Source organism: Calonectris borealis, chromosome 2, assembly GCF_964195595.1.
Source record: "Calonectris borealis chromosome 2, bCalBor7.hap1.2, whole genome shotgun sequence".
NCBI lineage: Eukaryota > Metazoa > Chordata > Aves > Procellariiformes > Procellariidae > Calonectris > Calonectris borealis.
The window spans coordinates 145183652-145760367 of NC_134313.1; the positions used below are offsets into that span (position 1 = coordinate 145183652).

The 576716-nt window shown below is 38.8% G+C and overlaps 9 protein-coding genes and 3 long non-coding RNA genes across 46 annotated transcripts; 7 read left to right on the forward strand and 5 right to left on the reverse strand.

Moving 5' to 3' along the window:
• The first annotated feature begins 6233 nt into the window (after window positions 1-6233).
• On the forward strand, window positions 6234-33235 carry FAM133B (family with sequence similarity 133 member B). Its single transcript, XM_075143763.1, has 18 exons — window positions 6234-6415; window positions 10319-10416; window positions 11107-11185; window positions 13440-13514; window positions 13685-13717; window positions 14127-14195; window positions 14797-14892; window positions 16144-16191; window positions 18016-18111; window positions 18910-18958; window positions 22576-22625; window positions 23164-23326; window positions 23717-23872; window positions 25355-25459; window positions 26988-27139; window positions 29331-29435; window positions 31495-31564; window positions 33150-33235. The coding sequence occupies exons 1-17, from the start codon at window positions 6392-6394 to the stop codon at window positions 31543-31545; spliced, it is 1449 nt and encodes a 482-aa protein (XP_074999864.1). The 5' UTR covers window positions 6234-6391; the 3' UTR covers window positions 31546-31564; window positions 33150-33235.
• RBM48 (RNA binding motif protein 48) lies at window positions 31837-37060 on the reverse strand. 2 transcript variants are annotated; one of them, XM_075143764.1, is made up of 5 exons: window positions 36911-37060; window positions 34838-35028; window positions 34561-34706; window positions 33082-33611; window positions 31837-32019 (listed from the first exon to the last, which is right to left on the reverse strand). In XM_075143764.1, exons 1-5 carry the CDS (start codon window positions 37028-37030, stop codon window positions 31933-31935), a joined length of 1074 nt encoding a protein of 357 aa, XP_074999865.1. In that variant the 5' UTR covers window positions 37031-37060; the 3' UTR covers window positions 31837-31932. The 2 variants fall into 2 exon arrangements, with proteins under 2 accessions (XP_074999865.1, XP_074999867.1); XM_075143766.1 differs by lacking the exon at window positions 36911-37060 and adding an exon at window positions 36474-36744.
• Window positions 37061-37265: 205 nt separating this feature from the next.
• On the forward strand, window positions 37266-65379 carry PEX1 (peroxisomal biogenesis factor 1). 6 transcript variants are annotated; one of them, XM_075143772.1, is made up of 24 exons: window positions 37266-37515; window positions 39865-40008; window positions 41912-41995; window positions 42232-42346; window positions 42435-43207; window positions 44660-44779; window positions 46913-47036; window positions 47320-47429; window positions 48788-48888; window positions 50561-50693; window positions 51447-51543; window positions 52566-52736; window positions 54140-54294; window positions 55555-55744; window positions 55943-56109; window positions 56955-57089; window positions 57676-57740; window positions 58544-58686; window positions 58763-58866; window positions 60023-60199; window positions 61772-62002; window positions 63485-63685; window positions 64036-64166; window positions 65086-65379. In XM_075143772.1, exons 1-24 carry the CDS (start codon window positions 37387-37389, stop codon window positions 65168-65170), a joined length of 3885 nt encoding a protein of 1294 aa, XP_074999873.1. In that variant the 5' UTR covers window positions 37266-37386; the 3' UTR covers window positions 65171-65379. The 6 variants fall into 6 exon arrangements, with proteins under 6 accessions (XP_074999873.1, XP_074999868.1, XP_074999871.1 ...); XM_075143767.1 differs by having other exon boundaries at window positions 37298-37515; window positions 54242-54294; XM_075143769.1 differs by lacking the exon at window positions 37266-37515 and adding an exon at window positions 37936-38021.
• Window positions 65380-70937: 5558 nt separating this feature from the next.
• Window positions 70938-86393, forward strand: LOC142079489 (1-aminocyclopropane-1-carboxylate synthase-like protein 1). The gene is made up of 14 exons (XM_075143773.1): window positions 70938-71099; window positions 71295-71354; window positions 72797-72867; window positions 73664-73733; window positions 74059-74125; window positions 75654-75751; window positions 77488-77565; window positions 80222-80322; window positions 82036-82122; window positions 83337-83382; window positions 83978-84119; window positions 84212-84354; window positions 84515-84668; window positions 85368-86393. The coding sequence occupies exons 1-14, from the start codon at window positions 70938-70940 to the stop codon at window positions 85535-85537; spliced, it is 1449 nt and encodes a 482-aa protein (XP_074999874.1). The 3' UTR covers window positions 85538-86393.
• A 2790-nt stretch (window positions 86394-89183) lies between these two features.
• Window positions 89184-90571, forward strand: LOC142079490 (uncharacterized). Its single transcript, XR_012672691.1, has 2 exons — window positions 89184-89802; window positions 89946-90571. It is a non-coding gene; the product is annotated as an uncharacterized LOC142079490 (long non-coding RNA).
• A 6700-nt stretch (window positions 90572-97271) lies between these two features.
• Window positions 97272-102155, reverse strand: GATAD1 (GATA zinc finger domain containing 1). The gene is made up of 5 exons (XM_075143775.1): window positions 101825-102155; window positions 101544-101669; window positions 100848-100907; window positions 99172-99355; window positions 97272-98420 (listed from the first exon to the last, which is right to left on the reverse strand). The coding sequence occupies exons 1-5, from the start codon at window positions 102020-102022 to the stop codon at window positions 98230-98232; spliced, it is 759 nt and encodes a 252-aa protein (XP_074999876.1). The 5' UTR covers window positions 102023-102155; the 3' UTR covers window positions 97272-98229.
• Window positions 102156-110153: 7998 nt separating this feature from the next.
• Window positions 110154-204588, reverse strand: ANKIB1 (ankyrin repeat and IBR domain containing 1). 7 transcript variants are annotated; one of them, XM_075143778.1, is made up of 20 exons: window positions 204077-204588; window positions 172713-172981; window positions 155050-155350; window positions 148330-148512; window positions 140745-140862; window positions 137231-137439; window positions 135114-135202; window positions 133256-133400; window positions 131800-131966; window positions 127294-127382; window positions 126154-126284; window positions 122455-122589; window positions 121231-121317; window positions 121071-121137; window positions 120552-120697; window positions 119698-119876; window positions 119091-119142; window positions 115733-115826; window positions 113709-113842; window positions 110154-113358 (listed from the first exon to the last, which is right to left on the reverse strand). In XM_075143778.1, the coding sequence occupies exons 2-20, from the start codon at window positions 172898-172900 to the stop codon at window positions 112606-112608; spliced, it is 3267 nt and encodes a 1088-aa protein (XP_074999879.1). In that variant the 5' UTR covers window positions 172901-172981; window positions 204077-204588; the 3' UTR covers window positions 110154-112605. The 7 variants fall into 7 exon arrangements, with proteins under 7 accessions (XP_074999879.1, XP_074999877.1, XP_074999883.1 ...); XM_075143776.1 differs by having other exon boundaries at window positions 115733-115844; XM_075143782.1 differs by having other exon boundaries at window positions 113799-113842; window positions 204077-204587.
• On the forward strand, window positions 204588-228997 carry KRIT1 (KRIT1 ankyrin repeat containing). 6 transcript variants are annotated; one of them, XM_075143784.1, is made up of 18 exons: window positions 204588-204694; window positions 205838-205909; window positions 206848-206969; window positions 207400-207559; window positions 208933-209025; window positions 209904-210051; window positions 211619-211862; window positions 212158-212273; window positions 212701-212844; window positions 213937-214093; window positions 214378-214485; window positions 216161-216317; window positions 218663-218814; window positions 219470-219636; window positions 224143-224230; window positions 225937-226143; window positions 226453-226569; window positions 227291-228997. In XM_075143784.1, the coding sequence occupies exons 3-18, from the start codon at window positions 206868-206870 to the stop codon at window positions 227357-227359; spliced, it is 2229 nt and encodes a 742-aa protein (XP_074999885.1). In that variant the 5' UTR covers window positions 204588-204694; window positions 205838-205909; window positions 206848-206867; the 3' UTR covers window positions 227360-228997. The 6 variants fall into 6 exon arrangements, with proteins under 6 accessions (XP_074999885.1, XP_074999890.1, XP_074999888.1 ...); XM_075143789.1 differs by having other exon boundaries at window positions 227669-228997; XM_075143787.1 differs by having other exon boundaries at window positions 209922-210051.
• A 708-nt stretch (window positions 228998-229705) lies between these two features.
• On the reverse strand, window positions 229706-233266 carry LOC142079496 (uncharacterized). 3 transcript variants are annotated; one of them, XR_012672694.1, is made up of 3 exons: window positions 232823-233266; window positions 231108-231256; window positions 229706-229977 (listed from the first exon to the last, which is right to left on the reverse strand). It is a non-coding gene; the product is annotated as an uncharacterized LOC142079496 (long non-coding RNA). The 3 variants fall into 3 exon arrangements; XR_012672693.1 differs by having other exon boundaries at window positions 232809-233238; XR_012672692.1 differs by having other exon boundaries at window positions 232359-233238.
• A 223-nt stretch (window positions 233267-233489) lies between these two features.
• Window positions 233490-246484, forward strand: CYP51A1 (cytochrome P450 family 51 subfamily A member 1). The gene is made up of 10 exons (XM_075143806.1): window positions 233490-233703; window positions 234508-234606; window positions 235612-235788; window positions 240465-240591; window positions 241773-241947; window positions 242125-242244; window positions 242693-242888; window positions 243525-243620; window positions 244462-244630; window positions 245311-246484. The coding sequence occupies exons 1-10, from the start codon at window positions 233551-233553 to the stop codon at window positions 245487-245489; spliced, it is 1491 nt and encodes a 496-aa protein (XP_074999907.1). The 5' UTR covers window positions 233490-233550; the 3' UTR covers window positions 245490-246484.
• A 321-nt stretch (window positions 246485-246805) lies between these two features.
• AKAP9 (A-kinase anchoring protein 9) lies at window positions 246806-367525 on the reverse strand. Of its 16 annotated transcripts, none has more exons than XR_012672696.1 (51): window positions 367274-367516; window positions 340714-340968; window positions 332175-332219; window positions 324536-324589; window positions 323963-324133; window positions 321260-321415; window positions 320597-320794; window positions 317379-319826; window positions 315558-315771; window positions 314696-314775; window positions 312925-313063; window positions 312373-312494; window positions 310387-310492; window positions 308882-309080; window positions 306695-306791; window positions 305742-305834; window positions 303756-304127; window positions 302558-302782; window positions 300298-300438; window positions 299658-299761; window positions 298701-298906; window positions 290968-291179; window positions 285514-285676; window positions 279939-280151; window positions 278698-278736; window positions 277266-277498; window positions 275727-275846; window positions 272516-272692; window positions 272302-272406; window positions 271730-271882; window positions 271286-271465; window positions 266834-267922; window positions 265594-265740; window positions 264713-265213; window positions 264216-264279; window positions 263394-263512; window positions 262366-262557; window positions 261266-261454; window positions 260461-260605; window positions 259495-259714; window positions 258343-258493; window positions 256765-258223; window positions 254897-255102; window positions 253879-253987; window positions 252815-253000; window positions 252056-252256; window positions 251426-251658; window positions 250327-250412; window positions 249469-249544; window positions 248061-248200; window positions 246806-247373 (listed from the first exon to the last, which is right to left on the reverse strand). XR_012672696.1 is itself a non-coding variant. In XM_075143797.1 (51 exons), the coding sequence occupies exons 1-51, from the start codon at window positions 367319-367321 to the stop codon at window positions 247330-247332; spliced, it is 11811 nt and encodes a 3936-aa protein (XP_074999898.1). In that variant the 5' UTR covers window positions 367322-367516; the 3' UTR covers window positions 246806-247329. The 16 variants fall into 16 exon arrangements, 14 of the variants coding, with proteins under 14 accessions (XP_074999898.1, XP_074999892.1, XP_074999895.1 ...); XM_075143797.1 differs by having other exon boundaries at window positions 256765-257433; window positions 312373-312470; XM_075143791.1 differs by having other exon boundaries at window positions 249424-249544; window positions 256765-257433; window positions 312373-312470.
• Window positions 367526-375204: 7679 nt separating this feature from the next.
• Window positions 375205-377749, forward strand: LOC142078326 (uncharacterized). Its single transcript, XR_012672177.1, has 3 exons — window positions 375205-375243; window positions 375652-375758; window positions 377716-377749. It is a non-coding gene; the product is annotated as an uncharacterized LOC142078326 (long non-coding RNA).
• The last annotated feature ends 198967 nt before the right edge of the window (window positions 377750-576716 follow it).

A 576716-nucleotide genomic window follows, 5' to 3' on the forward strand; every position in this document is an offset into this window, starting at 1 on the left:
GCAACTAGAGTAGTATGTGTGTTCGGATGTAGTATTTTTTATGCTTTAGGGTATTTTTGTTTGTTTTAATATGTAAAGGAATAAGCAGATTACTTTGAAATGCTATTGTAGAGCTAATTTTACACATAGTGGGGGAATGTTGTCTGAAAAATTAAAATTAGAAAACATTACATAGGCTGCCTTTGGCTTTATTTTGTGTGTAGCAGGCCCAGCAGGTATCTGCCGATTCCAGATGCCTAAGCCAGGGGCCAAGTTTGTGTGACATCTTGTAACTGAAGAAAGTTTTTTGCAGTGATAAAGCTGCCCGTATGGGCTTTAAGTAAGATTGTTGGCTAAACAAAAGCATAAAGGCAGCAAATTTAGGTATTTTTTATGCGTGGACAATTGCATGAAATAGGATTGGGGTTTCAAAGTATTTTAAATCATTTAGCATAATTTACTCTTGTTGTAACTCCACTGACTGAAGTTAAATTAAACCAAGAATTTGACCTTGTAAGTCTACAAATTTCAGTGTCGGGCAGCTCAGGTCTATATAAAGATACTTAAGCTTAGTAAATCAGCAAGAATACTATATAAATGGTAACGTGTGATAAAAATCTTAACTCTAGTAACATTACTTCTCTCAAAATTTCTATTCATTACTTTTTTATACAGAAGTTCAGAAGTGCACTTCTTAGTGGCATTGGGATATGTGGAGAAAAGCATGACGCTGGTACAGAAATGTACCAGAAATAACATTCAGTTCTTACTGCTTCCGACACTCCATGTGTGCCTAGCTTACATGTTACAAATCCCACTGAAGTTAACTGAAGACATGTATAAAGTAAAGCCTGTTTGTGACCCTCACGGGATACTGGTTTCAGAATCTGCAAGATAAGTTATGTTCTCAAAAGGCATTATTAAAACTTGCGTTTTCAGGTTTACAGAATAGTACAAACAGTGAGGACAGCTTCTGAGACACATCCAGAGTAACTTTATTAACCGATATTACATCAGACCAACATCCATTAGCAAATCAAAATCTGTCTCAGTACCTTTATTTCTCAGTATGCTTTTACAAAAAATAACATAAAAAACATCCAGACAGTTAAAACAGCCTCTAATGCCGTTTGGCTTAATTTTTCTCTTTTTTTTTTTCCCTTTTTTGTAATAAAACATCATTTGCTCTGGAGGTGTCTAGGATTTGATAATTCAAGGAAAACATGCAAAGCAGTTTCGAATATTTTTTTTATTCACCTTAGGGAATATACTCAGCTGGTGAAAATCAGCATAGTCCTGTTGATTTCTACAGCATTATATCAGCTTACACCAGCGAAACAGCTGGCATGTTGAGTTTTAGCATTTCAAGTCACTTTACCTACATATGCAGTAGGATTTTATTTTGCAAGGCGGAAAGTTACCTATGGTGCAAACTGTACTACCTAGACTACCATTGATACCTATTCACAGGACATGATTTCACTGTATCACTTCATACTTGAAATTCATGATGTTCTTTTAATCAGGGTACAAACATGAAAAGGTGCGTGTGTTACTGTTTCTTTTAAAGGTGCATCATTTTTTTTTATTCTGTGTGCTTAATAATTACTATTCAGTGTTCCTTACATTCTTTGGGTTCAGCATTAAAATCATCTATGTGTGAAACACAGTATCACCTACAGAGGTACAGACAAATGTAACAGTGATTTCTTGAATTGATACTCAAATATACTGGTTTACCTTTTAGTCATCAATATGACATCAAGGGGCTTCAACATGCAAACTGTGGTATATAAAAGTATTGCACCGTTGCTGTACATGAAATCTTGCAGCCTCTCTCCTCTTCTTGCACAGCTGCTGATTACCATATACGCATTGGAAAAAAGTATGTTTCTGCTGTACAGAATGGCTGGGAAATAACACAGAAACTCTGGAAACTCTAGAGCTCCCTTTGCAAGCTTCCAAACAAAGCCCTTTGATCTAACTGCATGCCTGCTCTGTGTCCCAAATTTCGCCCTATGGGGGTTTCTGCTTTAAGAACAGGGCTACTTTACGTTGACTGCATTGAAGTTCATCGGAGCATACTCTTTCAAGCATGCACCTTACCATATAACATATTCTTTAGCTTTTACAAGTTTGTAAAGATGGTTGACTGCAAAAATAATCATGTGTCAATACAGCGAAATTAAATTAAGGCACACAGAAGCTTATCAATATTGTATTATATCAGAATTACAGTCCTTTGGAACTGAACGTTTTGCTGCTGGCAGTGCAAGAAAAGCAAAGTTGTGTATTTATTGTTGGGTGCTGAGGGTTCAGTATGAAAATCCATGTAATAAAAATTTTCACGGTGTCAAGTTCCTTTTAGTTGTTCCCAAATTATTGGAAAGTAAAAAGACAAAAAATTAGTTTTGTATTTAAAACTGCTTTCCTGAGGTTTACTTCACCTTTCTAGCTATATTTTTCTTTTATCTAAAAATGTAAAATGAATACAAATGCAGTAAGTATTGTATATTAAATACAGAAAATTAGCAACATTGTTTCCTAGTTTTTATGCTTGCAAGTGTTTTTCCCAATACCCTGGGTTTTCTAGAAAATCAACAAACATACACACAACCACACACAGAAACGTAAGCGCATGCACGCCCTGTCAAGCACCTTACCACATACCTTTAGTTTTATAAAAATGTAACCTCATTTTTCCTGATTTCTCATTTCTGAACTACTTTATTGCTCACCTTGGATGAATTCCGTTTAAAAAAATTAAAATTTGAGTGATCGCTTTTTCTTTCAAAGGCATAAAATGGTTGCAATTGCTACGAACGCTATATGGTTCAGCATTAGTTTGTCTTTACTGAAATCTTTGTTTTGGTTTAGGCAAGTTGTGCTGTAATTCAGCTATAATGGCTCTCAGTCATTCATGAAACGCAGTATTTTCCCCAAATGTTACTTGATCCAAATGTTGCGCTAACATGTGTGGTATTTGTGTATTCCTAAAAATTCTGCTGCTTTCATCTTCCACCTTTTAAGAATCTGAGCACATTTTATTGATTGACTTCTTTTTTCTTGATCGGCTATAGATATGACTATACCATTTCCGGGTATATAGAAATGGTAAAGTGCGTGTTTTGAGTCAAACACAAAATGACACAACATCAAACTCTAAAACCAGATGCATATTTTTTGCCTTCGCTCCTAACCAACCAAAAAATCCTCATCAAAACAACTCAAATAAAGCTTCAGCTTATTGTAAAGATCATTAAGTGCTCTTTAAAGCAGGAGAGAAGTAGTTTCTACTAACGAGGCCTCCAATGAGCCACCAGACATAGGAATCTAAAAACTATTAGCTCAAGCATCCAAACAGATTTCTGGTTGAAAGCTCTAGACAGAAATGACTGCAAAGCTAACCAGACCCCAAAGCCACGAAGGATTTTGTAACTTAAACCCAAAACTTTGTACTGCCCCTAGAAAATATAAGGACCCATGAAAGTCCTTTACAAAACATAGTTATATAGACAGCAGATCTGATGCAGCATTAAATAAAAACAGTGGCTACCTTTACATTATGTGACATTCCAAATTAGTCTTTAAGCACATTAGAAGATTACGAACAGTAGTCCAGCCAGGGACAGACACAGAATCAATTGCAGTGAGGCTGAGCAGAACCATCAGCGTCGTAAATACCCGTATTAGCCATAGCTAATGCATTGTGAAAAAGGGAAAAAATCATGGAAGTATTTAACAGATTAAATAAGAGCTACCATACAGATCTGGATACTATCTGGTGTTTCATCTCTGATAGTGCTCAGGGCAAGATACCACAGAAGAAAATCTAACAGTTTGGGGACAATTATGGAACAAATTCTTCATATGGGAATTTTCTTCCTAGCCCCCATCTGTGAGAAGGTGACTTACGCCCCACGTGAAGTTCATAAAACCCAATTACAGAAGAGAAAATTAAAAACAAAATCCATTAAGCAAAAATACTAAGGACCTTGTAGAAATAGGCCCAAATGTTACTCTTTTCATTATTCACATAAATGTTCTCATCCTCTTCGCCTCAAAATTATCTGATGACACTAGATGTCACATGCTTATTAACACCATAGAAACAAATTTTCATTTTAAAAGACTTAAAGGCGTTGTCTTTGTCTATCATTTGCCTGCCATTTACTGATACATGGAAAGCAAGATTTACAGTCTCTGTATCATTCCTTGTTTTACACCCATCAGTTGTGTTGCCTTTTTTTTTTCCCCTTCGATAAACAAGGTCATCTTTCAGTCTCCTGTCACTCAGAAGTCCTTTCTCTAAGTATTTTCATCCATTTTTAGACATCAGATTTAGCTATCTGAATTGTCTGGCTGGACTCCCAAGCCTCCTTCGCAGCCAGGGAAGAAAAGCTAATGGGAGTTTAATTAAAATCCTCCGGCGTGCCCAGCGGCGGGCTCCCTCCTCCCCACTGCCTGCTCAGGGAGGGAAGGCCTCCCCACCCCCATTCCTGCAACGGCGAGTCTTCCTATTTCCAGGCAGCAGACACCAGCTCAAAGCCACTGGAGCCTCACGGCGCAAAGCGTTGGATGAATAAACTCTCCTGGTTCAAATTTGGTCAAAACATTTCTGAAAAGCAAGCCTGTCCTGGCAGACTTGACGCAGCTTGGGTATTGCCTACACTGCTGCAGCTGAGCTGGAGCCCATGGAGACCTGCAGTCCTACCACCGTGTCAGCGCAGGGACGGACGGACAGACAGCCGTGCTCCCACATCTGGGGGTACCACCGAGGGCTGCGGCAGCGCTGGGGTCAGCCTGCACAGGCGCAGCGCGGTGGCGTTAGTCACCTAAAACTGGATTGCGTGGGTGTACTCCAAAATGGCCCAAACCTGAAAATGTGTTCAGGGTGAGGACATCACCGTGCTTCACAAAAGGGGTATGGTAACATATCTAGCAATACTCCTAACCTTATTTTGTATATATTCTAATGCAGTTTGTTTCTTCTGTCTTCAATGTACTTCTCCAGCATCACAGGCAGCTCAGTGAGAACTTCAGCCTGATGCGTTTCCAAAATAGCCATCCCTGGTTTAGAACATACCATTTTCTGAGGAATTAGTTATCCCTTCCCTTATGCACTATCTTGCAATTTTCAACAACAAATTTTACTTGCAGTTGAGCAAATTTTACTTGCCATTCTGGTGCAGTCATCTTGTTTGTTTTCTTCTAGTTCCTCACAGCCTGCTCTTGGTTTTACTAGGCAGCTTGGTATCACAAATTCCCATGGACTCACCAATTTTTCCAGCTATTGCTAAATATGATGAACACAGCGATGCTATTTCAGAACCAAAACTCATTTGTGCTTTGTATGCTTAAAGTATTAATATGTAATTACTTCATTTTTACAAAGCTAAAAACTAACGTGGAGTAATTTTTAATGGTAACATTAAGGACGTCTGAAATTCTGAGTTAGTAGATCCTGGTAATTCCCAAGCTTCTTTTAGCTTTTGCATTAACCTAATGCAGTATTAACCTGGTCAATAGTACATCGTTCTTTATTTTGCAGCACAGATAACTAACGAGTGATGAATACACACTTTTTTTTCCTTCTTTTTTCAAATAGAACCCCATTTCATTGAATTCTATGCCAGGACAGCCTGCTACTTCATAATAACTTAGTCTATGCATCTACTGAAGGAAAAAGGAAAAGGAAACACCGCAGTTCCGCCTGTAACCGACCACTAGATAGATCAAGAGGAGAAAAAACCTCACAATGAAATTCTGTCCTCCCCCGGGATGTCCGCTCCAGAGGCGCGCCCCAGGACGCAAGTGCACCCCCACATTTCATTTCCCCCCGCAGCCGCCCCCCGCTCCCCCTCACGAAGGCCGGCCCAGGGTTTTCTCCCTGCCGGCAGGCCGGGGCGTTGCGGCCGGCGGACGCCTGCCCGCCGCGCCGCTGGCCCCTCACCGCCGCCGTCACAACGACGCTCGCCCTCCCGGGGCCGCCGCCGGCTCCCCGCCGCTGCCGCCACCCCACCCACGCCCCGCGTTAAACCGCCCCCGCTTTCACCGTCCCTTCCCGCCCTTCCTCTCCCCACCGCTCCGCCCACCGCCTCTGCTCGCCCCCGCTGGCTGCGAGGCCTCGCCCGTCCGCCCAGGGGCCGGGGGAGCGGAGCGGACCGGAGCTGAGGCGGGGCGCTAACGGCCGCCGCCCGCCGGCGGCGAGGGGCCGCTCCGGCCGTGGTGGCGCCGCGGCCCCGGCAGGCGGCGCTGCGTGGCCGCCGCCATCGCCGCTCCCCGCAGCTCGGCGGCTGCTCGGGGCCGAGCAGGGCCGGGGCGCCTGCGGCGCGGCTTCCCGGGCGCGGGGAAAGGGCCCTGGGCTGGGCCGAGGCGACGGCGGGCGGCGGCGCAGGGTCTCGGCGGCACCATGGGGAAGCGGGACAACCGGGTGGTGAGTAACGCGGGCAGCCCGGCGGGGAGGCGGCGGCGGGGGGCCAGGCCGGCGCGGCGGACGTCGCTGAGATCCTCCACACCCGCGGCGGCGGCACCTTCGGGCGGGCCCCGGTGGGGAAGCTGAGGGGAGCTGGGCGCCGCCTCAGCCCGGGCAGCCGCACTGCTGCGGCGGCCTAGGCGGGCCTGTCCGCGGCCGCCCGGGGCGGGGGGTGGAAGGGGGCCGCCGCCCCACAGCGAGGGAGAAGAGGGCCGCCGGGCCTGCGCCTCGGCGGGCGGGAGGCACTCGAGCTGTTTAGGCGGTGTCGGGACTGGGGGGCCGGCCGACCTCGGGGCCCCGTGCCGCCAGATAACAAAGGCGGGCCGTGCGCTGCGGACCCCCCGGCGGGGGTGGGCGCCCCGGGGGAGCGGGGCCGGGCCTGCCGGAGGTCCTGTGTGGGGCGTCCCTCAACGTGGGCGTCCCTCAGCGTGGGCAGGCACGTGTGATTACCTTGTCAAACCCGGCAGCAGTCGTGACTGATGCCTGCTTTGTGATCTGCTAAGTGAGGATGATTAAGAAGCTGGCCTGGTCCTTACAAAAATAAAACGTTCCCGGTGGGAGTGGCAGCATTTGCTGAAGTCGCCCTGATCGTCACTAAGCCCTGTCCCCTTAAACTCGGCGTTCAGCTCTACCTGAGCGATTTGAAATTTAGCTTTATGCAGCGCTCTGCTAACCTCGGGAGCCAGTGGTCAGAGGCCAAAAATGCGCTTCTACACACCCGATTGCAGAGCCTCGTTTTATATTGTTACCACGTTTATCTCTCCTCGTATTTTTCTTTAAACTTTTTTGTACCAGTTAGCCATTCACCTTATGCTCATGTTTCATTAGGCATTGTAAATTTACAATTAATGGGTTTCATGATTAAAAACAAGTCATAATACTTTTTTTTCCCTTTTCTTTGTCTCTTTCTACCATGTCCTGTGAGTTCATATTCAGATCCATTCAGGGAAATGTCTTTGCTTACCTTGGTGGAATAATATGTGATAGACATGATGGACATATACATTATACAAATGGATAGCTAAGTGCCTTTGATTACTTTATTGAGGCATCAAAATGATCGAGTCTACTGAGAAAGAGTTGACAGGGTTAGACAGCAAGACCCAGCCTATGCTTGAAATGTATTGCCCTCTTGTAATGTTTTTGGGTGTGTTTGGGTGTCTATTTATTTATTCTTAATTTTCTTTTAATAGGACAGTTGAGATGCACCTACCAATGCTAGCAAATCTTTATATTCCTATATAAAGGTTCATTATGCCATGATGGCTGCTAGCACAGACAAGTTATAACATAGGACCCTTTGCTTCTCTTCTGTGATCGTAGAGCTTTCTACCTGTTACTCCTTTTCCATGTCCCTTCTGAAATACACCATCGTTTTGACTATTTGGAGATGGAAAATAAATTCGTTTTTTTCACACCTGCAGGATACTTGCAAGGCAGTAACAGTTTGTATTGCTTGCCCAGAGAACCCCAGCTGACTGAAGGTGCCTTATGCTTTTGATGAGCATGAAAGCTATATAACAAATACCTTTTAATAACTGCTTGAGCAAACTGCCAAAAGAAGAAAATGAATGTGCAGACAAGCACTTCCTTTACTGAGCGTGCGTTTCTGTGCTCTCTCTGGCTAGTGACATGCAGTTTGGCAAAATAGTGTAAATACTTCTAAGAAATGTTTATTGGCGAAGTAATTCTTCATAAATAAACCTGTTTTTGAAATTATAAGAACATGTTTTAAGACGTAAATTTCGTGGAATATAGAGCAGTATTCAGTTGTTATGTGCTTGCTGCCAGAAAGTTAAAGAAAGTCGCTTTCCAAGGAGGGAGCTTCCTAGCTAGTTGTCTGGGGTCGGTTTGAGTAAGTAGAAAACAAACATTTGACAGTTGTAGCCTCTTCTGCAGGTAGAGAGAGAGAGTTTTGTTGGGGCGCAATAGGGTGTTCATTTCAGGTTAGCTCTGGTAAGAAAGTAGCTAATTTTTATTTAAGAGCTGCAAGAAACCTTGGTTTTAGGAGTATTATAATTATGTAAGAAGCTAGAGCTTTCAGATACAAATTCTTGAATGGTAACCAAAAAGAGTTGACTCACTTTGCTCACTGGAGTAAGCCAAGTCATGAATTACATTTCTGTTGTCTTCTCTAGTGGATCTAGTACATTGAAATAACCTTTGTTTAATGAAAACCGTGTTCAAATACTGCTTTCCTGCATTGCTAAAGGAGCTGCTTTTCCTTTCAAAGCTGAATTCAAATGCAAAATTTTTACTCATTTGTAGATTTGTAATATAATAAAATGCTAGAGTTAATAATGTGGATACGTATCTTTAAGTGCTGTAACTACTTGAGCGCATACATCCACCCGGCTACAAAAGAAGATGCCAAGCTGAGATTAAACTAGTTTAAATTGGCATACCTTAGCGTTTACTTGCCCATGTTTGTTAGCCTTTTTGTGTGAATTAAAGCAACAGAGCAAAGCCCCAAGAAATGGCAGCAAATATCACTCTTAGGGTTGCAAAGTCAACTTGAATCAAAAACTGGTCCACTGGAAAGAGTCCTCTGATTGCTTCGGTGTGGTCCACCTGATGGACCGTGAGCCAAATTCAGTGTGGGGAGTGCTTCCCTCTGGCCCGCTGCCCCTTTCCAGGCAGAGCCCAGAGTCCCTCTTCCAGGACTAAGTATAGCCCTAAGAGCTGAAGGCCACCAGCCTGCTTGCAGTCCAGTCCAGAAACCCAGCGTTGCTGTGGCCACTGCTTCTGTGGTGGGGGGAACAGGAGGGGCCGCAGCAGCTGCTGCTTTTGACAGCTTTCGCAAATGGTTGCTTACTGTGCATGGTGGCTTCTGAATGCTTACTTTGTGGCCTGACAAAAAGCAGTGTCGGACATGTAAGAGCTACACATACGGTCAAATCTTTACTTTAAATCTATAAAATGTTGTACCCTCAAAAAAGTTATCTCGGATTGGGCAGCCAAAGCTAGTCATTGTTTTGACTATTGAATTTTTTTTCTCAACTCCAGACAGTAAGAACAGTGTGTGTTACATTTTGCATAAGTAAATTGTGACGTGTTGGGATGACATAGTGATAAAAGCCCATGAGGTAAGGGGGTACATGTACCTCCCTTTCGCATGTGCAAAGTATTACTAGCATTAAAAAAAACTGAAGATTTTTTTGCTAGATTAGAGTTTTTCCATTAAATGCTGAGGTGGATTATGGATTCCAAGTTTTACATTCATCTTTTATAACCTATTACATTTTTAGAGTGAATATGAAGAGGTTGCATGGGTTTGAAAGATGGAATACCTCATAACATTGGGTTTTGGGGAGTTTTGTATTTTTTTTCCTCCTTAAAATAGCCTTAACTCACAGAATTTTCATAGATGTGTAATTGTAGCAGAGCACCACCACTTGCTTGTTTTGGTTTTGTTACAGCGAGAAACTTTATGCAGAATTTGTTGAATCTACTATCATCAATTTTGAGCAGAACTTTAAAGGCATAAGATCAGTGAACCAGAGAGCAAGAGCTGAAATTTAATTACATTTTCCATATCCCAAGGAAGAATATTTCAGCAATCGTGATACTGTACTCAGTTTGCAAAATCATTGCTCGGGAAGGGGAATTATTGTAAGGAACACGGTCTCTTTGTGGATGAGTTCTTTCTGCCACAGTGTAACTCAAACTGAAAGCACTTACCTGAGTCTTTCTGCCAGACGGAATCAACTTGGTTTAGTTAAATATTTTATGTTTTTAGAAACAAGTCAGAATTATTTTTCAGTGACTGAGGAAAAAGTTTCTGTGAAGAACAAAAAGGACAGATTTTGGTATCATAGCACAGCTGATGAATTTTACATTTCTTTTTGTTGTTTGATATTCAAGGCTTATATGAATCCCATAGCTATGGCCAGAGCACGAGGTCCTGCCCAAAATTCGGGACCAACAATACAAGACTACTTGAACAGGCCAAGACCAACATGGTAAGTAGCAATACTTGTCTGCCCTTCTGAATAAAGTATTTCTTGTCTTTTACTGAGATGACACGGTTACCTACCTCCTCCCCAGAATACACATTAACAAATTTTGAAAGATTCCTTGTCTCTGGCCAAGCTGTTCTTTTCTAAATATGTATTCAATCTCCTCTTTTAAAAACAACATTATTTCATTTTGCATATTTCTCATTTGTCTTTAAATATTTTGCCAGCGGTTTCTCAGAAGAGGAAAATGTTGGTCATTTTACCTCTTTCACAAATCCTAATACCTAAAGCCTGCAGATATATTTAGTTTTTAAATAAAGTCATCTCTAGAAAAACATTTTGCTGGTATATTCTTAGAACACAGTTTACCCTACCCAACAAAATCATCACTTTGAGATATTATCAACAACTTACTTTATGTTCAGTCCATTTTGCCCTGCTCATAAGACATTAGAGAACAATTTACCTAATTTCAAAGTTAGCTTTAGATCTTTCGGAGGGGTTTAGCGACTGTACTTAAGTTATTAGGGTTAGGTTACCATATGCATAACATCTAAGATGCTTTCATTTGTCTTTCTGTTGGAAGTTCAGCCAAAGCTAAACTTCAAAAAACCTACAAAAAGTTAGACGCTGAAGAAGGTACTTTTAATTGTGAAAATAAAGTAATTGTGATCTATCATCCTTTTTATGTAGGGAAGAAGTGAAAGAGCAACTAGAAAAGAAAAAGAAAGGATCCAGGGCTTTGGCTGAGTTTGAAGAAAAGATGAATGAGGTTGGTAATGTTATTAATATGTTAATACTTGATTCTTCTTATCTTATATGCTACTTTTCCTCCATTATTGTTAGCAGCACCAAGTACCCATAATATTTCACTTCACTCAAGCTTTTAATGAGTAAATATTTTGTTTTGTTTGTATCGGATGTTAAGGTTATCCCTTAACCAATGAAGATCTACTCTCAATTCAGAGAAACGCTGTATAAAAAGTTTTCAAAATTGCTGCTGAATAAAACTTGAACTTTTCATAAATGTAAATATAGTTACACAAATGCATATGTTTATATTAATAAATGAAACTCGTGCATTTTCCAGTATGATAAACTAATATCTGTTGTGGTAATCTTCACTTGTTTAAGGTCACACAATCCAAATATATTGGAAAGAGGCGTATTACTGGAAACAGATGTCTTTGACAGGGAATGTACATGTAATACTGATAAGGGAGAAGGCACAAAGAATGGCCTTTGATATAGAGACAGGACTATAAAGCACTTCTTTCACTCTCATCCTAAATGGATTACATTCCGTGCTGGTTCTCTACCATAAATGCAGCTGTTCTGATGCTTGTGTTCAGTACCTACTGGAAATCAGCACGGTGTAAGAAAGTTTCACATATAACTCCTGTTGTATACATAGGAAGAAATTAGTATGCGATGAATGTAACTGTTCCTTCTTGGGTTCTGGTATCTTGGCATAAGCTTCAAGCAGTAGTCTTCATCACTGTGTGCAAGTTTCTGGTTGAAGTAGATTGTGCTCCTCCTCTGTTATTGGAAGGGCATAGTACCTCTGCTCTTGCTATGCCTTTTTGCCTAAGAAGTTATACCAGTATTTGGAGGGTCATGGGGTGCTATTCTGTGCTCTGTGAGTTTTGGCTTAGTGAGTTAGGTTTAGTATTTTATCATGTTCCTTTCCTGTTTGTATCTTTGCTTTATTGTGAAATAATTGAAACTGGCATGGATAGAAGATAACAGCCTTTCAGTATGGCAGAAGGGTAGGAAGGGATGCAGGGTATCGTGAAGTGGCCATGAGTTCTTCCTAAAGCTCCTAAGAACAAATCTCTGAACGGTTGAAAAGATTGTAAGTCTCTGAATGAGGTGCTCTCTCTCCTATATTACTGACAGATGTTGCGCTTTTTTGTTTAAAACATAACACTAGCACAGTTTCAAAATAATTCAAAGAGAACGCCTGCCTAGTAAAGCACAGGCTGTTAAAGACCCCTCAGGTAGCTCCGGGTAGCTGCTATATCAAAGTGCACAACCCCCTGCAATACTGTGTAGATGTTACCTTGGACCATGGAGACACATTACACACAGCACTGTATCCTGGCTAATCTGCCATGTCTCTCAGCAGCGTTTTTCAGCTCATTCGCAGTATGCTGACTTGGGGATCTGTGTATCATTGCATTGCACAGGTATAATCTTACTTAATTCCTGATATTTCTGTCCCTTCAGCACAATATGTGGATTATCGTTGCTTTGCCAATACAATACCAATACAACTTCATCGTGAGGAAAGGGGGGATCAGAATAATAATAATAAAGACGGGAGCACTTGACGTGTCTGACACAGGATGCAGGAGTAGGGCAGATTGAAGATAGCAGCCTTTCAGTCTGATGGGAGCGGGTTGGATGTTTCGGAGCTCTTGAAGGGGGGATTTTAGGTAGAGCTAGAGACCTTGTGAGGGATTGAAAAGGAGGAATGAGAGGAGACTTTTATCCTTGCAGCGTGCTTGGCCTAACAAAAATAAGAGTGTTTCTATGAAGATGTGTATAATAATTTAATATTCTAATCCTTATTGACACTGACAAGGCCCAGACGCTAGAGACACCCATACATTGACGAAGGGCCGGGAGAATTTGTCTTGAAATTTTGCTTCAGGTGACTTTAAAACTAAGACAAAATAGCAATTTTTCTGGTAGGGTGCCCTGGCTGTCTAAAGTGCTCTAGCAAGAACACTGTGATACAAAAGCAAAAATATCATAATTGATGACCTTCAAGATAAATGACAATCTCTTAAATCTAAATAGCTTGAACATCAAGGTGTGAACTAACATGGCATTTCGATGAATATTAATCTGTAAAATCAAATGCATTATAGCTTTGGTTAACATTATACGTTGCTTATTTTCTGTGGGTTTTGTGAAAACGGTAATGTCAGGTAGAGGACAGGATTTTGAAAAAGGTCTCTTAAAAAAAGCTGTTTGGAAATGACGCTCATGTCACTGTTTCTGTTTGGTTTTGTTTTCAGAATTGGAGGAAAGAACTGGAAAAACACAGGGAGAAATTACTGGGTGGAAACGAGAGTTCCTCCAAAAAGAAAGAGGTAAGTTATTTTCAATTTCATACAGTCTGTGTTTGGAGCTGGATTTATCGATGCTGCCAGTACAGAATGTCATAAATAAATTTTAAAAGCCAGCATCACTGTACATAAACCTAAATGCACGACAAAAGAACGTGATGCCAAAGTAACATTTGTTTTATTCTATTTTTAAGAAAAAGAAAAAAGAAAAGAAGAAATCTAATAGGGTGAGCAAAATTTTCAGTTTTCTGAGCTTTTTTGCTTTGGTGTTGTTCCTATTTGCCATTTAAATTCTCTTGGAAAGAGAGCGTATAGCTGTAATTTTGATTTTAGCTGTTAAATTAACTGATTTTTATTTGAGGGGGTGGCGTACATTCTGTACAAGGAGAATTTTACTTCTGTTTAAAGGGAGGAAAAGCATTAAATAGATATTATTAAATGAATAATGTTAGAAGTGACTTTTTACAGTTTTATTTAAGAAAATTTATGTAAGACCAGCTTCTTGGAAGTAAAATACCATTGATAATACTTTGCAAATGAAGACATTTTAAAGAGAGTGTTTGGATGGACTTTTGACTACTTGCCAGACAAAATGCTGCATCTCACAAGCTTCACTTTTTGTTGTGTTTGGTCAAGTTGTCTTCATCTTCCTCTTCTTCATCAAGCTCTGATTCTTCCAGCAGTTCTTCTGATTCAGAAGATGAGGTAAGAACTAACTTAGTAGAATCTAACACGTTTTGTTCATGGGGCTTATTTAACACAGATTTTGGTAAAATATTTTAGAATATTGTTTGAGGGCTTGGTTTGCATAAAACTATTTAATTTTTATGCATTTGGTACATATAATAAAGTTGTGAATTTTAGATATATATCTGTTCAAGAATTTCTTTATGAACACTATAAATTTTGGGTGGCTGGCTTGTAAACTGGATCCATTTCTGTTTCAACATTGAATTGTATGCTTTTTCAATAGAATCCCCCATCTAATCATAAAAATGCAAACACACCATTTTTACTTTTTAGCAAAAATCTTTATTACAGATAATCAGATTCTACAGCACACATCTAAATAATAAACAGAATCTAGAGAACCTGGATTTTTCACCAGTTTACATTTTTTCAATGCAGAAGAGTTATGAAGGTCCTCCGCTAAAAGAATCAATTGTAGTGTACTTTATTCCTCAAGAGAACATGATAACATGTAGGAATTTGGTGTTCCCTATTTACATTTAATGCAAGTCTTTAATTCTAATGAGAATAAATTCAGGGTTGTGTTTTTCTTTTTTCCTACAATATTTGTGGATAGGATAAAAAGCAAGGGAAGAAAAGAAGGAAAAAGAAGTATCGCTCCTCACGGAAATCTTCAGCAAGCTCAACTTCTGAATCTGAGTCAGACAGCAAGGTAAATATGCAGATGTGTTACCCTCGGCAAGTTTCCTTGATGTGTGTTATAAAGACAGAAACATTTCTAACTTTCGCATATCAGTATTTTTTTATCTTCCAACTTTAAAGCCATGCATTCTTATTGTAGCTGAGCTGCGCTTATATCTTCCAGATGCAATCAGGAATCTACCTCCACTGACCACAATGCCTGCAGAAATAATTTGATATTTAGAAAATGAACATGCTTTATTCCAGCAATTTTTAGCTATTTTTCTGAATTCAGATATACGCAGCTTTTGTGCTGCTCAAATGTTTAGTTTTAATACTACATTAACACTTAAAAAAATAAAATGTTTTGTGAAATTCTTGTGAATATGCTATTTAATTAAACACCAATCTGTGAAAACATAGATATTGCAGGATATCAGTGGCCAGAATATTGCCTTTCTAAATATCTGTGGACTCCAACAGTTTCCTGTTGGAGAACTGAGCCTTTCCCAAATGCATATTAAATTGAGGGTATCTTTTTTCCTTTTCTGAAAGTAGGGCAATGTACATACACGGGCTTACTGAATGAACAAAAAAGTGGGGAAGATACATGAGGCAATTTGTTCTGTTATGTTAGCATTTTTCTGTGTTACAGTGGATAGTAACTGTATACTTCTTGCCTATATATTAATAATACAGCGAGTTGTTAAGATTCTGTGTGTAGACTTCATCACAGGCTTTTACTGGAATACCTAATTCAGTGTAGTATAAATTGTGATGAGTCACTGTTTGCATACACCTATGAATTTGTGCTAATGGGAGTTTGAAAACTTTTGCTACATAAAGAGACACAGAGATACCCTTACTGCTGAGATTGGAAGGCAGAAAACTTCATGGAAATACCTGCTTAACCCTTGCCTGATCAGTGGAGATGGGCATGGATAGAGAATAAAGACTCCAGGCTGTTATATGTTAGATATATGTTATATGTGGTTACAGTAGTGATAGCTGGTATCCTTTCCAGAGGCTCTCTACGTGTGCTGTAGGTTACTCTGTAACCTCATTCCATACAGACTTTTTCACACTGCTGGTTAAGGAAATTAGCAGCTGCATCAAAATTATGGCTTTTTCGTATTTTTCCTGTTAACTGCAAGGTAGAAAGAACAACTTTGAAGAATGACCTTCAATAGACAGGAAAAGACAATGGGTCAGACTGCTTTTGGGATTTCTACCTTTTTCCTGAAATAATTTTGTCATGGTTCATGTTTTTCTTTCTATTTAGGACAGCACAAAAAAGAAAAGGTCAAAGGAAGATCATGAAAAAGAGAAGGTATTTTTGCTCTTGAAATACTTACATCAGAATTGTATTTTACATCCATAATGGAGCACTCTCTCTCTTTTTCTCTCCCCCCCCCACCCCCCCCTCCCCCCTTTAATTCAAATATGGAATGCCTCAATTTACACCTATGGAAATTTTCTGTCCAAAACTACACAGTCAGAAGGTATTCAGTACCCCCAATTTGAGGTAGACTTTTAGTTGGGTTCAGCTCCTGTTTTAACAATTGTCATTAGTGGTGGAAACTGCTGGATCTGTTTTTGTTATGAAGGTAAATGAAAAAAGTATCGAATCTGCTGTAGTAGATCAGTTGCATTCTAGTATTTTGGGTTTTATCTTGAGCAGTCACATTGAGCTAAAAATATGTGTGATGATATTTCAGTGGCATGTCTGGTACAATACTGGCTTGTTGCTGTAAATTAAGGAACATAAAACAGAGGATATATTTCTCTAAATGTAGTCATAATTATAGATATTGTACTTATGATGGCTTTGAAAAATTCCACAGAAAATTGTATTAGCTTAAGAAAAATTACCTTATTCTATCTTTTCTCTGAGCGTGAAAACCTTCTCTCCTTCCCATCTCACCATTTTGTACACGCATCTGAGGACTTCCTTCCTTCCGTTATGTTTAATGCAAATAATCTTGTTGACTTAAATTTTGGTTATTTCTACATACGTGTGAACTAACAGTGCTCTCAGAGTCCGCCCTAGTCTTTCTCTCCAGTTACCTTTGTTACCAGATCGGCCTCTACTACTCCAGTCAACAGTACTGACTTTGATGTACAAATTCTCTATTGCATAAGGCAAATGTGTTGATTTTTTTTTCCTTACTCCTGCTTCCATTTCACAGAGTTTCCATTTCCCACCAACTCCTTTTAACTTTGAGTAGCTTTTCTTCAAAGCCCAAGTGTCTACCATAGCCCCTTATTCTTGGTTAAGCTGCAATGCTACTTTCACACATCTTCTGAAAGCAAAGGGCATTTGGGGACTAGAGGTCTTCCCCGTCTGAAGGCACCCTGTCTCTCAAATGGGCTGTGTCACGTGTACTTTTCATGAGTACTTTTGGGAAAGGATTGAGGTACCTGTAATAGACTAAATAGCATGGCTGAGATGTGTGATCCCACCTTGCAAAAAGATAATTAGCAAGAATTTTTTCAGTTTCTGGCCTTAGAAATTGAATGGAAGTAGCTTCAGTCTTAGGAACACCTTGCCTGGTCCAGAGCAAAGGAGGGGCAGGGGGGAAAGTAGCTCATCAGAGCAATCTCACGCAGCATCAAAATTTTAAAAATTAAAAAAAAAAAAAAAGGTTGTCCCTTAAATATACTGAGATTCAGCTGGCAAGGACAGCTTGTCCTGGTTGGACGCAAATATAGAGGAGCTTTTTCTTTTTTCTTTTAGCTTTTTAATTTCATCAACAAAGCAAGAGTCTGAAGCTGCAGCGTTTGTATGCGCATGTTGAGACATCTTCATTTAGTCAGTAGTATTTAAAAGTGGTGAAACATTTTATTTTCAGATGCTTACTCCTCCATGTGTTGTTATTTAAAATAAGAGACTATACTGAGGTATTATTCCTCTCACTTTTAGAAGGCTGCTGTATCTTGGTAACAAGAGAAAGGAATATACACAAAAAGATTATTTCCACTAAAAGCATTTTAACAGTAGGGTGATTTCTGGATGATGTGTAATTAGTTTGATGTCAACAATATTTAAAAATATTTCACAACTTAGAAATAATATTTCAATCTAAGTTTTAAGCAGCAGTTTTATAAAATTGGAAAGGCCTGACTTTACTCACAAATATATTGCTTTGTGTAGGAAGGCAAAAATCACCACAGGAAAAGGAAGAAAGCCGATCGTGGTGATGGACCTTTGTCATCAGAATCCTTATCAGAATCAGATCAGACAGAGGAGGTCAGTGTGAAACCTCAATTTCAGATGTTATAATGCTCTTAGCTTACTGATTCGCGTGAGTGAATGAACGAACTAGCTTAGATTTAATATATTTTTGAAACTGTTCTGCTCTGTACAGTTGAATTTAAGAGTGCAGCACATTCAAAGTTGTTTGTATTTTTCTCTTTAATAAAAACTTTTAGTAAGAATTATTTAGTACAGCTGCTATCACCTACAAGTCATTTTGAATTTATTTTCTTGAAGATTTTCAACTTTTTATGGATATTTTTGAGCTCAATGAAATGAGGCTACGTGATTGGCGTGGTGTCCTTCACAAGATTTCTCTCTGATGTTTGTGAACAGATTGGCAGATTTCAAGATGGCTAAAATTTTTTGGCTCCCTTTTCCAGTGAATTAAAAAATTTTGGACGTAATAATCTTACTGTCACCCTTGTGTGTATCTACTTTGAGGGTTTGTATTCTTGTAGGATTACAAAATTTGGGAAGGCTCCAGTGTGTTGCATTTTTTCATTAAGAATTTTTGCCACATTATTAGCTTAGTAATTTTACCTTTATCTCTCTGCTGTTTCTTGTTCTGCTATGTACTAAAAGCAGAGTGTGTTCCCAAATCGGATGTTATAGGATAATGCGTATTCTAGACTACAACACAGTGTTTCTCCATGGATTATTGTTCAGTATGTTCTACCACTGTTGTGCCATCATTCATTTACATGCAACAAAAGCTCAAAATTTTATTTAAAACAGCATTTCCAAAGCTGCTCTGCCGTTCATTTGATTTAGGTTTGTTTTTTTTTTTAGGTGCAAGCAAAAAAGAAGAAAAACAACGAGGAAAAAGAGAAAACAGCAAGTATCCTTTTTACTCATACTGTAGTTTTAGGATATAAATACTCTGTATTTGGTTAATTTCCAATTTCACATTTTTCAGTAATACAAATGTTTTATAGCAAAAGTCTACTGTCACATGAATCTAAATTAACAATTTCTCTATTTAGCTGCTGAAGTCAGTTTTTCAATTATTGAATTAAAGGAAAAATTTGTCACTATAGATATTTGTCACTATATAGATACATATGATTTGAGATTTACGAGTTTAACACTTATTGTAGCATATATTTTACTCTGTATCAACCTACTAGAACCACTAAAGTATTGGGTAGGGTAGCAGTTTGCCACACAGACATCAGTGCTGTTCCTTTGTTAGTGTTATGTATAATTCTTCCTTGGTAAGCCCCCTCTAGCAGACCATGAAAAGGGTGTTAGGACATAATCGCTGCAACATCTATACTAATACAAGTCTTCCCCCAACCACATAAAAAGCTGTCAGCAACCTGTTGCTTTTCTCAATTTTGTTGATTTGTTTCTGTTGGTAAAAGTAAGAGGAAGGTTCAGCAGTGATTTATATAGAACTCGGATTCATCACATGTAGCTGAGGCTCCTCAGTTAGGAGTATAGTGATTTGGAGATCCGAAATGGCCACTCAAGGTGTCTCTGTATCTTTCTCTCTCTCCTGTCAGCAACCGTGTTCCTAATTAGACATCTCAGTTGTCTAGATGAGTTAGGGCGAAGGGAGGCTTACATTAGTCACCTCAAAATGCAAGCGTAGGAGTATCAGTGATACTCAATACACATTTTCCATGGAACTTGTTTGTTTTTTCATAATCATATAAGCTGTTTGCTGTAAAATTTCTAGTGACTGATTGTGGTTTTATCTTAGAAGAATTGTGTATATATGTATAAAACAAAGCTTTTATACCAAGATTGTTTTGTTTACATAATGCCACACCTATTCAAGAATTCCAGTTGAAATTCTGCTTGCAAAAAGACAAGATTGTATCTCTTAGCTTCTGTGTTACAGTGATCAGGATAATAACTTCAGGACTGAATCCAGTAGGGTTAATTGAGTGTATTCATATTTACAATTGAGATCATTATTGTTTTATTTTAAATGAAGTGCAAGTGCTGGAGGTTCTAGCTAAGTGTAGTTTAACTATTTAGTTTTGCGCAGTAAATATAAGCACTTACTTTAAAATAGGTAAACATCCTAGTTATTCCCACACATACAGGATGTCACTGCTTGTCAAACCACTTCGTTATTACTTTCTCAGAAACCTATAAAGCACTGAAAATCATTTAAAAGGTTAGGAAATGTAATAGTGACAGTGATGAGAGGTGTGAAATAGCCAGGCCATGATGGAGATAAATTGAAGGCTGTGCATAATAGTGCAAATTACTGGGTAAAATATGAATTTTCTTTTTGTGATTTTTCAATAGGCTTTTATAGAAATCTTTTTTGAAATGTCTTTGTAAAGATATCCTTTCCGTGCTCTCATTTTGCGTTAGCAGAATTTAATAGACGGCAATTTTATTATACAATAACTTCCATTTAATTTTACTGTTTTTTTAGGATAAAACAAAAAAGAGAAAGAAGCACAAGAAACATGGTAAAAAGAAGAAAAAGAAGATTGCTGGTTCAAATTCAGATTCGGAATAATATTTAAAATAAACAAGACTATCAACAGAAGTGCAATGACTAAAGGAAACTTAAACTGTGAAATGACAGCAAACTTTACCAAACTGCATGAGTTTTCCTGTGTTTTAGAAATATTCCTAATCTTTCAGTAGCCAGCCAGATGCAGCTGTGCTGGGAAAGGCCATTGTTACTGCCTGCTGCTTAATACATGAGGTACAACTTTTCTAAAATTCGAGTAAGCGGTGTTCTATATTTGAAACAATATGAGATGGTAGTCCAGCTGAGGTGTAAAATATTGGAAAATAAGAGTTAAACTTTTTAGGTAGTAAAAGTAGTCTTTTGAAGCATTAGTCACAGTCTTTATTTGTAAATCAGGACAAATAAAATCCAAAGTTCATCCTGCAGGCTAATATTATACATGAACTATTACAAGCTGGTGTCTGCTAATGGCATTTACAAAATGGGAAATTAATGATAACATTTAAAATGCTGCCTTTGTAGAAATGTTTATCATCTGCCCCATTACTGTCTTCATGCTTATGAGAAAGGGAGTGCTACCATTTTGGCTAACTGAATAGGGTGCCTTTGCCTTTGATTCTTGCAAGTCTCTGCGATTTTTAATCCATGCAGCATCTCTGATTCTAGGGAAGCCAGAACTATTGTCAGCAGACTTTTTCTGAATAAGCAGTTCTGGGCTTCTAAGCATGTGCTTCTGCATTAAGCAAGAGCAATGACATTTTGCAGTATAACTGACATTCAAAACCTGAAGATTTTACCTCTGCTTCTTTGAAATAGCGATAGATCTTTGCTAGTAAATATGCGTATTTCATTTAATGTAATTTTGGTTTAGTTGAACACTTCTTGCAAACACTGGTAGCTTTCTTTGCATTATATTTAGAATTGTTTTGCATGATTTGTGCCACTTTTAAATTAATGAAATGCAGGTAATCGTTTGTTGTAACCAATTCTATGAATTACGTTCCACATGCAGAGTTTCATGTATGTATTTAGTTACTCTTATAGTTAAGTTCATTGCTGTGTTTAAGTGCACACTTGCTGAAGATATTTAGCATGTAAAAAGCAGGGTTTTGATACCTTAACAGCTTCATATTGAAGCTGATTTTACTCTTAAGCAAGTTCAGTGGCAGACCTGTTACGTGATGTGTCTTGTTAGATAAAAAAACTACTGCCAGAATCTCATTAAAGATACTGTTTAAACAGTTTGTATTTATATTTTTGTACTTGAGGGCTACAGAATGTTGACCTAAATCATAAAGCAGTTTTACTTTAAATTAGTTGCTTTAGAAATTGAAAAAAGCTTTTATAAACTAAATGTGCACGCAAGAAAACACAAGCAACCATTTGATTTTAGTTTTTACATGAAATTCTCGTTATATTTTCCATTGAAGTACCCATTGCTGGGCCTCCTGTTAGCTTTTAAAAACTGCCCGTCCATCCTGAGGGTCAACTGTAGATTGTACTCTTGATCCACCCCTTTTCTCATTGCACGGGTGCTAACTTAGGACTTACCTCTATTGCATACAGATGTTTCAAATATTGTATTGCCAAGAATTTCAAGACCTTTTAAGACCTTGATTATTAGTCTGCAAACCATAACTAAAAACTGGGGGAGAAAGATGGTTTCATATTGCCGTTGTACAGAGAAATTGACTTCGAGTTAAGTTCTTGGGAAAATACCACCACTGAGTTGCAGTAATGTCCCTCTAGACCATAGTAAGAATATTTTCATCAAATATTTTATACTGTTGGGCTTGATGTTGCCGATTCTAGACACTGTTTTGTCAGTGAGGTTAAAATAAAGGCAAGATGCAGTGAACAGTAGGGGTTTGGTTTGGGGTTTGTCTTTGGTTTTGTTGGGGATGTCTCCTCTTTAAGTTGTGTTGCAGTTTTGGTAAAAGATCTTGCAGTGAACCACAGCATAAACCCTCTGTCCTGTGTGATACCTTATTTGACTTTTACACAACTACCTGCAGCAGAAATAAAAATGAAAATGAGAGCCCCAGTCTTCCAAATACATAAGCCGGTATGTCATTTTAATTGTCTGACTGTCACTGTTTGTTCTGGTCAGCTGTGTGCTTCAGATGCTGCTGTCATGCTTTGGAAGTGGTGCAGCTGCTCAGGGGGCTTTGCCAGTTCACAACAAGGCTGCTTTAATACTGACAGTGTTTCCAATACATTGACAAATACGTTGCGACTCCTCTTGCATCCTCTTTTTTCCTGAAAGAAGAGTAAAGCCTGGTCACAACCCGTCAGCTTTCCCGATTTGTACACGCTGGGTACGTGAGGAGGTGCGGTGGGTTTCAGGTGGCACCAGGCACCCACAGCCGTGTTCCACGTTTGGGCAGTGGGACAAAGCAGAAAATGAGCAATGCGGGAACAGAAGTCTTTTAATAGCCTTCTGTCTTCTGACAGCAGATGAACAAGCAGTACTGTATGTAGTATTTCATTTTTAGCTCTTCTTTCCAGAAACGTTTTTAGAAGTTCGACATTCAGTTATTTTCTTTTATACAAGTGCTATTTTTTTTAATGTATTGATAAACATTTCTCTTCGTTATGCCCAGATACATATATGCATGTCACCAAGCGGCACCGCGGCCGCCCCATCCCCCCGCCCCGCTCGGCCGCGTTGCCAGGCAGCGGCGGCGGGGAGCGGCGAGGCCGCCGCCATGAGCAGGAAGAGGCTGCAGCAGCTGGTGGACTCGCTGGGCCGATCCGCCAAGCACTGTGAGTCGCGGGGCCGGTCCGCCAAGCGCTGTGAGTGAGGCTGGGGGCGGCAGGCGCCCCCGCCCGGCACGGCACAGGGCCGCCTCAGCGGGGCGGTGGGCTGCGGGAGCCGTGCCGCCTCCGCCGCCGCCTGAGGGGCGTTCGCTGGTCCCGGCGGCCTCCCGTTGTCCCCTGTGCTCATTCTGTGGCCTTGCTCGCCACCCCCATCCCCCACGGTGGGGCACTTCCCGCCGCCCCTTAGGAAGAGCGGGTGCGGGGCGGAGGGCTGTGGGGCAGTCGGTTTAATGGCTGACACCTGAGGTGTCCGGGCCCTGTAGCTTCCCCGTGCCTGCCGTGTGTTTTTACCAAGTTAAGTTATAAAATATGTTTGCTTGTGTTTCAACTGGGCAGTTAATAAAAGCGAAGTGGAATGTCTGATCAAGCTCTTCGACACGCTGGTGGCCGAGTCCAGCAACCGCTTTGCTGCGGTCGGCTTTGACCGTAACATGTTCAGAGACGCTCTGCACAGCGCATTTGGCATGACCGATGACATGATCATGGACAGAGGTGAGACTGACAGGTCTAAAAAACATGTAGGATTTTAGTTTTACGTTGTCGACCCGATTCCTAGGCAAAATAGTGCCATCTCATCCCTGCAAGGACAGCAGAGGAAGAGTTATGCTCAGGAGCTGCTGAGTAAAGGGTATCTTTTTTTTCTTTATGCGGAATAGTTTTCCCTTGGTTCAGGATGGCTCACGCTCCTGTACGAGGGGGACCAGCCAGAGGCAGGTGTAGTGCTGTCCTGTGGCCGTTTCTATCCCAGTCACTGTAGTGTCGTGACAGAAGAGGGCAGCATGGTGTCACTTTCCCCTCCGGTGGTTCCACCGGGAGCTGCAGTCACTGCTGCCGGTGGACGGCTCTGTCTCGGGCTTGGAGGTCCCAGAAATGGGAGGTACCCATTCTCTTGGAGTGGGTAACTTCTGGAGTCGAGGTGCTGTGAAGAGCACTGAAGGGACTGGGCAGACAATCAGGGAGATGAGAGTAATGAGCCAAATAACCCCTTGCAAATATAGTGATTTCACAGAGAAACACGAGAGCCATGTTTGCAGTTACTGTGAAAGTCACGTGAATGATCTCTGGTCTACAGGTGTCTAGAGGAGGATGTGGAGGAGGCATGAGTGCCATTCCTTTCAGAAGGCCGCCAAGAGCCACCCCTTGGTTCAACTTTCTCCCACTTTCTAGCAGGAGGGGTATTTAAATGCCATTTTATGCAACAAGTCAACTGTGTCTTGGAAAATGCCTTACATGGACACATTCTTAAAAATTATTTTAATGCTTACATACAAGGGGGCAGATTTCAGTTGCAAAAGCAAAGCTATTGTTTTCCCATTCCAAAATGCTTGGCTGTGCGTGTAGAGGGGTTTCTGTAGCCAACTTACTAATTAACATTCTAAAATATAAGTTAGTGATAGACGTTAGTTGATGCTTTGAATTATATCTTGGATTTGAAGTACTATGTTACAGGCTGTATGAATAGTGAAGCTGCAAGACTGAAAGTTTCTTATTTCAGGGAAGGGAGAAGAAAAAAGATCTTGGTACATGAAAGACAGGAGAAGGTTATTTTTCTTTGTATGTTTAAAATATTTATGTACTGTTTCTAGGATTACTTTCTCCAAGGTTTTCTGACACAAAACCTAGTAACGAAAATCCTCTTCCATATGCAAATATGCCTTAGTGTAAGGGATATTGGTTTATTTGGTTTATGTCTGCATGGAAGCGTACTTCCTGTAGTTGTTTAAATCGGGAAAGCAACAGATGAAACAAAACGTCTTATCCCAGCAGGATTCTGGAGTGGAAGGTCAGTAGACTGAGGGGCGAAATCCCCTTCATTGTTATGAGTTAGAAAGGTCCAAGAAGGGTAATCATACCTTGATGAAAGCAGAGAACCATCTTTAGTAAAAATATGTTATATTTTTATTGAATTTAAGAAAATATTCATTTGTGTTTCCCTATTACATAAATTTAAAATGTATCTAATACGCTTCTCAGTGTTCCGCACTTTTGATAGAGACAACGATAGCTGCATCAGTGTGGTGGAATGGGTGGAAGGCTTATCAGTATTTCTTCGGGGGACATTGGAAGAAAGGATTAAATGTAAGGTTTATCTGCATGCCACTATTTAGTAGCAATCATGGAATTTATGACTATTAAATTGCACATTGCATTTGTTATAATTTAGTAGTTACTTCTATAAAGTATTTGGTAATTGAAGAGTTTTCTTCTGTGTAGTTTAATGCAATGAAACTGAATACAGAATGGCTTCTCTGAGACAGAGATTGTTCTGTATAAGCTGCTGGTATCATAGCTGCCACCTTATTTTGTTGCTGACAAAGAAAAACCAGCTTTTGAACTGAAGCTTGTTCTACGGTATACAGGTTTTTTGACAGAATATATGTTTTTGTATTCACACACAAAATTAGAAAGAAGCAGATGTAGCTCAAGGGTGATTTTGGCTGAATAACACAGTCTCAAACCAACCTAGACCTGTGCCAACATTCATTTACTGGCACAGCGGGGACGCAGCAGCAGTTGCATTAATTCTAGCAGTTCTTCAGCCTGGAAGCATAGATGGAAAAACTGAGTCTATTTGTAAGATGGTCATGAGAACCTCTGCAGTAATGATGGAGAAAGATAGGAGAGAAAAAATAGCAAGAACTCCAGAATTTTAAGAAGCAGGAAAAAAAAAGGGGGGGAGGGAAGTATAACAGAGAAAGGGGAGTGACAATATGTTGTTTTCATAGTTCCCAGTTTGCAGCATCAGCCATCCTTAATGCCCTATATAAATTCATCATAAAGCATTGCACTGGAAGGTGGCCTGGGATATAATTCAGTACGTCAGTACAACCACAAGCAGTAAAACATGCAGCCCTGCTGTAAGCACTATAGAGTATACTAGTGTGTAGGGATATACAGTGTTGTCTGTCATAAATGTATGCCAGTACAATTTTTCACTGTAGGCTTAGTCTTCGGCGGAAGAAAACCTCTTGTGTTCCAAAACAGAGAAAGTTTTGTTTGTTTGTTTAAATAAATTTTGTGAAGGAGAGTAAAGTTTATTATGGTCATTGATTTCTGATTCCAGGGAAGTAGAAACAATTAGAAGATAAATTAGGCAAATACTCATACCTAAAATACTCTGTTACAGAGATTTTCTCTTTGCATTAAGGGATACTTCTGTTGTCTTTTCCATGCTAGTATAGCTCATTCTTCTTTTTACTCTGCTTTTCTAATTCAGCTTCTGAAATAACTAAGATGTGTTCTGTAGGTGCAAAGCCCTTCTGATATTGACAGCTGGTCCCTGCCATGGGAAATTTGGCTTCTAAACCAGAACCTCGTTTATATTCTAAATAGACAATTTTAGAGATGTTAAGATCTGTAAGTTACTACGGTTTCTGTGAACTGAAGATTATTCATTTGAGGAGAAATAGATTTTAACTATGAAGGGTAAATAGACAATAATTGACTAGTATATGTATCGAAATGTGATACATATATTTCATATATAAATATTATGTATGGTAAGTGTGGCTCAATAGATACGCTGTACAATATACAACTCACATTTTCTGTCTATGGTGTGTGATATAGCTTGTATGAACTTGAAATTCATTTCTCTTTCAAAAAGACTGTTTTGAGGTTTACGACCTGAATGGTGATGGATACATTTCAAGAGAGGAAATGTTTCAAATGCTGAAAAACAGCCTTCTCAAACAACCATCAGAAGAAGATCCTGATGAAGGAATTAAGGACTTGGTAGACATAGCACTGAAGAAAATGGCAAGTACTTACTTGCTGTGATACTTGAGTGTCTTCCAAACATTCATTAGCTGAACCTTAGAACATTCCTATGAGATAATAGGAATACTGTGTCTGATTTATGGTGGGATTCTGAGCCACAGAGTTAGTTATGTACTTGAGATAAACAAGTCTCCTAAGGAAAGCCAGAAATATAATCCAGATCTAATGAGTCCCAGTCCAGTATCCTCACATGAAACTGTTAATTTATTATGTGACTGTATTATAAACTTTATGTATCAACTAGCACGTGTATGTGTGCATACACACATGTGCATGCCCAGTCAAAACAAAAGCCCAGTCAAAAGTGGAAAATTCAAAAGCATAAGCTGCGTTTATTCCAGTGTTAGGCATCTGCTGTAGCTTTATTATTAAGTACATTTGTATTTAACTAATTGATCATGAAACGTCTTCATCCAATTTATATATTCTATAGAATAGTATCTTCGAGGTTACTCATGTAAAACTTGTCATACCATGATTAATCTAGGCTATCCAAATCAGCCAGGGACTGTGTTTCAACATTTTCATCAAATCAAGAAAAATAACCTCCCCTCCTATGGTGGTGTTCAAAAATCTCACTTAAAACCAGGTCTTGAATCCCAACTCCTTTTATTTAACCCCATCTTTCCTATTTCTCAAACCCACCCCTTTTGTAGAACCTCAGCTGAAAGGTCCATCTTACCCTTAGTTCTTGACAGTGCCAAGTCTACTCTCACACGGAAAGCAAACTATGAATCAGCAATTTGTTCACCTTTCGAGCATCTACATGCTCAGCTTCCCTGCAGGTTGCATCCAAAATGAACACCCTCATGTTCTGGGCAGTTGATAAGTGGGCTATGCTAGTCCAAGCACGAGCGCTATGCTCTGGACATAATGAATCTTCATATATGTAAGAACGTACTATAAACTAATCATGTACATAATCCTGTTTCAGCTTTTCCACAAGAACTTAATAAAGCTCTGATATGTGTTTGAAGAATGTCCAGATCTGCTTTGTCTGCTGGGCAGTTGTCTAAGTAGGATATTGCCGCCCATCTCAAATAACTGAACAACTAATTATTAGATACCCAAAAATGCATTTGTGGAGTTCGTCACTCAAAGAATTAAAAACTACTCTTTGAGCAATTGCCTGTAGGTACAACTGCATTGTGACTAAGCATACGTCCAGTCCCATGATAACCGTTTTCATACTTAAAAGCATTTGTCATGAACATGCTCATGCCCTGCTCTCCCGTGTGCTGAGGAGGGTAAAAGGTAGAGGGTGCCCGGCCACTTGTTTCTCTTAAGCATCCAGTGGCAGGTTTTCCTGTTCAGGAATCTCTCTCTCTACATAGCTCCTTGCCCCTGCTTTTCTGGCCATTAGAACCTGTGCTCCCTGCATGTTCACCAGCTATGATGGTTCCATGGCTTGGTCTTCAAAAACTTTGATTTGGCCCTGTGGCTTGAACGCTAGTCATATCCACCCATCAATCTTCACTTGAAGCGTTTATTTTTTATGGTTTAAAGAAGTACTTATGCTCACCATAGCGTCTGCTGGTATTTTAAGCTGCCACGTCAGTGAAACAGGAGGTTTTCAAATTGCAGAAATACTAAAAACACAAGGATGCTTCTTCCACCCCCAGAGGAATATTCTGCTATGCTGAGATTCTGCAGTATGAAAGAAGTGGGCTGGCATCAGCATGCTCCACAGTATGCTTCTGGGTGCCATACGTGAAAAAGACAGGGCAGAAGTATGCCTACTATAGAAAACCACTAGGGTAAAGTATTTCCAGCCTCATGAATAGGGTGTAGCTACACTCATGATGTAAATACAGAATATATCCTAACATTTTATCCTACTTTGAAGTCTCCTACTTTTAATTTATCTCAGTGTAGCTGTACTTGAGATTTGTCCATGCAATTCTCAGCTCAGTCTCTTCCCATGTTAAAGTTTTGCCTTCTCTGGAATTCTGTTAACAAAGCCATATGAGATAGTTGAGCTTGCTCCACCTTTTATGCCTTAGGTAGAGGCAAATGAAACAGATCTTGTCTGAGCAGAGACTGATGGCCCAAAGCAAATGACTTTTGTATACACTCAAAGTAGAATCCCTGTGAATAAAATGTCTGTTAAACAAAAAGACAGTTACTACAAGTCATCATCCTTTGCTGAAGAGTTCCCTTCCTTTTGTAGGACTATGATCATGATGGCAAGCTTTCTTTTATGGACTTTGAAAAAGCAGTGAGAGATGAAAATCTTCTCTTGGAAGCCTTTGGACCATGTTTGCCAGACATAAAGGTACATCAACCTTGAGTTTAAAAAAAATGTGCAAATACTTCCTGTATTATTGTTAAGGAGTTGTACGTATTATGGTATTAACTGTCATTACATGGGGCCTGCTGAAGTCAACTGATAAATGCTTCAGTTGTGAAATATGCATGTGCTAAGTTCGTATCTACCTTTCACAGCACCGATGTTTCCTTATACAGTCAAACACTGGTACCAGAGAATATAGGAATATAGGAACACACTGTTAATGTTTGTCTGACCTGGGGCAGCAATATAACGAACGGTCCTCAATGAGCGCCCTCTCAGACTAAGAAAATGAGACTGTTCTCTTGAATTGTTTATACGAAAGCTCTCCAGGAATACAACTTTTATTTTTCTTTCTTCAGTGCCACTGGCAACACCGCCACCACCTCACTTATAGCCTCTTTTGGGAGAGGCTGGTAACTTTCTGCAAAAAAAAATACCTTGAGAGGGTTCTTCATCTCAGAGTGTGGCACTGCTGTTTTTTAATTACATCTAACTGGACTTATTTATTAGCAATACATCTAATTCAATGGTTTTTTTTTTTTTGGAAGATGTTAATTTAGAACATGCTCATTTCCTCAGTGTTAAGTTCAACTGTGGAGAGTGTTTCTGCTCTATAATAAAGAGTAATTTTTTTCCTAACCCAATAATCATTATTCTATTTGAACTGCATGTCATTTTTAAATACTGAAAGTTGTGCCTTCATAGAGATGGAAAAACAAAATTCTGAAATACATGCAGTGATTCCTAGAAACAGAAAAGTTGTGTAAGACTGCTGGAAACAGGGCAAGTTTTCATTTGCTGGAAACCTACACTTCCTGCCAGCTCACCTACCTGGTAAGCTGGAGGACAGGAAGAAAGAGTCTTGTAGCCATGACTGCAGGCTCTATTACATCATGTCAGCTGCAAAGCAACTGTTTCCAAAATGCCAGACTTCTCCTGGCAGACCATCACAAGACTTTCAAGGGTTTGGGAAAACCCAGGTAAGTACCCTGTTTTTTACACCAGTGAAAAGGTTTTAAAAAGTTTCTGAACAAAACTATGTTCACTAATCAGCATAGAAAAATGACTTGCTTTCTGTCAGTGTTGGTAATAAAGCAGGTACACAATTCAGGCTAATCATGGCAAGAAGTGGAAAACTCTACTTCTTGCTTACAGTATTTCTGCTCTCTGTTCTGTACCCTACTCAACTGTTGCCTTTTTACTAGGTCTCTAGTTTCACAGTTAAAAGAGAACTCTATTTACATTTCAAGCCCTAAAAGCAATAAATTAATTTTGGCTATGAGCTTTACATGAAGAAAACCCGTAATTTACTAGATTTCCCAGTAGGATTATGTTGGAGAATTTTAATTGTACCCCTTGACACAAATTAAACACTCATTTGTACTTAAATATATTTTTAAAAAATGTAATGAACAACTTACCGGACAGAGTCCTAGCACCATAAGCGGTTCTACAAGGAGTCCGCAAAGATGCGCCACAAGCCGATTCCTTATGTACGCTTGCACCAGCACCAATCCTGTGAGCATCAGCATGGAGCACCTTTGCCCAGCATTGGGATCATCCCCCCAGCGCCAGTTCTGCTGCCCAAAGGTGGTCCCTGGGCGCTCCCTCTCCAGGATTGTTACCGCACAATGCTGCGGATACTTCTTACCTCATTACCAAGGGAAATTTCACTCCTTTACATTGTCATCTCAGTCTCTTGTCAGTCTGACATTCTTGCTTCCAGCCAGTTTAGCTCTGCCGTTCTGCAGCTACACCTTCTTGCCCTCCATGCCAGATCATTCCTTGGTCACACATTACCCCTGCCGAGCAGTTTGAATTTCCCCTTCAGTTATAACTTTGAATGTTCTGACTGGTCTCTTGGTGATGACATCATTAATGCTATGGAATTTACCTTTTCTAAGCTAAAAAGCAAGAAGTAGCCTAAGTGTAAGGACTGTCACTGCTTACACATTTCAGTTTAGCATCTTTTCTGATTAAATTTAAATCCTTTAGTTAATTGAAAATGAACCTTTTTTTTTTTTTTTTTTTTTTAAAACAGAGCAGTATGGCATTTGAACAGAAAACTTTCCCGGAAACTCGTAAACTGTAACTCCAAGCAGAATACTGTTGTAAGGGGTTTTTTCTTCACTGTTCTTCATGGTATAGTAAAAATAGGAGCAACTTGAAATTATTACTAAGTTTCAGTATTCCTTTACTGTAAAAGCTACTGAATAAATAGAATTTACTTCTATTACTCTACCTAAATACAATTCTTCAATGAGTTATGAAATATGTTACAGTATGAGGTACACAGGACAAGATTGCAACAATAATATATTATACTCGTTTGTTCATTCCAAGAAACGATACAATTTTTCTAAGCAAGGGAATTGCTTGGAAATACAGTATAAAATAGTTTTATTTTTAACGTAAAAAAATAAGTATTTTAAACTATATCCTTTTAAAAATGACTGTTGGAAGATGCTGCCAGCAGTATCTATATTCTTCTTCTCTGCTTTACAAGTGGTTTGGCTGAGCTACTCCCTGGCTTTTCCACAGATGTTCTTGAAACAGAATCTGCTACCTAAATTGGAAAAAAAAAAATTCTTAGTAAACTGTAACCACTCCATTTTTATGCTAGTTTTAGAATAAGGCCATGTCTCCAACGTTTGAGTATTGGGAGGGATGTATTACTATAATCACACTTGTATTGAATTTTCCTGCAGAAAAAGGGAAAAAAATTACACCACAGGCAGCATTAAACACAAGAGAGGTGAAACTTAGAAAATAGAAGTGTTAGCAGTACCATTTTTGTATTTTAACCACACAAACTGATTTCAGATACTCAGTGATAAAGTGTTACGTATCTTATCACCCTTCTCCCTACCAGAGGTGTTTTCAAAGTAAGGTTTAAGTAAGCTTTTGAAAAAGCTTTCAAAGTATGCTTTTTAAACTCAGGTATTTCAGGAGGAAGAGGGAAGGGAAAGGAAAAACCTGTTTTTTGACACATAGTTTAGAAATGTATTTAATATAAGGGGTGCTTATTTATCGATTTGACTGGAAATAAGCTCTTTCAAATCAGTCTAGTCAGTCATAGCCAAGGGAGCTTTTTCATATCTTAATTTAAATGGAAAGTTTATCAGGAGTGTTTGACCTGCTAATTGATTAATACACTCCATAAAAGGTTATATAGTTTAGGACATGCTTCTCAGCATGGTTCTGTACATCTTTTAATGCTATAAGTACTGTTGGAGCAAAATTGCATTGAACTCCAACTTCATTATTTTTCACTCCCTTTCAATCAGAAACCAGAGACAAGTACCACACTGGAGTCAGCAGGACTACCTCCAAAGTTATCATGCCTCCCCACATGGAAAAAAAGTGTAGTTTACTAAAAATCATTTAGGATCATGCACTGACACTTATACTTTCTAAGTGTAGTATAAGAGGTATGGAGTAGAATGGCCTGCAATATTCTGCATTATGAAAGAATTAAGTAGTAAGAACGCTAGCTTTAAGTGGCAAATAAACTGATAATACTGAAAAATGTTGAATTAATTTATCTTAGGGTCTCTATTTTTATGGATAACAAGCACTTAATATATATGTTTGAAAATGAAAATATCAGAACTTTCAGAATCCATACCTCTTTCAGTTTATTTCTAATTAATGTAGCTGAAGTATTCAATGAATCATCATCCATATCCACTTTAGGTATTTCTGGTAGCTGTGGACCAATAACGACTTCAGTATTGTCCGCACTTGCTCCAACAAGGGAAAATTTGTTACCTTCTTCTCTCTTCCTCTTACGTTCTTGCAGGTGAGTTGTACGAGGCATAAACCTATCAATTCCATTATCTATCGGAACTGTTCTTTGCTGCATTGAAGGAGTTGGTGGAGTATGTCCTCCCAGCTGTACGTTTAGAGTTAGGGATGTGCTTTGACTGAAGTACCCAGAAGTTTCAGCACAATTGTTATCATACTGGGGCAATGTCAACAGATTCTGATTATGATTCCCAGATGGATATCCTGTGTTTTGGGATACCCTGTGAGAACTTGTAAAGCAGGATGGATCCCAGTTACCAGCTGTACATGGCCCTGGTGTACTCCACGGACAGTCAGAGTTCTTTGAGACCGTCTTCTCAGGCCGCTCTACTTTCTTTGACACAAAACAATCTTTAAAACAACAGAAGAAGTAGCTTCACTATTTCATGTCATTATTAGTTCTAACACATAAGACAAAAAACATTTAATACAGTTACAGAAGCAATACCAGTGATACTTTATTCCCAGCCGCCTTTCTGTGATTCTTTTTTCCTAAGTGGCACCTTTCAAACTAAAGTTTTTCAGCCTACTTTCTCTCCGCTGGTTTGTGAGGAATGCCTGAGCAAAAGTATTTCAGCCGTTTTGAGAACGTGAGGAAAATATTTCTAATGTTGCAAACCAATGATTTTTACCTCCTGTTATGATTTCAGGAAGGCCAGGCTGTCTTGCAACATTGAAAAAAGCAGGTGTTTTGATGTTAAAAATCAGTGATTTTACTCCCTTTAAATATCCTCATGCAATGAATAATGATATCAAAGTACATAAGCACAAGAAAGGAGAAGCCTATGCTTGGCCATTTGCTTATTTCTCAGCTTGCCCAGCCTTCAGTGCTGCCTGGGAACTCTGCAGTACAGTAGCTTTTGTAAACCCAGTCCATTCTTAGCATTCCTCCAGTGCCGATATGCATGCTGGAGAAACTTTCTGTTGAAGGTTTTGGTGTAGTCACCTTCCTTACAAACTGTCCCTTTGGGCATGCCTGAACAAACTGGAACAAGCGTGAAAAGATGATCTCAAATTTCCTGCCAGTGGTTGAAATTTCTGATAACGTTTTGAAAAGAAAACAAAAAGAGAAGGAAATAGTTCATTATTAAAACGTAAGCATTTCTTTATTTTAGTCTTAACCAAAAGCAAAATGTTGCTTTGAAAAAGATACAGCGCTCTAAATATTGAAAGATGTCTCCATGCTGCTGCAAGCGTACTTAAAATGCATCTTTAAAACAGCCAGATACCAAGCATTTTCTTTAATGGGCACTTTAAACAAAACCCCACCCACCACTGAAGTGAGATGTTTATTACAAACCTCTTTGATTTGTTGCTTTTGCTACGTACTTTCTTCTATCCTGCAACTTCTCCCTAGTTTCTTGGACCGTTTCAAATTCTGGAGCATAGCACACGTGCAGCAAACTACCAAAGAAGCTTCGTTCGTCCATTTTTTTCTTGGCCACCCTGAAGGGAATTAAATTGTATTGGCAAAACTGAGGATTTTACTTCAACTTTCTAGAATCTTAACAGATTGTAAACAAAAAAAGGTGTAAAAGATTAAGACAGCAAGAGGCAGATACTGCCCTGTCCAATACCTTGCACATTGCAGATTTTGGAATTTTATAAGATAAACTTCAGTAAATTGCTCTGCTGGATATTCATCTAGAGCATGATACTCTTCAATGGCACCATATAATGCAAATTGTTCAACTAATTCCTTCATAACACCTAATGCAGGAACTCCTTGGATTAGTAAATAACGAGATTCCAAGTTGATAGTATAAACCTGAAAAAGAAAAAAAAGAATACTCTAAAATGTTCACATTCTTGCTTTACTGCAGAAGTAAGGAATTTTCCCTGTGTTTTCTGTTGTTCCTCAAATCCCCTCAGGATGCTGAAAATCCCTCTGTACTCTGTCTTGATTTTGGACTCTTGCAGGAGCAGTAAGTGCACAGTTATCTGAGACCTCTTCATCACTGAGCGGGAACTGAACTCAAGCTTCTTACTCAAAGTAGAACACAAATTAGAGTTGGCTCTTCTGCAGCAGGTCAGAGTACTGCCATTTGCTGAGTGAGCCTCTGGCCAATTTCCTTGCAAGACTGACTAGTAACCAGTTAATATGAAGCACTGTCAAAATAAAGGAAAAACCACTGTAAAACCTGTCTTGTTCACAGGCAGAGGCTACGCAGGTAAAATGCAGGGAGGAAAAAAAAAAGTACCACAATTCCTTGGGGCAGATCATGTGCGTGCAAAGCTGCCTCTTCACTACAGTGATGAAACAGCATATGTTTTTAAGACAGACAGATACAAGTACAATGCTGAGAGAAGCAAGGTCTTCCCCCAGGAGATTAAAAAAACAAAACAAACTACTCTTTTCTGCTTTGTGTAATGACTGTCGCACAACACAGGCTCTAAGGAAAGTTCTGTGACAGCTCAAAACGACAGGTAGCTAGACCATAAGATCAAAGGGAATTCATTCTGACTTGTTAAAAAAAACATTTAGATTGCATGAGCTACACATCCTTCTCAAAAAACAGCAAATGCAGGACAGAGCGAACCACTCAGGAAAGCAGCTCTCAAGCTGCCATCATAAAAGATACTCTCTGTAAATAGGTCACAAACTGTTCTTGTGATAGCAGCTTACTCCTACCTGCTCTCTTTCTCAAGTCAGCCTAGAAGGCGCCTTTACAGCACACTGTACCTTCAGTGCACACAAAAAGCAAATCCAGTGTTTCTGCTGCTGTAACGAAAGGTTCCTGCTACGCAGCAGGCAAGGCCCACGACGTGTGGCCTTCCCCTCACCTCCCCAGGGGCTGCTGGACACCAGAGCGCGAGTACAAAAGCAGCCTGGTGCACGCCAGTCCTGCCGAGCTCAGTGGCACTGTGCACCGGGCCGCGTGTTGGCTGGTTTTACAATGAGGGTGGTGAGACCCTGGCACAGGTTGCCCAGGGAGGTGGCAGATGCCCCATCCCTGGAAACATTCAAGGTCAGGTTGGACGGGGCTCTGAGCAACCTGATCTAGTGGAAGATGTCCCTGCCCACGGCAGGGGGGTTGGACTAGATGACCTTTAAAGGTCCCTTCCAACCCAAACTATTCTGCGATTCCATGATTCTAATAACGGCACCATGCAGCTCCGCACGTTTCCTTGCGCTGCTCTTAACCTTTGGTTTGGCATTTCGCACAGAACTAGCCTACCTGTGCTACAGGCATTTCCGAGCGATTAACTTACAAAGCGCAACGTGGGAGTTGCCAGATTTACCAGACCCAACTCCAGCTATTCCTCCAGCTGCTGCCGCCTGCCCGAGCCCACGCCCCGACGCACCTCAGCAGCAAGGAGAGAAAAGGAACCGGAAAACACCCAGAGCGGGGACACGCGCTAACAGAGACCGGGCGGCGCCGCAGCTGCAGCTGGAGGAATGCAGGGAGCTCGGCTGCTGAGCTCCCCGCCCCCGACAAGCCGCGGCCAACAACCGCGGCCGCGGGCCGGGCAGCTGCAGCGCCGCCCACCAGCGCTGAGGACGAGGGGCTCCGGGACCGGGGCCGCCCCGCTCGGGTCCCGCACCAGCAGACCCGCGCGGCGGCCCCGCCCGCAGCGCCCGGCCGCCCTGCCACCGGGGGCGGCCCGAGCACGGGCCCCGGCGCGCGGAAGGCCCAGGCCGGCCCCACCTTCACGGCGCGCGGCCTCCGCCCCTCCCGGTACTTGGCGCGCGACTCGCAGACCCCCAGCTGCACGTGGTGCTTGCAAGCGTCGCCCAGCCCGGTGCTGCTGCTGTGGCCGGCCGCCATCTTCCCATCGCGCCCCGCGTAGGCAGCTCTAGCCGCCTGCCGAGAGAACAGCCAATCAGGCAACGAGCAGAACTCTCATTGGCTTCCACTGAGGCGGAAATCGACGGTGTCGATAAGCCAGACAGAGAGAGCAGAAGCCCTCGATAGATAAGCCAATCAGAGGCAGGGAATGGGTACATGCCGCGCCCGCATTGGCCGGCAGTGGGTCATACCATTGTCTCGGGGGCGGCAGGGGGGGAGAAGGGGGAATTTCGGGAAGGCCTGGCCCGCTCGCCCGCCTCCGGGTAGGCAGCTCCCTGCTCGGGCGGAGCGGGCGCGCAGTGGCGCCGGGCTGCGGGGCCCGGCCGGCCGCCGGCATGTGGGGCAGCGGCAATCCCGGCGGAGGGGGAGCTGGAGCCGCCGCCGTGACGGTCGTCCTGAGCGGGACCCGGGACTGCTTCCTCCACTTGCCTCCCGTGCTGGCCTCCCACCTCCGCCTGCAGCAGGTACCGGGTCGGCTCCGCTCGGGGCCTGGGCGGAGGGACGCCTCAGTCAGAGAGGATTATGGGAGAGCACCGTCTTCCCCCCCCCCCGGCATCCCGTTGCTATGGTGACACGAAGAGCCCTCCTCCCTCCCTTCACGCGTCAGCCCTCCCCGCCACCAGCCGCGGTGTCGCTATGGTGACAGGGCGCGCGAGCCTCCCCCTGCAGTTGGGGGACCCCCCCCCCGGAGACGCTGCTGCTTTGTGGCCATAGCAACGGGGAGCCCCGCCCCGCGGCGCCCCCCAGCGGGAGCCCCGGCGCGGCGCCGCCGGCGCTGGCGGCCGGGCCCCGGCGGGGCGGCCCGTGCTGCCCTCCGCGCTTCTTGCACCATGCGGAAAAGCTTGCATTGCTCTCCCAGCGCAGTCCTGCGGTGTTGGCGTCTGCGTCTCTCTCAGCAGCACGTGTTTTATAGCAGTTTTCACAGTAACTCACCAGCATTAACCGAATAACGTGTAAATTAATCTCTAAGGTAGGAGGTGAGATGGTAAATCCAAGCCGAATCGTAATTCTTGGTGACGTAAATCTGTCACTATATATTCCTGTATAGAAAGGGACTCCTGCCATGCAAAATCCTCTGAAGTACATGGGTCGGGTGCAGGAAGCGCGCCTTAAGGAGCGTAAATAACATGTCACGCATGAAAACGAGCAAAGCCTGCGTCCGTCCCTTCTGCGATGAACACAAGAAGGAAGGATCTGCTAGCAGGACAGCCGGGATGAAGAATGGCAAGAATGAGCGGGTGAAGAGGAGGGGGCGGGAGCGAAGCTCGGGAGCGGAGATGGCGGCCGCAGGCCTGGCAAAGCCCCGCTCGGCCAGGCTGGCCTCGCCCAGCCTGTGTAACCTGCTGATTTCCCAAGGCCAAAAAGGACAGTTCACAAAAGCAAAATCATCTAGACTTGTGAAAATATGCTCTTTTTTCTTCGGGGTAGTAGAAGGAGGTTGGTGGGGTTGCAGGAAATCCGGTATAAATGTTAGCTTCATTTCTGCACGGTTTCTGGATGTTTTACAAACTTGCTGGCAGGAGAGAGGGAGGAGTGTAATTGCCTTGAAGTCTTGTAGCGTCATTCTGTACATCGTTGGTTATGGTGGGCTTTGCTTTTACTTAATGTGATGAAATATATGATCTTCGAAATCTTGATAGAAATAGCATATTAAATGCAAGCTCTTGAATAAAAATGTTAAAAAGGGGATAAATAAATATGTTAATAGATTATACTGAGTAAATCATATAAAAACTTAAATGGAATCAAAAGCTAAATCTAATTGCAGAAGGTATTAGATAAGTAGATGATAAAATGGTCTATGAAACTCAATGTTATGTGAAGATTAAGACACTCGGGGAGAGGCTTTATCTGTGTGAATACGAGGAAGAGCTGTAAATTAAATATTACGTTTGGTAAAAGGATCTTGGAACCATTGTAGATATTCTCTGAAAATGCTTTCAAAGTTTAATAAAAAGTCAAATAATATTTGAAATTATTAGGATACAGTTGAGAACAAAACAGAAAACATCACTATGTAAATCTGTGGTATAGCCACAGTGTACATTGTCTTGGTCACTTGATTTTCATAACAATAGTCATTTTGGAAAAAAAAAATACAGAAAATATCAGTTGAGTGATACAATGTAGGATACAGTCTCCTTATATGGAACTTGACTGAACATACTAAGATTCTTCAGTTTGGAATCAGAATAGCTGAGCAATTCTGAAACAGATTGATAAAATCATTTTGGTCTGAGTTTGTGTGACTTGTGACTTAGTTTACACATTCCCCAGCTCATGAAAGCACTCTTGGAGTCCATGCGAATGTTAAAATGCATGTGAAGTTTAAGCATATGCTTATGTTTTTTCCTCATTTGGGAAAAAGAAATGTGTAATTATACTTTTCTGTAAGATATTTGTTTGATAGACTATAATGCAGAAGGGAAGAGGAATTCTTTTCCTTACTTAAAAATAGTCCATAAAAATTAAAAGGTGTTTAAAAATTGGAAGCATGCACTGCTATGTTGAGAGTTGTGCAGATAGGTAATGTGGAGAAGAATTCTAAGGAAGATCTTGGTTATTAAGAAGTTGGCCAGTCTGCCAGAATTAAAAAAAAAATCTTGTCATTGCTGATAGAAACACCCTTTACTAACATGTTGTAAACGCTGCAAGTTATAGTTAGGGAATATTAATTAAAATAGGGCATGTAAAATCCAGAAAATATTTTTAATTCCTTTGATCTCTTTAATCAAACACGGTTTAGGTTGACTAATAGTCATCTTATTTAGCTTTATTGATGTTAATTTATTTTATTTCTTTGAAACTCATAGGGCCAAGCTGTGAAAGTATCCTGTGGTCATCAGCCTGTATTTTTGAGCTGGATGGAAATCAGGCATCGAGGTCGCCAAGGTGAAAATATTGCAGAGATTAACAGACAGTTAGCAGAAAAACTTGGCATTACAGATGGAGAACAGGTTTGAAATGCAATCTTTTTTCCTTATTTAAATAAAGAGTATATTGCAAGATACCTGAAAAGGTAATAATTTACAAGTTAGCTATGACTTCTTGTTTCATCTATTTAGACAGTTACTTCATTTATATCTGCTCCTAAGAAAAGTTAACCGTAATGAAACATCTCAAACATGAAAAGATTTGCTCATTAAATCATTAACAATTGACTAAATAATTTTAGGATAGGCTTGTGAGTAGGTTTTTGCAGGGCTGGAGCCCTGCACTATCTGCAGTGCCGTTAATTTTAGGAAAATACACTTTTAAGCAATTGAAGAATTTGGGAATTACCTTATGAGAATATTTTGCCTGGAGTTCCTGTTATTTTAAATTAATTATTGACTTACTGCATATTTCTTCTTGTTGGACTTATTTGGGGTTTAAATTTTCATCCTTCTTTTTCGCCCTTCACCATATGTCCCCGTGTGTCCTCTCTCTTTGAACATGTATTTAAATTGCCTCTTACTCTTGGACACTGTCTTAAACTTCTTGTAAACAATTCTTTCATTGAACAGAAGTTGAAGAGATGCCTAAGAGGCAGGCAGAGCTTTGTGACATGGGACTATGAAAATCTCAACATGCAAGGGTTTTTTTTATATTAATAGGTAGAGATTTAAATGAACAAGAATAGAAAAGTATTACTCTGCACAGTGTTACTGTGTACTATATTCATATATGCCTATTCTCTCATATGGAAAATTTTATTCAGCATAACAGAAGACATCAAAGAATGTGGCTCAAAGCAGTGTATTATCTTGCCTTGTTTACTTTTCTAGCGTACTCTCTCTAGAAGTGATGTATCTATTTGCAGAACTTTACAATTTACTAGTTCAGTGGCAAGGTAACTACCCTTTCTTGTTCTAGCAATTAATAGCCTTCAACAGAAAAACAATTGACAAGGAAAACCTGAGAAAACCTCACCCAACTGTTGCCTGAAAATAATCATCCGTACAATCGAATGAATAAATGAATAATTAGGTAGTTTTGCCATTGTTTTGGATTCAGAAATTGCATGTTTGCTGTGTTTCATAATAATATGCTCTTCTATTTACCATGTTGGAGAAAAGATATTCCTCTAAACTTTTGCTCCAAACTGAGGACCTAGAGGAATTTAAAATCAATTGTTACTTTTATAAAAGCTGACCTGAAATAAATCTCTCTCAAAGGACAGGTAACTAGTTTTATATCAAGAGAAATTGAATTAAGTTTATTTAAAAATGTATGACATGATATTGTTTGCAAATTGTTACTTCCTGTCCAATGGAACCTTTGGTAAAAATTAACTTTTGAAGTATATGTTTAATGCTTTCTGAAAAGCCTAGGCCACAATAGCTTTTATCATTCTTCCTGATACACAGGACCTCAACACTGTTCTGTGGAAGTGGGGCTGCTTCCTGTGAAACCATTCATAATATAGCTGATTTTGCTTTTGTATTGTACTTTTTCCTCATTTCTTCATCTGTTTCCGCCTTATCTAAATTTGTGCACAACGTGGTGAATTTTTCAGCATTCTAGAGTCCAGGACATTTAAAAATAAAAATTGAAAAATGAAAGACAGCTATGTGATCAATATGCATTAAAAATTGTTTGTTATCAGCTGATCAAGTTCTTGATGCTTTTCACATTCCCTTCCATTCACAGTGTGTTGAAGTCCTTAGGCATGCCCAATGCAATCTATTTCCAATATGTTGAACATCCATCTTCTGCTTATGAATTACCTAGTGTCATTAAGAAGATATATGTTCAAAGTAGTGAAAACGTATCACGAAGGAGATGTCAGTTTTCTAGTTGAATTAAAGATGGAGCTTTTCTGTGTTTAAAAATAAGAAGTTAAATATTTTGAAATGGTGTTTCTTCTACTTTGGCCAGGTATTTCTTGAACCCTGTTCCCATGTCTCCTCCTGTCAGCAAGTAGAAGTGGAACCACTCTCAACAGATGATTGGGAAATTCTGGTAATAAAACCTTTTCCCCTGTTCACATCCTTTTCTTACAGATGACGGAGATTTTGACACAAGCAGTTTTTTGCACAATGCCCCATTCTTTTTAGCCCCTAAGGAAATACTACATGTGGTGGGGTTTAATTGTATTTTATATTTCAATGGTGTATTAGAAAGAGACGTAGAGTTTTTGTCTTCAAACAAATGTTGAAAATGTATGCAGTATTTAATTTATAACCACATTTCCCCAGGAACTGCACGCTGCTTCTCTTGAAAAACATCTTCTTGACCAAATTCGAATAGTATTTCCAAAAGCCATCTTTCCTGTATGGGTTGAACAGCACACTCACGTTTACATCAGAATCGGTAAGCAACAGCGAAGGCTCTTGTGGCACCTTGAGTAAGTTGTTTGCAAGAGTGGATGCATTCATTGACCTGCTTTGTTCATACTCAGGTACACTTATGCCAGCAGCCCCCTATGGGAGATTAGAGCCGTGCACGGAGCTCCTGGTACTTCCCAAAACACGCGAACTTGAGGAAAATATCACCAGCACGCCTTCCACAGAAAGTGATATCTTGCTTAAAAGTTTTGTGAAAAATAACACGGAGCAAGAAGAAACAGTAAAGGATCCTTTTGCCAAACAACCTTACTTAAAGCCAGGAGTCCCTGAACAGAGTAAGGCTGATGCAAACTTGACATTTGGCTCAAATGTTCTCCCAAATATATGGAATTTCATAGGGAGCATTTTCTCTCATACACCTGAGCAGAAACAAAAGACTTTGTGTGATAAAGATGAAATGAGCACCTTCAAAGACAAGCTGCTGAACTTAATTCACATGGATTCCATTTTTAGAGTATGTCAGTCCCAGCCTCCCAGCGTACAGAATGCATCCGCCACTCATGCATTTCTGAAATGCAATGCTATCCATGTTTTTCCGTGGAATTTAGAATTTATTGATTTGGATCCAAATCCTGTAGTATCTTATGGGAAAATAAATGAGCTGCTTTCCCCAAGACAGCGTCATCAAGAAGCAAAGCAAAATCTGCCATTTGAAAAGCAAAAGCATTTGACTAGTACACAAGACAAAAATCATTCTAATTCTAATAGCAGTCAAGCATCCAGTGAGGGATCTGTTGTTCAAATCGTTTGGAATGGATTTGAAGACCTAAAGAGTGTCATAGAGTATGGCCACAGTGGGGAAGCCCTACATGTTGGAAGAGTTTGGGTCAGTTTAAGCACACTATCTTTTGGACTTTTTATTGGATAATATTTTCTATTGGATAATTGTGGAACTGGCTAATTAATAAGCAGTTTTGGGATATAGACTTTGTGTTAAGCTCTCAAGTAGAGTATACTAGAAACAAATAATATTTACTAGAGCTGTGCTTTGCTCAGCACATTCTGGACTACGTTACTTACCAGCATCCTCCAAGATGTATAGTGTACTCTGGGTTTCTCATCCTTAGCATTTTTGCACCAAATGGGGAAAATTCTTCAGTGTTTCTGGAGGGAATGCATGCTTTCTTCAAAATCTGTTGGTAGCCACTGTATTCAGGAGAATGTGAAAGTATCTATTTACATACATTCAGTACTGCATAATGAGATTCTTCTCATCAGTTATCACTTTAAAATGTGCTTTGGACTCTAGTTGTCATCAAACTGTAAAGTAATGGGATCACATATCCTAGTGCTACATGATGTTTGCAAGTGCTTTTATATACTCTTTAAAATAAATCTTAAAAGAAATAATATCAAATAATTAGCTTTTATATAATTTAAACTATTTTAGTTTTTATATATACTATTTTGCAAGGTGCCACAAGTCCCGATGTGCAGACACTGACATTTCAGCTTGTTCTGATAGAACTACAGCTTGCTTATGTTCTTTCTTTCCTGGAAGCACATATGAGATCAACAAAAATAGATAAAATGCACTCCAAATCACCATTTGACTATTTTGACATAATATACTTCTCACCATTCACTTTTTTTTTTGTTGAGAATGAGAGCAAGAGTCTGCAGTGGTCTTTACCACTAAATCTTTGAGAGACGTAACAATTTTCCAAATACCAGCAATCATAAAGTCTGTCAGACTTAATAAACATTTATGAGATGTTTTCAATTTGGATATATGTTTAAAATAACACAGAATATTTGAAAAGTAGTTTCCTTTTTAAAAGGGTAAACTGACTAGTACAATTTAGGGAAATAGGATTTTCTCTCTCTGCAGATGTGCTTATTTCTGATCTGTATGATGGCCTATTTATATTTATCTGCCCATGTAAAATTAATTTTAATCAGCAAATGAGAGTTGTTGTTTTTCTTCTATACTAAAAGCATTCTTACAATGTTCTAAGAATTCCTCCTAATTCTTCTTTTTCAACCTTTTGGGTTTTATTTAAAGGAATTAGTAGATGGTCAGCCATAGTAAGCACTTTCACAAATAGGATAAAAGGCAATTAGAAGTGTGCATGAGAGAACAAGATTTGGATACCACCACCCATTTTATGGTTTCTTTCTTAATTCTCTTGCAGATTACAACCAATAAACAGATCGATGATGAAATGTAGAGGTTCTGTAGTGATGAAGAAACTGATGTTGTACTATATATGCAATGTTATAACTGTTTTACTTTCTGATATTTCCTTTTTCTTTGCTTTTATTTTAAATATTTCAGATTCCAGATGGTCTGAGAAAAAAACTATGTATCGAAATACATTCAACAGTCCGAATTAAGTCAGTTGAATCTATTCCTAAAATTCCTGTATCTCTTAGACTGCAACCCAAACAGAACTTAGTGAGTTGATATTCTTGGTCACATCTTTGTTCGTATATTGGGAAACTGATAATGTTGCTCTGGTCAGGGTTGGGGTTTTTTCAATGTTTGTTTGTTTTCATTTGTTAGATGATAGTTTGGAAGTTGTCTATCATGTATGATATCATTCCAAAGGAATTTCTTTTTTGAATAATTCCTTGCTTTTTCTTTTTACTATGCAAGTCATTTAAATTAAGAAGATGCTGTGATCCACTTAAACAAGGCTTGTCTGGTAATAGTATTTTGTATTTTGATCAATGATACTGTAAACATCAAGCCATTGAATTTTGTTTTGCACTTGGTAAATATTTCAAATAGTTTGGCACGTTATCTGTAACAATTTCCTATTTAAAGGAACTGGCAGAGGTCACAGAGAGTAGAGGAAATAGAACTTCTGAATTTTAACTCCTAGTTTCCTGAAGCTATTAGAGGAATGCTGTATAGTACCTTTTAAATGAAAGAGTGTTCCATTATTCTCAAATTATGAAATTTTCTGATGTCTTTCTTATTAAAAATGATGTTGACATCATGAAGGAGAAATGGCATTGGTAAGGAAAACATGCATTTTCTGTTTAATTAGGTATCAAACATAAACAATTGCTATCAAAGTAGCAACAATAATCAATAATAATTTTGTATCAGACCCTCATCTGCAGTACATTAATACTGGTTCCAGCCTAGCAAATTTTAAGTCTATACATTTAGTCCTATAAAAACAAAAACAAAAAAGAAAAAGAATCATAGAGTTAAAGAGGAAATATCCATTTTAAGTCTTCTGGGAGAAGACGTGCTTATACTCCTCAAACATTGCAGTGCCCAGTGGATTTCCTGAGAAAGACAATTGCAGTAAAATTATTATAATTTTTTTATGTGCCGTTTAGGTTTTTACTTCCTTTTAATGCTGATATTTTTTCCCCTCATGCTAAAGATTTAATGTTCTAGACTTATATCATTGAATCCCTCTGTTTTTCTGTAAGTGAGACATATCCAGTCTTCTGAGTGAGCATCTGTGACAGTAAGAACATACTCTGTACCAGTTCTTACAGTCTGTCAGATACAGCTCTGGAATGACGTATTTCTTCATAATGTATCATATGCTTGTTTCTGTGCAACACTGGACTGATTATTTCCCATGTTAGCTGCCCCTCAAAACTTTAAAAACAGCACTTCACATCATAGCAGGCCTTATGCGTGGCTTGTTCTTTATTCCCAATATTCTATTTTGGTTTCTTACCTACAGAGGAACGGTTGAACTGCAGTATTTTTTTTTTTTCTATTCGAGTTAAAAGAGTATTCTGTCAGTAATTTGCTGAAATCATAGAAAGTAGTTATGTGTGCTTTTATGTTTTAAATGCAGATTTCTCCCTTTCTTTCTAATTCATTTGAAGTTTTTTTAGTTCTTGGAACAAACCAGACAAACACAGGAAGAAATATGACAGTAACTTTCATTTTCCTTTCTGAATACTGCTTCCACGATCTCAGTTGATTCCCCCTTTTTTAGACAGGAATTATGCTTCTGTGATTAGGAACTCAGCCAAAATATATGTGATCTAGACTCAATTTCTTTTCCTATTCCATTTATCTAGGTGATCTGAGATAAGTTGTTTGATCTCTTTGCCTGCCTGTTGAAGTTTGTTGTGGGTGCCCCTGATCTAGATGAGCCCAGGCTTCTTTGTATAGGAAGCAGGGCATACAGGGAAGAGAGGGGTGTAATGAGCACCCGAAATAAGTCACTGATCAATGCTGGTTCATATCTTGGGTGCTCTTTCGAACCCACGAGCTGAGCAGTGCTCTTGGATCTGGCAATACAGATAAGTAAAAGAATAAAAGCTTTTCCTTGCCCTCACATCAGTGTTCCAAAGATAAAATCTTTAGAGCTGGTGGAAGATTGAACTGTTGCCGTAGCAAAGACTAGACAGGTGCTTTCCATAGAGCAGTTGATAGAAATGGTGTTTGTTGGCAAAATGTTATTTTCTATATAAATAAAACTGTTACATCGTCTTCCATCTCTCTGCTACCGTAAGAGAAACAAATGCCTCATGCATAGGAGGAAAACAATTTTACTTACTAACACCCTGTTTTGTTTAATTTCCCTCTTTCTTTTTTCCTATTTAGCATAAAGATATACATGAAGATGATGTTAAATCTGCTTTCAGTTCTTGGCTGCAGGATTCTGCTACTGATGATCTCCCATGGATAATGGCAAGCACAGACTGTATACATCTGTCTGTTAAAGAAGGTAAGGAATATACTGTCCTGTGCTGTAGCTGTCTTAACTGTCCATTATGGAATTTACTTAGGCAATATGCCATTTAATCTCTGTATACACCATTTAACGTAACAGATATCTCTTTACACTGAAACGGTAAGCATGAATTATGCTTTAATAATGATTAACTTTTTTATTCTTTCATTTTGGGTTATATTGTAGTAATTCAGAATACACTAATCTGTTTCATCTTGTGAGGAATAAAAACTGAATTTATTTGGAATTTTAATAATTGTTCCTTGGGTTTTTACAGGAATGGAAGAGTTTTTCCTTAGTGTAGTGAATCCTACGCACATTGAAGAAAATAAGTCTGAGAATATTTTTATACTGAGTCCCTGTTTGCTGCAAAAGACTAATATACAAGTAAATATCACATAGTATCAGGTATCAAGTAATTTAAATTGTTATATTTGGTTAAAAATATATTACATTTTATATATAATGTATTTTGGTTTCCCTTTTTAAATAAATAATGTCAGTCTGTTCATTAAATTAAATATCTGCATTCTTTATATGTTATTTTATAGCCTCAGCATTGGTGAGATTCCAGGCATTCCACACTAGTTACTGAATTTCATAATCTATATTAAATTCTCAGAAAAATCAATTAGAGCAGAGGAAAGTCAGTACTGTCCAAGTTTGAGCATACTATCCTTATACTTAGTTGTTCCTTCCCTTAAGACCTAAACCACTGTAAAACTACTTCACAGTGTATCTGGCAGGAACGGTAGCTTGTTCTGACAAAGATGAGGCATATTCCCCATTCAAACCTACCAAGTCACACTGCCTTCTCGTTTATATGGTTTCTGTGCTTCAGTCTTTCCTTTTTCAGGAGAATAAATATTTCTATTTAATATTAGGATTACTGTTTCCATTAATAATTCTGGTTGAACCAGTGCCCGTGACTTCAGGTTTATGGTTATAGGAGTGGGATAACATTTTTCCATTTTGAAACTGATACAGTTAAATTTTAGCAGAAAATTAAAGTGTCCTGTTTTGGCTTTTAGAATAGATCTTTTTCTGTAAAATTTAGGATTCCTGTTAAAAAAAAAAGTAAAACAAGAGCTTTATTTCTATTGGTAGTAGAGAAGTCCAAGAAGACTTCTATAAATTGTGCTACTGACTGGTTCTAAGATGAAAGGGCGAAATGCATTTCTTAATAGCAGTGTCAGCGTCTCCTACTAGCCTGTTCTTACCTGTGAACCTCTCTGTTAGCCCTGTTTGCCTGCTCAGCTTTCCCTACTAGCTCCCTGGTGAACTGGACTGAAAAATTCATGCGGGTGAAAAAAGCCAGGCGTTTTGTCAGGTTACTTTTCACCCAGATCAGACTCCGGATCTGATTCATTATCTTGCCTCTCAAGTGCTTGTGCAGCACAACAGCGGAGGGCACAGGAGAAGAAAAAATTAGTTACAGGCAGGGAAAGAGATGATGGACTGCATAGTCTGTTGTAAACAGCACTTGGCCTAACATCTAATCACCGGTTGTTACATCATTGTAAACACTGGATTGTATTTTGGAAATAGTTGTGGAAATAGTTGTGGAAATAGTTGTGGAAATCGATGCCACTTCACCAATGCATCTTTCTTTCAAGCGCAATGAGCTTCGACAAAGCATACATGCATCATTTTCTTTACACAATTCCAAAAATCGCCAGCCACTTCTATACCCTTCTTCTGTAGTTATATTTAATGTAAAGTACTAACTATTTCCTTTGTTATAGGTTCTTTTACATCCTGTAACTAGAAAAGCTGATGGTGACAGCCAGCCACCTATGCGTGATACAGACAGGAACCTTCCTTACCACACACTAAACGATTTAGGGTGAGACATTTTCGTAGTAGAAATACGGGAGGGAACGGGAATTAAAAAAAAAAGAATATTGGTGGAAATGCAGATTTTTTGAAAACTAAGCCAGATCTAAAAAAAAACGTGGATCTTTTGGCTTGTGTCAGGTTCAGACCTTATTCTAGTGTACGTAGATGGTTAATTTTGTCCTCTGAATAGTCTTACTGAAGTGAGCAGAAGACTTCACATGACTAAAGGTACTCATGTACTGAATAATTCACCATGTCTGACAATAGGATGGGAGGTCTCAGAACTGCGTAAGTTTCAGAAGAAATACTGATAGTTCAGTGACTCTTGCTGTGCTTCTAAGTGGTATGAAACAGACCTCTATGTAGCAGTAAGGGATACTGGGGTTGTTGGAGGGTGTTTTTAGCTGGGGTTTCCAAATGAAGCAATACTTATGATATGTTGCGGTCTGTCTGTCAATCCTCTTCCCACAGTAATTTAAACCTGTTTACTTGTTTAACTAAATTTAATAGTATGGGTCTCAAAGAAACTTAGTTCATAGTTTTATCAGAATTGTCATCTGGAGAGAGAGGAGAGAAATTCAGAATTGAATTCCTCCACCTGTAAAAAGTGCAATGTAAGCTCAACAGCTACTTGGTTAACCTGTGAGGTGGCTGGTGGCAGTGGTATAGTCTGGAACTAGCCATAAGAATGCTGGCTTTTCCCCAGCCAATGACTAAGTATAAGGGAAGACAGTGGTACTGTGCAGCAAACTTGAGGTAGGGATGCAGCAGAGGGGATACGAGAGACTGGAAGCATTGTGGTAGTATGCTATCGGTGCTGTGAAAGGCAACTGAGTATATTATGCTGAAGAGGGAACAGGAACTGATCTAGGGGTAGTGTGGTAGGGATGGGATGTGGTTAGAGTAGAGTAGAATAGAGTAGAATAGAATATTTCAGTTGGAAGGGACCAACAATGATCGTCTAGTCCAACTGCCTGACCACTTCAGAGCTGACCAAAAGTTAAAGCACGTTATTGAGGGCATTGTACAAATGCCTCTTAAACACTGACAGGCTTGGGGCATCGACCGCCTCTCTAGGAAGCCTGTTCCAAGGGTAGGGGTATTAGAAACCAGGATTCATTTGTTCATTCCATTTCTACAACACTTTTTGTTTAAGGTTGAAATACAAAACTGATAGCTGTTTGTGGACCTGAAAGGAGCACTGTTGTGTCAAAAGTCGCAGAGATTTAGGACCAGTGAAGGATAAGGATGCCTTCAAATGCACTATGTGCTGCTTTTCTGAAAAGGCAGAGAAATTTTCTGACCCGAGCACGTTCCATGTTTTACCAATTTGTTATATTCCTTACTAGGTTGTTATTCAGACACTCAAATAGATGAAGCCCCAAAATACAGTTAGCGCTCATCTTCTGAGACCTACCTCGTGCTAGGGTGGTGTAGAATGACTAGATAACCCTTCCGTTGTGGGGGTGTTCTGCAATGTCTGTCTGTGTCCCCTGTGTCACCACTGCAAAATAAAGGTGCTGTCTCTTCAAATTGAATTGTCTTTAGCTTTTTCTTGAAAAGGTGAAGTACGTCGAAATGTGTCAGCATTGAAACTTCACCCTACTGCAAGCTATTACTATTTATATCGTGTGTACTGATGCTGCCCTAGGCCATTTAATGTTTTATTTGCTCTGCAGAGGAGTGGACAAATTAGGAACATCTTCCTTTGAACACATAAGCCACAGTCTTCTGGGGCGTCCTTTATCTCAAAAGCTGGCTACTATTGCTGTAGGACTGCGAAGTGGAGGGGTGCTTCTCACAGGAGGAAAGGTACACACTTTACTACTCTCTACTTGCAAACCCTCCTAGATTGTTTTCTGTCGTTACAAAACTGTTTTCATTAGTTTTCTTTGATACCATGTGAATTCCAAAGAATTAAAGAGCAAGCTGAAAAAAGAGCAGCTAACTGAACAGAGTTAATTCAGTGAAACATCATATTATATATATACGTATACACACTATATGCACACTTCATCAATATATATTCGTATTTCATGTGTGTATATATATATAAAATATATATATAATGTAAATTTTAAAGATTGCTACCAATGCAATTTCAACTTGTTCCCTTAAGGGATGAATCTGCTTTGTGTTTATAGTATAATAAACACGTGTTGTCTCTGAAATATTTGAATGAAAATAAGAATACAGTATTTTCTCCTGTGTTATAACATAAAATGGCAGTGGAGTTGATACTCTTATTTTCCTGTTGCCTATTATGGTGATCCATTTAATACCCTATTCCACTGAAACTAACAGATATTTTAACACTGAACTCAGTGGAATCAGAACGCTATTTGTAGTGGATGTATCCACTCTGAATTTCTTTATACTTGTTTCACTCTAGGGCTTTGGTCTCTACCAAGTGATATAAAGACAGAACACATATATACTTTTGGTGAGGAATAAAATCAGTGTGTGTAGAGCTTTCCCAGCTTGTTAACTGGTGTATACTGTGCAAAAACTCCACAGAAACAGAAGGAAATAGTTCTGTCAATTTCTTCACATTTATTTTTGTAGGGAAGTGGAAAGTCAACATTAGCAAAGGCCATCTGCAAAGAAGCGTTTGATAGACTGGATGCTCATGTAGAAGTAATTGATTGTAAAGCTTTAAGAGGTACAATAATTTTTTTTTAAATCTCAAATGTTTGCTGTATGATGAAGAAACACCATTATGAAGTTATTATATTTAGTCTGAATAATTTTTCTAGTATTATTACTGCTTTTTCAAGGATATTTGATGCCCCACAATGAGCATCTTTAACAGTCTGATGAAAATACAGCTGCCGTAAGCTTATTTCTAATTGTTACAAAATAGGAAGAAGTTGCAAGTTGAACTGTGTGATTTTTCAGCTGCGCTAACTAGAACAAATGTTATGTTAATAAATCATGCATTAAAGGATACTTGTATTACTCAGTGAAAGGATGACACAGGCACCAAAGAAGGATCAAACAACCAGCTGAAACCTGATTTATGATGGCATATTTACCAACCTAGTGTATGCTGGCAATAGTCATCTAACACTCATGATCATAGATGATGATGATGAGATGAATCCTTAGGTTTTGTGAGTTCAAAATAAGTATTTTGCGCCAAAGATGGAAGAGGACAAAAAAGGCTTTTTTACTCTTTCATTCACTGGCTTTCCCAAAGATTCTTGGTGTTACAGAGGCAGAGAATACTCAACTGTTTTCTTACAGAGCCCTTCTATTGCATGGCTATACTCTTTTTGCTTAAGTCCCTACTAAGCTCCTTGCTCCAGAGAAAAAGGGAAAGATTGATAAAGAGCTAGGTCCTTCACTCTGAAAAATTCTTCCAATTTTTGCAGAACTCTTTGTAGCTAATTTAGAGTGCTGCTGATACTGCTCTGTTTTTAACTGTCTAGAAATTAGACCTGTAGGCTTCTGTAGTGGTTAGTGAAAGATGATTAATTTCATTTTAGGACAAGTGGATACTTCTAGTACTTTTTTGATAGAAGATGTGGACATTTTTCTTTACTGACTGTTGACTCTGGATTTATAGGAGTAAAGTTAAGCTACATGAACCAAAACATTGTAGTATTGCATCAGCAAGATGTAATCCATCTGATGATTTTTTTCCTGATATGTTTTGTCATTAAAATTGTATTTCTGTTTTAGGAAAAAGATTAGTAAATATAAGGAAAAATGTGGAAGAAGCTTTTTTAGAGGCAGCATGGAGACAACCATCCATTCTTTTGATGGATGATCTTGATCACATTGTTGGAGTACCTTCTACACCAGAGCATGAGAACAGCCCTGAAACCGTTCAAAGCGATAGACTTGCTTATGGTAATACTGGAAAAAAATATAATGCAACTTAGAATTTCTTGCACCTGAATTGTACTGTCCTACCTGGACAATTCTGTCTGTATCATTATTGCCTCTGGACCATGTGGTATTCCATGGCAGGGATTCACAAATTATGGTATGTAGACCATTTGTAGACCATTTGTGGACCACTAGCTGAATCAAAATAGTCCACTCTGGAGCTTGGAGTAGTCATTGCCAATGATACGTACACCACCGCTGCTGATGGCAATGCCTCTTGTCAGTACCACTGCCAGCGGCAGAGGCTTCTCAGTTCCTTTTTATGTTGTTCCTGCACTCAAATATGTTGCAATTCCTTACAAATTACAGATTAATCTTTAACTGATAATTATTGAAGATCAATATTATAATTTACATACATTAAAATTGATCCTGTTTTCCATAATTATTATTTATAATTACAGAGATATATAAATGTTATGCTTATTGATGTTTAGAACCAACTTCTTTTAGCTGAATACTAACGTCATCATCCTACTTAGTATGCTTTGTAGGACTTTTATTTTATTTTACAATGTAACAATCCACAGATGTTAAAAATAAGATTATCAATTGTAGTTTGACATCCTGTATACGGTTCCTTTTTATTCCCTAAAATCTAGGCAGTGATAAGTTGCAAAATAAAATTAAATTATCAAGATTAATATCTTTATTTTTTTAGCTGTATTCAACCCTGTTCATGTAAAATTCAAGCCATAGCAAAAAATATCTTCCATTTCTTAGCTCAATTTGAGGGAGTTAGCATAATTTTTTATTATTTTTGAAGTTCAGAAAATCTTACCATCATTCTTTTTTAAAAATATGCACTTAAGTTTCTTGCAGAATTGTTTGTTTCTTACTAGTTTATTTACAGGTATAATGCATACAACAGAGGTTTAGAGTTTTAAAGATTATTCCTTGAAGATCTGCCCTGCATCCATAATTTCTTTGACTTTCATATATTATTTTTTCCTAGCTTGCTTATTTTCTAGGCTTAGCATCTGTTTTTATTCTTATAATTTTCCCTTTTTTGTTCGCATGGAGGGAATAATATTTCTAGAACAGGGATCATAGCGCACAAAAAAAAAATCACATTTAATATCCTGTGGTAGACATCATCAGTGATGTTACATATTTAGCTTTTAAAGAGCACTTCTGATGGCATTTTATTAATGGAATGTACTGTCCTAGAAGAAAAAACTATACATCTTTTATTTTTTTAATTTTAAAAAAAGCCTGTAAATATGGGAATAAAACAAATATATAATAAGATGTTACATTTTGTGTGCCCTAATGCTGCTCTCCAGTACAGTAGAAATGTCTATTATGAAGTGCAGAATCTTTTGTTATTTTGCAATTCATGGAGCAATGTCTTATGTGTTTAGTTTTGAAAGATCTGATAAAAGAAGTTATTTCCATGGGGAGTTTGATTGCATTAATTGCCACAAGTCAGTCTGAACATTCCCTACATCCTTCCCTGGTTTCAGCTCAAGGAACTCACATGTTTCAGTGCTTCAAATGTATCCAATCTCCAGATCAGGTAAATTCAGGTATTTATTAATGTGGTTAAAACATTGTTTGCCTTCCCTGCAGTGTCAAATACAGTACTGGAACAGCTGCAAAAACAGTAGGTTACACCTGAAGATGAGAAAAAAAATCTGTTCTTTCATGATACTTAAATACCTCAGAACTGACATCTGTCATTATAAAGTTTTTCAAAAATAAAAGTAATCCAGTGAAAACTCCCAGTTGGTCCCACTCTCCTTATCTTCAGTGGCAAGAGAAGGATGTATTCAGAGGACATTTCAGTTCAACGTAAAACAAGTCAGGTTGTCTAACATAGGTGAAATATGCATGTTTCCTTGTTACCTGTAAGGGGATTCTAGAGGAGCAGCTTTAAAAAACCATGTAAGTCACTACACTTAGATAAATGACATTAAACCTAGATGTGTGTTTTCACTGCTCAGAGGAATAAATATGTCCCTAGAACGTGTATTTTAAAAATGTTACTAAAACTAAATGTTAATTTTATGGGAAGGTTTTGGTTTGGTTTTCTATATTAATTATATCCCTCTACTTTTGAATATAGTCCATTTTGAAAAGTAAAAAGGACAGAGGGAAGAATAACCAGTATAACTTCATTGCAGGAGAAAGCAGCACTTTGTACCTGTGCCTGCGCTAATGGCATGACAGAGACTTGGCAACTCATTTGTATTTAACACAAGTTGTTCCTGCCTGGTTGTCTTCTGTCACAGGCTAGCAATTAAAGGCCACTGAGGCGGGGATTCTGCGTTAGATACAATGCAGCTTTCTCCCACTGCCTTTATCATTTTTAATACTAGTACATGAAGGATGAGACATCACTGGAAAAGTCAGGATCTCAAGAGATATACCGAATTATCTGATGTATTTTTATCTAATGCAATATATTTCATCTCAAATATATTCTACTCATATCATCAAAATGAAAGGTGTTCCTTTTCCTGTGAAACAGAAAGAATGGGTGTAAAACAGTAGAATCGGGGGGATGGAGGGTGGTTTCATTGTTATTGTTGGATTTGAGATAGCTGTGGTGAGGTAAACATTTAAAGTTGTAAAACTGGTGAATTTATTGAAATTCACCTGAAGAACTAACTTTTGTTTATATTCATGTCTGCTCAGATTTTGTTATTCAAAGATTTGGTGACATGTAAATATTTAAGGAAATTTTAGTAAGTTGTATGTATTTACTTTTTGAATTTCTGAAATCCATATAAATAGTAAACTTAATATACACTTGCTACACAATTCTATTTTTCAGAAGCAAAGATGTGAAATGCTGTATTCCACAATAAAAAAGAAACTGAATTCTGATATAAAGAAGTTCTCTGATCTTGACCTCCAAAGTATTGCAAAGGAAACGGAAGGTTTTGTTGCTAGAGATTTTACTATGCTGGTTGATCGTGCCATTCATGCCTGTATTTCCAACCAGAACGCATTTCAAAATGGTGGTATGTTAACAACAAAATCTCTTATTTCACAGTCTTACTTCTGTAATCCAGAACCTGTGGAGTTATACAGAAATAAAAAGCCAGTTTTTATGTTTCATGTTTAAAATTTATTTAATTGTTACATAATGTGAGGAATTTGTTACTGGTAGGCTGTGTGTTCTTTTTTTTGTTCAGGATTTATTTTTTTCTTTTAAGCAGAACTGAATCTGTCAACTATGGATTTTCAGAAAGCTCTAAAAGATTTTACTCCATTAGCTCTGAGAAACGTTAACCTTCATAAACCTAAGGATATTGGCTGGGACAGGATTGGTGGCTTAAAAGATGTGAAGCAAATACTCATGGATACCATCATGTTACCTGCAAAGGTACCCAGTTCTTTTAAATTAGTTACCTGAATTTTGTACATAGTGTTAGTAGGGGAAGAATGATTTTTAAGGTGTGACACGGTATTTGACAGAAAGATGACAGGTATGATTTTAAGCTACTTTTGTAGCTTCCCAGTCTTCAACTGTCTTCAGCTACTGGAAAACTCTTTCTCCTTCCTCTTCCCTCTTCCAAATATAAAAGGCAATGGCTTATGCTTTTCTACAGATCAAGTGTTGCTCTAGAATATTGCAGTATTGCTGACATCATCTTTGCTGCACTCTCTGTTGCAGGGTTTGTGATTAGGCTCTGTAAAGGTAACATTTCCAGCTGTCTTCTGCAGTGCTTTTGCTAGAGGAGTACTCTCTTTTGGATGAATGCCAATCCATCAATTCCCCTTTATTTTACTTTGGCGTTTCTGCCTTGCTTAAAACTTCCAGCATTGAGATGACCCATCTATTTCAGTCTTCAGAGGAATGACTGAACAGTTTTCTGTATAATGGACAGAATCTTTTACTGTATACTTACATAATTTAATCATATCAGTCAATGATTAAAATAGGAATTTAGAAGTACCAATATGTACATTATAAAGCTTTAGTGCATCCCTATTCTGTCCTGTCTCCTCTTGGTAGAAAATGCCACTTGTTTGTATTTTAAGTACCTATGAAGCCTAGGAACCCACGTCAGCCCCAAGTAAACAAGATGAGCTCTTGTGATAATAATGTGGATAAAAGAAATTAGACACATTCTGTTTAGATAAAAATCAACACTAGTCAGTGATGTTACAGTACACTGCAGAATAATTACATATTTTAGAATATGTCTTGTTGAAACTCTTTTCCAGTATCCAGAATTATTTGCAAACCTGCCCATACGACAGAGATCAGGAGTCTTGCTGTATGGAGCACCTGGAACAGGAAAAACACTGTTAGCAGGAGTAGTTGCTCGAGAGAGTGGAATGAATTTCATCAGCATCAAGGTAGCAAGATTTTGAAGATTAATTGATTCATTTTATTAACTGAATGAAATAGCTTAACATAATACCTGTGAGTATGTGCTTGTGAGGGCAAAATACCAAAGAAAGAAACTCGCATTTAAAATTTAGTATGTCTCTGGATATCCCACCATCTGACTTCTGGAACTGCTCAGTTTTATTATTGACATTTTTTTGTATTATTATTCATTAGGCAGAATTATAAAATTTAATTAGATGTTCTTAGTTTCCCATTTTTTATAAAAAGATCCTGGATTTTGGTTCCCCTGGACAATGAAGAACAACAATGCATTTTAAATGTATTTTCAAAATACAGTGTGAGCCATTGCCTTGTGATAGTGTAACATGTGTTCTGTTATAGTATAAAAATGGAAATTATTATTTTAAAATAAGTTGGAATGCTTAAAAGGTTATTTTGGCTTACCTAGACCCCTCGGCTCTTCTGTTCAGAGATGCCACTTCTTTGGTTACAAGAAAATTCACTCTAGTATATGAAATCTATGCTGATGTTGAATTACACATTAAAACTAAGAAACATACCATGAATGTTCTTTTCTGATTTTTTTTTTAGGGACCAGAGCTGCTCAGCAAATACATTGGGGCAAGTGAGCAAGCAGTTCGAGATATCTTTAACAGGTCGGCTTTGTAAAGATTTGTGATGTTAAAATGAATTTTATTGGTTGAAGCTCCAAGAAATAATTTTGTTGTCGTAGGAGAGTCATGGCATCAGATCACAAAAGCATCTGAAATAATGAGTTGTGACGAACCAGAAGTTCAGATCTTGGCAAGTTCAACTTGACCATCATTATTTAAGATCAGGAGTGCACTTTTGAAGCTGAACTCCCAGTTCTCCCCATTTACAGTGCGTTGGTTCACATCACAGAACTGTCTTGGAAAACACATACTGAATTCCTTTCAGATGATTCCAGGAGACAGTCGAGTGTGCTCCAACTAGCAGTGAACACTCAGTACATAGAATCATACTAGACTTGGGACTGAGGTCCTCGATGCCAGTTGTTTTGTTTTCACAAATCTGCCCTTACTCACCCTCAGTGCTCACTAATGTAAACATATCCTACATAGCCTTTGCTTCTCGTGTAGTTTACAGTGTAGGCAGTCTTTGTGTTAGATGTACATAAGCCAAGACCTCATCTGCAGTGACTGGATTTTACAGCTTTAATGTATATTAACACAACAGTTGAGTACTTCAGAAATTACAAAGTGAGTGCAAGGTATGTCATAAAAATGAGCAGTGATTCCATTGCACTCTAATTCTTCAGAACCTCTTAATTTCTACAGAAAACAGATTTTCTGTTCTCTCGTTAAAGATAACTGTTCTCTGAAGCAAAAAGCAATTACCTTTAATATTGCTAAGCAGTTTTACCTGTGACCCAAACTTAAACAGAATTTAAGTATTGCCTTTTTTTTTTTCCTTTTAGAGCTCAGGCAGCTAAGCCTTGTATCGTTTTTTTTGATGAGTTTGATTCTATTGCTCCTCGCCGAGGTCATGACAACACAGGAGTTACAGACCGAGTGGTTAACCAACTGTTGACTCAGTTAGATGGTGTGGAAGGTTTACAAGGTAATAATTAATCTGTGTGCTCCTTTTATGCAAAAGTTTAGCAGGTGTTAATGATATTTTTCTGCACTTTTCTAAGGGGTTTATGTGCTAGCTGCTACTAGTCGCCCAGATTTGATTGACCCTGCGTTGTTAAGACCAGGTCGACTGGATAAGTGCTTGTACTGCCCACCTCCTGATCAGGTGAGGAAACAAAATATTTTACATGAGAGGCAAGAAAAAAAATCAAACTAATGGGTTTTATTCTCCTTTTCTGTATATTTAGTGGCGTTTCAAACCTGAACAAAGTGGACTTGATTGCCCAGCTCCAGTTATACAACAGTATAAATTCACTGATTTTAGTGTCTATGTGTTCGCATAAAACTGGGTAAAGACAAGGCTGTTTACCACTGTCTTCAGGATCAAACCATGTTCCTGTTTATATAGCTGATTTAAAAAAAAAAATTAAAAAAGGAAGTTAGTCTGCAGAAAGAAATTGGATGCAGGGTAGTGTTTATCATGTTCTGTGTCTTTCTCTGAATTGAGTCTAGTGGATCTGCCGTTTGCTTGAAGTGATAGTCATTCTTAAAGCAACTCTTGAATTATCTGAAGTTTTCAGAGCAGTTTTATTCCAAACTCTTCTTTACCCACATTTAATTTGGAATATTCAAGCTCTTTTTAAGTCAGATGTGTCACTAGTTAGGAAAGGAATGATTCCCATTGATTTTAGTGGGGTTTGGATCAGGCCTTTGAGGCTGTACAATGTGTGTCTTTGATTCCCCATTTTATGAGAAAAAATTAGTGCTGTTCATTTTCAGATTAGTTGGCAGATTTAACAAATACCACATCATTTCATTCTGAAACACACATGAAGAAGATGATCCTATGCCTTAAGAACACAGATATACTCTCTTTTCCTGTTTTTTTTTTTTTTGTAAACTTCTGATTTAGAATATGATCACTCAGGTAAACAGAAGTTTTTCACTTTTGTCATATTTCTCTTTGCAAAAGGACATATGAGTAGCAGAATTCACCTTCATATTTTTATATATTTCATATATAAAAATCACAGATATTAACTGGATATTTAGAGAAATATATTACTCTGTATACTGCATTTGGTACAGTTTCTCTTAGACTCTTCAAGAAAATGTAACAAAAACTATGCCTATATTTTAAAGATTGATGGCTGTACAGTATGTCCTATAGGTACTATTATTAGGGTAGTATCTTCTTTAAAAAAGATCCTTCCTCCCTCAGATAGGAAGTTGCTTGTGACAGGGCCAAAGCACTATCCAGCAAACAGGACAAGGAAAATAACAGGTTGCTTTACTAACATTTTTTTTCTCCCTTTTTACAGAATTCACGCTATGAAATCTTAAAAGCTCTCAGTCATTCTTTGTCCTTGGCAAACGATGTGGACTTTCAGGATTTGGCAGCAAAAACAGAACGGTTCACAGGGGCTGACCTAAAAGCTTTATTGTACAATGCCCAATTAGAGGCAATCCATACTAATTTAGGTTCAGGTTTAACACAGGTAAATAAAATTCATATAAAAGAAGTGTCTTCTCTTTTTATTTTGATGTTGATATGTTTGAAAGAGTTAATTTTATCCGTGTTTTTTTAGCAAAATGATGTCTAATAAGATTTACTTTTCCTGTATTTGTATACAGAGGATTAAAATCTTGGTATGTTGCAGAAAAATGCAAGAATGATGTAACAAATTAGTTTAAATACTTCTTAAACACACGTTTTTTTCATTTTATGATAGGTGTTTAATGTTAAATAGATTTACGTAAGCCAAATCTGTTTATCATTGTTACGAGGAATGACTGACAGACCAATAGGAAGGATCCCACTCAGAGTTTCTTAGGAGCAGCTAGCAGATTCAGTTTTGAGGTGGCACATTTTGGACAATGGAGGAAGGAAGGAATTGGTGGGTTTTGTGGAATTGTTCCAACACATTGAGTTTGATCTGAGGTCAGGAGAGAAGTGGTGAGAGGATGGTGATATCTGAAGTGGCCTGCTCTGGCTCATCTTCCAGGCACCCGCTAGAACTTGATGCTTCCAAGGTACAGGATCCCACCCTTGGTTTATACCCTTTATGTGACTGACAGGTCCTTTTCTCTTTTAGCCTCTGTTCAGCCACATCTCCTCATTTTTAATGCCTGTCTTCTGGTTCTAGCTGGAAAGCGGCAGGCATGGCTTCCACTACTTGGAGGTCAAGGGAAGGGGTTGGGTCAGGGGTGCAAAAGCAAGGAGACCTCTTGGGTTCTTTTTGTCCCAGCTGTTACCAAGGGATGGGGCTCTGAGGATGCAACTGTTAGTACTGGGAGGGATCTCCAGCATATCTTCCCTAACAATCCCTTCACTTGTAGCATCAGTAATTAAGTCGTTGTAAGGAGACCTGATGATTATCTGTGCTTAGAGAAGGCCATTGTCTAAAGCAGTGGTCTCCGGAGTAGTGTGCACCCACCCCAGGGGGTGCACAAGACAATCCATTGAGGTGCAGGAAGAAAATATTAGAACTTCAATAGTACATATATACAAATAAATAAATATGCATGTATTTGGTGGAGCGTGCTCACAATTTTTTTACTGATAGGGGTGTACAATCAGAAAGGTTTGCAGACACCAGTCTAAAGCAACAACTGTGATTTCTACATCAGCACTTAAAATGTGTTGACTATGTCTAAAGATGAGTACAGTAATTGGGCACTGTAAAAGTAGACTCGCCACAATCTCCTAGAGCACTTTACACTGCCTGGAGGGAATGGTTGAGACAGAAGTGATACAGCTCTAAAACAGAAAATGTACATGAAGTTTCCCAACACTTGCTGTTATTCAGTGAGTGAGACAGCTCAAAGCAAACAAATAAAATCTTAAGATTATCTCCTCAAATTATTTTTCTAGCATGAAGACAGAAAGTTCTGCTTAAAGGCACTGGATTTTCTTAGCAAAATATTTGGAAATATACTCCCAAAGACAGATTACTAGAATCAAATGTAAATCGATACTTTCATTTGCACTATATATGAATTTTTGTAATGTATTTCAGACTGCAATTAGTTATGAGTTAACACTTCTAATGTTCTGTTCTTTGTCACAGGATTTTGGGTCTAGTTCTGACAGTGACTTCAGTCTCTCTTCCATGGTTTTTCTAAACCACAGCAGTGGCTCAGATGATTCGGCAATAGATGGAGAAGGAGGGCTAGAGCAATCTCTTATTTCTTTAGACATGTCTGACTTGCTTCCTGAAGATCCAAGGTCCAACATGTATCGTCTTTATTTTGGAAGCTCTTATGAATCAGAGCTGGGAAATGGAACTCCTTCAGAACTGGTAAATTACTCACTCAATATTTTGAATTTTCTAAATATTAGCAGCTGTGAAGCAGAAAAACTGAACTAGGCAAATGGTATGGTTTTATAAATACAGTAATGTCTGCTTTGTCCTTCAAACTGTCTTCAGCCTATACCTTGTAGTCCACGATGGGGAAGAAGATGGAAGGATGTGATTTGACAAAATACAATACAGACTTCTCTGTGACTTTGCAGGACTTTAAAATCAAAACCCCAAAATACTGCTTAATACCTTATAATCAAGCAAACTGCATTCATACTAGATCTTACTGTCTGGCATAATGGCTTGTTGCCTTCCAAAGTTTAATGCTAAAACAGTTTTTGACTTTTTGGTAGTTTTGTGGGGTTTTTTATCTTGGTTTTATTACTAAATAATGACCATCCAGCTTTCAAGAATTAAGTCATAATCTTAAGAATCCACAAACATTTTTCAGTTTCCAGTAGAGTGTGCATTAATGGAATAATCTGACCATGGGATTGTGTAAACAACAGAAGTAAACCCTAGCTTCCATCGTTACTCTTAAGAAGCAGAATTTCTGTTGTTGTAGTATTGCATTGCACAGAAAGCAGCACGTTCTCTGGCTAGCTTGCAGACAGGGATGTGCTGGTTGGCTACCCAGCATCTGCATAGTGATCAGCTGGCCAGCTCGTCTCGCTTGGCTGCCAGGTAAGCAAAACGGAATATGCTGCCTCTGAGCTCTTTATGGTGAACAGATGACTTCAGAGTTTGCATGTGATCCATGGGACATTCATTTTCACAATCTGTTGTAGAATTGTTATTACAGGTTAGTTATCATCAAAGTTGTTAGACTCTTGTTTTCAAAACTGTCTTGCATTGATTCTTAAAGCCAAAAATAACTTATCTTGACATTGGGGAACTAATTAATGACTGCCAAGGTGCTTTTGTATGTTTTATCTTGCATTATAGATGATAGTGTTCCATTAATGTACCTTTAGAGACTTCAACTCTCCTCTAACTATGAAAGTATTTCAGCAAGGCTACGAGGACTTTGATCTCTTAAAGTTGTTGAACTTGAAAGTTCACACTTATCAAGTGCACAGAGAATTTGGAGGTGATGAATGTTTAAATTATGAGTCACTCCAAAGCTAACTACATAAACTTGCCCAGATTTCAGAACCGCTGATTTTCATATGTAAATAAAACAATGGACTTAGTAGACCTTTATTCTTTTTGAGATAGGCCATTGCAAAAATATTTAGACCTTTTCTAAAGTTGAAACACTTCATTTTCAAATTTGTACCTTTCCCCAAACACCATGGCAAATTAACCTAAACTTTCTGTTCAAAAAGTTATGTATGTGACACATTTTTAAGAGAAAGTACTCTTTTTGCCAGTGCGGGCAAGCTTATACTGAATTAAATTTGTAGGCTAAATCTTAATGGTGGAGTTGCCCTTTTGGATCCATAATGAGTTAATGTATTTCTCCTGTGGTCAATTTAGAGCTCTTTGTGTTTGTCTGGACCAAACTCCATAACTCACGATTTTACCAGCGTGACTCAGAGAGACACAGCATCATCACAACCTTCAATGCTTGGAACAGCTTCTCAAGAAGACTCCCTGGAAAATAACCAGGAGCACCAAATAGAGCACCTGCGGACAGAAATCAATGCTATCAAAGCCACTTATAGAAGCAAGAATGGAGTATGGCAGTTTTTTCAATGATTTAGTCTTAACACTTTTCTATTGTTTTCCCATACTTCTTGATATTTCAATAACTAATTTCTGCAATTATATTAAATATAATGTAACAAAAATAGAAAAGATAAATGATACCTAGTTTGAGGAGAGAGAAGCCAGATGTTAACATTCATATAACTAAGTAGTTATTTCTGTGTTATTAATATGGAGGGGGGCGGGGGAGTTGTGATTGTATTTATAACACATTTGTCTGTACATGTAATGAGGAAGTTCCAGAGTTACTGATATTCATGGCACTATGTCTTTGTTTCTGTGGTAATTTTTCATTGTCTGTTCATGGCTCTGTTTTCAAGGAGGACAGCACCCTTAATCAGTCAGTGCTTGCCAAGAACACTTTAATTATTACCCAGTCCCATCTGATGACTGCTCTTGAGGGTATAAGACCATCTATTAGCCAAGATGACTGGAAGAATTTTACTGAACTGTAAGTATTAAATTTTTTTTTGTAATTATGTATTCAGTGGAGATTCGGTCTTTTCACATTTCTTATTCATCAGAAACACAATAGTTATTTAATGTGGGGAATGGCAGAGTTGAATAGCTTCTGACAGCAATTTTTTTCAGAAATACTAAATTACATATAAAATATTTTACCAGTGCATTGTCTTTTATTGTTTAATGTGGGACCTAGATATTTTAATCACAGACCAGAAAACCCTTGTATTATGTTCAAAGCTATACCAGTGAAAAGAGGCGTCGATTCTCTGAGTCTTAGAACTAGGTCCTTCCTGCTCCCACTGAGTAGTAGCCCCTCATATTTTCAAATTGCTGGGGTTTGACTCTCCGTAGTGGTCTTTGTAGCTGCTGTGTTTGGGAAAAGGCAGTAATCTGCAGAAAAGGAGAATGTGTCTCCTTAGACTTGGAAAAGACTGGAGTGAAAAAGCTGGAAAACTGCCAGCGGGATGTTCTGTGATCTCACCAGTGGGTTCTTCTGATATGAAGATTGTTAGGAGTTGTTTTCCTCAGCTGACACATAGATAAGCATGTCTTACCGCAGGGGAAGAGAGAAGGAAGGGACAGGAAAGGAGGAGAACGAGAGATGCTTCCCAGGAGTCTATACTACCCTGTCCACTCCTGTTCCTTGTCCCACCTTCCCCCCCCAGCCCCAAAAAGTAAAAATAAAAAATAAAAAAAAGAGGAAGCAGGGCAGGAGCTCTCTGAGTTAGGTTTGTGGATGAAAACTCCTGCAGGTCTGAGGAGACATGCACTCTTTATTTCCATAAAAATACACTGTCGTAACAGTAAATATCTGTCATTCTGTGTTGCATTAATGTGTATCTGAAGAGGCATATGCAAACAAAGGCATTTCATAAGAATTTGCTAATATCTTTTTCTGTTTCCAGGTATGATAATTTTCAGAATCCCAAGAAGAGGAAAGGACAAGTTGGCTCAACATTCAGACCAGGACAAAAAATGACTCTAGCGTAGTAACTTGTTTTTGCTTGTAGTTGTTAAACTGTAACTGGAAATGACAAATGTGATTAAATCAGATTATTTATATTCATATGGATTTATTAATGCAGCAGTTGAAATAAGTTTCTTTTAAACTTACATGCTGTAAAATTATGTCACATTTTATTTTGAAGAAAATTGTCCTCTTTCAGATTGATATTAAATTTTTGAGAGAACATTGGTTACATTCTGTCCAGTTGTTTATCACATAAAATTTTGAATTTTGCTTTTTATCAATATAGTTGCCAAAACCTGACAATGATTTCCTATCCCTGTTTATTTCCTCACAACAAATAGATTCTGTTTGAATAAACTTAATATCTAATGGTGGAAGTGTGTTTAAAAAATTCTATAAAGCCATTCTCTAATGGCCTTTGGAGAGGTGTTAGAGAAGGGTGGTACTTTATATGTTTATTGGTAGGCAACTAGTCTAATACTTCCAAAACAACTATAGCAAAAAAAAAATAATAATTACGACAAACCAAGATAATTGTATCTTCGTTTCTGCCACTGTTTATTATTCAGAAGAATATCAAGTTACATTTCACAACAACACTATCTTCTTATCCCCATCTTTTCTTCTTGGAGACTGTTCAAAGACATCTCTGATGTTTGGAAGCTTTCTAACATCACATCCTGAAATTATTCACAACTACTGTCTTACATGAAGATTGTTAAAGAGTTGTCTTCTTCGGCTGATACATAGATAAGCAGGTCTTAACAGAAGGGGAAAGAAGGAAGGGGCAGGAAAGGAAGAAAACTAGAGATGTTTCCCATAAGTCTATACCACCCTTTCACAACATTTTGCCAATACTGGGGGGTTTTGCTTGGTTGGTTTTTCACTAATCCTCCTTCCCTACTATTTACCTTCCTGAGGTAATTAGAAAACATTGATTTTTTTTTTTTTTTTTTGGTGGTCTTTCATAGCCGTTATGTGCCTTTTCACACCTGTATTGCTTTGGGCCATTGGGCATTATTACCCTTTCTGTGATCAGATAGTATGTCCAGGCTTCCCTTGATCACTTCTTCAGGTACATGAGTAGCAGCAGCCTTCCTCAAGCCGCTCCTAAATGTCTGATTATATGGTCCTACATGGTCCTATATGGTCCTGATTATATGAACTACATGTTCCAGTTTGTTATTTCATTCCTTGAAATGTATCATCCTATGTCAGTAATTAGAAGAACGCATCGTGTTCATGACCATATGATTATATTGTTTACTGCTGTCTATTTGTAGTTCCTATTCCCAGTGCCAGCAAATAACCCAAAGAATGTATGATTTGTATGTTTATTCTTGCAGCCTGGTACGGATGAAGCCTGTATACACTACAACCCTTGATACACTACAAGTCTTAGCTCGTAGCAGTTAATACCCCTGATTTTCTCATTTATGCTGAGCTGTTGCTTTTTACTCATGCTTAACTCTTGCTTCAGTAGGTTTTGAAACTGAAAATCCGTATTGCATTACTACAGACCTCTACCGTCGACAATATCATTATGTCACTAACATCATTCTTATTTTTTAAAAGTAGATATATGTTTGTTTAGCATTTGAGCCATATCCTAGCTTACCTCTAACCTTGAGGTCATCTTTCTTATGTAATAGTGTTGTTTCTTTCCTTGTTCACCTTGTTTTAAATGGCTGCAGAGGTGGATATGAATAGAGGTTGAACAGATAAGCAATTTGCTGCAAAGGAGCAAGTCATTCCCTGTCAGATGCTCCATGGTAACTCACATTTACACTGTGGTAAATGTAAGGTAGTTTGAAGAAATTTATCTTTTAACAGAAGAGGGGCAAAACCCATGAATATTGTTAATGAAGTGCAGCAGCCGGCAAGCCTAACTAGTTACTCTGCTTTTGTTTATGTGTCAAAACTCAAAAATGTTTTCATGTTTTTTTTTAATTTCCTTTTCCAGGTCCAGTAATTCATTTTGGGCATTTCTAGCCTTCAGGATGTAGTTTATTTGTTTATCAGTTTCTTGTCATCTTCTTTCTGATGATTATTCATCCAGTGACATTTCGAGCTCATTGAAAATACTTTTTTCTCTTCCTTGAGCTTCAAATTCCAAATAGTTTTCATCTCTAACCTAAGGAAATGTTGTATTATCTTCTATTCAAATACTTGCATTTGAAACTTCAGCCCAGTTAATTTCATTGATTAGTTCCTACAGTTTCTCAGATAGCTCTAGGAGCTTCTCACTTATTCTTCCACCTACTGACTTAATGATTTTTCAGTCAAAGGTTCTTTTCTACAACTAGAACTTCTACAAGAAGGTGGTCTTCTAGCTCTTTCCTTGCCAAAATTGTTTAAAGTACATTGCGGTTTATTACATCTTTTCTGTTTGGTAAAGAAATCTTCAACTATTACAAAAGCATCCAGATTAGCCCAAATTGGTAGTAGCATCTGTTCTTTAACTTCTGTCTAGATAATGGATGTACCAGATTCATTAAAAATGGAAATGATTTAACCTTCCTAGTAATGATAATCTCATAATGCACTGATACTTAAATCTGAAAGGACCAGTCAGAAGCCAATCGTAATTAAAACAAAGACAGTACAATAATCTGTGGAATTATCTTCACACTTGAAATAATTTAATTGGAATGCTATACTTCAATGCTAAGTATTATATTGTAAAGTTACAAAAGGAAAGCATGCTCACATTAGGCTGTATGTCGAGGTCCTATCAGTCCTCAACCAAAATTAGATACTATACTGTTGTGGAAAATGTTCTTAAAAACCGGGAAGCCTGGTTTCCAAATCTGTGCTCTTCCTTTCTACATGCAAGGAATTTCACCGGTGTGCTGAACTAACTCGGGGGTGTGCGTGTGTATGGATATACACACGCACACCCCTACATAGATAACCTTGACTGTTGCCGTGGGTAATATCATTTGATCCAAGAAAGTAGGTCACTATTAATAACTAGTTGCTGTTAGGTGATCTTCAGTTACATTCTGAATTATATTAACATCTCAAGTAGAGTATCTAAATGAAGCCTGGCTAAGATCTGTTATACAGGCACAGAACTCCAGTGTTCAGGGAGCATAAAGCCTATAGCTAAATGGGGCATAATCCCTTCTATACAAGTGTTGTGCAAGAAACGTCAGCTGGCCTGTGGCGGCTCTTTCACAAGGCCCGGTATTAAGAAGTTCGCCAAGAGTGAAAAGGGAGCAATAACAAAGTTTGTTTCACGTTCTACAGGGCAGCGGGGATTTGGCTGCAACGGCTCACGAAGATACCAAGGCAGCCAAACGGCGGATGTCGTGCTTGAGCCTTTTGAGCTCTGTTTTTCAGTCTCCTCCATCAAGCCAAGAACCAAGTAAACTCTGGGTGAACCAGCAACCTAGAAATTCTGTGCCTCCCTACTTGCCCACCTGTCATTCCTACCTCCCTTAAGTGATGCTGATGTCAGTTTTTCTGGGTATATATTACAGCCCCTATAAAAGGTTGATAACCCGGGGTAGCTTTTTCCTTTCACTCCTGGTGTCACCAACATTGCCAGCTATCACTGACCTTTTCTCAATTGCCAACCAGTCTTTCCCTGTAGTCGAGGGACTTCTGAAGAAACAAGTGTTAAATATAGATGTAAACGCTTACCCTGATTCTAACATGCAAGGGATTATTTCACTTTGTTAATAGGAACTCAGTTTCCACTACTATCCCATAATTTTTCTTAAAAAAATGTTTAGGCAGCTTTTACTCTAAAGATGATTTATGTTTGAAGCTATCTTCTTACAGCTGTGTAGCTGATAAATTTTTCAAATACTGCCTGAGAAACATGTACCTGTTTTGAAGCGATTCACAATTCTGGATTGAGTCTGTTGATGACTAGAAAAAGTTTCTGGAAAAAAATGAGATAGTGGGTCAATTCTGCTAAATGCTGATTTAATATCAGTGCAATTAACTCTACTGAAAGGCTCATATGTATGAATGTTGAGGGAATTTGGTAATTCCTAATAATCAAAACCTGCCAGACTTGCTTTTCCAAGAACTGGGGACATTGAATACCATGCATTGTGTTAGGTCCTTTCACTGGTAACGGTATTCTGCCATAAATCACATTTGTTTTCTGTTTGGGAAACAGAATTTCTGTTATACAGTAAAAAATTCACAAGGTATTTATTGTATAACTTCTACGTCTTAAGGAATCAAACTTTGTTCCGTTTCCAAAGAGAAAAAATAGAAAAGATTTCCTAACCCATTTGAAATTAAATTAAAAGAAAAGCAATGTCTGCTGAGGCTTAGATTACATTAGCCTTATGTTTCATAATAGACGTCACCAGCTAGAACTCTGCTTGACAGTATTTTAAGCATGAGAGTTAGCAGCCTGGTTAAAACACACAAAATTTATGATTTACATTAATTTTGAAAAGTACTTTGGCTTTTAGTTCACCCAAACAAGTCTAAATTTTGTGTGGACCAATCTACATTTAATGTCATACAGGGAGTTTCTCCTCCCCCTCTTCTGGCATCAAGGAAGCAAAGTAAATTTCTCCAGCACAAAAGCAAGCAAATCTTTTAAAATATAATTTCAAAACAAAAGCATTGTATGAATTTAATTTTTTCACAGGATATTTTACTCAAATTAACTGGTGCGTCTGTTTGTGTGTGTGTGTATATACATATATATAAAAAAAATTGAAACAATATATAGTTGGCTTTTTTAATATTATTAATCTAATTTATCATTTTACTTGTTGCCTAATTTATTTCATACCTCCTATTTATTATGAAAATAGTAAATTAGATACATGCTATTTTATTGCATGAGGATCTGTTTGTTTATTATTTAATACCTCCTAAGCTGATACAGTAGGGTGGGAGTGAAGCCTACTTACCAGGGAGTTAAGATAGCAATCATAAAATCGTAAGCAATGCAGTAATTTGGAAGCAACCAGAAGGAGAACGGAATTTCTTGCATGAGTTAGGCTGGTATTTGTAGCATTAACCCTGTGGAATGAAGCTGGGAGACCAGACTACAATTTGTCAATGTCAATTGACAGGTAAGGATTCACTTCACTCTCTCACAGGCATCATTTGGGAATAACCCATTTACAGCTGCTGCTTGAGAGCCTCGGCCAGGGGAGCTAAGGTGGTTTGGCAAGAGGTCTTCCAAATCGGCACTCCTTCGATACATGTCATACCGGGGTCCGTGGAGTCTCTGTTGCACTTAACACGCCCTCTCTTAACAGTGGGCCATCTGTTAGCATGACCTTGGCATCAGATGTAAGCATGGGTTAAGTGAAATATTTTGCATTGGAAGCACAAGGGAGATGGCAACTTGGTCACGATGATAACGTGTTTGACGTCAGTGCAAGCTGTTGTAATACACAAAAAGTTTAGCATTTATTAACTAATACCCAATTTTGCCTCAGGTACAAATTTTGAGGCATTAGTTCTATAATCGGTTTTAGTTCTTTAGGAAGTCATATACCTGATTATTTCTCTCTCTGATTAGAATATGCACAATAGGATTGGAATGGTACAAATCTTGCTTTGAGGCTCGATTGCTTTAGTTTTCCCATTTCTAAAAGAGGCCAAACGGTAACAATCTGTCATAGGTACACTGAAATGACAATCCGTTGACTAAGGTTTAGTGTGCTGTTCCAGTAATGCAGCAGGGAGATCTTGGATAAGAGCCCGGGTGCCCGGCAGACGCGGGTCCCCTTCCCCGCCCTTCGCCGCGGGGTCGCCGGGGGCCGGCTGGAGCCCTGCGGAGGCCGGGGCGGGCGGAGGATGAGCGGCGGCGGCGCCCGGCCTGCCGGGGCTGCCGCGGGGCCCCCGGCCCCGGCCCTGTCGGCCCGCGGCGCCCGCATCGCCGGCGGCGCCCCGGGGCTGCTGGAGGCGGCCTTCGCCCTCTACGTCGCCGACCCTTTCGATCGGGAGCTCAATCCGCAGGTGCGGGGAGCGGCCGGGCCCGGGGCCCCGTCCCGGAGAGGCGCCGGCCGCCCGGTTCGTCCGGGCGGCGGGTGCGCGGCGGTGGGCTCGCAGAGCCCCGCTGGGTACTGCCAGCGCAGCCGGGCAGGACGAGAAGCCGGCGGGTGCGTCCCTCCTCCTGCAGTGCTGTCGTTTAACAGCTGCCGTCTCTTCCAGGGCATCCTGAATTTGGGCACAAGTGAGAACAAGCTTTGCTTTGACTTACTGGAGGAGAGAGTAAGTGTTGCTGTCTTCTCCCTCACTGGGATTTAACCGCCAGCGCGTCTTTGACAATTCTGAAGTGTCCGGTTAACAACCAGGCAAAGTGACGCAGAGGGTGGGATACTGAGGGTGCTGTGACTAACAGCTTTCACAAGGAAGCATACTTCGTATGTTTATATGTACTGCGCTAATTGCGCACTAGGAAACAATTTGCCAAGTAATATTTACACTGAAAACTCGCCTCTGGTTGAAAAACCAGAACAGTTTTGGTTTTGTTTGAACTTCATTCATGTTTGATTGAGCATGTTCTCCGAACAGGACTGATACAAGAGTCTATTCTTGTTTTAGCGGAAAATATTGCTTTGGAATGGTAGCTTTCAGGAAGAAGTGTATTTTCGGAGGGGAAAATCATGGCCTGACAAGATGCTCACTTGTGTGATGGCAGAGCCAAAACTTTGACTGAAAATGCTCCATACATGAAATTCAGCAAAAATGAGCAAATTAAAGCTACATCCTAATCGTTACACTGCTGTGCACTGCAGTAAGAGCCGGTCTCGGAAACCCAGCTATGGGGAAATTGCACATTCTTTAAAGGCGATATTTTCCCCAGAGTTGTTAATTCTAGTTCATCTGCTGGAAAGTGTGGTGCTCTGCCTTATGTGTTAGCGAAACGAAGATCTAGTTGCCAGGCCAGCTTCTGCAGCTTGCCAATTAATTACCTCTTCTTCTCCTTCCTACTTCTGTGAGGTAATGAATTTGCACTCGTGCAACTGCTAGTGCATTTGCAATGCTTGTGACGGAGGGTCGGGCATAAATTCAGTGTGCAGATTGGTTAGCTGATGAGTTGGCAGTGCTGGCAGTTGGGGAGAATATTTTTTCTTAGGAATAAACCAAAATCGATGCCACAATGAATATAGGAATGAGACAGTTTTCGGGGGGGGGGCACCCGCTTTGAGAGCAATAAAGCCACTGCTGATAATACAGCTGTTTTTCTTCTGTGACAGATAGGGTTGCTGTCACTTTTCTTCTGTTGGTTGAGAAACTGATCGAAGTTGACATGTGAATTAAAAGCTGATATCATAAATACTGCAAGCATTGTTTGAGCTTTGATATATCTCAGAAGTGGCTGCATAATCTCTCAGGTACAGCTGGGATGCTTTTCTTGTTGTTCAGGACTTATTTTAATATATGACAGAATAATCCAATAAATAATTCTTTCATTATTTTCTTCCTTTGTTTTGATGATGTTTTAATGTTGTTTTCTAATATCTTAAAACTAAAAAAGAGAAGTGCAAAATATAAACATAATTGTAACTCATGAATTTTTATATTCTTCATTTCCTTAGTGTTACTGAATAATGTTGCTTTTAAAAAATAATCAAGTTTTACTCTGGTATAGCAGAACAGAAACTCCCAAGAACGCTGTGTTCTACAGTCTCTCTCTTTCATGTCACTAGCTCACAAGACCTGACATGAATTATCTGGAGCCTCACCTTTTCCAGTATTCTGATACACAAGGTACTAGGAGGTAAGAAGTTCATTTTCCCATTTATCCCATTGCTTGTTGTCAGTGCTAGTCATGGCTCCTGTGAAGCTGGGTGCGGTTTCATTCCTCTGGTCAGCCCCAAGGATAGGTGTCTTACTGTTACCTGCACGCTGGATTTTCTGGATTTGTGTTCTCGTTTTCTCCCCACCCTCAGTGTGCCACAAAGACCCAGGATGCCAAAGGGCGAAGATCTGGGGGCTTGTTGGCAGGCAAGAGAGCATGTATTGATGTGGTGAATCGTATTGATGTGGTGAATCGCTCCTGGAATGATTCATTCTAGTCTCACTGGGGGATAAACTGAAACTCTGGGGGCTGTGAAGAGTAGAAGTGAAATACTGGCTCCCTGAAGTTCGATAGGAACTCCACCATTGCCTTCACTCGGGCTGAAAGCCTGCCTTGATTTAAAGAATTGTCACTGACTCAGGCTTCACTGTTTCTGGTACCCAAATTATTGTCCTTTCTCCAAAAATCGATCCCACTCGGGCTCAAAGATTCTTTATTTCCTCCTTTTTCTAGTGTACAGCGGTAATAGTTGAGTCACAGTCACTGTTATTCAAGGTAACAGATGGCTTCTGTGTGCTTCTGTCTCACAAAATGTAGCACACTGGATATCTGAGGAAATTACATTATTTAATCAAAATCTTCAAGGCTTTCGTGACTGAATGAATTATGCGTTTGTTCTGGGTTTGATAAGCCTCATTCTTCTGTGTGTATTTGGTGCTTTTTTTTTCTCTGAGAAATACGTGATTGCATATTTGACTTTAATTCTGTATTTTAGCTTCAGAGAAGAAATTGCCAAATTTCTAACTGACTATGCCAGAGCCGCAAAAGCACTGAATCCGGAACATGTAAGACAAGTGCTTTATCTTTGCATCTTTATTTTTCTTTAACTGATAAAGATGAATAAATCTGAACACAAATGTCAGCAAGATGCTACAGGAGGGATATATGCAAGATTTGCAGAAGTCTTAGTAGTGTTACTTTTCCATTTGAAAAAGTGGGCAAGGTATAACGCTCAAGGACTAGTGTTATAGTGTCGTAGTGTGGCTTTTTCACTCTGTTTTTTGGAATTTAAACTAGTGCTGACATTTATGAATTTATGAATTCAAACAAGTGCTGATATTTCTGCCAAATATTTCATTGCTAAATGAAAGTTTGTACTACTTCTTTCAGATAACTGTTATGAATGGCTGTTGTGCTGTTTTTGCTGCTCTGTCAACTGTATTATGTGATGCTGGTGGTGAGTAAAAACTTGATTATTTTACTTAAAAACATTTGTTAGCAACGAATATAATCGTATTGTGACTTCTGACAGCCTGCTGTTACTCTGACTGCCTGAATGAAGCAAGGCATGGTATTTCTTTGTCACTGGCAGAGTGTCTTTGAAATAATGCCTCTATTTCTAGAATGGTGGAAGATGTTTGAGGTATCAGCAGGCCCAGTCACTTTCTGGAATGCAATCAATAGTTTTTAAGAGCATTGTAGGAAGAGGAGAAGGATATCAAGAAAATGCAATATATTTAGAAAAGTTACGAGAAAAAGAGGTGGGAGCCATGGTGGAAGCTGGAGGGAGTAGTTACACAGGGAGGGAGGCGTACTGGGTTGAAAATTTGGGTAACTGGGTAAGGAAAACATGTAGAAGGAATTTGGGACAGGGGAGAGGAGCTGCAGCAAAAGAGGGATTCCCGGTCAAATAAAGGTGGTGGTGAGGAGGAAGCAGAGGTGGGAATGCAAAGCAGAAGGAGTGAAGTCCCGGGAAACAATCTGCTCACAGCAGAAGTAGACAGTAGGAGGAAAAAGAGAGCTCAGCAAGGGAGAAGGTTTCCTTTCTGGTTTGGAATGAGAAAAGCAGCGTAGGCGTGCAGTACAGCAGAGACTGGGGAGATCCACAAAGACCTGCCAGGGAGGGAAGGTGAGCAGGATGACTTATGTGGCCTCCAGTGCAGGAGGCTGCGCCACCCCTGTAGCACCCTGTTACTGGCACCAAAAGCCCTTGGGAGGAGGGTGGAGTGATGCAGAGTAACCTGGTGCAATGACTTCAGGATATTGGTGGCAAAAGCGCTGTGAAACCAATTAGTTTTTTTAGCTTTAAATGTTAATGTTTACTGGAGGCCACTCGTATCCGTGTCTATTTTGATATGTTCAGATTTCATTGTATTTGCACAGTTTTAAGAGGAACTCTGAGTGCTGACAGGCTCCTTTTTACCCCTTTGTTAACGTAGGAAGCCCACTCCGTCCCCTCTGGAAGCCTGTCACGCAGGGCTTTTGCAGCATCTCCAGGAGAACACCTGGGGCTACTTCACAGGAAAAACACGAGGAGAGAAACAAGTTCCCCAGTGCAGTAGGCTCCCTGGCTGCAAGATAGCACCTTGGCAACCAGAAAGTAGTTGAGGTGTGCAGCAATTCCTATGAAAAATTGATAGTACAGAGCATTAGCAAAATATTGAGAGCAAGGTCATTATTTGTCATTACTATTTAAATAAATAAATAAATAAAACAAGTAGTTGATCAGGTCCATTCCCTTTTACTGAAAATACATACAACTGTCGAATCTGCTATTGCAAATGCTAAGGAAGAATATTGGGAAAGAATTCAGATTGATTGAAGTATGCTAAATTTTCAGTTTCGTTTAAATATTGGTTTAGGCCACAGTGAAGGCTTTGAGATTAAACCAGATGTCAAATTCTTAGATTGCCAGTTTAGTCGATTAGAGTATAATGAAATAATTGCTCATGAGAAATGTTCATTTCATTTTTTAATGCTTTTAGATGGATATCTTATCCCAGCTCCATACTACGGTGGTATAAATTCGAAAACATGGCTATATGGCGGAATACAGCCTGTTCATGTGCCCTTGTTCAGTGAGGTAAAGCTTTAGCTATTCACGTACATTAACAGACATTTCACAGGGAACAATCAAAAAAACCTGAAAATGCAAACCGAGTCCAAGTGAAGAGACGGGAGCAGTCTAGCACTTTTAGAGACAGCCTGTCTTTTTCTCAGACTGCAGCATGACAGGAGGCCGGTGTCATCAGATGTGTAGGGTTACGTTCAGTCTGTGCAGATGCTGTTCTGCACTGACATGCTGAATTATAATTTGTCAGCTCTAAGTCTGTCACTCCTACTACAAGTAAATCTGGTTTGCAAATTTTTCCCCTTAAGCACTGAAAGATGTATCATCTACCACATAAGTTTTGTAACATTGGTTCCCCCTGTCAAAGCTCAGTGACCTGTGAGGCAAGTCAAAGAGGGGGGTAGCATCTTTTGTAAGACCAAGTGATACAGTCAGAGGGGAAAAAAAAGTGATCTTTCAAGTACACAAGTTCTTCTGTAAGTTGCTGATAGTGTAGTCATGGATAAGGGCAACATTTAAAAACAAAATAATTGAGTTATAGAATCATAGAATCATACAGGTTGGAAAAGACCTCTAAGATCATCGTGTCCAACCGTCAACCCAACACCACCATGCCCACTAAACCATGTCCCTAAGGGCCTCATCTACACGTCTTTTAAATACCTCCAGGGATGGGGACTCCACCACTTCCCTGGGCAGCCTGTTCCAAGGCCTGACCACTCTTTCAGTAAAGAAATTTCTCCTAATGTCCAATCTAAACCTCCCTTGGCGCAACTTGAGGCCATTTCCTCTTGTCCTATCAGTGGTTACTTGGGAGAAGAGACCAACCCCCACCTCGCTACAACCTCCTTTCAGGTAGTTGTAGAGCGCGATGAGGTCTCCCCTCAGCCTCCTCTTCTCCAGGCTAAACAACCCCAGTTCCCTCAGCCGCTCCTCATAAGACTTGTGCTCCAGGCCCTTCACCAGCTTTGTTGCCCTTCTCTGGACACGCTCCAACACCTCCATGTCCTTCTCGTAGTGAGGGGCCCAAAACTGAACACAGTATTCGAGGTGCGGCCTCACCGAGTACAGGGGCATGATCGCTTCCCTACTCCTGCTGACCACACTATTTCTAATACAGGCCAGGATGCCATTGGCCTTCTTGGCCACCTGAGCACACTGCCGGCTCATGTTCAGCCGGCTGTCAATCAGCACCCCCAGGTCCTTTTCCTCTGGGCAGCTTTCCAGCCACTCTTCCCCAAGCCTGTAGCGTTGCCTGGGGTTGTTGTGGCCGAAGTGCAGGACCCGGCACTTGGCCTTGTTGAACCTCATACAGTTGGCCTCGGCCCATCGATCCAGCCTGTCCAGGTCCCTCTGCAGAGCCTTCCTACCCTCCAGCAGATCAACACTCCCGCCCAGCTTGGTGTTGTCTGCAAACTTACTGAGGGAGCACTCGATCCCCTCGTCCAGATCGTTGATAAAGACATTGAACAGGACCGGCCCCAGTACTGAGCCCTGGGGAACACCGCTCGTGACCGGCCGCCAACTGGATTTAACTCCGTTGACCACAACTCTCTGGGCTCGGCCGTCCAGCCAGTTTTTTACCCAGTTATGTAGAAAAGAGTGATCCTAGTTTCATATTCCTTTATTTTATAAAAGCTGGTAGCAATTGTATTTTCACTAGATGGGAGTGTTTCTTCACTATCTTCTTTTTAAATTTTTTAATATTTTTAATATTTTTTATTCTTGTTGATTTTTTTGTTCTGTAGGTGACTGATGAAGAAAGTCACCCTTTCCAGTTAACAGTTGAAAAATTAGAAGATGCATTACAGAGAGCTAAAAAGCAGGTATCAATAACATTGATCTCCGATTTTCATGTTTTCCTAGTTATTTTGTAAGCAGCGTATGTTCTCAGCATTGACGCATTTGTACAGTTTCATCTGTGCAGATTTTCAGTCTTGTGACTGAGGTGGGTCCAGCTCTAGCAACAGGACTCAAATCGATTTTATAATCTGGGCACTGTAACAAAATGCAGAGAAACTCCCTGACTCTATTTTATGAAGAACAGACCTTAACTTGTGTTTCAAGACCAAGTTTCTTTCTCTGTAGATTTTAACGGAATTCAAAGTGGTGTAAACAAGCTATTGTTCTGACCCTCAGAAGAGAGCCTAACAACCCAGTTAATTAAAGAAACATGTCTAATGTGATTTTGAAGAGGGTTCTTCTGAGTTCCAGCTAACAAGGAATTGCTAGCAAACAAAAAATTACAAATGTAATTTTTCCAGAGTTTAGGAAACTTCATTAGTTCAAAATCCTTAGCGTGTACAGAGATTTTATTCTGATTGGGATTGCATAAATGAGGATGTTATTGCGTGTCACATACTATTTTTTTTTCACATTCCTCTCTGTCTTTGGAACTGCTTGTCTTCCCTGTGGAAATATTTGGTTTTGTGAGTGTCCATAAAATAGTGCTCACCAGTATTTCAGGCTAAAATGTTTCCTATTCTTATTATCTTGATATTCATAGTCCACTCACTTAACGGAAAATTATAAATGCACTTAACCTTAACTGTTTGTGCTCATCCTTGAAAAGATCCAGTGGAGGAAGCACAGGCTGAATAGGAAAACATTTTACCAAAGATGTGGTGGTGATAGTAGTGATTAAGTGAGATAAACTTCTTGTGTCCTCTTCCAGGATAGATAATGAGGTTTAACAATAGATAAAGCATATAGTTGCAAGGAAGGTCACTTATAAAGGTCAGTTATAAGTAAGATCTCATATAAAAAGTGGGTATCTTGGATACACACAAATGTGTGCGAACTTTTTTTTATAGATATGTTGGTGCTCTCCTAGTTAGCTAATTGCTTGATCAGCATGGTGCCTATGTTTAGACACCATCTGTATGTCTGTGTCATCTGTCTGTGCCTTTGCCAGCCTACGTGGCCCCAAGCATTCAGACATTTATCATTGATCCTAGCAGAGGGAGGCAGCCAGCATCCCTGCTGTGTTACTGTGGCTGTCAGGACATGACCCGGCTGGACAAGGTGCTGGATCACAGACCAGATTAACTCTTTAGAGATTAACTCTTCTAGAGCTGCAGCTGTTCTCACGAATAATATTATAAACATCGGCTTTGGATACATGTAATACCATAAATAGCTGGAGGAACTAGACCTGAACAGCAGTTGAGAAACTGCCGGCCCGCAGCAGCTGTTCCTATGAACAATAAAGCCTCACTCAGCATCTTCTGCTTAATACACGTCAGATGTCAAATACACTAAATACGCTATTGTGCAAGGAGTACTTGTGGAACAGCTGTTTGCGCTTAGTATTTGCATCTTATCTTGTTTTCAGGTAATTTCTTCCTGTAGCTGGAATCAAAGGCAGTACACTGAAAGTTCATTTCTTGTGACATTCTTGCTCACAGTACCCATTGATGTTCAAACAAATGGCACGTGGCAGGGAAAGCAAATATCAGGGCTTCCTCATCATTGAACTTTATTTCCTGGAGTTCCTTGGGAATTGGTCTTTGCAAACAGTCTCCTTTGGAGGAGGCTGGGGTGGAGTGAGAATTTGCAGTGGGTGAGGTTTTCTGAAAATTAAAGATGCGGAAACAAAAAATAATAATTTAATTTCAATTTTATCCCAAACATGAAGTAATAAAGCAACTCCTCATGCTGGTATGTTTAAAGTCTTGAAAGTTTCTGCTGTAGTCATTGCATTGTTTCATTTTGTACAAGAATGTATTTGCTGCATATAGCTTATGTTAATGTACATTAAGAATTTTTTTAGCAAATAGAAAATAGATTATTTTCTGAAAAATACCTGTAGAATTAAAAAGACTGGTTATGTTTGTACTTGTAATCTAATTTTTGATCATGTGGGACTCTTCTTATTACACAGTAGAATACTTAGCTTCTGTGGAGAGAGAATTTCCGTAACAGAAATTCTGCACTGTGGATAAATATAATTAAAAAGTTTGCCCAAGACCTCTGCGCATCTCATAGAACACCAAGTAATTCAATTTTCAGTCTTCTGCAGATTCTGTTACTTGTTTAAAGAAACAAGCAGCATTGAAAAATTAATTACTTGGCAGGTTATTAGATGTCAAAGTCCAATTTTTGTTCAGCTTTCCCATGTTTATCAACAGTAACTTTGCTCAGTCCTGGGAAATTATTTTGGAAGTATACCTGCAGAACCAGTATTAATCCCTACAACACCATAATCTTGCCTGTTGATATCAATGGGTGTTTCAAATGAGTGCTAACCTGATTTTCATTTACTGATAAACTATTTAGTATGTTTTTTGGGGTGGTATTGGATAAATTATGAAACAAGGTTGGTAGCTGGATCCTTAGTCTGTATAGTAATTATAGTATGTAACTAAATAATTTTCAAAAGCTGCTTTTCACTGAAGGGTTCACAAACTTCCTAGCTGCATCCTCGCTAGTCATTGGTTTGACATTGTCTGTGTCTCCAACTATCAGTTTTTCTTTTTCCAGGGCATCCGAGTCAGAGCATTAATCCTCATCAACCCCCACAATCCATTAGGGGACATTTACCCAGCACAGTTACTGAAAGAATGTCTAGAGTTTGCGCACAGGTTTGAGCCCTAGTGCTATTTGTTCGGTATCTCATTTTCTGTTAATGCAATACAGCAGTGATGAAGATTCACCTTTGGTTATTGCCTGATCTTTGCTTGTGCATGTTCAGAGGAGGTGGTGGACAGGGTCCTGATCATGTCCTATCCTATTTACTTGGCCTTTCTGGGAACACTAGAACAAATTGCTTAAACTGGGTTCCAACAATGTCTTTCTAATGAAATACTCGTGGGATTTTTTTTGTTTTATGTGTGGTTTAAACTTACAGAGCTTTTTATTTGCCTAACAATGTTTCTTTATTAAACTGCTTTGATGCATAGCTCAGAAAAATGACAACAGGTGATTATCAGTCTTTAGCAGTAGTAATAAACATGGCCATCACCGTCATTTGAAACATTATCAAAATAAAAAAATCTTAACATTTGATATTGGGGGGAAGTCATTGAATTGGCAAGGAGTAAGTCAACGGTTTGAAGTTTTGTAGCATCTTTTATACCTACTTAGCTCGAGATGTCCAAGCAGTTCACTTTCCGTCAAAGGAAGATACTTCTGAAATATCTCATCCCCATTCCACTTCTTTTATCCTTAACAAGCTCAGAGTTCATGTTCTAAGCTCTAACAGTCCCCTGAATCCCTTGAGTACTGATGGAGAAAAAACACTTCCTTTTAAAAAGCATCTATATTTTTTTAGGAAAATATATATTCCTTTGTTATTTCAGTAAGCTTCTGCCAAAGAATGACTGCAAAATCCTGTACACACTTTGAAAGCTAACAATACTTAGTTTCTGACGAACTTAGAGGAGGCTGGTATTAATTGTTCACTAATTACCAAAGGTTACTGGGGATAACACAACATTTCTGCATTTTTGGCATGATTTTCTTTTCGTGGAGGTTGGTAGAATTCAATGCGCTGCTTCCAGTTACCAAGTTTTTAAAAAGGCAAATGTATCTTTTCTCAGCACCCCCCATGGATTTCAGGATGCAACTAACTTAAGCTGGTACTAAAATAATGTTAGAGGATAAGGATTAGAAACAATAGTTTTATTTTTAATGTAAAAACTATTCTGAAACCAAACTTCCTTTTAAAAAAAATTACAGAATTCAATGATCAAATTAAATGAGTTTTACTTAGAAGAGGATACCTGCACTACTTGAGTGTTTAAAACCATTCTGCAATTTTTTCAGTATTTATAAATAATGTGCATGGCTTGTTGATATCAAGTATGATAACATGGCTTACTGTTTACTGTCGCTTTCATAGCGAGAGTGTATTAGAGAGTTGTCTTAAGTGCATGACGAGTCTTTTTTAAAGTCTGACATCTGCGTTTGACCTCAAGTCTCACTGGAGAAATCTTTCAGGGTAAAAAAATTCATAATATATCATTGTGTTCATTTTAAATTTTAAGTAAGAGTTGGGTGGGACTGTACATATTCCAGAGAACCATTGGACGGAGCATGCGGTTGGAGTTTGTTTCAGATATATGGAATGTTATTACTGCTGCAAAATATAGAATATGTATAAACAGAAGTTGGTGATGCACAAGTGCTCACAGTATGCCTTGTGACCTCTTTGTGTAAACTTTGTAGGGGGAGTATAATAGCAAATAGGCATGCTTATGGATATTTTGCTATGGCAGTAGTTGAGATTATACATACATATATGCAAAGAAATTTCTTTTAAATATGTTAATATGCTTGTATTTTTCTATATGTAGACATGAATTACATGTAATAATGGATGAAATATACATGCTGTCTGTTTATGATGATACCACCTTCACCAGCGTTCTTAGCTTAGATTGGTAAGTGTGATTTCTTAGCGGGGATCAGAAGATATTTAATCCTAAATAGAACCCATGCCATTTTTTTCAAACTTCTGGTTAGCTAGTGTAACTGGTATAGTTTGAATGAACTCATATCCAAGTCTTTGCAACTGTGAGACTAGTTAATACAAGAGATCTTCTTCATAGACAGCTTTAAATGGCAGATCTCTTGCTTCCAGCTGATGTGTATGATACAGTAGTAACAACAAAAATTGACAGAGCCCTTCGTCATTTTGCACTGCTTTTCTTCGTTGTTCCCTGTTACACAGCCTGAGCGTAAGGTTCTCACTGTAATGGTAATGAAGTTGCTTAAGGTTGTGCAAGTTCCCTGCTGTAATGAGTCTCCTTCCTGACTAGTATGCTGTTGGGCTCTTCGTTTGCTAACAGGTGATGAAAAGAATAAATATTTCAAGAATATTTAAACCTATTGGTATCTGACTCATAAAACTTCTTTCCCCAAAAGTATGCGATTGTCTTTGTATAAATTTCATACCGATGGGAAATTTCCAAGTCCATCCAAGTACAACCAAGATCAGTGAGTGACTGGGTATTGCGTCACCCATACAAGATCATGAATCGCAAATGAAGCCTAAAAAAATACTTTTGTTATTGTGAAAGTTCACCCAGCTCCGTTAGGCTGAAGAAGGAAATTTCCAGCCTTGGCCCTACTTACACGATGTTACACAAAGGAGAAAAAAACATCGTCTGCAATGGTACACTGAGGTGTATTTTGTTTAGTTGCACCTCACAGTGTAGGTGCATGCTCTAAAATGTTCACTTCTCCCTTCCCCTAGCCTGAGGTGCAGCACAGTTGAGCAAATAATTCTTCTCCATCAAGTACAAGAGCAGTTGTCCATCACTTATGGAAATACTGCTTTTGTTTTAATATGGGCATGATCACTAACTATGCAGTGGGAATCTGGGATTTTAACTGGACCGTTACATCTTAGTGCAGATCCTTTCTCGTTTTTTTTTTTTTGTGTGAATCAGTGCCTTGGCACACACTTGGGAGGTCAGTGTCATAGGATAATGTTTTGTTAAAAGATCTCTGAAAAAATGTCATGTCACTTTAAAGGATTATATACCAATTTTACTAAAAAATTACTACAATATTACAAATTTAAACATTTTTGTAACCTGCATGACTTGTTCTTCTATAGCAACAGTTCTTGTCTTCCTCTTTTCTCATTCAGTTTACCAGATCCAGAACGGACACATTTTATGTGGGGTTTTAGCAAGGTAGGTCAAAATACTATGTTTGTGTGTTAATTTCAGATATTTCTCCACAAAAATTAGTTGGGCTAATTTTTGGGCTAAAATTCTGACGTAATTTGTGTTATAGGTGCCAAACTGAGTTTCTCTTTGTTTATTAATTTGTTCTCTTCTTTGGTAGTGTAAAATTTGTTAAAGTTCAGAGTTTAGTTTGGGATCTACTTAACAGCAACAGTTAACACATACGCATTAAAGGCATTGAAACATATAGGCACGTTTCAGATCTGTAGCATTTTGACTTTTCTTCTCTTGGAGGGAACAGTAAACTGATGACTGCTTGGAAACAATAGTGGGGTATAATGGAAACAGCCCAAGGGTATGAGCCAAGCACGTTTTCAGTTGTTGGCCTGTAAAGCAACCCTGTTAAAGCCACTGACCTCCCTGCCACAGGGTTGTTTCGAAGTTGCTGGCTGGTTTTTATCATGCTCGGGACTCCATGTGGCAACGTTGAGAATTTACTCCAGAAGGTTTTTTTCCTGTGCATCACAATGACTCGGTGGCTTGACAATGCACAAACATAAAGTAAAAATTGCACGTCTCTCTCTTCTTTTTGTCCTCCAAGGATTTTGGTATGAGTGGTATCAGAGTTGCAGTATTGTACACCAGAAATCATGAAATTCAGAAAGCTGTGAATCAACTGGCTGTCTTCCATAGCTGTCCTGGACCTGTTCAGCATGTTCTCAGTCAGTTCCTTAAGGACAGAGGTTAGCCACACTAGAAATGTTTCCATTTACTTGCTTTATTTTTCCATTGCAGGTAGAAATAAAACAGAATTATATTTTTCTTGCTTTGATAGATTGGTTGGATAATGTGTTTTTTCCCACCAACAAAAAGCGACTTAAAGAAGCACAGAATATTCTTGTGGATGGGCTTGCAGATGTTGGAATACCCGTGCTCAGAAGTTCAGGAGGACTCTATGTGTGGGCAGACTTCAGAAAAGTATGTAAGAAGTTTGAAAAGTGGTGGGAATGTAAAAGTTGGAAATGTAAAAATTACTTGTGCATGTCATTATATACTTCAGTTTCAGGTCCTGGAAAATCGTTTCAATGAATTTATGCACTTGTTCAACCTTTAATAAAGAATTATTTTCTTCTTTTAGTTCTTAAGATCACAGACATTTGAAGCCGAACTTGAATTATGGCAGAAGCTCCTTGATAAAAAACTCCTGATTAGTCCTGGAAAAGCTTTTTATTGTTATGAGCCTGGATGGTTTAGACTGGTTTTCTCCGATTCTGTAGATAAGATTTACTTGTGTAAGTGGGGTTTACTTCTAATATGGCATATAGTAGCACACAAGTTTTAAGAAACATTATAAATGAGTTCAAACCTAATTATTCTCTTTCAGCTTGTGAGGGGCATTTTTAGAGTTTGTATGAACTGAGAAATATTAGATTGGCCCAGAGCATTGGTTACAAACCACTGACGTTGAATTATGTTAAACCTCTAAAGCTTTCAGAATTTAATTTTAAAATTTATTTTTACTCTATCAGAAGTAAGGAACCAAATTTTATGTGAAAGGATTTTTACTCCTTCAAATTATGCTTTGTAACATGCGGGAATTCCCCATCATCCCTCATTTTTATGTGGCGCATGTTGGATATGAAAAATGTATCCATCTCTTGCGCTGTAAAATACTTAACCTTGAATGAATGCTTTATATCATTGGCAAAGGGGACATTTGTGAAGTAACGGGAGCATATAGAGTCAGAGAAAAATGTAGATTGAAAGGGGACTCTTGGGTCAGCTAGTACAACTGCCTGCTCGAGGCAGGGCCCGTCTCCAAGTCAGAGAGCGGGTTGCTCAGGGCCTTGTTCAGTCAAGTTTTGAGACTGCCTAAAGATGGAGATTACACAGCCTCCCTGAGGAACCTGTTTCAGTGTTTAATCACTCTCACGGTGAATTTTTTTTCCATACATCCAGTCAATATTTCCCTCTGTATTTCCTTTCTACAGGTATTCAGAGACTTGAGCAAATGTTGCACAGTTACGCTGCTGAACCAGTCACAAACAGCACATCTTCCACTGCAGATGCTTTATGCAATCCAGAAAAAGATTCTTCAGGCAAACCTTCAAACACACCAGGAGAAGATGTCTCCCAGCTGAAAAATATACTTGTTTATTAAAATCATATATGCATTTAATGATCTGGTATAATTTAGCATGCTTATGTTTACTAAAGGTGTGCATGACTTCAGTATTTTTGTCTGTAACCTTGCATAATACTTACTTCGCTGGCATTAATAATCTTGCAAGTGGACTTGCTAAAGTTGAATTTTAAGGAAAATGGACCTCCTGGATATTGTGAAATTAGCCCCTGTTAAGCACAGCACTTGGGTTTACTCCATTTCAAGTGTGCTGTGTGTCAGTAAAATCAGTGAGTCTTAATATATACTTGCACAGTTGTTGAATTATGAAATTTTGAAAACACTGGTAAAATGTTTGTGCGTATTACTATATCTTATGGACTGTATATTTTAATCAGAATACTGAAAGTAGTGAATCATGTGATATTCAAATTTTTCTAACCTTTTTGTAGCTGGCAAAAGGTTTCTGTATATTCATGAGATATCTCTAAACATATACATGTCTCAAACATTTTATACACCTTCTGGTATATGCATGCTAAGTGAGTACTTTCTGAGAAAGCATTTAGGTTTTTGGCTTCGAGGCTCCCTTTCAGATTGTTTCTGTGTGCCTGTATTCATTGAATAGTGTTTTCATACATTAACTATAAAAAAACCTTGAAGGTCTGTAATGTATTTGACAGAGTTGTATGGGGACTTTTTTGCTTTGTTTTTGATTTGTTGGGGTTTTTATTTAAGTATTTGCAGACTTAATTCACCATTTGCTCCATTATTTAGGTTTGGTGAGAGAAAACTAGAATTGCAGAATTAACAGACTGCTGCTGTAGAGGCTCAGTAGGAGGATTGCCTTCCTATGGATCCCTAATAAACTTGGAATTTGTGCTCCTGATAGTAACATGGCGTTTGACCTGTTTTTTGTGGCATTTAAACTTGGCAACCTTACATTGTTCAGGCTGATCGGATAAAGATAAATAATCTGCCATACAGCAATTTTTAAAGCTCATAGAATCACAGAATAGTTGAGGCTGGAAGGCACCTCTGGAGATCGTACAGTCCAATGCCCCTGCGTGCAGCAGGGTCAGCCAGAGCAGGTTGACCAGGACCAGGTCTGGTTGGGTTTTGAGTATCTCCAAGGATGGAGACGCCACAGCCTCTGTCAGCAGTTTGTTCCAGAGTTCGATCACTCTTTTTTACTAAAAAGTTTTTTCTTATGTTTAAAGAGAATTTCCTTTTCTCATTTTGTGCCCATTGCCTCTTGTCCTGTCACTGGATACCCAGAAGAGCCTGGCTCCATCTTCCTTACACCCTCTTGTCCAGTATTTATACACATTAGTAAGATCCCCCCTGAGCCTTCTCTGTGCCAGGCTGAACAGTCCCAGCTCTCGCCCTCTCCTTGTATTTCAGGTGCTCCAGTTCCTTAATCATTGTTGAGGCCCTTCGCTGGACTTGTTCCATGTCTGTCTTGTACTGGAGAGCCCAGAACACTGGGCCCCAGCGCTCCGGGTGTGTCACGCCATTGCTGTGTAGAGATTAACGTACTCATCTGATCTTGACAGGGAGTGAAGAGTGGAACAGCACCAACAGCAAAAAAAGCTAATGAGTAAGTTTTTCAGGCCTGTAAAAACAAAGATCGGTAATAAAACGCTACAGAAGACCTTCACAAAACTTGCTGACTGCACTTGGCAGATGAAATTTACTGTAGGCAGAAGGAAAGGAAAAGCAATATGGTAGGGTCTAATGATCATTACTCTTCAGTAATGATCCCCCCGTGAAACACCAGCTTGTTGTTAAGAGGAATTTGAATGTTAGAAATTATTAGAGAAGAAATAGAAAACACTTCAGAAAGTATTCTGTCATTACAAAAAAATGCGCGGTGTTCCTGCATGTGTGCTGTTGAAGGTTACGTGCAGTCAAAGGTTACTTGCATCAAAAAGGATACAGCAGAACTGGGAAAGTCAGTTCAGTCTACTGAGGAGTCCTAAATACGCACCTCTGAAAGGTAAGAGTGTGTCAGGAAGTAATACGGTGATTGCGCGGGTCTTAATACCCTTCCCCGAGGCACTAGAAGCTGGGATTTGGCCGTTATTGGAGCTGGGCTACTACGCAGAGTTCAGGTTTGCCCCAGTACATCTGTTCTTAGGTTAATCTGAAACTCTGCTTCTGAGCGTTGGGGAAAGAGAGAATGTAGAGATTTGTAACAGAAAAGTGAGGGCAGTGGATGCGGACGGCAGTGTGTGTGCCAGCACCAGCGGAAAGAGCAGAACACGGGTGAAAGGATGGTCTGTATTGATAATGATGGACGCTGCTCCCAGTCAGTCAGACCAAGGAGCGGGGCAAGCCCAGAGGGTCGGCGCGCTCACAGACGGCTCCTCAACAGAGGGCCCTGCGCTCTGCAAGAGGAGGATGGCAACAAGCCAGCATATCACACGTGCCGTTCCTTTATGGTATTAATGTGAGTGTGTAAAACCAACTTGTTAAGAGATTTGTTGAATAGATTTTTCCCCAGATCTCGCACTGGGTTTTGTTACACTAATTTTCTACAACAAACATTGTTACTTGTTTCTACCTTGAAGTACTACAATGAGTTGGTCAAAAGTATTGTTGGTCACTAAAAGCTGAGGTGAACTTGTCAGTTCCTTTTCTGATGGTCTCAACTTATTCAGGGTGAGCGGTAGGTCATTACAAACAGGTTAAGCTTGACTTGAAAGCCTACAGAGGAAGTATATTGCAAAATACATTTGTGTCATTATCCCACAGTACTTGTTTCTGTTTATAGCCTTATATAGATGCATTAAGTCTCAAGATACCATTTCCACTTACCTCACCAAGGGAGCAATTAAGCCACAGTCTGGCTCTGCAATCTCTGCAGGTATGAAGCAGTTGCTTTTGGTTTTGTTTCGGCCAACAATAAATGCAGCATCTACTTCCATTCCCTCCAAAGTTTGTGATCAGCTTCTCATGAAGAAGAAAGGGGGACAAATCTTTTATCTTGCCTAGCAGCGGTCTGTTACTACGCACTTTAGAAACAAGGATTTAAGAGAGAAACAGAAGTTGTTAGGATCAGCACCATGAAAAACTATTGATCCTCCCGACACAAAATGCACACCGCATGACGGTCCCACTCGTGATTGTATGCAAAAGATGAACATAGGTAAGTTTTTCAGTAAGCTTTACTACCTGATATTTGCTTATAACCTTTGATGATGTTCTGTTGAATGTGTATTTAATTTTTAAACACTTATGCCATGACTACTTTGTGCAGTCAGACTTTACAGCTAGCTTGTGCATCCAGCACTGAACTGATAGGTGCACAGAGACCACCCAGATCTCACAGATAAAGGCCTTGTTTCTTGAGAAGTATTGATGAAGCTTTCCCTTGGCCATTCATTATGCTGTCTTCAGTCGATTCTCGTTTTGAAGTTAATAGTCACTAATTGTTTTGTGACATTTTGGAAGGTGAGAAATACGTGGAAAAAACAACCCGGCACATAACGGCGATGAGTCAGACAGACGATGAGTCAGCAAGATCCTGGCGGAAGAAGCACCTCACCAAAAGACCAAAGAGGGAAGATCTCCTGACATTCCACCTCCCTATGCAGGATGAAAAAAAACCCCGTTCCTCTGTAAACAAGCAAAACGACATTTTCACTCTGCCATGTCCTGACTCCTTGAGGAGAGAGGTAACTGGAAAATTCTGTATGTGGATTCCTGTAATTTGGGAAATAGACTCTCGAGAAAGGCATGCTGATTAACAGGACAGGGTGTCTTTGCTTTAATTCTTAATGGCCTACTGAAATCTAGGTTTGGGAGAGAAGAGGTTCCCAAACTCTGCTTACGTATTTCAGATTCATTGCCACAAGCAGCCTTACAGTGTGATTTTATCCGAATTTGTTCTTATCAGAAAGAAAGGGATCATTGACTGTACAGGATACTACCTACATTCAAAAGGATTATCAGAGTTTGACCTTCTGAAGACAAAAATAAACATTCCTACTGATGTCCCCTAGAGAAAGATTTGTGTTAAGAAAAAAAATTGTGTGTGTTTTGAACTTGGATCAGTTAACAGAGCTGGTTTACAGCAAGGCACATTGCATTGACAAAGGCAGAGAGACGATGATCTTCAGGAAAGAGCTGGACACAAGGACCATGAACACAGAATGTGTAGGAGAGCAGCAGGAACTTCTGAAAGTAGCTTTGTCCCTAAAGAAAAACCAAACTGCTTCCTGAGAAAAGAGGAACACTCCTGCTATGTTCGCCCTAAATAAAAGAGTCAGAAGATTTTGAAGGAGCCCAGATTGCCATATGTAAGCACAAAGATCCTGGGTTTACTGTTCTGAGTCAGCTAGAGGGGCAATGCCCAGCACAGTATAATCTTGATGTTTTCAGGTAAAAACCAACCTTTCTATCCACAGCTAGATTCCAATTATACTTCTATTTCATTAAACAGACATCGAAGTACTTCAGCGTTTCATCAACATGAGTGACCCACCTGGCGATGTTGTCCGTGAAGAAGTTGTTATAGTCACTGCAGAGACTGAAGTTATCAAAAAAGAAGCCACCAGAGAAAAATAACCTCACTGAAGCTGTAAGCCAAATGCAAGAATAAAGGAGTCAGTCAGCAAGCAGATGTTCCCCAAGAGCCAGCATTAGAACTGCCACCTAGAAGGGCTGAACCAAGAAATTCACGTGATTGTGTGGGTGAGAGAGAGAATCGCCAAATGCAAAATTCTGTTGTCAACAATTGCAAGACTCTGTGGCGGGGACCATACAAAAATAGCTATTAACAACTATTAACTATTGTAAAAATATTTCTGCTTGGGACATCACGTTCATCTTTCATCATTTTGGAAAGATGTACTCTGTTAGCTAAGACGTACCAATTCTATCTGTGTGGTAATAGATTTAAACTATAATTTATTTGTCTGATATTTCTAATTCAATAACTGTAAAGAGCAGTTGAAACGACAGTACTACATCTATTAATATTTTTGTTCTCGGTTCTGTAAGACCATTAAGGCCTTTGTTAATCATAATCACCAACCACAATAAATGTCATCTTTGCTTCTTGTATAATATTCATTGTAAAGTTGAAGACTGCATTACCTGAAGTTGAAGGCTGCACTACCTCAAAGCAAGGCTAGGACTGGATACCTACAGCTAAGTCTAAACTGTAGGGGCCAGCTCCTGGTTTTTGTGTTCATCCAGACTTTGCCAGGATGAATGAGATTGTCACGTGGCACGGCAAAGTAGCTCAGGCACAGCAGCAAGAGGGGAACCCTAGCCACATTTTAGAAGAAGCCCAAGCAGCCACACACTTATTTATCAGTTGTGTTTGCGTAATAGTCATGTTTTCCCACAGGAGGGTAGCATTCCCCTCTCAACAAAGCCATTGCCCAAATGCAAACCATTCTCCTTGTATTGTTTTGGCACAGGAAAATTCAAGTGGTTGTAAGGGCCACTTCTCCCACAAATTTCCCATCCCTACCCACCTTTACTTGAGCCTGATTCCGAGGGGGTTTTATTATGAATTGTGATCCATTTGGTGTAATCGATTTCCCATATCTCTCTGTGTATTACCCAACCCCATATGCACTAACCCCCAATCCTGTTTGTTAAAGTTGCGCATTGGTCCATGTCTCGTTTCCCACCCCCTTTACTCAAAACTGGCAAATCCCCTTTCAACATCCTTCCCAGAAAGCACTCTGTTTACCCCTAAAAGCTCATCGGGATTTTATCTTGCATGACAAGTTGTGACCCTATATTCCTAGTGGCCACAGATACAGAGTGATGTCTCATATAATATGCAAAAGATGTTCATTAAGGTCTAATTGTACTGTTATACATGCAACATCCCATGTTATATTATCTAGGGTCATAAGATAGACTGCATGAATTCTTTCGTGACTTTAATTGATTCAGTTCCCAGAGTTGCCACCAACATGTCCATGGATTTGTCCATACTTGTTCAGAGGCTAATCCCCCTTTTTTTAACAGCCCCATCTCCACTTGGAGGTGATTTGCATGTGCAGATGCATCTGCTATTTCTTTTATGTTCCACACCCCAAAAACTGTATTCCTGGCATCCCATAAAGAGCCAAAAAAGTCCCATTTTGTCATTTAACCTCTTTGGCATCATTAATTCCCTTGTGGTGAATAATTCTGGCCATGTCCACCATGCTCTATACTGAAAAGGCAGTGACTTGCATACTCCAAGGCTATTTCTTATATCATGTAGACTCCACTGATGGTGTTTCCAAATTCTTCTGACTCCCTTATAGGTGTAATAATTTTATTCCAAATGTTGGCATCCTCCTCTCCCCACTGCCAGTTTCCTGTACTTTGCAGCAAATTTTGCAGGGGATTTGCTATAGCACTGTAATCTGGTGTAAATTCCTTACAAAAACCTACAAACTCTAAAAACTTTCCTATCAATAGCACGGGTTAAACGCGTGAATAATTTCCTCTGCAGAGGTAATTCCCCACCCAGTAGGAACTAGCTTGGTACCTAGATATTCCGTCTCTGTGTAACAGATTGTGCTTTGGTGCTTTTACCCACTGACAATTAGTTAATTTAATAAATTTGTCTTCATCCTCAAGTGTGAGTTGGTCAAATTCTTGCCACCCATATCCCTCAGCCCCTCCCACCCCTGAAAATTTTATTTGATTCTTTTTTCAATGTGGTCGTTCACCAGTTAAGGTAAGCAATGATCCAGTATCACATTCAGAAACGTGCCCTGGATCTCCATCCGTCCCGTAGCGGGGTTGATTTTGATATTAACGCTCAACCAAACGCCTGTGGTGGGCCTCCCTAATGAAGGGATAGTTGAGTCATTGCTGCTACTTCCCTAGACCTTGGTGGTCCAGCTGAGAAAGCCAGGTGCTGGCACATTTAAAGCAGATGGAAATTTCTCTAGATGGAAAATTGTTAAATTCCCACCCACTTTGGGTATTTCCAACCATCCTTGCCTAATTGCGACCTGTATTTAATAGACTGAGTTTGTTCCCCATGACAGTGCATCAAAAGTGATGTACGGAGCTCGGCTGCCTCCTCCAGCCACTCTGGCCCAGGACCTCTCTGGGCCGGCACCTGGAGCCCAGCCCAGGGTCCCGGGGCCTCTGCCCAGGCTGAGGGACACAGCAGTCGCTATCCCGTTTGCAGGTTCAACCTGCAGGTTCAGTAGCAAAGCTGAGCATGCATCACAGAGACACACGGACACGGACAGCCCCACAGACGTACAGACAGAGGACGCTGTCACAACCGGTCACATGCACTGCCACAGGCAAAGTGCTGCCTTCAGCAGCACCTAGATGCAGGACTCACATGAAACAAACATGGACAGCCACGTCCCTTCCTCCTCTGGGGCTGGCAGAGGCAGGAGGTCACTCGTGCAGGCAGACACGACGCTCTCCAGGTTCACAAGCACACGCACATTCGCGCATCCCTCGAGTACCGGCATGGCCCCTCTGCCCGCCCAGCACCCCTGCCCGGATCCTGGCCCAGCGTGGTGCTCGCTAGCAAAACACACGGCACTCGCACACTCATCCCTCGTGCTCCCCGTACCTACACGAGCCTCAGGGCGTACCAGCATGGACCCCCCACCCAACTGACACCCTGTCCCGGACATGAGGCCCCCCGACTCGCTGGCTGCTCCAGCTTTAGGTTTGCCAATGAATGCACACGCACACCCCACGCACACCAGAGCTGGGGAAGACACAGACACATGTCCCCCCCCGCAGCCGACACCAGGCACATGGGCCACGACCCGCAGTCCCATCCAGCCGCTGGTGCCGTTCCCCCCCGGTGTTCGTTTTGGGAACAAACACCATTCCCGCCCCAGCGGCGGGAGCTAAAGACCCCCACTGGCTCCATCAGCTGGCACCACAGGCCGGGGCGCCCACACCCCCAGCCTGACTCCGGGAGCTGTCACCAAATTCCACTCACGCACACACAGGTCTCACCAGTAGCTGGCACATACTCCGTGCAGTAGTTTTAAAAAAACAATGTCTGCATTATTTCTGTCATGGAAACTTTTTCCTGTTCTGCAAGGCAAAGGTTCTTGGCTAATATTGATTTCCTACGACGACAAAAAGGATATTTTCTTCCTGCTGGCAGACGGAACTCCAAAGTACGCATCAGGGCACACTCTGCATGTTCTATTCATTACTCAGTTTATTATATATGCTCTGTGTATTTTAGCTCTTAGCTACATGTTCCATCTGTAGAACTAAAATTGCTTAACGGAAACGTCTGTCGGCTGGTCACAAAGCTCTGAAGCTTAACAGAAGGCCATGAAATCAGTAGTAGTGTATCCACTCACAGTCCAATGATGCAAGAATGAAACCTACCTCAATTTTGGCATGGGGGATACCAAACAAGGAAAGAGAGAATAAGGGGTGAGCTCAGCTCCTTCAGCTGCAGGGCAGCAAAGCCTGTCCCGACGGGATCCTGTGATATCCCTTCTGCTCTTGAGTCCACTTTGTGGTCTTCCTTTCGCCCTTCATTTTCATAATATGAGAAATTTTCAGAGAGAGACATTACTCTTGGAGGTCCCATTCTTTCAGCTATGTCCATAAGAAGCCGTCTGGAGAGTCAGTCATTCTTCTCATGTTACTGGTTGATGCTCTGGACATGAAAAAACAGGACAGTGCAATTGTTCAAATCCTATAAATAAAGTTACAATGCTTTAATAACAGACATTGCCTGCGGATCCACTCTCTTTAGGGACCTTGCCATCAGAATCCTTGCCCATTTGGATTATTTTTTAGCACTTCCCAGTATAATCAAAAACAAACAAAAAACTACTTAGTGTTTACTAAGGAAGGTTTTTCCCTTAGTAGGAGTTCTCTAAAAAAAGATTATTTTTTGTCTTTTTAGACTGTAGTTGGAAGTATAATACTTGGAATTATTTTAGATTAAATCTTTTAAGCATTTTTCTTGCACTGGCTTACACTCTGCTTGAGCATTTTGAACTAACAGGTTGCCTCTTACGCCTTAGTTCCCACGATACAATGACTGTAATGCAAGTTGGAGGAGTAACTGCATTTGCAACCTCGTTGCTGTTTTTATTTGCTCTGAAGAGAAAAGTAAGTACTATTAATGGATTATGTAACAACAAATAATCTAATCACTATTTTAATGACAGCTTTTTATCTGTTTTATCGAGTCACTCAATTTCTACTAGTTCTGTTTGCATCTCCAAAACTAGCAATGCTCACAGTAAACAAAATAAAATAAAATTGAGCAGTCTGTGCTGGAAACTGTTAAACTACCAGGACTGATCCTGTGCTCCCAGAAATCTCCTGTCCACAGGTTTGCTGTACTACTGGCAAGAGAAGTCAAAACATGTAAGTGGAATGTATTGTATTTCAAAACGGGTTTTTCTCATGAACACATTACCATTTATCTGTTCCTTTCTTAGGGCCTCTCTTGGAAACACTGATGAGTATCAATAGGAAGGCAGCAGCAGCTGGAAGTCAGTTTAAGAAGTTAACAAAAACAGAATTAGAAATCAATGAAGGTGTGTTTTACGGAATTATTCAGCTTATTAACAGACCAGAAAAAGAAGCAAAAGCTTAAGTCAGCTGCAGTAGTTTCAGGATTACCTTTATGCATGTCACTGATGTTAGTTTATTAGTCACCATCCCTAACAACTGTTTTTGGGGGTTCAAAATGTGTTGGCCAACTGCAGCTAAAGTCTCACTGTACTTGGTGTCTTCAGGAAACCCTGACAAGCATGACTATATCAAACACCTCAAGCATTCTGCTGATTATCAGGGCGATTGTCTGTATCCTTATAAATTCATACCTAAGTGGTTTACTTGATGTGCAGTTATTAGCTATACTGACATGAGCTAGCCCGTACTGTGCAGTGCCTGTAATCATTCTGTCAGGGGTAGTACCAGTAGCTTCATATCACACTGCAGCCAACAAATTAAAAACGTTTAAATGCAAAGCTCCTTTTCTGTATTAGGGAATCTAGCAAAAATTTTTGGAAGACAAGTTTTATGTTTAATTAGATGACAAGTAGATATTTTTTTCTGTGTGATTTTTTCCTATTTCATTCCCTAATGAATGGCAAGACCAGACAGCTAAAAAGGTATTTAAAGTTCCTGTGGGTTGTCTCATAAGAAAAAACTTACGAGTCTTGCATCTTCCCAACCCAAATAATTATCTGTCAGAGTTAGGTAAGTAACAGAACTGAAGCAGATTCACATTTATTTTAGATTACCTACTACCTCATTTGATAGTTTTGTTTTTATTGTGCAGTTCTTCTTGCTTTTTTTTTTTAATCTAATCAGAATACACTTTTCTTAAATTTAGTGATGCTGGTGATTCAAATGCAGCGAGGGATGACATTTTTATTTGATTCTGGCTTCCATTTCACAGTGTCAATGCTCACAGTTCTTTGCTTTTTCTTACGCAAGTTACAGGTTACATATCCTCTACCTGGAGCGCCGCTCTTTGCTACTGTAAGTAGAACACTTCTACGGCATACTATTTTTCATAAGAGTTATCTTGCTCCAAACTCTTTTCTTTTGCTTAATCTTTCAAACTACGTGACTAGTGCAAGGCTGCAGTCAGTCCCCTCTCTCAGTATGATCTGCTATTCGACAGGAGGGTGCCGAGACCTGCGTATCAGCAGGCCATTCTGTGAAACAAACTTCAAATCATAAACCATGCATTGATATATTGTCCCTTTTATATTACAATTTATTGACAAATAAGGCAAATGGCAAGTGAGTACTTTTCATTTGGTGTAAATTGTAGAAACTCAAAAAAGCAAAACTGAATGTAAGCATTGTTTTCTTCCCTCTTCCTACAAGGATTTGACAAGGAAAGCAGCTGAGCTTGAAAGTCAGCCCGCAGAAGAGCAAAGCTCCTGGATTGTGCTGAGGCAGCACAGGGACTTTACAGTGATCCCAAGTGAAAACCTTGTGGGCTGCAGAGAAAGGAGGGAAAACATTTGAGCGGAGGGAGTCACTCTGGTTTCTGTAAATATCTTTTAAGAGTCACTTTTACTTTCTTATGGTAGTTAATTTAATAAAGATAAATCAGCAAAAAAAGAAATCTAGAGGAAGTGAAATGAGAGAAAGGAGAGGAAGGTCAGGAGCGAGGTCACCTTGGGATTAATTACTGCAACACACTGAACATGGGCACACATCTCACGTATGTAGCAACTGAAATTACTTACGATTTAACTCTGTGTTAGCAGTGCACCGCTAATTTCTGTCCATTTTGAGCTATTGACAGTATCCCTTAAATTTAGCACCTACTCCCTCAAGGTTGACTATTCTTCCTTGTATTTGAAGAGGGCAGAACTGAGGCTGCAGACTGAAACAAATGTATCTGGTTCCTGCTGTCACGGGTCCCACCGCATTAAAAGTTGTGAATACCTGAGACTTTCAAAATATATTTCGTCTTAAATCAAAGCTTTTCATGAAGTTAAAACATAAGCCTAGCGCAACTTTTATAGACTTTCATACAATATACTAAAGTTGATTTGGGGCTTCTGGGTGCTATGGTCACATATGTCCAAATAAAAAAAAAAGCTGAAAAGATCTGTAAGTGTAAATTTAAAGCCACTTACAGCTCTTATCCTTCATAGGCAGCAGGAACCACTAACCCCAGGGAATTCAGGGCATACAAGCACATCTCATGGTGTTTAGAGCTGACTGGCTTGTAAAAAGTTTGGTGCAGAAAACTTTAACATTGGTATTTAGTATGTGGCATTTTTCCCGTTCTATTTAAATATTTTCATTGGTGTACTGAGACTGTCAATATATAAAATTAGTCTTTATTTCCCTTAGCAAATGTTTTTTTCATTTTAATTGCTTGAGGATTTCTTTCTTACCATCATTAATTGCAAAGACTGAAAAAACAATTTAAAATCAATTTTAAGAGACCAAGCTAACACACACACAAATAATAACAATGTGAAACTCAAATCATAACGTCAGTGTTGGCTCGCTCAGGAAACAAAGAGAAGTTTCTGCCATGAGGATGCCAGGATGGCGAAGCCAAATAACGTTAATTTTAAACCTGCATCCAGCTTTCCAAGAAATTTATCCCCTTACATAAGCAAAATTTAGCAGGAAACTACATACATAGGCCCACGTTTTAGATTCAGCTGAACAAAATTCCCTTAAAATGTGACTGTTAAATAGAATACCGGTTTGCGGATGATAGGTTTTAGTCTGAAGAAGAGAAATCTAAGTAGATCACTCCTCTCCACTGTAACAGAAAACTGTTAACTGACTGCATCACTGACCAAGTTTAGTGTTTATTTGAAGCTAGTCTTAAATTATTTACTTATTTAAATAAAGAAGTAAATAAAAACTGCAGTCACAGTTAACTAAATTAAACAAGTATATAAAGTGCTGGATGATTAAGAGTGTGTCTTTTAACTCCTTTTCTGGAAAATAATTTCAAAAATAAGAACACTAAAGGCAACTTTCAGAAGTCAATTATTTGCTCACCAAAGTCGAAGACGACATGAAACCTGTGGTTTTGTCCCAAAATGAGCAATAATGTCTGAAGAACAGAGCATAGAAATGACGCATCAAATGGAAAGAAAACTTCCACTTTAAAGAGTTGATATAATTTAAAATAAATAAATACCATAATCCATAAAGTAAAATGACCATTTTATAATTTTTTTAAATTTCTTGTATGGGGTTCACAGACCTGAAATACACCCAAAATAACTCGTCCAAAGTATTCCTTTAAAAAATTATAAATTATTGGTAACAGTTTCTTTAATGGAGATTGCAGGAGTAGGTCCCACATGAGTCCATATATAGCCCTTCTCTGGTCTTGTAGGAACAGTGGGGAAGGGAGATGATCGAGATTTGAAATATTCTGAAGGTGCATGACAAACAAATTCTAAATATTCCATTTTCCTTGGAAGATCTTCTTCTGGTCCTAGAAAAAAAATAAATAATCTTCAAAGACAAAATCTAAAGGTATAAAATCGGAGTATGCAGGACTTAAAAATATGCAACAACAGCCAACATCCCTTAGAGAATGTGCCTTTTCAATCAATGACTTTCCTGGCAAAGTAGCCTCAAATGCTAGGCAAGAAAGCTCTACCTTTATTTTTGCTGGGCTGATCTTTTTTTTTTCCCCCTTCCATGCGAAACATTCAGTTATTTGAGTGAAGTACTTTAGTTAATGTATTTTAAATAGATACTATTTGTGGCCTACCTATCAAAAGGACTTTTCTGAATTATTAATGATTTTATAATCAGTAGCAGAACATTCTCTATGCCAGTGCTTGCATGCTATGTATTTTAAGCACCCAAGATGAAGATCAGCTAATTCAGGTCATTTTAAAAGAAACAGCTTGGACTGGTATATTAGGTTTATACTGTAATAACTTTGATTCTATCTACGGAGTAATAATTTGATGTTTAAAGTTGCAAGACTATAATTGGGCCCTTTAGCACAAATACTCAGATAATTACACTCACTGCAGTAGTGCTAATCATATTATATACATAGGATAAATAAAAAAGGTTATTGAAGTAAACGAGATGCTTACAGGATTAGGGTCTAAAATGTGGAAATTGCATAAATGATCGTGACAAGCTCAAAAGTTCATTTAAAAAAATACAACTCTGCATTAGTCTAGGCACATATAAGTAATTGTATAAAACGAAGGCTTAGAGATTACCTATGATATAGGATGCTGGGTCAAAACAATCTTTGGGGCTGGCTTGCGTAGGAATGAGCCAGGTTAGTGCAGCACTCTTTTCACAGTATTGGTCCTGAATAAACCCACGGATCTGAGCGTAGTATGTTTTTCCATCCTGCTCATCCACCACTGAAACAACATCTCCAATTTGATAGTATACACCCTAGAAGACATACAAATGATAATTAAATCAAACAATCTGATTTTAGAAGCTTCACTCTGTGATTCTGATTCATCAGTATCTTAAATTATCTCAAATTACCCCAACCTTGAAAGACAGCCTTAATTCAGCCACATGCAAAAGAACGGCGGCTAAGATAGAGTGCTGTCTCACCTAAGCAGTCATCAGCGCTGCTTGTGCACAGTCACCCAGTGTCTAGGAGTCTGAGGCTACACCTCCTGTCTGCAAGAGTGGAGATGGTCTCATTCTGTCAGAAGTAGGAGAATGCAACACCACCTTCTAGAAAAAGTAACTGTAGTAATTTCCCTGTGTGTGCAGGGAAAGCAGCTTTCTGTGTACGAAGAAGTTCACTCATCTGAACGCAAAGGAGTCCCAAAACACAGATCCACCTCCTTCCATGGTGCTCTGTAACGTGTGAGGCTGTGCAGCAAAGGCAACTCACTTCATGTTATAACAGCGCCGCGCAGCACAATGCAGTGCCTGCACTATCAACATCAGAGTTTGCCAAGCATCATCCCGGAGGGTTTTGTTTTTAAAACAGATTTAAAAGACCTCAAAAACCCCAAACAATCCTTTTCTCAACAACACAGCGAAGTATCAAAATAGAAACATTTTGCATAAAGAGATCAGGTTAAGTAAAACTTTTGACATAGATCTTAGGAATTTCTGAAAAAAAACAAACAAAAAACAAAACACACAAGAAAAGACATTAATTCTCTTCCAAACTAGTCAACAGCAAACAGAGATTCATCTGGGATGCAAGACATGAAGCATCAGGTCTCTAAAGAGCATATGGAAGCTCAGTCTACCATTTCTCCTCTCGCTATGTAGTCTCCCAGTGGCTATTCTGACCTTTTCTTTGGGGGAAAAGACATTTCAAACAGTTTGTTTGTACTACCAGGAAACAAAAGCAGATTTCAGAACTTCAAACACTAACACCTTGGCGAGGTGGTAAAAATGCTCTCAAGCATTGCTTCCATTGCAATAGTCAACAACTTCCTTGTTCCCGGGGTGTTCCAAGACTGTTTGCGCCCAGCTCTGAACCTGGACCCAGTTCAGATGTTAAGGCAGTGCAACCCATCCCCTCTGCAGGCCATATTCTCTGTGCCTTCTATCTTAGGGTAGAAAACATCACACAAATTTAAATAATCAGCTATAGTCACTTTTGCTTGACCTCTGCACGGTGAAAATTAAAAGTTTAAAAACCTCAATTGCAATAATTACTAAGGAAACCAGATGCATCTTTTTCTTGGAAGAAAAAACCGGGACAATGACAAGTATGTAAACTACTGTGGTAAACTACCTTGCAAGACTTAACAGCAATGACATGAGGCAAAATCTTACACAACTGCTAGGCAAGGAAGAACAGTTTCTGTGAATATATCCCCAGTGCTTTCACGGTCTGTGGTAATTTTTGAGATTGGAAATAGAAACAGCAAGATCTTTTTTGCAAACAAATTTGCATAAACCATACCTTATAAAAGATTGATTCTGCTGTAATTATAGTGGATACAGACTCAGGAGCCTTGATGGGCTAAGAAAAGAAGACAGAAATGGAAAATCAAAAGCGTTAAAACAAACCAACCACGTAATATAATTCAAGGCTGTTTTTTTTTCCTTTTAAACAACATACTGATACATTATCTTCTTAGAAAATTAGTGAACACAAGAAACCGGGTGCAAACTTTTCAAACATTTCTACTTTAAAATTGAAAACAATACAGCTAACATTTTCATTCTCAGGATTTTAAGTGAAGAAGTGAGTACTAAATTCGCATGACTGGTTTCTATTTACACAAAATTCCTTCTCTCAGGAAACAAGCCTGAAGGACTGGATGCTGCGCGGACCGGCGAATCACGCAGGCAGGCGTGCCCGTGCTACTGCGGAACAAACCGGCTCTGACATCGATTACAACCACTTCCCATCCCGGTTTCAGTCTGATTTTGCGACAGGAGCTGCAAAACTCCACACCGGGGTCCTGCGCACCGGCAAGGTGAACCGGGCGGGGGCCGGGCCGGCCGGGGCCGGCGGGCCCGCCGCGGGGAGGCGTTTCTTCAGGGGACGAGACAGGGCTCCAGGTCTGCCTCGCCCCGGGCAGCCCGAGCCTGCGGGGCCCGGCCCGCGCCCGCCGCTTCCCACCCAGCCGCAAAAAGCCACACACCACCTTACGTTTTTTAACTTAAAGATGTGCCTCCTCCCCTTGCCCTTCGTGGAAACCTTCTTCTCCGCGGCGGGCGCTGACTTGTACTTGGTGTTCCTCAGCCGCGCAGACCGCCGGTGGATCTCCTGCTTACTCTGGGCGGGGAAATTACCGAGTAAATACACGGAAGGGCGCTGCCCCAGGCGCGAGGGGTACGGCCGGCCCGTCCCTGCCCGCCCCGCCGAGACCCGGCCTGGGCGAGGCGGCGGGGCCGGGCGCGGAGCGGGGGGCTCGGCCCCGGCGGGCTCACCTGCTTCCCGCCGCCGCCGCCGCCTCCGCCGTTGCTGTGCTGGGCGGCGGCCGAAGTGGTGGCGAAAGCGGCGGGCCCGGGCGGCGCGGAGCGGGCCGTGCAGTTGTTACACAGGATCTCGCCCTGGCCCCCCTTCTTCCACATGGAGGAGGACGTGCTGCGGCACACGCTGCAGGTGGGCTTCAGCCCCAGCGGCATCCTGCGGCCGGCGGAGGGGCCCGCGGCCCCTGGCAGGGAGACGGGGGGGAGCGCGGCGCCAACACCGGCCAAGGCGCCGGCCCCTTCCCGCCGGCGGCGGATGTCGCTGCGGCGAGGCGAGGCGAGGCGCGCCGGGAGGAGCGGGGCGGCCCGCCCTCCCCTCTGCTGGCTGCGGGGCCGCCCGCCGCCGGGGGGCGGCCGCAGCCCGCCTCGCCTCGCCTCGCCTCGTCTCAGCGCCCGCCGTGCCCAGCCCCGCGGGGCACCGCCTCCCGCCGGCGGCCGGGCCCGCCGCGCTTGGGCCCCGGCAGAGGCGGGCGGCTGCGGCCCGGCCCCACCCGGCCCTGCCGGCGGGGTTGGGGCCTCGGCTTGCAGGGTAAGTTTCGGGGGCTGCGCGGAGCTCCATGGGTCCGTGTCCTGGCAGCGTAAAGGCTGTTTCCCTCAGAAATGGCAGACGGCGAGTGTGGGCTCTCGGTCCCCGAAGGGAAAGAGTCCCTGTCCCAAGCAGGGCACATCTCTTGCCTCAGCAAAAGCCGTGACAGAGAGCAGTGTCTTTGCCATCCCGGCGAGAGCCAGGGGCAGTCAAGGGGGAGACCCGATGGGCGTAGCAAAGCACAGAAGCTGCCTCCGGTACCTGCTCCATTCCCATTTGCAGGGGGGCACTGGACTCCATCATCCGAAGATGTACAGCTCTCATCCTTCCCACTCACCAGAAAATCAGATGGACTCAAATAGTCGTTCTGGTTCAGGAGAATAGTGACTGTGACTCTTACCCTCAACATACGCCAGCTTTGGTCTTCATTAAGCCAACAGCCCCTTTTGCGTGGACCCTCAGTCACATATCAAATAATTTAAAAGACTAGGGAATGAAAGCATGCCTTTGTGAAGCTCTGCCAGCTAAATGTGGGAGCCATGGATCTAACAGTGGTTCCTCACCCTGATGCAACTTACATGGCCCCAAGCATCCCTTATAGATATTTCTCTAGTCTGATGTTAAGAAAGAAATGCCCACTCACACACAAAGATTTACAGCCTTTAGTTTCCATACTTAGCCGTCATCCTTCATCCTTAGGTTTTATTTAAACCTTTGGTGCAAATTAAGTTGATTTCTTTTTGTCTTGTTCTCAGTGGACACAAAGAACAAATCATTTTCTTCAATAAGATTTTTTACATAGAGGAAAATGATCCTGCTAAAATCAAATTATTACGTTATGTAAAATTGAGGCTATTTAATTCAATGGTATTATGGTAACAACTGCAAAATTAATAGGCATAACTTGCAGGGATCTGTTTACAGATGCTCCACTCGTATGCAGCGTGCAGTGGCTGGAGGGCACAGTTCCCAGTTGTTACTGTCCCTGTGGCTTGCCTGGGTTGGTACTGACTCATGGGCAGCTACCCTTAACCTCTTGCACTCCTCTCTTTCACACCAGCTTTGACTTTCTTGTCTCAGGTGCCAAATTTATTTCCGTGTTTTGATTTAAATCCTTTTTTACCTTCATCTCCTTTCAAACTGTTCATAGTTCTTGTATTGTTATTTTTTTTCTCTGCTTCTTTAATCCATCCCTCTGTAGTTTTATGTGATTATCTGGCAGATCAGTGATCTCACAGAGACCTTTAAACTCTTCCCACTGCTTTTTTTGCAGCTTCTGCCTGCTTTCCTTCCCAACCACCCTCAGAAGTTCTCCACTGCTGGGGCCCCCTCAGCGCTGTCACGTTGGCATAGCATCATTGATCTGCATAGAGATGGGGTAGAAATGAGTAATGGTGCCCATTTCTGCCAGGTAAGTACCTAATACTTTGTGAAGGCTTTTATTCTGTGAATTTGATAAGATACAGTGTTAATGGATGACAAGTATATTTGGAAATAGTTGGGTTTTTTCCAACTCCAGTTTTATTGTAGCCTTTTTACCATCTTCCCCACTCCCAGCTTCTTCCCTTTTGTTCTTTCCAAAACAATGCTGCAGAGTCTTTTCCTCTTCTGCCACAAATGTAGGATGTGTCTGTTTTACATATATCTGTATATTCTAATTAAGTATGCTACTGTATATTGTTCTGATAACTTACCCACTGTAATTTTTTCTTCTGCCTTTAAATAATAACTTGAACAAAAAAAAATGCTCAAGCTTTATGAAGCCTGATTTGAGGTGATAATTTCAGCTATTTCAGTGGGTTTTAGCCAACCATATTTATGTAATACTGGCAGAAAAGAGTTTCAATTCAGTATTTCTTGACAAAGTGTGGCTTCGTTAATGACTGTCATTTCAACGGAACCTTGGTAAATGACACCTTGGGATTACAGTGCACTTAATATGATTATTCTGTTGGGCTTGGGAAAGGCCATTAGAGTTACCATGATGGAGAGACAGGGATTGCTGTCAGTGCTGTTTGATCACTCCCTACCTAGCCTGAAAGGTAACAGAAAGGGCAGTGGTTAGGATATTTTGTCAAAAATTGAAAACAGCGTGTCTTTTAGCTTAGTTATGCCCAATAAAATTAGCATGAATTAAATTTTTTTGTTACTTGATACTTAGCTCTTTATGTAGGCAATAGCTGAAATATTCTGATTTGAGAGTTGCTGAATACCCAGGAGTTATGGGTAGCAGGGGACGAGAGCTCAGGACTTCTTAAAAGTACCCCTCTCTAGGTTCCTCTCTAGAGGATCCCAAGTTTGACAATGATGATCCTAAATTTGGAGCATATTCTACAGTTTCCTGATTCTCCTTAATAAAACTAGACTCTCTTTGAAGCTGAAGGGGATTGAAAGGCAACTGTTAGACTGTGGCCTGATTGGAATTGGAAATGCCTGATTGAGCTGAGGGATTTTGCACACTGTAAGCTCAGCTAAAGTTGGGGAGTAAATCTATTTTCTTCCAATTAATGCATATTCCCACTTTATTTTATTTTTGCCTCAGTAAAAGAAAGGGGCGCTCTTGGCTAAGATCTTTGGAGTCATCAGAACACACCCCTGCCCTGAGGGACTTCAAATGTAAATAGACAGGATGGAGAAGTGGAGAAAAAAAAAGGCTGGCTCCACCTGGGGAGCGGGAATGTGAATGTTAGTGACACACTGGCTGTCAATGCAGAATCGTTTCTTCTTGGAAGCTTTCAGGGAGGGTGTTGGTTATTTATTGGAAGTGGTGCACTCTCTGCATCTCCTGCTTAAGTAGCTGAATTGTTCTGCAGTGGATTTAACGGCATTGCTTCCTCTTAGCTTCCTACTGCTATCCTATAGTCTGCTGGCTCACATGTGAAGAATCCTTTATTCTAATTTTCTGTGTCACTGTTCCACAGTCAGCTGCAGAGGATGCACCTGGAGTGCTTCTCCAGAAATATTTGCGTTGTAAATGCATGTAATTTGGCATGAATCTGACTGACTGGTGCACTTTGCATTTCCACATGGTCCTGTACTAATGTGCTGTACTTATTAGGTCTCTTGTGAGAAAAGCAGGTTTTATTCTCTTAATTCCCACAGCTAAAAATGATGCTATTCTTGAAATGTATTGCACAATCATTACTTGCATAAGTAGCATGCATCTATCTTTGCAACTTCAGGGTCTTAATTACTCATTTATGTGTGGGGTAGAGCCAAGAACTAATCCCAGAGTTTGTGAGGTCTTTGGGTTTTGGTCCCATGGTACGTGGCGAGAGCAAGCAATGGCAGAGATAACATATCATGACCACAAGTACTTCATTCTTTTAAAGCATGTTAAAGCTGTCTCTCAAACTACTTCATTTGTACTCTAAAATGCTTCTGTGATACAAGAACAGCAAAAATACACTTTTAACAAAAATTAGTATTTCTGCACTCATCATGTTTTGTCAGTTCAGGCTCTCAGGACTTATTTTTGTAACAGTTGACAGTTTTTCGCTAATGTATCTTCTTGCAAATAGGGATCCAGTACTACAGGCTTTCTGCTTAACAGGTTATCTTTACAGGTTACTGTTTATGCTTCATTTGAGACAGTTCTTAAGGATCTAATGCTTGGAGCAGTTTTAAGATAAGTCTTTGAACAGAATTTGAATTAGTGGTCCCAACTAAACTGCATGCCACTAAAAATACTTTAGGCTTGGTTTTTAGCCTTTATGATGCTGATGCAATATGATGCTCCTTGGGCGCAACCTCACTTGTGACTTCAGGGTTCTCTCTCTTTGCACTAGTGACAAAAGTAGGTACTGCTGTTAACTGTGACTAAGGAAATTCATTTCTTTATGTATGTTTTTTGTTATAGAATGTTTTCATGTCTCCATTATAAGCCAGTATGACAGATGCAAGTCAACACTGACTGCTAAAGGCACACATGCACATTCCCACTGTGCATGTAAATTAACTTGTTAATCCCATAGACTTTTTCTTTATTTATTTAGTAGAAATATATAAAGGAGATCTGCCAGTTGTATAAGATTTCATACTAAGTGAAAACCAACCTCAGTTATTTACCATTGCCAGTTTATCACTGTTCTACACTTTGGATTTGAAAAACATGACAGAGGTTTGTCCTTTTCAGTCAGCTGCACTTAACAGGTTGCTTGGGATTGTCATTGTAGTATTTTTTTTATGAACTTTTCCTCTGGGGTAGGCAGCTCCCTGCCCCCCTGCTTCTGATGCAGCCTCAGCTGCATTTTTTAAAGCGGTGTTCAAGTCCTTCCGTAGCTGTAGTTCTATATGTTGCACGGGGAGTCCCTGTTTCTGAGGAACTGTGTAGTTAGAGCCTTCCCAGACGCCTGAAAGGTGGCAGGCTCATGGTATAATTTTGTGACTTTTTGTCTCTTCATACACTTGTCAAAGGACCTGCTGTAGTAGGCAATAAACCAAACCTGAGTTTCATTCGTTACCTCCAGTGGGACTTCACTGAAGTACTGAAATGTTCCTGGTTCTGCTCTTAGCACATGTGGCCTTTGGCATTCTTTGTGACATCCTGCAATGGCAAGTATACTTGTGAGCACATGAGACAATTGTGTCTTCATTTTCCATGAAGCTTTGCAGTACGTTGATCTATTATTTGTTGGATTCTGCAACCAGTTCAAATTTGCCTAGGATATTTTTCCATGGTTTAGTCTGGGAATTTTTCCTACAGTCCCTGTTTCATTCCTTGTCTGGCTCTGTTAGTGAACTTCAACCTTTCTCTACTTTGTTATTACAATGGAATGTAGAACTACACTCATCCTTATCTGAGTTGACTGAAGTTTCTTTAAAGATGAAACCGGACTGCTGTGTTGTGTTGATACAGCAGAAGCCCTGTACTCAAGCAAAACTTAGAAGGGCTGACAGGCATGAAAATAGCAATGTAATAGGAAATTGAAAGAGGATGTATTTTCTTTCCATAAAAAATTGCTATTATGTTTCAGTGTAAAGATTTCCAATGTGAGGCTATAGAGCAGAGTAAGATCATTTATGAAAAATGTTTCGTCCTTTGGTTTTTTAACAGTAGCTACAGACAGGCTATGTCCTATTGGAACAGTAGTCTTTAGTATAGCATTTTGATAGTCTATTCAAAGTGCATCTCTGGTGTTATCTCACCCACTTACCTAGTCTAAATCTCTAACACTATTTTGGAGAAGACCTGGTGCAGGAAGTGCAAAAATACATCGAGACTGGCTGTGTACCAAGGAGAAGTTACTTCATCTAAGTATCTTACATATCGCCTTGTATAATGAACATTATATACACCAAAAAGGTCTACATCCTGATATTTCTTTCTGTGCCATGTATATTGTGCTCACTTTGTACAAATAGAGTAAATGTGGTTTTTACTTAGACCACCAAAGAGTCTACCAAGTTCTTCTGCCTTCCAGGACAGAATTAATCTCAAATCATAGAGAATGGAGTTGGATGGCTAAATTATAGCCAAGCAGAATTTGGACTGCTGTGCTCAATAACACCGTCTGTATATGCTGCAAAAAACAGAACTGGAATTTTAAGTGGGTGCCTGCTGCTGAATTATACGTAAAGACATCATGGTCAGAAGGAGGGCCTCAAACTCCAGATGCCTGAACAGAAAATAAAGACAACCGATTTCAGAATAAGATTTTTTTTTTTTTTAAATTGCAGAATGTAAAGGTTTCTGCTATAACATGTATAAATTCTAGTACTCTTTGCAATTGCATCAGTGAATCTTGGCTGGCTAATGAATATGACATTGCTGTTTGTTTGCATCCCTAAAGGTGATGATGTTGGCTACATGGACTGCCATGCTAAAAAATGTGGACAGCAAGACTGACTGTGGCATTTGCAGAGTGAAAATGCTAGTGTCTGAGTAAGACCTTTTTTTCAAATAGATTATTATAAATAAAATTGATCTGATAATTAGAGCAGAAGGTGCAGTGGCCAAAGTAGAACTGATGAGTAATTTGAATAATTATGTTCACTGTTGCTCATAGAAAAACACCTGGGTTCATAAACTGATAAATACTCCTTAAAACCACTTATGTAAAGGTAAATCATTCTTACGTAGTGAACAGTTCTTATGTAAAAACCCCAAGACAAAATCCCCCATCTTTTTTCTTGTGGTGGATATGACACTTACGCTTGGATGAAAACAGCATTATAATCTGAATCCTGAAGATTATATATTTGCAGTACTGAAATCTATCTGGATATAGTAAATATTTTCTTGTATTCCATTTATCTGGATATTCATGCAAATGACCTAAAAAGAAAAAATATATGCAAAACACCTTCTCAAGTTCATATTTCACTGTAGAAAGGATTTCTGTAAAGATCAAGACCTGCATAATTTTAAAATAACACCATCCTGTTAGCAATTCCTTTAACATTTTGTTGGTGAGATGTAACCTTAAGTATCTATGAAGAGTTGAGGAAAAAAGGCTTTGCAGTTAAGTTAGGAAACACTTTTTCTTTATTCCACTCTATTTTTAGTAATTTTTAATGAAATACTTAAATTGTTTTATGCGGTTATATATTTGGAGAATAGTATAAATTCTATACTTCCCTATTTTTGAAGTGGAATGAAAGCATATCATTGCAGAAAGTCAAGCCTTCATTCCTTTGCCCTCATACAAAGACTGACAGCAAACACAGCTTTATGCAGTATTTACAGAGGATCCATTTCCTCCTTTTGATGCACATCTTGTGCTCTACTCTTCAGTTCAAAGGACGAGATGGTAAAAATGACACTCAGTTTTGCATCATCACTGGCTTCTCTACATCTTTCAAGTTTCTGTAGATCTGTCTGATCTACAGAAGAGTAATAAGGACAATAATCAGTATATTGTCTAATTCTGAGTAGATTCTCTAGACAATTTTTAGTAAAAAAACTAGCTATGATTATATCCATGTTTGGCTTCATTCTTACCAGCCTCTATGAGTATTACAGTGGGATGCCTTGTGTGTGCTGGGAGAGGGGAAGAGGAGATGGTAATAGTGAAATTGGCCTTGATAAACAGATCTCTGAAACTGGGCTGTGGGGGTGTCTGATTTTGAAGCATATTGTTGTGATTTTACACTTCAGAAAGTATGTTTTAAATTTGTGTATCTATTAGTATGTTCTAGCTGCCATAAACCAAAAAAATCTCTCTTGTGATACTCATGATCTTTGTAAAACTCAGTACTTGCTGATTGCAGCATGTGCAGTGACACCACAGCAGCAGATGATGGAAAGTGCCTTGCAGTAACTAATCCAACTTTGTACATTAGATTTTCAAAGCTCTCTAGCATCTTGGCATGCTTGTTGGAGGAAGCTAATTAAATTACTGTAACAATGAACAGAATAGTTCAGTGCCTGTTAATGTAACAGAGGCAGTCTGGAACTTCCTGCTAACAATGGAGACTGGATATTAAGTGGCACTTAAGTAACACTAATTAACAGGATCTTCCTCAAAAATTAGTCCCCCCCACTCTCTTTAGCACCACTCTTTGTAATGACAAGGCATTACTCTCTACAAAAAACAAGTGCACAATACGGCTGTAGCAATTAAGACAAAATTGTCTATTTTAGATTTTGTTTTCAAAGCTTAATGAATGTAGGCATCTTATATTTACAAATCAAAACATTCAATTCACCATATGGTCCCCAGCTAATCTGGCACAGGACTGAACATATCCTAAAAATGTCTGTCATCAGTCTTAAGAATCTGCTATTGTAAGTCTAAGATGTAATGAGACAGAACGGAATTAGTTTAAGTAATAAATGTTTAATCAAAGAATTTTACATATTATTAACAGCATTCATTTGGCCAAACATCTACATGGTTGTAGTATTCTACTTGTATATAAAGTGGGAATGTATCAAGTATAGACTATGAAAGTGCAAATAACAATTCAAGGTTAGAGTAATTTTTTTACATTATAAAATTAACAGGTTTACAAAATAGTCTTGCCAAACTTTATTTTTGAATTGTAAAGTCAATGACTATGGTGTTAAAATAAGTACCAAGAAAATACAAATTTAATAGGCTAATTTCATGCTCGTAAGAGTAACACAGAAACAATGGATATACTGCACAACCTAACCAAATTACAAAAAACCAGAACCCACAAACTTCACTATCTTCACAGAGAGCACTCTTACATACCTTACTGTAACTTTGCAAGACATCTCAATGCAATACACAATCTTTTTCTGAGAATCTTTCTATTCAGAAATGACAATTCAAGGAACCTATGTGAGTTGAACAACTTTCAGACCAATTCATGATGATAGTTCCTGAAGAACTGTTTTAGTTAAAGGATTTTATACCATAGAACAATTTAAAATAGGTATTTTTCAAAGATGTCCAAAGGTTCATTATTATGTCAGGAGCAGGGCAGCTAGAGGAAAAGTTGGAAAATTATTTGAGACTATTCTATTCCATTCTCTCTAAAGATGCTTGCAAAATGAACTAGGTTTTTAGGGGGTAAGGGTAAAATATTCTTACTTCATTTTTTACTAATGTGAACCTTGTGACTGCAAGGTTCAAAGGCTGGATTTGCATGAATTAGTTACCAAAACACTCACTTGAACTCACAGTAATCGATACATAAACTTTGCTATCATGACACTTGCCTATACACACTCAGTAGTAATAAACTTTTATATCATATCAACAAATCTCTGGTAACAGTTAAGCAAAACTTAAAATGGAGTGTATGTAATTTGCTCATGTTATGACAAGTTTTGATTATATGTAATTAAAACAGCCATTTCAACAACTTACTCTAGTTGTAATTACATACTGTACCATTGTATCTCACTAACTGTAGATTGATGTTTTTAAGCAAATCTAAAACCAGTATATTTTTTTTCACGGTACAACAACTAGGAAAAGGGTTTTTGTGGTTTTTTTTTTGTTTTTTAGGGTTTTTTTTCACACTAAACAGTAATCACACAGCAAATGAATATTGTGCAATTGAACAAATACCTAGCAGTGTTTTGTTTATGCAAAAACACTGACTGAACATTTAGTTATTTACTGTAAAGGCAAGGCCATGGGTGGTTTTATGGAGGTCTTTGCAATTAATAGCATAGTTACTCCAGAACAGACATGGAATTTGAATTACTTGTTTAACTGTGGCAACTATCCAGTTGGGTTAGGCAAAGGCACCATAACATGTTGAGCAGAATGTGTTATCTGAACTTTAATTGTGGGACTGGCTAATATATGAAAATTCTGTATTCCTATATTTTTATAAAATGTTATCATTAAAAGTAATTGCACTATTAGTGCATAGAATGTTTTGTAGAATTATGAAAACAAAGAACTATGATTGCACTTCCATTAAAGTGTCTCTTAAAATACAGCATAGCTGTGGCTAACTCACTGTATTTTAATATTTAAAATAACTGTTTAACAGCAGCATTAGGTTTTATTAACTTAAGATACAGGCTACATTTAATTAAATGCAGTCACCATGGCAACACATGCCAGTTAAATTTAGAGAAGCAATGCTACCCAGTGGTTTCTTTCACTGCTAAGAAGTCTGGGATTAGTTTGATAGAGTAACACTGCAGTGTTTTTTTAGGCTACTGCCAGCTAACTATTCACAGTTTGGCACATTTGGACTGTAAATAGACATGAAAAAATCTTTGATTTTAGTGGGAAAGAATATCCCCTAAAACTTGTTCCTGGAGCAGTACTAAAGAGAAGCATTAAACACCTCTGTTCACACTGCTAACAAAAATGAAAAACGAGTAAGGAAAAGTTATGGAAAACAAAAACAATATGCAAATGAATTGCTAAATGTTATTTTGGTGAAAGAATGAGTTCTAAAAAATGGAATAAACTATTTCTTACGAAAACCAACCAAAATAATCAGCGTAAGCCTTTAATCCGTACTTTCAAGTTAAGGATCATCAACCTAAGGCTAAACAGATGCTGCATTGTATTAGGAATGTGGAATACAACCTACTTATTCCTTTTTCTTGAGAGCAAGAAGGCAAGTACTACCTAATTGAATGCAAAGGATATTCCTTGAAAGGTTCACATTATTATAAAGAACTACAATTCAAGAGAACTCCTAAATATCTGTTGTTACGTCAGTGGTTACAACTGAGCTGTAATGATGTGGATCAAAGCCTCCATAATGCTTACTCCACATACTGTACCATCTGTCACCGCCATTCATTTACTCCAGATTTAGTTTTTATTCATACCAGGTGCACATGTTCAATCCATTCACTTGAGGTTTGAGGAGTCTGACTTGAAGTATCTCCTGAAGCATCCAGGGTTCTTGTTACCTCCCTGTTACTATCACCACTTTGTGACACCATTTCACCTGGAATAATGTTTTCTGCAGAAGTGCTTTCCTCTGTTTGTGTTCCTCTGCCTTCGTTTTTGAGTGCATCCTCAAATAGTGCATGCTCTTCCTGAGGCTCCAGCCCTGTGTCTATAAGATTTGGTTGTCCTGCTGACCCATCTTCAGTACTGGGTTGCTGAGAATCCTCATCCGTTTCTGTACTTGTTGAGGGGATCAAAGCAATACTCTGTGGGTTCATGTCATGAAACCAGGCCATAATATTTCCAAGTAGATTTTCATTAGTATTGGGATCTTGACTGCTGGAATCAGCATCACTAGATGTTGAGTATAAGCCACTTCTTGTATCACTGCAGGGGTGTGAATGAAGATGATCAGCTGAAAAAGGATCATTGCCTGCACCTAGTCTCATCAGACTGTCACCAAGTTCTAACAGCTCAGAGCTGCTCAAAGCGCCTCTTGGGTTGTCTATACTTATGGGAGCAGAGTCCAATCTTGTAGGCAAAGAGGTACCTATTGCTCCTAAAGATGCCTCATTATTTAGAAAGTCTCTAGTTTCTTCATCTATGGCCAAGCCAGATTCTTGTAATGATAACTGAATAGCTAGCAGGATGTTTGGGTCATCTTCATCCAAAGAACTCAGAGCCTGTGGAAATACATAAGGTTGCTTTCAGAATAAAACTTTCATCTTGTTACATATTTTGGATTAAATGTAATTTGGGCTCAAATCTGAAATTCATTCATTATTCCTACATGTCATTTATCAGAATCAATTTTTACTGACACAGTCGACAACAGAATTTAAAAGGTGACTATTGTTACATTAGTGATAGTTTAGCAATTCTTACCAGTGTGAATGTATAATTTGTTGTCCTAGATTCTCCCTTTCTCATTGAAGAATTAAGAAAATTTGCAGAGAGACAAAATGACACAGAAAAGCAGAGCAGAGGACGGCAAGCAAAGCAGAGAGAATGGAAAAGAGATTAGGGGAGATACCTGAAGAGAATCCTGGTTTTCAGAGTGACTGACAGGGGTATAGTCATGAAGCGAAGAGCTGTGCAGAATACCCATAGAAGCTGAACTCACCATGGAGGTGCCATGTCTTCTACTACTGCCACCTTCCTGAGTGTCTGTTTGGGCAATTGAAACAAAAATGGTTGAAGAACCAGTGAGGAAGCCTTCTCCACTATTAGTTACTGACAGAATCTCTTCCTTCCTTTTGGATTCCAGCTGTGTAATTTTACTCCTTTATTCACTCTGAATGAAATAATCCAAAACACTCCTTCCACACCAACTCTTACACAGCGGCAAAACACGAGTCCACTGTTTTAGGAGTGCCTGGTTCATTTGTGCCTGTCTGCTCCCAATTCCCTTCTTCTTCTCTTTGAAAGGATGGGGTATGCCATCAGGAGCATGAGCCTGTTGGCAGGAGGGGCAAAGTGCTTCTAAGGCACATACGTGATTTATGGAAAGTCCTGAAAAATACTGCACATGGACACAATACAGGATGCATTTACAGGTGGATTACAACCAAAGTTTGCCATAATTTTTACCGTAACATTGCAGCACAATTAAGAGCAGAGTCGTCAGTGTATACCTCAGCAATCACTGACATTGCTGTTTTCTTAAAACAACCAACAAAAAAAAAGAAGTAAAATGCTGTTTCCAGAAAAATCGCTCTGTAATAAAAATAAATGTAACTCTCTTGACTTTGGAAAATGGAATTTTCCACTTCAAAACTCAAAATGAAATAAGGTGAGACAAACTAATTCTCTCTTGCATGTTTTAACAGTATGCACTGGTCATCACTACAATATCCAGGTGTTCAGTCAAATTCTAGCCCTCAAACTAACAAAGATGGTTTTGCATTTTGCTTGTAACAGGGAAGGACCAAAGCTCACCAAAGTTTTTTTTACTGTTTCTAAAATAAAGAATGCATTTGTTTATTTCTCCCCAGTAAAGGATTTCTCCTTTTGTTTTTAAAGGACAAGCAATATAGGACTTAAGTTCATGAGACACAGAGATGAGAGTCTGTGTAGCATGGCTTAGAGACCAAGCACACAACTGGCAGCTCTGAAGAAACAGCATCACAGTATGATTTGGATTCGAGCTATTTTTGTACCTTTGCAAAAGCTCCTGGCAGAATGAAGACAGCCCAGACAGCCAAGTTACAGTGACCTTAAGCGACTGCGCTACCAGCTGTAGCACTGCTTAGAAGAGCAGCAGACTGGAAGTCGTAGCACGTGCCAACTTGTTTCCTGGCTGTCTTTGCCAATACAGGAGTTTCTGAGCAGGGTTTTGGAATACAGCCTTATGACTATCTTCCAGCAGCCTGTAGCAGGGGAACCCTCTTCTACACTCTTTATGCAGAACTGGTCCTTTTAATTGGCATAAAAGAGCTGATATATAGATAAGACTGTTATATGAAGTATGTGCTCTTCAAAATTTCTTCAGAAAAGCAGACCTGCTCTAAATAGCTGAGGAGTCATTAGTGGGAAGATCAATGCATTTCTCTTTAGAAAGAGGAGCAGCCACAATGAAGTCAGCAATACTTCATAGAATCATCATAGAATACCAGGTTGGAGGGGACCTCAAGGATCATCTGATCCAACCTTGGCAAAAGCATGGTCTAAACAAGATTTTTCTCTTATGTCCAATCAGAATGTCCCCAGGAGTAACTTGTACCTGTTACCCCTCGTCTTTTCCATGTGACTCCTTGTAAAAAGGGAGTCTCCATCTTCTTTGTAGCCACCCTTTAAATACTAGAACATGGTGATAAGGTCTCCCCTAAGCCTTCTTTTCTCCAGGCTGAACAAACCAAGTTCTCTCAGCCTTGAGAAAAGAAGGCTTAGGGGAGATCACATACAAAAATAAGCCTTTCTGTTGTATCCTGCAAAATACAGCAATGTATGTGAAACTTCTTTAAAGTGCATCCACTGAAGAACAAACACTGGTCACTACTAGCAATTTCTGAAGTAGGAAGAGACTACTTCAAAAAACAGCCCCAGGCAGGAACATACCTAATGTACTCTCACTGGGGTCATCAGGATCCGGAGTATTACTCAGCAGACTGTGCATGTCTCCACGTCGACGCTGTCTATGCCTCCTCCGATACTGAAATTCAGCATATTCCTGCATAAACCAAAGGTTACAAAATACAGGGCAGCATGCAGTAATATTTTTCTGATGTAACAAGCATCACATTTTTATAAAAAATGTGTGATTTTATAGGTTTATTATAAAATCACCTGTTTTCAGAAAAATAAATTGCAAGTTATCATGCAATGCTTAAAATAAATAATTAAAAAAAAAATCCAAGGTAATCCTAAATCTATAAAATAATGAATTAGCAAAGAAAAATACTTGACGTATTACCGACATTTTAATACTTGCAATCTCCCTTTTTAAAGAATTCCAAATATACATTTTTTGTTTAAAAGCTTTGATGCCAAACTTTATATACACACATATTGACACACTTTAAAATAAATATACACCTAGTGATTTTACAATATAAAAACAATTAATCTGAATTAGACCAACAGATTATCTCAGGGTCCCTGTTGCCAGCAATGGCCAGTAGAAAATAACCTTTGGAAGACTATAAAAAGCTGGCAGACGTACACCGTCTGTTATACTTTTCCCAGCCTCCAGGAGACTATGGCTCAGGAACTTCTTAAGCCACAGCTGATACTCTTCTACTGAACAGTCTTTGATGGATTTTTATTCCATGAATTACAAATCTCCTCTATTTTTGCCTAACTTGAGCTGCTGATGAGCCACACCATATCGATTTGAACTCCTGCAGCCTGTAATTTCTCATGTTATGTGTATTTACCAAAGACAGTCTACATAACATTTATGGAAAAGGCTCACTTTTGGCCACATCAAGCTAACATCCCAAGGGTTAATTATCTTAATACTTGGAAATAAATATTTTGATTTCCATACCTTTCCTAATATTAAGAGACTAATTTTACGCTTGAAGGCAAATTTCCAGATATGCTTTCTGGTTAGTACAGCTGGCACTGAACCTGGCTGTGTAGGTAAGATCTCTTGTAAGATGTCTTGTTAATCTCAGTTATTCATTTACTCAAGGCAATAAAAATATACACACAAGTACTAGCTCTTCTCTTCGGAAAAGAATATTGATATTTTCTTCCCTAAGCCCCAGGTTGGGAAATCTGTAATCCAAAGGCTTCATTTGGCCAAATGACTTGGGAAAGAAAACACTACCATTAGCTTTCCTTTCTTACATTAAGTCTTCATCCTAGAATATCTCAACATCTAAAGTATCTAAAATTTAAATCCAGAAGTGTCATTTCTCTTACACAATGACCTTATTAATTTTGATGGTATTATGATGATATGTTGTCTTTCCATGAAGTGTTTCAGACGAAGTTCTTATGCATAATGACATATACAAGCCAAAAAGATTAGTCACAAAATGATCAGTGTGGGCAGATTTTTATTTACGTAAGAAGATCCATGAAAATTGTAAGAACATAAAAATAACTGTACTGGACCAGAAAAAAGGTCCATTTAGCCCAATATTCTGTCTTCAACAGTGGTTAGTAGTAGATGCTTGTTAGCCTATGGAACAGCATAAAAACCAGGGCAAACATGAAGTGATTCTTCTCTAAAATATTCTTCCAGCTCCTAGGGAGCTCAGGGATTTTCTAAATGGAAGGTGGCACCCCAAACAACAGAAAATCAAATCTTCATATGAAACAATATAACTGAATTATTTTAAAAATATAAAATTATATAACTATGAATTGGATAAGGAATAAAGAGAAGTGACCACTGAATATGATTTATGAGTCATATCAGTCATATCAATCATCTGAGTCATATCTCTTATCAGATGTTTGCAATAAAATCATAGATTTTACCGATAGCCATTTAACTTTCGGTTGCTTTCTAACCTTTAGAAAGATATCTTGATTACTACTGATAAGATTTTATTTCTGATTACTTGGAACAATTTTATACATGTGAACAAAAGGAGTTTTAATTTTATTGGGTTTCACATCATGGTTTCACACAATGGTCTACCACAAGCAGTGTTCCTTGCTAAAACCAGTAAGATTTTGTTTTCTGTAATAATCTGGTATACACAGGCATTCTATTACTTGTCAGTAAAAGTACAGCTCTATGTCAAAAATTTTGTAGTGAAATCCACTAAAATAAACAACGATGACCATTATTAATTCTACAAAATTCTTTTAGCATAGGTGGTTGCAAGTATCCTTGATAGCTACGTAGCAAAGAAACCAACTTGCATCATACAGTGCCACATTTAGGCAAATCACAAATAATAAGCAATCATCTAAGCACGACTGCAATGGCACCTACTGCTAAACAGCTTATCAACATATTTCTTATCAGCTTTTTCTCATAACCAGTTCCATTGATGATACAGTAACATCACAATGAGTTTGATATATCAAATGTGGAATTATTTCAAAAGAAAGGACTAGAGGAACTAGACAGGAGAAGCAAGCTGATCTTTTGTAGAGAAGCAAGCTATTTTCTCACCAGCGTGATGCTCACCAACAACAATAGCAAAGGAAATATATAGAAAAAGTACATGGAGTTTTCCAGGATGCTTTAAAATGACTAGCTAGAAAGAAAACAGCACCGAGGAAATGTTGAAATGAAGTTTCCTTCCTAACTGAATGCTTTAATCTAATGTTCTCAAAATATTAAATAAAAATTAAGATGATAAAGGAAAGCTGTACAGGAAGCTTCTTATATTTTAGTGCAGAGTCTAGAAAATTATTTACCCTTTCCCATATATAGACACTGGAATATTCACTTTAAAAATTATAATTTTCATTCTTGGTTAAGTTGCAGAAGTTCATCTCATTTGAGTATGCAATTTCCATCCTGCTTCAATGCATAAAAATAAAAAGAAACATTTCAAAAGGCTAACAATATTTAGGTGTATGCCTGTATGTTTTTGTTGGATTGTTACAGAAGGATGGAAATTTCTTGGAGTTTTTGTCAAATTCTGCTGAACTGATGTTGCATTCAAAAGTAATCCACACAATTTCATATATTTATTACTTGAAGGTTCCCCAGCATGTAGACACCAGTTTATATATAATTTTAAAACTGGTTATGTTCTTGGAAAATGATGAATACAACATAGCTTGTTTAATCCCACCTTAAATAGCTATAGCCATGTTAGAGGCATTGCACAATTAGCTATGCATATATTTCCTTCTATTGTGAAATAAATAAAATGGTAGGCTTAAACCAACTTGAAATGCTTTGAATCAAAATAAGGAAGCTCTTCATGCAGATTGCAATCATACCTGTGTTTCTAGAATATGCAGAACTAAGTTAAAAAAATAAAAAGAAATAGTTTACCTCGGGGGATGCAAATCCTAAATATTCCCAATCCCATGTTCCACCAGCAAAGCTATAAGATGAAGAAATACACCATAAAGTTTAGAAGTAGAACAAGTACGAATAATCTCCAGAGCTTCAAAACCTATCAACATCTAAAAAGTAGTGCAGTTGTATCTCTGTAAACTTAACAAGTCTTCTGCTTTAATTCTTACCTCAAAATTCATTTCGAGAACCATACAATTAAATTGTTGACTATTCCAGAACTGCTTGCTTTATTTTTAGCAAATACTTATAGATTTTTGGAGTGTACCAGGTATTTAGTGACAATCTTGAAGGAAAAAAGTGAAATGGAAGCCACGACATCTAATCATTAATATATCACAAATGGGGAAGCAATTTAGGCTGCAACACACAGAGCTGTGATTCTCAAATGCATTTTTCCTCAGCGAAAAGCTGTAATTCCACAAGGATCAGATGTCCAAGAAAACGTCACTATCTGGTGATTTACAACCACCATGTTTATGAGCTCCATTTTACCTCTTTGTCAAAGAATGACAGTGGATTCACCCACTTCGGCAGCTGTCAATGAACTTTTTGGACTTGCGCGGTATTTTATTTGGATTACCTGCGCCTGGGCGCTTCTGGCGAGTCTGCAGGGGCAACACCACGGGCCACAGAGGCCAGGAACTCTTGCCGTTTCTGCTGCACAAGACAAGCTGCGCGGATGATTTTATGGCGAGGAGTCCGAAGGTAAGGCCTGTTCACTTTCTGTGCAAGGTCTTCAGTGACCATTTCTAGGTCTGTCTGCAATAGTTAATAAATACAGAATAAAATAATTTTACAATGAAATGAAAATTGGGCAAAGCTCTACACCGTAAATACTGAGCAGAATGATATCCACTTTCCTGGAAATACCATTTGAAATACCGAAATACCCCCAAATGTCTGCCCTTCTAGCCTACCATTTTACTGACTTAAGTGCTGTCCTCCAGCTTGGAGCAGGGCTTCCCTGCACTCGCACATATTGAACATCTCCAGGGGCCCGAAAGGGAAGGAAAGGAGGCAGCAGCCCCTGCCACTGATGCCACCGCCACCCAGGTACTCCCCCCAGTTTTGCCCCCACCCACTTGCCAGACACATCAGTAGGAAAAGATAGGAAAGAGACACTAGAGAAGGAGATGAAGACTGAAGCTAAAATGTTATCCTCAGAAAGCAGATTAACCGTAAATAATTTTCTTTCTTTCCCCTTCCACCTGTCCTACTCCCTTTCTTTTTTCAGCATTGTTCTTCATTCATTCTAAAATTGAACGAAAAGCTACTGTGTCACAGAGTAATAAAAATGCACTAATTTTCCAAACTTGCCTACAAATACAAAATGGGTATATCAGTTTTACACTACAAAAATGGCAGAAAGACACTGATAACTAATATTACAAAAAAAAAGGAACATTAGAAAAGCAAAATATATGCATGTACTACCTGCATAAGTTCAAATATTTCTTTCTTTGTGCTTTTAGGCTCCAAAAAGAATCCATATGGGTAAGAACACTTAAGAATGCGGCGAGTTTTTAGAAGCTCTTGCACTGCATCTTCAATGAACGTGGTATCAGGACAGCCTCCCTCAGCTGTAAGATGAAACAAGCATTGTGCAAATATTTTCCTGCTGATGTCAGCATTTCTTTTAGCGTAACAGTTTTCCTCCAAAATAAAATTTATGTGCATGTCAGTTAAATATTTTGCAAGCAAACAGCAGCAGTTTCTAAGAAGCAAGCACAGAATATTAGCTTCTCCCTTACTAACACTACTTTCTCCTTGAGTCTTTGGAATAGATAAGATTTACTGTACATTTAGCTTTCATCCACTGCTTATGAATTCTAGTACTGGAGGGATCACATCACACAGCAGACTGATGTGAGCTCTATCCAAAAAAAAAAGGCTTAGCCATAACAGAGTTGATTTGATTTCAAATCAGATTCATAGATCACAGCAAATACTTACTTCCACTGAGAGCTCTACTCAACTGCTCCATCTTTTCTTTGGCTGTTTTTAGAAGGCGCTGTTCTAACTAGAAAAAGAAAATAAATAAAATACAGTAAGATAATTATTTTTGGATTAATAAAATAGAAACAAAAATCAGTAAAAGTGGCTTGACCCACACCTGGTAGCTAAGTTCATGGTTCTTAAATCTTGTGTAATAATGCATAAACCTATCAAGCTCTTGAAATCTTCTGTGCTTCTTTTCAGCCTGGAAAATAATGGGGAAACAAAAGAAACCAAGATAAATCTTATGATTTAATTTAGCAATCACCATTAGATATAATTACATAACCCAACTGTTTCTATTCCCACTATACATAAAGTATTGTACACAATGCTGATGAGTGCCATGTAAGTAAAGAGACTGTCCTGGTTTTGGCTGGGATGGAGTTGATTTTCTTCCTATTAACTGGTATAGTGCTGTGTTTTGGATGTAGTGTGGGAATAGTGTTGATGACACGCTGATGTTTTGGTTGTTGCTAGGTAACGTTTAAGCTAATCAAGGACTTTTCATCTTCCCATGCCCTGCCAGATGTGCAGGGGGCTGGGAGGGAGCATGGCCAGGACGGCTGGCCCAGCTGGCCAATGGGCTATTCCATACCATATGACGTCATGCTCAGCATATAAGGCTGGGCGAAGAAGAAGGAGGGGGGGACGTTCGGCGTGATGGCGTTTGTCTTCCCAAATAACCGTTACGCATGATGGAGCCCTACTTTCCTGGAGATGGCTGAACACCTGCCTGCCGATGGGAGGTAGTGAATGAATTCCTTGTTTTGCTTTGCTTGCGTGCGCGGCTTTTGCTTTCCCTATTAAACTGTCTTTATCTCAACCCATGAGTTTTCTCACTTTTTCCCTTCTGATTCTCTCCCCCATCCCACCGTGGGGAGTGAGCGAGCGGCTGTGTGGTGCTCAGTTGCCAGCTGGGGTTAAAACACGACAGAGACAAACGTAATTTTTGAAATTCAGAAGTCTGCAAATACCATAGTTGATACACTGTGTGTGCATGCTATTTAAGCAGACTTTCCAGATGCCAAAATTAAGGCATGTCTTCTGTAGTGCACAGCAGCTAATTACAGTACCAGCACGCCCTTTTCACAAAAGGAAACCATGGCACAGAGAAGTAAAATGACTTGAGTAAAGTCACCAGTGGTTGTTACCAAAGCCAAAAGCAGAACCAAATCTTATGTTTCTACCCACAAATGAGCAGTGCTTTCTTTCTGTCTCTGATATATTTAAGGTTGTATTTTTCCATTTATAACTCAGGTTTGGAAGAATTCTGATGAAGCTTATCCTAAATAGAAAATTGCAGCCTTAGCGCTATCTTTCAAACACACACAGTCGTTACCTCTACTGTCATCTCCTTGGACTGTTCCTCTACGTGTTGAATAACCTCATAGCGAGTGCATCTATAGTAGCCTCCAGTGGAAGAGCTGTGCTTCTTCCATTCTTCTAAGCATATCCAGCAAAAGTCATATTTGCACTTCAGAAAAGAAAGGAACAAGGGGGAAAAAAAAAGTTGATACATTGTAGATTTGCAGTTATGCATCATCATTCCCCCATGAACAACTGAATTAACATCATTCTGAGTGTGCTTACGGTCAAAAAAATTTTTGAGGAGCCTCCTTCCTATTTTACCTACTACAGAAGATCTGGGTTATCAAACCATGTCAGTCATAATTTTTGTTCCTTGGATCACAAGATGGTGTTGGATCTACAAGTTAAGTTTTAAGTGGATAAAATAAATCAAATTATAAATACAGCTGATCAGGGCTATTTTTTTGTTACTGTTTTAAAAAAAGACAGTCCCATTTTTTAAGCAACACATTGGAGATGTGAGAGATTAGAAGATGGATATAGTGGAGTGGTCATGGAGGGAGATAATTTGGGAGAGGTGAGATTATTGCAGTAGGAGCATATGCATATAAATTAATAGGAAGTCAAGCTTTATTCTTTTGCTTGTGAAACAACCTGTTTCATACCGCTTTTTGAATATTTTGTAATGATTTTTTTCTTATAATGAATATGAGTGGTTTTTGTTCCTTGTGATACTTCAAGGTGAACCTTTTCTGCATTGACTGAGTAGAGAGCTTTTAAAATAGGTAACACCTTACAAGGAGATCTGACTTATCCAGGCTTCTCAGCATCAGAGAAGATCAAACTGTATTAAATATTCTCAACTCAGCACTGAGTTCTCAGCTAGTTTATTTCAAAATAACTGGAAGCTATTTATGGATGGATGGGCAAAAGTCTTTACAACTTGGTGAATCCTGTTTATTTTAGCTGTTTTACAGATGACCAAAGAAAAATCCTGAAAAAACAAAGCAAACATTTACATTAATTAATATGAAGCCATTAATATTATTATTGGAATTTGATAAATTTAGTCGCATTTTTTCTCTATTTGATAAGTTTAAGCTTCAAGGAATACCTAGTCCATACCGGATGTGTTTATCGTTAGTTGTTTTACACAACCTAGTCCATACCAGATGTGTTTATTGGTAGTTGTTTTATACAATCAATTAGATATATTACAGGAAAAAATGAAATCTAATTCTTGCATTGTACTTTTGCTAATTTCATCTCACCAGTAGTGCTGATTTTCTTCTAAAAAGCAATGCAGACTAGGGTATTTCTTCTTGTTATTGTGCTGCACTTTCTTTGTTCTTAAACATTTTTTTGAAGCTGCTTGCTTATACAAAATGGTAAGATGAGTGCTGAGAATGAAGTATGAGAATAATTTTGTATAAAAGTGTTCAGTGTGTATCACTGCATGATTTGCCTATCATTCAAAACCACTCATATTCATTATAAGAAAAAAATCATGACAAAATATTCAAAAAATGGTATGAAACAGGTTGTTTCACAAGCAACAGAATAAAGCTTGACTTCCTATTAATTTATATACATATGCTCCTACTGCAATAATCTCACCTCTCCCAAATTATCTCCCTCCATGACCACTCCACTATATCTATCTTCTAATCCCTCACATCTCCAAAAGCCTCCTCAAAAACCCAAGATTCACCCAGTGTTCCCAGACCCTCTTCCAATACCTCAGACTCATTAAACATTCAAAACCACATCATCTGTTTCTACACATCTTCCAAAACCCTGAGCTCTGTTTTATGTGCCTTCATGATCACCTGGCCATGCAGCAGCACCGCCTAGGCTTAACAAATCACATCTGTTGCCTGGCCACTGTCTGAGCCAAGCAGAAGAGGTAACTGCTAAGCAGGTAACTGCTGAGTAGGTATTTCAGCCTCTCTCTTGGTAGCAGTACAAATTAAGTCTCTGCACCATAGAGCTACCAAGCTTCATGAAACTTGCAGTAATTTAATATCTGTGAACCCCCTCCTGTTCCTTCGTATGTGGTTCAAAGTACCCAGAAGGTTAAAAAACTACTACAGGTAGGGGAGTGAGAGAGCAGGACTGCCTAAGCCTTGTCTCCTTAGAAACTGCGCTCATAAAACAGTAAGACACCTGCTTAAGTACAGAAATGTGATTTTATGAGTAAAGAGTATCCTCCTCTACACCAAGGCACATGCTAGCTGCTAAGAGGCAAACCTAGCTCATCGTGTGGTAGGCTTGAGCAGACCTTACTGCAGCAAAGGCAGAAGCTCTGTCACAGTGGAGGAAGAGACAAGCGAGGTGACCACTATACCTTGTGTCTGAGCCCTGCAATGAGCTTGAAGACACCCTTCCTTTCCTTCCTCACTAGGCTAAGGGGAGGCAGCTTCTCTTTGCAGAGATTTCTCCATCACAAAAGGAATCTGGCTGTTTTAAGGACAGTTTAAGCTGTTTATAAGGCATAGCATCAAAGAAGAAAAGAGAACTGTGGTTGTCAGCCAGTGCCTCAGAATGGTAGTGAATTAAATTATTACATTCAACAGTGTTTAACGGCCAAAGTCTTCTCCAGCCTGAAGCCATACTTTTGTTTGACTGAGATGAGCTCAGTGGCAAAAGCTGCAACAAACATACCTTTTACAGTTTTTAGCACTATGGAATGTATGAGCTCTTTTAAAAATCATTTAAGAAAAAAAAAATCAAAACAGGAAATTTGGCATAAACCAAAGTGGAGGAGAATCTGTTCTCTGCTGCCACAGACAAAACCGAAGAAATGACACCAAAAAAGCCCCTACCTTCAATTCATAACACAGAAAGAGAAAGAATATGTGATGATAATATAAAGAAAATGGGATCTGCATAGCAATGGAGAGAGACTAACATATTTCCAGAAAAATAAAGAGAATTACTTTCTAAATCTTTTAGCTTTTATTGGAGGCCAACTATGTCAAGTGTGTGCTACTTTCTTATTTTTAATGATGGTCCTCAAAGAGGTATTAGCTGTAGTTACTTAAGAAAATTCCGACATAAAGAAACAGTATTCTAAATATGCTGCTTTTAACTAATTTGAGAGAAAAAGCATTCTCAAATGATACTGAACTCATGGCAACAAATATTTTTTCTATTTCGGTAGCATAGTGCAAACTCATGACTAAATTTTTGGCTGCTGTCACCAGGAAGTTTCTTTTGGAATTACTCTTTGCTGTCTTTTCATTCCTAGTGATTAATTCCTGTTTACAGTTTTCCATTTAAAACGTCTCTGTTTTATTGCTATGTTAGAGAAATAATGCAAAAGAAAAATGCAGTAAGGCAAAACCTTCATTAGAGCTTAGCATTCCTTAAAATGTTTCATCTTCTGCCAACTAAAAATGTTCTTTCTCTTCTACGTTACTAATGATGATTAAACTATCAATTTTTTCTGTTTCCTTAAGTTTTATACAGTATTGCCAGTAATTCTTAGGTGTTTATGAAATTTTGATCATTACATCACCTCCCAGCCAAACAGATTTCACTAAATACGAAACATTTTCTAAATACATGTAACCCACCATTTTCAATCATCTAATTCTTGCAACAGGTTCCACTAGATCTCAGGCATCACATTCAAAGGTTTTGGAAGTCTGTGCTCCTAAAACGTATACATGACATACACAGCCTCAATTATGGTTTCACAAGAAATTATATGAAGGGTCTTTCTTACCTTTGCACATTGCATGTGGTTGCAGCCCTCATTCTTCTGAATTGGAGATTTGCAGTTGGCGCATGGTTTGGAGTTCGTTAGTAACCACAGGCAGTTGGCAGCATCTTCATATGCCTCACTCACTCCCACAACTTTTTGAGGGTGACAGGAGGATATGGAGCATGCAAAAACAGAGAAATTAAAATTGTACTTGTGTAATCTTTTGTGAAAATCAGATTAGGAAATACGTACGTTTACCTCTTTCTTGACAGAATATTGTAATTCTTCACTATATATTTCTCACATATATAAATATATACATTTTCTAATTTATACATATATATAATATTATGACACGTATTATTTCTACATATTTCCACACATATATTTCTATACAAATTTATATATGACATTTATAATATATAAATGAGCAAATACATTTATGAGAAAAATTGGCATAGTTTGACAGTGTGTGGTGTATTTTGCCTCTTTATAAAATTTTCTATGCTTTCCAGAATACTTATAACACATTATTGAACGGCTCTGAACTGTGGTAACCAAGTTAAGTTAGTATTTATTCAAATTACTGTTAATCTTTAATTTTTTTGTTTCTGTTGACCAAGAAAATGTCTGTCCTGTGTAAACCCAACCTTTATTAGTTTTTTCAGTAATTATCATTAAGCCATTCCCCACAATTCCCTTGCAATTCACCCTCAACCTTACTATTATTATCACCTGTTGGCTTGAATTAGCTACTAAGCACACAGACAACCGCATGGAACACAACTCAAACAGAAGTGCATGCTGGGCTACAAGATTTAAAATTGCCCAGGACAAACAAAGTTATATTCAGGAATAAATCAATTAATTAATGAAACAAAGCTGTAAGAGGAAGGGAAAAGAGTTTTGTACACCCTGACTGAACCGCACACAGATTTATAGGGAGGAGTGGTTTAAGGAGAACAGTCTACCACTAGTGCTGCCTAATATGCAGTTCAAGTGTGAAGCAGCCCCTCATTCAAGGGTTTAATTTTCTTCCTCTTTGACCTTATTTTTCAACCGATGTGGAGTTTTTACTTAATGCAACTAAAAAATCCCTCTAAAACCAAAAGATAACAACAACAGCAAAAAAAATTAATCCCCCTCAGGCATGACTCTTACGTTCTTCCGGTTTCATTTCAGATATTTTCTGTAGCCAGTCCTTCCAGGTTTGGCAGTCACAAGGTTCATGTGCTTCACCAAGACATTCCCTGAAAATGAAGGTGTATACACAATAACTTATCATTCAGAGATTTAGAATTAAAGTTAAAATTGGTTCAAGCTAAAAAACATGGAAACTTATCAAGACATGCTCAAACTTTAATTAAGTCAGGAAGATAAAAGGCCATCCAATTAACATTATTTTAAAATACTCTCAGACTACTTGCTCACAAGCATAGATGATTAAGATTATTAAGATTAATAAAGAATTTAAATGAGACAGGAAAGGAAAAGAGCTTTTTAGAATTACAATCTGAAATAAATCACCAAGTTTGCAGTTTGTTTGAGTTATGCCTGGGTACTACTTTAGTGCCACAAAAAATGCTAGTATAGTTTCTGTGATAAAGGTAAACCAGAATGAAGAGATTATCCAAAACTAGGTAGTTTGCTATTGCTGAAATGCATTTTACGTAGAATTACTTGCACCTATTCAGTTGTAATAATTAATCTTTAACTAGATTCAAGCTTTCAATCTAGAACAAGATCCAAGCCCTTCAACACCAGCATTAAGTATTTATGGATGTTTACTCTTTCCACCAGAGTCTCTTAAATGGGGCTTTAACTTAGTTACACGGACACAGTGGAGAAATGAGTCCCTTGAGCTTCTCTTGAAGTTACTACTAGCTTTGAGGATGGCAATCACTACATAGTGGCAGATATATGGCTTCCAGATGGTGCTTGGGTATAGATGTGTCAATACGGACTCTGGATTTGTAATGACTCCTTTTTTTACTGGAAAGGCAGCAAATAGCCTCAGACATCTGCCACATCAAACAAAACAATTCAGAGGGAGTATATTTCAGATGGGCACCAGCTGCATCAGATCATACGCGAGTTTTCTGCAGATCCAATGGTGAACTGCTTTCTGCAGTGCAGATTCAGAAGCTAAATCAATACTCTTCTGATCGCTCTTGTCCACATCTTAAGCAGGAACGCAGGAAGAAAGAAAGGTTACGGCAACAATTTTTCCACATTAAAAAAAAAAACCCCAAAGGAAATTGCTCAATAGACTCAGAGAATTTTCTTGCTTTTATGAGCAGAAAGGCTATAGATCCAAAAAAAGCAAGTGATTATCTAGGGGTTGGTTGGGGTTTTCTAATACATAAATACTGAAGAATCTCTTACTAAGTTTTTAACTTTTTTCCCACTAGCTAGTCTGCTATTAAACAAGCTTAAATTCACTACACAAGTACCTCTGGTTTGGAGATACTTAACATCTGTAGCTGGGAAAGATTGTACTGGAATGAATAACTAGTCTGTAATAAGGCAATCTCAGCCCTGGTTGAAAACTGACACCTTTCACTTCTGTGGGACAGTAGTACACTTAAATCATTGACTTCAAGAAAGCCAAGACCTCTCACACTGTATTTGTTCCCAGAAAGGACTGAAATTAGCAAAAATTAACTTTAACAAACTCAGTTTTAAGTTAAAAGCTGATCAGCCAATCTATTACTGGGGGGGGGAAGGTTGTGTCTTTGATGTTCTGAAATGTGTAAATTTGTGGATTTTTAATGAAGTGCAATCATATATATACCATGTATCCGTATCTAGATCTATATCTATACAATAATCACAACAGAGTGTTAAAGAACAACTTCTCATGGAAGAATTTCTTTCCTCAGCCCACCCCAAAACAAGGATTTTTATACTGGGATGCCACTTTACTGGAGTAAGAGCGTTGAGCCTATCGCTCATAAAACTTTTTATGAAACAAAGTTGTATTTTGGATAGACTCTCTGACAGCACTGAATGAAGGAAACTAATGCCAAACGGTGGTGACAGTTAACAGTGTTGGCCTCCCCAGACTGCCCTCCTCAATAGTCAGCAGGATCATTTATTTGAAGGTGCAGTAAACGCTCAATAAAATTGTAGCATGTTTCAACAAGTTAAAATTCATGGAAGGGCTAAAAGCATCGTCCAAGAAGAATGCAGTTCTGGATTTTCTTTCCCCTCATGATAATATTTGTATCATATAATAAATTTTGAATCAAAACAGCAGAACACTGTTGCAACTCATAATTGGCTTCCCAAGTATACCTGAAGAGATGTCTCTCCCACAGAATGAGACTCTGCCCCTTGTCTCCATCTAGGATGAAAGGAGCGAGGACTTACGGTGCAAAACTAAGTGTGCACTGCCTGCTATGACTATTTTCCAGAAGTGTCTGCTCGCTACAATTCCTTGTGCTTCTGAAACAGCATGAAGGGGTTCTAATATGTTGAATGTATCTGATAATACACAGATGTAAGATCTGTGCACAGTTTTCATTTGTACTACATTTAAGTACCTCAGAATGCTTTTTCTGAAAGGGAGTAGAATTTTGTGTTTGTCACAACAGATTACATTTTGTTGAAGGCACTGTTAGTTGGTAGGTAATGAAAAATGAGAAATTCTAAGGAACTCTGTATTTAAGAGGAACATTCCTACTTCCACATTAAAAAAAAAACCCAAAAGGAAATCGCTCAATAGACTCAGAGAATTTTCTTGCTTTTATGAGCAGAAAGGCTATAGATCCAAAAAAAGCAAGTGATTATCTAGGGGTTGGTTGGGGTTTTCTAATACATAAATTCTGAAGAATCTCTTACTAAATGCAGTATCAATTGTTATTACAATGTCTAAGCTGTAGATTACCTGGGTAAAACTTGCAGAACTGACATACGTATGAATCTGTGGGATGTGTTGATTGAACTTTAAAGATATAAAGCAAGCTCCCTTTAAGCATACAATAATAATGAAAACCCTCTGAATGGAGAATACACTTTCTTTTTCTCCAAAGGAAGTCATTCATGCACAGAGTTTTTGTAATCTAAGACTAATATGGCTGTCCTCAACAAATGGTTCTGATTTATAGTACTGCAGGATGCTTTGGTTGCTAGCAGAACTTTCTTGCCATTGCTGAAACTCTTCATTCACTTCTGTGGGGATGAAAAAAAAGGCCTTGGAAAGGCCTTCTTGGACATTTTGCTGCTAGAATGAGGTCTTTTTCAAGACCTTAACCGTATTTGCTTGTATCTCAAAGCATTAACATAAAAAGAACATTCAGAAATATTATCAGAAAACATAAAAAAGACATTTCTCATAAAAATTAGGCACTCAGAGGACATTTTCACACTCAGAAGACATTCTCGGGAGCTCATACATTCAGCCCATGTAAAGGAAGCAGAAGCTGCCAATGTCTGAAGGACCATGTCAATGTTACACTAAAGTGGTCTCAAGCTCTGTCCTTCAGGTTAATGGAAAAATTGATTCTCTGTCTGTAATCAGAAGCAAGGATGAGAGGATGGTACCTTCTTGTGGAATAGCACTAAGGTTTGTTATATGTTCACCGGTAAAAAACATTTTCTGGTTTGTTTCCACAGGATTTGTTTCTTTCAGAGTTCTCCATCCATTGTGAACAACCTCTTCCCAAGAAGTTCTGTTTTCTGGCATTTGTGGTTGTTTCATTATGTCTACATTCCTCTTATTCCTTCTTCCTTTCCATTCATACGGGGAAAGAACTAAAATCAGAAGCATCTTTCATTAAGAGTCTTAGGATATTTGGAATCAAGCAGATTATTCAGGATCTCTTCTTCTTGTATCATGGTTTCAATTGAAAAATGAAAAGAAGGATTACTCAGCTTGTCTGAATGTGTATACTTTGGTTGTCCCTTTTTGATTTTCCAACAGCAAAAAGGATGTCCCACTACAATAGTCATAAATTGTCAGTCTGATAATCTAAAGGAGCTAGGATAGGGCTTTGCTCTGCACTTCAGAAAAATATCCCACCACTTTTTTGCTTTTGTTGATACTGTTGTTGACATTTCCTTGGAAGTGCTGAAGATAGGCACTATCTTATGGCTTTTTACTCCTTCTTGAGCTTGTATTCATCTTAAGACTCAGTAAAGGATAACATAAGGAAAAAGTGCTGATCCTAAAGTGAAACAATGATTGGAGTGATCCTGCAAACCAAATACTATGTGTGAAGCAAAAGGTCCTTCATAGTCCTGTTTAAACTCCAGCTTCTTTGATGTGATTCTAAAATTCAGAAAGAGCTAAAAATTGCTGATTTTCTATGCTACAATTCAGAATGTGCCATGTTTCAATTATACTACAACTATCCAGAGCAGACACAAAAATCCCTCCGCCAATATTCCAATTCTCCTTAGAACAGAACATCACAACGCTCCATACTGCTGTTTTGCATCTAACAGAGCCAATAATGAGTAAAACAGTATTATAAACCTTTGCTGTGCCCCAAAATACTAAAGTATTTGTGCATGTGATATTCTTTAGTGCATGGATATAGGGGTAGTACAACCCATACAAATTTTTGTTGCACGCTTGGTGCTAAGTAGGACTTTTTAATTAATTTAATTAAGGAATAGCAGTGACTGTGAGTTTATGTAGATGTAGATAAATGTAGTACTAACCAGCAGAAAAGATGTCCTTTTCCACAATCTACAGCAGGGGCTTTTAGCATAGGGAAGCTAAGTGTATCTGATCCTGTTGAATTTGATCCTTGTCTTGTTAGCCTTACTGCTCTTTCACAGCCCGGTATAGGACACCATTTAATAGCAGGATTATTTTCAACAAAGGCCTGGGGAAAAAAAAGGAAAAAAAGAAAATATTTTACCACATAAAATCAGATTTCATCACTGATATAAAACAATCTGTATTCATAATCTTCCTTTGAAGGAACAAAGTCAAAAAGCCTAAGGACAATCTTGTAGCTACTTTGATAGGCTGTTTGAAATAGTTATAAAAAGCGAATAATTTAATCTCCACCTTAAAAATGGTTGGGTTTTTTTTTTTAAATAGCAACACAGTACTCCAGACTTACGCTAAGATGCAAATGATTGTAGTTGAAAAGAATTAAAACCTTATTGATTAAAACAAAAATCCCACAATATATCCCACCCGCAGAAATCAGAACTAGAGTAACGCAGAATTTCCCTCAAATCTTTTTTGGTTAATGTAGCAGGTGTTCTTTTGTAAAACTTGGATCTAATAAATGAGCAGGAAAAGGAACTTTCACTACTTTGCTTCAAACCTATGCTGATCACCAACCAATTGAAATATGACGATGTAAAAGATTAATCAGATCTGGTCATTTAATTTGCATCTTACTGTGTAAGACACTGTTACTGTATATTAAAAGAGACTTGTCACACAGAGAAAGTATTGTGTTGTAAACGAAAAAATATTTCTCTGCTTTCTTTTGCCCTGCCACCACTGATAAAGTAGCACATTATCTCAAAGACTAGTTCATTACTACACCAGTATAAAAGAAAAAAGGTGAATTAAAAGATTGCTTTTAAAAACAAGTTGCAATGACGGAAATAAACACAAAAAATATCAAACAGGAAAACCAAATCAAGGTTTTCCTACTTCTCTTCCTATATATAGCAATCATATCAAGTATTGGATGGAAAAAAATTTAAGTATTTCACTTGTACTAATAAATTTTTAAAACGGAAACAGGTACTATTTCTGAATGTAAACAGTCTCTTGGTAATAAAAATAATCCAAAAACTCTTAAAAATTTTAGATTGCCAGCACAAACAAGTCTGGCTGATTAAAAGCTTCATATCACCTGTTATGAACATTAATTTGATCAAATCATGTTATTAACACTGCATTAGGTTACACATCATGGAAGGACTGCATTTGTGCTTAAGGAATAAATATAATGTTCTTTCTTTTTTGTCAGTGGTATATCAAACATTGATATTATGGCATATAAGACAGCCAATAATTCAGTGTACATACTAATTTATTAATTTCTACTTGGAAAGTTACAGATGCAGCATTTCACATAGAAGTTGTAAGTTATTTTTTATAATCTGAAATACAGTTCAAGAGTACAGGAACAGTTTGATAATTTACCTTAATGTCAAATTGAAGGTATCTTTTGTCCATCTCCTTGGAAACCACACTTTCTATGATGTCTACAGGCACAAGCTGGAAACAATCATATGCTGGGCAAAAAATGTTGTGAGCTTCACCCTCCTGAATTTTCAGATTCAAAAATCTGCCAGAATTTTGTCAGTCAGTATTTGTGAATAAAAAGTAAAAATTAAAAGGCTGCTGAATATTTTATACTAGGTTCATATATACTCACATTAATCAATTTTTAAACAAAGAATAAGAAGTATTCCCTTCTGCTCAAAAGGGCTACAGATTTGATGAACAGCATAATTAAAAAAAAATAAAAGAACACTGTCACATTTCAAAAGTAAGCACCATCGGCTACGCTTAGCCCTATGTGTTTGTGGTTTCCATCCTCGCCACTTATCAGAGACAGCTATGCAATGTTTAATTAAACTGAGCATTACTTCTAACTTCAATCAGAAATGGAACATGTAAGTGTAATTAATTTAGGAAATAATTAATTTGATATGCAATTAATTTTTACAACTGTGCTAGTCTGCTCTTGGAAACAAATTGCTAAATGGAGACTTTTATAGTCCTTAAGCTCAGAACTAGACAGAACGAGCTCAGAAATCTGCTGAAAGCTGGACTTTAACTCACAGTGCGCACGGTTGCTTAGTTTAAAAGCTGTTACTTATTTATTAATCTGATATCAAGGATGATACTCATCTCAATCATCAAAAGGACAAGCAGCTATTCTAAGTTAGTTAAGGTAGAGAGACTTGCCAATTCATCCCATCTTAGATTCGTATCTTAGAATGGGATAACTCAGTCCTGGCTATACTCCGAGTAACTTAGAAATGACTGGCTTGGAAAGGTGAATCCCACCCTAGATGTGCCACTGCCAACACTTGCTGACATTGAACTGTAGCTCTGAGTGCATGCACGAATCGCTGTACACATAGTCCAGCACTCAAATTAGAAGCACCATGTCAAGCCAGTGATCTCCTGGTAACTTCTACATCGCTGCATAATGATTTGCAAAACCACAGAAGCATGACTATTAATTTGCTTGCCACTGAAAAGAATTGCCTTCTAAATGCTCATATCGAAGAGAAAGTGCTCTTCCTTAACATAGGAGAAATGGTTTCATATAAATTGGGCTGATCTTGCAGTAGGACTAGCTGTGCTGATATGACACTGTAACAAGACACTACAGTGGTACAGTTCAAGTAGTACAATATCCTGAATGAGGACAAAGATTAATGTAAAGGCACTGCATATAGATATAATTATTCCTAGGAAGTATGATTAATATTTACACTAGCATAATTATCCATGTCTGAGTTTTCTACTAGCATGACTATTTTGACTTTAAAAAAAATTATGTAGTAACGAAAGCATTACACTAATAGAACTTTTAAGCTAAAGCTACTCCTCAGTTATTTACCCTCAACATAAGAAAGCATTTTAATTGCTTTTCTGACTGGAAATGGATTTACAATGCCTAAGTTTAGTGTGCTAAACTAAGAGATGGAATTAAGCATGTGCTTAATTTAGAAAGTGTAAACCCCAATGCCGCCAACACCACACACATACTGAGCAAATCAAGAGTAGGCTCATCTATTTACACACAAGCTTGAAACATTTGCTTAAGATTTTTTCTGAATCAGGACCAAAGCAAACATTATGTAAGCCTAAAACAGTTGATGGCGACTTTGAGTGACAACTTAAATATTCAATAGGGTTAAACCAACAACTCTTTGAAACCCAAACAGTACTTTAACATTAGCTGTTTATGGTCTCTGTCCTTTCCTCTTCAAAATGGCAAGTATGAAAGTTTCTCAAAAGACAGAAAAGTACATATACTCACGCCTCCCAGCATGCTCTGCAGAAGTCATGTCCACAAGGCATATCCACTGGGTCTTCAAACACAGAAATATTACACATACAAATGTCACACTGTAGGTGAAAAAAATACTTCTGATTAAGAAATACCCTAAAGCCTTTCATATTGTCAGCAGGACACATTACGTTGGAAAAATCTCAACAAAAAAGAAGTGCTCATAGGGGAAAAATCTAACTGTAACCAGAAAAAAAGTTATTTAAGCTATAGAAATAGAAATAGGCGGAGCAATTTGGTTGTGCAACAGCAGCAACTATTTTACGTAATAATGTACATAAATACTATTTTTTTAAAATACTTTGAGGCCTTCTATCAAAATAAAGAATAAGTTAAGCTACTAATATTCCAACAGAAGATACCACTGCTGAATGTTATACAATTAGGTACTACAGAAAAAATAACATTGAATATTGAGACCTTACTCTGAAAACATTTAAAGCATAGGGGTGCAACTACTCATTGCTTGTGGTTAGGTGTGAAAATACATATTCATGTTCTTCAAGGAGTAGAAGCAGATTTTTCTTTCCGTTGGAACAAATATTCCATGAAAATTTACTTTAACTTTCAACACATTAGATATTATACACACATAGGACATTTTTAAAAAGTTAGTCTATGGTACGCCACTTTTTAAAAGCACTTGTGTTACAGCCAAAACAAAACCAAACCAAAAGAAGTTGGCCTTTAAAGTGCAAAACTCAATGAAGGCAGTTGTTGTTTCAGTCATTTCACCTTACTGTCTTGCCAAAATTAAATATTTTAGAAGCTGACAATGCATCAAAAATGTTCACTATTAAATTTATACAAGTTTTCAATTTTCTTTAAAATGCAACTTTAAAATAAGGAATTTTATGAAGCCCTGAGTACAAAATATCAAGTACAGAACATTTACTGGAACAGTTTTAATTATAAGATAGGATGTAAATGCAAAATCTGCAAAGGAGCTTTATAGCTTGTGGTTTTATTTTCTCTATTTCTTTTAGTTTTCATTTTCCTGCCAAAATGAGAGACTTCAGAAAATATGTATTATTTCATAAACAACACTTTGAAAACATCATTTTGATAGCTCTTTATAAGATTTTTAAATGAACAGGAATACTAAATGTATAACTCTGGATCTGGATTTAGATACGCTAGATCTAAAATGGCAATCATTATCCAAACCTGCATTCCTGGCTTATGGACCATCAATGAAAAACAAAACACACAACGTAAAACTTAAGACGTAATTTTTCATTACACATTTTAATTAGGAATTATTCCTGGACAATATTTGACTGCTAGTGTAAACAAATGTACGATAACATTATTCCTTCTATATAGCTTCTTTTTCAGCATTTTACAATTAAAGAAATAAAAGATTTCTATGCAGGAATGCAAAATCTTAATTTTAATATGAGATCTACGGATGATCCGTTTGCAAGACTGCATATAATATTCTAGAAAAATGCTTAGGTCATGGAGCAAAAGTTTACAATGCTGCAGCTGCGGATTTTTAAAAAGAGAACTCTGTCTTCCAAAAGAACCACACTGATTTTAATGAAAGGCACTTTCATATTTCAAATTTGCAATAGCCTTGTAAACCGCTTGAAGCAGCCCACACATAGTAAAAGTAATTATAAGCTTACAGTACGCTAGTGGGCTGACATTTCAAAATGCAGACAAAGAGAATTTTGTTTTCTAAAGAAAAAATTTTCAAAAGGCAGGGTTCACAGCATTGAGTACATTCAGGGAAATGGATACAATGAAAGTGAAAATCTTGATAAGTATGAGATGAGAAGAGAAGCTCAAACGAGCCAAATGCACTAATGTGACTGTAGCTGGCTAAAATGCTACTTCGTGTGTGTGACAGCCAAGGTAAAAACAGAATGCTTTGTATTAGCCAGATGCTCGACTGTTATTATATAGACTGTTTAAGGTGTCAACTTCTCTGTTCACCACTTTTGGAAAGAGAAACACTTTACACCTTTACAAACTTATTTTCAGAATGAGATGACAACACAGCTCTCCTGTTCAAGTAGGTGTGCTATGTTTAGAAATAAACTCTTTTGCCCCGCTAATTTCAGATCTATTTATAAACTTACCACAGCTGTCTCAATATCTCCTGGTGAGGGGCTGTTTTCATCAGGGGAAGTTACAGAAGAGCGAGTAGTGCGTGGAGTTCGCGGAGAAGGGAGCGTATCCCACGCATTGTATCCACTTGGAGGAGGAGTTGGCATCTGAACCCCTGAACGCTGGCAGCAGTTCTCCGGATTAGACATCCATGCTTCAAGTAACTTCTCCCTGTCCCAGTCTTTATCAATAAATATACAGATACAGGAAATAAAGCAGCTGACAATGTTTAAAATATATTTTGTAACTGCACTCTCAAAAGAATATATAAACACTAAGCTAAAAAATTTAGAAATAAATAAATATGACAAAGTGTAAGTGAATGGAACTTTAGACACTAAATTTTACAGAACACATTCCAAGATAAAACATAATGCAATGTATTTATGTAAATAATTGCATCGCAAACATGTCCTTTGCCTGTAATATCAGTCTTAAACAAAATTATTTTTATTATTTATTTACAGCAATTGTAGTAGCTAAGAGACTTAATCAGAAACCAGAACTGCAGTGACTTGCAAAGACAGATCAAAATATAACAGTGCTTGCACCACAGAATTTTCAGTATTTTCCCTTTCTAGAAAAAAGCAATTGTTCAATATGGATTCACTTTCATCTATTGTGTTTTTTTAAGAAGATGAAGCCAAGTGCTACAAATGAAGGAAGAAGACTAAGACACAACAGGATTACAAAAAGATCTGCAACCTAATGAGTTACCAGTCTTTATATATGCATATGAGAGTGATGTATTTCTGGGGAAAAAAAAAGAAAAAACCCCACCTGATTGCAAAAAATATTTCATATACTCTTACTATATTTTTATTCTACAATTAAGTGTTACTGAATGCTTTACTTTTATTCATAATTAACATTGCTCATTTATATACAAAAAAGAACTAGTGAAACAAATTTTATGATGTATGAAGATGTTAAAACTAAATCAAATCTTTCTTAATCATTGTTTGAAATGTTTTCTGGTTTTGATTCCTACGAGTAATACTAAAGATATCGTAAGAATAGTAATTTTTGCTATTAAAAATACTTAAAAGTCTCATTTAAATATAAATATCAAATTCCTATATGGATTTAAATCTAAAACCATCAACACTATGCACAGATCAGATGAACTAGAATTTCAGAAGGAAAGAGAAATTTCCCAATATTCTCCTATCGCTTTAAATAAATATTTTAAAGGTTTTTTTTTAAAAAAAAAGGCTAGGTACTCCCACTGGAAACTCAATGTTATTAACCAAAAGATCTGTGTTATTTTTATTGAATTTTAGATTTTATAAGAAAAAGATAAATAGTATTCCTATACTGTATTAATGCTGGAAAAAAAAGATATGTGTTCTAAGCACTGAACTCAGTAAAAATTTTGTCCCTGTCAAATGATGATTGTTATCATACTAAAATCTGCTCCCTCCTAATATGAAAAAAAGCCTTTGAACTGGAGATGATTTACTGATCAGGTGCTCACTTATCTAAGCTAAAACATATCATTAGTTTAATTTCATTTGTTTAAAGATGTGGACCCTGAACATATTTACACTTCAAAAATTATAAATTTTATTAGCATTTTTCAAATTAACCTGAGCTTATCTTTCAGAGGGGAGCTGACTGATGCTAAGATACAGATAAAATTTGCTGAAAGTTTTCTTGAGCTCCTTTGTTTGTACTGTCTTTAAAATTACCCAGGGTTAAGACATGCTACTAAATGGATTCCACTGTGTTTTCTTTACTAACTTATGAGTTTTAGTAAAATATGAGGTAGTTATATCTTTCCAAGAATTTAAAACATGCTTTTCATATATTAAGTGTAAATTAAGATAAGATTTCACATTATTCTTTTATGAATTTCAAGATTAAATGCAAAAAAATTACAATTTGGCATTTATGTTTCCCAATTGTCTAAGCCTTTGTAAATAGCTCTGTTATTCCCTTTACTAGACTGAACCAATTCTATGTCTTCATTTCAAATAAAATAAATTGTGTTTGAATAATTTCCAGTGTATGACTACAGCTACAGGCAAAACAGTTGACTTTCTCATGACTTGCAAATTGTCTGTGCTTCTTTCTCCGCACTGGCCAATTGCATTAAGTTACCGCTACATCACTAAGGCAACATCAGTAGAATGACCTTTCCAACACAGACTGATTTCTTCTCAACTTTCAATTCCTGCTTGCTAGATGCTGGCAGACATTTCTCCACAGTTTACATCAAACTCACTGCTTTTGGACTTCTTACGGACTGTGCTGCCAGTTTGAACAGTATTGCCATCATTTTCTTCTTCAAAATATCTGCACAGGTTACAGAATCTGCCTACCCACTTAGTCAAATATTTAGTCATATCTAGCCTTAATGAGAGTATTCTGAGAATCCAAAATATATTTTAAGAATTAAACAAATAATCAATGTTAAAAAAACATATATACAAAGACTGTGCCTTGAATATCATCAGACTGGCACAAGTTCATGTTGACTTAATTCAATGTTAAAAGGAACACAAATACCAACTGCTGAAATAATGTAAAAGAGATGAGTTTCAGGTACCATACCTCCTCAAGAAAGTCTGCCAAATGTTGTGGGTTTAAAATAGTATTTTCCTATTTCACTTTTCCCTCTCCCTTTTATTTTCACAAGGAGCCCACAAAAATAATAGGGTATGAAAGCTTAATCCAGCAATACGGTGATGAGCATGCAAACGATTAACTGCCTGAGTAGTTCTTTTGGCATATAGTAACAATGCAGATGCTTCAGTAAGCATAAGTTTTGAATAACTGAATCAAAGCCTAAAACTTCCACTGAGTTTCGGAGAGATACTTTTGTCTGGAGCAAACACACTGAATTCAGTATATCCCCATTCTGACAACCCCAGTTTAAATTACACGACAAGAGCACAAACTGATTTCAGTGAAATTAAACTAGTTACAGATACACACAAGGAAAAGTATACCCTGTATTAAAAGAGTAACTATAAAAATCCTTTAAAGGACATACACTCGCATGCTTTAAACCCCAAGGCAATTTCCAACCATTTACTACAATGGTCACACTGCTTTTATTGCAACAACAACAACAACAACAACATTTTTCATCCAGTTTTATACACAAATATTTAGTGGCAGAAAACCAATGGTCTGACAAAAATAGGTACAATGAATTTAACTTTTTTGACATAAAACCATGGAAGTTCTACTTCTGTGTCTCTCACTAAAATATGAAAGCTCTGTTTCTCCACACTGCTTAAGATAAAATGTCTTCCATTATAATTCCTAGTTTGAATCACTTGCCTATCAGCTTCCCTGTCTGCCTCAATGCTTTTTGACATACTGCAGCTGTATTTCTTTCTGAAGTACTGTGTGAACTCTTTCCTGGTATTTGATTAACCGTTACTTCTCTTTCACTTGGAAATAAAAAGTAAACATATAACTGCAATTTTGATTTTGCTGAAAACAGTTTCTTTAGTCTTTAAGGTTTTGGATTACCATGTGCCCGAAGTAGAGCTTCTGCTGTAAACAGCGGGGCTTGGAGCATGTCAGCAGATTCCACGATCAGCATATCCTTAAGCCTTCGCAGGTCCTGAAGTCTTAGCCCCTCATATGGCTTTGAGAAGAAGAAGAAAGACAATTTATGCCTAGCAGTATTTTCCAGTTAGTCTCTAATTCCATATTAAAATGAAAACATTCAAAGCACTTTTACTGATCATCATCTCAACTGTGAGGCAATTTGTGACAAAATTTACTCATTGTGCAGACCAATGACCATGCAAAGTTCTATGGAAACACTGTTATTTTACAATACTTACAGTATGATCTTTGTACATTTCAAAATCTAAAAGACAGTATCTCTAGAGTTCTCCATTATAGTTGGAGGCCATGTTCAAATGATGAACTAGCCTAACATTGACTCTCTCAAAAAAAGATAGATTTTCACACAATCCAGCTGAATTTTGAAGTGATTAAACTTCAAATATTGTGGCACGGGTATGAGAATGCATGTCTAGATGTGAACTAAGGATTTCAGGGGAAAGTGAGACAAAGGACAGGTTAACACATGTTGCATATAGATCCTCTGACACTAACTTTATACATGAATTGAGACCTATTAACTTTGAATTGATCTGGAGGAGGATACATTGAGACATTAGATAGTCAGAAGGGAACATTTGTGAACAGAACCAGGTAGAGGTCTTTTGAGGCAATATCAACCCTTACAGAAATGGAGAAGTCAGCCATGAATAGAATAGATGAGACATGCAGTTAGAGGTTCACAGAAACACAGAATGGTTGAGGTTGGAAGGGACCTGCAGATGTCATTTGGTCCGACCCTCCTGCTCAAGCAGGGTCACCTAGAGCCAGCTGCCCAGGACCGTATCCAGATGGCTTTTGAATATCTCCAAGGTTGGGGATTCATTGTGCATGAAGATGTCAAAACTGAGAAACAGTGGCCAACTCTGATAGCCCTACACAGTCAGAGCAGATCATCCAGCTGCCTTCCTGGTCTGGAGCGACATCCCCTTATTATAGCGTTAAAAAAAGGTCAAATTAGAAAAACAAAAAGGCAATAATTTTAGGATTCTGAATTAGCTCCAACCAAGATACTGGAGATGCATACACATGATTTGCAGACTCCTTTTTAAAACTAAGAAAGGAAGAACATGACAGCAAATAATATATTTGTTAGTGTTGCACAGGGAAAATGCCCAAAAGGTAAAAAGAGAAAAACAAGTGGGAGGATATGTACAGAGAGTAGATACAGAAAGGGTATGTGAAAAAATTATTCTTACATGCACTGATTTTATTTATATAAAGGATAGCCAACAAAAGATTTAAAGCATTTGACATAAAACTGATATGTGCTCAGGACTAATTAGGAACCTGGCCACAAAATGGCAACTGTCTTCACCAATTTGGAGAAGAAAGGACACAGACCAGCAGCGAAAACAGATAACTACAGTTAAGACCACACATCATTATTATTTACTATCTATATTTTGATTTTATGTAGACCATAGTCCAGGATCCTCCAGTGCTAGATAACATGCACACATATGCATGCATACATACATAGACACGAAGCAAAAGACTGGTTGTATCTTCAGAAGTTTACAATCTAAAAAAAGTCTACTGTGCACATAACCTTTTGAGGATAACAAGCAGAAGGTATAAGAGATGGGAAGAAATGGATACCTGGGCTTCTAAATAATTTTCTTCTTTTGAGACTCCTACTCTAAAAACATAAGATGCTTCCTACATTCTAGGTATCATAATAAACTCTATAAAATGCATCTGAAAACATAACTGACTCCCACAAGGACCGCTTCTGTAAGCTAGTCAGTAATATAAACAGCAGCTTCTCGATATTAGAAACTTTGTTATCAGCAAGAGTAATGCTGCCATGACTCTGCACTGGGTCTTTGTCCCTTTTGAGAAAGCAAGAAAAGCAGAAAAGAAATGGACTGTGAGTGTCCTGACCTTCATCTTGATTGCCCAAGTTTGGGGAGTTTCTGTATGTCCTTCCATTGCTGATCACGCATGACTCAGTAAAGGACAATCTGAACGTTAATGGCTTGCACTGAAATAAATCTGGGCCACTTGATTCATAGCATGCTGGAATTTGACTGACCTACTTAATTTCTTACAAAAGAGATCATTTATAAAAACATGTCAGAGAGACAGGGATACAAACAGCTGGGTGCCTGAATGATTATAATTGCACAAATATGCTGCAAAAAAATGGAAGCAAAGAGTAAATTGTCTTGACTGAATCTGAACTGCATTTTGAATTGCAATTGTAAAACAAGTAGCTTTGTCAGCACAACAGTATTCAATTCTTGAAGACCACATACATCATAAAAAGAAATGTCTTTTCTTTCTGCAACATACATGCATATTTTAGGTCCTAGTTATCCTGAACTGCAGATATGCTCAAAATGATATTTAACTGATTGGTTCTAGGTCAAATACTAGCAATTATCTCCCTTGAGTAACAGACTATTATATTATCTCAGCTGGAGCATTCCACACAACCCAGCAGGGATTTTTGGATCCTGCGGTTTTTAAGAATCCTAATTTTATCTTTTCAAGTAATGAGGGAAATATTTCTTACGAATGTGTTTGAAACTTTAGACATTTGTTTCATATAATAATACATGAGCCCACAGAAGAAGCTGAAAGAAACGAAATTTTAGGCTGGCACTATTAAGTAGCTTAATCTGGAAATTCCAAAGTGAAGGCTTTATACAATGAGAACCCTTAAAAATGTTCATATGTACAAGACATAGTCTTGTAGAGACTTGTGAAGACAGTCTTTAGTTATAAGGATATATATCCTTTATGTAATATCATAAAGGTTTGTTTTTAACTACTTCAAACATTGATGATTTCTCTCTGCACTGCCATATACTGTAAAGGATTTTGATTACAGCTCATGATGCTCAGAAACCTCCTTTAATACTCATTTATGGAGGAGCTCTTTATTGATATTTGCTGTGAAAAAGGCATTATTCAATATTAGCATCATTTAACTATATAATAATTTTGGAATATAGTATTTGAGTTACTACTTTAATCCATTGGTGAGCTTCTCAGTACAGATTTCAACACTTTAGTATTCTCAAGAATTCTTCTTTTAAACTATTTTCTTCTCAATTTTTTACCATTAACATTTAGATATCATAAATTATATAATTGTTTTTCTCCTGAAAGTACTTTTAACATGTAAGCCGATTATTTTAACAGTTCAAGTTACTATTATTTCCTTCACTTTTAAAGTACCATTAAAATAGACAAGGGCAAAGTAACTCTGCTACAGTGATGACTGTGTAATTAAATGGTGTCAAATATACTTCGCGTAAATATCCTCCTTTATGGATGGATGGAGTTCTATAGTTAATGGAGTCATATATTTAAAAAATAATCTATACTTCATTTAACTCATTCAAGTATAAGTATATGCACTATATGTATATAAATGTGTATATATCTTAACTACCTGTAGTCCCCTTTTCTCCCTTCAGTTAATAAACCATTCTCTAGCTGTTGAGATAAAGTACATTTTAATAATTTTAGATAACTCTTTGTATTTATGATATTTGCATTATATATATATTTATATGACATCAATTCTGGAACTGAACAAAACCATTCCAATTACTATACATTCAATAAACCTGTGATACACTCACTAGCAGTGTATTTCCAGGGTATTCAGTGGCACATATGTAAAATGAACTAAGAAATTATATACTTTGCTATTGCACAAAGTATTTCTGTGAGTCTGACTGAGAGCCAAAACTCTTCTGGATGATCTGCTGTGAAGTACTGCTCATTCCCAGTTTAAAACATTGCATGATGTGATTGAAATGAAGGTGCCTATTATCTTTCAGAGATACATCACCAAGACAAATATGCTCCCATGCTAGAATAAACAGCAAATTAAAAGACTGTGCAAATAAAACAACAAAAATCTATAAAAGCAGTTTAAAAAATCATCAGTTACAGTCATATTATTTAGTATAACTTCAATTAGATTTAAAAGATAAATATAAACTTAGATTTTATATAACAGAATTTTTTTTGAGTCTGTTCATCAACAAAGTAAGAGAAAAGAATCAAGACAAAGAAGGTCATATGAAATACTCTCCTGGCATGTTTTCTAATACCCTTTCCACTGCCCATACATCATAGACGGATCTTCTTTTGCTACAACTAACTACAGCGTTAAGAGAGTCACACTTTATATTCCAGTCTTAAAATATTTAGCATTTCCATTTTATATAGGGAAATACAGATTACGTGTGTGTTGGTACATTGTTTTCCTTCCAAACTGCATTTTGTGTAAACACACTTAACAATTATGTTTGTGTTTCAAAACTATTAGGGCCTGTTTGCTACCCATCTTTAACTGTAGTCTCTGATTTGATCACTAAAAATGTTTGAGGTGTACTAAACCCAGAGTAAAATAGAAATGTTTCTTTAAAAATATGCTTCAGGGAGCACTCTAGTAAAATTAAATTTTAAAAGGCTGGTAACTATATGACGGAAATGGATTTTATTCAGAAACCCTTGTGGAAGGAGTAAGCTGAACTGTTGGAAGATGGACAGCTCTTTGCTGTTGGGCTCTCAAACTTGAATGTGGGTCTACTCAGCAATCCGTATTTCTTAATGGCTTGAGAGCCTCTGTAACCAAAGAACGGTATGTGCAAGTTATTTTTTCCACTATTACAAGTGTTTCAATTCTGAACATGAACACTCACATAATTCCTTGGTAATATTTCAATGTGAAGAACAACATGAACTGGTTCTCAACATCAGAAACAAAGCTTTGTTATTACTCTGCATACACACACTTAATTCAATGACACTGCACAGAGCACCACAAAAATCTTTTGCTCTGTATGAAAAAGAGGATTATTTTCTGCTGCAAACATGGCAGGTCTGGAAGGGGAAGAATTGAGTACTATCATTCCAGATACTATTGTGCATATCATAAACACCGGAGTTAAGCCCGTTTGGCTGTTTTGCCTGGGAAGAAATCCTATTCATGGTTTTCAGATGTATTATCTTTTCCTCTAACCTTCATTCAAGCGACGAAATTACTTTGAAAATGCATTTCTTGGTGTTCCAAAATGTTTTAATTCTTCATGAATTAATTTTTTGTGTTTTGGAAGGATGTCAAAGGGCATCACCAAACAATCACAATCTAAATACTATGTTAAACACGCATTTTGCACACTTGCTTCTCTCAGTGTTTAGTATTTTTTAAAAATGAAATTGAGAGAAAAAAAGTAGAGGACCATCTTCGAGGGGCAATTTTGCTGAAGGATATGTGTTCTGGGGAAGGCTTTTGGATCAAGTCTCATGGTCCATTAAGATAACAGCTGGAGGCATCACCAGTGGTAAGTGCGCAGCTTTCACTGCCCATCCCAGACATTTGTCCACAGACCTGGAGGATGAGGACATGCAGTCATTTGGATTGCAGTCCAGTGGTAGTCCTTCTAAGGCTGTTTTTTTTCAAATGGTTTTGGCCACTCTGAGGGGTAAGATTGAAAAAAGAACTTCTGGCTACACGCTCTTGGCATCTCTCTTGTGCTAGCACTTGTGCTGTTACAGTTACACAAGAAACTAGAGAACTTATCCCTCTGAAAAGTCACAAAGAAAGGGGGAAAAAAAAAAAGAAGGGAGTACGTGAAGGCAGAATTGCTCTACGTGAAGCCCCAAGACCACCAATTGGTGTACCAAATTCCAGGCTGACATTTTTCTGCTTGTGATCTTTAGAACGTGTGGGAAAGCTGCCCTGGTATGTCAGATGCATCTAGGTGTGCAGGCCTGCCTGCATTTCAGTTCTCACACTCAACAACTTTGCTAAAAACAAGTCAAATGAGGAACTGTATCATTTAACAGTCTCAGTGAAGTGACCCCAAATTAACATAATTATCTTTTACTTGAGTCCCTTGTAACCATCAAGTCTTCAAGGTGATTTTGCTCTGAGCATCTACCTTAAACAGTCACAAGACATTGTCTTCTCTTGCCGAAAGCCTGTTCAAGCGGTTCTTGATTTGCCCCACCCATACTTGTAAGTTCACTATTCTCTTAGCTCTGCTGGTGCGTATGCCAGCAAACCCACGCTATAAATATAATGATAAAAATTATTCAGGTTAAATAAAACAATTACATATTACCACTCTTTAAAACTTTTTCTTCTTTTAAGCCAAATCATTGCTATGATCCAGTCAACAGCATAACCATCCAAATAGTTCTACTTGTACAACCAAAGGAGTGGTAAACTGCAATTGTGGCAGGAAACTGCAGCAGTCTGGTGAAGTGGTTTTGCCAACAGAGAAAATATAATTTCAAACTATACTCTTACAACAATTTGGGTGTCTCCAAATGGGAATATTCAGAGAAACTAAAATGAGTTAATTACATTTGTAATTTCAATGTACAATTCAAGCATATTAAACCTCATCTCAAAACCTCTCATCTAGGAATAAACAATCGAATTAAGCTTGTTTATATTTGAATTTATTCAAGAAAATTACTCAGAAAATGAATTGAACAGTACAAAGACTTTTTTACTTTCAAATAAAAGTGACCATGCGTGGCATTTTTCAAATAAAGGTGACCATGTGTGGCATTTTTCAGGGAAACAGTTGATGTGATCTGAGCCTACTCATACCTAAATCTGAGTGAATTTTAAGTGTCATTAGGTCATAAGTGGGATAAGCTAGTAAAAGGCAAGGACATGCTACTTTTGAAGGGAGTAGCCATACAGAAATCCATTGCCCTTTAATTTACACAGAATTACTTCACAATATTTACTGAACCGTATAATTTATCTATGCATTCTGATAATGGATGGGGGAGATAACTTTTGCTCAGAATCTTTTTGGTCAAATTGTCCTTATCAAATCACAGTCTTCTGTAAGGCATACCAGAATTCAAGCAAGTTTGTGTCAGCAAATTGTCTTTCTCTTTCAAAAACTGACTTCAAAATAACAACACCTGTTATTACCTGTTTTTCATACAAGTTCTAGTATGCAGTAGCTTCAGGCATCATGTTATAAAACAAGAAAGTAAATGCACTGTTTTGAAATCCTCTACTACTCAGCTGGTTTTTGGTGACATTCAACCCAGTCTCAGTCTAGGAAGATCCACCAGAACATCTTCCCTATTCTATCCCACAGATTTTCTTTTTTTCAGAATTTGTTGCCCTCATTTTTAGACACAAAGGTATCTTAAGAAATAAAAATATGTAAAAAATGTTTGGTTTAGAGCAACTGTTTCCCAGCTTACTGTATTTCGTCCAGCCTCACAGCCTGCAGCACTTTCAAGACAGTCCACATAATTAAGTATATGAATAAAACTTCTCATTAGTTTTGACAATGTAATTTGTTATGTTCTCTGAGCTTAACTTGAAAGCTATAAAGAGCTGTGTTAAAATCAAATGGTTTACAAATACATAGTACAAAGTACAGTACCTAGTGAAATACTTTGCAGAATTTTGTCACAATGTAAGTGCTACAAATATAAATGCGTAAAATACCCCAAATTTAAAGTATCCTCTGACCTCTTTTTTGTCTAAAGCAGCATATTCAGCTTCAATGCTTTCAGCTTCAGGATCACGTGAAAATACCATTCGAGATTCCAGGTTGAGAGCCAGCTCTTTGTGGTGTTGTTTCTCTGCACAGTCACATGGGGTATCTTTATTTTCATTTTCTGCAAACAAATCTCCACCATGTTTTACTAGAAGCTGAAAAGTAAAACGGCAAAGTAAACAGTTATTAATTACCAACTCTAATAATACCCTGAAGAAAAGACATGTCAGCTAAGAAAAGAACAAAAAAAAATATGAACAAGGAAAACAGAAAGAAGAGACAAATATAATAGCAATGCTCTTTGGGAAACAAGGATTCTCTATTGTTATTAAATAAATTACTGCTTGATTTCATACATAATTATACCTATACCCATCATAATTCCATAGAACCACAAAATCTCAGAAATATGTTACAAGGCAACACTGTACAATATGCCTCTGTTAGGTTTTAAACACTAAAATTCTGCTCTACTGATATGGTCAGTGCTCCATAGAAAATGAGGGGCCTGAGGTCATCAAGTACCTGGCAAGATGGAGCTAGATACACCTTTAAATATTCTTTATATATGGGTATAACTCCACCATACTTCCCAGCACTGGTTCACTGGTGGTGACAGACAATGGGAGAATCCTTGGGTAGGAGGGAAGATGGGGTACCAAATTCACAGATAGCATATAATACTACTGGTAGCTCTACCTTATTTTTGAGGATATGAGAAAAGTGAAGTGAAATGAAATAATTCTAATTCTAATAATTCTAATAATAAATAGTATTGTGCCATTTCATTAACCTTGTCTCTTGCCAGTAACCACCCAGAAATGCAGTCTCTAGCTAATAAACACTAATTGTGCTGCTCTCATTACCTTGCCAACCTTGCCTCCTGCTATAAACTGATCTGATATAAGCAAGGACAACAAATGTCACAGATTTTAAAGGCCAACAGTGGACCGCTTTGCTGATTTATTATGACATCTTTATAACACGTGCTAAACTTCTAACGATGGAGCACCCAGGACAATCATTCACTACTAAAATGATTCATCCTATTTCTAAATAAAACTAAAATCTATAAACATCATCTTGCCTTCAGACCATGATTGCTGTAACAACACTATCCTGTATTTTTAGCCAGGATATTTCAAAACTCAGCTTCTAATTTTCATACTTCTAAAAAGAATAAAATTTCCCCAAAATGATCTGTTCTCCACATAAACCTTTTAGATAATAACCAGTCACTTCTTTCTTTTCTCTTCAGCAGATTGTATTTCCTTCACTTGTCACTGTAAAATACAGAATGTAGTTTACAAACCTGGAATCATTCTTGTAGATTCTTTGGAAACCTTTCCCACGCTCTCCAAAATAAAAAGAAATGCAAACCCAAAAATACCATAAACCAGTGCAATAACAAGATTTAGTTGAGAAGATATTAGTGTCATTAAGTATGACACTGTATTTTATCTTCATAGCAGAGTATATGCAGAAATAAAGATAGTACTAGGATAATTATCAAGATACCCAGCCTACAGTTACCTTGTTCCATCTAAACTTCTCAACATTGCCAAAACTTTGTTAACCTGAGTTTCACATTCTGTCTGTACATTTTAAACTCTATTTAAGAAATTTAACTGAGGCAACTAACACACTTTCTGAAGAAGAAAAATAATAGATATACTTGGAAGAACACTCCGTAGACCTATGCAGCTCAAAATCTAATCCACAAGATGAGGAATACGCAAATCAAAAAGTTTTTAATAATGATGCCATATTTCTCTGGAAGCACTGTTAAAAAGGTTTGTCTCTCAAGTAATTAAAGGGAGATTAATAATTTAAATAATCCCATTAATAATTTAAACAATCACAAAAATGCCATTTAATATGCCAAAGATGCTGTGATAGAGTGGAATATATCTGCATAAAATCAAATCTATTCAGCATGAAAGTTTCTATTCAGTATTTTGAGGTAAGCACATTAACTTTGCCCAAACTGTCTTTAGCACTGGGTTCCACACAGCTGTTCTGCTCAGAGGAGAAATTTAACACATGTGAATGAAGTAGTATCAAAACTGCACATTTGACTATCAACTCTGAACAAATCAACTAGTAGGTGGTTCACCCACAAGGGACTATGTTTGGTTTTTCCTTTCCTTATGTGGGTGTGGTGGGGATAGGGGAAGATACAAGGCTGGGGCTTTCCTGAAAAGTTATGGAAAACGGAAACCATTAAAGAGGAATGCTGCTCTGAAGTGAGAGTAACCACCATAAAACCGGGCAAAAGGCACTCCTGGGGTTCTAAGTAACCTTCGGTTTACTGGAGAGAGGGAAAACGACTTGAGGATTAGGCAGGAGGATTCCGTTTTTTATGTCTTTTTGTTTTGTTAGGAATTTTAATCCTCAAATACTTCCAGGAACAAAGAGATCATTGTTAAATTCCCTCACAAAGCTCTGTTTCGGGCTTTTTCTAATGTAGTGTTCCTGTTCCTGTTGAAGGAGTTAGAAGGACTATAATGGAGGACTTAAGGTATCTCAGATACTAACTTTAGGATCCAAGGTCCTCTACCTTCTGGTGGGGCACAAAACAAAGTTTGAACTTGGGGGTGTACTCTATGTTTCTAATGTAGGAACCATGACTGGTTAGACTACATAACTGTGTCCAAACTCTGGCAAATAGCAATCCATGTGGATCAGACTGTAAATTCTTTTGCAAAGACAAACTGAAAGCAAATTAGAGTCAGAAATGGTTTAGTCAATTGAACAGTACGTATTGTCATGATAACATAACCCATTTATATAATTAAATGGGCAACTAGCAGTCTAGTAGCTGGATTCATCTAATGAATCATATCACAGACAGTGAGAAATAGAATGATAATTTGTGAAGAAACACAAACCATGAACTTTCATGATAAGTTTAAAACCAATTGATTTTACAGTCTGCAGTTAAAAGGTGCAGCCCAGATCCAGAACCACAATTTACTCTGCAGCGACTGTGATTCTTTCTGACATTATAGTCTGCCTGGATGTTACTGTGTGAGTCCATTTGCTTCATGATCTTGAAATTGAAGCTTTTGAACAACCGTATCTACCTCTAATACCACTCTATAGCCCCATTTGGGGGCATGAAGGCAGAATGATTGAGGCAGAAGACTCCTTGCTCAATTCCCTTGTAAATCTGAAGTCTAAGTTACCTGGGGATCTCAAGTGTACAGAGAGAGACAGACGACAAAGAAATAAGAGTTTCTGTGGATAATTGTTCTTTTTTTTTTTTGCAGTATATATTGATATGGGTTCAACTGTAAGCAGTTTACAAATCAGCGTAATAGACATATATTTCACACATGTGAGTAAGCAAGCCTGTAAATACCAGAAATTGAAATATGTTGGAAACTGGTTACTAAACTTTTATTCTGTTTACCATTTCTCTACCAGAAGCAACCATTCTCATGTCAAATCATTTTATGTGAGTGCTTTTCACCAACTTTGCTCAAAGAGGTTGTTAAATGCCTAAATCCTGGTATCTCCCATTTTCTGATATGACATGCACATTTGTTCTCTAATGTAGAATAATGTTTAAAAGCAAATAGATCTCCTTCCCCTTCTTGGGGAAGGCTAGACAGAATAAGTGTGACTGAAAATCCCTGTAGCCAAAATTTATCAGGCAGCTGGATCAAACAAGTGGCATTAAAAAAGAGAACAAGAGAAAAGTACACAGTCCTCTGCCATTAGTATTTTTGTTTGTTTATCAAATCTAAAAATAATTAAAAGTTGACAATCAAGATAAAAGCAGTATTAACATAGACCTAGGAGACAGCCTGATGTTTGTTTACTAATCAATCGCATCAAAAGAAGCAATATATCAACCCTATAACCATACAAATAAAGACAGATTCATTCTAGTTGACAGTAAGAGCAAGGCAGTACCTGTCTGTAATTCGGTTACCATGTACATAATTAGCTGGGTCTGAGTACAATTCAGCTAGCAAAGGCTGCACAGTGACTTGCCTCCCTCGTGAAAATTAGTAAGTGTGTAAATAATTTGCAGGGACATGTTGAAGACAAACTGCTAGCTTCGAGCTCGCGGAGCTGTAACAACATGGGCCAGAGAAGAGAGAAGGAACATGGGCAAGATTCAGGCTGTGATACTGCAGGTTAAGTATCAGCATCTAACATCAGCATCCTCTTAACTCCTCTCAGTACTGAGTAGGGGACCAGAGAGACAGAGGCTTAAGTTATAGCACAGAAAATGGCATAAGGAAGCTGAGTTTCCATTCATTAGAAGCCCAGAAAACTAGGAAGGATGATCTTTATACTAACAGAATGAAAGAAGTGTTGGCTATTGGAAATAAAAAGACACTATCTGAGCTTTTAAAGAGGGGACTAATGAAAAACCAGAAGATAAAGAAGAGCATCCAGTTCAAGATGGTGCACAGCTAAGGCTGGGGAATTGAAATGACAAATTTTAAATAAGAATTTTCAGACAATATCTGGAAACTTGACAGAATACAATCAGTGTAACAAAGTAATACCACAGAACATATTATGTGAGAATCACAGAGAAGTTCACAGTATTTGAAGGGTGGTGCTATTTAGCTTTTTTAAAAAAACTAACTCACAGATAAATAAACTAATTCTATCAACAAATGCCAGAGAATCCCAGTGGAATACAATTCTGGACTTAAACAAAAACGCTTTGGTGATCACCTGATCAAAACTGTAACAATAAAAGTGACACGCTGACCAAGAGCAGAAACGCTGCAAGGGCAGAAACCACAAAAATAAAGTGAACTTCAGTCACTGCATCTCCCAAGTACATTGAGAAAATGCTATGCTAATACATGATGCTTAAATTAAAATTTCAGACTACATAAGTGACTGAATAATAGACAAAATAGTTAGCAAACATGAGAGGAGAAGCAACTCCTGACTTTGTCCAGAGTAGTCTACCAGACCTAATTCAAAACATTACCCTCAAAGAACCACTCAGTAACAATTCCCAAAATGTACTTAGATTCACCATTCTTGCAGAAGCAGAAAAAAGACAAATAATCCAAATAAGTCTACTTTCAAAAAGTGGTATTAAATAAAAGCATGGGAAAAAATTCTAAAAACATCAGAAGAATCTGTGAAGGTAGAACAACGGGACAGAATCGTATGGGAAACAAGAAGCTGAAGTTGTCTCCTGATGAAGAATATGTAAAGAACAGTCTGGAAAAGGTAAACGTAAAATCACAATAAAGAAGGCTCTGACTGTTTTTTGAGCAGCACGCCAAGTGCATAACAACTCAGAATAAATAATTTCAAAACATCACACAGTAAATCTGTCAATGTGTTTGTGAAGTCAGTCGCTGGACAAAGTGCAAAAGCAATCTCAAATAACATAAAGCAAAAAAGTGATTAATTTTGGAGTCCAGATTCTCTGTCTCTTTATGAAGAACACAAAAGAAAGTCTGCTTGAAATTGAAGTCTCAGCATAAGAGGTTCTAGAACAACCAATAAACCAAATACTAATATAAATACCCAGCACCAGATGGTACTTATTCATGAGTCCTAATGGAACTCAAATATGAAACTTCTGAACTACTTATAATAATATGCAACTTATTGCTTAAATCTGTCACAGTACAAGATTAGAAGGTGGTAAAAGTAACACCAATACTAAAAATAGCTCCAGAGAAAATCAGGAAAGTACAGGGAAAGCGTCAGTGTTTACTGCAGAGAGAAGTCACCAGTGAAGTCCCACAGGTGCTGGGACCTGACTGTTTAAGATATGCAGAAATTATCTAGAAAAGCATGAGGTGATAAACTTTGCTGATGATACTAGTTCATGAGTGAAGTGTAGTCTCAATAAACATGAAGTTATACACAGATGAAAAATAACCTAAATTTTACATAAAATGCTGAATTCTGAATTAATTGTTACCATTCAAAATACAAATCTTGATGTTATAACAGACACGCTTATGAAAATGTTAGCTGTTTTTGAAAATGTTAGATGTCTGTTCTTGTGTTCTTTAAATTAAATTACCAGCACAATTAAATATGAGTCCTTATGACTTGGTATAGTTTAAAAATAAATTTGATGGGAGACCTTCAAAGTGACTATGATTCCCAATTACTCATTACTATCCACTGCTTTCACAAACATTAAAGTAATTTTTAATTTGTAAAAAGATAATTATATTCAAATATGTTAGCACAGATGTATGGCATCCTCTAAAAAAGCTGGACACTGTAAATTAAAGACATCAAACCTGTTCTTGAAACATGGACAGCATTTCCCAGTCTCAGCTACAGAGCACAATAAAAAGAGCTCTAATTTTCTCTCAGGCAGTTATTTCACTTCTCTTTACACATATAGGTATGCCTATGCCTATCTTTAAAGCTTCTTCTCCAGTGTTAGAGTCCTGTAATAATTTCCAATTTTTATAAGCCTACATGAGTCGTCTTTGTGCTAAGGGATATATGTCATGAAGTTAATATATATGTAATCCAGTTTTTTCATTGTTCTCTACAGAGAGTGTACGTTTTAGGCTGTTTATCATTATAATTTTTCCAATTAATGAAAAATATAATTTAAAAGTTAATTCAATATACTGTATCAGATTTTCTTCCCCGAAACAGTTTTGTGAAACACTGTGCACGTCATTTACTAACAGCAGTATATACACTTCTGATTATATATGAACTTTTACCTCGACACAGGTTTTCATCCCTGAGGCAGCAGCATAGTGCAAAGGTGTATTTTTTTTGTTATCAACAGCATCAATGGCTGCTCGTTCGTATTGTCCTTCATCCAGCTTTGCTCCCTTCCACTTCAGGATCATTTGCAGACAATCTGCTCTTCTGCAGTCATCTTCTGAGGGTCGTGTCAGGCGAGGATGAAGAGCTCCTTCCGAGATCATGATCTGAGGTCCCATACACAGTAAGTGCATAGATGTCTCATTGTGCACATTCCGTTTATTTGGGTTACCATCTCTAACAAAAAGGAAAGTTCTGCAAGGGAGGAAAAAAATAGAAGAAAAATAATTAGCACACAATTCCACTCATTTTCTTGAAGTGGGAAGGGTCTATTATGACAGCTCTCTCTTCTTCTTGCCAAGATTTTGATTAGCCATATTAGTGGTAAACATTCTTAATAGATAGTTACCACTGGACAGCTCTCCTCCATTTCTCTTAGGAGTCAAGAGCCAAGATATGGATGAATTACTGAAATATCATTAAGTATCATATATAATTACTTTATCAGTGTGTGACACAAATTTTAGTTGGCAAAGTTTATTCTACAATTCTGTGTTGTATTGTAATAAATGTTGTTAAGTCACAAGATTGATGAAATAGATACTTTCTTTTTTCTACTCTGTGTCCTGAATAGTGGTGCATTTAGTAGTTTGCAAATAGATAATGCTAGAGCAGTATCTTAAAAATTCATTCTTCTTTCCCGTATCTTTAGTCAGATGTCAAGGCAGTACTTACTATGTCTTGAAAATATATGACATACTTTTTCTGGTATGCACTGCATGCACTGAGGAAAGACTCTATTTGCTTTCTCTAGAATATATGGAAGTGCAACGTAATGCAAACCCTCATCTATGCAGATGACAGAGGCTGGCAAGAATTTAAGTCTTCTCTTTAGAGGCAGTTCAAAGTGGACAATAAACTATACAGTCAAAACCGATCAGCTTAGGAATGAAAGGGAAACAACAGACTGATTCCTGGAATCACAACTCTGATTCCTGACAGCTCCTGAGACAACGCAGCTCTCTACTGCTTCTTGCCAGCAAGGAATTATAGAAGTTACAAACCAGTTCTGAAATGGAAGAACTGAGACATATCATACAAGCCCTGTGAATCCAAACTTGCTTTAGCCTTTTGAGGTATACTAAAATAATAATTCTTTTCTTAAGGCAGAGTGAATGGTAGGAAATGGCAGAGAAGAAAGACCGTCTCTTTGTAGGACAGGGATCAGAGAGACAGCAATGGTGAAAGAACTCCATGCGAAGGTAGGAAGGACAGTTCCCAGAGAGGTAACACCAGACTAAATCAGAAGCATGGCACATACGTTCAAGAAGTCACTTGCAGAAACACTTGCACTGTTCCCATAAGCCCCTTCACACATAAAACCAGCAGAAGTCACTGTTCATCTCCTCTCCAGGCTGTTCCCTGACTCCGAACAATTTGCAAGTACGAAAAAAACAGTTATTCTGGAATCCTATTAAGTCAATACAGGGGACCTGCTTCCACCCTCCCTGCCCTCACCCCTAAGACTAATTAAAACCAGTTTCAATCACTTTCAGTTTAAAACAGGCAGCTCAGCCACCTGAAGGCAGGCACTGCCTAAGTACAAAATCAGACCATATTGCTCTTGGTGAACAGCAGAGAGTAGAACTTGCTAACCAAACTGACAAAAGAAAACATTATTTACCTCAGTTATTGCCTTATGCTATTGTTACAAGTCTAAATGCCACCTCCCCTTCCTGTTGTCCCTGAATACATCCCACCAGGCATCACACGGTATGGCTTTCTCCCTCTCAGAGTTCTCCCATGCTTTGTTCCGGACAAGGAATAACCCTGAAACTATTTTATTAATAAAGGAAGAAGCTATACAGGGTGGGCATGGAATTTTCCTTTCCGAAATTATTGAAAACAGACTGGACAAGTACTCCAGTAGAAAAAATTAGGCACAGCTGATCTGGTCCTGCGATGGAAAGATGTCTTGATGATAGCCATTTGGTCTGCTGGATATCTGTCCTTTCTTCCCTCTGAAAATCTCTGAGCAGTTTGAGTTCAAAATGAAACTTTTTACTAAAATACTGTTCTTTTAAATAAGTGGTAACAAAATATTCAGAGGAAAAGATAAAAACAAAAGTCTCCTCTATGTTGCCCTATTTTGGCAGCAAAAATGTTCCTTAGAGAAATCTCTCTTTCATTCCATGATAGCTGACATGATAGATGCATTTGTTAGGAAATATGAATATGCCAAACTTGAGATTAAAGATGTTGCCAAAAAAGCGATAGCACATTTTGTTTGCTTGGGTTTTTTTTTTTGTTTTCAGAGGAAAGGGATTTAGCAACACAGGCAAAATGCTTCACAGCCAATTACATGAAATGATAAGACTAACCAGTTTCAAACACTATCCAAAATGAATTTGCTTGTTTGAATTAGCTTTATGTAGTATGAAACTAGAGACAGAAAGAAAGCAGGGGAAGGAAGGTGGGAAAGAACAGAAAGACAGAAGGAGGGAAAGGAGAGGGAGGAGAGGAAAGAACGAAGGAAGGAAGGAAGGAAGGAAGGAATGGAAGGAGGAAAAATAACTCATTGGGGGACGAGGAGATTAATTCTATAGAGGCACTTAGATATAAGAATGCTAGATGCCTTAGATATGAGGATTTACAGGTACCCACTGCAAAACCTGGATATAGAAAATACAAGGCTAAATCTAAGTCATCTTGGTCTCTGTGAGATGTAACTTTGGAGACTCACTAAAATCTGAGTTTCTCTACTTGTGCAATAAAATCTGTTTTATGGTACACCAGTACCTTTTCTTCTCTTACCTGCCTTTCACAATTTCATTTATTATATTTTTACTTCAAGTAAAGATCACTCCCAACTTAGCCTTCAATGCATTTGTAAACTGCAGTATGAACAGAAAAATGTAAAGTTGTTCATTTTTCAATTCTGAGTCCTTAAGTCAAGAATTAATAAAGGGTTTTTAAAATTTTATTATTCCCTCCTCCCCCTACCCATGGCACTTACTATCCATATGCATCCCAAAATCCTTGCATCTTCCATAAGAAAAAAAAAAAATAGAGATCAAAGCACTGGGAAGAAAGAGGCAGTGGCTAAAGATTGTAAAAGACTTCACGCATGGCTCCTTTTTCAGTAGGTTTTAAAACTACATAACGCTGATATAGTCAGTAGGCCTAGCTATTTTTACCTGATGTCTGTAACACAAAGTTTGTAAAGGTAGTAGATATCTGCTACCTTCAAATTCGCTGCAGAATGAGTAGAGAAGGGTGATAAAGAAGGGGCCAGATCCCTTCTGCAATCACTACAGTGGACTGTGGTACGGTAGCAAAAGTACCAGTTTTTTGAATGCAGAAGCATCAGCAGGAATCCTTGAGGACACACAACTGAGGAAGTATTGAGATTAAAGGCTTCAACTGGCACAAAGCACCAAGCCCGTGGTACGAAGCTAACAGAAACAATTCAGTATTGCAAAAAGGGTGGACTTCATCTTTCACATCAAGATGTGCCTGAACTCTATTTCAAAGTTTGCACTGAGACTGTGTAACAAGCTGGATGGCTGCACTAATTAGACCTGCGTATTTTGAATGTCAGGAGAGTCCTTTGGGTATTCGTTAACCACATCTTTTCCTCCCACTTTGAGTTGCTTTATATTCAACATACCGATTCCTGCTACTTCTCTAATTCAAAGTGAAATGTTACTTTAAAATTCAATGAAGAACTGTCTGTGGTTTCTGTCTGACACTGAACCAGGGCTTGAGTTTTTTTTAACTGCGAGAAGAGCTTCATTGTCTCCTCCCAAACCAGATGAAGTTTTTCCAGCATCTTTAGCTATCTAATCATTACCTCCTAGGCTGGGTAATATTATAATGTATATTTCTGCTTTCAATATTTAGCTCTTTATCATCAGTGGAATTCCATGCGGTAGTATTTTAAAGCAAGTAAATTAACACATTTTACATCCACAAATTTATTATTTGACAGGGCCCCATTTTTACCAGTGGTATTTAGTGCGTAAGACTTTCACAGAGCAGTGCTATAGACCCCTACAATTTGGCTCACAACTTCAGAGGTATAAAAAGCTAAATTTTGCCTGGAAATGTATTGATAGAGTGAAAATATGCATTGCCTATGAGAAATACTTAACCACAAGGCAGCCAGACTTTACTTTAGTTGCAGTTTCCAGATTTTGCTCCAAGCTGTAGCTCTTTGCAGAATCCAAACTTGAGGTGACAAAAGCATGAAAAAAGTGTTGAAAAAAGTGACAAAAAAGAAAGGGCTATAACAGTCACACCTACTACTATCTGTAGTTGCAGAAAAGCAGCAAGAGACTCAAGATCACAAGGCTGTGAACTTGAATAATAAACAACTGGCACATTCCTTCATTCCGGGAAACTAACATCAACACAACCATTTCTTCAGGTTTTAATAAAATCTTTCATGTTTGGGGCTTGAAAACCACCAGATTTACAGTCTCTTTGTCTCTCTAAATAAATGCTATATATTTATAGTTATATGTATGCATACACACACATATATATGAATGCATATAAAAACATATGAAAATCTATAGAAAAATAAAGCCAAAATAAAAACTAGTGTAAAATGAAATTATAAAGGTAGTTATGACAGCTGGAGACTAAAGCAAGTCTGAATATGCTCAAAGACTTACTGATTATTGAATGTAAAGCACTTATGTGTACTATATAAACTCCACAACAAATTGCACTGTTGCTTTAAGCAAGACAAATAAGGTACTAGAAAAAGGTGCGCTGGAGCAACAAGGTAAACTAACTTGCACAGGGCTCCCTTTCACAACATCCCCTCTGGTCCTTGGGTTAGGTAGCCCAAGTAAGTCCAGCTCGCTATTAAAAAAGTTACACTTCGAACTCCAGTGCAGGTATAAACCTAAAGCTCACAGCTTTCTGAGTTAAGAGAAGTATGGGTAAGTCATGAGTTACAAAAACATACAGAAGAGCCAAGCCCTGTTACCCAGTAATTTAAAACTCATACACAATGAATTAATTCATACAGTTATTGAATCATTCAGCTTCCAACACAGTAGATCAATACTGATGCATTAAAATCTTGAATAATCATGGTTATTTCATTACCTCACAGTACTTTTTCCCCCAAAATGTACCATAACAAAACAACAACAGTGTACTAGAGCAAGCACTTGAAGAAATCTTTTTAGTCATCACTGACAGCTGAATAGAAGTATGAGCTGGTTTAAATAATTTTGTGAAAAGTAGTTACCTGATCTTGAAAGCCACATCTAATAAAAGTAATTACTGATATTTTTATTCATTATACAGTGCTAGAAAATTCTTTATTAGTACTTACAGTTTCTTCTGTTTTGTTAAGATTCTTAAGCTTCTCCTACAGCCCAGGAGTCTCCTGCATGCAGTAAAAACCTGGGCAGGAGACAGTGACTATTTCTATTCTAAGATAAAGGATCTGCTGACAGATCATTAACCATTTATCAAAGAAAAAACACAGACTATTATCCTGACTTATTCAATAGGCCCCTTGCCAAAGAACTGTTACTAACACTACCAGAATTCCTATACACACTAGTAAGTGCCAAAGTAAGGAGTGAGGTTATACCAGTGGTGATTTGGGCTAACAGCAAAGGAAGCATCTGAGAGACTGTCAATGATACCATCTCCACTGCTGATGGAAGTCTGTGAAGAGCTAATTTTTCCTTCCAAAATCTGAAGTCTTCACAGACATTTCAAGATCCCTTATGTCAAGCACTCCACTCTGGTCTCCAATTCTGTATATTTCCTAAACAGAAATGCCTCCCATTTGTTCCCATTCATATGACTCCTATCAAGTACGGTACATCTGGCAAAATGGGTTAAATCCATTTCCTGAGTACTCAAACAATTTCTGCAGATTTTCGGAGAAAACCACCAATCTGAGAACCAAGTCCATACTATGGCGCATATGAATCATGTCTTTTACTTAGAGCAAGCTAAGGTTCAAATGGAAATCTTTGACTCTGCCAACATACGCTCTTTTGGGCCTGTTTCACTTATGGACTTAATGTAATGCTCAGTATAAAAATACTGCCTAGAACGCAAGCACTGTCTTTACTCTCTCCTAAACTGGCTCTAAAAAGACTTACAATCTTCTTCACTGTATTGCTGTCATTTCACCTATGGTTTCCCCAAATAGTTTGTTTCCAAAAGACTATTAAAGTGATTAAAGGTAGGTCAGCACCTGGGCCTGAGTTCCAGTTCTGAACTGACTTATGTTAATGTAGTAGCTCATCACCTAAAGATACTTAAGAAAGGTCTTATACAAATATGCATCAATAAAGAACTTACTATTCTCTTTAGATGCAAATAGGTTGAAAAGTTTCTTTGGTTTAGTGGTTTTGTGTCAGCTAATGTGACAAAGTATGACCTTCTGTAGATAGATAGTAATTTTTGGCTTGGTACAACACAGAAAAACAAGAGGGACCATGTGCAGGAGTGGCAAAGGAATACAATTGAATTGTGGAGCACAGATCCAAAGATAATGTACGCTAAAAGTGAGGAACACAAAACTTGGTTAATCCTTATATTTGTTACACTGTGGGCCAAAAAAATCATGCTTTATATATGGTTCCTATGCCTGTTAGGAGGAACAGCAGCACCAAAACACAGAATTAAACTATTCCTGATGCAAAAAGGTATCAACAACATCCTTAAGTTATCCTTAACCAGAAAACTGTTGTATTTATTTACAAGTTACTTGAGCTTGGTCTTTCCTTGGATAGTCAGGAATACTGTTTCCATGATCCCATGCCACTTCTGGCTTTTATTTCAATCCTCTGAATGAGATTTCAAAAGAAAAAGAGCTGAGTGCCAAATTAGAAGTGGCTTCTACCGGAGCTGGCTGCTTACCAGTAGCTGTTGTGACTAAATGTCTTCTCTAATGTAAAATCTGTATGATTTTCATCTCTGTCTCCGGCCCTTTCTTCTATACATTTCTTTACAGCTAGAACCAAGTCTCGAACTTAGGTGTCATCCTTCCAGCCTTCTCTTCAAATCCCTCCTCGGAACACAGTTTTTTCCGAAAAGACTATCCACGCTGAATTCTCTTCTCAGATAACTGTGAGATTATTACTTTTAGATTTGTTTGAAACAAATGTCAGGTGAAATAAAAAGCATGAAACTACCAATGAGTGGGTTCATCTTCACCATTTAAACACATAGCTTTGTATTTCTGCGCAGGGACCATTATCTACATGGCCTAGTAGTAAATCACCTAGCAGTGTATGACATCTACTGTTGATATTATTTATATAGCAATTATGATGAAATTACACAGCAAATATTAACAGGCTTTGCATCATTTCTATTCTTTCTATTTCTTAAAAACTATGAATGTATTACAGACATTGTCTCATCTTCCTCTATCCCTCCCCTCCAGAAAAATCCTTTCAATCCGTATGTTGCTTGATCTTTAATGACACTTTTCCTTAAATGTCTCAATGAAGTAATTTTATTCCATTTAAATTGAAAAAATTTACAGATTTAAAAAATCAAATCATCCACACTCTATATTTTGACCAAAAGGAAAACTGGGTTTATATACAATGTCACTGAATATTTTAGCTGGATATTGCATTTAGCTATAAAACTTAATTAATTATTTCTGATAAATTTACTTCTGTTTATCAGAAACTGCAAGTCTGTCAGTCATTATTCCGGTAACTACTGAGCCAACAGATTTCTCTGGTAAGGAAGCCACATGTGCGTCTAACCCCAGGGTGAAGTAAAGCCATTTGACACAATGATTCAGCAGTTACCGATCAACTCAGCAGAGTCACAAACTCTACCCGGTAATAAAATTAGTTGAAATAAAGATTCAGTCATCCTGGCTGGCAAGGACCAAAGCTGTACTCCTCTACAACCCAAATGTAATTTTACTTTGCCTGTGGTAAAATGTTCACAAGGGTACTATTAAGAGGAATAGATAACACAGAGTAAGAAATCTTTAAGAGTGTACTGCATTAATATATCTCATCTCACCAGTCACTAACAAAGTAATCTTATTCTGCAGTATCTGATTTCCAAGGAAAGAAGAGTAAGATCAATGTGGGGACTAGATGATCGTTTTAGTAAGAGCGTTTAAACAGTGTCTAAACATGTGCAGGGAAGAGCACTGAAACCTAAGGTTCCCACTTTTCTAAACGGTGCAGAAAAACTTAGTAGCATGAAGAAGCAGTAACTCAACACACTCAACGGTGGCCCCTGTAACTGGAGAGAGCAAGGCTGTGTTGTGACCAATGAACTCCATAGGCATCACGTATATTCAACCTATTAAGGTTAAAATAATCAGAAATTAGCTAAAAAAAGGTCCATTTTAAGAACTGAAAACATAGCAGGTGACTGGCATTTGAGCTTTGCTTGTAGGTCAGACTACTATTAAGATAAAGCCTACCCCCTGTTTTGTATTTTGTGAGGAAGTCACGAGGAGCACCAGGGAAGCCACCTTGGGAGGCCACATATCGAGTTATTGAGAACTACTTTTAAACAAGATTTTGAGCTTTAGGGGAAAAAAAACAAGGGAGCAAGTCAGATATGGGTTTGAGTTTTTCAACCTGTCTTAGCTGTACTTTAGAAGACAGTACCCAACTGGGTGACAGCCTTTGAGAAACCTAGCAAACACTACTGCTGCTACTCCATGTCTGTAGCTGCTCCTCTAAGTGTCCCTTTCTGTCTTTGGCAGTTTTCTCCAGTGAAAATTCAGTCACAGTAAGAACTTGCTCAATTTTAAAGACTTCCTAATTTTATCATTCCTCCATCCTCTTGACCTCTTTTGAGACTGGGTATCATGAAAATGACCTTATAAATGACTATCTTCTACCATCCGGTCACATGCTCTGCTACTGAAGTCATGGGCATTTCAATTCACTCGGTCCTCTTTCTTCTTTATAAACATTCTCACAAAGCCTAGTCAGATCATATTCTTCATATATTATTCTCCTACATCAGATCAAAAACTCCCTTCAATATTTCATTTAGTAGGTGACCAAGCCTCATAATCATATAAAATAACTCATCTGAAAAGGGTCTTGCAGAACCAAAACCCAGGTGTTCTTCAGCAGCTGAGCAGAACGACGACAAAACTTTCAGATACCACCAGTGCTGCAGCTTGGGTGAATGCAAAACACTGCACTGATCATTCACCACAGACCACGAAAGTGAAGCATTTAATGCTATATCACAAGCAGTATCCCCCACAAGTAGCATTCATGTCTGATATTGTAAAACTGTCAAAGTGTTCAATTTACAGCTTTGCAGGTGTTTACTATTCGATTTTACACGATTTAGCATATTCTAGGACAAGATTCATCTTCTCAGCTCCGGAGATCTACAGTGCAGAAAACCACAGCTGATCCAGTTCTTTCAGATTCCCTTTAAAATCAATGGGAAGAAACAGGCACTTCTGGCACACAATTGATTTAAAATATTTTAGGGTCAACTTCACAATAAAATGAATTGTGCTGTTGCCCTCACTAATTGTTCTGACTAGATCTATTACTAGGTATACACTGACTATAAAGAGAGTTTAGCATGAATAATTCCAATGCAGACATACTTACTTTTATGAATAAAATTAATCTTAAATAAAATTATATTCTAAATATTCAATTTATCTGTGTAATCATTGATAATTAAAAAGAAGCTTGCTTTCTGCTGTTCAAAAGTGAATAATCTAGACAATGACATTCTAATAAATTATTCAGATGAAATATTATAATATATTGTAATATTTTAAGTTATTAAAACAGGACAATTCTTTTGTTGTGTGGGAGAAAGGGAAAATAATTAGGTGGATATCTTTTATACTAAAATCAGAAGTCAAAACTTTTAAAAACTACTTTTAGGAAAGAAGCATATGCAACTATTATACCTTCATAATTTTTTTTCCCAAATGAGCTGTAAAATTGCCTGGAAAACACCAAACAAATTTAATCATTCAAAGAGTTACCATGAATGAAGAACAAAAATAAGAGGAAAAAAAGACTCCTCCAGGATTTCTGAACAACCTACTGAAAATGTCCATACAGTCAATACAAATTTCCTTACATGGGACCCTGTTGTTTTGGTTAATAACTCCCATGTTTTTCCCATTTGTCCTTCTTAGACAAAGAGCTGCTATTAACCTTCTTCTTATTTTTCTTTTGCTCACATTTATATCAGAAGTACAATTAGGAGAGTAATTTAAAAGGGAACACCAGTCTTACTGGCAAAGCATCGAGTAGATTTTCAGAAATTTTATAAAGAATAATTTTGTAGCACCTTTGTGAATATTTCAGCATGAATGATTTAGGTCAATTTGGATGTCAAAGTTTAAACATTTACAGAACTTCTGTCTCAGTCAAAACAGTGGAGAGTGAAGTAGCCTGAAGCAGCCTCTTTTTTATCTACATCTCCAGAAAAAAAAAAATCTGAAATTGAGAGCAGCTTCAACCTTATCAGAAAATAATCGACGACAGCACCTCTCTAAAGCCAGAAGATCCGCAAAGAAGTTAACAGGGTTTTCTCTAATACTTCTTGACATATATTTTTGCAGCACAAAAATCCCCTAATATCCTCTCAACTTGAGAGAAGTCGTGTTCTGAAAAACAGTCTGCACACATCTCCCTCCAATACATCCAAAATTAATTTTCAACATCACTGCAAAAGGAACAAAACCCAACAAAACCTGACATGGGAAGAGACAGTCCCAAATGTGTTGTGACCAATGCAACGTTCCCTCTGACGTCAACAAATTTTCTGTCAAATTCATCCTGTATAATATATTGGTAATCTCAGTACACTTTCTTTGATTGCATTGCAATTGCTTAGACCAGCCCATACTGAAACCTCTTAATCAGCCATAAAAACTAGGTAAGACAAGACAAGACAAGACAAGACAAGACAAGACAAGACAAGACAAGACTGTAGCCTACATCGACCTGAAATTCAAACCATCACTGCTTTGATCTTCTGTCATTCTACTGCAGTGAAAAATACTTCCCAAATTATAGCAATGAAACAAGAAATATGTCCTATAGCCAGATCCTGGGCAGATTTACCAATGTTTCTCTATGGCTAGCTTAGCTATGCCTGCAATGCCAGAGTTCCTTTATTATTATTACTGATAGGCAGGCATCAAGAATGTGAAAAAAATTCTTTTTTTCAGTTTCAGCATTCACCTCAATTTCCAGAATCTTCTATAACTGGAAACCTTTGTTTTTCCTGTTCTAGAAAAAAAAACAGCTTCACAAACCCGTCCTGTCTCCCCACAGCCCCGTGTTTCTAACACCTCCTCCTCCGCCCCCTCTTCAGCCCAGGACCAGCAACAACTGCTATGAACAATTCACTTTTGGCTTGAATACTCACAAAGTGCTCAGACGTAGCAGGATGAAACACACAATGAGAAAAACCTGTCATTGATCCAAAAAGCTTCCCAGCAAAACAACAGTGAAAGTCATGCCACAATATACATTGCGAAATGACAGGTTATCGAAGATGGTTTTTTCCTTTCAACCGCAAGTAGTGCCCCCGTGATTTCCAGCCACTCCATCTCAGCCACCCTCTGGAAAAGCCTATTCTCTTGTCGTATTTCAGGAATGATTCACCAACAGCCAGACCCTGGTGAAAAACTTTCCAAATTGATAGCAGTTCTTTCGAACTGAGCAGTCAGGTGGTCTCAAATGTACCTTAGGATTAGGTGAAAAAAGCCTGAGGGCATCAGAGGTGCTTGATCATCTGAAGACTTCATTTTCTAAAGAAAACAAATTTCCTGTGTGCTCTTTCTCTGTAATATTTTTATACCCATTTAGTGAATGAAATTTAAACTATCCTCTTCAATAGGAATCTTCTGTCTAGACCTTCATTCATAGGGAATCGTGATAGACATTTATAGTGGAATAAGACCAATTTGTATGTTGTACAAAGCTCTCAAAATCCGAGTGCTACGTATCTTTTATTATTTTTCTGATGTTTCTGAGTGCAATGTAATTTTCTTCTCTTTCTTCCAGAAGTCTTAGCTATCACCCACTAGAGACTACCTATTTATTAGTTTGTTGTGAATACAATCTGAATAGTGACATCAATACAGTTTTGTAACACAGAGATGACATTTCTGAACTAGAGCAGCTGACAACCAAGGCAAACTCTCTCACGTTAGTGCTGAATCTAAGCACCACAGCAGATGTCTAGAGACCATAGCAGAAAATCACTGAGTAAATCACACAAATTGTTCGTGCAGTATTTACAATATAGTCCAATAAAGAAAACGTGAAATGTTTAGTTCTTTCCTTCCAAAATGAAAAGTAACCTTCACATATTTTCTGGAGGGATTTCAAGGCACGTATTTTCTCTTTGTACCTTTCTATTTTTAGTAAAAGGTCCCAGATTGTTAGGGGCTGGCAAAGACGGTAGCCCAAGGCAGGCAAGGCTGCTGCGGCTCCATGTCCCCAGGTCCAGCCAGTAGAGAGGCTGGGCTGCGTTGTCAAGAGACACACATGCAAACATACATATACAATACATATATACATGTTGGTCCACACAGATGTATGTGGACAGAAACACTCAGCATTCACATGACCACAAACAACACTGGCAGCCTCATTCTGTTCCCCTCTCTAGGCAAGCAGGATGAAGGTCTGCTAGTGGGAAAAATATACATATAAACAATGTTGATCCCTTCAGTAACTGGCCTTGGATGCTGTTTATCCCGTAACTGGCGCTGGATGACTGGACCTTCCAGTTACCTTGCACACACAGGTACTGCAGATCCCCAGTAACTGGCCTTAGACAATACCAGTACCTGACCCCTGGATCCTCTCATCTCCAGTTGCCGCAAACAGGCCTCCTAGCTGACCTGTGGACTTACAGCCGCTTGAAACATGGCTCCCAGGCCACTTATCCTACTCACTGGCTAGTCCAGCTTGATATTCACTAGCCATTACACATCGGTATATGTACTGACATATGCATGCACTTTGGTCTCTCCAGGGGCTGGCACCCCAGGCTCAGGGACCCCTCTGTCATGAGGTCTCCACTTCAGCTGCTGGTACTTAGACCTTCATACACAAACATGCACACAGCAGAGTCCCGTCACACAGGAAAATAATTAGCAATAGAGTTTAATGAGAAGATAGACCAGACTATGGTAATCAAGCGTGGTCAGACAAACATCATGGTCTGACAAGCCACTCATTTCCACGCAACCAGCCCCTTTTAGCCCCTGCTCTATTGTCCCAAGTGTGTTCCTCCCCAAAGCACCTTGATCGCTGTGGTGGGTTGACCTTGGCTGTCTGCCAGGTGCCCACCCAGCCACTCTCACTCCCCCCTCCTCAACAGGACCGGGTGAGAAAATATGACAAAAAAGCTTGTGGGCTGAGATAAGGACAAGGATATGGCTCACCAATTACTGTCACAGGCAAAACAGACTCAACTTGGGGAAATTAATTTAATTTCTTGCCAATTAATAACAGAGTAGGATAGTGAGAAAAACAAAACTGAAAACACTTTTCCCCCATTCCCCCTTCTGCCCAGGCTCAACTGCACTCCTGACTCTTCTACCTCCTTCCCCACCGAGCAGCGCAGGGGGATGGGTAATGGGGATTATGGTCTGTCCATAATGCTTCATATCTGCTGCTGTTCCCCTGCTCCAGCATGGGGCCCCACCCACGGGATACAGTCCTTCCAGAACTGCTCCAGTGTGGGTCTTTCCCACAGGCTGCAGTTCTTCAAGAACTGCTCCAGCATGGGTCCCTTCCACAGGGTACAGTCCTTCAGGAACAGACTGCTTCAGTGTGGGTCCCCTATGGGGTCACAGGTCCTGCCAGAAATCCTGCTCCTGTGTGGGCTCCTCTTCACAGGCTGCAGCTCCTGCCAGGAGCCTGCTCCAGCGTGGGCTCTCCACGGTCTGCAGCCTCAGGGCACATCCACCTGCTGCGGTGTGGGGTCCTCCAGGGGCTGCAGGTGGATATCTGCTCCACCGTGGACCTCCATGGGCTGCAGGGGGACAGCCTGCCTCACCATGGTCTTCACCACGGGCTGCAGGGGAATCTCTGCTCCAGTGCCCGGAGCACCTCCTCCCCTCCTTCTTCTCTGGCCTTGGTGCCTGCAGAGTTGTTTCTCTTACATTTTTTTCACTTCACTCTCACAGCTGCTGCACAGTGTTTTTTACCCTTTCTTAAATATGTTATCACAGAGGTGCCACCAGCATCACTGATAGGCTCAGCTCTGGCCAGTGGTAGGGCTGTTTTGGAGCTGGCTGGAGCTGGTTGTGTCTGGCATGGGGCAGCTCCTGATCTTTTCTCACAGAAGCCACACCTGCAGCCCCCTGCTACCAAAGCCTTGCCACAGAAACCCAGTACAATCCCCTTCTGTAGACTCCTCCTGATGTGTGTCACAGCTGGGACATGGGGTGGATGGCTCTCCTGTGACAGCCCTGGAGCAGGGGCCTTCTCCCTCTGATGAGCTTACTGGGATCCTCCGCTGCTCTGCCTCTGGGCTCCCCTGTGCTCTTGGGGATGAGCCCTCCATCACACCACCTCACTCAAACTCTAACTGTATAACCCTACTAACCAGCAGAGAAAATGAGATAGCTGTCAGTTATGGGCAACTGCTGAGCACTATGTAATAACTTCTGGCAACTTCAGGCAGTGCTTTGAAAATTCTTGTTTGTGCTAATTAGCTGTGACCAGCAATTTTTGGTTTTTAAACATTAAATGCTCTGTTAAAACAAACTGATCTGTCCAGTAAACATTATTTAGGGCTGCAGACCAAACTAAAGTTGTATATTAACTGAATGCCTAACTATTTTCCATTTTTTATTTCAACATTTCTAATATACCAAAGCTTTCTATGATACTAATGAAAAATTATCATAGAAACTAATCCTATTTTAACATACTCTTGCTGAATCTTGTGAAGAGAAAAGAAATTAACAGCAAATTTTCAAATTTTTACAGCTCGATTATATACTAAATCCAGTTTCTGGGCTGTAAATGCTGGATGAAAGGTGCAGCAGCCAGATGACTCAGACACCTGCCGTAAAACAACTGTGAAGCTCAAAATCGTTGAGAAAGTTTTCTTGGCTTAAGTTTCTGCCAGTAGACTTCACGTTGGATTATACAAAGTTTGTCCAGGTCAGGACTTTTGCTTCATGACCCTTTTTACCTCTTCTCCAGTTTCTTGTTTCTTCGCTTCTGAGATCGCTATACCAGGATGTCCCCAACTCCCTTTCATTGCAAACTCAGTACTCGTGCTTTCACCGTGTCTTTGGACAGTCACCACCAGCCATACATCTGGTTGTCCCTTTGCCTCAGCATTTGATAACAGCATTGCCAGATAGGTTATTTCTGAACATCCCAGAATATCTCACTCAATATATTCTGTTACGCAAAAGGTGTACTGGCAACTGCATCGCACCACTCTATTTTGAGAAAATTTCACACAGTGAATCGTAAAACACATGTCATTTCATATCCACCTACAATAATACAAAGATCAGCCTATAAAGAAAAATCTAATGATATGGTATACATATAAGTAACATCTAGAGTTTGAACTACAAGTTAGTATAGCTACAGATTCCCAAATATTTAAAATGTTTAATAATAGATAAATACAAAATATTATAGTATTATGGATATCTCATAATTGTAAATCTCTCTCAAAATACAAATAGATTAAAATTCATTTATTTTTAGCTACTGTAATTCATCAGTAAGTCTAAGCATTCATTTTAATATTCAATTTATTTAAGCTCTGTCATATCCAGGACTTTCTGCATCAAAAGGAAGAGGCATAATGGGAAATCACTTGTGCCCTTTCTACTATCAATTTTGCAAACAGGCATACTGCAAGTCTGATATTTATCCACGCTTACTACTTTGTTTAGATAAAAAGGCTACATTTTTGTGCATTATGTCTTAGAGAGGAGTTCTGAACAAAGCCCTTAGAAAGACAGCAGAAAAGTAAATAGTAAAAAAACCTCAGCAAATTACTCCTAGCAAAAGCGACAATTCTAACAGTCCAGGTTTTCAGAAGCAGACTCTAGCAAATAATAGCACCTTCTATGTTTACTGGCAAAAAATGTGTTGCAAATCTTGGACTCAAACTAGAAAAAATTCTTTTGATCATTTGTTTGCAATGTATGCAAAATAAAACTGAATTATCCTGTGAGACTTAGATGCTAAAGGCTCCATGCAGCTCGTAGTAAAATGTCATTTCTAAATTACCTTTTCTTTTTTTTTAAACACAAAGCAATTATTCGAGATCTCATCATAATGGTCAATATGAATTAACTAATGGACTGCTCAGAAGTCAGTAGTTATGACTCCATTTCTTTCCATATGTGCAAACAATTTCATTTGTCCTTGTTTCAATAAGGCTATATTTTCTTAAGAGATATTTTCTTGAGAGAAATAACCTGAAAATCTCAGAGAAAAAAAATCACACAGAAAATGTAAATAAAAACTGGATGCTATTTTAAATTAAGTTTAGTTAATTTTTTCCTATAATTCAAGAATCAGAAATGGGGGAAAGTTTGGGGATATTAAGAAACAAACAAACAAACAGATTCAGTGATGAAATGAAAACATCAATTAAAATAGAAATATAGAATACATGGCAGCGAAGATAAAAATATTTAGCAAAAATCAAGATAAATGAGAAGTTATAAAGTATGAAAAACTGTTAGGTGAATCTAAAACACTGAGGAAAAATTTATGGTGGGAGGCCAGACAGCCAGTAAAGTTACAGCATATGAGGGACAAAAAAACCCTTATGAATACCACAGGCCCATCAGTAGATATAAACACAGAGATGAAAAGGCTATTAACAATAATACAGTTCAGTATATATTTCCATTCTGTTTCCTCATATAAGGAAGAGGGTATTTGTGAAATTCTTTCTAACTTACTACCTGCTGAAGAAGAGGTTTAGCAATGCTTCATGAAATACCAGACCAGAACAGCTTGTACCTGCGATGTCTGGACATGGATAAGATGTTAATCTTTAATTGATCTTAGAGCACTGACAAAAATACAGAAGAATGAAAGTAGCTAACATTAGGGATTGCCTACATGTTGACTGCAGCAATAATAAACTTACTCATTATCAAGATATTGATGTTCATTGTTATTATCCAAAATGAAAAATAAAAGCTGCCTGAATAACACAAGAATAAACATATATTGTGCCATCTGGAAGTAGATACAATCAGTATGGTATCCATTAGGTACGGCTTTACAAACAGATTATTTTAAGACTGGAAAACATACCAAGAACAGTGGAACAGTCACTATTTTCAAAGAACCGTGGTATAGGAGTCTTCAGGAAGCAAGCTAAAACTGTCCAAGACTAATGTTACAAGGAACAAAGATACTAAAAATAAAATTAAAACCCGTTATACTAGTCTGTGATTATAGACCAATTTGCATGTTTTCTATTACTACTTGAACATGTTACAAATTCTGTGTCTGCAACACACACATACATATGCACATATATGTGCACATAAGGTATTCATCATCTAGCCGACACTTGCATTTCTTAGGTCAGTTATTCACACCCAAGCAAAACTTAAAATCATACTTACCCTAGTATACGGTTCATTCCATGCCTAGCAGCATAATGGAGCGGAGTATTGTGCTGGTACGTTTCTCCATAAGAAGTATTTGGGTCAAGAGTTTCTTTTAGTTGAGGGTTGCTCTCATAGATTTGGCAGGCCAGGTTTTCGTCGCCATTTATAAGAGCTTTGCGGAATTTGGTGGTTGTATTTCCCATGTTGCTACCCTAGCTATCAATGGCACTTTTTCCTTTCCCCTTCATCCACTTGTGGTACGATTCTGTAACATGCTTCACAGCCTAAAAAGACAAACAATATTTCAGTTATTCTGTAAAACACTCTTTCCTAGAAGAATTCATCCAGAGCTACAGCACTGTAAGCAGGCATGTGAAGACGTACACAGGGCCTGTAAACTCTACTCATGAATTTCTGAAGTCCTTCTAGGTAAATACACACAAATTCCCAATTCTTCACAGATTATTTCCCTGATAAATTGTGCCATCTCCCTGTGCAAATATTTTCACTACCCATATTCTTTGAACATAGAGAAAAGAAAAAAAATGGCCAATATCCACCTGTATTAGAAGACAGGGATGAATACTGAATTTCCGTGAATGAGAAGTGAATTAGAAATTAGAAGTGATTTCAAAAGACAGTAGAACCGAAGCAAAATTCTTAAACAAGGAGGTAAAATTCTTCAAAAGCATGCAAGAAAGCAGACATCAGTTTAACTTTTACCTAAAGATGATCATGTAAAACTGTGCTTGAAGCACCTGTGCTTGTGTAGGTGGGTGTAAACAGCACCCTTCTGTACCAGCAAGACAAATGCACATGAACATAGGAGTTACCATGGCCCCATCTTAACAGTTCTGCTAAGCAGACTCTTTAAAACACCTAACTCCATTTTTAAAATGACACTTAGATCAACCCACTGAACGGGTCCATACAATGCCAGGCATTATACTGGCATAAACCAACTTCACCTTACAAGTACTCCAAAGTACTTGCCAACTGCTATGCTCCACAGCCTCTCACCTTTATCTCATGGAGGGGACCAGCAGACCCAGTTGCATAAATACAGGGCAGACAGAGCATCTCCGCTCGTGAGATGGGACAAGAGAAGCTTATCAGGTCGTGCAGTCGGAAACAGCACACACTGGTTTATGTCAGAGGGACAGACAGGGGACTCAGCACCAGGCTGCAGCTGGTAGCACAGTGAACCTTCCAGGAGCTTTCTTTTGTGCGTGAGTCATTCCATCCAGACTGCTCCATGCCAGACCTTTCACCCCACAAAGCATACGCTGGGATCCAAATATGCCAGGCACAGCAGGTTAGGGAATTGAGATAGATTACGTTAGGCACATATAATCGGGCAGGACAGGAGCTGCTTCATGCCCAGTACCTTATATTCAACTTGTTGGGACTATCTCAAAACTTCTATTTATAGATTGGCTTTCCAGCACACTTACCGGTGCCCAGACAGCCTTATAGACAGAAGAAACAGAGTAATCCAAGAGGTCTAGAGCTGCAGAAAGTCCAAGGGAATCAGGATGCAGATGCAATTCATGTGAAAAGGATTTGGGGAAACCTGGGGAAGAGCTGCAAGGAGATATTTTTGTTTCCCCAGAGTAGTCCTCTCACAAGCTGCTTTCAGCTACTGTTGTGAACTTATGTGTCACATTGCACCCCAGACTTGCTATAGCTTTACTCAGATCCCATTCTGCATGAGATCCTACCAGTGGGAGTCTTGCACTGTCTCCTCTCCACAGTTCCTCTGAGAGGTCATTTTGTGAAGGGGAGGGAATAGACCACCTTCACCGTAATCTCACCAGTGCCATCAGGGCCGTTCAAGGACAGCGGTGGCCTTGGTGGCCTCCCTTCTAGAAAACCTTGGTGAGGCAACCCTTATTTTGGAGTTCTTGTGTCCTACCTTTTGATGTCATTATGTGAGATAACAATGACACTGCCGAGTCAGCTGACTCAACATGCAAAACATGTCGCCCATGTTCTCCTCTGTGATCAGAGTTACCTAACAACCAACTGCGTTAAGCAGCCGAAAGTTTCTCATAATAATAATAAAGTATCTAAAAGCAAATGCACACCCTTCATAGGTTTAGTTATATACACAAACCAAAGGATTCTGCAGCATTTTGTATCCTTCCGTCATCTCTATATTTTAAAATAAAAACATGCAGATACTGTGCAGGTACAATATTTATATTCTTCAAGAAAGGCACTGCATGTTCACATTACCATGTCACAGCCCTCAGTGCTATAGATTAATGTTTTTTCAGATGCAGAAACAGCTGCATTACTCTAAATATTGGATAGTTTCAGGGTTTAATGAAAGACTGTACAAAACCAAGAAAAACTCTACATTCTTTTCAATCTACCAGCAGTTCATATTACCTTCAACAGCTAGGATCTCAAAAATAACTTGAAAGAATGATTTTCAGTAAAGTTTGTTAACGAGATTAATTTATGGTATTATATTATCTGTTAATCCCTATCCACCACCAATAGCTCTCAAGACTATAAACTAAATTAGACAGGAACAAGTGCCTGAAAGAGATCACGTTCCTAGAATCTTCATGAAAATCAATAATGAAGATCCCACTAGTGCCCATAACGAGAAGAAAAGCACAAAACCTTCTTCCATCATTTGAAATTAGAAGGTAACAGCACCAATTGCCATGCACTTACTTCTGGAAATTAGCACATGGATATCTTGCATCAGCTGCAGAACATGCTGCCTCTTGCCCAAAATGTCCTCTTGGAACATTAAACAAGCCTGGGTAGGGATGAGGGAGGGTGTTGAGAGTATAAAGAGATAAGTTGGTGCCCTCAGGCAGCCTGAGAGGAAGCTGGGGCAGGGTGGTCATGTTGAAATGTTGAAGAGGAGATCTGAATGGATTTAGGCAGGAGGCTGGAAATGCCTACGTGCACAATAAAGGGTTATATATGATACAGACATGATATAGAAACGCGAACGAAATAAAAAGAGTAAAATACTTGTCTGCATAACAGGACCACTCTGCAAATTAAAAGATTCTCAGTCAAAGGAAAGGGAGAATTTGAAGAAGGATTATGAAACAGAGCAATGATGTGGCTTTGAACAGATACAAGTGGAACTTCCCGCAAAACCAAGAATCAGCATAGAGGTACTGAAAATTTAGCAAATGGCTAATGTAACCACAATCATCACATTATCAAAATAAAATGAAAGATGATAGAATGGGGGTAGTCCATGAAAGCCCTTCAGGTGAAGGCAAACAGCCTATATTTGATGTGATAGCAAGAAATCAACCTCTGGAAGAATGAAAGGAGAGAAGTGACAGGGTTAAAACTAACCTAGAAAACAATTCCCTACTTAAAATACATGATACGAGACACAGTACTGCCTTTCACTTTCATACAGTATCCAGAAGGTCTTTCATTTTTAACACTACGACAGGCATTAGCCTTTTATGCTTTGGAAATTTCGTGGGCCACGCTGTAGTCTTCTTTTCTGAATCAGCCATTAAACATGCCAGCAGAAATACAGAAATACAGGGAGAAGCTGCCTCTGTACCCTGGCAGTAACAGTTGGCTCCCAGTGTGTTTGGAAGTCCAGAAGAAACCAAGATGTGACAGCTGCTGCCTCTCTCAAGCTGCCGTGGCTCATGAGTGCCCTGCTGTAAAATATTCAAGATCTGCCCATTTGCAGTCTTCAGTTCATCTTTCAGCTAACAGACCAACTACATCCACCACCAAAGAAGCCTTTACTCAACTGAAGGAGAAAAAGGACAAAATATGAGCTGATGCAACAAAGTTCTGGATCTGAGTATGTCTGGAAGAGGCACAATCTGCCTTCTTTTTGTGTCGCTTTTTTCCATTAAGAGCTCCTAACCCATTATGTGCTCTCAGAGCACAGTATGCTAACAAGGCCAATGCTGGACCCAGGCAGTGATTTACAGAAAGCATACTTGGTTTGCTCTTTCAACCCCTTGTTTCATGTTTTTGAAGGTGAAGGTCATGTAACAGATATATTTCCTCCTGAAAGGGGGGAAGTGGGTGGCAGGGAAGGGGCCTGGAAGGTCCAGCGAGTCTACAACCTCAGGGACGCGGAGAGCTCCCATGGGCTGAATACAGGGGTTGCTAAAGCAGTTTCAGCAGCTCCCAGGCTCGCATGCCTAGTGTGCCGTGTCAATGTCACTGGTTTTGCTTTGCTCTTTGTATAAGCCCAGCATTTAAAATCCTTAGGCTATTTTTTAATGTGCCGTATTACAAAAATATCACAGTGGAACAAAAATAACAACATAAAAATGACAATTTTCAAGTATTTTATCTTAATAAAATGAGACTTGAATAAAATTTTACAGGACAAAGACAAGGTATTTGTTTGGTAGGCAGACCTATTCACTAAATTTTCAAGTTCTGTGATAACAGAAGGGCTATATCATAGCCTTTACTGTAACCTCATAACATTTATCATAACCACAAATATCATAACCTTTTACACCAAAGAATACAGGAAAAACTAAATGCAACGTTTGCTAATTATATCCCATATATTACAGAATACCAAACATCAATCATCTCATTCAGAATTAGAAACTGTATTTACTACTCTACTATTCCCAAATAAAACTTCCAGCTTAAACAAAAAAACAAAATACTGCTTACACAACCCACCTTAAAGTGTAAGGAAAGATTCTTATAAACTCAGTCAGGGTTATCACACTTCTCTGCTTTGGCAATGAACAGTAAAATTTATATGGGCTTATTAGCAACTCTGCTAAAAGCAGCACTTTGATATCATAGCTCTATAAATATTTAACAAAAAGATGGCCACTCTCATAGGAGCCTGAAGACTGAGTACAAGATGAAAAAAGGGTGGATACAGAAAGACATGGGTAGAGCAAAGTAACAATGAGATTTTGAGAGCAGTTGCACCAGCTACCCAATTACTATTGATTTTTCCATGGGCATCATCATAAAAGTGAGTTTGAAAAAGGACAATTGTAATGGCTTAGTAGGATTTTAGAAGGAGTTCCTCCTTTGAAATACTGCCATGGTGCTTGCTAGAAATTTATAATGACTGATAAAATATTGTACAAGTGGGATCAGGTAAGTATTTTTGAAACATCCTACTTCTAACACTCATTTAGGAACCACGTATTGAACACATAAGTCTTTCATGAGATGACGTACCTCTCAATTTACATTTGAATTGCTTTAATACTGAAGCAGAATTTCTCACTGAATAGCATATGATCATACAGCAGCTGTTCTATATCTTGGGGGATGAAGAAAAGAAAGGGAGACATACTGCGCTACATAGTACCGCTTAGGAAATCTATCAAAATCAGTAAAAAAATACTCAGGTTTAACCATGAGAAGATAATGCTATATATTTCTTGAACCAAAAAAACCTATTACCTATATAATGAGCAAAGGTCAGCAATAGATCTAATCATCATTTGCAATCATTATTTTACAATGTAATACTGTGTAATTCAACAGTTTAACCCTAAAAAGTTTGAATACAATTTGCAGCTTTAAAAAAGTATACTTTGTATTCGACAAAAGTAGTTTTTCATGTAAACTATAAGAACATTATTGTGGAATAGCAGAGTGAACCAAGCTCAAAGAAGTAAGACTTTACATAGCCCCTCATAATTAAATCTTATCAAAATAAGATACATTATTGACTAAAATTAGCGTACATTACATGGTTCTACACCCTTGGAAATGCAAGTGATAATGAATTGCCTACACAAAAAGAATAAAGAAAAAAGATATCAAAGCAACTTGTTTTCCAAAAGCACTTTTGCTGACAGTATAAAATACTATACTGCACTCTAAAAGCATCTTCTGTTTCAAGCAGTTAGTTCAAAAGGTAATTATTTTATTTGCTTTGGGTACTGCAGTTAAACAGCTCACTTTTAAAAGCTGAGTTTCTAAAATATTTACTGCAGAGTCTGTGCTTCATTATAAATCATAATTTATTGCAGAAGGGAATCATGAACAGCTTTGTGTTATAGGAGAAAGCCTAGTAACCTGGTACACTTAGGAGGAGTGTCATGTTGTGATGTCTGTAATTTTAATCCTTGCTACTGGGATGGACTAACACAAACAAAGCAAGACAGAAGTTACGTTCAAGAACTCTCTAGATACCAAGCCCCCTCCCAAACACAGCAGAAAAAGCCCTGGTTAGTGCTCCTCTTCCTCCCTTGCCCCCTCCCCTCTTGCAAAGTAAAGAGCACCACAGTGCCAAAAAATTGCTCACTTTACCAAGAGAAAAAAATTCAAATCTGCATACCTACTTTATGTATGGCTGGTAGAGATGTCTATAATTGAGATGTAGCAGAAAAAGTTAGGCTAAAGCTAATTTTTACGTGTTTACAGTAAAGATTTAAGATTTGCCAAATTTTAATTAATGGGCAAAAATTGCTCTTGCTGGATACCTGCATCTGGAGGAACATTTCTGCAAAGTAACAAATGCACTAGCAAAGCTTCAGAATCAAGTTATGGAAACGTGGTGGTAGTGGGGTTTCTTTGGTTTTGGTTTGTTTGGTTTTGGTGTTTTGGGTTTTTTTTACACACTGAAATATTCTAAGGTTTGTGCCAAGTCTGAAGTCATCAACAGGAAATGATGAAAGCATCTCTGCCACTTTAAACCTTTGTGAATGGAGCTTGACATTATCAAATTCAGTGTTACACTTTACACGTCGAAGTACAGACCAAAAAGATAATTGATATGCCAACGTCTCACGCTTTGTAGAATGATCACCAGTATAACATGTTCTCTGTGTTTTAAATACCAAGGTTGAAAAGTGGCAATAATGTTGAGAGTTAACTTGAATAAAACATAGTGTAGGGTAGTGAGAGAATTAATTATTTCCTCATTTATATGTTTGTGGGATAGACAGTCTAGCAACTTATGTTACAATCTTTTTATGCTGGCATATGTACCCATCAGTAGAAGGCTTAAAGTTATTGCTCAGCTCAGTAATTTGAGACTTTGGCTTACTGACTCAGGCACAAAGACTTTCATCCTGGCGGAATATTTTCCTTCAGACACTCTTCTTTCACAACTGCAGTTTGTGGAGAAAAAAGGATTTTAAGCATGGCTTTGGTTTTCTTTGCATTGATACACTTACAGGGATGCAACAGGGGCAGCTGCAGCAGAGACCAGAAGTTGTTATCACTTTAAGGAAAAAATTCTGCATAGATGTAGCTGAAGTAATTGCTACATTAATTTTGATGGTGTTGTCTACAGTACTTGCATTCATCATCTACATGAAATGTGGTAAATCCATTGTGGGGTAGGAACATATACACATGGCAGGAGAGACAAGATACTGTGCAGCCAAATCAAAGGTATACTGTGATAGTTAGATGAAGACAGCATCCCTGCAGATAGTCAAGGCGAAAAAAAAAACAGCGGCACAAGTTAAAAGGAGCATCTGTTTTGGTGCATCCTTCTTTTTTATCCTTAGGGAGCAGCAATTCAGTAAGACGGAATAAAAGAGTTACCATTCTATAATTATGCACTGGAATATCCAATAGTCTCACCTGTAATTGCAGATCATTTAATATTCATTCCAGGGCACCATGTCTTTAGAAAATTATTTTAAATATAACAACAAAACCCTCAAAGTTCTCTGAAGTCCAGATAACACTTTGAAGATGTTCCCAATGCAACCGTCTGTCAAGGCCTTAATAATCTGATTTAATTTGCTGTAGCTTAGTTACTGATACAAGAGACAGATTCGTCTTAATGGTCTTTTTAGGCTCCAGTCATAAAATACAGCAGAACTCTTTTAGGGCTAGATCTTCACTCCTAGTAGACTAGCCAAACTGTAAATAATATAAAATATCTGTACCTAGTGTAATACCAACACTACCACCCTAAGACCTCCTCTATCTAGGTCAGAAGGCGAAGAAGCACAAAAATAAATGTTTGACATTTTATTAGATTAAGTCAAGCTAAAGACAGATGTGCTTGATAGTTCTGGCATTTTAATCTCAAGCACGCTGTTTGCTTTAGTATAAAAAGCTCACTATAGACTGTTCCACTGACTGAAGTAACTCAATACACTTCTGATACAGTGCGTAAACCACTGTTAGTTCAATAAATGTCTATAAAAGTGATTTCTCTACCACAGGTCAATGCTGATAGCACCACTTTTTCATCAAGCAAAAGTGAACAAATATCACCCAGGCCCCATATAAAGAAGTACCAGCAGCTGATGACTCACAGGACAGTTAGCATCAGTGATAAGCTGAAGAATATGAACCAGAGACTGGTAATGTTCTTAACCAGTGCAAATGTCTCTCATGTTGGCAGCATGAGAACCGCATTCAGGTAGCGTAATGCTTCTCTGATTGGTTTCTCCTTACCCTCATGCACACATCGTGCCCAACGTGTCGGCTGGGATGGGAGCCTCTTTGCAAAAAAGACTCAAATACACTTTGTTTAACCGTAAGATAAGCAACAACCCAGCTCAGTTCAGTTAAAGACAAATGTGTGTCCCCTCTAAAATCAGTTTCAACAGACAAAAAGTTCACAGTGAAACCACCGCCAAGAGTTACAAGGCAATGGTTTACAGAGTAATGGACAGATGAGATAAACAGACTGACACTGTATGGAGCAAAAAGTCTGAAGAAATTTGTGTGTTCCTGTCAGATTGATCTGCTTAGAAGAACTGAAGGTAAAGACAACCAGTACTGGAGAGCACTGCTAGGACATGAAGACGGCAACACTCCCTATGGAGAGCTTGACTGACCAATCTGAATAGGGTGCAATGCGCCTTGACCCTGGCCTTGACTGAGTCCAGGATGTATTTTTCAAGTATGTTTGCTCAGCTCAACACAAGTTAAAAGCCATGTCAAGATTCAAGTAAACAAGTTTGAAACTGCACTGCAGCCTAAAGCCAACCCTCTGGAGAGCCTCTGGTAGAATCTGGCCAGCCAAAAGCTTTAATGTTAACCTCATTTTTGGTGGCATTAAGCCGATACAATTGAAAACAAAACTTTTTGGCTGCTAAAGCATATCCACAGAAAGCAAAAATAAAGAGGATGGCAACACAAGGCTGCTCACGAGCACACTCCTCCATGGTAAGATCTGAAAATCCCTTATACGTTTAGAAACCTTAGCCTGTTCCTGAAGCAGAAGTCTCTCAGTTTGAGGAAGCTTTTCCATAGGAAAGAGTATCAGTTGGTAGGGTCATGCTGTCACTGGATCTTGTAAATATGCAAGAGATCTACAAGGATAGCTAGTACACAAGGTCAACCAACTGCAATCAGACTGTACATAGTAAGCATCGTTCACCACTTTCTAAAAGCATACAGTTGCATTTAGAAATAATGAATCTCTAAAGTCAGTGCATTTCAACACAAAACCTACTGGTTTGATCAATAGCAATGTATTTTTAATAAAGTAAAAATAAAAAGGTGAGCAAACAAATAAATCTAGATTTTTCAGTGTAGAATCTCCCAAAATATCATGCTGTATTTCAAAACATCAGAGGAAAGCAACAATCACAGCATCCTACCACTGACTCCTGACTCATAACTACTATTGAGAGGACCAATGGTCTATCTATAGACTGCTGATAGTCCGGCAGGCTGCACGTTCTGAATAAACTAAGCAACAGTTACTGTAATTTCTCTATTATTATCCAAATAACTGAAAGCACTGAAAAGAATATTACACACCATTTCAAGGAATATGCAATGTATGCAGAGTTCCCTGTTTTCACTTAAGCAAGCTATGCTTTGAAGAGTGAGAGTACATCCCTACCTGGTGCATTATAATTATTTCATAAATATCTATGGGATGAAACTTTGTAAAATATACTCTACTTCATTAAAGAGTATCCGTTTCTATGCTATTCAAGTGGGAGGTGAGGAAAGCACATTCAACTGTCAGAGAAAGATGATGAACAATGTTCACAAACGTATCAGACTAGAAACAAACATGCACATATTTTTATTGTTTCCTGGAAGCATTCTTACATGCTGGTTTTGTTCTCTGCAAAGCTAAAAGACAATGTGACCCCACTGATCGGTCAAAGAGATCTTGATTTTTTTCGGATGAATGAACAAATCAATTTCCTTTTAACAAAGAGGTAATTTAACTGGTCAGCGCTCCTTCAAAGCAACACATTCATTTAAGGTCTAAACAGAATCCGGGAGATCACTGCGTGTCTAAAATGAGATGGATTCCCACAGCAAAATACGTTTTCTACATAATATTTCAGAAGCATTTTGCGACATTCCTGAAAGTCAACTTCAGGAACTATTTAACTCTTTCTCGTCCCAGAGGTACGCATCCTGCTTGTCATGGTGCTAAGTTCCCAGAACCTCAAGAGTCATCATTGCTAAGAACAAGCCATTCAGGTAACTGCAGTGACTAGGATCATCACTTGCACCTTATGTACACCAGAAAATTAGCAGAACTGCAACTGTTGCACTTCTGATAAAATATTTAATATACCCACTGGCAAAATTCTGATTCTAGCAGGGAAATGGCAAAAGATACATTGGATCTAATCTAACATTAATTTACACAAACACATAACATGAAGAAATATTTTTAACTTTTGCCAGAACACCTCTGCTGATATATTGGGCTGTTTTTCCCACTGCGTACAAACTGTTTAATCATTTACATAAAGGCTGCGGATAACAAAATTTAATTATAGTATGTCACTTACAGTTTGTATTTATGAAGATTATTCTTGACTCCAGTGTAATTACAATGAAACACAACCTTGTTGCATGATAATGATTTTTGCCTTCAAGATAAATATCAAGCCAAAGAAAACGAGAGAGAGAGAGAGAGAATAAAGCTTATTAAAAAAATCCAAAACAACCTGAGCTTGAACCATAGAATCACAGAATGGTTTGGGTTGGAAGGGACCTTTAAAGATCATTATGTCCAACCTTCCTACTATGGGTACTTTTGCTGTGTTCTTTTCACAGCTAAGATTGCTGAGAAGTTTGGGAGCATCAACCAGGGAGTCTTCTGCTCACTCCTGCCTGGCATCCACTTCAGCTCACATGCCCAAAGAATATTAGTGAACAGAGACCCATTTTTTTTTTTAATTGTTCTTTTAAAAGTCTTGTTACATTTGTCTGTTATGGCCTTTCTTAAACAGCAAAACTTTGATATAAACCCCATTCTTTATATTCTAAACCACAACATTCAGGTCACCAGATTCTTACATTTTGTGTCTGCTGGAACATTTCACTATTGCATCCACTGTTCAACTTCTTATTACGCCTGAAAACAAAAAACTCTCTGTTCATGCAGAAATGTGTCATAACAATAAAAGAACATCTGTGCTCCAACAAATCCAACAGCATTTGTACTGAAAAAGGCTAACCAGTTTGCAGCAGGTTTTCATTTTAAATTATTGCAATACTGTTGTAGAAAGCCAGGAATGGTTTTGTTTTATTGGTTTAGCACACAGGCTACATCATACCACACTTCACTAAGCAGCCTATTGTGCTGGTTTTGGCTGGGATAGTTAATTTTCTTCATAGTAGCTAGTATGTGGCTATGTTTTGGATTTGGGCTGAAAACAGTGTTGATAATAAGGGGATGTTTTTGTTATTGCTGAGCAGTGCTTACACAGAGTCAAGGCCTTTGCTGCTTCTCACCCCACCCCACCAGCGAGTAGGCTGGGGGTGCACCACAAGTTGGGGGGCGACACAGCCGGGACAGCTGACCCCAACTGACCAAAGGGTTATTCCATACCGTATGACGTCATGCTCAGCATACAAAGCTGGGGGGGGAAGAAGGAAGGGGGGGGGATGTTCAGGGCGATGGCATTTGTCTTCCCAAGTAACTGTTACGGGCGATGGAGCCCTGCTTTCCTGGAGGTGGCTGAACACCTGCCTGCCGATGGGAAGTAGTGAATGAATTCCTTGTTTTGCTTTGCTTGCATGCACGGCTTTTGCTTTACCTATTAAACTGCCTTTATCTCAACCCACGAGTTTTCTCACTTTTACTCTTCCGATTCTCTCCCCCATCCCACCGGGAAAGGGTGAGCGAGTGGCTGCGTAGGGCTTAGTTGCCAGCTGCGGTTAAACCACGACACCTATACAATCAAATTATTCTTCCTTCAGACAAAGTCTTTTAAAATTTTTCTTCATCCCAATGCAGTAATTTAACAGCAACTTCCATGAGTTTGGATTAAACAACATCAAGACATCTCTTTGGACACCATCCTACGGTTGTGCTAAAAGCTAAGAGAAGGCAGACAAGAAGGCTGTTCAAAGGTATCTGGGGCAATGTGAAGATACAATCTCAGCCAAATCTGATGATCTGAAACTATTATATCGAAGAAATGTTTGACCTAGGTAAATGGCTACCTGATACAGCAAAAGATAAAGATGTAGAGCAACAGCTTCTGGATGAAAACTACTGCCTCAATTCATGAAAGAATCCATGATTTTTCACAGAATAAAGAGAGCAAGCTTTTGGGTGCTGAGAAATGAAGGATCCTTGATGACAGTAAGGGCTCCTATCCCCATGCTTGTCAAGATCAAAATTTAACTAATCAGAAAAGATCAGGATGGTGCTGAACTTCTGGCAGAATCTTGGACACCTTCTCCAGGGGGATTCTGTGGTTGTAACACCAGAATGAGTTTAACAGGTGTTGAAGACCTGCAGGAGTTGCATTCCTCAGTTATTTACCTTCTTCTGTATGCTACAGAGAAACTGTTTTCCTGGATCGCAACGTCAGAAATTTATATAATCCATTATCTTTCCTGCTAGCAGTCAGTTCTATATATTACAGAAAGAGTTGTAACAAGCTTAATTAGACAATGAACAATCTGCTAAGGGAAGAAATTTCTTTAGTCCAACAACTAAGTGATTGACCTTGTCCTGAAATCAGAATTCTCCATCATTAATATTTACTCATGCGCATTCTTATTGTTTGCATCCACAGTGTCCAATAGTCCAAAAATTATAACAGATTCTTGGAGCCAGTGTGTTCTTCAAGAGCTTCAATTGATACTCAGTTTGGAAACCTGAAAAATTATCTGGCTTCTACAGCAGACTAAGAAAGTAAAAACTTCAATGAGCTTTTTGTAGCTACATTACTAAGCTAAAAAAAAAAGAGGAATTACGAAAATATTAGACAAGCCTTTAAAAGAATATAAAAGCAAAACCCACAGGGTTTTTTTCAGCTCTGTAGATCTGGAAGGGTTATAGTAAAAATAAAAATGACTGTAGGTCTGACAAAGACTGGTAAGAGTCCTTTGCTGTTTTGGAAGTTATTTCAGACTGACTGGGGGAAAAAAAGTGTCTATCCTCAAAAATAAAGGCAAACTTTGCTTAGCAATAAATATCCATTCTAAATGGGAGAAAAACTAGTTTATTCCTACCTTGAAAGAATTCTATCCCTAACAGCAATTATATTTCAAGACATTAGCTTAAAGCAAGCTTAAGATGATTTTCATTATATATATTCAAATATTACTAATGACAACTAGATTACTTCTTCAATTCTAACAATCTCATTTACCATTTCCACTGTTTATATGTAAATGTTTTATTCATTAATACAATTTATTGTGTGCTTTCACGAAACAGCATTATATCTGGCTTGCAGCAAAATTTCCATTGGTTTTAGACTTCACCAATACGAAATCAAAGAGAGAATATATAACTTTAGTTCTTTTAAAAGTTTGCTGTTACCAATATATGCATTTTTCTTTCCCATTTTGTTTCCAAAGATTATAAACATAGTTACAATAATGGCCATACTGAATCAGATACCTCTTATATAATACCTTGTCCAAAGAGTTGCCAGCAGGGTATACCAATGAAAAGTACAAAAGCTGGGCAAGTGTGAACTGATACTTTTCCACAATACGCACCCAGTCTTCAGCAATTTACCACTTGATGAATTCTTGAACCAGATGTGCTGTTTTTATATTAATAATCTGTAATGCATTTTTCTTCCATTAATTTGTTGAAAAACTCCCTGAATCTATGGAAAATTTTAACAGCCACGGCATCCTGAAATTTCACAGCTTAACTATTCATTGTGAAGAAACATCTGTTTTTAAACTGCACTTGTTAAATTTCATTTTCACTGTCTACAAGAACTGAGAGGTAGATAACAGAAAACTTTTTCCTATTTACTCTCTCCATTCCACCTGTGATTTTAGAGATTTCTATCATATCACCTTTTACAGGTGATCACCCTTCTGTCATACCAATCTGTTTACAGGTTGCTCTTTTACAGATTGATTAACCCTAATTCTTAAGGAATGGATTCTGTGCAACTTTTAGGATCCTTTCTGCTTTTTCTGATCTATTTCCAATGCCACCAAAATCTTTTTGAGTTAGCAGACAAGGAGCTGTGTACAATATGCAAAATGCATGGATTTACATGGTGGTAGCATGGTCCCTATTGTTTCAACATTTGATTTACTTTTTGCACTCTGATTTTCTTCAGAGTTTTTATTATAACCTCAAGATCTTGTTCCTGAGCGGTAATAATGAAGAGAATAATTTTCTGTATAAATTTAGGACCCTTTTTTTTTCCCCCCAACCATGTAAATATTTCACCTTTAGCTATATTGAGTTTCCTATGCTATTTACCATTCAGTCTCATAAAATTCTTTTGCAGTTGACACTGTGCTTGTAGTATTGTCTAGAGACTATCATCTCACTAGTTATCATCTCTTCCAGATCATTTATCCTCACATTAAACAGCGGAGGTTCTAGCACTGATCTATCTGGGACTCTATCAGTAACCTTCAACCACTGCGAAAACTGTTTCTTTATTCCTACCCATTTCCCGTCTTTTAACCTGCAACTTTGCATGCAAAGGACCCTCCCTCTTTCCCAAAGCTGTTTGGAGTCTTTAAGACTTCTAAGCAAGTGATCCTGTGAAATGCTCTTTGAAAATCCAAGCAAATTATATCAAGTGCATTTTCCCTGCTAATTTCTTCAAAGAATTTTAGTAAGTTTGTGAGACCAGACTTTCCCTTACGATGCTATGTTGACTGTTCCTCGGGACATCACATTTATCTACGTGTCTGCTAATTTGGTCTGCTGTTACATCATTTCTACTAATATTCCAGGAACAGGCATCAGGCTTGCGCATCTGCTGTTCCACAAGCCTGTCTCGGAATCTTTAAAAATTGCATCACGTTAACACACCTCCAGTAATCCAGCACCAAGTTAGTTCTTAAGAGAGAGGTTACACATGAAAAAATGCAGGTTTTTTGCACAGTTTTTACTATCTCACACTGAGAAAAATAACCTGAAACAGAGTCTCCGCAGCTTTTCCACAAGATTCAACAGATTGACAGTTCTGAGATCAGACCTACAAAATTAGACCCTGGCTCTCATCACCAAGTACATCTCACTTTGGCAAACAATACTTCATAAAGGGATGGTGTCTATGCTAATCTTTTACCTTGCTTGATTCAACCAGAATGCAGGAAATCTGTAAAGCACATCTAGAATATTCTTGAGACCTATTTTTTTACATTAAGATGGGGGAGTCATATTCTCTTTTAAGAACATTGAATTATTTTACATTTCCCTCCCCATTTTCTCATGAAAGACCTCTCTCACTGAGAGATGCTGAATTATCAAGGAAAGATTGTAGTCAGATGCTACAGAAGAAACAGGAACGCATAAGCAGTCTTGTGTGTTTTTTCTCCTACTCTGATAATGTTCATGGTATCACATATGCAGACCTTGCTTCTCCTTACTCCTCTACTTCATAGCAACAACAAATAAAAGGGAACTTGCAAAAAAATTGGCCCTCTCCCCACAATTTCCCTGTTCCCATGCTCTCCTGTAGTCAGTAAACCTTGTCACTCTTTATTACTATTCTTCTCCACTTTACATTTGCTGGGGAAGAACAAGGAGACACTTCCACACAGAAAACACTCGAATGGCCAAATCATACTTGAAAAATTTCACTGGAGTCTTCCCAATACGAAGGAGAAAATTCCTCTGTGCAGAAACAGATTTAAGAATTCAACACTAATTATACAGTCTAATATACCAGTCAGGAAATGCTTTACTTTTTATGCTTTAAACCAGAACACTACAATCTAAAAAAGGGAATAATTATAAAAAGATTTAGATTGTAACTTGACAGTTATGCTGGATCTCCATATAACCAAATCATCTGAGGCACCAGTTTTAGGCCTCATCAATATCAGGTTGCTAATGGTCATACAGTAATGCTTCCTCCCTGCCCCAGCAAAAGCTTTTGATTTGGTATCCAGTAGCCAAGATCATCTCATGCCTCATCCACTAATTCACCTTTGTGTACTGCCCAAGTTTTTGCAGGATGGTTTTTTTTTTTTGGATGGAAAGCTGCTCCCTTACCTCTTTTCACAGCCAGTTACTGTGCCAGCAAGCCTGTGCTCTGAAAAGCAGCATTTACTAGACTTATGTGCCCTTTGTTTCTAATACAGCTTGCCCACGAGCCCATCTAGTGTCAAAATATATAATGTGGAGTTAACACAGCCTGGGCTGTGTTCATCACTGACTTTGTTCCTTCCACGTCTGCTCCCAGGGTCATAAGAAAAAAATGTCTGACTGTGCTGCAAACATAGCTAGCTCACCAGTGGATCCGGTACTTCTGGTTAGGTAAGGTGGCTTTTAGGACCTCTGTGTCCCTTATTTTCTGCTATATTAGACAGGGAGATCCTGCAGAACAGAAAGATCCAGGTCATCCTCCTGACTCAGGAGGTGTCAATGACACCACACAAGAGGTTCTTAGCCAGTGCTATTTCTGAATGCTGTTCACAAAGTCACAGAGGACATCTGCATATGGGCTTTCCCCGCCGTGGTGGTGCTGCTGAGACTAGGACATGCATTCCCTTCCTGCCACCTCCATAGCTAGGCATGCCTTCTCACATAAGGGAAGACTTTTACTTCAATGTCTACCAAACCTAGCTGCAAAGCAGCTATAGCAGACACCCAGCTGAAGATGGTGCATGGCCACCTGAGACTACGCAATCCAGCCTGCTTACCGCTGTTGGTCAAGCCACCACATCTCTCCTTCAGCCTGACAAGCCCATTCACCTTCCTCTACAATGACTGGTAAAGCTGTTCTTAAGCAGCTTGACCTATCACTACGAAAAGTTCAATTATCAATCCAGCATTTGCTAGGTACTGGTAGAACTTGTATTTGGCTGCCTGAAAGTGAGACAGAAATCCACTGGGGTAAGGTCCAAGAATACAGAGTTTGTTAGAAGAAGAATCCCACTGCCAGTTTCATTGCACACACCTGTGGGAGCAAAAGCAAGCAGTGGTAGATGAGGCATAAGCTGGGGGAAACAGCTGTATTAGTTTCAGCAGCTCACAGCGTTATGATGCTGAGGAATCCCGTGGTGACCGCTTTATGAAAAACCTGCTCCAGTGCCAATGCAACACACAGGCATTTATTTAAGAATAGTCCTTCCAGCTTGTAAAGCAAAAGGCACCACAAAAGAACCCCCTCCCTCAAAAAAAAAAACCAAGCGCATTTCTTTTTCCCTTACGCTTCTTGTTCCTGTCTTGGGTTGTTCTCCTCCCCCAAGTCCAGTTCCCCGTTATCACTGCGCAGATCAGTGTGTGACCTCTACCAGACTTCCCTGAAAGCCTCAGAAATTATAAAGTCATTTTATAGTTATTATGAAGCATGCACTTAGCAAGCTGGAAATCTGCCTCCATTATCTTTTTATGACGCTAATGTTGTTTGAGAAACTTACACTGTAGTTCCTAAAGTGGTTTTAATTGACACTAAAGCTGATCCTGCCCTTTCTGTTTCTGATCCACCCCTCCTGTTTATCCATATTCCCGCACTTTCCCTTGTTTTGTACTGGCACATGCCTTTGTGACTGCACAGAGAAGCAGAATAGCTGTAACTCAGATCAGTTCCCTCTTTTGGGTTTTCTTTCTTGATGTTGATGGTCCAAACAGCCACAGCATGGCAGCAGTGATAGGAAGCCAGGATTATTGGTACCAGTGCATACTGTAAAAAGTGGAAATACTTTCAAAACAGTGTTTGTTCAAACTGAAGCGCAGACAGAAGCAGAAACACCAGCAAGTGCAAACTGCAAAGCCCACAGTTGTTTGAGTGCTGGAGGCAAGGCAGGAGTACACCAGCACAACTGCGTTAGTTAAAGTCAGAACAGTTTTCAGGAAATTTCTCTTGTAGCCCAGCATTATTTCACCAGCTACGGCTCTGACAGTGGCAGTGCATTCAGAAGGGGAGGGTGGATGGAGCACAGACTGGAGGATGCAGCTGGGTGGAGCGGGAAACTGCAGATAGAGAGCAGGCATCACAGCACCAGAGGCAGCACTGGCTGCTGCAGACCGCACCCAAGCCTGCAAGTACCCACGGTGAGCCCTGTACAAAGGAGTATCAAACTGTATCAGGATGCAAATTCCCAATGAATAACTGATACATCAACTTTACCCTAGCCCTTTCCAAAAATGTCAGCAGAACTGGTACTTGTGTCTGGATCCAGTTTTAATCTCATTATGCAAAAAAACAGATGATAACAGCAGCAGCAGATGCTATTCCAGTGCCTGATGCTAGGCAAGCAAGACCTCGCAAGAAAGACAACTAAAACCACTGTCCAACAGGCAGTGAAAGCACACAGCTGAGTTTGCATTTACTAGAGGGCAAAGACATCCAGGCTCTGCTACTCTGGCAGTCAAAAAGCAGGAGTGGGGCAAGAAGGTACTGGTGAAAGATGTTTGGTTTAGCTGCAGGAGGCGCAGCTGGACTGGTGAGAACGAACTCTACTAACTAAAAGCACAAAGCTTTTTGAACAAACACAGTCTTGAAGGCGGGGGGGAAATATGTCTAATGTAGTCCCTATCCACTTGCACTTTGGGAAAGGGTGATGTTTAACAACAGACAGTCATCCCTTCCTTCCCTCCTATATCACATATCCTGTTGCATCCCATTTTGTAATAGACTTAGAACTCGCTGGGGAACAACCCACGCACCAGATTTTCAATTGCTGGTGAATATGTAGAAACAACAATACTTTATCAATAGAGTTAAGGTACTCATTAGAGGTGTTAAGTCTTAAGGTTTTCCGAAAATTTCAACAGGCACAAATAGCTTTAAAAATCTACCCTGTGTAACCCTATGTACTTGTATAACATCCTGCATAGCAAGAAGCATGTTCTAATTGCATTAAACTACTCTTCAGAATATTCAGAAGGGGAAAAAGAGCAATAGACAAGAAGTGAGAGAAATGGAACAATATTTCTATTACAGTAAAAGTAAGAAGCATCTCTGAAGCAAGTACCTAACAGCTAAAAGAACCACCACGACTAACAATATATAGTAACAAAAAATATACCTCTATAAAGAGATGAAATAAATATAAAAGACTCCCTTTTCAAATGGTGGTTTGTATGAAAAACATATCATATGGCAGCAGATGGGCATGAGGCTGGAATGTTCCAGAAATCAGGGATGCTGGAACGACCTACTCTAAAAAGCACATAATCTACCTATGCAATAGCTTGCCCATTTTCAGAATGTAATCAAGTGCCTGTGTAACATGGAAATCTTATTTCCTTAATCAATTAGAACGGCAAACCGCATTAAAAAAAAAAAAAACAAACAAAACTTTGCATTTTACAGCCTCATGTCCCATTGAATCCATTTTGAAAACAGAACGCTGCTCTCAGGTCTTCAATTCTATGTGGACAAATTTTAAAGCCACTTCCAGTTTGAATGCAACACATTTAAATACAAAGAGAAACGATTCTTTATTGGAAGCATCCTCAATTGTAGGGAATCGGGGCCACAACATACAATTACTGCATCAGAACATTTCTTGGGTGCCCTCGGTTACAGTTTGGATACAGCAGCTGGGTGGGCAGTTTGGAAAGTACAGGAATCATCAGTTAGAGTAAGCAGACCCAGGCAGTACTGGGGAAAATGAAGTATACAATAGCTAAAGCAAGGCGTGTTTAGGGTGGACTGGCTTTAGGAATGTGAAAGGATTTATTTTCACAGTAAGCTGTGGGTAGAGTGTTCAGGAATAGTTGTTGGTTTTTTTTTTTTTTCCAAAGTTCATACTGAGGTTTTAAGTTTCAAAAAGAAACTTTTTTGAACAACTCCATTTAGCACTAACCCAGTCTGCTTTGATCTGCATGTCATCATTACTTTGAAGGAGCTAAAACATGCTGAAAACACCCAGAAAATACTGTCTGGTTTTGCTAGAAATTGTATCATTCATACCGAAGTTATTCCCAGAAACACATGATTTGGAGTTTAGGATTTCTTCCCTCGCACTCATGAGTAGATGCTAAAATTGAGAACCTTTGTATATTTGCACAATAATGAAGGACGTAGTTATTAGTAACTCCTATGGCTACCCTGATACCACAACCTACAAAACTGAAGTTAATTCAGTTTAGGAGAAACTTGACTCATTCTCTTCTTAGAAAACCGTATGAATAGCTGAACCAGGAGGGGGAGGGGAGGGGGGGAATAAAAAAAATTAACCGATCACCTTCTTAAAAACTGATTTTAAACATATGGTTCTTCATACTGATTCCTCACTCGTATATATAATAGGAATATACATATAGGATAATAACATATAGGATACATAATAGGAATATAATATTCCTATTATATATACAGAAAAAAAATCAACAGGATTTCTGAATTGAGCTCAGTGAGACTGAACTTAAAAGATATTTCTATGAAATAAAGACCAAATCAATCGGGACTTTACATTGCCTTTACAGTAAAATTATGTGACTGTTTTATTCAGGTTTGCTTATTTTACATTGTAATAACATGCAGGGTAACAAGAAGACCAAAACCACCAAATTATCTCTTTTTAGTTAAACATTACAACGAAGTATTTTATACTAGAACATGCTGCCTGTCTAACTCCCAATTCCACACAATTAAATTTAACTTTCTATTCCTTTATTAAGTAAATAAGTATAAACCTCAGTCAGCTTGCTTATGAGAAAGTCTGGATTTATGAATAAAAAAACCAACCAAACAAAAAAACCACAAAACACCAACAAGCAAATAAAAACAGAATAAGCCTGCATTCCAATTATAATTATATATTTATTTCATTGCCTGAAAGGATGCACAAGGAATCAGGCTACTCTGCAGGAAAAATTTTAAAAGTCGTAGTACAGAAAAAAATCCCCAACATTATTTAGAAATACAAAACTCTGGAAAAAAGATACATCATTCAGCATTAGTCTATTTCATTACAGACACATGTGACAGTCAAAGCACTAAACTAATCAATTCAAATCTTTGACTATGCAGAAGTCGGGTCTTCTACAAAGCTCCACAGCCCTCAGGGCTACAAGCTTCAGCTGGGCCAGGACCAGTTGTATGCAGAGGAGGGAGTAAACAGTTGGGTGTGCAGTCATATCATCCGATATGGAGCAAGCATATTTACATTGGAAGGAACCTCTGGAGGTCAACTGCTTCAATCCTCTACCCAGGGCAATCTTCAAAGCTTCAAAGGCTGCTCAGGCCGTTCCCAATTAAGTTCAGAGTATCTCCAAGGATGGAGATCCCACAGCCTCTCTGGGCACTTGTCCCAGCATTTGATCACCCTCATGGTATAAATCTTTTCCTAATGTCTAATTGAAACATCCTTTGCTGGAACTACTTCTGTTGCCTCTAGCCCTGTCACCCAGCTCCTCCAAGAAGAGTTTGGTTCTGTCTTCTCTGTACCCTCCCATTAATTGAAAACAAGATCCTCCCATCCCTAGTCTTCTCTGAACACTGAGGACACCCAGCTCTTTCAGCCTCTCTTTTTACATTATGTGCTCCTGCCCCCTAATTGCCTTGGCAGTCTTCCTCTAAACCTGCTCCAGTATGTTAGCATCTCTCCTATACTGGGGAGCACAAAACTACACACCATTTCAGATGCAGCCACACAAATGCCAAGCAGACAGAAATAATCACTTCTCTCAGCTACCGGATTCATTCTCGTTAAGTAAAGGCACATTGCTGACTCACATTCAACTTGGTGTCCACCAGGAAAGTGATGTCATTTGCTGCAACGTCACTTTCTAGCCATCAGTTCCCAGCCTGTACTACTGCATAGGTTTATTCCGTTTCAATTTTCAGACTCTTTGTTGAACAACATGAGGTTCTTGTCAGCCCATTTTTCCAGCCTGTCAAGGTCCTTCAGAAGAGCAGCCCTGGCCTCCAGCACACACAACTTGGTGTCATCCACAAGCTTGCTGATGGTGCATTCCATCGCCTCATCCAGGTAGTTAATGAAGATTATAAATGCAAAACTGCACTATTTAATCTTACTGAATACTAATTATCATGTCTTGAAAAGGATAAAGGACGTCCAAGTAGTTTAATTTTAACTAATTAACAGGTTGGTAAATGGGACGTTACAAAGAACTTGTATTTCAATACACAAGCCACCAAATAAAGCCTCTTCAGTATTTTTTTTAATGGGCAGTTTGCGCTTGGTGACTCATTGTAATAGCTCCAATGAAAGATTTCTCTCCAACACATCCTTCTAAATATGGAGAACTAAATAAATAAAGTATCTGTGCCAGTTTCTCTCAATAAGTCAGGGAAAAGGGCCTAAATTAAGAGCCATTGTATATTTATATTGCAATAAGCTATAGAGCTGTTAGTAATGTCTCAGTACTGCAGGCTGTGTACCCCCATATACGAGCTTTCAGAGAACACAAGTAACTGGAGTTCTTTCATCAAGAACAAACACTTTATCTTAGAATTGTATATAACTCACAATGCTGCACAGGCCTAGATTATTTGGTATTACAATTTTGTAGAACTCTTTCTAGAGAATAAATGTGTCTGATCATTGCTGAAGAACCACATGTTCTGCTATCATGAGGTCTAATATATAGCTGTGTCTCAAGATCTGAGCTTTAAAATACCAAAATCCTCACCTTACAGGTACAGAGGTAACTTCAACTATTTAGCAAATGTGTATGAAACTGCATGAGTCAATAAGTTCTTTAAACTGTTAAAACGTATAACCTGCATTATTAGCACAGCTGGAACTTTGGTCTTCATAGTTCAGTAGCTACACACTTTTGCAGTTTCTTCAAGACGCTGACGAAATTCACCATTTTGATAGACTAACAAATTTTCTGGGCTCTACTCTGCCAGGACATTTCTACATGTCTACCTGTAGTCTTTCAACATAATAGAGAGTTAATTGGAGATTAATACATTTGCTTGTCCCCCAGCTGCTTAGAGATCTAGAACACAGCAGAGCCATCTGGATTTAAAAAAAAAAATCCTAAAAAAGTAGCAATTCTGCAAGTAATTTACACAGGCAAGGTAATACGAAAAAGAACATTTCAGAGGAAAATTCTGTTGCAACAACATTTACAGGTTGCTACTGCTGAAAATTAGTCCTGATGTGCATCCAGCCTTGCATATATTATCTTTTATTTTTATATTTTACACACATAGTAGCTAATAAAAATACAAAGAAAAATACACAACTGCATACCACAGCAATACAGTAACAATCAAACTCTTAGTACAAAGAAGAGTTCATTAGTAAATTACAACAGTCCTAGAATTCCTATTCTTAAATCTATGATAGATTTTAATAGAACCAGTATTTAATATAATGGTAGTGCAAAAACACAGACAAGTATATCATGATCTTTTCTCACAATTTTTCAGCTATTTCTCCAAAGGCTGGTTCATAACAGGAAATATTTCAATTATCATTATCATAATTATCAGTGCTTCAGCTGTGTATCCTAAAAAAATACTCTCTTGCTTTTTAATACAGTAAGATTTTGAGTTTCTACACAACAGCTTTGACAGAAATATACCATTTTTAACTTTGCCTTCAAAATTCCTATTAGAAATCCATTTGAAATAAAAGGGGGGGGGGATTGCTACCCCAATTAACATCTGTGAAAGCTCCTTGAAGAGGAGACCTTAAGTGGACTGTAAACACAGCTCAAACTAATAAATATAACAAATACAATTTTTTCCACTAAGTTATTTCATTTGTAGTAACTGACAATCAGGACTGAAACCAGCTGCACACAAACAGGACATGATGTTCCCACAGTCACTTAAAGTACCTGCTGTAAGAACAAGCAGGGCCTGTTTTTAAAGCAGAATTATATTTATAAACTAGGAAAAATCTAATTCTTTTCTATGCTAAATTCCAAGAAGAGTGATCATCAGGTGAAGTACTTGGGGCAGAGAATCAGTTTCCAACTTATGTTTACATTTAACTGCAATTGAATACAGAGTATATAAAACAGTCAAGAAATATGCCATTAGTATATACATAATTAGTATTATATATGTTAACTTTAAGTGTATTTTCCCAGAAATAGCTTTGAAACCTCCAAAGCTGTATCTTTCCTCAAGTCATCTTTCATTAAAAAAAAAAAGTGGGGGGGAGGAGAGAGATCACCAACACTCACTCTCCTATAGCACATTTTTCAAAATTCAGTATTTTAACTAAGACAATTACCACAAAATTAAACTGCGTAAGAATTTTCACAATTAACCACAATCATCCTTTTACCACTTTTCAAATAAGCTATCTCGCACGTTACTCCCAGCTGACATCACCTATCAGAGTCTAAGTCAAACCAAGTCAAAACAAAATTATATTTTCCTCTCTATACCCTTTGATTCTATGTGAATTACAATTAAATCTTAATTCAGGTTGATATTCACATAAAAACTTGCCCACTTGACTTAATTTTCCCTTAGTTTATTTTACGTTTGCTACTGCTTTGCTTCAGAGCCTATGCAAGACTATATTTCTCCTTCTATGTTTTCACCCGCCAAGAACTATTTAGAATTTCTACTTGCACAGAAGTGCCAAATCATTTAAAAAATGATGGAAAAGAAAAAAAACCAACCCAACACCACAGCATGTCTAAAAAGGTGTCACCCATCCAATTATCTTCATGAGACATAGGCATCAGGTAAGTATAACACAGCGTACCAGCCATTATCACAGCAGATGATGCTGAAGACAATCCTGACTCCATAAAAATATTCTGCAAGAACAGACCAAAGCTACAAGCTATTCATGTTGTCAACAGAAGAAACAAACCTTTGCTTCAAGAGGTACAAGCCAACAATGAAACACAAAACAATAATCAGAAAAGTAAGGGGGAACAGATAGAAAGAAAAAAAGCAAGAAAAATAAGAACAAATATTCAGAAGCTAGAACACCATATAAATAAATACAGGGGAAACACCAATGTAACACTAAGATAGAACAGCTACTACAAGATATGGTAGAGACACTGTATAGAAGAGAAATAACACAAACCTCAATAGTAGTAGCCATCATGGTTCAAGGATATAAACGAACGTCTTATCGATAATTCATATTTTTGTTAACGTGCATAAATGGAAAAGGCTTTAAATGCATCAGATTTAAAGATATTACATGAAGAAGAAAAAAATCTGCCTCTGTGAAATGTATTTTAGTACCTTAAGTTAATCCAGAATTTGAAAACAAGCAATGGACCTTTTCTTTAATAAGCATTTATTATCTTCCTACCTCTGATAATGACTCCTGAAAAAAAAACCCACACTTAAATATAAGGACTTACTCCACGTTACAGAAAAATGGCCCCAAATTACAAACATTTCTTCAAGTTATATGTAGGAGGTGTAAATCACAAGTGGTGATTTACTTTCTCACTTAACAGACAGAACAACCTACAACCAATTGGTCTCTTTGATAGCAAAACAGCTCTCTCTAGGTTCTTTTGGTTTTCAAAGCCTATTGTCCAGTTACTAGAAGTCAAGGTTCCCAAACCCATTTGTATTGTATACAGTCTTGTGGATGGTCCAGAAATCAATCATTCTTGATCTTTTCCTCTAAACTGTGCTTTGTTTCAGAATGCTGAAGTGAGAGAAGGTTATGCCTTCGCACTTGACTGTCAACCATAAATATAAATGGAATAGTTTGGATCATTCCTGCAAACTTAAAGGATTCACTCAAAATACCACAGTGGCTTGGAAATGCCGAGACTGTATTTTTGACCGCAACCTTTATTATAAAGCAAGGACTAAGTGGTTCACAGCAGTTTAAAAATACGGCTTTAAAATGAATAGACACCATTTGGCTACCACATGACGGTCCTTATTCCATGGAACTTGGTGACCACAGTATTTCCAAAAGTCTTTTTGGTTTATTTACTTGTATGCTTCTGGGTGCTGTTTTCACAATAAAAGCATATGTCAAAATTGAATACCTATTTTTTGTGGTTGTTATTTTTGCCAGAGAGAAAAGGAAAACCTAAATGCAGCAAAGACATATAGAGAAGTAGCAGCCAATAACTAAGTTTCTACTTCCCAGAATGCTATATAGCATGGCAGACTATACCACAGAAGTTCAGGTACATCAAAATGGTAAAGCACAAGCCACTGGGAAACTCCCTTAAGTAGGGAAAATCCCGAAGAGATTTAATAAAGTTTTCTCCAACATAGAAGCCTGCACCTATGAATTATTTTACACATAATTAATAATACATTGCCTCAGTTGTCATGATGGAATATTTAAACTACACTAACTTACTGTCAAAGAATAACGTTACTATACTGCAGGCTGTGTGCAAACATTGATTCCTAGGTGCAAGTTTATGCATCTACATAAAACTTACTTTTAGAGAATTCATTTTGGCCCCTCGTATTCCTTCTCTGTACAGAAGTGAACAAGAAAAGTTACAAAAGGAACTCTACAGACAACGCTGTCACACAGCTGCTCCGTAAAGCCACCCCAGCCAGGAAGGATCCCAGGCATTCAGCAGAGAGGCCCTTCTATTTCCCTGCAGTAATCCATTTACAACCTGTTACCATATTTTTACTGCAATTATCCTTCAACAGTCAGAGTTCAGAATTTATGTGCTTTAAAATATAAATCAAAGCAAAACCACTAAATGAAAATCTCTCTTAGGCAACTCCAACAAAACCCCTTAAAGAAAATTCAAGGATACTAGCAGTACTACAAATTAGCTTTAGGTCAAAAGAAGCGTTTGTCTTATCTAAAACATGGTGATTCTCTTGTTTGGAAAACAGGAGAGTTAAGGATACACATAAATGTGAATTTGAAATGTTAATCTATATAATATATGAGATGTTTGCAACTTATGAAAATTACTTTCAATTACTAAAAATAAGAATACAGGAAGAGGATTGGAGAAATAACAAGGACTCCCTCAGACCACCTCCGCACACCAATAAGAAAAAACCTTGATTTTACAGACACACCTATTTTATTTCTTTGTCTTTCCATAGTACAATTCAAGGTATGTGAGACTAAAAACAAAGAAGCAGAACATAAGGACTGTACTGTTAACAAAGCATGGAGGGTAAAGGAAATTCAGAAAACATTTTAAAAACAGACAACAAAGCAACTGACTACTATCTGTTGTTCTGCAAAGTGATTTTTGGACTAATAAACTGAAGATATTATGCTATTGCTACACTTACTTGTATAGCACTCCAAGTATTTTTTGAGATGAGACAGATAAACAGATACACATATAAAAACATAAATTAAGACAGTCTGGAATACAAAACATGCTATTTCACTGATACTAGAGAAGACAATCTAACATTCCTCAGAAGAAATCACAGAATGGTTTGGCTTGGAAGGAACCTTTAAAGATCATCACATCCAACCCTCCTACCATGGGCAGGGATATCTTTTACTAGATCAGGTTGCTCAAAGCCCCATCCGATCTGACCTTGAACACTTCCAATGATGGTGCATCCACAGCTTCTCTGGGTAACTTCTTCCAGGGTCTCACCACCCTCATCATAAAAAATGTCTTCCTTATATCCAGTCCAAATCTAGCCTCTTTTAGTTTAAAACCATTGCCCCTTGTCCTGTCACTACAGGCCTTGGTAAAAAGCCTCTCTCTGTCTTTCTTATAAGCCCCCTTTATACTCTGAAAAGCCACAACAATGTCTCCCCGGAGCCTTCTCTACTCCAGGCTGAACAACCCCAACTCTCTCAGCCTTTCTTCACAGGAGAGGTGTTCCAGCCCTCTGACCATTTTCATGGCCCTCCTCTGGACCCTCTCTAACAGGTCCATGTCCTTCCTCTGCTGGGGACCCCAGAGCCAGACGCAGTACTCCAGGAGGGGCCTCATGAGAGTGGAGTAGAAGGGGTGAATCACCTCTCTTGACCTACTGGCCACACTTCTTTTTATGCAGCCCAGGATACGGTTGGCCTTCTGTTGCCTACGGTTGTCCAATTTTTCATCCACCAGTACCCCCAAGTCCTTCTCTGCAGGGCTGCTCTCAATCCCTTCATCCCCCACTCTGTACTGATACTGGGGATTGCCCTGGCCCAGGTGGAGGACCTTGCACCTGACCTTCCACAATGGCAAAGACTATTTTTACTGGTTTCACTTTAAATCTGCAAGGCATTTAGAGGTTCTGGGGGAAAAAAAAAAAAAAGAGTAGTTTTTAAACATTAGGTAGACTTCTCTGTCTTGAACTTTTAATGTAATGTAATCTTGCATGAAAAATCCTTTTCTCCTGAAATTTACACATACGTGTGGCTTCAAAAATGCTCCATGGAAAAGTATGTGGCATGTATTTTAGGAGGGGGGAGGGAAAGCAGTAAGAGTCTTGTCTGATGAAACACATCTTTCCTTGTCATTTTGAACATTTCAGAATTTCCACAGGGCTGCTCTTCAAGCAAAACAGATCTCTCTTTGCCATGTATCATTACCAATTATGCAAATACAGTAATTTGATTAGAAACGTAATGGTTCAGCATACACATTTGTAACCTCCAGCTTCTCAATTTTCTTTCTTACTGCAAGTCACCTTAGCAAAGGCAACAAAATTTCAACAGTGACAACAGCAGAGAGCAACTTCAAGTTTTCAGATTCCAAGGTGAAGTTAATTAACTAGTCAGGTAACAGTCACTACATGACATTTCAACAGCAAAGCTAAAACAAAAAACCCCCACCCAAAACCACACAAAACAACAAAAACCCCCTGAAAAGCAAACAAAAACCCCCCAAAAAATCACCACAAACCCTGCTAGCCAAACCAGTTAACAATTAATAAACAAACCTCTATTACTGAAACAAAAAGCAATGTAGTGCTAATCAATCACAGCAGAGGTGTCACAGACCAGTGGGTGAGAAACTGCTCAGGACATATTAAATCAGCCATAGTGTTAACAAGGCCTTCTACAGTGAGCAAAGACATAATGACATTTTCCAAAACCATTTTTTTTATAGTTGTTCCATTGAGCAAAAGCTGACAGCTGTAGAAGGCATTCCCTTTTAAATTTACACGTTTAGTTTCCTTTAATTTTCTGGAGTGCGTATGCCTGACACAAACATATAACAAACGGATATGCGTAAACTTACATACAATATAAAACTCCAGGTTCTTTCAATGAGCCTAATCACGTACTTACATATGTACATACCTAGTCCTATCTAGACGTGTATGGAACAAGTAAAAATTAGACTGTAAAACTTACTTAATTTTTGTCTTTTGGCTACTGATACTATTATTATTATTATAATAGTGCCACTGTTGTTTTTTTCTTTTTCTAAAAATTAATTTTCATTCATAATATTCTGCTGATGCATATATATATACACATATACACATACACGAAGACTGGGCACCACCAACATTGTTCAGCTTTTTAGTAGATTTCTAGTAATATTTTTATTCAGGAATAATACATTGTATTATTAAAAGATTTTATTCTTTTGTTTAAGGACTAAACTAAAATTTGTTAAAGAAGGAATTGCTTGAGTACAGGAACACAAAAAATCTTGGAATTAAAGTTTCCAGAAGCCTCTTCTGTAATTTGGTCTCTTATTTGTAAGGACAGCCATTCACTCTTTGCATGTCCAGGGGAAAAAAAAAAAGTTGCTATAAATTCTAGCACTTCACTTCTGGGTAGATACCTCAACTAAATAAGCCACATGTTGTTAGAACTTGAAAAATGCTGTTGTTTTCCATATGACTAAAGCCTTTTGTTTTTTCCAAGGAAGAAGAGTATTTTTCCCCTGTACCAAAGAGAGATTAAAGAGAAATTAATCCACCACACTTCGTATTGAAAATCAAAGAGATGAAAGGAAGGATAAAACAGCCATACACTTAAGGAAGACACAGTTTCTTCTCATTGCTAACTTCTACAGCTAATAGTTCTCTCAAAAGTGGGTCTCTCTTTAGGGAATGTACTTAAATTACAGTACACCTCTACAACTAAAACTCCATTTCTGGAACTGGTGAGCACAGAAATGCACTCAAAGAAAAAAGCGAAATCAACAATGGTTAATAATGATGGAGGGTCCATGCAAACAATTTAAACTGCGGCATTAGTGCCTTACCCTGCAGAGCGTGTTTTTGTGACTCTACATTTCCTGTGCATGCTATTTGAACTGTAAATAAAAGACAGACTGAGCAGTCATGAATTATCATCTTTAAAAGCTGCCCAATTTCCAGTATGTGTTTAGACATGCCTGGGAGAGCGATACTGCTACCTACATAAAACTGTTACAGTATCACGACTCAAATTTTTCTCTGAGGAAAAAAAAATTAAAGCACGAGATTGTGAGCGTTCAATTTCAATCAAGAAAGGCCGTTTAGGACGGCGTTACCCAGCCTGGAAGCGAGGTTATGCTGTCACAGCTCACCCAGCAGCACATGCTCCCACTCTGACCGCTCACACTTTTCCCCTTTCGCCTTCAAGGCAGGATTTCCAGGCTACGAACAAGGCGGGCATGTGCTCAACAGCGGGAGCTGGCTGAAGCCAGGCCATCAGGCAGCTCCAAACTTTCCGACGGTCCCGGCCGAGGGAGCCCCGCCGCCCTGGGGCTGCTGCTGCCGCCGCCGCCGCCGAACCCCGCACCCGGCCGGTTTCCGGGAGAGACCCCCCTCCCTCCGCCACAGCGGGGCGCGGCGCCTGGCGAGACCCTGGGCCGGAGGCGGCCTCTCTCCCCTCCACAAACAACCCAGCCCGGCGGCCCGCCGCCGCCCGCCATTACGCTTCCCCACAGCCCCCTGCCCACCGGGGCCCGCGCTGCCGGGGACCGTCCCCACACCGGCAGCACCACCGCGCCCGGGGACGGCCAGCCTCGATAAGCTGCGGCTTGTTTACCTCCGCACGCCGGCGCTACTCTCCGCTCTCACCTCCTCCGCTCCCCTCGCCTGTCGGCGGCGCCGAGGAGACGAGGCACCCCCGGAGACGCCTCCTGGCCCGCCCCACCCGCGATACGACGGGCTACCGACGCCCAGATGTGCAAAGTCTCCCGGTTGCGCCCTCGGCCGGACTGCTCGCCTCGCCCTCTCGCAGCCCCGCGGACCCCGCCCGAGCCCTCCCAGGCGGCGCCGGGATCGCCGCCAGCGCCGCGGGGCACTCACCGGCTCCTCACAGGGGCTCTCCCTGGCCCTTCCCGGCGCCCGCCACCCAGCGCCTCCATTTGTTCAGCGGCCGCTCCTCTCCCCCGCTCTACTCCGGATACGGCGCCCTCTGGAGTGCCCGCTCCGCCGGGGCTCCGGCCCGCCGGCAGCCGGGGCCGTCACTCCGCGGCTGAAGCGGTGGGGAGTGCCCGGCGGCGAGGCTTCCTCCGTGCAGGCAGGGCGTTGCGGCTGCCGCCGTCTCGCTGCCCCTTTGTTAGGCGGCGGCTCCTGGCGACGCTGACAGCTGCCGGCGGCGCTCCCGGGGCCCAGGCGGCCGCTTCACCTCAGCGCCTCCCTGCCTACCAGCAGCGCCTCATGCTCCCGGCCCGCAGCCCGGTCTCTCTCCCTCTTTCTCCGCCCGCGGTCAACAACCGGCGGCGGCAGCAGCAGAAGTTCAGGCCGCCGACCCGGAAACTCATCGGCAGCCGAGACCCGCGGCGCTCCGACGGGAAGCGGATCCGCCGAGCCGTGGGAGGGAGTGGGGCGGGGACGGGGAGGAGCGGGACGCGTCTCGGGCGCTGGGCCTGGGCGCCGGGAGGATGCGGCGGGGGAGGCCGACCGCCGGTACCACCGAGGAAGGCAAGGCAGGGAGCGAGCAGGGCCGGTGGTGCGGTCCCGAGGACGTGGGAGCCGTTCCCGCTCCGCGGGGCTGCGGCGTGAGCACCCCGTGGGGGGCCCGGTGCCCGGCCGGGTCCTGGGCGCGACCGGGAAAGTTCGGGGGGCGTTCTCTCGTCCGTGAGGCGCGGAGCGGCGGGGTGGCTGCCGCCGGAGCGGGAGGTACCGGCGGCACAGGACCGCTTCCCGCCCGCCGTGCTCCTCTGTCGGCGGCCGGCTTCCTCTGTGGCGGCGGTCTCGCCGTGCCGAGGCGAGGCAGCGCTGCAGAGGAGGCCGCGGCGGCTGCCGCGGCTCCCTGTGCGGGGCCTGCACTCGGCGGGACGGGCGGGGCGTGGCCGTGTGTCCCCGCGGCGCGGCGGGAGCCGGCCTCTGCCTCGTCCCGGCGGGTCCCGGGCTGCTGAGGGTGCCGTCGGGCGGTGGTGTGGGAGGCGGGGAGGGCCGGCGGTGCTGGGAGAAGCCCGGCTGAGGCGTGTTCTCTAGACCTGCGTCCGTTGAGACGGGGACGCGTTGTTGGCCCCTGGATTTGGTTAGGGTCAGTTCACTGGTGGTGCCTTCTGAAGCTGGTCGTCGTTATTGTCACATCCTCACAGCCCCACCCTTCTTCATCCTCCGTTTTGTTTTCTGGAGTCGTATCGCCGCTCTCGGGGCTGTCTGTTTCCCAGACATCCTCACCCCACTCTGGGTTTAGTGCAGAGCCCTGGCAGAGGCAGCTCACCCACTGCTTATTCACCTACCACCCAGGTGGCCCCGCCTGGCCCAGCCCTGACTGTGCAGGTTCCCTACACACAAGCTTGTGACCCAAACCCAGTATATCCCAGTACATGTAAGGAAACCCAGGGAGCCTGCCTTTCCCAGCTGCCCATAAGGGATGGTTGTTTCTTGTTCCTTTCAAAACCTTTAATATCCCAAAGCATGAGCTCTCACAAGTCAGCACGTTGCTTATTTAATGTTTCTAGTTGCTACCGTAATGCAAATCAATAAGTGTTTCTATTCAAATATTACTGTTCAAGTACCACCATTAAATTATCTAACTAATTTATTTATCTTAACTGAAGGTGAAAATATGCATGCTGTTATTTATGTTGGGTTTTTTAAATATGTTTTCAGGTAGTCTGATCCCAGCAAAAATACTGGACTAAGGTCATGGGAATCTGAAGACCTCTGTTTCTCCTAGAAGAGGTGAAGAAGCTAGGAACAGTAATGTTAATAATCTTTGTGGAGGGATTAATCTTCAAAAAGCATGTGCTTACTGATGATACGGAATGAAAGGGGGTTCATTTGCAGATGAAGAAAGTGATCGGCTGGAAGGTGCTAATGGCCAGACATGACCTTCTTTCTAAAATCTGATATGTGAAGTGATTTAGTTTTCCCTATAATTTTCATAAAATTTTATGATTATAGGAATTGTCACTTTGGGTTAACCAGAAGGGTAAACAAAGTTTTATCTTAAATCTAAAAACCTCTGCCCACTTTTTGCAAAAACTGAAGACGTATTCCTTTCAGAAACTCTGTGTTTGAATGAATTGTGCACCAGTTTGCAGCCCCACTGAAGTAAAACTAAGTAAATGAATCCATATTATAGTTTATTTTTATCAGCTTTGTTACTTGGGCTGTAGGCAAGACCGTGTTCTACTTCTTATTGGGGGCGGAGGGAAGGAAGATCAGGTATTTTCTTGAAATCCCTATGGAACTCATAGAAATGCAGTACTATGTCATAGCACATTTTATAAATTACAGTGTTTGTCACTTTAGAATGGTTTTCTTTTTCAATTTCATATATTTTTCAGAGTCCTAAATTTCTTTGGCCTTTTGCCTGGCTTGCCAAATGGGGAAGATAGTTACAAAGAGGGGAAAAAAAAATACGTTATTTTTATTTTAAAAGTGGGTTAGAGAACAAGATTATTTGTATTAAATCTATGTGATATAGGATTTTCCCCTTTCATGAAAAGGAAGCAGAATTATATCAGCCATTGGTATTTCTCTAGCTAAAGAACAATAAATGAATAATGCAAAGAATCAGTGGATATAATTACTGCATCCTGAAGTTTAGAGTGCTGTTGGATTTTTTTCCTTTTTTCAACTGAACCTTTACTTCCTATTTATTCTTTCTTTTCCAGTGACAAAATAAGCAGGAGAGATGGGAAACCCAGAAAACATTGGAGATGCATATGTTGCTGTGATTCGTCCAAAAAATACTGCTAGCCTGAATTCTCGGGAATATCGAGCTAAATCCTACGAAGTAAATTTAAATTTTTTTATTTATTAAAATTTAAAAAAAAGTTATAGTAAATATATAATAATATAGCAGCAGAAAAAATATGACAATAACATTGCTTAAATAATGTCTATATATGTCATATACCTACTATGGATTGCCCCATCCTTATGATATTTGAACACTTTACAGTTTTGTAATATTTGTGTGTTTCATGTCATTTTTTGCCCTACGGGCCGCTCAGTACAAGGGTGCAGCCTTGTCTTACTCTCTTTAACCATACTGTTATGGAGGTCATTCTGACTTCAGCATGCTGCTCCTCCACATTCAGTACTTCCTGAATTTTGTAACTGCTTTTACAGTGGTACAATAAATACCAAAAAAAAACCCCCCACGTGTTCTGTACTTGGTTCAGTTGTACTTAAACTCTTTTGGTTTCATTATTCTTTCAAAGATTTTGTTGCTTGAAGTTCCCATTGAAGGCCAAAAGAAAAAAAGAAAGAAAGTTTTGTTGGAAACTAAACTGCAGGGAGGCACTGAGATTACCCAGAGCATCTTGGATTATGTATTGGAAGCCACCAAACCAATTTCACCAGCCAATCAGGGTATTAAAGGTAAAAACATTTTAATCTGATTTATTGTTGATAGCGCTATAAAAATACTTTAAAAATTAAATGGGCATGGAAAGGTTGTGCAAAAGCATGAAATTAATTTAAAAAAAGAAGTTATGTTTTGAGGTTCATCAAAAAACCCCAAGCCAACTATACAGCTAAAACCTTTAATTTACCTTTGTTTCCCTTTACCTTCCAACTCTGTAAAATGCTTGCTAAAAGATTTTTATTAAGTGAAACTTTGCCCGCCTGTACTACTACTTCACCTCAAAATGAGATTTATAGCTAAACTTCTGGTCAATCAGATTGAAATCTTTTTAATCCTTAATTTCAGCTAAAACTTGACTTGAAGTAGTGAATTGATCACTTCTAAAGTCTGTTCTAAAACCAGCATTGTTGAGTAGACAGTATCTACATGAAAATATTTCCAGCATAACTGTATCACAGATATAATTTGATTAGTACATTTTCTTTTTATTGTTGTTGCATAGCTGGTCTAGCAAACAACCTCACACTTGTGCTGACAAAAATTGTTTTCACCAGCATATTTCATTTCCAGATTGGTATAAGCTGTATTGACTAAAGCACTGTTTTTTGTGCTGTGTACCTCATCTCTGCTTTGTAAGTGAGGTTATACTGGGGAAGGTTATCAGGGGCGGGCAAGGCAATGCAGCGCTAACAGTTTAGAAAAGGAGTAGCTGGTTGCATGGTAAAACGTTGCGGGGGGCAATGACTGGAGTTGGATTGACTTAACAAAGCTAGTTGAACAGCAAACATGAAATAACACAATAGCATTAATACACATTGAGGAATGCCTAGTAAAAACAAAAACTGTCTGTTTCTTACACAGTTTAGAGAGTTTTAAATTGACTCAGACAGAGGGCCCAAGCATTAGTGTGGCCACTGCTAAAATATGCAACTGAGGTCAGAAAAGCAAACAAAACGCTGAATTCTGTAAGGGTGGAAGGGAGGATAACATGGAAAATACTGTCCTACTACTACATGAATAAAGCATTCACCCTAACATGGAATATAGCATGCAGCTGTGGTTTCCCATTTCAAAAATAATCTTGTTTAACTTAAAAGATAGGTGGTTTGGGGGGTGAATGCTACAAAAAATCAGGGATATAGAAAAGTTGCTATGAAAAAAGGGGTACAGTCATGTCATTTTTCATGTTAATGGGCATATATGTATTTATGTTCTTTATTTTTTCATATGTATTTAGATTTTCTTATCTTGCTTTAGATTATAGCTTATAATAATCATAATTTTTTCTTCCTAGAAATTAGGAGGATTGAGTCTGGTAAGCTTTCAGATTTTTTTTTGTTTTGTTGGTTAATTAATTCTTTTGGTTTTTTTTTTAATACTGTGCTAGGAAAGCGTGTAGTGTTAATGAAGAAGTTTCCTCTTGATGGAGAGAAGGCAGGCCAGGAGGCATCACTTTACATTGTTCCAACTGTTGTGAAAGGTAACGTTGAGCACCTGAAGTTGCACCCATTTTAGCCAAAGTTCAGTTGAGTGTTTATTAAGAATTTTTATGAATATGCTATATGGCTTTTTCTGTATTTAAACATTAAAAGTTGCATTCAAGTGGAAACCACTCTCTGAATACTTTAAAACTTGAAAAAATTACTTAAAATTAAGGAAAAAACCTTGGGTTTAATGTATTGCCTTTGTTTCTGTAATGATAGCATACTTCTGTTTTAAGCTGTATTTGTTCACTTGATTATATTTCAAAATGTATGCATTAACTTGTATAGAATTTACTGAATGCAAGTGTAAATAAGACATCCTATTCAGTTCAGTGTTCTTTACTCAGAGAAGAATGCTTATTGAAGTCTGTAAACAGTTTTGTTTGAATAAGGAATGGTGAATAAAGTCTTCAGAAGGCAAAGTAAATTGCTTGTCAGGAAAGTATTGTTAAAAAAAGCCTGAAGTAAATGTCTGTGTGCTTTTGGGGAAACTCCTTTGTTTTTGCCTTACTGATAGCCCTTAAGGATAAAAACTATCAAGCAGATACCATTGTGGAGTTACCAATAGCGATAAATACCTCTTCTAGTCCTGAGTCCTTTTTTTCTGGCAACAGTATTCATTTAGTATTAATTCCTCAGATGAAGCTGATCACACTGATGGAATAGTAACTGAACACTTTAAGGTTTTTAGGGCTACCCCGTTCAGTTGTGAATTATTATGTAAGGATTGTATGTAATTTCTATCAATTATCATCTGGAAAAAATTAATTTACTGTAGTCTAAAGTTAGAATATACTCTCAATATTAGGAACGTGTAACTACAAAAGATGCAGAAGGGAAAATAAGATTACTCTTCTCATCGATGTGTCTTCAGAGTATGTTTCCTTTTTAGATAATACAAAATATGCATACAGTCCTGGATGTCCTGTGTTCTACTGTTTACAAGACATCATGAGAGTCTGCAGTGAATCCAGCACCCATTTTGCTACGCTTACTGCAAGAATGTTAATTGCCTTGGATAAGTAAGAAATGCCATCAGTAAAAAATACCTTAAAATAGAAGTTAAACAAGATGTAGCACATAGTTTTTATCTTGTGATTAAGAAGGAAATCATTGTGATATGTTATTTTCTTCATGTTTATCAGAAACTGAAACCTTGACAACAAATTTCTAAATCTTTTTAAAAATCTTTTGCAAACTGAAGAATGGTGTGCTTACGTAAATCAAGTGGCTTTTTGGAAGTTCTTGCTCACAGTGAAGATTTTGTAAAATCATATAAAATACTAATGATTAATCTTCTATAAGTGACATAATTGCCATGTGTAAGAGTATTTGCCAGGGTATAGTAAAACTATCCTGTTAATTGTATACCATTATGATTTGCGTTTAAATTAACCCCCCATTTACAAAGGGAGTGCATATTCCCCAGCAAGAGGGTGTTTATAGCACGATGATCACAATTTTACAGTCTTTCTTCCCAGCAGGACCATGAGTAAGTGAAGAGAACGTGGCTTTTGCAGCACGTGATAGCTTGGATCTGGGACTTAAAAATCCAGACCTAAGCATATGCATTGAACTGCAGGCCATGTTCTGCCATCCTTACACACGGTTCTGGGACAGACAAGATCCATGCAGTCTGTCAGTAGATCTGTCTTTCCAAAGCATGTACTTACCTTTCTTCTGTATTTCCAGGCTAAATCACTAAATGGAATTTATTGTATTCCAGCAAGGTACATGTTTATCTCAAGCTTGTGAGAAAGTATGTGCAGAAACCTTAAATACAAACCTGGCTTTAGACCCTCAGTTAAAACGTGCCCCATTCAACATAGCACTAAAATAATTTAGCAATTCAGTGAAGATATATTTATCAAAAAATCCTGAGCCCTGTGGTATATTGCATATGTGGCAGGAAAAAATGCAGCAGTTGTACAGTGCTGACTTTCTCCTCTAGCTCAGAGTAAGAGGGCTCTAAAGCCCTTCTATAATCTCAGTAGGAGTGCACTTAGAAGAGAATAACCTTCAGCACAGCTTTGTGAAAAGGCAGGTGGTAGCCTATGTGAAAGACCTAGCGGTTCGGAAGCTGTCAAAGGATCTTCTGATTTTTTGCCTTTTCCCTCCTATCCCTAATGAAACACAGAAGGTAGAAGGCTTAAGTCAGCACAGGTATTGCAACTTCAACTCATCCTTAAACAAACTGCTTTAAGTTTCAAAATTTGTATGTTGAGAGTAGTAATACCAATAAACTGAAAGTAAACGAAATGGTGACATGTTGGTGGTTAAGTGTTTTGGCTATAACCAATGTTACTCTTACCTTAGCTTAGTTTCCTTTTCTTTGAGAGTTTGCATCTGCAGGAAATGTGTTTGAGCAAATACATTTGCTTAACTATATTTGGTTAAAAAAATTCATGTTTGGGGATTAATTTAGTACTATAAAATTGGCTGTGCACATTATAATTAATTATTTTTTTTTAAATTAAAATGTGTGATTATCATACATACAACCCTTAATCAAACAAAATAATGGACAGGCGTGACCAAAATAGTCCTTTTCTACCTGAAAATGAATGACTTGCCCATTCTCTCCTGCAGGTGGTTGGATGAACGGCACACGCAGTCTCACTCCATCCCAGCTTTATTCAGACCATCTCCGCTTGAGAGAATTAAAACAAATGTAATAAACCCTGCCTATGCTATAGAACCTGGTCAAACAGAGAGCTCATTACACATGGGTTATACTGCCCTGGAAATAAAGAGTAAAATGCTGGCACTGGAGAAAGCAGATATGTGTATCTATAATCCTTTGTTTGGATCTGACCTTCAGTATACCAATAGGGTAAGAACTATAATTTCATTTTATATTTGTGAAACATACATACATTTTCATTTTACAATTCATTCATTTATTTGATATGAGTGTGTGCTTTATATTTAATGTAATCAGATTTCTTTATTGCACACTTGCTGCTAAATGGTTTTTCAAATCTTCACATTTGAACATCATTCTCTTTAATTATAAAATGTTACTATCATAACTTTGGTTTCAAGAGAATACCCAGCCTGCATGGGGATTATTTAGCCAAATCTCAGTAAGATATTTTTTCATTTGTGTTTAAATTATTTCTTCACAGGTTGACAAAGTGGTAATAAATCCATACTTCGGCCTTGGAGCCCCAGACTATTCAAAGATTCAGATTCCTAAAAGAGAAAAGTGGCAACGTAGCATGAGCAGTGTCACAGAGGACAAGTATGTTACATTCCTTTTTCATTAATGGATAATTTTGTTTTGTTATATTACAGTAGTACTTGGTAGACTTGGTCAGAATGAGATTCCTATTACTTCAGGACTTTACTGTATAAATACGTATTTTAAAAAAATTCTATTTGAAGTCTCTAAGTACTGAAACACAACAGTTAAAGGACGGATCAAGAAAAGTTTAAATTATAAACATTAAGGAAGCATTTCTTAGCATAATGAATACAGTTGTGGCTTGACTACTGCATGATGAAAATACTAGTTGTATTGGCACATTTTAGCTGCATGAGCTTCATTTTTATTCTTTGTGTAGATCTACAGTTAGTGCTATGTTCGTAACTTAAAAAAAGTCAATGATCTCAACTATTGCAATATTTCTGAACTGTGTTTTCCTCCTTTTTCTCCTCTTAATTCACAGGGAACACCAGTGGGTAGATGATTTCCCTCTTCACCGCAGTGCTTGCGAAGGCGACTCTGATTTACTAAGCCACCTTCTAGATAAAAAGTTTTCTGTTAATCAGTTAGATAGTGACCACTGGGCACCTATCCATTATGCATGCTGGTGAGTCAGATTAATATAGTTTTGCCAATCAAATGCATTCTTGTTATCATGATTCTTTAGCGTTAATAATTTATGTAATTTATCATACAGACTCTAAAATGAGAAATCAAAAAAACTCTGGACTTTTTACACTTTGACTCTAATATATGTTCGTGTCAACCTTCTGAAGAGAAAGATTGCTTCAGGTTTTGAGATAATTTCAATCTCAGAGGAGACCAGGTGTGGAGATTGTATCATCAAACACTTCCCTGTTGCCTCTTATCTCTGTCCTGAAGCATCTGTTCTAATTCCTGTTGGAGACACTGGGTCTAGTTTAGTGTGGTAACTTTTATAGCCTTTGGTGGTTAAAGGCTGTGAGCAGTTTTACAGCATAGCAATAGCTGAGCTGAGCATGTTTTGGTGATGGTCAAGCTTTGGGTGGGAAGCTGGAGTAGGTGATCTACAGAGGTCAACTTGACTGACTATAACTCTGTGATGATTTAATCTGTAAGTGATTGAGAGCTTTCCTCAGTTCTTGTAAAAATGCTTTTGTTTTATTTTTATGCAAGTTAGTCTTCTGTATTTATAGTAGTGTCTGATGATATGAATAACATGAAAATCACACTTGGTTATAAAAAATAAAATTTACTTGATTTTTAGTGTTTGTCAGAAAGTTTGCATAAACAGTATATGCAAGATTTACCAGTTATCAGCATGAGGTTTAAGAGTCCTCAGGACCCATCTGCATGACAATCAGAAACTTTACTCTGATTCTCACACAGATTTTTTTTTTTGTTTTTTTTTTTAAGGCAAGGCTGAACTGTTTTGCCATGACTGAATTGCTACAACTACCCAAACATAGCTAGTTTAAAGCAAGGTTCTGTTTGTCTATAATGAATCATCCAATAAATGGTTACTAGACCAATAGTTACCAAAGAAGTGCAGAACTGATACTAATTTCTACAAACTTATTAATGTTCCATTGTCTTTGGTGTCATTTCAAAGCTAAAAACTCTTGAGCATGGAAATACACTTTTCCATATTTAGGACTATCTGAAAAAAAGATTTTATTTTACATTTGCTGTGTCTGTTCTGCTTTAAACCTGTCTGCAGGTATGGAAAAGTTGAAGCCACTCGAATGCTGTTGGAGAAAGGGAAATGCAATCCAAATCTTTTGAATGGCCAACTTAGCTCTCCTCTTCATTTTGCTGCTGGAGGTGGGCATGCTGAAATAGTACAAATTCTACTAAATCATCCAGAAATTGACAGAGTAAGTTCTGTTTGTGTATAGAAATAGCAGTTTTAGGAACAGTTTCTAGCTTGTGCATGTGAAATATTTTGTGTCCAGATCACAATGTGTAAACACAATGATCCTGTTGAGAGATTACAAAAAAATGGTTTAGTATTTTTCATTACCTCTACTTTTCCCATAGTATATCGATTAAATGTTTGAACCCTAGGATCAAGGATTTTAATTATCTCAAAAAATGTGTAAATGTTTACCTATCTCCAGTGAAAACAATGTATTGTCAGTGTTTCTGTTTATGTTTGTAGCACATTACTGATCAACAAGGAAGATCTCCACTGAATGTCTGTGAAGAGAACAAACAAAACGAGTGGGAAGAAACTGCAAAACTGCTGAAGGAAGCCATAAATAAACCAGTATGAGTTTATTTTCTATATAGTTTAAAGTTTATATTTACTTTACACATAAACTTGTAGAAGAGCTAGGCTTACTTATAACTGTTATTGGAAATGTGCAGTATACTGAAATTGTTAGTGTAAATATTGACAAACTGACATTTTGTCTCTTTGAATGTTTCTGTCTATATTTATTGCTCAAGAAATACAAGTAACACTTTAAACGTGATGTTTTGATTTATTTGTAGGAGCATCACATCAGCTACCGATTTTGTGTCTATTTTTGATCATACAACCATCAGCTTTCTTTATGTATCGTCATCTTATATGGTGATAAACAGGAGCATTCAGCTGGTTAAATGCAGGCTTCTACAAAATAGGCTTTACATCAGTTAGTCAGTGTAGGCTTCCTTGGCAGTCAGTGGAGCTCTAGCCAGGATAATAAACAAAATTTACGATGTGATTCCTCTCATCCTGAAGTAGATTTAAAATTAGCCAAATGATATAAAACACTTGTTTCTTTTCTTTGAGTTCAGATGCAACTTGTATCTCTGTAGGTAGGTGGCAGTAAACCTATCAATTTTTCAAGATGTTTTAAATTATCTTCATTTCACTCTATATGAATGAATCTTCCAAAATAATTGATGAAGGAATTGACCTCCTTTATTTTAGGGATCTTATTATGCAGTTGATCAAATGGCAGATGTGTGTCTAATGACTCTAAAAGACTAATACACACATTTTAAGTAGATTTCGCAGCATAATAGGTGATATTATGTTGCCACTTATTACTATTGAATTGATACATTAAAATAAAAAAAGTGACAGAAACTTATTATAAGAGTCACAGATACTATAAGAGTCACAGTGACTACTGCAGCAAAAATAGACTAGTATTTTTCATTGCAGTCAGTTGTCATTTTCCAAGGCGTTCATCTTTTTTTCCAGAAGTTTCTAGGAACTCAGTTCCTGACGACTAAGTAGATTTGAAGAAGGGAAATAACAAATTCCTGCAACTTTTTTATTCAAGCAGCTGAAACATTTACCCTGTTAGAGAGATGAAAACAAGAAGTTTCATTGATTTATGACTTGTGTGTATATGCTTTAAGCACCTGATTTACGTTTAAGTACATCTTTTAGGAGGCATACTCTGGGCCCACATGCAATTCAGTGAAAGCTATGTGAGTTCTGAAGGGGAAAATGATTTATTATTAGTAATATTATAGAAGTACTAAAAGATTGTAAATTGTATTCTTATTGTACTGGGGTCTGTGTAAAGGGTGGTGCTTCCCTATGAAAAATAAGTCTTTTTAGTATAGACTGATGAGGGGAATAATTCATAACCTGCCAGTAATAGTGAGGTGGACATTTTGGGATATGCAAGGGCAGCTGAGCCCAAATCCCTCAGGGAACTTTTAAATGCCTACTTGCCTTTTAGTTCAACAGAAGTGAAGTCCTTAAATATCAGTAAGATCTTTCTTGGAGTTATTGTGGTAAAAAGCACAGTGCAAGAACTTGCATAGGACTTGAAACAAGCAGTTTTGATAAATAGAAAATATGCAGGAGTTGTGCAATGTTCTTTTTATGAACAGTATGGATGTTGCTGAATTACGGTAAAATTGCTTTCCTCTTCAGAAGCACCAACAGAAAGGATTTTAACAAGTTCTTTGTTTAATATGTTTAAATTTTTATGTAGTATGAAAAGGCACGAATTTATCGTATGGATGGGTCCTATCGCTCTGTTGAGTTGAAACATGGAAACAATACTACTGTACAGCAGATAATGGAAGGGATGCGTTTGTCTCAAGAAACTCAGCAGTACTTCACTATCTGGATCTGTTCTGAGAACCTTAGTAAGTAACACGGATTGCTTTATTTACGAGTTTATCATAGTTTTTTTATTTCTGCTTGCCTTTAGAAAAAAATAATATTTTCTTAGAAAAGTGGGAAACATGCTCTCTGACAGTTCTGTATTAACCTCTTTCTATCAGCTTTTAAAAGCCATCCTTTAGGAGTTAATTTGTACCTAGACTGTCTATTAATACACTTTGCCCCGCCGCAGACTCTGTAATCCCTGTAGGTCTCATTTTTTTATGTCTTTTGCATGGGGAGTGAAACCATTTTTTCCATTTCCTCTGCTTAAGCTTTCCTCCAGTAGATCAACTCCCAGCCTTTACAGCCTGGTGTCTCCAAACTGCTTTCAGAGCTATAGAGAGCTTCTCCATTTTAGCCATCATTCTGAGTACCCCAATAGGTCTGACCTTGTATCACTGTGGCATCTAGAATGTATTTCATCTAGGAGGATGAGGCTAGTCCAGATTGCCTTTCTGTTACAGGGCGCCTTTGCTGTCACAGTCCTTACTGCTAACTTACCCTGATTTCAGTGGTACTTTTCTTCCCAGAGTATCTGAAATTGGATGCATGTAGTTGTTTTTACCAATGTTTAATCTATTTAAAACTAGTAATTAAAGTAAAGCTGATTAATGTTTTCTCATTAGGTCCTTTAATCATATGAATTTTCATGTGTTTTGCAAACAAAATGATTTTTGATAAACAAGTTTTCAGTTATATTTGGTAGGAGGGAATTCTGATGCAAAATGTCATTATTACATTTGCTGTATTTTTTTGGTATTTCTGATCTAAATAAAAAGTATATTATAGTTGTAGTTTGAGATATGTAGCAAAAGATAAATAGAACCACAAAAGAGTCAATGATTATGATTGTGTTTTGTCAGAAAACGTCGTAAACAGTACTGCTGCAACAAGATAGCTATGGGACACATTATAATGGATTTACAAAGCACAGTTCAGGTCTGGTAGGATACTGTGTTGACAGTACCATTAACGCAGAAGCCTTGCATTTAAAATTTTATTTACTGTTGTCAATCTTTCACTACAGTGGCATTGTTATCTTTTTTTTATTATCTATAAATATTGCAGGAAATCTTTTCTTCATTCTTCTTTAATCTTTTTCTTGCAGTGTTATGCCATTTGCCTTTTTACTTTGCTGTATGCCACATGACTACTGTAACCCTCAGTTAAACATAGATGTTAATGTCTGGAAGAAAAGGAAATGTTTGAGTGTTGAAGTCTTGCTGCTTGTGCCTTTTCTAAATATGTATGTCATGTTTTACTCAAATCGTTGAAGTATTACCCTTGCATTTGAGGGGAAGACCTCACTGATACATTGTTTGTTTAAAAACAAGTAATTCTCTAGGTATTTAGCCTAAGTTTGAAAATGAGTCAGCTTCTGATTTACGGTTTCAAACAACAAATGGACAAGTTTCATTATAAAATGTATTTCTTGCAGTTTATGTACAACCGTAAACACCATAGTTTTCTTGTTTGTAGGACGGATAATGTTTTTCTGTGTTTGAATGTAAGGTGGATAAGTTGAGTGAACAGATTATTCTCAGTGAAAAGATGTTGCACTATAACATGTCCTTTGAAGTTTTTCGTATAATGTGAAATGTCACAATGTAAAAGCCAGAGCAGTGAGGATGAGGCAGATACAGCCTTCTAGTTCCTCACTACTAGAAAACAGCCAAGCAATAATCAGAAGGACAGGCAGGGTAAGTGAATGAGCATAACTGAAGGTATGGACTCCAGTACATACTAGGACTGTAGTCAAAAACTCTGTATTGATTTCTCAGCAATCATATACACAGTAGAACACGAAACATCAAATGATTGTGGCCTGTTAAGAATCAAGACGTTTTACAGATTAAAAAGAAGAATCTGTTCTGAAAAGTTTATGGTTTATATATATCCAAAAATGGCAAATACATTTATAAGATAAGCTATATCTGTATTTTTCTGTCAGAAATAAGATTATTGGACTTTGTATTTCTCCCATAATAATTGAGACAACAGTCTCTAATGTTTTATTATTGTGTTTTTAAGGTCCGTCTTGGTATTCCATTGCATTTTTTAATACAACTTCACTCTTGAGAGGCTGAAAATAACAAAGGTTCATCACTAGTGCATTTAATGAATTGATGCTGAGAGTTTGTCAATAAATCCATGTTTTCAAAACCTTTTATATATAGCAGTTTGGAAACAGGGAAAAATGTTTGTTAATGAGTCCTCAGTTTCAGACTGGTTTTGGTGCAATGTTTAATCATATATATGTGTGTGTGTGTGCGCGCGCTGGGTTATTCTGTTTGTTTATTTATAAACAAAACCTGTTATTTTTCAGGCCTCCAACTGAAGCCATACCACAAGCCTTTGCAGCATATTCGAGATTGGCCTGAAATATTCACTGAACTGACAAACTTGGATCCTCAAAGAGAAACTTCACAGCTTTTCCTGAGAAGAGATGTGAGACTTCCACTGGAAATAGAAAAAAAGGTCTGCACTTGGAAGTGATAGCATGAAATCATGGTCAGAATCAGAACACTTTGACCATCAACACTCAGTGTGTTTGATGACTGTAGTAATTTCTAAACTTATGTAAACCGGACCTCTCCTCTCCTTTTCTGTAATAGTTTGAGTCTTCAGGTTCTTCCCTCTCTCCCTCCCTCTCGCTCTCCCTGCCTCCCTCTCTCTCTCTTCTCACCTTCCCAACTGTTTAGTTTATCATAAGTCTGTGCGCCTCAGTCTCTATCTGTCTGTCATACAGCTAAAAACAACCTGCCCAATTTTCTTTCTCTTCTTTGTGCTGTGATTTTTTCAGATATTTAATTGGTCAATTTCAATGGGATTATTCAAACATATTATTTAAAATGGATTCATGGGAAAAAAACCCACAGATGTCAGTATTTCTGTGAACCTTTTCATTGGATATGTTATGCTAGTCACCTTTAATTTGTAAGTGTGTTAGATCAGTGAAGTCTTGAATTAAGTCAATGAAAATATGTCATTTTTTCTATTACAAATATAATGTACACTTCAGTCAGGATCACACCTTTGTCTTCTGTCTCTGAATCAGTGAGAAATTGTATTTAAAGTTTCTAAGCTCATTTTCTTTTACAAAGAAATCATATTATTTAAATCTTTTTAACAGATTGAAGATCCATTGGCTATTCTTATCCTTTTTGATGAAGCCAGATATAATTTACTGAAAGGTTTCTATACATCACCTGATGCCAAGCTGATCACACTGGCGAGTCTGCTTCTACAAATAGTCTATGGAAATTATGAGAGCAAGAAACATAAACAGGGCTTTCTAAAGTAAGTATGTGTGTTTAAAACTTAAAATTATGGTTTTAGATTAAGTATTTTTAGATAGCAATTACTGTGGAACTCTCAAATTTTAGGTATGATACATTTATTATTTTTCTCCATCACTGAGCTCTAGTTCAGAGTAATCACATAACCGTCATAGCATTAATAGAAGCTGGATGTGGGGTCTGAAAAATACATTCGTCTTCATTATTGCAGTCCTAGGCAGAGGGATGGCGGTTCTGTGTTCTGTAAGTCTATACTGACATACAGTAATACCAAAATGAGTAACAGTATTCATGTGAATGAAGGACTGAGACTTTGGACAATGCTGAAGAAATCTCTTACTATGTCCAGTTAGACCAACTTCAGGGATTGGCTTTCCTCCCTCTTTGAAGAGGACAGACCACGCAGAGATACTATTTCTGTTCTCTCATTTGTATGTGAACTGTTATACTAAATTGGTCAGAAACATAGCGCCAGTAGGGCTCTGCCAGATGGTGCTTTCCCCTCCCCTTCTCTCTGCTTGCCAGCACAACGGTAGCTGAGCTGTTCTGGGATATGGCTTTTTCTTCCTACATACGTTTCTACAGCAGTATCTGAGCACATCAGGATTCCAGTTCTCTACTGTGTGCACCTTCACTCCACTCCTACCATCTCCACCTCAATTCATTCATGTAACAGCAGCTATGCTATTCTGGAATGGTACTGTACTCCTCATCTCCTCTCATTCACAGCATCAACTGAGTTGTCTTGGCTTGCTTTTTTTGGTTGTTTTCTCCACTATGAGTAAATCAGGGTGCATTTTCTGCTACAGTTACACTGATGTAAGTGTGGGCTGCCTCTGAAAGGGCTGGCTGTACTGACTGCCCTTGTTCGTTCCTTTCCCTTCCTTCTGTTAGGTGTAGAGACTGTACCATTGCAGAGTAAGCGAAGTGAATGAGCTCACTGACTGGAAAACTTTTGGGTGGGCTGTTCAGTACGTTCAGCTGTTGACCCATCTTGTCCTGCAGATGCACAGTTGGTAGATTGAGCACAAGGAGAATTGGTTTTGAGTGGGACTGCCCCACCTGCAGGAGTGTGCAGTTAAATGCAACTGGGTTTAATACGAAACTACACCTGCTGAATCCCAGCAGCTGCAGGGTGGTGTTCCTTTCCACACTGGAGCAGATGAGCAATATGGCTATGAGTTGATCCTGCTCAATGGAATTGTTTGACTCTGTAGACGGGACTACTTGGAAAGATAGTTTGGGCCAGACAGAAGAGCTTTGTGGGTATTTCGGCATGCTTTCCATCCATATTGAAACAAAGATGTTGGAAAATATCTCTGTTTGTTCTTCCTCAGATAGATGAAAAGATTTATATTCTGTCTACTTTAGTAGAATCATAGAATCATACAGGTTGGAAAAGACCTCTAAGATCATCGTGTCCAACCGTCAACCCAACACACCATGTCCACTAAACCATGTCCCTAAGGGCCTCATCTATACGTCTTTTAAATACCTCCAGGGATGGTGACTCCACCACTTCCCTGGGCAGCCTGTTCCAAGGCCTGACCACTCTTTCAGTAAAGAAATTTCTCCTAATGTCCAATCTAAACCTCCCTTGGCGCAACTTGAGGCCATTTCCTCTTGTCCTATCGCTAGTTACTTGGGAGAAGAGACCAACACCCACCTCGCTACAACCTCCTTTCAGGTAGTTGTAGAGCACGATGAGGTCTCCCCTCAGCCTCCTCTTCTCCAGGCTAAACAACCCCAGTTCCCTCAGCCGCTCCTTATAAGGCTTGTGCTCCAGGCCCTTCACCAGCTTCGTTGCCCTCCTCTGGACACGCTCCAGCACCTCCATGTCCTTCTTGTAGTGAGGGGCCCAAAACTGAACACAGTATTCGAGGTGCGGCCTCACCAGTGCCGAGTACAGGGGCACGATCACCTCCCTACTCCTGCTGGCCACACTATTCCTAATACAGGCCAGGATGCCGTTGGCCTTCTTGGCCACCTGGGCACACTGCCGGCTCATGTTCAGCCGGCTGTCAATCAGCACCCCCAGGTCCTTTTCCTCTGGGCAGCTTTCCAGCCACTCTTCCCCAAGCCTGTAGCGTTGCATGGGGTTGTTGTGGCCGAAGTGCAGGACCCGGCACTTGGCCTTGTTGAACCTCATACAGTTGGCCTCAGCCCATCGATCCAGCCTGTCCAGGTCCCTCTGCAGAGCCTTCCTACCCTCCAGCAGATCAACACTCCCGCCCAACTTGGTGTCGTCTGCAAACTTACTGAGGGAGCACTCGATCCCCTTGTCCAGATCGTTGATAAAGATATTGAACAAGACTGGCCCCAGTACTGAGCCCTGGGGAACACCACTCGTGACCGGCCGCCAACTGGATTTAACTCCGTTGACCACAACTCTCTGGGCTTGGCCGTCCAGCCAGTTTTTTACCCAGCGAAGAGTGTACCTGTCTAGGCCGTGAGCCGCCAGCTTCTCTAGGAGAATGCTGTGGGAGACAGTGTCAAAGGCTTTACTGAAGTCGAAGTAGACCACATCCACAGCCTTTCCCTCATCCACTAGGCGGGTCACCTGGTCATAGAAGGAGATCAGGTTGGTCAAGCAGGACCTGCCTTCCATGAACCCATGCTGGCTGGGCCTGATCCCCTGGTTGTCCCGGACATAGCTCGTGAGCACCCTCAAAACCAACCGCTCCATGATCTTCCCCGGCACCGAGGTCAGGCTGACCGGCCTGTAGTTCCCTGGATCCTCCTTCCGGCCCTTCTTATAGATCGGCGTCACATTGGCGAGCCTCCAGTCGTCCGGGACCTCCCCAGTTAACCAAGACTGCTGGTAAATGATGGAGAGCGGCTCGGCAAGCTCCTCCGCCAGCTCCCTCAGTACCCTTGGGTGGATCCCATCCGGCCCCATAGACTTGTGAGCATCCAGGTGGCGTAGCAGGTCATTAACTTCATCCTCTTGAATTATGGGGGGTTTATCTTGCTCGTCGTCCTTGTCTTCCAGCTCAGGGGGCTGAGTACCCTGAGGATAACCACTCTGACTAAAGACTGAGGCAAAGAAGGCGTTGAGTACCTCAGCCTTTTCCTCATCCTTGGTGGCAATGTTCCCCCCCGCATCCAATAGAGGATGGAGATTCTCCTTGGCTCTCCTTTTGTCATTAACATACTTATAAAAGCATTTTTTGTTGTCTCTCATGACAGTGGCCAGGTTGAGTTCTAGCCGGGCTTTTGCCTTTCTAATTTCCTCTCTGCATCACCTAACGCGATCCCTGTACTCTTCCTGAGTTGCCTGCCCCTTCTTCCACAAGTGATAAACTCTCCTTTTTTTCCTGAGTCCCAGCCAGAGCTCCCCGTTCAGCCAGGCCGGTCGTCTTCCCTGCCCGTTCTTCTTAGGGCACATGGGGACAGCCCGCTCCTGCGCCTTTAAGACTTCCTTCTTGAAGAACGTCCAGCCTTCCTGGACCCCTTTGCCCTTCAGGACTGTCTCCCAAGGGACTCTCTCGACCAATGTCCTGAGCAGGCCAAAGTCCGCCCTCCGGAAGTCCATGGTAGCGGTTTTGCTGGCCCCTCTCCTTACTTCACCAAGTATCAAGAATTCTACCATTTCATGGTCGCTAAGCCCAAGCCGGCCTCCGACCACCACATCTCCCACCAGTCCTTCTCTGTTCGTGAACAGCAGGTCAAGCGAGGCACCTCCCCTGGTGGGCTCGCTTACCAGCTGCGTCAGGAAGTTATCCTCCACATAGTAGGCATAAATGTTTATCAAAAGACTGGTCATTTGAAAATTATATCTAGGCTGTTGTTTGTATGAGGGTATCCTTGATCTTAAGGATCTGGACACATTGTCCTGTGCTGGGTTTTTGGTTGATAGATTGTACGTGCAGTTACTGACAAATACAGTTCAAAAATCAGTAAATGGTCTCAAAAACCTAGTGATGCAACCTGGATTAATTGTATGTAAAAACACACTAGCAAAGGCTTCCTTTTACTGTTTGTGGTTTGGTTGTGGGTTTTTTAAAGGCACTTTATATAAATAGTTCACTTTCATATTATGTAGTATCTAACTTTCATGTGGAAATTAACGGGCCAAGTCCTTGGTGATGCTGAATACAACAGTGAAGGGAAGAGCACCTATAAGCTGACATCTTTTCTGAGTATGTAATATTCTGGTCTAAATGACTCTTCATATATCATTTTGGCTTCCAAACTGGAATTCACCAAACTGGCCTGTAATCAAGTAAGAGTCATGTGTTCTGCTAGCATTTTTTCCACGCCATGTCCATGATGCTTGACACAAAGTATATAATACAAAGCTGGATCTCCATTAAATGAGAATTACACTGTATCTTAGGAAGCCTTAGCTTATGTTTCAGGAATGCTTCTCACCTGATGAGGCAAGATAAAGTAGGAGCTGACTGTCTAGCTCAGTATGTGACTTGAAGATACAAACTGGCAGACATTGTTCTTTCTCCTTTGTTTAGTGAAGAAAAACTTTTTTCTGCTTTGTTTTTCCTCTTAGTGAAGAAAATCTTAAATCTATAGTACCAATCACTAAACTAAAAAGTAAAGCTCCTCACTGGACAAACAGGATACTTCATGAATACAAGGTGAGATAAATAATCAAATAGTAAAAAATCCTGTCTTAAAAATTTTTTTACTTTTTGGTTGTCAGCTAATGAACAAAAATACTGGTATATAAAGCTAGAAATGTGTATGTTCTGAAATTTTGGGATGGGTTGTTGGAATGCTGCTTTTCTTGTACAGTTACAGTTGATCTGTTTGTTAGAAGTAAATATAATTGTCATCTGTTCATTTATCTTCAGTGTTAACTGTGTATTGGGGATACTGCCAATTCAGGCATACGTGTAAAAAGATCTGACTTACATTTTCACATCTGCTTGTAGCGATAGATCCACAAAGTCCTTTTTGCCAGTGTAACTTGTATGTTAGGGATCTGATAGTGCTGTTGATGCACTCGTGTATGCACACACAAACTCCTTTGACTAGAGCAGTTAATTGAGCAAAATTTTTGAATGTGGACTTGGGCTGTTTCTGTAAAAGACGTCTAACTGAAGGGCTATGGACTCCAAACGGGTTCAGAGGCACCTGAAGGTTAAATTCGTGAACTTACAAAAAATTGTGGAAAAAGTGAGGTGTGGCTAACATGCATCACTAAAGGTAGCTGACAGGAAACACTGCAGAGGCACCCAGGGAATGTTTGCAGGCCTTGCCCCTCTTTTGAGATGAGGTTATTCAATCATAAACTTTCTCTTGGTGCCTACACCTTTTTTGTCAGAAACCAGCAGATCATTCCTGTTCTTTGTAATACAGATGAAGGAGGGGATGATGGTGGCCTTTCAAAGACTATAGTACAGCAGAAGGCATAGCAGAGTAGTCTCTACTCTTTCTTGTATCAGATAATATGTAAGAATGAGCATAGCTTTCTTGACTTCTGCTCTTAGGCCGTTATTTTGGGGTATGGGGTATGGGAGAAGGGCAAAGGAGTTGCAGTCTTTTGTTCCAAAGATATTAATATATTTTACATTTTAAAAATGGCTGTGTAAAAATTCAGATAAGCTGTAATGCAGGGTATGGATCCAAAGAGGTTGGTCCCATCCACCACACCATGGGCCCCTAACTGTTGAAGACTGGTGTTCTCTCTCGTGCCTGTGCCTTCTCATCTCACATGTGGCCCAGCCAAGTTTTTTGTTTGTTAGGGTACTTTACATCAGTCTGTTTTGAGGCAGGAGCACTCTAGCGATCCTTTATTGTGACTGTTTCACTCTACCGAAGAGGAAGAAACAGAAGCCTGTCTCTTTCTGAATGAGGGCTCCACTAAAGAAAAGAAAACTGCACCTCTCTCTTGCTTAGAAAAGCAAAAAAATCCATCATTTTGCAGGGGAGGTACTTGCTCATCTTACCATGCCTCACTGGATTGGACCCCTTAAAGGAAGAAGAATGCTTAGTTTTAAGGATTGCGATGCATTTAGTGTCAGATGGGTGCATAGCTGCTTATCCCTGATGAGCCCGACGTACTTCTGAGAGAGGCAAAATTATGGGGCCCTGCAGAGGTTAGGTGTCTGTGGCTTAGATTTCTGAGGCTCGTACAGGTATCTGCTTTCTGCCTCAGTCTCTTTTGGCATTTGAGCCTTTCTGTGGCTCTAGAGTTTGATTTAGATGCAGGAAGACGGTTGCTGGAAGAGCACTTTGGGAATACTAGTTCAGTGGGAATTCCAGGAAATAGTGTTTTTTCTTCAAATAACCACAACTATTTGGGAGGACTTGTTGATTGCCATTGTTCCTTTATTTCTAGAATCTCAGCACCAGTGAAGGTGTAAGTAAAGAGATGCATCACCTTCAGCGCATGTTCTTGCAGAATTGCTGGGAAATTCCTACTTACGGAGCAGCTTTTTTCACAGGACAGATATTCACCAAAGCAAGTTCAAGTAGCCATAAAGTCATCAAAGTGTATGTAGGAGTAAATGTAAAAGGGCTGCACCTCCTCAACATGGAAACAAAGGTCAGCTTAAGTGAACTGCCAATGATAACTGTTAAGCTTAATTCTGTTCTCTTAAATGCTTTGTGATAGTAGTCATTTCACATCCAACTGTTTGGTTAAACTTGACTGTGAAGATTTCTGGGATTTTAAGATCCTTATAAAGCGCTACTAATAGAAAGCCTCGTATTTTTTCCACTTGACTACTTTATAAGCTACAACTAGATTGTGGAACATTCTGTTCTAAGTCAGAATCCTGTCTAACTGAACTAAGGAAAGTTTGTAAGTATGTAGAATATTTTCTGAATGACAGTTTCCTACATTTCTTTGTAGGCTTTACTCCTCAGCCTAAAGTATGGTTGCTTTATGTGGCAGTTGGGAGATGGAGATACATGTTTTCAAATCCACAGTCTGGAAAATAAAATGAGCTTTATTGTGCATACCAAACAGGTAAGCATTGTCATTTTTCATCCTCTATGTTCAATTATTTTTTCCTACACTAGATATATGCCTCTTCTCTCTTGAGATTGACCACCCTTGTACAGTATAAAAGAAGCCCAAGCCAAGCCTCCACAAAAATGATCTTAATATTTCTGAATGTTTGCTTGTTTTCCTAGCATGTGAAGCCTTTAGGGTTCAAAATACATGAAAAGCATCATTAGGGTAAACATTTTTTTTTAAATTGAAACTGTTTGTTGCATGTGCCCAATTCCTCAGATTCTAAGGATAATTCCAAATATGATAAGAATCACAGAGTTAGAGCTGGTAACTTTGCTATCAAAACTAGCGGAGTTTGAGACTGGATAAAACTGAAGATCTGTGAAGGCAGTGTAATAAAGCAACTTCACTGCAGTTGCTACCAGCAACTTTTGATAGTGTTTATGGATGCTAAAATGTGTTGTGACAAAATTACAGCTTTGAGTATCTTGCATACTTTGACAGTAGTTGCTTTTGATTCTTACATATTAAGGTGGTTACAGAGGAAGTGATTGAATATTTTGAAAAACACTTTCTGATATATGAGAAAAAATCTAGGTTTTATTTTCCTTATTTCTAAAATGCTGCAACTTCTAACTTACTATTTTTATCTACTTGCATTTGTCATATACTTAAGTTAACTGTGTCATAGTTCTGAAATGCTGATAGAATTTAATTGTATACCTTTATATAGGCAGGTCTTGTCATAAAACTTCTGATGAAATTAAATGGACAGTTAATGCCAAGTGAAAGAAATGAATGATGGAAATCAACAATAGTTACAAATCAACATCTTATGGCTAAGCAAAAACCAACGTATTTCTCATCATAACAGAAGACTTCCATATACATGAATTTTACACAATAGAAAAGTCAATTTGTACAGTTTTTAACTTTGTACAGCAGCTGCATGTTTTTTTTTAAATATACAACATATCTATTCTTTTTATAAATATTTTTGTGTTTCATATATAAGCTATTGTAGGGCTTGAGTTTAACCAATAAAGTTAATGAAATGTAAATGGTTTACTAAGTTGGACGAGTATGAATCAAGTAAGGCTTTTGTTCCCAGGGGACTATGGGACTACCAGTGCCATGAAGCAAGTCTCAGTTAACATATTTACCTTCTGTGTCATTCTGTGAAACATCAAGGAGGTTGTATATTTTACAGTATTTTGTAAACAAACTTTATTTTTAAGATACTGTTGGTAAGTATGCTTAAAAGACCAGTTAGACCGTTGAGCAACTACTTTTGATAAACTCTTGGTTTTTATTTGGTTTCTGACAAACGTTATAGCTGGCTTTATTTTTACTGTTAACTTTCTCATACTTTGTATTCATATTTGTTCTAAAATATTGCATGAGGATGTCAAAAGGGAAATATTTTAAATCATTCAGAAGCCATATTAAATGTTTAGCATGCTTGTTTTTAAAAAGAAAAATGGATTTTTACTTTTGCTGTGCAATATAAAATGTGTATATGGAGGAGGGGGAGATACAGATTTACAAATGAATCTTACTCAGAGGACTTTAGACAGTTTAGTAAATCTTACCCTGGATTGCAACACATCTGCAGTAATGAAAACTCATATAGGAGGTACTAAGTTATTTCTCTTAAACTGATTTTCCTACACATTACTTCAATTTCTTGAGGCTACAAGCAGTGCAGGATGTAGGAATGAAGATTTATAATGCAAGAAACTCAGAAACATTTTGTAAGCGTTATGCCTGCTCTTTGGGTCTGAACAAGTTGGGTCCCAAGTGTAAGGTGGGACCCTATGCAGTTTGAAACATATCCTTGTAGTTAAAATAGTATCCATAACACAAATCTTTAAAATTCCAGGTTGTATTTCAGGGTTTTAAGTGCACTTGACCATTTCTTCCATGTAAACTGCATGCTAAAACAGTGTGCAATATTTTATAAAAAAGTTTCAAGAAAAAATAAAAATTAGCACTTGCCTCTAAGTTTTCAAATAAAATTTAAAATGAATGTTAGGAACTGTGCTAACCTTACTACTAGTAAGTGCAGTTTAAGAAATTAAAGTAGTAAGCAGTTAAAAAAAGTGAACAGGAGACTTATATTTTGTAATCTTAGCAAGCTATACTTTTCTACTTAAACTTCACTGGCATAAATAACAGTAAACCTTCATGGATTGTTGTATTTTATTTAAGGTAAATAATGCAACAGCCAGGTCTTTCATAGTGCATCCTTGCTATCACTTGGCACTGGTAGCAGAAATACACTTCTCTACATAGCACTTTGTTAGAAAACTAGAGGAAAAATGTTAAAATGTGTGTCAGTCACATATTTAACAACAGTGTTAATATGCCTTATCGCTGTATAGTTCTTTCTGCCAAATTCTTATTTATTACTACCTAATAAATTGTTTGCAACAAGTCATGTTTGTTGTTTTTATTATTGCAAAGTTTTATTATTATGTTGTTTTTATTATTGAAAGTGCCATTAAATGTCTTGCCAAGCAGGTGTTCCTTGCAAAGACCAGTATTTTGTAACAGGCTCATCTTTGCAAAGTATGAAGGAAGATCATCAGAGGGAATCTATAGGGAGGGTTCCCATGGTGGCTACAAATTAAGGTAGTGCACCTTGGAAACCACATCAGGAAAACTGGAAACTGTTAGTCATGGCAAACCGGAAGTTTGCAGATGTTGCGTGTCAGCGGAGTCGTTCAGTAGTGAAAGCCCAGTTACCCAGTCCTGCAGGCTTCTGGCACCTGGGTACGTAGGAGTTTCCACTGTGTTGCTGTGACAAGGAAGGTGAGTACAATCTGTTCATCATCAAAAGTGGGGAAATGTAAAATCAGAACAGAGAGAAATGCATCACTGTAGAGACACCACTAGTAACAATCCTCCTATCTGTACCAAACAAAAAAAAATGAAAACGAGCTGCAAGAATGGCAAGTCTGAAGACTATGGTTCTGTAAGCAAGAGATGCTCAGCTCAACTCCTGTCGCTTATCTAACAAGCGCTTTTTTAAAGTGAGTAACTGTATAGCAGATGAAGCAAAGATTTGAGCGTAGAATACTCCAGCCAGGCACAGTAAGGCAAGAGTCACTGAAAACTTAAAACTGTGAAAAACAGGCACAATTTAATCAAGCGGAATAATTAATCATCAGGCTAGGGTGCTGACCTGAGGATTGTTCACCCCTATGTGCAGGCCTCACTACGAGCGAGGAGTGGACCCATCGCGTTTGGGTGCCTTTTGCTGTGGAGAAGCCAACCTGTGTGACTCGAGGTTGACCGACAGGCCCAGTCGTGGCAAAACTCCAATCACCCACAGATCGGTCTCCGGCCTTAAATTCACAGACTCTGTGACGGCTCCAGCTTCGCACCCCGACACTGCGCCTGACGGTATAAATCTGCCTATAAGGGGAGAGGAAAAGACCACTTTGTCAACTGGCGGTCAAGTGAAGTTGAGAAAATACTGTTTATGATGATACATCACTAGGGCAAGAGAACAAAAGTTTAACAGAGTAAATTTAAAGTTCAAAGCGGGAAGAACGTGCAAACAGAGCTCTAGAGAAGTGTGGAACGTCTGCTCAGCTGAGCAGTGTCTGTTATCTGAGGCAGATCGGGCTATTCTATGACATGTCAAGCAACAAATTGCACATTTGTGATGTATGTTTTGTGATCTATAGTCTGTTGTCTGGAAAAACAAGGTATTAAAGTAGCAAGCACTGTAGTAAAGTAATCCCTTTTTGGGGGTAAAGAGAGAAGTGAGAAAGTTCACAAATGTGGAAGAAGTCACTGGAGACCTGGACAGTGTGTTGAATGAATGGGTTGAAGGGAAGAGACCATTTCCTTTAGGTAAGAAAAACTTGCGTTGCACAGATTGTTGTGCTGCAAAATTCTTATTAATGGACTTCCTCCTAACAGATACAAATGCTCCTGTGTTTGAATACACCTAGAGTAAACAAAGAGCAGAAAAATAGTTTCTAGAGAGGCAAATATGTGCACAAATTTACCTATTTTTAATATCACAACTGGACAAAAATCTATTGGGATGCACTTTTAATTAGAAATACTAGACATGAACCTCACTTTATGTAGTGTTATTGAGGTATATCTTGAGGTGATATTTTGATAATCAGATTGATCTGAAACAGATCATCTATTTTTTATTTTTCTAGTACTATTAGGAATGTAGGTATTTGCCATCCCAATGGGTAGCAAGAGCAAAACGACTAGCTGGGATGTGGTAGATAAGCCTGCCTCCAAGATTCCTCTCTGAAATGAACAAATCCTTCCAACTCCTGTCATACTTCTTAAAATTAATTGGTCATTAAACTTTCACTGATTCAAACAAGAAAAGCTATATTGGATCCCTGATTTCTTATAGCAGAGAAAATTGCTTCACATTTCTAGAATCCACAGTTCGATTTTTTTTTTTTTTTTTTTTTTAAATACTAAGGAACAGGGCAAAACAATCTCCTGATGAGTTAGGCATTTAAATCTCTCTTTTCACCAGAATTTGCAAAATCAGTATTTCATACCTGATTTCAGAAAAGGCGCATATTTCTTTAGACGATTTCCGATGTAGTTATGATCCTTTCCAAGGGCTGGCTTTCTTCAGACCAGAAGCAAAAAGTATACGATCTTACATCCATTTCTCAGAGAGCTGTAGCTTTAGTTTCCACAATAACTGGAGAACAGTTGAAGTTCCAAGAAGGAAAATAAAAATTAGAAAAGACACTTGAAAGTAAGTACAGAACCAAAAAGAAGAAAAATACATGTTTCATTTCCTTGTGGCTGAGGAAAACAGAAAATAAAATTAGAGTGTTCTGAGAGGGTAAAATTTTTCATTAATGATAACAATGACCAAAAGAACTTCTCCTAAAACTCCAGCTGTGGAGGTATCATTCTACTGCATGTTTTTTAGTGCCTTTCTGTTATGTCTAAAAAGCTTCCCTGCAAATTTTTGTGCTCAGCATCCATATTTTTATTGGAAAATACCAAGTTAGCTTCCACTAGAATCGAAGGTCAGAAGCTTTTATTGTTGGAAGTAAATTACGGAATATGGGTTATTTTACCTGCAGGAAAGTTACCTTTTAAACTTTTTGCAGAAGAGAAGGACTTGTGTCTAAATAAATGGTTTTATTTCTTTATCAGTTAACTGAAATTCCAGAGGAGCTACCTGAACTGGTTTGCCTCAGGGAGCTGGACATATCTCACAATGCATTAAAGGAAATTCCAGACAGCACAGGGGAATGGGAGTATGTGGTCCGTTTAATTGTAAATAATAATATCGGCCAGCTCCCCAAATCTATTACATCACTGAGAAATATACAGCAACTTGACCCGAGCAGTGAGTATCAGGCATTCGATCCATTAGTAAAATGTAAGCATTGAACTATGCCCCCGAAGAGTATAAATGCATCACAAGGTAAGAGGGTGATGAAGCAAACAACCGAGAAGACAACAGCTTTCCAGTTTTTAATGTATGCTGCTGTGAACTGCCGTGGCTTCTAACCAAGCATCCCCTCTCAAATTTAGTATTTTTAATACAGCCCCATCTGTGAAGTCTTTTTAAGTGGCATGATTTTTGCAGGTGTGATCATCGGGCAACTAAAGGCCTGACGCCTAGAAAGCGTCGATGGTTACGGCACGCGCTGGGCTGGGCCCTGTCGTATACAAGACCGGCCTTTTTCTGTGGCACCGAACGTGTGTCTGTCTGCTCAGCTGCCGAGTGACACTGCTGGTGTGACACCGCCTGTTGTCCAGGGGAGCCACCCCCTATGGATTACCACTGGTGGGTTGTCCCGGGTGGATTCTCTGGTGTGGGTTATCCAGGATGGGTTAGCTTGCATGGGTTATTCTGGGTGGGTCATCCCATGTGGGTTTTCTGGTATGGGTTATCCTGGGTGGGTCATTCTGGCATAGGGTCTCCCAGGTGGGTTACCCTGTGTGGGTTATCCTGGTGTGGGTTATCCTGGGTGGGTTGTCTTTGTCTGGTGTGGGTCAGTTACCCGGTGTGGGTCATCCCAGGTGGATTACCTGCTGTGGGTTATCCCAGGCGGGCCCCCTGGTGCAGGTCATCCCCACACGATCCCCCCCCACATGTTCCCCCATGTGTTTCTCCACAGACGTTTCACACCCACACACCCTAACGCAAATTCACGCCACCCGAGTTTCTCCCCACGACTGTTCACCCCACCCAAGTTCATACCCACGCGTGTTTCTGCCACAGTTCATACCCATGTGCGCTTACCCCCACACAAGTCACACCCTTGCGTGTTTCTCAGTGCTCGTTTACCCCACGTGAGTTCATTCCCACGCTGTTTGTCCACACAAGTTTATCCCATGCGAGTTTTATTCCCATGCGTGTTTTGTCCACACGTGTTCTCACCCCACGTGTGTTCATCCCCCAGCGTGCCGCTACCCTAGTGCTGTAGCACCAGAGAGCTGCCGCAGCCCCCCGGGGCTGAGTGCTGCTGCAGAGGAAGGAGGCAGAGGCCACCGAGCCGGTCAGCGACGGGACCGCGCCGGACGCTGAGCAACGCCGGTAGCGGTGCTCGGCCCGGTCAAGGCCAGACCGAGGAGCTGGCAAAGGCCGCGGGGGAAAACAGCTGCGGGAGGAGGCGGGCGGGGCCGCGCTCCCCGCTCAGAGGCCGCCCGGGGCGGCTGGGCTCGGGGCTGCGGCCCCCGCTCGCCGGCGGCCCCAGCGCGGCTCCGCGGCCCGCGGCCCCCGCCCGCAGGCGCGAGGCCCCAGCCGGCCGCCAACCACTGGCCACGGCCCATCGCCCCGCCCCCCGTCCCTCGCCCGCCCAATGGCGCCCCTCGCAGCCCGGCAGATGCCGTCACCCCGTGGCGCACGGCCGCCGGTTGGCTCAGGCGCCGGGAATCGTCACATGGGCAGAGATCAGCCCAGCGCGGAGGGGCGTGGCGGCCGCCGCCGGTCCCGAGGCGGGGCGCAGCGCGGCAGGCGGCGCTGAGGAGATGCTGAGCCTGATGGAGGTCGGCGGGTCCCTGCTGGAGCGGGTGGCCGTGGGCAACCCTCTCTCCCTGGTGCTGGCCGCCTCCGCCTTCGCGCTGAGCCTCGGCTACCTGTTCCAGCTGGGTTACCGGCGCCGCGTCGGGTCCGAGCAGAGGGTAGGCGCTGGGGGACGCGCGGAGCCTCAGGCCGCCCGTGGCGGGGCCAGGGAGAGGCGATGGGCCGGGGCAGGGGACCACCCACGGGCGGGGTGGTCACCGCGGGGCGACCGCAGGGTAGAGGGAGAGGGCCGGGGGGAGCCGGGCGGCCTCCCTGCAGGGTGCGGACGGACGGACGGACGAGCAGCGGAGCGCTCAGCTCCTGGCGGCCCTTCTTGGGGAGCGCAAAGGAGCGGGGGGTGAAATCCAAGCGTGCGGGAGCGGGCTTCGGCGGGCGAGGAGCCTCCCGGCATCTCCCCAGGGGCGGCTTCTGGCGGGAGCGTTGCGCTGGCTTGTCCCTTCGCCCGGCTGGCTGGTAGCACATGAAGCAGAGGTGCTGGGGGTTTGTGGGGGCAAAGGCCGTGCCCGGTACTGCTTCATCAGTGCAGCTTGAACGAAGGGTCCCACCTACGTATGAAACTCGTTGCTAAACTGAGGTTGATGCTTTTGCGGGACAGTTTAACAAATCGTCAGCACTGTTGTTTCTGACTGCTTTCTTTCCAGTTGCAGTATCTTTGTGCTTTGCTTTCAGAGGCAGCAAGAATCTTAATCGTATTCATTTTATTTTAACCTCTGCTGCTTTTAAGTGTGGCTCACTGTTACTCTATTTAAAAAAAACAATCAATTGTCCAAAGTTGGCCTTTTCACAAAAAAGTTGAAACAAAACATGTCTAAAGCCTCCTCTGTGTTAGTTTTATGTAAATGGACATGATTTTATTACTCTCTGAAGAAAATTCAATATTTATTTTTCTCCTTCTTCCTCAGAAATACCCACCTTATATTTCGTCAAGCATCCCTTTCCTTGGACATGCAATCGCATTTGGAAAAAGTCCCATTGAATTTTTGGAAAATGCTTATGACAAGGTATGTTTTTCCACATGACTGGAGGAGCATATGCTAAAATATTTTTGTGTGTCTATTAAGTTCTCTATCTGGAGCCTGTTTAAAAGCAGTTCATTTTCATTTACCACCTCGAATATGGAACGGAATGAGCAGAGTAGGCTCTGGTTTCTTCAGATCTCTTTACGTACATTGCTGTTAGAGAAATAGTATTTTCTGAGATACCTCTTGTGATTCAGATTTAAAAAAAATATGTCTGTGTATTTGGGTAATGCTTGTAGCTGAATCACAAGTTAGTTAAAAAGCCATTTTCATAATGTTATTTATTGCCTTAATTGGGAACTTTTAATGTCACTCTTTACTAATGTGTGACCAGTCTGGAATGTAGCTGACCACCTCTGTAGGTAATTTGATGAATTTTAAGACCCTTTCCAGTGTTAAAAGGGCTGGTGTATAAAAACCTCAGTAGGTTTTATACTATAACAGCCCAAAAGAAATGGACTAAGGCAGTAGAGCCTTAATACCAATGAAATTAGATTTATTGATCTGTTTCACATTGTCTAAAACATAAGCTTAATTCTTAGCTTGGTTAGCTTAGAGAAAGCCAAATTTAGTATGTGAAGATCTGCTGGAGATAGCTTTTAAACTTTAAAATCTTATTTGCTCTTAATTACTTATGCATAACTCCAAATACAGAATTTTTTGAGACAGTGTTTGTAGGTTACTGGAGGCTGTGTGTGCTGTACTCTCCCTGCTTGTTTTTGTAGTATAATTGATCTTTTATTTAAAACTAAATGGTTTTAAAATGTACAAGATCGTGTGTGTTCGTTACAACATTAGATATCACTAGTAAGTATATTGAGAAAATAATTTAAGTGTGGTTTAAAATATTTATATCTGTATTAAGGCTCTAGACACTTAGGAGATTACGTGATTTATGGAAGCCTGTACATAAAGAGATATGGATTTAATAATTTGTGGTGTTCTTATAAAAAATAAACTGTTTTGGTTTTTTTTTTCCTCTCTTAGTATGGACCTGTATTCAGTTTCACTATGGTTGGCAAGACATTCACATACTTACTGGGTAGCGATGCTGCTGCTCTACTCTTCAATAGTAAAAACGAAGATTTGAATGCAGAGGATGTATACTCTCGGTTAACTACACCAGTTTTTGGGAAGGGAGTTGCTTATGATGTCTCTAATACGGTGTGTATTTTAAATATAAGTAGAAAAGTAGCATAATTTAAATTCTCAGTAGGCAACCCTGAGCTCTTGGCTCTGTAGGATGGAGTTGTGTGTTCATATGCAATTCTGACAGCAAGGCATAATGCAGTTGGTCAATTGTCTTGGATAATCAAGACTGAACATGTTTAGGTTCCTTTATTTACGGCCTGGCCATTCGTCAGTCTGGGTGCTACTTTTTGTTCTTGAAACCATCTAATCCCACCATAGAGGAGAAACTAATAAAGTGAGTCTCTTTTTCCTTCCCTTACAGTATGCCACTGACTGCAGTTTACATTTCCTTTCCAAGCAACTTTAGGTCTTCCCTCTGAGAGAGCTTTAAGAGTGATAATTTTTCGTTTATGCCATGCCAAATCTAGATACAGGAGTATTAATTTGAGAATTTGCACTACAAGGTTTGTCTTGCTCTGACAAAAATCAGTTTGCATATGTTTGCAGAATACAGTCCGCGTGGGTGTGGAAGCACAGTGACTGTTGTGTGGCATTGTTTCCGAGCTAAGCATTGGCTGCTTTCTTGTTTGTGCTGTTGTCTGTCATGACAGAAAGTTGGCAGAAGCTGACTTTTCCATGGACAGACTTGCTCCACTGGGACTCTGTATTCAGTGTATGTTGTCATCAACGGCCTGTTGTACAACAGAGTAGTCTGGTGGCAGAAACAGCATTGTGATATACTTTATTTTTGGATTTTCAGTTTTGGCTTAATTTTGTTTGTATAGATGCCAATCATTTGACTGGTAATAGTTTCTGCAGCCATCAAGACTTTTCCTCCTTAGCGTGCCTCTTCATTCTCCCCTGCCAAAGGTACTTGCAGTGATTGTTGCCCTCTTAATTATGTCGCTAAGGGGCAGTAATCACTAGTCTCTTTTCCTCCACACCGGCGTTTTGCAGTGATCCAGAAAGTATGTATCTTGTTCTTATCCCATTCTTTTGGAAGTCTCATATACCACTGACTACCAACAACTTGCCACTTCGTAAATAAGTAAAGGAGAATACAGTTGTCTCCTGCTTTGCCAGGAAGTGTTAAATTGTGGATAGACGGTGTCACAAAGTTTGGGGGGAGGATTATTTGGTTGTTTGGGTGGTGGGTTTTTTGCACTTGATGGATTTGCATAGCTCTTCCCATTCCTTTGTGAATGAAATCAGCAGGACTGCAGCCTGGATAACACGGAGGAGATCGTTTCTTGCGTCCTAGGAGACCTCTTCCACAAGTGGGGCCATTCTAACAGGCTTGTTTCTGTCAGTTCTGACAGTCGGAGGTCTTCCTCAAAAAGTCCGGGATGGAGTCAGGGATGCCTTTTGAAGCTGCTAGAGTGTAGAGGGTACATGATTCTCTGCAATACATCTTTCATGTTCTTCTCTGGCACATACTAGTTTCAGAAAAGTGTCTATGAATCAGACATAGACTGCTAAGTTGGCCAGATTTTCACTATGTTGTGCTTGTTCTTTGGATTCTGACTGTCGTGGGATGTCTGCTTGAAAATGAAAGGTGCTGGTTTGTCTCTTGATTCTGTGAAAGTTCATCCACTCGTTACAGCTGTTTTGACTTCTGCTTTCATACGCTACAGTTCTTGGATGGATTTGAATGTCTGCCTTCGTTCAAGAGCTAGTTCTTTGATGGGATCTAATCTCATCCTTCAGGAGTTTTATCGAACTTTCTATAAGCTCCTTGGAAATGGGCATTTCTTAGAACTATGTTCTTCAGGCATATAGGCATGATTAAGGCCTACCTCATTGGTCCACCATATACTGCTTTTTTTCTGAAATAAGGTCTTTTTCTAGAGTTACCCTAGTTTTTTCCCTAGAGTGTATTTGAGTTCTGCTTTAGTCAAGAGGACAATCTTTTCATATTACTCAGTAAGCCTTGGGTGTCTGTGGACAAGTCTACTTCATTCATACCTTTGATACTAGAAGGACGACTTCTTTTTGTCTTTGCAAATTCAGGTTCCTCAGAAAATCAGCTGGGCTACTTTTTTCGACAGCTAGGAGGTGCAGGGACTTTGCTATTGACAAACACTGATGATGTCTAGTTGAGTGTTTCCCTATAAGAAGCTAGTGAGGTAGCACGTCAGGTTGTGGCCAGAATGCATTCTGCTAGAGGTGAGCTCTTTTTTTGCATAGTGCTACCACCACGATTTCATTTCAGACATAGAATCACAGAATAGTTCGGGTTGGAAGGGACCTTTAAAGGTCATCATGTCCAACCCCCCTGCCATGGGCAGGGACATCTTCAACTAGACCAGGTTGCTCAGAGCCCCGTCCAACCTGACCTTGAATGTTTCCAGGGATGGGGCATCTGCCACCTCTCTGGGCAACCTGTTCCAGTGTTTCACCACCCTCATTGCAAAAAATTTCTTCCTTACATCTAATCTAAATCTACCCTCTTTTAGTTTAAAACCATTCCCCCTTGTCCTATCACTACAGGCCCTACTAAAAAGTCTGTCTCCATCTTTCTTATAAGCCCCCTTTAAGTACTGAAAGGCCGCAATAAGGTCTCCCCAAAGCCTTCTCTTCTCCAGGCTGAACAACCCCCACTCTCAGCCTTTCCTCATAGGGGAGGTATTCCACCCCCCTGATCATTTTTGTGGCCCTCCTCTGGACCCACTCCAACATCTTTCTTGTGCTGAGGGCTCCAGAGCTGGATGCAGTACTCCAGGTGGGGTGTCACCAGAGCAGACCTGCTGGCCACGCTTCTTTTGATGCAGCCCACGATACGGTTGGCCTTCTGGGCTGTGAGCGCACATTGCCAGCTCGTGTCCAGCTTTTCATCCACCAGTACCATCAAGTCCTTCTCCACAGGGCTGCTCTCAATGCCTTCATCCCCCAGCCTGTATTGATACCGGGGGTTGCCCCAACCCAGGTGCAGGACCCTGCACTTGGCCTTGTTGAACCTCATGAGGTTCACATGGGCCCACTTCTCGAGCTTGTCCAAGTCCCTCTGGATGGCATCCCGTCCCTCAGGTGTGTCAACCACACCACTCAGCGTGGTGTCGTCTGCAAACTTGCTGAGGGTGCACTCGATCCCACTCTCTATGTCATCGATGAAGATAATATTAAACAGTACCAGTCCCAATACGGACCCCTGAGGGACACCACTTGTCACTGATCTCCATCTGGACATTGAGCCGTTGAGCACTAACCTCCAACCAATTGCTTGTCCACTGAACAGTCCATGCATCAAATCCATATCTCTCCAATTTAGAGAGAAGGATGTTGTGGGGGACCACATCAAAGGCCTTACAGAAGTCCAGATAGACGACATCCGTAGCATCTACTGGGAAGGCGTTTAGAGAGCTGTTCAAACTTTCACTGGCGTTCTACCATTGATGGATCATCCAGAACTTTCTTTTCAGGCCCCCTTCTCTCTGCTTAAGCTGCTAAGTCTCTATGTCTTCAGTCTAACAGTGACTTTTAGTCATGTTTAGAAGAACCACCCCTTACTCTTTAAAAGGAAGAAGTTACTTATTTACCAGTAATTCTGGTAATTGTTTGTTAATATGCATAGACTATATTAAGCAACTCATACTCTCTCTCTGTCTCCTCCCTCCAAGCTTCTTGCAGATAGTTTTGCGTTGAGAGGAGCTGAAATGGCAGAGGATGTGTTCACTCCTGTGTGCCATTCTTGTTTCCATCAAGCTGGAGGTGGAGATGGGCTAGCACGTTGCAAGGGAAAATGTGCTTGTCTCTCTGCTCTGTGGCATGTGTACCCTCTGCCAGACTGCTGGAGTCCCCGCTGTGTTCTGAAAACAAAAGTTTCTAGGAAGTAACCTTTCTTCTTATGCCTTTTGTTTTGTGAATAACTTTATAGCATGTGCAGAGCCCTTGGCGGGAAGACAATTTTTGGTGTCTTGCTCATGGTGTAGTGCAGATCGGTAGGGCAGATGCCCTTGTTCATAATTAGGGCTTAAAATTCATTGAATAATTTTCTGAGTAGATGTCCTGTCAATCCATTGAATGGTTCCCATCTAATAATGGGCTTTTTACCAGTAGGTTTACCAGTAGCTATGAGTCTATACAAAGAAAAAGAGGAAGAGGTGAGAAGTATGTGAAGCTCACCATTTTCCTAGGAAGCAGTTTGCTTCCTGCTTCTGTGTCTGACTTCCTGGGCAGTGGGCTCAGAGAGCCTTTCTTCTTGTAAAAGAAAGGTGCATCGCTAGACCAGAGGTGAGGTATTACTGCATGAGGGAAGACAGACGCTCTGGGGGAGAGAAAGCAAGGAGGCCACGTAACAGGGAACACAGACTGAATCCAGACTTTGCAAGGGCAGGTCTGATTACGTTTGTGATTATTTATCTAAAGTGTGTTCCGTATTTCAATCTTGAATGCTGCTTGTATCTTCAGGGATAAAGTTTAACAAAGATACTAAAATTATTTTTTGTTTTGGTACCGCAAAAGAGAGAATTGTAGCTCCCTTAAGCTAGTATTTTACTCGGGTGTTACTAAACTTTTGCTTGAAAAACAAAGAACGTGAAAAATGGAATATTACCTATTACTTAAATTTGAGTATCTGTTGTACCCTGCAGTCCTAATCGTAATCTCTTTTTACTTCTGTATGTTCTTATAATACAAATGATAACAAGTTGTTAATTACATTAATATGATGATCCTTGTACTGATTGCTTTTTCTGTCTTGGTTCCTCTAGGTATTTTTGGAACAGAAGAAGATGCTCAAAACTGGGCTAAATATTGCCCAGTTTAAACAGCATGTATCTGTGATTGAAGAAGAAACAAAGGAGTATTTCAAAGCATGGGGAGAGAGTGGAGAAAAAAGTAAGCAAGATCAGGTGCATTTTTCCTCTGACTTTCTGGGAAGGAATTAAGGCCAATGCTGTATATTTTGTAACTATTTCCTGCAATATTAAAGAAATTAAAAATGACATAGATAAAATTGTACTGAACATCAGAAGAAACATGCAAAATACAGATTTTGTTTAATCAGATTTAAGGCTATTGGAGAATAAAGCTGCTCAGAAAATCATCGAAAGGAGTGAAGGACTATCTTACTTTTGCTTTCTTAGTCAGCTCATCAAGAGTGTGCCTGTTGCCTGTCTGAATCGTGCTTGTTTTGCATGATGTGAGTCAGCTCAGCGTAACCGCTTCTTAGTCCCTAGGAAAAGATACTGCTCTGACTTCACAGAGTCTATGTCAGAGATCGTAGCTCGGGGATCTTCTACACTGAAAAACTGCATCCTTGAAGCTGATACAGTTAGGTTAGTGATGTAAGTGGAATTCATCTTTTATTTCCCACCTGTCTTTCCCAACTAGCCTGCGAGACATAGCCCATCACCATTATTGCAAGCCCACAGTGGCATAACAGTGTCAAATATTATTTATTTAAGCCTATATACTTATCTTTAAATATATAATATTTATATAATATATAATACTTATACATTTTAAAAGATTTATTATTTATTTTTTAAGTATATAATTTATATTATATATAATTTATACAATAAATATGTAATGTATGTGATTTATATAATAAATAATATGTTAATATATACTTTTATATTTAAATGTATAAATATTATTATATAAAAATAATTCAGCGAGCAGCAAAACTAACTGGTTTCCCATGGATTTGGATTTCAAGGTTAAGTTTTTTTGTACAACTTATTTTATATTTATTAAGGACTGAGCTTGTGCTGCATGGCTTACTTTGGAAGGATTACTAGCTCTCCTAGAAAAATTTCTAGAAAGAAATACCTTAGAAAAAAGCTATTGAAATCAGCAGTCTAATTAAAAAGTTGTTTGATAGGCAGTGAGAAGTTCAAAATTAGATGCTTCGTTATTCTAGTAAAACAATCTAAAACTCTCTTTAAAATTACTAATCTGTGTCCAGTTACTTATTTTTCTCCTCTACAAAATAAAAATAAAGAATAACCTGTAAAACATAACATCTCGCCTGAAATGCATCTTCAGTAACTTTTTTTCAAATCTTTCCTCAGACCTGTTTGAAGCCCTTTCAGAACTTATCATTTTGACAGCAAGTCATTGCTTACATGGGAAAGAAATAAGAAGCTTACTGAACGAGAAGGTGGCTCAGCTGTATGCCGATTTGGATGGGGGTTTTACTCACGCTGCCTGGCTTCTGCCAGGTTGGCTACCTCTGCCGAGCTTCAGGTATGAGAAATAACAGATGAAGCAACTTAAGCATTTTATCTAAACGTCTTTGTTGTTTGGATTCCCCCCCACCCCATTTCTTGTTTGTAAGCTGTTCTAGACGTCCCAATAAATCCTCATAAACATTTCATGTGTTACTTTATACAAAGTTGCTACTAGACGTGTTTTGAATTGCAGACGTCGAGATCGAGCACACAAAGAAATAAAGAATATTTTCTACAAGGTTATACAGAAACGTCGGAAGTCTGAGGAAAAGGAAGATGACATTCTCCAAACTCTACTTGATGCTTCATACAAGTAAGCAAAGGGTTTAAAGAATTGTCATTTATAGATGTTTTATTTTAGCTTTGAGCTCTTCAGTTAAAACTATCTACCAAAAAATAAGAAATATTCCCGCATGTTCTGAGTTGTTTTTGTTGCCGGCAGTTGGTCCAAGCTGTATTCTTAAAAACAGCGTAAAAACTTTACTTGTAAATGGTTATTTAGATTTCTGAGATTTCCATCAATGGTCACGAAGTTGCTCCCTTTGTCTTTGCTGGCTTTCAGTAATGATGTTCTTTAGGCTCCTAGAGAGTCTCTCTCCCTCTGTTCTCCCTTCTCCCTACCCCTCGATCTTTTGCTGCTCCATTTAGAGCAGGGAACAAAAGAGAAGAAGGAGAAAGAAGTACATTAGAAGAATTTGTAAATACTGCTGTAACTGGAAACCTGATCAAATGAAGCTCTAACCTAACACCCTTCAACCTAGGGATGGCCGTCCGCTGACAGATGATGAAGTCGCTGGCATGCTTATCGGGTTGCTCCTAGCGGGGCAGCACACTTCCTCCACCACCAGTGCCTGGCTCGGCTTCTTCATAGCCAGAGACAAATCAATACAGGAACAGTGCTATGCAGAACAAAAAGCAGTTTGTGGGGATGACTTGCCACCATTAACTTACGACCAGGTTTGTATGTTACGTTATTCCTGCTGGGTATTTTTATACTTTTAGATGCTTATTAAAAAACAAAAACAGAAACCAAAACCATCAAAACCAAACCAAACCAAGAAAACTGAAATATAGTCATATGCTTTGTGTTAGAATAATAATCTGGCACAGTCACTCTGTGATAACACTGTTTGCCAAAATATCTCCTCCATCTCCTCCTCTCCAAGTAAATTTTCAGTTTGCTACTATTTTTTTATTCAGTGTTGATTAAGGAAATTACAGTTCCTACAATTTCTGTTTAAGAAATGATAGTTCTGTAGAGGAGGAAGGTCCTCATATTCCCACTGAGGAAAGGGATGCAGTGTGACCTTGTTCTTTAATTAGGCATCAGAAAACACTCATGAGACAGATTAGGATTAGCAAGAAACTAGTCATAATTGATTACACTGGTCAGAGATTTTTTCCTTCTTAATTGAATCAAATGAAAGGAAAAAAAAAAGATTATCAGGGTAGCTAATGAAGTACATGTAAATATGAGCTGCTTACCTTTGATTTTTTTTTTTTAATTTATTTTTAAATCGTGTAAAATACCATTTTGTTTGTGTTGATTAAACTTGTCTATATTTTGATATATCATTTTCTCTGTATTTTCAGCTCAAGGATCTCAGTTTGCTGGATCGTTGTCTGAAAGAAACTTTAAGGCTTAGACCTCCTATAATGACCATGATGAGAATGGCCAGAACTCCCCAAGTGGGTACACTTCTTGGAGCTACCTTCACTTCAGTAGAACAGGGCTGGAAAAGGCCGGGCGGGGGGGTGTCCCGGTTGGCAGAAGGAAAAACACGGGTGAGACGTGTTTGCTGGCAGGGATGAAAGCTGATGGCGTCCTGGGTTGTATCAGTGGGAGTGTAGCCGGTGTTGATTGAGAAGAGCAATTAATACCCTGAACTTGATAGTGTTACCTTCATCTGGAATTATTTGTGTCCAGTTTTGGACCCCTCCGGCCTCCAGCAATCAAGATGATTGGCCAAGAGGGCCACCAAGATGGTGTGGGGTTGCAGCGTTTGTCCTGTGAGGAGAGGCTGAGGGAACAGGGTTTGTTGAGCCTGGAGAAGGGAAGGCTCTGAGGGACCTAGTAACAGCCTCTTGCAGTCTTACTCAGCAAAGCTGATTTTTTTTTGTTTGCCAGGTATTTTTAACAGCTATCTTGGAAAAATTTGGCTTGCACTTAATACAAGACAAACTAGGTAAATCTGAAAGAAAACTTGCTGTTTGTACAAATAAGACAGAAAGTAAAATAACTTTTTAAAAGATTGTCCCTCCCATGACAAATGCTTTCAACAAATTTTAAGTTCATTCATTTTTTAAAAATTCTTTCTATAGAATTGCCAGCCTTGTTAAAGCAGCTGAAAGGTTCCTGCAACTACTTGAACATTGTGCCCTGTACAATTAAAACAATAAAGTTCATTGATTTTAAATGAGCTTAGCCAAAATCTATGTTGAAATTCAAGCCTCATGATATAGCACTTCAGGTAACACTTCAAAAAGAAAAATGGAGAAATTTTGTGACATGTGGGGTCTTGTCTTGTAGACTGTTGCTGGATATAATATTCCCCCCGGCCATCAGGTCTGTGTATCTCCCACTGTTAACCACAGACTCAGGGACACCTGGAAAGACGCTCTAGACTTCAAGCCTGACCGGTACCTCCAAGATAACCCAGCAGCTGGAGAGAAATTTGCGTATGTTCCATTTGGCGCTGGTGAGTAAGAAAAGGCAGCGCCTTCCTAAGCGACTGTCTACTGGAGGGGCTCATACTGGTCGTTGGTTGTCTCGTACAGCACCTCCCCACGCTCTAGCATCTGAGGATCTATTTTTTTCTTTCTATTGCTGCCTGAAAGTTTTCTTACAGTGAAAGTGCTGTTAAAAGAATGAAGTCGATAGTTTTGCATTAGCAGTAGCTGTGTATCATTCAGAGTAGCAATCAAAACAAATCTTCAGGTTAGCACGTGTGATATTTGACTAAAGGCTTTTTAAGTCAAGGTAAAAACCTGGTAATACACAGTCAGTTTAAGGCAAAGCAAAAATCTGCATAGAGTCCTAACTGCCAAAACAGTTTGCAAATATCACCACAATATGGTCATAGCTGATACCTTTTCTCAGTGTTGCAAATGCTTCTTTGGTGATACATAAATTAACACTTTCTGGTGAGGACAGACCACAATCTCATCCAAATTACTCGGCCTGTTTTATGCAGAGACAGCTTAGAGAAACAAGACTTTGATGGAGTTACATCATGGTCTATGTGCAGCATCAGAGCCCCACCTTGTTTAGAAAGGAAAGTAGCAATTACTCTCCGCATAAAATTTTTAAAGTTAGCTTGTTGTCAAAGGTGATTTCATAACTAAGTATTCTAACTGCTTTTTATGGCTTTCCTTCTAGGCCGTCATCGCTGCATTGGAGAAAACTTTGCTTATGTTCAGATTAAGACTATTTGGTCTACTTTGCTTCGTTTGTATGAATTTGATCTCATCAATGACTATTTTCCGACTATAAATTATACAACAATGATACACACACCTAATAACCCCGTTATCAGATATAAGAGGAGGTCACTGTAAATTCTGGAGCTAAAACCTTACTTATTTAAGTTGTATAAACTAACTTTTGAATAAAATTGTGACAAAATGAGTGGCGAATGGAAGCTGTTGCATCTACTCTTAGGAAAGCAACAGTAATCTACCAAATGCATCTGTTTTGTTTGCCCACACCATTTAATGCTGCTGTGTATAACTGCTTGTTCTACAAATCTCTCATTGCATTTTTAAAGAAAAAGTGTGTTTTCTATTGGTGTAACACTTTTAAGGTGCATGCCAACTCTTTAAGGTGAAGAAATACGTCATTTCTATAAATGGAACTCTTTGCTTTTGAGAAATAATTGAAGATTATTTTTCCCCAGATAACCAGGGGTAACGTACTTACTGTGTACCTTACCTCTGTATCCAGTTACAGTAAATCCATCAGGGAACAGGCACCGAGGGGGAATGTGCTGGGTGGTGCCCCACCTTTGATACGTGTGATTCTGCCCCAAGCGAACTAGGTCTGGTCTTGGCTGATTCTTGGAAGTGCCCACATACTTATTAAAAAAAATGTTACTGCACAGCTGAGTGGTAGGCAGACTACAAAATGTTCACAGAGACGTCTCTTCTAAGAATAAACGACTTAAATGTCTAACTTGAAGCAGTTGTAAAATGCTTGGGTTCAGAAAGCAACAAATAATTTTCTAAGCAGTAAGCTCTGGAAGCTTGATGTAAGCATGAAAGTAACAATGTGATGATAAAACAACGTTAATTTTGTAAATAACGTTTGTGTATAAAATGTTCACAAATTTAAGTGAAATAGCTGAATGTGGTCCCCCTTTGTACTGACTCATGCAGGATTGTTAAATGGTGTTTGGTTCAAGAGTGGTGGTGATAAATGGTAATGCGCTCTGGCTCACAGGAATTTTGAATTAAGTTTATAAACAAGCCTCTGTGGAAGTTTTCTGTGCTCAACCCTGTCAATTCTGAAAAGCTTTTCTAAGAAAATGTGTAATAAACTCCTTTCTTTCTTTCAAGTATGAAGTTGGTCATACATAGAGCTCCCCCCTTCATCAGTGCTTACTGGAGCAAGGGCTTTGCCCCATCCTTCCTGTTCTAAGCTCGGGTATAACTGTTACAAAACCTTGTGTTTGTATCGGTCACAGCAACTGAGGGAGCGCAGTATCTGCCCTGCCAGATGCGACCAGGGTCTTCAGACAGCAAGCTTGTACCTGTCCTCTCTTCTCATTAGTAGCACCGTTTCGGAATCTGAAAAGTAAAGCTGCAGCCACCACGAGTAGGAGTGCAGGTAGGAGCAACCTTTTCAGTGTGAATAAGGGACTGGTTCTTGAACACAGTTAAAAGCATGAAGTCATCTTTATTTCAGTACTTTGACAAAATACCCATAAAATTCAAAACTTCTACCATTACAAAAATAGGTCTCTACAAGTGATACTCTGTCTGCACTGCCAGTAGCAAATATTACGAGTCATGTAACTTCAGTAGCCTTGCCAGAAAAAGTGCAAGTAAACTTCGCTGAATGTAGCTCAATTTCACTAATACACAAGTTTCATCTTTGCACCCTTCTGATAAATACACACTTCATAAGTTAATCATTTAAATTAGCATTCCACAAATATACATGTAATTTAATGGTGGGGTTTTTTGGTTTTGTTTTTTTTTTCATGAACACAAAGGGCCTATATACATAAATCCCAGTCTGCGTGGGTGTGCCAGGATGGAACTGTATACAATCGTATAGCTGTGTTCATATTGGTCCCACAATATACACATTATATAAAAGCACAGAAAGAGCACAGATTTACAGAAGGCAATCCATTAACATCACTGCCAGTGGTGGAGATGTTGGAAGGGTATTTTATTATCTTCTCATACCCGCGTGCAACTGAGTGTATGAAGTCGAACCTGTAAGATGGAGAAAGATTTTCATCAAGATTACTTGGAATAAGTAGATGAGAATTCACCAATGACATGTTATTCGGCTGAATAAGCGTGAAAGATTTTACATGGGAAATCTTTTAAGGACAAAACTTCCTCAAATGACAGATTTTATGCTGAAGTAAGTCTTTAACACAGTAACTGCAAAAATCATCCCCACATCAAGTTTGATAAATTAAGTCCCACTGATTTGACAATTTTCTTGATATATTCGTTTTACAGCACAAAAATTACCATCATCTATGGGACAAAAAGGCTGTAACTTCTGTAATCAAAGTAGCAGGAGAAGAAATTTCCCTTGTACTCCCACACCTCAATCTTCTGGGTACATTTTTCTCCATCCAGCTTAAAATCTTAGTAAGATGCCAACTGAATCCTTGCTGCACATTTAGAGATCAGGGAGAGTTAAAGTGTTACCAATAAACTGAAAATCTGTCATTAAAGCACACTTACGTGTCTCCCTGCAAAAAATTTTACAATTTTCTTTTTAATGAGCTTTTTGCTACAGCTCAGAATAGCCTCTTGTTTAAGGCTGAAAATGCCTAAAATCAAAGATGTTTGTTACGTATCTCAGAGAACCAGCACGGACTTTCTACCTTGGAACCATGCCTTGTGCTACCTAGGGGCGACGGGGAGGACTGCCTGAGCCCTTACCTGACTGCACGCTGCCAAGTCGCCTTTGTAGTGCCTCCAGCCGATGGATGTAATCTGTTAAAGCTCTTTCAGGATCATAGTTCTGCAGTTGAGAACAGGCGAAAGAGACTGGGTTTAAATCAGCATGCATACTGTGGAACCTAGGGGCAGAAGAACACAGATGTTTTTAAAAAGCAAAATTTCAACTAAAACGAAGTATCAGCAAACCCAGCAAAATACTCTAAGTAGGGATACCTTACTGACTGCATGGCCTGTACCTTACCCTTGTGGTAGCCAGCACATCGTAGCCATTTAACCTCCCTGCCAATTGTTGCCCAAGCCATCGTACTGCCTCCCCCAGAGAAACCACTTTTCCCAGTTGCCTTTTCTTTCTACTGCACCTGGTTTGTTGCTGCCTTTCTTTGGGACAAAGACTGACCAGCAAGTTCCTACTGAGACTGCAGCAGAAGCCGTGGTAGATTCAAGTTTGCTTTTCTACTAAGAAGCTTGTGTGAACAAGGACACGGCCATTTTTACAGGATTCTGTCTCTCTTCGTTACTCTCTATAAGTAAAAGTCAAAAGCGGCTAAAATAGATTAAACATTTTTTCCATGTAAACTGTTATGGTTGCCACAAACTCAGATTACAAATGTTGAGGTGGTTTGTATAAAAATAAAGATCCAAAATGGCAAGAATCTGACATTCAGTAAAGCTCACAGCCCACAACTCTGTATGAAGTCATCAAAGGCTGATGGCACTCCTAAAAACCCTGCTTTTGATGAAAAATACCTGGTTTCACTGGCATCCGATTCACTGATACCTCTGGTATCACGGCTTAGTACAGCTGTCCAAAGGGGTTTAATCAAGAACAAGCAGCAGAGCTACCAAGCAGCTCCCACCCACGCTCTGGCCACGAGGCCGCGGTAATTCCCCCCAGCCCACAGTAACAGGATGACCCTCCCCAGCCACGGCGAGCTTTTCCCTGGCCCTGCTTTTCCCTTCCTTCAGCTGAGGGCACCTGAGGCAGCCCCTCCCCACACCACACCGGGCTGCCCACCTGAAAGGTGGACAGGCAGCAGAGGTTTGCTTAGTCCCAAAGCCTAGGCTCTACAGGGGTAGGTAAACGTAGCTCTGTCCCAGTCATCTACCACCACTTCCAAGAACGTGACATAAATCAGACAGCAGAAGTCTGCAAGCTTTGGCCTTGATCAGGCGATGAGTAAACGCACACTGAAGGCCTGAGATGTAATTTGTTATGTATCCTTGCAAAAAAAGTAAAAACTCTTACGGCATCAAAGATGACAAACCTTAGCAGGAAGCACTGATGCATTCATTTAGTTAAACAGTGTTCTGACAGAGAATACTAATCTAAAATAAAAGGTACTTATGATGAAAGTTTACAGGAGCTCTAGGAGATTCCATGTCTGACCTGGATCTATAGGAATGCCTTTGTTCTCCATAAAGATCCATGCCACCAGAGAATGAATCAGGCCGTAATTCATTACCTAGAAATATAAAAAGCAGTGTCTTGAAAACTAAAACATTTTGCACTTTACTGGGAATCTCAAATGTGAGTTTTCTGTTTGCATATCACAAAAATGGTGTTTAACAAATGTAGACCACTTTCAGACTGCTTCAGAGAAAACCAGAGGTGAAATCCTGGCCTCACTGATGTCAATGAGAAAACTCTCACAGACTGAGCAGGACAGGGTTTCAGTGCAGACCTAGATAGCCAGGAATTAATAAAAAAGCTCCTGATTCTCCTTAGACTCCTGCTAGAAAGCAAACAGAAAACCAGATTTCCCAAACTTTAAGCTATAACAAAAGAATGACAGGCTTTTGTTCTGAGGAAAAGACCAGAGAGGGCTGGTCAATAGGCTCTGTTGCCACTGAGGGGGACCTGTAGTTGCTACAGTTCCTCTGTCCGTCCCTGTCCTCAGCATCCCCTCTCAGAGACGGGGGTGCAGATCTCTTAAGAGAAACCCAGTGACGCAGCTCAAATTGTTTTTACAAACACACTCCATAGGGCAAGTTGCCATATTTTTTTAAATCCCACCCACAACGGAGCAAAACAAGATTGAAGAGAAAGCAAATAAATTAGTGTCTGTGCTGAGCATGGAAACTCTCAGAAACCTGAGAAATAGGTTAATCCAAGCAATTATAGCAAAAGGAAGGGGGAGCAGCACCCCGTTCATTCCACATGAGGAAAATACAAATTAAAAACCATCTCCATTTAGCAGTGGTGTGACTTGTGAATACCGTTTTTTCAGTCATTACTACGATTTACCTGTGTTCTGGCTAAAGACATCCCTATTGATACTTAGTATACCAGAACCTGTAACTCTGTGCCATCGACGGACCAGGAACTTCATTCTGCATTTCAAATAAAAAAAAAAAAAATACTTCAGGATAAATGAAATAGTCTGCTAAAAATAACCTGCTTGTTGTATTCTAGCAGGCATAAGAATTTCTTGAACACCAAGCAAAATTAATGGATGGGCGTCTAAAACCTAAAGATCAAGTAGAAAACATCCTTATACACATCCCTAAGAAAAACATCTTTTGTCCAAATCTGCTTTCAGCTTCACCTCTGCAATTCCAGTGATTCCAGAGGTGCTGCATATGTCCAAGTGGACAGCAAATGGCTCTCAAGCACCTAAGCAACCGGGCATCAGCATTTTAAAATCATACTAAATAGACTTTTTGCCCTGTCGCATCCCCAAAATTGAGACCGCAGAGCGCTATGAGTAAAAGCCTCACTTGGAACAGGTATATGAATAGTTCCTTGAGTTTATACTACACACAAGGCTCAGATCAATAGCAAGCAGAAGTGCCTGGGGGTTCAAACCTTTGTGAAGAAGGTTTGCTAGCAACATGGCAGTACTATACAGTAATAACCTTCACTTTTCTTCCTCATCTATTCCTATTCATCCTTAGTCTGAGACCTAAAGTCTTGTGAATTCAAAGGACTACCCAGATGGATAAAATTAGTTCATAAATCTGTATTATTCTTGCATGTAGAAATTTAGCCTTTAAAGGAAATTAAGTTGCAGAAAATACCTTTGTAAATAACTGCCTAACCTAGAATTGCTAGTAATTTTTTTTTCTAATATTATGACTTTATCCAATACACTCCATCTTTGATTGATTATCAAATACAGAGCCATTTTCAACTACAGTCAGACTGCTTATTCCTATTACAGATTTTACCTATGCTTTGCTCAACTTGTCACCCGACACAGTATCTACTATATTCATGACCACCAAAAATGTGTAATTTAAACAGGATGGAACACGAGAATTTCTAGATTCCACTAGAGAGCTAGAAAAGTATACATTAAACTGCACAGTCCTATCTGTTCGAAATCTAACTTCCTCCAGTTTACCTTGAAATTGCGATGGACACTCTGACTGCAGAGCGAAATCTTGTAAAACCCTTTGAATGATGTGTGATGATTTCGAGGTCTGTGTAGGAAGGCTGTCCACCCATTCGTGCAATGAGGGCCAGCGTGGCTTCTTCACACTCCTGGAATCCGCCTAGTAACAGCAGCAAATATTTTTTCTGATATATGAGAGCTTTCCGAAAGCTCTCTGCTCGTAGGTATTTGCCATAAACTCTCTATAACAAGAAAAAAAAAAAGGCCCCATAAGCTCCAAGAATTATTACAGTTCTATGACTTTTGACGTCATTACTCCTACAGCATTTCTGTGATTATTCATTTCTTGCTTTCTTGTGGAGAAGACTGCACTACTGCTCACACTTGTTGAATGTAGCTTCATAATTTGACGATCACCTAAGCAGCAAGAAATAGAGCACACACAAAAGGACAACATAGGTGCTTACACATCATTCTTGGGGAGAAAAACTAAAAGTCAGGTATCTGAGGATGAAAATTTTGAAACTGAATTAATACCTGTTTACTTAGAATAAGCAGAGTGAACACAATGAAAAATAGGCCCAAATCAAAATGAAAAAAGCAGCTTTAGTTAGTATGTGGGCAACAAAGTCTTCCTACCCTTAAAACAGCATTTTCAGAATCTGATCCCAGTTCTCTGAGGAAAGCTTCGCTCCTGAGCTCTGCTCGCAGCTTGGAGAGCTCCGCATCGGCTTGTTTCAAAGATTTCTGCAGTGACAGCTTTTCTCTGTTCCAAATTTCCTTCTCAGAGGCAACAAGAGTATCGATATTAATTCCAACGTCCGATGAGCGTCTAGAAGACTGAAGACAAAAGAAACTGAATTTGAACCACACAGTTTGGAAATGCTTGAGCTGTGTCATTCTAGTCATTGGTTTGGTGGAGAGCTCATAAAAATAATGAGAGAAAAACTACCCACTGATTGGATTTGAGGCCACTCTTGCATTCTAGCACCTCAGAAGCAGTGAATTTAGAAGCCTGATCAATGTCCTAGAAAAATATACCTTCTCCAGAAAAAATCCCCCCCATTGGATCATACTAGCTTCATGATCCTGAAACTGTCTTGATCTATTTGCTACTCATCACGGTGATGAGATACAGATCAAAAAGAGAAGCACACGGAATTTAAAAGAAAAGAGCAATTAACAAAAAGAAGCTGGGTAAAATCACAAAGTTTACAGTAAACAGAGTGAGTCGAGATATATTGACCACAGGAGAAGAATAACTCACACCTATTTACTCTGCAGAGGGAAGCCAAGAAAGACAGACAGCTTGATCACTCCCATTTAGGTGACTAGGACTAAGAATGATGCTTTTATGCCTATATATACATCATTATATCAGCACCACTAAGGACATACGTAGTCTCCAGAAGGTTGTCTGTGCTGGTATCTTCTCAGTTCTTCCTCCAGTTTCATAACAGCATTCCTCAAATTATTCTTTTCTTCACTCAGTCTGCTGACAAAGCCTGTCAGCTCAGCATTCTGTCTCAGCAGCCTCTCAGTCAATGAGCTAGATGGAGTCCCTGGAGGTAGAATGAGCTTCAGCTAGAAGGAAGAAAGAAAACCAAACACAACTTGTATTAGATCCAAGTTGCCAACTTGAAAATAACTGGCTTACAGTGAAAAATTTGTATAGATAATGACAATAACTTCATAATAACTTATATAAAGAAAACATAAGTGTACATGTAAACTATAGAGTAATGTGACTTTCTCTTCTATGCTTATCCCGCATATCACAGCAGAATATTTTCACGCAAGCTCAATTGTATCAGCTATAACAATTTGCAAAGCTTTTCTACTATGTTTAGATTTATCTAACTTAGAGGAAAAGAAAACCCTCAAAGCTTTTTTCAAATCATGTTGAAAACACTTGCTTAAAATGCAGGTAAGGACCTAGCCAAGCTCAGTTAAAATCAAATATTGCTGAAGTCTTTGTAACAGATTACCTCATTTCATTTTTTACACAGGTGCACACTACTCAGTCTTCGACTGCCTTTCCTTTGGTAAATGCAGGGCAGTTTAAGTAAATGTGTTGTATCAACACAATATTAAATGTTGATTTTAATATTGGGAAGTACTGAGCAAAGTTTCCTCAGTTACAGAAATACTGCTGAAAGGAAAATATCTTTTCTTAAAGAAAAAGCCATGAGATCCAAAAATGTGTAATTAAACTGGAAAAGTTTTAATTTGAAAGTTGAAAATTCACTTTTAAGGTAATTAAAATTGAAAAAATAAAAGGAAAGGGGTTTTTACACTTCACCAACTCCAAATCAGAACACTCACTGGAGCAGATTTTCCTCTATAAAGTACAGAGCTGGATAAGTACAGACTTAACAACTCCTGGCTGGTGAAACAGCTGGTTTCCGCTCACAGCTCATCATCCAAACTCTCCCACCAAAGTTACAACATTGCACTCTCACCTCGTCCAGATAGGACAATCCAGGCAGTTTTTGCAGCTCTGAAATAACTTCTTCAATAGCATTTTGTATTGCAATGAAGTCTTGATCATCTGCTTTTTCAAACTGTAATCTGAAACAAAAGTGACAGTTTCAATAGCAGGTATAGTCTGACACCACGAGCCAGCCTGACAGGACTTTCCATCGATCCATATGCCCTGGGACGTTAGCAAGTCACTTCAGATAGTTACTGGAGACATGGCAACATTTTCAAGACTGCTCAGTGACTCTAAATGAAATTAGAGTCTAAATGAAATTTAGGCTCGATTCTATAAAGAATTTGTATAGAACAGTTTCCACTAATTTTGAGAAAAGGATGTTCTACACGAAGCACATTTAAAAATGTGGTTCTGCTTCCCAGAAATATGTTGAATCTGTGTGAGCAAAATCTTTGGGTATTTTCAAGATATAATGCATTTTGCTTTGCTCAAATGTTTCAGAATGAATGTTTAATATTAAATCACCATCACAGCAAAATAAAAACAGATTCAAACCTCCCACGGACCTGGTACCATGCTATTTTTTTTTTTTTCTTAAGGAGATAGTAACCGAGAAAATAAGAATCAAGATCAGTTTCACTTGACCATAAACTATTAATTTTTTCTGGGGGAAGCAAGGGGGATGAGCCATACCAATAATCCTGATATTCGTCCCCTTATACAGTGAATTATTTCATTACTAAATTGTTTTAAAATGATCTACCTACACCATGCCCAAATAAATTTTATCACTTTTCAGAGGAAAAAAAAACAATTTTGCTGTAACTTATAAAGGACCATATTAAACATGTAAGATTTACAGCAGCACTTGATACTCTGTGATCCTGTCTTACATCAGCGTGTCTCACATAATGGCATATACTATAAAACTAGAACAACTCCAAAATCAGTTAGGCCTGCAGTCTGTGAATTATGATTAAAACCCAATATATTAGCTTGCTGGTTGCTATTAACAAAACCAAGTAGCTGAAGACTGGTCTAACCTGCTAGCAGCTTTCCGAGCCAACTGCTTCAGCTTTGGAGATGCGTTTTGCAGCTTTTGTCTCACATTTTCCAGAATTTCAGTAGCAGCAGAGAGATCTCCTCCTCCCGTCAGCGTGGGGTAGGTTGATTCATTTGTCTCGGCTCCTTCCATTTTTTGCTGGAGAACCCAATTTCTTGTTCTGTCATTGGGTGTATCCCAGGTAGTCTGTATATGAATAAGTATTTTTATATATATATGTATAGAATGCATGTGGGCCAGTGCTTTAAAATGGACACATTTGATTCTGAAACACACCCAGAAATTGAAGAACAAACAATTTTGACACAGAAAGGAGTTTAGTGTGACTACACTGCTGTTGTAGCGTACCACTAAATTATTATTTGTGAATGGTATAGTGTGATGCCTCTCTTGACTAAGATCTAGCAATCATACAGCTACAGTGTGAATCCATTCCACGAACTCAGCCGGCAGGAAGCCAGCAAGCTTCTCTTTCTTCCGCCAGCAGCTCCTTTACCAGTTGTGCATGGAATTTGGGCAACTGTGCCCATGTGTTTTGGCGACCAATCCTTAGTCAGAGGAACACGACTGGAAAAGTCCACCACAGTGATGAAGCTCAGTCCACAGTCACAGGCAACAATACCACTGATGCTGGCACAAGAGAAGCAATGCACTGAACATGTGCTCCTCACCCGCACCAACAACTCCCCCCGCCCGACACTGGCCATGGAGAACTGCTAGCCCTCACAAGGAAACCTGAGTCTATGGCTGTGCCTTTGGATATTTGACCACAGTGTGGTACCATTGAAAAAAAGCAGGGTGTTGCAAATGTCATAGGAAGCAGCAGGAGATTCATTATTTGAAACTCCAGGCAGATCCTGGAAAGCAGATCATACTGTCTGCTGCCGAGGAGGGGGAAAAGCCCCAACAGCCACTGCCAACCGGATCCAAGGGAAGACTCTTCGTTGACCGCAGTGCTGGCAGTTACCTCTGAGCAGAAGAGCAAGGTGCACAAACTGAGCCTGGCAGGAAGGCTGATGCTATCACAGTTATCAATACACTCAACATCCTGCCTCTAGCTGTGGGTAGTTTCCAATGCTTCAGAAGATTAAAACCAGTAGCCAAATTAGATGAAGAGAAACATTTCCTTCCTGGCTCCACAGACAGACAGCTGCCAAAAAGCATGGAATGACAGCAGGATGGGCAAAAACACGGTCAGCAAAGAGGCAAGTCTCCTGCCAACCCTCTCTGGGTCTATCCACAAATCACGCATCCAGCAACACTTATCTCTTACAGGGAAGTTTCTAAAGAGAGAAAAATTTACAGGCAACAGTGGTTCCAACTTTCATTCATCTAAAAATTAGGCTAAATTCTTAAATTAATTTTTTACCTCTATACATATTTATGCATATGCTTATTTGATTACTTACTCATTTAATTATTGACGTTCTTGGGACATCACTTTTAAATGTTTCAAAGACCACTTGTGGTTTTTGCACTAAAGATTAAGAGCACTGACCTGGTGCATTCCTGAGTAGGAATAGCTCATTCCTGTGACTGGGTGCAGGGAATATTCTTTTCCTATACTGAGACACAAAGTGTGTGTATACATTCAGATGTATTTCTCCTGCTCACGCTCCTCCTTACACACCTCTATAGCTTCATTCTCAGAGGATGTGTGTGAATAATTTTAGGTAGCAAAACTGGAATGCTTTCCCTTTCCCTTTCTCTGGTGCCCATATTTTTGAATCTGCAGGCTATTTTATAGATTGAGTAAAGGCACAGTGACACACAATGCTAACTGAACAAAAGAATTAAAAGCTAAATTGCACAGTTCAGTATTACACATTGCTCTCAGTCCTACTGTACCTCATTTGGATTGTGGCTTGGTGTCCTTTCGGCTTCTTTTTTTCCTTCACTCTCCTGCTCTTTTTTCTGTAATTCTTGGATTATTTCCTGCAACTTCTTTATTTCATTCCCTAATTTATGAACTTCTTGCTTCTTTTCTCCAAGTTGCCACTGAAGGTCTTCTACTTTGGACTCCAGTTCATGGAGTTTCTTCTGTGCTGTTATGTTAGCATCTTGTTCTGCTTGTAATGCTTTCCTCTGGATCTGCCTTTCTTTTTCCATTTGCTGTCTCACTTGCACAGATTCCAGTTTATACTTCTCCATCTCACTTACTAACTCCACTATACGGTCATGCTTTTCATCCATTTGTTTCTGTAGCTCTTTAAGTAATTCCTCAGATGGATTAGGTGTTCCAGCTTGCCCCTTATCTTCAGCACTTTGAAGCTGAGCACATAGCTCTTTTTCCCTTTCTAGGGCACTGCTTATTTCGAGAGCTCGAACCTTCTCTGATTCAAGAAGCACCTGCAACTCAGAATTACGGCCTCGTTCACGTGACAGCTGGGCAGCACTGAGTGCTTCTTGGGATTCAATTTTCTGTTGCAGATCAGTTGACAGCTGTTTCTCTTGCTCTAAAAGTTTAGTTAACTGCAAGTTCTTTTGGTTTTGATCTTCAAGTGAAAATTTTAAATCCTTCCACAAGAAAACAGAAGAAAAGAATTGATTAAAGCCGTTTGTGTATACTTTCCATTACCTTCTGCAAATTGCAAATATGCTACCGCTACACATGTTGCTTTTAATAAGTTTTGCTATTCACAATTAATGTGACAATACTCTGAATGCTGCAGTTACATCTGATATTAAAATATATTACAGGTGTCTTTACTGTAAAATCAGATCATCTCATAAAAGAGTATTTCTAAGATATACTTCTTAATGAGATAGAAACGGCCGCAGTTCTGAAGTTAACTAGCTGCTTTTACTTTCTAAAACTGTGAAAGTGATTTTGCAAGTTAAGATTTCAAGTTGCAAATAAATCTATGCTGTTAAAGTGATTGCTTTTTTGTCTTAATACTTGTACTAGGATACCTGTTCTCTCCCTCACTATATCAGATACTGCAGAGGTACCAAGGAAGCTACTAATACATTTTCTCCTAAAGTGAACTCCCTAGTTTGTTTTTCGTGAGGTGAAACTGCTGACTTTTAAAATGGAGACAAAGAATATATCTCCTTAAATAATATTCTTAAATACTATCTTTTATGAGTTAGGTTGTGGTGGGGGCTAGGTGTAGCCATGTTAGCAGTGTCCTGTCCCCTTGAATATCTGAGGGCTATTATAAAAAGTAGAATCTTTTCATCTTGGCCCTGGAAAGCGCAATTGTAAAATTCCTATTGATTTAAATGGAATTTGCATCAGGCCTTTTTCTTTCTTTGCCACACAGCTTCTATACATCTTTCTTCAGCTCTAGATGATATAATGCTGCTGTTGAAAACGCAACATGGAGTACACATTAGACAGAAATGTAAGCTGAGATGAAATGTTAACCAAAAGAATATTTGCATGCTCTTTGATGTTCCAGGCCATTTGGGATTATGGAATACCTCAAGCTCTTCTCTTCCTCTTTCCTCACTGCGTTTCATTTTAGCTTTTTCCTTTTCCAAAGCCCACTGTAGCTCTCTTGATTTTTTCTGTTCGCTGGCCATTGTATCCTTAAGAATATCTAGCTCAGCTGCTTTTTCTTTAACTTCAGTCCTAAAAGAGAAATGGGCAACCTTTAGATTAGACAATGGCTCTAGTCCTATCACGGTAACATCACTTACTTGATGTTTATTCCATCTTGTGCACTGAAAACACTGGTCGTGTAGTAGAGTGAAAAGCCAATTTAGAAAAACAAGCCTAAGTCAAAAAAAGAGTTGCATAGCTCAAAAATGACAGAAAGTGCTAACTCTGTAGCTGCCATTTTTTATTAAAATGCTCAGAGGCAGCTAGTGTTCAACTTAATCCAGTCACTGGCCAAAATCTGAAAGAATGCAGGGGAAATGAATCTTGCTGACACATGTCTCAAAGGAAAAAAATCTATCTTGGGGGGAAAAAAAAAATCTATGCCCTAAATTTTCATTTTTTTGCAAATCACTTTTGCATCAATTTGCAAAAGAATCTTGCTCCTGATGGTCTGTAAAGGCTGTAAGGTATCTATACAGTAATACCAATTTAAACTCTGTCTTAATTTGTTATCTCTGAGCTAAATCTTAAAATCCGTACATGGGCACATCCATCTGGTACAGGCATAAATAACAATGGCTTTCCTGAGTGCCAAATATTTGGCCTGTTACTTCTGCTGTTGACTATGCCAAAGCAACACTTCGAAGTTATAGAATTTCATATGGAAGTCATCCTAACTCTGCAATTTTTTTTCCCATGTTCAGTTTTAGAAGCAAAAAAAGCTTTAATAAATATGGTATACTTATTAGCTTGTATACAGTAGTCTAATGTGTCAAAATTTAAAAAGAAACTTGATATTACTAAATCATTAAATCAAACTATGAATCAGATCTTCTTAAACTATAGAATTACATTTTTCGTCAAATGGAACAGAAGTCTATTTTTTGTCAGATATGTTTTACAGAAAAACTGAGAAGCATTTGCATTACATGAGATCAACTTCCTTAATAAAATCAGTATTATAATTTGAGACAACATAGAAAAGATCATCTTCACTGTCAACACAGAAAGTTTGGCACTGAAAGCCACACCTGATGGTTTCTAGGTCCTTGAAGTGCTTGTGCTGTGCTTTAAGGGTTGTTTCAAGCTCTAGTTTGGCTTGTGCAAGTTCATTCTTCAGCTCAGCACCCATCATTCTCTCTGAATTCAGCTGTTCCTGAAGCTCAGCTGCTCTGTCCTTCATACTCCGGAGCTCCACTTGCATCTCCAATATCTGTGACTGCTTCTGCTGCATATTGTACTCCAGCATTTCTAAGGAGAGTACCATTAATATGGAAACTACTTCGTAAACAAACAACACTTGTCTATTTGGGTAAAGTTTCCCCTAGCACAAAGAATGACCACAAAGCTATCAAGAGTGGTATCTTAAAATAATATATTCTTTCAATAGTGGAGTGAAAGCAAAACCATGCCTTTTATACTGGAGTACCTTTCATACTTTCGAAGAATCACTTCAACTCTTAAACTTCTTTAAAAGGCTAAGTGTGCAACCATATCAATATGTATCATTTGGATTATGACCAACATAACTGAAGTTAGGTATGTATGTATACTTGTGACCAAATTTTTGTGACAAAACACTGACAGTGAGCATTTACTTAAAGTATACCTGTTCTCTGAACTTTTTGTTGTTCATTCTAATTACTTCTTAGTTTACTCATTATGACTCACTACCCAACTTAGATAATTTCAAAACTGTTGAACCTAAACACTCAAGCGCATACACAGAAAATAACCTTAAAATACAAGCCCGTTTTTTATAGCAATTGAAAGAACTTTGTATCACTTTCAACTTGATACAAGTCATAAGAACACAGACCATATCTTAATTTTTGCAAAATTAGTCCAATAAGATTGAAAAAGATGAAAAGTATGCATGCTCAGAATATGGGTATCAAAATCAGAGAGCAAAGAAAGTCAGTATTTTTTCACCTACGACATTACGAGCACCGCCATGAAAGCATTTGGAAATAGACATATATTACCACAGAAGTCACCTTGGCTTTTTGAATCAATCTCTTGTTCTCTCTTTGGATTATTTTTCTTACTGTTCATCTGAGCATGTAATACTTGAATCTCCATCAGCAAACTTCTTCTGTCTGCATTCTGAAGACAGTCCATTGCTGCTCTCTGGTTAGTAGCCTATTAGCATTAGAAACATTTAAAAGTGAAATTCCAGATTTTATTAGAATTATCTATGGTGTGGATATTACACTTACTTATATATTCGTAGCGCATATATATTCAAAACATTTTCAATTAAGTCATAATTAAGGCAATATTATAATATTGGGAAGAACTGCTTGTTATATTTTTATTTCTCTACTGGGCATCAGAATTATAGAATCAAAAGAGCTATCATTTTTATGGCAAATTGTAATTTTCCTCACTAATCCTTCCATGTTCCAGAGGAGATAACTGACCTCTCTCTGTCCCATAGCAGCCTTATCACTTCCTTTTCTTACAACTTGCTTCAGATATACAAGCTACCTTTTTCTCTTAGACCGTGTAACATAATTCTAATTAACTTAATGAAATCAAGCTCAGGTCAACTGTGTTTAATTCAAATTGATCTCTGAAGGCTGTATTTTTTCTATAGCTTGTGCACACAAAAATCTCTTTCCTGCACCACATTTTCTTTTTGAAGGCACCTCTTCTTCCTAGAAGTCTTACTTTGTTTTCACCCTTAGACTGTCAAAGCTACTATTAATACATACATATTTTTAAATGGATTTATACATTCAAAATTAAAATGTAATGTTTTAGACAAACACACTTTGACTAAAGTATGTTTTATATTACCTGCTCTTGTAGCCTGTGCTCTAACTGATTCATCAATATCACTGCATCTCTTGTGCCCAGTTCTGCAAGTTCAGTTTGAAACGCAGCAAGAAGTACATTTTGTTCTCTCACAAAAAGCTGCTGAATAGCATGCAGAAGTTCTCCTCGCCAGTCTGAGACACCTTCAGGAGATTCACTACTTGCATAAATCTACAGTGGTATAAAACCAATTTAAACAGCAGAATCCAAAGATTACATCAAGAATAGTCATTATCATTTTCTGTAAAGTGTGTGTTTTCAGTGGAATATTGAGCTTTTCTTACTCAACAGCTACGTAATATTCATTCATACAAATGGATGTATTTATTGTACACATTATGATTTCTTCTGCGTGCACAAATGCTAAACTTTTATCTGTGTTTTAGATGGAAGCAATTTAGCTTTTTATAACTGAAAACTTAGCCCCGTGAAGTTACTATTTATGTTACTGTATCACACTATCCTTTTAATTTTTATGATGTTACATGTATGTTCCTCTCACAGAGCTATGTGGTAATGTGCAGATATTATGTAGGAAGAAGATTTAATTTTATAATGATATAAAGTTAATCCCCCCCACTTCGCATGCTGAAGGAATGCAGAAGTAATAGAAACTACCTACATATATCTAAAAGTCTAATTGTGGTAATTTGACAGGCAAGTCCTAATAAGTTTTAACAGATTACTGATTAATATTGTGTTATATTTTAAACAATTTTCCCCCTCTTTTCTCTCAGTACAGTATCTTTTTAATAGCATCCAAATTCTACTACACCAATAAATAACAACATTAGAAAATCTACTTTAACTGCTACTGGAAACATGCTTTCAAAATAGAATTATTTTAAAAGGTGGATCTATACAGTCAAAAGCTATCAATGCACAGAAGAACAAATGCAAGCTGTAATTTAAGATATATTTTATTACCAGAAAGTGGGACATGCAGTTTTACTGCATATTTTTGAAATCTTTTGCCTTGTAGAAGTATATTTAGAGCACTTAAACCTGAATTGTGAATGGGCCTTATAAGATTATCATAAATAATTTTTTATTTAGATAGAATCTTATGGTATTATTTATACCTCAGCTTCTCTATGAAGTTGCATTTTTGCAATTAGGTCTTTCAAAGATGAAATGGTGCTTAGAAAAGCTTTCCTTTCCTCAAGCCAAGATTCTGGCTCTTGCTTAAGAGGTGGCATCTCTCTTTCACCATATGGAAATTCAGTGAGAGACAGCACCTGTATGCCTTCATGATGGACTGCTCTCAGCAAACCCTACAATAAATACAAAAAGAAATCAGTAATGCCAGTCCTAATAACAACAACAACAACAACAACAATAATAACAATCATCTGATTTCATACATATGGGAATACTAGTACTTCTAAATTGATCAGCATAAGGAAACAATTTATAGTTTCCTTATATCAAAGCTTCCTCATATCAAAGACAGAAGTGTCACCCTTTATATCTGCCAAACAGTAGAACTTATTAAATAGGTGTATTTTTCCTCAGTTTCAAATGAAAATTCCCAAAGTTCATCTATCAAAACAATACTCAAAATTTAAAATGGTTGCTGATGGAAACTGACATTTTAAAAACAAAGTCCTGGGAAGCTTGCAGGTGAGCTTTGCAATTCACTTTTTGAAATTACTATTAAGCTAGGACTTTGTTGCAAAAGACTTGCTTTTTTTTTTTTTAATGTAATTAAAAGCATGATACCCTTACTGTTTATAACAAACACATTTGTTTACTTTCATAATATAGATATTATTCTACACCTATAATAACAAAATCTATAAAATTGTGTAATATATGATCATGACATTATCATTAATACACAATAACTACAATAAATTATAATTAACAGTAGTTATATTTCTCATAATCATAATTGAGAACAAGCATACAGTTAGAAAACTCGTATTTAATCTAATTTAACATGCAAAAATGCACATCATTTATTAGAAATATTTTAAAATGTATTAAAATAGTCGACACTTTAAAACTTATTTAAATGGCTCTCTTTTCACTAATCAAGCAGCAGCTAATCTAAGCTTTTGGTAGTATCACTCTTGTTCCATAGTAAAAACGAATAGTTCTATTTTACCTTTATTTTTTTTGGAAGTAAATCTGTTGAAGTTTCACCTTCATCTACTCCTTCAGATATCACATCAGATCCCTGGGTCTGAGCAAGACACATTCCTTGACTCCAGTCTGAACTGGAGTCTAAAATAAAAGGAGAGAAAAACATGAAAGCTGGATTACTGTGAAACTTTGAAGAACAGGCATCAAAAAAGTTTTTTTGTCTGTTGTTGTAACAAGTGGTCGCATGTCACCAGAGTTGATCCTATGCCTGGAGACTACCTGTTTATAGTTTTTCTTTTTCAGTTTCAAAGCAGTAATAGCAAAGCAAAGCTAAAAAACCCATACTTAAAAATCCTAGTTTAGTTCTAAAAGAGAAACAACTACTTGCACAAACACTTCTGTCAAATGACCCCCCCTTAATATGCTTAGCCTTTGCCTATGAAAAGGATCATATTAATAATTTTTATTGGTCTTGGAGAAGTCAGTACCTGTCATCATTTCCCACTGCTAAGGAGCTGTAGCTTTACATTCTTTCCAGAGATGATGAAGCTATGCTAAAGAGATAATGTAATATATAAGAATATAGGGACTCCAGTGGGAAGAAAAAAATTAGCATCTGATGCCTCGACTCAACTCATCTCCACTCTAGTCATTTTCCTTCCGTAGCAAATTAATAGACGTGGCATGCTCAGCACCTTTTCTTAGTGTGACAGTCTTCTGCTTCGATCTGGGGAGTAGCTGTTTTTATTTCTTCGAATGCAAACTCTTTAATGGTAAACTTAATATTAAAAAAGCAGATTTAATTTATAATGCTGTTTGAAATTTATAAAAACAAGTTTCTTACCACTAGAACCTCCATCTCTAGCTTGATACGGTGGAGAACGTGCTAATCCAGAAACTGGGATTCCCTATATTTAAGAAAAGAGAACAATCAAATCTTTAATCACCCCACACCCACTCACAGTAAGGGAGTTAATTCTAAGGAGCAGGAAATGATATGAGCCTCTTTGTCCAGCTTCCCCTGCAATCAAAGTAATCAAAATGGAGACGAGAAAGATGGCATTCAATACGGTGACCTACACTTGTCCCCACTTCACAGAGCAGGACAGGTCCAAGGCAGTAGCACAAGAAAGCACCTGATAGTTGAGCACGCTCCCAAACTGAAATTGCTGAGGAAGGGGTTCACAATCTCTCCCTAGGCCATGGAAACATTAGAACACGTAAAAGCTTTATACTGAACATGTGGTGGTTCACACTTAACAGACTTTAAATGGGAATTTCTGTAGCAGTAGCGAAAGCATGAACTGCAGTAGTTCAATGAGTATAAAATAGGATACATGCCTCTTTAGCTCGTAGAGTTTCTATGACTTCCTTTAAAGTATTACATTCTTCTGTCAATACTTGCACTGCAACAAACTTCTCTCTCTTTAATGCTTCAGATTCAGAGATATGCCTTGTCTCCATGTCCATGATTTCAGCAGCGTGGAGTTCTTGCATTTGGTCGATTTTTTCAGTAAATTCTCTTATGATCTCTGCAATCTCTTCTGAAGAACATCCATTTTGCAAATCAATTTGGACTTCTGCATTTTTAACAAGGACTGAAGTTTGGCTATAGCTGTTGATTTCCACAGTCTTGTCTGTTTGTGATGATGAGCTTTTTCTAATTATAGTAGACTCACTGGTTGACAAATCACACAATATTTCTGCATCCTTTTTGCTCTCAGTTTTTGCCATTTCCTTGTCCTTTCTCACATAACTTGCAAGCCTCTCTTCTGCTTGAACTAGGTTCTCTTTGACTTGGCACAGGTCTTCCTGAAGATGTATCAGGCTTGCTTCTTTCATCTGTAAATATGGAGAATCTGAATTGCAGTCCTTCCAAATACTTAAAAAAAAAAATCTAAAACCCAGACAACCCTCTATACCATTAGAGCTCAGTTTAGTCCTATTTTAAAGCAGTTATGACACAATGTAACAAATATTATCTTCTAAGAAATACAGCTCTAGATCCGCTATTGTGGACTGTAAAACTATGTACTCTGGCAATAAGTTAAGATTTGGTTTACAGCATCAGCTCTATTCCACTGACAGTAGGTACTGAGTGACCGTTTTTCTTAGTGGCATTCTCAGTACAAGATTAAAAAAAGCTATAGCATGCATATTTACACAGTAAGTCCTGTAAAATCATTTGCTTTAAATACAATATGGAACAATCTGGTTCTTACTGCTAGTTCTTGCTGAAGTTTTTCTGCTTTTTCTCTGTAATTGCTCAGTTCTTCCTTAGCAGCAGCTGCTTCTTCTTTAACTTGCTCTAGTTCAAGTTCATTAATAAGTACATTTTCTTTTTGACTTTCCATGAGTTGTGCTCCTACCTACATGGCAACACAAGATACGGAAAATGGTGAAGAATCTTACGAAGAGTCAAGTATTAACAGCACTGATCACTTTCACACCAACTTACAAAAGCCACAAATGAAAAGACCATAGGGGAAAACAAATATATGTTATTGGATTAATATAGCCTTAAAAAATTAAGACTGAAAGACCATTTTCCTAGATTAACTCCCACAAACTGGATAAGTGTGGGAGGAAAGACTGTCTTCTTACAGTTTACTGAACTGCAAGCAGAAATTGGCTACACCACGTAGAAAGCACAGGTAGGAAGGTCAACAGAGAGTAGGAAATGAAGTCTGATAATATTATTAAATTTATAAGATATTTATGACATTCATTCAATCTGCATTTGAATGAAAGGTCTTAGAACCTCTCATGGTGCAGCACTGGGTTCCATGACGTCTCTGAATTTAAGAGTTTCAGCAATCAAGCCCATGTTTGGGCTATCAAGCATAGTCAACTTTGACTGAAGGTTTTAAATTCAGAGGCAACATAACCAGTGGTGGATGGAAATCAGGACAAATGTATACTGGTAAAAATTACTGATGGGAAATATCTTTGAAAACAAGACAGGAAAGCAAGAAAAAGTAAACCAAAATCAAAGCATACATAAACAAGCAACTCCCTCCCTCCTCCCCCCCCAAAAAAACCCAACCCTGTACAGACAAATTGCTATCACTCCCTTATCATTCTGAATCCTCTCTTAGATAATTTTTATCATTTTAATTTTTTACCTCTCTACTTCCATGCCATGTAAAAGTGCAATTCACTCCATTCTATGTCAATTCAAAGTAAGAATAAGAAAGTATATGTCCCAAATTCAAAATCACCCCTACATTCATGAAAAGTCAAAGTGTTTTTAATGCAAAATGGAAACTGATAGTGGGGTTCACCTAAAATAACATCCTTCTCTTCTTTGTAACTCCAGGAATAATAGAGAAATGAAGGTCTACCCCACACAGCAGAATATTTCTATCACCAGTCTCATTAAGATGTGTTTCATTCATTATAGTTTACATAAAATAACAGATTTTAGTGAAAACAAGCCAAAAGAAAATGGCATCTAATTACCTGATATGTCTGCATTTCTTCTTGCTTAACGTATTTCTGAATCTCTCCTTTGTTTCTTTCTTGAACCTCTTCTACTAATTGCTGAAGTTCTAAGAGTCTCTCTTCTTTTACTTTAGCTTCCTTTTGTGCAACTTTTACATTTTCTTTTTCTAGCTCCAAGTTACGATTTACCATTGCCAGTTGGTCCTCCATCTCACTAAGCCTCTCTGTTAAGAGTGATAATTTTGATTCCGTCTCATTTTCAGTTCTGTCACTCAAACCCTCTGTTTGGGCATTCTTGCTTGCTTCCTCCACACATTTTGAACCTTCCTGAATTTCCTGCATGAATTTCCTTTGCTCTTGAACTGCATTTAGCTGAACCTGACTCACAAGAGCAGCAGCAACTTTTTCCACTAGTGTCTTTTCCAGTTCTAATATCCTCTTTTTAAGTGTTTCTCTTTCAGCTTTGCCTTGCTCTTTCAGATCTTTTATTTCATTGTAGGACTGGAACAGTTCTGAATCTTTTTCCTTAATGCATACCTGAAGTTGCTGCAGTTGTACCTCCATCTTGCTAATGGCGACTCTTGTATTCTCATTTGAAGACCTAAGCTGGGATTGATCTAACAACTCTGTCTTCTCACATAAGCCTTCTTCCACTTTTCCATTTTTCCCATTGCTCCTATCTTCTGTTTTTTCCTTATCACCTTTCATCCGTGCACACTTATATTTCTCTGTTATTCTTTCATGCTCTTTTTTTAACATACTTATTTCTTGCTTTAGCTGGTTCATTTTTAACTTAGTTTCCTCAAGCTCATTCTTTGTTCGAGATGCCTCTACATTTACGTTTTCTACTTGCTTCTCCAAAGCTTCCTTTTCTGCCAGAACTGTTTCAAGTGTGTGTTTCAGACTGTCAGCATCTTCTTGAAAAGCAGCAATGTCTGCAGGTACTTTTTGTTCAATATTTGCCAGTTCCTGCTGAAGCTTATCAATTACATCATTCAACTGCTCTACTTCCTCATCATTTTTTTTCTTCACACGTTCTTGATCACTTTTCAGACATTCTATCTGGGCTTCAAGCTCCCGTATATGCTCATTTTGCTCTTCAATAACCTGGAAAAAAAAATACAAATGAACTTCAAAATGGGTAAGTATTAAACCCTCAGATACTTTTTCTCCGGGACTTCACAGCAACAGTTTAATCAAACATTGAAACATCTTGTAAAAGAAAGTCCTCAGCGAATTTCTTAACGGGATGTCTCTTGTAAAGCTTTATGAGAATCAGGACATCTTCACATAGGACTGACAAAGTAGCCTGTGACCTTAATGAACTGCAAAATAGGTGTGAAAGCATCAAATGAAGTGCAAGCATTTTTAATATTCACAGAGATGAAACACTGAAGTTTAAGTGTTCATAATACTTTTTTTCCCAATAGTTTGGTCTAAAGCTCTGTCTTGTCACTTTTATTGAAAATTAAAACTGAAACAAGTGGAGTGGTCATGTCTGCTGTTCAATCTTCTTATGAAATCAAGGTTTAATATACTATTTTTACTCAAAGAATTCCAAGGAACCAAGATTTATGAAGCTTAAAACTTAGAGATAAATTTTCCTCCATTACATTACATAAAGAACTTCCTTTAGGAAAAAAAAGAAAAGATCCTCAAGCTTACCATATACAGGCCAGATATATTCAGTTAGATTAGACAGATACTGTGCTCTTCATGCAAAAGCACCACTCATTCATATGGTCAAATAGATTTAAATAGAACACAGCCAATTAAGATGGATATGTATTTTAAATACAAATAGACCTTTAATTAAGTGTGTTGAAAAATACCATTATAACATGCTTTTTAGTCTGAGACCACAGAAAACACAGAAAACACCTATCAGTTGACTCTGACATTTCCTATCACAAACCTAAATACGTGTTTGTCTGTTAATGTGTGTGGGCATACACATATGCAGATGTGCACAAAATCATGCAGGGCAAAAAGTACCCATAGACCCAGAGCACAATTATTTCTTTGTGCTATAGTTTAAATGAAAGTAAAGAGAGACAAAGTTATAGAAGTATTTATTTGAAAATGTATACGACTATCCAAACAAAATTCAAAGAAAGATTGGTGAAGACATGAAGAGAGTGAGAATAATACTTTCCTAGATTAGTTTACAGGCTGTGTAAGGGGCTCAAAATTTCAAGAAATTCATAAAATAATGTAACTGAGCAAATATGAGGTTGATGACTTTATGATGCAGAAAAGACGACATTTTATATCAGCTTCTAACAAGAAATAAATGAATAGACACAAAAAATTGAATGACTGGTGTTGATGAACACTAAATTTAATAAATAAAAAAGTCTTAGCAAAAGGAATAATAAGACAAGGTATCAGATTCTAATAGAATAAGTTTGATAAAATTTATTAAAAAACCTGCTTGTTAAATTGCAGTGGGAGCAATTTCTCATTTGAGTGTAGAAGAATGACAAAAAATCCTTTACAAAGACAAAATAAAGACAGACCAGATTATAAGTAGTAAGTCTAAGAAACTGTGGATATATTTTCTTAAGGGAATGTCTGGAGTGAGTCTGAAATGAACAGTGCTTCTACACTGAAAATGAAAAAGGCAGAAGGAAATCTGTCAAGAATATTCAGAAATAGATATTATAAAATAAAATCAGTTACGGTACCTAAAATAGGTAAGAACTCTAACAGGGCCTTTTAGAAATATGAAGAAGAAAAAAAATGCAGAAGAGAAGAAAGATGACTAAATTCGTTACTAAAATAGCCATGCTTTTTCCTTTATCTCTCAATACTTCGTTAGGTTTAGTTAGTTAAATAGAATAATAAGACGACTTTGTAATAAGTATAATACGTACAAAAATAAATGATAAAGGACCATATCAATTAGGGGGGCTGATTTGCCAACTAAGAACTTATTTTTAAAAATCCACAGAGGCTAGAGGAAGCTCAAAAACACTAAATAAAATGTGAACAAGTCATTGGTTTTCAGAAAAAAAGAACAGTGATCCTGGTGATTGCTATCAAGTCAACATAACAGTTTCTGTTCTTCATAACATAATGGAATAAAGCACCACAGAAGGCAAATACAGCAATTAAAAGAAAAGCACTTAGTGGGATGAAGATGTCTAAGGGACTTGGAAAGAGATTAACCTAAGAACAATCTATTCATATTTAATATTGCTTTCATAATCAAGCAGCGTAATTATTTAATGTCTTGGAAAACATAACTAAGTAAGAGGATGAAATTAAGAAAATGAAACTTCATATAACAGGAGAAGAACTAATCATTAAAATGAGTTATACTTGAATCCTGAGTATTTTTCTCAAGGCAAGAAATGTAACCAAAGCAGAACCGTTCTGGATTCCTAAAGTATCATCTTTCCTAAGTCCAATTTCCTAAATCCAATTCAAAGTTTTGTCATTATTCACTGAGGTTCATTATAATTAAATTTTGCACATAAAAACTCAGTGAAATTATCCAGCTTGGATTCAACATGTGCTAGTAGAATGTTACCCTAAATGTTCAATCAGCTATGAGGGGTAACAGAACTTCTGTTCTTACCTTACTGAATAATACTTGCTTTGGGGTTAAAGCTTATGACTAATAACTTTTTACATTTAAAATGGTCAGAATGCAAAATTCATCCACTGAAAAAATCCAATTTTCTTTCTATAAAAAATGTGAGACTGAAGGCCTGTTTCTGCTGTCACTTACATCAATGCAAAATAAGTAGTATTTCTGTTGAAATCAAATGCAGAATATCTGTTTAAAATGGAAGCCAGAAGATGATGAAGTTCATTATCATAAAAACACATAATTGAAAAATAACAGAAAGCTACAGGTGTTAAATCTCAGTAAATAAAAGAAAGATGAATCTGCTTCTTTCTTTCTTGCTTTCCATTTCTAATGAAACACAGCATTTTGTTTGCGCATCCACCATGCTTCAAAGTGGATTAAACATGTTGCCAGCATTGATATGATGACAAAGTATTTACACAAGCTCATGGAGCGCAAAAGTTCAACTGCTAAAAAAACCATAAAATCCAATATGATCCAGCAGGTGTCACTGAAACATAACACTGAAAGTAAATCATTGTAGGGAAGATGGTAGAATGAATGTTGAGATTGAATTCAGCTACCTACATGCTACTAGATGTTCAGAACTATAAGAAGAATAAGGAATGAAGAAGAATTTAAGAAAAAACTAAAGCAGAAATAAGACAGAATAATAAAAAGAAAAGCAAGCAAAAAGTATCCTTCATAAAAACCACGACAAAAGAGGAAAAACAGATTAGGGCTAAAGTGTTGCTTGAAACTGAAGCATTTGCATTTTTAAATTAAGGCAGCAATAGAAGATAATGTAATTGGTGGGGGGACGGAGGTTTTTTTTTCTTTAAACAGCTAGCAACACAAAGTACGACTCTGAAAAAGATTTCAAAAGTATGTACTTTGTTGTCAGTTGTGACTTCAAGTTGCTGTTGCAGTTTTGCAATTTGTTCATGAAGATGATCTATTTCCTGCTCTTTTTCTTGCATGATGTGAGCGAGCCTCCCAGCCACTAAATGATGGTCCTTTATGGTGGCATCTTCAGATTTCTGGATAGCCAGTCCCAGTATTTCCATTTCATCCTACCAAAAAAAAAACCCCAAAATCATGTTTACAGTTGTACATAACGTTTTCTGCATATGCTTGTATGAGTATTTAAGGCATAGGAATTAAAATAAACAAATTGCATGGAATGAGAAGTAATTATATGAGCTTTTTAGTATTTTGCAAGTTGAACTGTGGAACGCTTGAGAAAGAGAAAGAATTTGGCACATTGGCTTTTTCTAATAATTTATTTCTGGGGAGGAGGGAGAATGAAGCTCTAGGCTTCTCTGTTACACAATTACCTTAAATAATTTGTTTTCTTGTTCAAGTTCTTGCAAGTGTGTAGTGGACTCCTTTCGCTGAATTTCTAGTTGCATATGCAATTGCTGAACTTCTTCATTTTTATTTTCTAGCTCCTCTCGAAACTGCTCCAGTTGTTCCTCAAGGTTCGTGACCTATGTTTCCAAAACAAATGGTGGAAAAGGAGTAGAGAGCCATACCAAAAATTAAATGTCATAATTTGCAAGTGCAGATTTTGGTATGCACAAACAAAAGAATGTGTACTCAGTGACATTCTAAGTCCTTAAGCTGAATGGAATTTTAAAACCCACTACAAATCAGCTGAAATCACTATGAAGTTTTTCTTAATTGGGCTGAATTTTGATTCCAGAAACACTCTTGTAAGTCATAAGCATTAACATAGACAATAACAACAATTATCATGGCTCACAAGAGAATTTCAAAGGGATTTGGACTGCTGTCTCTCTAATCTGTTAAAAAATGTCATATGTATAGTTCACTAAACTCAACAGAAAGCAAAAACTGACAAACCAAATTATCAGCGGAAACATGGAACATCTCACAGGTAATTTACCTCCTTTTCCTTTCTGTCCACAGCTTCTCGTTCAGCTTGCAGTTGTACTTCAAGAGGTAATTCTCCCTTTACTATGACGGTGCCAAACTGTTTCCTTTCCTCCACCTTTAAAAATAAATAATATTAATAATAAACAAATAAAAAAGACATACTGTTGTGTTCTCAAGAAAATAAGAAAATAGTAAACACATGATAATTTTAGACCAAGCAATACCTTTTGCAAGTTGTCTGCACTAATGATTAAGGCTTGTTCCAGTTCTCTTATCCTGCATTCTAGTTTCTCAATTTCTTCATTTCGTTCTTGTATATCTCTCTGAAGTTGCTCCTTAGAGAGCAAAAGCTCACTGCATTTGTCTGTTTTTTCCTTTAGATGATTTGTTAACTGTTCAACCTGGCGACAATATGGCAAGAAGATGAATATATTGTACTAGATTGGAAGGGTTTGCTAGCAACAGCAACAGCACTCATTTTTGACAGAGAAAAAATATCCCTCTTTTCTTCTCATAACGAAACTCCTACTCTTTAGGTGAAACAGAATGTGAAGCTAGGATACTGTAGCGCTACATCCAACAAATACAAACAGCATTTTTTCAAAAGGTCATACGTTCTGTGCTATATCACCTACTCTCTAGAACTGACCTTGTCCTTCTGAAGCCTTCAGACTCTCTAGTCAGTAAAAAGCAAGCAGCATGGCATCCCTATGCAGCCCGCTAAAAAGATACCTTCAACATCTACAGATGGAATGTCTTGACCCTAAGGTCAAGATGTTATTTGCATCTTTGAGGAATATCATAGTTCTAAAAATCTCTGACAACATTATTCAAAATAAGGAGTTGATTAGTGACATACAGACATATCCTAAAACTCACTGGGTCTTTAATATTGAAGAGAATTGCTATACTTCAATCTCGAGAAACAGGAAGTTTTGTTTTCTTGCTGAGTTTGTTAAATGGGACCAAACAGATGTGATGGATAATATAATTTCACTTTCTATAGGAGACAAAGCATCCAAATAAAGCATTCTGAATCTCAGCAGTTCAGATGTTTGCGGCTCAGAAACAACACATTAAAAGAGTAACTGAAGTAGTAGAGATAGGAATGATCCCAGGTCTAGCAGTATTTCAGAAATGATTAATCAAAATTACAGATAAGATAGATGTGTAACAAATCCATGGTATTAGGCCTGACGCACAGAGTTAAGACCTGAGTTAAACTAATCGAGCAAGAGACATGGAAAGTAGTGTTTGTCCCACTCAAGGAACTGATTTCAGTATTTACAATTAGGAAGTTACGATGTAGCCAAAAGGTAGAAGACTCAAAGCATTTCAATAGATAGGAGAGAAGAGGACCAGAACATAAAGCTGACAGGATGGTATTATTGACGTTATCCATCCATGAGTAACATCAAAGTCTGAAGTGACCACAGAAAAGTCCTGAGAGAGAAATGGAAAAAGAAAAATCAAGTCTAGAGCAGACTCTTTACGACAACCCTCCCTGGAATAAGCTGACAGAGTAAGCTGAAACAACAGTAAAAAAGAAATGAAGTTATCAACAGAAAATGCTCGTGGCATTCATGCAAAGCAGAAGAGCATTTCAAAAACAGTACAACTATGAAAAAAAAAGCAGCTCTCTCAGAAAAGCATGAGAAATAATTATAAAATGTATATTTAGGAAACATTCCAAGTAACGTTGTGACATCAAAACATACTATATAGTAAGAGTATGTGCCTCATTTCATAAAAATTAAATGTAAATCTAATACACTATTGAAAATTCTGTCTATAATTTGTAATGTATCACATTCAACACCACCCAGCTCTAAAATAGCTGCTACACCTGTGGTGCTTGCAGACATTATCTTATTGTCTATCTTTCTACCTGCTAAAAAATTCTAATTTAAAAGCACCTAATACAAATCTCAAAATTTTAATCACAGTTACAGCTGTCTTTCATTTTAAAGCATGCTTTAAATTTCCATTGTAGCATATCTGCCAACTTAAGAGTATACGCATATGTGTATATGTGCATATAAATCAGGACAATTTTTACATATAGATTCTGTACAGAAAAATAGGGCAATTTTTATTATGCTATCAAATTTGAATTTTTTTCCTTGGGATTTTTTTTTTTTTTTTTTTTTAAATGTGAGAATTTTAACCAGGAATTCACATGCTACCCATGCCCCAAATTATAAACAGACACATAACGAAATGAACTTAGAAAGAACATCCTGGATTCAGGAAAACTAATTGTGCTAAAAAGTCTCCCACATTTGTGAAACGTGTCAACAGGAAAGGAGTGCGCGCACACTTTGCAATAGAAGGAAATAGATGCAGAATTGCTCCATATGTGTTGGTTCAACACATATCCAGCTAATTCCAGAAGATTCATTGTTCACAGAGGCTGATGACAGCCATATCACATAGTACTGACCGAATACTTTGACTGTAAGATTTCTAACAAACCTTTGTATTAAAATATATACCCCCCCATGAAATACACCTCTAAGCCTGAGAATTATAAGTAAATAAATATTTTGACAACTTACATCTCACATATATCAATCTATGTCCTATTACTGTCTATGGTCCTAAACTATATAATATAGAATACTATATGCTAATATTTAAGAATTGAATTGCAGCAACTGAACTACCTCAATAAGAACTTTCATTTGAAAATCGCTGTGCAACCTAATAAGAGGCATTTTAATATTACAAATCAGGCAAGAAAATAATGCAAAAATATTGGCCTTGCTCAAAAAGCAGGACACAAGAAAACCCACAAAAAATAAAATGCAATTTAATTGACTAACAGGTCATCAAACAAAACATGCAAAAGCTTCATAATATATAGCATTTGTACTGCTGCACTGCACTCTTCTTGATTTTGCTGGGTCTAAGAGTTTTCTATGACTCCCTTGAGCTGCTGTTCTACAGTCACTAAATTTCTTTCAATGGAGACAGACTTTCACTGTGGAGGTTCAAGTGTACCCAGAGAGCACTGCTACATTTCAGGTGCTAAACCTTGGAAACTCTATTCCATCAGCTGTGTACCTGTGCTATAAACAGGATGTCACAAAACAACATAAGAACATGTGAAATTGCTAAAGTAGTCCTGAATGTTTCCACAGGCTTTTGAAAACAGTGGATTTTCTAAATTAATTATATGAAAGAGCCTTTTTGAAAGTTATGAAATCTCCCTATATCTACTACTTAAAACAAACAAACAATTGGCCTAGAAAAACCCAAAACATAGTTTCACCACTTTCCCCCAACATCCTACCCTTCATCTAAGGGAACTTACTTTCCTGGCTTGTAAACAGATGCAGGTTAGGTACGCCATAAAATAGCTTCATTACAATATCCTAACAGCTGTCAACTTGTCATTTATATTCATTGAATACAAGTAATAAAATGTGTTACCTCTCTGGTTTGATGTTCATTGACAGGCTGACTCCTTTGTGGAATCTTAAGCTGCTGTTCCAGCTTCTGTATCTCTTGCTGGAATACGTCTCTCTCATGCTCTCGGTCAATTGCTTGCTCCTGAAAGTTAGGAAATTATATGGATACACCATTTGATTTAAAAACTACCTAAACTAAGTATATTACTACTTCTTATTTCTGTTAACGTGAGGCTGGTAACAGTATGTCAGTAGTTTTAAGATAGCAGAACCTCTTGCAACTACCATTAAAAAGCTTCTTTCATCATTTGGGTCAACAAATTTCACATTTTTTTATTAAAAAATTAGGACAACATAGGTATATCCAGTATTACTTCACAAAAATGACAGTTTTGTTTTTTCTGTTCCAGGCACACCACACAAATGGTAATAAGCCAATATTTTATGATTTTCTTTCCTAACATTTGTCTTTGATATATGTAGCATAAATAGAAATTAAGAACAGAAATTAACTCTATGTTAATATTGATGAGGAGCCAACAACAAAAAAAATTATAAACTGTTTGAATTTTGCATTTCAGTTTTACTTTTGACTGTTTCAGTTCATGCTATTGATAATCCCAAACCATAATGCATTTATGACTATGGGACTTGTAATAGGAATTTTTACTTCTGAACCTTGTCCTATTATGACATACTAGTTGCAGTGAGAAAAATAATCTTGTAACTGTAGAAAATGAAATAAAGCAAATCCATTTGTGCTAAGAAGTAACTGGAAAGATCTCTCCTTTAATATTGCTTAGTAATAGATTATGCAGAGAAGGTGCCACAGGGTGTTATATCTATTATGTAAAAAATTATTCCACCCTACTGCTGTCAGCTAGAGAGTTAACTGAGAAGGCACAAAAATAATAGTTTTCTCTGAACAGCAGCATAGGACACTTAATAGGAATAAAATGGGAAAAGGAGGAGGCAGGGAAGATGGTGTTTGCTGAAAATGGGATAGAGTCTAAAACAAAATTGCAGAGACAGTCTGAGGCAGGAAGAAGTTGGGTACAGTAGAGGCAGTTGCCACTGTGAATACGCATATACTATAACTGGCTGGAAGTTGTAGCTTAATATCTGGAGGTAGATTATTGGATACTATGAAGGAAGTCTATAAAAGAAACTTAGAGAAATTATGTTTCCAATTTCCAAGTACAAATAAAGCTGACTACTTAATTCCAACAGACTTTATGGAAAAAAATGGAAATTCCAAACTGTTAAAAATGAAGGTCACAAAAAATTTCCTCCCTTTTAGAAGTTTCCCATTATTTTAAACGTTTGGGAAGCCTACTAAGTTATATTTAGAAATACAGGGCAGTCCTAAGCAAGCATCTCAAACGAATTTTCAACTTTTAAAACATTAATTAAATTATTGGGCTGGAACTTATAACACTGTTATTATTGTGTCCTCCTTTGTGTTTGCTCAAAATCTGAAAAACCGAGCATTTTCTGCTGTACCAAACTTCAGTACAGGTGCCCACCCACCTTCACGAAACTAGCCTTTTACCATACTTACATCTAGAAATTTTCTTGTTTTCTCCAGTTGCTTCTCCAAAGCCTGGTTTTGCTGCCTTAAGTCCATTAGTTCTGCATTTTTTTCTTGCTCCAGCTCTATGAGACGATTGACCTGTTCTTCCAAGTCTATTTCCAAGACTTTCACTTGCTTCTGAAGGTCATCATACTCTTTTTCAGCTTGACGCTGTACTTCAATTTTTTCTTTCATTAGCTTTTCTGTTTCCTCCAGCAATTCTGGTTATAATAAAAGCATCATACACTACTTTTAGATACGAATAGTTAGTAATGTTATGAAGCAAAACCACTCCCCAAGGTATCCATGCTGTACTCTGCAGAAGGATGTGAACTGGTTTGGGTTTTTACTATTTTTCTTTTTTAGAAAATATATTTTCTTCTGAGAAATAATCAAGATAACCACTAAAGCAAATTCATATTAAAATTACTATCCTTCAGTTAATTTTCAGAGGACTGTGTGAAATTCTATCAGATCACTTCCCTGTTTAAGTTTCATATACATTAAAATAAATTTAAATTGAAAAGAAAAGAAAATGCACAGGTTCAAACTACAGCTAGAGTCAGCACGGGGGTTAATAATGAAGTACAGAAAACCCAACCCACTTCTTATCCCCAGCATCAGTAAAATCAATCCACTCCCAGTTTTTATCATTTAACGTGATACATATAAATAAGTTGAAGGAAATATTGAAAGACTTAGTGAGGTTGCCGGGCAGACAGAGAGGGAAATTACTGACCTGTAACTGGAGCTTTGTAAAATCAGTGACTGCATGGATGCCCAATTTTGAGTCCTCATGAAAATGCTGGCAAGCATATATAGTAAAGCCCCAAACCACTCTATTAAGACTCTTAAGCCACAGCCCATTGAAGTACATATTAACTAACCGTACAAATCCCTTGAGGTGAAATCCAAACTCTAAGTGCAATTACATTTGGAGAATCTTTAAAACATGATTGATATTTAGACAGAAATAATACAGTTTACTTTCACTATAGGAGAAAGATCCTTTAAGCACCATCATCTTACATCATATTTAACCAATTCTCAATTCTAGGTAACCATTACATATCAATATAATACAGTGTTTAGTTATCATAATGAATGACTCAACTGTACTTGGAAATCAAAAGAAGAAAAAAGGCTACAAAAATATCCCTCCAATGCCATCTAAGTATCTGTAATTCACAGGTGAATAAGATGATGGTTATTCATGAATTTGCTTATTATGCTTAGAAATTATAAGAAATGTTGTTAGCGAAATGTAAAACTGAGTATGAAATACAACATCAAAGCTGCAGGCCAGTTAGAATTACAAGTAACGTCAGTAAGCCAAAAGCCCAATAATCCTGATTAACAATGTCAGTACGTGTAAGTCTTCCACCCAATTACAGATTGGCCATGCAACATACAAACACACCTGCTTGGGAAGCTGCATCGACTGCAGCATCTACTAGGCCTAGGAGAATAGAGAGAGAAAAAACAAAAAAAGAAGCAAAGTAATTCACATGCCAGCTATAGTTTTCTTGTGGTGCAACAATGTAAGAGAAAATGAAGCCAAAGATAGATGTGGCATTTAATGACAAAGTTGTTGAGATAACTTAGGGAATGTAGTAAGTTATTCTGGTATGCATGATATAAGTACCTACACATATTTATAGAATTGTTTATCCTTACAGTTGTTATACATGAAAATAACTTCAAAATATTTAGAAACCTAAACCATATAACAAATAACTAAACTGGAGTCACAGACAAGGATCTTCTTTACTATACAGTAGGAAGCAACAGGTTGTTCTTAAAATTTCCTTGTTACACAAAAGTGGACATAGGAAATTGCAAATACACAGCACGATGTGTAAATTATAAAAAAAGTAACATTACAAATTGCCATAAACTTTTAGAAATTAAATGAAATGGTAATTTCATCCTGCTATTTACAACGTAAGCACTGCAATCCTTGAAAGATCAGTACTGTTCTCTTCCTCTCTCAAACATAAAATATTAATTTAAGCTATTAGTTTAAGGGAGAATTAAAAGACATTTACTTCATGAAGGTAAATGCTTTTTTTGAGTAAGCAGTTAGTTAGATTACATTGGCATGGAATTTTCACCATCAGTGCTGAAAGTTTTCATTTCTGGTAGATAACAGGCTTTCCTTATCATGCAACTTTTGTGCCATTCTTCCCCAAAAGAGGAATTTTTTAGAAAAGTATATCTTCTGTGTCTAAAATAAGTATGGTCATCATGTGTACTTCAGTTGTGTTCTGGTAGGTATGCTTGCTAGACCCTCTAAAACTCTGTTTGGAAAGTATTTAGACAGTATTTTTATCCATAGGTGCTAACTTCAAGATATTCCATCTCCAGCAATAATACAAATAAAAGCAGATTTTCAGAGGTATCAAGCTTTTGCTGGCCTAAAGAACAATTGTGATTGCTTAACACTTCTGAAAATTCAGTCATTTTTTGTTTAAATATCAAGAAAAGTTATCATGCTAACATCAGGCATCAGGTATGAAAATATCACATTTTGCCCTAGCAGATTTTTATTAATGATTACAAAGGGGGGGGACACACACACACACACCTTCATCAAGATTAATTATTATTTTATTTGAAAGTATAAGAAAATATCGTAGAAAGATTGTGAGGAATACATACGCTGCTCTACTGGCCCCGCATCTGCTCTCATGGCATCCTTCTGTCTGGAGAGTAACTCCTTTTCTTCCTGGATCTGCTGCTGTTCAGCCTCTAACTCCTGCAATTTATTACCTGTACACAGTAGTTCTTGCTCAAGATGGTCAATTACATCTATTTTTTCCTGAAGTTGTTTTTCCAGAAATGTTTTTTCATCTGCATAACCATCAATGAGGCCTGTAGAACATCAATTTTGGGGCAGATTTAATAAACAATAAAGAACTATTTGAATTTTTTGCATGGTGAAGTCACTATAGTATTCTCACATGAATGCACATCCATGTTAGATACTCAGCACCTGACAACTTCTACTCCTGTCCTTGCTATTCTTCCATGATGAACAAATTACAGGAAGGATAGCACAAGACCAAATACAGCTCTTAATTTTTTCTCAGTGCAAGACCTCTGGAGCAAACAGGAACTCCAAAGCCAAGGAAAAATAAGTGTGTAATAAACACAGGAGAAATAAGACATTTCAAATAAATTCAGGTGCCAGGTGCCATTTTAGGTGCCTGAAGACATTTGTCTGACCTCAAACCACAGTTTCTGTAAAATCATGGGTGTCTTGTAGGTCACGTACAATATAGATGCCTCCAACATCATAGGGCACCAAAACTGGCTGTAGGTGTCCATGTTTAGCACCTGAATCACTCTCAAAAGCCCTGTAACAGCTGACATCTAAGAAACAATTTAATTTCTTTACTATTAATGTGCAATTTTTAAAGTAACACAGAACAATTAATGATCTTTTTAACAGAGAATTTTGGATGCTATGTTGAGGATATGTCTTGTATGCTTTTAAAAATTGCTTCATAGTGAAGTAGTTTATCTAGGAATCTGAGGAGGAGCTCTATTTTAGCTTTGTGAATGATATTACAGCTGTAAGAAATGTCACCATCTTGCAATGATGCAGAAGTGAGCACAAAGCTAAAGACTTAGGAAAAAACAGCTAATTTCCTTGAGAGCTATACAAACTCAACTGAGATCCTGTAATAGTATCGGCTTCAGAAGATTCACATCAGTCCTTTCAGAAGCATCTAACCACAAAAGACATTTTTGCTGAGTGATAGAAGGTACTAAATAGATATCCCAGATTTCACACCAGGTAAGGTGTGTTCTGCTATGTCTGATACCGATGGTTCCAAAAGACAGACAAGACACCAGTCATACGATGTCTAAACTTTCTCAGTTGGACACACAGACCTATCTCATAGGTTTCTTCTTACTAAACCCACAGGATCTAAGTAGTATTTTTTTAATATCAAACTATTTGCAATATGAAAGTACTTCATCAGTATAAATCTATAGTCTTGAACCAGTTTTAAAACGAATTTTACCCTGGCTTGAGAATAGAGGAAAACTGAAGATGTTTCCATTTGTTTTCAATGTAGACAAAGTAAAACCTCTGTGAGCATTTAGTTCCGTATCAGAGGAAAGCTAACAAGAACGAAATTAAGTAACAGTGGTCTTTGCATATACAGTCTGAGAAACACAGGTCTGGTCCTCATGCGTATCAATCATGCACTGCTGACCGATCTTTTTTTCCAGACTTGGACTCACAGAGAACACAGCCTCATAGAGGGACTGGTTGTTAAAACAAAAAATACTGAACTAGAAACATCATTAACAACATTTCAAAAATTTGAGACAATACAAATTTTTGTAGTAATTCCCACTGTATCAGATGCTGTTCACGAGTACTTAACCTATTGGAAGTTGAAAGGGCATTCCCAGATTAAATGGAATGCACACTCCCACGAAAAAGGCTTGAACAATGAAGAGGTTTGCTATGATCACGTGTTACAGTATTTACTCCTGCCTTTTTTTTCTTTTTTTTTTTTTTTTTTTAAGAGATGTAATGAAAGTTGTCAGAGTTCAGTGAGCAAATTGGCATTAGCTTTTCTATCACATTAGATAAGTCATACCCAACACCACTAAAACACTAGAGGTTTGAAAATGTCTCAGCTGCAGCAGCTTTTGTGATAAGAAAGAAATGATCAAAAATGACACATTTTATCTCAAGAGAAGACAGAGTACCATCAGATGTATAATGAACTAAGACATTGTTCTGCATACCTATCTAAGGAATTTGATAAGAGAATGTAGTTTGGCTTTGTCAGAATATGCTCACAACTCAGTTCAATGAGCAGAAGAAATTAAATAAGAGAGTCCTATGGCATTTTTGTTTTGTTATATCAACACCAAAAAAAAAGGTGTCTGTCATTTAGAAGTGCATTAATTTCAGAAGTTCACAGAAAAAGAGGATGAAAAAAGATTTAATTGATTCAGGAGTTATAAAGCATTAAAGCAGTAAGAGGGGCAAATTAGCTGAATTCCTGCAAAAGACTGAACTGAACTGAATTAAATCTCTACATGTGACATAAATCTGCACCTAACTTAAAAGCTCAACTGTGCAATATATCTATCAAGGGCTAAAAATAACATCAAATTCTGTCTCTCATATTCCAGAACTGTTCATGAACAAATCAACACAGCCAGTCTGTCAAGTCTTATAAACTGACATTGCTATTGCTCTGATCAAAATTAAATTCCAGTTAAAAATTTTTGAAGATTATTTCCACTTTATATGCTTCCAAGTGTTTTTCTTCCAAATAAAACATTACCAAATAAAATCCGGAGAGTGCAAAACATAGCTTCATAGCTCTCACTAGATTTTTGTGTTTAATATACTTCCTTTGCTAGCAAAAAATACATACTTGACTCGCTTGTTATATCTCCAAGCCAGGCTCTGATGAAGTATTTCAAGCATTTAATTAAATTTTACAGGTAAATTTTGCCTTCATTTACATATGGGCAATCCCATTATCTACAAACTGGCATCTAGCAAGAGTTTGTAGTTTCTTTGCTGCTATTAGTTTGTTTGCACAAGCAAATGTTATAACAGAAGTGCATTGCTCAAGAGAAGAGTAGTTAATTTTAGATTTTTTGCTTGTCTGGTGGTAATAGGATTAAAATAGTAATAAAAATATGAAAATAAAAAACGGATAATAAGCAGGTCTCATTCTGTGGGATGTCATCTTCAAATACAATTATGCACGCACTCTTGCAATAGAGTCCTGCACAAATGGAAATGTATTTAATGTAAATGAAAAGGCAAGCTCGTAGTTCTTAGTGGAGAACCTGACTAAGCCAAAATACACAGACCCAGAAGGCAAAGCAACAGAGATAAGTCTATAATAAAAGCTTTTTTTTAATAAATAAAATTAGTCTCTATTATTATTTTTAAATGCTACTTGTAGGATTAAACCTATGCAGACAGCTCTGACATTATGACAGATTCCTACCTTTAAATAAAACTTAACACTAACCTCTCTGCTTTGTCCTAATGTATTAGTCTATTTACTTTATTATTGAAGATTTGTGAATAAAAGTTCTATCAAGACAAAAATATTATCCTCCAAGGAAAGCAGCAACAGACATAAAAGCTGCCTACGTTCTGAAATTCATCAACACTAAACAGTTTTGTAACTCCATCTGTGCAAGAATATAAATGAATATAAATTCTTAGGTTATCTATATTTGGTGGAAGATATGATCTTTTTTGCATGTTAAGATGTGTTCCATACAAGATTTTTTTCACTCTTAATTCAATATTAAAAAAAAGTAATAATGTCTCTTTCAGGTTTGAAGCTATTCCCTCTGAAATCAATTTTCCTCCTTTCTAGTTTTGCTAAAGTTGTTGAAATGCTGCAGCCAGTATGGTGTTGATGACACATAACGTTTATGGCGTGTGAACTGACAGGCTACCAACTGTCCCTTGCACCACATTTTAGACACATGGCTTTGAAACCTGCACTTCTTTTCAGGTTATGTGTGTCCCAGCTATTAATAGTGTGTGAACTCACGTTGGATTATCTGTCTATGTAAAAAGAAGAGGAAGGCTGGCAGGGTAGCATTCTCCAGGAACAACATTTGGCACTGAAACTTTACTCTGTACTCCCACTTTGAAACAGTGAAGTCTGCTGAGCTTCAGAACTAACTAAAATATCTCTCTGCTTACTACTACAGAGATCCTGCCTATAAGGGTAGGTGTTTTTTGCATCTTTTCCAGATGCTAATTACAAACAGATAAGGGTAAAAATGCTGGGTGGAAACAAAACATTCAGCTATCAAAACCATAAAGCTACTTCTAAAGAACAAATCAAGTGTCTGTCAGATTTGAACATATTTTGCTGATGTCAGAAAAGATTATTAGATTTCCCCTGTTGTAACATCCTACAATTTTTAATTGCTTCCTTAATGCATTTGCAAATACACTTCGAAAGATCACTTCAAACAAAGTGCAAATTGAAACATATCACCACCATATCATCAAATTCAGAGCGAAGATTCTACATTTTTATCCATTGTCCTGGTTTTGGCTGGGATGGAGTTGATTTTCTTCCTATTAACTGGTATAGTGCTGTGTTTTGGATTTAGTATGAGAATAATGTTGATAACACACTGATGTTTTAGTTGCTGCTAGGTAATGTTTAAGCTAGTCAAGGACTTTTCATCTTCCCGTGCCCTGCCAGGTGTGCGGGGGGCTGGGAAGGAGCATGACCAGGGCGGCTGGCCCAGCTGGCCAATGGGCTATTCCATACCATATGACGTCATGCTCAGCATATAAGGCTGGGCGAAGAAGAAGGAGGGGGGGACGTTCGGAGTGATGGCGTTTGTCTTCCCAAGTAACCGTTACGCATGATGGAATCCTGCTTTCCTGGAGATGGCTGAACACCTGCCTGCTGATGGGAAGTAGTGAATGAATTCCTTGTTTTGCTTGGCTTGCGGGCACGGCTTTTGCTTCCCCTATTAAACTGTCTTTATCTCAGCCCACGAGTTTTCTCACTTTTTCCCTTCTGATTCTCTCCCCGATCCTACCGGGGAGGAGTGAGCGAGCGGCTGCGTGGTGCTCAGTGGCCAGCTGAGGTTAAACCACGACATCCACGTTTGTGTAGAACTAAGTCAAGGTCAAGAGGCAGCATGCACAAACTGAAATATGGGAAACTGCATTTCAACATACAAAAAAAGAAAAAGTTTTTTTTCTTCTTTTCCCTCTTTGACAGTGGTCACACGCTGGAACAGGCTGCCCAGAGAGGTTGTGGACATTCAAAACTTGACTGGACACAGTCCTGGGAAACCTGACCCTTTTTTGAGCAGGGGGTTGGAACAGATGATCTCCAGAGGTGCCTTCCAGCCTCAACTATTTATGATTCTATGATTCTAAGTTGTTAATATTTGAGCTCGTCTGCACAAACAGAGATGTTGTGATGAAATAAATTAATTTTGAGGATAATAACACATATCCAACCTACCATTTTTAATAAGTCAGACAATAGAAGTGAGACAAAGTTGGGAAACAGAATCACAGAGTAGTTGATGTTGGAAGGGACCTCCGGAGGTCATCTTGTCCATAACCATCCAGAAGGCTGATAACATTCTAAAATTTGCAAAGAAATTGATCTAACTTGCAATTTCTTTACCCAATTAATAGGTAAGAGAGTGCAAAGTTCAACAACTGATCAAAAAAGCTACTCACCTTCAGCTTTACTAAGCTCCAAAGCCAACTGCTCTCTGGCTTTGGTTTCTTCATTAAGACGTTCTTGTAGTTCTTCCTGATACTTCATAAATTCTGTGGCCTCTTGTTGCTTTTTGAAGGACTCTCGCATGAGTTCTGTCTGAGTAATTTTAGCATGTTCAAGCTACCACAGGAAAAAATTACAGAAGTTAGATAAATGAAAGGTTTTCTGATAAATAACTATTCTATCATTCCTATTTAATTAACTGTTGCTTTACAGTGTGATGAGAAGTCTTACATAACTTCACTGGACATTCAAAAAGATCTTTACTGAACACACATTTGCAGACTACAATAGGAAGATTGACTCAGTACAAAAGTCTAAGCTAATAGGCTTTGTTAGTATAGTGAACTCAATGAGCCACCTGGCTAAATCCGTGTCTTTGTTCCGGTAATTCCTGGTTTATGAGTTTACACTAGATTCACCTTTATTTACATATGAGTTTTGTACTAAATATGAGTAAGCTATCACCCACCATATACTTAGAATGGCTAAAAAACATTGCATAAAACTGGCAGAAGCTTTGATATAAATTGACACAAGTGGTGTTTCATTTCTTTTTCTCCTTGAGATGAAGATAAATGAGAACACCAGGAAAACGTGAATTTTGAATATACTGCACTTTTCAACCAACAAGGCAGTAAAGCAATGCTTTTTCTAACCGTGTCCACCTAACAGAATTATTAAGGATTTTTTTATTCTTCTCTGCTTGTCTGATGGCTTAATATTTAATGTGTACCACCACAGATGTAGCGCAATCTCACTACGTCACTAACCTAAACTACTGGAAAACCAGGACTGAAATGCATAAAACTGTATACCTACTGCCCAGTTTAGACATACCCAAAGTGATGATTTCAAAGAGAATTAAAATTAGAATTACAAAAGCAAAATAGTAAAGAAGGAACAACAATAATGTTAGAAGTTTTGGTTACACAAAATGTTCATCTAAGATAACAGCAAACTGGAGTCAATTACCAAGATTTCTAATTTCTAACTGTTAACATTTAAAGCCTACATCCACCTCTTCGAGGGACACAAATACAAATTGCAGAGCTGAACCACGCATGAGTTCTTTGTGCGGCTTGTATTCAAAATAAGGCAGCTTATTTTGAATAAGAACATCATCAGAAAATGAAATGACATATATTTCCTGCTCCTCTCCCTTCTTTTTTTTTTCTTTTCCTGTTTAATATTATGGATATTGGCAGATATTTGTAAGATAGTAACATCTGTGGCTTTGCTACAGTTTCTATAAACATATTCTTTCTCTCAATTTCTTTAAAAATAAAAGCTTTCTCATCATCGCCATCTAAGTTCATAAGTATGATTAGCTTGCTTTAAAATCTCAGAAAAATGGGTTAGGAACATTTCATAGAATATTGCACACAAAATTATCCACTTATAAAATAAAATTACACTTTGAAAAGAATGTCTGAATAATCAATACATTCTCTTTTATAATACATTGAATTTAAATACTTGATTTCTTTTCTACAGCATTCCTTTTTAGATGGACACCTTTAACATGAACTATTTATTCTGACAGGAGTTAAAGAAAGGTATAAATACTGCAGCTGAATATGTGCACTGGCTTGAGATATTTTAAAAATCACAGAGTATTCTTACATTTTGAAGGGCTTAATGAAAGACCCATCTCAGATAAAAGGGACACATATGATAGGTTTACTGTACATAGAAACCATAAAAATGGCTTACTCAAATGCATCAAATACTCCAGCTAAAACTCAGAATAAGAATTATTTTCCAGCTCTTTTCAGTAATAACAACTCAAGGTATTATTAAAAATATCACAGGGCAAAACCAAAAAGAAGCACAAACATGAACGTGATTTTTCAAGAACAAAAATTTCTTCATGGGATCACTGGAAGCCATTAGCAAGCTTGTGCTAGTTAATGTTACTAGTCAGTGCATGAAAGCTATAACGGAACAATTTTAACTGACTGCAGGGCCCCCCCGTAAATTATTCAAAGTGACAAAAATGTAATGTAATAAGTAACATTAAAGTGCTTTAAAAAGAGATCTCAAATCTCTGTAATTCAATATATTTCTGTGTTTGCTAAATTTCTTTTGTTACAAATGAACAGAGAGAATTGTATAATTAAAGCTTTTTCAATGCCCCTTAAAAACTGTCTAGGAAAAAAGCCTGTCAGCAGTACATAATAACTTTAACAATAGAGACAAGTTTATATCATTTTATACTTACTGAATAGGGAGGTGTAGGCAAGGAGATTTTAGAGACAACTTTTAAAATGTGCCCATTTTTTTTGTGGCTGAAGTGAAAAATTGAAGTATTTACAACTACGGAATTATTCTCGTCCAAGTGTTCAGTGAAAGGAAAAGGATATGGTAAAGGCACACGGGATTCAACCTCGTATGTATCTTCTTCTTGGCCTTCAGTCCACAAACCACTAAACAGATTAGATGCCCAGTAGGTGCGGTAAGAATCCATTCCAAAAAGAGTCGTTGTTGCTGTCTTCTCAACCGTCACATGGGTATTTTGCACTAACTAGGCTGATTTTAGAAATTTCTAACAGGAATTTGTAACAGAACATGCACATCTAACAGTCTGAAGACACATATCAGCACTGTCAGTGACAAACCTACTCAGAATCAGCAGAAAGCCTCAGACCACATTCTCAAGCAGAGTAATTCAGGAGTGGATTAATCCAAAATAGAGAGAGGTGCAAGAAAACTTCGTATGCTCACTCCTAAAAATCCTTCTTAGAGAAGTTTCACATGAAAAAGCAACAGAAATCTTCCAATAGCAGCTGGCAGGTAATTTCCAAGGCAGGGAAGCATAATTTTGTTTTACTTGCACAGGTATGCTGCAGCAGACAAGCAAGCTAGCAGAACAGAAACTAAAAATGATTTTCCATCTCCACTACAGCAAATGAAAGAGAAATACAGATACGTCATTATTTGCCTTCATTCTTGTTCTTGGAGTTAATTCAACGGGAAGAACTTTCTCAAACTCTGCTAGTTTAAAGGCTTCCTGTTAGTATCTCCCAACCGAAAGAGTTCAGGGGAGTGGCCTTATTTATTTACCTATACATAACACCAGCAGGTGGAATTTGAATTAACACACCCACATATGCCTTGCCTGAGAAGATTCAAACTGCACTTCAGGTCTGAAAGTGTGTGTTCAGACAGGTCTCAAATAGTTACTTTGAAGATTTTGCCAGGTTTCTCTCACTCTTTTAAGTTTATTTTAAGAGATGGGTACATGTCTGTATGCACAACACAGCTGATTAAGAGGAAAGGTTAAAATCTTTTCTGCCTGTAATTAGTTTCAGATTATAAAATATTGCAGAGTAGAAAAAATAAAGTATTCAGTTTCTGAATACTTAAAAATAATTGTCAAGTCACCTACAATCCCTTGGTATGTACAGGAACTGTATATAATCCAGTAACCACACAACAGACATTGCAAAGCAGAAAGTTGAATGCTTGAAAAGTACCTCTACAGAACAGCCAGGAAAGATGTCAATATTTATACTTAATACTGTGGGAAAATGTGTAAACAGATTAACATTTCATTAACTAAAAAAACCCCACAGATATGATCATCAGGGATAAATCCATATTTGTATAATCCATATTAATTTAAAAAATGTGTGTGTATGTGTTTGAGCCAAAACATAACTCTGTTGCTGGTATTGGCAAGGTCTCAGCTACAAAGCTAAGAAGGAAAAATAAACTTTTTTGATCAATTGACAATAAATAAGAATAAGCTGCTTAGAATACACTGAGTACTTTCACTGGTATCATGAAAAGTAAATACTTACTGAGAAAATATCAGTCACAAAGGTAAAATAATTTAGGGCTATGTATAAAACTACTGCATTTAAAGATCAGCAGCGAAATGTTCAGAAAAAAGAAGCACCAAGTAGAATAAATAATTGACGATACTCTTATAATCACAGCATGAATTCTTAATTAGTGTAAAACTTCGAAGTTTTTTTTCTTTGTCTGTATCATCTGCTCTTTAAATGCAAGATCTCCTACAAATGCCTAACTATATTTAAGAACTCCATATATTGGAGTATCTGTGTATCCTTTTTCATTATTATGTAATGCTAGACCTTAAGCTGAAAAAAGACCTCAAAAAGCCAAACATGTCTTTTTAATTGAACTCATGCTCAAACAGAAGAGAGCTGTTGCAGAGTGAGTTTGCAAATAAACGCAATGCAAAAACTGATTTACAAGGTCCACCAGACTACTTGCTTTAGTAAGGCAAAGGGGGGTTCACTGAATTTGTATTTAAATTACTTTTAACTTCAGTGAGTCACAAATTAGTCTGTTATCTTTTTCTTTTTTTAAAAAGAAGAAATGAGCATCAACTTCATTTCTGAAGTACTTTTCAAAAGCAACAAATACTTAAATGCCTAAAACTTTTAAAGTATTTGCTGAATTTTCATATTACTTTCATCATCACAGATTTTTTTCTCCTTCATTTCCAGTAGTTACGGTTTACACATTTTACACCTAGAGACAAGAAAGCAATGACTTTTTAAGTAATATCATTACCAGGTTAACTAATAGATGGGTCTGTAGCATAAAACACACTGTATCCTTTGAATTCTAGTCTCAAATAGATTAAAGAGCTGACTTTAAAGACTGAGTTCTTCAAGAGAACTTAAAAAAGTTACAGTGAGATACAGAGTATTTACTTTGATACCTTCAAATTGAGATGTACATAATCTAAAAGTAAAGCACATGACAGAAGCAGTGTGACTTGAACTGACTGAGCTAGGTATATAGCTCCCATTTCAATTACCAGGGAAGTACTCCAGAGAGCTACTCTGAGAGCAAAGAGAAAGGAGTACCCATACACTGCCTCTTTTTTGGAGACTATTCATGAATCACATACTTCACATAAATACTGGAGAGCTGGCGTGCAGCTATCCTTTTCTGATAGCAAGGTGGATATGTGCTTAACTGGCCATGTTTAAATCATAGTTGGAAAAGACAGTAGGAGAGCCCCACCTTTCTGGCCAGTCAATTGACTAAAATGTCAAGAGAACTGGGCACAGTTCCCCTTAATCCTCCCTCTTCACAAGGGCCAGCTCAATGTGCCCTGACACCTCCTGTCTCATCTCTGGATTGCAGTAGAGTGCAGATGATCTGTATAAGCAATGAAAGAGCGCCCTAGCTTGATAAACATGCCCAAATTCAGGCTTCCTCTGCAGTCCGAAGCAGATTTCTAACACGAATCGAAATTCATCAGTAAAGTCATGCTGGAGCAGACTTTTTTGGGCGTAGGCACCTGAAGTATTGTTTCAGCTTTCAAAATGAGCCTACGGGTTTTAGGCTCACATTAATGAGAAAAATAATGAAAAAAAAAAATCGAGACACAAAATTCAAAATGCTTCACTATTAGATCACCCTACCTGATTTGAAGTTTCATTGATGGCTTCCAGAAGCTTTTCAACAGCCGCCTGTAGTCGAGAACTAATATTCAGAATGAGTTCTTCATTTTCAGGATCTATTTCCACTCCACTTTCTGCAAAATGTTGGCTCAGTAGTCCTTCATCCGCTGCTCCTGACCACATGTTAATATCATCATCTCCCATACTACTACCATGATATGAGGAACAGGACTCTGGAAAAACAATAGTTACCTTTTCACACAGACTCCTAGCACTTCAAAACATGAAAAAGTGTACATCTGAGTTACGATTAGAAAGACAAGTCATAAAACTGTTAAAATATTTGTATTGGTCACAAAGACAGAAAGGGAAATATTGCATACTAAAACTTACACAAACGAGGTACACAATGTGTTAACTAAAAACAAGCAGAAGGGAAAGAGAAAAGGAGATACTAACAGAAGATTTTAGACGTTCTTTCAGTATGCTTTTGGGGTCTAAGGCTCACCTTCAAACCTTTGTTACTATCAGTTACTACTTCGAATGACTTGCAATAATGACTTGCAAGATTGTCTTTAAAATACAACCAGGTAAAAAAACCCAGACTGTCAGTCCCTGTTTCACCAGTGCCCAGCTACATTAGTGCGCACTAACACAAAACTGCTCAAGTTAATGATTCAAAAGCAGAGACTCAGTGAGTCAAGGGAAAGACATGCACGTAATTCAGACAACTTCTCAGGACAGACTAGAATACAGAACATGAAAATTCAGCATTATTATTAGGGAACTGAAAACTGATTAAAACGGGTAGCTGAACAAATCAAGTACAGTGCAGAGGGACTGTAACTGTCCCCACTGATGGGCCACCTGGCACCTACTTCTCGATCTTCCTGAGGTCTGATTCAGTTTAAGGGCATTATCCATTCTGTCTGAAAAGCAGGAGACACAAAGTTTGCCTATGGTATTAAACTGATAGCAATTCATCTAGAAAACAGTAAATTTGCCATATTTAGAATTCAGGGCTGTATTTAAGCAAGACAAGTGAAAGCAAACTCCTGAGATGTTTTTAAATCACCCTTTCAGTATGAAATAACAATACATAGTACATCATGATGGTAGATAACTATTGTTGATATCATGTTTTAAACATGAAGAACTGTCATGTCATTAGGCTGTTAGATTTGAAATGTCAGAAACAAATGCTATTGTGGAAAGTTTTTTAAAATGACAGTTTATTTTAATGAAGTATATTTCTGAAATATATTTAAAATAAAATAAATTACATGTTTTGGAATGTTTTGGGGTTTTTTTAAAAGAATTAGATGTTGTTTTTGCTTAAGGTTTTCTAAAAAAAAATCTTATTTTTGGGAAACAGCAGCATGACTAAAGTTAAGAACAGTCAATGCCAGTTTAGCAATAAAGTTGCAACACTGGGTTATCTTTGAATTTAAGTTCCTGGTTACTCCATGAATTGTGACTGCTGAACTGGAACAGTTTGTTTAGTTACAGAAATTGAAATGAAATAATAATAGGTCAATTTTACAAATTGCCTTTAAAAATGCAGTTAATACTCTTGTTGGATACAATTTCCTTATACTTGCTCTTGCCTCTTAACCAGGCATGCAAGTAACATTGGAAATATGAGTCCTCTTGTGGATGTTGTTTGAACCTAGCAAGAAAGTCAGATTCTAGTTTTCAGTTTGTTTTTATTTTTTTTTAACAAGTTGCACATGATTAACCACCTGGTTTACTTACTATACTTTTATACCTGCAAACATTCTGATAATATCTACGCATTTATTTAATTATGGATGCCGCTGTATATATGACCCATATACAACAAACTAATCTACAGCAATTTTAATTTAAAACGGTTTTGGTTTGTTTACTTTTATCTTATAACTGTTAATTTTTACATGCAGATGTATTTAGTAATTTTTTTTCTTCTCATTGTATCATTATAATCATTGGTAGTGTTGGGTTGACGGTTGGACTCGATGATCTTAGAGGTCTTTTCCAATCTTAATGATTCTATGATTACTGTTTCATATCTCCTTTTAGATATGTGGGATATAATGTTACAACTCTTTTCACAGTCCAAAGGGAAAAAACAGAAGAACACTATATGCATGAATGGAACGAATAACCAGATGAATAGAATATACATTCACATGGCACCTTTCATCTACACAGGATTTCAAAGCACTTTTGAGTAGTGCACTTTGGAACTTCAGTCACAAACTACTTTGGAACTTCAGTAGCAGAGTCACCCTAGCAGTGGCTGGCAGTCATCTTCTGCCAGCACACTAAATATTTGCAATGGGTTTGTATAGCATAAAGGCTTTCCCATAAGATCCTATTATTCCACTCCCCTGCCGTGTAAGGAAGGCTGCAAGATGAATAATTTCACATTTTTTATTCAATAGCATTCTGATTTCTCACCATCCAAATTTGGGTTGGCTCTGGGTGTCTCAAAATATCAATACTGATGCAGAAGCTTTAATATCCTCAGAGTAGAAAGGACCTTCATTTAAGATGGACAACCAGCAGCATAAGTATTTCCAAATGCTGTGCCAAAGTATTGGTTAAAGACTAAGTTGAAGGAAAACATATTCCCTGCTGAGCCACCGACACACTTACTGCAGCACCTGACGCTCTTTGGAGGCCACCCATCTTAAGTACTGACCAGGTGAGACCCTGCTTAGCTTCAGAGATTTCACAAAATAAAAGCCCACAGTACAGTAGCACAGCTACAAATGAGATAAAACAATGACATATTAGTTATTGCACAATCTCTTTCTTGATGGAGTACAAATTATCTATGTAATGTTCCTGTTTTCCTTCTCAGGCTTAACCCATAATTCATGCCCTATAACCCTTATATTTCAGTAAATTATTTGCTTGAGAGGTACAGCTGAATTGTGCAATGATAAGTGTATGTCAAATACAAAAATAAACGTTATACAAAATAACTGCAGAAATGTGCAGTCTGTTGCAAAATCATCTGAACTTCTGGCTGTCTGAAAACTTTTAGAGAAAAACTTAAAAACTGCCTGCTCAGAATGTAACCTTACAAAAACCAGGTCCGGAATATGTCTCTAACATTAATAGTATCACTAATACTACTACTTTTTCTTGCCAGTGACCAGAACAGTACGATTTGGCCTTTAAGAACTAATAACAAGATTTTAAACTCCTGTTTTGCTTATGTCAGTTCTTTTGTAATTTGCTTCCATTTCTTCTGGATAAATACAAAATAAACCAATGTTAAAATACAATTTTGTAATATGAAAAATCTCAGAACAAAACATCATAATTTACCTGAAATATAACTATAAAAAAATGAGGAAAGAAAAAGAGAGCTGTCACCTAAAGTGCAATTTGGCACATGGAAACTTTAATACTCTCAAAGATAAGAAAGGAAAAACAAAAAGTATCAAATGCACACAAAAACCTGTAATAATTCTCTTTATACTTTGGGGTTGGCAACTCAAATAGAAAAATCAATGGCAAATGATAAATGTAGATGTCCGTATTATAATTTCTACAAAGTGGCACTTATGAACAGGAGTTCACGTTAAATGTCTTCCTAACTGCAAAGTGAAAATCTCCAAATCTTTTTCCCCTGAAAATGGTCTTAGTACACAGCATCTACTAGAGCATCTTTCCAGAAGATTTTCAGTGGTAGAAATAGAAATGTTGTCACATCTTATTAACCACCACTGGCAGTTGAATGCCTAACCCCCATTTTACTAATCCTTATAATGCTGTTTAATCTCCCACCCCAACAGAACTAAAATCAAATTCTCTGTCCTCCAATTTTTTTTTCAGCCGACACAAATTAATAAATAGAACATAACTGGCCCAAGTAAAAATGTCTTCTCCTTTTGTAAACTCTCTCCTTGTAACCAAAAAAAAAAACCCAACAAAGTTTCATATTGTTTCCTTGCCCTGAAGTTTGCAGTTCAGCACATTAGATGTCATGGCCCACTAAATCTTAAGAAAACTGCTTACTTATACAGTGCTTCCTCAGAAGTTTCAGATACAGAAGTTGTTTATGAGCTGCCAACTGACGTTTATGAAGCAATACATATTTTGTATCATGTAGAGCTAGGATCTCAGTTTACTCCTGGGATTCCACTGAGAAATTAAGGTTAGGGGTTACAAGTTGGAAACAAAAAAATCAGTTTTATGGCAGTTCAGTGTATAAAGCTATTTACTACTTTGTTCCTGGTACACTGTTTGGAAACAAGGAGCTCAGAAAGTAGGCAAGAGGGTTTAATGTTCAAGGAATGCCATAACCGCACAGGCTTCTCCAGAGCAACCTGCATTACTGCAGCCCTCTACCCAAGGTACAACATCTGAGGGAAGACAACAGCAAAGCCTGCTGGCTCCATCATGATGATTCCTGGCCCAAATCTCCAGATGTAATTAACTCACTGGATTACTTTGCACAAATGCTGTTCACTTCCAATGATATGTTTTATGACTGAAATTTGAACTTTACTCACTCTGCTAGAAATAAAATCCTGTGTTAGCCAATAACCTAGGCAAGGTCCCAGATAAACCTCTATATGCTCTAGAAATCAGGTTGTGCTTGTATGTGCTTGTGGTAAGTATGTGACCTTAATGATTCAGCTTTTTAAAACTCTGAAACTCAGCAAAAACAGTAAGCTGAGTTTTGCTTGTCAATAAATATGTATTACGTTCAGAAGGTCAGAGAGAATTCACTTTATTAAACACATTATTTTTTCTATTTTATTATTAGATTTTTATTGGTACAAATTTATTCCTACAAATTTCCTAAATAATTAAAAAGGAAGATCTGTTTGGCTAGGTATTAGAAAATAAAATAACATGCACAGGTTAAAATATAAAAGTAGTGTCTACCTATTTCTTATTTCCAGAAAACAACGGGGAAAAAATTTTAAAAGCTTATGTCCTCTCAGGCCAGTCAGTGGAAGTATAGGAAATGAATAACAACAGTCCTGTTGCTGAGAACACTAACAGAATTTGTCATCTAATTCCATTTGAAGAAGGATCAAATACTTCAGCTGATGGAACAGTACGACTGCTACTACGGCTGTCTGACCCCAGTGGCAGAACTATGTACACAGCCAGGATGTTGTTGTATTATTTTGAAAGGAAAATAAGAGAACTGTGAATAAAACCTCAGAGATGCATTACAAAATATACATTCACTCATTATAGCCACTGTTTTTCTTTGGTTTCTCCTCCTTAATTTTTGAATGTAAGGAAACATGCAAAAAAGAATACTGGAATAAACAACTGGTACGTGAACAGCTCTATACCAAGGGGGGCATTACAGTAACAGACAAATTGCTTTGTTACAGAAGAGTAAATCCTTACACGCCTCTTCAAAATACACTAATAGCAAACACGAGTTAAAACAGTCAACCTTCACCACTAGCGGAATGGAATACAGTTCTCTTCTATTTAAGAGAGTACTCTTTCACCAGAAGACTCCACAAGAAATTAACAATACATTCCAATTACACAGCCTGTTGTGCACTTAGACAGTAGTATTATGAAAGCTAGGCATAAGTCTGTATTATACCCATCCTAAAATACCAAATAAAGCTACTCTCTTAACTGCATTTTTCTACATATATGTAATGCAATTAATCCATATTAAGAATTGTTAATGACAGTAATTAATGACAAATACAAAGTACACACATTGCTGTGCACGCAAATGCACGTATTGTGCATTGTACACGTCTGAGCAAAGCAAGCATGTATGAGAGTAGCAAAGGGCAACAATCATGTATTAGCGCTTTGTACATACGGTTATGAATTTATTGTCTTGAGAAAAGGCAGCAATATTCTCAGAAAATGAGAATGAGGGAGAAAAGCTGTGTTCTGTGGACAGGCATGATATAACTATGAACTAGGTTCAGTGAATGCACTAGGTAACACCACAGTACACATAACTCTGACGGCCTGTGATCATTGCCTTCACAACCAGAACACGTTTTTATTTCTTTGGGCAATGTATGTTTTGAAAACCCCAATAGTTTTTACACACCTCAGACTATACAATGAGAACACAAAGAATACAAAGAATATTTATATTTAATATAGGAAACTTATGTAAAATGCAATTTACATAAACTTTAAGACTACCTCAAAATACAAAAGTAGGTGGTGGTAAGCTTTGAGCCCGGTCATTGCTCCTTTTACCATTTAGCTAGGAGACTGTGTGGAAAATAGCCACCAGTGGTTGAAGATACTTGCACTGAACTGCTTTAACATTAGCAAACTCGATTCATTTCCCACCCCAAAGTAAAGTGCAAGAATACTCCATTTTGAAAGAAGTGATTCCTTCAATTATAGTAGCAGATGTTCTCAATCTTTAAGGTCTCCTGGGCAAGTATCAAAAATTAAGGCCAGAAGCTTAGTTATCCAATCTAAAATTTGGGGAAAAAGGCAAAGCCTCAAAAGTCTGAGTTTTCAAAACATAATTTCCCTCACAATTAAATACAGTAAAATGTGCAGAAAACAAAAGTTATGAGGTTTTTTAATGAAACAGCAGTACTATACAGGCATCAAAGTGCTTTTTACTGGAAAAATTCAAGAATTCTTAGATTGCATCTGGACACATTTCACCACAGATAACCTTTTGAGTAATCAACTGAGAGAGATATCATTGTGCTACAAGTCATACATCTTTTCTTAACTTGCCCCAAGGCTTAATGTGACCTATATTTAAAGCCAGAGAGAATCAATAATATTTAATAATCTACATTTTGCATCAAAGAGGTAAAGTTCATCTTCATTTACCATTTGTATTATTACTCTGTAGTAGATTCTTTCTTAATAATGAAATGTAGTATTTGACTTCCAGTTCTTTTTCTCATTCACAGTAGTTAAAATTCCAGCCAAAACCAGATGTATAATGTGTTTTAGGCTGAACTGATCTGTTGCACATTACCTCCCCATAAGACAGAGGATGAATGTACACCACCTTATGCTGGCTCCTGTACCATGGGTAGCTAAATGGCAATACGATAGAGCGTCTATTCTTGCCCAAAACAGAAATGAATGGACACTATCCTAGTACAATCACAGGAAATTAAACACAGCCTGGGAGAGTTCTTAAGACACTGGTAAGCAATTAACTACAACATTAAAATGCTTCTTTAGGCTTGTGCCAACTAGCACTCCTCCAAACAGCTGATGGGCAGTTAGAAAGTTCCTAGAACTGTTTCCAAAAGGCTGTTTGCATGCAACCATCCTCTTTAAGAGTCTAAAGAAGTCTACAAGCATATATACAGCTGTCCCATGACAGCTGGCCGGAGTGACCAGCAACGTCCCTACATACATCAAGTGCACTAGTGGACTTATGGCCTTTGACACCAGTCCCCATTCCCCATACGTACAAAGGAAGGTGTAAAGTTGGTGCAAGATGCCATGGAGCTATGTTTCATTCTCTTTCTCTTCGCCTCCTTCAACAGGAACATATTTATTTTTGTATTTCTCAATAACTTTCCCATTCTGTTGCAGGATTTACAACAGGACTCTAGATATGAGTCATAACTGGTTTGGGGCATGACCCAGACAACTCTGAAATGTTGTCTCTTAAGCAGAGATGTCATATGCATTCAAATGACAAATAGTTTTTTAAAAAAAGTTTATTTTTAATTAAAATTTCAAAACTAAGGCCATTTAAATATATAATAAAAGTATGCAAACGCTACTTGTTATGAAATAGAAAACCATACAAGCAGTACCTTTTTCATATCCCACACGGATACAGGGTTTTACTAACTCCTCTGTCTCTGTGTCCCATCCAGCTGGTTTGGAAGGCTGGATTTTCCCAGACCGATCCAGTAACCCGAGAACATGGCAACCAATCGTCTCCTCCATGGCCACAGTTGTCTTCACAACTTCTAAAAGAATCTTCACGAGTTTCTCATTAGCCTTCTGAAAAACATGCCTGCAGGGCAGAAACTAATCAGTCCTTTGATTTTCCCCTGCTTTCAAAGTGTTTTTTATCCATTATACACCCTTGCAACCAGGAAAGATTTGCAGTTGAAACAGTAAAATTAAGATTTCTTTTTTAAGACTAAAACCCACATCATATACATAAATATTAAAAGCACATTTGTGTTAAAAGTCAGTTCTTTTTACAAAATATGTAAAAAGTCAAACCATTTATCAATATTTGTACTTTTATCTTGGTATTTTATCTAGTTATTCTTTTAAATGAGAGGTCTATATTTGCCTAGTATTCATTATAAACTTACTCTTTTCTCAAAGTGACAATTAAAAAGATTGTTCGTCTACACAGATCAAAAAAGTTACAGCATAGTCAAAAGGTATTATCAAATACAACAATTATATTAATATAACTTATAAAATATATATAAACTTATTTCATATATGTACAAAAAATGGGTATACAAATACATATGTGTATAAATGATCTATATGATTCTATATGTGTGTAATATGAAAGATATAGTAAAATAGGTTAAGATTTGTCTCATCCTCTATGCCATTACATCGTCAGGCTTTATAAATAATAAGACATTGTTTAATCTAAAGTATGTAAACTTAGAAATATGGTTGCCATAATGCCATTATCATCAGTCAGAATAAAGCTTATAAATATTATTAATTTAACAACAAGAACATGATTCTCAACATTTTTTAAAAAATGATGTTTTCTTAACAGTTCTAAGCACCTTTCTTTAGAAAGAAGAACTGAAGATGTTTCATCAGGCTTTCTTCCTCCATCTTCATCCTCAAAGATCTGCTCTCTCACATCGTTTTGGTTTTCATTTTCATTCTGAGTAAGTTTTTGCAGAGGGAGAGAAGACAAAAAGGACAGAAATCCTGTCATGCCAGAATCAACATATTCTTCTTATATGCAGTAGAACATGAAATTTAAAACCTAAATTAGTTGTGTTTTGTTAATAAAACTTCTGCACCAAATTACAAATCAAGAAATACTCTTCCTACGTGGAAAAATTAACTAAAACATAAATAAAAACAAAACAGGAAGTCCAAGGCAGGGCCTATTAGAAAGAACTTTGTTATGCTGATTAAACAGTCCTTGTACTTTCTCTTGGGTGTTGCTATAACGATATGAAAATGTGAGTTTACCTGAGCAAACACCTACAGTAATAATCCCCACCTTCAAGCTGTTAAACTAGCTTCTGCCTACCTGAAGTAAAAAACTATGTCTACCAGTACCACCTGCTCTGTTCAAGCAATAACCAACATCTTTTAGGAAAATATATTGCATAAAAAGAGTAGCAGCAAAAAGGAATCTTACTGGTTTTACATGCCATATCTGCCAAGAAAGTCAAAGTCCATCTTTACCTCTGTTTGTGTGCTGTTGTTTTGTAGCTCACAAAACAGCCTCTCTTTTCCGGGTACAGAATGTTGTTTTAATGATTCCAGCTCTTCTAAAAGCATTCTCTCTCTCTCTGCAACCAGGCTGTCATTCTCCATTGAGACACGCTAAGAAAGAAGTGTTATAGAGGCACACACAATTTTTTAAGCTTCTGAGTATTAGTGAGTTCTGTCACTTCTAATTTTTTACATATTTTGCACAATGAAATTTCAGTCCACTTCTTTAAATGGTTAAAAAGACACTGAAAGCTTTCTAGAATGGAATACAGCTAACAAACACTTTTGGTATCTTACACCTTCTTTAAGATTTTCATATAATTTGTATGCTCTTTATGAAACACTGTGGTCACAATGCAAACTGGAAGGTTAATTTCTAAATATTACATGCTATAGTACATGTTTTGCACAAGGAAAAAGATGAAAATAAGTTCTTTTTAAAAAAAGCTTACACACACTCTGTTTTAGAAGAGCTAGAAGTGTTCACGGCTTAAACGCAATGCATACATTCCTATACGGTTCTTATGGATAAACCATCCTTGGTGTTAAAAAATGGAGAAAAGCCAGCAGCATAAGTTCTACTTAATGTTTTTCATCAGTTTCAGGAATTTGCAAACCCTGATGAAAGATGTAGTTGCAAATTGACAAAGAGGTAAAAGGAGAAAGGATGTATATATTGAAAGGAAAGATTATCAGGATAAATGATAGACACCTACAAGGCAGCTAGGAGAAGCAGACACCTGACATCGCTGGAAAAGACACCTAGGATACAAGTGACTGGCTCTCTAGATTCCCCAGCTCCTTGAGCCTAAACTTAAACAGAACAGAACTAGGTTTGGATAAGGTCTGAAGAAACCTAAAGCTCCACTCCACAGCGAAATCAAAGAACTTTAGAATTCACTGATTACTATTTCCATGTGCATTTCTGTAATGTTACATTGTTGAAATTGAATCAGACCAAGACAAATTCTTCTGGATTCTGTTTACTTTGTCTTTCAAGGGAAGGAATCCTTGAAGACAGGTCTATAAATGACATTATTTTTGAAGACTTAATTATTAAGATAAATTAATGAGTTTCATTAGCATACCTACTATAGGCTTTGAATAGATGCAGTGACGGCAAGTTAAGTTTAAAAAGGCAAGGAAACAATGGTGTTTCCCACCAAACCCCACAGATTTTGTTTCATTCCAACAGTTAGTAAGGACTTCATCTCCCATGATTTTTAAAAAAAACCAAAAAACCAAAACACATTGTTGCAGGAAGCCACCGATACCGTTCAAGTTCAGACCTCAAGTGGGGATGAGGAAAAATGAAGAATTCTGTAGTATTTCTAGCCGTGGCTAGCGGCTTCATCGATGTAAACAGATGCTAGCCTGCATCCTGCACAGGGCCATGTATCTGGAAGGTGGCATGGTGTCGTGGTTTAACCTGGCAGGCAGCCAAATACCACGCAGCCGCTCACTCACTCCCCCCACCCCCAGCGGGATGGGGAGAGAATCGGAAGGGTGAGAGTGAGAAAAACTTGTGGGTTGAGATAAAGACAGTTTAATAGAACAGAAAAAGGGAAAATAATAATGATAATGATAAAATATACAAAATGAGTGATGCACAATGCAATTGCTCACCACCCGCGCTGACCGATAACCAAGTAGCGATCGGTACTTCCTGGATCACACCTACCATTCATATACTAAGCATGACGTCACATGGTATGGAATACCCCATTAGCCACTGGACTGGCTGTCCTGATTATGTTCCCTCCCACCTTGTGTACCTAGCTCAATCAGTAGGCATGGGAGCTGTCCTTGGACTAGGAGGGCACTTAGCAACAACTGAAAACATCAGTGTTCTCAACATTCTCCTCATACTAAATCCAAAACACAGCACTAGGAAGAAATTTAACCCTATCCCAGCCGAAACCAGGACACATGGTTTACAATGCATCTGCACTCACTTTTCTGGCTGCCGTGCAGCACTGCAGGCTTTCTCCAGGTTTACAGAAGTCTAAATTGATCCATCACTGACTGAGCTTTGACTAAAGAAATATGCCTTTTATGCATATATGTGTTTGTATATACACACACAAATAGATACGTGTGTGTATACATATAGTAAATACATGCACGTCTCTCAATATATAGAAAGATACAAGTATAAATAAATACAAATCTGCCTGGTGATGTACCTTTGTTAACCCATGTTAACTCATTGAGTCAAACCCCATATTACCTCAGCTAATTGCACTTTAAGACTCTCAAGCTCTGCTAAGAGTTGCTCTTGATTTTCTTTTTGACGTTCCATTTGCTGCATATGCCCTTGTCTCAATAATTCTGTTGCCTGCTGATGTTCCTGATATTGCCGTACTAGCTCTTGTCGCATGTCTTCCAAACGTTCCTCATATAACAACAGCTGACTTGATGTTTCTGTGTCTGATGCTGTGATCTCACTGTAGCGCTGAAATATTGGAACTATTTTAGCATTTTATGTTCAATGACAGTTTCTAGTAAATATTTAAATAAATTTTAGAAAATACTTTCACAAATTAAAGTAGCTATCTCAAAAGCATTATTTTGTTGCCTGCTTCTTGGAAGGTCCAGGCTTAGAATTATTCTTAAAAGACAAGTTTTTTAAAATAACTGTGAACAGTGTTAACTCTTATGCTTTTTAGCCGGAGGGGATTCAACAGAAAATGCAGTGGCAGACATACATGTGTTTGAGAGTGTGTGTGTACAAGAGAAGTTTGAGAGAGCAATATCATACAAAGCAGGAATATTACAGTTTATTCACTATGAAGATAATACAAGATCAGAATAGTTAACTGTTACACAAATTTGAAAGTGTAATTTTTGCTTCAACTAGTGCCAAATTTAATAAAAAAATTAAACTTAGGATGAAATTGTGGAGTCAAAATTTATGAATGCTTTTTACCATACTTATTCCACATCCTACCCGCCATCCCATGTTTATGAATGCTAAATACATATTTTACATATTACTTTTATAATTTTTGTGTTCAGCTGATATCCTTTATCACAAGGAACTCAAACTTTTTAAACACTATTTTTAACCTGTTCCTTGAATAAACACTAGAATATAACCTAGACTTACAAAAAGTCTTTATACAATTTATTGCCTGCAATACAGTTTTATCCATGAAATGGAATCATCTATTTTCATGTAACCAGTGTCACATTTCTTTCCTCACAGCATAGCATAATGCTATGATAGTCAGGTAGAACATAGGAAATAAGGGTTGATAATTTAGATCTAAAGTTGTCACGCCTTTGAAAGGGAAAGGGAAATATTTAAATGGAATTTTCATCTTAGTTTTTTTCTTTACAGTTTTCTCATTGAAATGAACTGTAAATCCATTGGAAAGATTATTCAGATATGGTGTTACACACTGCCAATTTTTTTTTATGCTTACCAGTGTTTCTTCTGCTGTAAGCCCTTTGACATGGGAAAAAAGTTCTTCAGAAATAACTGATTCATGTGTGGTCTGTCCTAATATGCAACCAGGCTTGCTATCAGAATGAAGCTGTTCTCCAAGTGAGATGATCTCACCAGACTCTTCAGTGAGTTCCTTGCAAAGTGATTTCAATTCTTCTTCATGCTTTCTGCCTTTTTCTGTTGCTTTTCTAAGAGGGCCGTCAACCTCTTCTTCACTACATTGCTTTTTAATTGCAGAATGTGTTCCCTGTTGATGTACAACCTCTGTTTGTGCTGCTTCTTCCTTCTGCCTATCAATTCTTGACAATTCAGTCTGTTTGGCAAATGCTACACTCATTGACACAATTACCTGAATAAATAAGAAAAAAATCTGTATTAGTTTATGCTTCACAGCATCTCCTATTGCTGAAGAAACCTCATTGCTAACCATCAATAATATAAATAAAAGTACTAAAAGTTCTGAACTATGATTATGAACTATTTTTTTTTTAACAGAAGAAAACAGAAAGGTAAAAAACCAGAGACATCTTGTCAATCTCATCAACAGTCACATCTTACAATACAGACATGCTGTATTTAAGGTAGTTTAATAAACTATGATGTTATTTTCAATTAAAATATATTATTTAGCACAGAATTATCTAGTTCTTTTTTAAAAAGATTCTAGAACATGACTTTAAAAAGTGCATATTGACATAAGTGCAGCTGTGCTAAGCTTCCTCTATCTAACCAAGCACCCTTTGTAAACATTTCACTGACATGGAATTTTGGGCTGTATAAAGACAGTGGTGCCATGTGCTTGATACCCAGTACAAGAATTTTACCTGACCAGAAAGAAAATTCTACTGGCATTAGATAGGTGCAGTTTCAGTTACAACAGGCTGGTAACTTTTCTATTGCTAAGTATCTCCTTCTAATACAAATAAACCCCTTTTCCAATCATGTGAGAAGTTCTTTTCTAGATTTAAAATACAGCCATTTATAGCATAAGCTACAAAAGTGTGAAAAAAAAAGTATAATAAATACAGAAGTGTTACACCTGAAAAGACAATACCTAACTCTTCTTTTCCAGAAAATGTGAGTTTGTCTTTTGAAATTAAACAGCCTTTAACAAAACGCTAGCCAATCATGTACTTTGCTTTCCCATAAAGAAGAGTTTTCTTGACAGCAGATGAGAGAAATGGAACTTTTACTTCAGAAAAGTGGATTACTTAAGTTAATGCCATCATCTAGTGCTGGCTATAACATTCTTCCTAACTCTTGACTGCAAACCTTTTTAAGAAGAATTCCTTTATTTTTCTTCCACTTTTTAATTTATGCTAATTTGATTTTTATTTATGCCATGGTATAATGAAAGCAGAGATAATTTTTCATTCTGCAAAGAAGTGAAAAATTTTTTGGAAGTCAAAAAGTAAGTAAATCCAAAAACAATTTAATATACTCTACCTATAAAATCTTAATTTTACTTCTCATGTTTTAGAGCAAGTCACCAGATCCAAATAAAAACTATGCATTTTACACAATATATTAAAATGCACAAGAAAATATGATCAGAAAATAGTGTGAAACTGTTAAGTGCAAAATCCTTTGAACTGACCAGCTGTTAAGCCTAAAGTAGCAAGAAATCTAAGCCTCTGGATTTTCTAAATAAATTCTAGTGTCAAGTATGGTTGCACGTTGCCTATTTTCTTTGAAGTATTAAAGCAAAAACACCACCACCACCCCCAACATGAACAGAAATTATGAGTTAGGAATAAGAGAGACAACTAAAAAAAGACCCAAAATGTTTCAGAATTTTTTTTTAAGACTTTCCCCTTTCAGAATCAGAATGAAACAATTCCTTGTAAATAAACCAAACAAAAGTTAGTATATGCTATTGCAACTGTCTGAATTGTCAGAAATGGCAAATGAAAGTGACAGTATTTTTTAAACATATTTTAAAATAACAAAATAAAAATAATACCTTTGCTATTTCTTCTTCTAATCTTTCTTGGTACTGTTTTTCTAGCAATTGAACAACATCCAGATCATTCTGCATTTCAATTTCACTAGCAAGCTGTAAGAAAACCATGAAATCTCAGATCATATATTTGTGCTTTTATTTCATTAATTTTAAAAAGTTTCAATCCGACAGAGATTTTTTTTCCTCAATTAGGTTATCTCCATTTCATGCAAATCACATAATTTCGCACCACAACATAAAAGAACTGGGTAAAGGACTTTGCCTTGTTTCTGCTTCAAAATTAATTTTAAAAGTTGAGTTTGCAACAACTGTTCTCCCAGCACTGTTTGAATTGTCAAATATAGAGAAAACAGGTAAGAAAGCACAGGATCACAGTACAAAGCAGCATCACTATTTTTCAAAATGCAGAATTATTGAGCCAGGTCTCCAGCAGTACTAGGGGGACATTTATGGAATCTTTTCCATTTGCATTTGGTTTCTAAGATCTTTGGGATTACTTTTTCAAATTTTTTTCTAAAAACTGCAGTCTGTACTTAAAAAGTACTAGGATTTTACTTAAATCAGTCCTCTTCCATAACTAGAGTTTAAAGAAAAGTCACAATATTCTAAAGACTCCTGAAGAAATCCCAGAATTTGAACACTAATTTTTTTCCACTTTAGTAACAAGTAGCCTAAACCAAATGTCTTGTTTCAAAGAAATAATAATTAAAAAAATTAAAACCCAAGACCAATAAAGCAAGCTTTATTGCTCATAAATTCCAGAAATGTTTTTCAGCAAAATTTAAATCTTTTTCCTCTAACATGGACTGTCTAATAGTATAGCATAGTACTAACATGATCATTACTTTACTACTACCAAATACTAGTCCATATTTCAATTTCATCTTAGAACCCAAAGCATCTAAATTATATTGACCATATGTATATTAGCTGTCAACTGAGTTGTATTATACCTCCAGTGCTTCATCTGTTCTTTGCTGATGAAGATTTTCAGTGCACTTCACTTCCCTGAAGACTTCTTTTAGCTTTATTTGTGAATCTGTGGATACACTAAAAAGGTAAAAGAAGCAGAGGGGGGAAATGAAAAAAAAAAAGAATATTTCAATATACCTTGTTTTTCCTCTCTTCAAATATGCATTATATGAATATACCTATACATTATATATATTTAAAGACCAGTAACTGCAAATATCTTCTTCAGAACACACCTTTTCCCATGCCATTAATTTCATAGACTTGACTTTATAATTCATCTGCCTTCCAAACGCTAGCTCCTCCTCTCAATGTAATACATCTTAACACCAGTTTTACCAAGGACCTCACAAATAACTTACTTTTAAAGCTACCCGAGAATATTTTGTGCTCAATAACACAGTTAAGATGAAGACAAAAGTGCCTGTTTGAATCATAAGAATATGAGAGAAACCAGAATGGCTATGTGTATGAAGCCATAAAAACACCTAGAAAATGGTTATATTTATTTTGATTCTCTTAAATTGATGCTTATCAACAGATGCACCGCTTTCTTGTGTTGTATAGATGAGGCATACACATGAAAACAGTAAGAAATCCAATGTGATTCATTTTATATTTAGATAACAACATGCTGAAATACATTTGGAGAGTGTCTTTTCTAACAGAACTGCTGTATGTATTCAGAGTGCTATAAATCAGTAAAAACCAAAACAACACCACATACCACCAAAACTCTAGCTTGTATTTTTTTTTTTTTTAATTAAAAAGTAATTGATTAAGAAGCCATACAGTCCCTTAAAACTGAGCTCAGGCTAATAAATGTGTACTGATTCTACACAGCACATAGTGGAAAACAATGACACAAAGCCTCAGTCTTACAGATGCATAAACATTTGCAGAACTTGGACGTCTTGTTCACCTCAAAACAAGTACATACAAGTATTAATTCATATGAGGAAAAAAATTGGTTATTTTACTTGCCACTTCCAAATCTAGAAAGATTTTTTTTTCAGGAATGAAAGGAAAACTGTTTGAAAATTAGAAAAACACAGATGGCTGAGAAAAGGCTGTGATCAAACAATAAGGGAAAAACAGCTGTTTGGGTTCTGATGGGTCATGGTTGAAGGAAAACACTTTTATCTTCATTTCTCTCAGCTTCTAAGGATTTATCCTACCACAGTCTTTTTTCTTTTTAAGAGAGTACTGTGGTAAGTACATTAAATATTTAATCTAGAAACTCCTAGACAATTTTCCCCCCTCCTTAGTAGCATTTCCTATTGCCACTGTGTCCACCCATTTCCCTTTTACAATTGGGCACTCGTCTGACTAACGAACCTTCATAGTTCTCTCTCAAAGAAGGGAGATTCAAATCAAAGAAAATGCAGAAAAGCTGAGTGGATTTGTAGTATAGTAAATGAAACAGAAGGAAGGAGTACATCAAAAATAGTTAAGAAAAATGGAAGAACAGGAAACCAGAAATGACAATGAACAGAGCACAATCAAAAGCACCCACCACTCCTTGAACACATCCAAGGAGACAGTGAAAGAATCAGCAAACAGAAGGAGGCTCCACAGTTGTCAGGATCCCCCCAAGACACCTGCATGTCTTTCAGGTTTGAATGACCACAATGGTCAGGGCCAGGAGGAGGCTGATGAGTATGTCCCATGGCTCATGACTTGGTGAAAGCCAGAATGTGTTAAATGGACCTCAACTCTGCCACAAACTTTATTGCTACATATCATTCTCAAAAATCATCAATTTTATGCAACTATGCTACATGAGGTGTCTTTAGATGTAAAGCACATTGCCTGGAGTTTTGAGGGTTAAAAGTGGTCTGTTGAGTTGGAAGTTTTGAAATTACAGCTAAAAAGCTCATATATATGAAATGATATTTATGCATTATTCCAATTATCAAATCTTCCTCTATTAACTATAAAAATGTAATAAATTCTAAATGCTGCACTACTTAGTTTGCAATGTTTATGTCATTTCTTCCTAAGACTCTTAACAACTCTTGAAGGAACAAAACAACATAATAGTAATATGTTTATAAAGAATTTCTCGAATTTTGAAGTAAAACACGCAGCTTTACATGAATGGTTATCTGAAATACTTCTTTTTGTACGCAGTGCAAAGTTATAAGCATTAAAGAACCAATTAATACCTCGTATGGTCAGAGGATACCACAGCACTCTGAAGCTTATCTTGCAGATGGACAATCTCTGTAGTGTACCTCTCTTCACTTTCTTTCAGCTGCTGTTGGAAATAGGACCGGAGGTGTTCCAGTTCTTGAGCATGTTGTTCTTCAGGTTGTGTTTTAAGGTCTCCTATCTCCTTTGAACAGTATTCTTGAATCTTAGGATCTATATGTAGGTTATTTGAAGGGGGGGGGGTGTGGAAATAAATTACATTAGTATAAATTAACTCTCTCCTAAGTTATTAGCAGTGATGGACTGAATAATCACTGTAAATAAAAATTTATTCTGATATCATATCAATTACTTTTCCATAACAAATAATTATAACTTAATCTTCCATTTTGAAAAACTATATTTGATATGGGTAATGGAACTTTAACTGTGGAAAACTGAAAAAGACTAAACTAAAGCTGTTTCACAGCATACAATTCCAAAATATTTCAGAGATTTAAGAAAATTACTGCAAAATCAGCAAAAATCTCTTATGTGCTTCAAGTTGTAGTAAGCTATGAATCAGTCATTGTCTTCTCTCTCTCTCTGAATATAGAATCATAGAATCATAGAATCATTAAGGTTGGAAAAGACCTCTAAGATCATCGTGTCCAACCGTCAACCCAACACCACCATGCTCACTAAACCATGGCCCTAAGGGCCTCATCTACACGTCTTTTAAATACTTCCAGGGATGGTGACTCCACCACTTCCCTGGGCAGCCTGTTCCAAGGCCTGACCACTCTTTCAGTAAAGAAATTTCTCCTAATGTCCAGCCTAAACCTCCCTTGGCGCAACTTGAGGCCATTTCCTCTCGTCCTATCACTAGTTACTTGGCAGAAGAGACCAACCCCCACCTCGCTACAACCTCCTTTCAGGTAGTTGTAGAGCGCGATGAGGTCTCCCCTCAGCCTCCTCTTCTCCAGGCTAAACAACCCCAGTTCCCTCAGACGCTCCTCATAAGACTTGTGCTCCAGGCCCTTCATTGCCCTTCTCTGGACACGCTCCAGCACCTCCATGTCCTTCTTGTAGTGAGGGGCCCAAAACTGAACACAGTATTTGAGGTGCGGCCTCACCAGTGCCGAGTACAGGGGCACGATCACCTCCTTACTCCTGCTGGCCACACTATTTCTGACACAGGCCAGGATGCCATTGGCCTTCTTGGCCACCTGGGCACACTGCCGGCTCATGTTCAGCCGGCTATCAACCAGCACCCCCAGGTCCTTTTCCTCTGGGTAGCTTTCCAGCCACTCTTCCCCAAGCCTGTAGCGTTGCATGGGGTTGTTGTGGCCGAAGTGCAGGACCCGGCACTCGGCCTTGTTGAATCTCATACAGTTGGCCTCAGCCCATCGATCCAGCCTGTCCAGGTCCCTCTGCAGAGCCTTCCTACCCTCCAGCAGATCAACGCTCCTGCCCAACTTGGTGTCGTCTGCAATATATACATATACATACACTAAAAACAGCATACGCATCTTCTTACCCATTAGACCCTGCGAAGGGATCTGCAGACATTCCTTTCTTCTTTCCAGGTGGCTAGGTTCCTCTTCTTTCCTCCTTTCTGAAGAAGATAGCCATGGTTCTTTGACCTAAAAAATAACCAAGTAAATACAAATGACAACAATTTGTCTAGCAATAATGCAAAATATTAACTATAATTATAAACATATAAGAAAGGTTGGTGGCCCATGCATAAGAGAGTGTAACTAGTGTAACAATGTGTTTCATTTTACAGCCTGAATGACAAAGTATACATTTATGGCTAGTTGATCAGCCTGTGCAGAATGTCCACTGTAAATCTCAAACTTCTCTCTCTGCATGTAAACTGTTAAGTTATAATTCCTCTGACTCCAAGAAGGAAAGGAAGACACTAATACCCTCCTCAGGCCCAAGATGCAGTTTTCACATACAAATATTTTTTTGTATATGTATATCCATCAATATATGTGACCTGCAACCATCTCTAAATAGAATTGGTTAGAGTACTCTACTTAATACATGGAAGTACCTAACTCCAAATTTACTGGTAAAATTTGTCTTTAGGAATCCCAGGCCCCTGAGATAAGTGTAAAAATTTGGAGCAAGGAAGACAATCTTGGTGGAGGAGGATCAGGTTAGGGAACAAACTGGACATGAACAATTTGGTGGTGCTGATGGGATACACCAAGGACTGCTGAGGGAGCTCGTCTATGTTATTGCAAGCCCATTCTCAATTATCTTTCAAAGACTGAGGTTTCTGAGGACTAGATAAAAGCACTCCTACCTTCAAGAAGAGAAAGAAGGAAGATTTGAGGAACTACAGGCAAGTCAACCTCACTTTGATCTCTGGAAAGGTGACAGAGCAAATAATCCTGGAAACCATTTCCAAATGCATGAAGCTGAAAAGATACTCCATTTGGGAGTGGTCAGTATGGATTTATGAAGGGGAAATCAGACCTGACCAACCTTTTGACACCACCTCCCATTACATGCCCATAGACAAACTGATGAAGAATAGGGATGGTGAGGCCGACTGAAAACCGTCTGAACTGCTGGGCTCAAAAGGTTATGATCGGTGACACAAACCCCAGTTGGAAGCCTGTAACTAGTGGTGTACCTAATGGGTCAATACTGGAGCTGATACTGTTTAACCTTTTCATGAATGTCCTGGATGATGGGACAAGAGTGCACCCTCAGCAGGTTTGCAGACTGTACAAAACTGGGAGGAGTGGTTGATACACCAGATGGTTGTGCTGCTATTTCAAGAGACCTCAACAGGCCAGAGAAATAGGCTGAGAGGAGCCTCATGAAGTTCAGCAAAGGCAAATGCCAACTCCTGCAACCTAGAGAGGAATAGCACTGTGCACTAGTACATGCAGAGGACAGACCATCTGGAAAGCAGGACCTGGGAACCTTGGTGGGCACCACGTTGAACAGGAACAGAAGACCAACAGCCTCTTGGGCTGCATTAGGAAGAGTGTTTGCCATCAGGTCGAGGGAGGTGATCCTTCCTCTCTACTCAGCACTGGTGAGACACTTCTGGACTGCTGGGCCCAGTGCTGCACTCCCAGTATAAGAGAGAAATGGATACAACAGCATGAGTCCAGCAGAAGGTCACAAAGAAGATGAGGGGCTTGGAGCATCTGTCTTACAAGGAGAGGCTGAGAGAGCTAGGAATGTATACCCTGAAGAAGATAAGGTTGCCCACTGGGCTTGTGGAGTCTCCATCCTTGGAGATATTCAAAATTCAGCTGAACACAGTCCTGGGCAACCTCCTCTAGTTGACCCTGCTTTGTGCAAGGGGTTGGATTAGACAAACTCCAGAGCCTTCTAACCTCAGCCATTCCACGATTCCGTGACGTGGGTAGCAGCTTTCTCCATTTTATCAATCATTGCCTTGCTCTGCCACTCAACCAAGATTCTTTGCTCATCCAGAGGGAATTCATGCAACAGAGAAAATTCACATGCTCATATACTATAAAAAGTTTACCTGTTCACAATCCTTCATCAGCTGTGTTTGAAGTGCTCTCAGCCTACTATATTCTTCCATTATCTTGTGTAGAAGTGCATCCATACGTTCTTGCACAGCTAAATTACACAGATAACCAGGGACTTTTAAAAAAAGAATGAAATCAAACATTTTACCATAAATTTTAATACAATGAATTGTTCACAAGTGCTCCACTGAAGAATTATCTGATAAACATTACATATTGAAACAAGTGAGGCCCCTTCCAAATTTTGGATGCATTTTTATATAGTACGGATATATATGAATTTTTTGGTAGAGCTGCTAGCTGCTTCTATAAAAGGAGGAGGAAAAAAAACCCCAAAACTTTTTTCACCAATTTCCACTATAATGAAAACAGCACAAGAAAATACTCGTAATAAAAAATAAAAGTGGTTCAGAATAGTGAGGAAATCTCTAAAGCAGCTATTTAGGCACATTAATTAGCATCTGAACAAGTAATGGCATAATTGTCAATCTGAAATAGTTGAAATCAGTATTTTTTTAACCAACATGATAGTACAATGCCATTACCTTGAGCGTGATCTCTGTGTATTGGTAATTCTACACTCAGTCTTTCTCTCACAGCAGCAGGACTACTGAAAATATCCTGTTCCCTATCACTAATTTCTACAGCAGCTGAAGAATATTCATTCTGATTGTCACACAAAACCTGCAAAACAAATGAAAGAAAAAGAAGTGAAGGATCGTTTATTAATTTATCAGTCACAATTCGCAAAGAAAACAAGAAAAATGGTGGCAGGAAAGTAGTATTTTGTGAATATTATCTTCTGTGGAAATGATGGCATAGATGTTATGTTGAGTCATAAGAACCTAGACAATCTTTAAAACTCCTGATAAAAGAAACAGATATGGAAAAACTTTTCAGCTAAAACATAAATACATATTTTTTGGCATGGCTATTTAATTTGGAACTGCCCAGTATTAAAATCTTGCATAGAAAGGCCTCCTTTATTAATGCTGAAAGCAAATTTACATTGTAAATGTCTCATTCTTGTAAACTGCAATTTTACTTGGAAGAAGGATTCCCTATGGCAGAAATTTGTATCTTTTTAAAGATTACAATTCATCTTGTTCTTAAGTATTGAACAAATAAGATAAAAGGGGATGGCAGAAGAAAACTCAAGCAAATCATAAACAGAATGCCTCATGTTTGTTGGTGCTATGTGGCCAGCAGAATAGCTGCCATATTTACCATGAGTAGGCAAACAGAAGATTTATCCATATGATTTCTGAAGATAAATGATACTTGAAAAGAAACTTGGTCTGCCCAGAGCACACAGTGGGGTTCTTTATTTGAAGATTTTGGACTCAATAGACACCAAATTCACCTTACAAAAGCAAAATTACAATTTTTCCAAAAGGTCAACATGGAATCATACAGATCTGCAGCATTCTTCCCAGCTTTGAAACAACTAATGCCAAAGACTCTCATGTAGCTGCTGCTTTCTATGATCATGGAGTCCTGCTTAATCTCTCCTATGTTGGGTCTCAAGTAAAAAAGTTCTGCTATCCACTTTCCCAAGAAGTTGTTGAAAAAAGTCCATCAAAGAAGGAAAAAAAAACCCCACCAAAACCAACTATCTGAAGTATCTAAGATTGGGAAACCATTGCTTATAATGAATGATGAAAGTAGCTTAATTTATCCAGAAATAAGTTCAATAAGTAACTTGATTGCTGGTCAAAAAGTACCCGTAAGGGCCATTGATTACGAGAAATCTACAAAAAAAGATGGCAAAATGATGTTGGTGGTGGCTGATACTAGAATACAGACTGAAAATAAACTTCAATTTTTGACTATAGTATTTAGTTACTGAAAACAATACAGACAGCAATTTTGGTAGATTCTTAGACGCTTTTAAGTCTTTGAAAGATATGCTGCAGCTAAGAAAGAAATTACTATCTTATTGCAGATGTGAGAGAGTGATGTCCTGTGTGCCAATATGTGCATGACATCAGATCGCTGTTAAATCAACAACTTATAGCCAGAGACATATCGAAATGAAAAAAACCCCTTCCAAACTAGTAGATATAAGACAAAAATTACATAGAAGATCAAGACTAGGTATAAGACAGAATTGTCTGGACAAGGACATAAAGGAGTTTAGGAAACAAAATACAAAACCTCTTGCAATGTTATTTTGGAAAATCAGGTTTATTTTATGATCAATGCAAAGAGAAAAGCTGCAAAGAAAACCTGTTAAAAATTATATAGAAAAATATGATGACACATAATTTTTAGTTTTCAAAATTTCCATTTTAAAAAAGACTCTTTAAGTCTTACCTGAGCAAGCCTAGAACATTCCTCAGTTACAGCTTCATTCAGCTTTTCTATAAGTCTTTGTGTAGATTTGACTTCATCATCTATGAATACAAATTATTCATATTATTTTTAAACACTGTATGCACAGCAACTTTTCAAAGGCCTAATTTCCAGCCTAAGAGGTTGCCTCTTCAGCTCTTAGAAAGGCATAGGATTTTTTCCCCTCTTTCTTGTTGCATCACACAGACAGATTCAATTATTATGATAGAACTGCATGTTCAAGAGGAGTAAGTGGTAAGAAATAGCTCTGTGTGTTAGTGAGCTCTAGAAAGATCAAACCTTACAGAAACATACTGGACAGCAAAGAACTTATGCCAAAAATTACACAAACGCAAATCATGGGATGATAGAAAAAGTAGGGATAGAAAACCAGCATGATAACATAAAAGCTCACTGAGGCAAAGAGTAGTAGCAAAGAAGCTTACTTAATGTGGACAGGGAGCCAATGCAGGAATTAAAAGAACAGAGAATGAGACAAGCCCAAAAATATTTTGCTGATGTATTTGCTTATTATTTCAGTAAGGAATACAATCTTATAGGTGAATCTATTATATAGTTCTTTACAATTAATTGACCTAATACAAATAGCAAAACATGAGTTGTAATACTTCCTATTCCTTCTTTTTTTGTATTATTATTACTTTTTTTTTTTTTAAAAATACCCTGAGTAATAGACTACTTGTAATGGGTAAATAATTTGGTATAAAAACACTTCAAAATGTTCTATAAAAACAAATTATGCGCAAACTCTTGTGCTTGTTTTCTTTCAAAGACACTGTTTTTCATATCAAGAGCATCACTACCATAAGTCTGGTCAAGTTACCTGCTTGTTGAATTTTCAAGGTCTGGAGCTCCAGCTGATGCATTTTTTTAAGATCATTCATCTCTTGTAGATGACTACGTACAAGCTCCTCTTTAAGACTGCAAAGTGCACTCTCTTTTTCTGCTTTCATGTACTCACGAACCTGGTCTACATGAGCTGAATAAACCAGGGATAGGCAAATGCGCTGTGCTTCCATCTGTAGCTGTAAATCAGTCTTTGAATAAAAAGACACATTTCACAAAGAGTGAGAAACAAGAAAACAAAAAAAGCCCCATCTCTGCGAATTTCTGAAATTAATAATGTGTTGAATGGAATGCTGCATATATGGTATGCATTAGGTAAATCTAAATATACACAGTTTGGAAAATTGAATTGTAACAAAATAGTATGACACTTCTTCAACTTAAAATAAAAATCGAACGAAAATCAACAAAACTCAATATGCTTCAATTCCTATTTTGCAGCAGTAAAAATCCAATGAATTTTACTCTGATTAAGTGAGAGCAATATCACTACCAACAGAGTAAGTTAAGAAAGTTCACTCCAAATACAGAAAAAAGACTATTATTAGCAGACTTCAAAAACAATGATTTCCAAGGCTTGTAGTTCTAGTCTGCTATTTTGAGGATGTTATTGCTAAAGCAAAAACATGTTTAGGATATGCCAATAATGAGCTATTTAGAGTCCAAGTTTGAAAAGGTTTTTAGACACCTCTGGACCATAATGTTTTTTTAGTTCTACGGCAGGAAATTGTAAGACCTTTATCACATCCGCATTAAAAAAAAAAAAGTAAAATACATTATACAGCTGTAGCTCTTTTCTATAATCTCACAACTGCTTCCAATGTGGCTTTGCTTGTGATTTTATTTCTTAGGAAATGCATGAACTACAACACAACATAAAATTAGGCAGTGGTGATATTAATTCACTGTTAGGTGGATTTGTGGAACGTTAAATAAAACAATCTAAAAAAATAGTCAAAGACTGGTTAACATCTATTTCTACAGAAAACTTAGTTGCATACTTCTTGCAGCATGCTATTCAACTTCATCACTGTATATAAATTTAAAGCCAGATCTATGATTCCTAATTAAATATTGGTAGTTCAATACTGAGCTATTTTTATTGGCAAATAACAATCCTTTCCATACTACCTACAATTCATTTACAACACCAAAAAATACAAGCAAAATTTCTCCAGCAAAACATAAGGATTGGTTAGAATCACATGATATGCATAACTTCTGTATCTTCACACATTTCTTTTCTCATGCTCACATCCAGATACATTTCTTAAGAAGTAACCACATATAAACAAAAATTTTGATAATGGAAGATTAATATTTCAGAAGTTTGATATTTCACAAGTTTGATAAAAGATGACTGAAGAAGTCAAGAGTTTCATTATCTCTTTATATCGTTTGAATGAGTACTTACGAGAACTGAAAAGCTAATCACAGATTAAAAAATTATATCCTGAATAAGTTTTTACCTCAAGTAGTTAGTTAAATGCTGTATCAAAGTGTGAAGTGCTCTAGATGTCTTCTCCTTACCTTTTTTTGTTGTTGTTGATTAATTAAATGTAAGGGAAGAGTATTTTTTTCACTGAAAAATAGTATCCTCACACACACATTGACTATGGTTATCATTCTGGTCATTCACATAACCACTTTCAACCATTGAGCACACTGCCACACACACATGACCACGCACCTGTACTTCAAAGCAGCTAATAGGAAAAATATGATGCAAATTTCCAAGTGCAAGCTCCTACAAATTTTCATCGGTAAATTATTTTCTATACTGCTTTATGTAACATACCTGCTCTGATTTTAAGGCATCCACTTGCTGCTGAAGATTATTGTTTTCACTCTGTGTAATGGCTATTAATGATGTTTCATCTGTCAGCCTGGCTGTCATTCCATGCAAATGTTCTACAAGAGACTGCTGTTCTGGTTTCAACATCTGCTGAACATCCTTTCTTTTTGTTACCTCATGACTGATATCTTTACCTGAACCTAGGTTTCCTCTTACATTTATTCCTTCATCAACTTTATTCCTTGGACTAGGGGCTTTATTTCTACTTTCAGATGCTGGAGCAGCAGTCTTTAGAGCTTTTCCTTTAGAACATTTTGTCTTAGGGTCATTACTACTACTATTTCCTCTCTGAGCATGGCTAATTATGACTTCTAGTTCTTTACATTTTGCTAGAACTTGTTCCTTCTCATCTTCTAAGGATTTAAGTTTTTCATTTAAATGACAAATTTCACTGTGCTTTGATTTCAGCTGTTCAGAGAGATCAGAAAGTCTCAGGGATAATTCCAGTTTCTCACGCTGGGTAATCTCAAGCTTTTCCATAAGTTCTGTTGCATCTTTCTCAATAACTTCTCCAGCCTCAAATGTGTCTGCCCTGGACACCTTGATTTCTTTACTCCCTTCAAACCCAGAAGTTTTAGTTTTAAATAAAACTGGTCTATTGCTTTGTAAGTGGTGAAGTTTTTCATTCAAAGCTTTGAGTTTGCTTTTATATTCAGCTTCCTGCTTATTCTTGTTCTCTTCTAACTCAGTTTTTGCCTTCACAAGACTCGCACATTCTTTCTGCAGCTCTTTATAATTAGCTTCAAGTTTTTTCTCAGTAAATGAAAAAGCACTCTTCTGCCTTTCAGTATCCTCTTGGAGTTGACTGTTTTGGTTTTTAAGTTGCTCATTTTCAGTAATCAGCTTTTCTATTCTTTTTTGCAAGTCCAAAATTTCTGACTTAGAGCTAACACTGCTGTTAAAAATTACATTTTCTTCAGAGCTTACCAACATATTTTTTAATTTCTCTTCCAGAGTTTTGTTTTCCCCCTTAAGAATGTTATTTTGTGTTTCAAGTTCTGAACATTTTTTTTGAAGACTATCTTCTCTCTCCCTCATTTGTTCCCGCATCAACTCAGTTTTAAGCTGCAGCTCTTGAATTTCTTGTTCAAGGGTACCTTTTTCTTTTTCCTCTTGCCTAAGCACTTCAATCTCCTTCTGCAGCTCATGGATTTGATGTGTCGTTTCTTCAGATTTAGAATTTAAAATTGACTGCTGTAAATCTTTTAGGTTTGAAATCTCTAATATCAACTGATTTTGCTTTGTGATTAAGTTGTCCTTTTCATATTGCATGGCTTCTATCTTTTGACTCATTTCATTTTGTACTGCATCTAACTGCTGTTTATGGTGTCTATTCAAGTTATCTTTAAGGCTTTCCATGTTCACCATGTGCTCTTTTTGTAAGCCTTCTTTAAGTCTGGAAAGTTCCTCTTCATGACTAAACAGAAGCTTTGTTCTCAATCTCTCTAATTCTGCTTCTTGAGATTCTGCCATCCTGTCCAAAACCGCATCCTTCTCCCTTTCTAGCATTTCCAGTTTTATTTTGTAATTTGTGACTTCTGCCTCATGTTTTAATTCCAATTCCTTCCTAAATTCAGAGGCTGAAGCCAGCTGAGTTTTTAAATCTTCAATCACAAACTGGTATTTTTCAGCTTCATTTAATCTACATTCCATATCCACTATAGTTTGTTTGGCTCTTTGAACCTGCTCTCTTGAAAAATTCAGTTCTTGGAAAAGATCGTCAATTTTAGCTTGTTGAAGAGACTTCTCTGCTGAAATGGCTTCCATCTGTTGTGACAATTCTTGCTTTATTTTTTCCCTTTCATTATCAGCATCTTGCAATTTCACATTCAATTCATTAATTTTAATATTCATTAAATGCATTTGATCTTTATTAACATTCTCATTCAAACATAGACTTGAAGTTTTCTCTACTTCTACTTTTTGTTGCAAAAGACGCTGTTCTATTTCCATTGCATGTTGCTTAATTAATTCTTGCTTCATTTGTACAATCTGCTGGCCGTGCACTTCATCTAATTCAGCTTGAAGTTGTGCCAGTCTCCTTTGTGTTTCCAATTCCATTCTTTGCACAATGTCAGCTTCAGACTGGCTGTCTTTATAACATCGTTTCTGCAATTCTTCCACAGTTCCCATTAATTGTTTTATTTCATCAGAACATTGTCTTTCTTTCTGTTTGTAGGTGGTAAGTTCAACTCTCATATTACTTATCTCCTGGTTCTTTAGTGAAATCTGTTCTTTCAATTCTTCAAGTAATTTACTGACATCTGATAATTTTTCCTTAAGCTGAAATGATTTTTTTTCTTCTTCTCCAAGTTTTGCTTCCAGCTCTTCAACTAATGCTTCTTTTTCTTGTAGTTTACTCAAATCTTCTCCCTCATTTTTGTGTTTTGCCTTTAAAAAAATGAGCAAAACCATGTTCTTATTTTTAGTTCATTATCTGAACATATAAGAACATTTATAGACCTAGCTATTTAAACATAATGCCTTTCTTTAGAAGGCTAGTGATCATTTATAAAAACTAAATATAAATTATTTGTTGACCTCATTTGGAAGTTTTCTGTACCTTTGGAATAAGTGATAATCCCTGTCCCCCCCGCCCCTCATCACCCACCCCACCCCCCCAAAAAAATCACTTCCATTTTTTCCAGTTGTGCTCTGATACTTCAAAAAAATATTTGGTGCAATCTACTTTTCAGTAGACAAAGTTTTCACTTTGTCTCTTGTCACATTTAATTTTTTTAGGTACTTTTAAGATATTTTCTATGAAAGATAATTAAAAAAATGTACATGAAGAAAAGAATTCATTCTTTCCTTAAGACAGAAAAGATTGTTTAAGCAGGTTATTTTAAGTTTTTTTTCCTAACAAAATAATGCCATTTAATGAAGGCATTCTAATATACAGTATAATTTCAATATTTGTTGTAAATATTTCTCCAATTTTTTAAAACATGATACATAATACTGTCATAAAAATTTCAGTTTTAAGTTGTACACATATTATGTGTTAGTTAACAGAAGCAGTCTTAAAAATCTAAAATCTTTGTATGCATTATATGCAGCACACTCATAACCTGTGCTTTGGCCCTTAAATTTCAAAGGAACTACAAAATCCTGAAAAGAAAAAAGATTAGGAAAAGAGATCTTTCTAGTAAGGAACATACCATTTCATATGTTGTGATTTTGTCTTGAAGACGTGTAATCTGCACTTCAAATTCTTCATTCTTTTTTTGATAATTCTTCAGCAGACATTCTTGTTCTTCTAGCTGTTGCTGATGTGAAAGTATCTGTTGCTTGGCTTGCAATAAATCAGCAGCTGTGCAACTATGGCTGGTGTTCCTTAGGGCTTCACTTGCCTGCAACTTGAATGTTAAAAAAAATAAAACCTAAAACATGTAAAGTTTTTCAGAAACAGCTTGCACTACAGAAAGAGTGATCTTTACTTTCTTCTTCCACATCACAAGCCCAAAGACTATAGGAAAAATTTTTAAGTTCTTTTAGGAGGAACTGAAATATCCTTATTCTTTTGGGATGGCCAACCAATACAAAACATTTAGTATTAAATTGTTTTATTGTGACTAATGACTAGTGACAGTGTTTTATGGTGACAGACTAATCTTTATTATTTTATAGTGAATTAGTACAATAAACCAGGTACTATAATGATAACTGTAGGACTGGTAAAGTGACTGCTGATCTATACTGAGATAAATTCCTAAAAAATGCACAAAAGATTCTGTGTTTCTGCAGGAAGTAGCCATTTATGGACCCTCCAAAGCGACACCAATTTTCAAACCCAAATAAATATTGGTAGTGCTGTAACTTACATGCTGAAACTGAATTTGCAGTTTTTGACTTTGTTCAGTAAGCTCTAAGAACTCCCTCATAGTTTCATCCTTTTCTTTCCGTGCCTGCTGTAGGTTAGTAGTGAGTTGAGTGATAATGTCATCTCTTTTTTTGATAGCAGCTTCAAATTCTTGTAGCTATGAAAGATAAAATTTAAACTATTAGTGCACATCAAAGCCACGGACAAAAAAATACTAGCTTATTCTAGTTAAGTAGGAATACATCATCCCTAAACTCTCAATTTAAAAGATGTCACACAGACCTACTGGAGCATTTATGTTTTCACAAACTCTATTTGTAAATACTTCAGAAACAGATTTTTTCCCCTCATTTAACAATATATGACCTCTCCATAAAATATATTTATCAAAGAACAAAATCTGAACCTTGAAGAAGGTTAATTAGTTAAATATATAAATTGCTTTTAAATTAAAAAGCGTGGCCACATAAAGAAACCATCATAAAGGAAGCCAGAATATCTACTTACAGTGTTTCAGCAATTTTGTACGATTGCTCATGTCCACACACTTTTCCCACAATAAATGCAAGTCATATCATCTCTCACTGGAAGTGCAATAAATTGCATTCATCGTACTAAAAGCATATAATAGATACCATGCAGTATCCAACATTGTGAACCCAGAGAAATTATTCATAACTACATGAGAAAATAAGCTCAAGCTGCAGAACTGATACAGTGTATTTAATAGATGAATCTTTTGTAATTTATAATGATGAAGAAATGATAAAAGTATGGAAAAAAATCCTTTGCAAGTGTTTTATTTTTTGTAGGATTACACTCAAGCAGCCAGAAAGTCTACAATATTAATTGGGACTGTTTTCATGTGCAATTATATAAATAGATATGTTACTCACTTTGAAGTCACTTTGTCAATTTGAACTCATTCAAGGCTAGTGGAAGCTTCATCTCTACGTATTGCAAATTTCTTAAACCATCAGTCACCTGTAACTTTTTGTTCACAATGCTCCCAAAAAGAAGCTTCTCCAGGTTATATGCTGAGTCTTGAAGTAAAATTATAATGCTTCCAGATAAAGCTTACTGATTTAGAGGATAAGGACATTGTTTAGTGGGACATAAAAACCAGAAGTCCCTGAAACAAGCCAAACTATGCGAAGAATTTGAGGAGATTCTTTCAAAGTCCTTTTCAGAACATTGCAGTGAACTCCTACTTTAAAAGCATGGATCTAGTGGAAATACTAGATGTTTGTTATAATAGAGAAAATTAGGAACAGATCAGACACTTAAGCATGTCGTATCTTTCCTTTTGCATCTGTTCAATGAAATTGAATAACTAAATTTATCTCTTCTGATCCACACATTGTTATATGACAATTTTCGACTTTTTTTATTCAATCTTTTTCTTTAACAAACAAGCAGAACTAAAGCACACAACATATCTTCTGCACTCTCCTTTTACAGTTCTTTTGTTTCTTCTGAAAAATAAACCATATGCATTTCTCAACTGAGATATTATGCACCGTACCACTATCATACAAAAATATGCTGCAACTATTAAAATATTATTGTACCATAGCCTGTTTTGTTTTAATATATTTTTAGTTTATTTTAAATATAGTAATCATAGCCATTTAAAAAATGCAAACATTTTCACTTTCACCTTTTTCAGGAAAAAATAACAGTAGTCACAATGGTGAGAAACTAAAATTATGCTTAAGTTCTTTATTATGCTATAATTATGACTATTATGTTTAGCACAACAGATACAAGACACAGTAATTAGGAGCTAAGTTTGACTTAAAATGCAACACCAGAGATTCACCAACAGACAAAGGAATGATAAACCACCTCCTCCAGGGCAACCACTTAAAGATCACTCTAGTATGGTAGAAAACATGACATCCATTTTCACAGATAAAATACAAATGAAAGCAGAAAAAAATATGATTGTGCAGTAATAATGAAGGTGAAAATGACTAAATATTAGAACAATTTTGGTATTCTACAATACTTTGCAAAAAATAGAAAAACACAATGATGTGACCTGAATCCAAATTAAAAGAGATAAGTAAAACATGAAGCATGACAAAGCACTGACTTCAGTGCATTGCACTACTTGCTTAAACTGGAAGAATAAGTATTTATTATTCTTTACTTTAAAACCTAACTTTAAATTCTGATGGCATTTCTGAAGTAAGAAATATTTCCCTGTAATCCCAAGTTATTAGATGTTTATTAAAACATTCTGTCACAGTTGCCTTGTATTTCAGACTGTGAAGTCTGACATACAAATACCTTTGTGGTTCAAGAATCAACTCAGTTATATCATTCCTTAGGAAGTAAAACCTGAGTTTTTTTGATCTTGGAGAAACAGGAAGGCATTAAAGAAATGCAGTCTTTGCACAACTAGAAAAGAATTAGGGCTTTTCTCGAAGAAAATTGTCTTTCCATTCCTGATTTGAAGTCACTGTGAAGAAGACTGGAAGTTTAGTCACAAAATACAGAGAAAAAGGACACACAATGGAAACACCATTCAAAGAAACAGAGCACATGCTATGTGATTGAAAGAAATTATGTGTAATTCTATACCACACACTGACTGCATTCTGAACAGCTGCCATTAAGTGTGAACTCTTTCAGGTGATGCTCTGCATTTTTGCATGTAACCGAGTAGCAAGTAGAAAGCAACATAAGGTAATTATACCTGTTGCAATCCTTCTGTACCATATGCTGCCCTCATTTCTTCTAGCTCTCTGTTTAGCTCTTCAATCTCTTGCTGTTTCCCAGCCAATTCATTCTCCATCACCTCTAGCTGCATGTGAGAGTGCTGCATTCCATGCTCAGAACAAATCTCTCCAACTCCAAATTCTTCTTCCTAAATCAATCCAAGTTCCTTAACATGCCATTTTTTAATGCTTTATCACAGTAAGTAAACTCAAATATCAAATGCCACCTTAATACATTAACATACAATACAGCATTGAAGATCTTATTGCCATGGCAACCTCCTTTGTTAGTATAATTCACACCTCAAAAGCACTGACATAAAGCGTTTCTGCAAGTTCTGCTTTATAATCTTAGCCTTAACAGACATAGTAAATTGTTCTGCATTTCAAGTTTAACGATACACTATATTAATATATAACAAACAATGCAGATGCAGAGCACAGCATGCAAAAAAAAGTATTAGTCAGCAACATAGTTTTTGTTCAAAACAAATTGTTCCAGTTTTTTAGTATTCACCATTAGTATTACGATTCAATTTGCAATACTGTACCCTCATTAAGTCTGCAGCTATCGCTGTTCTTGTCACAAAACTGCAACCATTTACCTGTATAAAGACAATTTCTAAATACATTATTATTTGAAATAAAGCTTGATTTCTATCTTCCATTCATTGGAATCTTATGTGATGATTCCTGCAGACCCACCGGAATCGTTACACTACAAAAATTTATTTCATTTGAAACACAAAATAGCTTTATATATAGTAAAATGCACCAAAGTAAGCACAGGTAAGAGATAAAACACCCCAAACTGCACAAATAGATACTACTGTCTAAAAACAAAGACCATATTATGAATTTAAACATTTAGAGAAAACAAAGGAATTCAGATTTAAAGGTTAATGCAAAGCTTTATACTTTAAATGATTAAAATGCAGTACTATGGCATTTTAAATTATGTTTAATATTTCTATATATTACTAAACATAGTTAAGCTTTCTGAAAGATATTTATACACCCCAAGGTTTAGTATTTCTGAAAGTCACCAATCTCTTGATGGAGAGAGAGGATGAAAGGCAGTATCACAGACTCTCATCCTCAATTTGAAGGAATTTCTTAAGATTGAAAAAGAGCAGAAATTATACATTTAACATAAGACATTTGAAAAAAAAATCCTCTTTCACTCACCTAACACTGCAACCCCTTTCAGCTTCTCTGAGAATTTTGGTTACATAGACTATGCAAACCAATAATGACGAATCTCCAAAAGGCAAGAACAAGCCAAAGTAGCAGTTATAGGTTAAAAAAAAAAAATCCAAAAGAATATGCTGTGTACTTGTGAGTAACCATAACAGACAGGCAGGCTTTTAAAACAGCAGAGCAATGTTTTAAAATGAGAAAGCAAGAACAGCTGTATTTCCCCTCAGAGCTGTTTATTACATCAGTGCCTGAAACAAAAATAATGGTACTAGAGGTGGAAAGTCATCATAGCATTTCAGACCCAAATACTACGTTTACATCAAAAAAAGAAGCTATACTGCTCAGATACCTGCCATAGTCTAGATCAGGGCTTATTTACAAAGGGCTGTCATGCCTGAGGAAATCAGTAAGTTACCCGACATGGAAGTACATTGTTATAATTGGGATCAATATAGACATGAAGTTTGTATTAAGAGAAGGAATATACCTGCATCAGACAAGAATTTGCAGAGCTGACAAAGTGCCCTTTCAATTCCTGACTTCCTCAATAAAAAGGCAGACACCACAAAGAGATTACTACCTTATTTTAGAAAGAATAAAGAAAATGCAGCAAACAGCAGTCCAGGCAACTCATAGAGGCACTGCACATCGTTTGTGTATTGCCAGATGTTCACTCTACATTCAGACATACAAGTGTCTACACAGCGCCTGGCACCAATGCCTTTATTCAGATTTTGGCGCATGCCCCAGATTAATAACCCTAGTAGTTTAATAGAAACTCTATTATGAAATACTTCTTTTCCTTTTTTTAACTCCCACTTTATTTAGGCTTAATTGATAAAGATGTAGTATATGATTCTTGTAATCTACCACTGTGGACTCACTTCTCTTCCTGTGAATCATTTCTGTGTGCAACAATCAAAGACTCTTAGATGCTTCATAACAAGAGCTACTAGGAAAGACAGAAAAGACTTATCTCGTTAGATGTTCAAGACTCCTTAGCAGCTGAAATTTCTACAAAAGACTTTTTACTTATAAAAGGGATTTTGCTATACACACTCAAAACAACTGTCTGGAACTTCAGAAATCCTGCCTCACTTCACAGGATCCTAGCTCTTAGACATCACAGAAGTGAACCACAATAACGCGGTAGTCCATGTTATTTCTCATCTGGTACCTTCTCCTTTCAAATGCCTTATGCTTTCTGGTAAAGTGCAAGTTGAAACATGACAAGGCAACAAACTGCACTGTAATCTATGGCACAAGCAGCCAGACCACCGCAGCAGGGTGCTGTGCTGATGGGAGCCTGGCGAGCAGCCTGGCAACTTCTGGCATGACAGAAATTCTGCTGCGTTAGAGCAGACAGACAGTTGGGGCTGAGTTATTAGCTTCAAAATATCTTAATTTAAAATTAATTTTTCACTCATCTGCAATACATGAATACTGTAGTCCAGATACAACTTTAGTGTTAATAGATGTCTACACAAGGCCCATTGGACTTCTGTGTTTTGTCTCATGGCCCCAGGGGTTTACCTGTATAGAGATCTTCTGCAAGCCCATAAATACTATCGATGTAGACTCTTATAATTTCTTCTTTTAAAGCTTTGCAGTTCACCTTTAACACTGAAATGTCCTTGTGCCTTAATGCCTTATGATGTGTTTAGTTACATACCCCAGTAAACAATCAAACCACATAGCATTTTAAGATAATGGAAGCAGGGAGTAACAAGAGCTCTGGATATAATTGCATAAACAAATAACCACAAAATAAGAAAAAATTAAATTTTACAACACATTAGCTACCCAGAAGCAACTGTTTTGGTGAACAAAAGGCATGAAAAAAGTGAAGATTATGGAAATCCCTCAAAGGACGTTTTGTCTGATTTTTCTTCCTTGCTTGTGTTTTCAAAATAATTCATAGAAATAGTATTTACTAATATAAAGTAAAATATAATTTTTAGTCTATTGGCTAAAAATAAAGGTATAATTCATATTGCATCAATAAATACATATGCTTGAGACAAATGAAAGGAATCTTCTTTCAGAGAAACACAATGAAAACCAACTTCCACCACTGAATTAAGGCAGCAATTCATGACAATTACCACCAGAGGTCAGGGTTAAATTTATGAAATCACTGTACCCCTTTCAATGTTCCTTAGACCCTGGAAAACCTGGAATTGTACCTCAGAAATAGCAGTAATAATATATAATGTATAACTACTTATAACATTAATGCCAGTACTATAGAGATTTCCCTTTACAAATAGCAAATTCATGCTCAGCATAAATCAATACATACTGTTCAATCACTGAAAAATGTAAAAAATACCTTAATGATGAAAATAATATAACCTATTACAGACTGGCAAGCAGACTTTTGATTAAAAAAGTGCTTTGATTTGGTAATAGAAACATTCAGAAGTATCTGGAGCGGATTAACAATTTTACCTCATGTTTTCATTTTTTCCCCCCTTTTCTTTTACATTTTGGATATCCGATTCTTTCACAAAAATTAATATTTAGACCTCCAACACTGCTTGTCAATGTTCTTAGCCTCTCCTCAATTTTCTAGTTATGTCACAACTGACTATATGAAACTTAGCTAAAATTAGCAATTAGGGCAACTTGGGAAAATAAATTTCAGTTTTGGTTTTTTTTTTATACTCCAAAACGAAAACCATTTTCAGTTTGTAATGAAAATAGTTATAACCATATAACATAACTAAGGTTAATAAATTCTGGAGGATAACAATTGATGGCTTTTTAAAATACCATGGCTTAATATATTTTTCTATATATTAATAGCATGCAACAGAAGATTTCTTTACGTAGTGACTAAAGTTGAGGTATAGAATTTCATTAACATTTCCAAGAAAAATGAACTTTGTAGACTTCATTTTAACCATCTTTTCAGAGCTACACTTTGCAAATGGGGAAGAGAGTCACTAAGAGAAAAAAAAATCAGGTGGAACAGTCTTTCACTTATACTGTAAAATTGAGGCATATGGAAAATATATGGGAGCAACTTTACCTTACAGAATTACAAAAAACCAAAAAAATTCTAACTGTTGGAAAAAGCCTAATCTCCCTTAGCTTTGGGTTTAGACCATAACCTTAAATAACTAATCACCATTATCATTTAATTTAAGACTACGCAGGTAGGTCTCATTCTTGCTCAAACTCAATAGTTTTTTACAAAAGGCAAGCCGATCATATGAAGGATATATCTTCAGTTGTCTTCAGTTTGGCTACTACCTTTCATAGTGCAGGTATTTAGAGAGGTGGCAGAACAAAACTGAACAAGAGACTGTATTTACAACAAAATTCCTTCAAGACAAGAATTCTTATATAAACATTCACTGGTTCCTTCAACTTTGCTTAGACAACTGTATTGGCTTATAATTGTGTGTCTGATAAGTATTTCCCTTTTTAGGAGACTTATCACTGAATTTTATCCAATTTCTCAAGAGAAGGGGCTGAAGAATTAAAAATATCTGACTTATTTTACTAACTACAATAAACCAAATTATTTATGACCTATTCACTTTGAAGCAGGAGAGCCTCAATTTCAGCATAATTTCTGACAAAAAAACACTAAAAAGAATACAGATGTTCTAAAAATGAGGGAAAAGATGGATCAACAGGCCTATCTTTCTACAAATGTGTACCTTCTTTGCATTCCAAAAAGGACGTCATGTATCTGCAAAAAAGGTAAGCTCAAGATTTCATACAACTTCATAATTACGCTGTTACAGACAAAATTTAACTTATTCTCATTTTCTTCAACTGAAAAGGCTTCAGACTGCTTTATTTACATGGTGGCCATGAATGTAAGCAGAGCTTTTAATAATAAAAGTATCGTTCCAGCTGACATGAAACATTGAAAATTCAGTTCCTAAAATATGCATTCCTAAACATGTTGTTTCCTCATTGCAGATACCAACCAATTGTAATGAACTGGAATTAAAAAGAGCTTATTAAGATAGCAACTCTCACCACTTGAGTTTGTTCTTCACCAGATCCAGTATCATGTTACTATTCACAAGTTTTGTGTTGCCTACTTATGTCTTAGAAAATAACTCTCACAGAGGTGAAAAGTCTTTTTGCAGGAATGAAAATAAGAAGTGCCTAGAAATGCATCTGTCATTGCATTTTGGAGAAAATCTGCAATTTTGAGGAAATCTGCAATTTTTTTAACAGGCACATTCAGAAGGCAGTCTGGCTGTAATTCTATTGTCTTTAGTATCTGAAAAATTGCTCCCTAATATACTCTGTAGGCACCTACAGAAATCTTTGAAGAATGAAGCAGGGTAAAGTTAGTTGGTTAGATGTGAAAATTCATTTTAAAATGAGAGCTTTGAATTCAACTGATTCTAACAACAAAATACCAAAAATTAGAACATATCCACATATCAGAACATATCCATTATCATGAGGCATTATGCCAGATCTTTTCTGTATTGTCTCCTTATGCAAAGACGTGTCTTCTTGATCTTTTGCAATCAGTCTCCAACACTGCTTCCTACAACCTCAGAAGTGATCAAAATTTCTTAGTCGTATTTCATTATATGTGTAAAACCTCTCACTTGTTAAAATACATGTACATCAATGCCATTGTCAACTGTTTTCAAGGGTTCATTCTTTACATACTGCATATTCCATTTAATAGTAATCACATACCATGGTGATGCATATTCTAAAAAGGTGCAGAAAGGTCATAGCAGTTGTTCGAAAGTGTATTTGCTACACTCTCAATGGCAAACTGTGTGCACATGCTGCCCTATCATCTTACCATACAAAAAGCAAACTCAGATTCTTTTTGTTCTTTGCTACTTTAATTCCTTTAACTGTATCCCAGCTGAAACCAGGACAAAAATAATCCACATTTTATATATGAAAAATAATAAATCTTTACACTGATTTTTTCCCAGGTAGAGTTTGCTTCAACCCCTTGCACCTATCCCTCCATAAAAATCTTTTTTCTTTCTTTCATTTACAGTACTCCCTAGCAGCTGGACCAGAATCTTCGATTCCAAAAGTGCCAGTCATCATCATCACAAAAAACATGCTATAAGAATGATTACAATTGACCAGACCAAGGGTCCATATGGTTCAGTATTCTGTATTTGAAAGTAGCCAATAGTGAATGTGAAGGAATGTCTTCCCTGTACTCCCAAGTGCCTTCTCCCAACACACCAGAATAAAGGGAGGGTGCTTATAAACAAGGACAGGAGGAAAAAGTGGGAGAGAAAGAGTCAAACTGGGGAAGAGAGGGACAGGAAAGGAATTCAATTAAGAAGGCTGAGACCAAATCTATGGAGGAAATTGTAACTGGGATTTGATGAGAGAGTTGGAAAGAAAAACTACTGCTTTCATCTAGGACAAGTTGAGCTGAACATTAGGACGACCCCAACATAAGAAGAGGGAAAAAAGGAGAAGAGGTTTTCAGGGGAGAAGGAGAAAAAAATATTAAAAGAACAAAGAGGGAAAAACAATGCTTGGATGAAGTTGGAAAGGCTGGGAAAGAAACTGGGCTTCGGAATGACTGAGGAAGGAAAAGGAAGAGTAGCAACAGGCTGAAAAACCTACAAGACTGAGCTAAGAAACCAAGCAAGGGGAAAAAAGGGATGGGCAAGGGAAGGTGAAAAGATTGACAGGAGCTACTACAGAGAACGGAAGAATTTATAAAAAACTAGGGGACAGAAAACAGACATAGAGTTGGTCAAGAGAATAGGCTGGGAAAAGGAGCAAGTGAAGACAGAGCATTAAAGTTGGGAAAGAAAAGTCGTTCCAGTTTTCAGGGCATGTCTAGACTGCCCACTGTGGTAATGATTTTACTTTTGCACCATGCAGTGCGACAGGTCAGGGACACATTGTCTAGTGTGTATATTCCCTTAGGCTTCACAATAAGCAGCTACAATACTAGTATGGAACAAATAGTTATTTTAAGGCGTAGTCACCTTCTCTTACAAAAGGCTAAATCAAGAGAGGACCAAAGTATTCTACACCAAATTTACTTCAGCAATGGAGACTCATTTGATTACTTCATCCCCTCTTACTTGTTGCCAAGCTTAAGATTCTGGGGTGTGTTTTGCAGAAGCGTTTAGCACAGAGAACTGCAAAACAAAACCCAGATTGTCACTACAGAAAGCGATTGTTTGAGACATGAAAAATTAATTTCTTAAAATAGAAACAATATTTACTGTACTCAGATATTCTACGGCTATTTCTTGCAAGCATGTTCTTGACCCACATTTATGCATGAGGTAGTTTACTTCTTACAAACATAACAACCTGTTTTATTTAGCAAGACCGAAGTTCCATATATGCTACTACCCTTCAACATGACAGAGATGAGTAGTAGATGGCCATGTGTGGTGGGCTGACCCCGGCTAGCAGCTAAGCCCCCCATGCAGTCACTCACTCACTCCCCCACCAGCAGGACAAAGGAGAGAATCGGAAGGGCAAAAGCAAGAAAAATTCATGGGTTGAGATAAAGACAGCTTAATAAGTGAAAGAAAACAAAACAAAACCCCCAAAAAACAAGTGATGCAAAGGCAATCACTCACCACCTCCCACCAGCAGACTGATGCCCAGCCAGTCGCTGAGCAACGGCTGCTTTGGAACTCATTAAAACGTAATCATCTTGTTAAATAGTTTCCCACAGAAAATTAGTAGAAATTATGCACAGCCATAACTCCAACAGCAACACGAAGCATTAATATGACCGTAATGATGACATTGTAACAACAGTTCATACATCTACTGCATTATTGATTATAGTAGCCACCCCATTATGTAGTTGACATAATGATTGCTTTAATGGTACATTAATCATACCAGTAATGACATGCAACAGCTTTGTCTATAATATCACGTCTGCTCTTTCTTTCCTTCTCTTTTTGAAAAACAATACACAGCATTGCAGTAAACATGTAAAAGAAAAAGTTGAAAGAAAAGTTAAGAAAAGTGTTACTTCAGTCTTACCTCAGAACTGTAATCTTCTACTGTGGTGGAAATTTCACTTTCCGGCTAAAATAAAATATTAAAATATTTACAATGATGACACTCTAAAAATATTAAACAAGATATTTTCCATCTGTTTCTGAGAATGTAAACAATATTTGAAAATATTAAGGTATACACGAATTTGATTAGAATATATAGATTTTACTTCCTTGAAATCCCAGCTTTAAAAAAGAAGAAGTTACTTTGCTGTTCAACTATGATCACGGAAACATTGTAATAACATGACAGTGTCTTCTAATGAAAATACAACCTACAGGTACAAAATAGTATTTTGGAAATGTAACTTACAATTTTTTGGCTTTTTTTTTAATTAAAAAGAAATAAAGAGTACCAAGAAAAGGACTTTTCTCTGATAGATCAATTTTATACTAATTAGGAACTTTGCTGGCTTAAGAACATAATCATACATAGAATGTCATTTTCATACATGCAAGACTGATGTTGACTAGAATTTTAAAACAAACACTCATATTCTCCTTCAGCTTCCATGGAAACCAAGGAAAGGTAAAAGTGATCAGGAAGAACAAAGACAAAGACTCAAATCTTGTGATTTAATGAATTAGAGCAATTAAAGGAACAAAGCCTTAACAAACAGCATAAACATGCCATGGAAGACGCTTGAATTAAATACAGAGTATCTTGATGAACTACATACAATGTATCAGGTTTGAGAATCAAGATATTAGTAGGAAAATATGCAAAATATTCAAATTATCTATATAAGGTGCACTATTGGGGAATAAGTAAGTACCCTTTTGAACTCAAAAAGTGTAATTTTCAGTTAAAACTACTTTAGCAAAAACACTGTGTACATAACAGGACTTTTTCAAAATTCACTTACCGCGTTAGCCAGCCTCACATTAAATCAGTCTCCATTTTACATTTAATTTTGTCAGGCTTATTTTCAAAGGAACATAGTGAGTTTTGCAGCAGTAGACAAGTAAAATTTGGAACTGTCAACTGTGTTTTGTTTTGTGTTTTTTTAAAAGAAATCTGCCACTCAGACATACTGGAGCTCTGCCATTTTTACAATCCCAACATCATCGATTCTACATATTTTGAATCCAAGATGTAGCTTTACAATGTAATTAACCTAAAAAAAGGGTATTACTTTATGTACAGAGTGCACAAAACTAACTTAAAATATGAATGTGGAAGCTAAAATTCATACAGTGCATATGATTTTAAAAATTAAAAAGGTCCACCTTAAAAATAAGCCACAAACTGAAACAAAATTATGTTTTAAAACTATAGGGTGACAAAAGTGTTTCTGCTGTGGAACACACAATTAGTACTTAACAATATTTAATTTTTTATTTAAATATATATTTTTATTCATATTATATATACTTATATGTATATTTATATATATGCATACACACACACACATATTTTACATATTGTTTGTAGTCTATGTCCTTGGTCTAGGACAAAGTCCTCTGGAAGGAATAAAATCAGGGAAAACCACATTGTTATTTATTTTCATAACACAGATAACAAATGTATGGCCATATTATCCTACAATTTTTCATGGTTTGTTCCAATTCAGAAGACTTCACAAAGATTAGAAGTATTCCTATAGAAGCTCAGAAGTATTCCTATAAATTTACACATTTAATTATATCTAACGACTTGAAGTTCTTTATATAGTGCATGAAATACAGACACTTCTCCAACATGCAAAAAACAAGGACAAAGTGTCTGACTTCTTATATAGTTTTTCCTTGTAATGCTTTTGAATTATATAAACAGACCCTTGTTTATAAGAAAGATGATAAAAGAACGTTTAGATCCCGGGATATGCTCAAACCTAGTAGATAATTGAATAATAGAATCATAGAATAGTTTGGGTTGGAAGGGACCTTTAAAGGTCATCATGTCCAACCCCCCTGCCATGGGCAGGGACATCTTCCACTAGATCAGGTTGCTCAGAGCTCCGTCCAACCTGACCTTGAATGTTTCCAGGGATGGGGCATCTACCACCTCTCTGGGCAACCTGTTCCAGTGTTTCACCACCCTCATTGCAAAAAGTTTCTTCCTTACATCTAATCTAAATCTACCCTCTTTTAGTTTAAAACCATTCCCCCTTGTCCTATCACTACAGGCCCTACTAAAAAGTCTGTCCCCATCTTTCGTATAAGCCCCCGTTAAGTACTGAAAGGCCACAATAAGGTCTCCCCAAAGCCTTCTCTTCTCCAGGCTGAACAACCCCAACTCTCAGCCTTTCCTCATAGGAGAGGTGTTCCACCCCCCTGATCATTTTTGTGGCCCTCCTCTGGACCCACTCCAACAGGCCCACGTCTTTCTTGTGCTGAGGGCTCCACAGCTGGACGCAGTACTCCAGGTGGGGTGTCACCAGAGCAGACCTGCTAGCCACGCTTCTTTTGATGCAGCCCATGATACGGTTGGCCTTCCGGGCTGCGAGCGCACATTGCCAGCTCATGTCCAGCTTTTCATCCACCAGTACCACCAAGTCCTTCTCCACAGGGCTGCTCTCAATCCCTTCATCCCCCAGCCTGTATTGGTACCGGGGGTTGCCCCAACTCAGGTGCAGGACCCTGCACTTGGCCTTGTTGAACCTCATGAGGTTCACACGGGCCCACTTCTTGAGCTTGTCCAGGTCCCTCTGGATGGCATCCCATCCCTCAGGTGTGTCAATCGCACCACTCAGCTTGCTGTCGTCTGCAAACTTGCTGAGGGTGCACTCGATCCCACTCTCTATGTCATCGATGAAGATGTTAAACAGTACCGGTCCCAATATGGACCCCTGAGGGACACCACTCGTCACCGACCTCCATCTGGACATTGAGCCATTGACCACTACCATCTGGATGCGTCCATCCAACCAATTCCTCACCCACCAGACAGTTCACCCATCAAATCCATACCTCTCCAGTTTGGAGAAAAGGATGTTGTGGGGGACTGTGTCAAAGGCCTTACAGAGGTCCAGATAGATGACATCCATAGCCCTTCCCATGTCCACTGATGTAATCACTCTACCATAGAAGGCCACTAGGTTGGTCAGGCAGGACTTGCCCTTGGTGAAGCCATGCTGGCTGCCTCAGATCACCTCCCTGTCCTCTATGTGCCTTAGCATACCTTCCAGGAGGATCTGTTCCATGATCTTCCCAGGCACAGAGGTGAGACTGACTGGCCTGTAGTACCCCAGGTCTTCCTTTTTTCCCTTTTTAAAAATGGGGGTAAGTTTCCCCTTTTCCAGTCAGTGGGAACTTCACGGACTGCCATAATCATAGTAAAAGGCAAAGAACTTGTAGATTGAAGCTTAGGCTAGAGTGAGAAAATATGAATTCTCAAAGGAAGGTGATTACTGAAAATAATTCTTTATTTTTTTATGGTAATTTGGCCATATATGAGATTTTTAAAAAATGACTGTATTGCTGGTCCTTTCTGAATACCAATCTAAAGTAAAAAAAACTAAAATAATTTTTAAAAAATTATCAAAAACCATGTAGTGCTCCATCAGTTTAGGTGTGCAATATCTGTTAGCAGCATAAATAATCTTTCTAATCCTGCATCTAGATAGTTTTTTGGCTGTTAAGACCAAGTATTTTTGCCAAGGGATTTATTGAAGATAAGTACAGAAAGATGGCCAAATGAACTCAAGTTAAATGGATTTGTCTTCTGTGCTAAGGGATTCATCCAAACCTGCCAAAAATCAGTTAAAAAGACTTAAATCCTATGAGCTCACACATTGGACTCCAACACTGTAAGACTTAATGCTATTTTTTTGCTGTCAGAATCAATAACATTACAAGTAGTCAACATTTTATGGGCACTCACCTTGCCCTCCAAGCAGCTATGTTCTGTTCCTAAGACCTGACCAACCTCATTTCAAAATCCAATTCCTTCCATTATGAAGCCATCCATTCTGTATGCTTCAGTTCTTCTTTGGTCAGCAGAACTAATTAGGTTTTACACAGCTTATCTGTCTGAACCACAGGGGTCCAGTTTAAAAGGAAACACTTCCAAAAATTCATATATACACACACTGTTAGCAACACAACATCATTTGACAGGATAATGCCAACGAAGCTATTCATCAGTTCTCTCAACACTTTATGGGACTCAAAAGAGGCTTCTGTTACACTCTGACTTCAGGCTGTTAGTTTGCACATATTCTACCACCTATGCCCCACAGCATTTTCTTGCTACAAACAGCTATTCTCTTCTGGCAATATGTTTTAATTCTTTATTTAATATTTTCCTCACCGACAATGTGGTTGATAGTTAAAATACACTGAACAGATATCTCAAAGACTCTTTGTAGGCAACTATCTCCACCAACTCTCAGGTAGTACCTTTAATGATAACACTTTAAGTATTCAGAAAATTAAAACCACTTTCATCTGTATGTATTCCTCAGAGGAAATACTGCAAGATGATACAAAAAAAGGAGTAATCAGCCTGTGGAACACAGGAGGTCCATTTCAGAGTAACTTATTTCTGTATGCAGTTAAGCATTGCTTAGAAGTCGCATTCTTTGGCACTGGACGCCCAACATTATCACAGGATTCACAAAAGAACTCACATACAAAATTGGCCACAAGAACTGAAGAGTGATTTTTATGTTTCTTTAGAAAACTTTCATAGGTGACAATAAAACGTTTTGCAAGAACGGACATCCAGCACTAAACTACTCTAATTGCAATGGATGAGAGTATTAAAGGGCAAGAACCAAGTCTGAGTTTTCATGGAACAGAATTCTACCTGAAGTAAATTATTGATTTTTTAATGACCTCAGTGTAAACTGTTACAAAAATGTAACTACAAAATTTTGGATTCATTCTTGTACACGTATTAGCCAGCGGTAGAAGCGAAAACAAGTTTATTTTTTATCTTGGCCAGTTTCACATGGGTCAATAGTGATCCACACATGATCACAACCTGAGTGAGACTAATTAAGAGGACTGCAACTAGGAAGGGAGGCAAAGAGAATGTAAACTGAAAATCCCAGTCATGAAACTCTCTCTTTAGATCATTCTGAACTTTATGGGTCTTTAATATTTGTAGAACATTCTGGATATGAAGTGCTATTCTTATATATTGCCTTGTCATGCCTTTCTTAGCTCCTAAACCAAAAACCATTCAATTCAAAGGAATGTATTCCCTGGTAATTTATAACCCAAACCAATTGACTACAATCAGATTTAAACAGAGAACATCTTAGTGGAGATGCCAAATCTGAATATAATCTCAGTGAGGAACCCCACTTCTCAGTGTATAAATTTCCTGTATCAGAAAACACCATCAACAGAGCGGTAACTTAAGCATTTAATTAGGTTTCTATTCTTTGGTAATATGGCCTTATAAATGTTTAATCTAAAATGAAATAATCTGTAAATCTGCAAAGACCATTCTTCAACACAGGTAATTTCCGTGTCAGTAAATCTATTAAATATCAGTACTTAGAGAGAAAGGAAGGCATCATACCAGAGGTTGTCTTATGCATCAAAGAAAATTGGCAAGATATCCCGGCAACCTTTTGGCCAGACAGTGAATGGAAAGATGACTGGCTTCAGTCAGAACCATATGCTGCTGAGAATCTACTATCTTCTCTCGTGGCACTGACTTTACTATTGAACAGACCATTTCCAAACATTTGTTTATCTTCATACTCCAATTTCATTTCAAGGGATGCTAGATTATCTGAAGTGACTGGGCTAATTTTTACATTTTATTTATCCATCCTTTTTTTCAAATCCTCCATCTTATTGTACATCCCAGCATATCTCTTCTCTAGTCAAAGCCTTTGGTTGCTCTTTGCTTTCATGCTTCTATCATGCCTTACCCACATTCACCACCTACGTCTTTTCTCATTGAGGCGTCCTCTCTGTTTCTCCATACTACTTACGTTTCCATATTTCTGTCACTTTTTTTCCTTGGCTCTCCTCAAGAATCCTACCCAGTGTCTCCTTCTTACTCTGTTTCTGTTCCTTGCCTGTCAAGTCTCAGGCACTAACAAAGAAATGAAACAATGAACATGGAGCTATAAACTTTATCACCTACTTGAGTAAACAGTTAAGCTATCCTAAAACTTTTACCAAATGGATTTGTCCTGTGAAAAACAAAAGACGAATTACTAATCCAACCTTAGTCAATTAGCAGGTATTATTCATCACAGAACTTTGAACTTTTCTTTTCTAAGAAGCTTTGTATAATTGCTTTTACTACCCAGGTGACTCAAGGACAATTTTACTGTGCCACAGGTTAATTTCTTTTGCTTTCCTGGCATTCGTACATTCTTGCAAAGCAGTCTGCTCCGATACATCACTTCAAGACTTCTCAGAGAAGGTGATCTCGGCAATTATTTACCCTGGAAGTGGCTTTTGCTTTCTTCCATTTTTAATTGCAGGAAGTCACAAAAAGAAGCAATCCTAAACCCAAGAGCTTCATTGATCCAATTCATTTCCTTGGCTGTGTCTTCTAGATTATTTTTACTTCTATATGGAAAAGGACACTATGGATTCAAGACCAAAAGATATCAGGGTGCAACCGAATAAAGACAAAAACCAAAGGCAACTAGAAACTCAACTTCTCTTTGTGAGACCAAGACAAAAAGCATTTAACATGAAACAAGTTAATACCCAGAGACTTTAACCAAGAAATACCAACTGGCATTTCTCTAATAAATCTTGTAAATAAACTGTTCCTCTGACAGAGGATGGAAAACCTTATAGAAATTACAAGTAAGTTCAGATAGGAGGTAAAATGGCATGGATAAGGATAGTACAAAACAATTATAGTTCTTCCAGAATTCTTCCAATTAGTTTCTGTAGCTTGAGGGATTACAGGGGGATGGAGGAACCCACCCTCAGGAAGACAAGAGTTAAAAAACAGGGAAAGGGATGACTGCAAAAAATAATTTTGAATTCTCTAAATTGACTTTTGCCTTCTCTGAAAAGAAACTTCTCTAACTTCAGATGGGGAATAAGCTCCCAGAGGAGTACCTCTATTTCACTTTCTGTTATTCATATTGAGTAAGAGAACTCTTTGTTATTTGTATTCAGACATGCTAATTCCACTGGGGACTGAAAAATCATACCAGAAAAACTGCAGGGAGATAAACTTCTATCCACAAAACTATCACAAAAGAGCCCAGTCAGGATTTTTAGATAGATAGGCAGTATAGTCAGATGTTCTGAGTCTATTTTGTGGTACAGAAAGAACAATTCTAAACATGAATTCCAGTAAAAGATGAAATAAGTAAGGGGAATCAAAATTTAGCTAGAAAATAATCCTGCATAATGCCTCCGGTAATCTTGCCTTACTCTCCTGACACAGCAGCCTGTAAAGATTTAATGTGCGGTGAAAAAGCAAACAGCTCAAAGAAGCTGTCTATAATTCTCCATTGCAGAGATTAGTCTGAAACTGCCTATTACATTGGCTGCCATTTCTACTAAGCAAACTCTAATCCAATTACTGTAATACAGGCTCTCTGTCCAAATCATTGCACTTACAAGACTAAAAACAGTAAGTTATGAGATTCATTGAAAACGATTTCAGAATTTTTCCTCTTCTATTAATACTGCACAGATAGAGACTTCAGCAATCATCTTCCAACTCCAAAATACCAATTACTTATTTAACATGAATAAGCAGGCCACAGATAACAAGTAACAAAGAAAAATGCTCTTCCAATTGGGAGCAGCTTTTTTTTTGGTGCAAGTGAATACTGTTTAAGAAGTCACTAAGACATGAGTAATTCAGAAGAGTCAAATTACAAATAAACACTAATCACCATGCTTATTCTTTTAAAGCTACATTAAAAAAAACCCAAACAAACAAAAAACCCGTGTGCACCTCTCTATTTATTTATTTATACATAAGATAAGTTGCTTTGGGAACAAGGCAGATCTCAGAAAAATCATACCCAATCTTAAGAATATATCTATGTGTGCAATCTTCAGCAACTGCAGCGTAGATATTTTTTCCATTTTTAAAATCATCTATGTCTTGCACTGCTAGCGTTCAGAGGCCAACATAGGGTACTAGGACCAACCTGATCTAATTAGACCTGCTTTGAGCACAGGATTGAACTAGATGACCTCGGAGGTCCCTTCCAACCTAAATTATTCTATGATTCTGTACTTTACCCTGTTTCTCCAATGGTAGTAGAGATATTTATCCTGACTGAGAGCAAGTACATCACCAGCAAGTACATCCATCTGTAACATGCAATCATGATGTACTTCAAAATATATTTGGTTAAGAAAGTTTCTTCATACAGTTATCACATTTTTGTAGACTATAATATTGTTAAAACAACAGTTTAAGTGATTCCCTCTAAACAGCTCTCTGCCCTAGCAGTCCTCTCTCCTTAGTTGTAGATAACCTGCTGCATTTCACAAAGTACACCTTTCTCCTTTCCTAGAAGACAAAAAAGTCTCATCTTCACCTATGAAAACAGTCATTCTGGTATTAAAAACTCTTCAAAAATTTATTACCTCCTCACAGTTACAGCCTGTGACAAACTTACCTCAATGGTGTAAGTCTCGTTGTGTTTGATAATTTCTCCACTATGCAAAGTCCTGCTAATAGCAAAGTCAGCAGTAGCAGCTGCTCCCCTTCGGCTGCTGCATGTGGATGTTTCATCACCTCGAGATCGATCAGTATCAATCCCATCTTGTATTGATTCTTCATCTCTGATATTTGCTGTTTTCTTCTTCTTTTTCTGCTTCTTTGATCCATTCTGACCATCAGTTTGCGCCTTCCGCTGCCTAAATTGGGCAAGCTGTATAGAAGACAAAATCTTGTTAAAGGTGAGTTTTCCTCTTTATTACTAATGACATCCTCTATAAAGGTTTACCAGCTGTTCTACATAAAGCTTCAAACTAATCACTACTGAAAAGAAGCTGGAAGTTAATGCTGCATATCTGAGACACGTTCAGATTATTCTTCCATTTACATAGTTTGCTTTAAAAAAATTCTTAAATGAAAAACAACAATCCATTAATGAATTCCTTTTTCGTTTCATACTAGTAAGTTACTGTTCCACAGATTTGATACCTAGAAATCAAAACATTCAAAGATAAAGGTACAAATGTCATTATAAAGGACAAATGCAATGAGATAACCTCTGATCTCATTTTTCAATTTTATAGTAATAAATACCTCAAAATTAATTTACAGAAATTTTAATTTTTATACCAGAAACAGATAAAAGCAAACTGTTCTTCCACCAAGTATCATATGAAGTTTTATTAAAAGTTTATGTTAGAACTCAAAAAGCAGATCAAGTTACTGAACACATCATAAAGAAATAGCAAAACACATAATGAAGGAATAGTTTAAAAACAAACAGTGAGCAAATTACAAGATACACTACCTTGTAGCAAAACATGCTGATGAACAAAAAGTCACAGGTGAGCCAGGAACACAGTTGAAAAACCAATTAGTATGTAAGCTATTCAAATACTGTAAGACACTGCCTTTTGAAGAGCTTATCACTTTTAATCACTTTATAGTGGTTTACACAAGGAAATCCATTTAAAATATTTTTTTTAACAAGAACAGAATTTCTGTTCAAATAAGAAAAACAAGCACAGCAGGTTTTACCCATTAAAATTCAAAATTAACAGATCCTACCAATAAAATCTGGAAACAAAAATCATTATTTTCCAATTGAAGAGTCTGACATTAATTAAGTGCTACAATATGTTTTATAAATGTAGCTCCAATGTAAATACAAAGCATGCAAATAAAGACCCTAAAGCTTTAACTACTTTTTACATCAACTAATACCCAAATATCAGGGTTTTTTTTATAAATCTGCTGCAATTTTAAGAAAAAGCTATAGAAAAGATAGCTTTTCAATTAGCTCATGATATTCACCAATTGAGAAAGCCAGGCTTCCATCCAACCTCTTCAGCAAGGCCCAAATCAAGCAGGACGCACGGATCCCTCTTCCCAGTCACTGTTCGGTTACAGTGTGAGCTGTCACTTGAAGTGCTCTCTAGTTCTCATCTGTCCCCAAAATAGCTGAGAAGCCCCAATCTAAATAAATGCATCCCTGACAGATCAGTTCTGACTTCTGGCTAGTTTATGCTCATGTCCCTTTATTTGTATTTCTTCGTGGGTTTCTTCAGACTCCTCTCCATTCTTAAGACGACTGACAGCTTGGCATATGGCTCCTGCTCTGTTTACAGGAGGAGGACCTGAAGATTTGCTGAGCCAAATATGCTCACCTATGTATTTAATACTTACTTCCTCCCTACTACACCTCTAATTAGTTCAACTTCATGATTTTTTCCCCATTTTTTAAATAGGCAACTTTCATTATTTCACCAAAAATCTATTAAAGCTTATAAACTCCACAAATTCTGAACAGGAAAAGACAGGATAGTCTCCTCCTGACTTCAAAGTTTAAGAGAGGAAAAAAAAAGCATAGATTTAGCTTCTCAAAAATGGGAAGGGTGAAAAATGTCTCCTTATGACATTACTACATTCACTTAAAACTGTAAATTTACCTCAACAAAATAGTTTTCAATTTATCCAAAAGACAAACAGAATTTGTCCAAATGCCACAATGACATAAAGCAGATAACCTGACTTCAAGTGTAACTACTGAGAGATTTTGCTTTTTTTACTTTTTATTTTTAAATAATGAAAGACATGTAATGCCACTAATCAAGAACTCTCTTCTCCAACTTGATTGAAACCTTCTGTAATGGAAAGTTAAGTTGGCTTTTTTAAAGCAGCTTTACAGTCTTTATTTGTCTACAAAATTAGACATGTAGCTCAAGGACAAGTAAATTACTCCATGTCTCTCCTCAAGTATTTTGCATATTTTAGCTGAGGCATCTGGGTATGCCAGATTTCTCTCCTTTCAAAATTAAGTTGTCGACTTTCATTTCTTCAGAATTAACAGATTAAACTCCACCATGGCAGTTAAAAGCAGACCTTATTTTTTCTGTTTAAACATTGATGAAGATGGGCACATATGAAAGCTAAATGTATGTGCAAATTAAACTTGTATTTTTGTATTATACAAGTTCTCAGCTGACAATTTCTGTAGGAGCATCTAGTATTTTGGAAATAACTACACTATTAGTGATGGATGCATGCACAAATCATAGCACTTCTTACGCCGCACATTCACGTATACACAAAACTGTCCAGCTACTAATGCAACATGGCTTCAAATTCACATTTTTAATCAAATTTAAAAAAAACTAGAAATGAGAAAAGCAGTATAACAAAAAGCTACTGCTGAACAAATACACTCTATGATGCTCACATCAAGACAGGGGAGTCTCAGATACCGAATTCCTTCAGAAAATGGGACTCAGGAACTAGAGTTGAGGATCTATCTACATTTCAATGACAAGCAGGAAAAAGTCCACCAGCAGTCATGGGAACTAAGGAAAACAAATTTTGTAGAATTAGAACTTTAATAAAAACAGAAAAATATTTCCAGATTTTGTGTTTCTAGAAAAATAGTTTTTCCGGCGTGAACAAAATGTGAAACAAACACAAGCTGATACAACTATACATTCCTTTACCCTGTCTCCCAGGCAGTCAGCTTGATAATGCCAAAACTAAGTCTATGGAGAACTTAACACTGTTTCTGTCAGTTCTGAATCTGCAATTTTGAAACAATTCAATGTCAAGTCTCTGTCGAGTTACAAAAGTTGCAATCAAGAGCAAAAGATGTAAACACAGGAGTTACTCAGGGAGGAGGAAGGATCCAAAAACAGAAGCTAAAGGACACTCAGAACAGGCTCTCTGCATTGATCCGCCTCTGAGGAGTGATAGAGAAGGAGTACCTTACCCTGGGAAGGCATCAGGAACACAGTCAGCCATGACGCAACTTTATCATGGGTTTTAACACATCTGAAAACCGATCTAGAGCAAGTCTTCTTTCACTATCTGCCTATCTGCCAGCACATTGCCTCCAGCTTTTCCCATCATGCTGGTAAGACCTTGGATCCTCCAGGCAGTACTGAATCCTGTTAAAAATTCCATCAGTGTTTTCCAGTAGTCAGTAACAGCTGATTTTGCTCCTTATCCTCGACTCTCAGCTTTTGCATCTAAAATAACTAACAACTTGCAATTTCCAGCTCGTAAGTTTTTCAAGTCCTGCTTCTAGGCAAAAAAGCAATCCTCTTGGAAACAAACATGGCCACTTTATAACAATTTAGAAAATTATATTATGGAGTCCATGTTTATGTCTGAATTACTTCTATCAAATATCCAGTGTACAATTACATTCTTAATTGTAATAAATAAATTGAAGTTTTAAGCTAAACTCTGAGAATGAAACTATGTTTCTTTCCTTTTAATGCATAACAACCTACAATAAAATTGTCTGGGAAAAATTACTGTTTATTTTCAGATTTCCAGAAGTGCCATTTGTAACAGCTGCTCAGCTTTCCATTAATTTGAAAAATGGGATGCGATTGGATGTTAGCACTAAATTCTGTGGATGCACAAGACTCGTTGCCTCTTATAAACAGAAAAACACTTACTGAAAGTAACAAGACTACAACAGAGCAGCATGCAGATAAGTAATAGGTATACTTTTCAAAATCATTTCCTGCAGTAAAATAGGACAACTTAGATATTTAGAGGATATATTTATTTATCTAGTTCTAATTATAACTTCTTTCTACTTATGAATCCCAAAACAACATACTAGCACCAATCCCACATCACAGTCTGCAGCAAAATTAGACACCTGGTATAACATTACCTTAGCTTTTAAATGCTGATATCCTCCAACTGCCAGACGGTCAGAAAAGTAGAGGAGAATCAACTGCTGTTAGGAACTAAATAGTCTTGAGACAGAAGGGAACTAACCTACAGAGTGGTGGGGATTTACTGATGTAAACCATCTCAATTCTGACAGTTAATGTACTGCTATAATTACAACAGCGGCATTATTTATTTATTCAGCTATCTTCAGCACATTCTGACCTTTGGCAATTGTGCTACAGCAATCTAGATCGCTGGGATACACTGTCCATCGATTAATTTCAAATATGGTCTGACTGAACTATTTCTAGAGTAGAAGTGCATGTTAAAATAAAATTTGGCTCCAACAGAACGCAAAACTTAATCTTCTCTTAAGCATTTAAAAAAAATAGAAAATATCTGAACAAAAGGTGCAACATTTAATCACTGCCCATATATCAGCACAAGAAAATACTGAAAAAATCCATGAAAATTAAAAGTTACATTTATAAAGCATCAATAGCTATATTTTTCTTTCACATGCATAACACACTTTTTAAAACAGAAACACATTAAGCTTCATTTAAAACTGGACGCTACCTTATGATTGCTTATTATTCTTTAACATTCTCAGACAATGTATTAGATCTGGATAGTCTCATTTTCAAAGGTACTACAGTTAACAGGAATTGAAATTGCTCAGTGCCTCTGAAGAAAGGTGTAGTGAAATAAGTTAAACAATATTTGCTGTACTTATTGTTTAAAAAACAACTTCTAATTGCTAAGACAAGAAGTTTATAGGTAGCATATCCTGTACAAGTATAGTTATACTTCATGCACCTGTACACAAACTTTATTACCTTCAAATTTTAACTTAGTAACATCAAATGCTCATGTCTTAAATTCAGTGCTGCATAGGCACCTCTTACAGAAAGAGCAGGGTCTGTTCATCTCTCACAGTTCCTCTTAAGTACAAAATATCTTTCTTTTTTAAAATCATATTTAAAGAAGCAGCACAGAAGGATGAGCTGTGAACTTACAGACTGACAACAAAAAGTAACTTCAGAGAAGCTGCTATAGGCAAGTAATTATTCTTTTTCATTTCTACACTGTGCAGTAAAAGCATGAATGGAGATCTACATCATGGTAGCATTTCGCAACTACTATAATTTCAAAAGATGTTCCAGATACTGCTTAAATTTCTGTGAGTAGGACACATTCAGCTGAAGGGGACTTGCTCTTTGTCAGAAGTTCTCAAACAGTCTGGTATCCAGTGAGAAATGTTCTGTGTTGGACCAGGTCATTTTTAGATCACTCAGTCAATATAAGAAGACAAGGACTTCTGAATCTTCTTGTCCATAGCTCAGAGAGGTGGTTAATGGCTCAAAGTCAAATTGGCAGTCCCATAATATTCAGTATCTTTACAGATAATCTGGATGATGAAATTGAATGCATCTTAACCAAGTTCATCGATGACATTAAACTGGGGGAAAGCCAGATACACCAGAAGGAAAAACCACCGTACAGAGACCTCAACATGTTGGAAAACTAAGCCAAAAAGAACTGCATGAGATTTAACAAAGATAAACATCAAGTTCTGCACCTGGGATGGAATTATCCCACACAGCAGTAACAGCTGGGGACTGACTGGCCTGGTGTGTAGCTCTGCTGAAGAGGACCTGAGAGTCCTGGTGGATAGCAAGCTGAATATGAGTGAGCAGCATGCCCTGGCAGCAATGAAGAGAAACCATGGCAAACCTCTTTGAAATGACTCTCAATGCCACCATAGTAAATAACTAATATATGAATCCAACTGTCAGTACACCAGTTTTCCGATTAACTACTTATTGCATGACTGAAAAGACCCTATGCAATCCTGTTTTCTAAAACAGAATTTGATAGCAATAATGCCATTTGTTATTTGAGAATCTGGTCTCACAATACAGTGGGAAAAGGCCCAGTGAGCCTAACAAACAACACTTAGCTTCAGTGCTTTGATGTAAATGTTGCATTTAACAGCAGAAAGCACATCTTAAACTTTCAATCTAGCAGACTGAAATTCTACACAGGAGCAGTATCTGCAACTAAGCACATGGAGGGTAGGTAAAAGTATATATAGTATTCTTTGTCAGGTGTTGCTTGGGACTTGCCACCAACACAAAAGCCACAGATTTGTCTGAGAAAGGGGTATTTATTTTGCATATAGAGTGAATGCCAGAGTCTGCTCTAAGCTGCATCTGAATGTGTAACATGCATTGTGGCAAACTGTGTTGTACAAGTTACAACTACAATATATCCCAGAATCAGGCAGACTCTGGCTGCAAGTGCAAGGTGATACTCAAGTGCATCATGAAACTCACAGAAGATCATAAACAGTCCTGTGATAGAAAGGCTCAGGCTTTTCCAATGATAATGCTCCTAATCCTCATCACTGAATGATAATAAGGTATAATTTCTGAATGATTACTGAGGGTGAAAGTGAAACCAAAATATTTAGACTAAGACAGACTGATAACTTGTCTTAAAAGGTGAAGGATTAATTTAAGATTCACCTGCCCTAGTAAGGATAAGTCACTACTCCCCTTGATCACAGGTAAGCAATTATTGCTACAAAGGCTTTCAGTGACACACAAAGGACAAAAAGCAGGGCCCTGGGGTGGGATTTATTTTGATCATCTATAAAGCACAGATACATCCTATGAAGTCTTGACTTGGGTGTCTTGCAAGCCAATAGGGACAAACCAAAAAGGCCAATCTGAATTTGAAATTTTGACATCATTCAGAAGCTGGAGATGTGCTCTGGTTTAAGTCTCAGGTTATCTATTCCACCTTTCCCTGGATAACTGAAAAAAACTGAAAAAACTGTAATCTCTCTCACCTGAGACCTAGTTTTATGATTCCAATACACAGTAACGTTCTTATGTTCCACAGTAGCAGATAAGAGGCCTTCAAAAGGGATAAGGAAGAGAGTCTGGGAGACAGCAACACTGAGATTTATACAGCAAAGCCTCGCCTAGGCTGTTTGTTGTTGTTAGGCCACCAAGTTTTGTAAAAGCTTGACAGTCTGCCCCCTAAAGAAGTGTTGAACAGGCTAACTGGTAACTGTATTAGAGAAGAAAGCAGCACTTTCTGTCATATTCTCGAAAGCTCTAAGCACTGTTGCTAAATCACTAACTCCTGAAGCGTAGGCAAATTTACAGTGTCGCCTGCATCTTCTAGGTTCCTGATGCCTATACTAAGAAAAGGATAACTGAGAGCAAGGTGAATGGAAAATTATCAAATACAGAGGATAAAGAGACATCTTTCTAGTGAAGTCTATTGATTCTATTCTATTATTCTTTTCTGCTAATCAACAAATCGAGAGTATCACAACTCTTTTCAAATCCTGAGATAAAAACCTACAGAAAGATAACTGAGCAAGCAACCTGCAAATATATTCAACATATTATGTCACATAGCTGAAAATCCAAACTGTAAGTAAAGAATTAATGTTCTTTGCAAGTTTCAATCTGCTTATCTGTTGAGGCAAATGGAGCTTTAGTTTATTTGTTCCATTCAACAGATGCTGAATTTACTAAATGGGAAACATTAGGCTGAATGAACAAGAAAATAATCGCCCAGGAATGAGGTATTTCCAACCTACTCATTTTTATGTTGCACTCACAGTCAGATTTTCCCAAATAACATGAGCAAGACCTTAGAATGCATCCCCTTATGGAGACTTAAGTGGCTCACGAGTATTAGAGGATGCCAATAAGGCTACGAAAATTTCCAAAGAAGAAATGCTATCGTTTCTACCTAAATACAAGCTTGAGAGTCTTTCAGCTTCAGAGACAGCCGTTGCAGTACTCTGAAGAAAACCAATGGGATCACCACAATTTACATTTATAGCTGAAGTACCATGAAGGACAACACCTACTAGTGAGAGGAACAGCACACTGGGCAATTCTTTTTAGCAGTCTGTATCAAGCTAGAGTACTGTTGTCAGTGCTAATAACGAAGGGCACTGAACTTGAATGAACCCCTCCAGATGGCACTGTGAGCTGGAAAGCCTCAGAATTAGTGTGGGTCTGATCTGGTCTGCTCTTCCATGTCCCAAGAATTTAAACAGGAACAGACCTAGGAACAGCTAAGTTCATTACAGTTGGGTTATTTTCTGAAGAAGGAATGGAAGTTAAGTGTATGAAAATACACCTCAAGTCAGGTTACCAAGCGCATTTCAATGCTGGACTGCTTCAGGAAAAGCAATGCCTCAAACTAACTACTAAAAAAATTGCCCAACTGGTCTCTTAACTAACCAACTTCTACATACATGATTTATATATTGCTCCTATTTACTTTTTAACATTATCTTTCTCATACTGAATGCTGTAAAACTGCCTCTGCTGATATAGAGGGTGAAAAAAGCATCTGACCCACATTGGTACCGTATTTCCCCAAAGCAAAGAGGAAATAAGTGGACTGGGCAAAGCTGTCAGTGACAAAAATGAGAGGGCAATAGAAAGCTTGTTTCATGCTGCTCTGTAAAAAAGCACAGATCATCCATGCTTGAAGCCTGAAACATTAGGAAGTCTTTGTCACATCAAGGCCAAGGCAGCTGACGTAAAACAGAGCCTCTTCTCTGCGTTAAGTGAGGGAGATCACCAGTCGGGTGCTGTCTCAAAAGGCACGGTATATCTTTTGCTTCTCCCCCAAGTTTCAAAGGCTTGGTAATAATGGGAAGGCAAAAGAATTATGCACTGACAGAAACACACTCCTGTTCCACTAGGTTTATGTGTAACACCAACTTTAATTAAAAACTGGATCCTGAAGCTTTCTTCAGCTAGGCTGAAAAAAACCCAATGGCACAGAGACAAAGTCAGTCTTCAGTGTCCTACAACCTTTTGAAACAATTTTTGGAGGGGAGGTGGGGAAGGAGGAGGAATTACCACAATGTTAACGAATGGATTAATGAATGTGTTTAAGAAAATCTTTCAGCCCCCAGCAAGGAAAAACGTTTCCCCCTCTCCTCGCTTAGCCTTTCTAAAATCATCCAGCTTGCCAAAGCCAGGAGATTCCAGGCCAGAGCTAAAATCTGGTCAAATAAATTTTAACAAAGGAGACACAAATGTTTCAGTTACATTTTATCCTTCAAAAAGAATGAGGGGAAAAAAAAGTTTTACTATTTAATTTGCTAAACTGCTAGTTTTTAACGAGTCATATGATTTTCTTCACCAACTTTTTGAACTAGAAAACTTCACTGCTTTGCCATGCCGTTCCTCACATCTCATGAAAGTGTTTTGAAAATTTGCACCCAGCAGGTGGGTTTGTACATTAATTAATTCTTGAAAATGAATCCTAATATAAAGATTTAGATACTTTGAAAGCATTAGTTGCTTTCCATATAGTTACAGTACTGTTCATCGGCCTGTATGAACTTGTTATCTCACAGTCCTTTATAAACAAAAATACCAAAAAATATTTATCCTCAGGCACTAACCTGAGTGCAGGCACTGAAGGCAACCTTCAGTGTTGTCATAATCTTCAAAAGAGTCATAAAATTCAGTCACTAGGCTATTACACTGCAAAGATTTTCTACATGCCACCATGTTTATATCTACACGCAAATCCACTAGACTTCAGCAATTTAATAATATGTACAAACCACCAGTAAGTTACTCCCCAGCTGAACCCAGTTCTCTGGGGTGTTTCTCTGGGGTGTTTTGGTATCCATATGAGGCAATGGGTAACTTCAGCTCTGACATCCATGTTAGGACAGTAAGCTCACTAAAACGCAGGACCCTAAACAAGATGTAAATGTAGACGAGGTTCTATTAGCTAAAACAGTTGCTGTTAAAAATGTACATCAGAGCCTACAATGTGATTTTAGTATCACTTTCCTACTGAATGGAAACACAGGATGTGATATGTTTTGCTGACACAACCAAAAGACAGACTCTAGGAAGTGAACAAACAATTTGATCTTTGGTGATTTAAATCAAGATATAAAATGATTATATCTTAGTAACAATTAGCAGCTGAACAGTAAGTGGTAGAGGCTATGATAGACTGTCATGGTTTAACCCCAGCCAGCAAATAAACCCCACGCAGCTGCTCGCTCACCCCCGCCCCCCCCCCCCGGTGGGATGGGGGAGAGAATTGGGAGGGCACGAGTAGGAAAACTCGTGGGTTGAGATAAAAACAGTTTAATAATTGAAATAAAACAAAGTAGAACAGTAATAATAACAATGAGAACAACAACAATAACAGAATATACAAAGCATGGATGCACAATGCAACTGCTCACCGACCGCGTGTCACGAATGGGGGCGAGCCCCCCCCCCCGGTTTTTATACTGAGCATGATGTCACATGGTATAGAATACCCCATTGGCCAGCTGGGTCCACCCCGGCTGTGCTCCCCCCGCCTCTCCCGCCCCGGTGCAAGCACCACCCAGCAACAGCCAAAGCATCAATGGGCCATCAACGCTCCTTTCACACTAAACCTAAAACACAGCACACCCCCCAAGCTACTGGGAAGAAAGTTCTGCCCCAGCTGGAACCAGGACACAGACAAAAGAATAAATAACATTTTTGAGCTCCAAAAGGTGACACAACCTTACCTATCATGGTCTTGGATGTATAACAAGATGATACCTCTCATCTTAATGAAAAGTTGTCAAAATTCTAAGTTGTCACATATTGCTTTAGAACTTAAGAAAAACTAACAAAACTAAGCCACTGGTGGCATGTAGTAAACTAAATTAGGTAGGCTACACATGACACAAACTGAATGGAAACTAGATTGCTGTGTATCCCCTACTGGTCTAGGAGATACAAAGCAATCAAGACAAAGCTTGTGTTCAATAAATTCAATCACATGAAGATAAAGGTAAAACAAACAAACAAAAAAAGGCCTGGGACTTGCAAAAGGTACCACACCTTAAAGCCACTGGGACGGATTAAAGTAATGCCTACAAAATACACTTGGCAGAAAAATCATTAGACTGAAAGCCATAATTAGTACAATATTTCATAAATATGAACTCTTCAGCAAGCTTTAGCATTGACATTTTTTGTAAGGTTGTATAATTACAAATTTGGTTAGGATTTTAAGTACTTTTTTCCCACTGAACTCTTGATGAAATCAGCCTTGTGAAACAAGTTGTCTTCTAGAAGTAAAAAGCAGATACAGCCCTCTTGAATAGAAGGCAAATGAGAGAGAGTCCCCATGTTACCTAAGCATTAAAATGACGTACTAGCTTCCAATTTTATATCTGCTTTTTCTTTCAATATTGTGTTTGATTCAATAAATTTATAATTCTAGGCTTTACATTTACTGCAGTTGATTTCTATAAACCCAGTGCAGTCAAGTGAATGACAACAAGGATCAGTTTTACTCATTCTTACCTACAGAACCATACTTCACGAACAGTTCACAATGAATTATTTAAACAAAGCATACACTACAAGAAAGAGAAATAAAGAAAGAAGTAATGGACATTCACAGATAACAAGCTTCAGCGGGCTTCAAAAGAAAACTTGTTTTACAGCATAGTAGCAACTTAGTGGTTAAATATAGGCATTAAATCATTAATCTATTCAGAACTTGAATTTCTGGAAAGCAGCAGAGTCATCAGACATATGTCAGTAACTGTGTTGCCTTCTGTATCACTAAAAAAAATTTACTAACAATTTGGGTTAGGTAGTTACCTCACTTTATTTCTTCTTAAAGCAACCGGTTCAGCACCTGTTCTTTAACAAGCGTATAGTTATATCAGCTATTTAACTATATATAGTTAAATCAACAGCTGGAGACTCATTTAATTAATCCTTTGGAGTTCTTTCAGGATAACAATTTATTTTCAGAAAACAACTGCAATATAGTAACAGAGTTAAGCATTAAGCATGTTTATTTCACTACATTTATGTCTTTAAAAAATATTCAAGTCAAAAGAAATGTCTTCCAGAATAGGAATAGTCCAAAAAGCAATTAAACCATGTCATTAAATACTACATGTGCCCAAAAAGATAACAAATCTCTGTCTTGTTCAGTAATTTTCTTTACAATGCTGCCCTTCTTCCCCAAAAAATAACCTTAGGAAAACATTCCTAAGACCACAAGGCAGTGAAAAAGTGAGAGAAAAAAATCTTTCCCCTGAGCCCAAAGTAAGGCTAAACTCCAATGTAAATTTCTGTAATAATAGATGGAAAGAGTAAAGTTTCCTTCTGGAAAAAGAAAAAATTATTTTCATGTCTAGTATTCAGTAACTTTTCTCCACAATTACCACTCAATTACCATTTTTCTCCTTATTAACCACACATAATTGCAATTTATCCCTGAGAGAACTAGTTTCATTTAACAAAGCAGGAGCTATGTTTTTATTTTATGGGACCCCTAAAGTCACAGTATGTTGTATAGTTAACTTCGGAGAGAAACAGTACACTGACTTTACATAAATGAGCTAAATATACTACTACAAAAAAGCTCCTATAGAATATCTTCAGATTCTTATTGCCATTCAATTCTCCTAGCCCCTCTATAAGCTTCTAGCAGACTGCCAAGAATAAATAGCAATAAAAGCTATGAATTCACACCCTAGAAAACTGAGTTTAGTCCTCATTTTTGCTAGGATTCTGAGGGGGTGGGGGGGAAGTTACACAGTACACTGAACTTCCTGGAATGGACAGAACAAGCCTGATCCTTCAAACAGCAGTTCACAGGGTTTCTCTAAAATCCTTTTACACTCTGGGTTAGAGCAGTCCTAAATATTTTATGAAGTACTGAAACAACCAATTCTGACTTTGTGATAGGATATTCTTTATTATCAGCAAGAGAAAGGCCTGATAGTGTCAAATCTGATTAATTTTTTCAGAAAACAACTTTTTAAAGTTGCTACTATCACAAAATAACATTATTAACGAGAAGTTACTTGAGAACAAATCTTCCAGTTATTCAAAAGTTGGGCACAGAAACTTTTCACATTATTACCAAAATATTAAAATAGTTGGTTCCAAAAATCCCATACTACAACTTGGCAATTAAAATCAAAACCCGTATAGAGTAGTTAACACATGATATTTAGACAATGTAATTTAAAATACCATATACATGTTTTCTCTAATTCAGAAACATACAAAAATCATAACCTATGGCCATCTGTGCTTGCCAGTTAAAAGCCAACTACAAAAATACAAAAGTATGCAAAAGCAACAGTTGCCAGTATCTCCACTTGGCGCTTGTCGATCAAATTACTGGCAACCTGCAAGTTTATATTTGTAACACAGACACTTTCTTCCACTTATTAATTGTCTTACATGTTTAGAAGTTAAGGCTGATATTTTACATTTTTATAAAGATTGATCTTTTAACATTAACATTAAACAATAAAACCAGAAAATATAAAGCTTCAAGAAGGAAAGTAATGATTCTCATGTTTCTAATAACAGGATTCTAAATACAAATTACTTGCACTAGATTTGATTTTGAGTATTACCAGGGTGACTTATATTCTGCTTTAGATGCATTTATGTATGAAATAACTATAAGCAGAACACCATTATGTTTATGTTTTCAACTGGGGAAAAATCATCAGAATAAATTTACTTTATGGCCAGTATGCCAGCTTTATGGCATTCCATACATTAATTTGAGTGGGTTCCTAATAAAATACTTGAAATCAATCTTCCCCACACAGATACAGCTACGTGGACATTATAGCCCAAATCAAAAAGGTGTTCTTCCCCGCTCTCAGTGGATGAAGACAATACTCCAAAATACAGACTTATTTTGGAGAGCATGGAAAGATTTGACCACATCAGCCCATTATCACCTGGGATAACATATATCATGCTACAAGATAATATAATTCTGTACCTCAAGTTATTCTTGGCTTGTTTCAGGTAAAACCCAAGAATATTACCTACCCAAGCTGACCACATTAGAAAAGCACAGTCCGGCTTAATTTAAAGAACTCATGAAAAACAAAAATATTCCAAAATTGGGATTGCACGTAGCAATCAGTTTTGCCCTGATGTAGAGTATGCATGCATTATGGCACAGTCTTTATATTTTTTCCTCATAGGATTGGCCTTAATCAGCACCCAGACTGTACTGAGATACTGCCATTTGTAGAATTACCTTCTCATTCACTATAAATTGGAAGGTGTGTAGAAAACAAGACAGGATGCTGCAGGCATATAAATGATGATCTTATGTTGAAGAAAGGAAAACACTGCGTACAAAAACTCTGTGCTTTTGCTATCTCTATCAATCTCCCTGCCAGTCATCAGAGAGATCATCCAAACCAAAATTTTTATGACGTTCCTCAGCTGTCTGTTCTTCAGTTTATAGTTGCCTATCCTGGAAGAGGAGGAGGACCCCCAAACAACAGTGCTGACCACTACTGTGAAATGCAGGATCCCTTTCTGGCTTCAAGTTAGATCACACAACATCACCTTTTTTTTTAATCACTGCAGGATCCTGTTGACTACTGTTACATCCCAGTAATGAAATGGAAGCTTGAAATTCCTCCTTTCTGCCATTGGGAAAGCATGTGAACTTTCCTCTACCATCTTCTGCTACTATGGTTTCATGAGTTTTCTGTTAGCTCATTTCTCCATACTATCAAGGTCTCTCTGAAAAGAAGCCCTATGCTTCAGTTCATTAACTGCTCTCCCTAACTTGGTATCATCCATGAACTTGCTGAAGGCACGCTCCCTCCTATTCTCCAGGTCATTAATAAAAACATCAAACAGTACCAGCCACAGTTTCAACATCTGAGGAACACTACTGGCCACCAGCTAGACTTTGTATCAGCACTCTGAGCATAGCAGTCCAGATAATTTTCTACCCACCTTGCAGTCCACCTACCTCCAGCTTGCTTACAAATAGCCTCTAATAGATCACATCAAATGCCTTCCCAAAGTCAAGGTAAACAATATCCACCATTCTCTCCCCATCTACTGAGCCACTCAGCTCATCATAGAGGACAATTAATTTCCCCTTGATAAATTCCAATCATGTTCTTGCCCTTCATGTGCCTGAACATGGCTTCCACACGGATCTCTTCCATAATCTTCCCAGAGACTACAGCCAGGCTGACCTTCCTATAGATCCCCCGTTCCTCCTTCTCGCCCTTCTTGAAGATGCATCTGTTTGCTTTTTTCCCTGCTCATTTGGAATCTCCTAATCACAATGACCTTTCAAAGATGAGCAAGGGAATAGCCTTGTAATGACAGCAGCCAGCTCCTCCATGATGCTTGGATACATCACACTCAGTCCCATAAATTTGTGTACATCAAATTTGCTTAAGTGGTCCCCAGCTTGACCTTCTGTACTGTGGATAATGCTTCACTCCCACCAATTCTGCTATTAGACTCAGGGACCTGGGAAGCCCAAGGACAATCCTTATCATCAAAGAGACAAAGAAAGCCTTAAGTATTGTTTCATGCCCTTTTGTAGCAGATCATTTTGAATTCTAAGCCCCTTCACCGTGTTCGCCACCCATTTCAGTTTAGTACTGTCTACATATAACCATGCATTCTTTCCACCGTTAATAATGAAAATACTGAGTGACACCGGCCCCTGAAAGACCACCTACTTTGAGAGTAAGCCATTAAAAGAAAAATAATGCTAAGAACAATGTTTTATTCAGTTGTAATCACCAAATGATGATTGTACCTAGACCAAGTCTTTAGTTTGCTTACAAGACCATGTCAAACAGTGTCAAAAATCTTAACACCACACTGACTTTCAGCAAGAAGTTCTGTCTGAATCAGCCCTAGTTACCTAAAGGCACTCTCATGTTAACAGTTTTGCAGATCCTCAGGGACCTTAATGTGGACAATTCATTTAGACAAGTCTCTTTCCTTTAAAGAGCAATCTTTGCTAGTCTTTTGAGACTCCCTAATGAGTATAAACAAAATCTTACTGATGCCTGCAGCCTTGGTTATGGCGTATTATCAAGCATCAATGTAGCTTCCAGGGGGCCAGGGTTGGGGGCAATCAGCTGTTTCTCAAAAATCATGAATACTGATTAGAATCCTACAAGAAAAATCCTGACATGTCTAAAGAAAACTATAACCAGGCAATTGCTGCTTCCTGTGAGATCCTAATCAATACTCCGTTCCAGCTCACACAGTTTGTTCTTCCACAACACACTGCAAATAGTCAACTGCAAATTCTAATTAACTTAAAAGACTACCATTTCTAGATTACAGGGCTTTAAAGATGCAGCGATATTGAGACACCTAATGAAATGCATGGAGAGAATCTGTATCTGAAAAGGCTTTGTCTAGACTTCTCTATGTAGCTAATGCAAGAAAACTTAAATCACAGAAGCATTTGCCATTTCTGGTTTGTGTTGATGCTGCAAGAAAGGGGCTGCAGCCCACTGCGTGTTCTTCCTCATCAGCAGGACTCCTACACTTCACAACAATGCAATTTTTCTTTCCTCCTGCACTGTAACATTTACTCTATATACTAAATGAGGAAGAAGAGTTTATCAGCAGTTGGCTGAAAAGGGCTGAAGAGAGTATTTTGTGGATGTTAGAAAAAGCATCAACTATCAATTTACTTTGAATCTCTAGGTACTGCTTATATTACCCTGATTCATGTAAATTTAACTTTTTCCTCCTAAGAGAAAAAAGAAAGAATTTACAATAGCAAAAACTTTACTGTAAACCATTTTAGTTGTATTTATGTAGAACACATCTAGGTTTTTTTCTCCTCCACTTCACACTGTGTCATTTAATAAAAATGTATCTATGTCAGAGATATTTAAAGATCAAAAATTGAAAAAAAAAAAACTTTAAAAGGTAGAGCGAACATATAAAGGAATGGAATAAAGCACAGTAAGATCTGAATAGTTTTGCTCGTATTCAATTTCTCATTAACTAAGAAGTCTAAAAGAAAAAGGCATCTTTAGAAAGAACAGACTATGTCTAAATAAGACTTTATTAATAACTAACACAAGATTATCAGTTTTTTCAAGTTGATGAGTGCCATGGAATTGATACAGAGTTTGAGAGGTTACATCTTTGGCAACAAGACAATCAGCTTTTCAGATACAGATCAACAGTTTAAATTCTGTTGAAGCTAAGCAGGGACTGATAGCCACTCCTTTTTAATAAATACAAGTGATTGATGACTTCCACCCAGTTGTCAAAGGCAATCTTTTCACAAACATTAATGGTGAGATGTTCGAAGTAGTCTGGAGAATTGAGATACATTTTTAGGAGATTATTCGTAGGCATTCTGGCCACCTCTGTGCTCCAACTCTGTGTAGAAACTGAACAAAACTTTAAATTTTCATTTTAAAAAATGTCTGTGGTTTTGATTTTTTTTTAATAAATTGTAAAACACTTTAAAACAAGTCAAACTCAGTTGCGCTTCATCATTTTCCCCACTTTATTTATACAATTTTTACATGAATCCATACCATGTGGCATGTCTGGCACTGAACGGACAGAGTGAGAATAAAGCCCCCAAACTCAGTAGGTTTGTGAGAGACAGCTCTGTGAGGAGCAGAGCAGACATAAGGAAGAACCAACTGCATGAATTTCATGCTCAGTGTGCAAGATTTGACAGGCTTGTTTTATTTTGGCACGCTTCTATTATTTTTTACACGCTGCTGAATCATGAGAGAAAAGCAAGCTCACAAAGTCACTGATATTGCTCACAAAATTCCAGACTCATCTTGTGGACTGTGCTTTTTTTTTTAAAAAAAAAAAAAAGCAAAATTGAATTCCTGGAATATATTCCAAATAACGAAGAAAATCTAGGTAACATATCCCTCTTTGAGGAGACTCGTGTCAGGACTTCCATTATCTCTTTAAACACAGCAATTATGCTAGCTAGCACAACATACTACTAAACATACCTAGACAGGGTTTTCTTATCACTGTTATGGAGCATTATCTGTAACAGTAAGATATTTCTCCTATATACCTTTTAATTGAAAATATGTATTCTCAATATATGGTCCTAATGTTAAATCAGCTACCTCCATATAAATGGATTTAGGAACATTTAAATATTTTTCCCTTGTTTTGTGGTTGGAACAGGAGGTTTCTTCACAGAGAAGTAAGAGTTTAAGGACAAGTAAAAACTTCAGCAAACAAAACCAGGATTAAGGGATAACCACTTCTGTTAAATCACAGCCTACCAGTGAAGTCAGATTTGAGTAAGCTCGTACACAACTTACTCTGCTTATTCTCTGTAACACCTATTTTATCAATATTTGCACAGAAACATACTCAATCCCAGAATCCCATCTATTCTGCCCCTTCAACTCCACCAAATTTCTTGGTTCTATAGCTCAGGATCATAATTTTGGAGATATGCTGTAATTTTCCCATGGCAGTACAGTTTTCATCAAATCTATGCTTTCCCCTGGAAATATCACCAAAATGGCATACATTCTCTTTAAAATTATTATCTCCGATTGTGGAGAGTCTTAAAATTTCTTTGTGTTTTGAGATTTAGAAGCATGGTCCAAGAGACTACCTCTTCTTTGTTTTATGATGATGCTACAACTTAGGGTTGTTACAACTGTGATTTGATCACTCCCCCACTTTCCTAAGCTTAGTATTTGGTTTCCAGAGTCTCACATTCTTTTGCCCAGCTGACAACTACTGAATTTGTTCTATCTGCAAGCCTGTTGGGGTTCCTTTTCAGAAGAGGGGGAAGCAGGAAGACTGACTCCATACTTCCAAGAAACTAAGAATTCTAAGAAATCTTAATATTTGTATTAATTCTGTCTTTTCTCTACTGGTTGTAGGAAAGGTAATTTATAATATAAAATGTTGGCTTCTCAAGAAATCATGTGAAAATGCAGATTAAGGTTTCTTTCAAGAAACAGGAACACCAGAACCATCAACACAATATGGCATGCCAGCACTTTGCAGTCAACATACAAGTGTCTCATCATCATAAATTTCAAGATCTATTTACTTTATGTTTCAGCAGAGCAGTCAAAATACTGCAATTATCAGATACGTTTCATTGAATTGCAGTAGATTTATCAATACGTCTTTGCAAATTCAAAGTGTCACATTAGCTGGTACCAGTAACGAAATGATTTTGAAACAAATACATACCAATACATTGAAATCTCTAGCTATGGGGCAGATACTCAAGACAGAGCTTTCAGCCCCCAAATCAGGATTCCCAACAATTGTGTTATTAGTATATGATCTTATCTTGCAGTATAAGGTAGGACAACAAAGTTGGACCTACTTCAGCAGGTCCTTTTTTCTTTTGTCCTCATTTTCATCAGATTTTTCACTATTCCAAACACTAAGATGCTACAGTAACCATATATTATTCTGCAGTTCATATCTCTGTACATCAATATTTAAAAGCACCTACTTGTTTGGTTATTTCCTGTGGGGAAAAAGTATAGCATTTTCTGGTAACACCTATATATGCCAAAAGGTCCAATCTACTTTCTTTGGAGTATCAGATACACTTTACTGAGTACTTTAGAAAGAATTTGTGGTGGTGATCATGCTTATTTCCAAATCAGTATAAAAAACCAAACTTGTCTAGATACTGTTATAACTGAGAGAAACAAATGTTGCAGTCGCCTCTGTTTTGCTATTGCAACACCCATACTAAGAAAATAAGTAGTCGGAAAGCAGACCATAGAAATGAGGTAGAGACCAGTGCTAAAATGAAGAAAGTCTTGAATGTAGGCAAAGAGCAACTTTGTGCTTTCTTTTCTGTAATTCCTTCTCTTTACCCATGGAACAGCAAGAAAACATTTTAAATTGTGTTTTTACAATGCAACTTCTTGCTTTCATAGTGCTACCAACAATACTGTGTTATGTTATTTCTCTCTTTTTGTGAAATTCACTGGGCATCTTGGATTAAAGACAATTTTCTCTAAACTGGCTACAGAACAAAGGTTATTTTGAAGTGATACTTATCTGCATCCTCAGAAGAAAGCAAGCATTACTTTAAGCTCATTCTACCTTGTGTGACCACTGTAAGGTAAACAGCTACTTAGAACTTTGAATAAAAGGGTATATTGACAATAACATTTAAAACAAATAATCAAGCCCTGTATCGAAAGCAAGAATAGATCTCTGGAATGAGGGAAATGGAGATCAAAACCAGGAAATAGAAGAAAAATGGAGAACACACTTAGAAACAGTAAGAGTTCTAATAGTGCCAATTGAAAATAGAGTTGAAATCCCAGATTTCCATTCAAGTACTATTTTTTTTTTTACAAGGATCCAAAAAAGTCCAGAAGAAACTTGAAATAGGAAAAAATAAATGAACAATAGGAAAAAATAAAACTTAAAATTAATTCTTTTTCTTCTTTTCTAAGGAAAAAAGAACACAGAGAAAACTGTAAAGAGCAGGTAGTTCTATTATCCTCAAGAGAACAATTAAGTTCTACTAAAAAACTCCACATTTAAGCAAGTCATCCCAATCTTTCTGCTATTAGAAACAGAATGTGTCTTGAAAATGGTTTCACAGATTACCTTTCCATTTGATCTCTCATCCCAGCTTATGTATCACCCCAGTAGTAATAAACTATATAGATAAAATATATTTACATCTCAAATGTATATAAATCTTTTTTCTATGATAAAATACAGAGATATCCACTGTTTTGAACAAAAATAAAAGCATGCACAGTGAGGTGAACACCTCGCTTTTTGTTTCTCTCTCATCCCTACTCAATTTCTGCCCTATCTGCTTTTACTCAGAGTTTTAAAACCACACGTTTTCTCTCCAGGGTAACGTTCAGTCCTTGTATCTGTGATTTTTTCTGCAAGACAAAAAACAGTTCTTAAGCTTACTCATGTTCATAATCAAAATACACACTGGCAATACGCCATACTTCCTACTATTTGCATTTAGAATTTACAGAGATGTGAAGGAGAGAGAGTGGATTGAAGCCTGTAAAAGAAGAAGAGGAGCCAAAAAACCCACAAGTTCAGAAGGACCTAGGAGAAGCAATACCTTAGCAAGACAAAAGAGGAACGCCTAGGAATTAGGTACAGGTTTGTGACAATCTTCATGTGCTAGAAAAAGGGCTCCCTCAAGTAAATTGTCTTAAAGCCCTTTCTTCATTATAGTATTTTTTCACAGTACCACTGCACTCTCCTGCTTCATTACAAAGGAAGAGATTAGGCAGTTTCCATTCACATCTGTTGAGCCAAAGCTCACCCGCACCTTTCCAGGAGACTCTTGAGAGTTAGCCTAGACTCCCCTCCAGTTCCTTCCTCTCTTGTCCACTAATACACACACAGCATCTTCAGATATAGATGTAGTCCAGCATCATTCTCATTCTGTGATCTTTTAGCCCATAAAGCTGCTCTCCTCCATACTTTAAGAAGAATGACAGCAATGACTAGGGCTTTATGATGAAATCAGCACTTTGTGATATGGCCAAATACGACTTCTTACTTTAAGAGAAAAGCAGGGTAAGAAAACGCAGACTGAAAAGGAAATTCTTGCTTCCAGGATTCTGTTCAATTATTTTTGTTCAAGTTATTTGAGGCAGATAGAGGATAAACAAAATGAACAGTCTACACCTGAAAGCAAAATAAGATGTGTTAGTAGGCCAGCTCTTTAATGAAATGTAAGGTTTAAATGTATTTAATTTGTCTTCTGTGATGAAAAACTCTTAATAACCACTGAAACACTGCTTTTTTTCCTCTTCAGGTAAATTACAGGGAATTTAAAGGACTGTGTTTTACAAAACACAATCCATATGTTGAATTCTTCTGGGGGTTTTAAATTAGAGCTTTAATGACTGTGGCACATCATTATTCCATGCTTCGCTTGAGTCTTTTATTTTAAAAAACCTGATCAACAGCTTTCCTTGAGAAATCTAAAACTTCTCAGTCCAAAGAGGCCAGAGATGAGGAAGTAAAGTCTTTCTTTCTCCTCAAGAGTAAGATGTAAGAATGCAAACAGCAAACATTCTCAGACTCTTAGACAATGCTACTTTAATAATACATATCATTTCCATTTTCAGGCACCCAAAATATTCACATGCATGACCAGAAGACAAAATATGCAATTATTTCTTTTTACTATTCAATTTGTGAAGATAACCTGTCAAATTACTTATACAACCTGTAATACTTGTCCACTGAGTGCCATTAGAGCTTCCCAAACTTCACTGTTCCGTCTGCTCAGCGATTCTCTGCTATTGATCAAAAGCAGTCACACTGCTTGTTCTGTGCTCAAGTGTTTAACTAAACCAGTTCCCTAATTTCTTAAGGTTCTTCAACAATTACATGATTTCTTCGAACACCTCAACAAGAATGTATTACAAATATACATAGAACCTTTGAAAACCAGGACGTTAAATTATGCAGACCTGAAATCCTAGACCAACCTGAGAAAATTTACAAAGTAAATTAGTGTCTTTCCCTCACCCACCCCCACATACACAAAAAAAACCCATACAGCTAGGGAGCATACCCTTCCCTCAACACAAATTTAAACAGGAGCAATGCACATATTTAAATACTCTGCAAATAAAATTTCAGTACTGTAAAATGGACCATTCTATAAAACTTGCTATTGATAGTTTCATATCTCTTAATTTTACCAGTTATAATAGCTGTGCATTTCATATATGTGTGTGTGTATAAATTAAATCAAAATATTTTTTTAAATTCAAAAGCTTTACCAAAATACTCGCAGCCATTTTCTCACAAGGGAATCTGAGTCCCCGACGTTTTTATTCTGAAGCTAGCAAACTACTCTGTGTAGTTTTGAAAGTTGATCAAAATAGTGCAACATCCTGATAAGAAAAGCCAGCTACTAAACTGTTAAATAAATGCATAAAATTAACATACCCAACTACCACAAATAGTATCCACTGTCATGTTAGATGAGATTTCCAAGCAAACTGATGCACAAAGACACGCACACATAGTACGTGTGTATATAAATATCACACCAAGATCTTCAATCACCATCCTCTGCAGTCTTTTGTAAGAGCAGATATATCTACACTCACATAATATATCTGATTGATTTTTAAGTTCACTGTGTTTTGGGGCACTGATCAATTTAACAACATGCATCTCTATTTCTGTTGTTGGCACACACCTTCTCCTTTCCACCTTCCAACACAGTCAACCCTGTTTCCCTTAACTAGCTTTTTTGACATTTTTCTTGTTCCACCATAATCAGATTGGGATCTAAGATGAAGAAATTGCTTGTCTGGGGAGAAGGGATTTCTATAAGGGCACAAAGAGACCATTTTAGTGGGTAAGGAAGACAGACATTTATAGAGGCTGGGTTAACATCCAGCACATTTACCTTGTGGCAAAGGAAAATGAACGACTATAGGTCCGGAAAAAGGAGCACGTAATTTACTGGGTTTAACTTTGTGCCTCCCTTGCATTTGTGGGTTTGTGACAGACAGAACAGCAACATATGGTGCAACTGCTTGATAATAAAGACTTGGTGTAGTCTCCAAAAGTCACCAGGTACACATGAATGTTGGTGAGCTTCTGCCAAGAGCTCTTTATTCCATTTTTCAAATGATGTACTGGCAGAAGGCTGTGTGTTTGCACTGAGACCCGTTCTGCCAGGTTTGAGTACACTTAGCACCTTTCAGTCAAGGTAAGACTGAAGCTTCTCATTTCTAGTAATAATAAAGGAGGACTCAAAAGAAACTTGAGTTGCAGAAAATCCATCAGTAACACACTTCTCTGTAAGAGATCTATGTGGGGAGACAGTGCCTTAAGAAAACATCAAGAATAAAGAAAAACAAAGTTCCATTCTGGATAAATTCACACAAAACCGAACTCCACAGCTTGCCTACTCGACATTATGATCAGAAAAGAACAAACGATTGCTTTACAGAAGTTCATATTGCTTAAAATGCACATACTGAGATTTGGCAGTAGTTACCTACTTTTTGAGAAAAAAAAAACGCAACAAAACAAACAAGCATCTAAGTCCCAATTTTGAATGATAACTCCACTGTTAGCAGTGTTCCAGCCACCTCTACGGCACCTACTAAACTCTTTTATCGGTCTCCCAATTGCCTACATTCATCCTGCAGTTTATGTAACATCTTATTTATATTTAAAATTTGTAATTTCAGGCAGATGGATCAAGGTACCTGCACTATAGGAATACCTGCACTTTTAGCACAGTAACAACACATACTTTAATACACTTTTCCAGCTATTTTATTTAAACAACATTCCGTGGTTAGGCTCAGAAGTTTTTTGGATGCTTGTTGCTGTGGTTTGCAGAAAATATTCATTGGAGCCAAGCAATTTTAGGAAACATACTGATCATGCTACTATGAATGTGTTTGTATCCTTGAAAAAGAGAAAAGCAGCTGCAGGACCAACTCCTGCTTCCATTCTCTGCTAACACAATTTCTTCTTTTCTGCCTTTATCAGTGACACTTGTCACTGGAAGACTGTGACCTAGTCCCCACAGTACAACACATTTAATTACATTATTCACATGTTAAAAAACGGGTAAACAATACACAGACCATCAATGAAAAACCTGAAAAACTAACACTGCTTTTACAGTCCCTTCCCATGTAAATAACATATAGCTTTAAAAAGTTATAATGACTTAAACCACAAGGGATGTTTAAAAGCATAGAATACAAAAGTCTTCAGACGAATATTTACTTACAAGAACATCATTAGGTTTTAGTCAGAAAAGACTAGAAGAAGGATGACTGTTATGACAGTGCTCCTAAAATACAAAATAAATTAGTAAAGCGTGTACATGTCTTTTCTCAAAGTAAGAAGGAAGCCATTGAATTCCTTCTAGAGCCCTGGCTTTTGTTTCACTTTTCAGTAATTGTCATTAATTTTCTGTATTAATCTCAGGCCAACATGGACAGAAAAATACAAATTCTCTTAATACATTCCTCATTGTGGTTTATAATACTGGCAAATTTACTTCAACCATTTTCTTTGCAAACTACTTTCTAATTTTCTGCAAAAGAATTAGCCAGCCTGGGTGTGACAGACTGTACTGCCACCAGTACCTGATCTGTCCCGGTGCCTTTTAACAATACTGCATAACGTTGTGTAAACACCATTCTTGCTCTAAGCATTTAAGAACAGATTTTCCTATATAAACATACAGCTCCATCTAGGAGAGTTTCCCAATGTACGTTTTGAACAGTCTTTCAAAAGAAACAGAAACATACCAAGTTAAAAGGTTTTGTCTGTAATACAGCAAAATACCTATTCAATACTTCACAGCCTAACTACATTCTCTTTTCCATACACCACATAAACAAGACAGTGATGATGTTTCGTAGTTACATCTTTGGCTTGTCTTCTTGTTACCTGTACTATTAGCTCCTGCCAAGTTACATGCCTATCTTCAGCATGAATGACTGACTTACAAACTTCTGAACTCTTATCATTTAGCAATGACTGCTGGAAGGAACCAGCCAATACCTAATGTCAAAACACTAATTTTATCTTATTTTCCTACGAATGCCGTTAATTATCTTATCTCACTGACCACACCAAAGCTTTCTTTGAAGTAAAAAAGAGGTCCTCCGAGAGTGTGGTAACTCCCGTCTGTTGCCCAGAAGGCGAAGTGCTTTGCAGCCGGTGTGTACTGAGCCATACTTAAAGAGTAAAATGATAAGCTCCCCGATTAACACTTCGATAAGCCCGCAGGGCACCGCCTGAGCCGCCTGGCAGCCCCCGAGGCGGTGACGGCTGAACGCGGGTGTGCGGGCGCCAAGGGCTGCCAGCGGCGGGCGCACGCGGAGGTCCGACAGGTGACTCAGGTAGTGCGCGGCGTTGTCAGACAACTGGTCCACGCAGCTCACCCCATCACTGGAGGCATCTTTAATCCTCCGCCTCCTAAGGCTCTCTCGCGGTATTAGTACCACACCGAGGAACAGCTGTCGGTTTTATAAACTTCCTTAAAGGTTTACAGGGAGTTTCCCAGGCTTAAGAGGCAAACGGAATGCGTGCCCCGGGTGCGAAGCGGTTAGGAGGTTAGCTCTCCTCCTCCTCGGCTCTTCCTCCACCGGCGCCGCCAGCGCAGCGGGCCCCGCAGCGGGGGGGCCGCCCGGGCTGTCACCGCCCGGCCCTGCGACGGGCACCTGTGGCGTGCGCCGCGCGGGGCCCGCTGTCACCGGCCACTCGCACCCACACCCCCGGCCGAGGAACGCCGCTCGGCCCCGCGCCGCCCGAGACCAGCGGGGGGAGTCCGGGGCGCGCAGGGAGGACAGCACGAAGCGCCTCCTCCGCCCGCGGCTTTGTTCGCGGCGAGGCCGAGCCGAGCTCCTGCCGCAGCCACGCTCCGCCGCCGCCCGGCCCGGCCCCGCTGACTATCCTCCCCCGGCCTTACCGCGCTCCCCTCAGCCTCCCCGCCACGCCGCCGCCGCCGCCTCCTACCTTGGCTTTCCCTGCCTCCAGCTTCTTCAGCCGCTCCTCGTCCTCCATGGCGTCTGTCCGGGACAGCAGACCGTTACCGGCGGCGGGAGGCGGGGCCCACCCCGCCCCCTCCCCTCAGCCGGGGCGCACACGATCGCTGTCCTGTCCCGTCCTGTCCCGTCCCGTCCCGTCCCGTCCCGCCTCACAGCGACGACAGCTGCCGTGGCGGGGCCACCGGCGCCGCCATCTTCATCTCCACGTAAACACGCGGCCGGGGAAAGTGACGTTGGGGCCGCCCGCTCCTCCTCCTGCCGCGAGCACCTCCTCCCACCGCGCCCCGGCCGCTCCCAACGCCTCTGGCCCCCGGCGCCCCCCGCCCCGCGCCCGGCTGGCGGCGAGGCCCCCCGGAGAAGCGGGTTTGCACCCCTCCAGGCCGAGCGGGGAGCACGCACCCGCGGCGGGAGCCGAGTGACAGCCAGCCGCGGACACGGCCGCAGCTGCCGCGGCGGGGGAGGACAGAGGCACCGGCGGGCACACCCCCCTCCACACCCCTACTCCCTCCTGCAGACAGAAGGGCGGGGGGCTTTCCCTTCCCACAAAAGAACCGCAGCGGAAAGACCCCTGTAATTTGCTGTTGCTTTGATACAAAGGTGTGAACAGACAATACCTGAGTTTTGCTAGACTGCTGCCTTCTGCTGTCTCTCAAATCCCATCTCTCTGGGTACAATGCTAATTTTGACAGTTTTGATTTTCTAAGTGTTTTCTTGCTCCTACGTGCGGCTCACTAAATTGCAAGCTTCCTATAGCATGGATCTAAGGCTTGGAAATACACGAACGTGCTTTTTGAGCGTGCCGCAGACTGTGTAAGGATGACAACAAAGGATGTGTAGCCCTCCTGTTTGAATTACTTAATATGCACTCATCATGCCAGAGAAGTTGAAATAGGTGTGTTAAAATCACAATGGGGAATATGGCATGTGGCAATTAAATGCTAATACAATTTCTATACCTCAGCATTTGATACAAAGCAATATTCTGGTATTACTTAATATTGTCTACCAAATGTGTGCCTTGCAAGGATAATAGCGAATTTGTGTTACATGTTCATGATATGCTTTTTCTTTCAGAACCTGAAGTCGGTTCCATTTGTGGTGGTGCGATGGATGGCACAGGCTTACACATTCCTGGCAAGCCTTTTTTCATTAGTGTGTAACAGCTGCATGTGAACAAACAGATTCCTTGTTCTGCATTTGGAATCATTCTGCTTTATTAAATGCAAAATCTAAAATCTTTCTGAATTGACTTGAATCTCGGCCTTGCTGATCTTTTTAACACAATTCATTTAGTATACATTCTTTCCTTGCTTGAATTTTCCAGCAAAGACCGGATATGCCCAAAATGGAAAAAATGCCAAAAGAAAGCATTATTTGCACAGTATTACTGACCAGGACCAAGACAAAAAATATTAGGACTCCGCGAGCAGCAGAATTCCACACCCATATTACTGCCAAAGTAAACTAAACCTACAATCTGAAATTTTTAAGGATTTTCCACTCCTCCTAAAAGATGTTACATTTCATGGAAAAGTCTGAAATAATTTGTTGATCAGTACACGTAATGTGCATTCTTGTATTTACAAAACAATGTCCTCAACCTTTACTCAAAAAGGAAATTAATACCATTTATGTCAAAAGAAGAAAACACCATCCATGGTAGGGAACGACAAATGTCTGCATTATACTTTGTTCCATATTTGAAGTAAGCATATGTTTCAGTTAAAGTTCTCAGACTTTGCTATTTCACTAGGGGAAAAGCATGTTATAGAGAAAAACAACAAATGAAAATGAAATTAAGAATTAATTAAAGAGGAAATATTTTTATAGAAATACAAATTTATCTGAGTTCATTCCTTAAAAATGTGTTCTCAAGTTAGTAAAAGAAAGTGGTTTACACAAAACCTGTACAAATGGAAGTTTTTCCCAGCAATTACAAAGACCCGGAGGCCCCTGAAGGAAGAATAAATCACCTTTTCTGTGCCATTGACATTCCTCTTGGCTAATGGAGGCCACTGTCACAGAACTGGCTGTTAGGTGTCAATAAAATTTCACACACATGACACTATTATAGTAATTTCTTAATCAGTAAATATCCCATTTAGAAGATAATTACAAACTTCCCAAATCCCGTAATTAAATGGTTTCTTGAGTTAATGCTAAGAATTGATGGGCCTAATATTCCTCTCACTTACAGACTTATATCCATGTAATTCTAATGGATTATAGTTAAACACCTAATTCATGACCATGAAAGTCATGAAAATCAGACTGACAAACTATAATAGAGTACTGCGGAAATTACTACTGGATAAAATATCCCAGGGAATAATATTTCCATATTCTCTCAACATTAGAAGAAGAACAGGACTTTCTCTCCTAAGAAAAAAAATCCATACAGTATGATTTCCTACTTCAGCTATTTAAATTCCTATTTTATCATTTTTATGCAGGGCAAGCTGACTGGATTCCACAACTTGGTTAGCCAATTAAACTTTCAGTTACAGAAAGGCATTAATCTTGCTTGCTTAATTCTCAGAATTGACCAATAATGTTCACTGAGAATGTAAGATAGTGCCCAAGAGTCAGGCTAATAACTGCTTTAAAGATTGATTAACTTTCTAACACTCATTGAATTCACATAAGTTAAACACGTGTAAACTGTTTTCAACAATAGCATATGTGAAGTGAACCAGATTAACAGGGTAAAAAATATAGATCAGACATTTTCCAAAATAGGAATGACTGGTGGTTTGGCCCAGGCTTATTTATGTATACAAATATATTGATTATTGGAAATGTTAATAAAAAACTGCACTCAACCAGCTTCGAATATCAGACCTAATTTTTTGTTGTGTTTGTCTGTAAACAAGGACAAAAGGCCTCTTCACCTACAGCATTTTCTCTAACAATGAAACGCCACCTTCTTCCTACCCCTCCTGTTTCCTTTATTCACTGTTCAGTGAAGATATGCCTGGTGACTCTTATCGTGGTGCTTTAGTGGACTGTGAAGTCAAAAGATGAAGCCTAAAGACCACGTGTGATAACACCACAAAATTCTAGTTAGGAGATTCAAATTCTGTCATAGTCCACTGAAGCCAGAATCAGAGGGCTGTCAGATCATGCTGCTGGTAAATCACGTGTGTAAATAAGATGCAAAAATTACAAAATATCACAGGCCTAAACTAAAGAGCTCAGATGTTGTGTGTTCTCGGATGTCATAACTATCAGCAATACCGCTTAATAATGAGACTATCCAACTCTAATTTACTTTCTTCAACAAAAAATACATATTGGAGGAAGACTCCTACGTGAACCATGTAAGATTCCCTGAACGAGCTTGTAAAAACAAAATGTTATCTGACTGATGTCTTCCTAGCACCAATACAATGACCATTGCTGGTGTTTTCCTCCCACCAATACAATGACCATGCTACTTTATGTTTCTTAAGAGAGCTACAAATGTGTTTAACTGTAAATGTCTGAATTTGGTCCACATAATGCGGTATAGGAGTAGTCCTCCTGCTAACGGATATGCAACCTCTGATATGTATGTTCGTTCTGTTGTGACACTAGATCTGCTGTACAAAACCTACCTGACAGAATAACACATTATATATAATATAGCGAACACTAAATGGATCAAGTGTGAAAATAAGCGACACCTCCATCTGCAAGGTGACCATGCCAAATGTTTTATTTGATCAGGACATGCACCTGCTTTCATTGAACCTAGTGGGACTTCTATGGTTGATTGTACGGATAGTAAGGCAGGGCCTCAGTGTTTACCTGCCATCGTGCTTGTAAACCAAAATGATTTGCCTCCACCTCAGTGTGAGCTTGCACAAAGAATATGAGGTTGACTTAATGACTAGCTTACCTCTGCCCTTGCCACAGTCTGTTGTGCCAGCTCTGTCCCCTACCGTCTGCTCCGCAGCTGCACTGAGCATCGCTTTGCACTGCTGTTTCCCAGAGTGCTGCTTTGTTGGCATGATTGCAGCAGGCAGGTTATTTAGCTAAAATGTGTAAAGTTTGTAATTTCAGAGACCCATTTCAGAGACTGCTGAGGGAGGATTACAAACTCACATTAATTTGCTGTTAGCAAGTGCAAGTCAACTCAAATTTCAGGTAGAACTTGGCCTATTGTATTTAGATAGTCTGACTACATGTTATGAAAACATTTTTTAAGACCTTAGTCATTTTCACCTCAGGGATTTTTGAGGTATGTTATTTATGTTAGGACTACCTTGAACTGTGTTTCAGAATCAGACAAACATTCTCTCCTTCAAAGCAGGGCATGACAAATGCCATTATGGAATAAATAATGAGGCTTGGTGATTAACAAGTAGGTGAGCTAGAGAAGTAAGGAAAACATCATATGATTTTAAGAGTTTGGTGTTGTTTTTTTTTTCCTTTTGAGAATCACTGGAGAAGCATGATTGTATGAAGAATTATTAAATGGGGCGACCGATGAATATAAAATCAAGGTCCCATATAACAGCTAAAATTTCTATTTTGTATTTTTAAATGAAAAAAAGCCTATGAAACAGAACGAGTACTGAGGGTGAAAATAAAATGTTTCAACATAAGGAGAAACTGCTACCAAAAAAAATGCAATTTTTAACCCATATCTGCAGCTGTAGAGCTGTGGAGCTAAATTTATATTAACCATTGCAACCAGTGTCCCATCAAACATCTGGTTTTTGTCACTCCTGAATTGAAGTAAGTTTTATTGAGTTTTGTTGTAACGGGTGACAGTAGAAATCAGACACTAAAACCTTCCACACACAAATGCGATCCAGGCATTTGCTTAATACATGAATAAAAGTGGGCTTCCTAACATGCTTCAGTCACACACAGTCAAGTCCAACACACAAAAGCCCATTTTTCTGCTGCTGAAAAGACAGTAAAATAACTCATACAAAAGTTGTAAAAGCACAGACCTCTTGTGATATTACAATAACACATATCTCCTGGAGATGTCTGTCTTTGTTTTCTGAATCCTGGAGTTGTACAGCTTATAGTTTGACAACTTGTAAGCTCCATATATCTTTTTTTAGGCATATATGAGTCTATTCCTTATTATTTAATTAATTAATACATAACCAAATGTATTTGGTTGCTGCTTTGATGTAAATACTGTAGCTAGAGCCAAGAAGTTTTGTAAGATGAATAATTTATTCTGCAAGCATAATATATCAAGGAAGGTAATTTAAGTAAGCTTGCAATTAATCAAGCTAATTAATGAAGTGACCAAGAAGCATCAAATTGGCATTTGATATTTGAGGTATGCACAAAAGATTAATTTCTACCAGAAATCAGTTATTTATATCAGATATATGTAGAGCTATTATAGTACACATTTCTTTATAACTGGTTACAATTGTCTAAGTTTACATAAAGGTTCAGAATATGATTCTCTTTATGCCTATTGCATATGAAGGTATAAAAGCTAGTTATTTTCCTACTGTTCTGGTATTCTATATGATCAAATATTATTCATGAAACTCCATTTAGAACATGGAAGAATTTACAAATTTAACAGAATGTCCGCATTTCAGCACAATACCAATTTACCAGTGTGAATACCAGTTTCTTTTCAAATTTATCCAGACTGTTCACCGGACAGATCAGCATTCCCAGTGTTTACTTAGAAATTCCAGAACTTTCAATGGTATCTAAGATGAAGTGCTCCAGGCAGCAGAACTGGCAGCACAATTACAAAATCTGAATAGCTTCCTAAATCTTCCAAAATCTATAGCTTCCTAAAACCCTAACTATTTTAATATATTTGGGTGCTAAAATGGAGACGACTTGTGTTATTCATATTTTAGCAAGTCTCAAAATACATTAAAAATGTAATTACTTTCATAATGAGAATTACTCCTAAATCGTTGTATCACGCTGGGAGCCATGCCTTTTTTAGCATTATTTATGGGGAAAAAAGAGCTGGCATGCCGAGTAGTCCCCTAAGAACTGGTAAGTACAATGAATTTCCTAGGCTTGACTTACAGGGAAATCTGCCACCTCACACAAAGGGTGCCCCAAACACAGCAGAGCTGGGAGAAATGTGTAGGACTTCCAAAGACTGTGCCTCACTAACACCCTGCCGAAAGGATTTATTACCGAACTGCTATGAAAACATGCTGGGTGCGCTGCAAATACGGACAGACCTAAGCCACCGGGCCAGTGCATCAGGAGGAGGGAATGCGCTATGGCCCCCTTCCCACTGAGCCGCTCGTTCTTCCTGCTTTACCCACAAAAACGCTGTGCATCAGAGCCGGGTTGGACAACACAGCTGAACTGTGGAGGCGGATCTGATTGTTTACCTGTTGAAAGATATTTATTTTTTTCTTGTTTGCACTTTTGTGAAGGCAGGACCGGCTGCTGCCCGGCCTGAGCAGCAAGCACGGGCGCTGGCCGGCCTGTGCTCCTGGCTGGCACTCCTTTGGTGTGACTGCAGCTTTTCTTGTCACCAAACTTGAACATGCTCTTTAAACAAATTGTTTTCTACCTGCTGCTACGAACCTAGCAGTTTAGAAACCAAGTACAAGCGCACCGCTTACTGTGAAAGGCTCCCCAGGGGCCCGTATTGCCATCCGGGGGACACCACTTTGCTGGGTAATAGCTGGGACCAAAATTCAGGGATATTTTATCTTATGCTGCCCTCTCCCGGCAAATGGCTCGATTACAACTTAAATCGTGAGTAAAACGGCTCTGCAAGGTGGCAACAAACCCGGCCTCGCGTAATGGCGGTTTCTGCCTGTCGCCCTCCCTGGGCGGCGGCCCGTGGGGAAGGGCAGGTTTCCCCAACCGCCTTTCGCTCCGGGGTTATCGCATTTTATTTCAAATTTAGACCCTGCAAAGAGCAAGGTGAAAACCCAGCCCCATGATTTCTGCTCAGTGCATGTGGCTTGTAGTCGGTGAGTTGAAAAGAGGTCCTTGGTGGGCTTTGACACAGGCTCTCGTAAAGGTGTTTCTGCAGGACAGTTTAACCTAGCCAAGTGATTACAAATGGGGCCCATCTTGTGTGCTGGCAAAAGGAAAAAGGAGAAACTGGAGAATTCTTTATTGTTGCCTCTGTAACGAGGACGGCAGCGAGCCCGAGTGCCTGCCCGCAGCCACAGCGCATTGGGGAGGTGTTATGAAAATTCCCGTCCCCAAATATTGTATCAGTCAGTCTTTATAGTATGAAAGTGTATTAACTTTGTTAATATACATATTAGTTCATGTTATACGCTGTAATGTAATGGGGTAGTGGAATTTTACTGGAGACTGTGGTATTATTCAAGCTTAAGTAAAACTAAAGGACACCCTGGCCCTGAAAAGAAGGACTTGCTTCTTGGAAGCTTAGAGCTGTCCATGAAGGATAAAGGATACCCCTGGACAACCAAGATAAGGCCAGCATCCTAGCCCCTCTGACACGTCTTTGAAACCCTCCCAACATCGTCTGGCATCATAGATAATTATAGCAAGACTGACTCCAGGGACATCTGGATCAATAGACAAGCAGCAGGAATGCTGCAAAAATATAGTTGCTTTGCAAAGTTTTACTATGATTAGTAATCAGTAGTGTGGGTATTAGTGATCAGTCAAGTTGTGTTGTACCTGAACGTTTAAAGGGTCTAAGAATGTGTAAAACCACTCTCGGGGTGCCCCAATTTGGCTGGGACATCTCTTGCGCGTGAATAAATATTTACCCTTGTAATTCCGTACGTTGTGTCCTAGCTTCTCTCCTCGGTTGGCATGGGCCAGTTGTGCATTTTTGTGACAGAGATGAAGAGGACCGTGACCCAGCTGCTGTGCCCCTCTGTGTCTGAGCAGCGCTGGAAGTGGCTGATCTGTGATCATCCAAGGCCAATCTGTATCATTTTCCCCTGTGTTTGGGGTATAGCTCAGTGTAAGGAAAGTAAAGCACTTACCAGACCACTGACACAGGTAAAGTCAAAGTCTGGGAAGCTTGCTTTAAAGGAGGAGAAGGGCAGCTAGTCGTTTGGGACATTGCTTCTTTCACTGGCCCCAATGAAAGGACCTTGAGTGCTTTTCAACTCATTTTATTTGACGTTTGGAGGCATAAGCTGCAACAATTCTGTAGAAGGAAGGATGATGTTTAGCTGGGTTGTCATGAACAGGGATTGTACCTCTGATGCATAGACAGAAGAAAAGGTTCCTGATGTAGAGAACTAAGCAATATTAGTTAACTAGTAAACATGTGTGCAGGACTTTAGGGGTGAAGAGAGAGAACAAAACAGCATCAGAACTTGAATTATATTTGCCGAAGGAGTAGCCTCAACCATATTGATCCAGGATATTGCATGACCCTGTGTTCTTTGTTGTATGTTTCAGGAAATGGCAACAATGTCTAAGGTCTGATGTCATCCCCACAGGCTCTTCAGTTGTGGAAATGGAGATGGTGTGTGGTACTTCGTGTTCGTGCAACATCGCAAGTTTAGGTCTGTAAATACTGACATTGGAGTGCTGGGGAACTTCACTGAAACGTGCTTACAAACATGAGTAGACCTGACAATGCACTCACTGTTTATTAAAAAATTGTGGTGACTTTCATCAGCGATCTATGTAATGTGCTCTGGGTGTTGTGAGTTAATTGTTTTTATCTTTAGTAGTGGATAGACAAGGATTGATGTATGTGTGAGTCTGTTACTTGAAGAAAATTAACAGGTTGTTTCCATGCACTTGCGGAGTTATCACTGGCCTGTTAAGGCTTTTTAGTCTGAATTCACTTACCTGGCTTAGCTCAGTGTCATGAGCATTATTTACAGATGTTTGAATTGAACCTGGCTTGATACCATTTGGAAAGAAAAGACTTGTGGAAGAAACAAAAGAAGTCTTGGTTTGTTTGGTTTTTTACAGTCAGTTTTGGGTATTGCTTTGGTGAGAGCATAGCTTCTGACCTCTCCCCATCTCATGCTGCAAGAGTTACTTTCAATACAGTGAACAGAGACGGGAGAGTGAATCAGCTTACACTAAAGTAAACACCTACTGGATAGTCACCTGGATTGGACCCTAATTTTCATCTGCATTTACTATAATCATACCTAGATAGCTACATGTAGATTACTGTGCTGGGGTGTGTTGATCTTGAGCTAGTCTTTCCTAAATTGTTGATATGACACTTGTGGAAAGAAGTGATCTCTGTGTTTCTGTTGGTGTCACTTACTGCAGTGCCTATTTTGCTGCTCAGAATCTACATGTTTGCTGTTAATTATTTAAAAAAAAAAAAGGGATCAGATTTTAAATGGTGGGCTTTTTTAAGCAAAAATAAGTTGCTTTTTAAAACACAGGAACGTTGCCAGCAGTTAAGCCTGAGAGGTCTGAATCCTATTCTATTCTGAAACCTATTTTGTCGCTTTTGAGATTTTTATCTTTTGAAGCTTACCTTGTGAGTGTATTGAGCAGCTAGGTTTTGTGGAGTTCTTAAAAAAGCATGAAAAATCCCAGTTTCAGTGAATAGGACAAAGGTTTCATTCACTTCAGCAGGCTGCTTGCGTCACTGGCTGAGAAAGCGTGCTGAGATTTAGGACTTCCAACCTGGTTTTTGGCACTAGGAGAGTGACGTCATTTCCTGAGTTCTGTGACTGTGCTGGAAAATTCAGAAAACTGAGATTTTTAAACAACCAACTTTATTTAAAAGCCCAAGAAATGACACATTATGCTGAAACTCAAATAGTAAATTCTACATTAAAAAATACTTCAAACCAGTGAAGAGGAATTCTGAAAAGGTGTGCTTTTTACAGCTCAGGAAATTTTTAACTTATTGCCATAAGAAGATTTTGTAGAATAGTTAATCTTTACAAAATAAAATGTATCATTTCTTTGTAACCATGAAACAAAGGTATTGTGAACCATAATCAGGTGTTCTGATATCCCACCTTTACTAACAAAACCTCCTTTGGAATGAGATTGCTGTGGAAAAACAGCTAAATACTGTCCTGCCAGGACTCCTTCTTGAACTCTTATTTAGAAAGTATATATAAGGCATAGCTGGGGAGTGTTGGAGGGAAAACATTTATGGGAAATTCTAGATGACATTTTAGTTGCCATAATTTATAGTGATTCTCGGGACTGTCTGCATGAAGTTGAATATTCTGAGACCGTAAGGTCATCCAGAATTGGGAAAGTTTAGCACAGGATTCAATTCATATTAGCTATTCCTTCTCTGAGGGCTGGCAATTCTATTTTACATTTCTTATAAATGATGCTCTGAAATTTTAATGTAACTTAATTTGGCTCCATGACAAGATCAAACATCCATATATTTTTCTTATTTTGGTTAGATTTTTTTCTCTTTTTAATCATTTGTAGCTAATGTAAAAAAAAAACCTCAGTACATTCTTGGTTTTTCATCCAACTTGATTGTGTTATATGGTTTTTCTTTTTACTCACCTCCAGATAAAGAGCCATGCAAGAAGAGCCGTATGAGGGTGTATACAGCTTCTGATCCCCATGGCAATCAGATGATTGATATATGTGAAAAACACGTTGCTTCTCTAACATGAATGATTTCTAGCTATTAGATTTTTGGTGGGGGCTATATTCAGACTGGTGCCTTCTCTGGCTTCAGAAAAAAGAGAATAGAGTAGAGGTGGTGCAGAATCACATTATGAGCAACTGGCGTGTTTTAGAGTGGATGTCAAAACGGTAACACAACAGCCATTGGGTGTCCTTAGGAGATTCAGCACAAGCAGGGTCTGAAGCAATTCCTGAAGACCAAAAGAGCTATCAACCGACTCATTATCATCATCATTTAACATTAACCATAGGTCATCTTGAAAAACATTGGGAAAAATATTATCATGGGTGATGTGAAAATTAAAAAGATTCTGGAAGGTTTCCTAGAATCCTTTCTTCATTCTAGTAGTAACCACAATGTGGGGAAAAAGATTATTGGTTTTTGCTTCCTTGGGTTGTTACCTAGAAATCTTTGTGACAAGTTGAACAGAGCACCACAAATATTTTCAAGCAGAGTAGAACTGGTAGATGACATACCTTCTTCAGGAGGTCACCTGTACACAGTGAAAACCAAATGGCTTTTTAAAGAAGACCATTTCTAGAAATGTCTTAGTCCTCCTATGAAGCAGAAAGTAAGTGACAGCTACAATTGAGTTTCTCTAGGTACTTTTCAAAGAGAACAACTGAGAACTGTTGACTCTTCTCCCTGGTTGTGTGGCTGATATTTTAAACTTATCTAATGAGCACATTGAAAGAAATCTTACAGGTAGCAAGGAGAAACAGCCTTCTCTTGATTGTATTGAAAGAGATGTGGATAGAGTTATTCTCAACTATTTGCAAGTTCTTTTTCTTTCATTCAGAAACTTCAATGATAAAATATTTCATCTCATATAGTCAGAAATCTACGTTAAACATATAATAGACATATTCTGTGTACAAGTGCATTAAGCAGCTGGATCAAAGAAGTGGAAAAGCTTGATTATAACTGAAATTTATAGAAATGGCAATCTTGCTCTAATTAAAAGGAGATTTGAAGCTAAACTGAAAACATTATGTGTTGGTTAATCAGATATAGCTATTACAAGTTGAGAATCTATTGTTTGAGAATTCCTTGACCAGATTTTGTAATTAAAAAAATTTTTGAAAGGGGGCTTTTCTATATTGCTTTGAAAAAGTTAATTTCTTTTCTCCCCTAAATAAACAGCTGTAAGCAAATGTTCTGACATTAGTACTGGAATTCTTTGCAGTGGCCATGCGAAAGTTCTAATGCTTGACCTGTCAAATGTGAAGGCAGCGGACCTGTAGGGAAGTATTGGTGTGCTTCTGCTGAGGATTTGAATGGGATCAGTTATGGCACAGACTGTAACAAATGACTGAAAGAGGTGTAAGAAAGGTCTGTCTGTTGCCCCAGTGTCTTGGGGGCAGTTTCATTAAATGCTACAGAAGTCTTCGCGGCAGATAAGACTAGTTTGTTAAATACTTTAAGAAGGTTCCTGTTACAAACAAAAAAGTAACGTGATGCCCCAAAGTATAAAAAAAGGGTAATTTTGTTTTTCAGAGGCATTTTTTTCCTACTGCTAAATTACAAGATCTTCAAATACATACATATATGCACTTGTGTCCTGATCACACAACTGATCTTTTTGCTTAGTCTTGGTAAAAGTAAGTTTTTATTCCTTTGTTTCCTCCTCCTTTTTAGGCTACAGTGTGTAGTCTGAAAACACGTATCTTTGGTCAGAAATCTAGGTAAAATCTAATCCAGATAAATCTAATAACTTGTGTGTATGCAGGTTTTTCAATTTACTTGTGTTATTGAATATTTATTCTTTCTAGATGTAATTTTAATTTCTAGTTAACAAGAAAGGCATTGTTCTTTGTTAGCTTTCTTCCACAGTTGTGTTTTTCTTACTATTTCCTCTTGTTAGGAATGCCTGGGGTTGGGGGGAGGGTGCCAGGGAGGCTTGGTCCTGGCTCCTGTAAAGGAGAACTGTTGAGGCAGGTTGTATTTGTCTTTTAGCAAGAACTTTAGTTTCATTTTTGTCTTAACATTGGTTCAAAAGCTGTTATGATTAGAAGGTGGGTCCTTCTTTACAGCAGAAAATCAGACTGCAAAAATAGGATTTTTTATTGTCTAGCTGTTACTATTTAAAGGGACAGGTGATACAAGAGAAGATGGATGCACATCCCTCAGGAATGAATAGAATTACCTGTTTTTAAAATCTAAGGTAATCTATATTTGCAGTTGGTGCATAATTAAGTTAAGAAGGCCCTCCAGTAGTTTAAAGAGACTGGTTTTATTTCTCTTGTGTTGTTTTCCAGTAACTAAAAAAGTGGAAATCCTAGGGGCCTACAGTGACTGCGTGAAGACTTTTTGTCCATTTCAACGTTTATTTTTACGCAATGCCATTTTTTTTCTTTATGGTGAACACATAAAAGTTACCAAGAAAAGTTAGCATAAGCTGCACTTTCAAGACAGTGTAAAATAATAAGAGCAATAGCTCTAATAACTACTGTAGATCAATGCTTGAAAACAGATACTCCAAAATGTCAAGCTGCATATGTATTCCTTGGCTCTGAGAGAAACTGCAATAAATGCTGCTTTTATAGAGCGTTTCTCTGACTGCCAAAGGAAGAACTATAACACACTTATAGGCAGTAAAAACTGGAATGAAACATGCCAGAGTAGAACAGCAATTACTTCCTTTTTACCAATGGGAGAGAATTAATATAATAAATCATAAGGACAATAATTGGAGATATGTTTGAAAGATGGCTTAGTTATTACAAGTTATAATTTAATTAAATGATAGATTACAAATAGTGACAAGTTTTTATATAATTCACCCCAAACCAAAATTTCCATCAAGGAATATGTATTTTCTTCCTATTTAAGTAATAAAGAGGATAAACCAAAAAATCCTAAATTCTTTTTTATTAGTGTGTATGTGGAAGCAGAAATTTTATGAAGGCAAAATACAGCAATAATAGCTCTTAAATGGAAAAAATGACTGACCATTGGTTACTAAAAAGGGTAAAGCTCATTGCGTTTGAAGGTTAGCAGTAGATCAGAGTGTGGAATCCTTTGGGAAATAATTAATGTGATATTATATTCCAACTAATTACTATACATATAAAATATGAAGTTCACAGTATGTTTCAAAGCAGTCATGACCTTTCTTGGTATGAAAAGTTCACCCATTGGTTACTTTTTATTATAAAGTCAAAATACATATCTCTGTAAGTGCCTCATTTTGTCATCTGAAAGCTGTTCAAACCATCCTGGTAATATGACTATGTTTTGAGACTGTCTGTAAATGAAATTGAGACGTTGATAAAATGGAGAGTTCATTGTAGGACCACTGAGATGTTCAGGGAGCTGGAGCACCTGACAAATGAGGAGACACTAAGGGAACTGCATTTGTTTAGCCTGGAGAAGGAAAGGCAGAATGGTGGGGAACCTAATAGCAGTCTTCTACTCCTTAAACAGGGGTCACAGGAAGATGGAGCCAGACTCTTCCTCTGAGGTACACAGTGAGAGCACAGAAGCCAACAAGAGACTTTCTGGTTAGATATAAAGAATGAGAATGGCAAGCATTGCAAAAGACTGCCCAGAGAGTCTGTGGTAGTATCACCTTTGCAGATTTTCAGTATCTGACTAGGCAGCGCCCTGTGCAACCTGTTCTAACTTTGAAATCGGCATGCTGTAAGCAGGAGATTGAATAAGATGGTCTCTAAAGATCCCTTCCAAACACACTTATTCTTTTAATTGAACTTTGTAAGATACAGAAAAATATGTGTCTTGTCAGTGTGACCATCGATGTTAGCTTAATAGGGAATGTAAAAAACTTTGCAATTTTATGTGAAATGAACATACGAAACATTAGTTGTTTTGTCATTGTGCTGCTTTTTTTAAAAATACTTTCTGGATAAGGTATGTTTCGTAACTTAAAGTGTCTTCAGAAAAGCAGAATTGTTTTCAGTGTTGCCGTTCTTGATTCTTATTTTTCCCTGCAAAATTGATAGGAATCTTACTAGTAAAGCTTTTTAGTTCTTCTTTCTACTAAAGATTTCTTAGTTTCTATCAGAGCTAGTAAATGGCGGATGCTAGCTCCCAGATGGTTTCTCTTCTTCTACTGTATTTTATCATCGTAGAAATTTCGCAATGGAGAAAACCCACCTCCTCTGAAGAATAAAAATTATTCTGAAAAGCTAACATCTTTCCTTACTCTCCTCTCTACCCTATGTGACTATAGACAGCACAGATATAAAGTCTTCAATATTACTAGGATGACAGCTATTTTAAGGACTGGAACAAAGAATGGCAGTATGTTGCTGGCACACCCAAGTTAAAAATGCTGTGATATGGGAGAAAGTGGTGACAGAGTAGGAATTGTGTAGTTGTTAAAGAACCACAACATAAATCATGAGAAGGATCTATATAGGCCTAGATTGTTAAGCCCACTTTGTCTCAGAATTGTGGAGAAGGATTAAAAAACAATAAAAGTCCTCTTCTTTTATTGCAGAATACTTTGCCTATATTACAGCCAGGAAGGCCAAAACCAGCCAGGCAGAGCTGGTAAGTGGCAATGTTCCTTTTCTAATGAGAATAAATTTCAAGAGGAAAATAATTTTCTATCATGGTTTCTGAAGCAAAGGGATTTGAAGAAAACATCTGGACTCTGAGATAATTCAGAGCAAAAGCCTACACATGATGGGAAAGTGCTATGTTTCATCTACGCATTATATACTTTTAAAAATAATTCCTTTCTTATAGAAAACAGCTTGAAAAAGAGTTGGGTATAGCACTGATTTCTTCTGGAGTTGTAAAGGCAGTTCATCAGCCAAACTTTTGTCAGCTCCATGTACTATTGATAGAGGTGTTTCTTACTATGAAAGATAAGTAACCAAATACTCTCTAGGGAGAACTGTGGCATAATTGGCTTGCAAGACAGAAATTCTTACTAGATTGTAAGAGTTGCCAAACTGCTTGCTATGTTCTATACTTTTACTAGCAGAGATGTTGGAAGCTCGAGGGTCCTTCTATATAAAATCTATATAGAAGTTGTCAATAAAAATAGAGTTCTTCCCAGCCTGTTGAGCCAAAAGCTAAAAAATACAGGAGATGTTTTTTTTGCAGCTGTGTTTGACTGGATACCACTGAGGAGGTTCCATAAACTTTCTTATGTATCTTCATACTCCTTGTGCATATATGCCACTTCTAAATAAAGAAAACCACGTTATTTATTGGTAAAAGATGGTGTTGCAGAAAAGGTATCTCCAGGTCTTAGAGAACAGATGAGATAAAGCAAATTACCCAGGTCACATAGAGTATGAGTTGCCTAGTGGATGGGTTTTTCAAGAATTATATACAGAATATGAATATGTTGAAATATGAAGAACTACATAGTTCCTGGAAAAAGACCTAACATATAAGGTATCCATTTGATCTAGATCAACCATTGTGTCTTTCACTCAAAAAACTTTTGGAGCTGGAATTGAGAGAAAGATAAGAGTTGGCACAGAGCTCCCAAAGTGGTAATTGCATTAGAATTTGTAACGTGTATGAACTTTTAGAAATTTCCTTACAAAGAAATTTCAACAGAAATGAGAATCCTGCTCTTTCCTCTGTGGTAGAATATAGAAATTATAATGTTGATAAATTTAGAGGTAAGGGTGACCTCAATATCCTACCAGAGTTTTATGCATTTTGTGGGAGGCTGCTGAAGACAGAAATACTTGTTATAATTTGGTTGCTTCTGTTAACTAGGTGTCCTAGCTTTCAGTATACTTTAGACATTGACCTGGGCTTGTCTTGGCACTTATTCCTATTTGTAGGCATTTCAGTATTTACTAAGCTTCTTACTTAAGCTTCTACTGATGTTCTGGGAGCCCAGTAACAGAGGTAATTAAAAAGACAATCTATCTTATGACAGTGTCAATGACTTGGCTTCATTACACTGCATAGTGGGAGGTCACGTCTGATCACAAATAGGTACTTAACAATTGTTTTAAGGCTACAGAGATTCCCAATAGAGAGTATGTTCTTCATAGTAAGTGGTTTTCTTAATAGAGAATGCCAGTAGGCATCATGCTAGATGCTAGGTGCACTGCCCACAGGTGAATACAATTAGTAAAACTATCCAAGATCGGACAATATGTTAAATGAAAGTCTGCTCTTTATGAACATAGAGACAAAGTACTGAACAGGCCCTATTCTAGCCAGTGCTGTACTGACATTTTTGGACCGACTGAAACAAGGAAGTTTGATGAGGGATAGAAGGAAACATCCCATCAAACAAGGACATTTGATGAGTAGAATGATTCAGTCCCTGTGCCCACTCAGGCCTTCAGTGTTGTGTTCGTATGTTGGAAGTGTGCAGATATCAGCTATAGGAGTACAAATCCCCTCTGCTACCAGATGATCCTGGATATAGGTTTAGCTATTCAGAAAGATCCAATTTACTGTAGAGAGAGGCACGAGTTGTGCTTAAACGATTCCCTCAGAAGGGAAATTATAATTTCATTTCATTTTTCTTCCATTTCCCCAAATTAGAAAGAGTAATAATAAGATAAATAAAAGCCAGTGTGGTAGTTTGTCAGGAAACAATACATCTCCATTTCACCAAGTAATAGATTTGCTGAGCACATAGCCATTGCTGTAAGATGTTGAGAATAGAATGCTTGTAAAAAGCAATGTCCTGGATTTGCAGTCAAATAAACGCACAATCAGCTTCTCCCTGACACAATCTGAAACCAGAAAAAGAAAATTTAAGAGACCCAAATACAGTATTGCAACTGAAAACTTATTACTTGCAAATAAGTCTTAGAAAAGGCTAAGAGCCTAGTTTAAGATAAGATAGAACTTCCTTATCTGAAAGAAGTCCTTGAAAAAGCAGTTGCAACAGCAGGGGAGATCCAGATCTCCCTTCCTTAAGAAGCCTGCTTGCAAATTGCTATCCAAAGGAATGGGTTAAAAAGGTTCTAGATTAGCTGAGATACTGGCAGCCAGGACAAAACAAGCAAAAGGCTCTATTTGGTGGCTCCCGCCTCAGATGACTAAAAAGTTTGAGAGCAAAAGGAATTCCAAATGTTTCATGTTAATAGAGCTGAAACACTGGCACGCAAATCCTATGTTTATGGTATTCTTTTAAAGACTTTTAATTATTAATGCTAGTTTTCTGAGATGAAGGGGGACAAAGAAAGTGCTGCTAAAAGCCTCACAATGGTTCTTTTGTATGCAAAGCCAAAAAGAAATTTTAAAACTTTCATTGACAGTCAAAATAAAAATTGCTTTAGGGTTTTGATGCCCTAGACATTTATTTTTGTATATGCCATATGCTGCCTTAAAATTATTTGTTTTAAAAATGTTGTTTCACTTGGAAGAAACCCAGAACAGGAGGAGAATTGCCACCAGCTGGAATTCTATTATAGCTGTACAAGAAGCTGCAAACTATTATTTTACCTTTTTGGAGCTCTCTGCTGACAAATTTAATCAAGTTGTGTAGGTTTGCATGACTTCCCAGGGAGGGATGGCACCTTTAACTGAGAGGATTGGATGTGCATTTTGTCAGATAGACTCATGCTGATTCTAATTTTTAATATAGCTTCCTAAAACAGGGCAGGTATTTCACAAAAACGGGACCGCTGTCCCAAAGAATTTACAATCTGAGTTGACTCGATATGACTCGGTATGTTACCGAAACAAGCAACAGGGAGAGAATGGGATGAGGAACTAATACAGTTATTAATGATAAAAGATGTGGTTCCTGCTGAGCTTCATTTTCCTGTTAAGATTCTGAAATCCACATTTAAAGGAGAAAATACAGGGTGCACTATTGATTCATTTAGCGCAGGGCTTGTAGAAGAAGGAATTTTCAAGACTGGTTTGAAGCAGAAATCACCAGATTTCTGGCTGAGAGAGTAGGGTCTTGTGAGATTTTCACACACGAGGGGCAATGAGGCCGTTACAGACCCCTGCTCATTAGCAATAGTACAAATTCACTCCTGATACAGGTTGGAGCAACTCAGCTGACTTTCATGGCACAGTATGCATAAGTAAGCCTATGTGGCCCAGTATCGCAACTACCATTATTAACAAAAAACCTAATTGCAGATTTTTTAAAAAATTATAATGAATAATAAAAATATCAGCTCTTTAATCTCCTTATAGGTGAAACTTTCCCAAAGCTATGAGAGCAGCAGTGGGTGTTTTATTCACTCTCTAGGCTCTATATAGAACTCATTGCAGGTTGCTGGTTTTTAGTCTTAATCTTTTTCCTTATTTCCTGCTTCTCTGCTCTCCCTCACTGCAGACCACCAGACTACACCCACTATCACAGTTAAGGGAATTTCTTGAGATGTGGTTTCTACAGTTTGTCTCTGCTTTTTCTCACTGTCAGCAAGCTCTTTTTTCTGCCATCGAGTTTCTGAATGGATTCCTTAAACTCAGCTTCCTTCCTGATTCATTGTTTTCTTGAAAATATAATGGCATGATAGCTCCTGGTTAACTGCTGGGTCCATCTTAAACTTAGGCCTCTCCTTAATTTACAAGAAAAAGTTTTGAAAAAATTTTCAATGGTTTCCAATCGCAGCAGCCCATTAAGTTACCTCTGTTCTTTCACAAAGGGAAACTTTTAAGTAGAAAAAATTAATGCTTTTATTATTATTGGTTGTTATTTAATAAATTGTGATTTGAAATGATATATTTAGAGTTTCTTAACTGAAATTCTTCTGTAGAAACCAGGTCTTTGGAATGTCTTCTGCTAATTTAAATGACACTGATGTGACAAGTTAGTGACACACTAGTTGCTTTATTTTAAGTTGTCTTAGGCTGAGGACTAAACAGTGAGAGAGAGACTTCAGAATTGTAGTAATTTAAAAGGTTATTGAAGCAGATTCCTTAGACTTCCCTTGTGGATCCTAAGGAAGCTTTCCACTGTCATGATACAAGGTAGATTGAAAAGATGAAGGAATGAAAAGGCACCTTATTCCCTTTACCGTATTTTAATTTCTGTTTCTTGATTGCACAGCTTAATGAAGCTCTGGGTTCTTGTTCCAGTACGTAACTGTGCAATGAAACTTGGATTTCCATCAAATTTAAGAGTGTAGGTTTTTCTATAATAGAGCCAGCCCACATCCTGTCTTTGACAGTAACTAGTACCATGTATGATTGCATTAGACAGTTACGAAAGAACTTGGTCAAAGCTGATTGAAAACTTTGTAATTTGCTCAGTAGATGGTCAAATTATTATTGATTGACTTATGCCTGTTATGACTGACTGGGATAATTTCTAAACTATTAATTCTGTCTAGTGTTACTGGGACATCTCACGTTCCCCTCACAATTTTGAAATAAACAAGAGAACATCTCTGCTAGAGAAATGTCAATACATTTGTATGGGTCTTTTTTTTTTTCCTCCTAGTATTTTGTTTCACTGTGGATGATTTATTCTTTACACCATCTATAAATGACCAATAATGTGCTACAAAAGCACAGCAAACTATTTATGACCTTTTACTAGGCAGAACTAAATATATAACCCGTTTGTACAATTACAGTTATTTTGTACCCCGGCTTACTGCCAGCATGCCCATTACTCCTGGGCCCCTTGTACGTGTCAAGACCTATTTCTGCAGGCGTCCTAACCATGCTCATTCTCGAGTCTTCTGCTGTGCTCTGTGTTCCTTTCTCCGCTGCTTTGTATTAATTCATTCCCTTTGCGTGGCAGTGAGAACAAATGGGAGAAGGGAAAGGAAAGGGCAGCTATGTTTAATTCTTTCTTAGCAAGAAGCATTTTTTTAAATAAGAGTCTTACTAAAATGGGTAGAGGAACCTTCCTCCTTGTGCTAGGTGCAAGTATTATATGGTTCTCAAGGAGACTCAGATAGACAGAGGACATGGGGAGTGCTGCTGTGTAAGCAGATGAGAATTGAGATGAACAGGTTTTTGATCTGTGTTTGGTTTGTTTTTGCATAGAGGGAGATAGTGTATGATTGTACTGATAAAAGTTTGAAACAGGCATACTAAAGGGGTGAATTGACTTCCCTAAAGAATTTTAGTTTCTACATTTCTCAACTTCTCTGTGTTTGACTGTGGGCCTTAAAGAATGCTTTTCTGACATAGCTTTTTCTGTTAAAGTGCAGAAGTGCCACAACTGTATTGGTGAAATACAATAGAATATACTTTCAGTGGGTTATTATGATACTGAAAGATCCCAACTTTAAATGTCTTAAACTTCATTTCTGTAAAAAAAAAAATTCTATCTTTTAGTTAAATCAAATTTGCATTCCTTTTCATAAGGATAGTTCTTAATCTTTGTCTAGCTGGCCTTTCTGCTGTTTGCAGCTAGATGGGGTGAGCGCAACACTAAAATTCAGTCTGAACACCAGTGCTGAATTAGAAAATACAGTGAGTAGCTAATTTAGAAGTCCAACAGTATATTTAATATATGGCTACACAGAAATGTTGTTTAGGTAAAAACATGTTATACTGTAATTTCTGGCAATTCAGTAAACAAGATGCAACTTAATTTTTTTTTATGACTATTAAATGATATTATGATTTCACTGCAGTCTTCATATTCATCATGGCTTATACCTAAACTATCAGATTGTGTTTCTTAAGCATTGTCTGTACCTATGTAATTGACTTGGAGGGTTATATATGGAATTCGAAGGGAATGGGAAGAAGGGACCATTGTTATTTTATAAAACAAATGAACCAATTGAAGGAAAAGAGAACATTTTTTTCTTTTTCCTTAAATATTTATCCTTCAAGACCACTTCATGAAAGTAACCACTAGATAATCATCTGTCTTGCTGTTTTTCCGCCCACTTGTTAAGAAGTTTTTAACTGCATTTTTCTTTTTTCTTAAACCATGGACATCTGAGCCCTCATTTATATCCTCTGTCGTTTAGTTTGTAAAAACATGGCAATGAAAGCATGGCAAGGCTTTGAGAATAAAACGTTTTCTAATCACAAAACATTGGCAGCTAAGGGAAAGAAAAAATTGGATGCTTAAAAAAATGTTAAATAGATCCAGCTGAAATTTTTAACTTTGCAAAATTGAACAGATGCATAGACTTTATATCTAGAAGATACAGAGCCAGAGATTTTATATCACTTATACCCTGATAATTGTATATAGTCTACAATACTGACTGTAGAATTTTATCCAGTAATTCCTTTGTCAATCCCAGCAACTTTGCTGCTGAACTAGCTACATACGGGGAGCTGAGGAATGGAAAGAGCACTTGACTAGCTCAAGGCCCTACGGGAATCTGTGGTAGAGCTGGCAGCTGAATCCAGATCTCCTGAATAACAGGCCAATTTTGTACAAAACAATCCATTTTCTCTAGTTAGCACAATAAAACACTGTCTTTTGTCAGTGAACATTTTAGCTGCATAAAGAACGTTGTCAAACTGTGGTAAACATCTATACTACTTCACTGGGGCCCAGTTCAGAAAAGTTGTGGAGTTGCAGAGTGCCACAGAACTGGTTCATTGTGTTGTCTATGCTGAGCTGGGCTGGGCTTTGGAAGACTCCTGTCGGACCACCTCTGTGGAAGATGTCTGCAGCAATTTTACTCCATGTTTTTGTTCTTGCTATATAACCAAGCAGTAAACCATTAAATTTTTTTCTGCTTTCTTACATAGTACCTTACCTTTTCAAAGTGTGCTATGAATGTTCATACGCCACATCAGCACTCCAGTTATGTCAATGTAATGGATGAAAGAGTATTATAGCATACTGTTTTCCTTTTGGGGAAAATAAGGCATGAAAAGGTTAAGTAATCTGATTATAGGAACTGTGGCCTTACGCATGGATCCGGGTGGCGAGAGACCTGTATTTCAGTGAGAGCTCTGTCTGTCTCATTATGTGATATTAATGAGTGATCACTTACCCTGTGGTTTTTTATTGCTAGGAGCAAAAGACTTATGTGTGATGGTGCACAGTGCTTTGTCCTGCGATCAACCACACTTCTAAATACCTTGCAAAGGAGGTTATATTCAAACAAAAGCTACTCTGCTTTCTCAGGCAAGGTATTGTGTGTATTGTGTTTAAACACAAGGTCTATTCTGTTTCGTTGTTTTCAGACATTTAGGTGGGACATCTGTATTCATTAACAAAGCATGGCTCTTTCTCCTCTACATGCTGATGAAGCAGGAAATTAATTTCACTGAAAACTGGTAAAGGCATCTTTCCTGTCACAAAAATGGGCTGATACTGCCTTAGGCTGTTGTATACAGAGCGCTGGAGAGAGTGCCAGGCAGAGCTCAGTGACTGCCCTCTGCACACCCTCTGCGTTACACAAGCCATGGTATCTTGGTCATAAACAAGGTATAATAAACACTACTTATATCCTTTTTTGGCATTAAAGGTGTTTTCTCACCTCTCTTGGATCTGAACAGTGAAAGATTATTCAAGCCTCCAATCAAAAATAAGTAGCAAAGATTTAACAACTGTTACTTGAAAAAAGCCTAAATCTGGCACCTACTGTATCTTATTTGCCTCTCAGTAGGCTGGGTAAATGGCTTCCTACATTTCAAGAGGAGTGATTGCAGAGGGAGGATTGCTCATGCCAGTAGCTCTCTCTGATGAAAAATGGAAAGCAATGATTATCTTCAAAAGTCCATGAAGGTTCAGTTAAGGTAAAATATGAGACATATGATCAAAGGACTAAAAAGTACACATATCCCAAGTGAAGGTCTGATTCCATGACAAATACTCTGTTCAGCCTTTTCCATGAGACATAAGGGCACCAGAGAAACCATCCTGGATGATTGAGGATACCCATCCCATAGTTCACATTAGGAGGATTAAGAGCACATCTGCTTCCTTTTGTCAAGGCACATATTTCCCAGGCTGTTGATGGATTAGGTTAGCATCAGTAAGATGCAGACTGCATGACATGTATCTTTTCACCATCTTGAAGCCTTTGTTTTTTCTTTAAGAGTGGGAAGAACCCTGAAATGAAAAAAGTTGAAAAAAATATTTTTCTCCCAGAAGTTATATTTTTTTTTCCCAAGGAAATTCAAGAAAGGCTCCTTATGATTTAGTTTCAAACAATTTTTTCAGTCTATTTTACAGTATTGACAGTGAACTGGAAAGTTGATCATTGCTGATTTTCAGTGATTTTTACCTCCTAATTTGTAGTCCAAGGACCTATACCCTTATCTGGTAGAGATTCCCATTAGAGCTTTTAGTTTAAATGAAGCTCTGAAGTACCTCTATGTCTGGATGAGGAATAAGGGTTTTCAGACAGAACTAGGAGCCAGGAAATCTTGAGCTTTCTCTGGTTTTAATTCTGTATATTTTTCATTAAGTCCCATGTGCTTCCATGTAGGAAAAAAATGAGGCTATTTTCTATCATTCTTCTTCCAACCATTTGTTTTAGGACAGCCACAGAGCTGCTCTAAACTTAACTGCTTCCTAATTATCCTTAAAAGACAATTTCACTTGTGGTGATGAAGATAATGGATGAAACAGAGGGAGATAAAAGAGTAATTGAAGTTCACTGTGCTTTGACCCTCTACCCTGTCTCCCAGCCCCCACTCTTGCCAGGCCTGGCAAAATGCAGGCAGAATCTGGCTCTTAACCTTTTTGTAGCCTTAGGCAAGACAAATCCTTAATCTCTTTCTCTTTTTTTCCATTTGTAGGAAATAATCTCAAAATAGACTGTCTATCTCTGCGAACGAAAATGAAAAGTATGACTGTAACTAAAGATACTATTATTAGCTAATTTGGTTTAGCTATAAAACAATATTAGCAATTTAATCAACAATGGGATACTCACTAATCAGGTAGATATTGCAAAAACTTTTCAGAAAGCAACAATCTTTTTTTATGCATCATGATAAGAAGTACTGAGAAAGTTGCTATATATGTTTATGTAATGTACTGGGATTGCTCTTCTCGGAACCTTTTGGTTTTCATTTGCCTCTCATTTTTTGGCCTGGGTGCGACTGCTAGCCTAGAAAAAAAAGAATATGTATTAACTGTTTAGCAGTGTTCAGTGTTTAGTTTTCTTTTTAGGAGGAAAATACATTTCACAGAGACTATCCACTGAATTTATAGTGCATTGCCATGGTGATCACCATGGAAAACTCAAGAGTTATGAACTATCGTGTTCCACAAAATGTTAAGAAAATGCAAAATTTCTTACTGTGGAGACACCTTACGTGTCAACCTGTGGTTCTGTTTAGCAAACATTTCATTGTAATGAGAATCATCGAAGTAATTTCCCTTGAATATTTTTGTCATCGAGGTTAAGAGCTCAGATTTGCTCTTACAGGAGTGCTCTGCTTTTAGAGGTAACGTGGGGCTTGGGACCATGAGGGGAAGAGGCAGTGATGTGAGGCTTTAGCTGGAGAGCTGCTGCCTACCTGCAGGTCTCGGAGGGTGGGATCTCCCTTGACAGCAACCGCTCCCGGCTGCGGAGCGTGCTCTACCCTCCCTCCTCTTCCAGGACCCCATCTGCCAAACACAATTTGTCGGCAGTCTAAACACATGTATCTGATGTTGGATCCGGAGCTGGAGGGAAGCTGAGGAGCTGTTGTGTGGTCGCCCGAGACTGGAGCACCACACTGAGGAGAGCGAGATGGAGCCAGATGAATGTCTTGTGTGTGAAGTATGAGGCTTGACAAGTCTGGCATTACACACTCCGATACTGCTTTTGACTCAGTTACCTTTTGATCCCAGTTACACCATGATAAATCTATGTAACTGTACTGAAGTTTACTTAACGAAATTAAGTATCAGAGTTTATTTTAGTAGAATTACTCTGCATTTTACCGGAAGCAATTAAGATCAAAATCCTGTCTGAGTTATATTGTTGTCTTTAATTTTGAATAATTGAAATGTAAACAACAAATTCAGCAAACTTATGGAATGATGAAAGGACAAATTCTCTTCTTACTTACATCTATGGGAAAATGAGTGTTTAGGATTTGACACTGGTTCCATCAAGGCAGAGTGTGGCCCTGGATATGTATTTTAAGCAAGACTCAAACTGTGGTTGGGTGAGGCTCACCTCAAACGAAAGCTTAACAAAATCTTTTCCTCTCGTAGTAACTACTTTCCTCCTCCTATAGCTGTCCACTTTTTTCTATATTAATGATTAATTGCTTATGTTCCTGCTTTCTTACTAAAATGCTGAGTCTTCCACCTACTGTTTCCTTCTATTTTATTCCTTTATAGTTGTTCCAGCTAAGCACCATCTATATGCAAAACATCTAACTGTTTATATGAAACATGTGGTTCATATTTTGCTCTGCTCCAGACATGACGTGTATGTGCATAGGAAGGAAGATGAAGTAGTTAACAGTGCTAACAGAAAGCTAGATGTTTTAGAAGAAAACTGCTTGCTTAAGTGAACTAAAAAAAATATAATCTTTCCAATTAAAATATTCTTAAATAAAGGAAAAAAAAGGAGATTCTGGATTAGTACTCCAAAAGGAAATATCTTTAGCATTGCAAATTGTTGCTTTACAGTCTGAAACGACAGTAAAGTTTCCAAAGTCTGGTTTAAATAAGCAGGATTCTTAAGGAACGCAAAATTTAAAGCTTAAAATATGGGGTCCCTTTCTTTTTTTCTTTTTTTCTTTTTCCTTTTTTATCCTTTTCCTTTTTTCTTTTTTCTCCTTTTCCTTTTTCTTTTCCTCTTTTCTTCTTTTTCTACTTTTTTTCCCTTTTTTTCTCTCTTTTTCTTTTACTTTTTCTTAGTTCATAGACAACTTTCCAGATGTTTTTTTAAGATCACCCATCAAGACATGGAAGGTTTTGTCTCATTTTACATATATTCAGGAGGTAGTAGTATTTAAATCTTATTTAACAAGGAAGTAACCCATGGAGACTCTAGTCCTTTTTACAAGCTGACTCTGGGAAACCTTTGTTTGCAATCTGTACAGAAAATCAATTACAAGGAATACTGGAGCATCAGGGACTATTCTTAGCTTGACTTTACTGTGGTTTATGGTGAGGATTTAGATGCTCAAGATTCAAGATCTTACATGGACGTTGCGCACCTAGAAGCTGGCTTTTCTGCACATAATTGCGTTTCTGAGCTCCCATGAAGGTCTTTAGACATACAGGTTAAAAATCACTCTGTCTGTCATAAAGAACATCATTTAAAGGGAAAGAAGAGCTATGTGTATGTGTGAGAGTTTAATGCTTGCACAGAGATGGAGTAAACTGTTTTTTGAGGAGAATGAAGTAGGGATTGGAGGTCGGGATGTACTACCATAATTCACAGTCCTCTCAGCCTCTGGGTTGGAGTAGTGCCTCGATCATCTTTATTTGCAGATCTGTCAGGTGGTGGGACTGTGTGTGAACACTCTGGGTGTGTTTCTATAGCAGGAAGCCTTTGTGTTGCAGCATATGTGGTTTAGGACAGGGGTTTGGATTTCACCTATTATTACAGCAGCTGCCATTCTTTTCCAAACAGACTTACATAGCTTATGGTCTCCATGGTGCGGAGAACTGTGTCTTGTTAACCAGAGGCAAGGGATGCAAATTCAATCGACAGTGTATATCAATTGCAACATCAGAGTTACTTTGCATCTCTCTCAATAGGTTGCAGGTAATGGAGAGCAGAAGTTAGACAACACTTGAAATAATAGATTTGCTGATTTCATTCTCTATCTAGTGAACAAATAGCCTCTTACTGTTTTGATATCTCTGTGCCCCTCTCTTTCTGACAAAGTGTGTCTGTTCCATTTTTTGCCTTACTAAATTCTTTGGGACAGGAACTTTATTCTGTGTTTGTACAATATCTAGCACAGGGGGTCCTGGCCCTTAGCTGAGACTGTGATGAATACTATGAAAATGCAGATAACATTAAGAATATAAAAATGTCTGTACCACATGAAACCAGACCCAGCTAGCACAGACTCCTCCTTCTGATCGTGGACAATTTTGATTATTTAGGGTAAATATGTAAGATACTGGGCAAGAGTAGCAAGATGTTTATTCTGATTTACCTTCCTGGATTCTGGCACTCAGCAGTGTAGGGACTTGTATAGCCAGAAGGTCCACCTAGATCGTTGTATGTAACAGACACTAATGGACCTACCCCCCTGCATCCAATTCTTTCTCTAAAGCAAACTGTAAAGTAAAATTAGGTAAATACCACAGATGATATAAATATTAGTGTGGGTGAAAGTTAATACTATAGAGAGTGGAATAATGTGGACTAGCTGCTAATACTGTTAGAGATTTTAGGGAGTGGTACAGCACAGCTCAGAAACCATTAGCTAACGCCTTCCAAACACATTTTTGTTTCATGAACAGGTTGGGGAACCACACCTAAATTCTACTGTTAAAAAAAATTGTAATGGTTTTATTCTTTTCAGCTTTAGTGGCTTTGAGCACAGCAGCAATCTATAGGTATTATTTCAAAGAAAATAATATTCAAAAAGCTATATTATCTTTCCTTTGCTTTAGCAAGCCCAGCATACGTGTCACATCTCATTTTTCCTGTGCATAAGAAATGCAGTTTTAGTCCAGACGGACTACAGAATTAACATCCTTGTGTCACATTCCTCATTGGTCACTCATTCTATATTCCCAGAAGAGTACATAGGACTGTGTAATTATAAGACTAATGATTGTAGATGCATCAATACAGTTTCCTATTAATAATGCTAGTGGGGTTTCACATTGATGTGGAAAATCATGCTCTGACTAGCTGCTGGACCAAGACCTTATATACCTTAGAAAATAGTCTGGCTTGTAACTATCTCATTCTTTTCTTTCACAACTTTTCTATCACTAAAATTTATCATTTTCCTCACAGGGAACTGCACAGATGCTACATCTGATATTTTAAAGCCAAATAGTTTCTGCATAACCTATTCCAAAGATATCTTAACAGATCTTCAGCTAAATAAATATCCTTACACTATTTTAGGTCTTGTATATCTAAAGGAATAGCTGGATATTCTTCAAACATGAAGAGTATAAAAGATGGGAAACATCGGTGGGGATAGAAACAAGGGCAAAATATTTCAGGCCAAAGGTAATAGCTGAGGAAATCGCTGAAAACGGGGGCTTGGAAAGAAAACTCTCTCTCTACCATAGAGTGACTGAAGCAAAGCTATAGTACTCTTCAGTGCTCTCCATCTTAGAATTGGCAGGCTAAAAAATCCCTAGGTGATAAGAAATTCATTCCAGGAATTACATTTACTCCCAAAGTCCTTCCTCAAAGCTTGTCAAGCAAAATTCCTTTTGACTTGAAATGGCCATTTGCCTGAAAAAGGATGGCAGGGTACAGTTCATTAAGAAGGTCTTTTATATGGGATAAGAAGGAGATGTGAGTGAAGATTACCTTTCAAATCATGTGGAAGACTAGCATTTTCCACGTTGAGAAGCAGCAAAAAAATCCACATAGTCAAGAACACTTACACAATCTGTTTTTCAAGCAGAAATTCAGTCTCAATATTGTGCACAGAAAGTTATGTTTTCAAATTTTAAATCGTGGTACTTGTACATCAACTGGCTAGAAACAAATGTTTATTTTCTGTCTGAAAAATGCACGTTTTCCAGCTTAATTGCCTAACAGCTCTTTATTTATCTTGGATGTAAATTCATAAATGTCTTTTCAGGAATAAACTTGCGTGCAGATGGCGGCTATATGTTTCTGGAAATCTTTAAAAAAATCTGTCTATTTAAACTAGCTTCAGTGGAAATCTTATAAATAAACAAAGGTTTCAGCTAATTCTTGCAAATCTTCTGGAAAGAAAGCCGTGTCAGGCCAATAACATGGAGCTGTGCTATCATAGATTATGTTCTCACTGAAACTTTTTCCCTGCAAATACTGGATGTGGTCTTTGATTTTGCTCATGAATGGGCACTGGCATATATACTTTTTCATGCACCCCCTACTTCACTATTTCTGGTAACATAAATAGTTCCTGAGTTGGTATTTTTTCAAAGCACACCTTGAAAAAAATCTTTCAGCTTTGGTTGGTTTCACTTGGAAGTGTTACTTTACATCATCTATTAAGCAATTCTCTCCATTACTTCAAAGTCTTCAAATACAGCTGTCCTCACTTTCATAGCTGTAAAATCAGATATCTAATATACTACGCTGAAGCAAAAAGAGACCTCATTAATTGGTTTTAATTTTCTCAGGGCTAGAGGAAGAACCGAAATCTCTGCAGTCAAATTAAAATCCACCCATAGTGCACAGTCCCACAGTGCACAGACACATCTTGATTTTCAGAGCAGATGGATCAGGTCACTTCAGATCCAAAAGCACACGCATGTTCTATTTGAATTATGAATTACTTCTTAGGTGGTTGATCATGTGTCCTTTATACAACCTTTCCTGCGTCCTTCTCAACTCTAAATTCACACCTCATTTCTTAGATAATTTCTACTAAGAAGCCTCTGCCCATCATCATAGCATGTGGATCCTTGGAGGGGAGATGGCTGCATTTGCTGTTTGCAGTTTCTGATGGATAGAACCTACCTTGGGGGATGAGAAGTACTATTTTAGACAGCACAGTCAATAATTAAACACAGACGAGAGAGAAGGGGTTATTGCAATTCATAACCTTCTCTTGGGCAACTGCAGGAGAGCTGTCTGCTCTCCTGGAAAAGCAAAGAATTCACAATATAAAATGGCTGTTAGGCCCTTGTAAGGGAAAGGGTAGTGACTTAAGGCCAACTTTACTACCCATTGCTCAAGTCCCAGCTTTGAGGCACTTAATACACTGATAGATGTGGTTACGTGAGCAGAATATAGTCCACTCTGTGACACCACCCCATCCATATGCAGTTCATTGTTAATATATAGCTAAAACAGGAAACTTCTACAATCAGATAAAGAAAACTCTACAGTGTGTGATTATGGCTTGGTCAGATGTGAGCGTCTGTATGAAAAATAATACCTCAGGTTGAATAACAAAGAACAGCTTGTATTTGAACTTGGCTGTGGTGAATTAAAATGAATTCCCTAAGTCCCTTTGCTCATGGTAGCTTTCACTTTTGTAGCATTTTTCAACCCTTTTGCTCCTTCAGGGGCATGAGTGATTAATTTTATTGACTTAATCTCAACCTGATATTTTTACTGCAAATCCTTCCAATATTCAGAGTATAATTATAGTTTAATGATTTAAATTTGTAGATTCTCTTCCCCAGAAATAAAGGACTATATTTCACTTTTATATTTTTAAAGCTATTTTTCTGTTTCTCTTACAAAATGAGCAAATAACATATGGGGAAATTGGGAAAATTTGTTTGTTAGTGACATATTAATCACTATAGATCTCCATCATTGATTTTTTTTGGCCCTCAATTTATAATTTTATAATGAAGTCTGCAAGCAATTTAGTCTTATCCTTGAGGAGAGTGGGTAGCAAAAGAATCAATGAAAGAGCTGAAGTTTAATACAGGAAGCAAAATTGTGTTTCATGAGCTGCAGTATAGATCTGTGTTGTGTATTCTAGGCACCAAACCAGTATTGATAGTAATGAAAGTTCACTGTGTGTAATGAGGGGAGAATATTCACTGGAGATTTCCAGTACAGCTGAAGGATCCCAGCATTGACTTTGCCCTGAATGTAAGCTCTGAAAGATAAACATATCTAAACTACCAGATATATTTAACATTAAATCTAGCTAGTTACAATGAAACAATTATAACACTCTTCAGATAGCATAAGAAAGAAGTATTGTAAATTTAATGAAGGTCAAATGTTCAGAGACCTAGTGTGATGTCCATTCTGTCAGCTACCTTTTGTGTTAACAAATAATAACTTTTAAACCCAGAACTCCTGTGCTCTGGTTGTGCCTGCTGTTTTTTTATATAGGCTGAATGATGTTAATGCCATTTCTATCACTTTTGCTCTCAACCACTAACATGAAAAACGGCACATACAAGAGATTTTGCTTCACATAACTACACACTGAGTTAAAGCACATTTTGAAAATCTGGCCTATAGAGGTGTTATATTCCGTAGATAGAATAAAAAATGCTTGACATAATAACAACTAAGGCTAATCAAGATGATTAAAATAAATATTATTTTAGTGACTGAATTTTTTTCACCTTCTTTTTGTCTTTGCTTTCACTGTACCTAATGAAATATGAAGCTGAGAAAACATGGCAAGAAGCTAAAAGGGTTTTTTTCTCCCTTCTTTTTACCAGACTAACTACTTTTAGAACATCATGCTACCTCCTCAGCAAGTTACTTCAAAGGAGTCTAGGAGGATGAGTATCCAAACTGCTCTTAAGTTTTCACTTATGTTCAAGTTACTACTGTTCTAATCAAGTAGTATAGCTACTTGAATTTGCTTCATTCAAAATTGCACTGGAATTTTGTTTCCTTTCGTAGAATACTGCTTCTGCCCCTGAATTTACATTTTGAGGTACGTGTGGCTGGGGACATGCTCTGTAGCAGAACGGTTAGTAGAAACTTTGATAAGAGGCTAAAAGCAGCCTAATCCACTCCTTTTCTGAGGACAGAAAATTGTCCCATTCTTCATTGCAGCTATGCACAGTCACTTTGTAAATAGATTTAATCTAACTATTTCTACTTAATTCACTATCCTGTACCCAAATCACTTTAGCAACATTTTTAATCCTTTCTTTTTCAAGAGAGTGGTATTCACAATGAAAAAGAAAGCAGGGGGCAACATCTGTGATTCCTGGATTGCACAGACAGTATATGGGACAGAATATGGACACTGGCTTCTAATCACTGCAAGCAAACTTTGCAGATTTCATGCATAAGTTAACTTTCCAGAAAGTGAGAGTTAGATCTTAAAATTCTCAACCCACAGAAAATTCTTTCATCCAAAGGAAAGTCCTTCAGTTGGGTAAAATGAATCAAAAGACTTCGTTTTTTGCATGTCCTATTAAAAAGATTGCCATAGTCCTGTGTTCCACATAGCCATGACGTGTTTTGAAGATTAGTAGAGAAACAATTATAAATATCTACCTGTCTATTTGTCTTTAGAAAGAGCTTGTCAGTTTTCGGTGAGCGTTGCTGGATGAACTTGTAAGGTCTTGTCCTGAATTCACTGCATTTTTTCTGAGCAGAATTGAGGCTTCGATGAACTGGGGATGCAGAGAGCCCCTGGTTAGCAGGGCTATTGGTTTTAAATCTGCATGAGCTGTAACCTGTAGATCATTTGTGGTGGTGGTCATTCATAATAGCTGAGGAGGGGGCAAACTTCTCAAATTAGTTTCACCTATGGATGAAAAGGAGAGTAAGAAAGCTGACTCTGAAAGAAGAAGAAATGGAAATAAAAAAGAATAGGTTCAAGCTCCTGATTAACAGGTAAGCCCTTCTTTCGCTTTTGGGTTTTGGAAGGAGGATCAGTCCTTGAATAACAGGCTTGTGCAAATTTTTACTTGGAAGATTGCAGCAGTTTCCTATAAGTACAAAATGTGATTGTCCTTCTGAAAATCAAACCCCATATCAAGATTATGATTTTAGCATTTGTTTGCAGCGCACACGATTTTCACAGTTTAAATACTCATTATATATGTTTGTGGACTGTTCAACTTGGCGCTTTTCACTCACTTTATATCACTACGGAGCTGGATAATAATAATTCCTGGAAATGCTCAGAGGTACTGCATATTCAAAGAAACAAAGTCAGCTACCCATAAAGATATGGAAAAATGCTTATCTATTTTAAGGGCATTTTTTAGAACCACCGCATCTCACATACACGCATAGGGGTTCTGGGGTTCTGGTCAGCAAACATTTAAAAATTTCTATCTTTGGCAGGTACACTTTCAAACTATATTTCAGTCCTTGTATGTCCCCTTATACACCTTGCATCTGGATTTTTTTTTTTTTTTTAATTATGCTCTTATACAAATCCTTGGGCTTGATAAGAGTTCTAATTTCTCAATTTCCACTATAATTGCTGTCTTGTGCTTGCAAAATTGAACAGCCAAACACTTGAGAACTAGAGCTGGATGATGAATTGAAAGTGTTTCAACCTTTAACCCCACATGTCTTTAAGTCCTGTCTACTTGCATAAAACTGACAAAACCACATTTTTATGGTTTGTTTTCTGTGCAGCAGATCTAAACCAGCTTTTTAGAGGAAAAGGAAAGTAGATCATATTCTGCTTCAATCAGTATCAAGGTAATGGGAGAATTTTATATTACAGAAGCATTGTGTGTTCTTGAAGGAAATGTAAGAAAGAGAAAATACCTAGCTTCTTTTTGCAAAACTGAGCTGAGCAAAGAAGGCTGACAACTTTGCAGAAATAGTATTCTCCTTTCATATAGTTACATGGCCCTGTATGAATTGGTTAGGAGGTCATTCAGTGTAGGAACTGCCACTCACTACATTCTGCTCTCAGTTTCCCAGCTTCAACCGAGAGATTGATCACATACACAAATGAATTCAGCCATCTCTGACAAAAGTGTAGGTTTTTTAATCTAAGTTTCACATCAATTCTTTGATATAAGACTATTTCTGCATGCCTTTTTTTACCTGCCACCTTGGCCCTTTATTGTGCTAGCTAAATTGACATTTGAACTGTATAAGTAGAGTAGCAAGGATGTCCCGATGCATATTAGATAGAGAGGTAACTTCTAGCAGGAGTGTATACAACTTAAAATAACCCACAACTCAGACTGTCATCTGTGATCTGTTCCTTTTTACATTTGTGAGACCCTGTCTTTTCTGCTTCTTGTACTGTCAGCAATTCCTCTCATCTTTGATAAAAATAGCTAACTAAATTTGGAAAAAATCTTAATGCAGGAGAAATACTGCATATACTGAACTGAAGCTACCTTCAAAGAAAGTTGAGATACCTCTTTTAAATTAATGTTGCAAGCAATGTTTTGTAACTGTATATTACAAAGAGGTTAAACTGCACTAGGGAGAAAGCGGCAAAAGAAGGAAAACTGTAACGGGAAGAAATAATTATTCCTGTGAAAATAAAGATTAGATGTATATAAATTACTTTTCATGCCAGAGCTAAACAGGCCCCTTAGGAAGATAATAAAGGCCTCTTGAACCTCAAAGGCTTCTCGCCACTTTCATATGCAGCTTCTTCTATAATACCTGTTTTGTTCAAATTAAAACTCACGCTCCTGTTGCCAATATAGAAATCTTTTCAAGCACATTGAAGGCATAGCTCTTGGGACCAGAAATGGGGTAAAACATTCTGAAGAAATATTTTTTCCAAAGTGAATTTGTCATTTCTCTAACCTCATCCCACAAACAAAAACCATAACAAGAATTTTGATAAACATGTTTATCTTCAGAAGAATGTAAGATCTGAATAAAATGTTTCTTGCTTTATTGCTCAGAATGAATGGACTTGTAGTGTAATTGCGAATGATAGAGAATATTTGTGCTGAAATACAGCTTATTTAATAGTTATGATAAGACTGCAATATAAAGCATGTCTACACTGGAAGATCTGTTTGAATAATGATGAAATTTGTGAAATTAATCATAGCCAGACTGAACAAATGAGTCCAACAATAAATTGTGCGTCAGTATAGTAGAGTAGTGTAAAAGGAGAACTATTTAAATAATAGAGTGCCAGCTGATGCTTTTGTTACAGGAGTTATGAATAGATCTCAGATTCCATTAAATTTTTTCCATGGTAATATTAATTTTAAAATCTATATCAGACTATATGATAATAATTGAAAGGCATCTTCTACTTTTGAAGAGCCCTTATGAAAATGAAAGATGGCATAGTTTCCCTAGGAGAGACTCATCATCCCATAAAGAGAGAAATGAAAATCTGAACAATGTGTCTGAAAACTTTTCAGCACTGCAGGGTTATGTCTGGAAGAAAAAAAACAAGGTACCAAACCAAGGACAAACCTGGTGGTGACATGAGCACTGGAAGTCCTGTGGGATCATACCTTTTGTCCACATTGAGGTGCCTTCTGGTCCCAAATTTATGGTAAAGGACATCGTTTTGTATTACGAGTATTTTTGTATTCAGATGGTTTACTATAAATGAGAAGTAAGGAAAAAACAACAGTAGAACTGAAAAACTATGGAGATTGTGATTTCGGGAGAATGAGAAAGTATGGCATTTGTAAGATGATTCTCAGAAGTGGAATGTCAGCAAAAGTGAGGATTTATCTGGAAGTGATAGGAAGGGTGAAGAAATGAAGAGATGATCCCACATTCCAGAAGTGTGCATAATTCCACCATGGTGCAATTTCACAGTACAAATATGCGGTGGTGAAATACTTTGGGTAAAGATAAAAGGAATAGAAACCAAAAAGAGAAATAATAATAACCATCTGTTACACATCAGAAGATCTGGAAAAGAGTGGGGAAAAAGAATTCCTGGAGCTGTTCTTTATGCTGTGGGATGCTGCGCTCCTGAGGAATGTTTACAACTCATATATTTGCTGCTTAGCAAATCCAACAAGCCTGCGTCACTGAAGAGGTCTGTAAAGTATGCAGAAAGCAAATTTTGGAAGCAATGCTTAATTGTGCCTATAAAGTAAAGGCCTACTGTCAGGGATTGATGAAGAATCATTCTCTTTAGCAGAAACTCACATGTTTTAGGTATGGTCACTATTCTGAATTCCACCCATTTGGATTCCTACTCATTCCTACTCATTTGACATGGCAGTCAATTTAGGAGGGAAATGTGGTATGAAGAGAGAAACATTTACCAGGTCTTTGTTCTTGCTAAGGCAGGGCTTAACTGAACTGATCCTTGAAAGGCCCAGATCACCTGAGCCTGTGAGACTTTACAAATAGATAAAGTTCAATGCAAGTTTGGGCACTGTGGATGTTTGACTGCCTTGAAACGGTATACACAAGTCAGGGCACTGCACAGCTGGAAAGGTGAACTGTAAATAGAATGAAAGAGTGCTGATTTTCCAAATATACCCTTGAAAGCTCTATTTTGCTTGAGTTCCAGAAACTGCTGAAACAGAGGTTTGAATTCTGTTTTTGTAAAACAGAGATTACTATTGGTTGCTCTATATTAATTTCAGAGTTACCAGAAATCTGAATGCAAGAGGTAAAGTTTTCTCTGTCTACTGCATGACTTCTCAAGTTGATTTTTACGATGACAAGCTGGCATCAGGTGAGAAGTGTTCGCCGACAGAAAGAGAAACACACTGTTATTTCTAAGGGAAGTTAAGGTCAGAGCACAAATATATTCTTTTTTTGTTTGTTTGTTTTTACAAAACCCCAAGCCAGTCTGGTCAAGTTCTTCAGCCACACCGGGGTCTCCATTTCCTGCCCAGAGAAAATTTAGCCCCACAAGGTATATGCTTTATTCCTGACCTAGATTAGAACCTTCTTTCTATGGAGTTTGGTCAAAAATACAGAAAACTGTGAGCTTTGGTAAGGGCAGTAATAGCACATTCAAGATATACTTAGAATTTGGTTCTCATTTATTTTTAAGTCTTGGCTTAACAGAAATGAATAATGAAGTTAGTTACAAAAGAATCCCAGAGAAGGTATCTTGTTCAATCCTTCTTCAGTGCTAACCATACTGGAGTCCTGCTTCAAGAATCTGCTGTAATGCAAACAATGGTTTACAGTAAGAAACAGCTTCGTAAGGGCCTAGCATTGTGCTTCTTATGATTGGCTGCTGTGACTAGGTGTTGTGGTCATAAAATTCATAATCAGGATGAAACTAATCTGGAACAGTAATGAAAAAATGATGGTATATAAGAAAAATATGAAAGGACATTTTTTCCTCTCATAGTTTGAGAAAACTGTGAGCAGCGCAACTGTTTCCAGGGTTTTCTGAAATACAAAATCATGTAAGTAAAACAAAAGTATTTTTCTAAGCTAAATTAATACAGTGTTGAAACTAACATTTTCCCAGTTAATTCATCTTTCTCTCAAAATCAAAACACGCTCTCTTAAAAGACAGTGTGTTCAAGAAGGAATTAATTCTTAAACATACTTGAGGTGTCTTCAAGGTTATTTATGTGGGAAGAAAGCTCTCAGTGGCAGAGTTAGGCTGTAACAACAGCTACAAATACTTTTCAGGAAAACAAGAGGACAGGAACTTTGCCTGTGCAATATTGCACACAACACTCATAAACTTTACGATAAGGAGCACAGCATAAAGGGGATTTGTTCCTATTATGAATTTGTTTAAAATTCTCCCGTAAATTACACTAAGCAGCAATATTAGCTTGGATCACAAATCCCTCTCAGCCACTGCCTTATCACAGATTCCTCAAAAGCACTAACCTGCACGACCTTTGTGTGAGTCTCAGATGACTCCAATTATTCTGCTGTGAGCTCTGATTCTTTTACACAACCTGCCCTTAACTTTAAAAAATTGGAGAGGGAGGAGGTCTGGGGGGAATGAAAGCCATATCACATGGCCTGACCACACTTTGTACCCTATGAGATCGGCCATCGAAATCTTGGAGAGGTAGAGGGGGGGAATTTATCATCTCCCGAATCTGTAGATATCAAGAGGAACCGAGTTCCACCACACTGGGGTCAGCTGTGCAAAAGCGCTGTATTTTGACAGAATCAACTTGAAAAGTGACCGGGGAGCAGAGATAAATGAGAAACAGAAAGTAGGTTGCGAAAGGGAACAAAAATGTGGACCAGGTTATGCAAGAACAGAGGGGTCAAGGCTTGAAGAACCTTGAAAGTTATCGGTAAAATCCTCAACTCAAATCTCAATTTCAGAAGAAACCAATATGTGGCTTGAACAAGGGGCAGCATCGTAACAGCAGGGGCAGCCACAGTGGGATGAAGGTGAGATAGGATGCTTTGATAAAAAATGTGTAGCTGATGCAAGCCCTCAATCAATGCTTCTTCTGTGTAGAAATATGAGGCCAAGTCTAGGTCCCACTGAACCTTCTAGCAAAATTTCCATCCAGTTAGGAGCCACTTTGGCTCCTAAATTTAAAGTTAGATACCAGTTTGCTGTAAATCCTGCACTTCTGTGTATGTCACTTCAAGATTTGGCTTCAGGATTCTTTTATAAGGGTGTCTGTGTTTTCTACCCCTCAAAATGCTGCAAATATAAAAATGTCCTCTGCTCTACATCATGTGTTAATCTGTGGCCAAAGACACCACAGGGCAATGGACAATCCTGAATTAAGGTTTTAGCTGGAGTTGGGAGGAGAATCAGTTTGCCTGTTCTGTGAAAATTTCCACTATTTCAAAGAGTCTTCCTGTCTAAAAGCAGAGTGGAAAATTAAAATGCGTTTTTGCAAACGGAAACAATAACTCAATGAGTAATCAGAGTCCACTAGCGGAAATGTTGCATTATTCATGTTCACCATGCTTTCTTTCAATTCTGACCTTATAGATTTTATGGTTGGGTTTTCTTAATACTTCAACTATAAATGAACTCCAATTTTGAAATGAAAAAATATATTGAGAAAAATGCCAAAAGGTGTTTTGGCAGTTTCAAAATGTTCTTCTAAGGTTTTCTTCAAAAAGGAAAATCACTGAAACTTACTATTCTATAGATAGATCAGCATTTCCCGTTGAAAGATTTTATGCTAAAAGTATTTTCACTTGCTCTTGACTTTTAGCCAAAACTCAGACCTTAAAACAAATGACAGAATTTGGGATTGCCTTTGACCTACAATGGAAAACACCTTCCTCCACCATTAAGCTGTAATCCTCTTACAGAAGAGCTACTCATTTGTGTGTGAGTGGAAGGTAAGTTGCACAGTCACGTGTGCCATATGTTGACAACTACCCTTTTCCTACACCACTATATGTTAGTCTTGCTTTTGATGGAAGGCATGATTAGGCATTTCTATGGCTAAGCTACATAGAAGCTATAGCCCTCAGACATAATGCCAGTACCTGTCACTGTCTGGCCTCTATATGGCAAGTGACCTCTGACCGCCTTAGACTTGCTCCCCAAAATGTTTAGGTTAGGAAGTGCATCATTCCTGCTTGCACAGCCAGGTTTCTTTCCTGTGAAAACCTCGATGAGGAGGGAAATGCCTTTGGCTCAGAGTGGCGGGAAGCACTCTTGTCTAAGGAAATATGTGTAGACATCGCGCATTTTAATCTGCTTTTTGTTATTCCTTTTTGCTTTATTTATCAACTCCTGCTTCAAACAAAGGATTCTTATTTCACTGATGTTTAACTTAAATATGGCAACTTCAAAGTTAGGCTCAGCAGTATCTAATCTATACTTTTACCCCATTTTAAATCATAAACTGAGCTTGCTTGAGACAGGGAATGTTTATACTGACTTGTCATATTTTGTAAATAAAACAAATGGGGCCAGATTGTGGTTCAGAGTTCACAGATGCTTTGGAAAGGTGAAGAAGATTAAAAGAAGAGTTTTGCCTGAGTAGCAAGCCAGTCATTGTCAGTAATCTCCCCAAAGGAGGAAAAGGGGAAGGGTGACGAGGAGAGTGCACTGGGTGTGCGCTCCACAAATCCTCCCCGGATATTCCACTGCAGGTTGGCCTGTCCTCACGCTCTCTGTGGTGGCTGTATGTAAATATCTGTGATGTGATGGAAATAAATTCTGTGAAGTCAAGATTACCATCATCACAATCATCATTAGACATTAAGAAATAACTAGTTATTTTTGAGTAATATTTTATTACATCCCTTTTTCTCCTGTGTTAATTTAAGACAGTAATACAGATGGGAAAACCATAGCTGATTTGGTTAATGGGGTGACCATCCTTGCACTTTTTGCTAAAGAGTTTAAAAATGCTTTTTCAAACACATGATCATGACAGTGTGCAGGGAACAATAAATGATCCAGCTATAAAAGCAGAAAAAACGTATTAATTGTTTAAAGCCATATTCACAGTGGGAGGCTAGGTGGATTCTTGCTCCAGAGTATTTTTAAATAGGACATCTCAGAAGATCTCTTGTAAACTGAAGTGTTGGTGAAAGAGTAAAAGATTTAAATAAAATGGATAACGATAGTTAGAATTTGTTGGTTTTTTTGTTTTTTTTTTTAACTAGAAATAGTAACAGACCAGCCAGAGCATGTGGTGCTCGCTTAAGAGTATATAGGAAGTTAGCTATGAAATGAGTGAACTATTAATTGTGGCATACAGTCTTCTAAAATTTCCTCCTTCCTTATGAAAAGAAAATGACACAATTTGAAAAAAAAAAGGCTTAATGGGGAAGTTGAGGATATATAAATCTTAATAAATCTGACATTGCATTTAGCAAATTGGTAGTAGTTATAATAAAGAATAGAACCAGTGAACATACTTACATATGATTTACTGAGTAGGACACAAGCATTGTGTTTACTTAGGGAATTATTCTTAAAAATGTGGATTTCTTTGAAGGAATCAATCAGCATTGGATGGGAAAATCCTGTTGATACATTCTACTAGGCTTTCCAGAAGGATTTTGAGGAGGTTTTCATCAAATGCTCTTAAGGAAATTAAGTGCTGTGGCACAAAATGAGGGGTCCTAGCATGTTTAAATAGCAAGTTTGGAGGTAGAAAAGAAACCAAAAGGGGAACTGGTTGGCTTTCCTGATTGATGCACCAGTGGAAACCCACAGAGATCATTGCTGAGCTCTGTGCTTTCAAACACATACAGGTCTGGTTAAGGGAGTCAACGAAATGAGGTGACACAGCTTTTTTAAACAGAACTAGCAATTCAGGGTAGTTTTGGAGGGATCTTAAGGTGCTGACTGGATGATAAAATGGCAGATATAATTCAGTGTTGGAAGATGTAAACTGATGCACCTGGGGTTGACTCTGGAATTGACAGTTGGAATTGTTAGGAGAGGGATAGAAAACAAAATAAAAAAGATCAATATAGCACTGCATAAGTCTGTGAGGTGGACATATCTTGAAGACTGCATGTGGTCCTGTCCCCTACATCTCAAAAAGAATAAAGCAGAACTAGAAAAGGGTGACAGGGTGCTCAAAGTTATGAAATAGCTTCCAGATGAGGATTGATGACATAAACTTGGTATCCTGAGTAGGAAAAGAGATGCCTGTGGGAGGAGGGAATAGAAATCTATAGATCTTGAGTAGCACAAGGGAGGTAGCACAAATAGGGACATGGAGTAGCAGGTTTGACAAACAAAAGCAGGGCTTTTCCACAGAAAGGGTAGTTAAATTGTTGATGGCATTAGCACAGGATTCTGAGGATGCCAGAAGTTTACATGGCTTCAAAAGGGATTAGATAAATCCACAGAAGAAGAATCCATTACAGGCGGTAAAGATGTCATTTCTGGCTCAGAATATCTTGGACCTCATAGAGTGCTAGAAGCCGGGGGAGCATCGCTGAATATTTGTCTTCATTTGCATGCTTCCCCAGCCTCTCTTGGCCACTGTTGGAGGCAGGATGCTGAACCAAATGGTCCTTTGGTCTGACTTATGATCATCCTTGTGTCTCTATGCCTGCTTTCCCTCTGCCACAGCTTGGAAACTCATGTTTGCTTCTTCTGAGGTGTCTGGAGCAGTTGCTAGTGTTGGGGACAGAGGGAGGGTGTCCATTCCCAGGAGCAGACTTTCCCTTGTTTTCCCCACTCTGCTAGCAGCCATGAGGGCTGACTTCTCATCAGGCCAGCTGTGATGGGTAGCTGGGTAGCCCAGCTCTGAATCCTGAAATATGGGTGGTAAATTTCCATTTTGCCTGTATTATGAGAAGCTCTGGATGAACTTGTCCTGTGTTTGGGGCCTTTCAGAGCCAGTAGACCTGACCGGTAGAGTCATTCTCACCTGCTGAAAGATTTTAGCACTCAGTCTGAAACCCATCGGAAAGGCAGTCAGGAGTTTCCATCCAAACATATAAGTCACTCCAGGCTCTACTGGAATTTGGCCTAGTTTTACTCAATCAAGCAAAGTCAAGCCAAGCCAAGCAAATAAACATTAGTTTTCAAAATATGTCCTGAGTCTTCAGGTGTGGAATTGAACTCCAAACAAATGGGAAGTAGCTCCTGGTTTTTACTGAAATTGTCTTAAATATTTTGGGTGAATAGTAGAAAACAGAATTTTTTGGGGGGATTGAAACTGTTTGCGAATATGAATCGTGCAGATAAATTCAGCTGAATAAAGAGTAAAACAGATATTATATAAAAAAGAAGCATTTAATTCCTGAATTTTCTGAAGAAAAACAGAAGTTTCATTTTAGAAATGCTAGAATATTTACTTGTGACATTTGCAAAATAAACTTCTCTTTAGGGTTTAATAATGGCCCACTGTAAAAAGAGAAGATTTTAAAATGAAAGCAAAAATCACTATAGATTAGCTTGATCCACCCCCCGCAAATCCCCTATTTTTCCAAAACCGTAAAATGTCTCTTTTGATTAAAACTCAACTGATTACATTTTCTTTTCCTTTTTCTTTAGTGACTAAACCAAAAACATTACTTGTTTTGTCTAGCTCTGTTTTGGGTTATATTATGGAAGTTTTACAAAGTGGTTCACACTAAATTGAAGGCATTCATAACAAATTATAGTGCATTTTCCAGAAAAGTAAATACTGTTTTTTATCTTTGTTTGCAAATAATGGTAACTGCTCCATGAATATCAATGAGGAAGGATAGAAGGGAGAAGTTAAAAAATTTAAATTTGCACGGTTATTGAAGCTTCTTGTTTTAAGTGCTTAAAGCCGATTAATGCAGATGCCACATTTTCCCTTTCTTCTTCATGATCGTTTTGACTTCCTCAGCTTAAGGAAAACATTCAGAAGAAATCAGTTTATCCTTTTTGTCCCCCACCCTTCTTTTTTCTTCTTTTTTTTTTGACTGGCTATGGCTTCCTAATTCTTCTCTTTCTTTGAGTCCTTCAGTGCTGATAAATGCTTTTAAACTAAAATTTGTTTAATGACTTTTTTCATGGAAAATTTGCTTTGTTGATTCCTTTTAAAAAAAGACAGTTTATTTTAACAGAAGAATAACTGACTTTTTGTGTAATCATTCACTTCAGTGGGTGCTTGCCAAAAGGACCGCACAAACGAAACGCTGTCTCTAATCTCACTTGGCCATGCAGAGGAGTGAGCTCCCCACATGCTTATTTGCAAGTTGATTTGAGGGAAAGCTGTGAGGGAAGGCAGCTGCCCCGTGAGCGAGTGAATCCCCACGAGCCAGAGCTGTCATCCCTTTTCTTCTAGCTAGGCACCTGGGAGGTATGTGAGGTGGCGTACGCCTGAGGAATGCGCCAGTCCCCCCTTATTAGCAGGGACTTTCTCTCCCCCATGCAGCGCATGGCACTTCTGGCTGAGCCGAGTCCCCTTTTCCACCTTCCTCTGGAGCAGCAGATGTCAGTCACTGCTCTAAGCTGGATACTGCACTGGTTTACTGCTGGTATGTTGCCATTGCTAATTAGAGATGGTTTTCACTCACATAGGCTAGTACATAAAATAGGCCAAACCCCATCCTTTCACCCCAAGACAAAATGGCATTGCATACATTGCACCCACTCTCTTCCCACTCAAATCAGGGCGGCTTCACTCCTGCCATCCAGTCTCCAGCCCACTATCCCTCGGTCATGCCCAGGCCAGGAGGGTGTTTTGCACGCTCTCTGTGGGCAGGGCACTGCTTCAGCCCGTAGCCTGTTCATTTACATGTACAGATGTGGTGGTTGTGATTAGAGCTACAGAGAGGGCTGGTCCCTTGGCCTCTGCTACGCCATGCATAGGAATGCAGCAACATGTATTTTCCTTGTAGTAAAAGCTGGAGGTATTTGCCCAGATCACCAATACCTAAATCCATTGCTATAACTTATTGCCCTTTTATTGTGCCAACAGAGTGACAGCTACCTCCCAAAGGAAAGCAGACACAATCTATATCTGTCCTAAGCAATTTATAATTAAAAGGCCCCAATCCTATTCTGCTTTCTGTGATGTGTGTAGTCTGTATTTGCATAACGTCTTCATCCAGATTTAGCTTTAGAGCATATCAACCTTCGTCAGGGTGCTGAGGGTCCCTGTAAAGGCAGCACAGCTTCTAGAGAGAGATTTGGAGAGCTTGGTTTCATGTAAGGATTCTGAATCACCATTATAGTTTACACCAGAAAGTTTACTCTTAGACTCATTCATAACTGCTCCAAAATACGTATTGCCATATTTAATCATCATCTACCTTGGCACTTTTTGCTCTTTATAGTCTTTGCATTTTTAATTGCTTCACTGCTGGTCATTGTGATTTCCCTTTCAGCCTTTACTAAAGTTCAGAATTTTCGCTTTTCTTTTTCTCCCCTTTTCAGTGGTGAGGATTCTCTTGAACCAAACACCCACACCTATTTTAATTTGTGATGCGTCCCTGATATCCTTTTTTAAAAGGTATGGGCTATTGGTGGAGTGGAAGAATCTTGCAGGTTTTATTCCCTTGAGTTGTTTCTACCCAATTATCTAGTTGGTATCAGTGGAACTGACTGAATGAGGAAGAGCCATCCACATGAAATGTCTGCGTGATCAAGACTTTAGTTACTATGACCGAGAGACATTAAAGTCTGCAATATGAAAGACATTTTCCTTTCAGAACACATTTCCAAACCCAAAGTGGCAGATAGTAATTTTCTGTTGCTGGGCTATATTAATTTCTGGTGTAATCTCATAAAATGTAGTATAATTACACTAAGAAGGAATGTAAAGCCCCAACTTGAAATTTCAATCCTGCTTCACAGAGCTATAAATTGCAGTGGTCTGGCATAAGCATCTATGGAAAGCAATTAAATGTATATTGTTGCGTTCAAGGAGGTCACACAGCTCTACTTACTTTTTTGTGATTATTTACCTTAAACATCCAAGCAAAAAAAGCAGACCATGCCATATACATGGAAATACTTAAATGACCACAACAATGAATGATTTGGTGCAGATTACCTGAAAGATCTTTTCACATTTTGCCTTTTAAACACTGCCATATTGTCTGAAAGTTCTGGGACATGTCCGTGAACAACTGCAGAGCAGCCCATGTCAGAAGCATAGGAAAGCAATGGCAGTCTGGAATAACAAACTCTGATTTTCAGTTTGTGAAAGATGATTTCTGTGCGTTAGGGGTTATTATGTTATTATGTATAGTACAGTTAAGCTTAGAGGCTTCAGTGAATTTGGTACCTCATTAAGCAAGGCATAGTAGAAGCACATAGTGAGAGACAATCTTTTCTGAAAACATTACTCACAATCTGCGAGACAAGAGTGGAAGAGAAGCATAGAAAAATGAAGCCCTTGGAGATCGTGGTGTAGATTGGTGGCTGAGTCCAAAATGTAAACTCAGTTTCCAAAGTCTTAATTGATCTCTTCTTATTTGCATCCCACTGCCATAGTAATGAGGTTAAATCTAAGCACTGGGAACCAAAAGCTTCATTTTTCTGTAATAGTAACAGTCACTAACATGTGGTGGCCATAATTGCAAATAAATTAGTTTAACTTTGGAACTTTCTGTATACAACTGATGGATTTTGCCACTTTTAATCCCACCATAAGCATTCCTTGTTCACTACGCACAATGTTGTTGCCAGCTACGTGGAGAGCAAAGGGAAATTTATACAGGGAAAACTGAAGGAATTTCCACAACCATTCCACCACGGGGCTGGCATTGCCATTTTTCTCTGGGTTCAGTGGCATACTGAGGGATTTAGCCACAACGTAAAGTAATTGAAAACATTCCCAGGATGTCTGAAAAAAAGTGGCCATGCTCTCATCTCACTAAAATATCATTCCCTGGCAAGGAGTAGTGCAGCAAGAACAGTGTCACATTACTTTAACAGAAGCATTTAACATTTTTACTGACAGAATCTAAAGCATGTGGTTATGGAGTGTGAAATCCTCATTAAAATTCCTCGAGCAAAATCAGTTGAATAAATATCCAGTAATTGTCACAGTGCCCTCATTGCTGTAGTTTTACAATACAATAATTCTCTCCATTGATCAGCTTTATTCTCATATCATATAAAGAGCTCAGATTCTTGTTCAGGCATTTACTACCCGTCAGGGCCAATTCTGATATTTGTAAGTCTAAAGCTGTAGAAATATGTTGCAATAACTGTGGGCTGGATCACATCAGTGCATTCATGGAGCTTCTCTGTGCTACTCCTCCGGAGCAGTGGCAGTTGCCTCTCCCTGCACACCTCTCCCACTTTCCCCGTCACCTGATGCATACAGAGAATATGGAAAAGGCAAGTGGGATTCCCAAATGAGCTACTGAATCAGAAGTGGGAAACAATACCAGTCCAACCCACCATGCTCAAGTCTCCTTTGGGCTTCTCCCTTTGCTCAAGTCCTTAGAGAGGATTTCTGTAAACCACAGTGCGCTATAGGACCATGCAGGCTGGGAGAGAAGGGATGGGACACTAAACGGATAGACAAGGGGTGTGTCCTCCTTATAAATGATCCTGGAACAGCTGAAGGTTTTAGGGAGAAATTCAGTGTCTTGAAGTTAGTCCTAGAGTTTCTTCAAAAGTGGGAGGCAATGGCCGAACTCTGCCCCTGGATTGAAGGGTATTGGAGAAATTTGATAGGGGGTGTGTGTGTGTATGTGTGTCCAGGCTCTCTTCCAACTATTAACTTTAATAAGCAGTAGTACTGTCTTTACCTTGGTCCTGTCACTATTTTAAAGTGCCTCACAGTTCAAAAGGACTGGAGATGTGGGGTATTGAATGTATTTTAAAAGAGCTGCTGGCTTTCCTAGTGGCAAATGATTCTTATTTTGGTTAAACTGGAAAATATTTAAATCTTTCTTATCTCCAAGCTGTTTTGAAAATGTCTCTGCATGTTGCAGAGTTAAGAGTTTGTAGCTATATGATTCCAATAACACATGAGGCTCTCAAGAGAAAATTCACAAAGGCCTAATTTTAAAACATTTTTGCTGCCAAAGTCATTAAATCATAGAATCACAGAATCGTAGAATATCTCAAGTTGGAAGGGACCCATAAGGATCATCGAGTCCAACTCCCTGTTCCTCGCAGGACTACCTAAAACTAAACCATATGACTAAGAGCATCGTCCAGACACTCCTTGAACTCTTAACAGGCTTGATGCTGCGACCGCTTCCCTGGGGAGCCTGTTCCAGTGACTGACCACCCTCTCAGTGAAGAACCTTTTCTTAGTGTCCAATCTGAACTTGACCTGAAACATTATAAAGAAATCAGATAGTCTGTGAAAGGTGAATATGTTAAAATTGGAGGTCAAAATCCATTGCTAGCATGTGAAATAGAGAGATTCTTGTCTTAAGATGCAAACTTGCACTGAACTTTAATGGTGGAGTAGCAAGACTATGCCTTTAGTCCAGGCTGGACTGCTCCAGAAAGTTCATTAGTGGATGAACAGGAGATACTGTGATGTGCCAAAGAAGCCGGTCCAAGTAATGGACTGTATGGTTATTGTGAAATCATACACAAAACGATCTAGTTAAACCCATGTGAGAATAGATAAAAATGTTCAATACAAAGCTCGTATATTTTTCTTCACATTTTAACCAGAAGGTGGCATTATATCATGTCTTTTGCAGGTAAACCATCTTTTTTTACTTTTTTCTTTGTAAGAAGACGGGGGCTTTACAAACAACACTAACTCAGGTTTTTCTTTTTTTTGTTGCTTTTTGGGGGCGTTATTTGTTTTTATAGATGCGATGAATGATCATTCATGCGTGTTTCATCCACACTGAAAAAGTGTTCTCTCTGTGTACTCTAACTTTGCTGGCAGACTGATACTCATATTATTGTTTTACTATCCAGACACATTTCTGGTCAAAACAATTTGAAGAACTTTATCTAGAATACTACCTGTATATACTCTGTTGTGAAATGTTATTTCAGTTCACAGCTATGTTTGAAATAATTTAGAATGATGCCAAAAGAAATTATACTTCATTGATTCACAACCAGGGCAATTGCATACCACTAAATGTACAAATCTCTTATTTATGGTCACTGAATGAAGCTGTTCTCTTAGAACAGAACAGGGCCTTCTCAAAAGCCAGAAACCAAAGCAGGGATTTGAAATGGTCTGTGAATGAGTGGGAGAGATTTACAAACTACTGAAATGCATATACTGTTTTTCTTAAGCAAGATTAGAGAAAATTGCAAGACGCTTAATGAGCCCATCAGAGTCCTCAGAGGTTTGAGCAGGTATCTGAAATCAGGAAGGAATGTCAGCTGTTTTTAAAAAAATGTGTTTGTGTGTGTATGATTTTTGAAAGGCACAGGATTATCAGTCAGATGTCATGCTCCTACAGTCCATGGCCTCACGCAGATTATGGGACAAGATTTCTAAAGGGGATGACAATTTCAAAGATTGGATCAGTCTTTTCAGCCACCCATCATGTGGACTCTGCAATTGCTTCTCATCTGGGTCTGTGCCAATTTTAGTCATGTCCTATGCAGCATGGGCAGCTGTCCACCTGAAACCACACAGACATCAGCAACTAACCATAAGAGGGTGACAGCTGCTTATCATCTGAACTAATCCAGCATCCTAAATACGGAAGATCTATTTTACCCATCCTTAATCAGTTTCTTAAGCAATTTTGAACAGGCGCTACAAATAGTGAGCCAGCGAACACATTCTGCTGAGCTGCAAGCCTACCCCATACTGGAAGGAAGTATCCATCCCAAAGCACTGATTTTCAATAACAGCTTTTCTGGTGCTTTGCTAGAATATTTTCACATCAAAGTGGAAACAGAGCTGTATCTGAAAGTGAAATATATTTAACCTTTCTATGGTGATCCTACAACCAACATCTCTGCTTTTCACATTTGGAAAGGCATGTTTCTGTGGTATAACTATGTATATATGGGGTCAGGGTCAGTTCACAATGGCGTTCATGTAAACCTTCTAAATCCAGGCAAAAGCAAGGAAGTGTAGGTGTCAAAATCAGAAATTCTATTGCACTAGGCTTGCACCGAGCCTATGGTCAGTTTGGCTGCCCAAAGTTTTAGACTTTTAGAAACAGCAGCTTGACTCACCACAAGGGACTCATATAAATGCTTTTAGATTTATAGGCATAGGCATAATAATTATAGGCATAATAATAATCTCCTTCAACCCTGGTTAAAAAATCATGTTGACTGGTTGACATAGAAACATCCCTGCAGCAGCAAGGTACAAAGACCGTATCATACAATCAACAGGTTTGATGTGTTCCTGTGCTGTACATGGTTGCAAACCATATGCATCCTCTACAATGTGCAATCCAATCCAAGATATTACACCAAAACAGTTAAGAGACCTACTGATACTGTATTGCATCAGCTTGAAAGTGGTCTGTATTTCCTATTTTGAGGACCAAATACTGGCACTGCCATACCCTAGAATCTGTGGACCGTGTGCCTTCATTTTATCACAGCACTGAACCAAATCTTGTATCTGTATTCCGGAGGGTACCGCAAGCATGCAGCTAGGACCTTTCCATTTCTAATTATATATGATGGAAAAGGTCATGAGACAGATGAGAAAACATATTCAATCAATACCAGACTGATTTTTTTCCCCCCACTGATTTTGGAAAGTGTTTCCATGGTTAGTAACACTCTGGGATGCACAGAGAAAGAACGGTTAACTGATGTGCCTGTAAACATATTTATTTGGCATTTTGCTTCACTGAACATGGAAGTCATCTGGCCAATCTTAATTTTTTTCTAAGGGACCATCACAAAAAGATCCCGTAACACAAAGGAAAAACAATCTACAAATGCTCCCTTGAAACGTGGCCTTTCCTGCCTAGTTACAGGATGAAATTGATACACAGCTGCAGATTTGTTGACCTGCACATGAGATTGAAACTATAATATGAAAAAAATGAAACTCTTCCCTGATGATAGATTTTTCTCTATTTAGATACCACTAGTGGGAACAAGATCCTTCCAATGACTGGAAGGATCTGCAGACCCCTGTATAATGTTAGAGAATGTCATGTTGAGAAAGGGTATATGTTCTCTACAACACTGTTCCTTAATCTTCTCAGATTTTCACAAAGAAATCATATTAATCAAATCTGCTTTCAGTTATATGAAAAGTGCAGTTTGAATGGTTCACAGCTTAGGAAGAAATGGAATGTAGAAGAAAACCTTGGATAGAAATAAGCCCAGAACTTAAAATAACTTACTGTTGTCAGTATCTCACTTTATGATTCTGAATAGCTGCGACAATTATGCATCAGAAAGCTCTGAAACTGCCCCATACTGTGGCTATGGAGCGGTCCGTGAAGGCAATACAGGAGCAGAGGAATTGCCAGATGAAATCAGACTGGTGAGCCACCTGCTACTGGCTTAAAAAGAAAAAAAGCAAACCCAGCAAAAAATCCTACCCAGAAATACATCGTCAAGGGGCAAAATTCTGCCTGGCACTGAACAGATACACTGCTCTCCCATCTCATTTGAAAATCTGCTTGGGAGTTTGAGGAAGATTGGGCTGTATATGTATGACGTACAGGTTTTGTTCCAGTCTCACTCCCGTTCCCTTGCCCCGTTGGGGACAAAATGAGAAGGCAGAGAGCAGGGACATCCCTTCGGTTCCATGCCGCAGAGGGATGGGTATGGAGGGGAAAGCAGTCGGCACTCTGTAATGACTGGGAGAAGCCAGTGTACTCCTCCACATACAGGGGCTGTCTTGGAGTCATCATGCTTTCTTAAAGCAGGGTAATCTTTCAATGCTCCCTCTGACATGGAGCTGCCTCCTCGTTTTGGGTTGTTTTGGAGGCAGCCTTAAATCTGTGGAAATATATTGTTTTATTAAATATACCAAATAAAAGCCACAACACTTGTTTGTGGTTTCCTCATTGCTATTAATGTTTGGTGTCGGCATGACTATTGTGTTTGGCACCATTCAGAATACAGAAAAAGACCTGATCCCTGTGCTTGAATGTTGATGTTCTGATGATCCAGTCTTGCTCCCACTGAAATCACAGGGATCCTTGCTGCTGACTTTGGGTATGAAGAATAGGGTGGACCTGAAGGTGCTCCAGGAGTGGTGCTCCAAGAGCATGACTCTGTTCCTTTCTGTTAAATTTGAATATCAGACTTGTAGGTGGATGATCACTTTGAGATATGAATGACAGAATGTTGGTTCTGGCAATAGCATCTAAAGGGCACTTCTGTGTCACTTAAAACAAAAGTAACAGCATTTCTTTTGAAGGTAAAGTATATTTAATTCCAGAAAAAAAACACAAATAAAAAAGAGGCACCAATCTAATGAGAATTATATTTTAAATTGGTGCCAGAAAAACAGGATATTCCTGAGGTCTTTCTGAACACGTCTACTTCTGTCTGGACTCTGGAGAAAATCTAGTAATAGCAAAGGCATGACATTAGATTACAACCACAAAATTGCAGTCTTAAGACTGTAATGAAAATGGGTTAAGTCTATACCATTTCCTATTCCTATTATAATCCCTGCCATAAGAATAGCCTTTCCTGGAATTATTGAAAAGGAAATTCTCCCTTGCTTGTAAATGTCATTTCATTTTTCCTCTCACTATATTTGTAAAGATAGCTGAAACTGTTTAGCTTACCATTTTTCAGAATGCTATCCAAATCTGAGGGTGGTTGCTATAAAAGGAATCTAGCATGGGCTAACAGTTATTATACTGTGGTATTTGAAATCAGGAGTGTTTAATTATGTACAGACACATGGTAAAGCAAACTTCTAAGGAGAAATGAGAAGTGAGATTTGTAGTCTATGGGGCTTGTAGATGCTCAGGATCCAGGTGTAAGACCTCTGTCTGCTCTGGTTGCTGTTGGTATTGACTACTATGCATACCCCAAGGCATTCCTAGCTCTTGGCGGGAAGACAGCCTTCAGATTTGCAGGTCTTTTGCTAGGTGGGATATGATGGATCTCAGTAAAGTGGAGGAAGACATCTGTGCTCAAAAACCTAATTCTACAAGAACATGATCTTTTTTTTTTCTTTCAGTAAGTGCCAATTCTCATGCTGGTGAGAGTGGAGGTACTTACTGTAGTTAAGGCAAAAGGTGTCCAACACACAGTCTGTAGATGGGTGTTAAGTGACATGACCGGGGAGCAGGAGAGGCTGTGGGCCTCAGAAGTGTAGTGATGGGGACCAGCGTGCCAGTGCTATTCATTGGGACCATAGTGATTCCCTGCTCATATGGAGGTGCCTTCACAATCACATCAGTCAGGAGCGAGTCATGACAAGGTGAAATGCTCCACGCATGGCAGGGAGAAGAGTCATATTGTGTGTGTCCAGCATAGCTGATAGGGGTATGTGCCATTAATATGGCTCTTTTGAGACAGGCGGGCTTTGCTGTGCGTGCTGCTGTAGAAGTGGTGAGTTAGGTTCTGTGGCCTGCCTTTGCAGGGAGCCTGGGCACCACTCACTTACAGCACTGTTTGCTTTGAAACAACCGCTCAGACATAAATGACTCGCTATGAGGTGTTGGAAGTCATGCTGGTTGGTGTAGCATTCAGCAGCCTAACAGTCTCAAGCGCAGTGCAGGAAAAAAAAGACAATTTTTTCAGCAGAGTGGTAAAAAAGTAAAGAGAGGAGCATGCTGCTTACGTTGCCTTTTTGATGCTATTGGAAATCAGTCTATCTAGAAATTGCAGTAGACAATCTGAGGTGAGCTATGATGTTTTAAAAGCACTGATTGAAGGAGATGATGCAGCTTGCTTGCATAGAGTCAGGCTTGCTGGCATGTTAAAATCAATGGCTGAAAATATGGAAAAAACCACCTAATTTGGAGAAAAAGTTTGGTTTTAGAATTATTTCCATTATTTTTATATTATTATTTCTGTTTTTGCTAGATCTTCGATCATTGACTTTGAATGGCCAGCTAATACGTGAAGGTCTCTGGTGTCCTGCAGCAGACTGGCAGTAGAGGTAACGTAGCAGGAAACCATGATCAACTTGGTGCTTGTGATTCAGTTTTACTTGACTCTTCACTTTGCTTTTTGCCCAGACGAGTGGTTGGGAGTTGAAGCTGACTCTTTTTAGAGTTGCACTGAGCACAACACATGCTCTGCTGGTGGCAGTGGAGGGAGGTGAACTCATCCAGGTGCCATATCTTTCCAAGCACTTTGTGAGGGTGGTGGTGAAGAGTGAAGGGTTTGGGACGTTCTTATACCAGGTATACCACAGTGTAGTGTAATGTGTATATATAGATTCACCAGTTAAATTGACAGTTCCCCCAGGAAAATTATAATCATAAGAGATTGTTATCTCTCTGCATGCTCCCATTCTGGACTCACTTTCGCTATTTCTATAGCAGGGATGACTTGTTGAAGAGATAAAATTATGTGTTCATTTCCTTCCTTGATACAGCACTTGCCTCTTCATAGCTCAGCACGAACTTCCAGTCACTTGGCCATTTTATCTGTCACGTAGGGGCAGAAGAGGGAGTTGGCTAGTGTCAGTGTGCTTCAGAAGATTTTGAGCTCGCCTAGGTGGAGAAGTGAGCCAGACATAAATCCAGAGGATGAGAAGGTCCTGTGTTATTAGGCACACGAAGGGTACCAAATCCAACCCTTCTTATGGTGGGAGTGCTCTGGAAGTCTCCATTTGAGTTGTGATTTTTGGAAAGTCTGCTCCTTATGGACTAAACCATTGATATTCATGAAGTGTAAAGGCTGCTTCCTCTGACATTTTCAGACAGAAGGTTATAAAATTTAAACCGGTGCATATTCTTTTGCAATTCAGAATGAAAATATGAAATCGTTTTTATGGATAGCCAAATACAGTCTATTTAACAAGGGAATCAGATACAGATCCACTCATGACTGTTAACTTTCCTCTGTCTCAGGAAGGCCTTCCTCCCAAGCAACTATTTGCAGGAAGTACATAGTAGGTAGAGGTCACTTTGTACCTGTTGTCTTTCTTCTGCTTTTTCTCTAAGGAACTGGTATTAATCACTGTCAGATGCAGGATACTGTGCTGACAGGGTCTTTGTTCTGACTCAGTGGTGTTCTGGAGTTATACTCTTGTGTATCTCAGTTTCCATACCAACTGCTTGATTTTGCAGACTTTTGGGAAACATTTGCTGCAGACATGGTTTTCTAGCAACTAAAACCTGAGAATAACTTACACAAACTTTATAGATCTCCCATTTTATAAATCTCTGCCTGTCTCTTCATCCTAGTCTTCTTTCCTGTCTACTTTTTTATTCCTTCCATTGCATCCTCTAAAATGCCAGGTGTCTTGCTCCTTCTCCAGATACATTCCTGAATGTTGATTATGTTTTCTTGCCTCTCCTTTTCCTTCTCAATAAAGAATTCACTTCTATCGCTTGATCCAGTGGGCCACCTACCTTGGCGAATACTACATTAGGTTGTTGTCCCTCGTGTTCTTGGGCTTCACCAGAACTAGGATTAGTTCTGGTTCTTTTGTGTACCCACTAAACCACAGTACAGTTAGAACATGTTTTTTCTGTATTCAGTAGCTTATAAAAAGGGCAGAACATTACCCTAATCTAAATGCTAAAACATACTATATTTTGAATGGCTGGTTACACTTCCTCTGTCACAGGTGGCCAGGTTTGTAAAAGGAGAGGAAAAAGAATTGTAAGCCTATTAAAATTATTAAACTTTGAAAAGAACAGCTAGTGTAATACCATCTGTCTGTCACAGAATGGTTGAGTGTCTAGAAACATTACAGCATTTCTTAAATAATTAATGAAAGTTGAAAATAGAAATCATGCAGTCTAGACGAGGCATTTGTAACAAGAGTCAGAGTATCAAGATGGAACTACGGCTGACTGGAAAATACCAACATCTGGGTAAAAGGGGAAAACCAAAAGTTTTGACCTTAAATACAAAAATTATCTGAAAATCAAAACTCAGATATGCAGTCAGGGACATGATACAATTTCTAGGTTTCTTGTTGGTCTGTCATTCTCTATTGCTCAGTTTATTTATTCCGTGATATGCCATCTCCTGCCGATCCATCAAGTAGGACATGTAGTCCATCAAGAAAACCAGGCTTATTGGGGGACAATGATGAAAAGCTTAAAGTTTTTGTTGAGAACTAGATATTGAAAAGTAATTTCTTTGAAAAACCATAGGATAAGAAATTTATATGGCTATATATAAGCCCTAATTGAGACCAGTCTTCTACAATCCTAACAGACATTGTGATTTTTGTTTTCTTCAGACGTGCCATGGCATGCTACAGTGAATTACTGGAGGAAGTATACATAAGGGGCAAGAAAAATATTTTGGTTATGATGCCATCTGTCCGATGCTAGCTGACTGCTGAGGCAGTGGAAATGGAAATTAATATAATACAGTTTCTGTAATCTTCTTAAATCTCAAATTAAATTAGCATCAGGATTGGCACTTTTAGACTGAGTTGATGGCTGTGATTATGGTTCCTTCTTTAGTTTCATTTATTGTTAGCTGCTATTATATGTTCATTAAAAAGTAATTTAATAAATCATGGGATTTCCTGCCTGTAAAACAATTATCAGAATGAAGAGTGACGGCAATGGTTGGGGAATATGCTGAAATTTGGTAACCATTTGTGAAGACAAAGCAGGACAGAAAAACCTTGCTATTTAATTAAAAACTATTTAGTATAATAGTGCTTTTCTCTACTCTCTGTAATAAAGTGGAGCAGAATTTGAGGCATCTTCTGGGTTCTAACTCTGTCTCTGCCATGGGTGAGTGTGCAAATGTCACTTGCGTCAATATTTTTGGGAACCAGCGCTGATTAATCTGTTGGTTATTCAGATAGGGACGACTGGGCAACATCATGACACTGGGGACAGTAATTCACAATTCTCTTACACAGGTGAGTACTGAGGACTGTACTAAATGATTTTAAGGAATCACTGACCAATTAATTTAAAAATTTCAGAGGCCTCTGCGTATCCAAATACAGACTCTGAACTTCATTATGGCATGGACGTATGTGAAGCCATTCAGCACCAGGTGCTTTTTAGTGGCCTTTCTGTACTGTTTGAATACCTCTATTCAACTTGCTTAAAAGGTCTCCAATCACACAGTGAGAGTGAGGAATGGTGGAGGAAGCAATGAAAGTTTGGTGAGGGGGAATGGGGGAGCCTGAGAGAAAAAGAGAGAGATTGTTCAGACAGGCAGAGAGCATATGAGCAATAACTGGGACTGTGTTTATACTGTCATGTTAGCTTAGGATTCAAGGTCACACTCAATGGTTTCCTCATTGCTTACACATTAGTGTTCACCCTGGTCTTACTGGCTGTCAGGCAGAGCTTGGATCTGACCATGAACACAGCTGCATACACACTCTGCAAAAGCCTAATGATTTTGAGGTCTAGAGAAGAGTCAAAGTTTATGTGGAGAGAGCTGAAAGAGGCAGGCTGATGAGGGATGAAGTGAGATAAATGATGGAGTGCTGGACAAGGAAGGGTTAAGCTCAGGGAGATTCAAGAGAAAGCAGGATGGTAGCCAGGCCAGCCTGGGAGACAGAGGAGGCAGTTGTCTTCTGCAAATGGAGACTGTGTCAAGAGGTTTTCCCTTAACTCCACTGAGATGCAGATTACCAGAAGCCACCCTCCTCATATGGTAAGCTGGTGTGAAGCATGGAGAGAGCTACTGACAGCAGTCATCTTCTCTGACAGCTCCTCTGGTCAGCACACAGCCCGGGGCACTACCTGCCCAAGGAGACTTGTGTTTCCTATCAGCGGTGGAGAGAAATTCTCGGCACAAAGATGTGACAACAGCAACAATTGTCTTTCCTGGAGGCCAAAAAAAATAATTCCAGTTCATACAATATCTTTTAAAACAGACAAATATTTCTTAGTAATAGTCGTAGTACAAGGAATTAACGTAACTCTGAGCACCCTCTGAGGACAATGCAGCCTTCAGAGCCAGGGAACACACCTACACTGAGTATGATGTGTGCTTGTATGACTCAAAGATAATATTTACAGCTGTGGCAGTTCGGTTCCTCAGAGCATGCCATGAGCCTTCCTTTCACACTATATTATCCTAGACTGCATTGTTCTGCAAGGGAGACACTGAGTCTGGCTCCTTTTGGAGGATGCTGGGAAGCCAGAAAATGTGCATGTGGTACTGGCTCCTACAGGATCACTCATATTCATCTCAGAGGTGGCAGGCTCATTGCAGCTAATAATTCCTTCTTCAAAACCTGGCTCCTCACCATCTTCATAAAGCCTGAAGCAAATATAATAGTACCCTCAGGCCCTCAAGAATGCTCATACAGCAGGAATTTGGCATCTTCCGAATGTGATTCATAGGCTTATTCATTATGTTTTGCCCCTTAAAAAATCCAGAGGAGAGTCCAGGTACACTGCATGCATGAGTTCATTCCCATTTGATGAGAAAAAATGTTTGCCTGTCCTGGAGGACCGGACATTTCTGATAAACTTAGAATTGAAGGAGCTGGTGTACAAGCAGTTGAGAGTACACATGGTGAAGAATTAGGAATAGTCAAAGTTTGTATGGAGCGAGATGGACCAACTGGAGAGTAGACTGAGATAAATGATGGAATGATAATTAGAAATAAGAAGATTTAGAAGGATTAAGCAAGTGAGCAAGGAACAGCAATCAGATGTCCTCTGCAGTCAGGGGCAGGCACCATTTGGCTGCCTATTGAAGTTACATGGCAGAAGGAGAGAAAAGATCCCTGTGGCAGTTAGCACTGGGTAGCCGCAGTTATGGTATCTAAGCTTCATGTGTTAGCTGACTTCTCAAATTTACAGTGGCTGAACAAACATCCAAGTCAGAGTATACAGGCGTTTGCCTATCAGGTGCAGAGGGCAAATTCTCAAAAACAGTATAGATTGTTCTCATGTTGCAATATTTTCCAAATCTAGTATTTATTTTGTTTATTATTATTATTTTATGAAATGTATTACAAAGGTTTCTACAAGCCTGAATCATGACTCAGGATGTACTAGATACAGTAAAAACAGACAGTTTTTATCTTCAGGGTAGTCAAAATATATGACAAGAGACTGCAGAAGGAAACAAACACAAGAGACAGTGAGATACATGATTAATAAGGTAGACACGTACAACCTTTAGATTGTAGGTTTAGTCACTTGCAGATATAGGACATAGTCTTTCACTGTTCTGCATCTGTTTCAATGGAAGGTATTAATTGGTTAGAAGATGCATCTTCTTCAAAAAAAAGTTACAATAAAAAAAATATCTTTCCTTCCTAGAAATTGAAACGGCTTCAACACTAAGACAAGTCATTACTTAGCAGTCAGTGGTTTTTACCTTATTCGAATACTGCCTTCCTGCCTTACCCACCTGAAGGGAGCTGCACAATACACAGGAGGAGTTGTTTAAAAGGCTTCCTATGAGACATGGGGAATAAGAAATAGGTGTAATGGTAAAAGTCCTTAGCAGAATGGAGTGCTGGACAAAGGTGCGCGGTGAAAAAAAAGGAATAGTGTCATAAAAGGAAAGGTAATCTTGGAAGGGAGACCTTGAAGATGATACTAAAGAAGATAGGAAGCTTTGGAGGTCATTTGAGGTAAACAGAAATGACATGATCCTTATAGCAAAGAGAATTTTATATCCAGCAAATACAATTCACAGTCTTCTTAAGGACCTGCATAATAATTTTCTGGTGAGAGAGAAGCATTTCTTCTCACTATGTGGTCATTCAAACCATGCTAACATACTGGCACCCTGTGCATGTTATGGGATTGCTTCTTGGTGAATACTGAATAATTACTCTTACCACTGGAGAGATTAATAGCATGAAAATTAAGCTTCTCTAAATGCAATCTTGATTATTAGGGCTCTGAGTGTGTTGCTGGGAATGCATTGCTCAAGTGTTCAAAAAAGTGCACAGTATGTGCTGTGTTATCAGTATTTTAAAAGTTAAGAGTTTTACAGGAATTTCAGCATTAAACGTAATCCCATATGAAACACTCTCCAGGAGCTAATCTATTGCCATTTCCTGTTTACATAACTAGATCAACCATAATGAATTAATAAAAATACATGGCAACTCTTGATGCACTTAGCAAAGCATGTACCGCTGACACATCCTTGAAATGCCTGCTGGCTTATACAACACATTTCTTTTGCCCACTACCTAGGCTTTTTGAAAGTAGTCTCTTATTTTGGTACTTACCTCAGGCACAGAGCTACATGGAGGGGATGTACTTCTCTCATGCCCAGATTAGGTCCTGGGACAGATTAGGTCCAGAACAGACTGGACTTTTCATCCCGGTAGATCTGGAGTGCCTTTGTGCAAAATCAAGGATCTGGAAACACTGAGCAGAGACACAGCTGTTTGGTACTTTCCCCCTCAGTGTCAGACCGTCTGAACCTAATACTGGCCATTACTGACCTGCTTCCACACCTCCTCACACCGTGAGAGGGAATTGCAGCTTCCTATGCAGGGCTGAGTGAGGACACAGTGCCAGCACAGATCAAGTGGTGTGCCCCAGCCCCGCTTGGAACAGGGACCAAGTGGCATATGCAGCAGGACTCTCAGGCTTCCAGTCCTTGGGACATTTCCATGCTTTACCTTTTCCTATTGTTGGCATGATGCTTTCTGATAACTATTTCTCCATCCAAACCTACAGATACCTTAAGGACCTGCTCCCAGCAAGACGCGATACAGGGGCATTTTTGTTGTGGGTTGTATGGGCTCTCAACTTGCTCAGGACAAGCTTATGAGCTCTGTGTCAGCACTGGCCAAGTTACGGTTATGCTGGATCTGTGGTTCACTAGCACTTATGTTTCCTAGATTTTTCCATTACCTATGGTATCCTGGACCTCTTTCAGTTCAGATAATGGAGTGTTAATAAAGGTCCTTTTGCTGTAATTTGCCTTAAAAATGAGACAAACTTTTATTAAGAAAAATACATATTTTTCCCTCTTGCATTCGTAAAACAGAGAAAGGGGTAAGACCCACATTTAAAAAACAATAATGAAGAATAGCAAAAGAATAACGATGGAAAAATCAACTGTGAAGTCATTTGGGAGAAAGAGAGAACAGGGCAGAAATATCCTGCTGTGACTGTTCCATGGCACCATACAACTGGAAAAAAGGGTTCTTTTAGTTAACATTTCTTGTTAATACGCAGTTGCCCAATGATTAACTAATTCTTTCAACAAAGTTTTGCAATGACAGTTCATTTTTTTTTTTATTTTAACCTCTAAAGAAGTACATGAAGAACAAGGAACTGAACTTACAGGACAAAGTGTGTCACTGGGTGGAGTCCCGCTATCACTGTTCCGTGAACTTACTCTGATAGTGAATTTGCCCCAGATGAAGACCAGCAAACCCCCATGATTCTCTCACAAGTGGCCTCATCAGATTTTTTTCATGTAAAAAACAGTTATTAAAAGATTTTAAATCCTAGTTAATAACGAAAAGCCTGTCCTAAAATGGCTTTACTTTCATGTCACAATTACAAAACAACTGCTTAGCCTTAAATTTTCCCTTAGAAAGGGAAAATTTCAGCCTTGAAAGTTTTGAACAACACCAAGTCCAACACGTTTTTTTTATTTTTGAGAGATGGGAGGCTGCTACGAGAAACAAATTGCAGGAGATAAAGGGACCTTGCAAGAGCAGTTGACATGTCTGTGTGAGGGACCTATTTGTCAGAGAAGTTATTTGCATTTTTCCAAAATGACAGTCATCTGTCAGTTAAATAACAAGGATAAGAGCTTTACTTTTGGTTTCATTCCAGGAAAAAAGTAAGGATTTTAAGCTCAGAAACATGCCAGGTTTTCTTTAAAGTAGCCATTGGTACAAAACGAGAAGTTATAACAGGAAATCCCTATTTGGTAACTCAAACTTATTTCCAATTTAACTGTAAATTTTTGAAACAACAAATGTTTATACACAAATTGGGCTGGGTAGATGTTGAGAAGTCTTTGGAAAGACAGGAAGAAGATATTGCTAAGCAACTATGAAAGCAAGGTACTCACAAAACTCGCACTCCCATGAATACACACATTTTCTTTTACTTTTCAAAAATATCTTGCTTTAGTAAGAAATTCACCAACTGGTTGTCTTCTGAGAGTTCAAGGGGTTGTTGCAAAATGCAACTTGCGTTCTTTAATTTTTAAAAGGCAGAGGTTGGAAGGCTGTAATACTGGTCACAGAAAATATGGACAAAAATCACATATAAACCATGTCATTTTCCTTGAAAGCAGTGTCTGGCAGTGAGATCATAAAAGGCTGCGTTTTTTTACCCTAACAAGCATTAGCAGTACTTTGTTCTGTTTGTTCTGTTCCTTATCTGTCATGATTCTCGCTTCTTCCTGACTATTTTTTTGAAATCCTGTGATGTGTTGAATGTCACCCCAGTTCTTATGACTGTACGTATTACCATCAGCCTCAATATTTTTAGATAACATATTATTACAACTGAATTATTTCTGCATTTGATGGCTTTTTCTCTTTCAATAATTTTGTTTTGCTCCTTACAGCGGCTGTTTCCTAATTCTCTGAACATCCCTGTGTTTGATGGCACTCCATTTAGATAACTACATAATCATTCCACATCTCACTGTGATGGCAAGTCTTTGGAAATTCTGAGTTAGGACTGCCTGCAGGATTAATGCATGAAAGAGCTGCTAGGCTCTTTGTGAGTGCCTGGAAACAGGAAAACATCTACCATCCATCTCCTGAATGTTGTCCAGCACCTTGTCCTTTTGGGGGTATAAGACAGTATCTTAAATCCTGAGTAACATTCTCCATTAATTTGCACTGATGCAGCTCTACCAGAGGTGATTCATTTCCATTACTATCGCTGATAATAACCCAGTTACATATGATGGTCCAGGTTCTTATTTAAGTCAAGGGCTATTACATGGCAGAAGGGGGTGAAGTGGCCAGGACATAATTAAGAATAATTCCCCAGCTGCCAAAGAACTGTCTGGAGCCTGGTGCTGGGAGACAGTGTAACAGTCCCTTACAGTATTTTCCATGCTGTTTCTCCTGCTCCAAAAATCAAACAGTGCTTTTTTATCTTCAAAGAAATGGAAAAAAAAATTTAAAGTTTGCTCAACGCTGTATTCATTTTGTGTGTATATATGTAATGTGAATTATGTCCAGTGATTGCTGACAAATCTGAAATGCCTACATCAGTATATTGACCATCAATAAATGAGAAGTGACAGTAAATATATGGTTGGCTGCTCCACGTATTTCTGAATAAGATTGCTGTAGTTAAGACTGGAAAAATGCAGGGCAAAAGCTCAAGTACTTTTGGTGGGAAAACATCTCTAGAATTTTATTTTTTCTTTAAATTGTCTTTTGATTAACTTTGTAGATCACTACGTTCCTAGCGTAGGTTAGTCATTATTTAATTAGAAGATAGAGACAAAGAAGAATCCTGTTTATAACTCTTAATCTACTTAAGTTATTATCTAACCAGCAGTCCTGAGAGAATATTCAACATGTTGAACTGATTCATGCATGCTTCATTAGCTCTTTATATCTTAACTGTACGTAATCATTCCCAGCTCTGTCATGGTTATCATGGTGGAATTTCCACTGAAGTCAATGAACTCTGAGTGTAAATTGACTGCAAAACAGTGACTGGGACAAATTCTCTCTTTATCTGAAACCTTTGAAATGCCATTGGCTTGAGTGGAATTGCTGGAGACATGACTGAATTTGGTTTAATTTTCTGGTATTTATTCAAGTTAGTGCCTGGAGTTCTCTCATTTAATTTTAATATTTTGAGCTGAACTTGACAAATACTGATAAAAATAATGCCTTTAGGGTTTGGTTGAAAAGCCTTTTTGTGACAACCTGAAAGATTTCTGTTAGCATCAGCAAGCCCTTGACTGAGCTTTTAGTGGCCATAGAGGAAAGGTAATTGAAAACATCAGTCACCTAATAGGATGCTTGAAGAATGGTAATTTTTTCATGGATTTTTAAAAATACAGCTAAAAGTTTATTGCATTCAGATTTGTGCAAAATACAGCCATTTAAAATATATGTGAAATGAAATAATATCCTTTTGTTTCATTCCAGGTTCAGGCCACATTTTCTGACCTTTTGTCTCTAGAATAAAATGAAAGTAAGAGGAGAAGGGGAAGGAGAGACCTAGAGCAGTCAAGACTTCTTCTATTCACCCTGAAAAAGGGGAAATATTTGAAATGAAATTATTCTATCAGACGCTTTCTTCCTTACTTCCCTCCTTCCTTTCTTTTTCTTTCTTCTCTCCCTTGTTCCATCCCTTCTTTTTTCCTTCCTAAAGGAACAGATTTAAAGAAAATAAAGGTTTAAAGGGAAATCTTTAGCAGCTCTACTGCTACGGGCACAAAGTTTGCAATTAGAGCACTTTCCAGGACAATGTGGCATTGTATACAGTCAACAGAGAAGAGCGATTACAATGTCTAGAACAACCACCTAGCATGGGATTTATTTCATGTAATTTTAGCTACATAAAGTTTAGATTTCTAGTCAAGGTAATAATTTAGGCTCCTTTTATAAGCAATGTAGGGATTTAAGTGCTTTCAGCGGAAAATTCTTCCAATTTATGTTGATATCTGTCCTACAAAGAATTGAGCTGCCCTTGGGATGTTCTTTCTCTCTGTGTACAGAGGGAGTCTAGCTGACCAGCTTAGACCAAATACTTGGCTTTTGAAGATGGTTAATGATAGCCAAGTGAATGGCAGCCAAGCTGAATATGGCCATGTGCGCTTCCATCTGAGACCCATTAGTTTCCCTCTAAAGCAGGTTCAGCAGGTATGAAAGAGGGACTGTGGATCACATTGTGGTATGCAGAGTTTTTCAGATGATTCTGGTGAGGAATCAATCCTCTTTTTTTAACTAGCACCATACAAATATTAGAGACCAATTTTATTAAAAAGAAAGTGTATTTTGCAGCTTTTTTGTGTATGTCCTCTTCACAATGTTACTTAGCTTTCATGCATAGAAGAATCTATGCTTTTTGACTTCCACAGATCTTCACTGTGGAGTTAATTTGAACTCTGCTTTGATTTTACATCTTATCTACACACAACATTTGCTCACCTGACTTTGGTGATGCTGTAGTTTCAGGATTATTGACACAGCCAGAGATAGTGATAAGAGGATGCCACATTCCTTCAGTTCATTGTCTTCCAAGCAGAATGCTGGCTGAGTCACTTGCATACTAATAATTCTGCCATCCTTTTCCACAAGTCTCCCTTTTTATGCTCAGAAGAGAGACTGAAAAGTCCCATCACAATTCATCATTTGGGGAGAACTGTACAGGCTTTCTGGAGTGTAAAGTCACTTGCTGTGGCCCCAGAATTCCCAGCCATATGCGAGCATGAACACAGTACCAGGGAGGACCAACAGCTTAAAAAAGGCTTTGCGTAATGTGGGTGGTCAGAGCAAAATGAAGACTGTCTTTCAGCATCGATAGATCTTTTTACAGGTTTCTGTTGCCATAAGAGGTCCCCAGCTTGTTCTAATGATGCTACTTGCTGCTAGTTGCACAGAATGATTGTAGTTGGAGGCTGACAGTTCTCATGCATCCTTTTTCAGGAGCAATGTTAAAATGTTATTCCTGCTTTCTTACAGTAATGAACTGTGCTGCAACCTTAGCAAAATTTGCAGGCTAAATAGATTCTAAATCATTAATACTACTTCCTAAAACTCCACTAAGGTTTCCCACCCACAGATTGACTTTGCCCAAACCCAGCTGGACCTGTGGTATGTGATGAGATCACAGCATTCATTTCTGGGACTGTAGGTGCAAGTTAAGAGACTATCATCATTGCTGTTGTGAATATCTTTCTGAGGATTTATAATTTAGTTTTTAAATATACATCAGTCTGAAACTTGGCATACATGCAACATTTGGTTTTAAAGGGGAGAAAAGACTTTAGGTAATCAGTTATTTTTCAAGTTTTGGGAATTTTTGCTGACATTCATGCTATAGTACTAGAAGAGGCAGATATTAAAACTGAAATATTGCAAGCTCTTTCTGTGGAAGATGTGGTGTTCTGGCAATTAAGAAAATCCAAAGAACAGAGTTCTGAAATAAAACGCAGAGACACACACCTGGTTTTCATATTTTTATCATGTTTGCATGTTATGTCACATGAGGTATTTATAACAACACTTGCTGTACCATACCCCACGCTATATATTCCCATGACACATTTTCGTTATGCTTAAGGCTGAAGTACTTGTGGCTCCACTATGCTCTGCTCTACCAAATGACGTGATGAAGCCTATAATGCTGTAATTCTGAGGTTCCCTTCCCTTTACTGCTCTGAATCAAAACTTACAAGAGAAAATCATGCCTCTAGATGAGTCCTCTTTTAGCAGGTGCTAGTATTTGAAATTAGAAGTAAGCGATGTAGGGTCAAAATATTTAATTTAATTGAACTTGTGTAACTGAGCTATCATTGTTGCAACGTACCCACAGGCATAGGATTTGAAATGTCAACTGTGTACCCAGGCAGAGCGAAGGAGGGGAACACAGGATAACACCTGGAGTTCCTGATTCAAGACTGGGCGCTGCTGGCATAGTTCACAGCAGAAAGCATCCATGGTGTCTGCTGAGTGTCAGAGGAGCTCTTTTCCCTTTACTTTTGGTCCAGCCATCAGCCAGTTCTGACCACTAAGGGCAGATTCTTTTCACCTACCGGGAGAGTCTCCTTTATGGATTTAAGGTCACACGGAGATGTGATGTGCTGGACCTAAAATTTCAAATTTAACTCTTTACCTGCGCTGCCCAGCAGGGCTCAAGTTATAAAAGCTCTAATTAGCTGACACTATTAGCTGAGGTCAGGTCTGGTTATAGTCTTGGAGGAATAGACACAGCTTTTGTCAACGTTAACGCTAACTGCCTCCCAGACCCCGATCTCTCTGTGTCACCCTTTCCCTCCCCTCCTCCTGGCACCTGAGGGTAGCAGGCATCTCACCTGCTCAGGGCGGCCAGGGTACTGGTGCTGTGAAGTTAAGTACTTGTCTACACTTGGAAATTAGATGGGATTAACTGAATGGTGTGAAGTGAGCGTGCAATAGCTGCTTCAGAATAAATCCATGTGTGCACGAGCCCTGTGGGCTGCCCTAATCTCTTCCAGCTGGCTGCGACGTCCAAAGGGACACCCCTAGGCAGCTGAAGTAACAAGCTCTCTTGCCACGTCCCCTCTGTGCCACCTCTCTGGAGCGGAATCGCAGGGCTCTCCACTGATCAAGTTTTGCCAAGCTGAAATTTTCCTACTCATTCCTCCCATTTGTTTTCTTTCTCCTAGCCAATTTCTTATCTATAAGCATACTTTGCCTTTTACTGCATGATCTCTTAGTTTCCTCTACAGCCTCTTGGGAGGGACTTTGTCAAAGGCTGTTCAAAAATTAAAATAGTTACATCATCCTGCTCTCTTATCTGCTCTTATTCTGACATACTCAAACTATTCTTCTGGATGGGGATGGGGGGCTGGGATAATGAAATGGAAATAGCAGTACCACTGAGCACTTACAGAGCAATAGCTTTAATAGTGCTTATTTCATGGCAGGTTTTGTATTTACTTTATTAGTGATAGAAGAATCTTTTATATCTTTCCCAGCTTTGTGTCCTGGTGGCAATCTTGGCTTGACATTTCCCTTGAATGGGTCAAAAATGAGTTGAACAGGGTGACTCTTAGAATGAGAAAAGGATAGCTTTTTAAAGGTAAACATCAATAGGATTTTTATTTTTTCCCGGCAAAATTTAATGATATCTTTACAGCCAATTACACATTTTTCCCTTCCATTCCATTTTCTGTTTTCTGTCTTTCTTTTTTTATCTTTCTGTCTTCTTTTTTTTATGTTAAAGCCCACAAATGGGGAAAAGATAATGGTTTACAATCAATGCTCATGGACCAGACAGCTAATCTGAACTTGACTAAAAAGTCAATATTTAGCTGTACCTTATCAGTGGAGAAATGTCAAGCACAGAGGTAGACATGAACAAATTTCCAACTGATTTCTCTTTCTTATGCCTCAGCGTTCAAAGCTTCATGGAACAGTTTCAACATCAGATAAGACAAAACTGCCTTTGAAAAAAAACACATAACAAATGACAAACTTGCGGCTGCAGAGACCAGAGTTTATGAAATGAAAACGTCACAAATTCATTCTAATCTCTCCTCGCACATTCCGTTGGTCACCTTCCAGTCTGTGTGATGCTAGCAGTTGATAGTTAAACACTGCAGGCAGTCTTCAAGAGATAGCAGCAGGAAATGTTTTCTTGCTGAGTGAAGTTGTAATTTGTTGCCACCCAAAACAAAATTGACATAAATCATTTTGAATTCTAAAATTGCTAAGGATTTTAATATACGTGTGAGGTACTGACTGGGAATCGTGCTGTTGTGCAAGAACAAGTCTCACAGCAAACAATATTTGTAATTAAAAATTTGTTTGTTAACTTATTTATCAGCTCACAATGAGCATCACTTTAACGAAGTCTCATTTAGTTGTCTTGATTTTTGTAAAGGAACAACTAATGGAGTTACACCAGTAAATAATGGAGTTACACCAGTAAAGAATTTAACCTTTGGCTAGAAATTGGAACTGCTTAGTTTATTCCCATTGCCACTCACTTCATGGGTGATCTCTTAATTTTAAGACATGATGACCCACATCTCTCAAGCACGGTCATGGGGCTTCCTGGACTAGGGGGTGAAACAGTGTTTTTAAGAATCTTCATAGCACACGGAATCCACTAGCTTTGTGTTTGGGTAATTTCAACATCTGTCTATACTGGTCTTTGTGGATGGGAGGGAGGGGATGGATGAAAGGTGGGCTGTGGTGTGCAAAGCTACAGTTCCGGTGCTTTATGCTCTTTTTCAGTAAAATCTCCTTAGGGAAACAAGGAATTGGAGGAGTGAAGAAGTCATGTTGGACTACAAAATGTTACATAAAAATGTTGGTAAGAGTAAACCCAACAGGGAGTAAAAATAACTGCATGACTAGCACTTACTAAAGCTTAAACATAACAGGAGAAAGATTGCCAGGGACTCCTCAAGATTGAAAGAGTAATGGGAAAAATCAGAAATTAATAGCTATATTTGGATCCTCAGAAGTAGTCTTCATGCATACACCAAACATAAACATTTTTTTTAGGATTGCACCACTGTTCTGAACATTTTTGAAAGAGTAATGACATCACCAGACTTTCCATTGGTCCCCAGGTATTTATAACTTGGTGTGAATTTTGGAGGAATCCCTGTCAAAATTAAAATCTTAACTTTTACATTGCAAATACTTTAAATTTTTTTGTCCCTTCTCTTTTCTTTTATTCAATGAGCAATAATCTGAAAGGATGAGATTAATACAGGGAAAAAAGACAACAAAGAATCTGCGTAAAGTTTTCAGCAATGTTTTTGGAAATACTTCACTAATGAGTCCATTTCTTTTGTGAAAATGTTTGAGATTAGCAGTGTGTGTGTGTGCGCACTTTATCAAAGTAACATCTTGGAAATGCAAACACTTTATATATTGCTACTTCTTTACTGTATCTTCAAAGGTATTTAACCTTTGGTGCTTACACACAGCAGAGCCAGAAAATGTTGGAGAGATATGGATTAGATTATAATTAAATAATATTAATGTAAATTAACATTGATATTTTCCTCAGAATGGAATATAAGATAAATATGTTATATTTTAATAAGAATATTGCATTATTTTCAAAGCCTGATCACTCATATAACAAAGCTTTATGTGCACTGAATTAACACACTTTGCTGCTTGGAATCACTGCTATTTTATGTTCAGTTCATAAGGAGCCTGCAGAAAAATAGGTACACGGTTTGCACTTCAGTGTAACCATAGGGTTATTCTATTTTTGTTTGCGTGTGCTTTCAAGATAAACAAAAAGCCTTTATGGTTCTGGAGTGTATCTTCTCTTCTTAGGAAAAATTACCTGTAAATGATGCCGATGTTTATTATCACACCTCCTTTCCACCGGACATTTTGGAAAGTTTGGAGTCCTACAGCTGGGGCGTGGATACCAAGGTGTCACTGTCATGGATGAGTGCAGGATGTTTGGAAAGGGTAGGCAGGGAAGAGGAGGGAAATTTTTGCTCTGTATAAAGGAGCTCTTTTCCTGCACAGAGCTCCAGTGTGAGAGCAGAGAAGTGTCTGCGCACATTCGTTGGGTCAAGATCAGAGGGGAGGATAACATTGCTGATGCTGTGGAGCGGTCTGTTATGGGCTGCCTGACCCTGCCCAATATCCCCATGCTATTCACTCTGCTAACAACCTACACCATCCTGTATGCTTGGTAGCCAAATGACCACGAGAAGGTAAACTAAATTTAGGAACTACAGTTTGTCCCAGCTGCCTGTAGAAATGGTGAAATTCTTACATCTAGTGACTGAAATGTGTGGCTGAGCTTTTTCTGCTGACCCTGGGTATCTCCTAGTGACTTATTTCAGAGAAGGCTGCCATTGCATTCATCACAGTATGACAAGATGTATCAAAGGAAGAGAAAGGTTGCTGAATCAAAAAAGTGAAGAGCCTCCAGCCCTCCACCTGGACTGGCTTTAGCTGCATTAGGGGAAACACAGCCAGAGTGGAAGAGATTATCAGATATGTCTGCCTGATATATCTGTATAGATTTCTTTTCTACACAGATGTCAATTAAGGGGGTTCCGAATTACAAATTATATATGGGTCAATTTGTTATCACCTTTTCCTAAGCTAAAAAGTTGGTCATTTGATGTGAGCCAAAGGTATAGGAAATTTGCTTTTGATAAGTAGTTGCAATCCTGGTACAGGTTTAACAGGTAGATTTAACATATTGTTTTGTTCCTTTACTAGCTCTTTCTATCATGTCTTTAAATCTGATTGAGATTTTTTTGCAGTTGAAGTACAAATAAAGGAATTGAAAAATATTATTTTTGGATGGCTTCCTATTGAGAAATGCACAAATTAAAGCCAAATAAATTCATATTTTGAAAGACTGTGTAATTCAAATGCAGAATTTCACGCATTTAGACATTCAGTAAGTATCTTTGTCCACCTGGGTTTATTTTATAGAAAGGCTTTCCTTTTTGATTTTCAGACACCAAGAAATGGAGAATCCTTCATTTTTCTTGGCAGCTTTTTCCAAGGAGTAATCACCCATAGCTCTTAAGATATGTTTCCTCTTCCTAGTTCTGTTTCAACTGTTGGTCTTGGATCCATTTTTCTTTGGTAGGCTAAGGAGCACATTATTAACATCTGGTAAGTGCTTAAATAATGATGTCAGGTAACTCCTGCATCTTCCTTTTGGCAAGCCAAAGAGATGGACTTTAAAACATTCTCAATAAGGTACTCATTTAAAGTCCCAAGTTACTTTTGTGGCTTCTCTTTGTAACATCTCCAAGTTTCAAGACCCTTTTTCTAATGCAGATACCAGAAATAAACCTGATATTCCAGAACTGATCTTGCCAGAGCTGCCCATAAAGACAGAATGATTTCCTCGCTCCCAGCTCTTCTTTTTTCTTTATCCAAGGCTTAAAGAGCCCTTTGGATGTGGCATTGTACAAAGGCCTTGTATTTAGCCTGTAATCAATCATAACTCACAAATATTTAGCCGCTGCCTCCCAAAGGTCTCATCCCCTCCAAATACAACCTCTGTTCTTTGTTCCCAGCTCTATGACTCCATGACTCAGAAAAAGTCTTTGAGACACAAAATACTTGGAAGCTGAAGAAGTGGTCTGGGGAAGTGCCACCATTGCATGCTCATGTCAGGGCACTGTGTGGACCAGGGGCTCCCACAAATGTGGAGCTCAGTGGGGCCCCTGGCTGGGCAGGGCAGGGCTGTGGGGAGCTGGAGACCAGCCCTGCTGTGGGATCACTGGGGCAGGGATTGATGGCCCCGACGATATGGGTGAATTGTGGTCCTGGGCTGTGGGCATGGTGGCGGAGCCCCTGGGGGCTGGGAAGGGAAAGTAAGGGTGGTTGGTGCCCTGAAGACACAGGCAGTTCATCCGCCTCTTACATGTCTCTCCAGGTACCGAAGTTGACTGCATCTGGAAGTAGGACATGATGGAGGGTAGGCTTCAGGTCTGGCCAGGCACGGCCGCTCTTGTGTTGTTGACCTGAACTGGGCCGACACTGGTGCTCCTTCTGGACACCTCCAATGAGGGCACTGGCAGCTTTAGTGCTTGTGCTTGCAACTTTTCTCTCCTCCCTGGCCATACTGAAACGCACAATGTTAGCTTCAACACCATTGACTGAGATGACCTACTCCAACCTTCTGTGGAGAGTCAAGATATTTATGGTTTATCCCTAAATAACCTGTGTTTTTTTTATTTTCCCTTAAGGAACCTCCAGAAAGCAGATACCATCACCTTCCTGGTTTTAATCTTGCAGTGATTGCCTGCTTTTGTCATTTAGAAAGTTTTCCATCTCATCTGACTTTTATCTTCTTTTCAGCAAAATAAACTGATTTGTTCTGGTCCTGTCCCTTCTGCACTTGGAGAGCAGTTGTCTTCCTGGAAGACTTTTCTTATGTCTCTCTTAGTCCTCTATTTCTTAGACTAAAAAGGCAAAATTCTTTTAATCATCCCACAAAAGTAATTCTTTCTAAATTCCTTATTTTTATTCTTCTCCTGGCTGTCTCTTATTTGTATAAATTTCTCTTAAAGTATAGTGCCCCAACAGGATCCTATATCATTGTTGTGATTTTACCAGCTCCAGCTGAAATTATTACGACCTAGATCTTGCATATGACACTTTTATTAATACTTAAACAGCATTTAAGTATCGATTGCCTTAAATATGAGCTTTTTTGAGCTAATATATGAATATAATATCTATATAGATATACATTGGAGTCAAGTGCATTTTATGCCATTTGCTTACTTGGAAAACTCAGTGAAGGACACTTTCTGTTACATTAATTGGGGAGAACAGTACAGCAAATTAAGGAATGGGAGCCTGGATCTTAAACATTTTTGGCTTTCATTATTTTTGTCTTAGTGTAGCTTTTTCTATACAAATGCATGTGTAGGCTCCATTGTCTGCTTTGCATCATTCAGCTGTCTGACTTGGTATGCTCTAGGTCAGGTCACATATATATCATTTCTGAGCAAGGAAATTCTTTATTTTGGATCAAGTAAAATAACCTTGACTTATCACTAAAAAGAATAATTGTCTGGAATGTCTGCTTTTAAGTCCACTATTACGTGCTGCAAATAAATTCTTGTGTGAGTGGTACAATAAGCAGGGATATTTCTGAGTGACAAAACAAGCAATGCAAGCTGTAAGTAGTGTGAAATTTTGTGTCAACTCATCATGCTTATCATTAGTCACATAGGCAATAACAAGCAATCAGTCACTGACATGGGATAACTGAAAATGGTATTCTAAAACATTTCTTGAAAATAGATCATATTTCATGATGCTGGCTCCCAGCTTTTCTTTGTGCATGTTTTGGATTATTCATTGTGTAAGAGCCAGCTATAAAATATCGTAAAAGGCATGATAGATTTGACTTTGACAGATGATGTCTTTTCCTCTGTTCAAACATCATCAGTCAGAGCTAACATGGGGTTTCAGCATTACCACACTGCACTCCGTGAATTAAAGCACACACTTTGTGGAAAATGCATGGTTTTTTCTGAAAACTACTATTAATGCTCCAACTAAAAAAAAAAAAAAAAGATATTTTTATCTCTTATGGATATTTATACCCAGTAAATGACCTTTCTTATCCTCTTCGGGACTTTTCTGAGAAAAAATTTTTCTCCAGTGAGAAGACATTTTGACCATAATATTCATTCTTTTAAAAAGTACCGATGTGGTGCCAAGTGTGAGATGAAGTCTAAAGAAGAAATGAAAGTATTTGTCTTGTTGCAAAACCCTGGGTTCTTCTGTTAAGCAGTAAAGCTAAGTGAATGAAGTGAACATTCATTTTTGACCATTTCATGTATTTAAACAGGACTTCGTTTCTTAAGTGATGTATATTTTCTTGGAAGGATTACATATAAAAAGAATGGAAAAAAAGTGTTTGAGGAATGCAATTTGAGGTTCATAATTGAAAACCATTAACAAAATGCTGCTAGTTTGGGATGAAACAGAGTTATCTGAAGCAGAGTTAGAAACCATTTCAATATTAAGTTATGTCTTCTGTTAAGGTACTTGCAATCATATTTGTTGAACAGTTGCAGTTAGCAAACATATTCATGTCTGAGACAATCTAAATAACCTCTCTGTGGAGGAAAATGAAAGAGTAATTTTTCCAAACAAATCTATTATGATGAATTGTTTGCTGAGAGGCATTACTCTGAAAAAAAAAAAAATCATATGCAACTGCTGAATTTGATAAGTCCTCCGTATGAGAAACCCTTTCCCCAAACACACCTGATCATAAATCCTATATGAGACCCCCCAAATTTAGGACAAATTCCATTCTGAATGTGAATCTTGTAATCTTGGGCTGTCTCCAGCTATTTATAAATGTTATGTTTTTCTGCTACATGAACACAGCTGTATCATTACACCTATGTAGGTTTCATAGACAGATCCAGTGTCTTTCACTAGACCAACTGATACAGCTATTCAGATTTGAAAAAGGAGAAATCTTCAAATGCATCTGATTATAATTACACATAATAAGAGGAAGGCAAAATAAAAATGATGAAAGTAAAATCTTCACAAGAGATTTAAGAAATGGATTCATTTATGTCTGTTCTGTAGGTTACCTGAGACCAAAAGCAGTAGCTCTTTCTGTTGCACGGAGATTAATTTCCTTTCATTTGAAGGTTCAGTCCACAGTAAACACATTCTAATAACTCATACATGTCACATACCCCCCAACACTGGGTACCCTGGCAAATACTACAGCCTTGATCTTCTGGGAACGCCGAGAAAATTATGATAATGGTTCAGCTTCCAGAATGAAGAAAAATGGAGGGAGAAGAGATTCAAGGACAAACTCATCTAACGCAAAGGAGACAGTGCAACTGCGTGTTCTTGCTTGTGTCATTCCAGCGTGTTACCCTGGCAATTGGTAGCAGAGAGTCATCCCTTTCCTGGGACAAGGGTTTGTTTCCCTTTGCTGTCAGAGCTATAGCAGGAAAATGCAACGTGAGGAACCATTTTGGGCTCAAATGGCGAGGAGAATGATGGCAGCAAGGTCAAGGTGACACGGTTACTTCTGATTCTGGACAGCAAATGGATATAAATGATAGGAATGACTGTCATGGATCACATTGAATGATGTGATACAAGAGAGAGGCGAAGAGACTGTATTTAAGGTACAGCTCAAGGACAGTGGGTATACTCTCACAAGCTCAGTCCTAGACATAGAAGGAGCAGTAATGTCAAAGGAAAAAAAACCACACCCCAGAATTGGAATGGAATTTTATGACATTTTGCAGCATTGTATTGGGAATAGGGGCTTGCTGTAGGATGTGCATATTCCTGCACAAAACCAAAACCAAATTAAAAGAACGCAAACATGTGCTATGTATGTGTTAGACTGGCTTTGAAAAGTAGCATGGGGGATTAAGAGAAAAAGAATAAATTATTAAAAATTTTCTATAATGAAAAGTGGGTAAATGCAAGTTTCCAGAATAGGCTTTAAATGTTCTAAGTGGAGTATGTCAGAGTAGCAGAAGACATATTTATCCCTAAACAGAGAAGAAAGCAAGAGGAAAAAAACTGACCCCTTCCATGATTAAATAGCAGTGCTGATTATTCAGGTAGCTTCAGAAGATGGAAAGGCAGTCCATAGAAAGGGGCTTAAGCGGTGAGAGAGAACAGTATGTTCTGGAAAACAAGAAAGATGCAAACAAGTTTGACAGGAGAAAACAAGTAACAGGAAATTGTTTTTTTATCAAAGGCAGAAAGTCTGTGAACTTTTATCAAAGCAGCCAAATCATTCTTGCTGCCTTCCTTATCAGCAAAAACAATGTGGGAACACCATCTTCTTAGGCATTTAAGACATGTTGATTCTGAAAAGCGGGATGGGTGAAAAAGGAGCTGCTATAGCTGCCATAGCACTGAAATTATAAATTCACTGAAATTAAATTAAAAACTTAATTGGGACTGGAAAATCATGGAATAATCTCAGTTGGAAGGGACTTCTGGTCCAACCCTTTAGTTCAGAGGACAATTCTGAAATTAGAGTGGATTGTTCAGGGCCACGTCCAGTTGAGTGTTGAGTATCTCCAAGAAGGGAGATCCCACAGCATCTCCAGACAACTTGCTGCTCACAGTGATTTTTTTTCCTTCATTGTACCCCCTACTCCTGACACCTGGTGCAGCATTGTTGCCAGCATATGGTGACACCCATTGTGGACCAGAGAAGCTTAAGAGCACATGAGATATTCTGGGTGGCAAAACCCATGATCCCCTGGTGGTCAGGCATGCCTCCTGTGACCATTCACTCAACTCTTGCTCAGATTTTGGCTAACACACAGCTCATGCTAAGGCCTGACGTATGCTGGGAGAAGCGCCATTACACCAAAGTAAGAGCAACAAGTAGTCAGGAGGCAATGGAGAGGAAGAGATAAGGATCATTAAGCAGCCATTACCACCTGCAGCTTGCTGTGTCCTGCAGCTGAAATTCTTGCATATTGATTGCCTGGCAGCCTCTTCAGAATCCACTAACCTATGGAAAAGGTAAAGACCAAACTCCCAAACTGAGAGGCACGAATACATCAGGTTATCCAAAAAGTTTTTGAAGTGGATCCAACAGCAGCCTGACATGCTAAGGCCTTCATGTTTCCCTTCATGTTTTGGGGATGCCCAAACCATGATGGAGCATGAAGGGGGAGCACCCTCACTGTCGACTAGAACATCGTGATACCACCTTCATTGTTTTTCTTCCTCCAAGAACTGAGTGACTTGTACTTTTTAAAGGTAGAGTCTAGATTGTGATTATTGTGTCACACGCTAATTATTAAGAATTTGACCCCATCTGCAGAGGGTTCAGGTGACTGAAATTTTAGGTAATAGGAAAGCTATGCTAATTGCTAGAAATTCTGTGTAACGATAAGCTATGCTGATTACTAAAATCTTTATATAATAATAAAGCTCTAAGTATAATACAACCCTGTGGCCAGTTGTCATTGTACCAAGGATCCTTAAAAGAACCTGCTTGTCCCCAAAGTGTCGGGTGACACCTCATAGTTAATGAGTATTTCCTTTGCTGCAAATTTTTTCCATTGCACCTTATCCTTTCACTGGGAAAAGCATGACCCTGTCTTCTCTATGTACTCTGTGCCCTCTATACCCTCCTGCTGCGTAGCTGGAAACAGCAATAAAGTCTCCTTTAACTAGCTCTTTTTAACGAAGAACAAAACCTTGAGCCTTCAGGCTCTCTTCTTGCATCTTGAACTCTAGCCCTCCAGCCATCTGGGTGGCCATCCGCTAGATTCACTCCAGTTTGTCAATGTCTTTGTTGTACTGGGGAGCCCAAAACTAGACACAGTATTCCAGATGTGGTCTCATCAGTGCTGAACACTGGGCAATAATCACTTCCCTTGACCTGCTGGCTCAAATTCTTCTAATACAGCCCAGTATGTGGTTTAGTCGTCTTTGCTGCAAGGGCCTTGGTGGCTCATGTTCAACCTGGTGTCTACCAGGACATCCATGTCCTTTTCTGCGAAGCTGCTTTCCAGCTCCCAGCCTGTACTGGCACATGGGATTGTCCTTCCCCAGGTGCGTGCAGGAGTTTGCATTTGTGTTCATTTCAAATTTATTGCAGGAGGCTCATATAATTACCAAATAAATTGGAGGACATAGTTATAAATCACTGAAAAGATGTAAAAATATAAATTTTCAGCATAAGTGTGGCAAGGTCAATTGTGTTTTCTGTGTGCCATTATGTGCGACAGCTCCTTGAGTAGGATAAAAGAAAACTGGTAAATGTATTTTATGTGGACTTTCACAGTCTTTTGATAAGATCACTCATAAATTGCTAGGAAAATAAAATTAATCATAAAATGAGAAGCATAGTTCTGTTATATCTTAGAAACTGGCTAAAGTGAGAAAGATGGGAAACATGGTCCATTTTCAACAATATGAACAGTTAATCACCAGTGCATTTTGCTTGTAATGAGATTGTCTTGGTTAAAACCATTTTTCAGTCATTTGGAAAAGAGAATGGAAACCTGAGACAATTCCCATATGGCACAAAATTGCTTAATTTGGCAGGAGTATGGAAGACACTGAGAAACTCACAGCATAACTAAATTGGCAGTACTATGGCAGACAGTTCCATATGGCCAACAGCAAGATCACACAGACTGAAAAGAATATTTTTTATTTCATGTGCATATGACTGGGCTCTAAATTCATTGTAGCCTCATATCTCAAAAGAACTCTTGGAGTCTGTGCTGAGAGATCATTAAAAGTTTCTGTATTTTGAAAAAGGCCTTCCTGTGGCAAGTTATATTAATTTCTGATTAGAAAAGAAATCAAAAGAGACATAGGTAGACAGAAGATAAAAGGATTTTATACGTAGAGAAAAAGAGTTATTACAAACATAGGAGGTCCCACAGAAACAAATAACAGCAGTCCTGTAGAAATAACCAATAAAAACATGAAAATTATTTAGTATGAAACAATTAGACTTACTGTAGCAGATAGAACAATTATATATAAAGATACTCTAAACCAAATGACAAACAGAACTTTTATTGAGTGCTAAAAGTACAAGAGCAGAGATACTGAATAAAGTAGAAATATAGGAAACATAAAAACCTTAAAGGAAATATTTTGCATTAACAAGCAAATGACCTATGGAAATATGTGCTGTTGGGCGTAGTTGATGCTAAGAAAAATAGAAGAATACTAAAAAGGAAAACCTTTACAGGAATAAAAAGAAAAATCACAACTGTAGAGGGCTGAAACCATGAATCTTAGGAATGTCACATTTAAGTATGTTCATCAGCCATTGAACTCAGTTGAGTCTGGGAGGTTGTATGTCTTGTGTCCAAAGATTTTGACCGTCTGTTTTCTATGGACTTTAAATAAGAGATAAGCTGCTTTGCAAATCTCACATTTCTGAATCTTTATTTGAAGCTTTTGGTATTGGCAGCATCAGAAGTGGGTCTTTGGGTTAGGTAGGTCCTAGGTCTGATCCAGTAGCATTTATGTTCCTCTTACGCAATTGCCAAGAGAAGGGGTTGAAAAATTGATGTAGAGACTGATATAGAGACTGCTGTGCCCTTGAGGCAGCATCTGAATGGAAGTGTGTTAATTTAAGGCTAGGAATATCTCAGCAAGGAGGAATAAGCCTGCCGATGGTGAGTTTATACAAACACCAGATAAAAATGTCTCCAGCATCTGCAAAACATGAATTTATGAAATCAGAAGCTGGGATTCTCTGATTCACCTTGTCCTAATGTAAAGGACGAAACAAGAACTGGGTGATAGTCCTGCAATGGGAGGACAGACAAGCTGACCAAATAGATCTTTCTCATCTTAATTTTGATGACAATGGAAGTGGGTTCACGGAGAAAGCTGAAATATCATCCGTAACTCGCCTTCTGTGTCTTGGCATTGCTGCAGACGTTTTCTGCTGAGAGACCTCTGCAGTGCAGAGGCACCATAGACTGAGCTAAGCACATGCTGTCAGCTTTCACTGTAGATTCAATTTGGACTCCCACATTTTTTAATGCATTTTTATGGCTTCATCCCCTACAGATATTTTTCAAAGAACCAATAAAAATAGGAAACATCAAATAAAAAGAAGAAACCTTTCACACATAAAAGCATTTGGAAGTTAATTCACTTTCAGAGCAGGTTAAAAACAGTTTGTCATCAGAGGCAATCCATCACCTACACAATTTGTATGTTTTAAAAGGCACCTACTATCTTTCACTCACTATGATCTAACATGCAACCCTGAAGTTAACAACAACAGTAGTTTGGTCAGTTAACAGGAACTGCTAGGCACTGTTTGGAAAATGTGATATTTCCTATGTAGTAAGAGTTGTGAATGAGGATTACGATATAGTACAGAAAAGTGGAGGGTTCACTTGATATATAGCAATTCTGGTAGGTCTGATTTGTGGGACACCTACAACCACACACCTTTTTTTAAGAAATATATAATTTTTGAAGCACAGACACATATACAACTGGATATTAGAAAAAAAATTAACTTATGAAATGTTTCAAAACCTTGCAATTCTGTTTAAAAATCATCACACTACTGGAATATGATTTAATAAAACACAGTTATCAGGATTCCAGGTGAACAATTTGTAGTGAAAATTAATTTCAGACATTCCATTTCTTACAGATTACCGCTATCTCAATATTGTGAGTTATGTCTGAAAACAAGCCTTGGGCCAAAGCCACACCCATTTCCATATTTGTATTTAATTTTCAAGACCAAATTTTCCATTTTAATCCAGATTAGAGGATGTATTTTTTTCTACATGCCAAAAAAGAAAGCGTCTCTCTTTCTTTGTCGTCATAGGTTCACCCAGAGTTAGAGGTAAACCAGTTTTCAGCACCAGAGAAAACGTACAAATTTCACTGTTCTATACAGTACATTTGCTGGTATTGCAAAGATCAAGTGTATGCTTCCAAGAGTATAGTCTTTATCACATGTACTTTGTACAACTTCTTCACCTATGCTAATAATTCAGTGATAATTAGACAGCTGGACCGTTTTGGTTTGCCTAAATCATATCTCACCAAACTGTCAGTCAACTAGCAACAGATGTCACCTGTATATAGGATATAGCCATCTCTTTTGAAAAGCGAGAGGGACCCCTGAAACACTGACACATCTTACATAGAGAGTCGTATTCCTGGCTTCTGTGCTGGGCATCCTCAGTCTCCGCACCTTTGCACTTGGATATCATATAGTATCATTTCTGATTCTAAACAAAATGGAGGAAATGCAGTATCTTTGATATACCCCAATAGCAGAAAAGGCTTGATATAGCTTTTTAAGTGACATTTATATATTTATACGGTGGCATTCTGCAGTGGTGTTAAGTGCACCTTGTATGTTATAACATCTGTGAAGCTGATAAAGTAGTTGGTTTTGGTAATCCATACAAGACTCTTGTCACTTATTTCCAACTAAGTAACACAGAACAAAGAAATGCTGTTGTGAGAGTGCGTGTTATGCTAGTAATAGATTTTCAGATGTTATAACCTACTCAGATTGATGCAGAAATATTAAAAAAAAAAAAAAAGAAATTTCTGTTCCTTCATGGTACTTCATTGTGGCCAGATGGGTTCAGAAATTATTCCCAGCAAAAAGAAATTCATTTTGTGTCATTCAGTCTGTATTGTAACATGATTTGTTGGCACACCTTTCTGCAAAAAGGCCCAGGGTAATTGTTCATCAACATCCGTCCACCTTGCAGCAAGAAGAGAAACTCTGATTCATCTGGATTTCATATCAATCTAGATACATTCCAGAACACCAGAGAAAGCTTAGTGTTGGTTCCTTGTCGTTTATTAACACTTTTATTATTCCTAGGTAAAAGATGCCCTGATTAATATTTTCAGGCTTATTTGTCTTCTAATCTGGTGGAGCTTCACTGAGAAGTTGCTCCAGTATTGCAGCATCAGTGGTGTAATGCAACACCACTGTGAAGCTGGAGCAAGAAAGGGTAATAATCTTCTTAAGATAGAGATATGGAGTGACTTGCCCAGAATGGAATGGAAGAGAGGTGATGACATGTTTTGGATGTAAGGTCTCCTGCTGTATTCCCTGCAGACACACCTTTTCATGAAGGAAAGGGCCAGATACCTGCAAAATAGGGAACCTTTCATCTTTATCTCTTCCTTCTGAGCCTATCGAGACCTCCCCATGTGAAATTTGTACATCTGGGCGGCTGGAGGTTTTTAGAGGGAAACATGTCTGGCAAACTGTCAGGAGGAAGTTATGTACTGGGAATTGGTGAATTGGCATCAGTCCCCTGGCACTGGGAAGTGTTGTGGGAAACTGGGTTCTAGCTGAATTGCATTTCTGGAAGAAAAGAGGAATCTGAAAAGCAGCATGTATCGCAGAAGAAGGAAGCAACGAGCATGCGTATTTTCCAGCTTTCTCACACAAGTTGTTGGCGTCCACAGCACCGGGACATCACCTTGCTGCATCTGCAAAAACAAAAGGCAGCAAATACCTTGCTGCCCAAGGGGAGAGTGCTATAGGAAGGAATCAGATCTGAGCTCTAGGGTCTAAGGGACGTTTTTACCATGTTTGTGGAGCAGTAGGAGCAGGAAGGTAAGTTGCCTCCCAGCTAAGGTGGGAAGCAGGGAAGCAAGCCAAGGGGAGCTTTGTTCCTCTGCTGGTTTAATAAATAATGAAACTCTGGGGTGAGGGCAGGGTGCCTCAGATACAATGTGCTAAAACACTAAATGGCTGACACAAAGTGCCACTGGGTGCTTTTTGGCCAACAGTGAAAAATTAAGGCTCCTGGGCTAAGTGCTTCCCTGCTGAGCTATAGCTAAGGTGAATTTTCACAGGAACTGTTCAGGTATTTTGAGGGCCTTAGTGACAGCCCCTCCACTGGGCACCAGAGCAGAGCCACTGCGCTTGCTGCCGAAGAGACTGTCTTATGGTTAATGTTGGAGGCCTTGCATGAAAATCAGCTTCGGTTCTCCACTTGGTCGCAAGCGATATAACAAGATTCGTATGTGCATTTGCAGGGCTACAGCCCTCTTCAGACATGCAAGAAGAGTTCTCATTCCTGGCACAACATAACAGATCAGAAACCTCAGGCCTGCTTTCTGTTTTCTGATGATGGTTTTGATTCACAGCTAAATTGTAATTACACAGGAAATCCAAATGTAAAGGTATGTAGCAGGGAGAGGTGCTTTTTCTTGTTCAAAAGCATCTCGCCGTTCTGTGGGTGGCCGCATAATTCAGCAAACGCCCACAAATGGCAGAAGGTTGTACCAGCCAGCTCTGCGCAGCCCCGCACCGGCGTGCAGCGCCGTGGCACGCTCCGCCTAAACGCTCCAGGGCACTCTGTCTTTGCTAGAAGGTAAAATTGGCACTGGAAACAACATTTCAAAAAGGATCACGTTTGGAAAAAAAAATTAAAGAGAACAAATAGCATGTAAATCAGGATTATACTGCTCTTACCAGGCGGGGTTTTTAATCCTCACTTCCTCAATGAAGTACAAAGTAGAGAGTCATGAAAGCCTCTGATAGAAGACGATGGTTTAGGATTTTTGTAATTGTATGTAAGTGTCTGGGAAGGAATAGTCAGAAGTTCTTCATAAGCCACTTTGAAAATGTGAGTAAGTCTGCCTGTCAAGATTCACTGAGTCCCTGCTACCCGTTTTCTGGGCCACACAGTTTATTCCTATCTCTTTAAATTGAAAATTCACATCGAAAATAAAATGTTCTTTATCTAAAACTCTGATTATCCAATGGCTTATATGTTGTCTCCTGAGACATTTAGATAATCAAATTGCAGCAATGCATGGAGAAAATGAACTGTGGCTGCAAATAACTATGTAAAAATTGTACCTTCTTTCTCAATAATATAATCCTGTCATGCATCTGAGTCCAATCTGTTTGCTTTACTGACAAAAATATGGGTTTGGTCTGGAAAGCAAAGCAAAGGCTCCAGAGTTTTAGCACACTAGCTGAATTCTGACTCCAGTGTTGCCAGTCGGACCGTCGATTAAATTGTGATTACAGGATGTTCATTATCTAACAGAAAGCTGCCTGTGTTAGGGTTTTGTTTTCCTCTCGTCCCTGTCACCCGCATGTCTCTGCTTTCACTTCTTATGATCAGGAATCGATTAAGGCTTAAAACGGTGCCCAGATTTGCCAAAATGACCGGGTGCTCCAAATGCTCCTTTGCTGCCTCTCTCCACCCAGCCTGCCCAGTGGATCTCTCCTTCCTCCCTCTCCCCTTCATCTCGTCTTCCCCTGCTCCTGAGCCCTTGATGTCCCAGCCAAGGCAGGCAGCTGAGCCCCCCGGGAGGCCGGCTGGCACCCCTCCCGGTGCCTCTGCCCGCCCCCCCCAGTGCCTCTGCCACCCCCCCCACTCAGCCCTGGCTCCTCCCTGCTGCTGACCACAGATGCAGGGCCCCAGGAGGGCGGCTTAATCCCCCCCTACTGGTGCTGGGGATGCAGAAGGCAGAACCACAGCTTGCTTTTCTGATGCAAAGGGGGTTTGCAGCAGGAGAATCTATAACAATAATATTTGGGCTCGTAAACCTAAGTCATAATATTTAGAAGGTGTGGAAGGGATATATCATATCCCCACAAAATGTCAGGACTACAAAATAATTTATATCTGCACTTCACAGAAAGGCAAAACTGAGCAATGATTAAAAATCAAGTCTGTGTTATTATTTTGCTGTGGCTTCATAATAGCAGCAATATAAACTACAGGTGAGAACACATTGAAAGTCTTTATTTTCAAACACTTACAATCATTAAAAAATAAAGTGCTCAAGGGCATGAAAATTGTCAGACCAAAAAGATTTTTTTCTTCCAATTAAAAGTCTAACAACATTGTAGCTGGCCATTTATAGCACTGATGTGCTGGGAGCCTGCTGCTCCCAGGTCAAAATTATTTCAGCCCTGCTAGCTTTTATGCATAGTCCTTTCTCTTGTTCTTTCTTTATGTAGCGCAGAGAGAGACTGTCTGAAGATGTGGACAGGAGATTGCACAGATGCTGCCTGAAGTCGTTTGTGGGTTCCCACTCCCATCAGGTCCCCTGGTGTCCATGACTCGGGGCACCATGGCAGGTGGAACCTCAGAGCCCCAAAATGATGGCCCTACAGTCCAATTCCCTTGCTGATTTTAAACTGGTGACTATTTCTTGAGGCTAAGGAGTATCACAGTCACATGGCAGCTATAGAAATCCATTACATTCTTTCTCAGTGTCAGCACACCAACAGTAACCTACGTATGTGTGCCTGTATGCAGGATGTATTCGTCTGTTTGCACACACACACACACACATATATTATATCCTTTGACAAGATCAGTGACCATTCCTCTTTTGATCTCAGTGAAATCTCATTCAAGCTGGTTTATGATTTTATTTATAGCAATGCCCAAAATTCCAATAAGCTTGAAAAATCAGAACTTCTGTGTTGTCTATCATCTTTAAGAATGACTCAGAAAAATTGTTGCCTGTCATCTTTAAGTACAAGTGGAGTATAAATTATGGAAACCTCCAGGGAGTAAATAGCAAGTAGTTCGTGAAGAAAAGGAGGTAAAACTATGATAGACTAATGTCAAGATTTTAAATCAAGTTGATTATTTAATGACCTGTTAGTCAGAAGCTGTTTGATTGATCTTCTTTAGCTTTACAAATATATTGTTTCTTGCATTAGGTCTTTTAAATACTAGACAACCGTTCTATCTGAAATAGCTTAGGGATTGTAGATCCAGTTTTGAAAAAGAGATATGGGCTAGGAAATCTCCTGAGCCTTCTCTGTTGCTGTTTATATGATCCTGTGTCTTTTGGGGCAGATCAGAATACTACACTGACATTAATCAGAGTGTGAACTACGGTTTTAGTGTCACCTTAACTAAGGAGCGGCTGAACATTTTCTACAGTAGGGAAAGGAACAATTCTGTATCTGTAGTTCTGCCATGTAACCCCGTGTTTAGCAGCTCCATTTTCTCTCGTACATTGATCTGCACATTTTTGATAATTTTACTCCATATATGATGTCAGTTCTGCCAGGTAGTTCTAGTGCCGACCTCCTACTGTATTTCACACAGTGAACTGAATGGGGATGTTACTCTTGGCATCAGGCTGTGGCACACATTTTGGGATAAAGAAGCTCAAAGACCGGTCAGGCAGCCAAAATAGAGGCTGGAGCAAACAAATGTAACAGATCACAGTTGGTTTGCTAGCATATTATTTATTTTGTTAATCAATGCTGATAGTAAAATCCTTTCCAAGAAGTCATTCAAGTTTGATATTATTTCTTTTTGAAGCTGTGGTTCATTAAAGCCTATTTTGTTATTAGCATTAAGATTCCCCGCATATAAAGGCTCAGGCTCCAGGCTCCAGGTCAGGCACAAGTAGTTTAATAAGATTCAGATGGTATACAAGCTATCAGAGAGGTATAAAATTCTTCAGACTTGCAATAACAGCTCCTGTTCCTGGCAGACCATAATATCAGCAAACTCTAGTTCTGCTTTCTGTTTACTGTAGATGGTTCTGATTCACAGCGAAATTGAAATTACACAGGAAATCAAAATATTCAAACTTAAAGGTATGCGACAGAGAGGCTCTTTTACCCTTCCAAGACTATTTTATAATTCTGGGGAATGAGGGCATTTTGCAGTGTGTAGCATGCTAAAAATCTCACGGGGAGAAAAATATGTGATAGGAAAAAAGGCAACATAAGGAGATACCAATCTTCACTCAAAAAATCGCAGTGTGCATAGTCTAAAGACACATGATTGTAGACTTACATTTCCTATTGTTTAAAACGTTGCTCCTGGTGTTTAACGTGAAAAAGCATGATGCAAGAAGAGCAGAGCAGTATTGAATAGAAACATCTGCAAGTGTATCTAGCTCATCAATAACTCCTTATTTAAGCTCGATTGGAATTTTTGCATAGAAATGAGGTTAAATCCCTAAGCAGTTGCTAATCTCCCACTTAGAGTTGTAAATTTCTGTGCTGAACAGTATTCATGTGGAAGAAGAGAGTCAGTCTTTGCACATGTTTGCATGTATGTATGGATATATGTATATGATACACCTGTGTCTGTTTTAATTGCAGAATGCAGAATTTAAAAAAGAAAATGGATTCATAGAGATATTCATATCCTCTCTATTTCGTTGTTCACAGCAGATCTGATACTTTTGGCTAGAAGATCTGCCATGCTGACAATGAATTTACAGCCTGGAAATGAGCCAACTTCACCATCTACTTATCTCCTATTTAGTTTGCTAGTGTTATTGGCAAATTGCGCCGACATACCACCATCCCTTTCATTCTGAGGGAAATGGAAAAACTTAAAAGATGTTAGTATTTTTTGTGTGAAATGTAGATACCAGTGAGGGTGATAAAAGCTTCAGCAACAAGGGAAAAAGAATGAAAGCTGGCAGAAATTATGTGTTCTTTCATGCTCTTTCAACTGTATTTTGGACCAGTGTGATTACAAGGGAATTACATTCTGATGCAGATATATATATATGTGTATATATATATGCATGTGTTGGGACATCCAAACAGGCCACCCTTTAACAAAGCATACTGTCCCTGGACATGGTAGAAGACCTGAGTTCTCATTTCGGAGCTGTTCTCAAACCCACTAATTAATTCTACAACTCATATTCATAATTACCATTATCATCTTTTTTTTAATAATGAGTTTAAATTCCACAGAAACCTGGCTTCTTTTCCTCCCTCTGTCTCCACACAGAAAAGCTGTTGAATAAGCACAATCTATTTCTTATCTTTCAGGAACTCAGGCTGGTTCACAGTATAAGCAGCTAAGCTGAAAGATTTAATTCATCTTGTTCATTAAAATTCAAATAATTATAAAGTCAGAGATGTTAACTTTTCAGTTATTACAATACAGCTGGCAAACAGAGACTCTTGCACCAACTGGGAGACTTAAAACCTCATCTTTGGTGGCCAGGTAATTTTATTTAACAGTTTAGCAGGAATTTAAATCAATACTTCTGAGAAATCTGCTTTATGAAATTATTATTATGAGTAATTGATTTAAATGTGCTTTTCACAATCTCATGATATTTCACGACATACATCTAGGGATTATTTCAAGTGCCTGTGGGTGTGTTTCTTGCTATTGTTAAGTACTAGATAGAGTTCAGTGTAGAGAGGAATAACCCACGACCCCTTTAAGTCCTGATTCTGCAATTTTAACGGGCAATTGCACTTAATTATACAAGGTGGGTGGGACTGCTTGAAACATTTGTGCTCAGGAGACAGGGTAGAGCTGGGTTTATGATCTTTGCTGAGGCGTTTTTGATTCCTTTTTCTAACTTTTTGCTCTCTGAAATACCCACTTGAAACATTTTTCTTCACTAGCTGCATTTGGCTTCTCAGCTCAAAATTTAGGATACTTCCAAGAATAACCCCCAAAAAAGTAAAGTGTATAGGTAGCTACAAAGCTTTGGCATTGCTACACTTAAAGATGAAATATTTCCACGAAGGCATTTACTCTATGGTATGTTTTCACCCGCTGGTGCTACTGGTCAGAAATGTTCTGAATGGATACGGATTTATCAGTCATAAAATGAATGCCTGTCCTTTGGGAAATTGCCGTGAACTTCAGCAGCACTGGTGTTCATTTACTGCTTAATTACACTTTTTCCTCTGTTATATGCCAGAAAATGGACTCAGCTCCTACAAAACTTGAAGAATGGTGGGAATGAATGAGACAAAGAGAAGGTATTCATAGCACAGCCAGCCTGGCCCCATTTATCAGCCAGATTTCAACTTTCAACCTTCTTTGAAAGAAAGAAACTAAAAATTTGACTGACCACCACGTCACCGTTATGCCATACAGGTGTGTCCCACTGCAGCCCAGCACGTTTGTGGATGCAGTCCTTTGGATGATGGGGATAAGGAGGCTGTTTGGACAAAGGAGTGGAGGTTATCTGGCAATCTGATGCTTTTCTGTGTGATCAGAGATACTAGTAATGCTTCTGGGGAAAACGGGTATTCTCTGAATCTGGCCTTGAGAGACGTGAAAAACTGCTCTGTGATTTGGCAGATGAAGGTACCTATTCTCAAGGCAAGGGGTAACTCCTAGCAGTCTGTGCAAGGACAGTAAGAGAAGAATTTGTGGGCAATAAAAGAGGAAATTCCTAGCGCCATCTTTGCACCCCGCTCTCCAGCCTTTTATACTCAGTGATTAGAAAGAGTTAAATGAGCATGATTGCCATGGAAATTTCTTAGGCATTAATGTTTTCTACTTCTTCTGTACCGAATGCCCTTGTGATAGAAGAGAAAGAACAAACATCAAAAGTACCTTTTAACTTCACAACTCTTTCTAAATTTCTTTAAACTTATAGGCTATACTGCTGGCTTTCAAACTTCAAAGCATGCAGGAAGATCAGGGTCACACAGAAAATTATTTCTTACAGTTTAATAAAATATGCATGTGAATTGTATGACCTGCCAGAGAAATTATTTATGTGTTAATGTAATGTTGTAACATTAATTACACACTTTAATTTCTTCCTTAGTAGCTTCTTTACCAGTAAGAACAGTACTGGTTCTAAATTGGGTTTGAAACATATGTTGTGGCACCAAAGCTTAAATTATTTCCAGACTGAATTGCTTTTTCACTTCCACAAGATAACAAGCTTTTTTTTTTTAGTATTTGGGAATAAGGAAACAACTGAGATCTTTTACCTTTAACTCAGAGGATTCATGATGGATTATTTTCAGTCTCGCTTCTCCACAGTGTTGTAGTCTGTACATGCTGTATTTATTGATAGTTGCAGAAATGCCTATTGCATGTTTTCTGTGAATGAATCACACAGCTTTTATTTATGGCCACTATTGTAAAGTACTTAATCCCATAGAATTGGTCCCTTTGGATTTCTTTCCTTAGGGGATTTCCTACCTCTTTTTCTATGATATACATGTGATTAAAATCATGTACATGCTAGCACAAGGATGTATACTGAGTCTTATCTTCTGACTTACTATTCATATAAAGTTCTTAATAGATACAGAAAAATTCTATGTCACTTATTTTAACAAAGTCCTGTAGGGACATATAGTTCTATATGTAAATCTGAGGCCTAACTTCATTAAAGTGGTTTGAAATCATTCAAGGGAAAGTCCTATAGATGTGAAAAAAAGTTTTATAAAAAGTAGTTGCCTTTATCTGTGTTCATTGTTTTACCTTTGAACGTTTCCTTGGTTACTTTTTTGTTCTCGTACTATGGCCCAAGGTAAATGAAGAAGAAGAGTAAATAAGAGAGCCCATTTGGCATTGCTGGTATCATTCATTATGTTATATATGTCTGTCCTACTTTTCTTAAGTAAAAACTCGTCTCTTTAATCTTCTAAAGGGTCTACCTGCCTAGTATTTCAAAGATTTTTTATTGACAATGATGTTGGGGTTATAATTTTGTATAAAATTATTGCTTTTTTTTTTGTCGATGTCAAATGGTTCACCACTGTACTTCTTATACTGTCACAGAATAACCTAAAACCTTAGATCACTAATGGCTAGCATGTTTTTTCTAGCTAACATGCCACCCTTCTTGTATTTTATCCTGGCATCAATGCTATCTCATGGAAGAGGTTTTCCAATTGCTCCACATCAGCCAGACTTCAACCAGTCTTGATGGCACTCGATGACATCATGATGCCATATGAGGCTTTTTTGTCATGAACATGCAGAACTTGGAGACCAAATTGATTTCACAAGCCTCCTAATAAACATATGGCACTTACTAGTTTTTGGGCTGCGCTGGATTTCACTCAGTATCCTCTACATTCAAAATTATTTAGCATCTATTGCTAGACTTTTAAGTCATATGGATCTTTGCAGTTGTTAGACTTGAGACATGGATAGGGACCTGGTGACCGTCACCAAATATAAGTCACCACCATCATAAGAAAGGTAGCTTTGTTCTGTATAACACCTTTTTTAGAAAATGAATTGAGAAAACACAATGTGTTTATCCAAATAGTGCAAAATACCAATGCCAGACGTTCAGCTGGTACAAAGTGCATTAGGATTGTTACAAAAGTCATGGAAGAGTCATAAGTAGAGATGAACAACACATTTCATGGAAAATACCGTTTAACTTGAGCTTTTCCCTGAAGCACAAATGAGCCAAATATGAAACTTTTTTGAGGTTAGGAATAGTGTTTAATTTTACATTTTCTCACATGTTGGCACTTCTTGGAATCTGTGGGAGCAAAAGTGGAATTACCAAAATACCACAGGTATTTTTTGGGTACTGCTGGTCTAAAGGATGTCAGGAAATACTGGAAACCATAGAAAGACATTTTTTCTTGACATTTCCTGCCATTAGCATTCTGGGATGCTTTAGATAAATTTCCAGAAGCTTTGGGTGGATGTCCAGGTTTTGCAGTTCTCCTTCAAAATGTACTGAATAGCCAAACTTTTTTGCAATTCACTTGCAGAAGCAAAACTGTTTCCATTCATTATCAATGATACTACGACATCTTTGTTCCTTCACTTATTCATGTCCTGTTCATAGATAGAAATTCAGATTCTTTATATTACAGTCTGTTGAGTAAGTGGTAGAATGTTTTCTTCTCTCTAAAAGATTTTTGATCATTTGGGTTTAGGATTAGCACAGTGGAGCCCTGAGCTCTAAACCTAAAGAACCTAATGAAGAACTCAGAGAGACGGGGGACAAATGTCAGGGATTGAAAGAAGACAAGGGGATCCTGGCTATCTGTTTATTTTAACTTGTAAATTTTTCTAATTAAAAAATTGCTCATTCTGGAAAGACCTAATTCTTTTCAGGAGTCTGCAACACACAATCAGGCAGCTGCCCTCCTCTCCCTCCTCTATGTTTGCTGGCTCCTCCATGGTCCCCTCCCCACAGTCCCATTGCTACCCAGAACTGCATGTTGACCCTGTATCTTCACAGCTCTCCTGGCAATGGTAGCCTGCCTCTACCCTGTGCCCCTCTGACTGCTCTTAAAGGTTCATTTGTTAGCTCAGCTCACACTGACATCATCTCTGCTATACAGGTTTCCCAGAAAAGAATGAATTCTACTCTTCTCACAGGTCAGTGTGCTCCCTTTGCCCTCCTGTCCTGGTACGGCTTTGCTAGAAGTAGTTAAGCCGGAAGAGGACTGCTAAGCGTGGTCTGGTGCTGGGATGGGCATGGTGGAAGACATGAGGAACAGCAATCCATGAGAGCTGCATCCACAGAGCCCATGAGCATCACCCAAACCCATGCTTAAGTTTCATCCCTTTTCGAGTTCCTCCACAGATCATGTTCCCTGGTTCATGTCTCAGATAATCCCCTTTAGCAAGCACTTGTCTGAGTATATTGTGGATGACTGGCACACCAGGGCAGCCTCAAGCTTTCTCTTAGCTAATTCACAATTCCTCTCACCAGCCCCTCTGCTATTCAGGCTGTCTCAAGACTTCAAGTTTTTGTGTTGTTTGTTTGTTTATTTTGGGTTTGTTTGTTTAAGATAGTGCTGATGCCCACACGTGCCATAAGCTTGCTCTAAATTTTCAAGTGTGCTATGGTTGTACCTCCATGATCCAGCCCACAGCATGTTAAACCCATCCACATGGCCAGATGTATGTTAACAACAACTTTGTACTTAGGTGGCCTGAGCAGTGGTATATTTCCTGCGTATCGACTCTGTTTTCCACTGGGAATCAAAACCAAATCAGTACTGCTGTTCTGCTCCATCAGCTTTCCTGATCAAATCAGTCCATTCATTGAGAGGACTGTCTGGCTATATTTACATACAACGTGTTTCTTTCCTATTCCTCATTATACATATGTAATTATTTTTACATTGCATTCCTAGAGGTGAGTGACAATACATACAGTTACCAGGGATGCTATTCTGCCTCCAGCAAATGCTCTGAGAAGTGTATGGCATTAGTAAGGACCCTGTTTCCTTGGTTACATTTAACAAATTTGCATGCCGGCATGGTGCTATTCGTCGTCAGAGACATTGCAGACCTGTCCATGGAGGGAGGGTTTTGGAAGTATAAGAATAACCTTTGCATTCTTAGCTTCTGCTTTGAATATACGGATGAGGAAAAAATGGTTGTCAACATACGCAGTGGGAGATAGGCAGGCTGAGAAGCTGAGTTCTGGAAGCCTTTGGGAATGAAATTGAGTCCTTTACAAGACTGGGCAAAGTATCTGTGGTTGCAGGAGCCGTTCATATATTTGGCTCTAGTGCTGCTTATGAACGACCATGAGATAATTAGATGATCCTGCTCAGGACGTGTGTCCTGGCTGCTCTCTCTGGTTATGCACTGTGATGGGGAGGGGCAGGACCCTGCTGTTGCATGCTCACCCAGCATTCCCTGGAACATGAGATATAAGGGAGATTTTTTCCTAGGTGTGTAAAAGCAATGGATCAAGAGCAAGTAACCTGGCCACAGAGGCCAAACTAGTGAAGGCAGACCAGTAGAGACTATCCTGGAAACTAAAGCTCCCCCTCTCAGATAGCCTATGGTAAAACTATCACCTGCCTTCTTGAAGGCATGTGTGCTTTGGCTGGAAGGGATTAGCCTTGTCCTAGCAGGCACAGCTTCCCCCAGATCCCCCAGACATGGTGGATAGATGGTGTCTCATTCCTACAGTAATCACTGGGAATGGGATTCTCCCCTGAATGAGCTATCGGTGTCACTGTATACAAATTCAGCTACAGGTCCAGTCCTGACAGTTTCAGTGAACAATCCAAAGCCAAGGTAAAGCATTCATTTAATTTATCTTTTCAGAACCTTTTTGTTAAAAAAAGGTTTATCACGTCCATTTGGTGACCGACAGCCAATGAGCCTACCACTCACTGAATAAAAGCTCTGTTACCTTTCAAACTGGACAAGGACAAAGAGGGTACTGCAGCGTCTCGGAAATGGATGAGGATACAGGAGTTCTGGGTTGCTCTGCCCGTGATCAGCTGCACACATGTGGGTAACTCTACCTTGTGTTCAGTTTCTCCTTTCCATAAATGTCTCTGCTTTGTAAAGTACTTTGAAAGCTATAGAGGAAAAAGTGCTGAGTGGTAAGCAATATGTACGTAGCTGCATTTCCAAACCCGGAAAAACATAAGTGCAGTTTCCAGTAACACATTAGAAATGAATTGAATAGTAAACCATTGATCCAGACACGTAGGCAATTGAAGACAACATAAGCTGCGAGTTTATTAAATTGACGTACCAGCTATTTTCCAAGTTGCTCCAGGACACGAGTTCACTGAGTTTCCACCAGTGTGGTAACGCAAACAGGACTACGTGCAGGGCCCCTCTCCATTTCCAGATCTCATGCTGGTGCATTGGACTCCCCAGTGTTCACTATTGTGTCTCCTCAGACAGCAACTGCAAGTGTGTTGCGCTAAATGTCTCTGTGAAGTACTTTAATGGGAGTGTTACACTTCAAAATCTATTGCCCTAACTGTGCCTTTGTGGCGCTAAGAGGAAGATGGGATGAGCTGAGGGTCTATATAGGCCCTGCTGGAAAAATTCCTTTCTGATCCCCCAAAGCGACATCCTCGAGTCAGAGCTATCTGTGAAGGAGGAAAGAGGTAACTCCCAGGCACTCCAATGCAAATGCTTAAATTACCAAAGGAAAGGTAAAAGCCAGCCAACTCCCCTCTACTTCAAACTGGCTAATGGGAAGTATGGATTTTTACTTATCATCTCCTTTCTAAAGGGCTTTCCTGCCTGATTAAATCTTGGCACTTAATGAAATGGGGAGAGGGGTTTTGAGATAAGTTCTTTCAGAACAGTAGTTAATGGTTTAAGTCCAGGAAGAGTTTTTCTGTTTTACAAAGGAGATTCTTATCAGTGTAGAAATTAATTACCTACCTTAAAGTTTTGATATTTTTTCTCATATTGTAAATTAAGATGTGGGGAAATTTATTGTCAATGCATAAAGTCCCAGTGTTGTCTGGCCAGGGTTTCCTTTTTTTGAGGTACCCTTCAAACTGTCACTAAGGACATCAAAAACTAGGTTGATGTGTCCAATTTAAATTGCAAAGAAACTAATTTTAAGGTATAGAAACATTTTCAATCCTGGCATTTGGCTGATCTATGGAGTTGCATTGGCAGGTGGCTTGAATGAGCACTGCTTCAAGCAGCACTAGCTGTGGGCATCAGGGCATCCAGCTGTGAAAACAGATCTGCATGGCGCAGTAATGATAACTGGTACTCAGGGAAGTGTCTTTATCTTGAAGAAGCCTAAAGCGATTTATGGCTGGTGAGGACCACAGACAGGTGTACTGGAACCCAGATACTGATACCATTACTGTCTCTGCTGGGGGGTCATCCATCAGACCCAGATTATTCCTTTTGGCTCTGCCTCTCATTGGGTGCTAGGCGTCTTGCTTCCCAAGCAGTACTTTCTTCCCTGTTACGTGTCTTTTATTTCCTAGATTGGTCAGACCAGGAGCTAAGATCCTAAATCCCAGCTCCGTACAAATTTGCAGGGGTCAGAGCCAGCCTCAGAGCTAAGCCTTAACTGCTTGCAATAATCACCAGCCTGAAATCGTAAGGGAGGCCTTCAGACTCTGGTGAGACAGACTTCAAAATCTATTTTAAAAAATGTGGTCTTTTTATTTGCTGCTTATATTTTGTTCCTGGTTTCAAGATCTTCTTTGTGAACTTGGGAGCTCTTTTCATTATAAATGAAAGTGGAAATTGTCATGTAATCTCCAGATGCCAGTCGTGTCCACTACAGGGAGATTCTTGATAAAATCATGAGAGTGGGCAGCTGGATACATGGGCCTATGAAATTATTTTAATAATAACAGAGTTTAAAGGCTCCTGCCAGAGACCCCCTGTGTTAGGCTCTGTAATCTGTAAAGAATTTACAGGCATATATATTCTGCTTTAGAGTATCTCTGTTCTTTCCATGTTTGATAAACAAAAATTATCATTTGTGCATAGATGTAAATTCCATGCCAAGGAAACAAAATAAGCTTGCCCTTGTTTCTCGGGGGTAAGCAATGCTAGTGGGTCTTGCTCTTTTAAAAGATCACACCAGAGTTGAATGACACCCAGCTGTCTTATCCGGGACTGGGGGCCAGGGCTGCAGGCTGTGAATTCAAGCCCTGTGCTTCCTGGTCCAAAGCAAGAAAAGGAAAAGGAAAACTTGAGGGATTCCAGCAAATGAGCTGAAATGAAACATTTGTTTGTTGTTTGGTTTGTTGTTCAAAATTCTATATCAACACATACATTAGTGTTCTCGACATCTGGACTAAAGAGCTGTTTAAAGCCCTTGGCTTAACCCAAATATACAGAATTAAATACAGAAAGCATAGTTCCACTTCTTTTAACTTTTTTGTTTCTCGTCAAACATGAATCTTTAGTTCCTGGCTGGTAGCCCTGGTGTGAAGCCATCTGCTCAGCTGAGTACGGGCTTCTGGGGGCTGCACATGTGCTTGTACATTATAGATTATACTAGTGCTCTGCACTCTCTTGCCTCCATATGTGACCTCCTTGGTCTTGTGTGTTAATGATGGAACAGGTCCCCTCAGAGTTGCATGGAAGAGAAAGAGAAGGAGAGAAAAGAAAGGTATGTGTAAAGATGAGAAACGGGTGTAAAGATGTGTGGGGTGGTAAGACGGTAACTCATATACTTCTGAGAATCTGAACTATATTTGGTATGAACTATATTTGGTAATGAATGTTCTTGACAGCCAATGGGAAGTATTGACACTAAAAAAAGAGAAAAATAATTTGATTAAAATTACATGTTTGAATGAGGAGCTCTGGAGGCAGAAATTAAAATACCGGGGAGTCTGAGTCAATGAACAGGGCCAGAATACACAATTCAACTCAAAGAAATTCAGTTTAATCTACAAAGCAACCTGGGTCTAACACTTTTGCCAACATGAGCAATCTTAAGAGCTACATTGGGTTAAAGATAATGACTGTGGAAATCAGGTTTTCACCCCGATCTTTTCAACTTCAAGGCAGTAGAAACTTAACAGTGAAAATCTTATGGAACATATTAGTGGTATTTCTTTCCCACTTTCCTTTGGCTGCTTGGGTGCGTGGGAGCGCAGCTTTGAAGTGCTATGGGGGACGGAATGCACACTGGACATGCTTTTAGAGCTTCAGTCCCCCTTTAATAAATGCATTCTCATGTACCACTTAATATCCTTTTTAAAATCACAACAGACAGCGTAGGTACGCTGGGATGAATTTAGTTTGCATAAATAAAGTATGGCCAGGTTAGCTTTTCCCCTTTCTCCCATAGAGGCAGCAGAGAGCTATTTTTCTTTTTATCCTTGCAAGTCATCCAACTCTGGAATCTACAGAAAGTAAAACAAATTTAATGTCTGAAAGTCCTCCATGCGCATATATCTGTATTTCCTAAGTTATGCTGACTTCTCTGAGTCACAGAACATCAGAAACTGAGGGAGTGTAATAGGGAAGTAATGCCATGTGCTGTCCTTACATTTTATATTAAGCATCTGCTTTTGGCTATAATCACAGAGGATAATGAGCTACTGGACCTTTGATATGACCTGGTATGGCCACTCCTGGGTTACATTAAGATACATACAAAATGCCTAAAGAAAAGACCCTATACCAAAATAAGAAATCATGATGTATACAGCTCATCCAGTACACATATAAAACAGACTTGTAACTGAGGATCCTGTGCCAGCAGTGGTAAGTAGAAAGTGCGTGTATATGTGTGCATCTGTGAATGCATATCTCATTTCAAGGGAGTAGTAAGTAACTAATTAAAGCAAAATTTATTTCAGAGCCTGTTAGAACCCAGTTCTCCGTATTAGGCCTAAACCTTAAATTCATCAAATTAATAAAAAAATAGTACTTAGAGATATCAAGAAGCCAGGTACTATGATAAATCTCCAATGGCTTCATTTTTGCTTTGGTTTACTGTGGACGGACTATGGCCCAGCACAGTGAAATGTGACTTATGGGTGGAATTCTGGCAAACAAATAGGTGCTCTGGGATGAGGGCGGGGCTCTCTGCTGTTACCAACCATCTTGATTTAAACTTTGGATTAAGTAGAAAAAGATGGAGAAGAGTGCCTTTTTGTGTGCAGGGAAGAAAAAAAAAGTAGACTTTGTTAATTGCATGCAATCCAGCTGGAGTGATATATATCCACTACAAGTTTCTTTTTCTGTGTAGGAGTCTGAGCACTTAAACCAGAAACACACATTTTTCTTGTTAAATTCTCAAAATTCAACACCTCTATTTTACTCCCAGAAACACAAGTATTTATGTTTCCCATTAAAAAATAAGCTGTTTGGGCTCCCATACATTTGAGACAATGCTTTTTCCTTGGTTTCCATTAACTAAGTTGCTGTAACAGACTCCTGTTCTCCGCCCCTGTGTTTTAGCAGCTTCCAGGCAGGCAGTGTCTCAGCTTCCAAAGGCAAAAGCGAATCCTGTTTCTAATCAGTTTTCTGAGATAACCCATTTGTTTGCTTGGTTTGTGATTAGGCTGAGGTGCTCACCTGAGAACCTGACTCACTTTGTTGGATGAGATTTTGCAAGGTGCTTGTGTTTCTACAAGCTTTCAATAAAATCTGCGGGAAACAGGAGGCACTCAAGTTTGGACATGATATTGACGAGAAGAAATGTCCTGAATTAACATGGCAGGTGTCAAATTCAAGACTATTTGGAGGGAATATGAAGTTAACGCAATTAAAACATAAAAAATATTTAGTTTTTTTTTTCTTTTTCTGGTAGATTCACCGCATTTTCTTTGGGATATTTTCTTCAGGTATGATCAGCAGAATTTGAAGGAGAGCTGAGAAGTATTTATATTATCATGCCAAATAACCTGAAAATTTCCAAATTCAATGGCAGGGAAAGTATTGTCATTGAAACTCGTAACAATGAAAGATCTGTCTAACAATATTGTAGAACAACCAAATGGTTGGTTTTAAAAACAGAAAGGAAAATATTGTGGTTTTGCTTCAAGATAAATATTTCTGCTTTATGCATGCTATAAAAATGTATCCCCTTCTGGACAAATTAACCAGTTCTAAAAAACTGGCTTTTTTTTGCACTCCCTAAATCTTTCTTTTTTTAATGACCTCTGTGCCACAATTTTTGCCTCCAAGCAGTAATTAACCACTCTGCAAGTCACCACAAGTAAGCCAGAAATGAATTACACTTAAAAAAAAAAATCTGTAGCATTAATATAGTTTAAACCAAAGTAATCAAACTTGTACTGCTACCCTCTTGTGTTTTTCAAGTACAAATGTTATGAAATTTTCAATAGCTTTCAGCGTCCTGCATAACAATTGTGGTTGAAAAAACTGCAAAGCCTGAACCACCAAAGGAAGTCTGAAATGAGCAGAACCGTCCTTGAACACACCTTAAAATAGTTTACATTTATTATCCAGGCAAAGCGATACTTGTTTTATGTAACTTTTTTCCAGCGTCTTGCATAAAATGATGGGAAAATATGCAAATAAGATTAAGCATCTTGCATTGCATTTGATCATATCTTGCAACATCTTAGGGGTGGAGAAACTATGAGGAATGCCGTCATCCAATTTTCCCTCAGGTTTTTAGTTAACCAGCAGAATGTCTACATACAGAGCTTGATTCTTTCACTTAGGCTGGTACCAGTTGGGAGTAAATCTATTCAAGTCAACAAAACCTCCCTCAGGCATACAATGCTTAGAGAATTGAAGGCTACACATCCTATCAGTTTACAGCTACAAATCTTTCAGTAAGTTTGTAGTAAATCTCCTTGCGTCTGAGATATGACCTGCTTTGTTTAAGGAATACATAGCAATATCTTTACTATGTTTGCTTTACATCAGCTTATATAGCAGCAGTTTTTATCAGGAGTTTTTCTCTGACACTGCCTTTGCCAAATGACTTGGATTTGCATGGCCAATATTGCCAAATTAGAATAAAGTGCACAACTTTACAATTTTTCAAAAATTACCATTTTTCATCAGTTTTCTGATCAGTTTACACCAAAGTGTGACATATCTCATTATTTAAATCGCTGCTAAGTTTGCTGGAGTAAGATTCATTTGATATGAATGCTGGTATACAACTGTTCCCTTTTTACATCAAGGAAAAATAGATTTTTAAGTAGGAATTGTGGAGCAGTGTGATTAAAATGTTCTATATACTTCTAAGTACATATTTTGGAGTCTGAGAATAAAGACCATCTTTGAATTTTTATGCCCAAATCCATTAAACCAGTAGAAGATAGATTACCAAGAATAAACCTTTTACTCTACTGGAAATTAAATATGTAATCAATATTGGGAAGAGAACACAAAACCTGAGATACGCCAATGACAAATTGACTTTGAAGATCAGAAAAATGAATTAAAAATTATTTGTATGGGCATCACAAATTAACATTACAGTCAACTATTTAGACTATATTATGTTCATCTAGGCTGGAAATATTTCTGGGTGAAATCTTGAGGAAATTCCCACCTGCTGTCTACATTCGTATTTGGAGTAACTATATGCACCACAACAAAATTAGCTAGATTTACATCAAAATAAATAAAATCAGACTTTTGACTGCTTAATCAATCTAAGTTGAAATGGGGCACTGAGAAGCATTTGACTATGACATTCAGACAGAGTGACCCAATGTCAGCATTGCGTTCTGCATGCATGTGTATGTACTACCTTGTATGGTACCTAGGCGTCCCCAGTGTAGGCATACATTTATTTCTTCCATATTAGGCCGTTTTCTCTCTATGCATATCAGAAACCTTGGAAAAGGAAAGAAAAAAAAAAGAGATTATGAGTTATTACAAAAGGTTTTCCGGCCAGGAGAAGGGCTATATTGCATTCAGTTAGCGCAAAATGACGAGAGCAAATGTGACACTCCAGGTTTCTGTAAGACAGTCTGGAAGCCTTAGGCATTTTCTAAGACTATTGCACCAAAATACTGATCCTATCCTACTTCTTTTGTCATACTGTTCTTATTTTAGGTTGTTCTTTGATGGTAAAAAAAAGAAAAAAGTTCTCAAGCATTATGTCTGAGGGTGTAAAGGAGCAAGGGTATTATACTGACTATTCTGTGTCACAGAAACTGTACAATGTTTAAAAAGAAACAGGTGGGAGATAAAGAAGATGACTAAAATGTAAAGTGGAGTGCTCTCTTGTTTCTTCTTTGTCCCCCTTCACACAGCTTTCTCTGCTCTCTCCTTTACTGCTTTCCCCCCCCACACTTTTTTGTTTATTTCTTCCTGGATTTCCTTTTCCACCAGTTGTCCTCTCTTTTCTATATTTCTGTCTCACCTCTGCAAGCCTGGTATTGGACTTGCGGAGAAGTGCTGCCATCAGCAGCCATAGGGTCTGCTTCAGTGCACCAGCCTCCTCGCTCTAGCAGGGCTGGCAGCAGGGGGAAATCCAGTACCAGGAGCAGCAGGGGAAGCAAACAAACAAAATACATCTATTTCATGAGCTGAGCTAGCGATTCCTCTGAGAAACAGTCAGAACCCACAGATGGGGATGCAGAGATCTCAAGCTGCCGTTGAACACCTCTGTATCCATTTTACCTGTTGTGCAGGCTGGAGCAGGGGCAGGAGCAGAAGTAAGATCAGGAGCTCAACTGATGCAGCTGTCAGGGTGGTGAAGCAGTCTGCATTTCACCCAGAGTAACTCTACTTAGTTTAAACCTTCTCAGGGTGGATTTTGGCGGTAATTTCTACTTTTTTGTTGTCTGTGTTTGACATCTGCATAAAGCATCTCTGAAAAAAACAGTTTATTTCCAACAAAGCACTACTTCTGTGCACAGCAAAGGGTTAACACAATAGCATATTTCTCTCCCCCTGCTTGCTCCCACTTCTGGTTATGGGAAGCAGCCTTCTCGTTTTTACTGGGTGCCTCTGTGCACGTGCTGAAAACCCATGTTCCCAGTTCCTGCATATCTCTAAGCATTTCAGTTTTCCCTTTGTTTTTGGGCTCTGCCTGGGAAAGGTAAATCTTACTTGCTGGATTTCTGTCAGGCAGATGTGGTCCCCAGTTATTGGCTGTTCATGTTGTTCCCTCCAAAGTTTCCTTTATAACCTTATCTTTGGCATTGTCTCATTTCCTGCTTGTTTTCCACCAGGACTTGCCTTTGATTTAGCAGGTGAACTTAGGGGCAGATCATGTTTAAAAAATATATACGGGTGCCTTATTCCCCACTGAAGCCTCGGGAGGGCTGTTCATGCACCTCCATGTACTGCTCAGAGGGGTTTTTGAAACTAATTGCAGCTCCTCCTCAGCTAGCTTGGCTGCCCTCCTGCCTGCAGCTGTCTTCCAGCTCTGAAAGTCAAGGACAACCCAGAGAAAAACAAACAAAGGGAATGTTTTGTTGGCTTGTAGTTTAAAATAATTGCTTTGCTTCGACCTTGTAACAACCTCCATCATTAACTTTTGGGAGGGGGTTGTTTCCTTAAATCCAAACACGTGCTCACACACTCTCTGGGAAATTTGTGACTTAACCCAGCGAGATGGCATGACCTTCTGCTGGGATGAATCGTTTTTGAACAGAAATTCCAGTGGCACTTAGTGAGCTGTGCTGAGAAGGTCGCATACATAGCGTTACTCATGATGATAACAGCATCCGAAACCTTATCATTACATTTTTGTGTTCGGAAATATTTCAGCAATAATTTGTGGCATTTTGTACTCAATTTTTCACATACGCAGAACCAAAGATCGTTAGCAACAAACTAGTGAAGCAAAGGGCAGTGAAGCTGCCATTCCCCATCTGGTAGATGTATTCCTTGTATCCCAAGAAATGGGCTGTTTTGGCTTATATGTTAATGGCACTGTGATGTGGAGCTGAAGTGGGCTCCCCTGGAGACAAAGAAGGACCACACAGCCATCAGTAAACTGCTTAAAGATACACTTCACAGCCACTTCTCTTGTCTATTCTACAGCATAATTATGACCTGCTTACCTTAGAGCAGGACTGATGAGATAGCAGCCAAAAAAATTTCAGAAAGGAGCTTTTCACTTTCTGCTGGGGAGAGGAGAAAGCAAGACCAATACACCGAGAGCAAGAGCATGCAAATGTACAAGAACAGCAGGTGAGAAAATGTTACCCTGCCTGAGGTCATCTAGTCACCTTTGCATGCTAACTTTACTTGTAATTTGTCAACCAAGAGGTTTAAGCTTTTCTGCTTTCTCCTACCAAGAAAGTTGCTTGCCTAAAAACAAACAAGTAAACAAACAACCAACCAACGAGATTTCTTCTCAGCTGTAGTCATCCTCCTTTTTGTGTTCATCTTCACAGCAAATACTCATGAGTGTTGGTCAGCATTTAACCTGGCAGTAAATTTCACATTTGCATGGCCCCAAGTTGAGCCCTATTGCATGAAGCAGTATGTCAAACACAACATAGCTCCAGAGATCTCACAGTTTAATAGATGAGGAAAAAACAAGGTGATGAGATACAAGTCAGCCAGGATAAGAGTGCAGCAAGGAGTTATGGTAGCATATGACCACTTCGTTGCTGCTGTTCTTCTCAGTACCTACCCGTAACTAGGTTTTACTTTATTACTTACAGTATTGAAGTGATGACTTTTTGGAGAAGTTTGGTTAAGGATGACATCTTGGCTTCACAATTTTTTACTGGAAGCTCTCTCTTACAGGGCTGCTGTGCAAATCAGGAATAACTTTGCTCTGTACCTTAAAACTGATAGATGTGAATATCTATACCAGTGATTTAACCCTAGGAGACAGTCGAATATAATGCATCTAATGCATCCAGTTAAAATCAGTTAACTACCAGTTTGTTGATACATCCAGTAGATTGCTTTTGAACAATATGCAGACTACTTGCATGAATTGCTTGTGGAACAGTTTTGGACAGAGAGGATGCCTAATAAGACTTCAGGGAATAGTAAAAAAAAACCCAAACCCTAAGAGCACTGAAGGCACAATTTGCTAGGAAATGTTTGCATTTTATCTTTAAATTTTGCACTTTAAAAAATTCCACAGTTGCAGTTTGGTAAGAGCTGTGATAGTGCATACTTTTTGGGTGACTGCTGAAGCACACATTTTGCTCTGTTAGGGGTTTTATCTTGCTAGATTTCAATGGAGTAGCCATTAAAGATCTTGCCTGCTTATTAGCAATAAAGAGACGGATTAAGTAAAAGTGTAATGCTGGCAATATTTCATTTTTATAGCAGAGAAATGAAATGCAGGAAAGAAGGGGTGCAGGGGCTAGAATCATGATTGTGAGTCCCATAGACTCTGCTGCAGGTCTCAGAATAGGTCTTGAATGACACTATAAAACTCTGTAAGAAGCACACTATTTCTTAGAGTTTTCCATATCTACAACTGTGATAGCTGCTTTAATCTCTGATTAAGAAACGGGGTCTACAGAGCATCCTACTCTACCAGTTGCAAAGTAGGCATATCGTACGATGACAGAAAAGCATCAGCAGCATTTGGGTCAACTTCACACTATGACTTATTAAGCCTTTTATAAAATAAAGCTCAAAGACCTTATTAATATCAACAAGGTGTGGTATAGTCACTCTTAATGGCAGGGATTAACCTTGTCATGGTTTGCTGCTTTCGTTACAGTGCTAACAGCGAACTAGGCTTATCATTCTGTTCACTATACTGTATCTTTACTGAGTGCAACGAATAGCTGATTTGGTCTTATTCACAGCAGTGAAATGATATTTCAGGATTTCAACTTTCAGGATATTATGAAATTCTTCTGCAAAGCATGGATCTAAGCCTTGAGATACTGTGGCTAATCAATTCTATTAATTTCTTGTTGAAGCAGTGAAATAAATTTTCTGACCTCTTATGTATTTCTCCAGTTGTGAACCAGCCCCGAGAATTGTGGAGACATAACAGACCTTCTGGTTAAAAAAAGAAAACAAAACTGGAATATTGAGCTCATATTGAGCTATAAATTTAGGGTCAAATTCTAATCACGGTTGAGGAAAGTGCTAGAGATTTATTTCAGTATCCCTGAAATCCCTATTAGTGATACTCAGTATCCCTATTAGTGGCCTGTACTGTATTAAAACTGGGAGGGTTTGAACAAGACTGAAGAAGAGTGTTTTGGAAAAGGGCTACTATTCCGGAGAGAACAAAGTAACCCCAATGGATATCTACAGCTTTCAACCACTGAAGGAACGCTCCTGTTTATTCACATGGTGACATTAATCAGCCTGTCAGTATGGAGTTGGCCACCTAAAGCACAGTATAACATTTTAAAGCACAGACAGTAAACTTAAACTGCAACTTCCCAGAAAAGTGAGCATGTTCCCTTAAATCTAAGAGATTAAAATATTTATGTATACTTCACCATTTTAGGCTTTTCACCTCTGAATCTTCCTTCATGCCAGGGGAACCTCTTAAGTCTGATTCCTGCTTCTATTAGACTAAACGGCAAATTTCCATGGGACAGGTGAAAATACTCAAGACCTCAGAGACTCAAATAATACATTTCTTTTTAAAGTAAACTGAATAACTAGAGAGAAAAATCTGCCACAGCAGTGGATCTTAATGACTGTAATGCACATTATGTTGGGAACTAGGACAATTAATGGTTTAACATAATGACAAAACACGCAGAATGGTCTCAAGGATGGCTCAATAGATTCACTTCAAAGTCAGGCAGAATCCACATCTGGGAAGAGGTAATGCCTTTGTCTGCAGCTTCCCTGAAGTGAGTGTTTAAACAATTTTTTTCCTTCCCTAACAGCTGGGGAAAAAACTCAAGGGACTTGCTGTGTTTGAACCAAATCTCAAGGTGATCTCTTTCAATGCAGTTAGTAAAGGCTGCTGTAAATACAAGAAGGAGATCGATGTGTCTTTTTATAAAGGGGACAGGAGAGGTAAAAAGGTATTCCCGCTGCAGGATTGCCTCCCTGGAGTCTGCCAGGATGCCCCGAGGTGCGTGAGACCTCCAAACATACACACAAAGCGACCCTCCATCTTGCGGGCTCACCCGCTCGATCACTCTTCTACCAGGCCTGGAGGATGGCATGGGTACTTCTGAGTTTTGATTAACTTGACATCATTTATTTTACCCTCGTGTTTTATATCAATCTATTTCTGCCAGTCATTTATGAATTATTTGGGAACAATATTTCAAAAGGGAGGCCTGAGTATCAAGGCAGAGACTTATGATCCTATATGTCACATAAAGTTCCATCACCATGTACATGTGTGAGGTGTGTGTAGGTACGGATGACCAGCTGAGCATTCCCCGGGTTAATGCCCCGAATAATGCATAGGTGCACACACATGTCAGAACTGCACATACGAATGAGGTGGGTGTGCAACTAGACCTTCACAGGAGCTCCAGCTAGGTGTTTTCTGCTAGTTATGGTTTGAAAACGCTCCTGTGGCTGGATGAATGAAGGGCTCCATCCTGGCAGCGGAGGTGAAGGAACCACAGCCCAATCACTGGAGTCTGTAATGGTTATACTGGTTTGTCAGGAGACTCAGCGCCACTGGGTGACCATTTCTGAGCATGTCCTAACAAACATTTAGAGCTTCCAGTGAATTGATCTGATCCAAAGTTACCCACAACCTTTCAGTGCTTTGTTTTGGTAAATCCCGATAACTGTTTATCTTTACAGGCTACAGATTTGTGCGGGTTTTTTTTTGTTTTGCTTTGGTTTTTTTGCCTGTTACATCCCAATTTGAACCACTTCAGTGGAGTAAAGGGGTGAGACTTGGATCTGATTTCTCCAGCTGAGATGGAAAAACATCCAGGGAATATAGGGTGTCTGTTGCAGTTCTTGTGCTTTCGGCTCCAGCTAGACCTTGCTAATACCCAAACTGTTTTCATCTACGCTGGGACCAGTGCCAACAGTTAGAGTTGGCCTAAATGCAAGGAAACTGCAGATGAACTGCCCCCTCAGCTCGCTCGTGCACAAGCTAAAGATATCAGCGGACCTGGTCCTATTTTCTCATTTGTGGACATCCTTTTATGCAGATTCATCCATTTTGGACACCAGAGACAGGAAGAAAGCCTAACGTGCCTTTGAAATATAACCCACTGTGCTTAAAGAGGGATCTGGAGGAATGACTTATATCTCTTGCAGAAACAAAGATATTTAAAATCAAGGTCAATATGGAGACAGCGCAAACTGGCATGATTTCCCTTTTGCTTATGTTTTGGCTCAGCTGTAATTTTGGGGCCATACTGTCAAGGCAGAGCAGGACTCCAGGGCAGGTAGCTGACAGTAAGCTACAACCATGGCGAGCCCCGTGTCTCCTCTGGAGAAAGGGCTGGGGTTATGGGATCGTTTACTTAAGAAGGCAATTCAAGTCCCAGGTCTGAATACTCCCTGAAGATTCAGATTCTGAGTTTGAACCCCTTTCTTCTCTGAAGACAAATTAGGAACTAAACTAAAAATGAGTAATCAGAGATGTCCCCAGTGGAGCCGAGTTATTTTAACGTAGTCCAGAAGACCGAAAAAATGAAAGAGTATATGAGCTGTGTGATGAGTATGTCAAGAGAAATTTTAGGAGAACTTTCCATTGTGTTGGGATGTAACTGACCCAAGTAAAGGAGACTAACGGAGCAGAGACACTAGCAAACCTTGAGTGGTTGCAAAATCTTTCTGCACTGGTTTTGCATTGTCTTTCCCAAGGAATTGCTCCTGTGGGCTACTTTTCTGCAGCATTTCTCTTGAATAGATTTCTACACGTTTTCCTCTGAAGAATCCAGGGAAAGACCTGCTGAAGGTACCAGGAGAGCTGTAGCCTCAATGGCATTGCGGCAAGTGGTGATCCTTGTGTCACTAATAGGAAAAGCAGATGCGCTGCTGCACTGCCTTCTCCTCAGTGCTGCCCTGAGAGTAGCCCTGAGAGCAGAGCCCAGGGTCTGCCTGAAGAAAACCAGAGCATCAAACTGTATAATCAGCCAGGACTAACGAGGATAAAAGGAAGCCTGTTTGCTTTCCTTCATAAGTAGCGCATAGGTTTAGAAAGTATCCCTCACTGCACATCAGCATGAGGACTAGCCTCCCTGGAGTGCTGGAGGGAAAGGGACAGACAAGACCCTCTCTCGGTAAGTAGATTAGTTGGGTTAGCCAGGTGGAGGGTGAGTGATGGTGCAATCTTGTGTAGAGGGCCCAAAAGCTGGCTCCTCAGCATCTGCTTGCCAGGAGACCCAGGAGGTGGCTGGGCTGAGTCATCCCCACATCCACCTGAAGCACCCACTATCAGGCAGATCTGCATCTTTTAGATTTTTGAAGCCAAAAGCTTGGCATCACAGCAAAATTAAGAGACCTGAAGTCCCAGTTCATGTTTAGCTTAGTCTACAGATGAGCCTGTCTCCAATTTCAGGTACTTTATTGGCATGATGATCTTGCTCTTGCTCTTGACGGTGATACCATGCAGCCAGGCTTTGCTTCTGTGACCAGTCCCACACTGCGGTAATATTGTTTGACATCATGCACGTTCCCATTTTGTCTGTGTTCCTGCCTCTTTTTAATGAGGTTAGATGTTACTTCATAGAGTAAAGCTATTTCAACATAATAATTACTAAGTTTTTCCTGTTTAGGAGGAAACATTTGCCTTATTTACAGTTCTGAGGAAATCTCTTCTATGTCCTATTTTTACAAGGGAAGCAGTAAGTCCTGCTTGATTTCTTTTTCTTCTGAGTAATTAACATTATGAATTTTCATCTATGCATATACAGTAAGTCTGATGTCCAATCCCACTTCTTACTTTTAGTTGTGGAAAATGACTCTAAATTAAATAAGCGTGTGTCCCTCCAACATTACAATGACTGCATCTTTAGCACTCCTCTGTACAGTTGAGGAATGCCTCAGTAGTGCTTCACAGAAAGAGAAACTGAGGCATAGAGAAGGCAAGTGGCTTGCAAAGTCAGACAGAGCCAGGTATGAATCTCAGATCTACCGAGTCCCAGCTAAGTGCCTTGGCTGCAAAATAGTCTTCTTTTACGGAGATTACAGCTGTGATTTGCAGAGAAGCTTCTAGAATCTACCATAAGATTTGAGCACCTAACTCCCTTAGTACATTTGAAAATCCATTTGAAAATTTTTTCTCATCCTTTTTTGTAGAAAATACTGTCTTCTCTATTCCCCATCTAGGATTATACCTGTTTAAAAAGATAGATCTAAAGTTTAAAAATATCTGTGTTTTTTTCTGACTTGGAAAAAAGCATATAAGACCCAACATTTGACTATTTAATAGACTGTGTTCAACTGTCTTTCACTGCCATCACATTGTGTAATAACTTTTATTAAGTCCCGCATCCTGTCTCAGAATGAATATGTTCTTGCATAAACAACAGTGTCGCCTCCCCAAATCTTGTGTTCAAAAATCTGTTGTGTGAGTATTTAAAGAAAGGAGTTGGAATTACTGATAAATATTTCTATTATTTACCCAGCCAGTGTTCCAGCAGAGAGATGCTGAAAATAACTGCCATGCTATGTAGCTAAAGAAAAATGGAGGGAGCAAAATCATCTGGCAAGTCTAGATTTTGCAAAAATCAGATGAGCATTGACTGTTTTGTATTTTCACTTTTTGTTTGAGAGCAAGTTACTTTCTGGGTTGCAGTAGACGGAAGAGACGTTACTGGGGAAGCACAGAGGACAGCCTGTAAAATGCGTGCACTTTAGGGCAAACTGCCAGACCCCAAATCCTTCTCCCCCTCTATACACAACCCGAGCTAGTTTAGTAGAACTTCAGCAAATCTTACAGCCTTTCCTGTTCGCTTTGCACTATTAATATATTTGTGCATTGCAAAACCTTGCATCTTCTTGAAAATATCCTTTGGGGAGGGGAGCAGGAAATCCATATTCCTCTGTTTGGCAGAATCTCTTTGACGTCTCCTCTCCTCTCCTGTCATGCTTCTGTCTGCGTGAGGATAAATGCACTGCAACTGGAAAAGTGAGATAAATAGCGTAAGGAGAAATCATTATAAACCTCAGTGCTTGAGAGGTGCATTCTCGGAAACATGCCAGTCATAAAACCTGACCAGGCCTGAAAAATAAAAATCCCTCAAATAATAATATAGGATCCCCATGGACCATTTTCTTATGCCTCTTCCACAAGCATGGAGCATTAAAAGATTGAAAACTCCTTTTCACTTCATTCCATGCAGCCTGAAAAACCATACGACATACTGCACATGCATTTATAATAATAAACTGTGGAATAAAAGAATTTTCCTTTTTGGGACTGCACACAAAATGAACCTTGTCCCTGCAAAATTAAATAAAAGAAATAGGGGACAACCATACTATAAGCTTAAGTATTCTTCCCACCTCTCTTCTGAACGATAAGCTGGAAGAGTGCTGAAAAAACGGATGCTTTCTCTTGTCTTCTGTGGGGTGGTGGAGGTGTATATATATATTTATGTCTAATTGAAGTGCGTGTCATATAACTCATATGGAAAATAAGCCTCTTACAGGCAGGCCTAAAGACTTCCTTTTTTTTCTGAGAAAATTTCAAGTGCACAATGAATGTGAAAACAATGTAAGAAACCTTTGGCCACCCAAGATGTCATGGGCATTGTTCTGCTGTGCTTCTGGCCTCGTTGGAGCTAACACGCAGCGTAATGAGTAACAGGACTCCTCCCCGCGGTGCTCTTGTAGCAAGTTACACGACTTGTTTGTGAATCATTCTTCCTCCCTCTTATTAACAGCGACTGGTATAATGATTTTCTGACCATAGTTATCTCCTCGAGGAAACCTTGCTGATGCAGTGTTATACTCATTATGCATTGCAGGTTGACTTCATCAAACTTCACCTTCTGCTTTGATGGGTGATTCTCATGCATAAGGGGGATGTGCTTTTTTTCCCAGAGATTATTCACTGCGTTATTATGGAAACTACATTTTATAAATGGGGATCGCCCTGGTAGAAAAAACCAATTAACACAACAAGGGTTCTGCAGCATTCCCTTGCCAGCTGTGTTTAAAATAACACCAAAATGATAAACTAGACGGATCCATCATGAACAGCCTGCACTGGCACTCAGCCCCTGACTTACACTCCGTTGCCTGACTGAGACTCCCAGCATGCAGGACATGAGATATGCAAGGCAGAAAGCAAGGCTTGCTCTGACCTGCACCCTCCTGAATGGCTCATAAAGAAGAGGCTGGTGATACCTCTCCTCCGCACTGTCTCCCTCCTGCCTCCCCTAGCAATGCGCCTCGGGACGTGGGGAGCTCTTTGCCAGCTCCCCAGTCTTTCACCTGGTGGTAATTTTCAGCTGGCTCCTTGAGCATTTTTTAACCATTGGTGAAGCAAAAACATTAAAATTGGTATGATAGATTGACATATTTCTTCCAAGAGAGGAAATGTAAAAGAGTGAGGTTTTCTTATTACAATGTTTTTATCTATCTATCTTATAGGCAGGGTTTAATTACTCTCTAATTATGTTTTCTCAAGTTTGCCCCAATTTCTTCCTTCAGATGAACACTATTCAGAGCACACATTTATGGATTTGCCACTCATGACATGACCAGTCTGGCATTTTTATTATTCTTCAACTTTATCTCTCCTCCTGAATCAAGGTTGCTGTCGTTAATAGTATTTTTACTGCCACAGTTGTTAACTTCAGTTCAGGATTAAGACTGCATTTTTCTCCACTTGATATAAACACCTAAGAAAACGAGGTCTCTGTACTGGGGAGATTATCTGGTAAAGTGATCTTTCAGGGTCCTCATATGTTCTTTTGGAAATGATTTCTGCCCACATTTGAACTTCTGAAGCTCTGTTATTTTTATGTCCTCATCCTCCTGCTTCACTGCTGACTATGAATTTATTGATACGCCGCATCTTGTGCCATCACCCAAATAAGTACCTAGCTGTAATGTCACTAGCAATCGTTATTCAGCATTTAGACACTTCACCTGCACTGAGCAATGCTCCTACCCTGGCCAATTTGATTTCATGTTTTAGGTAAGGCTCCCAGTCAAATACATCACAGTCAAATACTCGGTATCTCTGCTACTTTTTTTGCCTATATTCTTTTCTCTCTTTCCTTAAAACCATAAAGTCATATTGCAGTGGGCATCACTTTACATATGCAAGCACAGAAGCGTCTCACTTCATCGCATGTTTTTGATCTTCTCTCTTAGCTCCTGCCAGCTTCACAGGCCACAGTAGGTGGCTCACAATTTAGTTCCATTGTGCTGGAAGCTCCGTTTTCTCTCCCCTCTCAGTTACCCATCTCTGCTGATCATACACTATTGGACTTCCTCAAGTTTCCTTAGAGACACCCAGAAACTTTTGCAAATCAATGATTCACAAGTAAAGTAAATTTGCTTTTTAGCTTTTTGCGGGGTAGAGTGTATTGCTGTTTGTATAAGGACTGCCAGAAGTTCCTCTTAAGTTGTTAGTGAAGATGGTCATATATCGATTTGTTCATTGATTCCTGCTCTGTCATCAAATTTCTTTTGAAGAGAACGGAGAAATTATTATTCTGTCTCACTCAACAAGGGATATAAAAATGCAATTGAGATGCAATTAGTTGTCATTTGATACGTTTCCCCTTAAATTATGCGATAAAGAATACGAGAGTCGTTCATGTTTATCCCTGATTATGAATCAAATCTGAACATGAAATACTTCAAAAGGTCACTCCAAGAGATTTTTATTCTCCCACTCTAAAAAAATCTATTTATCCACTTATCTACTGTGTTCATCCTGGCTATGCAAATACTGTAGAATGAAGTTAAAAGAATGCCTGTTTCTAAATTAACTATGAAAAACCTTGTACAGCTCTGGGATACAGAGGCTGCCACCAAACTCTTATTTTTCCTTTGTCCTAGGGAACTTTTGTGTTCAAGCTCAGTTTTTTAAGATTTATTTTTAAATTGAAAGATTTAGCTAATTAAAAAACATTCCCACATTCCCTGCATGGAGCTCATTTTGAAATAGTCATGGACAATCACTGAGGTAAAAATCTATTTCAAACCAGCTTAAGTGAAAAAATTCTACCAAGCTAGAGTTAGGAGTCAACTTAGTCAACCTAGGAGTCAATTGGGTTAATTACCTAATACCATGCAGCGCAATGTCCTGCAGGACACAGTCCTTTTGGAGGTTTGCGTGGCCATTTTTGAAACCTCAGACCTAAAAGGCCAGAGTAAAATTGCCATCAAAACAAGGAAAAGATGCGTATAGTAGTAAAAGGGTTGCGAATGAAGAATGTGAAGACTACAGAAGAAAGGAAAGGAAGATGTGGAGTTAGAGGGTCAAGCCAGGGGAAGAAAACAGAGAAAACAGGCTTTTTGCTCGAGCTGGGAAGAGAATTCTGATTCTGAAGGAACTTCTTAAGGCATAATGACTTGCATAATGACTAAATGGTGCATCATTGCACAATGACTAAACGACGATGGAGGGCTAACTCAGTGCAGCTAATAGCTGACCATGGTGGTACAAGTAGGATCCTGTTTCTCTCCAACAACTAGCTTAAGTGAGATGAGACCCACCTTTGCTGTGTCTGAACCATATTCCCCATCTTTTTTGGTTCTGTAAGGGCTTTATTTCCTTGGGTACAGAAGTGAACAACGTGCAGCTTAGGTCCTAGAGCAGTACAGTCCCACATCCTATGGGGTTGAAATCACAGTAATACACTCTGATGGATCACAGCTTCTTCTTTCTTGGGTATGTCTTCATCTGTAAAGCAACTTATTCACAAACCAGACAATCTGCCCATGAATAATGAAAAGTTAAAAATGCACAGTTGTGGCATGCCTGCAGCATACAGTGCCTTAGGACAGGATTCAGCTTGCTGACTATGACATCAATGTTTCATGTCTGTAGATGGCATTTGATATGTGCACTGTGTATCTAAATTCTCATGAGAGCTGATGGACACCAAGTCAAGACAGTCAGTGCAGCCTAAAGAATGATTCAGTTCATCCTAAAACAGACAGCACCTAAAGTATGAGGAATTCACTTACTTAGACAGAGGTGTTCAGTGTCGTAAAAGGTGTCCCAAAATAAAGATGGCTGGGCCTCAGCCTCTGATGCAGCAGCATGGTGTGGTGTGTAATGTCTGCTACCCCCACACAGGTGTCCTGGATAACCTCGGGCATCCCAGCTGGTACCATGTATCTATGCTTTGGTACAGATTCCTGTGGTTCATCAGCTAAATCGCTCTTGAGACGCTGTTGACTGTCCTGACCAAATCTCCACCAAGCACAGTGAGGGCTTGGACTCTAGCTGACACATAGACAGCTACCAGCAGACATCTGCTTTTTTTTGGTCTTAAGCTGTGACCTAAGTCCCACCTTTGGTATCTGTGTGGCGCTCTGTAAAGCATAGCAGCAGTCTCTCCTTTAGCGTCCATCCCATCTCACCCTGGGGTGGGGAGAATGATTGGGTGGGCAGCCCCATGACAGTGAATGTGACTTTCCCTAATTTTTATTTTGTTGCAAAGAACAAACTTTTAGGAACTCTCTGGAGTCTCTTGATCCCTTTCATGCAAGCAAAGACCATGTTCCTAATTCCACACATCTATGATTACCCCTGTAAACTGATTTCTTTTGTTACAGAAAGTGGCACTCATTTTGGCCAGGGGAGTGTAAGGTACCATCAATGAGTCATTAGGTGTAGGTCTCATAATACAAATCTCAATGACTTTTTACTTATAATTACACACATTCTGTGGCTTGAAGATGAACACTCAGATCTGATAGTGTGCTGAGGCGATTTATCACCATTTATGCACCCAGAGGGTTCCACCAAGAACATGACTTCGCTAAAACTAACCTTCCTTATGGGAACAATGTGAAACAATGGTTGGTGTAAATAAGAAAGACACTAGTAGGCTGTGGATTTAAGCTCATCTTAGAAAGGATGAACTTATTCTATCTGACACATCCAGCTGTGCAAACAGCAGTATGGAGTGAGCTGTGTTAACTTTACTAATAGGTGGGGATTAGAACAGATCCTGTGCTACATATTAACGATTCCTCTGCTTGTAAAGTACTTGAGTACTACAGAGGAAAGAAAGGAAATACAGGGGGACACAAGTTATTTCTCCAGCTCTCATGAAATAAGATTGAAAACTTTACATTTCAGAACTTAATTTTTATGCGTGCCAATGGCTTTTGCCTTTCTGGGGCAGAATTTGCACAATATGCCTTTGGAAAAGAAAAGGAAAGAAAATGATGCCCATGCCAGAACTATTTCTTCACTCCTGTAGCACAGAGCTCCTAGTAGGCTGGTGCTGTTGGCTTTCTTGAGTGATGGATGACTCCAGCTGGATCCTCAGTAAAAGCAAAGGGAACTGAAGCTGTTATTTCTTCTTTTGAAACTGAAACTATGCCAAAAATTGCAGTCAGACATTAGAGGAGAGGATGCCCCATGCTCACCAAGGCTTTAGGGAGAACTGGAATCCTATTTTCCTGGAGCTTTGTCCACCCAGTTACTGTAATTCAGGCCTGTGTATTTGTTTTGCTTGCCAGCTGCTATAGTGAGTTCTATGTTACAGAGGGGAAAAAAAAAAAAGAAAAAAAATTAGAATTTTATAGAATAAAATCTATATCAGTAGCCAAATATAATGCCAAATATTCTCAAAGTTACAAAAATACCAGTGCCTCTTAAGGAAACTTTCTAACCAAATTTTCAAAGGATGGACGTGGAGCATGCTGCTTCCACTAGAATTTCCCCTTTTCTACAGAGTTAAAACACTGTCGACATCTCATTAATTCACCCAACTGTGACTACGCTGTATCAACATGTATAGCTAACCTTTGTGTTCAAATAGTTCACATTGTGAAAACATTTTCTTGCGCTCAGTGTCAGGTTCTTTCTTGCTGCTTTTTTTCCATTACATCACTTTTTTCCCCCTTCAGCCAGAGATGTGGGAGACCATTTCCCTTTGGAGCATATGCCAGTGTTGAGCTGTTGAAACAGCAGGGGAGGTTATAAATCTGGACAGGGAGCTGCTCTTTATCCTTAGTAGCTGAATGCTTTGTGGCCATCGCAGGCAATGCTTCCTCTAGCCTCTGTGACCTCGCCTGGTCTCAGACACAAACCTTTCAGTTGGGGTGGAAACCGGCATTGTGCTAACACACTTCCAAATCTGCTGTTATTGAGTCACTTTTTTAGACAAATGTCAAATAGTAATATTAATTTGTGACTTTTCAAGTGTGTCCTCATGACCTTTTTGGACTACTTCACCTCTACAAAGATAGAAATAAAAGAAGAGTAAACCCAAAAGCTTATCTGAATACAATATCCAAGCTGCAAGGATTTATTCCAAAATTTCTAACACAAAAGCAGCTTGAGCCCTAATTAAAAAATACCCTGTTGCATTCCTTACCATTGCCAAATATACAATTCCACTGTCCCCCAAAAACATGGCTACTGCAAGCAAAAAAAGGTGAAGGAGTAAGCTTTTCAATACCTAGAAGTGTTATAGATGTAACTTCTGTTTTTTCACAGCAAGAGAGGGCAGGGAATGGATCATGTACATCTTTAGTATGGGATGCAACTTTCAGAGTTAATTCTGGAAGAACTTGAAATACTGGACCCCGAAGTTTTGACAGTTCAAAAGTTTTGATAAGTTCCTTCTGTACCCTTGATAGTAAATGTTTATAATGGACAACAGTTCTCATTAAATTGTTCAGATTTCCCTGGAATAGGTGAAAACTAGGTGATTTTCCTCTTTTCTGTTGCTTTTATAACAGACAGAGAATATAAAGTGAAATACCTGATGTAGGAGGGGCAAATTATTTTTGTCAAAGTTTTTTTTTTTTCCTTTGGAAAAAAGATTTAAATTTAAAAGTCTCTTCTTTTTCAGTGAAGTTTTAATTTTTCATCAAAACAGAAGAACATAATTGACTTCAGTTTCCCATTTGCAACACCGCTGAATCTTGGTACAAAGTAGCTGCTGTCTCATCCTTAAAGCTTCACAATCCCTTGTTTAAGATTTTTTGCATTTTGATGAGAAGGGCGACACCATCCACCATGTCAAGGTCAGAGTGATCATGGTGGGATAATTTCAAAGATGTATTCTTGGACTTTCCAGGAAAGAACAGGGAGGGAGAACTATTATACTTCATATAGCATATATAGAGATACTCCATATAAAGTATTTCTATTCTATATTTTGTAGTAGTCTTTGGTTACAAAAATAAAAGCTGTTCCATGAAAAGGGATTAACTTCTACATTGGGCTGAAGTCTCAGCAGTATCAGTCAGGGTACATGGCAGCATTTGCTTCTGGTCTTGCAACTATTGCAATCCTGTCTGTCAGTGGCTCTGCTTTAGGAGGGAGTATAGAGCATCCAAATTCCCATGGCCTGGCGACTAGAGAAATATTTTGGGACGGAGAAATGTGGATTCAGTGAGGCTGAGAACAGTTTAGTTGACATTTGCTGTGTAAGTGCTCTAACCAATTAGCAGGTGAAAGGCAGACCTTAATGAAGTAGAGGTTTTTTCCTCTTCAGGCCTAATGAAGAAGTCTAATGAAACTGTTTCATTAGGTGTGAATGGTGCAGACAGAGGTATTAAATAATCTTTTGTATTTCCTATATGAAGTAAAATTCTAAATCAATGAGACTGGATCAATGTCTAGAGGCTCCCTGATTTTCATACAGTCAATGTAAAGAGGGAAGAGCCTAACCTAATCTAACAGGGTCTTAACCTGTATGTCCTCAGAGAAATTTATCATTCCTGTCACTTCTATGGGGAGTGCAAGTAATTAAACTATGCAGAATGACTCATCAGATACCTAAGTTTCATTAAGTTAGAGATCTGAATGAGTAAACTGGAAAACGCCACCAAGAGTTGTAGATCTGTAAGTCCTGTAAGTGTTCTATAAGCATTTATCTTCTCTGCAGATCACTGGCGCTTAACAGATCAAATCCAAATTGAGTCAGTGGAGAGCTGTAGGTACAGACATGATGATGAAGATGAGAAGCTCAGGAATTACATGTCTGTGTCTTGCAGCATAGCTGTTTCATACTTGCTTTTTGGTTCATCAAATGACTTCTAGTTTACATACATCTCCTGTGTATAAATGTGCCATGGGATTGGCTATTTCAGCTGCTGTTAACAAACCAGATCTGCACATAATTTTGATTCAAGGGATACTTGAATACTGAAAGTATTCTTATTCCTTATCTTCTTTTCGTCCTCTCAGAATTGCTTTTTTCCAGCTGAGATTGTTTTACCATTAGTGTTACTACAGTGATTGTCAATTTTTTGTTATACTACTTAGATAAATTTGCAGTTAGGTTCTTGCTCTTTCTTCTGTGTTTTTTTTTTTTTTTCCTTTTTTTTCCTCAGTTCTCAAAGTAGAGTGCTTTTGTGTTAGTTTTGTTGTGTTTTGGTTTTCTCCCCCCGCCCCCCCCCAAAGACTTTGTTGAAGGTTTGCAATAAGTATCACTGTGGCTTGTATTATAGGATTTGGTGTGTCTCATCAGATGGCTAAGGATGTCATTTGTAATACCAGAATGATCCCTGTGGTGCCTCAAAACTTGTGCTGATGATTTTCTGGGTTGATTTATATCATCCAACATATTGCCAAGTACATCAAACTTGTTTAATATTATTACAAGATTATTTCATTAAATGTACTGAATTCTCATGGACAAATATCACACCAGACATATCTCTATGTTGGAAGGATAATTGCTGTTTTTGCAAGAAAATGGTAAAGGTCAGTATAAATAAGTATCACATTTTACTCTATAATAATTTCCAATTATCATATGGCCTGTATCTTTCCATGTATGTATGTCATTGGATATGCAGTTATCTAATGGACATCTTAATGTTTGAGCTAAATGACTGATGACGATGTTATGTATGACAGAAATCATGCCAAATTTTTGTTTATTGTTCTTGGATGAAAGTGCCATCAAAAGCTTTTACAAGGCAGTGCTGTATGGTGTTCATTTCCCTCAGTATGATGAGCTCATCATGCAGTGGGACAGACTATACCCTTGCTTCCAGTTGCAGATTGAAATAATCTTTGTTGGCTTTTGCTGCTTCTTCAGTAGCATGCTATATGTCTATGCAGAAAACTGAATCAGCTTGCATATAAAACATTACCAGATACAGAATTTCACACTAAAAGTGGTTTCACATGAAGCATGGTCAAAGGATAAGTATTCTATTTATTTCTCAGGATTGCAGCAGTCCCGTGTCTTCCATGAGTTACTGAGAATTATTAATGAATCTAGTCCTGATATTTCTGACAGCTGTTCCTTTTCACTTCTTTGTCTCAAAATGCTCAACAGCAAACCTTGTACCTGGCAGATTGCTTGAATTTCACAGCCGTTCTCAGATCAGCTTTGTTCTTATAGAGCCCTAGGTTTTCAAAGTAGCCAAACCTATGGACTTGAGAGTCCAAGCTCACCTGCTTTCAGTTTAGCTGCCTAAACCATGCACACTTAAACGTTTGGATTATTCCTGTACGTGTGGCTATAGGTCTCCCACCCAATGGCAAGTGTCTGGAAGTCTCCTTGGCAAGAAATAAGAGAATTAAATATTTAAATGTTTCTCAAATGTAGGTGTTCAGAAGAAAAGTGCCTGTTAAACCTTGCTCAGGAATGATGCTGCCTTCCACAGAACAGGGAGTGACGGCTCTTTTGCCTTTATGGCTCTCAAGAATAATAATTTAGCTCTGGATGTGTTCAGTCTGAAAGAAGTTAATGTGCAAATAGAATACTTGTATGACATTCAAAATCTGCTGGAAACCTTGTTAGAAATAAAAAATTGGAGCCCCCTTCTAAGCACAGTAGGGCTGTAAGATTCCTGGCTGCTAAATCATGGAAAAGAAGAAGAAATGAGAAACTCTTTGGAGGATAAACCTGTTTAAGAAGGATTAAAATATATAAACTGATTCATTCAATTGGGCATATCTACCAGCTCTGCATGTGCTCATTCTATGTCTGTTAACTATTTCTAGCTGTAAGAGATGCATGTGCTGTGCATAGGCAGTGATAATGGCAGCTCTGCATTTTGTATGTCATATTCTCTGCTCCCAGGGACTACATCTATAATTGAACCTGTGACTCTATAGGCAGAACTATGCTGTACCTGGCTGGTCCTGGGAATAATCTGAGTCTTAGGGTAATCCCCAAAACCTCACTCCAGTCTGCTCTCATTGCCCTTTTATTTAGCCTACAAGTCAATGCTTGTAAATCCTGTTTTATCAGTGATAGGTGATGCCAGCTTCTAACTGTGGCCCTTGGCTGATGCTGTGAAATAGTGTTGTTTGATGGTGGTTAAGGAGCTGGCCCCATGAGTTCAGTCCATCCATACCGCAGGTTAATGTGTGCTTGGTGAATATTCAGCTGGTTTGTCCCGAATCAAACCCCAGAGACATTCCTGAAGATTAACAGCTGGGACTGTGAATTTGCCCTTGCTACTATGAAGGTTGAAGGTAGAAGGGCACCTGAAACCCTGGAGTACACATCCAAAATCATGGACCAAGCAAACATCACTGTCAACAGGTACATGATTATGGTCCAGGGCTTCAGGTCTTGCTCAGCACGGTCGGATACCATTTCATGGATGTAGACTTGATCTACATCACCAGAGGAGTCTGCAGTTTATCAGTGGCTGTAGGTCATTGATAGAATTGCTGTTACTGGAATTGCAGATTAAGTTTGGTGTCTGAGGAAACACAGATGACTCCCCATGGATCTTGTGTCCCAGAGTGTCATGGAGACCAGCCTGACATCATAATTCCATGAGCAAAAAGCAAGGCCACTTGTATTTTTTTTTTTCCCCAGAAACTGGGAAAATCCAGACAAGTTAGGATATACAAGGAGATTTCTTGTCCCTTGCAAGCAGATTTAAGAAGCTGTTGAGATGAATTCTGCCTGGGTTTTATATATCACATACCTTGCAAAAGGAATTGGACCTAGGCAGGATTTTAGGTATTGTGCCCTTGAAGCATAAAGGCCCTCCACATTCTTGAGGGAGAGGAGCATAGTAACCAGAGGGGAGGAGGGTAGGGAAGGGGGTCTTCACATGACTCCTTTCATATGCACACTGGCCAGCAGTGAGGTCTGACTATCGAGATATCCATGGAGGACACGTTACATCCATGTCCTGCTCGTGGCACTCAGCACTGCCTACGCATCCCGCTGCCCTTGCTCAGCCCCCTTCTACCCACCTCATTACAATGGTCTGGAGGCAATTTGTGCAATCAGGCCAAGAGGAGTCACTTCAGCCTGATCTTGCTCTCTAATTTTATGCTGGTGCTCCACCACCAGCTCAGAGATGCAGTTTCCTTGCACCATGTGTCTTCTATGACTGTGACAAAAGTGAATGCAAAGTTTATTTAAACTTTGTTATTCTCAACTGGTAATGTTTGACACCCATTTTTCTAGATGGCTATATAAGATACAAGGCAAAGATGAACAAAGCTCTTTAATCTAAATGGAGTCCTCCTGATTTGTATCAAGAAAGTTGAGAGCAGGATCAAATCCTAGATCATTATTTTTTGAACCAGTATAGAGACAGAAACCCTACGCTGTGAGGCCCTGATTCAGGAAAGCATTAAGCACCTGCTTAACTTTGAGCACTGACTTCAATGTATTTAAAGTTAATCAAGTGCTTAAGCTTTTTCCTCCATAGGGATTCTTTTCTGCATAAGGGCCTAAGAGAAAATAGATAACTATAAAGAGCAACTGTAATGAGCCTGCATATGGGCCAAAGAGAAGGGGATTATTAATGCTTTCAGGTTCAGTGAGGACTAGGGTTTAAATATCAACCTCCTACAGCGAGACATGAAAGACTCTCATAAATGTGTTAAATCGCATCAGGTCCATTTAATATCATTATGTTTAATAAAAGTATCTTTGCACTATAATAATCAGTGAGGACAGTAGGTGGACCAGTCAGGCTGTTCTGGGAGCAGAATATATTCCTTCTGCTAGGGTTATCCTCCTTTCTGCTGCACTCTGTAGTGTCAGTCTCCAATAAACAATAAGCTTTTAAGTGCTTTAATCTCTGGGAAAATCTTGAAATTGCCTTGAGGGTGGTAAAAACACAACTCCATGACACAACTAGCTAGGAAATTAAGAATGAGGTTCTCTGAACTAGAATGGTAGAAATGAGTGTGGGAAAAGTTCTTGTGCAACCTCTATTTTGTTGGCAATGCTTCCAATAATTGGTAAGAAAGACCACAAAACTGCAAATCAGAACAAAACTTAGTATAAAACTGAAACTAGGGCTTTTATCAGAAAGGCCTTTCAACAGCCTTTATCATTGCTCCCTCTCTCTTTCTAACCCTCTTGCTGTGGACAGAGAAAAAACACATCTTTTTTTGGTTCTTTATGACCCCAGAGGGCAAATTCAAGTTGTTGATTTAATTGGAGCATTTAATTTTAAACATAGTTTATGATATGTAAGTGCTGCAAAGGTCATTTGTCAAAACAAGAACATTAGGGAACCTTGACCCCAAACCTCAACAGCTTTTATTATAATCACTTTATGATGCCTAAACATCTTAGCAGTGAGTCTTTAATACGGTGTGGCTAGATTTTGTGTGAAGTTTGGAGGCAGTCAATGGCAGCTTTTATGTTTGAAAGCTTATATGGGAAATTTTTATTTTAAATAGGTCAAAGACAAAAGCAGTCTGTGCAGGAAATATAAAGGCAGGATTTGAAATAGCCAGCTTGGATTTTACAAAATCAAAATCTAATTGATGAACAATTGCAAAACCAATTTGTATTTCCTTGTCTTGCAGAAAGTTTAACATAAACAGAAGCTGGCTATTCAGTATCAAGACCTCCCGAACTTTCATGCTTCAAATGAAATTGCATTTTTTGGAAGAAAGACAGTGAGATTTATGCAACTTTGCTAAATAGAATGAGAAAGCACAAATCTTTTTGAGATGTTTGCAATTTGTATTGTCTTTATAACAGTATTTTTTGTTATCTTTTGTATTAGGCAATAAAGGCCTGTGTGAATAAAATGTAATCAATTACACTAATACATAATATGACACACTGTCAAGCAAAAAATACATCTTTCTTTACCTTCTGGCCTTTGATTCCAGAAATTTTCGTGCCCTGATCATTGCACCCAATCTATAATTAACTCAATGAACTCCTTATTGCAGGGTACCGGGGCATTGATGTGTTCAGGAAAAAAAAATGCATCACCAGGAACATGTGGATATGAACTCTGGATGAGAAATTCCCTGAACTGCACATTGCCAGAAGCTGGAAGGACACACTTAGAGAAGGTTCCTTGTATGCTTGTCCCATTTTTCTACTCCTTCCATAGTACCTGCATCTTTGGCTACAGTCAAAGAGAGGTGCAGAGAGGTGGTAGATGCCCCATCCCTGGAAACATTCAAGATCAGATTGGACAGGGCTCTGAGCAACCTGATCTAGCTGAAGATGTCTCTGAGCAACCTGATCTAGCTGAAGATGTCCCTGCTCATAGCAGGGGGCGTTGGACTAGATGACCTTTAAAGGTCCCTTCCAACCCAAACTATTCTATGATTCTGTATAGTCCATGGATCTGCCAGTAAGGCATGGGATGCATTTGGAGTCCTTTGCCATTGCATTCACGTTTCTTCATATTTCACTTGCAAGCGATGTTATTTAAGTATTTCTCATTTAGCTAACAAGCATTGTAGAGCTTGTTGCAGAGAAAAGATGTGTAGAATATCCTTCCATCCCATCAGCGCTCTTCTAGGGTTTAGGTGGTATGTACCTGGACACTTTCAAACCTCTGGTATTCTATCCCAAAAAGATGCAGAAGTGAACCCTGGCCTGGAACGAAAGACAACAGTGAGCTATTAATCTTCAGGATGCAAGTGGCTCCTTCTTCATGCAGGGGTCCCAGAGCTGTGCCCTGAGATGGCCATCATTTGTCAGGGAAGTAGTTAATCCCTGCTACAACCCTGTCAGAGCAGTCACAAGCTCTGGAGCTAATGATACAACCTGGACAGTGATCACATCTCCCCAGGCAAGAAACTCCAATGACTCCAAAAAACCAAATTAACCAGACTTAGTCCTTACCTAAAGGTTCGCCTGTCATACATAGGTTAGTTTGGACTCCATAGCTTGTTCCACTTGGGGACAGAGCACGAGGAGAAGTGGCTGTATGATGAAGCAGGTCTGTTTTCTCCCTTTTAATGCAAAGTGTTGGTCCATTCCAAGCATAAAGCCATCCTATGGAGGAACACCTTATGCATTGTGCAAAGACTCTGAAAGGCAATGAATTTTGTTTTGGAGTGGGAAATGTGTCATCCATCAGGCCAAATTCAGTCAAAGCTTTTCCCTTACTATCCCGAGGTTCATGCTGACTTGAATAGTTAATAATGGTTTTTGCAAACAGTAGTAGGGCACAATAACCAAGTCCAGTGAGAAGCCTTTGTTCCTTCCTAGGGCAGTCCCTAGGCAGGTGATATAAAAGGTGATTAAATTTCATAGGATTTCCACAGAAGTTTTATCAAAGACTAAAGATAGAAAGCAGTTGTCTAATTGCCCCTCACTGTTCATTTAACAGTGATGGTTTGTAGCAAAGGTAAAAGAGCATAATTCTATTAGGTAAATAAAAATTTAGTCTCAGTAGAAAACTAGAGGCTGCTGGACACTTTAATCCCTCATATAGGTCTGAGAGCACACCTTTATCGATGAACGATATTGGAGAAGAAATAAGAATGCAGTGCAAACTACAATGTAGACTGCTCTTTTATGCACAGCACAAACTGTTTGCATGTTTTGCATGCTCATCCCTTTAAAGACCTGATAGAATCCAGTTCAACACAAACATGATGAGCACATCAGTTAAGTAGGGAGATGGTACCTTGTGACAGATGGACTGCGCAGGGGTTTCCAGATTCTGTGAAAGGGAAAGGCACAAAGGGAATAGGAGAAGAGGTGAGTTCAAATAGGAACAACACCTTTGCAGAAAGATTGTTTAGGTCAGGAACTGCATTTCTGTCATTTATTTTATTATTCTTTTATTAAGGGTTGTTGGTTTGGGGTTTTTTTGTAACTAACAAGATATCTTTCTTAGACTGCATTATGAGCCCAGTGTTAAACATCTACAGTCACGGCCAAGAGCCCTTACTAAAAACTAGGTCGGCGTCAAGGGTTGTATCAAGTAACACCCCCTAGCTAAGTTGTTCTTCAAGACTTTACAGTAAAATATTTTCTATTTTTCCCCATTTTTCTACTTTGTGAATATGACAGCAGTTGCGAACAGATCCCCCCTCCTTGTACCAGCACCACTCTTCCAGTCTGTACTGCATGTGTTCTGGGGAAAGTGGCTTCAGAAACAGAGGAAAACTTGGAGGACAGTAGCTATCTGCTAGGAAACAGTAAAATGCATCTTATTTTCATTTTTTGTTTTTTAGAGTCTGTGCTCTAAATATTCTCTCTTCCTTGCAGTATGAAAAAGCATACAATTTAAACAGCACTGGCTGAATGTGAATTTTTTGTAATACTTTTTCAAAACAAAATAATCCCCATTCATATTTAATGACTCCTTTCCCAACGCAGTTAACCAATGAAAATAAATTAGGGAGTTGCTCATCCTAAAGGAATCCAAATCATTTAAAAAGTAATAAATTAGGCATATTCCCCCAGGATCAGGGCATATTATTAGTCAATAAGCAGGATTAATTTAGATTTCAATATGTTATGCTCTCCATAATCTTTCCTTCTGATGCACGTTAGTGAGTATTTTGCCCCACAAGATTAGTCTAGAATAAGTAGGCTTTATCGGTGTTCATCTAGCCTCTGAGAATGATTTAATTTTCTCAGTACTTTAATAATGAAATGATTTTTTTATCTGTTTATGTATCTAAAGGGTGATCCTCCCATTTTGAGTAGATGATTATGTTCCCAGTTTTAAGAAAATTTGAATATAGAATAGGATGAATCACTTTAAGACATTCCACCATGCTGGTGCTTCTCAGCATGCATACCAGGGTAGAAAACAAATATTTCCTTCACTTGATTGTCAAAAGGATTTCAGATCAGGTTTTCCTAAGTCTTCTAGGATCTTTCCCAGAAAAATGTCATTCCTCAGCTTTGACTTGTTTGGTTTTACCAGACCAGAGATTCTCATTTGAACAAATAACAATGATTATTCATTTCTATCACTTTCCTCTTATTCTACTGTATTAAGGTTACAGTATATTTTATTTCCATTTTGCAGTTTCAGAAGGACAAAGGAATCTGTCCGGGATCTCATGGGAAGCCAAAGTCGGAAAAAGTGCTAGAGCCCAGGCAGAGACAAAAAATATCTGTAGCCTTTTCCTCAGTAAATATGGCATTTCCATTGCTTGTAAGAAGCATGGCTTTGCATTAGGCTACCAATACAGGCCTCTTAGGGTTTGTCTGGACTTGTCTTGGCCCACCTGGAGATTTGCTTCAGCTTGCAACAGCAGTTAACTATTGACCAGGGGGCTGTTACCTGCTTAGTTTTAGCTTTTGCTTAGCTTGGAACAACTCTGAGGTGTAACCTGTTATTAGATAAAGTTTTCTCACTAATTTATAGTGAAAATGAGAAATAGACTCTAGACCCTGGGCTAAAATGCAGCAGAGAGGGGAGAAGGCATAGGATGAGGGCAGAGGCCTTGGAAGCACAGACAGAGGCAGATACAGGAATCATAGAATCATAGAATCATTAAGGTTGGAAAAGACCTCTAAGATCATCGAGTCCAACCGTCAACCCAACACCACCATGCCCACTACACCATGTCTCTAAGCGCCTCATCTATACGTCTTTTAAATACTTCCAGGGATGGTGACTCAACCACTTCCCTGGGCAGCCTGTTCCAAGGCCTGACCACTCTTTCAGTAAAGAAATTTTTCCCAATGTCCAATCTAAACCTCCCTTGGTGCAACTTGAGGCCATTTCCTCTCGTCCTATCACTGGTTACTTGGGAGAAGAGACCAACACCCACCTCACTACAACCTCCTTTCAGGTAGTTGTAGAGCGCGATGAGGTCTCCCCTCAGCCTCCTCTTCTCCAGGCTGAACAGTCCCAGTTCCCTCAGCCGCTCCTCATAAGACTTGTGCTCCAGGCCCTTCACCAGCTTCGTTGCCCTCCTCTGGACACGCTCCAGCACCTCCATGTCCTTCTTGTAGCGAGGGGCCCAAAACTGAACACAGTGTTCGAGGTGCGGCCTCACCAGTGCCGAGTACAGGGGCACGATCGCTTCCCTGCTTCTGCTGGCCACACTATTTCTGATACAGGCCAGGATGCCGTTGGCCTTCTTGGCCACCTGGGCACACTGCCGGCTCATGTTCAGCCGGCTGTCAATCAGCACCCCCAGGTCCTTTTCCTCTGGGCAGCTTTCCAGCCACTCTTCCCCAAGGAGGCCCAAGGGCTATAAATTGGGGTCAGTTACTGGTCAGCAAACAAATGCAACCTTGGGCACTGTGTAAACCAGTCTCAGGGGTAGCGATGAGAACCAAGAAGTATCTAACGTGTATAAAACGCATTGTATATAGAGTACCTGGAGATACAACATGGACCTGCAGACTGATTACGAAAGAACAAAGTGCACAGCATGTCAGCAAACATAAAAATGCCCACTAGCAAATCCCAGAGAAGGAGGAAGAAACCTTCAACACCAACATCATACTCCTCCTAGCAAAGGGCTTGGGATACTTAAGGCTCACGGTAACCCTCCCTGTGCCCTGCACAAATGGACACCACCAGCCTTGGGTCACTGAAGGGCAGTGAGAGGGTGAGCATAAGACTGGAGAAGGGGGTAAGTAAGTCCTATAAAGTTTGTGTATACATAATTTTAACTGTGATATGCAATTTGAACTGTGTAGTATCACTGTAACTGCACTAACTCCTTGATAAGACTGTTAAGACTGTAATTAGATCAACAATAAATTACTGGCTTTGCGTATATGGTGTGTTCCTTTTGCCCATAACAACCTGTTTTTCTAACCTCAGAGCGTTGGGATAGCACTATATGGTTTACATTTTCTGTATGTATTTAGAAATTAATATTGGTACTAACCAAATATCCCAGCAAACACCAGCATACATTCTGGCTTACTGTACATGAGCTTCCCATCCTGAAGTAAAACCTCTCTTCCCTTTTTGAATCCACAAGCTACACTCATTCTTCAATTACAGGACCTTAATGCCACAAATAGTTTTGTGTGGACAAGGGTCTACACACAAGACAAAATAAAATGGCAACCACTCCTCAGCACAGCAAGATTATAATATTGGTCATACTAGAAGATATAATCTAGTGTCAGACTCAGCAAAGTAGTTACATGTACACTAGTGTGGGACTTCATATGCAGGATAATTTTTAACTCACACTTCTTTGTAAACAGATTCAGACAATGTAGGAAATTCTGGCCCTGCTGTGCTGATCTGCAACTGTCTTCTCTTGCTCTTTATAAATCTCTTTCCCTGTCTGCTTTCAAAATGTTATCTTAACTAGGATTAATAAAGATACACTGGGGAGCTTCTTATCTCTCATGGGAATTATGTTTATAATAATAATAAAAAAGCTTTAATCTTGGAAGAGCAATGGAGGGGGAGGGAAGCTGGAAAGAAGAAATGTACGTGTAGGAGAATAGGCAGGTAAGAGGTAAGACAAGGGCATTGGAGGTCACAGATGGGCCCACACCAAAACCTGAGATCCAAATACCCCTGAACTTTGAGAACATCTGAAGCCGGATCAAAAATTTTTGGTCTGGACCCCTACCTTTCTCTCCAAATTAGGGATGGATAAGCTGTTTCTGATAAAAGAAGATCCATCCTGAGACTTTTTGAAATTCAAAAGAGCTCAGTTTACCTTTTAAATTAAGCTCTGAGCAGCTTTCCTGCTTCTTGTGTTCAGCCAGAAGAAGATCTAGAAATATCAAAACACAGCATGAAAGACGTGCCTGCCCAGCCTGAATGAGGGTGTACTGAAAATCTCCTCAGGGAGATTGATCCTCTAAGGTTTCCAGAGCAAAGAATCCTGGATATGCTTCAGAAAAATAGTTGAAGTTTTAGGCAATTGACTGAATGAAACCACAACATCAAACAAATTGAGGTTCACCATGCCTTGCTGCTTAACTGGAATAGAATTACATTTATTTTAGATATATGGGATTCTCCTGTTTGTAAGCAAAGACCTGCAGCGTTCACTGGCTCCCACGCTAAAGACATTGGTGGTTACATCTGTACTAGGAAATAAAGTGCATCCTGGCTCTCCTCTGGCCAACTGAAAGGGCATGGCTCATGTCCATAGGACTGAGCTCTCCTGTCCTCCAGACCCTGGTGGCTGCATCCAAACTGCCTATGGGGAACAGTCCTTGGCCCATGTTCACCCATGAGCCATGCCGAGGACAGGCTAGGGAATGGGCTAGCAGGCATGTCCAAAACTGTGCCACATATTGTGCTCATATTTAACAGTATGGACAATCATGGGATAGCAGTGGGCCCGTGCCCTGGCACTTTTTATTTCAGTAATAAAAACTGAGCCAGTTTTATTCAGTAATAAAAAACTTGATGCTGGTTATCTGCTGCTGTGACTGTAGTCTACCTTCCTGGTGAAGTAAGTGTAAGGAGACCACCATAGTGGCCAGTTTTGAGTATCATCAGTCTTTCCTGCAACTCCTCTTGCTAAGTTTCAATATGATGCTCTTTGTGAATGAACTTGTTTGTCTCTAGTTAGAGATTGGATGTCCTTGTTTAATCCATTTGATTTTGGTCCTGTTAATCATTAAATATTCAGTAATAGATTCATTTTCTGTTGAGGTGTATGTATCTACTGTCAAAGTTCTGTTGCTATTCTGAGAAGCTAAGATTGGAAATTACATCTAGTTCATCTGGCAGTGGTGCATGTCCAAAGTGATATGGACCAGTGAGAGCATGTAAAAACAATTAGCATAATTGCCTTATTAATTCAATGCTGTCCTTTAAAACCTGGGAAGCCAGCCACTGCTGGTGAGCTAATACACCCAGCTCTCAAGTCCAGTGTATATCATGGACACAGCTTGAGTCTGTGTTGGAAAGAGACCTGGATGGACAGACCTACATTTTGTGTCCCACTGCATGCCCATTTTCCCATTGGAAAGAAGCCTAAACCTATAGACCAAAGGTACCTTGCAGACATCTCCGATCTAGATGACTGAGGAACTAGGGCTGTAAAATATGCCATGAAGTCTAGCTACTGTGTTGCATTTATTTATTTCTGCGATGGAAGTATTTCAGGTTATAGGCTTGACACAGCCTCATGACCCTGGGTAGGATATCACTAGAAAATTTGCTTTTGATAAAGGTTTGGGATTGCTCTAGCATCATTAATTTTGAAGCTCGGTGAAAGATCAGATTTTCTATATATGTGTTCTTCAAGGAGGATGACACAAAGGCACATTATAACACTGAAAAGTGGATAAGCCTTCAGTATTATCTCTTGTTTTGACATCTCTTCAAAACAGCCTTATTAGAAATATAACTCAGTTTGTACGGATTTTAAATTGAGATATTAGATAATGTTCAAGGAACTTTGTTAGGTGAAGTTACAGACTTAAAATGAAATCTTTGCCTATACTATTAGTATTATACCTAGCAATTATCTAGCAGATTTTAAATAACTTGGTCCATCTCCAGAAGACTAAAAAAGAAGTTGGAAAATCAAACCCTCATTTGTGTCAGTTTTCTGTCCACAACTTTATGAAGATCATACTATTCTAGTGTCTAATTAATTCCCAAATCATTATCCAGTAACACTCACATGCACACTATTCTCAGTTTGCTGAAGAAATAGCTGTCTTTGTGTTCTGGCTGGCTGGAGTATTTGAATGGAAATGAAGGCAAAGGAAGAGTGGTTGTTGGGTGGTCAACTGGAGAACAAATTGCAGAAGAGACAGATTAAAGATTAGTTTTGTTCATAGTTCTGATTGCAATGAGACCTGCAGCAATTAGTTTCTGCTTCAAGGGGGCTGTGCCTGACTCTGGTGTAAGATCTGTGTCCTGCACTCATGCTTCCCATGCCTTCCCACACACATCGATCACTTAATTTCTTCAGGAAGGCGTTGTTATTCCAGGACACCCATATGGAAGTCTCAGAGACACCAAGGTCCACAAATGGAATCTGGATACCATCTACTTTAACTGAACCCCACGGTAAATGAGGAACCAAAATGGACTGCCAAGGCACAATAAATACGGTGTCTCTCTGATGACTGTCTGCCGTGTTCTGTGAGAGCTGAATTTTCAGAGCAAGGGATGAAGCTTCGTTACTGGGTATAATGAGCTGAAATGGTTAAGCCTGAAGGTGATTAATGCAAGGACATCCTTTGCTGGAGCTGGGGATGTTTGGATAGAGCATGGCTTCCCAGCTAGGAAATGATTTCCTTTCGTAAAATATGAATTGTGCTTATGTGCATGTATTTTTTATGTGGATAGATGTTTCTGTGAGCATCTGTGTCTGTGTTGAGGAGCTGGAGCACAAGAAAAAAAATCCAAGCATGCAAATGAAAAAAACCTGTTCTTTTATAAAGAAAATAGGTCTGTTCTCTTTTGGTTGCATTGCTTACATAGTTGATAGTTTAATCTTTATAATAAAGTTTTTTGTTTTTTTTTTTTAAATATGTGGCAAACTAAGTAACTGGAACATAGGTAGAAATAATATATTTGGGTTACAGGAAAAAAAACTGGCATGACTTTAAAGGCACACATTTCATAACACCACATGTGCAAAGCATTATAATAATTGCACTGTGCACATCTGTAACAGACAGAGTGAACAATGAATATTAAAAACACATTCCTAAAGCCAGCCCAGAACCTTGGCAGTGGTATTTTATGTGGGAGACCTGTACTAGAGTCCAAATGCTGGGTCTTCTGCATCCAGAGCTGGTGGGCTTTGGTGGCGGCTAAAGTGACGGGCTTGGGTGCAGGTGAGAGCAGTGGGGTGGAACGTGGCAAGGCTGCTCCATTTGCTGCTCTTTCATTCCCCGGCTTCCTGCCCCACAGAAGGTGTTTTGCTGAGGAAATCTGCTGGAGCCCTCAGTGGCTGCTGTTCAGGACTGCAATAGTGCCAGAATGAGGAGGAAAAGGGATGGATGTGGAAGCAAAACAGCAACAAGCAAATGGTCTGAAGGCCATGCTGGGAACACCTGGCCTCTCTTCCTAGCAAGGATACAGAGACACTCAGATTTCCTGAGATACGTGCTCCTGGGCAAGATGGGCAAGATAAGTACCCACACTGAAGTTGTGTGGTTCCTGCTAATTGGTGATACACACCATTTAATTAGTGGGCTATGCAGCATATTAAAGGCATTTTATGGGTAAGAACAGTGGGATATCATTCAATCAAAACATTCCTTGTAGACAGTGGAGAATGCAGTAGCCACCTCTCAAGGAATGGTTCATCTTTCCAGCAAAGAGCCAACTCCAAAATGGTTTGAAGATTCTGATATTGCTTCATGAAGCAAAAAGCAGGATATCATGTTTTTCATTTCATAGCAGCAGGAGACATGCCATGAAAAGCCCCAGAACTCAGATGCCTTCCACAAGCACAGGAGAGTAAACTTCCTGCCAGACCCTAAAAATGGGACAGATGTCAAGATGTCCCAGCTCTGAATCCAGTGGTTTTGCCATGAGATTGCAGCTGTGAAAGCAACGCCCAAGATTTTGTTACGTCCTGTAGAAGGAGGAACGTGGAATGCTTGGTCTCCAGGCTCAAATGGTAATCATTTAACAGGGAAATGCTCTTCTTTTCCCTTTTCTCTTTTTACGTTGAGTTCATCCACATAATTATTTTGCTTATTAGGACCATTTTCTCCCCATTCTTCTCCTTCTTTTTGCACCTTAGAACTTTTCTCTTTGGATGCCTACAAAAATTAACAACTGTGATGTTGTTGCTGTGTTATGTCTACCACACTCAGCCCAACTATTTCATTGTTGCCTTTTACTTCTGCATTAATCAATCTGTATCATAGATTGATTGCATAAGGTTTTTAGAGGAAAGACCATCCTTACATTCTGTGCTCGTATAATATCAACCTGACTCATGATTAATGTTCAAAAGTGCTATGGTAATACTTCTATTATTACCACTATTAGTCCATCCGTGGTTAAATCTTTAACAAGTACTATTTAAGATAATGTCAAATATTGGAATTCTGTTTTGGACTTCAACAAAAATAACATCTTCATTGTCATGAGACAGAATTAAAAATCATACTATTAAAAATAATAAATAATGAGACTTTTCCTGAGGCAATGCAAAATAGATGCTTTCTTTTTTGCCGGAAAGTGGGGATTTGCCAGCAATTCTGTAATGTTAAGAGCAGGAGCTTAGAGGAAAAACAAACATTAAGAGATTAGCAATAAAGTCATGAGAAATGAAACCATTGGATATTCATAAGCTAATAGTCACAAAAATCAGAGATGCAATGAATTTCAATAGTAAACGCGTCGGTCATCTAAAAAAATAATCATAATCTCATTTTCTTTTCTTTCCTTTCCTTCTTTGATACACTTCTCCAGTTAAATGAACTTAGCTAAACTGTGGATTGCTTAGCCCAAACATGTAATATCTTCAAAGACAATTAACAACATTCAGAAAAGCCCTTTGATGTGAAATTAGAGAAAATGAATGTATTAAAAAATATGTATTTGGATTTTGATTAAGCAACCCAATAAAGAACCATTCTGAGATGGAGAGGTAGAATTTGTCTTCCTTAAACAACAGAATCGTGGTTTGTCTAAACCTGAGCTATGGGTCACTGTGTGTTACAGTTAGTCAAGGAGGTTATATAGAAAAAGTACTCAAATGTCATGCCAGTCATCTTCCTTATTATCATATATGGCCTCTATCAAAACCTCACAGTGACCTAGATATTATGAAATCTAATGAGAAGTATTGACAATTAATAGTTCTGATGTTACATGATTCAAAAAATACTGTAGCTGTCTTGAATCGTTGCAAAGAGCAAGAAAGCCAGTGGGGCTGGAGGAATGTGCTAATTAAGGAATGCTCTTGGAATGTAAACTCAGGTAGGTTTCCAACAGGCTGTGGGGAGAAGAAATCTGATCTGAGCTAGCAGGGAAGAGGGAGTCATACTTCATGTAAATCTTAAACCTACATTCCCAAGAGCCAGACATAAAGATAAAGTGAAAGGAAGGCAGAAAAAGTGGGAAGGGATCCATACAGGACAGAGAATGCAACCTGAAATATCTCACGGGTGTTGGCAGCCCCACAGTGGTGGTGGGGTTTTGGATGTCTGCCTTTCTTTCCTTCCCTACTGTCTTCTATTAATGTTAAAAATCAGTTCTGAAGATGGCATTGAAGAGACAAAGAGCTATTAAGCTGCTGCTTTTGTTATTGAGGCTGACTACAGCCTCAGAGAGTATAATCTGAAATAAAGCACCTTCAAGGAGAGGCTAGCCAGGATCTATTGCCACCTATCATAGCTAAGTAATGAGGTTATTATTCTCAGAGAAGTCATGAATGGCAATTTGAAGAAAAGCCTAATCCCAGAGGTATTTTAAGCTGTTGGAAGAGTGTTGGTTTTCAAGGATCCACCAAGCTCAAGAACGGTCCAACCCAGTAAGCAGGAAATCAAGCAAAGATGTCAGGAGGCCTGCATGGATGAACAAGGAGCTCCTGACAAAACTCCAACGTAAAAAGAAAGTGTACAAGTGATGGAACCAGAGTCAGATTTCCAAGAAGGAATATAGAGACACTGTCCGAGTGTGTTGGTGTGGGGCTGGAAAGCCAAAGCCCACCTGGAGTTGAGTCTGGCAAGGGACTTGAAGGGCAACAAGAAAGGCTTCTACAGGTATAGCAGCAGCAAAAGAAAGGCAAGGGAAAATGTTGGCCCATAGCTGAATTGGGCATGGGACCTGGTGGACATGGAAGGTACCTTTTTCACCTCTTTACTGGAAAGGCTGGACTTCAGGAATCCCAGATCCCTGAGCTTAGTGGAAAAATCTGGATCAAGGAAGACTTGCAGTTGGAGGAGAAGGATCAGTTTAGGGAATGTTTAAACAAATAGGACATGAAAACTCTATGGGGATACACCCACAAGTGCTGAGGGAGCTGGCCAATGTCATTGTGGGGCCCTTCTTGACAAACTTCAAGAGTTCATGGAGATTGGGGGAAACACCTGAGAACTGGAAGAAAGAAAATCATACGACTGCGTCCAAGAAGGGCAAGAAAGAAGAAACAGAACTACAGGCCAGTCAGCCTCATCTCAATCCCTGGGAAGCTGAAGAAGCAAATAATTCTGGAAACCACTTCCAAACTCGTTTAAGACAAGAATGAGAGTCTTGAGAGTAGTCAGCATGGATTTACAAACAGGAAATCATTCTTGGACAGCCTGATAACCTTCTATGATGAGATGGCTGGCTTGGTGGATGGGGGGGATAACAGTGGATGTTTATCTTGACTTAAGCAACTTAAGCTTTCAACACAGTCTCCCATAGCATCCTACTAGACTAATTGATGAAGTACAGGGTAGATAAATGGACAGGGCGGTGGATTGAAAACTGTCTGAACTGTCTGAACATCGGCATGAAGATCAGTTGGAGGCCAGTAACTAGCGGTATACCCAAAGGGTTGATACTGGGGCCAATACTATTTAACCTCTTCATTAAAGGCCTGGATTATGTGACAAAGGGCACCCTCAGGAGGTTTACAGATCATAAAAAACTGGGAGGAGTGGCTGATGTATCAAATGGTTGTGCTGTCAACCAGAGGGACCTCAATGGGCTGGAGAAGTGGGCTGACCTTGTGAAGTTCAACAAGGGGAACTGCAAAATGCCACACCTGGGGAGGAATAAACCCCATGTACAAGTATACACTGAGGGCCAACTGGCTGGAAAGTAGCTTTGCAGAAAAGGACCTGGGGGTCCTGGTAGATGACAAGTTGAACATTAAATAACAATATGCTCTTGCAGCAAAGAAGGCCAACGGTGGTCTGGGCTGCATGAGGAACAGCATTCCAGCAGGTTGAGGAAGGTGATCCTTCCCCTCTACTCAGCACTGGTGAGACACATCTGGAGTGCTGGGTCCAGGTCTGGACTCCCCAGTACAAGAGAGACATGGAAATACTGGAGCAAGTACAGCTGAAGGCCACAAAGATGATTAAGGGACTGCAGCATCTGTTATATGAGGGCAGGCTGAGAAAGCTGGGACTGTTCAGCTTGGAGAAGAGAAGGCACAGGGGAATCTTATCAATGTGTATAAATACCTGACAGGTGGAATAAAGAAGATGGTGCCAGACACTTCTCAGTGGTGCCCAGTGACAGAACAAGAGGCAATGGGCACAAACTGAAACACAGGAAATTCCATTTGAGCATAAGTAAAAACTTTTTGACTGTGAGGGTGATCAAACAATGGCACAGGTTGCCCAGAGAGGTTGTGAAGTCTCCATCCTTGAATATCTCCAAAGTCCAACTGGACACAATCCTGGTCAACTTGCTCTAGCTGACCCTACTCTGAGCAGAGGGGTTTAACCAGATGATCTCCAGAGATCCTTTCCAGACTCAATGATTTTGTGATTCTGTCATTGCTTTTACTTCACTTATTTTCTTTTTAGATTTTGCAATCAATAGTTTAACTGTTTTGCTAATGTAATACTAATCGATTTGACTTTAAACTTGTCTGGTGCCCAGTGAAAATTCAGGTTAATTTAACAGGCAACACATCCACATAAATTCAGGTGTCCATGACTCTAGCCAAGTTTGGATATTGGGGTGTGTCCCATTAAGGTGTCAATTAAAAGTCAATATGAATTTTGGTACTATCAGATTCCAAGTGAAACGGAATGGGCTGTCCCAAGTTGACATTTGCAGGGCCTCTCCAACAGACAATGGTGGAACAAACTTCAGTTGCCAACCCTTATGTCTTCATAATATGCAAAATGTTTGTCTTCTGTACATCTTATGGAGAAGTAGCAGGGGTGGACAACATACAAGGTAGAAAAAGTCCCCTTCTATTTGCCACCACTTGTTCTCATGGCTCTGAAGCATCACAGTCCTATTGTTCTGAAAGGTGTTGCACGTGGGAGGAACATGGAGCTATAAAGCTTCTACCAGAAGCTGCTGCTGCTGCAAGAAGACAGCATCAGGGAGGTAGTACAGTTCGACATGGGGATACTGGAAATTTGCCATAGTGTAAGTTTGCAGGAGCCAGGAAAAAATCAGAGAAGGTCTGTGCAGAGACTTTAAAGAGCGATGGTTAATAATCTTCTTAACCTAGTTATCCCTCATATCCTGTGCAGAGAAGGACTTCAGTCTTCTTGTAAACCTGAAGCTGTAAAAGCCTTGGGAAACATATAATCTTTCACTAATAGATAGCTATGTTGATGCAGTCATAATGCATTAAAATAATTAATGCATTTAAATAAAGTATCACAATTCCGAAGATGCTGTATAAAATCTCTTCAGCTGTATCAATAGTTTTCTTTTAAGGAAAGACAGCAAACACATTTATGTAGCCTTGGGGAACAGTTTGCCTAATGGTGATGTCACCAGGTTCATACAGCAGATATCCAGGATTCACCTACCAGTAAATGACAGCTTGCTGACAAGTCTGTCTTCATTTGCATACATGAAGTCAGGAAAAAAATTAAAAGTGGTACAATTTTTAAGACATTTCAGTTTGAAAACAGTCTTAGATGTTGTAGCAATGTAGTTATATGAAGATAGAGCTTGACAATAGAATTCAAAAAAATGTTTCTATCCTTTTTAGCATAGCTGATTTCTTTAGAAGATCAGATAATGAAATCTAGTTCTCTTCAATGGCTGGATAACCTTGAAACCACATTTGTGATATGAAAGATGCATGCTAACATTAGCTAATCTCTCTGATTACAATTCTACACAAGTTATTTTAGTCTTAAAGTATGAGCCTTTTCCTTCTCCAAAAAGACAGATTTAGAGTTATTAAATTCTATAGGGAATAGGTGAATAACACAAGATATGAATTATTTACTTATCTACATTAAAATGTTCCAGTACATAAAGTCATGTGAAAATATGCATCATGTATATCTTCACCTCTGCTCTTTGAGATGCAACGCTAGATTAAGATCTTATTGTGGTTTTATTTTGAGTATGAAACTCCATTCATTTCAGGGGAGTTACTCCAGGCTTACCTCCAGAATGAAAACAGATGCAAGTTCAAATCATAATGAAGATATGGATTTATTGATAATATTTGTGATTTTAATGGTTTGGCTGCTTGGAACTGGTTTTTTTGTGAGAACTTCTTTTAGAGGATAACAAGAACTAGTTGTAGGATTTCTGTGAATAAACGCATGTCCTACCATCAATAAATGTAATTTGTCTGAAGAAAACCCTTGTCATCACACTGGCATATAGAACATGTTCCAACTGCAGTGAATAGAACAGAAAAACCCCCAGAATGGCTCAGAAAGAAGTCACTTATGGCTCAATTCATGGACTTCATTATAGCATCAAGATCCTTGCCCTGGAACATCTGAAAGCGAAATAAATGGATTTACCAAAATTATTATATTCTTGGGAAAGGAATAGGGTTAAAATCAGAACGTTTAGACATATGACAATAACCCTACTTTTACGCAAATACAAAAGTAAGGACTAGTTTGGGCTACCAAAAATTCTAGACAACAAATAGAATTCCTCAGTTTATTCTAATCCTGTGTGACAAGAACCGGTGAAATAAATAAACTGGCTGGTACAACACAGGGCACAGTTTGACATGGTTATGAAACACACAAGCCTGATGCATGTGCTATAAAATAGGCTAGGAATTGAAGGGATGTGCAAAATAACTAGAAAAGAACTTTAATTTCACAAATAATGTGGTTTTTTGAGATTTCCACTTGTAAACTCACAGGTTTTATCATTTTGCAGGGAATAATAATTCATTCTGTCTGTGTTGTTTTCTGAATAAGGCCACAGCTGTCCTCTCACCAAAATTACTTTTTTATAAAATGAAAATTTTGCATCTTTTATGGATTTGCATTGCATTATTCACCTGTTAGTGAACCCTATCATATCAGAGAAGCAATGGAGGGCACAGACAGGTATTGAAAAAACCCCATCATCCTAGGATCATTCTCCTCCTTCTTTAAGGATCTCCTTACATGAGATACAAACACGGTGATATAAATGGACTCTTCAATGTGCTTGCAATCAAAGAATCAAAAAAATTAAATAAGCAGCAAGACTTAAAAAAAGAATATTTAAAAAAGGGTAGTAGCTTGCAGAGCTTGTAAGAAGGCTGCTCTTCACTCTCGGTTCTGACTTCATATTTTAAGGGGCCTCTGCAGCACATGGAGGACACGTCGTCAGTATCCTAAGCAAGGGTAAGACTATAAGAGATCAGAGAATTAAGACTGATCTGGAAAGAATCGAGGCCACATAGCACATAATCTAGATTCCTCATCATGATTATTATTCCAAGTTAACTGTCAATTTAATAGGCAATAAATCTAGCTGATCAACATATGGAATGCTTCCCACATGGGAAAAGATTTTTTCAGATTAAACAATGAGCTGATAGGATAATGCCACACCATAGGCCCAGAAAAAAAAATCCTGAGTGATTACCAAATAATTTACAGCTAGTTTTGCACAGCTGTCTGAGAGAAAAATGACTGGGGAGAGGGGGAGGAAGCAAACCAAATATCTGCTGACATATAAATGTGAAAACTAAAGAGCAAAAGAAATTAGGTTAACCTTCAAATGATTGTGCAAGGTAAAATCAAATCTGTACAGCTGCATTCATTTTAGTAAGTAGTGAAACTGGGAGAGGATGTTTTTAAGGTAAACTACTAGATTTTGCAAAGGGACGACTAGATCGAGTGCGAGAGGCTTTTTTCAGCGATGGTCTCAGTCTGGGGTCTGCAGAAAACTTTGAAATTGTTTGCAGAAGGTGACTGTGGAAACCAAGCTCATAAATATTCCATAGCAATCCACATGTGTTAATTTTCACTGGGGTTTCCACTTCTCCGAGTGAATTAGTAAGGGGTCCACAAATCAAAAAAGTTGAAACCACTGGGCTGTGGGCTAACCTCTGTCCTCGGATATGCACCCAATTCTCGTCACAGGCCCTGGGAATGGCTCTCGTGGCTGAAGAATTGGCCCTATTCATCTAACAGTCATTAGGAAAGAAAAGTCATCTCTGACTGAATACTGAGCAGGCGTAGGTATATGTCAGATAATGGACAGCCCCAGCGTACACAGAGGCTATAATTCACCTGTAGGGTCCCAGCGAGTGCATGTGCTTTAACTGCACAGCAGTTTGAATTCAGCCTTGTGTTTGCACCACAGCCATCTGGTGCTATTTAAAATACATACTTTTCAACTTTGACCTTTTAATCTCTCTGGTTTGAAAACATACACTGGTTCAAAGGTTACCTCTCTTAACCTTGAGCCATTCCCTTTCAGAAACAGCACTGAAGGGTTATTATTATCATCACTTTTACTGGTGTTAATGAAGGGGTAATTCTCTATTGTGGTTTGTACACACATTTTGAAATGAACCAAAACACAATTGTGATACATTTAAAACCACATTTTCCTAAGTGCCATGATTTTTAGGTGCCTCCATTCTGGGAAATTCAAAATGAACAGCTTTCTCAGGGGCCTAATTATCAGATGGGCTGAGCACTTATAACCTCTCCACTGCCCCCAAAATACCAGAATCGGAGGCACCCGGGAGTGGAACTAATGATTTAAAACTTTGGCCATACATGGCCATGTAGATGCACACAAATCACTCTGTGAGACTATGTTCTGCTCTGTCTCTGATAAAAGAAAAACATAAAGTCACCCCAAACATGCTTTCCACCCCCAGGACTGAGACGCACAACATTTCAGTCCTTTTCCTTCCCACAGCCAGCAGTGAGAATTTCCTTATCTTTCCCATAAGGAAATGTGCTATAAGGAACCCAAGCACTTTTATCTGGCCAGTTTCAAGAGAGCCTGTAGGTAAGCGTGGTGCAGTGATATCCATTTTTTTCAGTGCCCAAGAAGTAGCCTTGACAACCACTTTAATCTCTTCTTTTTGGCTGATTACTTGTATTAAATGTCACCCAGATAGTTTAATGCTGCATGAAGCTTTGCATCAGGCAGAGTAAGGCATTCATACTATGGACCCCTCTCTCTGGACCTGTTCTGTATGGAATTTGAACTTTTTTATTTTAAAAGAATGCAAATTTATAATATTACTTGAAGCAAAACTATTTCCTGAACCAATCTAAGAAAAGAGCAAACTCAGTGGAGAGGTAACTGACTCTGTAGGTACCATTTGAAAGAGCTCAGACCTAGCCCTCCTATGTTACCCTCAGATTTAGGTTTGGATTTCCAGAACTGCAATACCTGTTACTGATTATTTTAACAGGGCTCCAGATCCCCTGGATCTGAGGAGAAGCATACCTCTTGTTTGTCCCCAGTTTTGAGCTAGGGTTTGAGTTTTTCTATCAAGTTAGATTAATTCTTGTTTCTACCCAACTTGATTCACAAACACATAGTCATTTCAACATTAACTTAAAAATGATTTTGAATAACCTGAGGTGGGGGCAGTAGTTTTACCATTGCATAGCAGATTTTAAGTATCACACAGAGAATATGAGAGGAACTGATTCTCTCCCTTACATTTTAAAAAAAATACTGGAACTCCTAAAAAGGATTTACACGTATTGCTTCAGGCTGCTAGCCACTCGCCTACAGATTCGTGGTGTTTGTTTAATAGCTGAAATACTTTTTGACTTGAATTTCTGTTTTTCTTGTTTCCCAGGTGATTGGTTCTGGTGTTTTTAGAACTGTCTCCTGCATCCTGAACATTTTCCATACATCAGTGACTGGGAGCATTTTAAGCTGGCGTCAACGATAGAGTCTGTGGGGAAATCTGCACACAAATAATATTTCTTCATTGTTCTTGCTCAGCAGTGATCATGTCTTTTGTGAGCTGCTTCACCCATTGCAGCAGAAGAGTAAACTAAAAATAATCAATCAGATCTTTTTTTTCCTAAGCAATTCATATTCTCATTTTCAGAGCCAATGTACCACTGGATAACAGAAAGAGAAAGTGCTCAACTCCATTAGCACCAGCCATCCAGTAGAGACCGACTTGGCAGGCGTGTGATAACAGCCATGTAAGGAAGCATCGGAGAGGCCACACAGGAAGATTATATAAATGAGAACCACAGTTGTAGACGAATAGTGAAATACAATGAAATGGGCTAGAGGATACTGGATGTCCTTTGGCATAAGGAAACAATCTAATTTCTGTAAGCCTTTATTCAGGAAAAATGCCTTGACATCAGCAGATATAGACCACAATCTGCAAGAGTGACATAAAAAATAACTCCAAATCTTGAAGTAGTCTCCTAAGCAGAGACACTTATAAAACAAGGTCACCTTTGAAAGTGCAGTGACTGATAGTTCCCACTGGAGTCAAACCTTAAGCACCTTATTTTATCATAGTTAGCTGTAAAGTAGGAGGGGAAGGTGAACAGTAGGGTGTTGTACACAGTGTTTGACCTTACAGATTTGGTCAGGGACATTAAAATTGTGAAGGGTGTCTTCACAGGCCAGAAGGAAAACAAGCGGAGTGTGATAATCTGCCTCTAAAGAGGCACTGGAAGCTGCATTTGCCAGGACTTTGTGAGCGACTTAGACCTATATCCATCCCATCAAACTGGAGCTGGAGACATCACAACAAATGTGGGAACTACCCCGGCTACTCATGCATGCTCTGCTGTGCGGTATCTGCCAGCAGCTCCAGGCATGGCCCCAGGCTACAAAGAGCTGTGCAAGGCAAGGAACAAAATGGTAATTTCTGTTAGTGACTTTCTCTCTCTGCATTTGGTCTGGGTAAGAAATGGTAGGAAAGGAAAAGGGAAAGCAAAGTAAAGTAATAGGGAAAGACACTGAGAGTACAGGTACTCTTGACCTTGTCTATATAGAAGCTAGAAGGAAAACAGTCAACTAGAAATGGTACAAAAGAGGGAATTTAGTCATGAAGAAAAGGTAAGGAAAGAGGTTAAAAGTCCAGAGGGAACATGATGTTTAGTGAAAAACCATCTAAATAGTAGTTCCCTTGGAAAACAGTTAATTGATGCATTCAGAAGACTTTGGCTATCTCTAGGAGCTCTCACAGTTGCTACCTCTTGGACCACAAATGGGTAAATTCCACTTACTGGCTGTGTAGGAAATCTGAGGTGTCAAAAACAAGAAATTCACATAGCAACCAGGTTTTGAAAAGGAAAAGAGTGTAAGTCCCCACAAAAAGCTCATTGTAGATGTTTTTATGGAGAGGGAAAGAGAGTGCAACTTTCAGGCCTTCAAGCAAAGGCCAGGGAATTTCAGTTATGTTACACCTGGATCCTGGAGGGACACCTAAGCTGAAGCCAGCAGAAGTGGAGAAAATGCTCTCTATCCCAGTAAATGTGCATACAATTCTAACTTCATGTTCATAATTTTTGAAAATAACTTCTCCTCTGATGAAAGGAAGGTTCTGTGTTGAGTGTCCTGTATGTCTTCTATATATTTTTTTCTGAAAGAGTCTCTACTGCCTGTATTTGTACACTTCGGAAACAAGATACTTCTGCTTGTCCTCACATTTGAATTCTGAGCTGGAAATCCTGTTTACCAAGTTACCACTTGCCTGGGTAAAGAGTTTCTTTGCTAGCTCTTTACTCCTGGGACACACAGAGCTCTGAGGAAAAAGAATAATTTGCAACACATAATTTATTTGGCAAAGTTAGCCTTTTGCTCTTTTTTCCATGAGCGCAGCAGCAGCATGGTTTCTTGAATGTACTCATTATTCAAATATATTCTCTGAATAAACAGCCGAACACTCTGTACTGACAGATTTTGCCATGACATGTTGACTGGTGATGCATCTCTCCGAAAGCTTGGCTGATCACTCTGAGGTTGAGAACATTTATGCAGAGAAAATATCCTGCTGTGGTTTGTAATTTGCCTCCGAGCCCCTCTCCCCCCATTCTGAAAGGCTGATCTGTGTGATTATAAAGGCTAAACTTAAATGCAGGTGGTGGGAGGGGGGCATCAAAGAAGAGCCTACTATTCTGCAGTTCTGTAGTGTTTGATAGGACGAGCAGTCTCTTATCAAGGGTGTTTTTTTCTATTTCATTATTTAGAAGGAATTTCTGGAGAGAGATGAAGTGGAGGGAGGAAAAGCAACTGAGTTTTGTCTATCCTAGAGCCTGACTGAATTGCTGGGGGTGGTGGTGGTGTTTTCTACCTAGACAAGACTTCCTTGTCTGTCTGCATCTCAAGTCAAGCCACTGTGGCACCAGTCCAGGGTGAGGAGAATCTGCTGAGGATCTCTTTGAGCCGTGCAGGCAGGCCTGGGAGGGCCAGGGCGTGTGGGAGGAGTTGGCAGGGTGCGAGGGAATGAGGTATCCCCATCTGCACAAGGCACAGGAAGCAGCTGGTGGGAGAGAGGAACCAAGTCGAGGCCAGTTCCTTGTTATAGAAAAGGGTGGAAAAATGCACGTATTTCCTTATCTAACACCTATGCCATGCAAGCACGGGACAGTGTGTGTGAGACTGTTGTGGTGGAAACACGCTGGCAGCCTCAGCGTCTATCATATCTCTGCTCAGTCACTTTGACTTAAACCTTGGACAAAGCAAAAACATCAAATACATGTGGGACATTCCACAGCTGGAAGATGTCACCTGTCTGAGCATATGAAGCAAAATCAACAGTAAGGTAAATGCTTGAACAGAAGGTGATTTAAGCTGGCAGTCCTTTAACTTCACTGTTCTGAAGGCAAATACACATTCTGCATCACAAATTGAATTTTGATGGAAATTTGAATGGAAAAAATTGGAGATAGCTTATTTGTGCACAGAAACGATAGTATTTTTTCTGTTTTTGAATTTTATAATAATGCATCACTTCCCTTGCTAGCTAATGTAGTTATAATCAAAGGCAGGTCTTAACTCTGGTGAAAGTGAAAGACGCTACCAGAACTCAAATTGAACTTGGCACATCAATTGTTATAACCTCAAATCATCGAATGATGGTTATCAGTGTTCACACTGGGTCTGGATCTGAAAAGCACCAAGTAGTCGCAACTTAGAGGGGCTTCCCGCAGGGTAGTTGCAATTTTTCTCGTCTCTCACAACTGGGTCCCATCACAACAGGAAACCTTGGGAGTAAGAGAAGGGTTGGTTATACCAATGCCTGTTTCCATTCTTCAAGTGAAACTCCTGCGTAATATAAACAGCTCTCTATATCAACCGCAAGGATTGCAGAGGGTGCAGATTTTAAAAAAAACTCCTCCCGAGACATCTTGATTGCAGATGTTATTAAATGATTCTCTGGTGCTGGAAATACTCATCCTGGCTACATGTTGATCATAGAATACATTCCGTTCTCATGGTTTTCTGACTCAAAGAATGGAAGAAATGCCTCAGAATGTAACAAGGGAGAAAAACACTTCTGTATGTGGTGATAGTTCTCCCTATCTTTTGGTCTGGGAGTCAGGTTCCTGCCTGAGGGGGCCTGTATGAGGGACGGTGAAAGTAATTATCCTGTCAGCTTAAATATGATTTTCTTCTACGTGTCTGTTTCTCGTGATGTCAGTTGATTAACCTGTCAGTCATCTTCGCATGGCATGTGGCCACATGATGTCATGTGCTGAGGTACATGGTTTATCGTGCTAGTCTAACATAAAATTGAAAAAGACTCCAATTTAAGCCTTATTTCTTCATCTATGTTTTGTATTTTTCTTTTGCTTCAATCTTACATGTTCCTTCTTTTCTTGACTCCTTCCTATCTTACACAACTTCTTTTCTCTCTTCCCTGACTCGGTTTTCCCTTTAATTTGCTATCTTGGTTCATCTCAGTTTTTCTTTTTCTCTCCCACACCACAGTTCTGCTCCACCCTTCTCGCATCCCTCCAACCCATCTCCTCATTGTTTCCACATCAGGGCAGACCACAGAGACCATTTTGCCTTTGCCTCCTTTACTACACGGTGCTCCTCTCAGTCCTCCTATGATGAATGTGAGCCATTCTGAAAAAAAAAAAACCAAGAGAAATTGAAAACCACACATCTTCTCCTTAACTGCCCTGGTTATCTCAGAAAAACTGGGGGCAATCTAGACAGTGCTATAGGTTACATGTAAACCCTCCCTGTACCGTCGAGTTTTACTCTTTTCTCAGTGGTACCACAATTTCATCTTAAAGGATCTCGCTTGAATATCCCCAAATGGCAGTAAAGCCCGCTTTATTTGTTACCTCATTCTACTTCCTGATTTGGTGTTAGAGCACTGAGTCTCAAACAGGCATCATGACCATTTTATTTGGGGAAGAACATCTTAGCTAGAGCCCAGCTGGATGGGAGGAGGATTAAAGATGAAGGCTTAGCATGAAAAAGGTTGAAAGTCACTAGGACAGCCAACATACCCCTCCAACTGAAGCCAAAATATGTATCATACGTATTTTGTTAGCTTGGGATGCAGGGAGTGTAAAAATAACAAAATAAATTATTTCACCTGCCTCTGCCTTGAGGCCCATGCCAGGCACAGGGTGGCCATGTGAGAGACTTGACATAAGGTGTTCCTATGTCAGAAATTCAAAAATCAGGTGCAGCACACATTTACATTAGCAAGCTAGTGATGGGATTGTGGGAATGCATTTCTCACACAGACTAAATCTGTTCTTCAGAATTCACATGGGCAATGTGCTTTCCCATCCAGGTGGAGGACAGTTCTGTATTAATTCGGCTCTCAGTAACTAGGAGTGGAGAAATAAAAAGAACTATTCAATGTCTCTGTTTACAGAGATAAGTGAAAGAGTCATTGGAAATAACTCTGTAGTAATAGCAGCAGTAAGTACTGGGCATGATTTGAAACTCTTGATAGTGATTCCAGGATGCCAGAATATTTATCAAGCCATTAGGAGAGGCTGTGCCTAGCTGATAAGATGACTACAGCTGATGAAGTCCACCTGAAGACTCTGATGGTGCTGGGACAGATTTGCAGCCAACAACGGTGGATAGCAGGGAGTGCTGCCCTTAAGAGTGGCATGTACCGTTCGTCAGCAGAATTATACAATCTCCTGCCTGGGGCAAGCTTGTGGAATCCTTAATAAACAGAGTTAAGAAATATCCTGATGTATACATTCCTCATGGCTGGGGAGCCAGGAACAGCCTGCCCTGCCGAGAAATGGTTTCACTGAGTTGGTGAGGGGAGGGAGATGGGAGAGGTCGGGATAAAATTAGTTCCAAGAGTGATTAATCTGGGGCCTCATTTTAAACCATCCCTATACCAAACTCTGCCAAACTTGTGATGATTCTGTCCCTGGAAGATGAAATTGCCCAATTTATATCACTTAATGTCTCTTAGTGTCATCAAATCAAAAGAACGCTCCGTCATTTTGACTGGAACTAGATTGGGAACAGATTTTTTGCTATAATCATCTGTAAGCAACATGAATGAGAAGGGATTTCTCTCTGCTTTTCTGATGTTTAATCAGCACATATGCTGTATCATGGATAAGATCAGGTGCTAGCACTTGAATTTAAGTTGAGAAGTGTTTTTCTTCGAGTGGTTTTTGTTAGCCAAGGCTTTAATAATTGTAGAAAGATTTTATTACCTACTTTGCCTCGATTGCTTATCGTCTGCCCAGGTAAAGCACTGAAGTTAACACTGGCATTTGTTTTTCCTTCTTGTTTTACTGTGGAATCTCCTCTCTGCTGATGATTGAAGCCCTCCGGAACATGGAAGCTGTGATGTGGCCATCAGGTTGTGCAAGGTCAAAATACATTTTCTGTATTTCTGTGTCTCTCTGTGTGTAGAGGTATAGACAGAGAGCTCAACATAAACAGACAAGTTTTCCCTGAAGAAGTTTTAAAGATTATAACCATAAAGGATTTATAAATGAAAAGGCTTTGTGCTGTTTACTTCCAATAAACAGAAAACAGTAGAAAGAGAAGAGGAATGGAGAACCAACTTGTTTTGCTGTTCACAATGAATTAAGTGTATAAATCCTTAACAATGAATAAACACTATTGACAGAGAAAAGTAAATATGTCTTAAATTTTTTCTGGCTTTTAAAACAAAGAATATCAATAGCAAAATTGTGTTGTCAAATGTGTTTTGAATTTGACAGTGTCTCTTTGACATTTATAAAGTATAGTGATGAGTATGTAATTAAAGTTCTTTGCTTATTTTTCAATATTGCATTCTCAGTCCTCCAAATTTCCTTTGAGCTAGAGAGTGACTGAACAAAGGAGGAAGGCTTGCCAGCGAGTGGCCCGTTCCCATGCACGCCATGCTGTGCACCAGCAATGTGCTTGCCTTTGAACCCAACGCTGAGCCAGCCCATGTGCATGCATTGAGGAGCATCCCTTCTCGATGTACTCGGGGTTTTGTTTCAATTACCACAAAAGGGCGAAGTGAGGAATAGAATGTTTTTCTAAATTTATTTGCCTTTCCTTCTGTCTAAATATGAAGTATCAGAAGTTTCATGGCAAAGAGAGATGTTTTCTTGGGAGCTCACATATCTGGTGTGACTGCAGATAAAATACTGAACAGCATGTATAACCCTGGAACATTAGAACTGAATCCACAGGTAATGAGTTTTGCTGTAGGCTGTTTTTCAATTGTTGTTTTCACTCGCTCTCAGAGTGTGCTTTTCAGTAGTAAGCATCCTGTTCAGGCTTACAGCAGCAACGCTCCAGCCTGGGAGGATTGGAGTGGGCTTAGCTGTGTCGGTAACACAAGCCCTCGAGCCAACAAACTCTGTCACAAGGACACAAAAAGGCACAGCACCGAAGTAGTCCAGACATTTTCACTGTTTCCAGACGAAAATCCTCATTTGGCCAGGACCATAAGTAGAGATACATGTTTATCTGAAATTGCTCATAAAATGCAAATTACTATCATAAAGCTGAACACTGCATTAAATAGTGTTGGTCAAAGTACATAGACAGGCTGCAGGTCAGGGACAGGAATTTTGGTGTCCCCCTTACTGTCTGCTTTGCTCCAGACTGATGCTCACTCTTATATCCTCTGACTGCCCGCCAGATTGTCCTTTTGCTGGAGATGGGACATGTCGGTTTGAACCCTTTCTGATAAAAGAGCGAAGTGGACTTGAGTCTTCTCCATTTCTGAGAGGGGGTGGTGGCAGTAGAGCTGTGGGCAGGAGCTGCTTCTTGGGCAACTGTTTCAAAAGAGGGCTGCTGTTCCCATGCTCTCGACTCTGATTTTGAAGACATGCACTAGCTGTGCCCTGAGCACACCTGCAGGCTTGATGCCTCCCAATTCCCGATGGCAGACTTAGCTGTCGCAGAGGTGTCAAATTGCATGGTAGTAGCAGGTGAAGGCAGTTCATAGCATGTCCACACACAGCTTGAACAACTGGAATTTTGCTGGTATGTAAGCCTTTACATTAGATATCCCAGTCTTTTTGTGAATTAATTCTTCCTAGGCGAGTTGCTAAATTCATATGGAAAATGATCAGCAGGTGTTGGGATTGAACACAAGTCTCCAGAGGCCCAGCCCAGGAGCCTCTGCATACCCTTCTGTGAAGGCACCAGAGGTCGGATACCTAAAATGGATGCATTCAAAATATTTAGATCTTCAAACATTAAAAGACAAAGTAACTATTTCAAACAGAAGGCTAATCCTGGATGCTGAATGACTGGATGCTGAATGACTGCTGCAGGAAAAGGCAGACAAGATTGCTAAGGGCAGTTGCTTTAGGAAAAATAGCAGAAGGTTTCCCTGAGGGACTTGTAGGAGCTCCTGGAGAGGGTGGGGTTATGGCAAGAGAGCAGCCAAGCGTGGCACAGCCTGATCAAAGGCGGATAGAAGCCACTCGTGGACAGAAGTATGAGAACTCTGCATCACGTGAATGTCACATTGGTCCTATCTCAGGAGGAAAGTGGAGCGTGGGTCCTGTATGTGTTCTCTATTGTACGCAGTTGGTTTACCCTCAGCAAATATTGTTCTAACAGAGCCAGTTGTCAGATTTGCATCTGTTGAACAGATACAAAACACTGATCTCAGTGGGAGGCAGGTACCTACTCTGCATAAGCACTTTTGCAAATCCCAAAAGGCATTTCTCCATCTTCAGGCACTTCAATATCTTTGAAAATCATGCCCTTTGTGCCTAGCTTTACCTCTCTACAAAACAGAGAGAAATCTGCCTCCCTAGGAGGTGAAGCAGGGTTAAATTTCTTCATATTTGCTTTAAGCTTTGGAACCATAAAGAAGATGTATGGCACAAAGGTGTATTTATTGTTCGGCATATTATACGATGAAACACCTGTGTGTTCAGTTATTGTCCACGCTGTCATTGGCTTCATTTTGAAAGATATATCATGAATCAGAGGAAGGCAAGGTGCCACGTTAATGAATGATAGCTATAGAAAGATCACAGTATATAAACTACTCTGTTTTGTGATGGCCCAACAGTTCTTTTATGAAGGACATGAGCAATAGGATCCACTTCAGGTATCCTCCTGTGCTTGAATGTCTTGCAGAAAAGAGGTAGAAAACTACTACAGGTGCTTGTTATGGTCATTGTGCAAGATGATTAGTGAGATAAAGACAGCAAAGATGGCTATATATCCAGATCTTCAATTTTGGTGTCTAAAAGAGCTCTCAGTTTTCCAAAAAGCGTCCCACGCTCTGTGTGCTGAGGTCCTTCTGCAGGGAACAATATGACAGCTTCCTGGTGGCAGAGGTCTTCTGGCCCTTACATCAGCATTTGCTCCTCTACACGTTGCCTTGACTGTGAATTTCCCAGTGTTTCAGTATCTGTCCCTGCACTCTTCTGATAACCTGAACAAAAGCAGAGGTTGCATTTGTGCCCTGTAAAGTCCTTGTGCCCTAGTTTCTCCATGGACTGCCTGGGGTGGAAGTTACCATCTGACTTGCTTGCCCTACCCTCAGATGCACAAGTTCACCCAGGATGCCCAGTTACTGCTGATCTCACCTTGGGATTTTTAGCCTCTTGTCTTTTGCTGGGGCAGCAGCTATCCTGCCAGCGGAGCAATCCTGGCCTCCCTGGGGTGCTCCATCCTCAGCCTGACTGTGGCTTCGATCCCTGGCTTATCACAGCTACCCGGTAATGGCCTGTCCTCTGTATGTGAGAAGAGTCCCCCTTTCCCAGGGGAAATTCAGAGGATAAAGTCTCCTGCTTTCTGCTTCCTCTTATTTGCTTGTCTGTACAGACAATACCATGCTGTATGAGTGTGATGGGTTTTCTGAATTATTATCTACTTTGGCCATTTAGGGCTTGAGGTTATTTTGGTTTATTTAGCTGGGGAGGTTCTTGACCTTTCCCCATGGTAAATGCTGTAGAAAGCCATACCAGTACCTTACCCTTTTCTTAAGCAGCAGGACAACATGTCGTAGCTTTCAATAGCTGAGAGTTTTGATAGCTGAGAGGCAACTGGGAGACAATTAAATGACATGATTTGAAGCCAGGGTTCTTTGTTTTAGTGCCTGGCCAGCCCAGGCATTCTGGTGCTCTGCTTGTAACTTTGCCATTTACTGCTATGAAGACAGAAATATGATCAAAGAAAATAAAAAAGAAAAATCTGCAGAAAAGTTGTTTAAGCGTTACTGAAACATTCTATGTTAGCAGTGCCAAAGGCTGCGAACTCTCTTAGTGTGTTAAAGCCTCTTAATAATTTGAGCTCACATTATAATCCTCTTGTCCAGAATGCTTATAATTTATACATGGTTTAATGCTTGGAATAAAGTTAAAGTCTCAGTCTTTCTTCTTTTTTTTTTTTTTCACTCTTATGCCACAGTCAAGGATAATAATTTTAAATGCTGAAATATGTTAAAAGCATTAATTGCACTAATTTAAGTATTTTATTTTGAGTTAAAGTCACTCAAAACTTTAATATGACAGATAAGATATAGAGCAATAATTCTAGCTGTGACTCAGAACAGGAAACAAATCCTGACTTTGATCTGAGTAATAACACTTCTCTCCCAGACCAACAAGGTTGCTTTTGTGCTGTACTGAGCCTTAACACCAGGAGCACCCAAAGAGCTGCTCAGGGGAGGCAGCTGGCAGCCGGCGGGTGCTGGAGCTCGCCCTGGGCTCAGCGCTGCATCCCGGCCATGTGGGTGGGAGAGGAGAGGATGTCCCACATCACCACCAGCACCCTGGAGCAGATAGGAGCTGCCTGCCCCAGTGCTCTTAATCTGTTTCAAGGCAGTCACGGAAATTAGCTTAGACCACTTGAAGACACCTAAGAAGTGATTTGGGTGCCTGAACATATATATTCAGCACAATTTAGATGCCCTGTGCTATCCTGCCTCATTGCAGAAGGCCATGCTCCCATATAGCTGTCACCCATATGGGTGTTCTGAGAACAAGAAATCATGGGAAAAAGCACTAGTCACCTATGTTTAGGCACCTGAATATCTCCCCTAATGCCACGTTGTGCTTGCAGCTATTCCAGCTCGTAACAGACAGAGGGAAAATCTGCTCAGGTCTCCAAGCTTAGTTCAGCAGGTCACTTCTACCTATTTTACAAAACCACAGTGAGCTGGTGGTCTTGCAGTTTGCACAGATTTTCCTAATTTTTTAATGTTTTGATTGGGAAGAAGTCAGACTTCAAAATTTTGTGCCTAAAGTTAATCTTGCATTATTGGGTATCAGAGTTAACTTCCATTTGAAAGAACCTAACTTTTTCACCTCATAGGCCACCATCCCCACTGTGCCAAATATTTTGAAGGAGTGTTGGTCTTGGCAGTCTGTTTGGAAAGTTACAGAAATCCAGTTAAGCAGCATCATGGAGGAAAATTTTGAGAGTTGTGCGATTTTCACAAAAGATGTGCTACCAGAAGCTCTCTTTTCACCCTGAACTCCTCTGGTGATGGACTTCATCTACCTGGTTTCAAAACCTGAAGGTCTTAGGGGTCTGATCAAAAGCCTGCCAGTGACTATGACTTTCTTGAAAAGCAACCTTATTGTGCAACACCCCCCCATTACACTAGTAGTATCCACTCCTGAAGCTTTCCCTTGTCGCTTGTGTCTGCTGCATACTTGACAATCTGAATGCCTTCCAGGGCTTTCCAGCATGAGCGACCCAAGGTTGCGGCTCCATCAATTCAGTCTCTCTGCTGTACTCCTGCATCTCAGTCCTCTCCAGCTCTGAGTCCAAGAAAACTCCCCTTTTTGATGTTAATGCGCAGCTTGGGCAAACATTTCTGCCACTTGCCTAGTTTCAGCCCTCCCCAGTGCAAACCATCCTGTTCAAGGTATTTTATAGCCCCACACCCCAAGGAGAGCATCTGCCTTTCCAGGAAGCTTCTACCAAACTAATTCTCTTGCTTCTTCACTCTTCCCATCTCCTCTCCATATTCATTACAATAGGTGCCACACACAGCACCCATTCAGATGTCTCAGATTAGAAAAAATGGCAGCTGGTTGTCCTTATTTGATTTAAATACTAAACGACTTGCACGTTATATAGGTTTTGGACAAGAGGATTTTAATGTGACAATGAACTGCAAGGCACAGCCACAGGTCACCTTCTCTATCCCTTGGGTAAAAGCTGCTTAGGGTGACTGGCAAGCCTGTGACACTCATAGATACAAATCATGCGAGGAGTTCATTGCCAGATGATATCATCAGAGGTAAAAGCTCATAAAATGAGTTAGACCCTATGCTGTGAAGATCTCGGGTTCTGAGTGTTCGACTTGATTTTCCTCAGAAGGCTTTGATTTTCCAAAAAGTTGTGGACATCTAATTTCTGAAAGTCAGAATCATTAGCCACTTAGGGAAATCAAGACCTAAAAACTGGAGCTACATTAATGTATGCTCATTAGGTGTATACATCCAGAATATATATTATTTTTGAATGAAGGCATATAAACCCTCAAGTTTCAGTCCATTAAGTCAGAAATTACCAGAGGTCATGAATAAATTTCATCAATGAACAGGTTTAAATTTCAGTGACTGCTTGAGGAAAAATTGTATTTTTGCCTTACTTTAATTGCCACAGGCTATGGTTTCAGAGGAAAGAATGACTGGCTAAGCAGTCAGCAAAAGAATGATACCATTAGCACATGATATATTGTGCTATTTTCTGTGTCGTGGATTCTCTTCCATATTGCTCCATCTTACCCAGATCTCACAACAAACTCCAATCTGTCTGTCTGCAGCCTGGCTGTTATTCCTGCTAAGATCAATGCCTCCTGGTTGGTTGTAGATATTTAATTGTCCCCAGACGCGTAATGTACAGACTGGAGCCTTACTGTACATATAACACTGAGGATAAAGGGTCTGTGACCAAATCTTTCTCTGAGCAAAAGTCACTTAACACATTTTTGCATTACAAAGTATCCCACAGTGAGGTCTCACTGGAACCAGATGTTCATAGCAGAAAGCATATGGCAAGAGGATGTAGATCCATTTTTCTTAAATCCTCTTGAAAAGTCATTGTATCATAGCCCAAATTCTGCTGAAATTCATGCTTATAATCCCAAAAGCCTTCTCCCAGTAAAAAAAAAAAGCACATGTCTCTGTTTTCATTGCTTGTGAATCACTTCCACATCCATTGATTTCCAATGGTTTGCAAAGAAAGCAGCTGAGAAGAGAATTTGACCCACAGCGTACAAGGTGTGCATGAAGCTTGAATGAATGGAACATGTGTGAAGAATTACTGAATGAGTGTTTGTCCTGGAGAAACAGAGACAATGGCGAAATAAAAGTCAGTCTTTGTGTGTTTGATAAATATTTAATCTCGACCTGAAGAGAGAGAAATTTCTAAACAATATGTATGCTGTTTATCATACCATGTCATCTCATACTACACACTGCCTGTTCCTGCATGACAGCTGCCTAATCTGTTTATGTAGTTGGGCTTAATCAGGTGAGTTTGTTCTTATTGCATGGATTAGAGTGTCTGACAACAGACCTCTTTTTAAATTGAAAGTCTCTGCCAATACAGACAAGAGCAGGGCCTTAAAAAACACTGTAATCCAATGCCCCGGGCTAGTGAAGGCAGAATCCATGCTTCAGTAGTTCATTTAACCCCCTCAAACCCACAGATATCCATTTGCCAAAGGGGTTAATTGCTATGTCCTTCTGGTACAAGCTACACCCAGCAAAAGCCTAGCTGCCTGGTCAGATGTACGTCCTCCGTGCCAGCAAGGCAGAGATCCAGCGCCGGGCGCAGCGTGTCGAGGCGTGTGGCAGGCACGGGGAGCGGTGCCTGCTTCCTCTCCCGCTTGCTCTCTCGCCCAGCTGGTGAGGACAAGAAGTGTGAGGCTGCGGGGTCGCTTCCTTGGTGGCCCACAGTCAAATCTCTAGTGATCGTTGCAGGACTGGCACTGCGCCTAGCGCTTCTCCGAAGCACGGCAGAGGGAGTGCAAGAGATCACAAGTGTCTGAGGAAGTATAAGAAGAATCACACTTCAGCTATTTCTCCATGAGATCCTTAGGCACGGTTCAAGCTACTCAGGCACAATCCAAGCCACTCTGTGTAGAAATGTTACTATACCGTGACTGTATTTGGCCTTGCCAATCAGAGGAAAATTGCCATAGTCAGTAATCTCGCCCTTTCTTTGTTCACTTTGCTCTTCACTTGGGATCTTTCAGACAATTGCTTTCAACAGGTTTTGCAATATGTGGGAAATGGTAAACTGGACAGGACTTCCATGGCTTGGCATTTAATAAAGTCCAAATATATGAATCATGCTACAAAACAAATATGATATGACAGCCTGTGCTCAGGAGAATAAAATATTGATTTGGTTTGTAGGCTTTAAATAAATAATTTGTATTTTTAGTTCCTATCTGTCTCTTTTATTTAGAGAGACATATGTTCTTTTACTGAATTTCCATGTTCGTAAAAAAACCTAGTACATGCCATATATAGACACAACAACAGGAAACTTTGAAATACATGAAAAGCTGGTCCAGTAAGACAGAAGAAAAGCTGTAAAGTCATGAGGGCAATTAGGAATGCTCTTTACAGTTTTTAACTGAGAATTATGTGTCTGATGGGTATTACATGGATTTCCATTTGATTTTTGACAAATTAGTAAAGCATCAATTTCAAATACTCAAAGCAGTCACATTTTTTTTGCAAGCCAGAACTATTTTTTTATTCCATGTTTTCGTAAAGCCATAAACCCTTGAGAGAGATTATATAATATTGACATATAATCCTCTATGCAATTGGACTTTCTCTGTGATGATCTGAAAGCACTTCTCTTCCATTGACGACTGAATTCTCACCATACCCTTTTTAGAGACCTTTTTTTCTGTTTTGGAGATGAGTGTTTGAAACACAGGTTGTACCCTCACTGGGAATGCTTTGGTAGTATAGGAGTTCCTGTAAATTTTGGGAATGAAGTACACTTAATCTGTTGGATTGCTTCGTACTGGTGTAATAAAATCATTTTACCCTTCAAATGCAACAAGCTGTACTAGCAAAAGCACAATTTTCCTAATGTGACTGCAAACCTAAATTCTTCCGGACAGGTCTTCTTTATCTAAATGAAAATCCTGTCAGAGCAGATTTTTAGGATTTTCTACCTCTGTCTGGACTTCATGGGTGGATGCCTCGCGGCCCTGGGGTGCAGCTGAGTGCGGCAGCAGCTCTGGTGGTGCTGCTGCAGAGTCAGGCATTCGGGAGATACCAGCATGAGCAGCAGGTCCCGGGCCAGACTGTGCTGGATGTGCTGTGTGACTGGTGCTGCTGCCGTGGATCCGTGCACAAGTGCCAGCACTTCGGGGTTGTCTAAGCTATCGGTGCAAATCAGCAGCAAAGCCAGGAGCAGAAGTTTATCCTGTGAAAAGCCAGGCCATGCAATGAAAGTTCCCTCAGCCATTGAGTTCCCTCAGCAATAATAACGTAGCATCTTTTCACTAGGGCAGCTGTGTCGCTCTGCAGCATTTCTGGGATAGCAGCATGTTTCTATGTGCCATGTGGCACACACATCGGGTTTGAAGCTTTCGGGGCAGGGAAGACTCATGGTCTATATATATATATATATATATGTATGTACCAAATGTAGGCCATGTTCACATAGCTGCTGATACTTCCTATAGTGTCAGATAGATATCATTCATGGACAAGTCAGTGATTTCCATATGGCCTGCTTAGTAGTATCTGTCTTGAAATGTACCCGGTAACTCTAGAAATTCCAAGCAAGTACAGAAAAATCCTCAGAATTTCTAGACAGAAAGAGAAGAGATTTCAGAAAATCCAGACATATGGTAACATTAGTCTTCAGCAATATGAAAATAAAGTAAATGAATTCTGAAGCAACTTTTCTAGGCTACATCCTATTTTCCCTTTTTTTCTATTGCATTGGTACTGGTGGAAATGCATCTATCGGTTTTTAACCTTAGTTTCTGTAGCAATTCTTTTAGCAATCAGACCTATTAATTAGAGTCAGAAAATTCTTTCCTACAAGTTTATAATCCCATGAGGTTGAAGGGAGTCAAACAGAAAGCGGACCCTTAAATGGAAAACAATTACTTCTAGTATGAAAAACTGAGCCTCTTTACCTAGTGCTAGTGAAAGACCAGAAATAAATCACATAAAAACTAGTATACCATCTACAGACTTCAAGATGGGAAGCCAAATGTTATGCAACCCGTTTAACTGAGCTCATACGGGATTGAATCACTGTAACCATGGAAAAAAACACTACGAGGAATGGGTTTATCACATTGTTTTCACATTTGCCCGTTTTATTTAGAAGTGTGGAAAATCAATGAGACCTTTCAGGCCAAGCTGCCTGTGAATCATTATCTGTTATGTTTTATGTCTTTTCTCCCACCTACAAATGCACACCGGGTCAGGAATCCCTGTCCTCCTGAAATGTGGTCTTGGGTGCTTTACACGGCAGGTCAAGGGAATGCTCCTGCCAAAAGGATTTCACCAGCCAGATGAGCACATGCCTTTAGTTGGGATTCACTAGCCCCATAAGCCCCTGTCTGAGGACTGTGTTGCTCAAGACAAAAATCTTGCCTTGCCAAAAGGAGGGAAGGAATGAACTCCTAAAACAAGCACTGGCTCATTCCTCTGAACCTTTAAACAAACCTTCCAAAATGTAAGTTCAAAATAGATTATTCTCAAGGTGGATTTACAATTACCAATACACTCCTCACTGACTTGGAATAACTTTTGTAAGAGGGAAGAAGAATTTTTTGTGCTTATGGCCCAGAAGCAGTATTGCTGAGGTGTTTTCTGGGGCAGCTGTAACCTCATTGCATGGATGGGTGAAGGTCTCAGGAAAATGCTTTAAAATGCGAATGCATAAAGTTACTTGCCCATATTTTGGGGAGCAAGTTTGAAAACAGGACCTTTAATCTCTCTGTACTGCATTTTACTCAGCTACACAGAGGTCTTAATTGGGAAGCTTAATTAATGCCTTTTTGGACCTTCAAGAATGATACTACAAAAATGCAGGATTTGATCACCTCTAATTCTCTTTGTCCCTAAAGAATAATCAGCACACAAGTTCAAGTGACAACGGCTGAACACATCTTTTGCCAGATACGTGCTGTGCCTTTGGGGTCATCTCTGTATAAAATACGGTGTGCAGCACGCAAACCTCCATAGGGAGTATTCTCAAAGGAGATATTCTCCATGTCCCCACTAACAAGGGGGAAGAATAATAGATATCTTCCTCCCTTCTCCTCTCCATCAGGAGCAGTTGTGCTGGAACCTCCGAGGGAGGAGAGCGTATTTTGCTTCCTCTGTACCCTTTGTCTCCACTGTATCCGCACCCAGAGACCATACCCTTACTCCTCTCTTCTCTGAGGTCAGTAAAAAAATCAGCTCCATCTGAGTCAAATGTACCATTTGTATTTTGGTAGTACCCATGGCACACAACCCTACACACGAGTTGGGAAGTGGGCCTGAAAAGCTTAGAGAACTAATTATCTAAGGCTTGACTTTCTCTGAAACAAAAATGTGGGAGTTTCTGTTGCTTAATTTGTTTTGGTAACAAGATAACTAACACACAATAATTACCTTATTGCATGTAACTTCTCCGCTTGCGGTCGTCTTCTCCAAATTACCTCTCAGTAAAATAACAGTCCTTCCCTGGGGCCTTTCCCAGGTGGAAAGCTCTGGAGCAAGAACCAGAGAAAAAACCTGGATGCTGAGTGATAGGACACACTTATTCCCTTAACAAGGCTGAGTTACAGAGACGCAAGACAGTCCTTGCAGCAAATAGCACTGTCTGCAGTGGCCGAAAGCCTTTCCTAAACAATTTCTGATGACAAAGGAGAGATTTAGCCTCAGGGTATTAGTGTCTTGTCTCCACCATGGTTTTATAGTAGACAACTAACATTAGCTTTACCTTTCAGAGGCAAAACACCCTCCATTTTTGTCAGTGAAGACATGGTAAAACAAGACCAGGGGCCCTATCCCATGTTTGATTCTTTTTTCTGCCAGGCTTTGCTCCTCCAGGAGATCCTGAAAAGCAATGGCTTCCATACTATGGAAAGCTGACAAAGTAAGGCACTGAAAGAAAGGGATGCAGCTGAGAGAAATGCTACAAGTAGATAAATACCGGGATAATTTATTTCTCTTTCTTTTGGCTTAAAGGAGTTACTGTTTTGCAATCCAGCCCAGAGAGATTGAACTCCCCTTGATATCCTGCAAAAAGCCTTCTAATGTCACTGGATATTTATTACTCTGCTATTTAGCTGGTGGTACCCCCTCTTTATCTTCATATTTTTAAATTGGTTTACATTCTGGAGATGTTAAAATAAACATGGCTTTGTGATTTTTGGACCAGGAAAGCAGAGGCCAAGTTCCATTGTGGAAAATGGTATGTGATTAGAAAATGTATTTTTGCCACATGATCCCTAGCTACACAGGATTCACAAAGGTGAGGAAAAAAAGTATTTTAGGCATAACCCAGCATTCCTTCTGTACATACCTCACTCATTGACCTCAGGAGGAGACTTGGGCATTCAGGGAAGTCAGAGCTTAACTGAGGATTAGGCGGGGGGCTCTGATATATACATAAACATACACGTTTAAAGAGACTAAAGAGGCAAATAGGTGCCCGGGTACCTCAGCTAACTTGGGCCCCAGGTACCTCTAAAAATTCCATTAGGTGCTTTAAATACACCCAAAATCATTCTGACATGTGACCACATGCTTGTGTTTTATTTTTATGTATATACACCTGAGTTAGTTACCTGGTCTTCTTTTATAATTAGTACAGGAAAATAGGCCTTTTTAGACACAGTTAATTTCAGTTGAAAGTAGTTGTCTAGTGAGGAGCAGACGTTATAAAAGTGTGTATTTCTCACCACCGATTGTGCTGGGAACTCAGGGCCATGAGCTCAGGTACAGCTGCCTACACTGGAGACAAGTCGAGCTGGATGAGATGAATCCTATACTTGAAGACTTGCTTACCATTTCTTGCTGTGGTTTCCTGTGTGTAAAGTTTACTTGTCACTTGAAGTTTAATTTTGGGGAGCTGGGGATATATGGCATGTAGATATTCTGGTAGAAGACGATGATTTGGCAGAGACTCTGGACACCACTGTGGTATTACCACTAACAATGGTTGATTGCACGGTTCACAAAAGGAAGACCACACCGCTGTCTTTATTCTGCACCAAGGGATGCCTCCCTACCCTGCCTGTACGGGAGCAAATGTGCCCAGCCATTGTAATCAAGCATAAATGGAAAGACTGGCTCGCTATTTTGCTCCATCTGTCCCTGATTTTGAAGATTGATGCTCTAGACTTCTGTATGTTTTCTCACATTCCTCTGACTGACCATTACCTTCTCCTTTGTGAGCTGGAGACTATGACTAGCACCTGATTTGACTTGAACCCGTGGCAGCAGGCACCTTACATCCGGCTGTGTTTGGAGTTTATTAGAGAGTGGGTTTGGACTGGGGACTTTTCTGAGCAGGGAGATCCAGCCACTCTCTTTCTCAGAAATCCATACTTAAAAATTGTTTATTCTCCCTCAGCTCACTCCAAATGTTTCTGCACTTCAAAGCACCTCTTTATTCACCTGAGGATTTCATATGTCAATGTGCTACCATTACCACTTTAATGGAATAATTCATTATGATGATATACCAGTCCATATATACCACACAGACAAATTTGTTAGTGCTTCTTTGGCTCACAGGAGTTTTAACAGTCTTCTAATACATCAGGTTATTTGAAGAACAAATATTCCCCAGGTGTGTGAAAGAGAAAAAGGAGAGAGGATGCAGAAACTCCTTCAGGCATACAAGTCAAAACACCCTGTTAAATGTTTTGTCCCCACAGGATAATGGTGAGACATCCACAGTATGTGGCCTACTTTTCTCCCAGATGCAAGATTAAAGTCTTGAGAACTGAAAAATGCACTGAATGTTTGCTCTGTATTCCCTTATCACACTCACATGAAGATCCTGATGTGATAGGTACAGACCGTCCTTCCTCCAGCAGCCTACAGGACCACAACCTAGTACAGGAGTGCTCTGATCTGTTTTTTAAATGAAGTCTAAATGAGACATTTTTGGAAATAATCCAATGGCTATTAGAACATGTGAAGGGGAAAAAAAAACCATTCCCATCCCCAAAACTTTCTGCAGGACATTTGGGACTAGGTCTCAAAAGAGTAATATTTTTTGCAGCAGAAGTTCAGATGGATGTCCTGGTCGAATAATTGCATTTTTTTGATTTGCAGTAACCCCCTATTTCTGTAGTATAATGCCTCCCATACCAGTATGGGTCTGGAAGGTGGCTGGATGCATTTTTTCCTGTCCATACATATTTTAAATCAAATCTGATTTCATGTTGCCTATACCATTGAATTCCAGTGAACTTTTAAGTGAGACTGACTTTGTCTGCACAAATGTTTGGGGAATATAATTTCTCCATATAATTTGAGTAGTCTAAGGCAGCCTATTTTTATGACTCCTGTTATCGTGATAGCTGGATGCTGAATGTTGATTTGCTTAGATTTTGATCTCATGTGAGGCTTTGCACACTCTTGCCTTGTATTTGAAAACATAATAAAGTAAAAAGTCCCTCAGAGCAGTGGTTTCCCAGACACTGTTGCTAGGTGATCCTCCAAAGCTGAATGAATTCTTAAACTCCTCAGGCTCCAGGCACCCGACTAATAACCAGTAACGACACGTTCAAGTGAAAAGGGAGCATCACTGCTTTTCTGGTTGCTTCCTAATTTTGCATCCTTACACAAACTGCGATGGGCAACAGCTGTCCTGGTTTAAGCCTTTTCTCCCTTGGAAACTGGGCAAGGCATTTACAAATACTATCAAGGTTGGGTGAATGAGCTGGGTAGAAAATCAACATACTTAAAGCATGTTGATCTGCACCTCCTCACTAATTCTTCTGGCAGCTATGTATGTAAGAATGTTTATGTTAAAAAGCAAATGCATGAATTTATATGCATAAATGTTCACTCAAACGTACTCATGAACTCTAGAAAATCTGAAAGCCTATGTTGGTAGAAATGCAACAAAATAGTTTGTTTTTTAAAACAGTGTATAAAAGTACAGACGCTCCTAAAACTCAGTCAATTTAATCAGAATTTAGCTCAGAATTGGTTAATTATGTCCTTTAATACATAATATTATCCTAGGACATCTTTCAGATAAAACTTAAAGTTTTCCCTTTTTTGGCTTCACTAAACATGTCTGTATTTCACAAGGCTCGAGTCAGCACAGACTGACTCTGCAGCACAAGGTCAGATATATGTATGATAGCCCTTGCAAACAGAATTGTGAATATGCATGCAAGAATACCTTGTATGAATGTGATATAGTGGAATAAAAAGCAGCTACAGCCAGTAAATGTAGATTTTTGTGGCTTTTTCTTGACTTCCCCGCTGCTAGGAGGCTACCAAGATATTGTAAACCTATTGCTTCATTAACACTGCCAAAATTCCTCTGGAAAAGGAGAAAAGTTCTAGCTTTCCATAATGTTATCAAGCTTCCTTATCTCTTGATAAGCTGAAAATCCTCCTCCTGTCTCCCTTGAGACTCCCTACCTTAATCAGAATATTCTCTCACATACAAAATACAGGTCCCTATCTTTCTCTAAGCCAAGGTCCACGCCTCTGCTCTAGTGAGTACATCAAGTGACAGCAGGCGGAGAGGGCAGCCTTCTGAAAGTCCCTCCTTTTCTCCTGCCCCATGGGAGAGGCACACCGAGACATCCCGGCTTTGTGAGAAAAACTCCAAACTTCATTTCTGATTGTTAGACCAGCAAATTCCCAGTGGTCTCACAGAGAGATGGTTACCTCACCACAAAGTAATCTGTGATTGTGTAATTAAAGGCTATCATAATGTACACACACCAAAGAGATTAAGCTTGCACTGGCAGCTTTAGTATTCACACTGAATTACTGACATTTCACTCTTAATAACAGTTCTCTAACTCTGATTCCATGTGTGATTTCATAAGCTCTGTAAAAACTAAATTTGGACAAAAATAAGACTGAACCATCCTGTTATCTGAGATCTTCACTACACCTATATGAATTATTAGCAGTGCTACTAATGGTGAGAAAAGATTCAAAAGAAACTTGTCAAAATATTTGATGGAGATGTTTCTTTTTTGCTGCTTTCACGTAGGACCTATGCATGTGTCTGTCCGAAGTTCACCCTCCAGCTAGGCTGGGAAACTGTTGGGAAACTGCTTTCATTAGCCATTGTCCGTCCTGCTCCTGGGAGCCCATTAAGTGAGCTAACGCCATGCTGTGACCCTAAACAGGGAGGCATTCTCCCATAGGCCTAGTTTCCAGTCCTGATGGTAAAGTGTGGCAAAATGAGACTATCCGAAACAAAAGCTTGACAGAATTGCAAGAATAATTTCCCCCTACCCTCAGTCTTGAAAATGGATCAGGAAGAGTGACAAAGATTTTTGGAAACTCTTGAGCCTGAGGCTCAAGACAAATTTCGGCCCAGCCAGCTCAAGTCTGGCATTTGAAAACAATGTCCCTATAACAGTAGGTGTCCTGTGAATGTATTGAAAGAAAAGTTCATTATTATCAGGCACCAGTCAAGGGCAATATCAAGAAAAATAAATACGGATAATTTCCCTGGTGACCAGGGAATGAGCATCACTGGTGCGAAAGCTTTTTGCTGAGGCAGACCTTCTCAGGCAGTCCCTCTGGAGACAGATGGACCATGCAGGCATCATTGCCACCACCTCCTCACACATTACGACCACTATGAGGGTCTCAGGCCAACAAAAACAAATCAATAAAATGTCTGAGCTGTCAAGGGAGACCCTCAGTGCTCCTGCATGTTTTAACAAGAAACACTACTGTGGTAGGCAGGGCTGCGAGAGTGGTCCCTTTCAACAGAAAAAAAGATTACAGCCTTAGGGCTTCTTTCTAAATGCCTTCAAAGAGGAGAGAGAGAAGAAGGGGTGCAGAGTGGGATTTAGGTATGTTTCATGTAGCACACAGGTTTTGGTCCTCAGCATTAGGGCACTTAGGACTCTCAGTGACAGATTTGGAAAGCAGAAGCTGTAGTCAACAATTAGTCCTCAGTGGGTCATTTATCTGCACTGTGGATTACCCATGGCCTGAAAGCAGAGACACTGAGGTGGTCCTACTGACTCAGCAGTGCCACTCAGGGGCACAGCTAAGCTTATTTTGGGGCTAGGTTGAGTCATAACCCCACTCAGTAGACCTCACCCAAATCAAAATGGTGCTGTGCTGAGCCAGCCCTGTGTTTCCATTAACAGTACCCTCAGAAATTTGGAAGCAGTGGTGCTGAGACACGCTCCAGGGCGCTGGGAGGGCTTGTTTGCTCAGTGCCATGAACCGGCATGGAGTCCTTGGAAGTCCATTGCTGTTTAACTGATGACAAGTCCTCTTTTCCCAAAGGTGCAGAGTCGGGAGCACACCTTGGCAATACTTGGGTTAGTTTGGGTCTGGCTGGGCTTGTGAGCTCCAAGTCAGCATGAGACATAACGCTCAGGTGCTTTGCTCTCTTCCTAACAAACCTGGGATGCCCTATTATGTCAGAGTTTCTGCAAAGTCTGTTTGCAAGTTCTGCAGCAAATCCTGAACAAAGCACAGAAGCTTATGAAGCCCAGGAAGGACCGTGAGTAGTCAGAAGCCTTCCTAAGCAGTGTGGCATTCATTTTGTAAGTAACTTGAGAAATATTGTCTGTTCAGCCAGATACCCAGGGCAAGATCCAACTCCCCTAATTTTAGTTATCTGCAATTTAGGTGTCTAGTCTAAGCAAATTACCTAGTCTCTCTGGATGGAGCCTATATGGAGATACACATCTTTAAACTGTTATTCATCCCACCTACCGTAAACACCTCTATCGAAATTGGATGATACGTACTGTGAAAGAGTCTTTCTCCATTGCTTATCAAGGAATTCTGACAAAAATTTACATTAGTCACCTACCCGGTAGATAGTTGAAGTTAATGAATCCTGTTCAAGTGTTTTAGGGCAAATTATTCTTATTTCTTGTACTGAGATCTCCTGGATGGTTATATGCTTACTATCAGATTTCTTCATACTGCTTATCCAGTCCCAAATAATGATGTTTCTCCTTTTCTTGGGGTGTAAGTCTTCTCGGTGTTTCAGTGCTCGGAGAAGATGGTGGGGTGTTGTACATAACCAGTTTCAGTTTTGATGGACATGGTCAGATGATCTTGCTTTCATGCTGCAGACCGAGTGTTCTGCATAGCCAGCATTAGTACATCTGCTAGGCACAGCCCAAAAGGAGAAAATGGAAACATATGCACTTATTTAAATATTTCCTTTAAAATAGATTGTTAACTTGAGGATGGCACTGAAAGTGACTGGTGTGAGATCCTTGTCTCTGGAAAGGAGTACTCTGCAATGGCAGAAAAAAGTTTCTTTTTTTTCTTAAAGAGCACTTAACAGAGATGCAATTCAGGAGAGGAAATCTGAAATATCTCAGCTATGGAAACTATATCAAGAACACCAAGAGACATTTTGTAAGCATTGACTTATGGGTTTTGCCCTCAATGCAAAAAGATCAAAGCATTCAGGATGTTTTCTTGGACAATATTGCTTGAAGTAAGGAAATTTTCAACTGTACATGGATAGGTTTTCCTAATCAAGGAGCAAAAATAGTGCCAATACCACCTTACTGAATATTAGGCCATCCTAGGAGCTGCAAAATGTCTATAAACATTAAAAAAAACAAACAAACAAAAAAACCCTCTATGGAAAAAACAGCAGAATAAGGAATTACCATAATTTTAAAACAGTTTGTGGAAGAGGAAAATCCTATTAACAATTGATTCACTACAAAAAAATACATGCCTCTTTTTTTAAGCTGTTTTCTATTGTTATTCCACTTTCTAATTCCCAACTTTTAGATCTCAATTTTTGGAAGTTTGTTATTAATTTCTGACCACATAGTGACACCTGGCCTGATTTATTGTCTGTGTTCTGCTCTTAGATCATGACTTTTTAGAGATATTATTTTTTTCCTAAATATAGAGGCTGAAAGCCAAACAGTATTCAGAAGTAGATTCCAGATAAGCCTGAAGGCCAGGACACATGCATTGGGTATTTCACTCCAATGTGTCAAAATAGGGATCTTTTGATAAGGAGTCTGAATTTGGTTTTTGGACAGTGGATGCAGGCAATTGGTTTAGGCTTATGCCTCTTCTTCAGGATGACTATAAATAAAATTGTAGTTAATTAACCTATTTAGAATGCTGATTGATGCTTACAAGTGACGATGAACAGGATTAATATTCAGAAAGAAAACAGAGACCAGTGCCAGATCCTTCTAATTATTATAATTGCAGTAAGACTGAAAATGTAAGCTCAAACTAAACACCATCCTCTCGCAGTGTTTGCTCTACAGGTCACATTGAGCAGAACCAAGACCTCAAAGGGGAGGAAAATATTTTCCAGCCTCCCACAGGACCAGCTTGGTATTTTGACAAAATGTTGAACACAAACACTGTTACCTCCAAGATAATCTGTTATCTGGAATAGATCTTTTAATAGCTGGGTTTGTGTACTTTCTATCTGGTAGTCAAGTTAGCCAGCCATAAATAACACTGAAAAGAGACCAGAACAGTAGCTTAGATTACTGGCGGGAACGTTCACTGACAGCCCTGACTTTAACAAAATTCTCTTGAAATCAGTTACCTATCACAGATGCTATTCAAGTAATTAAGTGTTATGGGATAAGTTCTCAGATAACACAATATAACCCTATCTTAAATTAATGAAGACAGACCAGTGTAGGCCATCTGAAGTCTTAATCTCATACTTATTTTCTTTCTTAAATCAATACGATTTTGAATTTAAAAAACATGCTGATTTGCTTTATATGTTAGACAACAGGGAGGTGAATTGCTGTCCCAATAACTCCACGGTGAAACACAGGTACTGGTGAGACTTCAGGGCCTCCTGGCTGTCCTGCCTGTCATCCCGCTGTCACTCTGGAAGGGCACATGCCTCCTCTGTGGCCCTGTGTTATACATACCAGCCCATGCAGTTGTTAGGTAACCTTAGGTGTCCAAAATGACATCAGGGGCATCAGTTCAAGCACTAGATGATTTTTTAAATAAGCAATGTTTTTAAGATCATACTGGGAAGATAATGATAGGCAGCAAAGTCCCATTATCTGATCCACATAGATGTATCAAAATCTTTGACCTTGCTGTGCATCTTTATATGATGCTTTATTTTTATGCTTATTTGTGTCTGATATTTAATCCTGGTAGGTTTAGAACAAGGAGCTGCCTTCTATTCTTGGTGCTGGCTTTAGTCACAGGAGCTGGAAAAATTTAATCAGCAGAAGTTAAGAAAAGACAAAGACATAACGGAGATACAAATTATTTTTGTATGAATCTACAACTAAAACCATATATATATGAAATATACAATCACCAAGAATTCAATTATTGCTTTGCTGGCTAATTAAAAAAATATACCCTCTTCTCACTATGCAGAGTGAGAGCAACTAAAGTGCACTTACTGGGAGTCTAAGGCCAGGAGGGTTCTAACAAAAATCTCATCCGAGCTTCCACACAACACAGGAATCCTGCCATGAAGGCTGATTCTGTTTGAATCTGTTTTAGAAAGACATCCTGCCTTGTTTGAAAGCCTTCAAATGAAGGAGAATCCACAGCAAGCTGTTTCAATAGTTAATTACATGCACTGTTAAAAAACTAGTGCTTTATTTCCAGTCTTATTTCTTGCTTTTTTCTTTAAAAGAAGAGATTAGAAAAGAAAACGATTCATCTGTGAACCTCATCATGCTTGTTCTATATTGTTCACTTGTATTCCCTCCTGTAACTGCTCCTGTTTGCTCACCAGCTCAGAAACGAACTGCAGCCGTAGATGAGTCCCCCACACAGAGACAATACTCTCATCTTTCCACTTTAAACTGTATTAAATGAATGATAATGTCTTTCCACAGGATGAAGGCGCAAGCAGAACCACTTCACTGGGAAGGAAGCGATTTCAAACAGAGCTGGCAGCATATTCTGTACTATTCAGGTTCCTCCAACGTACCCGTTGCCATGTACGTGAGCACCTTTCAGAGCAAAACCAGCACCAACACATAAAAGTTCCCTTTCTATGTCCTCGGTAATGGGGTGTGCATGCAGTAAATGCTGAGGGATTAGGAGCTGCCTCCTGGGACATGGGGACAAAGAAGAAAACATTGAGTGTACGTTTGAAAGAGACAGAACTTGTCAAGAAGCTAAGTCACTTCAAGAGTAAATTCCTGTGTGTCTTGGTGTAGCTGCTGAGGACAACCTGTTTCCCACATGCACAAGGCTGTTGCCAAGGAACAGCAGGGCTGTATGTAGGCAGTGCAGGTATTTAGTCATCATGCTGGCCAAGGAGCGGAGGTTTAAGTGGAAGGTGCTTCCTTTGGACCCTTTACTGCCAGGTGTGGTTGCCAGACCAGTTGGTGCCACAAAGTCCTCCAAGTGCAGAAGTTGCACAGAGCTCCAAGGAGACAAGGAGGTCTGGTTTTGTGTCAGAACTGGTTGTCATCTCCCAGTCTCCCAGGTAGGCTCAAAAGATGGAAAACAGTCTTGTGGCTGACGCTGTAAGGAAATTACTCTTCCTTAGGAAGACCTCAGAAAAGTTCCTAGGCTGTCGGCAGACAAGCCTTGCCAAGGGAAGGCACCCAAAAGGACTCCCACTTCTAAACTAAAGGGAAAACTGAGATCTTGACTGACCTGATTTGCCTGGAGTTTAGCATGAACATAATTCGCTAAATCAGAGATCTCTCACGCTCTTGCATCTAGCTACCTAAATGCCTATGTTCAATTTTCACCCTTCCAATAACCTCATTAATTGAGAGTTACAATAAAACTTGCTCACTCACTCAGTGCGCAGTGAGAGCAATACAGTTGTAGTTGTAAAGCTTTCCATAGCAGAAAGGTAGCATTTTATACACACTTTGGATGTAAATAACTACAAAGCATGCGGAACAAGACTAAACCAAGTTTGCACTGATGCTTTAGCCTATAAGGAGGCAGTTAACAGTATGTTTCTTCTGTAATTAAGTCAAATTGAGAGGTTCCCATGGGTTTTTTTAATCATTCCAGCAATCTGGTTTACAGCATGGATCCACAAAGAGCTGCACTGGCACAAATGAGGGAGCAGCAGCACAGAGGTGAGAGGGAGTAGCCAGAGGGTGGGAAGGCAAGAAACTGTTATGCTGGCTTTGTCACCTGTATCCTGAAACTTTTAGAAACTTTAGGACTTCTGGAAAAATATGTAGAATCTCCGTCCCCAGGATCTGTAAAATCAAGACTGCATGTCTGTTCAATGGGCTGTGTTCCAGTTCAGCCACGAATTATTGAATGGGAATTACTGAAAGAGGTTGTGAATCTGTGTCAGGAGATCAGACTGCCTTTGTGGTTCCTGCCCCTCAAATCTCTGAACTCTCATTAGGGCTTCTCAAGTCTCAATTCAGCCAGCCAGTATTTTTCAGTAAGAACAGGAGGAAGGACAATGCTTTTGATACTTACACAAATTGCATTGTTTATCTAACTGTCAGTATGGTATCTCTGTATTCAACAGGGGTCAGGAGCCTACTGCAGAATAGCTATGCAACATCAGTTGTTTGACCAAAGGCCTGTTCAGTCAAGCGTTTCACCGCTCATCTGTCATTGGGACTGCCAGTAATAACAATTAGCTTGACTTAATTGTGTATTTTAACAGCTGCTTAATATTACCCAGATCTTTCCTTCACCCATAATGTAAGATACCTTTCTGCTGAATGTGGTTTTAATTAAGGCTCTGTTCACAACTTTTCACAAGCTGTTGAAAAATTCATGTCGTGTAAGAAAAGTGATGATGCAGTAAATGCTACTGGGGCAGAGACTAGCTTTTTATTAGATGAGCACTGAGCCCTTATGAATTCGTGACTCTAGATTAACTGATGTGGGTGCCAAAGGAGAGATGGAATAGATTTAACAACTGCAGTAACATAAAAGGTGTAAAATATTCAGGTGCTGATATCAGCAACGTTGTATGTTGGGAGGGAGTGTGTCCTTAAAGTGGTGTCAAGCTGTAATCCATTGCAGAGCACTGTACCAGTTGACTAGATTTCCATGTGGTTGAGAAGTACCAAGCTGATGAAGAGCGCTGTGACTGAGCAGTACTGCAGCATTGCTACCATTTAAAGCCTGTAGCATTTGTTGCACAAGAAAAAATAAACAAAGTCACATTTTTCAAGTATGTCACAGGAAACAAATGAAGCCTGGAATATCCACTTCAGCATAAGAAAATCTCTCACATATCTGTGTGTGCACCAAATGGATAATTCTTTACAAGATAGTAGTTGCTGAGTTATTACCTCCCATCTTCCCCAAGGGAATTTGAATTCCAAACTGTCTTAACAAGCCAATACTGTTACATTGACAGTTCTCCCCAGATGCCCCAAATAATTCCTTGGTAACTGCAAAAAAAGTTGAGGAAGTTGTTATATATGTGGAATTACATTATGAGCACGAATCACTTTCATCTGGAGCAGATGTCATGTGTCCTTAGCTTGGCTTCTACTCAGACATGGAAGGCATGACATTTATATATCATTATAAATGGGCTGGGATTTGGGACTGTGCAAACTTTTGGGTTACAAACATTCAGAAGTATAATCATCACCCTCTCCTCCTTTTTATTGTCCAGAAGCAAACATTTTATAAAATTCTCTCCTCATATTCTGCCAATAAACATTTTAGTGATCCTAGCAACAATTTTTAGATGTGCTGTAAATATACTTGGCAAGCTAATGGATGCCCTAAGCCACTTTAAACAGCTACTTTCCACTTAGTTTATGTATTTTGCACATGTGGAGAACAGCGAAGCAGGGTGGAGCAGCATATGCAGGTCCCACAGTATTCATGCCTTTGGTATCTAGGAAGGTGGGAACTCCAAGCCTGAGGACTTTTGTCAGAGCTCTGGCACAGCCTTTTTCTTTTTTTTTTTGTAGACAGTTTCCCAGTTTAATGGCTCTTTAGGAAATGAATGATCTTTGAGAATTTACTCCATTGTGAACTTGGTTGAAATATGTAACATCTTGACAAGCTGTTTTGACAAGGCACGGGTCTGTGGAAACCCAAGCGGTCACACAAATAGCAGCGATCCCATGGCTGTGTTTCCTTAGGAACACGGACTATATATCAACAACTGCCATGGAGCAACTGATTCAGAAAAATGTCAGCACACAGAAGCCACAGGTGACAGTATCTTCTGCTGATCCTCCTTATGATAAAGTCCTGCCCGTGGGAGGACATTGACCAAACAACGGCCCTTCTCAGAACAGGGCTCTAGCATCTAGCATCTCCTAGCATCAGAACAGGGCTCTAGCATCTCCTCAGATTTAAAACCTGAATGACTTACAAATAACTTTTATTAGCATAGCATTAATTATTGCTTAAAGAAGCAGGCTGCTTTGTGAACAGTGGATCTCGCAGCAACCCTGCCTTCCCAAGGGTTGGTGTCCCTTGTTGGGATCCTCTGGCATTTCATAAAGGGGAAGACACTCACTGATGCTTTTCCCTCAATACAAGCAATAATATTATCTTTCTCACCAATTGGCTAGCTATTTTCAAACAGCTCGTAGGAACTTCATAGATCTAAATCAAATCCCAGAAATTAAGAAGTTAAAATGTATACATACATATACACTTATGCAAACAAAAAAGCCATATGAGACTCATTTTCATAGGAAGTCAGGCTAAAAATTAACCCACATTATGCCCTTCCATGCCGGCCACGCAAATATGTCAATTCAACCAAATAAACCCTTACAGTTTGCTCGCACAGCAGAATGGTTTGCTTCCTGTAAGAAGTGAAGGCTCTACGTATACCCCAGTTTCTGAATCAGTTTCCCCAAATAGTCCCAGAGCAATCTTTCCTCATAATGGTCTTTCTTGATTTAAAGACAATAAAGACCACAGATTCACAGTAGAAGGGATTTTTCCTGCTCTGAATCTTCAGAGAATTCAATGGGGTTTTTATAGGACACTTTTTACACAGGTGAAGGTGAACCAGTTACTGTGTTAATGATCCTTGCTGAGTTTAATGATGAAAAGAAGTGACTGGCAAGCCGATGCAAAAGACTGGGACATCTGAAAGTCTTCCTCAGCTACTTCCAAAGCAGCAGCTTGAAGGAATTTAACCGCTGCTGGGGAGTTGTCTTTGCTGTGTTTTAAGATCTCTTTGCCTATAGCTGTGGATGTTGGATCAGTGGGTACTGCTGCTCCTACTTATTCAGAAATGAGCCCAAAATGCAAAATGTGGGTCCAGATCTGGATCTAGAATTCAAATGTTGGAGAGCCTCAGGTTGTTTGGATCTGGGGTTTTGGTCCAATGCTATGAAATGAGGCACAATTTGAAGGACCCATCCTCTTCTTGACTCCTGATTTCATGGGGGTGGAAGGGTTTACATTCTTATGATGAAACATCTAAAGCTTTCATCAGACCAGGCTTCCCATGGCTGACCTGTTCTGCCATCATCACAGGCAGTCTGGCACATTTGCCTGTCCCTCTGTGCTCCAGCTCCCACATGCCCAGGACAGAGCAGACAGGACAACAGGATAAAGGAGCCAGCATGCAGATGTGCTTTTTTTGGAAAAAGCCCTACAGGAGTTTGCACAACATAACAAGTCCAAGCAGGTAACAGGAGAACTAGTATTTTTCCCAAACACCATGATAGTCATAATTACAGTCATATAAATCAATATGATGAAAGAAAAATCACATCTTTCCAGATGCCCATGGTAAACCTACTTACTGTAAATTAGAGCCAGAGTTAAGTGTGTGGAAAACTCCTATAATTTGGGCCACAGCTGCAAGAAAAGCTGTAAGAAAAGGCTCTGAGCTGTGACTTTGTTTTCATCACAGCATTTTGTTATGTCTCTTATTACTGCTTTATCAAAAGAAAGTTGGGGTAGCAACATTCTCTTTTACAACAGCCCTATTATTCATTTGGGAAAAAAAAATACACTAAATGAGTTGAATGATTACCTTTAATTACCATTCACTGACTAAACTATGTCAGATAGAAAGATTCCTATATTAAAATGAATGCTTTTGAAAAATACATCAAGCACATTGCCGTGATTTGTCCTGCCAGCAGATTCCAACATTAATCCTTTCCCAGTGTTGCAACAGAGAACTGAGGTCTCGCCAGAATTTCAATAGCAGTCATTGCACAGAGCTAAATGATGAATCTTTTGTGAAAAAGCATGAGTACCTCATCTGTTGTATTTTGTTTCATAACAATAATTTGTATCTTATTGATCCTTTGAGACTTACCTTTTCATACAGATGGCTTGATATTATACTTTTTCATTAATAAGAATTATTAGTGATAGATGATGATTCATGAACAAATAAAGTAGCCACAGATCTTATTTTTTATTGTTTACCCAGTTTTACAGACAGGACTCTGCTTTGCCAGTAGGTTTCAGTACTACAGCCTTAATAGTAATGGGATCTTTTACACTAATGGCTAGCATGCAAACATCACGTACCTTCTTTACAGCTTCTACTATAGGGAGATACCCTCTAGAAAGATAAAGGAGATGGGTTTTCTCCAGTCATACTGATATTATGCTTAAAGATGACTCTTGGTCGTCCCACACACACAGCTTGCAAGTGCCTTCCTGCGGCTCGGTAGAAGTTCCCAAACCGCTGTACGACAGGCTGCCGTTCTGGCCCTGCGTGTTGCCTGTGCTCTGTGCCGAGCTCTTCCAACTGGGACGGAAGTTTTGCTTTACACAACACGACCTACAATCCGCTCCCCATTGTTGTGGCAACATCTCCAGCTGGGAGAAATCCATCCCAACCCAAGCCACAAGCCTCCCAGCTCTGCAGTACCTGCAGGGCATTGTAACCAAACTAATTTGTCCACCAACGATTTTGTTTTGTTTTAATAGAATATTGCAGTGATAAATTGGTTTCAGACTAATTTTCTGCTCAATCTAAATTGTCATCATGGGCTGGCAGACTGTGAACACCAGAAAGAAGATTTTGCCCAAGTAGATTTCCTGCTAGGATATCATCAGGGAGCTGAGCAAGATCTGCAAGAGCAGGCAAATGACCAGAAAGATCCTTTTCCCACCGCCAGTGCCTGGGGGCCAGTGGGGCTTCCCCATCCCGGCAGCCCTGGATCGCTGCCTGCAGCCTGCCAGCCCAGGGCACCCTCGCGGACTACATGGGCTCTTGGTGGTTTTGGGCATGGTCTGCTGTCCTGTCAGAAAGAGATGGTGCTGGCAGCCCCTGAGGGGTGTTTGAGCAGGGTGCAAGGCATGAACACTTGCAGGGAAACACTAAAATGGGGTTTTTAGCATCCGCAGCTGAGGGCTGCGGGTCGGTGGGTTAGCATCTCAGGCTTTCCATGCTGCGGTTTCTGTCAAAGGCAGTCCTCAGCGCCTTCCATTTTTAAAGACAAATACGCTTTTCTTCTAAGCAAAAATCATCTGAAATTGTTTAAAATCTGAGTCTTATTTTGCCTGTCTTTTGCTAAGAAAATGTACATAGCACATCATTTATACAGAGCAAAAGTGAACACATTTTCACAGCCATAGGTTCAAGGGCACAGCACACACAACTGTATTTAATTCTGCTCACTTACATTATAAGCACTCATGCCAGATCAGGAGCATTAACATTTTTGGATTCAGGCTACGGAAAGCTAAGTGATATGGCCAACATTTTCAGGCTTCAGTGTTTAACTATTATGATCTAAAGTCATCCCTGTGGAAAAGCCGGTTCAGAAGGAATGGGAGACAATCAAAACCCTGCAACATAATTGAGCTCCATAAACGACACGTTAAACCTCAACAGATGTATTGAGTTTTTTTCAGGCAGCCTTTGCTTCTATAGCTCATGTGTATTCTGTTTTGCTTTATCAAGTGGTTTTATAAATTTGGGACTTTTTTTTAATTGCAAAGGGGCACTCCGTTAGAGTGCGTTTAGGGACTTGGAGGAAGAGTGACATTTACTGATGAGGGGGCCAGTCCAACTCCTGCTGCAGATGTTTTATGAACTTCTCCTGCAGAGAACTGAGCTATTCGCTTTGGTGTCTAGATATGGATTGACAGCCTCACTTCAGAGCCACTCCGTTCAGAATACTACCTGAATATTTGGCGTACACTGTACCTGGATTTTCAGCAGGGCCTGTTAAAAGGGGTGGATTTTTGGCAACAAAGTCTGGAAAGTTTCTTTCAAAAACAGTTTTTACCCTAGAGCCCTAGCTTGAGCATCATATTACATCCAGATATTTACAGTTTGCATTAATAGTTTACTAATCTAATTAATCTTAATTAATTGATCTTACTGATTATATTCCCTAGTCTGTACTAGGAACCTAATCCTGTTCCATGTACTGAAGTAAGTAGATTTTTTGTCATACTCATACTGAACGTAAGAAATCTGCTTATGAGAACAGTAGTGAATGATCAGGCCTAGTATCTAATAACAGATCTACTAATCAGTAATTGCATAATAGCTGACATGAGTAAACAGGATAGTATAAACTTACATTTGCTATAGACAGCAGTGACTCCGTTAGAGTGTTCTTTTCTATCTTTTTGCTGGTATTCACGCTGACTACTGAATTTGGGTATTTTTATTTGAATAAATGATTCACAAATACAATTTGTGATTTTTTAACTACCCTGGGAGAATAACAGTCAAGATAATCGAATAACATTCAGTTAATAATGTATTGGTTGATTTTTATTCCTACTTCCAATTCCATCAATTGTGAATCCGTCTTTTTCTTTGATTTGCTTGATCTCTCTTAGAATTAATGCAGAAAAATGTAGAAAGAAGCAAATTGCCTCAAAAAAGTAAGGAAAAAAATAACATCACCATTTTTTCTATATATGCCCAATAAATTTCTTATTGTAGTAGGAAGCATTTAAAATCAAACAAGCCATACTGTAATTAGAGTACAGTTCATGAGAAGGAGCATACTCAGCCTTATCTTTCCAGAACTATACTTAAGTCATGCAATAATAACCAAACCAATGTATTATTTTATCAGATAAAAGTCACTAAAGTAAACTGAAAAGCTTGCTCTGAAATATATAATGTGGTTTTATATATATGTATTTTTACATATTTTACAGGCGGTAGGAGATTAGAGTGGTTTTAAGTTGTTCCACTAAAACAATTCAACTATAAAGTTTGAGCACAGGCATGTGCAAGAGGCATGAAACTACTCTGTGTTTTATTGCACTAGTTACAACGAATATTATATTTACAGCTTTCTTTTGAATGTACCTTAAAATGACACTGAACAGAAGCAGGTAAAACAGAAACCTTAGTCTTTGGTTCTCCTGGTTTCCAGGACAGTTTGAAAAAAAAAGAAAAAAAAAAGGAAAGAAAGAATTATGAGTTAGTTGTAACAAAAGCCTCGAAGCGGATATAGAATCCAAGTTAATGATATCCTGTAATCCGATCCCGAGCGGACACGGACAGCTGTTCTCGGGGTCCTAACGAACCATGCACATTTACAGGTCACTGATTAGCAGAACTTGATACTGGTGGGCACAGACAAGTCCTAACACTATTTGAAATAGCTCTGGTGGTATTAAATAACAGGGATCTGTTATCATGTGATTACCTGTCTGTAAAATTCCTATTTATCTTCATTATGCTGCTGCTTTTCTCAGAGATGAAAGTGGGAAAGGCTTGTCATCTTTGATACTACACCTGTTGCTTTAACTCTTTGTGCTTCTTAGATAGATGAACAGATTCCTCAGGTTCAGATTGCAGAGAGAAACTGGGCAGAGGAGAGCTGCTCTGGGCACAGCCGTGGCTCTGCTGCCTCCCGTGATGCTCTGTGGGGCAACAGTCACTCCTGCCAAAACACACAGAAGGATTTCTTGTTGATTTATGACAATAGTCACTGTTTATTGGTGGTGTGGGTGTGGAAGTATGATCCCATGCAAATAACAGCACAGGCAAAGATGTTCAGTTTCAAGAAACTGCATATACTAAGATGACCAGCAGCGATGCCAATTATGCTATGGGGCAATCCAATATGCTTTATTTATGTATCTAGCTTCTGCACGTTCTTCATGATATTCCAGGTGCTTGGCCCACTCCGTGCAATTTGAACATCTAATTTCCATTAAAAAAATGAGACAGCTGCTAGATACATGCATCCATTTGCAGTGCAGTTTGCCTAGCTCTCTCCTTGAAGGCAGTAACAAGGTAAAAATAACAGCACTCATCCTTTGCATAACTGTAAGAGACTGAAACATGCATCTGTCTGCATGATGTTGAGCTGATAGGCATTATTTATGGCTGGTCTTCAGCTGATGAGGACTCAACATGTAAAATACTGCTAAACACAAAGTGATCTTGCTAGACAACTGGGACTCCAGTCACTCCAGCTATTCAGGGATGAAGGAGATATTCAGGGGTGAAGGATGGAAACCTCAGCGCTGAAAACCTTTTTAAAGAATGACTGAACTAATCTCTATAAAACATCACTCATTGCATCTTTTCCTTTAAAAACCCAAGTGTGACTTTAAATTAGTGAGCTTTCCAGGTACTTTCCTTCACCTGGGTTTTCTCAAAATGAATTATTCTGCAACATATTTTGCCTGTAAGTCATCAGCTTGATCCTGTGTACATGTACAACATTTCATGTCCCAGAGAAGGTAAAAGTTGTGTGTCTAAGCAACACTGAACATTGAAAATGAGCTCAACTGCAGCATCGCCCACTGGTCCCTGAATCACCATTTCCCTTGTTTGCTGTTTGCCAAACTGGCTGAGCAAAATAAGCAATACCTGTACTGACCAGCAGTCCCATTTTAGGTTCTCTTACTGCATCTTTCAGAATGTACCAGGTTGCATACACCATCCAGCCACTTCTAGGAAATTCATGCACTCTTGTCCAATGAGCCCATCCTGCTGGGTGGAAGATGCAGGTGGCTTTATATGCGTAGTAATTTATGCTCTGAAATGAAAGGTTTTATTTCCTTGATTTTTACGTCAGTGATGATTTCATAAACAATTTCAGAATATTATCTTAGTTATATCTAACATAATCCTACCATGCAAAGTTAAAGGAGCCTCATGGAAGTCAATACGTATACCTTGGGGTTCCTCCTGGTGGCAGCTACCAGCTTGTATTTAATGTTCTCTCTAGCATAGTCCTGCTTTCTTTCTTCTTTTAAGGTACGAACAAAGCAACATTTCAATAACATTTTTCTTGAGTCCTTAAAGAAAATCAGCTTTCCTGTGATGACACAAAGTTTGGGGACGCTAACATTTGTCTGGAGTCCTTCTCCAGTTAGGGAACCCAGCTAAGGTGAAATGTTCAGCTGCCTGTTTATGATGTTCATCTTAGGCCTCTTAAGTTAAGCATTTATTCTCTGCCAGTCATTAGGGTCCCTTAATAGTCAATGGGAAGAGATAGGCAGTTCCAGAGGCTGATTTATTCCATCCTAAAACAGGTGTTTAAGATAGGGAAGATGAATTGCCCCATGGAGGTCCTACCTCTCCTCGATGACTAGAACAGTCTGAAGTCATTTGTTCCTAGGATCTGTACAACAGGACCACGAAGTATGCTCCTTCCAGAATAAAGGAGTCATTGAAAATGATGTGGCTGGGGTGAACAGAAAGTATAGCCAGGCTTTTCAAATCATACACAAGGAAAATTTAAGCTATAGTCAATGATGTACTTCAGAAAACGGCAACTGGAATCTAATTCCGAGGGCAGACAATGGTGGGGAGAGCTCAGTGCTGAGCCGACAGAAGTTGAGCCTTTGGCTGTTAGAAGCGTGGTTTCTTCTTTCTCATCGCTTTAATTTTACACCTTATATCCTGAAGAGAGGCAGTTAATTTTTGTACTTCCCTCAGCCACAGCTCATTTAGAAAAAACTCCACGGAACTGCAGAACTAGAAAATGCAGGAAAGACTCTGACAAATTGAAACCCTCGGCTGTCCTCTTAGCACAGCATAATCACCACTTTTTAACCACCATTTCGGGAGAACCACCAGAACGGCATGGAGCAAGGGGTGACCGCAAAGGCAGATGCCCCCTTATGTGCTCTCTTTACATAACTGCTCAGTTCTTCATTTGCTCGGAGACTCTGAAAAAGAAAGAAACTGAAAATAGAGGCCAGGAAGAGGACTTCTGATCAATGCTGAGGCACAGCGGGACTGAGCATCACAGACAAAAGACCTTTTCCCAGGCACGGGGAGTGGAAACCCTACTAGCTGAGCCAGTGGAAAGAGGAACCTCCTTCAGCAGAGACCTCCCATCTGCAGGTGGCCACCAAGGCTGTGGATGGATACCCAAGGGATGCTGGGAATCAGTTCCCAGGGATGGATGAAGCACCCTGTGAGTAGGGTAGGGTGAAAAGGCAAACTTAATATTTGGAAGATGAACAAATATTATTTGATTCCGCTTAGCAAATGCACTATTCCTTGTTTTTATTAAACCAACCAGATTTGATTGAATCATATTATTTTAAGATAGTAGAGATCATGCAGAGTGGATGGTGTCATTTCAGGTAGATATCTTTTGTGCTACACGGAAATCACGTTATTCGTTCACTTGGGGGTATATCTTTCAACATGGTTGTAATCTGATTATCAGATCTAAACATTGCCAGTGAACTTGCTTGAGATGAAAGAGAGAGTTTTCTAGAGACCATAAAAACATTTAATTTCTGATTCTTGAGGCAGAAAAGACTTTTAAAAATCTTTGGTGTTGGCTTTAGGAAAGTGAAAGGTATTGATGTATATCAACCATATGATTTCAAACACAGGAATAACAAAAGAGCTTGTGAGGTATCTCGAAAGATAAAAGATAAGTGATACATTCAGTATATCAAATCAATTACACAATCTCTCTCACCAGGTCTAAGTCAGTCTGCAGACTCTAAGAGCAATATCCAACTCTCACTATAGCAGTCACACAGAAACAGAGAGGAAGGGGCATGCAACAGACCTCCGCTTTACTCTGTTACTGAAGGCACTAGAAAGCCCAGGATGTGTATATCTCACCTGGAGAAGAATATACGCTTTCTCTAAAATCTTCTGCAGTTGCAGCACATGCATAAGAGAGCTGGTCCTGTCCTGTTCCATCTTCAGTCTGGTTGTGACTTCAAAAGAGAGCCAGTGCTACAGAGAAGACTGAGCTGAATTCGGCCTTTTTCAGGGTAACTTGCTGAACCCTGTGGGTGACCTACTTGGACTCCTGGGTGTACATGGCAAGTGCAAGTGAGGGGGGGAATTCATCTGACCTAAAACTTTACTTTTACAGTGTGGATGCATTTGCCCAGGCTAGTCTCAATTTACAATCAATGCAGAGAAAGCCAATCCAGAGAAACAGGGGCTATGTTTAAAGCTTTGGAGTGAAATGAAACATGCACTGGTTCCATCCATATTAATGGCATTGGTGACCACCTCTATGTAAACACCTATATTTAATCAGAGGCCTTTCCTTCCCCATTTGTAGTACCACAAAACCTGTGGGACAAGGATACAACAGTCCTGTAGATAAGTCTTAGAGCCTTCTCTGGCACCAGTGCAAAGGGGCTAGAAAGTACCTTAGTAGGATGACTGGTGATAAGAGTCATCTGGAAACAAACCCTAAAGTATAAATGTAAGCTAACATAAACTGTCTCGAGATTGCTTTGTCTTTCAATGGGAGCCAAAGAGGCCACCTGCTCCCTAGAGACTGCTGAATTGTTTTAAACTGTTTTAAAGCAGGTCTGCAAGCAGTACCTCTTCCACCACTGACCTCTGGTGCACTGGAGGAATACTCTGAATCGATGAGCAGCTTCTTCCTTTGCGGCCCTCAAGGACCAGGCAGCCAGGCTGTGGCATCCTCTATGTTTTCTTCTGTTGAGGGAAGCCTTGGAAGAGTGTCCCTAACTGAGGTCTAAGCGAGAAGCTGTGGTACTTTCCCTAGAACAGAGTCTCCCATGCCGATGAAAAATCTACTGTTTTATCAATCCTGTAGAGAAATTAAAGTAATGGATGGAACTTTGAAATACCAGGATCCTGCTTTTAATATTTAGATGCTATCTTGAAACTCATTGCATTGCTACCCAAGAAAGCTTTGTGATAACTGCTCCAATTCAACTGCTTTGACTGTGAAGATATGCAAAAACAAGGAGCAGAAATTAATCAAGATGCTGAAAACTCTCATAAAGAGTGTCTTTTTTAAACCACTACCCCTGGGTTTTAACCTATGCCCATTTGTCAATATGAAAATACCACTTGATCTCAACAGGAACAGGAATAGCCCATAAAGCAATCTTTAGATCTGAATGAAAACACAAACCACTGCATATTTTCAACTTTAGACCTATTGCAAGGCCATTGCAGACTATCTGATAATGGCATTTATGTTTATATAGTCCATTGTTTTTCCTGTGCTGCAAACTTTCCAGTCTTGACAGCCCTGTTTCCTGTTTCCCATTATGGAAGTCTCCAAAGGGGGTTTCCTTCTGTTTTTCTTATGGTCAAAAGGAATTTCATAAGTACAAGTCAAGTTTCTTTTCAGTGCTACACGTGCGGAATGGAATCTGAAAGCTCCCAGTGTAATCATCTCCAGCATGTACATTGTTAGTGTTACACATAATCCACATCTGGGTCACAAAATCTCTGAAACGCTTCCAGGAATATTTAGACAGCCATAATGCAACACGTTGCTGTATAAGGGAGAAATAGAGCTAACCTCAATGTCAAGGTTATAGCTTTTGAGAAACACAGCAGCTCCCCTTCAGAACTTTGCAGCTCACCTTCTGGGTCCTGACTGCCATCAGTTTGAGTAGCATTAATATTTTCCTTTCCACTCAAGCCCATAGACACATCTGAAAACAGTTTACATCCCAACATGCCTTATGCTGCTGATATTTAAGTCTAAACTGTGTATAAAACTTGGTGCATATGTAACCCATATATTTTAATACAAGAGACTGTCTTGGCACCTTTTTCTGCTACAATCAGCTCAGAACCCCAGGAGATAAAATATGGTTGAAACCGAACTAGCAGGCAGTCTGCATTACAGTATTCATTTCAGAGTTAAAACACATTTCTAGATTAGATCTGGGCTTGGCATTATGCTGCAGCACTGCCTTGTGTGTAATATAGTATCTATAAGCTACTTTTTAATCACTGCTGATGGCACAGAACCCATGGTGATATAAATGCTATATGAAGCCCTTTGAAATTTTCTTTTCAGCATAGTTTACTCAAATAGGGGATTAAGGATGGTGCATCAAGGAACACAACAGCAGGCATTACCTGTGACCATCAATCATACTAGCTATTATTGTAATTTCTTAATGAAATTTTGGGGGGAGTGAGGGTAAAAAAGTGGTTCATTTTTTGTGTATCTTGTCTTCATGCAGCTGTGTCTGCTCCACAAATGATTTGTGCCAAAGAATTCCTTCATTTTGCTGTTTTCAATCCCAAAAAGGGATCTAACCAGAAAAGATTATCTGGACCTATGTTAATCTGCTCTGTCTTGCCACTGCCTTTGAAGTTTCTAGCTGCAAATTTGCCTTCTGAATTGCTTTTACTACTGACAGCTCTCTGATTTTCTGTCACTGCCCATATAGGTCCACTGGTAAGTAAATGTTCTTGCATGTCCCTGTACAGATTCTCTTCTGCAGAAAAGATGAGAATCTTTCAGCAAGAGGGGTTTTGGGTTCAGTCCCTGGTCGAGATGGTAGGTGTTGTGTCTAAAGAGCAAATGCAATAGTGCTTATCCACTGTCCATCTGTCTGCACCTCTGTTGTTGTCAGGTTTGCACAATAGCCCGTGAAGAGAGAAGATACAGCCCTTGGAGGGGCCTCTCTCTCCCTACACACTATAAAAGAGCCTAAATAAGTATCCTAGATGAGACACCTACCTTGTAGATTGCCAAAGTTGGGTGAATTGATTCCCCGCCATGTAGTTTCTTATACTCATTCTTCTCTTCCTTTCCCTCACCCTTCGTATGCCAAATGGTGCAAATACGTCTTGGGGGAACAAGAAGAAAACCCTTTGGTGTTTGCTTGCTCTCTCTACTGTGAGAAGATACACCATCTTATCAGAGGTAGCACTCTGCTTCATAGCGGCTTGGACCGGGTAGGGCCAATGCCACTGTTTACTTATTTATTTTGTTTCTTGCTAAGCTTTGTGTATTGTTAGTGCCCCTGACGCTGACTACTCATTCAGCAGACATACTTTCAGAACCTTTTCTTTTCTGAATCTATTCTTTTTTTCCCCCTTCCTTTGTGTAAAGGATATGTACTGGCTTTGTGGAATCCCTGTAGCAAGTTGTGAATGATGTATGAACTGAAAAATCTTTGCCTGGTACACAGTAGGAATACAGAAAGTGCTGTGCAGTCACTGCTGTGCTATGCTTTTTTCTATATATACAGACACACAGTAGTCATCTCATATTCATTTTGACAAGCCCTTTATGTCCAGACACCTTGGGATGGGATGACTTGTGTACCATTGGCCTGCACTGGAATATATATCAGAGAGATTTTTGTGCATAATTGTTCCCCGTGCTGTGCGCGGAAGAAACTGGTGTCTTCTGCTTTTGCTCATATGCCAGCCTGAGGTTCCTCCTCAGTTCGTATTTCAGGCAGCAAGTATACCTGGGAAAATTGCTAAGATGTCTGTATTTTGCAAATGTGTGCTCAGACAGGGACTTGAATCTGAGACACTGAGCTACGAACTTGAGGGCATACTCATTTTTTTAATTGGCATGAACCCTGGCTATTCCCTCTTTACAGCCTATTGTGGACTCATTTGTTGGTTTCCTTTGGGCATTCAGTCCAGCTTAGCTAGTGGAAAGAATACAGAATACCCAGTAGAAATACAAGTGCAAATCAGAGAGGAGATTTTTTTCCCTTCTATTTTAATGGCTACGAGATTCATACTCCTCCTCAGACACCTATTGCTAACTTAGATTTTTGATTTCCCATGCTGCCATACCTGAAAGAGACTGCTTTGCACTAAGATATCTCTGCAAGACATGTGCCAGCAGAGGAAATCTTACTTGATTTCCCCTGATTATACAACGGTGTCTTCCTAATGTGGGACGGCTGACTGTTTTTCCCTTTGTGGTCACACAGCACATTATTAGTTGTCAACCTGTTGTTTGATTCCACCTGACTGAAGAGATTTCATTTTCATGAGCGTTGGCCAGTGAGACGATAAGTTAATTTTAGCCTTCACCTAAGTGTAGGTTTCTCATTAATAATAGATACTGAAATCAAAGCAAAGGCTCATTTTATTAAAAGTGGAGAGCTTAGGGAGGAAGCAGAGGTGACTGACTAAAGCACCAGGGTAACGTAACCAGGATCCTGGGTTATGTTGAATAAATCACATCCCTGCTCTGAGCCTCGGTTTCCTAACTTGAAAATAGGGATAAACCAGATACCTCTTCAGTTCTGAACAGCTGAACAGCACTGAACAAAAATTATGGACTTGTGTAAAGTATGAGTAAAAAGAGAAGCAAACAGATGACACCTCAGAGGGAGAGAATACCCCCAGGGAGGGGGATACACCCCGGTCACCTCAAAACAAGGCGTCAGAAATCCTTACACACAGTGAGGCAGGCGGTGAAGGTTTGCAAGGGGAGGTGATGCACAGCCAATCTGGCCGCAGAAGTCCCAGAGAAGACGGATAAATCTCCATGGACGGAGAATTTCTCTCTCGGGAAAAGAAGACAGGAAGAAAAAAGCCAGAATTAGCTAGCGTTACATTAGCTGCTGCTTTGCCCTAGGCATCCCCAAGCCACAGGGAGAGAGCAGAAGGGTCCTGAGCGAGGGGCAGGGCTGCTGCAGCCAAGACTGTCGGGGTTGCATAGGGAGATGTCAGGAGGCTGTTCCTACTATAATAATTAGTATAAAAATTGTTATCAGCAACTATTGTTTTCTCATTTTTTTGTCTCTAGTTCCCCCAAGTAAAACAAACATTTACAGTATGCCCAAAATAGTAGACTGTTTATGACGGGTTTTTCATGATTGCGAATAAAGAGTATCCTTGGCAACATTTCTTTCCTATTCTTAGCCATCAGTTGCTGAACCCTACCCCAGAGTGTGCCATGTCTGATATTCCCCCGTATTAATGTTTGGACAAACGAAGCTGATTCCTGAGCCTGTGAACACATTGAAACTGTTGCCGCATTCATTGCAACCTTCGCAGAAGTAAATTGGACCAAGATGATACTCCTGGCCATGCTTTCAGTATAATTCCTTTCTTTTCACTACAGAATCCTGACGTGGTCCTGCCCTAACCTTTCTTTGAGTCAGTTCTCCTGCTGGGGGAGTTAAACAGCGAAAAAAGGTTTCTGCACTTGCTTGAATTCAGCAGAGAGCAGCTAATGAGCCCTCCTGATCCTTTGTGACACCGGGGTGCACGGACATGGCAGCGGCAGCTCTGCCGGAGCCGTGGGGACCCGAAGCTGCTCTGCACCCAGCGCCCCACCCCAGGCTGCGTGGTGGGACGGGTGGCCAGGTGCTCCCCCGTGTCCAGCACAGCCAGCACACTCCTACCTGCACCCCGCAGAGGGGTCGGCTCCCCCCACCTGGGGCTGAGCATCCGGCTGCCTCCCCAGGCAGGCACACATCTGCCTTGGCTTCCAGATATTGTGGCCACCCCTGGGCACCTCAGACTGCCCGGGCAATACCTGCTGTGCTGCACGGTAGGCGTGCCTTATGCACATTTTTTGTACTGATATTATGGCATACTGTGAATCTTTCAGACTTTTTATTTTTGCACTGTCTTATGCTCATAAAACAGTATATGATACTCCCTACCAACTAGATGATTAATGTTTGGCTCAAGAGTAGCCTATAAATTAGTTTTAGATGCTTGCAGGAAACTGCTGTAAAAATGTTTCTAAATAATTAGAATGTTCTGGAAACTTATGATTTTTGTAATCAAAATATGTTAAAAATGATATAGTCTGCATTTCATTAATGCCCCTGAGGTTTTCTCACCATTCTACTTTTTAAGAGTTTAAAACTAATATATCCAAGTCTATACCACCCAATTTTTATTCATAGATTGAAAGAAAAAACCACACTTTCCTGTTTTTTCAGTACCCGATCAGTTTCTCAGCTTGAATGAATGACTTGACTAAGTCCAAATGCAGAAAAAAATCTTCTCTGCACCTGTGGAGAAGCTACAGCTGGCAAAAGCAAACATTTTTCCAGGTGTTCAGTCACCGGCTTCCTGCTCCTGAATGGTGGGACTCTCTTAAAATTTCAAGAATATATATGCTTAACTCAAGTATTATTTTTAATTTAACATGAAATGGCCTCAAGTTATTTCAGTAATCTTAGGCCTTCATGTTGGTTAAACTAATTTCAATTAATTTTAAATTATTTAAATATTTTAATGAGTCAGTTTTAGCAATGCTTAAATACAGACCCTTTCATTATTATTTCTGAGTACTAATTTTTGCACCCTTTGTTTGTAGAAAAAGTTGATTAGAAGTTTCCAACTGCTAAATCATATTGAGAGAGTAACAGTTATGTTAACTGTTATTTTTAATGTAAGAAGAACAAAAACTGTGATTACCAAATAAATATGATGTGATCAGAAGCTGGAAAGGTTGTGCCCAGTAGGCAATTTTTTCAAGACTTGGTTCACTTTAGTCAAAAACTTTGAGCCCCCTGCTCCAAAGCAAGGGCCCGGCCAGACCACTGCTCCTTGCTGGGCTGGTGCTCTTCTTTCCCGGGTGGTAGAGTCTTTTCATCACCAAACATCTGGAGAATACTGATCCAGGGAGGGAAATTAAAACTACCTATACTGAAATGACTTTCTAAAGTTGACATAGGGATGGATACCAGGCAAGTTAATACGTCTGCTTTGGAAACCGCACGGCGTACTATCAATGAGGCTGTCACGAGCAGTCCTAATCACCTCCCCTTTATTGTCTGAGCCCATCTGGTAACAGGCCTGAGTCTCCCATTTGCAGGAAAACAAAACATTGCGCGCTCTGTGGAGAGGAAGCGATCAGACTGAATCTGTGATACGCCGCGTTACCACAAACAGAGCTTCGGCAAGGGAGAGCACAGAAAAGGGATGCTCTGAGGCCACGTTTCGGGTCCATCAGCCGCAGGGCTTTTCGATGTGCACTGAGCTGTTTAGCGGAGTCCTGAGGGTGAGTCGTGCCACCCAGTCGGACCCTCTGCTCCCCAGAGTAGCGCTGCCTTGCACGCCCCGCGAGGGCTCGCACCCCGCGCTCGTGTGTGCAGCACTTCCTTGCACTAGTCCCCCGTGATTACTTACAGATATTTACTTTAGCACACGGCATAGAGAACATTAAAAGGGTTTTGAAAATCTCTCAGTTTTTCAACTTCTGAAGGATTATTAACTTCAAAGTCTGAAGAAATGTCGGCCTTCTATGTTTGGAAATGCCAGCAGCTTTTGCATAGCCCCACCGCAGCACCAAGCAACCCCCAGCAGAGAGGAACGATTACTGCCTCCATGGCGTAAGGATGGCTTTTGATCTCCTAACATATTGGAAATTACTTAAAGGTAAGCCATCTGCTAGCTGAGGAACAAAAATAGATTACATCACACCCTGCTAGAAAGATTGTGTTAAATCCTGTGTATCAAGGCTTTTAATAATTCTAAATTAAGTCAGCTAATAGGATTAGGTACATATTTTCCTTAGGCTTCTTTCACCAACTATTCAAAAAACTTTTTTTTGGTGGAGAGCTGTAAAATTCAGGCATGTTCCACTGTGAATAAAAAGAGTTCTTTCAAGAATGAAACATTTCTTCAGATCACAATTGCTCTCCAAAAACACTTACAGTAGGAGAGCAGGTCAGTCTGTAGGGAGTGGGAGGAACTCAACCCCTTTATTTTTTGTTAATATAGTAGTATTAACTGCAAATGTTGGATTGCTCTGCTAGGGTCTTGCAACTATTTGTATATCATGCAACCTGTCCTTAAAAGATCATTCAAGAAACTGTTAAAAGGCTTTAATTTTTCTTTTTTTTAAAGTAGTTGGCCACCTAAGAAAGGTGGTTCAGACCAGTTCTGTTTACATTTAGAAGAAACTTTGGTTAGTGTTCCTTGTAATAAGGAGAGCATAAACCTCACCATTTTGACTTGGCACTGTCCAGGAAAAGATGCTCATAAGACAATCCTCCCACGCTGCTTTCACTGGTACATCCTTCTGGTTCCTGGTAGTCTGTGAATCATGGACTACAACAGCTGGAACTTATATCCAAGTCTTTGGGTTTAATAGTGCTTAGTGGACATTTTCTTCCATTAATTTGTGCAATTATTGTGTAGGCTTATTTGTAGTTTTTGCTTCTGTAACATACTTTGGCAATGAGTTTCACAATTTAGGTCTATGTTGTGTGGTAACTACTTCCTTTTGTTAAACACTTTTGAGCTCGTAATTTTATAAGGGGGGCCATTTATTGACTAATTTTCTTGCCGGAATTAAAAAATTTGGAATCATGTTTGTATGCAAGATAATTTGGTCGTATCCTATTCGGAACTTGGTTTTTTATACTTGTTGCTATTAATTCTTGTGAATTCATCAGTGACTAAGTTTTACTATCTCTTTATCAAAAACACATGAAAGAAAAATTCTTTGTAATTTTTTTTCTTTCAGGTGGTCTAGGATTTATTACTGAAGATATTTAATATGACAATGAGAAGGCATGCTCGTTACCATTAAGAAATCTTCCTTAGCCAACGAATATTCATGGCCTCACCATGGATTAGTAGTTAACATACTCAACTGTGGTAAATGGTATCTTCCTGTATGAGTAATTTATTTCATTTCAAAGCAAAGTATCCCCCATAAAATAAGGCTATAAGAATCTGGAAACATATCAGTTAGAACCAGACCCAGAATGTGTGTGTATGGTTTCTGAGCAATGCAAGAAACGCAAATATAAAGCAATTGTGGCCCCATGCCACAAAAACTTCTGGGCAGAAACTTGGTGAGTTCCATTATCTCAGATACAGTTACAGTCACTGGAATTACTCTTGTACTCAAGTATAAGTATGTATTATTTTGCTATAAGTGAACCCCAGAAGTCATTACTTGTGTTAGATCAGAGTTTGGAAAAATGAAGCCCCAACTGGCTGGGTATGGTTTTACACCTCTGTTTAGCACAAAAGAAGTCTTTTCCATTTCTGATGTCAAATACACCATCATGTAGATATTAGGAAAAAAGTAAAGGACAAGCTTGCCAAGTATGGAATTGTAATAAAACAATTATAAGAATCCCCCTGTAACTTCCATGTCCTGCTAGTTAAGTGTTTCTGGAAGGTCAGTTCAGTAGAACTGGGGAGGTTGACTGGCCAGGGAAAATGAAGTACTTTATACTTCATTAAAATGTTGCTTTTGCAACAAGCAAAACACACCACCCTGGATTTTTTGGATATTGGACTATTGCAGCAGACACGGCACAAGCATGCATTGCATAGCTGAGTATTCTATTTATATGCAAACTAAGTAATCTAGAGAAAGCTGAGGAACAAGCCTTACTGCAACTCAGCCAATCTGCTAGTCTTGGCCTTCAGATATCCCTTTGTGTCACTGAAGAGCAGTTTCTTTTCCATGTCCTTTCAGTCCTTGCCTTTTCCAATGTGAAACTGCCAACAGTATCCCTGTAAAAGCTGAAAAGGAGAGGAGAACTGACTTTGGAGCTCCTGTAGAAATGGTGATCGTCACAACTTCCACCCACCAGCTGCCTACCCCATGAAGATGTTTAGAGTCCTCAAGCACCCTAGTTTACAAACTCTGCAGTTTAGAACACAAATGAACACTAAATAATTTAAAAATATAAACATGACCTTATTACTTCTGATCAAATGTCAATGTAGCTCTGTTTTCTGCCTCCAGCAGTGGACATAAACATGTGCCCATGGAGAAATAAGAGCAAGGCAAGTCTGTATGATACTTTGCACTAAGCCTCACATCCAGCTTTCAACTCTTTTCAGCTCCATTTGGCTGCATTGCATGCCTGCTAGTTCTGGCACTGGAAGAGTCTGTGAAGAAACAATCTCTGTCTAGCTCTTGATGCCACTGATGATTTAATAGATCTAAACCTCTTTTCCAGACCTCATTGCCTAGAACCTGGTTTAGATCTACTGCATCCATTTTGAGACAAGGAGGTCACAACTTTGCAGAGTCTTAGGACATCGATAGATCTTGGCTTTATACAGTGGCATAGTGATGCTCTCTGTTCTGCTCCTTTCAAAAATATTCTTAACATTTGACTTGCTTTCGACAACCACTCAACATTTATATGACATATGACAATGGAGTTATCAACCTTTGCACCTAGATCTCACTCCTGAGTTGTGAAATCACCTCAGAACCCACCATTTTCTAGATTAAGTTAGGATTTTCCCATGCACATCACTTTACATTTATTAACAGTTAATTTCCTTCACCGTTTTATTGCCCAGTTGCTTAGTGACATAAAGTCCTCTGCATTTGGCTCTTGTCCTTTGATGTGCTGGGTAACTAAGTATGATCAGCAAACTTCACCCCAGTGCTCATCCCTTTTGCAGGACATTTTTAATATATCAAACAGTCCCTGCAGAATTCTTCTGGTGATTTCACTTCAATGTGAAACTAAACATTTACTCCTACCCTCTGTTTTCTGTCTTTCATTCAGATATTCATCTAAACAAAAATTCCCCTTTAGGCCACAGATGTTTAACTTTCTTAAAATCTTTACTGAGGGATTTTGTAAAAAGCTTTTTGGAAATCCAAGTAGACTGTACCTACCAGATCACCCTTATCTACATGTTTTTTTATTTTTCAAAGAACTCTACATTTATAAAGCAATACTTCCATGGACAAAGACATGGAGTAGTTCCAGATGTGCATTATTTCTATTCTTTTTAAACATGCTACTGATGTGCCATGTATAGATGTTGGTCTTACAGGCCTGCAGTTCCTCAGATCTTCCCTGGAATCATTTCTAAAAACTGACATCCCATTTGGCACTCTTCAGTCCTGCTGTTAAGGCAATTTCAGGCAAGAAATTACACACCCTCACTAATAATTCAGCTATTGCATCCTTGCATTGTCCTAGAACAACAGGCTGAATAACGTCTGCTCTTGGCGATTTTTTTTACTGTTCAATTGTCCATTTGTTCCTTATGCTTTTCTGCAGTCATTTCAATTTCAAAGAGATACTCATTACCCAACAAAAAAAAATACTCCGGAGTGGGAATGTCTTTAGTTTCTTCCATAGTGAACACTGACGCAAATAATTCATTTAACTTCTCTGAAGTGATTTTTTCTTTCTGTATCATGATCATCAAGTAGTCCTGCGGAATCCCTGGAAGGCCTGCTGTTTAAAAAAATATTTTAAATTGTTTTGCTGGTCTTACTGCATTTTTATATTCAAACTTCCAGAATTTTTTATTGTATTTTCCTTGTTTGGATATGACTTCAGGTTCTTGAAGGATGCCTTCATGCTGGACAAAGCAGTGTTTTTCCAGCTATGTTAATTGATACACTCAACTGGAATTAAGCTTAAGCAGAGAATTCTTACAAGAACTGGTTTTGCACAGAAAACAGCTGAAAGAAGCAGCATTGGCTGTTTCCTCCCTTTCTGATTTTTGCGAAGTGGTTAAAATCAGCATGTGGGATGTGGGAGGCCTGGTCTCCATTCCTTCCTTTTCCTAAGATAATTCAGGCCTATACCATGCCCTAATCAACAGGCAGATAGACTATTTTTGGACGATACCCCTTTCCCCCCTTCATGTTGAAGATGTTCCTTTTCTCACAACATCTGTAAAGCATTGCCTAGGTGGCAGAACATTTGTTTTGGAACAGAAGTATCCTGTTTGGTCCCATCACCTGTGACTTTTTCTGTTTCATGTTATACGACTACTGGATATCACACATAAATAGCTTTTAGCACAGAGGCAGGACTCAGCTGTCCCCCTTACACGTGAATGCCTGTTAAGATGCAGAGCCATACTGACTGTCCTTATAGCTCAAAGAATCAATGTAAGGTAGAACTTCAACAAAAAGGAATGTATTTTTACTTTCTTCCTCAGTCCAAAAGACCTTGTAACTCGGGAGGAACGGATTCAAACTCACCATGAACGCAGTGAGAACTCAGCCATGGTCTCCCAGCTTGAACTGAATTGTGTAGAGTCGGCATACAGAAAGAGATACTAAAGTCATCTTTTACCCAGCCACCCATCTTTTGAGAGAAAGAGGCTAAGCCTGAGTCCTCTGACAGAAAGAGTTTAAATGCCAGTCCAGGGTCCAAGACGCTGCAGGAGTGTCTGGCCAGCTTTGGTGCACTGCCTCCTGGGTTTTGTCAATCTTCTCTGAGGTACTGAGGGGGGAACTGGACCTCTTGTTCAAAAGTGAAAATTCTGCTATGTGGGTGTCTTTGAATTTGGGCCAAAGGGCTGAATCAGCGAAGAGACTTATATTACTAACTGCTATTTAGGCACCTAAATCCGGTGTTTACATATTACTGAGACTCTCAAAACTCCCACTGAATTGTTGCCCGTTTTAACTCATCCTTAATCTCGGGATTTATACCACCTAACTTTAAACATTTGCAATGTAGATGTTTACATCTGAGTTAGTCATCCTCAGTTCCTTTTGTGCTCAGCAGAGAGAAAAGGGACTTTCTAAGGAATGATTCATCTGACCCACTTTAGAGGTCTACAGTAATTCCGTGGAATATACAGTGAGCCCGCGGTGACAAGCTCAGATGTACCTGCCAGCGCAGTAGATGATTGCATTTAGACGGATGAATTGAAACCCTGGTGTCAGAGGAGCTACGGATCATTTGTACGCTCTGTACAGCCATAAACCACCTGTGCACAGCAAATGTGAGCTATTTTAAACCTCAAAGAAAAATCACGTTGCACATTGATATAAGCTAAGAGCAAGCTCATGAAGAGTTACGATGGCCGACATGCAGGGAATTAGCAAGTTGCTCCATGTGGTGTGTATGCAAAATGGCCAAGGTCCTCCTGTGCTGGAGCTTCACAGAGTCCTCATCACCTCCATGCCCCACCAAGCTGCTGGCACTAGGCATGACCAGACATCCCCCAAAGGTGCGAGCACACTAGACAGTCTCCATTTACACAGTGCTCTTCTTGGAGAGCCTGAACATAAATTGATGCCTGAAGTTTCAAGATGCCTAAAATTTAAGCACTGAAATTTTCAGGTCCCACTAGCCCTAGATATAGTGAATTTCAGTATAAAAAGTTCCTGTGGCTTTAATCTCTAAATGTGCGAAGTTAGTGTTGAATTAATCCTAATTTGACCTCATAGCTCATAGTTTATCTATTATTTCTTTCTCATGGTAAAAAAAGATGGTGCATATCCTTTTAACAATAGGTCCTGGAATACTCTGACTTCTATCTGAACTGTGGCAAGGCAAAATGGACTGGGTGTCCTAAAAACCGGTTAGAAGTTGGGCTTGGGGTCTTTACAACACTAAGGTATATAGAGGAGAATTTGCTGAAGCTCAAGGAATAACTTGAGTGGTCAAAATGGTCTGCAGTGCAAAAACGAGCTGCATGATAAAGCCTGTACCTAAGCAGCTGGGTAGATAGGACGCAATATTTTACTTACATATTATCATTAAAGAGTGATAGAAATACTAATAACCCTTAATTATGAAGTTAAGAAGCAATATTTCTATGACCACTGGAAAACACTGAAAATTTTTATTAATTTTAACTAAAACAAGCTTAAAGCCATTCATCAAACCATAGTTTAACCATAGATTTTCTTGCGCTTGAGTGAATGGCCTGGATTTACAACTAAGGTGTCAGCACACCCAGAAGTGACAGAAGGAATTCTCTGAAAACTTGCTATCGTAACTGGAGGAAACCTGGACTTAAAGTACATGGAAAATGTCTCTATCCTCCCACATCTAGAAGCTAGTTGTGAGTATATAGATCACTAATGCCTTTTATGAATAAACTGACTTTCCTTTCTGAGCTACTTTTTGAAGTGGCCCTCTCAAATGATTCTTATCCTTGTTATACTTGACAAGCTCAAACAAGATGATGGCAGGCAGCTAGTGCTGTATTCACTGCAGAAGTGAAAGATTCCCAATAGTAGTTTATGACAGAAATGGTTATTATGCTTTATTTGTTATTTGTCCCAATTCTTCACTGAGGGAGAAATTAATGTATTTTTTAACATAAATGTTATTAACTGTACGTATCTACAGCTCTCTCTAGTGACAAAAAGCTCATAAAAACTGTAGCTCAGAATATTTAGTCACTTATTCTTTAAATAATGCAAACTACTTGATTTTCTCCACTTTTATTCCACTTATTTCACAAATCTACATAGCTATAGCTAAAACATGCTGTACTGCCTCATTACACATTCAGTACTCCAGTGATGTCAACAGAGATTGTGACAAAACAATCACTGAAAGATTTGGTCTCTAATCAGTAAATATTGCTGGTTTTGTAACTCATTACCGTAGTTTTCTTCTGCCACAAACAATCAACCATGAGGTCTTGTCCTGCACAGTGCTGAGCCTCACTTGCAGCCTGTGCTCAGCATCTCACGACAGGGTCTATATCCCATCCTATAAGGCTCTGGTGCCTGGAAGTGGAACCAATCTTTGCAAGAATAAAAGACTTCTATGAAGTGGATTCTCACCTGGCTTGGAAACTACTGTTTACAGTGGCATTAGCTAATGCTTTTGTTATTGACAAGTATTTAACTTGAGCAGAGTCACAGATTTAGCTTCATTTCTTCATGCCCTAACAGAAAGTTAATCAATGCAGCCTCTGAAGCACTTAACAAAACCTTAAAGTACTTGGCAGTGCTGTTGACTTTTTTAAAACTTCTCTGTGTGGTTCAGTGTAAACATATGTTCCTCTCATATCTGTTCATGCCAGCACATCCGAGTACCCCTCCACAAGAGTCAGCCAAACAGCCAGACTTTGAATGTGTGGTGGGTGGATCACCGCATCCCTGAGTCATGGATATTGCACAGCTTTTACATGGATGTGTCAGTGCTACCCCTATTTAGATTCATTTGCTTTAGGGTGCTTTTCCTTTTTGCCCCAAGACAAAACAGCACGCAAACTGCTGAAGCTCCCATGCCTTTTGACCTTGCCAAGCTTTGTTAGAGCATCTTATCTTTATACAATACCCACAAGCATGCGTAAGACACTAGAATCAGTGTACCAGAAACTCAGTGCAGTCTTGAGTCACAGCACCATAGGCTAAGAAGATGTGACATATATTTCCATATCAAAACAAGAAAAACCTTTCTTTCCCCTCTTCACCGATGCATAACATCCCAAAAGGCAAGAATGGCCTTCAGCTAACACAGATCAATTTTCTTTCAGCTTCAATCACCATTTAATTACTGTTGACTTCTTTAACCTTTTTCTCTTCCTTTATGGATTAGATTCCTTTATACTCTACTGCCATTTACTTTCTCTGTGACATAATCAAACTTAAAATGGTATGATAAAATTTCACATTTTTCTTCTTCCTTCCTACTCTTTATGTTCAATTTACTTCAAAAAACGAATCATTTCTTGAGGAGAAAACTATTTTGAATGAATTGACTTTTAACTTTATCTTTCTCTGGTATCTAGATGTCATTTTCTTTAAGCAAGTAATTGCTCAGATGACTGGATGGCATGCTGGATAAACGCACTAGCTTTTCACCTCTTAACATTCCAGGAGAAAAACACACAAATGGCAATATATTTTGGATGCAATGAGTTTTGTTGACTCAGCTTCATCTTCAGCAACTATTCCACATTTCACTAACTCTGAGCCCAGATAAAAATAGTACAATTAGCACATTTTATCAGAAGGAAGCCATTGCTCAGCAGATGCAGAAAGGGAATGATTTCTCTACTAATGGCTGTAAAACAAGCAGAACATTGGGCAGAGATCATCCCAGCCAAATCAGAGCATTCATTCTTTGTCACTTATTCCTTCTGCTGGATCAGATCCATATAGGTGTGTACTACTGAGCATGAACTGGTATAATGCAGGACAGAATATGGCCCTCTACCTCTTTTAAATCAATCTCTTTGAAACCCCTTTAACTGGACTTGCAATGAACAAGTCTGTTTTCTAGCACGCAAATTTTTTTAGGACTCAGAACTGCACATGTAACCACATCTTGCTGGAGAAGCAAATACCTAATATCACCTCTACAGTGCAGTGGTAGTACCAAGGAGTTACGCACTAAGTTGTGGAGTAGAATGATTTTTTATTCGTTTCATTTTAGGGCCCAAAGGAAGGAGTGGGTCTTTAATTACTACCATCCACAGTGTAACTGCTTATGAATCTGTTACCACAGATTTTCTTTTGAGATCTTGCTTTTTCAAAACATTTGTCCTTGAACTTCTAATTAACCTGGAGCAATAGAGTTCCAAGAACTACAGAGCAGAAGATTTTAGAGGAGAAGTGAGAATGCTCTGAGGTATGTGGCATTATTGGCAGTGACTTTGATCCTTATGCATCCTTTAGACATCACAATTAAGAGAGAGCTTTATAAAAATAGCTTTATCTCACAGGATCTTAGCACTGATGTCCATTCAAGCTATTTCTTTGTTTTTGCTACATCCCTTGTGTGGGATGTCACAAGTATTTGTGTTTCCTTCTTATACATCCAACCAGTAAGAATGAGGTCAATCCTTGAGAGCAAAACAGGGTACAGAAAAGTACCAATTCTTATTTATGTTATACTACATGCTACTTTTCTCCTTTTTCTGGATAATAATTAAGCAATTAATTAAGTCTCTTTTTATGTTAATTGTATATTACTGCACAGAGGTAGGTAGTTATTAATTCACTGGAGAAACACAGTTTATTTGTGATTCAGTTACAGTAAAGTAAAGTAAATGAAGAAAATGCTTTTAAAAGAATTGTACTGAAGGGAGAGCATGGAGAATAAAAATAAAACACATCAAATACAGATGAGAAAACACAAAGTACAATCCTTTTGGGTCACCTAGTCTCTTCTTTCAGCCAGCACAGGCTTGTTTTTTGTTGGTGTGTGTTCCTGCACTCTGTATACTGCTATACTCTATGCTTAAATATGCCTATATATATTTATAGCAGATGACGTAACTTTCACGTCGTTTAGAGTGAGGATGAGCTTACTCTGAAGTACTGTGAGCTACCTCATTTAATAATTGGTAATTGTGATCTGCCTGGTTTCAATGATCTGGAAAACACCATACATGACCCGTGACATCTTATATTAAGACTATCATTTTCCAATATACATGTCTATGGACATTAGACATTAAGACAAAATGTACGTATCTGAGTTTAAGAACGTCAATAAAAAGATCTGCCTGTAATACACGTAGACATGATAGAATGGCCTTTAAAAAAAGCAATCAATTTTAGCTAAAACATTTGGAATTTGTTGTATTGGCTTATTAAATTTAGACCTTTCTGCAGTGAGTCATTTATTTATATAACTCGGTCATACTATCCACAACTGTAAAAAGCGTAGTAAATCACATCTTCTGCCATTCCATTTCATTCCTTCCTCTCATACATATTTTAGCACAAACTGGAAGGGACAGCTATTGTTTATATATTTTAGAAATAATTTTAAAGAGTGGTTTCTTAATTTAACATTGGAAAATGTTAAATAAATTGTTATCAGTCTTGAAGGATTCTATCCTCAGAGTGTCTAGTTTTAAAGTCAGTAAATATACAGTACTTTTATGTACTACAACACCTGCTTGGAACTAGTAAGCAATTACTCTAAATTCTGGGATTTTCACAAGTTTTTAGTACTTTGGTATAAATTAACAAGCTATCTTGAGACTTCAGCTAAAATGTTTGTACTTTTGTTTGAAACAATTTTATTCCAAAAAATGGAAATCTTGGAATTGAAGATGAATCTTCCAAATTGAAGATTTTAAAAGCAACTCCAACTAATCAAAGCTTAAAAATTTTGGAAAAAATCAGGAATGACCTAAAGGAAATGACTTGATCTTTGTGTGTTTATATAGCTCATAAAATGATCAAAAGTTCAAAAAACATGACTAATTTCAAAGATTAGTACAAAGTTTAATAGTGCTAATCAGGTCTCTGCATGATGCATTCAGTCCTCTGGTATAGACCAGGCGGTTATTGCAGTGTGATTGGACAGTAAATGTAATTTATATCACAGCTATTAATATTTACAGTGTAAATGACCTGTAAATGAATATTTACAGTAAAATGAAAAGATTTTATCTGAGGCATGCAATATTTATTTCTGATTTTTAACGATCACTTTATCCAAGCAGGATCTGAAAATCCCATGTGAATCTGAAATCTAACCTTTTACAGCCCTGGAGTAAGAGAAAATATAAATATGCTCTGATAGTTGAAGACTTTGAGTGGGTAACATTGTCAATGGGACACACTGAGGCACCACAGTGAATGTTTTACCATTTTACCATTCTCTTTATGGAAGAAGCCATATCCAGAAAAGACCCCAGTATGTAGGGGGCTGCCACTAGAAAGGCAGGGCTGTACTTGTTCGCCCTTGCCGTGAGCACACAAGGCTCTACAATTCCCACTCTTTATGCTTTGCACCAGGGTAGGTCAGAAGAAAGAGACAGCTTCCTCCGTGCAACCTTGAGCCATGTCTTTCTTCAAAGTTGGTAAAAAGTGTTAGCAGCCACCCGAAGAACACAGCCTGGTGCAACCTGGTGCTGCCCAAACACAGTCCCTGCTCCCAGGGAGTGACCAACACCATTCCGCTTTACACAGGCTCAGAAGCAACGCTGGTGTGGAGAAAATCTGGAGCTGCCCTACAGTTCTAAACCAGGGTAAATTCACAGCCGCTTCACAGTGGACACCTTGTAATTGCAAACAGTGTGCACACTATATCTACCTGAACTTTCAAAAGAGCAGTCGAAAGCCGTAATGAATCACAACTTTTATCACTGCCTGCTTCATTGGCCATGTATCTTTCTGTATGTTACCTCTACTATTTTGTATATATTGTATTTGTGTATTACATATTTGTATATGTACAGTCCAGATAGCTCAGGGAAAACTATAACCCAGGATATGAAGAACTGAAGATGAAAAAGGGATGTTAGCTTATAACTTCATCTAGTCAACCTCTAAAGTTGTCAGTTATTGTTAATTTTTACTTCAAATTTGAAATTTATTTATGTTTTCTCCTCTCCACAATTTAAAACTCAATTATTTTGTGATTAGACAGTTTCTTTTTTCTAATCACCAATATAATTATTTAAATCGAAAAAGAACTGGTATTAGCCACATTAGTTAGACAGTGATTCTCAACTGAAGGAATTAAAAATGCCAATTGCTTGATAGAAGTCAAAATTAAGGGTGAAAAATGTGTGGAAAAATTCCTTTTAACATTTGATTATCAAGATCACAGAGATCAGTAAGGAAAAATCATATTCTTTATGAATACCATGTATTTCTAAACTATTTTTGACTCTTATTCAAAATACAGGAAAATATTCTTGTCCTACAGATACCACTGCATACTAAGAATTAGCAAATGAAAACTAATAAACATTTGTCCAAAATGTCTCTTTCTAACTACTCCTCGAGCTTTTCAAGAAGCAATCAAATACACAATCAAAATATCTTTGTTTTCTGTGTTGTGCTTTATAATACAGACATCCATACAGTTCTCTGGTATTCCTCTGTTTTAGTGAAAAGAGAATGACAACTAGGAAAGCTATCATACTTCCATGAACACATCCTCTTGTCTCCCTTTCTGGGGTATTGGTGCACAAATGTCTTTGCAAACCTATGTCCCATAGATTCAGCTGGAAATCACCTTCATATCTCATTTATGAAATACAATACAGTCCAATTTGGGATACTATATTTATTTAAGCTATTGACTAGGTTTCACGATATATAGAAGAAACAGTATGTAAAAGTGTTTTCAGTGAGAGAGGGAGCTTCAGGTAACACCACCTGACAAACCTCTTTTGATGCTACATACTAATTGAGTTGCAAAACAGCACATTATTCATGAACAAAGACATAGGAGATCTGTACTCAAAGAAAAGGAGAACAGGGTGAACAGGAGGGAGAAAATACAAAAAGACACCTGTTCTCATTAATTCAATGACTAGTGTCAGCACAGTCCTATTACAAGGAAGAATAAAAACCATAATGAACACGCCTCAAACTACATTCACCATGGAAAAAAGGGAGGAAATAATGCCATTCTGGTTGATGCAGCCCAAGGTTTGGGAAGTTGGTACACTCACAAATGAGAACTGATATACCGCACTGAGCATGAAAGCAAAGACGTGTAATCGGAAATGCTCACGTCACCAAGTTCATGCTTTGCGTGGAATCTATTTTCAACACTCGCTAAAGATCAAATGCTTTTAAATAGAGGGTATACACTGAGCTTCTCCTGTAACAGAAAATTAAACAGGTATTTTGTTTGTCTCTTCACCATGCACAAAATTCAGAGATCTTCATTTGTTTTGCAGGAAACGTCCATATCTCTGCATTATAAAGCAGTACTAGCTAGTGGGCAACCTATTGGATGGAAATCCATAGCTATTTTATTAATGGATTGCTCCTATGAGAGCTTACAAACTGTCATGTTTTTTTCTTCCGACTTTGAGGCATATGACTCACAAAAGGAGGATATAAACATTTCCAAGGCATGACATGAAGCTAGAGAAGAAAGCAAAATGCTAGAATAATACGTCTTTTAACTGTATACAGAATAGGTATTACATGTACCCTTTTGTAAGTGCAAAAAAGGGCTTATCCACAGGCTATAATTGTCAATTAAAAAACCACCAATTCTGCATAAATGAAGACAGAAAGTATTGTTCTGTAAATCCAAATTTAACTTTGGAGACTGCTGAAGTTTCTGCTTGAGCTGACTAGGAAGGAAGAAATCATAAAATCCAAGAAGCTCAGAACTCAAGGATCCACAGGAGATTTCAGAAGGGTTAGCTAAAAATGCAATATTGAACCTTTCATGGTCTCCACTTGACACTCCTGACACCTTCCCACCCTCTGCCAGAATGGACACCCCCCATGTCACACAAAAAACAGTCACAATATAAGGTTTTTAATATGACAAAGACATATTGCTTCACCCAAATAGAAAGATGGTAGTTTATTTTATTTTCATGTTATTTAAGGCTAGATGGGGAAAGGATAATATTTTCAGCTGGACTTCAAAAGCATGCCTGCAAAATATGGCATGAACTGCTTTTTGACAGATTAGTATGGATGAGTGCTTACATGTAATCTGTCATTTATTTGTACAAACCCATATTTAGCATGCAAATAGATACTTGTCACTGGACTCTATTTCTATAATTGGTCAAACCAAAACCCTGATGTGCATTGTGCCAACCAGTGGTGCCCAAAAATCTGCATTCAATTTCTGTAGTTCAAACCTATTTCTAAATAAAAGTGGCACAGTTTTCCAAGAAGGTCACTCCCATTAAAGATTGTGGTTGTGTTGGGATCAAGTGGAATACTTATTCTATAATCCAGCATTTCTTTCTTTTTCTTTCTCTGGCAGCATTCATATTCTCCTCCCGGACTGATTTTCTCATAATTAAAAAGATTTATTCTTTTTCTAAGAAGATTTAATCACTACTAACTGAACGTTAGCAGGACTAACCATGATTCAACAGGATGTGCCAAGTTCAACTAACAGGGAGAATTTCTGTACACGGATCCAGTTTGCAATACGTGCTTCTTTAAACTTCAATTACAGAAAGGGCAGGAGGAATCTATGTTTCCCCCTCTCAAAAATATACCTGTGTTAACTGTTATTCTGCTGTTGACATTGTACTTTCTTTGTAAGCATTGCCTATTGCTTTTAAACATCATTGAAAGGTGTGGCATACACCCGATGTTATGGTGAGTCACAGGGATGCGGGCGAGTTTCAGGGACATCGAATAGCCCACAGAGTCTGTGAGATTTGATCCCTCGGAGTTCCCAGCTGGCCACCGTGGGATGCAATTTATCTCTCCAGATCTTGGAGGTCTAACAGCTGTATAAATCTAAGCTAGGCATCGCCCCTACCTCTAAAGTCAGTGAAGAGGGCATGAAAAAGAGCAATCATCCCCTCTTCTGATAAACATTCAAATAGTTGGGATGAATGATCTGCGGGTGCACATTACACTAGGTTGATTATAGTGATTTTTTTTTCATGAGGATAACTATTAAACATCTGAAGTCAGATTAGATTAAGCTTATCATCAGACAAAACTATTTAAATTTTAAAAACAGAGTTGGATAGTTCAGGGTTAGGGCTTTGCATCTGAAGAGTTGTAATCACATCACACAAAAAGTAGTTGTGATTTTGAACCACAATTTTCAAATGATGACGTTTAGCACAGGGAATCTGTATTCTTCACCTGACTTCTTCTTCAATCGTTTTCTCTGACAAATTAAATAATATTAACATGTAAATAAAATTACTGAAGTGCAAAAATTACCCGGAGGTGCTGATCTCACATCTTGACATAACCATTAGCCTTGGTACCTCTGCAGCTGAGGTAAGCAGGGTCAGAGACAGAGTGGGAGCAAGGCAGGAAAGTGAAAGAGATCTTTAGAGTCCCCATTTGCCTCACTCGGGGGCAAAACATGCGAATGAGCTGTAGGCACACCAGTGCTGATGCATTTAATATCCTGCCTGTCTACCTCTGGGAAGCAGCCAGTGCCAGCAACAAGAGCATGGGGAATTCTCACTGTGGGGAAATAAGACAGCAAGGGAGTAAGAGCAAATAAAAAAGAATGTTGGTTCTGTGTTAGAGAAAGACACTAAACGACCAGAGTGTAACAAACTGATTAAAGCACCTTTTCTCCATTGCTGTTGACAGCTGTGATCTGTCATTACCAGCCAGGACTCAGCCCGCCCAACCGAGGTGGGACTGGGTGAGCTGTGCAGGGAGGTTGCAGCTTCAGTTTTCTCAAGCTGCTTTTACTGTAGCTTTTCCAAATGCCAGGGAAGGCCAAGGACCCCATTCAACACAGTGAAGCTAAGAGGCCTTTTTAATTTTTGCCTTTTATCTTAAAGGGCTTAATTCTGCAGTACTACGTAAAACAGAGCTCCAGCTATCTGGAAGTGCAGCTGTCTTTATCTGTCTTCAGTAGCACTTACAAGCAACTTACTGCCTCATTACTAAACCTGAAGCCAGAAATTTATTTGCACAGGGACAGCATGATCATGCCCAATGTCAGGTGAAGGACATTTGCTTTCATTATTTTTCCCTTGTCTCTTGTATTATTCACATATTTCCTCCTCTTTAATGTCTTTCCTCTTGATTATTAATGTATGAAGAATGCTGGCTGCACAGTTCAGAACATGACAACACCTGAGAAACCCCAAAGAAGCCAAGCATTGCTATGTGTTATTTATAGGATTTCAGGCTTGTCTGTATTTCCCTCAATTTCTGGGGTTTTATAATTAAGGAGAGAAAGACTACCAACTCAGATTCAGATGGTGAAGGAAGCTCCAGAGCTCTGCATTTGACTTATTTATGCCAGAATGCCTCTTTAATGACTAAAACATTCATGTTGTAGCGGGTCAGAGGCTTCATGTATTAATGCACAAAGTCACGGGATTGAGTTGAATAATTTATTAATTGCTTTTGTGCATCACACCTTGAGCTTTTTTTGGGAGGGGGTAAAATATTTAATGAATTAAAACAGTGTATTTGAGTCATTTAAACTTGGTACAAGTCTCATGAGGAGCGGCTGAGGGAACTGGGGTTGTTTAGGTTGGAGAAAAGGAGGCTGAGGGGAGACCTTACCGCTCTCTACAACTACCTGAAAGGAGATGGTAGCCAGGTGGGTGTCGGTCTCTTTTCTCAAGTAACAAGTGACAGGACAAGAGGAAACGGCCTCAAGTTGTGCCAGGGGAGGTTTAGATTGGACATTAGAAAAAATTTCTTCACTGAAAGTGTTGTCAAGCGTTGGAACAGGCTGCCCAGGGAAGTGGCTGAGTCACCATCCCTGGAGGTATTTAAAAGAAGTGTAGATGTGGCGCTTAGGGACATGGTTTAGTGGTGGACTTGGCAGTGTTAGGTTTACAGTTGGACTTGGTGATCTTAAAGGCCTTTTCCAACCTAAATGATTTTATGAATTCTATGGTTTAAGACTGAAAGGGCAAAAAGGCAAATGATTCCTTCCGTGATTTCAATGCTTAAATCCCTGTTTTAGCTGTTGTCCAACACTTGCATCATACCTCATGACTGGAGTGCCATTAGCACCAGGAAATAGTCTACAGAGGACTAATACTCAGGAGAACATGATTGTCTTCACCACTCAGGCTTGAGTAAGTCAAACTCTGGACCTCCATTTTTTGATTTTGTTTGAGGCTTTTTTTTTGTGCAAGAATGAAGGAGAGGGGAAGGGAATTATCCATCTCACCACTGGAAAGTGTTTTGAAATCTTTGAATGAATAATGCAACGCGGGCAGCATTGAACCTCAGTTTGGACAGCCAGACAAAACTCTACACATCTTGTAAGACCTTTCAGGGTCTTCCAGCTGAACAAATGCTCACAGCTCTCCATCTATGGCCAGGAGCAATGACCTTTAGAGGGCTGAGCACTTCGCTTGGAAGAGCTTTTCCACCGGCATTTCCCCGCTATCTGGACCCAACTGGCTACCTAAGGCCATTATGGGAATAACTTGTTCCTTAGTAGCTGCTGGAGAACACCAGAGCAGCTGAGAGAATGCAATTACTGCTCAGGGCCTGGCTATTTTCCTGCCTTTAGTAAGCGCAAAAGATATTTTCTTATAGATTACCTGTAATCCCTAAATAATTTCCATTTTGTGTTTACTAAGAAAACAGGAGTTCAACTTTTTACTAGCTTATAGCCCTCTGAAGTTATTTTTTTGGGAAATTTACTTATTATCTTTTTATTTCACATACCACCATAAAAAATAGACAGAAGAATGTAAAATGTATATACAGGGCTGTGATTGCTGTTTGGTTTGTTTAAATTAGAGAAAATCTATATTTTATAGTTGTACAAATAACTTAGAATTGTTTGGATTATGAAACTAAAGATAACATGGAAGATGTAAAAAGACATGACAAAAGAAAGAGTGATTAAAAAATAGTTCTCAGTGGTCTTCCGTTTGCCTTAAAAACAGAACTTGCTACCAGTTGTGTAAAATAGTGTCAGGTTTTATTCCTAGAGAGCCTCTGGAATCTTTCTGTTTGCTGATATTCTTAATTTTTCTTGTAATATTTTAAGATTACTTTTTGTAGAAAAGTTTATTTATTAAATACATTCTAACAGCTTTTACTCCTATGCAGAAATTGAATGCCAGTAAGTCACAGCGTTTACTTATTTTGCTATTTGCCTGAATTTTCTATAAAGTAGTTACAAACTAATTGCACAATACTTATAGAAACTTGCCATTGAGCTGTGTGATTGTTTGATTCAGCCCTGTGGTCTCTTGCTTTCCTAATTTGGATGACTCTACTTCAAAAAACGTAAAAGGCCCTCAAGGATGAGCTCCAGTATGAAGACTGGAAGTGTCTTCTGAGTGGCGTCAAAAGTGACAGCAAACTCCAAAATGAACCTGGAAAGTTGCCACTTCACCAGATAAAGAACCAGTCCAGCAACTGGTATGTGTTATGAAATATTTAATGGAATGGGGAGTAGGAGGCCCTTGGTACAAGCTTTTGGAAGTTATGTTTCCCTCTGTCTTCTTACCTCAGTGCAATAATTTTCCTCCTGTTACTACACATGCCGCCAAGCCACACGACCCACCATCCCATGCTGTCCAGATGATACCTGCTGCAGTTGATCAAGCAATCAAACAGAAGGGGAAAGAGGTGCCTAAATGCTGCAATACAAAAGGGGCACTGAAATGCAGTCAGTAACTCTAGGAGACAATTCCAGAGAGTCACCTGGCCTTCCCCGTGCAGGCAGTGCTAAGCTCAGTAATTCCAGATTTTTCAGTTTCTTTTTCTGTTACAAAGACCTGACTTCCTTGTTCATTTTAGTAGTCCCCCTCTGACCATACATATTTGAATTTGTCTTAGGATGACTGCAATCGTTGGCAATTTTCTATATAAGGTCCCAACAGTGGTTTGTACATGGCATTAGTACTTACCCACTTCTACTGGAAATATGGCAACTGATATGTCCCTATGAGTGCATTTTCTTTGTTCCCAATGTCTTGTACTATTGCATGATCAACTAACCTCTCTCTTCCATTGCCAGCCTACAGCAAGAGTCTGTGTTATATCAGACACAACCCTGCATTTGTACGACTGAATTTATTCAGGTCTGTCTGCCTGACAGCATTCATTTCCTGCTTCTCAGACCTGAGCTCTTCTCATTCTGTATCATTCATCAGCCCATTCTATTTTGTGTGCCAAAACAATTCATGAAAATATGAAGCAAGACAGTCCTGAGACTAAGCTTTGAGAGGCACATATGGCAGCTATTCTTTGGTACTTTTCCTTGCAGCAGGATCCTTTGCCATCACCCTTCAAGCCAGCTCACTATTTCAGAATTCATCTGCTACCTCCATGTTCTTCATCTTAACTAATTGTTTTCTATGTGATGTAATGTCAACTGCATTTTGAAAACCAGACAAATGAGCTCCACTGCAATTCTTTTGTTAAAAATCTTTTTTTGTTTAAAGCAAACCTATTACGTTGTCAGGGAAGGATATCGTGTTATTTCAGCATGATCCATCTTTAGTAAACCTGTTTTGCACTTTATGCTGCCTTCAGTGGGAGCAGCAAATGCAAAGTGAAAAATGAAATCTTTGCTCCTTTGAAAAATATTAGATCTTTATTATTGATATCATTATTATCTACTGCATTTATTATATTCTTTACTCTCAGATTTCATAACTGAAGAATTTCAATTCAGTGATCCAGCTGATTACACTCCCTCACACTTTTGTGCTGTTCCTGACCTGTTATCCCAGGAAAATGGATTAAGAAAAAGTGCAGTGAGATGAGATGTAAATATTAAATAGTTTACTACTCACGAAGCTTCCAAATCTTGATTTGTAGTGTCAGAAACAGTTGAAGATCAGTGACAATTGTATTTCTAATAAGTTTGTATTTGCATTGCCACAATGATTTCCATGAGGAAGGAAAGGCTAAACCAGACAAGCAACATTGTTTTACCTGTCAGAGTATTTTTACCATGCCTGTTGGACCTCTAAGGTAATTTCCACCCTCCTCAGGCTCACACGCATCCAGACCCTTCTTCCTAGGTGAAGACAACACAAGTAACTTCCATAGGACCTGCAGGCAGTGCTGGCCCATGCTCAGCAGAGCTCGCTTTGCCCTTCCAGCCCTGGGTCGCTCCTGCATTGCTGGGGTGAGCAGGAGGCACAGGCTGCCGTGACCCAGCCTTGCAACACCGCCAGGCTCCTAACTTGTGTTCCCCATGGGGAAATAACGAAGTTTGCAAATGGGAAAGAAGGGAGCAAAGAGATAATCCGTGATGTGTGAGCTGAAATGAACTAACGTTTCAGACTGACCCTTACAGGAAGATTTCTCTCCCTCTGCCACTAACTGGAAGATTAATGCGGTGAGTATGCATGATTGCTAACTGCCTGTGTTTGCCAGTGCGAGAATTAAGAAATGTTTTGCAGTTGTTCAGTCACAATGAGAAAATTACAATCAATTGGCATTTTTGAAAGAGAAATTAATTGTACACTTCAGTGAGATGACACTGATAAGATAAGTGACTGCTTCAGGCAGTCAGCGACTCATCTCTATTTATAGCTATATAGCTGAGGACCGAAAAAAAGGAAGTGGGCGGGAGAGAAAATAAATCCCCAAAGAATCGCTATTAATTGCTTCTCAGTGTACTGACTCACAATATTCTTTACCAGAAGACAGCTTTTGACAGTTTTATTTTTTAGGATTCATCTCATCTAACTGTGGAAATCTACACTGCACTTCTGAGCAAGCCGCCCTGCCTTGCCTTGGTGGCCAGTGGGGAGAAACTGCTGGGACCCGGTGAGCTGGCCCGTTTCTGACGCCTGCTTTAGGGTGAGGCGGATTGCGCCCTAGACTAGCAAGGGAGCCCAGAGTAATTAGCTCAGATTTAGCTCTGACCTATTTTAGATGTTTACATCTAAGCAAATGAGTCACACCCAGTACCTTTTGTTGCCTTAATTTCCCACTAAAAAGTGACTATCTCACATGATCAAAGCCAATTTTTCTGTCAGTCCTTCCAACGTGAGAGGTGTGCCATAATGACTGACAAGATATAAGAAACCATGAGTGCAAGAGAGCTAAAAGTGGCTTTGTATAGACAGGTGTTGCAGTGAACATAAGACAGCTCAGGTTGACAAATTCAGTTCAGCTCACTCAAGAATCTGTAAACATTGATATTGGCTCAAACTTCATCTGACTCTTACTGGCAATGCAGTCTTGGAAAGGCATCAATGTGTTACTGGAAATCTCTCAGGCAGCATTTCAGTACTTCTGATTCAATCCCTAACCAGGAATTATAGAAGGAACAAGGAAAAAAAAGATGTTTTAAAACCCATTAAAGCATCTGCCACACCAGCTCTGATGCTGCTGAACAGAAGTGAACCGAGTGTGTCTCTGGAGGGAGCAAGCAGGCATGGCTTACCTGGGCATACACACATGTGCGAGAGAAGAAAGAGGGACCGCGTGGATGCTGTGAAAGAGGTCGTATTGCTGTCCCACTTGTAAATGCGGTAGTTTTTTTACACTGTGACAGAGGATGAGTGAACTGATACGAGAGCACCAGAATTTTCTCCCCTTGCTTTTCTTTCCCTTTGGCCTGTTGGGGCTCAAACTCAGGAATGCTCATAATATTCCATGATCCACCTCACGCTCGCTGACAACTCAAGCCAGCCCAGACAGTGCTGAAATGCAGGAGGCCAGGACTGCCCTGCAAGGCCAGCACCACAGCTGTGGCCAGAGATGCTTCATGGAAAGCTGCAGCCACTGCAGCAGCAGGACACCAACAAGCTGCCCGTGAAGGGTGTCTTGTGGGTCGCTTTGCTCAGGGCAGCACCGTTTCAGGGCTCGCAGAATAACTGCCAGGTGGAGCATAAGGACTGTGCTGCTGAACACAAGTCAATGCAGCTGCAGAAAAAAAGCTTCTTTCCAACAATCAGCACAGAGGTCACCCCTAGTAACGGAAAGCATTTTATAATAATACCAGCGAAACACTAAATTTGCAGGGAATGAATCACAAAGTCTCCAGCAGCAGGGATTGCACTTGCACTTAGCATGCTTTCGGAGATGGAGAGGATGGAAATGTGGCTAGAGTATTTCCTGAATTCACTTCTCACCCTGTGGGTCTACGATTTTAACAAAACCAGTCTTGATTTTTTTTCTACATTCACATAAATATTATTTGCACAAGAATGTAAACAATGGTAAAAAAGTGGAACCTGGAAGCAGGTCAGCTCTTGAGGAGTGCCTGCTTTCTGAAGACATGCATGTGCACACAGTCCTACAGCTTACAGCCTACAACTGTAAGATCACACCAGACATGAAGAGTGTAACTTTCTATGTCAGAGCAAAGAGCAAGCCAGTTTTGTCTTTTAATGCTAGAAATATAATACAATGCTTCCCATGCCTTAAAACTGCAATTTCTATCTGCATCTATATAATGCCTTCCATAAAATTAATTGTGTTTTTCCATTATTTTGGGGAATTGTAAGCGTTGATAGTGTCCCATTCCTCTTGCCTTGTTGGCAATTCCCTATCTACAGCTTTTTCACTCATGTTCAGGCTTATGCTAGGAAATGTTCCCCAGAAAGAACTCACTGCTGAACCTGTATGTGTTTTGCCTAATAAAATGCTGAGGTGTGAAATGTCCGTCACGGGACAACACTATGATGAAATAGGATGGAATATATTCTCCCAGCCCTTTTGGACAACAGTAGGTAACATACCTCCTAACATCTTCTGAAACCTGCAACCTTAGGTAAGGCAGCGATTGCACAGGGAGGCAAATGAATGAGGATTGCATCAGTTTTCACAGGGCTCTATAACTGGTTTTATTGTTAAGGGATTCTGTACTGCTCTAAAGTTGTCATTTTGAAAATACTGAGCCTATGAGGGAGGGCACTGTAGAAGGGGACTGACTGGAAATCAGACCAGGATAGAAAAGAAAATAAGGAGAACAATGGGGTTAGTCTTCCTTCAGGACCCTTGACAACAAATGTGGGTTGGTGGCTACAAACCTGTGTTCAGCTCCTCATACTGTGTAGGTAGCTGACGATGCAACATGGCCTTTCTCAGCAATTGCTTTAGCAATGGCTTTGTGTACATCTTTATTTCTTCATGAGGCACCTTGAAACCTCCTATTCTCTCCCAGGCGGAGGAAATCCAGACATCTGCATGGCTCCAGGC

Coding starts and splice junctions, on each gene's coding strand:
- FAM133B (XM_075143763.1), top strand. CDS start 6,392: ATGGGGAAGCGGGACAACCGGGTG. Junction 16,192..18,015: donor AAGATCATGAAAAAGAGAAG/GTATTTTTGCTC, acceptor TGCTTTGTGTAG/GAAGGCAAAAATCACCACAG. Junction 18,959..22,575: donor GGAAAAAGAGAAAACAGCAA/GTATCCTTTTTA, acceptor AACTACCTGCAG/CAGAAATAAAAATGAAAATG.
- RBM48 (XM_075143764.1), bottom strand. CDS start 37,030: ATGGCGGCCGGCCACAGCAGCAGCACCGGGCTGGGCGACGCTTGCAAG. Junction 34,707..34,837: donor CAAAATCTGCAATGTGCAAG/GTATTGGACAGG, acceptor AATTCCCTTCAG/GGTGGCCAAGAAAAAAATGG. Junction 33,612..34,560: donor AAAAGCAACAAATCAAAGAG/GTTTGTAATAAA, acceptor GTTGTTTTAAAG/ATTGTTTTGTGTCAAAGAAA.
- PEX1 (XM_075143772.1), top strand. CDS start 37,387: ATGTGGGGCAGCGGCAATCCCGGCGGAGGGGGAGCTGGAGCCGCCGCC. Junction 44,780..46,912: donor TGCAACCCAAACAGAACTTA/GTGAGTTGATAT, acceptor TTTCCTATTTAG/CATAAAGATATACATGAAGA. Junction 50,694..51,446: donor TGCTTCTCACAGGAGGAAAG/GTACACACTTTA, acceptor TTATTTTTGTAG/GGAAGTGGAAAGTCAACATT.
- LOC142079489 (XM_075143773.1), top strand. CDS start 70,938: ATGAGCGGCGGCGGCGCCCGGCCTGCCGGGGCTGCCGCGGGGCCCCCG. Junction 73,734..74,058: donor AAGCACTGAATCCGGAACAT/GTAAGACAAGTG, acceptor TACTTCTTTCAG/ATAACTGTTATGAATGGCTG. Junction 82,123..83,336: donor AGCGTTCTTAGCTTAGATTG/GTAAGTGTGATT, acceptor TTTCTCATTCAG/TTTACCAGATCCAGAACGGA.
- GATAD1 (XM_075143775.1), bottom strand. CDS start 102,022: ATGCCGCTGGGGCTGAAGCCCACCTGCAGCGTGTGCCGCAGCACGTCC. Junction 101,670..101,824: donor GCGGCGGCGGCGGGAAGCAG/GTGAGCCCGCCG, acceptor TTCCCCGCCCAG/AGTAAGCAGGAGATCCACCG. Junction 98,421..99,171: donor CCCAGCATCCTATATCATAG/GTAATCTCTAAG, acceptor TTTTTTTTCTAG/GACCAGAAGAAGATCTTCCA.
- ANKIB1 (XM_075143776.1), bottom strand. CDS start 172,900: ATGGGAAATACAACCACCAAATTCCGCAAAGCTCTTATAAATGGCGAC. Junction 126,285..127,293: donor TGAAATGAAACCGGAAGAAC/GTAAGAGTCATG, acceptor ACCCTCAAAAAG/TTGTGGGAGTGAGTGAGGCA. Junction 115,845..119,090: donor TAGGATTTGCATCCCCCGAG/GTAAACTATTTC, acceptor TGGTTTATGCAG/GAATATGCTGAATTTCAGTA.
- KRIT1 (XM_075143784.1), top strand. CDS start 206,868: ATGGGAAACCCAGAAAACATTGGAGATGCATATGTTGCTGTGATTCGT. Junction 214,094..214,377: donor ATCATCCAGAAATTGACAGA/GTAAGTTCTGTT, acceptor TTATGTTTGTAG/CACATTACTGATCAACAAGG. Junction 224,231..225,936: donor GGATACTTCATGAATACAAG/GTGAGATAAATA, acceptor CTTTATTTCTAG/AATCTCAGCACCAGTGAAGG.
- CYP51A1 (XM_075143806.1), top strand. CDS start 233,551: ATGCTGAGCCTGATGGAGGTCGGCGGGTCCCTGCTGGAGCGGGTGGCC. Junction 233,704..234,507: donor GCGTCGGGTCCGAGCAGAGG/GTAGGCGCTGGG, acceptor CTTCTTCCTCAG/AAATACCCACCTTATATTTC. Junction 234,607..235,611: donor TGGAAAATGCTTATGACAAG/GTATGTTTTTCC, acceptor TTCCTCTCTTAG/TATGGACCTGTATTCAGTTT.
- AKAP9 (XM_075143790.1), bottom strand. CDS start 367,321: ATGGAGGACGAGGAGCGGCTGAAGAAGCTGGAGGCAGGGAAAGCCAAG. Junction 324,134..324,535: donor TAGCTGCAGACTTAATGAGG/GTACAGTATTGC, acceptor GGATTGATTTAG/GAAGAAGAATTTGGAGTTGG. Junction 291,180..298,700: donor CCGTGTGGGATATGAAAAAG/GTACTGCTTGTA, acceptor TTGTTTTTCCAG/AGTCCTGTTCCTCATATCAT.